Source organism: Cervus elaphus, chromosome 13, assembly GCF_910594005.1.
Source record: "Cervus elaphus chromosome 13, mCerEla1.1, whole genome shotgun sequence".
Classification (NCBI taxonomy): domain Eukaryota; kingdom Metazoa; phylum Chordata; class Mammalia; order Artiodactyla; family Cervidae; genus Cervus; species Cervus elaphus.
In genome coordinates, this window is record NC_057827.1 from 58,194,493 (window position 1) to 58,771,208 (window position 576,716).

Sequence of the window (576,716 nt, forward strand, 5' to 3'; positions counted from 1 at the left end):
CACTTGGGAGTGGGGCAGGGGGCCAGCGCTGAAGAGGATCAAGGGGGAAGAGGTCTGGAAGGCGGAGCCTAGGACTTGGGACACAGGAAGCTTCCAGTGAACCTCTGTGGAAGGAATAAGTGAATGAATGAGGGGTTAGCGAGTCAGTGCCGAAAAGCCATACCACAGTGGGGAGAATTGGGAGACAGAGAGAGGATTCCAAAGGGTGACTGGCCAGGCTACATGGCACGAAGCCTGCAAGGTGGCCACTGTTCATATGCTAGAGGTAGCTCTGCAGAGTGGTCAGATGCACAGATCACAGAGGCTGGGGAAAGAATGGGCAAAGAGACAAGAGGAGACCCTTTGTCTGATTTTATTTTTTGGCCACACCAAGAGGCATGTGGGTTCTTACTTCCCTGAACAGGGATCGAACCTGCGCCCCCTGCACTGGACGCTTGGAGTCTTAACTACTGGACCCCTGGGGAAGTCCTGAGAGGAGATCCTCTTAAAGAAGTCTGGTGAAAAAGGAAAGGAGACACTGAGGCAGCAGCTGGACAGAAATCGACTGGAAAAAAAGTTTGATGTATGGATATTTATACACCTTCCTTCCTTCTGACGTCTACCAACCCTCTCCCCGGACCCCACCCCCCCATATCCATCCATCTGATTTAAGCATCTGATCTGAGGCTTCCAAGGTCTAAATTGCAGGTCTGGTACTTTCTAGTTTGGTAGCCTTGGGGACATCCAAAGGACCATTTTAAGCTGAGCTCCTGCCAGATACAAATCCCAAATCGAAATAGGATTCAATTTACACTAAGTTAAAATAAAATTCAAGTCTGGGGGAAAAAAAAAAGCTGCTGTAAAGAGAAAAACCTTGCTTTCCACATTCTCTGACCTAGTGGCCAGTGGATTCCAGTGGCCAGTGCTAAGGCAGGGACCCTGAGCTCCCAGCGCCTGGTCAATGATGCCATGATGAATGGTGAGGAAAACTAGGACTCAGTACTGGTCCATGTCCTTTTATTACAATCCTGTCCTGGGTTCCAGAATGAATGGCTTTTTAATAAACAACCCAAAGCACTCTGAAAAGCGATCGTAACTTCCCATTTCTTTCTCAGTATATCGAATCTAAAGGGAAAAAGTAAAAAATCACCAGGTTTAGTACATCCCAGAAAAAGCACCTTTACTAAACAACAGGAAATAAAACGTGCCAGGAATCTGACCAAAGAGACGAAGCAGCAGGTGAGATTCCTAATAGGAAAGAATGACTCCCAACGGAACATAAATAGATTCCCCTCAAAGTACATACATTTCACATGGGTGTGTACATACATAGTAATATATTAAAGGAAATTTGGTTTCTACCATGAGAAGTTTACTCAGAAATAATGAATCAACATCTCACCTGAGACGGGGAGGTCGGGGTGCTGCAGCCACGGTATAAATCGAGGTGCACCTCACTGCTGCACACGCCTCCCCTCTTTACACTATATACACTTGCTGGGTGGGGGGCTGGGGCGGGGGTTTCTTCCTGCCCCTCCCCCGGACCAGCAGATCCAGTGTTTGTAGAAAAGTGAGCAGGGAAGGCAGGTGGCTATATGGCCCGGGAGCCCAACCTGCAGAGCCCAGGAGCTGGCTCCAGCGGGGGGAGGCAAATGTCTGAGGCCACCCCCACCTACCCGGAGAGCTGCTTTGGCTCTGGGGTGAAGAGAAGCACTCAGGACCCCACAACGGCATGACAGCGAGCCTGCCTCTGGGGTCCACCCACGGCCTCCAGATTTTTGTAGTTTGGCCAGTGGGGGCTTCTCCTGGGATCAAACAGCTTTGGGAAATAGAGTTTCCAGACCCACCAGGGCTCAGCCCTGGGAATGTGTGTACGTGTGTGCACACGCCCACATACACACGTGCTTCAGTGGAGGTCAGCAAGTTGCAAACAAAAGTGTTCTACAGGGGCGCGCTCAAATAGTGTCTGCTTCGGGGGCTGCCTCGTCACTGCGTTCTGAGTGTCCCCATGCCAAAGTGGATTTGTTCAAAAGATACCAGGTTGCTGGAGGCTACAGATACAGAAGATAGGTTGCACACCAACGGGGTGCAACCCTCTCAGGCCTTGGCACAGCATTTTTAGCAACAGAACAGAAGACACGCACGGGAACCCTCTCCTCCTCCTCAAACCCTTTCCTGGCGCCGCAGGCAGACAGGGAAAAGGCCGTGGTGATCAGCAGGTGCAGTCCAGGAGCCAGGTCACACGCAGCCGTACTCGTACCACACCGTCTGCTGGTCCCCTCCCGGCTCGGGGGACGCCGGCGTGCTCTTGGAGCTGCTCCCACGCCCAAAGTCCTCAGGGGCCCGGCTGCCCTGGGGAGCCAGGTCCGGAGACCTGCCCGGGCCCTTAGCAGGGAGGCCCTCGCTGTGACCCTGCCCCGGGACCCCATCCCCTTCCGAGGGGCTGAGCCCTCCTCGGACGGGGGGGATGGTGGCCACCTCCCCCGGGTGCAGGGGGGCTTGGGGCTTAGTCCTGGCTGCCTGGGCTGCAGTGGGTGAGAAGTGCTGGAGCTGCGAACCGCTGCCGCCACCGCCTCCAGTGGCGATGGCTGGGGAAGTGGCGGATTGCTGCAGGGGGGCCAGCCTCTCCTCCTTTGGGGGAGCCAGTGAGAAGCGCCTCAGGTCCAGTGGCCGGCTTCGGGGGCCGGGGCCCTGACAGGAGCCGCCAGCCTTTCCCACAAGCGGGGTCCGCTCACGGGCCAGGCCGTGGGAGCCGGGGGCAGTGGAGCTCTGCAGGTTGTGGCTGCCTGGGTCTCTGCCCCCCGAGGCCTCGGGACCCGCCAGCTCCTGTTTGCAGGCCTCCGGCCCGCTGGCCCGGAGGAGGTCAGCGGAGGCCAGACTAAAGGCCCGGTTTAGGGATGCGCTCCGGCCAGCAGGCGTGTGGGAAGCGGGGGGCATCGTGGCCTGCCGGGCTCTGCCCAGGGACAGGCTCTGGGGTGGCTGGGCCTGCCTCTGGGGGACACTGGGCGTGGCCTCGGCCTCAGCGGCTCTGAAGTTCGGCTTTACATACTGCCCAGGCTTCAGCGGCTTTCCCTCAGAGGTGGAGACGGGCATCTTGATGGTGGGGGCCACAAAGCTGGTGGGCATCTTGGCCCCTTCTTTCCTGGGCGGTGGGCCTGGCTGGCCTCCAATGGACGGGAGATCACCGGCCTTTCTGAAGTAATCACTCAGCAGGTCATCCCGGCAACTGGGAGCGTCCTACAGGAAAGAGAAGAACTGAATGAGTCTGGGGGTGGGGTGTGGGGGGTGGTCCTTGGAGTTCCCTCCTCCCACCCAGGATGTCCCCTGTGTTGCCCACACGGCTGGGACTGAAGTTTCTTGCTTGGCCTGTTGAAGGCCTAATGTCCCCACTGCACACACTGCCCCGGTTGGGTGGGGGGTGGGGGTCGAGGCAAAACGAGGATCCTTAGGGAGCAGACCCAGGCATCACTCAGTCCTAACGTCACAGGCAAGAAAGACCCAGAGAGGAAACCCACCAAGCTCATCCATTTTATGAAAGGATCAGGACAACCGTTTCGACTTGGGTCTCCTTTTCCACTAGGCAGCAGAAAGCTGATGGACAGGACTGGACCTTCTTCGTCAGCCCACCAGGCTCAGACACGCTGCAAGCGCCTTCCAGTGGGCCACAGAGAGGAAGAGAAACAAGGCCAGCTCCGCAGAAGCCAGAACCAACCACACTGCTCACTGCCTCTCAGATCTTTCTCCTGATGGGAGGAAAGGGAGAGGCAGGCACAAGGGGCAGAGGAGGGCAGAGAGAACCAGAGGTCCAGGAGAAGGCAGAGGCAGCCTAGCCCTCCAGAATATCCCCCGTGCCAGACAGTCACCACCTGGGCTTCCCCTGGCCAGGGAACCAATGTCCTTTGTCACCATCCTGGGGGCAGGCGGAGCCCCTGGAGCCAACAAGCTCGGTGGGCCTGTTCAGGTCAACTTCAGCCTTTTGCCAGCACCTCCCAGCCTAGAGGATCCCAGAGAGATGTTTCTCCTGAGGCTGGGGATGGAGCAGGGGAAAGGTCAGGGCCGAGAGCTGCTGCAATCAGACCCCAGCCTGCTGGGAGGGAGGGAGTCAGCCTGCAGGATGGGTCAGCAGCTCAGGAACCACCTGACAACAACTCCTGGCCCCTGAAACCATGTGGATGCTCAACTTGACAGAGGTACACTCTGCTGTTTCATGTTAGCTTGAAGCCTTACTCTTGGGTGTGTGTGCGTGCAGTAAGACCCTGGGTCATCAATATGGACAAGAACCATTTATTTATCAAGTACTTCCCACATGTCAGGCACCGTGCTGGGAACCAGGGATGTAATCCAAAAAACTCAGTTTAAATTTGAAAGCAACCTTGTGCAAGAGTTGTTTAAGGTTGTATTAAAACATCACTTAATATGTAAGAAAGGACTTCTTAGGTGGCTCAGTAAGTGGTAAAGAATCTGCCTGCCAATGCAGGAGACGTAGGTTTGATCCCTGGGTCGGGAAGATGCCCTGGAGTAGGAAATGGCAATCCACTCCAGTATTCTTGCCTGGGAAACCCCATGGATGGAGGAGCCTGGCAGGCTATAGTCTATGGGGAGGCAAAGAGTTGGACACGACTTTGTGACTAAACAACAAATATGTAAGAAAACTGAGGTCACAGAGATTAGGCATCTGAAGAATGGAGACTGAGGATTAGAACCTACGGCTGTTTGACTCTGGAGCTGTCTGCTCTACCTCCTGGCCCCTTTCTGCACGTTTCTAATTAGCCTCTTCATCCCCACTTTCAGGAGGCCACCCAGGGAGCCCATTGTGTGACCCTGCTCTCCCAGCATCACCAGCACTCGGGGAGTGGAGGCATGGGTGGCTTCTCTAGGCCTGATCAGGGGAAGATAGAAGTGTCAGGTGGGGCTCGTGGGGTGAGCACCTGGGCCGATGGAGGGAGAAGGAGGTGGCTCTCAGAGGCTGAGCATCAGCTTCCAACAGAAACTGCTGCAGTGAGACAGCTTTGGCCTCATTCAGGCTGAAAAGCGACATGTGCTGACAGCAGCCTCAGCGACAGTGTCTGGATAGGTCTAAGCTGAGTGCGGAGGGGCTGTGCCCCTTGTGAGCAAGGGGACCTGACCCCTGAGATCTGCCCAGGAATAGGACACCCACTGGGACAGGCACACAATCAGAAATGGATTGAGGAGAAGAGACATCCAACGGCAGGCACCCTCGATTTCTGGACTTTTCTCGTTTGTTCCATCAGGTCAGTGCTCCTCAGCCTGTGATGCCTGGACCCCCAGTGACAGTGAGAGCACCATCTGGGAACTCGGCAGAGATGCAAAAATCTCAGAATCCCTGGGGTCCAGCCTGTGTCCTGCCAGGCGAGTCTGATGAACGCTAGAGTTTAACAGCCACTGCGTCAGACTATAAACTTCTGGAGGGCAAGGTTTTGGTCCTTCTCAGCTTGGTTTCCCTAGTTTCTAGCCCACAGTAAGTGTTTGACAGACAAATAAATGAAGACAGGGGAGGGGCCATGTTTTATAATTCTTTGGCACCAACCACAAGACCAAGCACCTAGCAAGTATGCAATAAAAATTGGCCCATTTGCTTTGTTTTTTGAGAGCAGGCACCATACATACTGCCTAAGACACAGTAGCTGCTCAATACATATCTTCAAGACAAATATTTTGTGTTCTCTGTGTCAATGTGACGGATTAATGTGGGTCACAGAGTTTACCATGTGGCTACACAAAGTTCAACTGTATTCACTGAAGGGAATAAGATGCAATCACTAAAGCATTAAACCTTAAAAGACTTCAATTATGGAAAAGACCATGACGCTGGGAAACATTGAGGGCAAGAGGAGGAGGCGACAGAGGATGAGATGGTTGCATGGCATCATTCACTCAATGGACATGAGTTTGAGCAAATTCTGGGAGATAGTAAAGGACAAGGAAGCCTGGTGTGCTGCAGTTCATGGGTTGCAAAGAGTTAGATATGACTTAGTGACTAAACAACAAGACAGTATATAAGCCAATAAGTTCAATAACCCAATAGCTCATGGGACTGAATTTAGACAGCATATGTAAAAAAAAAAAGGCAACCCACTCCAGTATTCTTGCTGGGAAAATCCCATGGACAGAGGAGCCTGGCAGGCTACAGTCCATAGGGTCTCAAAGAGTCAGACACAACTAATTACGCACATACACACATGTGAAAAAAACAGATGCTCAGCTTCAGAAAAGCTAAATGGAGACACTGGAAAGGTGACATGGGAGGGAATACAGGGGGTGTCTGCAGGTTAGATACAGATCTAACACCTAATACAGGTTAGATCTGTAGAACAGAGGCTAGCAACCCAGAGCTGTGGGCCAGGTCCAGTGTGCTGCCCTTTTTTGTATGGCCTGTGAACTAAGCATAGTTTTTACACTTTCAAATGATTGCAAAAAACTTTTTTTTAAAAGAACAATCTTTTGGGACATGAGACAACTGCATGAAATTCAAACGTCTATGTCCATAAGTCAAGTTTTATTGGAACACAGCCATGCCGACTCATTGACAGATGGTCTAGAGCTGCTTTCCTACTAAAATGGCAGCGTTGAGTGGCTGCAACAGAGACTGTCCTGCCTGGGAAGCCTAAAATATTTACTCTCTGGCTCTTTATAGAAGAAACTGATCTCCGCTGGTGAGGGCTCAGGGGAAGTGGGCATGCAGAGCTCTGCCTCAAAACCTGATGAGATGCTAACCCCAGAGTGGGTGCTGGGCACATCTCTCAAGAAGCTTGTAGTGGTGGGCACACACCATCCCTGCCCTCCATGCTGGCACCAGGCTCTGCCCACTCACTCCACAGATGGAGCAAACAGCCTCTGAGGTCTGGGGCTGGCTGCCAGCCCCGGGGATCTGTAGGCTTGTGGGCTTCCTCCCCGTCTAAGGAGCCCCACACCTAGGCTGCCCCCCGCGCCATCCCTGTATCTCTGCCACCACAGTTTCCACCTGCTATCCCAATCCAGGGAGTGTGCAAGGGATGATGGACCCGCTGTGTCCCTTTGAGCCCCAGGGCCACTCACGGGGGACGGGGAGTCCCGATTGCTCTCCTCCAGGAACTCCTCCAGGGTGACCATCTCGCTGCTCGGGGAGGTGGAGCAGGGCCGCACCCCGCCGTGGGGCTGGGCTGCGCTCCTCTTCTGGACGCCCTCCTGGGGGAGAGGCCCGTTCCGCGGTGGGGGGTACTCATGGCGGCTGAGGGGGGGGCGCCCCGGGGTGCTGGCATCCCGTGGCAGAGTGGCCGTGTCCCTGCTGGGGATCAGGTCTTCGCTGCTGAAGCTCTCGGACCTGCCGTGGAGCTGGTCGGAGGAACCTGGGGTCAGGGCAGGTGACAGAGCGTACATCAGTCCCTCTCTGCCTCCAGTGGGCTCCATGCTGCCTGCCGCTCACCTAGAAGAGGACCCTGCCCGAGAACCCAGGGCACACTTCTCCCAGGCTGGGGTTCTCCACGTGAAGAACACTCTGGGATGCTTAGAATTCGGAACAAAATAATTTGAGATAAACATGGAAAGTTTCTGCTAAAGTTCATACTGTTAGTAGTGCTAAGGTCCTGGGTGGCTCAGCTGGTAAAGAATCCACCTGCCATGCAGGAGACCAGGGTTCAATGCCTGGGTTAGGAAGATCCCTTGAAGAAGGGAACAGCTACCCACTCCAGCATTCTGGCCAGGAGAATGTCATGGACTGTATAGTCCATGGGGTCGCAAAGAGCTGGACATGACTGAGTGACTTTCACTTTCTTTCACCACACTCATTAGCTCTCATCCATTCATATATTTAAAAGCTTTACTGAGCACTTGCTATATGCCAGATGGTCACGTGGACACTAAGAAGTGAAAAAAATCTGTGTAAGAGTTTATGGTCCTGGGACAACAAACACATTCTTTTCAGACGTACAAGAAACATTCATTAAGACAGACTATATTTCGCACTATAAAATCAACTTAAAAAACCCCTGAGAATCAAAGCCACTCTGTTCTCTGACCACAGTGGAATGGAATTAGTGTCATGATCCCCCTTCTAAAGATGAAGTAACTTGGATTCAGAGGGTAGGTGACTCGCCTAGGTACCCAGACTCTGTCAGTGGGGGTGAAGGGATTTGAACTAAAATCCATTTAAACTCCTGGCCTGCACTTGAAACCACATGATGTGGCCTTGGAATGCAATGAATGCCGAACGTATGGAAGACCTTGGGGAACAGTATGTTAAAAATTACAAATATGATATAAACACAAAGACCCACAGACACTGCAGAGCGCCCAGGAGGAGGGCCGGCTCACCTTTCAGGTTAAGAGGTGAGCTGTCGCTGGACGCATTTCTACTGCTCTCCAAGCTCCCCGGCCGGGATGCTGAAAGGAAATGCCAACATTCAATCAAAAGGCCCGTGACCAGGTCTAGCCTGGAGCAAACCATCTAATCTGAGAAAAATTATGGAACAAAGTCACTCTGCCAAAGTGGAGCTGAACATGCCCCGGAAGGATGGGCCTCGGAACACCCCATGTTCTCCCATGATGGCTAACTTCCCCGAGGGCCAGGTATGGTCGCCCAGAAATGACAGTGTGCAGTTTTTGTTTTTTTTAAAGTGAGGTCTAGGGCTGTGGCTTAAAACAATTTTGTTAAAGAAGAAACTCATGCAGAACTGAAAAAGCAGATGAAAAAAGGGCTGCTCCAGATCAGCCAAGGGTTGGGTACAGGTTCCCACCCCTATTCCTGCTCAGAGCTTCTTGGAACACATGTGAAATCTCCCGCCTAGATGACAGTGCACCTTGGTGAGGGCGGGAGCCAGGAAATGGTGGTATGTGCACATGTGTGTACCTGTGTGCAACTTCAGTTCCCTGATTCCAGGAGGAGGAGCTGGGACCCTCAGCAGGACAGGGAGCACTCGCTTTTCCCAGCTGTCTGCTGTCCTTCAGCTCGTCTGTCTCAAATGCACATCTGCCCCAGAGGGAACAAGTGACCTTTCTGGTGACAAGTGCTGGAGGGAACCAGGCCTGAGGGATGCTGTCTGCGCCGAGCGTGTCTGCGGTGGCTCTTGGATCAGAGCCTGAGTGCCAGGACCAGGGAGGGTGCCCCCCCGCCCTGCCAAGGGCAGGCTGTCCCTTCAAGGCCTGTAGGCCACCCCTCTGGGTCTCCTCTGCCGGTTTCACTGGGCACCATCACTCTTATCAGCCTGCCCTGTATCACTGTTCGTCCTGCTGGACCACGAACCCCCGGGGGACAGGCCCTGTGTTTCTGTCATCTCTGCATCCTCCCAGCACACAGCTGGTGTTGAGCACGCTGAGAACTGGAGACACGCTGCTTACAAGCCACCTCCCCCCACCGCCTGCAAGTTTGCTCTTGTTCTTCTGGGTCTTTAGGGCACCTAGTTCCCAAGCGCTGATGTGTTTGCTGCAAATAGCATGCATCTGGAAAACACTTACTAGCAAACGGGGTTTGGGGATGAGCCAAAAAATACACGGATTTTGTGCATGGTATAAAAGCAAAATAAGTCCTCTTGTTGAGAAGGGAATTTTTTGAAATTTAAAAATGCACATCCCTCTTTAGAAAGGAAATTAAGTTTCATTAAAAGAAAACCATGATACAAATCAACAGGACCCAAAAGCACTTTTATCTAAGTGTTGCATCGAAACCCCCTTCCCCTTCTTTCTCCTGATTAGAGAAGCTCAAGGAATCAAATACTTAGGAAGAAAACCCTTCTGGTCAGCTGACAGGCATAAACCAAGCTACTCCAGTTTACCAAACGTTGCAGGAGATCCTTCCTATTGTGTTGCCCACAATATGTCTGTGTCAGTGCACAGATATAAGGGCTCCTGTGTCAACCTATGTCACCACAGAGCCTGTAACTGGAAATGTCTCTATCCGTATCATAAAATTTTTAAGAGATGCTAGCTAGTTCCCACACACTGTTGATCAGAAGTAAACTGAAATAAATGCAGACTGAGTTTTTTTTTTTTTAAGAATTATCTTCCAACCTTCCTATGACTTCTGTTTTGCAAAATTAAAAAAAAAACAACAAAAAAACCCAAAGCCACTTTTAATTTTTTGAGAAAGTTAGTATAATTTTGGTTTCCCTTCTGCAGTAATTTACAATATGCCTAACTCAAATGGCAAGTACTTTTAACAGTTTCTGAGACTAAATGTAACTTGGAGCCATTCTGCAAGTGAGGGCAGCGAGAGATCTTCCTGAAGTCAATGCTCCCTGGGTAGGTCACTGGAACATCCTGGCAAACATGAGGGGTGTTTTAAGGCGAGGGAAATTAAAGTCTCCAGAAGAGGGATGCTTGATAAGTAGTGAGTTCCTCATCATTGGAGGTATGTAAGCAGAAGTCAGATGCTCAGGCCCCTGGGGAGGGGAAGGAAGGAGCTTAGATGAACTGTGGACCCATCCCCACTTCATACAACAACTCCATTTTCACCTGTTTTGTGTATCGGACTTCCGTATAGGACTTAGCTTGAGGAAAAGGCACTATTGCTAAGAACAAGACTGAGAATCCAGGTGGAAGGGCGTGTAGCACCGACCACTCACCGTACTGCCTGGGGTGAAGGAACTCCAGCTCCGAGGACGGCTCGCAGAGGCTGTCTTCAGAATTATAGCCTGTGGTGAAAACAGGACAATGAGTCAGGGGTTCTGGAACATCCATGGGGAAACTCGGGCTGTCTGCCAGACGGCCACCTCTGAACCTCGCCTGGCATCTGTGTTGGGGCAGCCCCCGGCTCTCGGGGGGCGGGGGGGGGGGGGGCGCGGCGAGGGAGGGGAGCGTGGACCACACCTCTTCTGTGCCTCCTGCTGGTATAACTCTCACACTCCTGACTCCTATTCTATTTAACTTTAAATCCCCTTTCTGCCTGTGCAGTGACTGGGGCTTGAAGGCTACAGCAGTGATCTGGCCTAAGGACAACACAGCAAAAGGAGCTGAATATTTAGGGCCTTTGGGGACCACTTCCCAACCTCCAAGGCCAGGCCATGCAGGCAATTCTGGTCTGGGGGCCACCCTGCCTTCGGGTCGTAGGAGGAGGGCAAAGGAAGGATTCCAGCACCTGACAGGAGAGGCCGACTCCCTGGAGATAGCCCGCCCTGGCAGCTCCAGAAATAGACCGGAAGCACACGCCAGCCATCCATGGCCCTGTCCCCGAGAGGGACTCAAATGCCCTATGCCTCGGACCTACGAGTTTCTCTCTAGCAGTAGACCCTGGGTCCCTCCAAAGTGGCAAAAGGGTTTCCAACCCACCCTTGACTCCTGTTTTCAAAATTCTGGTAGTGAGATACACTCAAAGTTAGGTACGATCTTCACATCACTATAAATAACTATAGATAACTAATAAGGACCTACTGTATAGCACAGGGACCTCTACTTAATACTCTGTAATGGTCGATTTGGGAAAAGAATCTAAAAAAGAGTGAATATATGTATAATTGATTCATTCTGATGTACCACAGAAACTGACAAACACAACACTGTAAATCAACTATGCTCCAATAAATTTTTTATTAAGTTAGATATGATCTAATGGCTTCCTTTGCAGGTTCTGTCTCCCAGGAGATGACAGCAGGACAACTCCTTTTTTTAATTCACTGAAGGTGGGAGAATCCTACTTTTTGTGTTCTCTCTTAATGCCCAATGGGCTTCCCTGGTGGCTCAGTGGTAAAGACTCCGCCTGCCAATGCAGAAGACACAGGTTCGATCCCTGAGTCAGGAAGATCCCCTGGAGAAGGAAATTGGCAACCCACACCAGTAAACTTGCCTGGGAAATCCCAAGGACAGAAAAGCCTGGCGGGCTCATGTCCATGGGATCATGAAAGAGTCGGACATGACTTAGCGACCAAACAACCTAATGCCCAACTCAAAGTAGTGACTTAATTAAAACTTGCTGCCTTGATTACAATAGTAAAATATGGCTAGTGATATGTAGGCTCTTGGTCATTAAACCTAGTTAAGTATCAGAATTTTCTGAAGAACCTTTAAAAAATATGGAATCTTATTTAGGAGAAGTATATTTGTATTTGTCTTTTGACCCAGCAATCCTAATTCTAGGAACCAACTCTGGGGACTAATTGGTTGTATACCGTCATATCAACATTTTAATTATTGTGTGCTTATACAAAGAATGAGAAAGATCTCTATGACATATGTCTAAGCGAAAAAAAAAAAACCAAAAAAACAAGATGCAATATTTTAATTTTTTTTGCCAAAAGAAACACAAAGTATAAATAAGGAACTAAAAAAAAGGTTATCTATAGGGTGATTTTGGAATGTAATGGAGGGGAAAGGGAGAGATGTGAAGCTTAGAAATCTAAGCATGCCTTTTTATGTAATTTAGCTTTAAATTATGTAAATGTTTTATGTAGTAAAAAACAGAATTTAACAAAGAAAAAATTCTAAAATTGAAGACAGAAACAAATAAACCTTAGTGTATATCAAACCACTAACATAATCCATAAAAGAAAAAATTCCAGTGAATTTTGAATATAAAACTCTGTGTATCTTTAATGAGATTTAATCTAAGCACTAGAAGAATTACAAAGGAAATAAACATCACTTGGTGATTTTGTTAGTAGCAGTATTAGTATTAAAATTTTTGACCATCACTGCATATTTTCAGGAAATATAAGGAAATGTTTTAAGAGAGAAGACGTCTGTGGAAGAAGAGGACACACACGTGAAATCGAAGGAAAAAAAAACCCCTGTAATATTAAAATAGAACTGCAGAAAGAATTTCTTTACTGAAAGGGTGCAGAAGTAATGACAACTCTGCCATGCCCAGATCTTGATTATGAAATTCTACTCTAAAAGGAACTAGATTTACTTAAAGAAACCCTGGTCCCGGGGGGTGGGGGAGGGCAGTTTCCATTTTGATGATGGTTACACAGCCATCCGCCGTGACTGCCCAGAATGTGAGAGCCAGGCTGCCAAGGAATTGCTGTTGGCGGGGTGAGGGCGCCTTTGGTGACAGACCCTTGTGCTTGCTCTGCAGGCCAGTGACGATTCCAGGATGATTCCAGGCTTGGGCTCCAGTTCAGCGATGGGATCCAGGCTGAGACAGCCTGTGGGTCAGCCCAGAGGGCTGGACCTTGAGTCACAGAGATCCCCAAAACCCTGAGGGGAGATGGTGTTCCCAGCTCTTCCCCAGGACCAGGCAGCGCCTCTGCACCCCAGAGCTCCAGCAACCAGGGGGTACTGATGGCTGCGGACAACAGACACCCTTGCCACGCGGGCTCAGGGCATGGCTCTCCCAGAGAGCTCACGGCACAGCTCCACTGACGCCCAACAGTAAGTGACTGCCTGCAGTGGGGAGAGGCTGCCCACCTCTCCTGTGCCCATCCCACTCACCTTCTCCCCGAGGGGCTTCCTACTTATAAGCAACCGGGACAAGGGCAGGGACCCTGTCTGTCTTTGCTTGTCAAACCAAGGTTGTGCAAGCCCCTGGTTTTAAGAGCAGAGGGGGTGCTATTACTGTGAAAAATAACAACCACTTCTAGTTCTCCAACTTCTAACACCTCAGAGGCAATTACTTTCAGTCCTTTTAGCTGTTTCTTTGGATGTCTCCTATCTTTAAATTATCAGCCGAAGGTCTTTTTTGGTTTTAAGCTTTACCTGTTCCTCCCTGCGTATCTTAAATTTCCCAATACTTTCCCCTCTCTTTTGGTAGCACCCTATTCTTGTTTCATGGGTACAACAGCTTTGCTCATCTCTGACTACGTTAATGATGGGCATCGTAAAGTTTCCATCTTATGTCTGTTGCCTCTCACACTGGTTTTGGTCTGTTACTAGAGGCTCTAGAGGTGTCCCTGGGCTTCACCTGGCAAGATCGGATGGAGACATTCAGCTGGGAAACTTCCCTTCCACTCTTGTCAACCCACCTCTGGTTCAGAGACCCTCTTGTGTATCCTCCACAGAGAATGAACCTCCAGACTTCTACCAAGGTGGGCTGGAGAGGATGCCTCCTTTTAGCGCAAATGCTAGCTTACCTCCCTTCTAGATCTACTTGGAGCCTCTGAGTTCTGCATGGTGGTGGTGGGAGTGGGTCCCGGGGCTTCCCCTCCAGTGGCTTGGGGTCAGGCCTCTAAATGGTGACCTTATCAATCCAGTCACCCACCCAGCTGGCAGGCAGGGCTGAAGTCTGAACTCCTATCTGGGTGATGCCAGAGCCTGCCCACAACTTAACCACCCTGCTCACTACCTCTCAGCCCGGGACCCCTCCTTCCACCAAGAGCCTGGGGTCTTTAGGAAGGACCCTGAGCCCCAGACGCTCAGCCCCCTTGTTTCTGGAGAGGCCCACAACTCACCTTTGGTGCGGCCTGGGTGCCGGGAGATGGAGCTGGAGCTGGAAGGGGTTGTAGTGATGGCTGAGGTCGAACAGGGCCGGGGGCCCAGCTCCATGGGCCAGGGTTTCAAGGCTGGGTCAGTGGAGGCATCCTTGCAGTCCAGGCTGCCTCGGTGCGGGGACCCTCGCTTTGGCTTTAGGTCCCCAGGGCCTGGGGCAGAAAAGGACATTGAGAGACAGGGCGGCAGAATCCTGGGCTCAGGCTGGGCGACCACACGGAGGCCTAGAAGCAAAGGCAGCAGGGCACACAGACCACAGGGACGAAAAGCTGAGCTGCCCCCCACCCGGGCACCCCCCGACCCCGGGCTGTGGTTTAAACAGGAGGGCCCTGGCTACAGGCCTGTATCAGAGACCCCAGCTCCACTGACGGGGCATTACTGCAAGCCCTGGAATTTTGGCTGGGCGACAATAAAGGAAAAACTCAGGAGGACAGACAAAATGGTGGTAGAAGTCCAACATATTAACTACAGGGCACGCCTGCCACCTAGCACTGTGTATCATGCAAATCCCTGACGTAAAAAGATCCTGGCAGAAGAAAATCCAAAAAAGAGGGGATATGTGTATACGTACAGCTGATTTGCTTTGCTGCACGGTAGAAACTAACAAATTGTAAAGCAACTATTCTCCAGTAAAAATTGAATCTAAAATAAAAATAAAAAAGATTCTCGTATATATCGGCTCAGGATCACTGCTGCCTGAGGCTGAGGCCCTGAAGGTCCAGGACGTGTATCTTGCCAACTGGCTTCACATATAATCTCAGGAAAAGTTTACTGTCACCTTAACAATAATTTAAGAGATCTTTAATGTCTGCATGGTGAGACTGACTACCAGAAGGATTTTTACCTTTTGTCTTATGCATTTTTGCAATCTCGAAGTTTTCTACCATGAAGATATACTCTTGTCAAAGTTAAGTAAAATCCTATATAAAAACATTTTTAAAACATCCAACCCTCCACCTATCTTGTAGTAAGAAAGGGAATGGGCTCTCCAAAAATGAGACAAAAATGAACGCAGCTGGGGTTCCTGTGAGCATTAAGATAATGCTGTCTCCCATGAGGTCTCACTCCAGGTACCCCAAGGCTGCAGACCCAGAGCCACGCCCGCTGACAGGCTCTCAGGCCCCTCCCCTCCCCTCTTCCATAGACCTGACCCCGCCAGCCCCTTGGCCACTCAAATCTGGATTCATGGTGAAGTTTTAATCGCCTATGTCTTATCATGACTTGAAATCAAGGTAGAATTTGGATTCTGAAAGATAACCTTGATGAGAAGCAAGATTCAAGTCTGGTGGGATGCATGGGGCAGACATCCAACAGGTGAAGTTAGGAGGAGGAGCGGGTGGCGGGGAGGTGGAGATGACCAAACAGTTAGCACGAACAGCAGAGAAACAGCACCGTCCCAGCAGCATGCTCAGAGGACGGGGGCCGGGACCACAGCAGCCCAGGGCTCCCAATGCGGTGAGCGAGACAGGAAGTTGGCACCACGTCCGCCGACTTCAGCATTTCAATACATGTGGACTTATTTTTTAATATAGTTACCTTGTTTTTAATGGTACTGGCTTTCCATTTACAGTACAGGTAATAATCTATCCTTGGAGGATAAATTTAAGTGGAAACGGTGGGTCAGTTCAAGGGGAAAGATGTCAGTAACCACACAGGTGATGGACAGAGGTGGCAAAAAATCATGAAGATGGGACAAGAATGATTGAAGACAGAAAGAAACTGCAGTAGCTAAAGGCCTCTCTCGACCAGCCTTTCCCCCGCTCTGGGCGTGACTGGCCTGCTGATGCTCTTTCTGCCCACTGCAGCTTTAACTTCAGCACCCGAGATGCTCAGAGAAAGACAGCACAGTCATAAAGCTTCATTCTGGGCTGGCCTCTGGCTGGGCATCATCGATGCAATTATTCAAAACGCTTGAATGGAGCACAGTAAATCCTTCAAAAGATCCAACACCTCTAAAACGGACCTTATTTGGCAAAAGCCATCAATTCGGGGCTCTGACAAAGAAAGAGGAGAAAAGGGCAGCGGATTTAAATTTAGCTGCTTCTAGATAAGACTCAAGGAAAAGAAAAAAAAAAAGTCACTTGACAGAGGCCGTTTATTTTAGGAAGCATAGCGACACTGACCAGCTCTGCTTTATTCTTGAGCATTGACAAAAGCCTGCAGGTGCGAGGGTGGGGGACAGCACACGGCCACTGGACTTACTCAGCACGGACATCCTGGCCCCAGGACCTGTGCACGGATGTCCCGAGGCGCCCCTACAACTGTGCTGTGCTGGAGAAATGGTCCAGAGGATGTGGCAACTCATCTTCTCTTTTGAAATCACAATCCACGCTGGCTACTTTAAAGTTTGGCCTGGAATTGGTGTTGGGAGGAGGGGTCCGCTAGGGGTCATCTGGCCTTTAGGTACTGGGTTTTTTTTTTTTTTTTCCATTTGTTTGAATTTCAGAAATGAAGGAGGATACACGATGAAGACACATGGTAAAGAAAAAGGATTAGAAGTCTCCAATTTCTGAAAAGGGGAGAGGCTCGTTAGGAGAGGATGGGATGTCAGAGGAAGACCAGAACCGCAGGCGTTTAGAGAGAGCCGGGTGGGCCGTTGGAGACTTGTCTTTGTCCTTGCTTTTGCTTCTCAAAAAGGGACTCTTTTTGCGCTGAGTTGCTAAATCGTTATCCCCAGGATAACCCGAGAGAGGAAGGAAGAAAGAAAAAAAAAAACACAACAAATAAATGAAATGAATAATAACACGTAACTCTAAATTAGCTCAATGTACTTGGGAAATCAGAATCCAGTCCAGTCCAGGAAAGATGGAAACAAAAAGCACGACAAGACTGGAATCAGGACTCAGTGAATCATTTATGCACTGCCTCAATTTAATTAATTTAGCAGCATCTTAGTGCCAACACTTTACTCAGCACGTGAAGAGAACTACATATTGCTCAAGGAGCCAAGGGCTTAGATGATTTTCAATTTCAATGTGTTAAATTATTAAATAAGAATGTTCATTAATTTAGGACCCAGCTTCTCTTACTCATCCATTTTAATGACTGACTCCCTGACAGTTTGGCTCATGTGTTACTCTCACTCCTGTTCAAAGACCTTGGAAACAACACTTTTCTGGCCTGCTGTAATGGAACAGTCTGCCCGACTATTATTCACCAATAATTCTTATACATCTGAAATAACCTTTTTTGGCAGGATGAGTTGAAAAATAACGAAAATACCTCTTTTTCACACTCCAAAGCCCTCAACACCAAGAATTACCATACCCTTTCTTCTAATACATGACTTTTAAATTAGAAGGGCTTATCAGAGCAGACAATTGGTCTAACTTTTTGAACACGTCATACAGAAACATAACCAATATATCCAATTTCTGATTTAGAACTAAATTTGGAATCAGAACCTCCATTATTTCTTCCTCCACAGCACCACCTGGTGGTCAATATTCACACCATAGGTAAGGGACTGACTATGTGATTCTGGGGCCCTTAGCTCTGCTGGGGCCATGCCTAACACGCCTGTTAGGCAGCATGTTTTTTCAGCTTTCACTGCAGGCAGTGCACTTGGTGGTGAAGCGCTCAGATTCCAGAGGTAACAGGCCTGTGTTCAAATCTAAGCTCTGTCACTTATTATAGCAGAAAGTGTTTCACCTTGTTAAGCCTCACTTTCTCAACTCTGAAAAGGGGATGATTAATCATGCCTACCTCACAGGGCAGTTAGGACTAAATGAGGCAGATAAAGTAAATTAAAAAGGTGCTGACGGTCCCCCAAAAGGCATTCAATGAATGACTGCTGTTATTAATAACCATCGCTGACTTGCTCACTCACGGATTGGTACAAGCAATTTTTTCCCTTGAAAGTTTTCCTGACTCAATCGGGCTGATTATGGTTAATTAAGGACTTCCCTGGTGGCTCAGTGGTAAAGAATCTGCCTGCAATGCAGGAGATGTGGGTTCAATCCCTGGGTGGGAAAGATCCCCTGGAGGAGGAAATGGCAACCTGCTCCAGTAGAGTTAATTAAGCCAACTTTAATACAAGTTGAGGCAATGAATGTCAAAACAATTATATAGCCAATATGAAAACTAGAGACCAGAGAACCTGCCTAGATGAAAACAAATGTTTCATCATCACTGACCTGAACAAGAGCCTTTTACATAATGTGACCTCCTGTGAAGAATGGGAGTGCAAATGTTAGTCTCCAAAAAACGTGTGAAAGCACTTGCTTTTGTGCATTTGAAAGTGACACGACAGTACGTGAAGTGGTGAACACGGCCTCCCAAAAGGCCTGTGCACGTCCCACCCAGCAGAGGGTGGCCTGCCACTGGCTCCTAGCGCTGTAACGGCAACCCCATCCCTGAGAATCTTCAGAAAGTCCTGGTGTCTTTCATAAAAACTTAAATTATTCAGACTGTAGGTCTGGTATAAATAATCCGAGCAATGATATTTGAAAGTAAATTTGGAAACCGAACAATGTTTGAAGTAACTGCCACATTTAGTCAGTTCTAAGATGTACATCTCCCACCCCCAAATCTTAACATCACTGAAATCAGGGTGCAGCTTCCACAGCATCTTAAGAGTCACCACTGGGGGGTCCAGACGAAATGGTGACAAAATTGTCGCTGCCGCGACCAATATATTTTATTTATATTTTCCTTTTATGAGTGTACACAAAAATCTATCTTAATTAAGTCCTTTAGAAGAGCTTGTCAACCAGAGCATGATAAAAGTCCTAAGTGGTAAAGCTCTGCATCATTGGATTGCCAGTGGTATGTACAGTAACTGTGCAGTTTATAATTGATAGCCTCTTAGATTTGACGACATGAAGCACATTCAACTAGAAGTCCATTTCAGAACCTCTGGCAAACTCAGAATGACAGCCCTCATGGAAAGATGGCTGGGCTGAAGGCCAGGTCAGGCTGAGAAGAAAATCTGCCTGCCTTTCCAAGTTATGAAAAGACTGGAAACCACATGTGGACTTGCTGAGACCCCATATATGCACATTACCCAGGAAATGTGCCTGGGATCTCCCTACAGAGACAGCTTACTCTAAATCTCTCACCTGTACAAGGAAACCCCCAAGGCTATGCTACTGAGCTTGCGTTTGGTGCTTGTGTTGTCAGTTTTGGCTCGAGTCCCTCTCCTCGTCTATGGGATTAGTGATGCTTCTTATCTGACATGGGTTTGTATTTTCCTGGCTATTAACGCAGCCCTTTCAGGCTCCTACACACACATGTACACATCTACATGCCAGCCCCCTCCACCCCGTCCAATGGGAGGGTCCCTTAGGCCTACCTCCGCCAGCCAGGTCAGCACTCCTACCTTTTCCCAAGGGCCCATTGTGGGCGTCACGCTCTTCTGGGCAGCTTGAGCCCGACGGGGTGGACTCGGGGTTCTCGGGCTGAGATCTGAGCGGCTGAGAAGCAGATGGTAAGGTTGGGTCTGGGGATTCCAGCTGCCGGGGAGGGCTGTCTGTGGTTGACTTCAAGCGTTCTCTGGAACCCTCTTTCTTTGGTTTGATGAGTTTGACTAAGGCTTTGGCTCCAATCCAGTGGTTTTTCCTAATGAGAAGTAGATTTTTAGGACACAGTCAACCCTCACTGCCTGCTCCAGCAGGTCACTGGGCACAGTGTCCTAACATGGGCTGGTGTCCCCATCACCAGCCTGGGAAGGTGGCCAGTAACTGGGGTTTAGAATAATGGTGCTCTTCATCACCACCGTGACCACTGTATTTGGGGCTCAGGAGACAGGACAGAATTCTCAATCAGGTACAGCTCAGGGACGGTAGAACCACGTATGGGTGCAGAAATCCACCCCACTCTCTTGCAAAAACAGAACTTCAAGTGTACCCATTAACTCTTTTTCTTTTTTAAAATGTGGACCACTTAAAAAGTCTTTATTTGACTTTGTTGCAATATTGCTTCTGTGGCTTATGTTCTGGATTTTTGGCCAGGAGGCATGTAGGATCTTAGCTTCCCAACCAGGGGCTGAACCCACACCCCCTGTGTTGGAAGGCACTGGACCACAAGGGAAGTCACTGTCTAGTCGCTAAGTCGTGTCCAACTCTTCGTGGCCCCATGGACTGCCCCTGCCAGGCTCCTCTGTCCATGGGATTTCCCAGGTAAGAATACTGGAGTGGGTTGCCATTTCCTTCTCCAGGGGATCTTCTTGACCAGGGACTGAACCCCCATCTCCTGCATGGGCAGGCAGATTCTTTACCACTGAGCCACCCAGGAAGCCCTTGCCCATTAACTCTTGATTACCTCTGTGAAATAAAAGAAGTGCTCTGCTAATGTGATCTATTAGTTGGCCATTTTCCCGCCAAAATGCCATTTTCAGCATCGCATTCCTCCTCATTCCCTGCTAAGGCTCACAGGAAGTGTAACAATAAGCTGGCATTCCCTGACCACTCCCGGCACTGACGAATCTGGGCGTAGCGGCAGAGGGCAGTGAAGAGTGGGCCGTGTGAATGAAAAACAGGGAATATAATGAGTAAGTGATAAAAGCTGTAGCTAGCAGGAAGCAGAGAAGGCTTCTGCTGTACCAAAAAGAGAACCACATCCGGGTTCTCCTCCTGCGCTGAACCGCACTGAACTGTGTTTACACAACTCGCTCCACTTCCGCATCTGGGCCTCACCGTCTCCATCTGCCAAAGGGAACCCTGAGACTGAGGTTCTGAAACTCTGTGGTTCTGTGATTGTAACAGAGAGGCCGTTACGGATGCACAGCGATTCTGACTTCAAGGCTGGGCTGGGCCAGGACTATCTGTAGGGCCCAACTCCTGGAGCCCAGGCCCGGGGAAGCGGTGCTTGATGGATGAGGCCAGCAGCCTCGGGGGATGGAGCTAGTCCTACAACCCAGCACAGGGCTGAAAGAAATTCTACAGTCTTTCTTCTGTGGGAGGGATGTGCACAGGGGTGCCCCGCCAGCGTGGACGACACTGGCCCGACAGACCGGGCGCTGCTCCTGACAGCTACTGCTTTCACCCTGAGCATGAACAAGGAATGTTTGCTGTTCTGTGTTTCAGCCCCTGACACTTAAGTCAACTCACTTCTTTGGAGCAGGATCATAGAATTTGTACTGATCCATGATTTTTTCTTCCAGTTTTTCCTTGTGTCTCCGTAAGGCATTTAATTTGTCTCTGTGGAGAGAGGGGACAGACCATCAAGTCAGGTTTAAGTCAGACAAATGAAGTCACTCGTCAGCTCGGCCTGGGACCTGGCCCAGCACACGTCCCGCGGGCCACCCTGGTTACTGAGTCAGGAATATGTGAACGGAAACACGGGATACAGGCCCCGGAGGTCCTAACGCCTTGAGGCGGCCTGCGAGCACCCAGGACCCAGCTGTGAGTGACTTCAAGGAAGATAACCCCTGACCGTCTGAAAACCCAGCTCAGAAGCAAGGACTTTCCGGCCTGGTCATTCAGGACATGGGACACCCCAGGATTACACTCAGGGCCAGCTCCTGGGCGTGCATCTCAACCAGACCTCAGTGGTGGGGTGAGGTGTGCCTTCAGAAGCTAGGTGGGCAATCAGGGTGGAAAAAGTCATCTTAGCGAAAGCAGACCTCTGACTCGGACCCATTCCAACGTTGGGTTTCTGATTACACTTTTGTGGAAACAAACTTGAAAGCTTCCAGGGGCCAGAAAGAAAAGATGAGGAGCACAGCGGGCCTGGAAAGACCAGGGAGGACGGTGCAGCCTGAGGCACGGTGAGCCGCCCGGGATTGCTGCCATGTCGGAATGAATGCAGATCTAGGTCAGGGGATGGGGTGGATCTTCTCATTTCCCAGAGAAGCCAGAAACTCAAGATCGTGAAGCAAAATCTCCCAGCTTGTACATGCTGGAAACCAGTTCCTATTTCCAAAAGCACAGAAAAGATCAGAGAGACACCTCCTGAACCTTGGGCTGCCAGAGAGTGCCTCTGCTTCCTGGGAGAGAGACGCTGGCCTTCCTGATTCGCAGGATGTGCTTTTATCTCAGGGAGTCCTGCGGGCGGACTCCGTACAACACCGCCCACAGGGCCACCGACTGCTGTCCCCTCCAGCCTCTTACCACCTGGGTGGTCTCTTCACAGCTCAGACCCTCAGTTTCCTCACTGGAAAATGAGGCTTCTGGGCCAGAGGCAACGGCTCAGGCTTCTTCCTATCAAGGCGCTGCCAAGGTGCCACCCAAACCGGGGACTTTCCCGAGCGTTCCCCACGAAGGGAACGCCTGATGAAGAGGGGCAGCTTCTGCAGCCACTGGGTCCCAACCACCAACCCTTCGCTGCTTGAGTCAGCCCCCTTGACTCGACGCCTGTGATCTGTTCCTCTGTCTTCATGGCCGTGCTGTGCGGCCTTAAGCCTGGAGGGCTTCCGTGGCTGGGTTCGCCCCACAGATTCATGCAAAGTCAGACAGCAGGCTTAGGCTCCTCCCGGCCCCCGGAACAGTGCTCTGCTCTGCTCGAAGCAGCCTCCGGGAAGCCTGCCAACCCCTGGCCCTCTGCAGACGCTCTCTAATGCAGAACTGTCATCCAACCATCCCCCTGGGGTCCAGGTGCCTCCTCTTCTAGTTAGCACCTGCCCGGCGTCTGCAGCGCTTATTATCCACTGGATTACAGAGGGCCAACTTCAGGCAACGGTCGTTTCTACCCCCAAAATTATGGTGTGGTTTTTGATGCAAAGCGTTTTCTGGTAGGTGGTGAGCCACCTCTGAACATGGAGATGAAACCGGGAGGATAACAAACAAGCCTCATGACAGCTGAGAACTGGGATGAGACCACGCCCCTCTACAACCATCTCCTACCTTCCTTCCCCAAGCCGGCCAGGCGCTCCTGCCCACAGCCAGGACAATCCAACCATCACAGCAGAGTTGTGGAAACCCCCTGAATCCACGGATCCATCCTGGGTTATTTCACATCTGCACCACGTCTCAATAGCAAGCTCCTCCTCTTAAGCTCATCTCTGGCAGCTTCCTAGGTCTGGCTGGACCAGCATCCTGTAACACTTTCCGATGCATCCCGACTCGTAAGCCAGGCATCGGTGCCTCGTCTGCTGGGGCTCCTCCACGTTCCCTGCCCCCAGGCCCCTGCCATGCTACACCTCCACATCCCCCCATCTGACCTGCTTGTCCCCATCCTGCATCAGCAGCATTAACCCATCTCTTCCTTCTCCATCTCCCTGAAACTCTTCAACCTCTGGTACGGACACAGCTCTGGTCATATCCCATCGGTCCCAGCAGTTCCCGTTCACCAGATCGCTATGCACCCTGCAGGGCCCATGTAAAGCCGGTAGAAATAAATACTGTGGCATACTGGTCACCCACCCTCCAGACAATCATCGAACACAGACATGAGTGACAGAAAGAGTCCTGCGATGGCATCTGTGCTCAGCCTTCGATGTGAATTCTTTCCCTGAGCTTCTTCTCGATGGCATGCCTGTATTTTTAGAAGTGCATTAATTCCAAAAGCAGAGTAAGAAGCTTCTGGCGGTGGGCAGCACATTTAAAAAGCTAACAAAAGCCAACCGCCACCACCTGCAGAAACCCAGAACCACTCCAGGGCAAGAGAGAGGACAGGCTGGTAACATGGCCTGCCCCTGCCCTCAGGACACTGATGGCCCCGGGGCTGTTCTGGCCCAGCACAGAGAAGCCAGGATTCTGGTGTCGACAGGCGCCCCCATCACCCGGGCCCCTTACATGTATTGCTTCTGTTCTTCGTGGTACTGCTCCTTGTTCTCCAGGTTCTGTTCTAGAAGCATCTGGTTCTGCTGGCTCAACAGCTGGATCTGGCTCAAGAGGTGATGGTTTTCTTCCTCCAAGTTCCCCTTGAGTCGGGACAGCAGCTGAAATACAGATCAACGGTATCTTAAAAACGGTGTGACCCATGAGTCTGCTGCTAGGAGTCTAGCTTCCGAAGAAGAAGAAGAAGGAGAAGGAGAAGAAGGAAAAGGCCATGTGCGCCAAGACGTCCAACTTGGGCCTCCCCGGTGGCTCTGGTAAACAGTCTGCCTGCCGATGCAGGAAACAAAGGTTCGATCCCTGGTCCGGGAGGATCCCACAAGCCACGGAACAACTGAGCCCGTGGGCCACAGCTACTGAGCCTGTGCTATAGAGCCCGGGAGCTGCAACTACTGAGCCAGCACGCCCTAGGGCCCGTGCTTCCCAGCAAGAGAAACCACCACGATGAGAAGCCTGAGCACCTAAGTGGAGAGTGGCCCCTGCTCACTGCAACTAGAGAAAAGCCTGAGCACTAGAGAAGACCCAGCACAGCCAAAAGAAAAGAAAACAGACACCCATCTCAGTATTATCCAACTGGTGACAATGTGAAAGGACCCAAAAGGCCACTGCTCAATCTGACAGCCGTGGGCAACACATGGCTGCTGAGCACTTAAAATCAGCCCGAAAAACAAACAAAAACAACATAGCCAGTCCTCGCTGAGATGAGCAGGGCAAATACGGCAGGTCCTAAAGACTTAACTGAAAAACGGATGTGAAATATCTCATTAATGAGATTTTTTGCGGTTACATGTGGAAATGATAATATTTTAGGAATACTGTGTCAATAAAATGTATTACTTAGGATTAATCCCACCTGCTTCCTTTCACTTTTTAAACGTGGCTAACTTGACGATTTTACATTACATCTGGTAGCCACGTCATTGTTTCTAGGGGACAACTCCGTTCTAGCTGAGGGTCAGCAGACTTCTCTTGTAAAGAGCCAGGCAGCAAATATTTCAGGCTTTCCAGGCCAGATGGTGGTCTTTGTTGCAAGCATTCAACTCTGCTGTTGCAACAGGTGAGAGCCAGAGACAAGACGTACACGCACAGGTGTGCCCGACCTCCAATAAAACTTGACTTACCGGACGCTGACATTTAAGTGTCACAGCATTTGCACTTGCCACAAAAAAAAAAAAATTTTTTTTTTCCACTTTCTCAACCATTATAAAAATGCAAAAGTCATTCTGAGTTCACAGCCATACAGAAACAGGTTTATGGGCTGGACTTGAGTTTTGGGCTGACGATGGCCAGCTCTTGCTCCAGAGTATGTTTATGATGGTTGGTGTATAGCAAAATGACAAGCTTTGGCTTCAGACAGGCTGGGTGGCAGCAGGCTCTGGCCTGAAGTCCCCACGGAGACCCTGAAGCACGGCCCTGTGTGGCCCAGACCATGGCGGTGGGGCTCCCCGGGACAGTGTCTGCCTGTGTCGTGGCCCCCGCCTCCTCCACAGGCCCCAGTCCCAGCCCAGAGGGGCCTTCGGGCATCTTGGCACCCTGGCCTCTGCTTCCTCAGCTGTGATGCCCCGTGGGGCTACCAAGAGCTTAAAGAAGAAGGCCCTCTGAGGTGTTTCTCAACAAACAAAGGGTAAGAGGAGCTATGTCCGGGGTCCTGGCTATCCTGGGCCATCCCGGGGCTGGGGCGGGACCCGGCCACTCCTCCCCGCCCTGTCTACTCTGTCTTACTGTCCCGGGCTCGGCTTACAACTCCATCTGAGAGAGATCTGCTGCTGAACACAGTACTTTCCAACCGAGTGCACCAGAAGGCAGGGTTCTGCTCCTTTGGAGACCGGGGGAATGTGTGTGTAAGCTGCAACCTGACCACCCCGGGATCAGGAGCCACACAGCCAAACCCCAGCACGGGGAGAAAAAAAAAACAATAAAAACTTGTGACATTTCTCTAGAAGACTGCAGCTACTACATGAAAAGAAATGGAAAAATAGCATGGACACAGCCAAGAGGGAAGGAATAACACAGCACTCGGCTGTATGGCTGCACCTGCTCCGACCCTTTGCAAAAGGCAAAGATCAGATGCAATGGTGCCTCTGTATGCATCCTGACCAGTCGAGATGTCTGTTCCCCACCCAGACACCTCTGGCCTCCTCTCAGCCTCTGGACCACCTTCACTCATGTCCTCAGAGCACATGCACCAAGAAGGACCCATCTCAACCCTGCTGAACCAGAGGGCTGTCACCCCAGGGGACTCGTTCTGGTGTCCTGGGGCCCCACTACCCAGCCCCAGGCCTCACCTCGCAGTGGTTGTCCAGCTTGGTCAGCGAGATGTCCATGTTCTGGTGCTGCTCCTTCAGCTGGTCGAACCGGGCCTGCCAGCGGTTCAGCTCCAGCTGTGAGCTGTTGAGCGAGGTCTTCAGCTCCTTGGTGTGGGTGTGTAGTTCCTCGTACTCCCCCTTCAGCTGGTGGTGCAGGAAATTGACCCTGGGGGTGGTGGTGGGGGGGAGCGGAGAGCCACAGGGCTCAGGGCCAAAGAGCCTTCCCAGGCCTTGTCCCAGCTGTGCGACCTTAGACCAAACCACAACCTCTCTGGGCCTCAAAATGAGGGAGTTGAACAAAACCAGTGGTTTTCAAGCTGGATTCTTTGGGTTCCTGTGAAGGTAGCCCCGGTGCCCCCATCCTGTGCCGGGGCAGACAGCACAGGCAGGCTCAGACACCCACTCCGACAGAGCATCACTGTTATGATCTCCTCTGTAGTTAAGGCTCTGGCATATCTGCCTCCTTGGAAAAAAGGGTTCTGCTGCTGAAAGATTTTTTTAAACACTGAACCAGAAGATGCTCTAAAACTCTTTGTCTATGCTCAGCTCTTCTTCCCAGTTCCAAGCTCCTTTTCTAATTTCAACTCTCGAGATAAATAAAGTACGAGATGCTGGGGTATTATGTAAATCTGCTAAAATTATCATCATCATCATAACTATTATCTAACTGGGCTTTCTCAGGGGAGGATGTATAACAGAAAGCTCAAAGTACCAGGGGCTCAGGGACTCGATTTAGACGCAGATGGGTCTTTAGCTCACTGATTAAATGAATTAGGGGGTCGACATTTAAAATTGTGGAAGTTTCACATCAACATTCAAATGTCCACCTTCTTTTAAGACAACAAGCACAAACAAGAGGATAATCTGGAGGCCCAGGCCTGCCTCCCAGCTGACCACCTTGAGACCGAGTGGCTTCACCATGTTGCTGTCTGGTCTACGGCTGGCACTCATCACCCACGTGTCTGACCTGCCTGGCACCTGAGCCCACAGTCCTCTGTACCCATGAAGACAAGGACGTGGGGAGGAAGTGGCATCATGTGGCCCTGCCAGAGACCCGATTCAAATCCTGTCTCTGCCACTGACTACGAGCATCGGCCCCAGACAAGGCATTCAATCCCAGCTTGCTCCCTCATCTATTTTTAAAAAATGGATGATAATAATTCTATGACGGCTAAGAATCTGCCTGCAATGCAGAAGACCTGGGTTTTATCACTGGGTTGGGAAGATCCCCTGGAAGAGGGCATAGCAACCCACTCCAGTATTCTTGCCTGGAGAATCCCATGGACAGAGGAGCCTGGCAGGCTACAGTCCATGGGGTTGCAAAGAGCTGGACACGACTGAGCGACTAACACACACAATGATTCTGTAGATTCCTGTTACTCTCGGTGGTAACAGTCTAAGGTCCCCAAGACACTAAACCAGCTCTTAGGGAGAAACGTGGGGGTGTGTTCCCATGAACCTGGTCACACGTTTGTGTCAGCTGGTCAAGACACACCTCATTCAATGTGGTTTCTGCCTGTGATGTGCTCACAGCCACCAGCAGTGTACTCATGCCTGAAGGAAGCTTATCCGCCACACCTGTCCTCTCTGCAGTGTGCATCACAGCTCTGTACTTGGGAACAGGAGATGGCATCCCACCTGGGGGCCATTCACGTCATTGCCTGGGGGAGTTCTGCAGAAACTAATGCCTGTGGCCGGCGATTTGTTATGTAAGTGAACAATGAAACATCTCTGGTCAATAATGTTTAGGTAATAAAAGACGTTATTAATACAACTCCCATTAATAAGTTGTTGAACCACGAAACTGTCACCAAAAAGTACAAACCCACGAAAACCATGGTTCTAAACAGGCCAACGAAAAGGACGCTTGTTTGCAGCATGGGCTGCTGGGATCGAATACCTTGGGCATTCTTAGCTGGAAATGTGTGTGTCAGGCACTTCGAATATCCCGCCACCCTGGGCATGTCCTCAAAAGCGCCACAAGCGCTGATTTGGGGCTTACAGATGGAGGTGAGTTCATAAACAGGGAACCCGTGGGATGATGAATGTGCCTGTGGCTGACACAATCGTCATCTCAGGGCGGGAGGTGAGGACTGCCAGCTTACTGGACGTGCTGGCCCAGGAACCACACTGGTCCTTCCATCCCAGCACCATTCCCGGTGACCTCATTACCAACCAGCTGTTAGCATGATGGGCTGTAAAATACACGATGACCAGGAATACCCTTGACCTCAGGGGGCGCTGAGTGGGTGAGATGCCGCTGCCCACAGGCAGGCGGGCCCCGGGGCCCCAGCGTTTACCTGTCCAGCTCCTCCCGCAGCCTCTGGTTCTCGCTCGCGGCCATGGCGCTCGCCCTCTGCTCCTGCTGCAGGGCCTCCCTCTCGGCCCTCAAAACCTTCTCCAGCTCGTCCAGCTCCGCCTTGTGCTTCAGCATGTCGCTGTGCCTGCGGGAGGGGACACCCTGCTGGCAGCCCGTTCCCCAGCCTTTTGGCCCCACCGGTAACACACACCCCGGAAGACCTGAGCCTCCTCCGCGGGGAGCGAGGCTTAGATGGCAGGGAATCAGGAGGGTGGCGGCTGAGAGGAGTCTGAGCCAGCAGCCAGGGAGGCAGCGCCCGGTGGGGCGGTTTGGGGGTCTCTTCCAGCCCCAGAGCCAGGAGGTCCCTTCCTCCCACCCGACAAGCCTCCATAGTCCCCTCGATCCCCTGTCACCGCACCCTTCCTCCCTTGGGTCACCTGGAACTCCAGAACAATGTCTTCTGAACCCTATGCCCTTCTCTTAGGGATTATAAATAAGCTACCAGGTGGTTCACTAAGAAAGTAGTAGTCACTCAGTCGTGTCCGACTCTCTGCAACCCTGTAGCCCGCCAGGCTCCTCTGTCCATGGGATTCTCCAGGCAAGGATACTGGAGTGGGCAGCCATTCCCTTCTCCAGGGAATCTTCCTGACCCTGGGATCGAACCCCAGTCTCCTGTACTGCAGACGGATTCTTACCATCTGAGCTACCTATTCAGGTGGCTAAATAAGTTCACTAAACACAAATGGATTTCAAAGAAATCACAAAATAAACTGCTGGCTTCCAGTACAGGTAAGAGCTAATAAAGCTGCGAATCCCTGCTCGCCAGGGATGGGGGTGGGGTGGGTGAGCCCTTCCTGCTCCTGTCTAGCCTCGCCCTGGGGTCAGGGGAGCAGAGGCTTCCCGGGGACGGAGCGGGGGGAGCGGGGGTGTCTGGGCAGCTGCCAGAGGCCAGTTGTTCTCACACTCCAGACACTCCCCTGACCCAGACTTCACCCTCCCCCTCCACGTGCCTCCTTATACTTCTCCTCTGTCTCTGCACAGCCGTCTCTGGAGCTCAGCAGAGGACAAGGACGGAGTTCCTGATAAGCCTGGTTGCCCCTCCTACCTGCTGGAACCTTCTGAGCTCATGAAGACCTAAGAGTCCGCAAGTCTAGGCTTTTCCAGTCTTTGTCTCTAGACTCGCCGCCCCCCCCCGCCCCCCACCCCCCATCAGCAGTACATGGACCATGTGACTGGAGCCCAGGCTTCTGCCTGTGTGGGCGGGAATCAAGCTCGAGACCTGCTCAGGGCTCTGTTTAGAGAGGCAGACGTTTGTGTGGCCTTTACAGGGCACAGGCTCCCTGATGTGGTGCTGAGCGTGCGGCTCTGCCTGGCTTTCTGGGGTGATCTTTCTCAGGCAGGTTAATGATCCTGGGAAAAGTCATCCCAAGTCTGACAAATCAGGGCTGTGGGCTGACCATGAGGGTCCCCGGCTCCTACTTCCCTGCTGTCCCTGTCTTGGGACAGCGCACTGATCCAGCATCTCTCTGACTGTCGGTCACCACCCCACTGCAGGACAGGGCCCGGGCGAGTTTGGCTCATCACCAAGTCCCCAGTGGAAGGAGGCACCGCATTCAATAAATACGTGTTAAGAGAATGAAAGAGCAAGTGTCCGCTTTTAGTGTCAAAGGAAATGAATGTAGAGCCTTTGTCCCTGTGTGCGAGGGACCCAGACTCCTGAACCTGGCGTCCCACCGCAGACAGACCCAAAGAGCCTCCAGCCTGTCCAACAAGCGCTGGCTAACCAGTGGCTCTGTGCTGCACTGAGCCAAGGGCTACAGGAAAACCAGCGAAGAACTCCAGCCCAAATGCCACCTGCAAAGCCTTCCCCTGCTGAACACACATGAAGAGTATCATAAGACGTTATTATAACACAGAACAGGAGAGGTGAGAGCTGGGCATCGTGCTAGCTTCAGAGCTGAGTGAACACTTCCCACTCCACATTGTTAGTAAATAGGGTGCCTCCCCTACCCGTCTAGACTCAGCACCAAGCATGCTGCAGGTGTGTACAAAGGACCGCATGGGTATGGAAGGCACAGAGGAGGCTGGAAGGAGCAGTCTCACAGGAGCAGACGTCTCAGCAGGCCCTCAAGGACGGCGATCTGGGTTTATGAAGCGAGTGGAGGACTCCAGACAGAGGCAAAAAGGAAGCACCAGGTGAGTGGATGAATGAATGTCATCACCCCTGGCTCACAGCAGCATCAGGCACCCTCATGAAGCTTTGCTGGCTCCACACCCTCCCCTTGGTCTGTGATGAAACACTCTGCACTGCGGCTTCGCTGAGCATCGTAGGGCTGAGTCAAGGGAAACACTGCCAGCCGGGCCATCTCACAAGCAGATGATGAGGACAAGCGCTTCTGCTCACCCAACCCACTCGCCCTCGCCAAGTGTTAGAAAGGCTCTCCCTCCTGCATTAGAGCCATGTGCACATCACACCTGTCCCCAGGTGTGATGGGTCCTGCCACCCCTGTCCAGGAGCCTGGGATAGTCACTGATCTGCCGGGGCAGGCGCTCAGGCAATGCTGGATGACTGAACGTACACACAACCCAGGACCCACGAGCTGTCAACAGTGCAGAGTGAAGACTTGTGCATTTCAATGTGTGTAAATTCCATCTTAAAGTGTAGGGCTAGAGAGTGGAAAGTAAAGATGAAACAAAGAAGGCAAAATAGCGCTCACTGCCGAGGCCAGTCATGGGTCTACAGAGGCTTCACTGTACCATTCTGTTTACTTTATATATACTTAAAAGTTGTTTTCAAACTCTGGTGCTGGAGGAGACTCTTTAGGAATCTCTCTGACAGCAAGGAGATCAAACCGGTCAATCCTAAAGGACATCAACCCTGAATATTCATTGGAAGGACTCATGCTGAAGCGCCAATACCTTGGCCACCTGATGCAAAGAGCTGACTCATTGGAAAAGACTGTTTCTGGGAAAGATTGAGGGAAGGAAGAGAAGGGGATGAGATGGTTGGATGGCATCATCGACTTAACGGACATGAGTTTGAGCAAGCTCCAGGAGACGGTGAAGGATAGGGAAGCCTGGCGTGCTGCAGTCCATGGGGTCACAAAGAGTCGGACACGGCTGAGCGACCCCACAACAAAAGGTTAAAAAAAAAATGCAGCTCAGACCTTGAAAGGCAAGAACAGAACTGAGAAGGCAGGGTGAGAGGCATCACCGTACATGAGCTGCTATGGTGAACTTCCTCCTTAGTCTTGGTTTGGAGAGAAGAGAGAGGGAAGAAGAGACTCTGCAAGGGAGCAGGGACCCCACGCCAACAAGCAGTCTTGTTGGGTCTCAGCAGTCTCAGCCGGGACTGGCGGCGACCCCCCTTCTTCCCTGGGGGTCCTCCGGCCACTCGCTCTCCAGGGGCTCTCACTACGAACCGCCGAGGGAGACTCTGGTTTACTTCCCTTTGGGGAAAGTCCCAGTGCCCAGACGGCGTGAAGCCGCAGGCCAAGAGGGGACGCGAGGGGCACGGAGGGACACAGCCCGGGGGCCGCCGGCCGGCACGCACCTCTCCCCCAGCTCCTTGTGCTCCAGCTCCAGGTTGCGGTGCAGCGTCTTCAGGCAGCTGTGCTGCTGGATGAGCGCCTCGTACTCGGCGGCCTGCCGCTCGTGCAGCGCCCCCAGGTGCTCGTGATCCCGCAGCAGCGCCTGGTAGGCGGCCGCCAGCTGCTCCTGCTGCTTCTGCAGGTTCTCATGCTCGCTCTCCTTGGCCGTCTGCTGGCTCTGCAGCAGTGCGTACTGGGCGCTGAGCGAGGCGCTCTGGGAGGTCAGGGTGGAGTTCTCCACCTGTGAGAGGGAGGCGGGGACGGAGGCTGACACGGAGGCGGCGGGGACCACCCCCACGCCGGGGCAGGTAAAGACCCAGCTGGGACCAGGACCGTTCTACCCGGACTTGAGGAATGGCTGGGGGAGGCCGGACGGTGTAACAGACTGTCACACGATGCTTGGTCCTGAAGCCTCTCCACAGACGTGACTTTCGGTGGCAAATGAGGCCCTACCTATGAATAAGCTCCTTGGATACCATCTTTGAATACTCTTAAAAGCCTAGTTTTAAAAGAGCATCACCGAAGATACAGAATACCTGAACAACCTACCTTAACCTAACTGATAGCTACAGAACACCCACCCAACATCCAAAATTATGAGGAACTGCAGAGAAGGGAACACTTCCTAACTCATTCTGACGTCAGAATTAATTACCTTAACATCAAGATGAGACAAAGATCCCCAACCAAAAACCCCAACAAAACAAAACTACGAACCAATACCCTATTTCCTTATTTTGCTAGAACAAATCCCAACCTCTTTGCCAGTCTCTTGTTTATTGTCCCTGACCCATAAGTTACATACTTTCAAATCCCTTTCTCAGAAACTGCAATGAATAATTCTTTTCACAATCTATTAACTGTTAATAAATATCCACATCTTAAAATGCACGGTCTAGAACACTCGTTTGGCTAGATGCTCGCAACAGACACTTGATGCTCCATTTCACTCGTGGAGATGAAAAATTCACATTTGCTTCAGAAAGACTCTGCCAGGTCCTACGGTAAAGAAACGTGCTTGACTCAGTTGAACTCAACTTATTTGATTCCAGAATCTCTTTTTCCAAGAAATTCCTAAGAACATCTCAAGAAAGAGATTTTGGGAAACAGACAAGACTGCAAGTAAAAGCAGGGAAATGAAGTTTTTTTAGCCTGGGCAGCCATGTGGTTCAATCACTGAAAACTACTTTCAAAGATCCTGAGACTAGGAACCATGGTGTACAATGCATCTGCTAAAAACGAAACCCCAAACTCTCCCTCTGCTTTGTCCTGCTGGCTGGGAGTCGTGAGAGGGCTGGGCCGGTCTCTAGGAGACAAGGAGCGTCCTCCCTGTGGGGCTGGCCCCCCCGGCCCTCACCTGCAGCTTGGCCGTCTGCGTCTGCAGTGTGGTGTTATGCTCCTGTAGGAAGGTGCTCTGCTTCTGCAGGGTCAGGATCTGGCTGCTGAAGGCCGTGTTCTGGGTCTCCAAGTGCTGCAGCTGTTCCTTGAGCAGCTGCTTCTCAGCCTGCAGGGCCGCATTCTGGGGGAGGGAAAAGCATGGGACCAATCAGACGCCAGTTCTGTACCTGCTTCCCTTGTGGCTCAGCTGGTAAAGAATCCACCTGCAATGCGGCACACCTGGGTTTGATCCCTGGGTTGGGAAGATCCCCTGGAGAAGGGAAAGGCTACCCACTCCAGTACTGTGGCCTGGAGAATTCCATGGACTGTATGCAGTCCATGGGGTCGTAAAAAGTTGGACATGCCTGAGCGACTTTCACTTCACTTCTTCCGTACCTGCTAACTGGTGGCGGGGACCTGAGTTGTTGGGAATGGGAACCCTCAAGAGTTAATGTTTTGGGGGCCAAAGCCAGAACCCATCAAGTAAGAGAAGTAATACTTTCCCTCTTAGAAAGACAACAGAATCAGAAAAAAAAATTTTTTGTCCATGTTTTCATGATAGAAATGAATACACACGATGGGGATATTGCAAGGAACCTGAGCACGTGAGTGTGTGACAAGGGTGAGCTGGAGTTACAGCTGCTTTCTTTAAAGCTTTCTGTCTTTAATGCGTCTCTGTTTTCTGTCCCTCACCCTGAGAATGCATGTCTGAGCTCTCACAGGACAGAGTCAGGGCCTGTGGCCATAGCTTCATCCCACTCGGGTGACAGCAGATAGGTTAAGGCGGTTCATGCTCTGCGAGGCAAATAAAGGCCAAGCAAAATACGCCACCGACTGGGCTGGAACGTGTGGGTTGTGGTCGTGGCCTGTCCCTTACCAGTACAGGGCTTAGGGTCGAGTTTCTTACACTCTATCTCATCTTTTTCATCTGTCAAATGAAAACCATCACTATCTACTTCATAAGGCCATTGGGGGACATCAAAGGACGTCAAGGGTTTAGACATGCACAGACAAGCTTGTTCTGTAAAGGGCTGCTGATGCTGCTGCTAAGTCGCTTCAGTCGTGTCTGACTCTGGGCGACCCATAGACAGAAGCCCACCGGGCTCCTCCGTCCCTGGGATTCTCCAGGCAAGAATACTGGAGTGGGTTGCCATTTCCTTCTCCAATGCATGAAAGTGAAAAGTGAAAGGGAAATCGCTCAGTCATGTCCGACTCTTAGCAACCCCATGGACTGCAGCCCACCATGCTCCTCCGTCCATGGGATTTTCCAGGCAAGAGTCCTGGAGTGGGGTGCCATTGCCTTCTCTGCTGTAAAGGGCTAGACAGAAAATATTTGGGAGTTTGCTGGTCGTGTGGTCTCTGTTTCAACACTGACCCCCACCATCACCATGGGAAGGCAGCTCCACACAACATGGAAGCCAAGGGTGTGTCTGTGGGCCAATAAAATCTTATTCATGAAAACAGGTGGAGGACCATGGTGGACGGGCAGTCGACCCCCCGCAGAGCACTGAAAGACAGAACCCCATGGAAACAGTGTGCGTGTAGACGCTCCAGGCCCAGTGATGTGCTGGGAGGCAGAGAGTGCGTCTTCAGAGAAGATGGGCACACACCCTTTCAGTTAGAAAGCCTGAAGGGGGACCTCCCTGGTGGTCCAGTGGTTAAGAATCCGCCTTCCCACGTGGGGGACACAGGTTCGATCCCTGGTCCTGAGCGAAGATTCTACGTGCTATGGGGCAACTATGCCATGTACCACAACTACTGAGCTCATGTGCCAAAACTAACATCTGACATAACCAGAAATAAAGGAACAATTTAAAATAAATAAATCAAATGCTCACTAAAAAAAGAGAAGAAAAAAAGGCTGAAGGGATCTCAAGTGGAAAGGAGCTCACAGGACCTGCCAGGAAATACAATAAGTGGCTGATGAGACCTGCGTCAATCTCAACAGCTCCTGCTGCCTGGGGTCCTTCCTGGTGATGGGAATTCCCGTTCCACCTATACGACGGTTCACGGATGGCCTCTCCCCACTCACGTTGCGCTCCAGCTCAATGGCCCGGTCCTTCACACGCAGCAGCTCCATCGTGGCCTCCTTGTGGATAGGCGCCCAGGGCTCCTTCCCTGGGTGACCCTCAACTGACGTCCCCATGGGGTGTTTGAAAGAGTTCTGCGCCTGCGTCCCCCCTTCCTGGCTCTGCTTGAGGATCTCACACTCCTTCTTCAGCTGTGGGAACAAGGAAAGCAGACTTGGGGGAGGAAGGGGCCCGGCTAGGGGCCCCCCCCGCACCAAACCATGCCCGCGCCTGACACTGGCGTGGACCCACCAGACACCAGCCTCTGCTCCTGGGGGGAGCGCACACAGCCTCCATCCCATGTGTTACACCCTCCCTGTAGACGGGGCTGAAGGGCAGCGCTGGGACCCAGCCCCGACTTGAGCTACATGACCATGGCCAGTCTCCTCCCTCCCGAGCCTTGGTATCCACTCCACGAACATCTGCTCCAGGAGACAGGCATCCAGACTGCCCCTCTGCCACCCTGGTGAGGGTCTGAGAAAGGTGAGGCAGGCATCTCACAGCCACGACCCCTGGCCCGTCCTGGGGCAGGTGGGGGGGACGCTGCTCTTACCACCTGGATCTCGTTCTGCAGCTGATGATTCAGGCTGGCTTTCTCTTCTACCTGCGCTTCTAAGAAAGCAATCTTTTCTTCTTTCATGGCGAGTGTTGTTTTTAAAGCTGATTCATTTATGCTCTCCAAAATCTTGTATTTCCTGAAAAATAAAAATGCATGGTAGTATATTTATCTGTCTCTTCCTCCCACAAGCTCCCAGTCTCCCAGCTGCCCACAAGGCCCTCCTGCATTAAGCTGGTTTCTTCATCTCGTTGCAGGATGTGGCCCAGAAGGACTGCAGGAGCCAAACACCATCACCCAGAGCCCTTCCCTGGACTCCTGGTATAGACACATCTGGGACACTCTTAAATGAAACATCACGGTTATAGTTTTCCAGGTGCCATCTTAGAGAAGTATTATTGTGGCCATTTTACAGATGGGGAAACTGAGTCTCAGAAAGGTTAAGGAATCCATCCAAGATCATAGTGCTAGGTAAGTGGTAAATCTCTGTGGACTTGTCACCACACCAAAAGGACATCATGTTGGTTACAAGTCCAGCAAAAGTCCAAGATGCTGGATTTCCTGGAAAAGCGAGATGATTCAGGAAAGCACTGCAGGCAAAGTAGCAACAGTTCAACTTTAAAAATCAAAGGGTTGGGTCCAGTGGTTAAGAATCCTCCTGCCAATGCAGGGGACACCAGTTTGATCCTTGATCTGGGAAGATCTTGCATGCTGCGGGGCAACTAAGCCCGTGGGCCAGAACTACTGAGCCCACGTGCTGCAACTACTGAAGCCCGCTCGCCCTTGCGCCCGTGCTCCACAAGAGAAGCCACTGCAGTGCGCAGCCCACGCATGGCAAGTAGAGAGGAGCCCCTGTTCACTGCAGCTAGAGAAAGCCCAATAAAGACCCAGCATGGGGGGCGGAGGGAGAGAGTGAAAGAAAGAAAAAGAGAAGGACAGGAGAGAAGGAAAGAGAGAAAGAAAGAATTGCAGGCTGAGTTTAAAAAAAATCAAAGGGCTGGTGGAAGAAGGGAACAGGTGGAACACAGAGGACCCTTAGGGCAGTGAAAACACTCTGTATGACCCCAGAGGGGTGGATACATGTCATTATATATTTGTCAAAACCCACAGAACATGCAACACCAAGAGTGACCCCAGTGTCACCTGTGAACTCTGGGTGATGATGCCCTGTCGGTGTAACGTATGTACCATTCTGGTGGGAGGGGTGTTGATGGCTGGAAAGGGTGCACATGTCAGGGGGCAGGGGTCTACAGGAAATCTCTGTACCTGCCCCTCAGTTTTGTTGTGAATTTAAAACTACCCTGAAAGAGCCTAACTAGAAAAAAAATCAGGAAGCCTTTTTATTGGACAAAAGAAATCGCCTTCCACTCCGCACTTGGAACCTCCAGCAAAGAGGCCTGGGATAGAAGGCCCCATGTGACAACAGGCCCTTGGGTGTGGAGATTAAATGCAGCACGGGGGGCGGGGTGGGGCGTGGAGCCTGCGGGGTGGGGGGCACACCAACTGCTGCAGCCCCCCGGGGGGCGCGGGGGAATCCTCACGTGTCACCGTTGCTGTTGTCATCCTGCAGCAACAGCTCTTTGTGGAGGCCGACCTTCTCCAGCTCCTGGCTCAGTCTGTCCAGCTCACTGCTCAGCTGCTGGCTCTTCAGCTTCTCCTGCACCAGGTCCTGTGAGGACAGTGAGGACGAGCGTGGGCCAGGAGCCCAGCAGATGCGGCAAGAAAGACAGACACAGGCCCATCTCAGGGCGGAGCAGCCATCTTCTCGAGTCACGGCCAGCTCGGGTGTCTTGAGGGCCGAGTGGGTGGTTCTATGTGGACAGCTGACCCCAAGGATGTCTTAAAGGGAAGGGATGAACACACCTTCCCAGGCCCCGGGGTTCAGGACACCAGACCACGCAGCAGTGTGTCCGGGAAGGACTGAACATGCTCCAAACACATCCAGACATGCTTCTGAGATACCATTTATGGTGACCTTGGAGAAGTAGGTTTGAATTCTTCCAACATGACTGCCTTTTCTATGAAGTGATGTAATTAAATGCCCACTGCAGGGAATTTAGAACATAAGAAAAAAGTATAAAAGGGAGAAAGATTTTACTTTTAGACTTAGGTTTCGATTTACATTTCGAAACTGGACATTGACCTCACCTAGGAGTTCACTTACTCTGGTCCACACCTCTGTAGCTTTCCAGGCAGCTACCAATTTCTGCCCGGTGACATAGCTACATGCCCTCACATGGACACCTACCACACCCCAAGGCCTGGAACCCTACCACATTGGGTGATGTTCGCCGAACATTCCAGGGTCGCTCCCCAGGTGTGGCATGGAAGGGCCAGTGCATGACCTTACAGCTGCCTCACCTCTGCTGAGGAACCGCCCTAACTCCACGTTGAGATGGGGGAGCCATAAGATCAAAGCAGACTGGACTACTGAGCCCCAGCACAGAGGACAGGCTCCCTGGAGAGTCACCTGGACTCGCACGAGAAACCAGCCTTGGATGAGATAAGCCCCTGAGACTCCGGGGTCGATCGTTACTGCAGCAAACCCTAACCAACGCTTACGGAGGCAGGGGCTACTGCCTGAGCTGGTGTCTTCTCTCTCCCCCACAGAATGGTGATCTGCCTGCACTGACAGTCAGTAATATATATATATATTTATTTAACACGGAAAACTTTCTGTTCTCAAATTTCCTTTTCTTCCTTAGCACATGGATAGAACGTTTCTCAGCTTCCCCAGCAGTTAGGTGCAGCTCTGCGACCCAGTTCTGCCCCATGAAGTGTGGTCCTTCTTTTCCGCATCCACCTGCTGCAGGTAGGTCCAGCGTGGGACGGCCGAGCCACAGGTGCCTATGAACAGCCACAGTGAACTCCCACACGTGGGAAGACCCAGCTTCTGTGACGGGCCAGGCAGATGCTGAAGTCATTTACCAGAGCAGTGACTCACCCTAACACATGCAGGAAAGCCCAGAGGACCACGCCAAAAAAAAATACCAGGGCGAAGACAGACAGGTGTTCACCAAGAGACTTAAAAATTTGGACCCTTTTAAGTGTAATTGCACTTCAAGGTGTATGTCCTAAGAAAACAGGTATCTGTGAAGGTGTACGTGAGCAAGGATGTCCAGTGTTATTTAAAATAGTAGGAGGGACTTCCTTGGTGGTCCAGTGCAGGGGGTGTGGCTTCCCTGGTTCCCAGCTCTGCCTGGTCAGGGAGCTAAGATCCATATACCTCTCAGCCAAAACACCAGAACACAAACAGAAACAATACTGCAATGAACTCAATAAAGACTTTACAAAAATAAATAAAACAGTGGGAAAACTCAGAAATAATCTGATTGTCCAGAAAATGTGTGTTAGTGTGTATTAGTCGCTCAGTCGTGTCTGACTCTTTGCGACCTCATGGACTGAAGCCCACCAGGCTCCTCTGTCCACAGAATTCTCCAGGCAAGCATATTGGAGTGGGTTGCCATTCCCTTCTCCAGGGGATCTTCCTGACCCAGGGATTGAACCAAGGTCTCCTGCACTGCAGGCAGATTCTTTACTGTCTGAGTGGCCAGGGAAGTAATCACAGTAAATCTACAGAATTAATCACAGTAAATCTACCTCAGGGCCATTAGAAATTGTGGCTTGAAAGCTATTTAGTGTAATGAGAAAAGGTAAAGTAAGTGAAAAACAGAATAGGGCTGAGGTGTAGAAAGTAGGGTACCAAGTGAGTGTATACACAAATGCACAAGGAAGAGGATGGAATAAAATACCCCAGGCACTGGTTGTCTCTGGGCGGTCAGATCCTAACAGGTCACGTCTATTTCCTCTTCATGCTTTTGGGTGTCATTCTGGTTCGAAGCGGGGGGCACGCGCCAGGGGCCTCCCGCCGTCCCACCTCTATCCCACAGCGCGCACCATGTATCACGCCGACCCCGCCGGCCCCCGGCTCACCTCCCTCAGGGTGGTCAGCGTCCTCGTGTGCATGGTGACCTGCTTGGTGAGGTCCCGGTTGTCCCTCTCCAGCTCCTTGAGCTTGCCAGCCGCGTCCCGGCAGCGGGCCAGCTCCTTGTCCAGCGCGCGGCTCTCCCTCTCGGCGGCGGACAGCTTGGCGGAGCTGTCGTCCAGGACGGCGTCCTTGAGCTCCACCTGCTGCCAGAGCCGCCGGGCCTCCTTCTCCAGCAGCTTCTTGTCCTTCTCCAGCTGGGCCACCTCCTGCTCCAGCGCCTTCCGCTCCTGCTCGGCCCGCTCGAGCTGCCGGTGGGCCAGCCGGAGGGCCTCCAGGTCCCGCCGCAGGCCCTGGTTCTCGGCCTCCAGCTGCCCCAGCTCCTGCTCCAGGGCCTGCGCCTTCTGGCCGCCGCTGTCCAGGCTCTGCTGCAGCCGCAGGTTCTCGGCGCTCAGGCTCTGGTAGCTGAGCTCCAGGCGCTCCGACTTCTTGCCCAGCGCCTTGAGCAGCTCCACGCTCTTCCTCAGCTCCTGCTTCTCGCGCTCCAGCTCCTGGTTCTCGCGCTCCATCTGGGCCACCTTGGCGCCCGTGAAGCGCATGGCCTCCACCATCCGGCGCAGCTCCAGGTTCTCCTCGTCCAGCTGCCGGTTGTCCCGCTCCAGGCCGGCCAGCTGCACCGACACGTTCTGCAGGGCGTCCAGGGACTTGCGCAACTGCCGGTTCTCCAGCGCCAGCCCGTGGCTCTCGCGCTCCGCGGCCTCCGCCCGCTCGCCTGCCGCCTGCAGGGTGCTGGCCCTCTGCTCCAGCCGCCCCAGCTCCCGCTCCAGCGCCTCGGCCCGGCCCGCCTTCTCCTGCGCCTGCTCCAGCGCCCGCTGCAGCTGCTGCTGCTCCCGCTCCAGCCTGCTCAGCCGGCCGCTGGTCTCCGCCACCGTCCTGAGCAGGGCCTTGTTCTCCTGCTCCACGTCCTTGGCGCGGGCCTCGCTGCCCGCCTGCGACCTCTCCCGCAGTGTCCACACCGCCTGGTTGAGATGGTCCTTTTCTTGCTCAAGGTCCTTGATCTGGGGGAAGACACGGTGGGAGAGACATTGGCTGTTGCACAGGCATATTGTGGTGCTCTGGGGCTGAAGTCTGGTTTAATCTGGTGACTGAAGCCCAGGCCCTAAAAGACCATTCCCTGCTGAAGTCCTAATGGTATTACTATACATCACAGGGAACTATCTCCAATAACTTGCAATAACCTACAATGGAAAAAGAGTATAGAAAAAGTATACGCATATATGTGTACATATATTTTTTTATACACACACACCGCACATATAGGCTTCCCCAGTGGCTCAGCAGTCAAGAATCTGCCTGTCATGCAGAAGATGCAGGAGACCCGGGTTCGATCCCTGGGTCGGGAAGATCCCCTGGAGGATGGCATAGCAACCCACTCCAGTATTCTCACTTGGAGAAAACCATGGACAGAGAAGCCTGGCGGGGTATGGTTCACAGGGTTGCAAAGAGTGGGACATGACTAAAGCAACTAAGCAGAGACCCATGCACGCACGCACATGTATATCTGAATCACTCTGCTGTGCGCCAGAACTGAATTACAGTTCAATTGAAAAAAATCCCTGAAGTTCCTAGGGGCGAACATGGACATGAGGTGAAGAGCATGGAGGCCCTTAGGAAGACAGTTCAAGTTAGAATGCCCTCAGGGCAGCCAGGAAGATGTAGTGACAGAAACCCATCTCTCCCTCTTACTGAAAACGATGGCAGTTGATTGCCTCGGCACGCTCATCCTGGCCGCTCACCTCTGCGGGCTCCCGAGGCCACTCCTCACCCGCAGCCCCTGTACACCGTCTTCCCTCTGCCCTGGACGGTCCTCCCCTGGCCTTCAGCATCCCCGACTCCTCCCCGTCCTCCAGGGCTCAGCGTATGAGCAGCAGTCCCTCAGGGACAGCCTTGCACCCTGACTCCTCAGCGCCTGCACCCAGCAGGATTCTCTCCGTTTACTCCCTCCAGAACACATGCCTGGGATCACCTGGCTTGTCACCTTCTGCCCTCCATGTAAGCCACATCCGGCCAGGGACCCCGCCTGTCTTTTCACCAAACATGGCACTATCCCATCCCCTCTATTTTGCTCCAGCTCAGCAGCTGAAAAATTCAAATACCTGAAACCCCAGCCTCCCCTCGCAGGTAGGGGGTAGTCACGTGTTGGGTGTGACCAGTGAAGGTAACAGAGGGTCCCAGGGGGTGGGGGGGGTGCCCCTCTGCTCCTCACCCTCCAGTTCTTTCTCCCGTTCCTTGAGGGCACGCGGCAGCCCCAGCTAAGACTGGCAGAGGAGGAGGAGAGCCTGGCCCGTGCCCGGCATCACAGAGCCCCCGCACCAGCCCTGGACTGCCTCCCACCAATAAACCTCAGGGGCTCGGCATGGTGCTATGGACACTGGGAGCTGGATCGTCCTTGGTCACGCGGGGCTGTCCTGTGTGATGCTGGACGTATAGCTCAGCCCGCCACACACCAAGAGCATCTCCTCTCTCCTCTCGTCATGACACTCATTTTCAGGTTCGGCCAGCGTCCCCACCGGGGTGGGGAGGGGGCACACCCACCCCAGCGCTGACTGAGAGCATCTGGTTTGAGCTGCAGCTAAGCCAGATGCCTGGTCACCCGCGTTTCCCCTACAGAGTCCCAGAAAATGGCTAAATCCTGGACTACTCTCCCTCCTGCTCCAGAAGAGGCATCCGTTCCCAGGGGACCTACCTGCCGGGCTTTGTCGGCCTTCAGGGTCTCCATGTCGCTCTGTAGCTGCTCCTTCTCTTTGATGAGCTCCTCACTCAGGGTTTCCAAATCTTGGTTACTCTGCTTCTCTCTCTCCAGCTGGGTCTGTAACTTTTCAATCTGCGGAGCCAGAAGACCCAGACGGGCAGCAGTGAGCCTCACAAAGCGATCTATGTTTTAAAACCAACTCAAAACCCGTCAGCCCCACCGAACACTTGAATGGGGCCTTTTTCTCGAGGGAAAGTGGCCCGGCCTTGCTCTGAAGGGACCTCCAGACACCCTCGACTCTCAGCTCCCAGCCCACGGCTTGCATTTCCAGCTCATAGAAGTGAAAGGCCATGGGCACCATTGGTCAGCTTCTTTGCAGCCCACCTCTCCTCATCCTCGATGCCATGGGCCCAAGTGCCCCTGGGCCTCCTTTCTCCCATCTCAGGCCTTGTCCCTTGTCCTGCGGGTCAGACCACATGCCTGGGGCCACCACCACTGGACGCCCCGCAGACTTAACTCGGTGACTCTCCGGTTCACCCCGATGTGCAGAGAGGTCTGCGGACACACCCCTCCTTCCTCTTTCACCTTCCAGTAATTCTGTCCCCAAGCCCTGCCCTCTCTACCCAATCTTCTCTATTGCTGCTGCCTGCCCGGGGCCAGACCCCCTTCCCTCTGCCCCGGAAAACCACCATCACTTCCCTGACACCAAGCCCTTCTGCTGAGATCCACTAGCCTGACCTTACTAAAACAGAAACTACTACTGTATGGTGCCTAACACCTGGATGAGGTGGTGGACGCAAGCTCTGACTCAGTGGTCCAGGGCAGCGCCTGAGACTGGGCTCCCAGGAGAAGCCCCTGCTGCTGCCTGCAGGGGGGGTGTCCAGGCTGCTGGTCCCCTTCCCACCAACACCAAACCCCTCAGCATGGGGGGCTGGAACTTGGAAAGAGGCATGACTCTGGTGCTACAGGGATAGAGTTCAGATTCCAGTCCCTCCCTACTAACAACGTGACCACAAGCAAGTTTCTGTAACTGATGCAGGATCAGCAGCAAGCATCCTCATGACCCTGTCACTGCATCATGCTTGGCATGCGCTGGCAGGCAGCGGGTGCAGCGGTGTTCACTGCCCCTTCCTGCAAGAGCATGGCCTCACCACCTATAGACCTTCTGACCAGCCGGTTTGCATTCTGACATGGTCCTAAGGGATTCTGGAAGAGGAAATGGCAACCCACTCCAGTATTTAGGTCTGCGAAATCCCATGGACAGAGGAGCCTAGAAGGCTACAGTCCAAGGGATCGCAAACAGCTGGACATGACTGAGCAACTAAACAATAAGGGATCCTGATATGCTGGTTTGGAACAGCTCTTCTAAAAAGATGGATTGCAAATACCAGATGGGTCTCAAAGCTTTGAAAGATCTCGGACCCCAGGCCATCAATCAAGCTCTGGGGTAAGACCCCGAGATGTCCAATGACACCAGTGAGCAGCAGGCCTGGATCTACTGCAGTTCAGCCCGTCTGAGCCGGGGCCTTGCACAGAGAGGTGTCCAAAGCTCCTGAAGGATCGCTGTCCGTGGGCAGGCTCTGTCTACTTGTCCACAGGTGGCACGGAGTGGGGGGCGCCTTTCCTTCCTGGATCATGGGTCTGGGAGCTCTCAAACCTCCACGGGAGGAAGCAGTGGGCACGTTTCTTCCCCCACCAGCGGGGAGACTTGGGCTGAGCAGGACTCATACTCATGTCGTTACATCACCTTGTCAGCACCTCAGCCCCCTACCTCAAGCCAGGGACCCCAAGACGGGGGAGCCTGGCCCAGCTGGGGCCAACAGAAAAGTACAGTATGATGTGGCATGTGTCTGAGTCATCCTCAAAAGAGGAGTGCAGGGTGGGGATTGACCTGTGGGGGTGTATTCCAGCCCTGCTGTGTCCTCACTGTGAGGCTCAGGCAAGTCACTGAGCTCCTCTGGGCCCGTGACCTCCCAGGTGGGGAATGCGAGCCGGGCTGGCCCCCATTAGACTTGGGGCTTCACCAATTGACTGAGGAGTGCCAGCTGGTGCCCAGACACACTGCATGGGGAGACCAGGACGGTGGGATGGCTGAGGCTGGGGAAAGGAAATTCCGACAAACTGAACCGGATGAGGGTCCAGGGGGCCTGGGGGTGAGTCCTCCAGCCGGGGCTGTGGTGTCTGCCCATCCGGCATCAGGGAGCACCTGTCAGTGCCGGACTCGGGGTGTGTGTGTGGCGGGAGGGAGGGGGGCGTGGAGAACATGAAACCACACCTGCTGGGCCAGGACAGGGTCAGTCAGATGGAGGGCAGACTAAGTAAGATGGCAAGAGGTACTCTGGCGGGCAGAAGGCCGCGTCCCAGGGCTCCCAGCACCGGCCACAGCATGGGTCTGGGAACTGTGGCACCTCCCTCCTGCCAGGGACTCTGTGCCAAGCCCTGTCTCTTAAGGCCTGTGGCAGGAGAGGGCTGGTGTCCCACCAGGGAACCGGCCCTGGGGGAAGCAGGAGGGTGGGACCAGAGAGACGGGGGCTGAGGAGTACGGCCAGGTGGGCACACCCACTGCACCTCCTCTGTGCAGGGGTGCGGGGCCGGCGTGGACCACTAGGGCTGAGAAAAGCGCGAGCGGTCATTTATCTCAGTGGCCTGCTGGGAGCCAGGCCAGTGCTATTACATCATGGGCTTTGTGCAGCAGACCCGTGAGGACCTGCGGAGCCGATGGTTCTCATCTTTCTAAAGGTGGATTCTTTTCCTCTAGGCTGAGGTCAAAATGCCACTTATAAAGACATCTCCTGTGCTAGGCCCATGTGAATCTAAAAAACCTAAACCATCTAGCTGCCTTCCCCACGCTGTTCTGCATTGAGACATGGCATGAGATGGGATGGGGTGGGGGTTATCTATCACCCTACGAAGCCAGGACAAAATATTTGTCGGCTGAAATGCTGCAAGGCACACAAGGCTTCAAAGGGACACGAAGAGTGAGTAATCGAGCCTGGGAGGTCCCATGAGGGGGCTCCAGAGACCCAGTCACAGGAGGAGGGGCTGTCCCAAGTCTAGCCCAGAGATAAGGGTCCAGCAGAGTCAGGACCAGCGGAGCCCAGGTCTCTGCCTGTGGCCAGTGTCTCCCACTGCCCATGCAGCCTCAGTAAATGATGCTGGCAGGACTCACGGGCAGGTGGGACAGCTGAAAGCACCAGGCCTGCAGGGTGGTCAGCAAGCATGCACGCTCACGCGCTCACCCTCAGCTGGACGCTGACAGCTACTGTGCTCAGAGCCTTCAGTGTGATTGTGCCATGGCACTGTGATGTACAGATGCCCTCTGACCTGGAGTGGCCAAAGCCACGGAAGCCATCCCTAGCCTCTCAATGGCCCTCCCTGCACCTGAGACTGAATCCCTGGTGCAAATGGGGATCCCTGTAACCAGAGAACGAAGACTGGTCTGTAAGCCTCTGTCTGCCCTCCCAGATGTCTGGGATCTGCCGTGCTCCTGGGAAGACCCAGCAGCTGTCCCGAAAGGCAAATGCAGTTTGGCCCTCTCTTCTTCTCCATCCCATAAACCCACATGGAGGGGTGGGCACTGGTCCTGTTCACCATCAGCAGGGCCCAAAAACGTCCATCAACGGTCCCTACCCCCCATACATATATGTGTATATGTCTTACCTCATTGCTTCCTCTCTCCTATGCCCCATCCTAAGGTTTTTTTTTTATTTTCAAAGAGTCCACTGGTTTCTTCTCACTGAACACTTATTACATACCAGACCCCTGACATACACTAACCCATCAAGTCCTCGCAACATGTGTTAGATGGGAAGCCCATGAACCCCATTTCAGAGATGAAGAAAAGTAGGCACACAGAGGTCACACCTTCAAGATTGTGCAAGCACAAGCCCCACTGTCTCCTGACTGCTTTCTATGACTGCTCTTGCTCTTGTGTTATAATTAACTGTGGCTGCACTGGCTTCTGCTCTCCTCCAAGCTGTGCATCCTCACTTATACCTGTCTCCCTACCAGCCTCCAGATGGCATACCAGGGTATCCACCTGCCCGACATCCCCCCCAACCCCCGGCCGGGTTACCTTCTTGCTGAGCTGCTGGTTCTCCTTCTGCAGCTCCCCGCACTTGAGGCTGCTCTCCTCGAGCGCCAGGGATGCATCACGCAGCCCCTGGATGGTGCTCTGGAGGCTCTGGTTCTCCTTCTCCAGCTTCAGGATGCGGCTGGAGGCGCACTCATTCAGCTCGAACACAAACGACTTCCTGGAGGCTGAAGCACAAAGCCGAGTCGGCTCCGGGCTCCAGCCGCGAGCCAGGGGCATCGGGCGCCCCATGCCGTGGTTTCAGGGGCCGGGAAGGGGGTCCCAGGGGCTGGCTGGGGGGTCCCCCCCATTTCACATGGTACTGTCACAGTTAGTGCCTGAAAGTCCCCCCGACAGTGACAGTCCTCTGCTAGCTCAGCTGGGCCCAGAGCTTCAGAGGAAAGCAGGTTACAGCAAAGACGCCAATGGAAAAGTTAAAGATCGTGTCAACTGCTGGGAACCATTTTTTACCAAGCGGCTCACATGACCATACAACTCAAGGATCTTAGAAACTAACCGAGATGGGAAATAGACAACATTTTCCATGCCAGCTCTGAGGGCAACGGGAGTCTGGGCGGCTCAGCAGGAGGGGCACGGTAATCGACTAGTTATGTCTGCCACGGGTGGCAGAAGGCTCCGTGGGTACGCATGCCCAGTACTTGCCTTCCCTGGATAAGGTCCCCTGAACGGAGATTTCATTTTGTAATTTCATGATTACATTGGGGGAAGAAATGCAAGATGTATGTAAATCGCTTTAAAAATTCTAAGTATGGCCGATTCATGTCAATGTATGGCAAAAACTACTACAATGTTGTAAAGTAATTAGCCTCCAACTAATAAAAATAAATGGAAAAAAAATAAATAAAAATAAAAATTCTAAGTGTAAGAAGGAAATCTAAAAAAGGGGGGATATATGTATACGGATAGCTGATTTACTGTGTTGTACGGCAGAAACTATCACAACATTGGAAAGCAACTACATGCCAATAAAAATTTAAAAAATAAATCTCACCCTTTGTAAGTACAAAAAAGAAAATTAACGCAAACATTATTAATTTTACTTTTCTAGTATTTCTAGTATAAGTTTCCTTCCACAAACTGATATACCCATAGTACAGATTTTCTACGAATGATTCAGTTGTTTCCTAATCCCTATTTGATTATTTTCTTTGATTGAGGGGTTTCTTAAGGGTATAGTAATTCATTTTCAAATATTTGGTTGTTTTCTAAAAAAAAACCTAAATGTGATGAAAATATGAGCTAAAGATAGAAAGAGGAAGATTATTTATTCCAGCGGTCCCCAACCTTTTTGGCAGCGGGGACTGGTCTCATGGAAGACAATTTCTCCACTGACCAGGGTGGGAGAGGGGACGGGGACCAGTACCAGTCCGTGACCTGGGGGCTGGGGACCCCTTAGCTGGTTCCTTTCAAATAGCTCAAATGCATACAGAGAAAGGGGGCGCGGTGCGGAAGAACGGGAGTTCTCAGCTTCTTCCTGCCACCAGCGAGTGCAAGACTTTAGGTAAGTCATGGGACTTATTCAGGAGGAGAAATGAACGTGAACAAAAGCTCTCAAAAGAAAGGGCTGAGGTTGTACTGTCCTCACTTGTTCCAACAGTGTCACGGACTCAGCTCTGGGAGCCTGATGTGAAAAGAGGGCTGCACCCTTACCTGCTCTCACTCATCACCCCCAGGGGCAAGGATACACGCAGCACGAAGGCTTCCACAGTGAGCACATCGAACCAGACACGAGCGTGTGTGTTCAGATCCTCTGGGCATATATCCTAAGGTCTAAGAGGCATCTGCCACCCTCTCTGAGTTCTCATCCTCCACCAAGAACAGCAGTTCAGAACCCACCAGCTTGAATGTCCTCAAGACCCCAAGCAACAACAGGCAGCACAGCAGGGGAGGTGGACACAGGTCCGCAGCCCAGGTCCAGGGCCGACACACAGAAGCACATGTGCTCGCCACACATGAAAACTATGTTACAAACAAACCTCAACTGAAACTCCATTAATTCAGAGCCTGTGATCATTTGGACGCTACCATGGCATTTGTGAAAAATGAACATTTTCTATTTGGGAAAAACATTATAACATAAAATTCACCCTTCTGTAGCATTAGATGCATTCCCATTGATGTGCAACCATCTTTACTATCTACCTCCACACCTTTTCATCATCCCAGACTGAAACTCTGTACCCATCATCCCAGACTGAAACTCTGTACCCATGGGGAATAATTTCTAAGGTTCTATCACTTCAACAACACGGCTGACCACAAGCCTCCTTCCCTCTTCCATAAAAGCCAGTGCTTCGGAGACGATCACGAAGACACAACAGCTCATTACTGAGTGCTATGCTCATCAGCACCCAAGCAATCAGAGTAATGGGATCTATTTCAGTGAGACAGTGGCCGTAAGAATAGCATCCTTTATTGTGCCCGTGGGCCAGGCAAGGTGTCGTGCTTCACCGTCGCCTCCTGTGAGGCAGCTCTGTTATCTCCACTTTGCAGATAAGGAAATTGAGTTCTAAAAGAGGTCACCCAGCTAACAAGCAGAGAAGCCGGGACTTTAAGCCAGGTCTTTCTTGACTCAAGAAGCCACCACACCACATGAAAAAGTGCATTCGGGCTCTGCTTGCATTATGCCTTCATTCAAGCCAATGTTCAGTAGCTCCCAGCTAAGCACTAGGAGTTGGGAACATCGAACATAAATCATGCTCACTGACCTGAAAGGGCTTACACACGATACTGAGTAGTCGTCTGAAGGAGCAAGGCTTTCCAAACCCAGAGGCCACCGTGGTCTCGTAGAGAAACTCTCATTAGGTCTGGGACTGTCCCTGGCAGCCTGCACCACGTCTCTGCTCCACCAGGGGGCAGTGATCCTCCCCGATGGACCTACTCTCCTCCCAGGGCCAGGAATCGGGGTGATCCTACCCTTAGTCCCCAGCACAGGGTACAGGCCCCAAAGCACAGATAAAACTAACTCCCCTCACAGGCTGGTAGTTTACCAAACTGATGTTTGGTTTGGAGCTGATGGGACGCCCGTTGAAGAAAATATGTTTTCCAGCTACATTCAACAAACTTTCCATTGTCTGGGGGCATGCTTTTGAGAATTGAAAAAAGCGACTCCCAGACCAGGCGAAAGCCCTACCTCGCTCTGCACAGCCCTAAGTAAACAATAACTCGCTCCATCACAGGCACGTGTGCTATTTCTGAACACAGGAACTGGCTTATTGTTTGCTGGGAGCCGAAGCTTCCCGCCGCAGTGCTGACCGCTGCCCCACCCACCTTCCCCTGGCCGAGATGCCCCGTCTGTTTCGAGCAGGGGCAGCGGTGCAAGCCAGAAGAGGCCTGGGTCCTGCGAGAAGCAGCCACTTAGCAGCCCCCGCCTGGGGTGACAGAGAACAGACTGCATCCGTCTTGCCCAATTATGCAAATGAACGGGAAAATAATGCCCAGGGTACATTCATAGCGGGGATGAGTGACCACTGGGGATGTCTCCTGCCATCCAGGGCTTTCAACCATCCACAGATAGGTCTCTGATGCCCTCCGGGTGTCAGCACGCGGTAATCTGCAAGCTCCTGGGACTGTCCATATGGGAACTGGGAAACCTGGCAACACTTAATTTGTGTTTCATGTCCTGATATCAAGGCTGCCAGACCCCTCCTGCTCTCCTTGGGGAGAAGGGTAATGAAACAGTTCCAAATGGCACTTGAAGGAAATCCTATTTACTCGGGGTGAATGGATGGCCTGACACAGAAGATTTAGAGCCCAGAGCTCCGCTCCCTGGATGAGGAAGCGGTCGCGGGCTGGCCGGCTCCCGAGCACCGGGCGCCCCCTACCGTCCGACAGGTCTGCGTTCTTGGACAGCTGCTCCAGCTCCCAGCCGAGGTGGGCGGACTCGTTCATGCTCTGCTTCTGAGCAATCTCCAGGACCATGTTCTCCTCCAGCAGCTCCTCTATTCGCTTCTTATCCGTGTCCCGGTCCTAGGGCGGGAAGAAAATACGGAGTGAGAACATGGCCGGGGGACGCCTCTGGACAGGTCCTGGCCCCCATGTATCCAACCCCCCTGCCCATTCCTGAAGAATGGAAGGACTTCTGGGTTCCTGCTTGCTTCCCCGAAGACCAAATGAATCTAGCCCAGGGCCCAGCTCAGAGTTACGGCCACTGAAAGATACAATGACTAGCAACGGAGGGTGATGAGCGTGCCCAGGTCTCTAACTGAACGCTCTCTGAACAAAGTGACTTATGGCCCAGTGCTTTAGAGCAAGTACCCTGGTGACAGGCGGCTTCGTGGCTCCAGGGCACCTAACATGCTTTGAGAAGCCTGGAAAGGAACTCAGGGATCTCAGCTTGGACCTCACCATAAAAGCCAGCAGAGGCTCTTCTTGCAAAAGACACACACATGAACTCATCCATACATGAGCGGTCCAGCATGGTGGTCTCGTCCTGTCCGTCTGTGGGCGCCCAGTGGGGCCCACCCCAGTCGCCGAGCTGAGCCAGCTACTCTCCGCAGTCAGCGAGTTACGGTGTCAGCAGCGGCACCAAGACCAGTGACGGAAAAAATCAGAGAAGGGCATGGCACGACCCGAAACCGCCCCAATCTGTTCAGACAGGTTTGTGTGGCAGCAGCCCGCAATACCAATTCCAGGTCGTGAAGCTTCGATTTCAGCTGCAGGTTCTCTTTCTCCAGCTCGTGAACTTTATCGCCCCGGGCCCGAGCAGCCGTCAGCTGTTCCTCCAGCATGGCCTTGGTTTCAATTAAAATGATATTATCTTCTCTCAGCTCCTGGGCAGCAAAAACACACAGGAGAACCATCAGCTAAAGGTACTGGCTTCGTGACGACAGCTCGTCCAGGTCCCTGGACCAAAACAAACAATCCAGGGGAAAGGCTGCTGCCTTGAGAGAGTTCTGTCCCCACTTTTGAGCATCTCCACCTTTTTCATTAGGTCAGGCCGCAAGGACTTTCTTGACTGAAAGAAAACATCCATGACTTATCTGACATGTGCACACACTGTTGCTTAGTCACTAAGTTGTGTCCAGGTCTTTTGCAACCTCATGGACTGTAGCCTGCCACGCTCCTCTGTCCAAGGGATCCTTCAGGCAAGAACACTGGAGTGGGTTGCTGTTTCTGTCTCCAGGGGATCTTCCCAACCGAACTGGGCCACACGATCCCACAGTGTGGGATCAAACCCAGATCTTCTGCTTGGCAGGTGGATTCTTTGCCTCTGAATCACCAGGGACGCCCAATATACACACTACCCAATGTAAAATAGAGAGTCAGTGGGAAGTTGCTATGTAGCACAGGGAGCTTGGCTTGGTGCTCTGTGATTACCCTGAGGGGTGGGATGTGTGGGTGGGAGGGAGGTCCAAGAGGGAGGGGATATACCGATACTTAATAGCTGATTCACTTTGTTGTTCAGCAGAAACTAACACAACATTGTAAAGCAATTCTACTCCAGTTAAAATATAATAATAAATGAAATCAACCCAGGAAGGTAACACTTTCTATGCCAGCCACGGTGCACAGGCATATGACGTCTACAACCTCATCTGGCTGGACAAGTGGACTCCACTGACAGCTCCAGGACCTCGCTGGGCCTCCATTTCCTTAACAAGGGAGGAGTGGGGTTAAGAGTCTGTCCCAGTTCAAGGGCTAAGTCTAATCCTCTCAGCTCAACATTCATTCCATTGATCAGGGTGTTGGGGAAGCTGTTCTTTCATTCAATCAACAGCTTGTATGTAAGCATTTTACACATATGCTCTTGGAAAAACCACCGTTCTCAGCCATTTCCTGGAAAAGGGGAGTCTTTAAGACAGTGAAGTCACAAACACATGTGACCCCCACAAGTAAGTTCCAGGCACATGCTGGGTGTGGAATGCTATGGCTGCCCCCTTGCAGAGTAGTCCATCACGCAGCCCAGCACCACTCAGCATCTCGCGGGGACCAAGAGTCCCCTGAACGCTTTCATCTCAGCAACATGCACACAGGGAATGTTCCTCCCGGTGGGCAGTGTTCTGAGGCTGGCCCCGCGTGTGGATTCTAACCACTGAGAGCTGGGCCAGGAGCTGTGATATCCACTGCACGTCCACTCGCCCTGCACAGGCCAGAATCCAAGATTCCTGGTAGAGGGGAAACTGCAAGCCTTCCGGTCAGCGGACACGGTTCTGATCAAAGCCTGACAGCCATAAAAGGTATAACCATTAAAACTCTAAATTCCCCTGGGCACCCTCTCTGCTGGAGATGACATCCACCGTGTGGCCAGCCCTGCACCAGGGGCTCCCTGCCCCTACCCCACTCACTCTTCACCATAGCCTGGAGGGGGAGGCAGAACAGTGCCTTCCTATGGAGAAAGAGGCCGATTTGGGTAAATTAAGGAATAAACCCCAAATCATAAAGCCAGCAAGGGGTAAAACTGGGATTTGAACATGGGCCAGAGAGCTGAGACTGCCTGCAACCCATCCTCAAGGGGCTCATGTGGGTGAGAGGCTCAGACTACCAAAAACAGTGTGAGGCACAGCAAAAGAGGGGTTTCAAGCAGGAAGACCTGGTCCTCCTCTCTGATCACCGCCTCCACTGTTCACACCTATATTCCAACAGGTCTGCCCACCAGCACTCCCAGCCCTGAGTTCCAAAACACAGGCCATCCTTTCATCCTCACAATAAACTCCTATTCAACCCCCAAAGCCCAGCCTGAGCTGCCCCTTTTGAGAAGGGCCTGCAGATTCCCACTGTCCCACTGGTTGAGTCAGCTACCTGGGCCCCCAGAGCACCCTGGGTATACTGTGAGACAGTGATGTGCTGGCCTGTCCTCCTCCCCCAGACTGAACTCCTCAAGGCAGGCCTATTCCACTTCTGCTCTTGTGGGCCTCACAGGAATATTCACTAAACACCTGTCAGCTGAATCATGCTGTGAGGGGGGATCACAGATGGCATTCAAGGGGGCCTCGATTTTTGACAGGCAGGGATAAACAAGGGCGACCAGGGGAGCAGAATACGATACAGGATAACTGCTAACTACTACTCAAAAATGTCCCAATTTCCTGGTGGTAACCACTCAACCATACATTAGACGACAGAAATAACTAGCCTTGCACACGTCCTCACCACAGAAGTGAGAAGCCTGCAAGAAGCTAAGCCCACGCTTGCACAGAGCCCAGGACTCTGCCCCCAGGCAGACGCCCGCCTCCCCACCTCTGGGGCAGCTGTCGAGGCCAGCCCGCTCCTAAGGCCATGACCCCAGGTGAAGCAGGTGGCCATTTAAGGGCTAGCCCAGCCCGGCAAACAGCTGAGGGGCCACGTTTAGAAGTCACAGTCCAGGCCTGACGGTCGGTCCCCACGTGACTCCAGAGCTGCCCCTGCCTGTCTGTGAGGTGACCAGCAACGTGGGCTGACGGCTCAGGTCCCAGGTCCGCCGCGTGGGCTGCCAGCCGTGGGGCCCGGAGCAGACACCTTTTTCTCACCGTGGATCCCGCCTTCCTCTGCTGGACATAAAACAGGGCTGAGGTAGGGGTCGGATGGGATAAGGCACACCAAATGGTCTGTGCACGGCGTCTGGGGCCCAGGAAGCAGGCCGGCTGCTGACTACCGTCTCTTTATGCCCCCGTGAGACACTGTTCAGGCTGGTACTCACTGAGCATCACCAGCATCAAGCTAACAGTTGTTTCAGGGATGCCTTATGTCCCCCCTCCCAAAAAGCACCAAAATCCAGAAGGAGGGGTAAAAATCAAAGCAACCACCAGCTCCTGCCCACTGCCCTCAGGACCACCCAATGGATCCCTAAGCACCCAACAGATCCCTGAGGTGTCCAGAGCCGGCCCCGAGGGGTCCTCAGGGGAGGGAGCCCTGGGTTACCCTACTTGGGGCAAGCAGCGGCCTCCCACTCAGGAAGGACCACCCCTCACTAATCTCTGCCCACCCACCCCATTCCACTGGAGCCCCTGAGGCTTCACCAAGGACCTGCCTGCTTTTAGACTTCGCCCGACTCAGGAGCGTGGCGGGCTGAATCATAAAGCAAGCATCAGGTCTGTCCTGCGCTAACTGCATGCACCAGACTTTACCACAACTCCCAGAAGTCATTAGGAAACAGCGTCCCAATGGGAACAGAGGGTCTGCCCTTGTAAGGTGATCTTAGTCCCCTGCGTGGGGACAAGACTTGCTCATCAACAACCAGCAAGGTGAGGTGGCAGCTGTCCTAGCTGGGCACTATGTCTCCGCCTCTCAAGCTACTGTTCATTTCAGAGTCAGCACAGAGCAGGAAGCTACACATCTCAGCGAGGAGAGGAGACAGGCCTGCCTGGTTTTCACCCTGCTCAGACACACACGGCACTCTTCCTCTGCCCTTGCTATCGGGGATTTCAGACAATGAAACATGGGACAACAGGAATCTCCCAGGCAATCTTTCTGCCTCTGTCCTCCTCCCGCATGGCCCTCTGGACAGCAACCCCTCTGCCCTGACAGCAGTGAGGTGCCACCACCCTTTGCAAAAGCAACTCAAGGGTCGCCCTGTGCATCTACCCCACACGCCCCACTGCACCTAGGGCGCACTCCTCTCCTCGCTGATTTAATCCTGACATAAATAGACTAGGACCCACATAACAGCTAACAGAAGCTGAAAAACAAAACATGGAAATTTGTGTTCCATATTGTTGTTTAGTCGCTCAGTCTGTGTCCAACTCGAGGAGACCCCAAGGACTGCAGCCCACCAGGCTCCGCTGTCCATGGGATTCTCCAGGCAAGAATATTGGAGTGGGTTGCCACTCCTTTCTCTAGGGGATCTTCCCAACCCAGGTCTCCTGCCCTGCAGGCAGATTCTTTATTATCTGAGCCACCACAGACCCACATAAAAGCAGACAGAAGTTGAAAAACAAAACATGGAAATTTGTGTCCCATATTATTCTAACCAAAACTGACCTTGCCCTCGCCCTGAACTCCAGTTCTTTATGCTTCCTCCCATGTGGCACTAACACACTCTCTCTTCCGCGATGTCTAGCCATTTCTCAGCGGTGAGACTAGACAGACGCCAGGGGAGGGCAGCTGGGCGGCCTGTCGCTCCCCCCGGACCCAGAGAAGCGTGCCCCTCGCATGGCGGCTGTCCACAGACGTGAGCTGGCTGGACAGCATGACCACGTGCATCTCTTTGTCCTGCTGCCCATCACACCTAATGCTGCCTTGTTCCAGAAGAGACAAAGACTCACGCTTCTTGTCCATCCTTCTCCCCAGACCACAAGTCTGTTCATTACTGAGCAATGGTTTTTTACTTGCCTTGCGCAGTGATTTCCAAGTTCTCCATGTGTGCCAGGCCCTGGGCATGCAGTCAGGTAAGAGCCAGGCCCTGTCCTTAGGGCTCATGGTCCACATGAAGTGTCTGGCCACGCACGGCAGACGGCAGGTCTGCACACGGCTCGCAAGGCCACTGCATCGACTCCAATCAAAGGAGGCATGCACAGGTGCTCTTTTTCTCCGTTCTCGAGATGCCAACATTATGGGCATCCCAGAAGAGCACGGCTCATCCTCTCTCTAGCAGCCTGGACTCCCTGGACCAAGCCCAATCGCCAGCCAGCCTCGGCTGCAAAGTGTCTGCAGACTCGCGTGCGTCACTGCCTGTCCACCCAAGAAGCATCCTACACAGACACTACAGGGCTTTTTCCTGTGACAACGAGCGCATGCATAATTTGAGGCATTGCTAACCGCATGGTAACTTTACTATGAAAGTCATTCGTCAGCAATGAAAACACTGGGGTTTCCCTGGTGGCTCCGTGGTAAAGAATCTGCCTGCCAATGCAGGAAACATGGATTCAATCCCTGATCTGGGAAGATCCCACAGGCCATGGAGCAGCTAAGCTTGCTCATGGGCCACAACCTCTGAGCTTGTAGAGCCTGGGAGTCGCAACAATCGAGCCCATGCATGGAGACTACGGAGCTCAAGCACCGCAGAGCCCATGCTCCGCCACAAGAGAAGCCACTGCAATGAGAAGCCCCTGCATGGCAACTAATGAGTTGCCCCCATGCAGCAATGAAGACCCAGCACAGACGTAAACAAATTATAAAGTAAAATGGAAAACACTGCTGTCGCCGCACAGAGGCATAACATTTGAGAATAGGGAAAAAGGGTTCCCATGTGAAACCACCCCCCAAAGGCAGGAAGCACCCTGAACGCACAGAGCAAGTCTCATCTGTGCCCATATCCCCTGCTCCTGGTGCAGGGCTTGGCCCCACACAGGCGCTGAGCCCCTGTGTCTGCCCGACTGAGCGAAGTTGCTTGGACTTCGCCAGGAATGAACAGAGTCTAAAGAAAGGACACTGAAACCCACTCCCTCCAAGGATGGCTGTCAGGGTGAGCTGTGGGAACTGCACTCCGTCTGTGATCCCACTCGGGGGCTGCGTGAGGACCCCCGGTGCAGGCGGGGCTGGCCGGGCTGCTGGGGCAGCAGTCAAGGGAAACTCGCACATGACTGTCCCCGGCTCTCCCGAGGGCGGCACGTTCAGCCAGCCGTGGCAGCCCCGCGATGCGTCCTGGAACCTGTCTGTGCTGGGATTCACGCCTTTCAAACTCAGCAGGGCCAGTGGACCATCTCAGGACAAAGCCCAGAGCTGGTCTCCCACCCCCATCGTCACTGGGGCCAGGGTTGCCTTCCCGGAGCACCCAGTGCCGGCCCCATGTCACCGACAGTCCTCAGGGAACAGACACTCCCTGAGTAGGTCTGAGGAGCAAACGGGCCCTGGACCACAGGCTTCTCCATCCCACTTCCGCTCGCCCCAGGGGCCCCAGGGCCTGTCTATGTGGTAGAGCAGGTTGGGGTCAAACAGCCGTCCCCATGCATGCTGGCCAGCAGCTCGGCAGGAGGCTGTGGGCAGAGAGAGGGCAACACCATCCTCTGAGACCTATGTTCAGTCTCTCGGAAGCCTCCTCGGTGGCAAGAAGAGACTTGAGGACCTTTTCGTATGCGCTGACACTCAGATCTCACCCTGCTCATTAAAGTGTTAGTCGCTCAGTCGTGTCTGACACTTTGCAACCCCAAGGGCTGTACCCTGCCAGGCTCCTCTGTCCGTGGAATTCTCCAGGCAAGAACACTGGACTGGGTTGCCATTCCCTTCTCCAGGGGATCTTCCCCACCCAGGGAATCAAACTCGGGTCTCCCGCATTGCAGGCAGATTCTTTACTGCCTGAGCCACCAGGGAAGCCCCAGCTCATTAAAACCACCTCTGAACTCCAAGATTTAACGTGGCGGCAAAACCCCTCAATTCTCAGAAAAGACGGTTCTGGAAGCTGCTGCTGATGAACACAGAAGGGTGAAGGGTGGGAGGTCAAAGCATCAGTGACTCCCCCTGGATGCTGGTCTCTGTTCCCCCTTCAGTCCCAACACCCTCCCTTGCAGCTCCCCACAACCTGGGTATCAAAGGAGGGTTCACCATGGAGGGCTTACTATGGCATTTGCTCAAACACGAGACATTTCACCTCTCTCATCTTAGAAGCCTCATGAAGTAGCACCATTATCTCTACTCTATAGATGAGAAAGGGGTTGGCCTTGGCAAGGTTTAGCCATAGAAACCGCGAGAAGTATAAAAAAAAGAAGACAGGTGAACCGAAGCCCATCACTGTGACGTGATGTCGGAGAAAGAAAGAAGCCCGTCTGACACCTCGAGATGGAGGAGAAGCAGAGCGGGAGGCCCCTGGAGAGGGACAGGCGGGTGAGGGGCAGGGACGGCCCCAGCTGCCGAAACCTGCTGGCTCCTCATCCCTAAACCACCAGGACAGAGAATCAGCAGGTCCTTCTCAGGACAGGCCCGGCGAGCCCACCCCAAGGCTGGGCGCCTACCTCCATGCGGGCCTTGTAGAAGTCCACGTCGTGCAGCTTCTCCCGGCAGCGCGTCAGCTCCATCTCCAGCCTCTCCACGCGGTTCGCCTTCTCCCTCAGCGAGTCCAGCTCGTCCCGGTAGGCGCGAGCAGACCGCGCGTCCGCCGCCAGCTGGATGTTCTGGGAGACGGGCAAAGAAAGGGGAGCCTGGCGTGGGGGCGCCCCTCTGGGGAGGGAAGACACGGCCACGGCTCTGAAGTGCGGCGTCTCCAGGACATCCCGGTGGCCGAGGGGCGCTCCTTGCAGGCCACCGCGTGGGGGGCCCACCCGCTGCCACTAAAAAACGGTCACCCCCACAGTCATTCTCAGGACGACCGGCTCTCGGCAGTGTCACTTTGAGTGGGAAGGAAAGCAGCCTTTGCTGGGAGCTCCCAATGCTGTATTCCTGAACCCCTGGGCCACAGTTACTGGGGCGTCCCAGCCACCCTGCCCTCTTGGCATGCACATACACACATACACACAAGCACAGTTACTGGGGTGTCCCAGCCACCCTGCCCTCTTGGCATGCACACACACCACACATGCACACACGCACACCACACATGCGCGCGCACACACACCTTCCCGCTCACCTCCTGCTTGACCTTCTGCAGCTCCAGCACCAGCTGATCCACCTCATGCCTGGTGTCCACGAGCTGCTCTGTCTTCTCCTCCCTGGGGAGCAATCAGAGCGACCAGAAAACAGTGAGAGGGCCTGCTGGGCACGCAGCCCACCACCCCCCAAGACCCCAGCAGGAGAAGGAAAGGAAACTGGGTTTCTGGCGGGGTGGAGGGGTGAAACTGGCACATGATGTTTGCAAAAATGTTCCTGATTTCCGTTCTTTTCCATTTTTCAGTTTACAACACCCACCACCCCCAAACTACCTCCATTGGGCACCCAGGGGGCTTCCCTCGGAGGGTACAGAAAGTTAAGGAGACGCTGGACACAGAGGCACCACCTCACTGCCAGGCAGGCAGCAGCGCCCACTGGTGAGAGGCAGGCAGCCTCCAAGACGATGGGCAAAGTGGCATTCGCCCGCTGCAGGAAAGGGGAACAGGCTCACCAGACGGGGCAAGCCACACCCCCCCTCCAGCCCCAAACCATACCAGTGTATGGTCACCTGAGTCCAGAGGGGGCCTGGGTGTGGACTGGCGGGAGCCCTAACCTCTTGGGAGAACCCCGCCTTGTGCCGGCCCCGGGAGGCTAGCTGAGGGTGCTCAGTGTGGAGTCAGAGCCCTCCTGCTCCCCGCACCACACAAGCTGATAGAAACGTGTGTCCGCAGCCCGCGGCACAAGAGCGGAACCAACGGCCCAGCCGAGCGGGGGACTCACAGCTCCTGCCTGACGCGGCGCAGCCTGGCCTTGGTGTCCGCCAGCTCCACGGCCAGGTGCTGCTTGTCCTCGCTGGAGAGGCTGCTGGTGGGGCTGGGGGTGGACTCGGCGCTGGAGGATTTGAGTGGGCTGGGGGGGTGCTGCGCCTGGAGGTAGTCCCGCTCCTGGGTGAGGTCCACGATCAGCTGCAGAGCGGGGTGGGAGAGGGAAGGGAGAGCTTACGCCCTAACTCGGTGCACAACGGTCCACAGACAAGAGGAGCTGGCCGGGAACCAGAAACCCGGAGGAAGCAGGAGACACGGGATGTACGTTTTCGAAGAGACGAAATATCCAGTGGGGCAGAAACCAGGAGGGGCTCGGAGCTCTGCGCTTTGATGAATGTCTCCCTGCACACGGGGGTCTCAGAGGTGGCCGTTCTTTCGCTGCAGGGCAAGCGCCCCCCAGCCTCCCATCCCCATCAAAAAGCAGACAGAGGACCAGGGGGCCTCAGGTTGGAGACGAAGCGTCAGGACGAGGAGCTGTCCCTCCTGGACCCGCCAGGCTGCCCGCAGACGCACCTCCGTGCACTCGTCCCGCTCGTCGATGAGCCGCCGCAGGTGAAAGACCATGTTCCGAGACAGGGCCTCCAGCTCCTCCGGGGCCACGTCCGGGAGCTCCAGCCACTGCAGGTCGAACACGTTCTCCTGGTTCTGGGTTACCTGCGGGCACAGGTCAGGTGCTGCAGAGGGCAGGCAGGGCATAGCCGGGAGTCCCGGGAGCATCCCCTCCCCGTGACCGGGGGGCAGGGCCCCCGCTGACTGGTCCTCCGGACAGATTTCTGACTGGCAGGGGGCATCTCCAGTCTGTGCAGACGGCCCTTAGCGAAACTCCACTAGTGAGTCAGGCCTGCTCTCAACACCCGCTCCGAGAGGACATGGATCTTTTTATTTTTAAATAACAGCACACTGTACAACTCAGAAGAACTTCCCTAACAGAAACCATCCTCAGATATTCTTATTGTAGCATCAATTTACAACATAAAGAAAGTAAGTCCCAGGGATAAAGAGAGAACGATGTGTTATTTCTTATAATCTAATACGAATACAGCAAATGTTAAAAATCTTACATTAGAATGTTGGGTATGTAACAGTCTTACATTGCTTTTTGGGAAATATTTCCTAATTTAAAACAATTTGTTGGTGTGGGGGGGTGGTCGGTGGGGAATCTCCCTGGCAGTCTAGTAGTTAAGACTCTGTGCTTCCATTGCAAGGGGCACAGGTTCAAGCCCTGATTGGGGAACTAAGATCCCACATGCTGCATGGGGCAGTCACAAAAAAACAAAACAATTTTCAGGCAAGCCTGTGTCTCATCCCCAACAGGCCACATAAGATTGGTGGTTTTTCCCTTTCTGTCAGGTATGAGCGGAAACCCACAGCCAGGCCTACACTGGACAGCCTCTTCAACCTTCAACTACTCTGCCGACCTGACCTTCTCAACCCGACACCCCCAGACCTGCCAAAGGAGGTAGAAGATCTATTTTGAGACCCCACCCTCTCCATTTAGAAAAGTGAGTATTAGCACACTCAAGCCTCAACAAGGGAGAAAGCAAAAAGAAACCAGGGATTATCCACTCAGAGAGGCACACCAAGTATTTAAATTTTTCAGTAGCAAAGAGAAAGAAAGAATGGTTCAAACACAAATAACAACAAAAAACAAAGACAGAACCCTTCAGTTTCTTAAAAGATACCCGCTTTCTTACCCCTCCCCACCTTACAAGGAAAATTTGGGGATTTCCCTGGTGGTCCAGTGGCTAAGACTCTGAGCTCCCAATGCAGGGGGCCTGGGCTCCATCCGTGCTCAGGGAACTAGATCCCATATGCTGCCATCAAGAGTTTGGATGCCACGACAAAGACAGCACAGCCAAATAAATTTTAAAAAACGGGGATTCAGCAAATCTCAGAGAATGAGGAGGAATCTCACCCCATTGTACAGGGCATCCTAAAGGCATGAACTGGGATTTAGAGGCTGGGTTCCAGGCCTGCTTTATGGAAAGGCCTCTATAAAGGGGGTTCAGGGGTACAACCGCAGTTGCACACCAGTAACCCCAGGAGCTTGTAACGAAAGGCTTATGTCTCTCCTCCCCATTCTGACACTGGGTTTCCTGCGAGGCCCGGGCACCTGAATGTTTAAGAAACACCCGACTAATTTCAAAACCCAGTCCCCAAGCGAGCCACCGACTTTGATAATCATGCAGGACTTCTTTCTGGGCGCATACCTTTTTATCTTTTAATATCCTGCTGGTGGAACGGGGAGACAGTGAGCGGCAAAGTCCTAGCTAGTCTCCAGGACCTAGCCCCCAGATACAGTTTCAAAACACAGAGACACACAAGGAAAATCAAAAGGCAGAATGGTTCTATGGCTAGCAGGTCACTGACACAAATGGCTGAGAATATTTCCTAAAAACACTTGACTGGCTCTGCTGGTCGTCCTTCCCACAACAAGCCGCATCCGTCTCCTGCATTCAAATCCTGACTCGGAGCTCACCACCCACAGGGCCCTGGCCGGCTGTGGAAGCCCGGCAGCTGCACTCCCCCCACCCAGCGCTGGTGAGGGGAGCTCCGTGTTCAGCTGCCTCTGCCAGTCACACACCTGCTCCTACGTGCTTCTGCTCATGTCTTTTTCATGCATTTATCTCAGCTGTCCAATTAGACGGAAGGCTGAACTGTATCTCCTAAGATAATTAAAACACACAAGGCTTCTTTTGCAGGAGGGTGGGGTGGAGGTCAGGGCAGTAAGTTTCAGAGGGGGCTCAGTTTCCAGGAAAACTGTCCCCCTAAGTTGATACTACCTCTGCCAAGGTCAACAGCACAGGGGCTGCCCTCAGCGCAGAGCCCCGCCCCCCAACCCCACCCAGAGGGGTTGAGTGTCCAGAGACAGCCCTTCTGAGACTCGCTGGTTTTCAACTTTCCAAGGGGTGGCGGTTGTTTCTCTGCCATGTCACTGACAGGAGCAGCGATTCTCTCTCTCCATAAAGATCAGCCATTCGAAACGGGGTGACATTTGCCAGAATACATTTTCAGGGACTGTAAATCAAATTCTGAGCCTAAACTGCTTGACAGCTCTTAAAAATAGTCTGAGTCCATATTAGGCAAGAAGAAGAGGCAAAAGAAGACTTGATTGAAGTTTTAAAAAAAAAAAATTTTTTTTTTGTTTCAAACCCCCATTTTAGCTTGCTGACAGCTACCTTTCCAAATAGGATCCATTTGTCGGTGGTGTCTGAAACCTTAAATTAGCAAAATCACTCATGGGTGATGTGTTCTTTAGCCTTTTCACTAGTGGGGGAAGAGAGCCTGCCTCCTGGGTGATCCAGGAACAACGGTCCACAGCTAAGCACCTCCACAGAGCCCCCCACTTACCTCCTGTATATGAGCCACGATCCCCGCCTGGGTCTCAATGTCCAGCTGTTTGATCCTTTCAATAAATTCCTCTTTCCTCTCACACTGCGGAGGGTTACAAGTGTTAATGAAAGCATTTAACAATGAGGGCCACCTGAGGCCACCAGAGTCACAGAAATACAATTTCAAAAGGAGCCCCGCGCCTGACTTTTTCTTTTACAACCAAGAAATCTCTGCACCACCCCGCCCCCACCACTGATGTTTCTCTGTAAGTGGCTCAAACTACCTGTATCACAATCACCGGGGCGGGGGTCGGTGCTGTCTTTAAAAACACCAGTGGGTGGTACACAAACAAACTTTCCAGGGGATTCTTAAACAAGTAAAGACCAAGAACAGCTGGTTTAGGCCAGTGAGGGGGCAAGCTTCATCTGTAAAGGGCCAGATGGTCAAAATCTTAGTCTGGAGAGGCCATCCGTCTAAGCTCATGCCATAGGATGCAAGCAGCCACAGGTCCCATGTGAAGGAATCAGGATGGCTGTGTCCCCATGACACTGTGTTTACAAAAACAGGTGGCAAGTCGAATCTGGCCCACAGACTGCCTGCTGATCCTTGCTCTAGATGTTCTGACACTGGGGACAATTTGCTAAGGACACCTGGCCCCAGGGATCCCCACCTGACCTCTTGCCCAAGATGCCCGGGGCTAAAAATGGTTGCTACCCAAGATGCTAGCACGTCTCTCACGGGAACCCTTTGACCTCCTGTCCCGCTGGGCTGAAAGTAGCTTCCCTCCTACATCACCGAAACGAGGGCATCATCCCCACAAACCAAATACAAGAGCAGCCCTCTCCACCCACCTGCCCGAGCCCTACCTGGACGGCACAGCCGAGAACCAGCAGCAGCACCTTCTTAATCTCCTCCATGCTCTTCCCTAGATCAAAACAGCAACACAGTTAACTAAGCTCAACTGTCTGAAAAGTTTCACCAGTGATATACACACACCTGCAGCAGAGGGGGAAAGCAGACAAGCTAAAAACAAAGCTCTCTGCCCAGTGATGTCCACTTAAGGCGTACACACTTCATCTGTTTCCTGCATATGCGTTTGTTTATTTCTTAAACCAAATAAGAATTCTTGTCCCTCACTCCTTGGGGCCCTTTTCCATTCAGATGTATCATAAACTCTTTCCATGATGATCAGTGAATATAAGCATCCCTTTCTAGTGTGTGTGGTCAGCCAGGTCCAAGGAAAGAGAACCATCCCCCCACAGGGACTACTCGGTCGACCCTGAAATAAAACTGGACTTAACCGTTCCCTTCCACCACACAAAATCTCCAACACATGAGGGAGAAGAGTAAAGTGAACCCTCCGCTCATCACCCGCTTCACATCATCAACATTTTAAACGTCTGTTCCATCCCCCGACCCCTGCCTTTGTTCTCAATTTCAATGTCTGGCTGGAGCACTCCGCAAAGCAAGTCCCAGACACCACACATATCATTTCTGATGGTCTCCTACTTACTTTGTACAAAAGCCACAAATGATTCAACTACCCCCTTTCCAGAGTCTGATTTTTTGATATTTTAATCTAAATGATACCACAAAGAACATCTTCTGGCTAATTCCTTTATCCGTACTTCCCTCTTCAGGATAAACTCGCCTTGCAAGGTTTTCCCACTTTCAAAGAGATCTGCAGAAAGGCTCTGCCATTTTACTCCCTCACAACTAATATACGATAAGCCCCATGTCCCCAAACCCAGACTAAGACAGTTTTACTGCTCTTCCTCAGCTTTGCCAACAAGGCCAAAAAAATCACATTTCATCAATTTACATCATGTCTCTTTCACTATACTTGAGGCTGTCGACTTAAAAAATAGCCACAACCTAAAAGCTGAAGAGTTATATTTTATTTGGTGAGACTTTTTAGGACTTCAAGCCTGGGAGACAGCATCTCAAGTGACCCTGAGAGAACTGCTCTGAGGAAGAGAGGGGAGGAGTCAGATTATATAGAAGTCTGCAACAAAGGGCAGGTGGTCTGAGCATCCAAAGTATTTTTGTGAATGAAAGAAAACCAGGTATCCCAAGGAATTTAGTGCTTGTCTATGTATGGGAAGATGCAAGAGTCTGGGCTCACTGAAATCATTTCTTTCATATGCATGAAATGAAAGCTATCTGGGGCCAGTATCCTGTGTTTTTCACATCCCGAGTTTCTCAGTGCTCACTGCAGGGAGTGGCTGCAGCCTGAATTCTGCCAGACGGAGCAGGTATCCTTCTCCTTCCTAGTTGCCCTGGAGGGCTGGAATCACTGATGACTGTGACATCCTTGTCTACCGATAAGACAGAAAATATCCCATTTTTCAAGGCTAAGTGTGCCTTCATCTTATCAGTTTCAATCGCTTAAACAGAGTCAGGATGTAGCCACTCCAGACTTGATTTGTTCACCAGGAGGCCCCCTGATCCCAACAAGCAGTACTCTGTTTCCCAGGCTTCGTTTCCACATCTGTGAAAGGGAGGCAGCCAGCCTCGCAGCCAGCCTTGCAGGGTGGTTTTCAGGTGGGAAGTTCTCCAGTTTCCTGCCTTTCCCATTATATACTCTATTCTATTGATGTTTAGTGGAGAAGGAAATGGCAACCCACTCTAGTATCCCTGCCTGGGGAATCCCATGGACGGAGGTGCCTGGCAGGCTACAGTCCATGGGGTCCCAAGAGTTGGACACAACTTAGCGACTAAACCACCACCACCACCACTGATATTTAGGGGAGACGTGACACGCCAGAAAAAAAGCATCATTTTCCTGAAAGACTTGCCAACACCCACTTACAGTGGGCTAAAATGGTCCAAAGCATCATCAGTTACCCAGGGATGAAGAAAACCAAGCTCATGTCCCAGAACCAGTGCCGTGGTTCATTTCGGGTCCTTGGGTGTAAGGTATATACAGAGTAACCTGTGACCTCATCCTAATACCTCTCAACTGAGACACAGCTCAAAACAGCTTTTCCTGAGATGACAGCATGGTGGTCAAGTCACAACCAGGGGCTGGGCATCCGCCTTCCTACCTCCCAGGCTGGAGGTGGGCAGGATGGGCTGGACCACGGGGTCCCCGCAGAGCACTCAGATCCCACACTCTGTTTTCAAAAAAACTTCTTGATTTATTCTGGCTGTGCTGGGTCTTCGTTGCTGTGCGCAAGCTTTCTCTAGTTGCAGCGAGGGGGGCTCCTCTCTAGCTGCAGTGCTCAGCTGCTCACTGCGGTGGTGTCTCTTATCGCAGAGCACAGGTCTAAGGTGCACAGGTTCGGGCCCTGAGCACAGGCTCAGCAGTTGTGGTGCATGGGCTTCGTTGCTCTGAGGCATGTGGAATCTTCCCGGACCGGGGATGGAACTGGTGTCCTCTGCACTGCAAGACAAATTCCTAACCACTGGACCACGTGGGAAGCCCAGACTCCACACTCTGTAAAGAATCAGGTTTGGGGATGCAGATCAGTCATGATGACCAAATCTTCTCTTTGCTGGTAAGTGTAGAATTTCACCCATGTTTAAAATGAAAAAAATCCTCAAAGACGTGTGTAGATTTTTTTCACCTGAGGCCTTTAATTTGGCCTGAGACTCTAATCCACAGACGTAAGTACATGGAACACTACACTGACTCACTTCTCTATTAAGGCTGAGTGGTGATCAGTCACGATTTTAGTTCTGATAAAAAAGAAAAGGAAATGCCCACCTGAGTATTAAAAACCTCCAATGAGTCTCACCAAAATCTTCCCCCGGCTTCAGTGCTCACGCCAGCCCATGTGGCTGTCCTCACCTCTGTGCCTTCAGGGCCAGTCCCCAGAGGCCTGGCAAGGGTCCCTGGTAAGCCCTTTGGTGGATATAACAAGTACAGACCCCTTCCAGCCATCACGGGCTCCTCTTCCTGCATTAATTCAGCTTTCACAGGCCATGTACCTGGGGCTGAAGCCAGCGGAGCTGACACACAGGAAGAAAGCATTTTAAGAGCCTTGGAGCAGCTCAAACAGAAGTCAGGGTTCAGAGGATCTTTATATACTGTTCACAGCTAAGGCCCCAGAAGACCTAATTATATCATACTTTGGATACTTAAACAACTTGGATGATCCCTTCTCCCAGCCTACAGCAGATAAAAACAGCAAATTCAAAGTGGACAGGAGCTCGAGACTGACCCACCGTGAGGAGCTACAGGGTAAGCTGGTTATCTGAGAGCAAGGAAGAGACAAGAGGCCCTGCACAAATACACGAAAGCCACAGTCTGAGGCTGTTCAGGGAAAGAATGAAGGCCTCTGCTCCCTCAGCCTCCTGCAGGGGCACACAATGACAACCAGGACTTGTTCATTCCTTCCTTCCTTCCTTCAGTCACACCCATCATACACCAAGAGAAATCTCAATCTGATCCAGAGACCTACTGGGAGGGTACAGAATTCCAGTGGGCTAATTTTATAACAAAGGAAAAAAAAAAAGGATCTTAAAAGTAGAGAATTCGTTTATTCATTTCAGAAATAAGGTCAGAGAATAATTATTTAAAATAAGCTTTTGGGGGACTTCCCTGGTGGTCCAGTGACTAAGACTTCCTACTCCCATTGCAAGGGGCCCAGGTTTGATCCCTGTTCAGGGAACTAGATCCCACGTGCTACAATTTGAAGAAAAAAAAAAGGTCTCATATGCCTCAATGAAGATTAAAGATTCCGTATGCTGCAACTAAGACCCGGCACAGCCAAATAAAGTAATAAAATAAATTAAATTAGCCAAGCATTTTGGTGGGGAGCAGGGCACTAGGAAGCTCACCCCTGCCCTCAGTCACATGAAGCAGTGCTGTGCTCATTCTCACCAAGCTAAGTGAATAAAAACATTTGCTATAACAAATGTATCCTGTGATTTTTACCCATACACAGATTCCTAGCAAACTTAAAAAAAAAAAAGACAGAGAGAGTAAGAGAGAAAAGCAGAAGTTCACTCATTTCTCATGGGAAGCTGATGCCCAATTTCTCTCAGGATTTCTGCTATTTTCCAAAGCTACCAGATTGTGGGTTTTGAATAGTTTCACAACATAACAGAGAAGACTCTCTGCTGGGTCCCTGCCAGCAAGGGCGGCTCTGTGACACAGTTAGGCAGGCAAAGAAGGAACAGACAACTCCCTCCCAAACACCTACTGGATGCTGGGTCCTTGCTGAGCACATTCCATAGTCAACACAGTTCTCTGAGCTCAGCCCAAGTGTGATCCATCGTGTCTGACTCTGTGACCCGATGGACTGGGGCCTGCCAGGCTCCTCTGCCCATGGAATTTTCCAGGCGAGAATACTGGAGTGGGTTGCCATTTCCTACTCCAAGGGATCTTTGACTCAGGGATGGAACCCGCATCTCTTAGGTCTCCTGCACTCACAGGAGGGTTCTTTTACCACCAGCGCCACCTGGGAAGCCCAAGAAAGCTTGGCTAAAACCAAGAAAACAGGCAATTTAAAAAAGCTGATAAATGCTATGGGAACCCAAGGGAGGGACACCTCGTCTGCAGTAAGGATCAGGCAAGGCTCCTTGGAAGAAAAGCTATGACAAACCTAGACAGTGTATTAAAAAGCAGAGACATTATTTTGCCAACAAAGGTCCATATAATCAAAGCTATGGTTTTTCCAGCAGTCATATATGGATGTGAGAGTTGGACCATAGAGTACCAAAGAATTGATGCTTTTGAATTGTGGGGCTGAGGAAGACTCTTGAGAGAGTCCCTTGGACTGTAAGGAGATCAAGCCAGTCAACCTTAAAGGAAATCAACCCTATTCACTGGAAGGACTGATGCTGAAGCTCCAATAGTTACATCACACCTGATATGAAGAGTCGACTCACTGGAAAAGACTTGATGCTGGGAAAGACTGAGGGCGGGGGAGAAGACAACAACAGAGGATGAGATGGCTAGATGACATCACTGACCCAATGGACAAGAGTTTGAGCAAACTCTGGGAGACAGTGAAGGACAGGGACGCCTGGCGTCCTACAGTCCATGGGGTTGCAAACAGCTGGACACAACTTAGCAACTTCCAAAGTTGCTTCCGAGGGCTTCCAAAAGGAAATGACTTCTGAGCTGAGACCCCAGGAAGAAGAGAGGTAGGTATGGGGGGGGCTTTTCAGGGAACAGCATATGTAAAGGCCTAGATGTAAGAGAACACGGTACTTGTCAAGTTATAAACGCTTTGGTCTTAAGTTGGGGGTGGGTTTTCATGAGAAATGGGAGGTGGGGTAGGAAACAATATGGACCTCTGTACCTAGTGAGTCATAAGCAGCCAATGGGTGGGGGGAGGGTCAAACACATCAGACACCCTCTGCACCAACCCACAAACCCAGGGGAAATCCCAGGACAGGCTGGGCTAGTAGCTGAGTCTACGAAAAATCTTAACTTTACTATCTGCTTCCTGGAGTCCTGACACAGAGAAACTCCCTCCAGCCTTTCTTAGTAGAAACGGAATGCACGTAGGCTGACCTAAGCTATAAATAAAGCTACAGATGTGTGCAGCCATCAGCTTCCAAAACAGAAGGGAAACTAATACTGCACATGGGATAACGGTGGACCTGGGGACAGAAATGTAGTGGGACGATTAAAGTACACCAACCTTTAAAATGTGGAGGCTGAATAAGAACAAGGTTGGAAAATTTCCTGACTTTCTAATCTCACATCTGCGGCAAACATGACTAGTCAATCACAACACTTTTGTTTTTACCGAGCCTGGAAGGAAGCCTCGGAACCCTTCTGAACACAGCACTCTTCACACAGCCAGTGCCAATCAATAAACATTGGCACATGAAATGAAACCCGTCTCCTGTGCCTGGTACCTAATTTCTAGGGTCCTTTTGGTGCCAGTCTTTGATGCTCTAAGATGCCATCATTCGAAAGTTCATACATCCTCTGGATATGGAAAACCAATCTTATGTGTCAGTGATCACCTGGGTATGAACACAGGGATTTAGATAAAGGAAGGCAAACAACTCTTTCCAAGAGCAAGCTCTTCCTGCTGCAAACTGCATACTGTCTTGCTGAGGTTGGAAGGCACAGTGACTTGCCCACAGAGACAGGGGTTAGAGGAACGCAGCCACCCCACTACCAACGAGGCCCCGGGTCCGTGAGTCTGAGCGTTGAACCCTCACAACCTGGAAGGACTGACCCCCTGGAGTTAATCCTGCCCTCCCTGTGTGCCCTTGCCCCTACAGACCATTCCAGTCCTTTCATGTAACACTCTATCATTTGGCTTAATCCCCAGAGCAATTCCCAAAGGCTGGTATTATCTGCGTTTTACAAACAAGAAGAGGCTCAGACAGGCTGAGCCACAGATCTGAGATTTGGTCACCACCTGCTCGCTCCTAACTCACTACCGCCCCCTCCCCAAAACTGCTGCTATTTCTGTGCATTTCCTAGCAGAGCGGGGCTCCCTCTGGCTTCTTTCTGATCCCAGTGCCACGGGGCAGGTATTTCAGCCAGGATCTGCTGACTGAGGGACTGCCGGTAACCGTGAACATCATGTCTGGGTAGAAGAACAAAGAGAACACAGCTTCCATTTGATTTCTTGTTGGGATGGAGACACATACATTTTTCTTTTTTTTTTTCCACATTTTTCTTAATATTTTTACATTCTATTCTCTCCTAACTTATGTGCTGGAATGAACCACTCACTGTGCTTTCCCTGGTTTCTGAGTTTAAAACCAGTCATTTCATATGGATGATTATGGGGGCTGCCTCGTTGATTTGATAATAGCACTGCACTGAACATGACCCTGCTTCTCCTCAAGGTAATAATGACATCTCAAGACTCCCCCACACGGGCACAGCTCTGTGGGCCCTCCTGGGGGCTCTGCTTACACTGAGAAGACCTGTTATTATTTTAACAAGGTTACCTTGGGTTCCATAAGGAACAGTATGGGCACATGGGGACCCTCCATTAATACCTGCCCTGGGTCACGGGATAGGAGGAGAGGGCACCTCTACACATCGCCTCACAGCCCGGAGGGCGAGTCCTGCAAAACCCTCACCAAGATCTCTTACACCTGGAACGTTACACTTGTGACACCCATCAGGCACTCCCCCATTTATTTAATTAGTCATTCAACAAATGTTTATCACAGGTGGACTCTGCAGGCACCGAGTTGCACATCCACGTGAAATAGTGCAGGGGTGCTCCAGAGTGCACCCCCCCTTGTCCCCCCGTCTCTCCTGCACCCCCAGCCCAAGTCTGCCCCCATCCGCAGGGATCCCCCCACCACCTCGTGCAGGTAACAAGAACCTCTGCGCGGGTGACTCACGGCAGCCGTTCCCTGGTCACAGAGACAATCTGAAACAGCCGCATCAAGCCCCTCAGACCAGCGCCGCCAGAAATGACTCCCGAGCCCAGCCTGCCCGGGGCACAGAAGCGGAGAGCTAATTCATTTCCCAGCACCAAACAACTGAGGATCAGAAAGGGAGAATGAACCCCAGGAAGGCAGTGGGTCTGCACTGGCTGGAGGTGAGGCGATGGCAGAGGCAGGAGGCGATCAGAGAAAGGGTTCCCCCGCCACGTGCCAGGCGGAAAACGCAAAGCCCAAACATCATGGGGGAACACAGAGACCTTTGACAAATAACAGCTCATCCCTCCTCCTTGGACGGCCAGGGCCACCGAGAGCAGACCCGGCGGACGCCATGCCCGCTCTCGCAGCCGGGAGTCCCTCTCTGTGTACGGCCCATCGCTAGGAGGCGACCAAACAAAGTCCGGTTTCCAGGCAGGCCCCGCGGCTGCTCCAAAGGCCGGCATCCAGCCGTGCCTGAATGCTCACTGGGCTTGGTAGCGTTACTCAAGCGCTTCACGTTCCTGGAAGAGCCAAGTGCTGGCTCTCGGCTCCAGCGCCCAGCAGCCCCCTCGCTCTGGATGGACCAGAGACTCATTTCTGAGTCCAGCGGGGCAGCAGAGAGCTGAAGGAGCAGGCTGCGAGCCACGCCACATGAACTGGTGCATGGGCACTTTTCTGAACCTGTTCCTTTAAGAATGAATGGGAAACACGAACAGGATCAAGGCCCGAGAGATGAACTTTTACTAACTTCTTCCCTCCTCATCTGAAGGACCTATGTGCATGCGTCAAGTCACTCAGTCGTGTCCGACTCTCTATGACCCCATGGACTGTAGCCCCCCAGGCTCCTCTGTCCATGGGATTCTCCAGGCAAGAACACTGGAGTGGGTAGCCATGCTCTCCTCCAGAGGATCTTCCCAACCCAGGGATCGAACCTGTCTCACATCTTCTGCATTGGTAGGTGGGGTCTTTACCACTAGCGCCCCCTGGGAAATCCTAAAGGACCTAAGGTTTTTGCAAATGCAAACATAAAAATACACACCTGGGATAAGAATTCCAGAGAACTAAAAAAAACCAGCCCAAGTTTGGGAGAAAGAACACAAGAACTGCATCGCTCATTAGCCTCTAAGGGCAGACCCTTGACTCCCCTATGTTGCTTGGCAAGTAGGGCGCTGGGGGCGGGGTGGGCGGGGGGACACAGGGCCCAGGATAGTGGCCAGGAAGGGAAGACCGCTGCCTGCTTTCTCAAAGAACAATCTTGGAGGCAGGAGATCAACCAGGCTCATGATCAACCAGGCTCATGATCAACCAGACCTGGAGCCCTCTCCCTGTCCTAGGGCTGGAGGGGAGCCAGCCCGCTGGCCCACCGGCCCTCGGAGGTTCCAGCTTGTCATCCAAGGCGGAGCTGTGCCTTGAGGGAAGGTTTCTATGGGATCCGAGAAGCACTTCAAGGACGTCCTTGACAAGCAAGCAAGTAAACACTGAGAGGGTTAAATATTAAATTCCAAGGAGTCTCAGGAGTTCCGTTTCCGCTGGCCTTTGAAACCTAAACTTCAGCCGTGACAGAACACTTCCTCCCTGCGCCCTGGGCTCGCTGCTCCTCCTGGGACTGCCGGCACATTCCCCCTCCCCCAAGCTCGGCCCACCTGGACACTCGCCCTCTGCTGGTCTGTTGAGAGTTCCTTGAGGCCCTGCCACATACCGCCTCCTCCAGGAAGCCTTCCTGATCTGCCCAGGGAAGAATTCATTACCCGCCTTGCATTCTGTGGGAAGCACACTCACACAGCTTCTCGCCCTGGAGCAGGCTAGTGATGGACCCCATCTTCCTCCCCTCTTGCCCCAACACAGACTGGGGGCTCCATGAGCAGACACAGCCTGTTCATCTCCATGGCCCCTGGACCCACAGTGGGCGTTTTACAGGGAGAGCTTGAGGCTGGCTTGGGCTGAGCTCCTCTGAGCCTCTGGCCCAGGGGTGCCACTCAGAGGAGGAAGGAAGCAAGGGTGTTCTCATCTTCTATCTGGGAGGGTCAGAAATCGACCTTCTGGTTCCTTCAGCTGGAGCAGCAGGAGACCAGAGGCCTACACAAGCTGTGAAGGAAGGATGTTCACAGCATCGGTGGGCAAAGACTCCCTGACTCTTCAAGGGGCTTCCCCTGTCCCTGGACGCCCCTTCTGTCACCGTGGTGACAGCGAAAAGACTGAGGACAAGGACCAGATCACTGAACAGCAAAGAACAGAATCCCCAAGGCTATCCTCCAAGATCCCAGCCATATTCACAGACAGGACCCCGTAAGGTGTAAGCACAGGGTCAGCACCTCCAGGGACCCAGGAATCTTGCCTTGCATTTAGAACTTGAGAAACTCCAGGGAGAATAATAGACGATGGCAGGTCACATATAACCATTTGCATGACTTATGGTGATACACACATCTCTGCATCTCTTACCTACAGGACCGCCATGCTGTGTGCCCCTGAATGAGTTCCCTCCCCTCTCTGGGCTGGGTTTCTGTACCTACACGGCTCCCGCCTTTCCAGTCTAAACAGCTTGGGAGCAATCGGCAAATTCACAAGTCTGAAACCCACTACTGCGCTTGGATACAAACCTTGGAAGACAACACAGTGCCCTCTTCCAGCATGACTGCTCTATGATTCATCGCAGAAATTAATTTGCTAACACCCTGGCTTCTTGTCAGACCAATCTAGTCTTTTTCATGTGCGTGGCATGGTGACAAGACTGGCTGCAGAGAAATCAGGGCTTGGCGCTCGGGCAAGCACTTTACAGATGCTGCAGACACTGGGATCCCTTGGTTCTCATGTAGAAAACACTCTTCAATAAACCAGGTTAATATGTTTCATGGAGGCATAGCCAGCCAGGCAAGGGTGCGAGCAGCTTCCAGGGCAGCATCACCAGCCTAGGGCAGCCTCACACGTGGTGTGAAGCAGAGGTCGACTCTCACTTGACCCTGACCGCTGACACTTAATAGTTTTATCTGTGGGAGCACGTGACTAACATCTGTAAGGAGCACTAGCTTGATGGAAGAACAAAGTGGGGACAGGACAGACTAGATAAAGCCCGTTTCCAGCACTTAAGCTCTATTTATTCAGCACCTACTACGTGCCAGGCACTGCTCTTAGATACTTAGAAGACACTGGTGGGGACTTCCCTGGCGGCCCAGTGGCTGAGATTTTTGCACGCTGAACAAAGATCGAAGATCCCACGTGCCACAACTAAGACATGGCAGAGCCAATCAATCAATCAATAAACACTATTACAAAAAAAAACCCAAAAAAACCCCAAACCACACAAGACATTGGCAACAACAACAAATCCCCTGGGATTCCTGCCTTCATGACAGATTACATCCTAGAGGGGGAAAAACAAGCAATGGGGGAAAAAAACAAGCAATGCAGCAGACAGGGAAAAATAAGTAAATGAGAGAGCATTGTGGAGGGTGATAAATGTTATGAAAGAAAAGAAGGCAAAGCAGGAGGGGAGGACTGGAAGTCCCAAGGGAGGAGGAGGATACAGCTACACACAGGGAGGTCATGAGGATGGGGTGCACCAAGAAGGTGACGCTCGAGCAATGACTTGAAGGATCTATTCCTTCTTCCAGTATCACATATGGATGTGAGGGTTGGACCATAAGGAAAGCTGAGTACCGAAGAATTGATGCTTTTGAACTGTGGTGTTGGAGAAGACTCTTGAGAGTCCCTTGGACTGCAAGAAGATCCAACCAGTCCATCCTAAAGGACATCAGTCCTGAATATTCATTGGAAAAACTGGTGCTGAAGCTGAAACTCCAATACTTTGGCCATCTGATGCAAAGAACTGACTCACTGGAAAAGATCCTGATGCTGCGAAAGATTGAAGGCGGGAGGGGAAGGGGACGACAGAGGATGAGATGATTGGATGGCATCACCAACTCAATATACGTGAATTTGAGTAAGCTCTAGGAGTTGGTGATGGACAGGGAGGCCTGGTGTGCTGCAGTCCATGGGGTTGCAAAGAGTGGGACACAACTGAGCGACTGAACTGAAGTGATTCCTGTTAATATCTGGGAAAAGCATTCCAGGCCAAGGGAACAGTTAGAAGGCCACCCAGGTGCTAGCCAGAAGAAGGATGGTGGCCGCTAGAACCAGGGCAGTGGGGCAGGAGAAGAGAAATGCACGGCTCTGTTGCAAGTAGAGCCAGGGCACCTGCCTGAGGGATGGGAGTGGGGTCGGACAGAAGGATCAGACGTGGCCACCTGGAAACAAGACAAAAGACACCCTGCAACACCAGTCCCGGCAGTCTGCACTCGGCCCAGCCGCCGGGGAAGGCTCTTCTGCTATGCACCCGTGTATGAATGTGAGAAGGCTACAGCAGGGTCCTATGGGACCCCAGGCCAGGCTCCAAGAAGAGGGGTCTACAGTAATGAGGCGCCAGACAAGATGCTTCCCCAGGGACAGATATCCAAGGAGATGGTAGCAAAATCACGCACAGTCAGAGAGGAAATCCAGAGATGATTCGAGGCACAAACAGGAAAGCAGAGAAGGGGGACTGGAGGCCGGGAGGGCAGCCACTGAGGACAGATTTTAATATATATGAAGTGTTTTCTCATATTCACTGAACTGCCCCTGAATCCCACCTGAGGTAGGAAAAAAGAGAACATCTTGTCCGGTGGGTGCAGGATGACAGACATACAGAAATATCTCATGGTATGAGTCGGGACATCTCCCTTTTTTAGGTCAGAGGAAGGGGGACAAGTGATTGGTGTTCTGGGATCATTCAGTGTCACTGTGTATCTGTCTGTCTCTCCACGGAGGTGCATTTACCCAAAACAAAAAATAACCCCAAACTGAAATGTTATAAATAATGGTTCAGTGTCAGCATCAGCTAGAAAGAACACAGGTGTGCTCCTGAGCTGGGTGACAGAATTTGTTAAAAAAAAAAAAAAAGCCTCCCCATTCACCCCCTTCTAGGCAACCGCACAAGAAAGAAACAAACTTTGTTCTTTATTTTAAATGAAATCCCAATTGCTTCACCCAGCTATTTTTAAAATTTAAAACAGAAGACACCCCACTGAAATGTTGCGAAGTGATTAGCCTCCAACTAATAAAAAATTTAAAAAAAAAAAAAATAAATAAATAAAATGAAGTCTACTGGAAAAAATAAATAAATAAATAAAACAGAAAACACCATTCCACAAATGTGTCTCAGGCACTCATGTCTGTGTCTTCTTGCTGGTGCCTCTCCCCTCCCAACCTCCTTGCTCTGAGTCCCCCTGAGACTCCTGTCAAAACCTACCCATGCGTGCTCCCAGCTCTCATCCCTGCAGCCTTCTCCGGGGGAGGCGGCCCATCCGCTCTCAGCAAAGCCCGCAGAAGCCACCATCAGTCAGCCCTGCCTGCTGGGGGCCCTCTGAGATTGCCGCACGGGGGGGATTCTCATCCTTAACTTTCCCAGAGGCCCCCATCTCATCTTAACAACTTCTCCATTGAACTGGGATTGGAACCTCTTCGACTGATACACACTGATTCCATACGGCCCTAGGGACTCGGAGACATTCCGTTCACCTGTCGGTTTAAAGGGCTTCCCTGGTGGCTCAGATGGTAAAGAATCCGCTTGCAACGCAGGAGACCTGGGTTCTATTCCTGGGTCAGGAAGATCCCCTGGAGGAGAGCATGGCAACCCACTCCAGTATTGCCTGGAGAATCCCCATGGACAGAGGAGCCTGGTGGGCTACAGTCCATGGGGTCGCAAAGAGTCGGACATGACTGAGTTTAAAATCCGTTTAAATTTTAAACTGAGTTTAAAATCAGCTTCCCGAGAGTGTTCTCAAACTGGATTGTGAGGAAGACTGCACCACTCTGTAATTTATGGGGAAAAAAAAATCACTAAACTGTGTACTTAAAATAGGTGAATTTCGGACTTCCCTGACGGTCCAGTAACTAAGATTTCATGCTCCCAATGCAGGGGGCACAGGTTCGATCCCCAGTGGGGGAAGATCCCACATGCTGTGTGGTGTGGCCAAAAAAAAAAAGCTAATTTCATGGTATGCAAATTATACTTTAATAAAGCTATTTAAAAATCAGTGTCCACATCTTTGCAGGTGTTTCTGTTCATGGCCAGACCCAAGGTGGGACCAGGGCTCCCTGCATATGGATAGTCTCTCTCCCCGTGTGGTTCAGAGAGGCTGGAACAGAGAGGCTCTGAAGGCAGGGCTGGAGCCACGGTTCTGGTGAGCAGAGGTGCCTTGCGGAGAAGGGGCCCCCCTGAGGGCAGGATTCCAGACAGCAGTGGGAAGGGAGGGGCCAACACAGGAAGGTGGCAAACTACGCAGTATGATGGGGTGATGGGGTGACACGGTGGGGGAGGAAGACGTGTTTAGCACTAGACTGACTCATAAACGTTAGTCACTCAATCGTGTCCAACTCTTTGCAACCCCATGCACTGTAGCCCACCAGGCTCCTCTGTCCATGGGGATTCTCCAGGCAAGTGGGTTGCCATTCCCTTCTCCAGGGGATCTTCCCGACCCAGGGACCAAACCCGGGTCTCCTGCATTGCAGGCAGATTTTTTACCATCTGAGCCACCACATTAACTCACGCATCACTGTCATTTTTTGTAGGTCAAAATGGTTAGGCACTGGCAACTGCCTGACACTTGTTCATGTGTGATATGGACCAGAGCTCAGGCCCAGGGTTTAGGTGGAACAAACTCCCACTCAAACTCCCCTCTGCTCATGGGTTAAGTGGCTGAGGGCTTGTCACTTCAACCCTGTGGCCTGCCGTTCTCTCATCTATAAATGCAACGGCACGGCCACACCCCAGGAGCACATTTTCACTTCCGCTTTTAAACACACGTCCGGTGCCTAGCACACGGTGGGTCCCCGAGGGCTCAGGCAGGAGCCCTCTTTTCTGCTCCTCCGCTCTCCTCTCCTCACCTGACAGCGCTGTCTCTAGAGCAGGAGGAACGGCAGGACTACGCCCGAACCACCGACCTCTCTGGGCACCTCTCTCTTAACACCAGTCCCCCAAGTAAGGCAGGAAAAGCAGCACACTTCTGCTAAGCAAGGCAGACCCTCAGTGCGACCCCTGGACTGTAACCTGCCAGGCTCCTCTGTCCACGGGGTTCTCCAGGAAAGAATACTGGGGTGGACTGCCATTTCCTTCTACCTGGGGGAACCATGAAATAAACCCAGAAAACAAATGGCCCCAGGGCAGAGACGGGGAGAGCGCAGACCAAGGGTTCCCTGTTACTAACACGTCAAGTAGAAAAGGGCGTTACTGCCAGGGGCTGCCAGGTGGGTCTGGGTGTATCCTGAAGAACCAATGTGACGCTCACGGGCCCGTGGCACTGGAGACGAACAGGAGATCAAAGAAACCCTTTCCTTTGGCTCTCGCAGAGAACAGGGGAGTGGGGGTCCAAGAAGGACCCCTCCCCATGAGCAAAGTGATTTCATGCTCAGCTTCCCTTGACCCAGTGCCCCCAGAAGCTGCTGCTGCCACTCTCAGGGCCAGGGCTCCTCTACGAGGAACATCCTTGGCGGGTTACAAGGTGTACCTCTCCTCTGCGCGCCAGACGACCTGAGCTCACGAGGACAGGAGCGAGGATGGTCAGGCTCCCGTGAGAGCAGGGCAAGGAGGTACCCATAGAGGCAAGCTTCAGCTCCTCCTGCCAAAGCCTCTCATGGTGGGATCCTTCCCGCATGGCCTGACCCCACACCCAGTCCAGGAGGCTCACAAGGTCTCCACGAGAACCAGGGGAGTCCCAGCCAGCAGGCACATCTGTCCCTGGGGCCCACAGGTTTCCATCCACGAGCCACAGGTGCAGGTCAATGCACAAGACCGTGGAGGGGAAGAGAGTCAGCACCCCGTTTAACTTACAGAGTGTGTTAACTGTCAGGCTGGAACTAAGCTCTGGCTTTCTGTAAGGTGTCCGGGAGGACATTTCAGTTTTTTAAAGTCATACCAAGTGTCCAAGACTAGGACTTAGGACCTTACCCACTCGGGCCCCAGAGACTAGCGGGAGATGTAAGAACAGGTGGTCCCAGTGAAATGTACATGGGGAAATAAACCAGCACAGGATGCGAGCAGAATCCTTCCTATTATATATAATAGGAATATATAGGAATTTAATATTATATATATAATATATATATAATTCCCTCGGGGAATTAGTTCCCTCCAAAGATTCTTTCCTAGGTGGCTCAGAGGGTGAAGGATCTGCCTTCAAGGCAGGATACCTGGGTTCGATCCCTGGGTCGGGAAGATCCCCTGGAGATGGGCATGGCAACCCACTCCACTGTTCTTGCCCAGTGAATCCCAAATGGACAGAGGAGCCTGGTGGGCTACATTCCATGGGGTCGAAAAGAGTCAGACATGACTGAGCGACTAACATTTTCCCTTTCAAAGATTTTTTCTTGTCAATAGGGACCACACCCCATGATGGGACGAGGAGAGACCCCTGGGCAGTTGGGGCGTGGGGGGGCACCATATTACTTAAGACCCGAAGAGCAAGGAAGCAGTGGCCTCACCTGCCTTGGAACTCCATCTGAGGGGTTGTGAGGATATATTCTTAAGGAAGAAATGTGCTCTTGGCGTAAAGCCTTGGGGTTGTAAGCCCACCGTTTACAATCACACCCAAATGAGCACATGTTTTCACTGGGCTGGCTCCAGGCTGGCAGCCAGAGCACTGCCTCCAACAGCTGCCCAGGGCTCAGCCCAGGCTCCACGGGGGGCAAGGGCTGCCTCCACTCACCAGACAGCGGGTCCTTGCCAATCATCAAGACATTAGGCAAATTCATGACGATCAGCTGCTGGAGAACTTCCTATGGAAACAAAGGGGAAAGGATACCATTAAGAACAGAAAACAAAGTAAAGACTGATTAAGAAAATTATAGTGTACCAAGTCACTGGAGGAGTGTGCAGTCATTATGAAAACCGTTGCTATGAAAATACCATATACATATATAATAGGAAGGAAAATGTAAGATATAAATAAATGAAAAGTCAAAACAGCTAACTGTGCTTCTGCCTTGATTATTACTAAACAAAAATTAGGTCTGCACGTGTACAGAGACTTTAGGGGAAAAGAAGATATATTAGATGCCATATTAGTAGGACTAGCAGTGAGTTTCTTTTAAAGGATGTCTTTATTTTTATTGTATGATTTGCTTGTGCAATTAAAAAATGCAGAATAAACATGAAAAGGGCTTCCCTTGTGGCTCAGCTGGTAAAGAATCTGCCTGCAATGTGGGAGACCTGGGTTGGATCCCTGGGTTGGGAAGATCCCCTGGAGGAGGGAAAGGCTACCCACTCCAGTATTCTGGCCTAGAGAATTCCATGGACTGTATAGTCAGTCCATGGGGTCGCAAAGAGTTACACATGACTGAGTGACTTTCACTTTCACTTTGAAACATGAAGAGAGATGTTACCGAGTCTTTACAAGCTGACAATTCAGGACTCTGGCATTCAGCAGGTCTTTGGTACAAGCTGTAAATAAAGAGACTTCTCTTTTTTCCGCAGTGACTTCTCTGTTGCTGTTGTCCGGTCACTCAGTCGTGTCTGACTCTCTGTGACCCCATGGACTGGAGCGTGCAGTCCTTCCCCAGGGGAGGGATAAGTCAGAGCTAATCTGCAGCCCCCCCCCCCACCCCTCCAGAGACGTGGCAGACAGGAAATGCTCGGCCTCCTGCCCTCATGCCAAGGGCCCCTGAAAGAAGGCCCAGGCACCAGCCATCGACATGCCCCTGTCGTGCGGGTTTTAACAAGTTCCCCTCCAAATGTGCTGGCCCACCGCTCACATTTTCCAGGGTATTTCTTGCAGTATTTCTGGGCAGGTTGGTCTTCCCTGCCCAGATGTGCCTTGTTTCTCACAAGAAGATAAAATATCTAATTCTACAGAAGACAAGCAAGGCAGTAGGGATTCAGTGATATTCTCGGTCTTTCGAAAGTGGTCACCATAGAAACTCTTGACCAACAAAGCTCCACTTACACCTTAAAAAAAAAGTTTCCATTGAGAGACAACTTTTTTCCCAGCAGTCACTACTGCACGGTGTGAGGGCTCTCTGAACTCAGGACGCTGCCAACCAGCGCTGATGAATAAAAGGGGACAGTGAACACAATCGGCTAATCCCGCAGGGCCCAGCTGATCACCTCAGAGCTCTCTGAATCCTCAGATGGGAATGGCGGCCTTGGCAAGCTCGCCAGGAGAGGCCGACACCTTCACAGTGTCAGCTATAGACTGGCGCTTGCCATCGACCTCTACAAGGATTAAATCCTGCGCTGCTGCAGCCGCTGATTTCCAACACCCCCTGAAAGGCGTTCGGGGTGGTAGGGAGAAGGGAGGCACTCTGTGCTTGGGGGAAAAACTGGCAGGACGGGTCTTCAAATAATTAGGTATTTTCAGGAGCTGATTTTCTGAGCCCAATTCTTGTATCTCCCCATGTCTAGAAAAGCACAAAAATTCTTCATGGTGACAACCGTTCCTCATGACTAGCAGAACGCTTCAGCAGACTAGCAGAAGCCTTCTGGAAAAATATGTGCTTGACTGCATGTACTCCCCCTTCACCCAAATCACGTATACACTGACCTCCCCCCGCCTCTTGGGAGCAGCTTCTCAGAGCTATCTGAGGTGCTGTCTCCTGGGCTGCAGTCCTCATTCTGCCCCAGGTAAAATTTAATTCTCAGACTCAGTGTGTGTTTTTTGACAGCAGAATGTACAAAATGATCTGCTCCACCCTCCTTATTATCTTTCCACGGCTCCCACCACACAAGAAATTGGGGAGGTGTACCCCACTCCCAAACACTCCGGGCCCATCTGTGCTCAGTGTTGGAGGACATCTTTCTTTACTATCTGAGGTCGCATGTCGCTGCATCCGAGACGGCCAGTGTTTTCTCAAGCCAAGTCTCAGTGCTGGGCAGAGTCTGAGTTGTGTAACAGCCTCAGCCTTCCTTCAGGGCTGGGAAAAGTCAACGCAGTTTCTCAACTGGATGTGCTCACCAAAGGATTCCGCAGTAGCACCCTCGGGCAAAACACACACAGCCAGGAAAATCAGATAAATCCACTTCCAGCAAAAGGAAGGACTCCCAGCCACGTCAGCTGTTCTGTCACGGCTTCCCTGGTGGCTCAGGCAGTAAAGAATCTGTCTGTAATGCAACATCCCCGGTTCAACTCCTGGATCGGGAAGATCCCCTGGAGAAGGAAATGGCAACCCACTTCAGTATACAGTCCATTGCATTGCCAAGAGTCAGACCGACTTAGGGATTAAACCACCAAGAACTGCTGCTGCTGCTGCTAAGTCGCTTCAGTCATGTCCGACTCTTTGTGACCCCATGGACTGCAGCCTACCAGGCTCCTCCGCCCCTGGGATTTTCCAGGCAAGGGTACTGGAGTGGGTTGCCATTGCCTTCTCCGCCAAGAACTGCTAAGTCACATCAAAACTAAGTCACTTTAACTTGGGGACATTCAATAAACAATAACATTGCTAGCAATGTCATGCAGTCCCTATCTGGTCTCAATGCTAAACTGAAGTGCTCAGCCCAGCTTCTAGAAGATTTCCTTGTTATCACTGTCAACCAACTACATTCCCTTCTGGAGTCTTCGCTGGTTTCTGCTCTGCTGTGGTGCAAGTGTCTGGAGCACCAGCCCTATTATCAGAATGCTTGAAGAGGGTGCACATTTATAAAGGAAATTTTTTGTTGTTCAGTTGCTCAGTCGTGTCCGACTCTTTGACCCCATGGACTGCCACACCCCAGGCTTTCCTGTCCTTCAATATTTCCTAGAGTTTGCTCAAACTCATGTCCATTGAGTTGATGATGCCATCCAACCATCTCATCCTCTGTCAGCCCCTTCTCCTGCCTTCAATCTTTCCCAGCATCAGTGTCTTTTCTGAGTCGGCTCTTCTTATCAAGTGGCCAAAGTATTGGAGCTTTGGCTTCAACATCAGTCCTTCCAAAGAATATTTAGGACTGATTTTCTTTAGAATTGGCTGGTTTGATCTCCCTGCTATCCAAGGGACTCTCAAGAGTCTTCTCCAACACCACAGTTCAAAAACATCCATTGTTTGGCACTCAGCCTTTTTTATGGTCCAACTCTCACATCCATACTTGACTACTGGATAAACCACAGCTTTGACTAAATGGACCTTTGTTGGCAAACTGATGTCTCTGCTTTTTAATAAGTTGTCTTTTCTTCCAAGGAGCAAGCGTCTTCTAATTTCATGGCTGCAGTCACCATCTGCAGTGATTTTGGAGCCCAAAAAATCAAAGTCTGTCACTGTTTCCATTGTTTCCCCATCTATTTGCCATGAAGTGATGGGACCAGATGCTGTGATCTTAGTTTTTTGAATGCTGAGTTTTAAGGCAGCTTTTTCACTGTCCTCTTTCACCTTCATCAAGAGGCTTTTTAGTTCCCCTTCACTTTCTGCCATTAGGCTGGTGTCATCTGCATATCTGAAGTTACTGATATTTCTCCTGGCAATCTTGATTTCAGCTTGAGCTTCATGCAGCCTGGCATCCTTCATGATGTACTCTGCATATAAGTTAAATAAACAGGGTGACAATATACAGCCTAGACATACTCCTTTTCTGATTTGGAACCAGTCTGTTGTTCCATGTTCGGTTCTAACTGTTGCATCTTGATCTACACACAGGTTTCTCAGGAGGCAGGTCTGGTGGTCTGGTATTCCCATCTCTTCAAGAATTTTCCACAGTTTGTTATGAAGCAGATACAGAATGTGAAATCATCTTGAAGGTCTCCACAATAATGTAAAGCTGAATTATTATGCTAATAATAACCCAAGCAAAAGACTGCTGGAAAATACTGCTGGGAAAACCATGTATTCTCCTTCTAAAACTGGATGTTTAATTTTATCTAATCTGGGCTTTCTAATTTTCCCACAATATGTATCACTTGCACAGTTAGGAAGTAATGTTTCATGAACAATGTTTTATTGATGTGTTCTTTTCAAAGCCTCATGGGTCTCCTAAGATTTAATCCTGTGGCCCAAAATACCCCTAAGATCTTAACTGTTCCCCTCAAAGGACCATTAATCGTATTCCAGCAAAAATAGCCTTGGAGGTTTGAGTACCATGGTGAGAACTGTCTAGCAGAAATACATGGGAAACGTTCATTTCGAATGTTCCGTATACCTGAGGCTGATTGATGTTGATATATGGCAGAGGCCAACACAATACTGTAAAGCTATTATCCCCCAATTTAAAAAAAGTAAAAGAAACAAATGACAACATACAAATAATATAGCTTAATTAAACCAACATTTCCAAAATATTATTGCTTCACCACCGAATCAACATACACCACGAGAGAGATGATTTCACACTTTTTTTCACACTAAGTCTTTGAAATCCACTGTGTAGTTTACACTCACAGCACATCGGAATCCGAATGCCAAATTGTCATTGGAAACAGGATCTGAATAAGTAGACTCACACACCCAAGTTGTTCCAAACACACTTAGCATTCTTCCAATAACTGAACCTAGTCTCGGTTTTTCAATCTAAGTACATGAAAAATTCACTTCCTCTGTTACACACCAGCCACATTCTGGAGGCCGTGCCAGCCACACGTGGCTAGTGGCCGTCATGCTCCACAACACCGGAGACAGGGGAGCTAAGCAAATGCGTCTCCTCGGGGTGGCGGGGCCTCCAGGGCGACGGGCCAGGCCCTCATCTAGTGGGGACGTGAGGAGGCTGCTGACGACTGGACCCTCCCGCCCGCTACTCAGAACAGAAGGCCGCTGTGGAGACTGCAGCTGACACTGGGCGGGCGATGGTCACACCCCCGCTGGCTGCAGGCGTGGACAAGTATGGAGATGGGCCCTGAGCAGTCCTCAAATTTGCCAACAAGCCTTCCCGGTGCCTCCTGGGCCTCTGCGAAGGCAGAAACAAAGGCCACTGTCGCATCCTGAGACCACGATGAGGCGCGAAGGCACACATAAGCCTTGCGGCCTCTCATGTCACCCCATCCTTCCTGTGGCCTGACAGCGAGAGGGAAGAGTCAGGCCTGGGGCGCAGCCATCGTGGAGACCCCCTCCCTCTGCAGAGAACTGGGCTAGGGCCAGTGAACGCGGAGGGTGCAGGCGAGGGGGATTTAAGCGCTGAGATCCAGACAGACTTTGTACACCCCTCCCCTCTCTGCCCTGCACCTCCTTTAGGTTTGGTCAGAGATGCTAGGATAAAATGTGGGGGAAACCTCAGATTTCCCTTTTCCTAAGAGAAAGTGCACTAATTGCATCTTGGAAGGACCTCGTTGCTAACCCCTTTAAACAGACGAAAAGAAAAGTCACGAAAGTAGGTCAGAGGAGGGTGGTGGCACTTGGATTCTCAGCAGCAAGGGGCTGGGGCGAGAAAGGGCTTTGTAACATAAAAGGGGAAAGAGCCCACTGGACCTGATCCAGGCTGCAAACCTAAAATTTAGGAGGAATTGATAGTTTTGAACTGTGGTGTTGGAGAAGACGCTTGAGAGTGCCCTGGACTGCAAGGAGATCCAACCAGTCCATCCTAAAGGAGATCAGTCCTGAATATTCATTAGAAGGACTGACGCTGAAGTTGAAAACTCCAGTACTTTGGCCACTTGATGCGAAGAACCGACTCACTGGAAAATACCCTGATGCTGGAAAGATTGAAGGCGAGAGGAGAAGGGGACGACAGAGGATGAGATAGTTGGATGGCATCACTGATTCAATGGACATGAGTTTGAGCGACCTCCTGGAGTTGATGATGGACAGGGAAGCCTGGTGTGCTGCAGTCCATGGGGTCGAAAACAGTCGGACACGACTGAGCGACTGAACTGAACTGATCAACTCGGAAGTTCCTTCTAGGGCTGTGCTGACACAAACAAGGCCTGACACCTGGGGGAGGGACCGACTGAGCAGGACAGTCTCCAGGAAGCGTCTGGCACCCCAGCTGGGGGTCGCAGTGGCAGCATCTGGCTTCACACAGTGTCAATAAGCTCAGAGACTCTGACTGCCCTCAGACTGCCAGCTTCCTGATCCGGACTCTCTGGAGGCCATCTCGGGGGGACTCAGGGAGTGACAGGGGGCCGTCCGGAGGCCAGGGCACTGGCTCCCACGGGTCACGGGTGGAAAGAAGCTCTCAGAACCAGGAAGCAGAGGGGAAGGAAGACGCTCCCTTCCTCCAAGAATCCTCTTGGGACAAGAACAGATGTACCCAGGGGGGGAAACCCAGAACACGGGAGAGGGTGCCCCACTCTAGGCTTCACAGGTGACGGGGCTCTGCCAGTGGCAGGAAGAATGACACAAGAGAGGGATAGCAGACTCCAGAGGCACCTGGCGTGCACAGAACTCAGATGTGCTCACAGCTACGCAAGTGGTTGTGGTGGCGGTGGGACCTCCTGGCCTCCCCACAGCAAACAAGACCAGCACCCGGGCTCATAGCTCCACTGAGCCCACGATGCCAAACGCCTCAAGCCCATAATGCCAAACACTTGCGCCTACGATGCCAAATGCTTGACCCCACTAGTCAGCACTGCTCCCAACACAGGGCCCAGGCTGCCGTTCCAGGCTGGCTCCAGGGGTCACCCGAGCCCTCGAGATCCGTCCTGTCACCAGCCTTCACATGGGCCAGCGCTTCAAGTTACAAATTTGTCATCCCTCCCAAACTTACTCAAACCTTACTCCTCCCAAGGGAGCTTTGCAGTTTCCTGAATGCCTGCACTTTACGGATGTCAGCGCTAAGTCTTAGGATAACAAGATGGGGCTCTGTCACTGCCCTCTGGATAAGGGGGACTCTGGAAGAGGTGGGGGGGGGGAGGCAGAGGCTGGGGGCAGCACAGCAGGGGCTCGGAGGGACCCCAGGGTAGGCCTGGATGCCTCAGTCTACCTGGTCTGTCCCTCGGGCCCAAGGTGACCTGTGGCTCCCGGAGTTGGTGTTCGGTGAAGCTCACTTTCAGCGTGTCACTCAGCAGCCTCCAGTAGGTCCCTGTGGGGTCAGGCCTCCTAATTCCTTTCTAGCCAGTCTCTATCCAGAACTTATAAATAGTGCACCCACTCAGTCATGGCAGACGAATGTCTTGGAAGCCCTCAAAAAATGAGCCTGTGCCTCCTAACCCTAACCCTCCCTTGGTTTGGAACAGGAGGACTCAGCTCAGCTCCCCACCCCACAAAATTACCCCCTCGACTCACCTCTGAGAATAAGTGTGTATATCCCCAAACTCTTAGTAAGCTGTCTGCCATAAAACTGTCAACAGCAGAATAGTAAACAGAAGCTCTATAACACTCCCATCAAAGCTTCACCCCCAAGTACGGCAGGGTGTGTGATGAGGGAGCCACACTTCAATAATTATGCCACAAACGGACATAGGGGAGTGGTTGGGTAATGGACGATACAGTCACTACCCTTGTTGGGAAGATGGCAGAAAATGCTTAAATGAATAAAAGAATACCTAACTGGGTGCAGAAAATTAAAGATATGCCAAAGGGAAGAAATCCTCAAAGAAAAATATACCAAAATGACAGAACTCTATTAGAGTGGTCAGGACAAGAGCAAGTTTTCCCAACATTTTGACAAGATTCTGGGAATCCCCTGGTGGCACAGTGGATAAGAATCCACCTGCCAATGCAGGGGGCGGGGGTTTGATCCCCGGTCTGGGAAGATCCCACATGCCACGGAGCAACTAAGCCCATGCACCACGACTCGCAACTACTAAAGCCCGAGTGCCCACAGCCTGGGCTCCGCAGCAAGAGAAGCCGCTGCGACACGAAGCCCGTGCACCGAAACGAAGAATATAGAGCCCAAGATCTGCAACTAGAGAAAGCAGGCGCAGCAATGAAGACCCAGCACAACCAAAAATAAATTAAAAAAAAAAGGTTCTACAAATGTGGTTCTATCACCTTAAATCATTTTAACCCCGTGGCATGGCTTCCCACAAAGAATGTATGATCAGCAGTATCTCTTTATCAGTTATGGAACTGTGAACATGACAGATCCATTAAAAAAAATTATCTTTTCTCCTGAGACAATTCACAATGCAGCATGAAAAGTGATGCGGATTATTGGTTTCTTAAAAATCACCCACTCCAAATCAAACAGTACCCCACCATCCCCCATCAGGAAGTACAAAGCCGCCATCAGCTGGGAAGAGACATGAGCCAGAGGAACCCAGGGATGATGGCGGAGGCTGGCTTGCATCTCTGGTGCCTGTGCTGATGCCAGAGGCAGGAAGCCCTGTGGGAAGGGAAGGGTGGGGTGGAGGATCAGCTCCGAGAGCATCAGCCCCTGGAAAACAGAGGCTCAAGGATCCCAGAGACGTTCACCCACCACCTGCGGCAATGTAGGGGCCTCACTGAAAAGGCTTAAAATGCTGCCACAGCTCCTGCCAACCTCTGTGCATGCTCAAATAGAAAGGTCACTTTCTCCGCTGGTGGAAGAAACAAAAAGGTCCCAGAAAAGTTGCCGGGTGCAAACACTTTCCGTATCTGCGGCAAAGGTTATCTTCAGTTTCCACTGCAAACACTGGGACTACTGGATCAAGAACAATGATTTCATGAAGAAAGAAAGAAATCTTTTTCTCTTGCCAAATGAAACAATTTTACAGTCTGACATTTTGTCAGGAAGGAGAAACAAATGCTGCTAAATGTCATGAGTTTAGGTCCATGGAATGACCCTCCATGAGGGTTTGAAAAGGAGCCGTTAATGCAGAGCCAATAAGAGAGAGATCCCAGAGAAGTTAAGACAAACACTCCAGGAGAGGCATCCAGGAAAAAGATGATGCTCATGGTTTCCAAGGAGACCAGGATGGTCCAGACAGCAAAATGTGCCTTCCACACAGCCAGAGAAACACAAAGACCTATCCAATACTAAGAATCAGAAACACGAGTGGTGGCTGCTTTGAGTATACATCCAGCACGCGTGTGCACGCGCACACACACACACACACAGAGCAGACCTTAAGTCTTGGGTTCAGAGAGTCAAAACCACACACAGAGCACCTTGCTGTGTCCTGACCAGTCACCCAGCACAGTACCAGGTACACTGCAAACTTCCCAGAGGTGGGCCCTTGTGAGCAAGGCTGTGCAGGATGCTTAGGAGTTCCACAGGTAAAGGTGGGAGCCAGGAAATGTATTAGCTACCATGTGTGGCCAGCGAGTCAAGCCATTGGTTACACTGTTCTGTGCATACTGTACATTTTCCACTGGGCGCTATTTCTGCCTCACACCATGCCAGCCCCAGTTGCCACCAGATCAGAACTCTATCCATCCTCCAAAGCTCAGTGAAAATGCCACCTCCTCCAGGAAGCCAGCCTTGATGCCTTTAGTCACACATGACTGCCTTTCCCCTTGACTCTTAATGCTTCACCTGCCCACGCCTGTAACACTTTCACATTTTGCCTCATCAGTCAGCTCCTCCCATGCAGAGACAGCAAAGAGGCAGCAGCTAAGTGACCGCTGACAAAATGAGACTGACTCAACTCATGGCAAAGTGCTTGGTTTCATTTTTAAAATCTCTTTTTTGGAAGTGGTGTCTTCTCTTTCTCACATGAACAAAGGGACCGAGTCCTGAAAACCAACTACTTTGCTTCACTTCTACGAGTTACTTTAGTCCTCTGTTAAGTTGCTTCGTATGCCTTCAAGTATTTTACCTGGCAAAATCAGCCACCACGTGTCTGAAGATCCCACATTTAACATGCCTGTAGATGAAAACCAAAGTTACAAACACCTCACAGTGAATTTGTAATGCCGGTTTGAATATATCAGGCTTTCCAATGGTAAAATCCCAAATGTGACAGTTTTATGAGCAAGTGAAGAAAAGCAAGGGGAATTTAAAATTCCTCAACAGGGCTTCCTCAGTGGCTCAGCGGAAAAGAATCCGCTTGCCAATGTCGGAGATGTGGGTCTGAACCCTGGTCCAGAGACCCTACACACCTCAGAGCAACTAAGCCCACTCGCCAGAACTACTGAGCCTGTGAGCCACAACTACTGAGCCCATGTGCTGCAACGACTGAAGCTCACGCGCCTAGAGCCTGTGCTCAACAAGAGAGTACCCCCCGTTTGCCCAACTAGAGAACAGCCCATGAAGCAAAGACCCAGCACAGCCAAAAATAAAATTTATTTAAAAAATTAAAACATAATAAAATTCCTAAACAAAAGAAGTGACTCAGACAGGAAAGGCAGCACACGTATGCAATGACCCCAGCATCTATTCCAGGGCCCCAAGAGAGGAGGCGAGACTGCAAAGCCCAGAGCCCTAACTCTTCCAGAAACCACACGGCTAAGGTTCATGCAGGTGAGGCACCTCTGGGATCCCGAAAGGCTGAGGCGCTCACAGGGCGCCCCATGGAGAGACCCGGGAAGTCAGGACTAGTATTCCAGGGAGCCTCTGCACACATCGTGAGGGTTTATGCTCCTGCCATCAATTAGCGCTCCTCCAAAGCTGCCCCTTTGATGGGGCCAAGAGGGGTTCCTGAACACCCTTCAATAGCATGCTGGCCCAAACAAAAACTGCCTGACCACCTGGATGGCAAACACATACATACCCAAACACAGGGGAAGGTCCCCTCTCCCCGAACCTACCTCCTCCTCACATCACGTGAGGGGACCATGACAAGAATTACCAGAATTTTCAATTGGAAAGAACCATGGCACATGCTGTAATGCAGTTTAACGGCAGGAAGCAGAGTAATGGCCAAGCCGGGCCCTCTGGGCTGGTGAGCTTTCCCTGAGACCCCAAACTGGGGCGATTCTAGGGTGATGTTTGTCTCATTCCTTCCATAGCGACAGCCTGCCGACCCCGTCCCCAACCAATCAAGATTCCCATGACGTCACCTCATCTGATAGCAACAGGGACCTGACCCCCAACCTCCACGGCACTGCCCACTTTTGGTGACGTTACAGCCAGGAGAACAATCCTGTAAATTTAGCTACTGTGCAGAGACACAAGCCTGATGAATTATCCCCGGCCGCCTGTTCAGAGGCGGGCCGCCGGCCACGTGCCTGTGATTCCATCTGGACGGGGTTGGGGGACTCCCGTTTCGGCCACATTCCCTCCGACTCAGGCAGGGAGCCCCGGCGGAAGGAGTGGGTAATGAAGTGCTTTTATGTTAAGAGGCTGTCACGTAAAGCTGTTGATAGACTCAATCCATCTGTTCCACCTCATTTCAATTAATCCCGGGGTCCCCGGGGCTTGAAACCAGCTCGGGTCTACACAAGCCCAGGAGCACGGGCTCCCCTAATGAGGCCAACACTGCATCTCAGGACTCAGCGACTGAAGGCCACCAACCCGGCCCGCCTGCGGGTCCCAGACTGTCAGAAACCCCCACGCCCGAACACTTGGCAACTGCCGGTCCTCGTGGCTGTGTTCACAGAAATGAACCAAGCCCAGCCTTTGTTCTCAGAAAGGAAAACAAATATTTCCTTTGAGCTGACCCAGGAGGAGGGAGCACCTCCTGTGGGAGGGAGCACCCGGAAATGCAAACACCACCAAGTGAGGGCAAAGCTACTTGCTGTGTGACCTCAGGCAAGTCGCAGGCCCTCTCTGAGCCACACCATCTATAAAAGGAAGAGGATCATCTCTAAAAGATGTCTGGCTCCTTTAGACGGAGGCTGGCACAGAGACTCAGCACCTCGCTACAGTTACTAACTCTGGGCTGCCAACTCCGAAAACAGGCAAGTGCCCACACATCCCTGAAGAACCCGGGGAAACCCACAGGGACGGGATTGGAGGACACCTCAAGTGTCCCTGAGAACGCCTGCCACCTTCCCATTGTGTTGCTCTGTGGGTGGACTTATCTGATGCTAGGAAGCGCCTGTTCCGAGTCCCTGCACCAAGGAAAGTGGTAGGGGCAGCCCCAGGAGCACAGGCAGGCACCGCATTCAACTCTTCCGAGAAGAACTTCTGCCCACAGACGGTGTCCCAGGAACCGTATTACAAGGCAGATTCAAGCCTGGCCACCAGCAGCTAACGCTGGGCTCCAGGCCTGAATGTCTGTGGGCAGGCCACCAGCAGCCACAGGTGCAGTGGCAGGGGGGGCGGGTGCCAAGTTGGACCCGTACCATCCCAGCCAACAGCAGAAGGTGCAAGAATCAGCATTTTAAAACCAGAAGAGCCTTACAGATTATCTGCAGAATACAGACACTGAGGACAGGAGAGGAACATCACAAGGGTGCAGGGCCCCATCTGAGTCTAGAAAGCCAGGATTCCTCAGGTCCACCCTCTGGCTCCTCCCACTGCCTCAAGAGGCTCACTTCTATTCCAAAGTGTCTCTTGAGGGCCAGGCTGCAGGGTTTTGGTTGGCAGGGGGTGGGGGGTGACCTGCCTGCCAGTGCAGGAGATGGAGAGACACGGGTTCCATCCCTGGGTTGGGAAGATCTCCTGGAGGAGGACACAGCAACCCACTCCAGCATTCAGGTCTGAAGAATCCCATGGATGGAGGAGCCTGGCGGGCTACAGTTGCACAGAATCAGACACGACTGAAGCGACTTAGCACGCACGCAACCAAGAAGGATTTAGGGGATTAGGCAGGCCAGGGAGGCAGGGGTGGTCCTGTTCTCACACTTCAGTGCCTGGAGTGCCTCAGGGCCGCCCTGTCCTCTCTTCCCGGCAGAGCAGCAGCATCTGTGCTTGGGGGTGACGCAAAGAACCCTATTTTTATGGTGGTGAGAGATCATGAAGCTGCAGAGTTCCTTTCTTTGGGCCTCGTGTAAAAGTCAACCTTTTTGGCAATGGGCAGGCAAGGGAGGGTGTGTGGCTCACAACAGCCAGAGCATAGAGTGCAGGATCACAGCAAGGGTGGGGACACCCGCGAAGTCACCAACCCCAGGTCGTGGGCCCCAAACTGCTCCCCTGCACCCTCGCCAGCTGGGGGCTCTAGGCTGGCATCCTGGCACCTTCTGCCCCGGGCACGCCCACAGAGCTCAGTGGGAGAGGCGTGGCCGTTCCCCACCCCCCGCCCCGGTCCCAGCAAGCAGCTGGGTTGGGAGCATGTGTCTGGGCCGCGGCTGTGCCCCCCAACGCTCCACCCACCACTCAGGCCAGGCAGGGCCGGGGCAGGCGCCACCCTTGGCAGCCCCTCACCCGCTAGCTGCCAGTGCTGCCGCACCAGCTCGCTCACTCCCAGGGGACACGTGGGAGCAGGTGGGGCCAAGTGTGCCTGGGAGCCACCCGCGGCAGGTGGCAGCCTGCCGGGACCTGTGAGGGCGGGGAGAGGCAGGCTGGGAAGCCAGGGCCCCCCCGGCCCCCCCACGAAAGAGCATGAGCGCCACGGGCCACAGGGCATCGCTGCTCCTGAGTCAGCCCGCCAGGCCTAACGCCCATCTCCCCGGGGCAGGGGGCTGGCGGGCAGGGAGAGCAGAAGGGCAGCCATTCACACTTGGACTTATACCACGGTATTTCCAGGGACGTGAACTTGAGCAAACTCTGGGAGATAGTGAAGGACTGGGGAGCCTGGCGTGCTGCAGCCCACGGGTCACAAAGGGTCGGACACGACTGAGCGACTGAACCACCAGAGGTTTCCTGGGCACCTACGGAGTGTGAGGTGGTATGCTGGTCAGATGGTGGGGTAAACAGACAAGATCTGTGTCCTCAAATCTAAGAAATGCAGACGGACAGACAAGCTCAACAAAACCGAGAGGGAGCAGAAAGGGTGTCCAGAGTGTGTGCCTGGGGCAGGGCCTGGCTCTCAGGGAGCCCACAGCCTGGCAGGAGCCAGGCCTGTGGGCAAGTCTGATGCCCTTACAGAGGGGATGTGAGGCATCTGAGCTGGGGGACAGTGGGAGCACGTGGGAGGACTAATCCAGAAAGGCTTCCAAGAGGAGGTGGCGCTGAGCTAAAATGGAAACAAAGAGCAGGTGCCGTCTGGGAGGCATCAGAGACAAAGGCAGCAGCAGAAGGCACTCCCCCACCGCCTGTCTCCCACCCCAGGCGCGGGAATCACACTTCCACCCCCTACTGCAGTCTCAGGATGGAGAGGCAGGACCCTGCACGGGGAGGTGGGACCTGGCACCCGCTCTGCGCTTCTCTCGCCAGGGGCAGCGGTGGCTCTGGAGTCCCCCAGCCAGGTCCACCACCAGCCTGTCACTGCTTCAAGCCCTGCCACGTGGCTGGGCAGGCGGGCATCACACCTAACCCACAGGAGACAGACCGAGCACAACGCCTGGCCCTAGTCAGGCCCGCGGTGGGTGCGGCCCCAGACACGCTCAGGGAGAACACGCATGCCTGCTGCCTGCTTCAAGGGTCCCAACTTCGCACAGCCCTGCGGTGCACACGGGCAAGAGGCCTGCAGCGACTTGAAAGGGAAGCCCATGAAGGAGATGGCCACAGCGACTGGGGTGTCGGGGCTTGCCCTGGAGGTCCCCAGGCCTGGGGAAATCCACCCCACTCCCAGGCTCACCCACACCCCTTTCCTGCCCTAACCCTTGAGGTTCAGAACCAGGCAGGAGGGGCTGAGCAGGAACCTCTGAATGCGCCCCTGACCCCACCTGCTTAAAACTCTTTCCCTCTGGTCTCAGGAGAAGCACACACCGGACAGTTTGTACTGTGAAGGGTGACAGAGGTTTCAACTTCGAAGGGCTGGCGGGCCGCCAGGCTGAGAGCTCTAAGGGCAGGTTGGTGCTGGGGGGAGGTGGAGCGTGCACGGTGGATTAGCGATGCCTGCCTTGGACACAGCGACAGCCCTTGAGCCTCAGAGGAAAGGCTGGAAAGTGGGGGGCAAGTTCTGTGGGAGCATGGAGGGAGCGAGCAAAGTCAGACTTATTACCACCTCCCTCACCCCCACTGGGCCCCCTGAAAAAGCTACACATGAAATGAGCAAGCAAACAAGCCCTGCAAACCAGCTACTTCTCACTGTCATGGGAGTTTGCAACAATCAGACTTCACCCAGAGAGCAAGAAACTCTGGAGGGTTCTTTAGTTCTATCACCAAGAACTTAATTCTCTAAGCAGGAAACTGGGGGAGGGCAACTCAGGACACAGTTGAAAAACCGGGGAGGAGGAAAGTTAAGAAATGACTCGTTTGTAATAACCACCATCTTAGCAGGAAGTGAGAATCTCAACAGATGGTATCGACTCCAAGGGCAGCTGTCCATGCTGGGGGGTGGGGTGGGGGGGGAGATGCACCTAACACAATCCTTGCCCCCACCATGCCCACCTCCAGCACCTCCTTCCCTGCCCAGATCCCTTGGCTAGAAATCATCACTGCCATCTGGGCCTCCCGAACCCTGCAACAGTGTACCCCACTTTCGAGGTGACTAGGAACATCAGGGTCCGGGGGTAGACCCTGCCATGTGCTCGAATCTGAATCCCCTCCACCCCTGGCCTCCGCATGCACTGCCCACAGCAGACGCTCGCCAGCTGCCAGCTCAACCGAAACACTGATCACAGGGACGAAGGGTCGCAACCAAACACGCCCTGCCCCTCCTGCTAGAGCGCAAGGAGCCCTTTCTTTGGAATGATGATGAAGCAGAGCCTGTCCCCAACACTTTGTACCATCTCATTTTTGTACTATCTCATTTAATCCTAACTGGCAGCGGCTATGCCTGGCCCACTAGGATTTGCAACCACAAGATCCATTTGATCCACAAGTGTTTTTGATGGCTGGGGACGCCACAGTACATGAGAGAGCCAAAGAGGTAAAAGAATATGTCGTGTGATGTGCCAGGAAGTACGAAATGCTAACAAGAAAAATAAGGGTGGGTCAACCCAAGAGATAAGGAAAATGAAACTATCACAGACAGGTGGTCAAAGAGGGTCCTCCGACTAAGGAACAGTTGAACAAGCAAGCCAGGTGGACACGTGGAATAAGACCGCCGGGCAGAGGGAGCAGCAAGTGGAAGGTCTGTGTCTGGAGAATGCTTTGCGGTCCCACGGAGCCTGGAACTGGGGGCGGCCCAGCCTAACCACCGCCAGCAGGGCAGTGGGCCCCCACGGTCAGACGTCCCATTCTGAAACAGGGAGCTGTCTCATGAGTAACTCACCATGACAGCAAGGGCTCAGGCCCAGGTGCCAGGCACAGGCCACTGGTAGAACTAATAGCATCTGGAGTGCTGTGTTGAGAAGGATTCTGAGGCCAGGTCTGGGCTCAGAGGCAGGGAAACAGACACAAATTCGTGATGTCTGCCTGAGCCAGGATGTAAGCTGCGATGGCACGCCCTTGGGTAACCCAGCGTGATAAGCGCTGTTAACATGATTAGGGTATAAAATGCTGAGGGGGTGTGAGGGAGGGACCAGCAATCCTCTGCCTCTAGTTATAAAGGTGCAGCCTGGGTGTCCTCTGCAAAGCCAGCTTCACTTTTCAAGTCTCCTGACCAGGCTGTGGGCTGCCCAGGGCGAGCACCTGGACTGTCCCCCTCCCCTTTGCCCCCCAGCGTCTGTCACAAGGAGGGGCTCACTTGGCATTTGTCAGAGGAGCTAATGAAGGGCCAGGAGCCCCAGGCTGACGCGTGTGTTCACAGGGTGGACTTTAAATGTGGATCCAGAAACAATGATCCATGATTAGAACACAGGGCCCCTACTGGGTGAGGCTCTGATCTGAAGATGAGGGGAAAAAAAGCCCCCCTTTATTTGTTTGGTTCTTTTTAAAAAATTTTATCCTCTTTAATTTTATCCTTTTTCACTTAATTATCCTCTTTAAACTTATCCCATTCATTTAAAATTTTTTCTTTATTTAAATTTTCTATTGAAGTAGAGTTGATCACAATGTTGTGCAAAGTGACTCAGTTACACACATAAAAACATTCTTTTTTCATATTCTTTTCCACTATGGTTGATCACAGTATTTTTTTTTTTTGCAATTATAACTTTTTAAAGTATCTAGCAATTATTTATGGATTTGTTTATTTTTGGCCACACCATGTAGCATGTGGGATCTTAGTTCCCCAACCAGAAATCAAACCCATACCCCCTGCATTGGAAGCACAGAGTCTTCACCCCTGGACCGCCAGGGAAGTCCCTATCACAGGACAGTGAATCAAGTTCCCTGTGCTATCCAGGAGGACCTTATTGCTTATTCCTCCTGAACATAATAGTTTACACCTGCTAACTTGCATTCTTTTGAACAAAAGAAAAGGGAAGCTTTTCTTCAGATGTGAGCAAGGTGGGTGTGTGGGCTGGCAGATTCAAAGAACACACCGGAAGAGGCAGGAGAAAGAAGGAAGGCATGCAGAGCCTCCCTGGCACCTGGGCACAAGGCGGGCAGCTGCCCGGCCTCCCGAAGGGCCAGCTGAGAACCCACACTTCAAGTAAATAACAGGCACCCTCACCAGCTGTCCCTGCCCCCAAACTGACACTCCCGGCCCATCTCGCCACCACAGCAAGTGGACTCTTCCAAGCCAAGCCAAAAAAGCAGCAGCTCAACTCTGCACATTAAGTGGGTACACAGTCACATGTAAGGTTCCACGAGGCATTGGGGGGTCGGGTGTATGCATGAAGAACATCTCACTCCGGCCCGACACACTCTGGCGTGTCCACGTCATCTTGTGTGCAGTGGGGCAGGTGTCTGACTGTGACCTAGCAATGCACTGAGACGCCCGGTTGGACCTTGGGTCCCGGGGCAAATGATGAGCAAGCTGGGGCAGGAACCTAGGGCGTTCACAGCATGGTTGGCGAGAAGAGACACTGACACGGTGAGCCTGCAGCCTGGGGGCGTCCTCAGGGGGACCCAGAGGAGTTGGGAGGTGGAGAGGTCCCTGCAGGCTGTAGCTGCCAGGAAAGGCTTCATGGGTCACTCAGGCCCCAGGAGAGGCTGTCAATAAACACGTCAGGCTTCTCATCCTGAGCGACCTGTCCTGTCCTCTCAGAGCCTCAAAATACCTAAGTGCGTCTCTTAGGGCATTTCTACAGCTGGCTTTGGGGGGCTTGTCTGTTTGCACCCGTCTCCCCAAACTCAGCCATGGTTCTCTGTGCTCTCACAAACTGCCTCGATCTTATGTTCACTCCTTCATTCATCCATACATTCATTAAGTATTTACTTGTTAAAACAAGCCCGGGGGCTTCCCGGGTTGCTCGGTGGTAAAGAATTCACCTGCCAATGCAGGAGACACAGGTTCGATCCCTGGTCCAAGAAGATCCCACATGCTGCGGAGCAACAAAGCCCGTGCACCTCAAATACTGAACCTGTGCTCTGGAGCCTGGGAGCCACAACTACTGAAGCCTGCGCTCCACAACAAGAGAAGCCACCGCAGTGAGAAGCCTAGCACTGCACCTAGAGAAGAGCCCCCATTTGTGGCAACTAGAGAAAAGCCCATATAGCAATGAAGACCCAACACAGCCAAAAGTAAATAGTTCAGTTCAGTCACTCAGTCGTGGCCAACTCTTTGCGATCCCATGGACTGCAGCACGCCAGGCTTCCCTGTCCATCACCACCAACTCCTGGAGCTTACTCAAACTCATGTCCACTGAGTCGGTGATGCCATCCAACCATCTCATCCTCTGTCATCCCGAATAAGTAAATGATAAGTAAATAAGCCTGGGTCTATTCCAGGCAGCGTGCTAGGAGTCAGGGGTGTGATGGTGCATGAAAGCAGAGAGGCTCTCTGCTCCCTGGAACTCAAGATTCACAGTGGAGACATGCATTTATCAACCATCCTCACTACCGAGCTCCGAGTCAGGAATGGGGCTCTGGTCGGGCATGGGACAGGCTCATACATGCTTCCTGAATGAATGCAAAGGAGAGAATGACTGCTGGAAAGCCAGCAGTCAGTCATCATAAATACGCTGGAGCAGAGAGGAAAGATGCAGAAAACGGGGTCATGGGGCGCCCAAGCTGGGGCCAGGAGCCGGGGTTCGACCATGGCCACAGGATAAGCCATGGCTGACGGCCCACAGACACCCTAGGCCTGCTGAGATAGGAAAGGCCTCTTCTGCCAATGGGCACGCAGCTGGTCCCCTGGCCACTCAGACCCAGGAAATCAAAGTCGAATGCCAGACGTGGTACAGAACCACGCCGGGCAGGCCCGGCTCTGGCTGGAGCTCCCGCACACACAAACCCACACACACGAGCAGTCCCCTCCACGGCCACCTCTCACAGGCCCCTGCACAGAGCAGCTCTCACCCCAGGTCCACTGAGGGCGGCGTGCTAGAGGACAAAAAAAAAAAAATAAAGAGGAACAGAAGCTACAATAAAGCACCCCCAGCTGAAAAAGCCAGCTCAGCTCATCTCAGACTGTCCACCCCGAGCTTTCTCCTGGAAGAGGGGTCACAGTGTCCCGTCTGTGGCAGAGGGGCAGCAGCATCAGGCTGGGGACACCTTCAATAGGCACAGATGTGTCGTGGGGACCGCAAGTCCATTCCTGGAAAGTGAGGCTGCTGCAGGGGGCAGGCCTCAAGGAGAGCTCACAACCCTGGAGTAGAGATGGCTGTGAAAGTTACAGTGCAAGCCTCGAGTGTCTGGGGCACACGGCCCGGGACGGCCGGCCATCGACTGGATAGCTGGCCATCCACGCTGCTTTGACTCTGCTGTGTCAGGCAGGGTTCCCAACTCCCTGACCGAGTCGAGTTCAGAGGAGTTAAGTGACTTGACCTGGTCACCCGCAGGTGAGTGGCGCACAGGACCCAGCACCAGCTCCTCGGAGTCCAGGTGCCCATTTTGGTGCAGCTGACCCTTCTAATCCACAGGACTTGCAGAGCAATCATTATGCACTCACAGTGCTCACAACCACAGGGACGGGTAGTTCATATGCTGTACCCCTAAGATCTATAGTCTCTGTGAGCAACGAAGACCTGGACCTAGACAGGGACCTCCCCGGGGGGTTAAGACATCAGAAGAAAAGCAGACCGTGAGAGCTCCCCACCCAAGGGTGTCAGGGACCTGGGTGTCTGGGCAGCAGGAAGGAGGAAGCGGGGAGAAAGGCACGCTGCCACCTCCTCTTAGGAAGACTTGTCAGAAGTGGCGCTCGACGCTGCCACTGACGTCTCGCTGGGCGGTGAGGCCAGGCGCTCCTTGATTAAGGAAGACAGGGCGTGTGAACGGGAGCAGGGGAGTAATGTGCCACATAAGAGGAGATAAAACGTGACCCCTGGCCTGGGGGAAACTACCATCACCTTAGAAAGATATACACACATGTGGAATGATTACTGGGTGAGACCATTTATTACGAGGCACTGATTGTGTGACATGGATAGGAAGCAAGCAGTTAAGGATGAGCAAAGCCACAAGCCGGCCGAGGCCACTCCAGCCGGTGGGCACCGAGGAGGAGGGAGGCTGGGGCTGGATGGACAGGCCGCCGACAGAAGGCCGGGGGGCTGGGGAGGGTGGTGAGGATGTCAGCCACGGGAAAGGAGGCTCAGTAAGCACTGAGGCATCACAGCATCACAGCTTCTGCTGAAATGAACTTAGGGTGGGCGTGGGGGCGTGTTGGACCTAACATGCACACAACTGGGTTAATTATTCACCACAGTCCTTGGCTCCTGACATTCATCTGTCGTCGCCCATGACTCACTTTTACTTCCTCTGCACAATGTAATAACCACCTGCAAATCGCCCACCCCAAACAAAGGCTGGGCCCTTGACCAAAACCTGCATCTAACTAGATGGTGCCCCATTCCACGCCCTGCCCCCTTCCATCCAAGATACTCCCAACTTCAATTAAAAATGCACATTCTCTTGCCCCTTCCCCCGTTTCTTGTTTGGTTTTATTTTTTTTTTTTTGCGGTTTTACTGCAGCTGTAAAACCTTCCTAAAAAGCACATTTATTTTAGCTCCTTCTGACTTCGCAAAGAAAAGGGTCAGTGTTGTATGTAATCTTTGGAAGCAAAGCCTCTTTTTAGCTAATATTTATGACACTGCTAAAATTCATCTACATCGTTGAGTGCTGCTGCAGTTAATTTGTTTGGACAGCTGTATAATATTCCATTGTGTGGTCACGTCTCAGCGTATTCATCCATTCCCCTACTGATGGGCATCTGGGCTGCTTCCAGCCTTTTGCTGCCGTGCACAGAAATGCTGTGACCATTCTTGTCCACGTCTCCCAGAGCCCACGCACAGGAGTTTCTCTCGGGTATACACTTCAGCGTGAAATCAGCTGGGCGATCGGGCAAGTGGGTGTGGGACTTTAGCCTTTAATGCCAGACTGTTTCCCAAAATGCCTGCATCAATTTGCATTCCCACCGTGGTGGATGAGAAACTGAACAGTGAATGCTTGTGGCACATTAGCCACCAAGAGCTTCGCTCCCTCCCATCTCCCTGGGTCAGTGCCCCCTACACAGGGCGCGAACGATGACCCAGCACCACAAACTATTCTGTGCAGAAGCCGGATCTTGACCCCCGGCCAATACAACTCTCAAACTCCCCGACTGGGGCCACCCACTCCACAGGCCGGCTCCTGTTGGAGGGAGGGGGCTGGAAGGACAAGGATGACGTTGCAGTCAAGAGGATTACATCAAGGACAACACCCCAGTAGGGTCAAGTTTGGGGTCAAGGGCTGAAGGACAGACACCCCAGGCCCGTCTGTGTACAGGATCCGGCCTCTGTCTCCTGGGGCCCACGGCACGAGCCACTGTGAGGTCTGACCTGGTCTCGCGTGGCCAGCACTTTCTCACTCCGTCCTTCACAGCCCCTGACTCCATCACCTCCTCGCAGCGAGCCCATCTGAGCAGGATGCCAATGGCGGCCCCAAGAGTGGACTCGGTGAGCTCCCCTCCTTCCACTCCCTTCCAGCACCGTCCCCCCTTGGCACCAAGTGCCCGCGATGGGGCCTTCCACGGCCAGGTCTGTACCTATGCTGGCGCCTGTGCCTCCTATTAGACTGCCTTATGCCTTCCCCATTTTCACTGGGCCCACCTGAAACCAACATGAAAAAAAAATCAGCTTTCTCTGCCCCTGAGAAGTTTAATTACTGGAGAACGGGTTTAGCCTGAGAACAGGATGAGAAAACTTAAGTAAAGGCAAAGGGGCTTGCGTGTGGTTGAATACAGGTGTTACAGTCTACCAAGACAGAGTGAGGGGACTTCCCTGGTGGTCCAGTGGCTAAGACTTCGTGATCCCAACGCAGGGGGCCTGGGTTTCATCCCTGCTCAGGGAACTAGACCCCACATGCCACAGATGACAGTTCGCATGCTGCAACTCAAGGTCCCGCATGCCACAATAAAGATCAAAGATCCTGTGGGCCACAAGACCTGGCACAGCCAAATAAATACACAAATATTCTTTAAAGTCTGATTAAAATAATAAAGTGAGATGTTGTGGCCTGGGCCCACTGTGACCAAGCACCTCCACGCTACGGGGTGAGCCCTAAAAGGACCCACAACTCCCAGCTCCTTGTTGATCTTGAGAGTGGCAGGGTCCCTTCCTCACAACATTCATTTCCTCGTATGTGTTCCTTCTTCATACATGGATGCTCGATAAATATTCATCCAACAAAAACAAAACTCACACTACTATTTATACAAGAATACCCCAAACCTTTCTAAAATGTTATTGACAGAGTTCTGGCCATGTTGGGGTGGCTGAATGTACTGCAACTTTTCAGAAAACATTACACAAAGGAGCGCATTAGTTTCAGCAAGCAGGAGGAAGAAGCAAGGGCCCAGAGGAAAAGTGCCACGTGTCAGTTGGACACGCATCTCTAAGCAGTTTTACAGAAGAGCACCAAAAATTATACAAAGTTCTCAGTAGAATCCTGTACACTTTAAACACTGTTAATGTGAAAAACTTAAGATGTAAATAAAAGGAGAGACAGTAGTACAATAACCCCCCACAACCCCTCACGCCAGTTCAACAGTGAGCAAGATTTGCTTTGTCCATCTTTTTTCTTCCCTTTGTCATAAAACCAAGAAAGAATTTAAAGCAAACTCTAGCACCTTGTCATCTCACCCCTCCATCAGAAGGCATCTCTGAAGAATACTAGGGTTTTTCTTACATAACCCACAATTACGTGCTTTAAATTTTTTTTCCCTATGTGCTTCTTAAAATGAAGCTCTCTGTACGCTTTTGGAGGCCAGCCCAGAAGTGGGAGAGAGGGGCAGTGGGGGGAAGAGGGAGAAGGGGTGGGCAGAGCGTGGACACAGCATTCCCATTGGTGAACCTGCAGAGGCTCCAGGCAAGGTCTGTGATTTGCTCACCCCGAGCGGGTCTCTGTGACTGCAACCCCTGGCCGAGGAGACCGTGAAATTGGCAGAATGCCAGGCAAGGAGGAGTGGCTGGTGGGAAAAAAATCAAGCAACTCCTGTCCTCATCCAGCAAAAGAAATGAGCTAAAAACTAAGACTTGAAGCAGTATGTGCCTGGATCCACCCTTGGTTCAACGCGCTGACGGGAGCTGCTCCTATCACAGAAAATGCCACACCTGCATCGCACAAAGTCTCCCAGAGAAGCACCGGCTGGCGAAGTTCAAGGTGCAGGGGCTACTCCGTGGGGAGCCTGCCCTGTGATGCGGGCTGTGACCCACAAGACCCATCACACGCTGGCCAAGGGGCTGAGCGGGGAGCACACCCCAAGTCTAAACACCACCAGTGCACAGGCGCCGGGCACACGGCAGGTGCGACAAGCCAGCAAAAGGCAAACGTGGGGAAGAATCCTCGGGGGTTAGGATTTTGTCTCCTCTGCATTCTCAGTGCCCAGGAGGTCACCCCGTTCTTCCTGCTCCTGAGAGAAAGGGTTTTAAAACCTGATGCATCGAGAGCCGAAGGTGGCGGCTTTTGCACTTTCTGCCCACAGCCTTGGGGGAGGGTACTCACGGAGGGGTCTCAGATCGGTCTTTCGCCCAAATTGGACCTTTTGTGCAAGACCCCGCCCTCTCCTCTCTCCTGTCAAAGCCCATCTCTCTGCCTCCATGCTGACCTTCTCTGGTGTAGGGTGTATTTTGTTTATTTTTCAAAGTTATTTACTTATTTTTGGCTGTGCTGGGTCTTCACTGCAGGGCACAAGCTTCCTCCAGCTGCAGTGAGCGGGCTTCACATCACAGCGCCTCCCCCTGTTACGGAGCACAGGCTCTAGGGTGTGCGGGCTTCAGTGGTTACAGCGGGCGGGCTCAATGGCTCGCAGGCTGAGTTGTCCCATGACTTGTGGGATCTTCCCTGATCCCACTGGGGATCAAGCTGTGTCCCCTGCACTGGCAGGCAGCTTCCCAACCACTGGACCACCGGGGAGGTCCACATGGTGTCTTTTCTGAAGAGCCCAGTCTCATACTTGCTCCTTGCTGCTTCACACTTGTCTGCCTGGCCTCTCCCAAAGCTGGGCTTTTCAGCGTCAGCACCGTGGAAAGAGCACTGGGTGGGGAGCAGCAGCCTCAGGTTCCGGTTCCAGACCCTCCAAACACAGACAGGCCACAACGTCTCTGGGCCTCGGTTTCTTCATGTGTGTAAGCAGAGATAACACACTGCGCACGAACACCACTCCCCTCCGCTGCCCGTCTCTGTGGCAGACAGCACTAATAGATTACAGCACCCCTGCCCCCAGGTCCAGGGCAAGGCCTCCTAGTTCTTCTCAGCACAGCACTCTGAGCAGCCACAATCAATCCACCTGCACCCAAGAGTAAACCCACCTGCCATTCCCTGGACTAGGTGGTTTCTATTAAAAAAGAAGAGACATCATTTTGCCAACAAAGGTCCATCTAGTCAAAGCTACGGCTTTTCCAGTAGTCATGTATGGTTGTGAGAGTTGGACCATAAAGAAGGCTGAGCACCAAAGAATTGATGCTTTCAAATTGTGGTGCTGGAGAAGACTCTTGAGAGTCCCTTGGACAGCAAGGAGATCAAGCCAGTCAATCCCAAAGAAAATCAACCCTGAATATTCACTGGAAGGACTGATGCTGAAGCTAAAGCTCCAATACTTTGGCCACCTGATGTGAAGAGCTGACTCACTGGAAAAGACCCAGATGCTGGGAAAGATTGAGGGCAAGAGGGGAAGGGGGCAACAGAGGATGCAATGGTTGGATGGCATCACTGACTCAATGGACATGAATTTGAGCAAACTCTGGGAGATAGTGAAGAACAGGGAAGCCTGGCATGCTGCAGTCCATGAGGTCACAGAGAGTCAGACACGACTCAGTGACGGAACAAGGACACTGTAAATATGGTGGCCCCACAACACAGTGCCTAGGAGAAGACGACGCAAAGAGGAACAGCTCATCCCTCCCTGGACTCTGAACTGGTTTTGGGGAATGGAGGCCCTTACAAAGCGGCGTCATCTCCAGATCAGCCTCTGCAACATCCTGCAGTAACCCTGAGCTCCTCCAGGGCCAGGAGGACATCTGCCCATCTCACCATCCCTCCTCGGGGCCCTGGGCCAAGCTGATCCATGCTGGGCCTTGAGGAAGCCATCCAGCAGGTGAGAGAGAGAAGAGGAGGAGAGACACAGCCCCCAAGGTTAGGGAATAAAACCAAATCTGACTTCAGCCTGAGAAGTGGGTGCAAGTTCAAGTGGGTGGTCCTTGGGTCCCACACACTGTCCGGTCGCCTACAGGAAACTCAAGGGGAGACCACAGCCTTCCTGGACGTGAGGCTCAGACTCAGCCCTACCCTCCAGACCTGGCCCTGCCACCACCGGGTTTACATCCTGACCCTATCCCACTCAGTCGGACCTACGCTTACTGCTTGGAAGGAAAGTTATGAACCAACCTAGCAGCATATTAAAAGCAGAGACATTACTTTGTCAACAAAGGTCTGTCTAGTCAAGGCTGTGGTTTCTCCAGTGGTCATGCATGGATGTGAGAGTTGGACTATAAGGAAAGCTGAGCGCCAAAGAATTGATGCTTTTGAACTGTGGTGTTGGAGAAGACTCTTGAGAGCCCTTGGACTGCAAGAAGATCCAACCAGTCCATTCTAAAAGGAGATCATTCCTGGGTGTTCTTTGGAAGGACTGATATTGAAGCTGAAACTCCAATCCTTTGGCCACCTGAAGCGAAGAGTTGACTCATTTGAAAAGACCTTGATGCTGGGAAAGATTGAGGGCAGGAGGAGAAGGGGACGACGGAGGATGAGATGGTTGGACGGCATCACCGACACAATGGACATGGGTTTGGATGGACTCCAGGAGTTGGTGATGGACAGGAGGCCTGGCCTGCTGCAGTCCATGCGGTCGCAAAGAGTCGGACACGACTGAGCGACTGAACTGAACTGAACCCCACTCAGGACACACGGCATCACCCAGACTGGGCCTCTCTAACAGCCTGTGGTATACAGGCCTGTGGTCCCCCTCAAGCGCTCTGCGAGAGGAGGCCCTGTCCCCCGAAACCCCTGCCCTGCCCCTCGCAAGGCTGGGGCTGTCCTCCCTCCCCACAGTCCCTTCAGGTACTGACCACAGCCTCCGAGGTGAGGCTGAGACTCTCGCTGAAGGGCCCCAGGGGCTCTGGCTCCCGTGCTCCACTGCAGCCCCTTCTCAGCACCTGTCAGGCTCCCGAACCCCAGGAGGGCCTTTCTGACAAACCAAGCAAAAAGCTTATGAGCCCATAGCCACCGGCAGGAGCCCCTTCTCGCCATCAGCTGCAGAGCTGGAGGTGGGAGTGACACATTCCCCCCTGTGCCCAGAGCAGTTAAGTGGACAGACAGGCCCATCTCCCCCTTAAGGAGTCTGCTTAAGGCCCAGGCCCGCCCTGTTCCAGTGGCGGGGCTGGGGAGGGTGGGGGGTGTCCAGCCAGGAACTTCAGGGGCCACAGTGAGCCCTAGGCAAGGCTGGCTTTGTTTGATGGTGCGAGCCCTCCTCCCCACTCAGAGGAAAGGGGAAGCCGTTCCTCCTCCTGCTTGCCCACTCAAGCGTTAAGGAGCAGGAGGAGTGAGGAGCCAGGGCCACTGGGCCTCCTCAAAGGTCCGCCAGTAACTTATTAAGCCGCCTCATCCTTATTCACCCTGGATACCCGCCGAGGTATCAGTTTACTTGGTAAAACCAGTTCTCGCTGCTTAAGGACGGTGTGGGGCCTGGTGAATGGCAGGAGGAAACTGGACACTCCTGGGAACAGCACTGTTCTTGGGGAAATGAAGCGCTGGGAAAAGACACAAGCACTCCCACAGGTTGTGAAGCATTTTATTGTCGGCTGTGTGCTGGGACAGGGAGCCGGAGTCACCAGTGGAGAGGACGCGCCCCCGAAATGCAATCGCCTCAAACTGCACGAGGCCCATTTTCCCCATGGCGAGGCAAACACATTTCTCTGTGTGTAAACTTTTCCAGTAACAGGTGATGCTCTGAAACCGGCAGAAAGGCGAATCCCTCTCTCCAAACTATGAAGGCCAATTCTGCATCCCGTGTGAAGGAAAGGCCTTCTGGAGAGCCACACCTGGGGACCACAGCGCCCTGTGCATCCTGGGAAGACATCCCACATCTGGGGACCACAGCACCCTGTGCATCCTGGGAAGACATCCCACATCTGGGGACCACGGCACCCTGTGCATCCTAGGAAGACACCCCACACCTGGGGACCACAGCATCCTGTGCATCCTGGGAAGACATCCCACATTGGGGGACCACGGCACCCTGTGCATCCTGGGAAGATATCCCACACTGGGGACCACATGCACTGGTGCAGCCAGGAAGACTGAAGTGAGAGAATCAAAGAGTCAAAGCCCATGCCATGAGGCCATCCAAGTATCTTCTGGAGGAAAGACCCTGACTTTCACTACTATGCTGTGAACTGTGCACTAACAGGGAAGCAGGTGGCTTCCCTCCGTTGCACACCTCAGACCCCATCAGCCCCTCTCTCCTGCACCTCCGGCTGCTCCACGAGCCAGCTGGTGACCTAAGCTGGTCAGTGCAGTGCTAAGAGCCACATGCTGGGCCCTGGGACCTGAGAGCCTTGCTTTCCTGGTCACAGACAGCCCCTGGTAGAGCCAGGTCCACTGGTGCACCCCTGGCCACCAGAGAAGGACCCGTGGCTGCATCTGATGCTCTGAATCCTGTCCCTCAAATCCACAACATGAGGGTGGCTCTTAGGTCACCATCCACCAGTGAAGGACAGTACAGTCCCTACTCTCTTTTAGAGTAGGGACTCTAAAAAAATAAACTTTTTCTTTCAAAGTAACATCTCCCCATAAAGCACTGCAGTGTGATCACCTAGACCCCCAAAAGCCTCTTCTAATGAGCTGCCTGGTGAGACAAGTGCCCACACGTCCACCCTTTCTAACCCAGGAAAGGACCACCAGGACTACAGAGCCCCAGGCTGGTTTTGCTCTGAGGTTTCGGTTCGCAGGTCAGTAGGACCCCAAAGCTCAGAAGCCCAGGCGAAAAGTGCAGGGTGTTGGCCAGGGATTTGAGTCATAGGACTCCGGAGATTTCTAACAATCTTGGGGAAAAAAGTAGTCTGCCAACAAACGTCATCCAACCACAGTCAGGAGCCAACACGCCTTTCCATCTCTCCCGCATTTAGAGTTCTTCTGTTCCATGGAAACAAGGAACTTGAATGGGGGAAAAGACCCCAGGGCTGCACTCCCTGTCACCCCCACCCCAGGGGCCCACGGCCCCCACCACCTCCAGTTCTGACAGACAGTGGTACCCAGGCGCGCATCATGAAGGCAGGAACCTTCTGCAGACTCAACGAGAAAGTAAGCCAACAGGCAAGAACAAAACCTGTGCCTGGAGACAGACTTCATGTCAACAGGTGGTGGGTGGCTTTGAAGGCAGGGAGCTGTGCCCTTTCTGGGTACTACAGAGTGTGCCCAAACAGGGGTCTGGATATTCTGGGGCTTTAAAATCCATCTGTTTTTGTCCTGGATGGGGTACCCGGCTTACTGCTTAAGGCACATCTCCGCCACTTCCTCATCTCCTAGAAAACTACCCCCATGTGTTATTTCCGAGACTATATGGTGCAGAAGAAAACACTACACTAGGAGCAAAAAGGCCTGGGTGCCAATTTCAGGCCTGACACCCACTAGCTGCGTGTGACCCTGAGCAAGGCAGTTAACATCCCAGGACCTCACTGCCTCATCTGACAAATGGGGGTAATAACACCTGAACCATCTGCCTCATACTTTTTATAGGTCCTTTGATGTCTGAGCGTTCTCTCCCGTATGACGAACCTACAATTACAAAAGTAAATGCAGCAGCAGACTCATGTCAGGACCCACAGGGCCTGTGTCTATTTGCACATGTGGGCACACATACATCCTCGTCATGGTCACAGCTGGATTCCCACCCCACCCTACCCCCGCCTGGGAGGCTAACCAGTGTGTTTTCTGCCCATGCAGCCCAGAGGGCATGCTGTAGGTGTTCCATGACACCCGCATCATGGTGTGGGACATGACGGTTCAAATGGGCAGGAATCCTCGCTGATTCCTGAGGCCGGCAGCCTTCCTCCTCACACCCAGAGGCGGGATGACCTGAGGGATCCAGAGCTCTGCTGTCTGGGCTATAAACCAGTCTAGCCCCCTAGACCAGCCAGGGGTCTGAAAACCTACTGAGGCACCAGGAGGCACCAATCTCCAAGTACAGCATGTGTTTTCCGGCCTCCCTGGAGGCTCAATTGGTTAAGAATCTGCCCGCAATGCGGGAGACCTCGGTTCGATTCCTGGGTCGGGAAGATCGGGCTGGAGAAGAGATAGACTGCCTACCCCAGTATTCTTGGGCTTCCCCGGTGGTTCAGCTGGTAAAGAATCCACCTGCAATGCAGGAGAGCTGGGTTCAATCTCTGGGTTAGGAAGATGCCCTGGAGAAGGGAAAGGCTACCCACTCTAGTATGCTGGCCTGGGCTGCAAAGAGTCAGGCACGACTGAGCAACGTTCACTTTTCTGTGCTCACTGCTGGCGGCTTGACGATGGACCAGTCAGAGTCAAAGGCCCAAGTTGAGAAGGTGAGCCCCTGGGGGTGGCTGCGGCCCCCACGCTCTCCTGACCGCCGTGCTGGGCCCGCCAGGCCAGGTTCCAGCTCGGGGAGGCCTAGCCTGTGGGCGCCACACATGTTCTCCCAGTGACCTGCTCAGGCCCAGCCTCCAGGGCAGCGCACCCCGTGTGTTCTCCCCAGAGTTCAAAGCCCGACGCAAACAGAAAGCCCTGAGCTCTCCTGCCCCACCTGTCAGGCTGGTAGAGGCACCAGGAACAGATTCAGGTGTTCCCCGGTCCACCTGCCCACACCGGGCTCACAAGCCAAAGCCCCTCCAGCGACTTTCCATAAGGTTTTCACAGCCACGTGAAGATCCCTGGCCGATGTCTGGATGCCTGCTCTGGCGGCAAGGCCAGGAGCAGAGGAAGTGACCGCAGGGGCCAGGAGCCCAGACCCCAGGTCCTAGACTCAGCTGCCTGCAGCTTGGAATCACTGACAGGAACAAAGGGAACCCCTTGCTGGCCCGAGTTTCTCTTTTTCCATTTGTTATTGAGGAGCAAGAAGAAGAGGACGAGCGGTTCCCAGCCCGGCTGCACATCAGCGTCATCTCACCAGAAGCACCTCCGAGAGCGTTCCGGCTTCCCTGGCGGCTCGGCGGGAAAGAAACCACCTGCCATTGCAGGGGGCGCGGGTTCGATCCCTGGGTCGGGAAGATCCCCCGGAGAAGGAAATGGCAACCCACTGCAGTATCCTTGCTTAGAGAATCCCACGGAAACAGAGGAGCCTGGAGGGCTACAGTCTATGGGGTCGCAAAAGAGTCAGACACTGTTGAGCAACTAAACAACAGCAAAAGACAGCTTTTAAACAACACTGATATTCCAGCCCTTCGACCAGTTACATCCGAATCTCGCACTCTCTGGGAAGGGCACCATATGCTGCATGGAAGGAGCTCCCAGGGGTCAGGCTGGGGGGCTGAGAGGCTGGAACCACCCCACGGCCACATGCCATCGGGGCTTGTTCTGAACCCTCCATTTGAGTCCCCTGAGCCTTAACAACACAGAGGAACGTTTACCGAGTCCCAGGGATGTCCCGACTGTGTCCCTGGCCAGCAAGAGGGAGAGGACAGGGCAGTAAATGAGGGAGGGGGTGGTAAAAGAGCCCCAGCTATGACCAGATTTCCATCACGTCACATGAAAACTGGCTTCCGGCTCTGCTATTAACTTGCCACGTGGCCACAGCCCATCTCCCCATTCCCCCCACCGAATGCCCTCCCTGCAGCCCTGGGTCGCCTCAGCCCAGCTTTCTGCCTCTCTGGATGCCTCCTCTAACCCTCCCCCTGCCCTCTGAGGTCTGGGCAGGTAACCAGGCGGCACCTGCCCTGCAAACGCCCCAGGCCAAGGTGTCTGTCATCTCTGCCGCAGGGTCTCTAGACCCTGACCGAGGGCCACAGCAGCCTCGAAGAACAGCCCGAGATGGCTGAGCCTGGGCTCAGGCTCGGCTCAGCTGCTCACAGTTAGCCCTCAGGTTGGTCTGTCAACAAAGTCGTCAGCCAGTTGCGGAACACAGAAGCAAAACACTCCGACACGTGATGTTTCAACCAAACGAAGACAGAGATGTGTTCTCACGGTGGGCCGTGGCCCAGAAACACGCCTGCAGCGGGGAGGAAGATGTGAACCCCTCCCCTCCGGGGTCGGCAGAGGACTTCCTCAGGGTATTAATAGCCGTCAGCTGTCCCCACGAAAGCCACAGATTCCCTTCCCAGGGAACGGCCGCAGGCTCTGAAGGACACTGAACTATGAACCGCTTTAATGTGCTGAGGTGGCAGGATGGAGGGGGTTGCCGAACATCTGCCTTCTACCTTCAGAGGTAAAGTTTGATCCTGATGATTATCATTTATGGGATAAAAACATGAGGCGGAAAAGAAAACATCCAGGTTCCTGATTCTGCAACTGTGGGCCAAGGACTTCTTCACAGGGTGGGGGAAGCTCATTTCTAGAGAGAATACGACCTCTCCCCCAGCGACTGCTCACCAGCCCAAGGCAGGATACCAGTCTGGATGCCAGGACAGCATCAAATTCTAGGAAAACCGAGTGTGCAGGAAACGCTCCAGTCCTCAGCTTAGTTCATTTTTTTTTAAACTGGAGGATAATTGCTTTACAACACTGTAGTGGTCTCTGCCGTACATCCACAAGAATCAGTCATCATTATATAGAAGGGGACAAGAGAGGACGAGATGGTTGGGAGGCATCACTGACTCAATGGACATGAGTTTGAGCTAACTCTAAGAGATGGTGAAGGACAGGGAAGCCTGGCGTGCTGCAGTCCATGGGGTCGCAAAGAGCAGGACACGACAGAACAACATCATCCCCTTCCTCTTGAGCCTCCCTCCACCCTCCGTTCCACTGCATTTTACAGCCTCAGCAGCTAACAGTCACATAGCGTGAGGCCCTTACAGGCCAGGTAGCAGTGCGTAAGGATAAAGAGCGCCTCCATCAGCCCTCCCTTGGAGTACAGACACTAAAATGGGAACGGGGGCACTGTGCATCCTGACCTCTGCCACTGCCTTTCTCTTCGTCCTCCCCAACTTCACCAGAGGCAAGTCATCAAATGCTCTTCTAGACAGATATGATTCCAAGTCCAAAGCTGACATCACTGACCTAGACCCAAGGACCTCATGAAGAAAGGGATGCATCCATGTACGCAGACAAAACTCTAATCCAAAAAGATACAGGCCGTCCCTGCGTTCACAGCAACTCTATTCACAAGAGCCAAGCTATGGCGACAACCCACATGTCCATTAACAAAGGAATGGGAAAGATGTGGCACATGCATACAGTGGACTGCCACTCAGCCATAAAAAGAATCAAATAATGTCATTTGCGGCAACATGAATGCAACTAGAGATTATCTCACTAAGTAAATCAGAAAGAAAAAGACAAGTATCACACGATATCACTTTTATGTGGAATTTAAAACATGACACAAATGAGCATATCGATGAAACAGAAGCAAAGTCAAGGCTATAGAGAAGAGACTTGTGGTTGCCAAGGGGAAGGCATGAGGGGAGGGACGAAACAGGCTGGGATTAAAGCAAGAGAGTTCCAGAAAAACATCTATTTCTGCTTTATTGACTATGCCAAAGCCTTTGACTGTGTGGATCACAATAAACTGTGGACAATTCTGAAAGAGATGGGAATACCAGACCACCTGACCTGCCTCTTGAGAAACCTATGTGCAGGTCAGGAAGAAACACTTAGAACTGGACATGGAACAACAGACTGGTTCCAAATAGGAAAAGGAGTATGTCAAGGCTGTATATTGTCACCCTCCTTATTTAACTTATATGCAGAGTACATCATGAGAAATGCTGGGCTGGAAGAAGCACAAGCTGGAATCAAGATTGCCGGGAGAAATATCAATAACCTCAGATATGCAAATGACACCACCCTTATAGCAGAAAGTGAAGAGGAACTAAAAAGCCTCTTGATGAAAGTGAAAGAGGAGAGTGAAAAAGTTGGCTTAAAGCTCACATTCAGAAAACTAAGATCATGGTATCCGGTCCTATCACTTCATGGGAAATAGATGGGGAGACAGTGGAAACAGTGTCAGACTTTATTTTTGGGGGCTCAAAAATCACTGCAGATGGTGACTATAGCCATGAAATTAAAAGACGCTTACTCCTTGGAAGGAAAGTTATGACCAACCTAGATAGCATATTAAAAAGCAGAGACATTACTTTGCCAACAAAGGTCCGTCTAGTCAAAGCTATGGTTTTTCCAGTGGTCATGTATAGATGTGAGAGTTGGACTGTGAACAAAGCTGAGCGCAGAAGAATTGATGCTTTTGAGCTGCGGTGTTGGAGAAGACTCTTGAGAGAGTCCCTTGGACTACAAGAAGATCCAACCAGTCCATCCTGAAGGAGATCAGTCCTGGGTGTTCATTGGAAGGACTGATGGTGAAGCTGAAACTCCAATCCTTTGGCCACCTCATGCGAAGAGTTGACTCACTGGAAAAGACCCTGATGCTGGGAGGGATTGGGAGCAGGAGGAGAAGGGGATGACAGAGGATGAGATGGCTGGATGGCATTACCAACTCGATGGACATGAGTTTGACTAAACTCCGGGAGTTGGTGATGGACAGGGAGGCCTGGCGTGCTGTGATTCATGGGGTCGCAAAGAGTCAGACACGACTTAGCGACTGAACTGAACTGAGCAGTTGTGAAGTATTATACATAGAATGGATAAATGACAAGGTCCTTCTGTATAGCACAGAATTATATTATGATTATCTTATGATAAACCATAATGGGAAAAAATAGGGGACACATAGTTTTTGAGGCAGGAGCCTGCTGTGTCCCCCTTTGCCTAGCAAAGTGACAAAGCTATCCTTTTCTGCTTCATCAAAAAAAAATATTAAAAGAGAGAGTGTGTGTGTGTGTATAACTGAATCACTGCTGTAGACCAGAAATTAACCCATTATAAGTCAACTATAGTGGAATTTTTTTTTTTAACTATAGTGGAATTTAAAAAATAAAGTTTCCTGAGCATCAAAAAGAGAAGAGAAAGGGATGCTTCTGTTTCTGACAGGTTAATCCTGGTTTGATTTAAAGCATGAGACAGCTAAGAGGTCCTCATGCCCTAGGACTACCCTTCACCAACAGGAGTGTCCTGGCTGTTGGGACTTAAGATCGAGTGCTTCATCGTGGAAAAACCTCTATGCTGACTCCAAGAGTAAAAAGGATTTTTCTTTAAAACAAACAAGCAAAAAGAGCAAAAAAAGAAAAGGGGGAAGGGAGAAATGCTGAGTTACTCTGTCCAACTAGCCATGTATGGTCATTCAGCCACTAAGTGGGACAGACTCGCCACTTTTAAAGCTGGGGCTGGGGTTCCACGCCCTCAGTGATTAACATCACGGACATTCTTACTAGATGCCCTTTTCATTCCTTAAGAAAATAACTGAGACCAGCATTTGGCACACAGCCACATGTGAGGGTTCAGTCCCTTTTTTGGGTATAATTATGATAGAATACACATAACAGAAAACCAGATAAAATACACACTAGCATTTACAGTCTTAACCAATTTTAAGCGTGCAACTCAGTAGTGCATTCACATTACTATACCAGTCTCTAGAATTCTCATCATCTTACAAAACTAAACTCCATCGCATTAACTAATAACTTTCCACTCTCTCCCCCAACCCCTGGCAATCACCATTCTACCTTCTGTCTCTCTGAATTTGACCTACGAACCTCACAGAAGTAGAACCTAACAGGATTTGTCTTTTCGTGGCTGACTTATTTCACTCAGCATAATGTCCCCACAGTCCATCCATGTGGGAGCATGTGTCAGGATCCCCTTCCTTTTTAAGGCTGAATAATATTCCATTGTATGCATGTACCACGTTCTGTTAATCCATTCATCCACAGATGGACACTTGCGTGCTTCCACCTTTGGCTTCTGTGAGTAATGCTATGAATGTGGGTGTAGTTCCTTTATTTTTAAAAGTCAAAGATGATTTCCAAATCAGGCAGCTTCCTAAAAGACCAAAAGTTAAGTTTTTGTAAGCATACCATATTCCTCTTTACTTACCTGTTTTTGGTCTACTCTGGAATAAAGTCTAGTTAACCCTCCTCACACTTCCTAAACTGTTTCCAACCAGATCTGAACATGCACTTGGATTTTAATAACACGGGGTGAATTTACCTCCCAACTCCATGTATCTTCACCCAAGCCTTCTGGGACCTCTCAGGGTGGCGGCCACTGAGGCTACCACAGCCACTGTCCTGCAGACCCTATTCCCACCAACCCGGCCATCTCCTAGGGGTTCAAGCCCCCCTTCTTGAGACTGTACCTAGGAGGAGTTCAAAAACACCTGGGAATTTAAATGATCTGTGAATGTAGGCACTGGATCATCCTTTTTCAAACATATCCCCCAAGTCACTCAAAAGCCCAACCCAGTAAACTTGAGTTTGGCGACAGTTATGGACATGTGACTCCAACGTCCTGACTTCAACCTCCCAGAGCAGGGGAGGATACCTCAGTCAGAACCTTCCCTCCAAAGGGAAAAAAAAAAAACAGAGGAAGGCTTCACTGGTCCCATGTCCTGTTACTTTCTATTTAAAAAAGGATGAGACTAAAAGGCTAATAGTGGAAACAGTGACACACTTCATTTCTGGGGCTTCAAAATTACTGCAGACAGTGACTGCAGCCATGGAATTAAAAGACACTTGTTCCTGAGAAGAAAAGCTATGACAAATCTAGGATTGCCTAGGATCTGCCTGTATTAAAAAGCAGAGATGTTACTTTGCTGACAAAGGTCTGTCTGGTCAAAGTATGGCTTTTCCAGTAGTCATGTAGAGATATGAGAGTTGAACCATAGAGAAGGCTGAGCATTGAAGAATTGATGCTTTCAAACTGTGGTGCTGGAGAAGACTCTTGAGAGTCCCTTGGACAGCAATGAGATCAAACCTGTCAATCCTAAGAGAAATCAACCCTGAATAAACATTGGAAGGACTGATGCTGAAGTTCCAATACTTTGGCCACCTGATGTGAAGAGGTGACCCAGTGGAAAATATCCTGATGCTAGGAAAGAGTGAAGATAGGAAAAGGGGACAACAGAGGATGAGATGGTTGGATGGCATCACCAACTCATAGACATGAGTTTGAGCAACCTCTGGGAGACGGTGAATGGCAGGGAAGCCTGGCATGCTGCCATCCATGGGGCCTCAAAGAGCTGAACACAATTTAGTGACTGAACAACAACAACAAAAGGCTAATCAAAGTGTCTTTGCCTTAAGAAATCAATTTATCCCACCTTTTGAACTCCAGCGTTGATAAAGACCCAGGGTTTCAATACAGGCAGTATATTAAAGTAGGAACATTTGAGAGTTCAGCCCATCACATAAACCTGCCCCAGGGAGGAACCCCAGGCAAGGCAGGCACAGCTGGGCCAGTCACACTTGCTTCTTTCAGACCCCAGCAGCTCAGCTGGTAAAGAATTCACCTGCAATGCAGGAGACCCTGGTTCGATTCCTGGGTCGTGAAGAACCCCTAGAGAAGGGATAGGCTGTCCACTCCAGTATTCATGGGCTTCCCTAGTGATTCAGATGGTAAAGAATCCACCTGCTACGCGGGAGACCTGGGCTCGATCCCTGGGTTAGGAAGATCCCCTGGAGGCGGGCATGGCAACCCACTCCAGTATTCTTGCCTGAAGAATCCCCATGGACAGAGGAGTCTGGCGGGCTACAGTCCATGGGGTTGCTAAGAGTCGGACACGAATGAGTGTCAAAGCGCAGCACGCAGCACCAGGGCAGCCCGTCAGCTGGCATTCACTGCTCCCTGACCCTGGGAGGACAAAGGGCACCAGAGTCCTTGCCCCAGGGAGCCTGCAAATCTGGTGCAGGACCCAGAGAAAGCAGACGAGAGGTGAAAGGTGTGATGATGGTGATAATGACGATAATTAAACTCAGGTCCAGAACATCCCACCGGCTTCACAAAGGCAGACGAAGGGAAGGTACTCAGGGCGGGAGAAAGCACCCCGGCCCGAAGGATGAGTGCGGAGGACGGGACAGCACTGCAGTCCGGGAGCCAGCAGCGCCCACCAGCTCCAGCTCTGCAGCGCCCCCACGCTGGGCATTTCACATGCACGCTCTCTCTCTGAATCGTCACTACCCAGGGCATCATCTGTTATCACCTGCTATCCCCACTGGAGAAAGATGACTTGGAGGGGTCAGGCTGTTTGCCCCAGGTCACATTGGTGTGTGTGGTGTTGGGAGGGGTGGAAAGAGGACTGCAGGAGAAAGAGGAACCCCTGGAGAGGCTGGCAGGCCAGCTGCTGGCCCGAGGCTCCCCGGGGCTGCAGCTGAGGGGCTGACAAGGTAAAGGCAGCCTGAGACGAGTATTCCCCCGCGGAAGAAACCAGGGTAAAGGTGGGTGAGGAGAAGAGAAGCAGGACAGACCCGCGCACGGCCATCCTCCAAGGCGACCCACCCCTCGGTCCTCCTCTACTTTGCTCTAAAAGTCTGGACAAGCTTCAGTCTCAGGGGGCTCCAGACGAGCTTGAAGTTATCAGCAACCGCCAGTTCTTCTTTTGGCATCTCGAGCTTAGGATGGCCTCAGTTGCGACTCAGTCCATTTCCGTTGGAAAAGACCAATTTTGGAAGCTCTATTCTATAAGCTCAAATGTCACAAATTCTCACCCCAACAATGCTGGGAGGAGGTTGTTGAGAACAGGGGTCCCCCACCTCTGAGCCGGAGATCGGAATCCTATCAGGTCAGCGGGGGCATTATATTAGAAATAAAGCACACGATTAATGTGATGTGCCTGAATCATCCCAAAACCGTTCCCCTACCCCTGGTCCATGGAAAAACTGTCTCCCATGAAATCGGTCCCTGGTGCCAAAAAGCCTGGGGACCGCTGGTTGAGAAGACCCACTTTGCACAAAAATGCGAGAACTGCTTTAGAGTCTCTGCTATCTCATGCAGCCACAAGTTCACGTTGTAAGGGGAAAAAATGATCCTGACTGGTCCCAAGAGCAGGACAGCCTGCTTGGTTACTGCGCTTTGGAAAAGGAGGCATTTATTTTTAAAGTTTCGAAGTCATTAAGCTGAAACACTGGCAAGCTCAAGGGAGCCAAGCTGGCTAGACAAAGTTGAAAACAATCAATTTAACTTCCACCCCCCAGGGACTGAGCCTCCCCGGTACCTGACATATGGCTTTTCCAGCAACAAAGCAAACACCACATGAAAAGCCTGCAGGTTGGCGTGAAAGCAGCGGGGGTTGGGGGGTGGGGGGAGGACCTCTGTAAGGGCGAGATTCAAAGGCTCCAGCCCTCTGCTTTGCCCTGCATCTCCACCCTGGTTTGCCCCCACTGACCCCCTAAAACAATCAGGTCCTGAGTCTCTGATGCATGTGTCAGGCACTCAAGGAACACAGACTTAGTAGAGGAGGGCCCTGTCCTCCAATTACTCCACTGTCTAGAAACAGGGAACGAGCCAGGGTCTTTACAGGGTTATTTTAGCCTAGAGATACTATCCTGGCCAGTAATACCTGCCCCAAAGGCAATGACTTACCCTCTCTGAGCTACTCTGAGTCATGGCTTCTGTCTGTGTCCTGTCAGTAACACACACTGACTCTGGCAGGCATGTCTCCACGCTGTTGGGGTGAGAGGTGAACAGAGAAAGAAATGCGGAACCTGCTTTTAAGGAGTTTCATTGCCAATGGGAGAGGAAAATTAAGAGACTGCCAAGCGATGGTGTGCCTAAGACACTCAGTTCCCTGGAAGCACACGGTATGCTTTAAGTTAAAAAATCACACAGGAGGACTTCCCTGGTGGTCCAGTGGTTAAGAATCCAGCTGCCAATGCAGGGGACAAGGGTTCAATCCCTGGTCTGGGAAGATACCACATGCTATGGAGCAACTAAGCCCATGAACCACAATGACTAAGACTATGAACCACAAATACTGAAGCCCAAGTACCTAAGAGCCTGTGCTCTGCAATAAGAGGAGTCACCACAATGAAAAGCCCCGGCACTCCACAACTGGAGAAAGCCTGCATGCAACAAAGACCCAATGCAACCAAAATACTTTCTAAAAATCATACAGGAGAAAAACGGGCAGGGCAAGAGTTAAGCATGTACGTGCACATGTACGGGATTAATCCAAGCAATTCAGAGTGTAACTCCCAGAAGGGCCCCTCTATAATCCGCTCCGTAATAAACGAAGTAAGCATGGTCCAGAGAGGTGGGTCTGTGTAAAGACCCCCATGTCTACTAGACCGTCTGGTGGGCATCGTATCAGTGCCAGCATGAAGCAGTCCAACACCTTTGATGCAATACTCAGGCTGACACTATTAACATGCCCACTTTTCAGGTAAAAGAAGACTCTTGAAACTGCCCAAGGCCACAGCTCTGAGGCGTGAGCTCAAAGGAGCCCACGACTCTTTATCTTCTGCCTCTGCAGACAAAGGGGCCTGCAGCTGCTTTTCTTCCTCTCTTCCTATTTGTACTTGGACGTGTGTGTCTCCCATCCTCTGCCTACACAAGTGACGTGGCCCCTCCATCTGCAGAGCGTGGACACACAGGACAGCCCTGCAAAGTCAGCCCAGAGGATGAGCTAGCGTTATTACTGTGCCCTGATGACTCAAAACCTAGGTGCGATTCTGAGTCCCATGACAACCTGTAATATGGTGTTACCATATTTTACAGGTGAAATCAAATGATACACCAAAGTCACACTGCTAGAACTATGACACACAAGCTTCTCGATCCTTGAAAGAATGAAATGACCCTTCCCTCCTGCTGCACTCCCACTTCTCATCTTGTTCTTCGTCCTCCGCCTTCAGCTTCCTGACCTTCTAGGGCAGTGGTACCCAACCTTTTTGGCACCAGGAACCGGTTTTGTGGAAGACAACTTTTCCATGGATGGGGCAGAGGTGGGGGGGGGATGGTTTCGGGATGATTCAAGTGCATTACTTTATTTTTATTATTAATACACCAGTCCCACCTCAGATCACCAGACATTAGATCTGGGAGGTTGGGGACCTTTGTTCTTGGGAACAGGAGAAACCACCCAGCTCATCCTCTTCCACGGGGCAGTGGCTAAGCTCCTACCCCCAGCTGAGAAAGCAAACCTGACTTCTCCCTACGAAGCTGGAGCCAATGCCAGGGCCAGCCCCAGGGGATGGGCAGCGAGGGGGGCAATTGCAGGTGTCTCCCCGAAGTTGCACTGGACTCTCTCTTCCCATGGGGAGTCCCATACTCTCCCCTTAACTTGCTGAAAAAGTGAAAGTGTTAGTCACTCAGGCGTGTCTGACTCTTTCTGACCCCACGGACTGTAGCCCGCCAGGCTTCTCTGTCCATGGAACTTCCCAGGTAAGAATACTGGAGTGGGTTGCCATTTCATCCTCCAGGGGATCTTTCGACCCAGACATCGAACCTGGGTCTCCCCACTGCAGGCATATTCTTCACCATCTGAGCCACCAGGGAAGCCCAACCTGATGAAACCCAATCCCAAACCAATGAAACCCTTGTAGCATTCAGCCGGCAGCCTCTTTACCCTTCCGAAACCTCCACCTCCTCTCAAAACATCACCAACAGACTCAGAATTGGGGGAACAAGGTGCGGCCTCCTCAATAATTCCAGCTGAGCCCATCAACTTCAGACAAGCGCTGCCTCATCCTCATACTTCATCGTCCTCCTTCCTAGAAAAACAGGACTAAAGTGGAAAGGACCACGGCCCTGAATGCCATGGCAAAGAAGCAGAGAAACTGCCTTTCCACAAAGAACAGGCTGAATAAGAAAAAACTGTTATTAGCCCTGGACGCGGGCCATGCAGCCGGCTTTATGGAGTGCAGAGCCTGCCCAGGCAAGTTCTCCCATGAGTCCTTCTCACAAACTAGTTATAACATCAAACACGCTGATCCTGGCATTTAACCCCAAAACCTAAGGCAAGGGAAAGATTCCTTTTCTTTTTAAAAGTTTGAGAAATTCATTTCCCTCCTTTCTGTTGCCAGAGGACTTGATACCTCTTACCACTTCCTACCTCTCTGGGTTGTGGAGTAGCCTGTGATGTGTTTCTAAACTCATTCATGTACAACCCGTGATTCTCACAGCCTGAGCCATGCTGGTCCTGATTCTGCGACGAACAAAACACGAGGCCGGGCACCTCCATCGGAAAGCAGCGCGGCTCCCTCTCGGCCTCTGAGAGCTACACATGGAGGTTTTCACTCCTTTTCTGCCCGAGGTGCAGGCTCGGACCTCAGGCCCGATGACCAGGTGACCGTCCAGCTTTCCACCCTGACACAGACTCGCTCTCTAGTGCATGGACCTTCCATGAAGCGCTCGAAAACCGAATGCTTTAAGGAATAGCCGTGGATTAAGAGAAACATCGAGGAAGAGATAAAAAATTAAACACGTGGTGAGAGAACACATAACAGAAACACTGAGAAAGTCTGGATCTGTACAGCTGAGGAGGTCTTAGGGCCACTGTGAACTGGGCATCTGGGCTCAGCTCCATGAAGAACAGATCAAAGCCAGGCGGCAGCCCTCAGGAGCCATCGTGGGCGCAAAGGGGAGACTCCAAGCTTACACTGTTTCCTTTCCTTCAAAGCAAAGGAGAACCCAGCAGCTCAGAGATAGAAGGGAAACCCCAGCAATTCAAAGTCTGGACTCAAGGCCAGAAGGAGGAGCCTATGGAGCTGGGAAGGAGAAATGGGGTTTCCCTGTTCGCTCAGTGGTAAAGAATCCACCTGCAATGCAGGAGATGCAGGTTCATTCTCTGGGTCGGGAAGATCCCCGGGAGCAGGCAATAGCAACCCACTCCAGTATTTTTGCCTGGGAAAGCCCATGGATGGGGAGCTCCCAGGCTCCAGTGCATGCGGTTGCAAGAGTTGGACACGACTTAGCTACGGAAAAAAAAGAGAAACATACAAGAAATATCGCAGGACATCCCTATGTGCAGAACCTAAAAAGAAATGATACAAATGAACTTACTTGCAAAACAGAAACAGACTCACAGACTTAGAGAACAAACATATGGTTGCCAAGGGGGCTGAATGGGGGGCAGGGATACTTAGGGAGTTTGGGATGGATATGTATATACACTGCCATATTTAAATTGGATAACCAACAAGGACCTACTGTATATATAGCACTCTGCTCAATGTTATAAGGCAGCCTGGGTGGAAGGGGAGTTTGCAGGAGAAAGGATACATGTGTAGAATATGGATGGGTCACTTTGCTGTCCATCTGAAACTATCACAACATTGTTAATTGGCTATACTCTAATACAAAATAAAGAGCAAAAAAGAAAAAAAAAGACTGTCTTCACCCATGTGTGCATATACACACACACACACACACACAGACACACTCCTACCTTGTGGCCTTAAGCCTTCAGGGCCTGGCCAAATTCCAGCTCTGCTAATTGCATCAGACCCACCTTTCACCCCTCCTCACCCTCTGCAATTAGCCCAGATTCTCCGCTTCCTGCTGCTCTGGGGGAGGAGGGGCGGGGGTGCAGGGTGAAGTCTGAGGCCAGCTGCTCCCTCGGTCCCACCCACAGCCCAGCCCCGGAAGTGCTGGTTTCAGAAGGTGCCTGAAGCAATCTAGCCCCTTCCTCTGGGGCTCCCGGCTTAACATGGGGGAGCCCAAGCAGGAGACCTTGGGGAAGCAGCGCTCCCAGCCTGGCCCCACCGGTGGGGGAGGCTTCTGGCTCAGGACCCGGGAATGGCCTGGCCCACCTGCACACCACGGCTGGTCTGCCCACAGCAAGCCACCTCCCTCCAGGACTGCAGAAAGCAGCCAATGACCACGACAGCTTGAGCTCTCTGGGGCTTCCCTACTTTACTCCACCAGCCTCACTTGCCTAATCTGTAAAATGGGGGCAGCAGTTTCTTCCTCACAGTGACAGGGTTGAAAGCTCCTAGCACAGTGCCAAGCTTATAGCCATCCAGCTATCTTCTTTCTCTCAGCCTTCTGACAGGGGCACAGGGCTGAGTCCCAAAGTTTCTGCTTGCTATTCAATACGGCTCTATAGCATTTCTTCTAAAAACAGAAGAGGAAAAAAGGAAAACCAAGTCCAACCGGCAGCTGCTCTCGTGCTACAAAAACAAAAAACCCTGCCTCTGGGAAGCTGTGGGGCTGCATGGCCCGTGACCGGGTGTCCACAGTCCTGTCGGCTCTGTCCCTGGCAGCAGGTCAGGTCAGGAGCACACGCCTTCTGCCTGGTGTGGAGAAAGGGAATTCAGGTGGACCTGAAGCTGCTGTCTTCCTGCAGCGCCCCCGCCCCACTTCCAGCCCCAGACAGGCTGACTCGGAGCCGCTGTCCTGAAGCCCGGCGGGCCAGCACTCTGCTGCAGGGCTCTGCTCTCCCAGGCCTCAGAAAGCATTTTATCCTCCTCCTGATGTTCCCTCTGGGCAGGGGACCTAGCAATTGCTGCCCACAGCCCCCCGAGCCTCTTGGGCTTGTCCCCTCTCCCCTCTGTCCCAGCTTTGGTCCAGAGGCTTCCATGACCTGTCCTGACTCCCCAACTCCCTCCTGAAGCCAATCCACTCTCAATATGGGTGTCAAGAGTTTTCTTTTTTTAAACTTTCCTCTTTCAAAAGGCTATAAACACTCCCAAGTCCCTCTGGGATGAAGTTCAAATTCGTGAGCCTGGCATTCGCCCTCGGGAACCTCCTTACCTTTCCAGCCTCACCCATCACCACTCCCCACCGAAGCCCCAACCTCCAGCCACTCAGAGGTGACTTGCTCAGCCCTCAGGCTGCTCTGTGCCTCTCTGGTTGTGCAGGTGCTGTTGCTCCCCCAGGACACCCCCCATGCACCCCACTTTCTGCCAGACTAGCTCTATGCCCATCCTTCAGGACTCAGGCCAAGCACCACCCCCTTCGCAAGCTCTCCTTGGGCACTGGCCCTCCCCTGGCTGGGGCACTCCTGCCCACGTCCTGTGACATCCGTGGCCCGTGACATCCGTGGCCTGTGACATCCATGGCCTGTGACATCCGTGGCCTGAGCCCACTGGCGTTCCAGCGGCTGGTTTGCCTGGCGTGTCTCCCACCCCGCCAGACACGAGCATCTCAGGCATGGAGAACGGCCTTAAGAACGAGGAGGAGGAACAGACATGAGAACCGGGGGACTCCCAGCGGGTCACACCCACCTCTCTGGGCCACCAGTTTCCATGTCCCATATTTCATCACCCGATTCCAGAGAGAACAGGGGACAGGAAGGGAGAGGAAGGAAAGAGGAAAGGAGGGGTCCACGCAGACCACCGCCCTCCCCAGCCTCACTTCCCAACATGGTCTGGAAGTCTCTCCCTTAAACTTTAGACTGAAAGCAAACATTCACGGGGAAGTCGGTCATCTCCTGGGTCAAGTCCGTGGCAGACAAAGGCTCCCAGCTCTGAAAGGGGGCCAGGGTGCTGGGGCCCCTCTGATGAAGGCCTCCCAGGCCTGGGGCTGGACCGCCCGGCCTCACCACTGCCATTTGGTCACCATGTCACAGCCCTGCTGGAGACTCCAAACCAGCATCTAGTGACACACCAACAAGGAAGTTTGCCCAGATGTCCGGCAAAAATAATCCCAGACCTCCATTCGCACGGCAGAGACACAGAAATCTTCAGCATTCAGCAGCAACACAGAACACAGCATTTTTAATGGGGGAAGGACACAAAGGGGCAATTCAGCAAAGAAAAACAAAAGGCCCATAAAGAAGGCAATTTTGGCAATAAGTAGCAAAAGTCCTCAAAGTATTCATGCCCTCTGACCCGGGAATTCCATGCTAGGAATTTATCCTAAGGACATAAAAACAGTTGTTGAAAGATTTATGGACAAAGGTTGTTCATGGTGGCATTATTTATAATTCTAAGACAGAAATAACTCAGTATCAATGAGAGTGGTATAGCCACATGATGAAGTGCCATGTAGACACTAAAATGCATTTATGAAAGAATATGAAAAAGGATATGAGAAAATGCTCACTGCCCAGTAAATGAAAAGAAAGGTTTCGTACGATCCACACCCTGAAACACACAGAGGCACAGACACAAAGTTAGAAAGCATAAATATCAAAATGTTAACAATGATATGCCTAGGTGGTAAGAGAGTGGGCAGATTTAATTTTCTTTGTGTTTCCCAGTCTGCAATCAGAAAATATAATAAAAAATATTACCTTTAATTTCCTCAAAACATAGAGATAAGTTACATCCAGAATACCCTTCTTACCATAAGAAAAAATGCAAAAGAAAAAAAAAAAACCCATCTCATAGCCTTTCTAAGAGTGGAGAGTCTGTCATACAGAGTAAAATGAGTCAGGAAGAGAAAAACAAATATTGTATATTAACGCATATATATGGAATCTAGAAAAGTGGTATAGATGAGTCTATCTGCAGGGCAGGAATAGAGATGCAGATGTAGAGAACAGACCTGGGGATGAAGGCAGGAAGGGAGGGCGGGGTGCAGTGGGAGAATAGCACTGACACATACACTCTGGGGCTTCCCTTGTGGCTCAGCAGTAAAGGATCTACCTGGAACGCAGAAGACCCAGGTTCGATCCCTGGGTTGGGTCGATCCCCTGGAGTAGGAAATGGCAACCCACTCCAGTATTCTTGCCTGGGAAATCCCAGGGACAGAGGAGCCTGTTCATGGGGTCGAAGAGTCGGACAATGTGTAAAATAGACAAGCTAGTGGTAAACTGCTGTGTGGCAGAGGGCTCAGCTTAGTGCTCTGTGATGACCTCTGTGATGAGTGGTGAGAGGGAAGTGACTGGGAGGGAGACTCAAGAGGAAGGGGATATATGTATACTTATAGCTGATTCACTTTTGTACAGGAGAAACTAACCCAACATTCGAAAGCATTGAGATTGAAAAAGCTGGCTTAAAACTCAACATTCAAAAAACTAAAATCATGGCATCCAGTCCCATCACCTCATGGCAAATAGATGGGGAAACAACAGAAACAGTGACAGACTATTTTCTTGGGCTCCAAAATCACCGAAGATGGTGACTGCAGCCATAAAATTAAAAGACGCTTGCTCCTTGGAAGAAAAGCTATGACCAACCTAGACAGCTTATTAAAAAGCATAGATATTACTTTGCCAACAAAGGTCCATATAGTCAAAGCTAAGGTTTTTCCAGTAGTCGTGTATGGATATGAGAGTTGGACCATAAAGAAGGCTGAGTGCCAAGGAATTGATGCCTTCCAATCTGTGGTGTTGGAGAAGACTCTTGTGAGTCCCTTGGACTGCCAGGAGATCCAACCAGTTCATCCTAAAGGAATCAGTCCTGAATACTCATTGGAAGGACGGATGCTGAAGCTCCAATACTTTGGCCACCTGATGCGAAGAGATGACTCATTGGAAAAGACCCTGATGCTGGGAAAGACTGAAGGCAGGAAAAGGGGCCGACAGAGGATGAGATGGTTGGATGGCATCATCAACTCAATGGACATGAGTTTGAGCAAACTCTGGGAAATAGTGAAGGACAGAGAAGCCTGTTTTGCTGCAGTCCATGGGGTCACAAAGAGCCAGACACAACTGAGTGACTGAACAACAACAAATACTCCAATAATAAAATAGAGTAGAGAAAGCAACTTCTCCCTTACAAATTCAAAACACTATTATTCATAAAGCAAATCCCCCTGGTACCTGTAGACAGGGCCTGATCAGTTAAGTTCCCTTGAACACTGTCTCTATCCACCAAAGCACATCACATCTACCTAAAGAGACTTCACTTTATCTGAAAAGCCTCCAGACCACATGAATTAGAGTTCACTTTGTTGCCACCAACAGAGTCAAATATACGCTTCCTTCTATTTTTACTTTTGACAAAAGTCTTTCATTTCTTTTAACTGTGCACATTTCTAAAGATAATTCTAGCAGTCAGCCCATGCTTATCTAAAATAAACACCACGGAAAATTGACAGATCCCCAAAGCAAGGTGGAGTGGGCAAGAGGTACAGGCAGTAATATGGAGGTTTAATGTGAAGATGTGACACAAAACCATATGTACACACACACAGAAATTAACCACAGGAGTTACCTCCAGGGAGGCAGGTAAGGATAACTGGATGAAGCAAGAGAAACACCGGGGACTTCAGTCAGAAAAAAACTCTTAGAAGAAAGGTCTGAAGCAAATATGAAAAATATTCACATATGTTCATATTTATTTTGGGCAGATACACAGGTGTTCCTTAAAACCATTTGTACTGTTTCATTTTTAATCTTTTCAAAGCAATGAAGGAAAAAAGAGATTACAGAAGATATTACAACCCAGGACTGTTGCTTCTGCAACAAAGACCAATATTGTGGGTCTGTTCTGGCCTTCAACCACGTGACAGACCAGAAGTCAGAAGAGCCAAGTTCCAAGAACTTGCAATACAGAACTTCCTCGAGGTGATCTGAAACTAAAATCTTGGTGGTCGCCGGCCGCCACGCAACTATGGAATTTCAGAACCACAAGAGCCCACCCTCTTCTGGACAGATGAACGCTCAGGAGGCCCACAGCAGGAAAGCCGCACGTCCCAGGGCTTGGCCAGCGAGGGGAGGCGCCAGGAGCAGCTCAGCCAATTCCCCATTTCAGAGTCAGCCCTGCGGGTGGGTGCCCATTTCAGGATGGACATCCACATGCAACACAACAGTGAAAACGTACATCTCCACCAACACACGCTGAACTCATCCGGGCCGCTGTGTGAAGTACTTCCCACTTGCAGAAAACTCAGAAATTTCACATGACAATTAGGCCCCAGGTGTCGTGAGAAGAAGCTGGCTCACAGGTGTCCTCAGGGCATGGGAGGACCGTGGACACCACGCACAACCCCGAGGATAAACACGCCAGCTGCCGCACCAGGGATTTCTGCATCTACTACTGGCCAGGTTTTCCCACGGGTTCTGCAATCAAATGAATGTGCACTCAACACCCACACTCAAGGCTCTGGATGTGACAAATGAACCATTCTATATATCCAAATTTTAACTTAAAAGGACTCCGATGAAAAAGAGTTTGGCTATTGAATGAGTCAAACAAGTCTCATGCGATGCTCTGGAGAAGGGAATGGCAGCCCACTCCAGTATTCTTTCCTGGGAAATCCCATGGACAGAGAAGCCTGACGGGCGACAGTCCATGGGGTGGCAAAGAGTCGGACACGACTTAGCAACTAACAATAAAACAACACGTGATGCTGGGCTCAATGCTGACCAGCCCAGGGGCTTGAGGCAGGGTACGCTTCTGATCTAGGCCCGCCTTCCTTCCAGGTCTCTTCACAGGTGAATCGATTGTGGGTGCTCATCCTGATCCGCCTCTCCTTTAAAATTCAGAGACTGAATTGGGTGCTCTGCCCAAGGACATGTCCAACTCTGGCTTCCCAGCAACCCCCTCAATGACATCCGTTCCCCCAGGTCGCCTTCTCATCACTGCATACCGTCCTGTCCTGCAGCAGATGAGATGTGCCTCCGCTTTATGTGATGCACAGGAGTCACCCGAGTTCTCACTGAGCTCTCTCTGCCCCCGGAGGCCTGGCTGACTGGGCCTCTCCCCGACATCACCAGAAACGCTCTAAACCACTAGGTTCCCACGAGCGTGCATCAGAATCACCTGGAGGGCTTGTTAAGCTATAGACGGCCAGACCTCGGCAGAAGGTCTGGGGAAGGGGCCTGACCCACACCTCTAATGAGTCCCCAGGTGACACGGGTGCTGCTGGTCTGGGGACCACACTGAGGGGGCCACCTCTCTAGCCCACTGACGGCCCCTCCTGGTGGAAGGACGTTAAGACTTAAAACAGCTGGGGAAGCTCTGAAAAAGCAGATTCTAGATGCCAATCCAAGAAGAGTCAGAGCAGCAGGTCAGAGGGAGGCCCGAGACACGGGTGGTCAGACTGAACCAGGCCACGCTGGTTCTCACCCACTGTCTGTCCTCTGCCCCAGAAGAAGGTCAAAGATCCTTTTTTGTCTCCGCAGGTTTTCAGGAACAAAACTTGAGCTTCCTTGTGAAAGAAGCCCATGCTATTCACAAGAGGCCCCGTCCCTCCTGACTCTCCCAGCCCCATGTGCCTCAGAAAAGAAGGGGACGGCCTGGGGACTGAAAGCAAACCACTGCTGGGCAAACAAGACCCGGGGCTGGATTCGGTGACCCCGCTGTGTCTACTGAAACACCACGGCAAGAGGAAGTCCCCGTCCCGGAAGGGTGACCTCCCACCTTCCCCAGCCACCCTGGCCAGAGTAAGAACCTCATTGGTCTCATATCACCTCAAGACCTCACAATCTGCAGGACCTCTCTCAAAAGGGGACGCTGGGCAGTACTTCTTTTGGAAAACTTTTCTTGAATGTCACTTGACAATAATAACCGATTATGTTTATGCTACAATTGTCAGGTGGGAGGGAAAAAAGGCAGGATATGCAATTGTATATAAGGCATGACTACCACGGAATAAAACACAAAAACTATTCATGCAAAAACTGGAAGGAAGCACTAAAAATGTTAATAGTGATTGTCTCTGGGTGCTGGGGTTCTGCGCGGTTCTTTTCTTCTTGCGACTTGTTTTCTAAGGGGTTGTTTATAAAGAGCACATATTATTTACATAACCAGAACTAAGCTTTATTTTACAATAAGTTGGAAGGAAAAAACAACAGAACGCTGCCCACACCTAAGCTGTGTCAGTGCAAAAGGGCAATGTCCTGCCAGCTTCCTCCAAGTGCGCGGGGCTGACCAAGGGGCAGGGACGGCTCACGGCCTCCAGAGAGTGCTTTCAGCAAACACTGCTCTGGGCTGGGGCTGAGGCTGTCCACGCACACCAGCCCTGCCCTCAAAGAGCTAGGAGCTCAGACACAGAACAAGGATGCAGGGGTCTTCTTTTCTACCTGTAAGTCCTTCAGGGCCCTGAGAACGGACTAGTGATCGTCTCCTTCCAGAGACGGCTGCCCATCTTGTAGAACTCGGCTCAGTGACCCCACGAACAGCAAACTGCCTCCAAGTACTGTAGAGGGTCTCAGGCCCTTTGGTCGACCCAGAGTGGACTGTCAGAGCTGATGGGCACCACCGGCATGCGTACTCCTGGGCCGGCAAGCCCGGAGGGCAGTACCCGCCAGGCCAAGCAGCCCGCAGTAAGCGCCTGAGTGCCGCAAGCCGCACACAGACCCAGAAATCTCACCTCCATCCCAACCCTTCACCGCGGCCATCAGGGAGGGTTACCACCTCCCAGGCACACCTGGGGCGGGAGACACACCTGTCCAGAGTTGGGGATCTCGTCTCCAACTGTGACGACCACCCACTTCCCCTGGCACTTGCACACAGCGTGGAAAGCACTGCGTGAGTGCTAAATCGCTTCAGTCGTGTCTGACTCTGTGCGACCCCATGGACTGTAGCCCGCCAGGCTCCTCTGTCCATGGGATTCTCCAGGCAAGAATACTGGAGTGGGCTGCCATGCCCTTCTCCAGGGGATCTTCCTGACCCAGGGATCGAATCCACATCTCTTACCTCTACTGCCCGACAGCCAGCATGGCCATCAGACAGCCTGCTCCACACCCAGACCCAAGTTCACGGGCAGCACCAGGTTCCGCAGAATGTGGCTGTCACGTGGGAAGCACTAGCTGAGACCCACCGGCTGACAGTATTCCTGGCCCTGGGCGTGGCTCTCCTAGCAAGGAAACAAACCCTCACCAGCCCCCAGATGCAGCTCGTGCAGGGCGCCCCCCAGCCCTTCCTCAGCACAACCAGCATCTGTTACTAAAAGCATGGACCTGCTCAGCCACCCAGAGGCTGCTCAGAGTGCCCACGGTGCTGGGCTACCAACGGGCCCTGGAACGAGCACCGGGGGGGCTGGCTGAACTGACCATAAAGCAAAGGCAACCAGCACCCCCACCCCAGAGGGAGGAAGATGGAAATTATCATCTCAGAAAACCCATGACATGTCCACTCCCTCCTTCACCCATCTTTTCTCAAACTCAGCAGCACCCGCAGCCCTCTGCAGGAAGCGGACAAGCACACGGCCCGACGCCTCGGCGCAAACTCCATCCGGCCGCCTGTCCAGCGACCCCGGTGACCTCGGGACCCGCATGGCTGCATGAGGGCAGAGAGGGAAGCCACAGCTGGCCGGAGGGCTTCCTCAAGGCGACAGGGACCTCATCGCTCTGAAGATGCTCCCAAGCCCCAGAACCGAGACGAAGTTACAGCCCAGGAGGCAGAGGGCTCCGTGAAACCCCAGCATGAATCCAGAAGGGATGGGCTCTTGAGCAGTGGCTCTCAAACTGTGCCCCTGGGGTCCTGAGAACCCCCCAGAGATGCCCCGGAGGGCGAGGAGGGGGCTGAGCAGAGGGCATTCGAGCCCCCAAGTCACTCAGAGTTGCCAGGACTTCCCTTGGGGGCTCAAGAAAATTCACATGGGGCTAAAAAGTTTCACAGCTAAGTTTGACAAACCCGGGCTCCAAAGTGCACACTTTAAATCTACTTCCCGTCAAAGCCTCCACATAAAGATCATGAACATCAAAGATCCTCGCCCAGCTGGCCCAAAGCTAGGATGGGGGTTTCACAGCCCTTCCCCTTCGGGCCCTCTTGCCTGACCCACCCACCGGCGAGCTGAGATATGGGGAGCCTTTCACAGGCAGACACCCCAACCCTGAACCCCGGTACTTCTGTCTGCCAGCTGGGGGCTGGTTGATTTCATATTTGGCCCGAACACAACCCTTCTGTGGTCCTTCTCGCCCTCAGCCCCTTGAATCACTTCTGTACAGACTCGCCGAGCTGTGGGTGATAACCGTGCAGGGTGCCCCTCCCAGAACTCTCCCCAGCCAGGCCCCCCGCGACTGTGAGCTGGGGCTGCGGCTGCGGACCACGGCTCGTCTCCGGGTCCCCCAGCACCAGGCGCAGTGCAGTGACCACGACTCAGAGCACGTTCCCCGGGCAGAGCAAAGCGATCCCACCTCTGACCCTTCTCACAATGCCAGAGAAAAGATGCATGTGCAAACACGCCAAGTGTCAACAGGCAGCTGCCTGGCCACCACTTCCTCTCAGCTTCCTGTGGGGAAATCGTTCGTTCGTAGGAAGGTATTGCCGGACGCACAGCAGGACTCTGGGGGGGGTGAGACCAGGGAGGACCGCCTTACCTGGTAGTAGGTCTTGATGTTTCTCACCAAGATGGTCAAGTTCTGAATGCGAAGGTTCACATCGTTGTTGACGTGCTTGTTGATGCGTTGATTTGTTGGCCTGGGATCTCTAGTGGGGGGGGGGGGAGGTAAAAAATGATGAGAATGGAAACTGCACCTCTCAGCCCCTGCCACACCCCATCCTACCCCGAGTGCCGAGTCCTCTCCAAGCCTAGGTCACTATGCAGCTGTGACGAGCGTAGCTCAGGTCAAATCCTAAGTCTGCTACTGCCCAGCCGTGGAACCCTCAGGGGAGACACACTACTTTCTGTGCCCCATCCCCAAGCACCAAACCCACCACCGCCTGCCCTTAATCAATATTATTTTTGCCCCCACTGCTGGCAGCAGCCATAAACAACCAGGTGTCAATGCAGACCCAAAATGACACTGTATAAAAGTCAGTGTTTGTTTCTCAGTCTGTAAGTCGTGTCCGACTCCTTTGAGACCCCCATGGACTGTATAGCCTGCCAGGCTCCTCTGATCATGGGATTTCCCAGGCAAGAATACTGGAGCAGGTTGCCATTTCCTTCTCTAGGGGATCTTCTCAACCCAGGGATTGAACTCCTGTCTCCTAGCACTGACAGGTGGATTTCTTTTTCTTTTTTTTAACCACTGAGCCACCAATAACCTACCCCAAAATATATTTCAAGATTAAAGAGAATAGGACTTCCCTGGTGGTACAGTGGATAGGAGTCCGCCTGTCAGTGCAGGGGACACGGGTTCGATCCCTGTTCCGGGAAGATCCCACATGCCATGGGACAACTAAAGTATGTGTGCCCCGACTCCTGAAGCCCGTGCGCCTAGAGCCCCGTGTCTGCAGCAAGAGAAGTCAGCACATGAGAAGCCTGTGCACCCCACTGGAGGGCACCCCCTGCTCACTGCAACTAGAGAAAGGCCGCAGGCAGCAACAGAGACCCAGTGTAAGCAGACATAAATAAATATTGTTAAAAAATTGAGAGAGCCAACTTATTACATAAAAGATAAAAAAGGATTAAAAGCTAAAAGCCAAACCAAGCAAACTGTGTGAAACATCAAGAAAGGGGGGAAAATGGTACATTTTCTGACTTCATAAAAATGAGCAAAATCATCAATGTTCCACTTCACATGGGTCTCCTGCGTGTGTCAGAGTGTTCGTGCCTGTGATTTACATTCCAGGCAGACACTTCTGGCTCAAAAAACCGCACCGTGAGTCTGACACTATGTCGGGTATGCCACACTCTACAACAAATGCTAAGAGACACAGATAATTGATGTGGGGAGTCCCCAAAGTGTCATTTCTTTTCCAAACTCAGGCAAAAGGCAGGTCTGGTTGTGATGAAACTAAAAATCTGAATCAAGTGATTTATAATATCACTCATCTACATACAGGACATTTCTCAAAAATTCCCAGTGTTAAAGATGTTTTCTATTTGGAGAACAGACTCGACAAGAATGGATTTTCACTCCCCCCTCCCCAACACGTACCACACACTGCTTTCTTTTCCTAACAAAGTCCTCCCGCCCATTCGACTGTCCCAAGACACCATGAAGGATGTCTCATTCAAATAAGGACTGTCTTCATGGTTTCATCTGTCATCCGAGCCCTGTGATGAGGGTGCTGAGCCTCCTGGGGGCTGGTGTGACGGAAGAGAGACAGATTTCTTCCCCCTTCCTTGGTACCCAGGCCCCTCATTGATGATCGTGGGAGCACAGGAAGGGGAATTTGGGGAGTAAAGCAAATCAATCTCAATGCCATTCCGCTCTTTCAAAGCCAATAATTTATACAAGATTAACCAATAGGAAAAAAAAATCTACAAACTGAAATTATTTCAAATATCACTGCAGGCACAATTTCTTAATAACACAAGCTGTTTAAAATTCAACCATTAAGTAAATATTTGATATAAACACTATGAGTCTCGACACTGTATTGCATGTGTGCAAACCCCTTTATGAATCACACTGCCATAATCAGCCATGGATTTTATTCAATCATCCTGCCTCCCCTAAAACAGTCATATATGAACACGTTGGGGCAACCAGAGGACCTCTTTTCAACTGTCCCAACATTTTTCCTGGGATAACATTTCCTACTGTCCCTACATAGTACAGAGTCCTGCCAAGCCATTTACATGTCTCTTTTGGAGCCATTCATTACTGAGAAAATAAAGGTTAACAGTTGTGTGGAAATTAATTTAGCTATAGAGAAGGCATTCAGAATTTAAACCGCAAAGGCAATTTAGCTACAGAAGTGTACCTAGCATGACAAAATAATTTATCTTAAGGGTGAAATTCTCCTTTTACTATAGAGACCTGAAGAGATGAGAGGCAATTTCATAAAGTGATGAATGTGCTTCTTACAACAGGAGAACTCAGGGCTTCCCAGGTGGCTCAGTGGTAAAGAATCCGCCTGCTGGTGCAGGAGACACGGGTTCGATCCCTGGGAAGATTCCACATGCCGCAGGGCAATTAAACCTGTGTGCCACAACTACTGAGCCTGTGCCCTAGGGCCCAGGAGCCAAAACAGAGAAGCTCCTGCAATGAGAAGCCTACGCATCACAACTAAGACCCAGCACCATTAATAAATACATTTTTTTTTTAAAAAAAAACAGAACTTAGAGAAGATGCAGGTCCCAGTTTTCATTCAGTCAGACGGGACCACCTGAAGAGTACCAGGAGCTGGAGGACCTTAACAAACACATGGATGTTCATTGCACAAGCAAAGGCAAAACACACACCCAGGGTTTGGGCTGGGAGGCAATCAGGTGACCGGGGGAGCCTCTGACCATCCCCGCTCTTGTTAACCTCCAGTTCTGGGAAGCAACAGCTAATGGAAACAACATTCCAAAAGAGCTCACGTTTAGTATATGAATAATTAGACTAACTATCTTGATCATTATATTAGCACGCCTTCCTTTAACTACGGCTCTCAAGCTAAAGAGAGATTAGGAAATAAATCGAACAGCAGGCAAGTCTGGTTAAGGAAGGCCTATCCCCTCTTGGCCCAGCATTGCATAACCCCCTCCCGTCCCGGAGCAAGAAATGGGTCAGTAGCCACTAATTCTGGTCTGGAAATGGGGCCCAGGATGGGCCAAAGTTCTCTAGGCCACATTGGGCTCATCTGCCAGGTGACCACAGGACCCTTGCAGCCCTAATACCGTTCTAGGAAGGCCAGGGCTGTATTGGCCAATGTGGTTCTTGATCCCAGGAAGATCATAGAACTACTGCAAGACTGTCTCCCTGAAAGCCATCACCAACAAGGATCTCTTTATGAGACAGTCCTAGAACACAAAAGCCTGACAGCCCCACATCACGATGTGTGGGATACACACAGGACAGGAGAGAGACAAGGGTGCAGGAAAGTGTCTAGTAGCTTGTCCGAACTTGGAGACAAATAAGTCAAAAGTTCAGGGCCCTGAGGGCTTTCTTCTTGTAAAAAAACAAAAAAAAAGAAATCACTCTCCCTAAAATTTCAAAGAGAACAATAATTTAGACTTATAGCAACCTTGCCTCCCTCCTTTGAGAAAAGGTCAGCCCCCAACTTTTCATCATATTCCAACGACTCCTAAATTTAAAATTGAATCCAGGAAAAAAAAAAAACCCAAATCAAGAAACCATGTTTGGGGACTTCCCTGGCAGTCCAGTGGTTAGGACTCCATGCTTCCAATGCTGGCGCACAGGTTCAATCCCTGGTCGGGGAACTAAGATCCCACATGCCATGTGGTAAGGCCAAAAAATTTTAAAAATAAAGAAGAAATTATGTTTGATACAGATGATAGAGATATTGATAATCTATCATAGATTTAAGAAAAGGTTGAGCCCAACTTTGTATAAAAATACATCAGGAAGATGTATGTATAAACCACAGACGACATCTGGGAGACACCAGAATATTACTACTACTACCTTGACATGGTAAAATTATAGGCAATTTTTGTTTTGCTCATCTATATGTTCTTCCTGGAGGAGGAAATGGCAATGCACTCCAGTAGCCCAACAGACAGGGGAGGCTAGTGGGCTACAGCCCATGAGGTTGCAAAGAGTCAGACGTGACTGAGCATACACAAGCATCTCTATGTTCCTACCTTCCTACAATGAACATGAATTTTTTCACTTAATTTTTACAGACTCAAGGCTCCATGAAGAGTGGCACATGCTGCAGCCACGAAAGAATATCACTTAAGTTCATGAGTAAAAATCTATTTTGCTGCAACGCTTTAGCACCAACACAAACTCATTCAACTAACAAGTATCTGCCTCTTTAGCCTCAGCTTTAACATCTGCAAAATGGGAACATAACTCCTCTTCCAGCACACTAAGGAAAAAACTTACCCTTCAAATGTTTTTTTATTTTTCTTTACTCCTGAGTAAATCACTTTTAAAAGATTTACTTTTTTTTACTTGGAGGGTAACTGCTTTCCAATGTTGTGTTGGTTTCTGCCACGCAGCAATGTGAGTCAGCCGTAGTTATACACATGTCGCCTCATTCTTAAACCTCCCTCCCACCCCACCCCACCCCTCAAGGTTGTCCCAGAGCACCGGGCTGAGCTCCCTGCGTCCTATGGCAAATTCCCACCGGCTATCTAGTTTACATACGGTGATGTATATGTGTCAACGCTCAACTGGTCCCAACCAATGCTCTCGATTGGTCCCAACCTTTCCTTCCCTTACATAAGGTAACGTGTATGTTTCAATGCTGCTCTCTCAATTCATCGCACTCTCTCCTCCCTGCCCCACCCAGCTCCTGCTGTGTCCACAAGTCTGCTATCTATGTCTGTGTCTCTATTGCTGCCCCACATATAGGGTCATCAGAACCATTTTTCTAGATTCCATATATATGCATTAATATACAATACTCCAAATGCTTTTTAGAAGCTTAAGGAACTCTTCCATTCACCTGAGGATATTTCCAACTTCTGAATAATGAATATATTATCCGTAATTTTGCAGCTAGCACAAGGGGTTAGAAAGGAGTCTGAACAAAGCAAATAGTATTGGATTTAACATAGGCTTTGCCCAGGTACAAGCTTTCAGTTCCAGTTTCCAACTGTACTCAACAGCCACTGCATCAACTCAGGTGTCCACTCTCACATGGACAGATGCACACCAGCACACACGTGTGACTACACACACAAAGCCAGCTTCAGGCCTCACTAACAATAATGATGACCGACATGACTGACATTCATTAGGCATTTCCTATACATGCATAATCGTATTTAATCTTCCCCAAATCTATAAAATACCATCCCGTTTATTACAGGTCAGGAAATTGAGGCTTAGAGAGTTTAAGTAATTTGCCCAACGTAACAGAACTAGTATAGCAGAGGGAAGATTTGAATTTGTCTGCCTGATGCTAGAGTCAGAGCCCTTTTCTTTTCTTTTTTTCTTTTTTAAGTATTTTCTTTTGGGCTTCCCTGATAGCTCAGTTGGTAAAGAAGCCGCCTGCAATGCGGGAGACCCCAGTTCGATTCCTGGATCAGCAAGATCGACTGGAGAAGGGATAGTCTACCCACTCCAGTATTCTTGGGTTTCCCTTGTGACTCAGTTGATAAAGAATCAACCTGCAATGTGGAAGACGTGGGTTCAATCCCTGGGTTGGGAAGATCCCCTGAAGAAGGGAAAGGCTTCCCACTCCAGTATTCTGGCCTGGAGAATTCCATGGACTGTATAGTCCATGGGGTCGTAAAGAGTCAGACAGGACTGAGCGACTTTCACAGTTTAAAGTCTTTATTGAATTTATTACAATACTGCATCTGTTTTATGTTTTAGCTTTTTGGCTGTAAGACGTGGGATCTCAGCTCCCTAACCAAGAATCGAACCTGCACCCTCTGCCTTGGAAGGCAAAGTCTCAACCACTGGACCACTGGGGAAGTCCCTGGAGTCAGAGCTCTTAATTTTCCTGTGAGACTGTGAAAAGCATGTCCAAAGTGAATTAGACACCTTGTTTTCCCCTTGGGGACCAGTAGGTACCCAGGGAAAGTGCATCCACAGAGGAGCTATTCAGCAAGTTTTCCCAAGCTGCTCCATCCACGCCGCTCAATGCCTCACTTTCATTCAGGACTTCTCCTGGACCTGGGCCTCCCCTGAAAGCTGAGCCCACAGGGCTTTCCTGCTTTCAGGCACTGATGTCACCCAGAGGCCTGGCCGAGAGACTACCACTCCAGCCTTCTTCAGTTGCCGGAGACAATGCCCAGGTGCAGTCACGTGACCCCCATCCAGCCCCCATATGGCTCTCAGTGTTAGGTAACACGCCTCTTGTCTGAGCTCTGGCAACACATTAGCACATTGCTCTCTGCAATTTTCTCAGCTCCTACCAACCTGGAGAGAGTTTATCTAAATAGGCGAACTGCACACAGTAGGGGCTACCAGCATGGGAGATAAGGCAGAACAACCTTATCGCTTACCCGCTAGTTAGCCTGACACTCGGCAGAAGTGAAAACAGGCTTGGCTTAAGTACAGTGTTAGATGTGGGGCTAGGATGTGGGTCCCAGAGTCCAGTTTTGCCCTCCGTCTCATTAGAAGAGGGCTAAGACTTAAGAATTATTAAGAAACTAAGAACATAGGGGGAAAGTAGACTGAAAAAAAAAAAAAAAAGAACTTTTAAGCGGTGACGCAACTCCTTTCTGGATTAACTGACACCAACACTTACTAGGTGGCAGGCACTGTGTTAATTGCTAACACATCACTCATTTCATCCTCACAACCATCTCTTAAGGGAGGTACTTTCCTTCCCATTCTACAGATGAGGAAACTGACATGGTAAAGGATGTGCCCAGCGGCACAGGGCTGGCATGAGACCTAGGGTTTGAACAAGCGGGTTACACAGGCTTTTGACACTAGGGCTGAAACTTTCTTTTTAAACTGAGGTCCTTTTTACACAGGGTGAAATGCATGTATCTTAAGTTACAGCTTGATGAGTTTTGAAAACTGAAATATACTCCAGTCAATACATGGACCATTTTTACCGCCCTTAGAAGTTCCCCTGTGGACCACCCTGGTGGTCCAGTGGCTAAGACTCCATACTCCCAATGCAGGGGGCTCCGGTTCGACCCCTGGGTCAGGGAACTAGATCTCACAGGCCAGAACCAAGACCTGGACCAGCCAGCCAAATAAATAAATAAATATTAAAGAAAAGAAGTTCCCTTGTGCCCCCTTTCCGATCAACTCCTACCTACTTCCAAGAGAAAACAATGCTGATTTGTCCACTGGAACAGGGTTATTTTGATCACCCACTCAGTAAACCGCATGCAAGTGGCACCTCTCCCTCCTCATGTCCTTCTACAAAGTCACCCAGCTTCCCCACTGCTCTCTTTCTTGGTGCCTAACTCTGGCCAGAGGACCCAGAACCATTGCTTGAGGCCTGAGAAGCTGCAAACATATCAGTTCTCACTTGCAGGAGCATTACCTTGGCACATCAGAGGAGAAAGTAACATTGAAAATTGTCAAGGGGAAGGGAGAAGCCCTTCAAACTGCATTCAGCTGTGGGGCCAAGTGTGAACAAGTGATGAGCTGGCATTTCTCAAAGGAATGGTCCAACAGGCTTTCCTGATTTACAAGCAAGTGGTAAACGCTTTAGGAATTCCAAAGGTCAGGGAAGAAAGAGAAACAGTCCCAGGGCTTTTGTTCTCCCCTCGCCTGGGTGTAAAACCCTGAATGAAAAAGCCAGGGTTACTGCTGGTTTTTTTAATTAAACAGGACAGGCTGAAATTTCACTGGTTGTTGCACCAATTGGAATCCAATAATTTTGGGGGGTCTAACAGAATGAAGCTGGGAAATAGTTGCCAGAACTTGAATATGCCATGAGACAACCCCAGGAAAACTCCTTCTTATGAACCAAGAAGTGCTGCCAAGCTGACAAGAGATTCGTCATTTTAGAATCTAATCAAACTCAAGACAGGTAACATTGGTAGTGTCTTAAAAAACATTAAGACTGAGATGTCTCTGCCACAGCATGACATCAAGTAACTTATTACACCACAGGAGCAATGTTCTCAGGAAATTGTTTAAAATAGATCTTTGTAGGTAGATCTATTTAAACCTCTTTCGGAATATACCAAGGCTGACCGCTCCTCCTCCCACAGGGGCCACAAAGGCAGCTGATTCTCATCAGCTAATGAGTTCCTGCTCAAGATGACAACTTGCTTAGTTGCAGGTGAGTAGGTGCACACCAGGGCCTGATCCACAGAGAACATTTGCTCCAAGTGCCTGTGAATCATACAGATAAACTCAGTTCCAATATGTTCCCTGCACTTTCTGAGTTAAAAACAGAACGCAGTGGCAGGAGCCAACACCTACATGTGACAGGCTGTCAATCAGACAGGCGCTGCAAACTGCAGCAACAGGAAAGGATGTGGTCAGACAAACATGCTAGCAGGTGTAACCTCCACCAAAACTCCGTTTAAACCCACACCTCAAGACAAACAGTACCAAAGCATTCTGGCTCCCCAGGCCTCTCCCAACACAGAGACTTTTAAATCCAGTTTATAAGAAGGAACTTAACCAATTGCACTTGCTCTGGGGCAACTGGAAATACAAGATGAAAGGGAGGCAGAAACACAGGTGTCCTGACCTCCAATGAAACCTTATAGTCACTCACGGATGCTCTGGTCCCACCCGACACTTCCTGTAACCAGACACTCTCCGTTACAGCTCCTTGCCCCCCAAAGAAAGGTTATTTTGTGTGTGTGTGTCAAACAACACTTAAGTCCCTGAGTTTGAAGTCAATTGCAACATGTGGATGACAGTCACTCAATTTCAAATTCCTTTCATCAAACATCCGATCAAACCACTGTCCTAGAGTTCTTCACAACCAACAAACCAGGAAAAGACACCATTAATACCGAAATACCAGTGGGCCCACGTGCAGAGAATACTGCAACTTCACATTCCATTTCTACAACCTTAAATTCGACTTTCCGAGAAATCATTCCTTCCTTCCCCCCGGAAGGTAACTCACATTTGCAACATGATTTGGTTCAGAAAGATGCCATCCGCTAAATCCATGTACATGGTCAGGTTGTCCTGGTTGCCGCTTCCGAATGGGCCAAAAGTTTTCACCTGCGGGGAGGGGAACGCGGAGAGTAAGGCAGTAAAAGTCACTCACGCGCGCTCAGTCTAAAGCTCTCCAGGCTGGCAGGGCCCCTGGGGGCAGAAGGGAGTCACCCACGGCCACCCACCCTTCCACAGCACCCTTCTCCCGGGCCTCGCTCCCCCTCCCCGTGCCAGGCAACAGAAGCGAGACAGCAGAAAGAAAACTTCCTCGCCACTTTTCTGCGGCGTCTCAGAGTGGAAAGAAAATAAAATAAATAAAGGGGACTTTTCAATAAATTTCTCACGTCTCAGACCTATTGGAAATCACAGCGCCCACCCTAGCCTGTACACATTCTTACTCGAAACCCCCTAATCCCCACTGCCCTACACCCGCTGGTTTCAAGGGCTCAGAAACTACACGAGGCTATTTTAGGGGAGTGGGTCCTTTTTCCGAGCGGTCAAGCCATGCGCCCAGAGTGACCACTAGGACCCTGTCGCTCCAGGGCCGCCGGCCCAACGCCCTGGCGGGAACAGGTGTACCCGCTCAGCCCCGTGCCCGGCCGAGAGTGAGGCGGGGTCCTGCACCCGGCTCGCCGGCTCCAGAGTTGGAAATAACCCCAGACCCCGGGACACTGACCCCGACGCTGGCTGGGGCGGGGGGTGGGCGGAGGGCACTTGATGAGTCCTCTGGGTCCAAGGGTTACCCGGGGCCCCGGCTGGGTCGGGTCTAACTGCGACCGCCAGCGGGCGGGAGAGGAGCCGGTGCCCCAACAATGGGGCGGGGAGCCAGGCACACTCACCCAGGTCACCAGCGGGCTCTGCAGGAAGAGCTCCATGAGCTCGGAGACCGTCACGTCCATGCTGAGGCTGCGCCCGCCGGCTCCGCGCCCCGCGTCCCCGTCCCCCGCGCCGAGGCACAAAGCGGCTCTGGCAGCGAGCGGCGGGCGCGGGGCTGCGGCGGCTCGCGCCCGGGAGACAAAGGCGGGGCGCGAGCCCACGTTCCGCGGCTCCGGCGGCCCAGCGCCCCGCCCGGGGCTGGGGGAAGGGGAGGGCCCGCCGCTCGGGGAGGAACAATGAGGGCGGCGGCCCCGCCCCTTGGCGGCCCTGGGCGATCGGCGCGCCGCCTCGCGGTGCCGGAGCCGGGAGTCCGGGCGCGGGCGCGGGCGCGGCGGCGCCGGCGGCCCGCACGTGTGCAGGGGGAGGGGGCGTCCCGGCCGCCCGCACGTGGGGCCGCCGCCGCGCGCAGATGCAGAGAGCGCGGCCTCGGCGGGCCCGGGGCCCCAACACGTGGCTCCTCGCTGCGCGCGTGCGTCGGTCACCCGGCCCCGGCGCCCGGTGCGGGCCCGAACGCCAAAGAGCGTGGGTCCCGGCCTCTGCCTCCTCGGGTGCGCGCGTAGGAGACCGAGGGGCACCGGGGCGCGCTGCCCACCCAGGTCGATTCGGGCACAGCGCACCCTGGGGGCCCAGCGGAGCCCACCACCACCAGACTGGCGGCCCTCAAGCAGGTGCAGCCCATCGGTCGCGCGGAGCCTCCCAGGTGCCGCCGTGGCCCCCGCCCGGCTCCGTGGCCACAGGCCCAAGCCCGCCGGCCTCAGGTGCTGGGGTCGGCCTCGTGGGCAGGTGGGGCGCAGGCCCGGAAGTCAGAGGAGGAAAGTTGGTGTTGAGTTTAAGCCGTAGGAGCGCGACCTCTTGCGCCCCACCGTACCACCTCCCAGGCTGCTAGTCTTTTAGAAGTTCCCGCAGAAAAACGGGTGTTGTGGCCGCCCCGACCTGGATCCTCCCCAACTGGGACACCCCCTCCCTCCAACCCCAACACCACCGCCGCTTTGCCAAGAGAGAAGCCAGATTCCGGATTCCTACTTGGGAGGACGTGGCAGCAGCTTGGTGGTAGGCGACAGGAAAAAGGACAAGTGCCCCAACTGGATGGAAAGCCAGCCCTGGGCCCAGACCCACACCTCCCTGCTGAGACAGCTGCGGTGGATCGGGCGGTCTCTGCCACCTCACCTTGGGCCGGTAATAATTTCACACTACGATTCATTGTTTAAAACATTTTACACAGTTAAACTAGTCGAATCCTTAAGAGTTTCCCAGGTGAGCCCACCGGTGCAGTATTGACCTGAAAGCGCCTAGCATAATTGGTGGCAAGTATACAGTAGGCGCCAAATGGTTGCTGGTTTGCATGTGAAAGTTGACGCTGTTAAGCGTTGGGGTTGCGGCATCTGCCGGTGAAGTGTGGAATTGCAGTCGAGTTCTGTGGTAGTTGAGCGGGTGACGGAGTGAGATTTGTGGCCCTGCCAGGCTCCTCTGTCCATGGAAATTCCCAAGAATACTGGAGTTAGTTTCATGTTTCCTCCTCCAGGGGATCTTCCTGACCCAGGGATGGAACCCGGGTTTCCTGCTTTGGCAGGCGGATATTTTACCACTGAGCCACCCGGGAAGCCAGCCAAGTCGACTAGGGGATCCCTAAAAAGAAGTGCCGAATTTTGATGGAAGGAAAAATGGGAGACTGCAGAAGAACTAAAATTTCGAGCTTATGTGGTTTTCTTGTGCACCAGAAATTCAATAATTCATAATTGCCTATATCATGAAATCGGTTGGAAAATAGATAAAATATTTATTTATGCCCACCTCTGTTTAAAAAGCCCCTGTTCTGTGTGGCTGGGATTTTTTTTTTTTTTTTATATTGATCCCAACTATTCTGGAAAGACAAGGAGACGATCTTTAAAATTATTAGATAAACACAATCTTTCACACTAGGAAATATATTGGACAAACGCTTTTCTGACGTTTGTTGCTGAGGATATTGACACCTCCTGGGCACAAATATGTCAGGAATTTCTGTTTGGGGGTCAGTTAGCTGCTGTGTCGATTCATTGTCATTGATGTATCTGCAGTTCATTGGCTCAACCCCATTTCATTCTGTTCGGAAGGAGCTGACTGAGCATCCTTGTTCCCTGGTGAGGCAGGGTGTTAGGTAAACTGGATGGTGCCCAGCTTGCAAGGGTGGAAGGCTTCACTGGATTGGATGACCTGGACAAGGCACTTCCTAGAAATCCTCTCACTCCATAAAATCAGAATAAGGAGTTTCCTGTATGACTTTACAGGGTAATTTTGAAATTCAGATGATGGTGTGTAAACGGGTTTATAAAGGAATCTTCCTCACTGTCTCCTCCTCATCTGTTGCCACTCCCCGCCCCCTGCCCCCGTCTACCATTATTTTAATAAGAATTGTTTCCCTATGTCTCCATCCAGTTGGCCATAAACTTCAGAAAGCAAACATACAGACCGTCTATTAACCACTAAGCAGTAACCGTCCGTCCCCTGTCCATCCAGACCAACCCTTGGATTTCACTCTTAACTGAGACTTAACTGCTGCTGCTGCTAAGTCACTTCAGTCGTGTCTGACTCTGTGCGACCTCATAGATGGCAGCCCACCAGGCTCCCCTGTCCCTGGGTTTCTCCAGGCAAGAACACTGGAGTGGGTTGCCATTTCCCTCTCCAGTGCGTGAAAGTGAAGTCCCTCAGTCATGTCTGACTCTTAGCGACCCCTGGGACTGCAGCCTACCAGGTTCCTCCGTGCATGGGATTTTCCAGGGAAGAGTACTGGAGTGGTTTGCCATTGCCTTCTCTAGAGACTTAACTATTTATTTACAATTTTTTTCTTGTTCATTCTGTATGAAAAGTAATGCTTTGTGTATTGCTTCCTAGACAGAAGCAGTACTTTAATTATGTTCATTCTGATAAAGAAATTTTCTCCCTTTCTCAGAAAAAAATGCTGGCTCAGCTATGTAATCTAATGACATCTCTGTAATTTGATAGGAGTTTTAAATAATTTGTACAACTTTAAGGAGGTGGGGAAGTGGCTCTTTGTTAATGTCTTTGTAATTAACTTGTTACAAGGAGCATGTATTAATTTCATAATTAAATGTTTGTGTTAAAATACACATAACATAAAATTTACCATCTTAACGTTTTTAAGTGTATAGTTCAATAGTATTAAGTACATTCACTTTGTTGTGCAGTCCTTGCCACCATCCATCCCCGTAACTCTTTTCATCCTGTAAATCTGACAATACCTATAACTTTCCATTCTCCCCTGCTCTAGCCCCTGGCAAACCTAATTCTGTTTTCTGTCTTTATTATTTTGACTACTCTAAGTGGAATCATAGAGTATTTGTCTTTTTGTAACCGGCTTATTTCACTCAGTATCATGTCCTTAAGATTCATCCATGTTATGACATATTACAGAATATCTTTCCTTTTTTAAAGGTGAATAATACTCGTGTGTGTGTGTTGAATTTTGCTTATCCATTCTTCAGTGGATGGACACGTGGGTTGCTTCCATGTTTTAGCTATTGAGTAATGCTGCTATGAACTTGGGTGTACATGTGTCTCTGTAAGACCCTGCTTTTGATTCTTTTGGATACATAGCCCAAAGTGGGATTGCTGCATCATTTGCTTAATCTATATTTTTTTAGGAACCTCCATACTGTTTTGCATAGTGGCTCTACCAGTTTACAGTCCCACTGACTGTGCCCGAGGGTCCTTTTCTTCACATCTTTACCACCATTTGTTATCTCTTATCTTTCTAAGTTTCACCATTCTAACAGGTGTGATGTGATCACTTGGGTTTTTTATTTCCTTTTCCCTAATGATAGTGATGTTGACCATCTTTTCATGTACCTATTGGCTATTCATATATCTTCTTTGGAAAAATGTCTGTTCAAGTCCTTTGCCCATTTTAAAAATTGGATTATGTGTTGCTTTTTCCTGTGAGTTGTATGAGTTTTTATATGTATATACACATACCTATATACACACACACATATATAGGGTTTTAACCCCATTATCAGATATATCATTAGAAAGTATTTTCTCCCATTCTATAGGTTGTCTTTCATCTTGTTGATTTTCTTTACTGTGCCAAACCTTTTTAGCCTGAATTTAACTTTTGTTGCCTTTGCTTTTGGTATCAGATCTAGAAAATCATGGCCAAGATTGATGTCAAGAACCATACATGGCAACATTTTCTTCTGAGAATCTTTTTGTTGTCAGGTGTTACATTCAGCTAAATCTATTCTGAGTTAATTTGTGTGGATGGTGTAAGATAGGAGTTTAGTTTCATTCTTTTGCGTGTAGCTGTTCAGTTTTCCCAACACCATTTATTGAAGAGGCTGTCCTTTCCTCATTGTGTATTTTTGGCTCCTTTGTCATAAAATAATTGACCATACATGGATGGGTTTATTTCTGGACTCTTTGTTCAGTTGAATTGACATATGTGATGTTTTTATTCAATACCATTCTATTTTGATTACTACAGCATTGTAATATAGTTTGAAATCTGGAAGCATCATGCCTCCAGCTTTGTGTTGTTCTTTCTCAAGATTGCTTTAACTATTCATGGTCTTTGTAGTTTCATATAAATTTTAGAAACTTTCCTGTTTCTGTGGAAAGTGCCTTTGGAATTTTGACAGGGGTTCCATTCAGTCTACTAATTGCTTTGGGTAGTTTGGACATTTAAACAATATTAAATCTTCCAATCCACGAATATGGAATCTCTTTCCATTTTATTTGTATCTTTGATTTCCCTCATCAATGTCTTTATAGTTTTCAGCGTATAGGTCTTTCAGTTCCTTGGTTAAATTTATTCCTAAGTTTTCTTTTTTTGGTTGCAGTTTTAAGTGGGATTATTTCCTTAATTTATCTTTCTGATAGTTATTGAGGTGTCGAAACACAATGATTTTTGTGTATTGATTCTGTATCCTGCAGCTTTACTGAATTTATTTATTATTTTAATACTTTTTTGGTGGGATCTTTTGGATTTTCTATGTATGTCATCTGCCAACAGTAATGGTTTTACTTCTTCCTTTCCAGTTTGGATACCTTTTATTTCTTTTTCTTGCCTAATTGTCCTGGCTAGGACTTCTAATACCATGTTGAAAAAAAGTCGTGAGCAAAAAAAAAAAAAAAAAAAAAAAAGTCGTGAGCAAAGGCATCTTTATCTCCTTGCTCATCTTAGAGGAAAAGCTTTCAGCTTTTCACCATTGAGTATGATGTTGGCTGTGGCCTTGTCATCGTGCTCGATTGAGTCTGATTCTTTGCAACCCCATGGACCGTAGCCCACCAGACTTCTCTGTCCATGGGATTTCCCGGCAAGAATACTGGAATGGGTTGCCATTTCCTACTCCAGCCGATCTTGCTCACCCAAGGATCTCATGTCTCCTGTATTGGCAGGCAGATTCTTTCCCACTAGCGCCACCTGGGAAGCCTGGCCTTGTCATAGATGGCCTTTCTTATGTTGAGGGATATTTCCTCTCTATCCACTTTGTTGAGGGTTTTTTAATAAACAGATGTTGAATTTTGTCAAATGCTTTTTCTGCACATATGATTTTGATCCTTCATTTTGTTAATGTGGCATATCACACTAATTGATTTGCAGACACTAAACTGTGATTGCGTCCCTGGAATGACCCCACTCAGTAATGGATATGATCCTTCCTTTAATTTCTTGTGAGAATTACATGGTTTTAGCTCTTAGGCTAAATCCAGTATGAGTAAATTTTTGTATGAGATGAGGCACAGTTTCATCCTTTAGCATGTGGCTATGTGTCGTTTCAGCACCATTTGTTGAAAAGCACCATTTCAGCACCATTTTCCCAATTGAGTGATCTTGGTGTCTGTATTAATCAAGGTTCTTCAGAGATCCAAACCAATAAGATGTATGTATGTGTCTACTTATGTCTATCTGTAGTATATAGAGAGACAAGATGGGGAGAGAGAAAGGGAGAGAGAGATTTAAGGAATCGGCTCATGCAGTTTGGGGGCCGGCAAGCCCAAATCTTCAGGGCAGGCCCGCAGACTTGAGACCCAAAGGAGCATTGATGTTGCAGCTCGGGTCCAAAGACAAACTGGAAGCAGAACCCCTTTTTCCTTGGGGGACCTCAGTCTGTGTTCTCTTCAGGGTTTCAACTCATTGGATGAATCCCACCCACATTTAGAAGGTAATCTGCTTTACTCAGAGTCCACTGATTTAAATATTAATCTCATCTAAAAAATATCTTTATAGCAACATTCAGACATTTCATGAAATCTCTGGGTACCTTAGCCTAGCTCAGTTGACGCATACAATTAACCATGACAAATGTAACCCTTATCACCTTGGTGCCCAGAAACAACTCCTTAAACCATGCTTGATCTCTGAATAAAGACAATACCTAACATGCTACTAGTTACTCTGCATACAATCAAAAATGTACTATTTCCCCAGAAGAGGATGCAAAATTCTTGGGTGATATTCACTGTTCTCCTTGAAATCCTGTAATATAAATACTATGATGCAGTTAACAACACTTAAAAGTCAGAATATCTTATGTGATAAGGGAATAACAAAAGGGAAAACACAGATAGTTGTGACATACACACACACACACATTGTTCAGTTGCTCAGTCACGTCCAACTCTTTGCCACCTCATGGACGGCAGGGCGCCAGGTTTCCCTGTCCTCCACTGTCTCCCAGAATTTGCTCAAACTCATGTCCATTGAGTCAGTGATGCCATCCAGCCATCTCATTCTCTGTCGTCCCTTTCTCCTTCCTCCCTCAATCTTTCCTAGCATCTGAGTCTTTTCCAGTGAGTCGGCTCTTTGAATCAGTTAGCCAGTATACACACACACACACACACACACACACACACCCCAACACACACATATATCTATGTATATATATACACATGTATATACACACAAACATACACATACACATGGACACACACAAAATAAGGAAGGAGTAAATACTCATGGCCATTACAGTCCTCATTTTTGTAACTGATCACACGGTCAAAGCTGGTGTTTATAACTAGGTTCTTCCAGTACCCATTGCATATGCCTTTTGCTGTCAGCAGTTTCCTCAGATGGCCGTGGCTCCTGACCTTCATTACTTGGGTGAAGTGAGTCAAACCTTCATTCCTGAAGGATCCAGGCCATTAGAAGTCTTGCCTGAATTGTATGCTAGAAGTTCCATCAACTTTAATCACAGGGACAGTAATACGACTAAGAGGTGCCTTAAGGGTTCTTCTTTATTCCAGATACTCTCTTCCTTACTTCCATTGTGGACAAATAATACAGTTTCTCCCAGGTAGTCAGGTTCAATCACCCCAGTCAGCACAAAACTCCATTCTTTACCTGTTGATCCAGAGGCATGAAGAGCCCAAAGTGGCCGATTGGCAGGCTTAACAGTTTAATGGACTCCTCCTTCTTTTGAAACTAAGACCTAGCAGAGCGGAAGGTTTTAGGGGCAGGAAGCAAAATTTTGCTGGTGGTGTTATAGCCACGCTTTCCGGGAAACAGACTCAGAAGGACAATGCAGATAGTGGAGTGCAGTTTATTACGCCGGCGGGCCCAAGGCAGAGTCTCCTCTTAGCCAAGGACCCTGTCCAGCATTTGTGAAAATCTTTTATACCCCATGTGTACGTGTCCAAACCCACCACCTACCCCATGTGTACGTGTCCAAATAGTCAATAATCAATAAGCCCACAGTTACATTCCAAATAGTTAATAACCGATAAGCCTGTGCTTACATTCTGATAGATAGTGTCTGGAGGCAGGGGTGATTAGTGTCTGTTTTCTCTTAGGTGATGAGTAACCTGGATGTGATCTTCAAGATTCCCCTGTCTGGAGGGGGTCTTATCCTTCCATTGTCGTCCCCAGAGGCACTAAGCAGAGAGTTCAGAGTCCACTGGAGAGGCAGCCGAGCACGACCAGCACGGACAGGCCTGAGATGGAGTCCAGGCCCTATGAATTCCTTCTTCATTCCCCCCTCTTGATGCTCTTAGTTTCCATAACGAGCATCACTCATTGAGATATATTGTACCTTAGCCCTCCTGTCACCCACATGAGAGAATGCTATCAACCTCTGGGTTACAAAATTCACAAGGCAGTGTAGGAAGCAGGGCCCACAAAGCAGTATGATTAAGAGTACTATAACAACAGTCACAATGGTTTTCCACCAGTCTCCCTTTCCCCAGGAGAGAACTGAAGTCCAAAAGGGAATATTTTTATTAGACATGGCTTTTACTTGATTTTGCATATCCTTCAAGGCAGTAGATACATTTCCAGACAGGTCAGGGATGTACACACAACATTTGACTTTAATTACAGCGCAAGTCCCTCCTTGGGCTGCTGTGAGTATGTCTAATGCCATCCTATTTTGAATTACTGCCTTCCTCATCTGAATCTGTTCTTCGTTCAAAGCTTGAATGGCTTTTGTACTGTCTAAGAGGGCCTGTTTAGTGAAATTAGTTAAGGCCTCTACCTTAAACATGATATCCGTTGTCCCTACAGAGGGTACAAACAAGGCAGCAAGATAGTCATACCATTGGAACACAGATCGTGTCCATCTTGCATGTAGATAAGGCAGGTTTACTGGAGGCTGGTGTAGGCTAGGCTTAATTCTGCCATGGGCGAAAGCAAATCTTAATGTGTAACGCCCCACCCAGCCAACTGGTAACCATGGCCATAAGTTAAGCCCACAGAGCCACTGGGTCCCATTGGGGGCCACCCAGCGGATTCCAGGATTATATTTCCAGTCGGAACCGGGCCACTGAACAGACTGATTGGGGTGATAGGTAACTTCCAAGATTTGTTTACATTGTTCAAGGGACAAATAACCCATATATTTTAATTTTTTGGGGTCTAGGGGGTGGTCTCTAAATCCAACTTTCTGTTCTTTTTGTTCCCAGCAAATAGTAGCAGGGGTAATCAACTGTCCTTTCTCAGGAGTCATCCAGAAATATTCATCCCAGACCTGGTAGTATTGCTCAAGGTACCGGGAGGCCTGTTCCCCTTTTGTTAAGGGAGCCCTTTTCTTCTTTAATTTTCATATATGAGGTATAAGCCTTTGTTATCTCCATAAGGCTGGTGTTCATGTTAAATGTAACCCTATGTCCCTGGCCCATTGATGACTTTTTCTTACACCAGGGGAGCAAAGAAAGGTTATGGTTGGTGAGAGAGAGGAACGGAGTGGCGATACCCAGCAGGGGAGTCCGTCTATTACTGACAGGGGCATAGCCCCACATACCCAACAGTTGGCAGAGTTGTGGCCCACGAGATGAAGACGTTGTCCTGTGCAGGAGCAGTGGTCAGGTTCAGAATTGTATTGGCGAGGCCGAGCAGCAGGAGTCGTTTACCCAGCTCTATCCTGTAGAGGGCTCATCCGGGACCTCGTTTTCTTCTTCTTCCTCAGAATGATGTTGGTTTCCCATGGGTCGGTGGGGTCCTTCTGGGTGGTCCACTTGGTGTCCTCTGGGTCAGCGTGGTATGCCTTCTTTGCTCTGGTGTGATGGATCAAGGGACAATACCTGTAACTTTAACTGCAGTAGGGGTAGTTAGAATAACATAAGGGCCCTTTCACCAAAGGGCTAGCAAATCATGTTCTCAATCTTTGACCCATACTTGGTCACCAAGTGTAAACTCATGAATCTGTTCCCCAAGGGGGAATGGCACCCTTTCTTGTACAAACTTAGTTACCCGATTTATTACCTTACCCAGTTCCATCTGCTGTGAAATCTTATCCCCCCTTACCTGAGGCAAATTTGTTGACACCTGTTTTATTATGGGAGGAGGCCTCCCATACACAATTTCGTATGGAGAATAGCCTTGGGACTGTGGGGTCATCTTGAGTCTGAGCAAAGCCATCGGAAGCAAGTCCACTCAGGAGCAGTCAGTCTCTCTGATCCACTTGGAGAGTCTCTTTAAGTGTCCGGTTGGTTTATTCCACCATCTCAGAACTCTGGGCCTATATGCAGTGTGCAGTTTCCATTTGATGTTTAAAGCTTTGCTTACTTGTTGTACTAAATCAGCTGTAAAACCCGGGCCATTGCATGATCCAGGGCTGGTAGGAAATCTAAATCTGGGAACCATTTTCCTAAGCAGGCACCGGGCTACTTCTGATGCTCTTTCAGTTCAGGTAGGAAAAGCTTTTACCCATCTCGAGAACGTACATACCATGACCAGCAGATAATGGTAGTGTCAGTGAGGTTTCATTTCAGTGAAGTCCATTCCCAGGTGTTCAAGGGGCAGTGTGCCTTTCAGCTGAATACCCAGAGGTTTTTGTCTGAATACCCGAGAGGCAGCATTAACCTGTGAGCAGGCAGCATGGCCTAGGTGGGTTGCTTGGTGTGTTTGGCTTACCAGAGTGTGTGCCAGCTCCTCCGGTACCAATAATTTGTCACTTGACAATTCCCACCATCTCTTTTCAGTCTTGATGGCCCCTTCTGCTCTGGCTAACCCAACAGCTGTTGTCCTTGTATTATCAGGCTAGTGCCATCAGTATATAGGACCCAATTAGGGTCTGGAACCTTGAGCCCTTCTTTAAAACAAACCCCAGATACCTTACCTCTTCTTTGTAGATTGTGCCTTCTTTTTTAACACCCGGTAACCTGCTTCCATCCACAGCTGGAGCAGTGCATTTGTCCCTTTCTAGCATTTTTCCTTGGTCTCAGGCAGCCAGCAGCAGTCCATCCCCGTATTGTAGGAGCTGACATCCATACTCTTCCGGATGGAATGAGTCCAGATCAGAAGCCAAGGCTTCTCCAAAGATGGCTGTGGAGTTAGCCTTTGTTATCTGGTGTTCCCGACTGAATCTTCTCATTCAAAGGCAATGATGGGCTGTGATGCTGGGGCGAGGTGTATGCAGAAGAAGGCATCCTTGAGATCTAGGCAAGTGTAAACTTTAGTCCTCGGCGGGAGGAAGCTAAGCAAGGTATAGGGGTTTGGAACAGTGGGGTGTAAAGTCACAGTAGCCTGGTTGACTAGCCTGAGATCTTGTACAGGCCTATAGTCCTGTCCTCCTTCCCTTTTGACTGGCAGGATTGGCGAATTCCAAGCCGACTGGCACTCTACTAGAATGCCTGCTTGTTTCAATCTATTGATGTGGGGCAATATGCCGGTTCAGGCCTCCATCCATAGCAGGTACCGGCGCCCTCTAACCGGGATGGTGCCTGGTTTGAGTTCCATTATCACTGGGGCATGATGTTCAGCCAGCCTGGGGGGAGGGGGAGATTGTCTTCTACCCAGACCTCAGGGAATAATTGAGTTAGCTCCCTCATGCTCTTCTGGCCCACCCGGTTCTGCCTTCAGAGGCTCATGCAACCTCCACTCATCTTGGGTTGGTATTGAGAGAGAGGGCAAATAAGTCATAGAGTCCGTCCAGAAGGCGGGCCTCTCCTCAGGGGAGAAAGTCACTTGTGCTCTTAGTTTGGAGAGCAAGTCTCTTTCCAACTGGGGTACTAGGCACTCAGGAATGTAGAGGAATTCATGAATCACTTGGTGCCCACTCCCCCCGCATCTGACATTTTCTGGGCTGGCAAAACGATTTAATCATCTCTTCTCCCGATACCCCAGTTACCGCGGTAGTCTTTTTGGACAGAGGTGCCACAGGTTTTGTTACTACCGACAGTTCTGCTCCTGTATCCACCATGAAGTCAGTGTTTTGGTCCCCCACTTTTAAGGTCACCGTGGGCTCTCAGGGACCTGATATCTCTGAGCCCTAGCAGCCCTAGTTAATTTCCAAGTCAGCAAGCCCCACAACTGCGGGAGCTTCCTCTTCCTTCCTTGCCTTAGGGCATTCATTCTTTCAGTGGCCAAAAGCTCGGCACCTGGTTTGGCTGTAACGGACCCAGGGCTTCCCTTGGGACCGGCTGAAGGACTGTCCTGTCCCTGGGGCAGATGAGGTTTTCTGGAGGGCCCGAGATAGACTTTCCCAGAGCAGCAGCTTGCACTGTAAGTCTCTTGTCTGTTCTCTTTCGTTCCCTCGGGCTCTCTGGCAGAGCGCGGTCTCTGCTTAATTCCAACGTCTCCCTCCCCCTCTTGTCAGTACTCACCGGGAGAGGCGGGTATAGCTTGGGCGGTTCGGTTGGAGCCGGATCCTGGAAGTGTTGGCCAGAGGCTTCTGTCACCGGGATCGGAGCCTGCCCAAACGGCAGCTCTACGAACTCCGGGAAAGCTGGCGGAGGAGCAGCAGCTGTTGCAGAAACTTCACCTGGCCCTGGATCGGGCATTAAGGCGGCCTCTGGTCCTGGTGGAGCACTGGGAGGCAGGCGTGTCATTATCCAGCATGGGGGAGGGGTCAGGTCATCCCCATCCAAATCCTGTAGAATTTCTTTTTTTATCATCAGTCAATTTTTGTGCCCTTAATATTTTTCCCTTTCCCTTCTGGATACAGAACCTTGTCCAAGTAGGAGGGTCTCAAGCTAACCCTAGCCATGAGTCAACAGATGGATATTGATCCAGGTGTCCTGGCTCTCCTGTGACTACTGTATAGATTGCTTCCACTATTTTTAAGTTCACGGTGTTCTCTGGTGGCCATCCTGCTCCCATAGGGGGCCATTCGACCTCACAGAGTATGTGGAGGCAGTTAGGCTTCATCTTCACCCCATAGTCTCCTCTTAATCTCTTCTTTAAAATCTTCACTCCAATACAGTTGCCTTAGATTCACTTCCCCCCATCTTGCTTACCTTCTCAGACCTTGTACTTCTCCTTTTCGTTCTGTCTACGAAGTTCTCAGTACCCTATGTACTTCTGATATTTCCACTCAGTGACACTTAAATTGCCATTCTGCCTCCTTCCTAATTGGGGTGAGAAGAGCCTTACCTGCCACATCCCAGAGGGAGAAGGGGGATCAGCGTGTCTTCACCTGCTGGTCAGCACAGCTGAACCAGAACATCACATGGTCTGAGACTGTTTCTCCCTTAAAGTCCATTCTGCCTTGGTGGGCTTGATCAGGTGCGGATGAAAACACAGATGGGTTAAATATCTCATGTCCCAGGCCATCTCCGGAAAAGCCAATTCATACTCACTTCTGTATCCCCCTCCTTCTAGCCTAACAATTCCGGGGGGGTCAAGAATTTCACAGCAGACGGGACACCTCCTGGGGGAGGGCAGAATACGAGCATACAAGGACCAGTTTCTTATCCTAAAAATCCCCTGGTGATCGCTTGGTAATAATTTTCCCCGAGACGGCGTGGAGACACCTCCTAAATGTCCTTCACAAATTTCCTTCCTAAACCCTAGCACGCTCGTCGACCTGTGTACCAAGCAATCGCCACCTGCCTATTCCAGGCTCCTGTGGGTCCCCGCTCCTTCTAGTCCCTCCCAGGGGGGTGATCAGGCCCCCTCTTCCACCCTGCTGGGTGGGTTCCTCCTCACCTGAGTGCTCAGTTCCCCTGCTGCCATTTACTACCTGCCAAAGCGAAGAAACCGGGCTTTGAAAGGCTGAATTCTTCCAGAGGGGTAAGGCGCCTTCCCCCCTCTAGGAGATTCAAGCCACAAAGCCTCGGGGTGGCCTCAAATGAGACCTGTCTCCTCAAAGTGAGGAGTTTCCCGGCCAATGCACCAAATGTTATAGCCACGCTTTCCGGGAAACAGACTCACTCAGAAGGACAATGCAGATAGTGGAGTGCAGTTTATTACGCCGGCGGGCCCAAGGCAGAGTCTCCTCTTAGCCAAGGACCCTGTCCAGCATTTGTGAAAATCTTTTATACCCCATGTGTACGTGTCCAAACCCACCACCTAGCCCATGTGTACGTGTCCAAATAGTCAATAATCAATAAGCCCACAGTTACATTCCAAATAGTTAATAACCGATAAGCCTGTGCTTACATTCTGATAGATAGTGTCTGGAGGCAGGGGTGATTAGTGTCTGTTTTCTCTTAGGTGATGAGTAACCTGGATGTGATCTTCAAGATTCCCCTGTCTGGAGGGGGTCTTATCCTTCCATTGTCGTCCCCACAGGCACTAAGCAGAGAGTTCAGAGTCCACTGGAGAGGCAGCCGAGCACGACCAGCACGGACAGGCCTGAGATGGAGTCCAGGCCCTATGAATTCCTTCTTCAGTGGGTCCCTAGGAGTTAGTAGTGATGCCACTCCCATCTCCAGCCCTTTATTGCTGGAGCCTTGAATCCTGGCTGTTGGAGAAACAGCAAGCATTCAGATTCAGAACATGTGTAGCTGACTAGAGACCTTTGCCCCACCCCTACATGGTACTGCTACCTAGCTGATGCTGTAACTGAGTCTTCCAAAGGCCATTCCAGCATCTATCTAGCCAACTGCTTCAGGATGGTAGGGAACCTGGTCAGAGCACTGAACTCTGTGATTATAAGCCCATGCATTTGGAGAATACCGAAAGACTCACTGGAAGACACCCTGATGCTGGGAGATTAAAGGCGAAAGGAGAAAAGGGAGGCAGAGGATGAGATAGTTGGATAGCAATCACCAACTCAAGGGACACGAACTTGAGCCAACCCCTGGAGATAGTGGAGGACAGAGAAGCCTGGCGTGTTGCAGTGGATGGAGTGGCAAATATTCGGACATGACTGAGCGACTGAACACAGCAGCAAGCCCATGCGTTTACTTGACTTGCTGTGAAGTGAGCTCCTGGATCAGAAGCAGTATGTGTGGAGTACCATGACCATGGATGAGGCATTCTGTAAGTCCACAGGTGGCAGTTTTGGCAGAAACATTGTGTGCAGGGAAGACAAGTCTATATCCAGAGTAAATGTCCATTCCAACAAGAACAAAACGTTGCCCCTTCCATGGTGGAAGCTGTCCAGAGTAATTAACTGTCTGCAAGGTAGGTAGCTGGCTGATCATTCCAGGGAATGGTGTGCTATTCATCAGGGACTCACTGTTGGTCTCTGATTGGACACAGATTGGACACTGACAGATTGGACACTCAGACGTGACTGTAGCCAGGTTGACCTGGTGAGTAGACGTCCATGTTGCTGAGCCTTTACATAACCTCCCGCCCTGCCACCGTGCCCACTTTGCTCATGAGCCCACTTGGTGATGACAGGGTTGACGGGGGAAGGAAGCTGACAGGTATCCACTGAATGTGAAAATCGCTCAGTCATGTCCGGCTCTTTGTGACCCCATGGACTATACAGTCCATGGAATTCTCCATGCCAGAATACTGGAGCGGGTAGCCTTTCCTTTCTCCAGGAGATCTTCCTAACCCAGGGATTGAGCGAAGCTCTTTTGCATTGCAGGCGGATTCTTTACCAGCTCAGCCACCAGAGAAGCCCAAGAACCCTGGAGTGGGTAGCCTGTCTCTTCTCCAGGGGATCTTCCCGACCCAGGAATTGAACCGGAGTCTCCTGCATTGCAGGCAGATTCTTTATCGACTGCGCTATCAGGGAAGCCCTATCCACAGACTGGGTCCTCCTATTCCCTTGATTACATCTCCCTCTGCTGAAGTCACTCTTTGGTGAATGTTCCTGGGGGAGACAAATATCACTGTGGCTTTTGCTCATTCATAGAGGTTTGCTCAGGTACCTCTCTCCAGACTTCCTTGTTACCAGTGCTCCAGTCATGTTCCTTCCAAGTCCCTGACCATCCAGCCACACCATTGCTTACAGCTCATGAACTGGTATATAATCACATACCTGGCCATTTCTCCTCCCACACAGAATGGACGGCTAGGTTCACTGCTCCAGGTTCTGTCCACTGTGGGGATTTCCCTTGGCCCCCACCACTCCGGGATCCAGTGACTCCTGTCTCACTTAGATTGCCCAATTTAGTGGCAGCAGCTCCTACCAAAATTTCTGACCTACAGAAAAGAGTAAAGTCCTTGGGTGTAGTAAAAGGTGTATCATATCCACCCAGGGTAAGTGAGCAGATCTCTTTTTTTCCCTAATATTTATTTGGTTGTGTTAGGTCTTAGTTGTGATGCATGGACTCAGTATCCCTGTGACATGTGGGATCTTGGTTCTCCAACCAGGGTTTGAACCTGTGTCCCCTGCATTGGAAGACGGATTCTTTCTTTATTTTTAGTTGAAGGATAATTGCTTTACAGTATTGTGTTGGTTTCTTCCATACAGCGACATGGATCAGCCATAGGTATATATGTGTGTGTATATATATATGTCCCGTTCCTGTCGAACCCCCCCTCCCACCTCGTCCAACCCCGGCCCACCCGTCTCGGTTGTCACAGAGCCCCGGTTTGAGTTCCCTGAGTCATGCAGCAGATTCCCCCTGGCTCCCGATTTCACATGTGATCATGTATGTTTCCATGCTACTCTCCCCGTTCGTCGCCCTCTCTCCTTCCCCGCCCTTCACCCACATGCACAAGTCTGTTCTCTATGTCCACATCTCCACAGCTGCCTTGCAGATAGTTTCATCAGTACCATCTTGCTAGGTTCCATGCTGTTGCTGCTGCTAAGTCACATCAGTCGTGTCCAACTCTGTGTGACCCCATAGACGACAGCCCACTAGGCTCCCATCCCTGGGATTCTCCAGGCAAGAATACTGGAGTGGGCTGCCATCTCCTTCTCCAGTGCATGAAAGTGAAAAGTGAAAGTGAAGTTTCTCAGTCATGTCCGACTCTTCGAGACACCATGGACTGTAGCCTACCAGGCTCCTCTGTCCATGGGGTTTTCCAGGCAAGAGTACTGGAGTGGGGTGCCATTGCCTTCTCTGTATATATGCATTAGTAGACAATATTTATATTTCTCTTCCTGACTTTATTTCACTCTGTATAATAAGCTCTAGGTTCATCCACCTCATTAGCACTGACTCAGTGTTCCTTTTTGTGGCTGAGTAATATTTCATTGTGTATATGTACCACTGCTTCTTTATCCATTCATCCGTCAGTGGACATCTAGGTTGTTTCCGTGTCTTATGGAAGGCGGATTCTTAACCACTGGACCACCAGGGAAGTCCCAAGTGAGCAGATCTTAAATGACAAATGTCCCTAACATTCTAGTCTCCCTAATCCTTCAGATCCTTTCCTCTGTAGTATCTCAAGGAAGGTCTGACATTTCAACTTCACTTACTGTAGCCACTTTTTGGTTGGGTTTTCAGCCAGCCAAACTGTTAGAACCCTTTTTAATCCCCCTGCAGTACAACATTAAATTCCAAAGCTCTGCCTAGCGGACCCCTATAGATAAATTGGGCTTGTTTCAACTTGTTCCACCCATTATCCCATACTCTAATATCCATTCCCATACACATCCCCAGATTCTATATTTGGAAAATTTACTCTGTATTTGGTCCTTTTTGGAAGAGTGCACCTTGTCATAGGCCACTTTTTACCTCACCTCTAGGAGCCTGAAGGGCATTGAGTCTAGTTACAGACCTGAAGCAAAGGGAAGGTGGGTGGGACCCTGAGGTGAGGGTGCAGTGTCTTGCAAGGCAGCTACCTCAAGGGCGGCCGTTACAGATTTCTCTTAGGGTTAATATTCTTAGTCTGGCAGAGAAGACTCATCAGAACCAAGGCTGGGTTCTCTGCTCCCAAACTCATTCGGATCTCTGCATATATCCCACTCCAGCTGTCAGTGAAAATAATAAGCAGTCTGTAATAGGAACAGAAGGAAAGAGTTTTGTTTGAGCCAAACTGAGGACTATGGGCTTCCCAAGTGGCGCTAGTGGTAAACAACCCGCCTGCCAATGCAGGAGACAAGAAAGAGACTTAGGTTCAATCCCTGAGTCAGAAAGATCTCCTGGAGGAGGGCATAGCAACCCACTCCAGTATTCTTGCCTAGAGAATCCCGCAGACAGAGGAGCCTGATGGGCTACAGTCCATAAGGTTGCAAAGTGTCAGACACGACAAAGCGATTTAGCATACACCCATGCACACGAGGACTATGGCCTGGAAGACAGCCTCTCGGATAACTGAGGAAATGGTCCAGAGAAGCACCGCTTCGGCAGTTTTATGTCTTGTCAGAACAAAGAACATCAAACACGTCAAGAACACATTCCTTCAGGGTTTCAAGGAAAAACACATCAGGGGACTTCCCTGGTGGTCTGGTGGCTAAGACTCTGTGCTGTCAATGCAGGGGGCGCAGGTTCAATCCCTGGTCGGGGAACTAGATCCCACATGCTGCAGCTAAGACCCAGCACAGCCAAATAAGCAAATGCACACACACAGTGAGTCTGTGTGGCCTCGGCACCTGGGAAAAGGAGTCATCCTGGAAGGAGGAGCAGCATGGGTTTCTCAAGAATGGAGGCATTTAATCTGTATTTTTAACGTAGGCATTCTTTACTTCTGCTCAGTACCCCCTTTTCTTTAATAATTGAAGCAAATATCCGGGGTGTGTTTGACAGGCCACAAACAGGCTGTTTTTGTCAGCATAAAATTAAAGTTAACTCATGAGTAAGTCATTATGACTTCCTCATACCTCAATATGTGAGAATATCTTTGATCACAGCTTTCAGAATCACATTCCTTTCCAGTTGTGTTAGTCTGCTCAGGCAGCCATAACAAAATACCACAGACTGGGCAGCTTAAAATTGCAGAAGTATATTTTCTCACAGTTCTGGAGTCTAGAAGTCCAAGATCAAGACGCCAAGGCAAAGTTGATTTCTGGTGAGTGCTGACGTCTTCCTGGCTCACGGGTGGCCACACGTCACTGTGGCCTCACGTGGCCTTCCCTCTTCACACATGCAGAGAGAGCGCCACTGTTTCCTCTTATAAAGGTATCAGCCCAATCAGAAAAGGGACCTCCCCTATGACTTCACTTAAGTATAATTACCTCCCTGGTTCCAAATGCAGTCACACTGGGGATGAGGCTTTAACATGGGAATTCTGAGGGGAGACCATCTAGTCTGCTTCACTGCTGGCTCAGATGGTAAAGAATCTGCTTGCAAAGCAGGAGTCGTAGGTTCAATCCTCGGGTTGGGAAGATCCCCTGGAGGAGGGCATGGCAACCCACTCCAGTATGCTTGCCTGGAGAATCCCATGGACAGAGGAGTCTGGCTGGCTACAGTCCATAGGGTCATAAATTGTCGGCCACAACTGAAGCAACTTCCACTTTACGTTACCTAATCTAACCTTCAGCGCCAATCAAATGCTCAAGCTTTAATGGTATACACTCTGTGAGGTTCAGAATTTAACCTGCATTGTAATTCATCCTCTCACAGCACAAGGGTCTGGGTTTTATTTTCTGCCATGTTGGCTTTACAGATACAGGAGAAAAGGATCTCTTTCAGGCAGACACAGAAGCATCTGAGTCATTTATGTGGAATTTGAACTGGAAATTTGAATTCCTGAGCTTATCTTTGTCTTTCCCTACTTTGTTCAGAGAAATTAGGAACAAGCAGCCAATCTTTATGATATTTCTTCGTTTGACAGAAAATGTTCCAAGGTATCATATACATGATTGCCCAGAACCTTGCCTCTTACAAGTATGTGATTATAGTGTCCACTGGTGATATTTTGAATATCTCCATGCCACCTTATACCACGGACTATTTGTGCATTCTTTACTTCTGGAAATTGAGTCATTAATGCCTTTAAGTCTAATCAGATAAGAGAACCAACTCCAGAAATCTTAGAAGAATTAGATTTAGAAGGATTAAATTAGAAAATTTATCCTTAAGATTCTGTTCTCTAGAATGACTCTTGCTACCAAAACCTTTATTAGTTTGTTAGGCCTGCCATAATGAAGTACCACAAATTAAGTGGCTTAAACACCAGAAATTTATTTTCTCACAGTCCTGGAGGCTTAAGTCCGAGATCATAGTGTCAGTAGGCTTGGCTTCTATTGAGGCCCCTCTTCTTGGCCTAAAGATAGTTGTCTTCCCTCTGTGTATATCTGTGTCCTAGTATCCTCTTCTTAGAAGATGCCAAATATGTTGGGTTAGTTGTTCAGTCACTCTTTTCTGTCCGACTCTTTGCAACTTTGTGGACTGAGGCATGCCAGGTTTCCCTGTCCTTCACTATCTCCCTAAGCTTGCTCAAACTCATGTCTATCGAGTCGGTGATGCCATCCAACCATCTCACCCTCTGTCTTCCCCTTCTCCTCCTGCTTTCAATCTTTCCCAGCATCAGGGACTTTTCCATTGAGTCAGCTCTTCGAATCAGGTGGCCAGATTATTGGAGCTTCAGTGTTAGTCCTTCCAATGAATATTCAAGATTGATTTCCTTTAGGATTGACTGGTTTGCTTTCCTTGCAGTCCAGGGGACTCTCAAGAGTCTTCTCCAGCACCACAATTTGAAAGCATCAATCCGTCAGTGCTCAGCCTTGTTTATGGTCCAACTTTCATATCCATACATGACTACTGGAAAAACCGTAACTTTGACTAGAGAGACCTTTGTTGGCAAACTGATATCTGTGCCTTTTAATACGCTGTCTAGATTTGTCATAGCTTTTCTTGCAAGGAGTAAGCGCCTTTTAATTTCATGCTACAGTCACTATCTGCAATGATTTTGGAGCCCAAGAAAATAGTCTGTCACTGTTTCCATTGTTTCCCCATCTATTTGCCATGAAGTGATGGGACCGGATGCCATGATCTTTGTTTTTTTGAGTGTTGAGTTTTAAGCCAGCTTTTTCACTCTCCTCTTTCACTTTCATCAAAAGGTTCCTTAGTTCCTCTTCGCTTTCTGCCATAAGAGTGGTATCATCTGCATATCTGAGGTTACTGATATTTCTCCCAGCCTGTGCTTCATCCAGCCTTGCATTTCGCTTGATGTATTCCGTATAGAAGTTAAGTAAGCAGGATGACAACATACAGTCTTGATGTACTCCTTTCCCAATTTGGAACCAGTCCATTGTTCCATGTCGGGTTTCAACTGTTGCTTTTTGACCTGCATACAGATTTCTCAGGAGGCAGGTAAGGTGGTCTGGTATTCCCATCTCTTTCAGAATTTTCCACAGTTTATTGTGATCCACACAGTCAAAGGCTTTGGCATAGTCAATAAAGCAGAAGTAAATGTTTTTCTGGAATTATTTTGCTTCTTATATGATCCAACAGATGTTGGTGATTTGATCTCTGGTTCCTCTGCCTTTTTGAAATCCAGCTTGTACATCTGGAAGTTCTCAGTTCATGTCCTATTGAAGCCTAGCTTAGAGAATTTTGAGCATTACTTTGCTAGCATGTGAAATGAGTGCAATTATTTGGGAGTTTGAACTTTCTTTGGCATTGCCCTTCTTTGGGATTGAAATGAAAACTGACCTTTTCCAGTCCTGTGGCCACTGCTGAGTTTTCCAAATTTGCTGGCATATTGAGCACAGGACTTTCACCGCATCATCTTTTAGGATTTGAAATCGCTCAGCTGGAATTCCATCACCTCCACTAGCATTGTTTGTAGTGCTGCTTCCCAAGGCCCACTTGTCTTCTCACTCTAGGATGTCTGGCTCTAGGTGAGTGATCACATCATCGTGGTTTTCTGGGTCATGAAGATCTTGTTTGTATACTTCTTCTCTGTATTCTTGCCACCTCTTCTTAATATCTTCTCCTGCCAGATATCCTTCTCCTCCTCCTCACCCTAAAAACCTCATTTTAACACCAAAATAGCAACTAGCTGCTGAACAACCATCAACAGGAGAATGTTGGATCCCACCAAAAAAAGATACCCCATGTCCACGGGCTGAGGAGAAGCCCCACCAAGATGGTAGGAGGGGCGCAATTGCATTTGAAATCAAATCTCAGACCCACCAGAGACGCTCGGAGGGTGCAAACAAAACCTTGTGCGCATCCAGGACTGAGAGAGGAGCAGTGACCCCCACAGGAGCCTGAGCCGGACCTGCCTTTGTGTGTGTGCGTGTCTCCTGCGGAGGCACAGGTCGGCGGTGACCTGCCATGGGGACAGGGACTGTGGTTGCAGCAGACCTGGGAGGTGTGGCGTGTGGCCTAAGTCCTCTTGGAATAGGTTCCCATTAGCCCCGCTATAGAGCCGCCTAGCAGGTGACCCACAAACTGCAGAACAATTATACCAAAGAAGTTCCTGCACTGTTGCGAAAGGTCTGGGGCCCACAACAGATTACCTAACCTGGGGATCTGGCAAAGGGACTGAGAACCCCAAAGGAAACAGACTCTTGGAGGGCACAACAAAAACTTGTGCCCATCAGGACCCAGGAGAAAGGAGCAGTGACCCCACAAGAGACTGAGCCAGACTTGCCTGTGAGTGTCCGGGAGTCTCCAGTGAAGGCGTGGGTCAGCAGTGGCCTGCCGTGGGGTCAGGGGTGCTGACTGCAACAGTCCAGGGAGCCGCAGCATGCTGGCAGAAGTCCTTTAGGGGCCGGATCATTACCCCTACCATAGTTTGGCCGCAGGCCAAAGTACCAGGAGGGAACACAGCCCCACTCATCAGCAGAAAATTGGATTAAAGATTTACTGAGCATGGCCTTGTCCACCAGAGCAAGACCCAGTTTTACCCACAGCCAATCCCTCCCACCAGGAAGCTTCTACAAGCCTCTTATCCTTATTCATCAGAGGGCAGACAGAATGAAAACCATAATTGCAGAAAACTAACCAAACTGATCACATGGGTCACAGGCTTGTCTAACTCAATGAAACTATGAGCCATGCCGTGTAGGGCCACCCAAGACAGATGGGTCTTGGTGGAGAGTTCTGACCAAAGATGGTCCACTGGAGAAGGGAATGGCAAACCACTTCAGCATTCTTGCCTTGAGAACCCCATGAACAGTACAAAAAGGCAGAAACAATATGTCGGGTTAGGACTCACCCTAAAACCTCATTTTAAGTTAGCTATCTTTTGAAAGAGCCAGACAGCTGCAATCTGAGATACTTGGGCTGAAGACTTTATTTTCTGGGTCTGGGGAACATGGCTCAGGTAATAACAGTATCCTTGTTGAAAGTCAGTTGCCCATAGAGATGTGGTTTTACTCCTGAACTCTTGAATCTCTTTCATTGATCTGTATTTCCATATATTAGTACCATACTCTCTTGATTATTGTTGCTTTCTAGTAAATTTTGAAATCTCAGAGTGCGTGTCCTCCGACTTTATTTTTCCTTTTTGAAGATTGCTTTAGCCATATGGAGCTTCCCTGATGGCTCAAAGGGTAAAGAATCGGCCTGCAATGCAGGAGACTCAGGTTTGATCCCTGGTTCAGGAAGATCCCCTCGTGGAGGAAATGGGAACCCACTCCGCTATTCTTGCCTGGAGAATCCAAAGGACAGAGGAGCCTGGCGGGTTACAGTTCAAAGGGTCGCAGAGTCAGACACAGCTAAGCGTGCACGTTGGGCTGTGGTTAGCCATTTAGGGTCCCCTGCAATTCCATATACGTGTCACAGGCAGCTTTTCAGTTTCTATAAGGAAGTCAGATTGGGAACTCAGATGGGGATTGCATTGAATCTGTAGATCAGTTTGAAGAGTATTGTGGAATTTACAATATTGCCTTTTAATTCTAAGTGTGAGAGGTTTCCCATTTATTTAGATCTTTCTTTCTAGTGTTTTTATAGTTTTCACGTTATACACTCTGCTTTTCTTTTGTTAAATTTGCTCCTAATTTCACATACTGTTGTAAACGGAATTGTTTCCTTTTGTACTGTTCATTGCAAATGTATAGAAATAACAGTTGATTTTGTTTATTGATTTTGTATCCTGAAACTTTGCTGAACCCATTTATTAGTTCTAATAGTTTTATAGTGGATTCCTTAGTATTTTCTATATGTAATATTGTGTCATCTACAGAGAGTTTTGCTTTCTCCTTACCAATCTGGATGCCTTTTATTTTCTTGCCTAATTGCCCTGGCTAGAACCTCCAGTACGTGTTGAATTAATAAAAACAGATATCCAGGTCTTGTTTTTTATCTTAGATGGAAACTATTCTTTCATCATTAAGTGAAATATTAAGCTATAGTTTTCGTAGATGTCGTTTATTAGGTTAAGGAAGTTTCCTCTCCCCAGAGTGTTGAGGGTTTTTATCATGAAAGTGGGTTGACTTTTCCCAAATGCTTTTCTCTGCATCTGTGAAGATGATCATGTAGGTTTTGTATTTCGTCATTTCGATGTGGTGTATTACACTGATTTTTCAAATGTTAAACAACCATGCATTCCTGAGGTAAAACCCCTTTAGTCATGGTGTCTAGTTCTTTTTATTTATTGCTAGATTCATTTCTTAGTATTCTGCTGAGAATTTTTAGGACCATATGCACAAAATACTGTTTTATAGTTTTCTGGTGATATCTTTGTCTGGATTTGGTATCAGGAAATACTGGCCTCATAGAATGAGTTGGGAAGTGATCCCTCCTCTTCTGTTTTTGGGAAGAATTTGTGAAAAATTGAAGAATTCAGTTTTGAATCCATTTGGGCCATATGACTTTTCTTTATGGGTAGTTTTTTGATCACTAATCCAGTCTCTTCATGTATTATTAGTATATAGATCTGTTCAAACAGTCTAGTGCCTTTTTCTTATTGGTATAATGACACATGACATTATATGAGTTTCAGGTATACATCAGTTAAGTCGCTCAGTCGTGCTATTGGAATTTTGGTAGGGATTACAATGAATCTGTAGATTACTTTGGGTAGTATGGACATTTTAACAATATTATTTATTCCAGTCCATGAACACGGGCTGTCTTTCCATTCATTTGGGTATTTAATTTCATATGCCAGTGGTGCCAGTTTTACTTTACTTTATGATTTGGATGGCGCTTACTTCTTTTCTTGCTTAATTGTTCTGGCTAGGACTTCCAATACTATATTGAATTAAAATGATTAGAGTGGGCATCCTTGTCTTGTTCCAGATATTAGAAGAAAAGCTTTTGGCTTTTTACCATTGCGTATGAGGTTAACTGTGGGCTTGTCATATATGGCCTTTATAATGATGAGATACATTCCCTCTATATTCATTTTGTTGAGAGTTATCGTAAATGGCAGGAGGAGAAGGGGACGACAGAGGATGAGATGGTTGCGTGGCATCACCGACTCAATGGACATGAGTTTGAGTAAACTCCGGGAGTTGGTGATGGACAGGGAGGCCTGGCGTGCTGCAGTCCATGGGGTCGCAGAGTTGGACACGACTGAGTGACTGAACTGATCATAAATGGGCTTCCCAGGTGGCGCTAGTGGTAAAGAACCCACCTGCCAATGCAGGATACATAAGAGACGTGGGTTCAGTCACCGGGTCGGAAAGATCCCCTGGAGAAGGGCACAGCAACCCACTCCAGTATTCCTGCATGGAGAATCTCATGGACAGAGGACCCTGATGGGCTACAGTCCATAGGATCGCAAAAAGTCAGACACGACTGAAGTGACTTAGCACACAGCAGCACACATTATAAATGGATGTTGAATTTTGTTAAATCCTTTTTCATCTATTGAGATACATGATTTTTATCCTTCATCTCATTAATGTGACTGAACACATTTATTTACAGATGTTGAACTATCTTTGCACCTTAGGAATAAATCCCATTTGACCATGGATGTGATCCTTTTAATGCATTGTTGGATTTGGTTTGCTAATATTTTGTTGAGGATTTTTGCATCTATGTTTATCAAGGATATGATCTATAATTTTCTTTTTGTGTGTATGGTATCCATCTCTGGATAATGCTAGCCTCATAAAATGAATTAGAAGTGTTTCCTCTTCTTCTATACTTTGAACAAGTTTTAGAAGGAATGGTATTAATTTTTTTAAATGTTTGGTAGAATTCACTAGTGAACCCATCTAGTCCTAGACTTTTGCTGGGAAGTTTTTGGTTACCAATTCAACCTACTTGCTAATAATTGGTCTGTTCAATTTTTTTCCTGCTCTTCCTGAGTTTATGTCTTGCTATGATTTTGTCCATTATTCAGTCAGTTCAGTCGCTCAGTCATGTCCGACTCTTTGTGACCCCATGAACTGCAGCACGCCAGGCTTCCCTGTCCATCACCAACTCCCAGAGCTTACTCAAACTCATGTCCATTGAGTCAGTGATGCCATCCAGCCATTGCATCCTCTGTCGCCCCTTCTCCTCCTGACTTCAATCTTTCCTAGCATCAGTGTCTTTTCAAATGAGGCAGTTATTTGCATCAGGTGACCAAAGTATTGGAGTTTCAGCTTCAACATCAGTCCTTCCAATGAACATTCAGGACTGATTTCCTTTAGGATGGACTGGTTGGATCTCCTTGCAGTCCAAGGGACTCTTTCAAGAGTCTTCTCCAACACCACAATTCAAAAGCATCAATTCTTTGGTGCTCAGCTTTCTTTATAGTCCAACTCTCACATCCATACATGACTACTGGAAAAACCATATGTTTGACTAGACGGACCTTTGTTGGCAAAGTAATGCCTCTGCTTTTTAGTATGCTGTCTAGGTTGGTCATAGCTTTTCTTCCAAGGAGCAAGCGTCTTTTAAATTTCATGGCTGCAGTCACCATCTGCAGTGATTTTGGAGCCCCCCAAAATAAAGTCTGACACTGTTTCCAGTTTCCCCATCTATTTCCTGTGAAGCGGTGGGACCAGATGCCATGATCTTAGTTTTCTGAATGTTGAGCTTTAAGCCAACTTTTTCACTCTCCTCTTTCACTTTCATCAAGAGGCTTTTTAGTTTCTCTTCACTTTCTGCCATAAGGGTGGTGTCATCTGCATATCTGAGGTTATTGATATTTTTCCCAGCAATCTTGATTCCAGCTTGTTCTTCATCCACCCCAGCATTTCTCATGATGTACTCTGCATATAAGTTAAATAAGCAGGGTGACAGTGTAAAGCCTCGATGTACCCCTTCCCCAATTTGGAACCAGTCTGTTGTTCCATGTCCAGTTTTAACTGTTGCTTCCTGACCTGCACACAGATTTCTCAGGAGGCAGGTCAGGTGGTCTGGTATTCCCATCTCTTTCAGAAATTTCCAGTTTGTTGTGATCCACACAGACAAAGGCTTTGACATAGTCAATAAAGCAGATGTTTTTCTGGAACTCTCTCACTTTTTTGATGATCCAATGGATGTTGGTAATTATTCCTTTATAATCCTTTTCATTCCTGTAACAATGTCCTGATCAAATATCTTGCATTTCTGATTTTTGTAATGTGAATCCTCTATTTTTCTTAAGCAATCAAGCGTGTGTGTTTTTTTTCCTCCACTGTAATCAAGTTTGCCACTTCCAGTAGTGGAACTGCTTGGTTTCACAGCTGTTCTGCATTGGTAGGACTACCTAGCTGGTTCAGCTGAGGGCATAGCAGAAGGTGGGCATGGGAGCGACCGCACAGGCCCAAATGTCAGACTCTCACTTTTTACCGTGAAGATTCCTGAATGTACTCGTCTCAATTTGTTATATGTCTTTGGCTAATTTCTAGAGTCCTGAAATAGTTGGTTTTAACAATTCTTAAATTGTCAGTTTTTAAATTAAATACTTTAAAAATTTTAAATACCCAGTTTTTAAATTTGTTTTCATGGGGGAGATTTGCCAAGTTCATCATGTTGCCAGTGCTGAATGTAAATTTTTACCCAATATTTTGGGTATTGACAACCTCCGTCACCGTATAGACTGAATTGACTCATGAAAACGGATAGTTTTAAGTTTTAAAGATAAAATTATCATAGCCATTTCCTTCCATTTTGGACTATATTAATATGTTACATAGCTACCATGTATTGAATATTGGGATAATTGCTTTATCTACACACACACACACAGACACACACACATTCATTCTACAGTCCTCACACTTGACTTGTAATGTTCCTCTCATCACAGACGGGGAAACCAAGCCTTGAGGAACTTGTCTAAGGTACTCAGTAGCGGAGTAATAATTCACTCAGGCCATTCTGACTATGCTGTTGCCATTATACCTGTTTCTGCAGTTGTTCACCACTTCCTCCAAGGAAATGTGTTCTTGGTATCAATTTGATTCAATCAGTTCAGTCGCTCAGTCGTGTCCGACTCCTTGTGATCCCATGTACTGCAGCACGCCAGGCTTCCCTGTCCATCACCAATTCCCGGAGCTTGCTCAGGGAATTGTCCATCGGGTTGGTGATGCCATCCTCTGTCGTCCCCTTCTCCTCCTGCCTTAAAACTTTCCCTGCATCATGGTCTTTTCCAGTGAGTCAGTTCTTCACATCAGGTGGCCAAAGTACTGGAGCTTCAGCTTCAGCATCAGTCCTTCCAATGAGTATTCAGGACTGATTTCCTTTAGGATTCACTGGTTTGATCTCCTTGCAGTCCAAGGGACTCTCAAGTCTTCTCCAACACCACAATTCAAAAACATCAATTCTTTGGCACTTAGCTTTCTTTATAGTCCAACTCTCCCATCCATACACGACTACTTGAAAAATCATAGCTTTCACTAGACGGACCTTTGTTGGCAAAGTAATGTCTCTGCTCTCTAGTATGCTGTCTAGGTTGGTCATAGCTTTTCTTCCAAGGAGCAAGCGTCTTTTAATTTCATGGCTGCAGTCACCATCTGCAGTGATTTTGGAGCCCAAGAAAATAAAGTCTGTCACTGTTTCCACTGTTTCCCCATCTATTTGCCATGAAGTGATGGGACTGGATGCTATGATGTTCATTTTTTGAATGTTGAGTTTTAAGCCAACTTTTTCACTTTCATCAGGTTCTTTAGTTCTCCTTTACTGTCATAAGTGTGGTATCATCTGCATATCTGAGGTTACTGATATTTCTCCCAGCAATCTTGATTTCAGCTTGTGCTTCATCCAGCCTCGCATTTCACATGATGTACTCTGCACGTAAGTTAGGGTGACAGTACACAGCCTTGATGTACTCCTTTCCCAATTTGGAACCAGTCCCTTGTTTCATGTCTGGTTCTAACTGTTGCTTCTTGACCTGCAGACAGATTTCTTAGGAGGCAGGTCAGGTATTCCCATCTAAGAATTTTCCACAGTTTGTTGTGATCCACACAGTCAAAGCCTTTGGCATAGTCAGTGAAGCACATGTTTTTCTGGAATTCTCTTGCCTTTTCAATGATCCAGCAGTTATATCCAGTGGCAATTTGATCTCTGGTTCCTCGGTCTTTTCTAAATCCAGCTTGTACATCTGGAAGTTCTCAGTTCGTGTACTGTTGAAGCCTTGAATTTTGAGCATTACTTTGCTAGCGTGTGAGTGCAATTGTGTAGTAGTTTGAACATTCTAATCAACTTGATTAATCAACATGTGTAGAGCATATATTGTTATTTTCTTGAGTCTCATTCAACCTCGTTTGTTCTGTCCCCAACCTCCCCCACCGCATTCTAGTCTTCCAATGTAGGTCCATGAAGAACTTGAATTGGGAGGGCTTAGGGTGAAAGGTTTTCACTAATGATTCAAATAACATTCAGACCCTTTTTGAAAGCTGCCTGAGTATTCTAAAAGCCACTTTTTTTTTCTCAACTCTTGGTTTTGATGGGGCACCTACTTCCCACAATATGAGCCAAAAAAGAACCATCTAGGTTCTTAATAAAATTTCATTATTTCCTTATCTTCTTCCAGAATACTACTTTATAGAATGCTGTACAATTTGAATGATCACATTCATCAGGCTCTTTATCAAACGTTATTCTTTCAGAAATGAAATGCATCCGTCTTACTATTCTTGTGAAGTGCTCATTCATTCGACACAGAAAATCTATCTACCCAACCAATCTACCTACATACCCGATCATATAAACCTGGTCTTCCTTCTGGGAACTCACATCTCAAGAAATAGACCAGGATACAAAAGTTTAAGTGCATTAGATAAATAAACATGCAGACCAATAGATGTGAAATCTACAGCCTTTGGCTAAGTCTAGCTATAAAAGGCAGGGGTCTGTATGTACATGTAAAATACTATGACCAACACATCAGTAAGAGAATTAGAGGTGCTGGAGTTCAGGATGAACAGACCAGGAAAGCTTAAGTACAATTTTAATAGTTGTTAAAATGATTCAAGATAGGCTACTTTTATGAACCTAAAATTCCTCCTTTGTGACTAGTCTAAGGCTCACAGGCATAAAGGACAGGACAAAGGTCTTGAGTCCTCTCCCTTCATATCTACAAAGAGAACTTTATGGTCAAGAATGAGTCAGACTTGACTGTGTAGGGGTGTCTGCTAAGACTTTCCCAGTCTGTATATTGTATGTACATTACTCAGTCTTTCCTTCCTTTACCCACTAAACATTTGAAGATTCATCTGTAGACTATGTATCATGTTAGACACTAAGTTGAAAAAGATAATAACTCTTCCTTCAAGGTCAGAGTCCCTAAGTGTCAGGGGAACAGTTCCAAACAATCAATGAGTTCGTCAGCAGGCAAGGCAAGAGCACTCAGAGGCACATGACATGCACACACTGCCGTATTTAAAATACCTAACCAGTCATCACTAAGGACCCAGTGTATAGCACATGGAACTCTGCTAAATGTTACCTGGCAGCCTGGTTGGAAGGGGGTTCAAGGAAGAATGGATACATGTATGGCTGAGCTCCTTTGCCTGAAACTATCACAACATTGTTAATCAGCTATACCCCAACACAAAATAAAAAGTTCAAAAGGAAAAAAAAAAAAAGAGGTACATGATAGGCAGTCTTTCAGGGCACAGAACAAATGGATAGGGACATAAAAGTAATGTGGCTTGATGGGAAGATGAGTACCCTAATGAATCCCAGCAGTGGTCAAGTAGGGAGCTATCAAACAGTAGAAAGGTCAGTAGTGTTAAAGCACATGTTCGAGCAGCCAAGAGAATAAGGTATCAAGAAGACAATGGATAGTAGCCAATGCTGCCTAGGTGTCAAGTAATATAAGCTGGATAGGGGCCACTGAATTTGTGATAGGATGTGACCTACACCATGGTGGAAACAAAGAAATTAAGCCCATTTAGCATCATGTTGAAGGAATCACCATGTCCTTGGGAGATCTTACCTATAAGAGCAAAAAGGTCAAGGAAAGTTGTCTCTAACAAGAGTTATTTTAAGGACCAAGACATCTGACTCCAGCAGTTAGGACATTTGTCTATTTGAAGAGAGTCTCTAGTTTCCTTTCAAAAGAGCCAAGATAAATTATTAAGGCCAAAGGGAAAAATCAAACTAATCTAGCACTGAGTACCCCAGTATACTGATGACTGCCACATTTCCTCGTGTGTCAATGTCCCTTATGATGGTAGGCAATACTCCATCCCATAAACAAGTTTTTATAACCCTCTTGCTCGAAATATTACGGCAGTTAATACAACCTTGTATGTAAGAATTTTGAAGGTCCTAAATTTTCCCCCAAAGGAATTTTTGATATGCTAAATACTAGAGATTGGTAACTTTTAAGTTCTCCACTTAAATCTTCCAGTGTAAACTCCTTGCTATTCTAATCTGGCAAGCTTTGCAAAGGCCAATGCTTAAATTAAGAATTATAAAAGAGACACATTCTCCCCTGCTCCATGCCTCCCCTTCATTCCCAAAACTGACTTGCACATTGGCCTTCCAAAGAAAATGACATGCAGAATCTGAGTACAAACAAGAGAAAACCCATCAGGCTTCATTCTATCAAAAAAATGCCGAGTAACATTTCTTGACAAGATGGATGTCAAGGTGTTTTCTGTAACAATTACAGATTTTTCTTCAGAAATTGCTAGGTAATCACTGAGAGGTGAAATGTGTTTTTCCTTTTATAAAATGAGCAAAAGAACCAATGCCTAGCATTAAAATATGTGAATACTTACATTATATTGACACTGGTTATCAAGATAGCATTTATACTCAAAAGCATGGATTTTTGAGTCAGATGGAACTGTGTCAATTCAAGTGTTGTTTTTCTAGTAATTTATTGCTAATAGTCTTCCTCCATGAAACTTTTCTCCTATTGTAGCAACTTGTATGAAGTTTCTGCTTTAGTAACCAATCTGTGCATCATTGAAAGGGCATCTCTTAAATGTTGAAGGTCAATAGTTAATACCTTTCTTTTTATTTTTTAAATATACTGGACCACAATTCATGAAAATTAAGGGGTGGTTCTTCCCACCACCCAAGAACTCCCAGGATACCAAGACAAGTAAGTGTTGCATGAGTCAATCAGAAAGGTCAGTTTAAACTGTATGTTTAAGGCACAGACATTTCACATGGACTTTCTAGGTAATAAAGGAAGACATAATATAATTAAGTTGGATCCTATTAAGTTTTGTTCTCTTTATTTACAACATAAATTGATTAAAATTATTAATTGCCAGAACTTGTGACCCAGAAGTATCTCTATAGTGTAGTGAAATACACTTAACTCTTATAGTTAATAATGCACCCAGTTTCATTAAAAAAAAAAAATTAGTCGACAATAAGACTCTTTCATGACTGTAGCAAGTTGTTGATTTCTGGTTTTCTATTCACCTGTTCCATGTAACCTTGTTTTTGGTACCACAATGTACTGAGGGCTAGCAAAGGAGCTAAGGTAGAAGCACACAGTGCTCGCTAGATTATCCAGTTAAAGTATGTGATACTTAAAATAGTATCCTTTTCCTAGATATGAATTTTTATTCACATTTGCAAATACATTCTTCCATAAGTTCTAAAATCTTCACTTTAAAAAAGTGAAGGTATGTGGAACTGAGATATTTGTGTTTCCTTAAAATTTTAGCACACCTAAGACAATAACAAGAACCTATTTAAAAAATACTGTTAATAAAGTGGTATCTGATGGTCCTCTGGCCAGGTATTTATTTAGGAACCATCAATTACAATTCCAACTGGTATTCCAAAGGGAGCAGTTGAAAAAAAGAAAAAGAAAAATACAACTAATACAGTTTCTCTTACTCTTCACTTTTCTTTTATTATTCAAAAGTCAGTATGTTATTCTTAAATCATTCATCCTCAATTTTGATTTAATGTACCATCATTTTTCCCCAAGATATGAAATTTCAGAATCTCTTTGGAATACTAATTTCACGTTTCTAGGTTTAACAAAACTGTTGAAATTTTAAATTCCATTCTGTTTCCCTGAATTCTCAAGACAATTGCTGATGTAAATTTTAATATAAAATATTTAGTCACAAAATAGTATTGCTTTTTGTATGCACATAGTTGTAAGATTACTCTGCTTTTGTCAATAAAAACTATACCATCTTTCATAAAACTCTAAACAAATTAAGAAATGTAGAACAAAAATTACACATGGTAAAACAGGTACCAGCACAACGTTAGGTTATATTACATCAAAAAAAATTTTAATGGTCCCAAATATATATACTCAACAACTAAGCATACACTCAGAGAAGAAAAAAAATCAAAAACAAAATGAAACAAAAAAATTGACACAAATGACCACATCTAGAATTCCACTCAATCTTTAATCAAGTAGGGACAAATCCCCACTTAAAAAAAAAAAAAAAAAAATCTGCAGTTTGAAGGGCAAAGGGAACAGATAAAAAAGAGGAAACTTTATATTCGCCCCTCCCCCAAAGAAGTTTTTCCAAACCTGTTGTAACTTGACTAAAATGTTCAGAATGTACGATTTTAAAGGCAGGTCTCTTTATACAAAGAAACTGCTGGCATTCTTAACTAGTGAAGAATTATGGCAGAAAAGCCTATTCTTCTGAGTCTCAAACATGGTCCGAGAAAGCATGTTCTGATTGTAGCAACTGACCAGTCAAACCAGAGTTCCACTTACAAAACCCCTGCCCTGTTGGCTTTTTGTTTCCATTTCCTTCCCTGAGAAAAGGGCAATGTGTGGTCCAAGCTGGAGAGCTCAAAAGGCGTAAGTCTTTCCCCTAAATGTGTAGTGTCCCCTCCTCCTGCTCCACTGAATTGGCACTTGATGAGCAGAAGTCAAGTGTGCGAGCTGATCCGGGTGTCAGTCATTCACAAGAAACCACTGCTTCGTTGTAGATGTTGTAGTGGGGAGGGGTAGAGAACCAGTTTTCTCGACAGGTACTGATCACAAGCAGTTGCCACCATTATGACTCAAACTTTGCTTTCTTTGACAATGGCAGAGTGTCTTCCTTGTCGTCGTCCTCATCATCATCTTCATCATCGTCAGGATAATCCACCAGACCCACGAGGCCTCCCTGCTCAGAAATAAGGGTTATTTCAAGAAAAGACTACACTTTTTAAGTCTGAGTGAGGACATCCCCCCACCCCAATATACAAACTGGTTATTTCTGGGAGGCGAGACTGTATGGAGCTGAAATTTATTACATATTTCCCAAGTTTTCCATGATAAAATTTTACACAGTTGATGAGACTTCCCTGGTGGCTCAGATGGTAAAGAAATCTGCCTGCAATATAGGAGACACAGGCTCAATCCCTAGGTTGGAAAGATCCCCTGGAGAGGGAATGGCAACCCACTCCAGTATTCTTGCCTGGAGAACCCCATGGACAGAGGAACCTGGAAAGCTATATAGTCCATGGGTCACAGAGTCAGACACGACTGAGAAACTTAACACTTTCACATGATCCTTGCAAACCACTTGGGAGATAAATACTAAGTACTGAATTTAAAATTCAAAATTTAAGTTTTAAGACTTAATGCATTAAAATTTCTTAACACAGTCTCCACAGTATCAAAATTAAAACCACAGAAAATAAACAGACCACTAGAAATAAGGGTAGACAGGTAGAAATAAGGGTAGACAGGCAGAAATGAGGGTAGACAGACTCTCAGAGGCTAGGAATGTAATTCTGCCCTGTTCCTTCCTCATTTCATCCAGGCCCTGCTCCTTCACCAGAAACCACTGTGGCTCATGTCAGACCTGATGTAGATCAATGAATTCCAAATGCCACTGTGTTAACTTAGTCCAGGGAAACATAAGGTGGCCAAAAAAATTGGTTTTTATTCAGAGATTATGTTTATCCCATATTTTGGTGGTAAAATTTTGATCCTTCCTAAATGAAATGTTTGTGATAGTAGACAGTTAATTCTTTTTCATAAACCTTGCTTTAAAAAAAAAAAAAAGGAGTATCCAGATATTTAAATTATTTTCTCCCCATGAAGTCTTTTCCTGGGTATTAATTGGGAAAATTGATAAAATAATAAACTTTAAAATTTCTGTAAATGTTTTGACACATACAAGTATGAGCCTAAGATTCTACAATGCAAATAGCCAAAATAAGAATATACTCAAATTTCTATATGGGTCGTAAAAACTTTCAGAAATCTCTCAGCTGCTGGTGGGAGAATTTTTCTGTAGTTCGCAAATGTTAAAATCAATTCCAAAAGACAGTAACTGAAAGGTGTCCAAGTCATGACAATCAGTGTTGAGAAAGCTGAAACATACCTTGGTAGTAATAGCTGCCGTCTGAGATGTACTTTTAGGGATGGATCCAGGAGAGCCTGGAGACCCTGGGGACCCAGGGGACCCTGGAGAACCAGGCAGATTTGCTGCAGGTGACTGGCTGGAGAGGGTGGTCTTTGTTCCACTAGAGAGGGAAAGCTTGAAACTTGGGCTCTGCCGACCAGAAAGATTCGTTTTCAGAAGCACCTCCTTTTCCTCACTTTCTTTTACTAAAAATGAGAATATTGTCAATAGTTGTCACCCGTACTCATCTTTTAAAATACCTCCAAGTGAGGTGGCTCTAAAACACAATAATTAACTAGCTTACTCCTTTGCAAGAGAGCAACACTGAAATTCAGTTTATGAACAAAGCTTAGCAAAATACTTAGCGCCCTTATCCAGAAAAGGAAGGAAACCTTCAGTGTTCTACCCTTCCTGAAATACGCAAGTCAGATGAAGGAAATTTAGTCTAATACCTTCACAACAGAGCTATTTAATCAAAGTCTATAAAACCAAGTCTTTTAAAATCTGTTGTGACACAAAGTAGATACTAATCACTCTGTCAAGAAAAAAAGGATAAACCTAGAGTGAGAAAGCCTTCATTTTTCTCTGCCCATCTTTTCAACATACATTTCTTCCTCTCCATGAATTTACTTATTGGATCCATAATGTCATCATCATTCTTAGCTTTGTCAGATGGAGACACTACAGCTTCTCCATCTTCCATGTCGTCTTCATCTGTGTTGAACCACATCTCCTCTTCATCTTCTAGTGTTCTAGCATCTCTTCGATATCGATGATTCCTCAAAATGGAACGCATACTGTGAGCAAAGAGAAGAAAGTAAAATGAACAGACTTATAAAGACTTTTTAGTCTTCAAATATTGTCCCATATTACAGTCTTAATAGATTAATGGAATATTATAGATTCACAGACATAGAGGCTGTGGGGGAAAAAAAACCAAAACAGATTTGACTCAGCACAGAACAAAAAACTACACTCTACCATATCTAGTGTTAATTAGTGGAATCAAAATTCCTATTATCAAAATTGTACTGTTACAGATCAGTTACTAAACTAGGAATTAATAAGTCTTAATTTATATATTTTAAAATATACCACAAGTATGTGAATTCAGGTATTTTGGAAAAAGTTACACAATTTCATTAAAATAATTTGTAACATTAAAGAAAAGCTAATAATCTGATTTTACTTTGGACACAAAAAATAGCCTTATTGTCATATCAGTGTTTTGCTTCTTTTCTTTTGCATTGTCTAACTGGATATATATGCCTAAGATAGGTCTACAGGTCATATTGATATCCACCTAACATTGTCAGGAAAACATTTACATTGATCATTAGAAAAAAATACAACTTCTGTTTATTTCCCCCTCCCTTGCCAAGCTAAATAATACACAAACAAAAAAGAGCTGCCACCATAAACCTGAATAGGTTCAAATATGTGGTAATCTACCTGTCAAGTTTGGGATTATCTTGCCTTTCTCTTTGTTGTTCAAATCTCAGTTTCAATCCTTTAAATGTTTGTACATAATCTACATCTTCCAGTGCTTTCCAGTAATTTTCAACTACATGAGCAGTTAATGATTTTATATCTTCCTATAAAAAGAATTGTAATACAAAATGATAGGGAAAATGTTATTTTAGCAAAATATGAGGCTTAACTGCAGTGAACTCATAAACTCTCCCAGAATAGTAATTTCGTAAAATTGTTATCCAATCTTAGGGACAAATGAAAATGGACATAACATTACTTCCATATCTCCCAACTTTTGGTGCACCTCAGAATTATCCATGGCTCTTTCCAAAGTAAATGCCCAGGTCCCACCCTAGGTGATTCTCATTCAGTTAAGTCTTGGCTGAGCAAATATATTTTAAAATCACACTACAAAACAGTGCTAGAGATGGATGGCAGTGATGACTGCAAAACAATGTGAGTGCACTTAATGCCACTGAACTGCACCCTTTAAAAAAGGTTAAAAGGGCCAATTCTGTTATGTATATTCTACCATAATTTTTAAAAAAAGCATGCCACAGATAATTGAGACACACACCAGTGTTTGAGAACTGCAAACATACTATATCACCAAAGAATCAAGTTTTTGCTCTTAAGAAACATACGGAGGAATGTCAAGAAAAATCCAGAAAACCTCAAAGTTAAAAACTAAATAAAAACACATCCAAATACTATGTCAACTATAATTTCGCTTTCTTAAAATGACCAACATGACAGTATTATATCAGTTTTCAAACTATTCTATAAAGGATTCATAGCTGCTGAGAGAGATTATTTTTTTTCTTAGTTGGAATTGAATCTCTCATAAGCTTTTGGTAACATTGGTTTCCTTTCAAAAATTCTCTCCAAATATAATCTCAAAAAAGCCAAAATAACAATAATGCTTATTAGATTTTCTCAAACAAAATCAAAATTCTAACTAAAAAGCATAGAACCTACCACTCTAATAAATTCAAACATTTCTATTATAGCAGAGTTCATCAGATTGTAGCGGGATCCATTGTTGAGAAATGCTTTGACTACTGGTTCAAATAAAAAACTTTTCATTATGTAGCGGTTGTAAAACTCATCTTTTAATCCAATGATCTTTCTCTTAAAACGAAGAGCACCTGAAACACAGAGGTATTGTTGTTCAAATCACATACCGTATTTTCCTATTTTAGAATTACAAATTTACCCAAATAAAACTATTTAATAAACATAGTTCTTCGTGCAGTAATAAGTTACTGCTTCCAGAAGTATGAACCTAAAAGATTACAAAAGGGTTATCAGAAAAATGTATTCTAAAAGCAGTGTATGTCATCATAGAACGCAAGTCTTAGCCAGAAAAATTCTGGAATTAAGTTACTAATTACCAAGATGTATTTTATATCTGAAGAAAGAAATAAGACTGGGCTAATAAATGAATTAACCTATCATACTACTGTAGATGAGAAAATTCCAAATGTAACCTTTTGTATATACCTTCAGAACAATAGAAGAAATATTAGGGCAATCCACTCTATAATTTGATCTTATTTTTGGACACTCTTATTATTTTGTATCAGGGTTAATGCGTTTACATTGGTTTGTATTTGGATGTGTTTGCAGAAATGCCATAAACCCACAGAAATCTGTAGGACCCCAAATTTGCCTTCCCATAGATTAGGAATCAATTTAGAGGATGCTTTTAAAATGTGGTCCTCTATGCTTGCTGCAGCGAGTATGCTTTTTTTCCCTAGTTTTCCTTTTTACAATTAATTAGGCTTTAACTTACAGATTAAAAGGTATATTTACATCTTGAAGTATGGGGAGTTACTTAAGTCACCATTCATCAAGATCCAAATATACTCAGACAGCTAGATTTCAACAAAGCCCTCTTCACCTAAATGTAATTATCAGTAAGTTAATGCCCCAGTCATTGTAAACAGTTCAAAAAAGCATACTCACTTCATGCAGTCACATCGTCTTCGGTTGGCAAGATTAAATATTGTGTTTGTATTTTGGTTTCTTTGGAGATCATGGAAGTGGCTCGTTAAATTGCCAATTTGTTATTAATCAAGTCCTTCATGAGCAGGTAGCCAGGCAACCATGCTGACACGGTTTCTGGGTAGGAAGGCAGAGGAGTAAAGCAGCTCAATTTTTCTTTAGTTGGCAGAAAAGAGGTCCACAAGTGAATGCCCAATTAGGTACAGTTGAGTATAAACTGCCTTAACAATCCAGCTTATTTAAGAGTGTCTCTTACTAAAGAGAAACACTGGGCAGGGAGTTCAAAATAGTTTAAAAGTATTTTTAAACTACTGAATAGTTTCAAATACAAAAGCATGGTGAAATAAAACATTTTAAACAATAAGCTTCATCTTTCTTTGTGATAATAAGTCAAAGCCTAACAATGAGTTTTGAGAGCCTTTTTAAAAATGTTGCTTGACAGAGGAACTTAGGCAGTTCCATCTGTCAGAATAAAAATCAGAACTCATGCTAATAGGCCAAATTTTAAGCTTTTAGTAATTAAGGCAAGTGTTATTATTTTAAAAACTGTTACTCCAACTTTGCAGGCTTTTTGGAGACTTGTGTCCTACCATAACACACACTAGCTAAACCCCGTGGTCTGCATGCATTTCCTGGGTAAGTGAAAAGAACTCCCTTCCTAGAATTCACTAAGACAGAGTATGCAGATGGTGCCACTGCCATCTCAAAAGCAGTTTTGTTCAGAAACTGCTAAGGTGGATAGAATGATTCTAATGGGCTTTTTTGTTTTGTTCCTCATTTGCCCTTATGTATTTATATTAAGAATTGTGTTATTTCCATCCATACCTCTCCCCAAAAAGAAACTTGCATGAAAAATATCCAAACACTGTTCTTGCTCTTGAATGAAAGCTTACTTTTAAAAATTTACCAGTGAGTTCTATGAAGTCAAGCTGCTCAAAGGAGAGTAGAGAAAGCTTTTGGGGTAAGTCCAATCAGCGCAGCTGGAAGGTTTTCAATGTACAAGTGGCACTGTGCTTCCACTCACATCTCTAACCTGTATCAGCATGCCAGGGATCTCTTAACGCTCAGTGTTAATCATCTCTGAAATAATAAATCTTACCTTATACAACATGAGATCTTATGTAAGTTTGAAACTTTTTGCCTCACATATAACTAATGATAGTTGACTATCATCTACCATGAAAATTTTCTTTACTTCATTCTTCATATAAATTTTCATATTTTAAATAAAAACAATCAGATAACATAAAGGTATGAGCTAAAAAGCTACAGTGTAAAATTCAAGAATCTGGAAAAGGCCAAGACTGATAAAACTGGTGTGTATATGTGTGTATACTCACACAAACATATCTAATGTATAAGGACTAGGTAAGAATTGCTGTTCTTAAAAAAAAAAAAAAAAAAAAGAATTGCTGTTCTCACCCACAGATTTATGTTGTCTTTAAATATAAGGAAAAAAATAAGAACCAGCAGATATAAAAAATGCAAAGTCCTCAAAATGTAAGCAATGTCTGTCTTTACAAATGGGGCATCTAAATTTACTTATAAAACCTCCCTTAAAAAACAAACAAACCATACTTAATATTTCAATATACTTATTCTAAGACTGAAAACACCTTAAATCTCAAATTTATGCTAACTCTTTTAGAAATTCTTGATAAAAATTCCTACTGTATAGACAGTTCTAAAGAATGCATTCCTAGTGACTGGCATCTTCTTTTAGAAGCTACTCATTCTCATTCCTGGAAAGAGCCACACTGAGAATTATTTAAGAAAGGGTAAGGTTTAATCAATGATAGCCTAACTTAGTTTGGAAGATATTAACAATAATAAAACAAAACTTAGATTTTTGTGAGCATGCTTAGTTTCCTATAATACAGACTCATTAATTAGTCATGATTCTCCTCATAGTTCTCATCAAACCGTGAGATATTTTTCTTTGCAGTACTCTAAGCAAAATAACAAGATGAAGGCCTATAAGAAAAGGCCTTTCCTTTTCTGCCACTCTTCCACTTGACTCACATATTCCACCTATACCAAACCACTAACACATCACACTTAACATTTGTTCATCTGAATCATGTATTCAACCAAGAATGTCACCCTCTCTCATGATCAAGACACAACTTATTTTACTCATTTTTGCAAGATTCATTCAGGTAGAGTAAGTCATTTTCACTATACATCCAAAAACACCTTGATATAATGCTGTTGTTTTGGTTTTATCTCCTCCTAATGAACTCTGAGCCAACTGACAGCTGAGTCTAGGTCTTAATCATCTTTTTCCTAATACCAGGTACCATCCTTCAACAAATCTAAGATGCCACTGATTAAAAACCTTTTCTACTACAAAGGAAACAAAACAAAAAAACTACTAATCACAACATGTCATTAATTTTAAGACTCAATATGAGTATCAATACATATCTTAGAATCAATAAAACATGGTAATAGGTGTTAAATTTACTGAAACAAAACTAATTAATTTATTCATTCAGTTTTTCCATTCTGTCCCATCTGCTGAAACTCCCTTTCCCAAACTCAAATAAGACCTTCCAGATGTGAAAGAACAATTCAAAGAGGTGTTTATTAACTCCCCCTCAACTTGCTTTGGGACTCTCACTTTTCCTGTGATAGGTTTATAAGGAAAATGAGTATGAGTTTAAAAGCCCTTCTTTATATGCACTGTATTCCTTTTGGCTTAAAAAGATCTGACCACATATGTTCTCAGTACATACTGCAGAATGTATACTAGATAATTCAGCTGTAACAACTGTCACCCTGATAGGTTTCCTTCTAAGAAAAAATCATTAAACTTTCTATTTTTAATATTGTTTTAAAGATAAAATGTTGACACTGTAAGTTAACATCAGGAGTATCCTTATAACAACATTTTTAAATTTAAGCATATTTTTAAAATTAATTAAGCAAAACCCTTTTTTTTTTTTGGCCATACCACATGGCTTCTGGGATCATAACTCCCCAACCAGGTATTGAACCCATGCCCTTGGCAATGAAAGTGTGGAGTCCCAACCACTGGATTACCAGGGAATTCCCAAGCAAAGTAATTTAAAATGAAAGTAAAAAAAGATAGCAAAAACAGATGTTTATGTTCAGGCCTCTAACTAGTGGATGATTACAATGCCTTTTTTTTTTTTAATTACAATGCCTTTATATAGTTTATATATAATTTTATATATAAGTAAGTTTATATATAAGTTAAGTTTATAAACCAAACTTACCCATAAAAACCAAAAGACCAAAAGAGTTACCAACAAACATCTCTTATTGAGCCTCTAGTGTACCCTAAAATTGGTGTGCCAACTTACCAAAGAAGGCTGACTGCTACAAGAATATTCTAGATTAATTTATAATTCAGAAACATGTTTCACTTCAGTAAACTAGGGTCTTATGAATACAGTGAAAGTCCATTTTTGAAAAACATGTAATTAGAACAGCCTTGTTAAAAGACTGTTGTTGCTCTAAGAGTTGACAAACCTTTCTCATAAAGGTCTACAGAATACATATTCTAGGCTTTGTGGGCACATATGGTCTCTGTAGCTTTTTTTATTATTTCAACAATGCTTTAAAAACATAAAACTATTTTTTTCAGCTTGCAAATTGTGCAAAACAGACCACGGACTGGATTTGGCCACAGCTGTGGTTTGTTACCCCTGCTCTAAAATATATGAGGTAACACAATGTAATATGTCAAATATGTCTCAGTAAATCAAGGGGGAAAACATTTGTGGAATTAATGAATGGACCATCTGTAGACATTTGTGCTAGGCAGTCTGTAACTTAGAAAAAAACGCATGTTTTGGAAACTCAGTGCTATTAGCTATGTTTCCCAAATTATGAATATATTCTTTGGGACAGTGTGAGACTCTAGTCTCACAAGAGTGTCTAATTTGTGACTGTCATGCCATATATATTAAGTAAAAAATAAATAAGATAATAAAATGATTTAAGGTGTCATTTTAATAATATAATACCTTAATATATTTTGTAGCTATACTCTAAGATCTTTACTGTACACTGAAAGAAGAATCAGGAAAATTACCACTCAAAATGTAGCAAAAGTACGTTATCAGTGTAGTTTAGTATTAGAACTTAGGTTTCCTGAAATCAGTGATCTTTTCTTCTCAGGCAACAAGACTGAAAGATAACACAATATTACAGAGACAGTAAGTAATCCAGCAGAAGCAACACTTACACAATGCCAAGAAAGCATGCTTCGAGGCCATAAGAACCAGCACTCTCCGGAGGATGTCCTTGTTAATAATGTAGTTCTTTATGTGGTAGGTATGGTGCTCCACACAAAATGTTAACAATTCCAATACCAATGCCAACAACTGGGCAGTCTGAAAATCATCTGAACAAAACACAATTATACTTAATGGCTTATATTCATTTTTCCCCCAAATTTCAATCAAATAAAATCCTTTCTATTAACCCAAATATGTTCAAATTAGGGAAAAGGAAACTTAACACTTACTGAATGCCTCCCATGTGCCAAGAACTGTGCTTTCCATTTTTTCACATTTAATTTAAACAACTCTGAAGTATTAGTGTCATAAGACCCAGGTGTGAAATGTTTTTAGTAAGGCAACTGGGATACAAATCTATTAGATCTGCTTTATTCCCAAGCGTGAGAATGCTCTACAATGTCTTTTACCATGTCCCTCAGCGGATGCAGATATCACAGGAGGTCCTACCCGACATCATCCAGCTTTAATGAACCACTCTCTCTGCTCCTTTGATTCGTGTGCTTGATTTGTACCTCCTTTTACTCCATGTTACTGAGTCCACACTGCATTATAGTCTAATCACTGGTTTATCTTCCTCACGAGGCAGCAAGCCTCCAAAAGTATTTTACACATTTTTTTTTTATTTCCTTCATTTAACCCCTAAAGATTAGCACAGTGCCTTTCCCACAGAGGGCTCTCAATAAATGTTTGGTGAACTAAACATGTAGGTTTGGAAGGAAGCCTCAAGATTTACCTACTATATATTGTGTTCCTAAGACTTACTTCCAGAGTCATAAAAAAGTGTAAATTTAACATTTATTTTCTAAGTGGTATTATGATTTATCAATATAGCATATTTAACTTATATGACAAAATTACTTATTGTCAAAGCTTCAGTAAGGAATTTCTCAACGTAGACCCTAAAACTACTGTTATTTTCTAAATCTCACACACACACACACACACAGGCTAAAGGAATAAAATGCAGAAATAAATAATCCTAACTTGGAATAATCCTCAGTGCCAAAAAAAAAAGTTTAATACTGAGCACAAGCTTTGCTCTATCTACACGTCCGAAATACAAATAACTTAAAATCAATCCTCTAATAATTACTTCCATTTGTTTCACATATGTAGATACAAACTAAACAAATACTGCTTTAACAAAAAAATTGTTTTAAAACTCTGAGGGCAACAAATTATCTCTAGTATCTTCTTTCACAGTTCTACTACGTCTGATTATAACATTTTAAAAAAAGAAATTTATCTTGACATTACCTGTTTTGAAAATATATTAGTAGACCTCCTGGTGGCTCAGGTGGTCAACAATCTGCCTACAATGCAGGAGACCTGGGTTTGTTTCCTGGGTTGGGAAGATCCCCTGGAGAAGGGAATGGCTACCCGACTCCAGTATTCTTGCCTGGAGAATTCCATGAACAGAGGAACCTGGCAGGCTACATACAGTCCATGGGGTCACAAAGAGTTGGAAATGACTGAGCGACTAATACACATTAACACCAACTTTTTGAGTTTCAGAATTCAAGAACAAAGAACTTAACTACCAAACTATATTATCTTACCTTTGCTAGGTTTGTCTTCAGTTGTATTTGCCAGTAAGGGAGCAGTAAGGACATGCATACAGTGCTTGTAGAAGAAACCCAGAAATTCAGTCTTTTCTGTTTTCTAAGGAATCAAAAACACTTTCATGAACTTTAACTGCACTGGTTCCTACCCACAATAAAAATTATACTAGCATGAAAAAGAGAAAAATGCCCGTGGCTTACATTGGCAGTAGCCAACATGTTTTCTGGATCAACTAATGTTCGAAGCAGGCCCATAAGCTGGACTGCTCCTCCAAGTTCAGGGTCTGTATCACAAATCATATGTTCTATGATGAGGTTGATGAGCAAAATATCCTGTTGAGAAAAATGCATATAATAAGGATCACTTATTATAGGAGAGAATGGAAAGAATACATACTATGACATATGCTACTGCATTACGCCTATATTTTGTTAACTGCAAACCAAATACTTGACTGACTTAATAGGATAGGATAGTGAGCAGTTTCCCTAAGTATGGTATAGGCACATTACACAAACAGTACCAAAACAAAAAGGAAGTTCCTTTCTCTATTATCTTTAAATCCCCTTGATTAAAACAATGTTTAGCTAGAATTTATACTATTGTTCCTTCACTGCTATAGATTCCTTCTATTTATGGCAAATACTAACTGTATCTGTTCTCCATTTATGGAAAAGATGTAAAGTTTCCATTTAAAATAAATTTAAGGAAAAAATAGCTGATACCTAAATATCTCAAATTGGAGGAAACAGGATTATGTTATTTAGAGAGCACACAGGAGAACATATATAGATATTCCAAATGACACAGAAAACTGTTAATTTTCCTGATGCTCTACTATGATTGGTTTTCGTGGCTCATATAGTAAATAAAAACTGAGGGATTCAGTGAGAAAAATCTCTGCTCATGCCTATATATGCAGTAGTAGGACCGACAAGGAGAAAATGCAGACAGTATATGGAAATGATGTTCAAGACTGGGAATCAAGAAGACTACAGCACATGAATAAAGTACACTGATGTGTGCTCAACTAGTGGCTTACAGGGCTAACAACAATAGTCCTTAAAAAACCTATATGTTTATTTAGGTTTTCAAGATAGGACTATTTTATAAAAGCAAAATATAATATTAAACAGTTCAACCTGGCAGTTCCTGCACCTACCCTGACACTATAATTTTCTTGTAAAATTATTAAATATACAAGTTTCTAGGCATTCCACTTCATTTTGACATCACATTAAGATCTTTTTAAAAAGTAAAAAGTATTTTCTATTTTGTAAAAATACGATAAGCTGGAATTCTGTATATATGTTTTTTCTAAGAGATGTCTTTTTTACCTCATCCCTTAAGAAGGAATTCAGGGCAGGATAGTATTTTTAAGTAACAAAGCACTTTCAAGATTTTATAGGGGAAGGAGGAAGTAAAAACTCAGGATCATTGGTTTAATTATCTGAAAACAGAGCACACACACTTAGTGCTTCCAGATACACCATGTACCACAGACTCTGGAAGCACCTTTCACATCACCAGGATACACTCTAACTGACTCTGAAATTGAAAGGTGTTACAGGAGATGTGTAACACACACACAGGGTGTGTGTGCATGCCTCATCATTCTTATTGATTTTGAGACTCTCTCCCTAACAAAACCAATGTTTTCCTCGGGAAATTATTCATAATTCCACAAAGAGAAGAACAATTTATTGACTAAATGATTTAAACAACACAACACAGCAGGTTAATTTCAGAATTAAGAAACTTCATCTCAAAAGCTTTTTCATCTCAAAAACTTTTAAAGAAATTTAAGTTGAGCATTATCAAATAACTGCTGTAAGACAATTTATAGACTGAGACAGGAGCAAATTTAGGAGAATAAGTCATGATATTATGGCTATACTTTTCTCAAACATTAATTATTTAAATCTTTAAGAAATGAATAATAAATATAGTTAAAGCTCCCCATGTATAAATACTTACTATTAGCGCAAATAATATTTACCTTGTTGGTTATTTTTTGCTCTGTTAACTTCTTACTTACATCATCATTCTGTTGTGCCTCCTGCATGACAAACTCTCGTACCATGGATGGATTATATTCAACCAAGTATGAGAATATATCAGTAGCAGCACTTCGCACCTGTGTATCATCCATGCCCTGCAGATAAAAAACACTTATTTCTCCTATAATAAAAACACAAAACTTGCAGCTATATAAATCCAAAATCTAACAAATAATAATAGTTTTAAAAAGGGAGGTCAAGGAAATTCTGCCATATGTAAAGTTCTTGTTCTATGGATAGTTATACTTTCTATTCCTATTTATTTTTCTACTTTAACATTTCAATGAATAGGCTGCAAAGTCAACAAATTATTAAAAATATGGAAAACTCCTGTGAGTGTCCTTTCAGTACTGTGTTACAGGCTATCTAATACTAGGACTTTATAGCTTTTTAACTTTATCTAATACTCAACTGATATTAAATATTGGCTATAATCAAATAGTTGCATGTTACATAAAAAATACAGTACTTTGTGGATTAAAAATATAATGGGAATTAAGTATAAGGAGAAATAAACTTACAAGGATGACTTCTAAAGCTGGTAATATACCCATGTTTGACAAAGTCTTGAAAAAAGCATCTCTGTTTTGAGGTTGTAGCGTTTGGGAGAATGCACAAAATTCTTTTAAAAAGTTAACCTGAAATTAAGAAAAAAGGTAAGTAATTATAAAAGGTATGTTGTTTTAGCTTCATGCCCTTCATAATATCAAATTTCTTACCAACTCTTGTCTTTTTTCCTCATCTGTTGCTTCATCTGTTAGTTGTGCAAACAAATCTGTCAGAAATTTTTCATCTTCCTGTGAAATCAAAGGATAAATTATGCTAACAGTAAGAATTACTTTTAAGATGCTATTATAGAAGATATAAATTGTAATAACTAGAAAAGGGGAGATGGTATTGGCAATGCTGTTTTTTAAAAGAAAAGTAAAAAAAACTATTAAAGAATAAATTGGGGATTTATAAGGATATCCTTTGTATCTTGGCAAGGTTCTATTTCCTGTCTATTTAAAGGCCACATTATAAATATTTTAGGTTTTGCATTCTCTACCACAGCTACTCAATTCCACTGTTATGTCAGGAAGCGACCATAGGCAATGTCAGTGAATGGGTATGGCTGTGTTTAGAACTTTATTTACAAAAACAAACATGGTTTATACACTCATAGGGTTTATACACTCATAGGGTTTCAAAACCTTAACCTTAGAAGTTAAGGTTCTATAACCTCTCAAATGAAGACAAAACTTCCTTCACATTTTAAAAAAAGAAATTATTCAATTACTTAAAAAGCTAAATTCAAAACTTTTAAAGAAACATTATTTAAAGATTTTCACATACACAATAATTTAACACATAATCAAATTATTCTGAAAATGAGTCAAATGATACTCTTATAGGATACTAATCTGAGCATGTGAAAGTTAAGAGGACAGAACTTGGAAATAACATATGTTGTCCTATTCTTACCTCTTTATAATTGAGACACAATTAAGAAATTTGCCCAAAGCCCAATCACAGTTAGCAGGGAGGTGGGTAGAACCTTCCTGACTGCCTGTTCAATTTTTTTCTGCCACTAGTTAAAATTTTGTTTTAATTCCATACTACCACATCAAGTAGAAGTAAATTCAGTAATACATGCCCTACAGTCATGCCTGAGTCACCTCCCGTTAGTTTATAAACCCCATACTCACTGCTGCAAGTGCCCAAGAAACACTCTGTGATACTAGGTATTCCCACCTTTACTTCTACAGTGCATATGCCATACCTCAAATGGCATCCAATATCAAGATCCACTTCGGATATATCCCAAATAAAAATCTAATGATTAAAAAACAATCTCTGCACTGCTGCGAAGTATAGAGAATTAAGAACGCTCCACAGTATTACATAGAATATAACCAGTCAATGGTAAGGCTTATGACCATGTACAAGGTGGGTAAGAACCTGCTTTAATTACTCCTTGTCAAAAAATTTGTAAAACTCTTCTTCACAGCAGCACTTTGGATATAAATACTCAGCAACAAGAGAACAGAAGGACTACAGCACTGGCAGTCAGCATTTTACAGAGCATACTGCAGGGAAACAAAACTTAACTTGAAATTATTCATACTTAATGTGTAAAACTGGCATTTTACTGGTATGAAGACCAAGAAAAACAAGTGACAGATCCCTGTGAAACAAAACAAACAGAACTATGTGGAGCTAAATAAAAGGACCAATAGCACTTAGGACTATCCAAGGAAACCAGGAATCAAAACTATACCAGAACAAAGGATCTGTTAGGTAGCTAGCAAAAACTAGCTCCTTATCAAAGAACAAATGAACATTAGTACCAGAACCCTTCTTCTTCCATTATCAATCACAATACACTATGTAGAGGAATACTGTTGTAGTTACCAAATTGTATTGCTTGTATTATTTGTATTGAATGAAAAATAGGTCAAATTAGTCAATGTCAACTGGGCTTATCACTAGCTTCAGAAAAGCAGTTTTGGTAAAATTGACCTTTCTATTTGAATTCATATATATGTGTATGTATGCGTGTGTTTATGTCTACATATGCATGTATGTATTATATATATATGGTTTTGTCTATATATATAGACACTATATATATATATAGACACACACACACACACACACACATATATAGTGACAAAACCAGGATCACTGAAAATATAGCAATTTTCTAAAAAGGAATAGACAAAAATTAAATTTACAGTTTTATTCATAACATATGCTACCAAGCAGCTCTTGCTGACATTTATTCGCTTCGTTTTTTAATATAGCAAATCCAGGTTCCAAATAATTGTTCTATTTGTAGATCTGGGGTGAGGTCTTAGAGCTCTCCAATCCCATCGCATGTGTGTTACTGTCCCAGGATTCTGGGTGGGATCACAGCACACAGGGTGTGCAGCTCACACGTCTTGACACCGTGAAGGCGTGTCTCAGTGGACTAGACTAAGTCATGCGCCATGGGATCATTTACTGAGAGATTCTCTGACTTCGGGGCCGCTACAAATGCAGATTACCAGCCAGCTCAGAGATCTGGATTGTGGGTTTTGTGCAGAATCCAGGATGCATCCTAGGTAGTTCTGATGCAAGCACCCTAACACACCACACCTGAGAGACTGGGCATACTATAAAAAGAAAATTTGCGAGTTTAGGTTTAATAGGCGATTAATAGATATTTAAAATAATACTCAAGAGTCTTGTATCATGTTCAATGCTTTACAAGCATGCATCTTATTTAATCTTCAGATGACCTTATTGGGTAGATACTAATATCACCAACCTTAAGATTAAGAAGCTGAAGCTTTTAAGAGATTAAGAAAGTTGCCCAAGTCACACAGCTATTAAGTGGCAGGCAGAGCTGAAACTCAAATACAAGTCTAACCTCCCCACACTCTCATCCATCACAAAAGCATGCCTTTTGGTAGGGAGACAGGCAGCTGTAACCTGCCAACCTCTTCTATATTCTCTTGACCCTAAAGCTAGACCTTTAGTAAATAATTACCCCGGAGTTCTCCAAATATTATAGAATTTGTATTCTATATTTAATGATATATTTCTTGGCTTCTATTTTTTCTTTCCTGTTCCAATCCATTCGGTTTTATGCCTAATTGATAGTTTAATATCCCTAAAATTCTACATTCAATTGTTTCATTAAGATCCTTTCCCTATAATTTCTTTGAGCTAGATTTTTTAAAAAATCACCTTTATTATCCTTAACCCAAACACAACCTTCTGTGTCCCACAGTATTATATATAATTTCTTGCAATATCATCAAAGTAAATACCTTTAAACAAAAAATAAAATTCAACTTAAGTGCCTAAAGGAACAGAAAATTTTTCCTGATTGGGCATCTTTTTAAGCAGAAAAAAATAAATAAATAAAGAATGATCTAACTTACCTGTAACATACCAACAATTTCTACCTTATTGAAAAAAATAAAGGAGTGAAGTGTTGATAACATATTTTCTTCGAAGACTGAAGGGGTAGGTAGAACCATATCTTGTATATACTGAACTCTGTACGTCTGATGAATTTTTTGTTTCAACTCAGGATCTGATATGGGAATCACTTCTTTAAACTTGGCTGTTTTTGTTAGAAATTCCCTATGTTTTCGTGGTTGTGATAAAGCAGGATCATATTCTAAGCATCCAATGACGTCCATTATACATTCCTCAGAGAACATAACTTCAAAAAGAGCAGTTCGATTCAAGAGGAAGATGCCTTTGATAATTTCATACAAGTGGTGCAGTCCTTCAATATTTTCCAAATCCTCACACACATGAAAAAGCTCTAAGAGCTTTTTAATATAACCCTCATTTTCCAGTGCTAGTGCAAGTTTTTCACGACGCAGGGGAGAAGGTAAGGATGACGCCACAAGTTCTGCAATTTCCTCAAGACGACTTAATTCACAAGATGGCAATTCTAAACCTGGTGATGACATATCATCGAAACGCTCCTCTTCAGACTCATCTACAAGGTCCTGAGTGATGTCCACTGATGGGTCCTTTCCTTGAACCTATTAAACAATATTTGTAATAGCTGAAGTATAGTCAAAGCAAATCTAAATGATACTCTTAGATATAAGAAACATATAACCAAACTCTAATGATGATTTTCAAGATTAGAATTTTCTTCAAACTTGACACAAATGCCTGCTTTTCTAAGCACATTTCTATAAATAATACACACTTCTGATTTTAAGGAAGGAAGTTCAAAGTTCAGAAATGTAATGAGCTTCCTCATAAGTACAAGGTTTATCAGCAGTGGAAACATTCTAAGATCCACTAAAGTATCAGTGACTGTTACTTAAGAGTGCCCTGCAGACCCATAATAAAGAGGCCTGATGGTAAAACACCCATTCATCAACAGACCAGGGCAAACCCCAGAAACACTCCTAGCATTATGCTATGGTACATCCATTAAACTCTTTAAAGTTTAAGTAAAATTCAAACAAATGCTGTGACCATAGAAAATACATTATCATTGCAAGCAATAGAAAAATATTTACTATCAGTTAATTTAGAAACCAAAGGAAAAGAGCACATACAAACTGGCTTTGGACCAAAGTGGGTCACTGATCTGGTATAAATGCTGGCTGGTAGCCCAAAACTATGATTCAGAACAAATGAGCTGGGAACAAGTGCACCCACATAAAAATAAAACCACACAAAAAGGAACGTAACCTATATGTAGTAGAGCTATGCCCTGAGAATACCTGCTTAAAGTTAAGTAACCAAACCATGAAGTTTTCCTTTCTACACATCCAAACCTTTACCTTTCATGATCCCCTAGAAGCTCTAAAGTTTGTCATAAATCCCAACCTTATGTCAGTGTAGGGACTCTAATTATAAAAAACTAACTTATAAGTCTTCATAATTAAATATAATTTAAGGTAAAAGAAAGTTTTTACAAAAGGTCAAAGACAAAAAATATTTTGGAATGAGATGAGTTGTGCTCTCTTGGCCCTATAATCTGACACTGGCATTAAACCAGCTCAAAAGGCCAAACTGAATGGCAAAGGGATGGAAAAAATAAGCCTCATATGAAATGACAAACAAACTTAAGTTGCTTAGAATGGTCAAGAGATGTTGATGAGTATCAGAAGGGAAGAAGACCTGGACTAAGTCTTGAAATATACTGCAAGGTGACACCATCTTGACCTTAATCCAGTGGGCAGAACCTCTAAAAGGAGGCCAGGCACATTCACAGCTTGTACCTGGCATGGTCTCAAGTTGGCTCTGGATTTTTGAAATTACACAAGGTCTCACCACAGCTTTAGACTCCTAATATTCAAGCTATGGCTTTACCTATAGAAACATGGTAGGCATCTGATTACAAAACCAAATGAAAAGGGATGAGAGCCTGTAATTGTACTGAAAATGATATCTTCTTGAGTGAACTCGCAAATATGAAGACTCGACACGTAATCCAAAAGGCCTGTGTTTAGGAATCTGATCTGCTTAGGGAAACGAGGTGAAATTCTAATATTTGACAAGTATGTTTCAGTCTTGCTTTCAGAACAGAAGCAATTTGAGAATGAAAATTTAAAAAGGAAACAAGGCTAAACTAGAAGAAAGAGCTTTCCTGGAGAAAGGATATATCTCAGAAGTCAATCTGGATATAAAGAAAATGAGAATGTGAAGACCATAAAAGATGTGCAATCAGGATCATAAAAGTCACTGAGAAATGACACTTTGAACATGAACTATGTAACTATATCAGAAAAAAACAACAAAGTAGGCATGATTCTCAGGAATGTTACTATAGAGAAAAGTATACAAGTACTACAAGTGTCCCAAGAGAAAATGAAGAATTTATGGTGTTACAGACTAAGGAAAAGTATAATAAAGGTCTGAGAATTTTAAAGAAGACCCAGGCCCGACAGTAGCAGACTGAGTCCAGGTCTGAGTTAAATACTAGCCTAATAAAAGACTGTGTGCAGGGTGGGACTGTTCATCTCAGGTAAGTGAAGAGGAAACAAGATTTGTGTGAATAACAGATACTTTCAGCACCACCCTGAGCTCATCAATTTCATCTCTTTCTACGGGAGAACTACAAATGACAAAATCTAGAGGAATATGCTATAAAAACAACTGCATGGGGCAGAAAGCAAAGAAAACATGAAGATGGCATAAATACATATTTGTTAGTTTTTCACCTGTTAAGAGAAGGAAAGGGACAACTAAACAGGTTAATTTATGAAACACAGCTTAGTAGAATGATATAGCAGAAATAAACTTTGCAAGTTAAGGAAAACCTGTGTCTCAAGAACAGAGGCTTCCATAGTCTATTAAGGTAGTGGCTCTCAAATGTCATGGTTCACCAGAGTCACCTGAAGCAGGCACTGACAGACAACTGCCAAACCTGGCCCACTACCTGTTAATAAAATTTTACTGGGAAGAGAACGATGTTCATTCGTTTGTTGTCTCTGACTACTTTCTCAGTACAACAGCAGAACTGAATAGCTAAACAGTAGTTAAACAGTGTAGTATACAAAGCCTAAAATATTTACTACCTTACCCTTTAAACAGAGAAAATCTGATCCAGAAGGTTTATTAAAACTGGTACCTACCTAAAACAGAATTACTGGTACCTACTCATAGAGTTTCTAATTCAGCAGATCTGGGATGGAGGTCTCATAATTTGCATTTCTGTCAGATCCCAGGTCATGCTCATCCTTCTGGATCACACCTTGAGAACCAATGAATTAAAGAATCTGCTGAAAGTTATTTCTTCTCCAGATAAAATAAATGTGAAGATAGAGAAAGTATCTTTAGGATATAATGGTCTACATGAGTCTTTAATAAGAAAAAACAGCTTAAGCCACTAGAGTGCATTATCAATGACCATTCACAAAAGACTGTGGAGATATTACCACTAGACTGAGGTACTAGGAATTCCACTAAGGAATTCTGGAATCAATTGAGAACAAAAATGATGAAACTGAAGAGATAGTCAAGAGTCAGAAGAAGTTACTGAACAAAGAGTAAGATAATCAGACTTCCATTTCAAAAAAGATACTCTCGCTGTGTAGATCTGGGATGAATGCAATAAACCAAGCAAGAAATGATGGTAGCTTAGAAAACCAATAACAGTAAAAATGAAGATAAATGAACGCACTGAAGACTTAAGAGTTTAAGGACTGAATGGACAGAGAGGATGAAGGAAGGATAAACATGTTTCTGACTTCAGCAACTGAATGGCATTTACTGAGATGAGAGAGATAGGAGAATGAACAAATTTCAGTGAGATTATGCTCAGTTTTAGACTACTGAATTTGAGATGCTAGTAGCACTCATGGAGGACAGCTCTGAAAGGCAGGTGAATATAAAACTCTGGAGTTCAGCAAAGGTCTGGACTGGGTACGCTAGTGTCAATAAACTGTGCTTTCCTATAAATCAAGTTTTTCACAGATAGCACTAATCTACATGAAATGTGTCTCTATGCATTTTAAAGTATGAGGCATTAGCTTAAAGCACAGCAAAAAACAAAACGCTTAAAATGAAAGCACATTAATTTTCTAATTTTAAATTACCTGACATATCTTTTCCCAAATTTCATCACATCCAGCTTTTTCTTGAAAGCTGAGGGCCAAGTCATAATTTTCTGCTTCAGACCACACAATCAAAGTGTCCTTAAGAGAAAAAAAGAAGTCTGAACGATTAACATATATTACCACAAACTACTTTAAAGGCAAACGAACAAAGCAATAGGGAAATGAGAATAGTACTCATTTTTATTTTTTGCAACATTGATATTAGTCTTTTCCAATGTTCTTTTACACTTTATCCAATCTATAAAATTAAAACAATGTTCTCCTTAAAGAAAAGTTGAACCAATATATGAAAAGCACTACAAGTGAGCACATAATCCAAATGTGTCAAAAGATACAAACTAAAGTTATGTCAGTTTGCTTGCACATTCAGTCACATTTTATGCTCTAGTCAAAATGGCCAAAGAGAAAGTCCTGAGTATTTTAATAACAAGGGTATATTAGGAGGATGGGATTAATAAAATAAACATAATTCCTCCTCCTAATTGTCAGTATCCAGTGTTCTTTACCTGCGGCACTTGAGGCCCGTAACATCCTTCAAATTAGCAGTTAAATTTGTAATATGTGAGCATTTATCTGGACAGAGGTTTTTTTTAAACTTTTACCAACATTCAAGAAGCAAGATGCTCCTAGCACCCCTTTATTTTTCATACTGACTTTTTTTATGACAGTAAGTTTAATAAACAGTTCTTACTAAAGATGTAATCTCAACAAGACACCACAATCACAATGCCAAGACCACTTTACATTTGCTGTAGTACAGTCTGTATTCTACAATATGCATGGTATAATATTTATGGGGTTTAAGATATCTCTTCAAGCTTGTGTTAGTCGCTTAGTTGTGTCTGACTCTTTGCAATCCCACAGGCTGTAGCCTGCCAGGCTCCTGTGTCCATGGAATTCTCCAAGCATGAATGCTAGAGTGGGTTGCCATTCCCTTCTCCAGGGAATCTTCCCAACCCAGGGATCAAACCTGGGTCTCCTAACACTGCAGGAGGATTCTTTACCATCTGAGCCAACAGGGAAGCCCCTTCAAACTTAATGACTATATAAAGAAAAATAATTCAAACTGATTAATAAGTGAAAAAAGCCAAGCCAAAGTGAGCTGAGAATCTGGTTGGAATGATTAAGATTCCGTATTGAAGAGGAAACCTAACTGTATTTTAAGGTATCTTAAAGGATCTATTATTTCTTATACTTTTTACTACCTTGGCAAGGACACTTTATTGTACACAAACGGATCCCATGTTCAAAAATCTGTCTGCTAAACTTCATATAAATTCTATTCAATCATTTAACTATCAATCATGAGGCCAATAATCTCTTACTGAACTAAAGTGATGCCAGCCAGAAGTACATAAATGATCCTGACTGGGTTGTGCAGCATTACTAACAAGATAAATCCACAAGTCTTACTCAGAATTTTAAAAAAAAGAACTCAAAAGAGTCCCTTTTATTACCTTCAAGAACTTCTAGAGATCCCAGGCAAGCAATCTGTTCCACAGTGACTGAGTAGCTATTCAAACTCAAAATAACTTACATTAACAGTGTAAGATCAACGTGGCAGAATCAGTCAGCCGGGTGGCCTCCCTGAGCCTCGGTTCGTCTTTAAATAAGTGAGATGATACATACTGTTTTGAAAACTGGTACTAACATAAGATTCACTGGAAGAAGTCTAAAACCACTACCACATTAGTAATGAGTTTAATACAACTAGAAGCAACTGTTCTGCTACAGTGTATATTCAGAATCATCTGGAGGCTTAATCAGGGCACAGCTAGAAATATGCCCTTAATTACCCATTTGACAAATTTTTAAGTTTGAAAATTTTTAGGAACTGCTCCTCTGTTTTCCTTGAAGAGCCTAATTTTCACCAAATCATCTTCCTTATCATCCAACAACTATAGGTTAAAACATATAGATTTGTTCATTCATCCTCAAAACAAATTCAGTCTTTTCTTTTTCTAAGGATGTGCTTTTACTATTCAGCCGACTGAAACCTCAAAATGCGAGTTTAAGTATATCGAACATCAAAATCAAAATCAAATACTCTAGTCTCCAGCCATTCCAAAAGAACCTGAAAGTTTTCTTAAGAACAACAAATACAATAGTGTTAATAGACCATTAAACCATCAAGAAAATATTTCATATTGTACCAATGCTTGTTGGACAAATAAAATAAAATTAAGTAAATTTAGGAGTAAATATCAAATTTCCTATGTATTATCTGTGTGACCTCAAGCAAATCACAAACTTTAGGTATCATCTAATATGCAAAGTAAAACTAACTTCCCTCTAATAGTATTTCAATGGTCAATGAAAAAGCACTTTATAAATCATTTATAAATAAATATATATAAATGTGTTGGTAATATTTTTTAAGTTATTTTATATCTGCACCTTCAGAGCAATGAGGAGCCTGATAATAATTTCAGTGGCTTTGTAGAGAATTCAGTATTATCTATCTGTGTATATTCTGAATAAACACCAATTTTGGTGACAGTGCTTGCAGGCACTGACAGGTTTCCTTTCAGATATCTCTTGCGTCAGAAGGGTACAAGAGAGTTTACTCAAACTGAAAGTTCTTAAAAAACTGTTACATCATTATAAGGTCCTGCTCAGGCTATGTAAGAAATCAGATTCATATTCATACCAAGTTGCTGTATAGAGATAGGAATGTTCCTCCGGCACTACTAGTATTCACAACAGCAAAGAAAGGAGCTGATTATTTCACCAGTGGTCACTTTTTAAATTCTCTTTAGGAGAGAAAATTGTGTTATTTCAGATGTAACTTGTGAGAAATAAGGCTCAGCTGGTCAAATATCTGAAACTGTATTTTGGAATTAGATAGGCAAAACATGTAATCTGCTCCAATTTCTCACTGTAAGGAATCAGATGGTAAATCTTCCTTTAATCACCAAACCAAGAGGATAATATTCAAGATAAAGCACATCATCTTCAAAAGTTTACCTGTTGTTTCTGGTATGCAGTATTTGGATTTATTTTGGATTCTAAAAGTAGAGAACCTAGGAAAGAGGGAAAAAACACACACATTCCATTATGTAACTGCAAAGCAGCAACACCATATTATTCCCTTACATACACACACATTTCCTTTTTGAATGTCTGATGTGCATACAACTTCAGTACAGGAAATATTACTTTAAAACAATATGAATTTAAATATAATAGCCTAAAACCTAAGAAATGCTCACTTCATACATGTTTACTTTTAACAAGACAGACACAATCAACTAAAGAGTGAGTACTGGATGGTAACAGATCTAACAACTCCTGAGCAGTACAGGTAGGGAAATAGCACAATGTGAAGCCAGATGATCTGGGATTAAATCTCTGATATACACCATTATTGAGAGAAATGCAAATAAAACACTCAAATTAGCATTGTAAATAAAATCTGGCTAAAATAAGAATTTACTGATAAAAGTTTGAAAACATCAGGGATGATTCATTGACCAAGTACATCCCCAAATTGTGATTCACCTTCAGAAAATCTTATATTTTTGTTTAACACAGGAATTACCAAACTTCTCCATCTTCAAACTATCAATTTACTTCTCAGAACAAGCTTAATTTGCTCGTATCTGTTTTTCCCCTGGCAGTATCACAGAATCATAAGACTCAGGGTATTAAAACCAAGTGTTCAATTATATAAATATATACATACACACACACTTTATCATGTTCCTTTCCATTATGATTTAATCATAGGGTGAATATTGTTCCCTGTGCTATACTATAGGACCTTGCTGTTTACTCATTTTATTTGTAATAGTCAGCATCTGCTAACCCCCCCACTCCTAGCCCATCCCTCCTCTACCCTCCTCTCTCTTGGCAACCGCAAGTCCGTTCTATTAATCTGCTTCATAGAAAAGTTCATTTGTGTCATATTTCAGATTCCATATATAAGCGATATCATATGGTGTTTGTCTTTCTGTTGGACTTACCTTCACTTACTATGATAATCTCTTCAATCCATGTTGCTGCAAATGGCATTATTTTATTTTATTTTTTTAAATGGCTGAGTAGTATTTCCATTGTATATACGACCACATCTTCTTTATCCATTTACCCTCCTATGAACAAGTTGTTTCCATGTCTTGGCTATTGTAGATAGTGCTGCAATGAACATTAGGGTGCATATCCTTTCCAATTATAGTTTTCTCCAGTTACATGCCCAGGAGTGGGATTGCAGGATCATATGGCAACTCCATTTTCACCTTTTTTTGGGAAGAACCTCCATACTGTCTCCAGTAGCAGCTGCACCAATTTACATTCCCACCTACAGTGTAGGAGGGTTCCCTTTTCTCCACACCCTCCCCAGCATTAATTGTTTGTAGATTTTTTTGATGATGGCCATTCTGATTGGTGTAAGGTGGTATATCTCACTGGTGTTTTTGTTTGCATCTCTCTAATTAGCAATGTGAGCATCTTTTCTTGTGCCTGTTGGCCATCTGTATGTCTTCACAAAGAACAAATTTTAAAACTAGATTTATACCTCTCCGCCTGGAGAGGTATAAATCGTGTTTAAGCTGGAATCAACCAAGTCCAGTTTAAAGACAAGTTCTGGCCCAAAATACTTAAGAAGCATTTTCTCTGCAGCTGTCTCTCATCCAAGGCTTTCATCTCCTATTACATTTAACAACTGTTTTATCCATTCTAAATAGTGACCAGACACTTGAGAAAAAGGTGCGCTAACATTTCCAAATTGAACTAGCTTTGCTTTAAATTCATTTACTCATTTTGATACTGTCTTGTGTTAGTAATTTACTGACCCTTCACTACCATGTACTCATAATGGTGCTAAATGGTACTGAATATATAAGTAAAATATCAGCATTTGCCAAGTTGTGGTGACTTAACTTGCAAACACCCAATTTAAAAATGGGCAATGGTTCTGAACAGATACTTCTCCAAAGAAGATGGCAGTAACAAGAAAAGATGCTCAACATCATTATTCATTAGATAAATGCAAATCAAAACCAAGAAAAGATAACCATTTCACACCACGTAGGGAGCCTATAATCAAAGACAGATAATGACAAGAGCTGGCAACTGTGTGGAGAAATTGGAACACTCAAACATTTTTCTTGTGGGTGTATAAAAAGGCATCTACTTAAATCTGGTAGGTCCTCAAAGTGTTAAGAGTTACCAGCAATTCCACTCCTAGGTATATACAAGAGAAATGAAAACATATGCCCACACAAGTATGTGTACATACATGCACAGGAGCATTATTCGTAATAGCAAAAAATGGAAACAATCCAAAGGTCCAAATACTGATGAATGGATAAAGTGAAATACTATTCAGCTATACAAAGGTACCAAGTTCTGATCCATGCTTAACAGATGAACCTTGAAAACATAAGTGAAAGAAGCCAGTTACAAACGACCACATATTTTAGGACTGTGTTTATATGAATTGTCCAGAATACGCAAATTTAGTGGATATGCAGATTGGTGGCTGCTTAAGACAGGGAGGGAGGGGGAACAAATGGGTGCTAATGGGTACATGATTTCTTTTAGAGGACAAAATGTTCTCTCACTGCGGTGATAGTTGCATAACCCTGTGACTATACCAGAACATACTGAATCATACACTTTAAATGAGTCAATTAGCTGGCATGTGAATTCTGTTACCAAAAAACCCCCTAAAGTGCAAATAATCATATGATGGAATACCATACATTGTTAATGAACCAAATATATGTAAATGCAATAATGTATATGAACCTTACAAACATGAATGAAAGAAGCCTCAGACAAATGTATATCCCATAAGTCCATTTACATAAAGTTTAAAAAAGTGCCAAATATTAATCTATGGTGTTAGAAGTTAGATTTATTGCGGGGAAGCGGGAGAGAGAGTGACTGAAGAGACATGAACCGGGCTTCAAGAATGCTGGTTATGACGTGTTTTCGTGGTTTTTTTTTTTTAAGAGAAGGGGTAAAACAACACATGGCACAGGGGCTGGAACTATTTTATCACTTCAAGTTGTGATTTCAAGAAACACACACCTGACTTGGCAGCTGCTAAAATGAAACACCCAGCATTGGTAAAACTGTTATTTTTTAAGAACCAGTTTCCATCCCCAGTCCCTGTTCATTTGTTTCAAAACTCTCACTAATGTTACAGCATTAGGAGGACTAGAAAGGAAAAACCAATTACAAATTATCTGAAGTTTGAAGTGCTCCCTCCCAAAGTGCTGGCTAAAACAAGGATAAGCACATACCAGAAGTTTCAGGTGTTAAAAGGCTTTCTTTCTCCTGGGGCACTTAAGATTTAGGGGAAGAATCTCTCCTAAAACCCATTTCAGCCATATCCCATGGTTTTAGTCTAAGATACAACTTAAGGTAGTCCAGTTCTGGTCCCCAAGTACCATGTTCCCTAAGATGTCAGTAGGTTGTAGAGGCTGGACCATGGAAAGCAACCTTTTAATTGGGAGACTAAGTAAGATAATAATGGAAAGACATGATGCTGATGTATGGCAGAAACCAACACAATATTGTAAAGCAATTATCCTTCAATTTAAAATAAATAAAAATAAATTTAAAAAGAACCCAGAAAGACCTATTTCTAGTTTTATTCCTAGCCCATCTATTAGGTTCCCCACCCCCACCTCTCAGTTCCTATTGGATCAAGTTATAAGCACTTATCCGATCAACCAAAAAAGAACCCGCTGAGTGTCAACATGTACTTACACAATCCTTCCCCCCAACAAGCTTGCTACCAGTCGCTACAGTGGTGAGGACAGTAGTTCCATCCTAAGAATAAGTGAGCGTGGAAGGGGATGCAGAGTTCAACTGCAGGTGGGAGGCATTTATCACGGTAGTAGGGAAAACAAGGGGACAAAGAAGAGGATAATCCTTAACAGGGGACCTTAAGCAAGATCAAGGGAGTTAAAGAAGACACATGCTTTTGATCATGGATAGATCCAGCATATATAACTTAACAACTGAATCACATATGCAAAACAGCTCCCCACCCCAATTTGAGAAACATATTCATCCTCTCCAATGAAATAGATGCCTTCCTTTATCCTCCAAGGGGAATTCATTCTGACCACCCCGCTACGATACCATCTCTTCACACATCTGAGAAACCTCACATATTTGAGAAAGACACCCTTACACAGACAAGAGAAAGACAAGCCTAAAGAGTAAACCCCAATATCAAGACTTGAAAAAGGCCTTCCCACTTGAATGACTCAGAAGGAAATATGGAAATGCAAAAACAAGAGAGACTGATGAAGCTAAGGGGAATGCATCAATTAAACTTGTCATTGTAGAATCTATCACAGCAAAATCAACTACCCTCAGGTGAACTAAATACTCCTGCACAGCAAATGCTTCCAGTCCATCCCAAAGTTCTGATACACCCCCAAGTCGATATTTATGCATATATATACTTCAAAAAATAAAAGAGGGTCCTTAACTCTCATTTACTATTACCAAAACTGAACATCAGCACAACCCTTTTGGAGGATCATTTATCTTTATCTATGAAGCTTTTAAACACATACTAATCTTTAGTCTAACAAGCCTTCTAGGAAATTATCCTATGCCCTCATACAAGTGCCAAGCATATGAAAAAAGATTTCATTAGCAGTGTTTGTAAAGGTTAAAGAAAATTAGAAACAATGTCTGTGCCAGCTATACTCACAGTGTGGGGATCTCAAAAGGCCTAGAAAATCAAAACTATTTTCATAATATTATTAAGAGATTAGTTGCCCTTTTCATTCTCATTCTCTGTGTGTCTACACTGATACTGCAACAGACTGAATGCAGAAGCAGAAAAGAATCCTTTAAAAAAATTAAGTTGGACATTAAAGAGATATGTAAAAATGTAAAAGAAAAGACTTTTGAAGTCTAAGCTTTAACGTGGTAAACACTGACATTTTTTGTTTAAACAAATAAAGCTTTCAGAGGTCCTCAGTTTTAATACATTAAAGGTATCCTAAAGGAAAAAATTTGAGAAATGCTACTGTCAATAATGCTATACTTTGTGAATACTATGCTAGTTTTAGATGAGATAGAACTGTATGAAAAAGTGAAAGTGTTAGTCAATTTGTGTATCCTGACACAAACAGATGCCCCAAACATACTGATAAAAGGGAGGTCTATACACTCAGGAAATAGGAAGACAATGGTAAAGGGGAAACTGCCCACTCATAACATAACCAAGAATCACAGGTAAGGCTGTTATGAACTGACAGCAAGAAAAAGTGACCATAAAACAGTACAACTATGAGTATAAATATTTAAATCATTAAAAATGTTCCCTCTCTACTTCACATCTTGGGTCTCCTATAAAATAAAATGTGATAACTTCTCTAGTATCCTCTTGCAAACTCCCAACACAACCCTATCAAAACGAAACAAACACCCCCAGGGATAGGGTAAGAGCAGTTAGTACCTGCAAAAGAAGTGAAATGAGAGAAGGCAAAACTAGTGCCTGTAGTATGGATCCAGCTAGGGACAGCTTGTTTGCTGTTCTAATAAACATACTCACACAATACATGCGTGCTCAGTCACAGGCTACTCTGTCCATGGAATTTTCCCCACACGAGTAGTGGAGCAGGTTGCTATTTCCTACTCCAGGGGACCGGCCCCACCCAGGGATTGAACCTGCGTCTCCTATGTATCCTGCATTACAGACAGGATTCTTTAACCACTGAGAATAATTCATGCAAATCTTTTAAAAGAGAAAGATTTTATATTAAAAAAAAAAACAAAAAACCTAGGTTTTTGGCTGGGTACAGGAGAAAAAGATCCCAAAACTATCCAATCAAAGAATCAATGCACCAAGACTTAAAGTTAGAAAAAATAATACCTCTCAGGGTTGCTTTTGAGTATTAACTGAATATATAGTGCCTGACCCAGAACCTAACACGTAACCAGGACTCAATACTCTCTTTTTTAATAGCATGATCAGAGTATCATTTCCCTGGCATCACTTTATTTCTGAATAGTAGAAAAATTAGTATTGATAACAATGATCTAGAAACACATTATAAACAAAAGACTGACTAAGCATCACAGGCTCATTGTATTGCTTAAGAAAAACATTCTAGTATACAATATTTAGGAAGCATTCCATAATTGTTGAGACTTAAATCTTCTGTTATACAGTTTAATTTAGCTGGAAAATTCACTTGTTCAAAAGGTATCAAAAGGAATTAATGTAAAACCAAAAATCTCACCTGCATAGGAGATTAGTGTAATGCTTTAAACCTATAGTAGATTGGTATTCCAGGTCCCTCCCACTCAATTTTGTGGACCACAAAGGCACTTAAAAACTAAAATGAAAGCTCAGGAAAAAAACTTGGTAGTGTTACATTAAGAGGTCTCACACCTCTGTCAGCCTTCAACACTCTCCACCCAATTATACACAACGTAGCCGATGCCCTGAACTCAAGTTATCACATGTAACAGATGATAACTAAAGGCTTGATTATCCTAAGCCTATTAATTTTCCACAATGCAGGACTACACAAGAGAAAAAGAAAGTGCATTTAAATCATGTTTTCAAAGTGAAATAGTTCTCCCACTGAGTTCTTCGTGGTAGCTAAATTTTGAAATGCTTATTGTTGCAAGATCATATACTACTTTACTTATTTACAAGAATAACATAGAAAATGCTGATTCTATCTCTGTGCATTTCTCACCACAGCGGCCAAAACAAAACAGACTTTCCTACCCAAAGTGTTGACCTCTTCTCCTATTTATCTACAACCAAGTTCTATCAAGAGGTAGAAGCACAGGATTCCAGTTTTTACCATTAGCTAGCAGTGCTACCCTGAACAAAACATTTCCTCATGTCTCATTTCTTCAGGCCTCAAGTAACAGTGAAAATCAAATCTTTTTAACTCTGAATAAACAAGTCAGAATTAAAACTATTAATGTAAATTAGTTAAAACTGTTAATATTAAAAATTTATTGATTTTATTAATAAATATTAATTAAAACTATTGGATGTAAAAAAAAACATAAAACTTAAAAGTAAAAAACATAAAAACACTATTCTTGATGACTGGCAAGTAATCCAGAATAAAGAGTACTGATGTGATTTTATGCTCAAAGATATCCTTCAGTATGCGAAGAAATTCCAATTTCTTTATCAATTCTAAAATTGGTAGGAGGTGGTAAAAATCATAATGGAAAAAAAGAATGATTTGAACATAAAATAAGAGAGTAAGCAACAAGCTAATATGTACAGCATAAATTGGAAAAAAATACACTAAATAATCTTTACTGAAGATGGAAACTTACAAGTACATGGCTATGATAAAACCTGAGAAATTAGGTAATCTATCTTTGTTTTTAAAAAAGGATACATTCCAACAGTGTATTTTGCTAGCAGGAACCCACTGTATAAGGATGCAAATCAGAAAATGGGTTCAGTAGCTAGTGGGACATCTCTCCTCCAAGGCAAAGTGAGCTACAGACTGTCAAGCCAACTCAGCTTCACAGGGGAAGGGCGCATTTATTTGCCCAGAACAACATGGACTGACGGAAGACACAAGTATTTCCATTCAAAAACTGCCTTCTTGATTTTTCAGGTTAGTCTATAAGCTCCTCTAACAAGATAAATGACTCACATGGAAAACCAGAAAAAGAAAATTCTGAATTATCCCGTAATGGCAAATGAGGGAAGCACACAATAATGAATAACCCAAGCTAGAAGCCAATGCAAAAATTCCTACCTGTGGCTTGGAGACAAACTATAACTTTAAATATTGTTAGGCTAAAAATTTGTCTTCATTTCCTTTGAAATAAAACTTGGGTCTAACTATAAAGCAGCAAACGCAAGCAGACAATAATATGGGTGTTTCAAACACACTGTAAACAGTTAATGATATTAATTAAATAATTGATAATACGAGTTTCAAGTCATAGTCAAGAAATCTCATTCAATCTGATACCTCTCCCCGAACTCAGTTTGAACACTGATCTTGCTTTTTAATTAACCTAGCTATGTGATCTTTGGTTCTTTAGCTTCTCTAGGCCTCAGTTTCCCAATCTGTATATATGGCTAAAAATAGTACCTACATCAGGAAACACCAGAAGATACAACTGGCACACAGCAGACACTCAATAAATTTTGACTATTATTCCTATTTGGAGTTTTCCTGTTAAAAAAAGAATCATCAAAAGTAAAAATTATTTATAAAGGATTCACAAATATCTTGGAATTTTCTAGCCTACTTTTGGATTTAGTTTTCCTAGTAACTTATAAATTGAACCAGGGCACAGTCAATTTTTTTTTAGCTCTTTCCCTAACAGATAAAAATGGGGGAGGGGGGAGATTCTTGTATTATTGTGGTAAAAGAGTATGATTCCCTATGATAAAATGACATTAGGACTTAATGCTTTAAAGTAGTTTAAAGAAAGGACTTTGTATGAGTATAATTAAACACAAGATGTTAAGTTACCTCTTATTTTAAATTATTATGAGATTTCAAAGAATTCATCTCGAATCTACAAATGCTTTCATCTTAAGTTAACCAAACCTATAAAGCCTATACTTTCCAACTCATCACATAAAAAGTTTTCCAAACAAGCAAAAACATAGAACTTAGAGTAGTTGGTAATTATGTGATAGTCATATACCAAAGTAAACTAACATTTCACATTCAAACTTGTATTTTAAGAGGCAAGTAATATAGACCTCAGAAAAATATATCCAATGAATTCAAAACCCTTTAAATGCCTCCAAGAAAACATAGTTTTTCTCTGCTTTTATTTTGGGGGAGCCTTATAAAGTAACCTGTAGGCAATATACTCCAAGTTACTACTTTTCTTTCAATTCAAATTGAAAAGCAATGTCCCTGCAGTCGTCAGTTACAGAATGGTGAGCCTTATCTGTTCCATGGAACTGGAGTTCTCTCTTCAGTCCAATTAAAATTCCTTAAAATGAGTTTGTAATAATTCAGATACAGAACAACTACAATCATAAACTGAGATAGTTAGCTACCATAAAACTATGGGATATTGTTACAAAACAGGTTTTCATATTGAGAGGAACAATTTTGAAAAAAGTTTTACCCCATGTCAACTTTTTCTTTAAAGGAAATTCACGGTATGCCACCGCGGGAAGTGGCAATCCCTGAAGAGTTGAGTCTTTAAAAATGTGAAAAGCTTATCTTCAAACAACTTGGTCTTTGAACCTTGAGAGCTGTTTCAAAATCTGTGAAGCTTACGCACCACTGGGGCAATCGAAAGGTTCTGGAGATACTTGCCAACTTCTCCCCACCTGTTAACCGAACCAAACTATGAATACATATTTAAGCAATCAAAAAGCTCCGATTCGACTCCACACTTGCGGAACGTTTACACAGTGAAACTACACACAAAAACCTTCACTTCTAATGAAAAAGACAACTAGCACTGGGGAAACACCCATCTATCTTCTTACGCAAAGAAATATTTTCTCTGCCTAGTGCACAGTTGCCAGATCCATGAACCAGCGCTGCCAACCTGCAACAGGATCGAAAAGATGCAGCAGTAATAATGTGTTTGGGCGGGGGGCGGGGGAGTACAACAAAATATTCTTGTTCCAAAAGGCGAAACTGTTAAGAACTTTCTTAGCTCCGAGAAAAGTTTCATGCCTGCTCTACAGATGGATGAACTAAGGCAGAAGATCGGTTTAATCAGTACCTTTCTCAAGGTCACTCTGGTGCACAGGAACAGCCGCTCCGGACTCCCGCGCCCACGTCCCCGACCTCGCCACACTCCCAAGCAGCTCTGCTCAAACGCGACCGGGCGCTCAGAGACCGAAACACTCTGAGAGCTCGCCGGGCAGTTCCGGGAGTACAGGGGTGCGGGGGCCCGCCCTGCCCCGAGAAGGCGGCAGCTGTAGCCCCAGCCGCCCTCTTCGTCCTCCCAAGGAGCGGCCCAGGGTTTCCAAAGAATCGGGGAGGTGGCCCAGGGACGCCGGGGAGACGAAGGATTCACTCACCGTCACTCTCGGCCCTGACAAGCAGAGACATGCCCTTCAGGCGCTCCACGTAGCCGGACGACACATGTCCGGTGCCCCGGTCGTCCCACTGCCGGTCCTCGTTGAGGGTGTAAACCTTCACCCGACGTCGGGTGTCGGTCATCTTGCCGCCTGGGGGCCGGGCCCCGCCGGAGTCGCCCGGGAAGGGGGTCCGGGGAAGGCGGGAGCACGCCCGCGACCCGAGGGCTCCTCGGCCTCACTGCCGCTGCTGGCCGCCCCGGAGCCGCGCTGCCGCACGCATGGCCCGCCGCGGGGCCGAGTTCTGGTCCCCGCCTTTCCTCGCCTCTGGCTCCTCGTCGCTATTGTCCAGGCCCGGGGAGCCCTGCCGCCCCAATCGGGGCGTGCAGCGCTTCGCAGCTTCCCGCTCCGCCGCGCTAGGAACTCGGGGCGCGGGTCACTGCCGTGCTCCCGCCTCCGCCATGATCTCAGCCAAGCCGCTTCCCGCGCCGCCGCCGCCTCCTCAGGCCGCCGCCGCCATGTTTTCCTTCCTTATACCTGGCCCTGCCACCGCAGCTGGAGGCTGTGCTCCACTCGCCTGCTTCAAATGTCCGAAGCCGACGGGCGCCCGGTCCCGCTGCAACTGCTACCACTGCGCGGGAGACTCCGAGAGCCCCCAAGCGCACGAGCGCTTCTGGCTACCGGGAGTCCCTATCCCTCCGCCGCCGCCGCCGCCGCCTCTTCCGTCTTCCTCACCGAGCCAAAGCCGCCGCCATCTTGGTTCGCCCCTCAATAGTGGCGCGCGGGGCCACCCAGGCAGCGGCTGCAGGGGCGGCCCGCTGGCCCCACCATTTAAAGAGACGGGAACGAAGCTGTGAGCCTCGCAGCGGCGGAGGCCTCGGATGGAGGCGGGAGGCGGGCCCCGGGTTGCCGAGGTGGCGGGAGAGCAGGGAGCGGAGGAGGCGGAACGCTGGTCGCGCCGGTGACGAGCCGGGTCTCCCTCGCGCTCCCCGCACGCACCGCCGTGCGAGCGCAGGGCGGGTGTGCGTCCGTCGCGCCCTGTGTTCGTCATCAGCCCCGCTCCGGATTCGAAAGGGCGTGGAGCCCGTCTCTGGCTGCTGCGCGTTACGACGCTCTTTGCCCGCGGGGCGTTCGGCGTCTGGGGTTCTGGAGCCCGCAGCCGTGTTCACCGAAGGCTCGCGGTCCAGACGCCGATCCCGGCGGGCATCAGGCGGCTTAGGCCTGGGGTCCTCCCATGCCCGCCCGCCTCCGCGAGTATCCTGTCCGAGCCGCCTTTGGGGCTGGACTGGGCACCCGGAGCGCAGAGGTCGGTAGCGCCGGAGCCTTCTGGCCTCGGGCCCTTTTCCTTTAGGAAGAAATAGAAAAGTTTTTAGGCCGGGAGGTCAGCCGCCGGTCCTGGGTGTTGCTCTGGGGCAAGCACTGCGGTGCGAGTCTGGGGCCCGGGGGCAGTTTTCTACTTCTGGTCGTGGGACCAAGCTTGAAATCACAGGTCTAGATCCTCCACTTATAATAGCTGCTACCTTTGTTCCTCTGTCCTTTGTCAGAATTGTTTTCTAGCTCTTCATGTTGCGAAAAGAACTTAAGGGTTTTACAGAGACAAATGGGGTACTGTATAATCATATTGAGTAATTTTCAACGTTCAATGTTAAGCGCTGTTAATCTTCACGGAAGAATGACGTTCTCATTCCTATCATACAAACAATAGTTGCCATTTTACAGGGCTTTTTATTATTTGCCGGGCCATCTAGGTCATTGCTGGCCACTGGGGGAAAAAGGTGAGTTTCATATGTAGCGTTAAGGTAGCCACTCCTTTAAAAGTATGAAGCAATTGCTCAAACTTGTGTTTTTAATGTGTTAAGAAAAAAAAAGCCTGCCATGCCAGTTCTGCAAGATTCCAAGCATTAGCCACTGCAGTGTCCCCAAGACTGCACCCTGAGGGGAATTCAGGATGGGGGAAAACGGCAAGTATTCTGTGGTTTGGATTCACTGGCTCCAAGAAAAATAAGATACACATATCTATGGAAAAATTTCTATGACCACTAGATTCTAACATCTTCTCCCCAAAGTAGAAAAGCGCTAAAATCATTAACTCAAGATGTCTGTTATTTGTGATTTACAGTAATCTTTTTATGCTTCACTAGGAATGCTTTTCCTAGCAAAAAGTTTGTATGTATTCCTGGCACCTCCCTTCTAACTTTGGAGCAGTACTTTAGCGCTAAGAGCCTGTCGCAAGGTCTATAGCCATCAATTAAGATCTCTGAATAGAACTTAACTCACAGCTTTTACACGGTGTCTTTTTCAGCTGACAGTTGAATGCAAAATATTCAGTATAAAATTAATGAGATATTTTGAATGATTATTTTCATGCTAAGTTCAAAAAGTGATATTAACTTTACCTTGAGTGTCAATTTCTCTTTAGATGCTGAATCTTCATTGGAAATGTATGATGTGGGTTTCAGTTCAGTTCAGTTCAGTCGCTCAGTTGTGCCCAACTCTTGGAGGCCTCCTCCCTGTGGGTTTAGGTTTCACTAAATTTACAGCTGAAAAAGTAGATTCACAAACTAAAGTTACATCAAATATACTTTTTTCCCAAAAATCAAATATCATTTTTAAAATTTAAAAATTAATTAAAATTTAGTTCAGTCCTGTCTGACTCTGTGACCCCCATGGACTGCAGCATGCCAGGCCTTCCTGTCCATCACCAACTCCCAGAGCTTGCTCAAGCTCATGTCCATTGAGTCAGTGATGCCATCCAACCATCTCATCCTCTGCCGTCCCCTTCTCCTCTCACCCTCAATCTTTCCCAGCATCGGGGTCTTTTCCAATGAATTAGTTATTCGCATCAGGTGGCCAAGGTATTGGAGTTTCAACTTCAGCATCAGTCCTTCCAGTGAATATTCAGGACTGATTTCCCATAGGATTGACTGGTTGGATCTCCCTGCAGTCCAAGGGACACTCAAGAGTCTTCTCCAACACCACAGTTCAAATTAATTAAAATTCACAGTTCAAATTAATTAAAATTCACAGTTCAAATTAATTAAAATTAAGTAAGATTTAAAATTTAGTTCTTCAGTCCCATTAGCCAAATTTACAAGGCCTAGTTCTGAAACCAGCAGGACCCTGTGGGGCTTCTGGGCACAGAAGACTTTCTGTGTCCCCTGTGCCTTGTTTTCAGGGAATAGATTCCAACCTCTATCACCTTCCCTGAGTCTTAAAGGGCACATTGAAACAGTTGCTCATCAGGGAAGGGAGGGGATACAGACAGGAGGAAAAAAAAAAAAGCCAAGAAAGCATTAGTGCAGCCCTGGGGCAGGGTTGCCTCAAGGCATACACAAAATTTCTTTAAGCGCCTTCTGTAACTAAGCTCAGTTCAGTTCAATCACTCAGTCGTGTCCGACTCTTTGCGACCCCATGGACTGCAGCACGCCAGGCCTCCCTGTCCATCACCAACTCCCAGAGTTTACCCAGACTCATGTCCATTGAGTTGGTAATGCCATCCAACCATCTCATCCTCTGTTGTCCCCTTCTCCTGCCCTCAGTCTTTCCCAGCATCAGGGTCTTTTCAAATGAGTCAGCTCTTCGCATCAGGTGGCCAAAGTATTGGAGTTGCAGCTTCAACATCAATCCTTCCAATGAACATTCAGGACTGATTTCCTTTAGGATGGACTGGTTTGATCTTGCAGTCCAAGGGAATCTCAAGAGTCTTCTCCAACACCACAGTTCAAAAGCATCAATTCTTCTGCACTCAGCTTTCTTCACAGTCCAAATCTCACATCCATACACGACTACTGGAAAAACCACAGCCTTGACTAGACGGACCTTTGTTGACAAAGTAATGTCTCTGCTTTTTACTATGCTGTCTAGGTTGGTCATAGCTTTCCTTCCAAGGGGTAAGTGTCTTTTAATTTCATGGCTGTAGTCACTATCTGCAGTGAATTTGGAGCACAAGAAAATAAAGTCCGCCGCTGTTTCCACTGTTTCTCCATCTATTTGCCATGAAGTGATGGGACCGGATGCCATGATCTTAGTTTTCTGAATGTTGAGTTTTAAGCCAACTTTTTCACTCTCCTCTTTCACTTTCATCAAGAGGCTCTTTCTTCACTTTCTACCATGAGGGTGCTGTCATCTGCATATCTGAGGATATTGATATTTCTCCCAGAAATCTTGACTCCAGCTTGTGCTTCATCCAGCCCAGCATTTCTCATGATGTACTCTGCATATAAGTTAAATAAGGAGGGTGACAATATACAGCCTTGACATACTCCTTTTCCTATTTGGAACCAGTCTGTTGTTCCATGTCCAGTTCTAACTATTGCTTCCTAACCTGCATACAGATTTCTCAAGAGGCAGGTCAGGTGGTCTGGTATTCCTATCTCTTTCAGAATTGTCCACAGTTTATTGTGATCCACACAGTCAAAGGCTTTGGCATAGTCAATAAAGCAGAAATAGATGTTTTTCTTGAACTCTCTTGCTTTTTCGATGATCCAGCAGATGTTGGCAATTTGATCTTGGGTTCCTCTGCCTTTTCTAAAACCAGCTTGAACATCTGGAAGTTCACAGTTCATGTATTGCTAAAGCCTGGCTTGGAGAATTTTGAGTATTACTTTGCTGGCATGTGAGATGAGTGCAATTGCCTTTCTTAGGGATTGGAATGAAAATTGACCTTTTCCAGTCCTGTGGCCACTGCTGAGTTTTCCAAGTTTGCTGGCATATTGAGTGCAGCACTCTGACAGCATCATCTTTCAGGATTTGAAATAACTCAACTGGAATTCTATCACCTCCACTAGCTTTGTTCATAGTGATGCTTCCTAAGACCCACTTGACTTCTCACTCTAAGATGTCTGGCTCTAGGTGAGTGATCACACCATTGTGATATCTGGGTTGTGAAGATCTTTTTGTACAGTTCTTCTGTGTATTCTTGCCACCTCTTAATATCTTCTGCTTCTGTTAGGTCCATACCATTTCTGTCCTTTATTGAGCCCATCTTTGCATGAAATGTTTCCTTGGTATCTCTAATTTTCTTGAAGAGAGCTCTAGTCTTTCCCATTCTATTCTTTTCCTCGATTTCTTTGCACTGATCACTGAGGAAGGCTTTCTTATCTCTTCTTGCTATTCTTTGGAACTCTGCATTCAAGTGGGTATATCTTTCCTTTTCTCCTTTGCTTTTCGCTTCTCTTCGTTTCACAGAAGACCTCCTCAGACAGCCATTTTGCTTTTTTGCATTTCTTTTCCTTGGGGATGGTTTTGCTCCTTGTCTCCTGTGCAATGTCGCGAACCTCTGTCCATAGTTCATCAGGCACTCTGTCAGACCTAGTCCCTTAAATCTATTTCTCACATCTACTGTATGTTGTTAGGGATTTGATGTAGGTCATACCTAAATGGTCTAGTGGTTTTCCCTACTTTCTTCAATTTAAGTCTGAATTTGGCATAAGGAGTTCATGATCTGAGCCACAGTCAGCTCCCGGTCTTGTTTTTGCTGACTGTATACAGCTTCTCCGTCTTTGGCTCCAAGGAATATAATCAATCTGATTTTGGTGTTGACCATCTGGTGATGTCCATGTGTAGAGTCTTCTCTTGCGTTCTTGGAAGAGGGTGTTTGCTATGACCAGTGCATTCTCTTGGCAGAACTCTATTAGCCTTTGCCCTGCTTCATTCCGTACTCCAAGGCCAAATTTGCCTGTTACTCCAGGTGTTTCTTGACTTCCTACTTTTGCATTCCAGTCCCCTATAATGAAAAGGACATCTTTTTAGGGTGTTAATTCTAGAAGGTCTTGTAGGTCTTTATAGAACCATTCAACTTCAGCTTGTTTAGCATTACTGGTCGGGGCATAGACTTGGATTACCGTGATATTGAATGGTTTGCCTTGGAAATGAAGAGATCATAGTGTCATCTGTCACTAATACACCCAACAAAAGGAAGATGTTGGATTCTTCACTGCAGAGACCACCTGAGGCCAGATTAAAGGAGACCCTGCACACACCCTACCCTTATCAGCAACCCCACACTTTAACCATAAAACCTGGCTTAAAACTCAACATTCAAAAAAGTAAAATCATTGCATCTTGTCCCATCACTTCACAGCAAATAGATGGGGGAAAAGTGGAAGCAGTGACAGATTTTCTTAAGCTCCAAAATCACTGTGGATGGTGACTGCAGTCATGAAGTTAAAAGATGCTTGCTCCTTGGAAGAAAAGCTATGACAAACCTAGACGGTGTATTAAAAAGCAGAGACATCATTTTGCCAACAAAGTCCATACAGTCAGTGCTGTGGTTTTTCTAACTCACTGGACATGACTTCGAGCAAGCTCTGGGAGATGGTGAAGGACAGGGAAGCCTGGCATGCTGCAGTCCATGGAGTCACAAGGAGTTGGACGCGACTGAACAACAATGGTTTTTCCAGTAGCCATGTATGGATGTGAGAGTTGGACCATAATGAAGCTGAGCGCCGAAGAATGGATACTTTCTAACTGTGATGTTAGAGAAGACTCTTGAGAGTCCTTTTGGACTGCTAGGAGATCAAACCAGTAAGTCCTAAAGGAAATCAGTTCCTGAATGTTCATTGGAAGGACTGATGCTGAAGTGAACTCCAGTACTTTGGCCACCTGATTCGAAGAGCCGACTCATTAGAAAGACCCTGATGCTGGGGATGATTGAGGGCAGGAGGAGAAGGGGGTGACAGAGGATGAGATGATTGGATGGCATCACTGCTCAATGGACATGAGTTTGAGCAAGCTCCGGGAGATGATGAAGGACAGGGAAGCCTGGCGTGCTGCAGTCCATGGGGTCTCAGAGTCAGACATGACTGAGCGACTGAACAAAAATCTGTTAACTTTTTACCCTTTAATTTTTCTGCCGACTCAGACCTTCCATCTGGGATCATTTTCTTTTTGCCTGAAAGATACTTCTTTTTATAGTCCTTTAGTGAGATTGTGCACTTGGCGAAACTCTCTTAGTTTTTGTATGAAAATTATTTTTTTCCTTATCTCTGATAGATAATTTTGGTTGCTGTAAAATTCTAGGTTGGTGGTTATTTTCTTTTAAATATATTAAAGATATTTTCAATTGTCTTCTTCCTTTTGTTCTGAAGAAATCAGATGATTTCTAATTGCTACTAATGTTTGCCTTTTTGAGAATGATACATTTTATTTTCCCTGGCTGCTTTTTAATTCTTTATATTTTGATTTTCTTTAGTTTCACTATTTATTTCACTTTTTACTTGTATTGCTTGGGATGTGTTGAGCTTCTGGAGTCAGAACGGCTGTTTTTCATCATGTGCTTGACGTTATCCATCATTTCTTTGAATATTGCCCTCTGCCCTCTTATCCTCCCTTTGGGGTACTCCATCTAATTGTATTTTAGATTTTTGTATTGCTTCATCTTCATCTAAGTCTACGTATGTTCTGTATTTTCCATCGTTTTCTCTTTCTAGTCTGACATTGTTTGTGTTCTTACTGGATTTCTTTGTTGTAACAACCTATTATCCAGTTATCTAACCCTTTTTTCCTAGCAATATTGTCACTCTTGTTCCTCATTCACTTAAAATTAGTTTGCACAGCTGTTATATAGCGTGTATCTGATAAATCCAATGCCTGAAGACTTTGTGGGTATGTTTTGGTTTGTTATTTCTGCTTAGTTTTGCTGATAGAGTCCAATTTTTTTTTTTTTTTTTTTTGAGGGAGGGATCCTGTTATTCTTCAGCTTGGACATTGTACTTGAAAAACTATTTGTGGAAATGGCCTGAGGCCAAGAATTGAGGTGCTTTACTTCAGAAAAAGTAAAGCACCTTGGAAGAAAAGCTATGGTCCTTGAAAGGAAAGCTATGACCAACCTAGCCTGCATATTAAAAAGCAGAGACTACTTTCCCTACAAAGCTCCATCTAGACAAAGCTATGGTTTTTTCAGTAGTTATGTATGGGTGTGAGAGTTGGACCACAAAGAAAGCTGAGTGCCAAAGAATTGATGCTTTTGAACTGTGGTGTTGGAGAAGACTCTTGAGAGTCCCTTGGACAGGAAGGAGATCAAACCAGTCCATCCTAAAGGAAGTCAGTCCTGAATATTCATTGGAATGACTGGTGCTGAAGCTGAAGCTCCAATACTTTGGCCACCTGATGTGAAGAACTGACTCACTGGAAAAGACCCTGATGCTGGGAAGGATTGAAGGCAGCAAAGAAGGGGAGGAAACAAGAAGGGGACAGCAAAGGATGAAATGGTTGGATGTCATCACCGACTCATGGATGTAAGTTTGAGCAAGCTCCGGGAGTTGGTGATGGACATGGAAACCTTGTGTGCTGCAGTCCATGGGGTCGCAAAGAGTTGGACACGACCAAGAGACTGAGCTGAACTCACTTCAGAGGAGTTGCGTTTGCCTCTGCCAGGTTTTGGGGTTACTGCTAATTCCGAGTTACTTTAAAGCAAGTTTAAACTTTGTCAACCCAGGTGATTTGAAAACTGGCCGTGTTTCCATGAGGGCTGTTCCACTTCTTGGTCATCCTGTCCTATTCGTGCTTTGTGTTAAGTCGTTCAGTCGAGTCTGACTCTTTGTGAGCCCCCCGTGGATTGTAGCCCACCAGGCTCCTCTGTCCATGGGGATTCTCCAGGCAAGAATACTGGAGTGGATTGCCATGCCCTCCTCCAGGGGATCTTCCCAACCCAGGAATCGAACCAGGGTCTCCTGCATTGCAGGCAGATTCTTAAAAAGCTGAGCTTCCAGGGTAGCTCTGTCCTATTAGAGTCCCTGCTACTGTCCTAGGCTTTGGTTCTGTCCTTCTCTTCTGGATAACTGTTTTTTGTTTTGTTTTCATTTTGGGGCTTACAATTTCTTACTGTATTATAATTTTTAATGCTATTAATATTTTTTTAATGTGTTACCCACCACTTTTTTGTCATTTTTCAGCATGTAAATTAGCCTTCAATGACAGGATGACATATGGTATCTGCTTTTATCAGTTATATAAAGTTCTTAATAGCTACAAAGTTCTACATAGTTAAGCAATGTGATCTGAAGAAAAAATCCACAATCAAAACCTCATTTGTCAGGCTTCTCTGGTGGTCCAGTGGTTAAGAATCTGCCTGCCAACGCAGGGGCTGTGGGTTCAATCCCTGCATGGTCTAGAGTCCGTGCTCCACAATAATAGAGTAGCCCCCACTTGCTGCAACAAGAGAAAACCTGCACACAGCAATGAAAGCTTAAGACAGCCAAAACAAAACAAAAACAGAAACCTCTTTTCCCAAGATCAGGAAGCATTGTCATTTCTCATTACAGACGAAAACCTCTGTAATTCCAAAATATGATAGTCCTCTCTTGAGTGCTTGTTTGAGTTTCTACTATAGAACAAATATATATAAGCATCAATGGAAGACTAAGAAATTTAAAAACAGTAGAAGTTCTAGAAACACACCAGAAAGTTGTGTGACTAAGGTACTGTATTAGTTTCCTAGAGCTTCCTAACAAATTACCATAAATTGTGTGGCTTAGAACAACCCAAAGCCACCTCTTACCCTCGAGGCCAGAAGTGTGGAACCAACATGTCAACAAGACGGTGCTCCCTCCAGAGGCTCTAAGGGAGAGAATCTGTCCCTCACTTTTCTAGCTTCTAGTGGCCACAGGTGTCCCTGGCTCATGGCCACCTCACTTCTGTCTCCCTCATGGTCAACGTTCATGGTCACGTGTCTTCCCTCTCTTCTGAGTCTTCTCTTCTGTGTCTTTTATCACATCTCCCTCTGCATTTCTCTTATAAGGACACTTGGGGTGGCATTTAGGGCTCAGTCACATAATCTAGGATAATCTCTCCATCCTAAAGTCCTTAATCACATTTGCAAAGCAGTCCCACCCACCCCCAAATACAATGAATACAATAATTCTATAGGAGTCATATTATTAACAGCATATTATAATACATAGTGCTAAGTATATTCTGTTAATTTGTTTTAAAAAGCCATAGTTTGTTGCTGCTTGTAAACATGATGTACAAATGTCCAATCTTTATTCTGAAAGTTAAAAGTTTGTATTATCCAACCATATAGTTTAGCAACAGATTTACGTGTTAACAGAATAAGGATCCAATATGACAGTTTTGCTATCTACCAACTGTTTAATATGTAGATTTTACTCATGCTATATTAAAAGCTAAAAACCTCACACATATTCTATAAAATTGGAGGAAAAAATCATAGGATTATAAGCATGGAACAATACTTGGATATCCTTTACTTGATCCTCTGTCTTTTTAATAGCAATTGACAGCTAATGAAACATGTGGCTAAAAGATTCATGAGATAATTTGTATGATGTGATCAGGGCTGCTCTAGGTCAAATTGGAGGGTCCAGGTCATTCTTTATATCTTCTTTGCTTTCCACCTTCCCTCAGTTTCTCTTAGTTAAATTGTGACAGTCACATCTTCTCACATCCAGTCACCTAAAAAAGAGTAATTACTTGTGCACTATGTCTTCCATACAGAAATAACCAAAGCTGCACAGATATTGGGCCTATTAACTCTGAAATGTTAGCGATGATAGCTCAAGGAAGAACTGGCTGTGCACTCAGAATACATTGTGGACCCCCCTGCATAATAGATTGCAAGCATCCATCCTCAGAACTCTTCATGTATGCAGTCAATCAAGATGGATACCTACTGAAATTCCAATTTTCTAGTCACTTCAAAAAGACTTCAGTCCTTGAGTGTGTGTGTGTGTGTGTGTGTGCGTGTGTGTGTGTGTGCGTGTGTGTGTGTGTGCGTGCGTGCGTGCGTGCGTGCGCACACGCGCGCTCGCCCGCGCTCAGTCATGTCCGCCTCATACTTTGGCACAAGTGTTTCCCTCTACTGTTTTCTGTTGCATTTCTCTTCTGAGACAGAAGGGGGCGTAATCACTTCTATCCTGACCTGGGAAGTTCAATGTCCTCTACTGGAATTAGGGAGTCAGTTCAGTTTAGTTCAGTCGCTCAGTCGTGTCCAACTCTTTGCGACCCCATGGACTGCAGCACACCAGGCCTCCCTGTCCATCACCAGTTCCAGGAGCCTACTCAAACTCATGTCCATCGAGTCAGTGATGCCATCCAACCATCTCATCCTCTGTTGTCCCCTTCTCCTCCTGACTTCAATCTTTCCCAGCATCAGCGTCTTTTCCAGTGAGTCAGTTCTTTGCATCAGGTGGCCAAAGTACTGGAGTTTCAGCTTCAGCATCAGTCTTTCCAATGAATATTCAGGACTGAATTCATTTAGGATGGACTGGTTGGATCTCGTTACTGTCCAAGGGACTCACAAGAGTCTTCTCCAACACCACAGTTCAAAAGCATCAATTCTTTGGCGCTCAGCCTTTATGGTTGAATGCTCACATCCATACATGACTACTGGAAAAACCATAGCTTTGACTAGATGGACCTTTGTTGGGAAAGTATTATCTCTGCTTTTTAATATGTTGTCTAGGTGGCTCATAACTTTTCTTCCAAAGAGCAAGCGTCTTTTAATTTTATGGTTGCCATCACCATCTGCAGTGATTTTGGAGCCTAAGAAAATAAAGTCTGTCATTGTTTCCATTGTTTTCCCATATATTTGCCATGAAGTGATGGGACCAGATGCCATGATCTTAGTTTTCTGAATGTTGAGTTTTAAACCAACTTTTTCACTTTCCTCTTTCATTTTCATGACAAGGCTCTTTAGTCCTTCGCTTTCTGCCCTAAGTGTGGTATAATCTGAAAATTCATAATGGCCTTCACTTCTTGAGTTTTAAAACGCTAAATAATACAACAAGCACTAAATGGATGTTGGCTTGTTTGATAAACTGCATGTGTGCATGCTTGGCTGAGAGCTGCATTTTCAAAAGACATTTTAAAAGGCAAATGAACAGAGATTTCATCGTGTTGGACTGCTAGTATCAGTTAACTTTCTAGTAATCAACATGCTTCTGATTTCTGCATATTTAGCCTCTTAGGTTCGGTGAAAGTGAAAGTAGCTCAGTTCAGTCCAACTCTTTGCAACCCCATGGACTAATCAGTCCATGGAATTCTCCAGGTCAGAATACTGGAGTGGGTAGCCTTTACCTTCTCCAGCAGATCGTCCTGACCCAGGAATCCAACCGGGGTCTTCTGCATTGCTGGCAGATTCTTTACCAACTGAGTTATCAGAGAAGCCCTTTAGGTCCCTTAGCAGGAGGAACTTTTTGTCTTCTGATTTGAGGTTGCAAACTGCTAATTTGAGGATCAAATCCAGGTGATTGACCTATTACCTTTGGCTGCATAGTTTAAAAGTTGGGAAATTTTACATAAAAATCTTGATTTGCGATTCCCTTGAGGGACTGGGAAATGTAACCACATTGCTTACCTTCCCACAGGACAACAATGTGTTGGTGATACACAGTAGAAACTAGCTTTGAAGAAGACCTGCAGGCTCCAGTTGGCTACAGGTTTCTCTTTTCTTGCTTCCTTATTGATTCCTGGCTCCTGTAAGCCCATTAAGTTTCTGACTATTCTTAGGGGATCAGTAAATGCCTTGCTACCTAGGAGACAGATGGCTACGTTTAGATGAGTCAGCAGAACAGTTTTTGAGAGTTTGTGTGTGTGTGTTTTTAGTGTAGCTGCAAAAAAAGTTAAGTACCAAAGATTCAACAGACTTGAAAAGAAAAACATTTCCTAGGTTATGTGATTTATATCCCTTTTGAAGTTCCTTAACTCTTTCATGAGTTGATTTATCTCTCAATATATCTAATTTGTTTTTCTTTTGCTAAAGACATTAGAAAATTTAACTGAAACTAAGACTTAAACCAAATTAATAAAAAACTTTACCAGGGCTATTTTTTCTTTCTAAAGTGATTAATAATAATTACTCTAAAATATTGAATGATGAACCAAGCAGGCATGTTGCCTGATGGCATTTACTAGAAGCTATTATTTCCAATGTGTAGCTGTAAGTATTATCTCAATAATTTTTTATTTCCATTTTAAGCACATTCAGATTTTAAATAAATGCTACAAACAACACATCAGCAACTGCTGTGGAACCAAGAGCTATTTACAGTAACCCGGTAAGATAATGAAAAACTATGTTTTAAAAAAGTCAAAGTTATGCTCAAAATCCTAGAGCAGAGACCATAAACTAGTAGCCCTACTACTATATCTGTCTCACACATTGTATTCAAAAATTTTGAATTGCAGTAGTTGCAAACTTGGAAAATCACGGTGCTGTAGTGCAGCTTCCACAAGGGGGCGCTGCCGAAACACTTGACTAGGTTAAGTAACATGCCTGGCCCGCAGGCATTAAGAGTTTGTGACCTCTGCTCCACAGTTATTCTTTTTCAGTTCAGGCATATTACAAGGAGACTCATTTTCACCATTTCTTCCTATCTTTAGAAAGTATTGATGGGAAAACACACACACACACACACAAGAAGTAGCTGTTGGAAATGATAAGGCCAAAATGTGACATCATTGTGTGAGTATTAAATCCAAATAAATTAGCAAACTATCAGAATTAGAGGATTTAATAAAATGACTGTGAACAGACAAATGTAGCTGTTAATAATGCTCTAGTATTTCAGCATGGAAAATAAGATAATCTCTCCCTTACCTCATCTTTTTAATGGCAACCATTTCTTGATCAGCTTGTGATGTGCAACGAAATGTGGATTTTATATGACCATTGGCAAAGACCCTCAGTGACTGGACCAAGAAGAGGCTCCAAAGCACTTCCCAAAGTCAAACTTGCACCAAAAAAAGTCATGGTCACTGTTTGGTGGTCTACTGCTTGTCTGAACCACTTCAACTTTCTGAATCCCAGCAAAACCATTACATCTGAGAAGTATGCTCAGTGAATCGATGAGATACACAGAAAACTGCTATGTCTGCAACTGGCAATGGTCAACAGAATGGGCCCAAGTCTCCATGATGACAGCCAACTGCATGTTGCACAACCAACACTTCAAACGTTGAACAAATAAAAAATTTCCCATTGAAGGTGTCCTTATATTATAGCCAAGAAAATACCTTCATAGATAAAGATAAATTATCAGAGAATTAGGCTTTTGAAGAATAATTGCCAAAGTCAAGTAAAAATAGAAGACATCAAAATAAGTACTATACACCATCTCAAACTGAGAGGAAGTCCTCTTGATGTAAAACAGTGCTGTAAGCTGCTCTTTTTCCTTTGAAAATGTATCTTGTCTTAAGAAATAACAAACTTTTTCTGAAGGGTAGGAAAAGTCCAATAATTAGAGAAGAGTACGTCTTGAAAGTGAAAAAAGTAAAAGTGTTAGTTGCTCAGACATGTCCCACTTTTTGCAACCCCATGGACTGTAGCCCACTAGGCTCTTCTGCCCATGGAATTCTCTAGGCAAGAATACTGGAGTCGGGACTTCCCTGGTAGTCCAGTGGCTAAGACTCCACTCTCCCAGTGCAAAGTGCCTGGTTCGAACCCTGGTTGGGGAAGTAGATCCGATATTCTCCGACTAAGACCTGATGAAGCCAAATAAAAATAATAAATTAAAAAAAAAAATACTGGACTGGGTTGCCATTCCCTTCTCCAGGGGATCTTGCCAACTCAGAGATTGAAGCCTGAGTTGCTGCATTTCAGGCAGATTCTTTACCATTTGAGCCACCAGGGAAGGTATCTTTATATTTATCCTTAAATAAGGGAGAGGTTTTAAAGCATATATAAGCAAGAGACAGTTTTTACTATTAATATGCCTAATTCAAGTTAACAAAAATAATCTTTATAATTATAGTTTCAGAATTACAGATTATATTACTAAAACTGGTAACAGTGAAAAGACATGGGCTATTAGAACAAGGCAATCTTGTGGGAATTTGGGCTCTGTAACATTCAGGGTGAGGACCCCAGGAAAAATAGTTAACTTAATTATAGTAAAGATTAAAGCTAACATGTTATTTTGAAAATAGCTTACATGTCTGTAACATAAGTGGTATACAGTAAATGTTAGCCTTCATTTATATTTTATAATATCATATAGTTTTCAAAGCCTTATCATGTGTATTCTAATCTTTTATCCTTATCCTAATATTGTGAGCAGGTAATATTATTCCCAGGTTAGATAGCTAATAAGTAGGAGAGGGAGTTAAAGGAATTAGAACCTAGATTTTCTACTTTTAATACAGGACTCCTTTCACTCTACCACAATATGATTCAGAATGGAAGAATGGAAGTGGTAGTAAAATGCCCTCATTTTATAGACGATTGGCTAGAGACCCAGAAAGTGATTGCTCAAAACATACCTAGTTCTTGGCAGAGAACTAGATTAGAACCAATGCATAAAGAGATAACAAAATTCTTTTCATTAGATTAACAAAAAACTTCTGCATGAATGTTTGAACTCCTGTTAACTTTCTAACTCTGTTTCTTTGGTAACCTGACCAATAAGGTGTGTTGACTGTATTACCAGGCAGTACTGCTTGTGGTAAAAATGATTCCTGATTGGGAAGCTGTGAGAACTATAAATACTTGATCTCCCTTGGGCTTCCTTGAGTGTGCTGACTCTAGTCACCTGGAAGATATGCCTATAAAGTTGTCACAAGCGATTTTACCCCTCTAGGAAGTGGGGCTGCTAAAGTAGGGCAGCTCCCCTCCCCATGATGTGAGTCTCCTGTCCTTGAACTGAGCCCTCTCCTGGGGGTGGAAGAGAACCAGGCCTGCAGGGCTGTGTGGACAGCTACCAGAAGCCCCTCTGAGGAGCCACGCCTGACGCTGTTGCCTGGGAAGAGGGGGATCCTGTCCTACATCCTCTCACCAGACTAGGGGGTCTTGTGACTCTGAACGTTGAGAATCCATACCTTAGATAAACCTAAGAAGACCACCCTGAGGGCATCACGGAACACCCATCTCTAGACATTTAGTCCAATATTCTTCCCACGACATCCACGGTTAAATAAGTCCTTAAAGCTGTAAATGGATTTTTGACATATTCAAATTCTTCCATTGCAGAAATAGGAGTAGGACACTACTGCTTCCAAATTCCACTCACAAACCAGAGAGGTTGATGTGAATGATGGAAAAAGCATGTGCTTCTGAGCAGGTGTGACGTGAGTTCAAATTTCCACTCTGCCATTTACTGTGTAAGCAAGATACTCAACTATTCTGAGCCTCAGTTTTCCCATTGGTAATATGAAAAGTCTACTTACATTAAAGGGTTGTTTTAAGCAACAGCATGTATGTAAGTGAAGTGAAGTCGCTCAGTCATGACCGACTCTTTGCGACCCCATGGACTGTAGCCTACCAGGTTCCTCCGTCCATGGGGTTTTCCAGGTGAGAATACTGGAGTGGGTTGCCATTTCCTTCTCCAGGGGATCTTCCCAACCCAGGGATCGAACCCGGACCTCCCACATTGCAGGCAGATGCTTTACCATCTGAGCCAAGGGAAGTACCTAGAATACAGTTATTGTTGCTGTTCAATTGCTCAGTTCTGTCTGACTCTTTGTGACCCCATGGACTGCAGCACGCCAGGCTTCCCTGTCCTTCACCATCTCCCAGAACTCGCTCAAACTCATGTCCATCGAGTCAGTGATGCCATCCCACCATCTCATCCTCTGTTGTCTCCTTCTCCTCCTGCCTTCAATCTTCCCCAGCTTCAGGGTCTTTTCTAATGAGTTGGCTCTTCACATCAGGTGGCCAAAGTATTGGAGCTTCAGCATCTGTCCTTCCAGTGAATTCTCAGGATTGAATCCTTTAAGATTGACTGGTTTAATCTCCTTGCAGTCCCAGAATACAGTAGGCATTCATTAAATTGTATATTTTATGATTATTATGTTTTATCCTCCTACTCAGGAATCAATCCAAGTTTGCCAGAGCACGTGGCTTCCCCTTCAAATACCAACAGTGAAAGATTCTGGGTCTGTAAGCAAACAAGTTCTCTAGGAGGACCGCAGATGCAGATCTTGGGGCTGTTGAACAACGCCCTGCCCTTCCCCAATCGGGGGCCAATTGAGTAAATCTCCAAACTCTTGAGCATAAAATGACTCAGTCTAAGAAGTGCTGCATTTACAGAGTTCCCTGAGGAAGTTTTCTTTCACAAACCTTTCCCTGCTGGTCTGCCCCATATCCCTGCTTACATCTCAGCCCCTGTTGACCTTTTGCCAGACTGATTTCACCTCATTCAACATTTAAATAAGGCTTCTACTGATCAGAGGCAGATTTAGTTTTTTCAGTATAGGTCAGATACATTTTGACCAAGTTCACTGATGACATGATCAGCTATTTTTATGTGTTCTCAGTCACTTAGTCATGTCTGACTCTGCAACCCCATGACCTGTAGCCCGCCAGGCTCCTCTGTCCATGGGATTTTCCAGGCAACAATACTGGAGTGGGTTGCCATTTCCTTCTCTAGGGGCTATTTTTTTATAGGTTTATAAAAATATTTTTAAAGGAAAAAAGTTATAGTTTATTTGAATTATGCCTCCCCCAAAGTCGGCTCAGTAAATGGTACCCAGATGCTGGAGACAGACTCAGTTACTTGTATGATAAGATTTCTGCTCCTAATAATGGCAAATCTACATTTACATTATAAAATTTAACACAGGTTGATCTGTTATATTTTCAAAAGCTGTTCATAAGCTATTGTGAAATTTCTTTGGGGAAACAAACCTTCAAATCATAAAGAAGATAATATAGACTCTGGTAGAGCATAGATAAGACAAATTCTTTAAAAAGAAAAGTTAAATCTCTACAAAATGTATAAAGCATGGGTGTGAGAAATGTGAGTCTTTGTTTATTTTAGACACTATCCTGAAAATAATAGACAATAAGTGAAAAGAGCACATTCTATTGATTATAAATACTAAAAATATTGGGCTTCCCTAGTGGCTCAGCAAAGAGTCGGACACGACTGAGCGACTGAACTGAACTGAACTAAGTGGCTCATCAGTCAAGAATCTGCCTGCAATGCAGGAGCCTCAGGAGACTCAGGTTCAGTCCGTAGGTTGGGAAGATCCCCTGGAGGAGGGCATGGCAACCCACTCCAGGATTCTTGCCTGGAGAACCCCATGGACAAAGGACCTGGTGGGCTACAGTCCATGGGGTCAGAAAGAGTTGGACACGACTGAAGTGACCTAGCACGCATGCATTAAAAATATTATAATGACAATGCATAATATATCCCATATCTGTAACTCACCATGTTACTGGAGGTAAGAAAATACTTGACTGTTATTCTTTTATAGTTTTAACATGAGAGGAACAGGAAAAGTGTAACTTATTCTCTCCTAAATAATATAAAACACATGTTTTTGGTTATACATTTTTAAATAACAACAAACAAATGGAAAAAATATACAACTCAAACAGAAGAATCATAATATACTTTCATATTGCAACCCATCTTGCCCAGGATATTATTTAAATCTATTAAATCTTTGTTGTTGTTTAGTTGCTAGTGGTATCTAACTCTTTTGTGATCCAATGGACTGTAGCCTACCAGGCTTCTCTGTCCATGGGATTTCCCAGGCAAGAATGCTGGAGCGGGTTGCCATTTCCTTCTCCAGGGGATCTTCCCAACCCAGGGATCGAACCCACCTCTCCTGCATTGGCAGGCGGATTCTTTACCATTGAGCCCAATTAAATGTTTAAAAACTGTTAATTCATACACAAAATATAGATTTTCACTGAGCACAGCAGACCTGTAATTCACCAGGGAACCAGCTCATCTTTCACTTCTCCCATTTTCTTATTCTCCCAGACACAAAATCTTGATGTTACCTCAGACTTCTTTCTTCTCCCCAGTTTTTCTTTTCTCCTGCATTTAATCAATTTTCATATGAATGTCGTAGTTTTTGATTCATCCTTTCCTTGCGATTCTACTGTCACCACCGCAAGTTGGGGCCTCACTACTTCAGTAGTGGATTGCTACAATAGCATCCTAACAACTATTTTTCATAGTTTGTCTTTTCTTTTTTAAATATTTATTTGTTTTATTTATTTATCATCTGTGCCAGGTCTTAGCTGTGGCATGTTGGATCTAATTCCCTGACCAGGGATTGAACCTGGACCTCCTGTATTGGGAGTGCAGAGTCTTAGCCACTGCACCACCAGGGAAGTCCCTGCTCTTGCCTTTTCAAATTATCCTCTTCTCACTAGTCAAGTTGGTATCTCACATATTACTTTCATCATGCTTTAAGAACTTATCTACCTACTACTAACTTCTCAAATTCATGTATCCAAGGACCTATTATGTCTTATTTATCCAAAATTAGACTCCTCCTGCTCGGCATCCTCCTTCCAGAAAACACGTTTGAAGTCTTATTTAACTGACACCAAAGGGATAAGTATTTAACCAACACCAAAGGGCTTCCCTGGTGGCTCAGATGGTAAAGAATTTGACTGCAGTGCAGGAGATGCAGGTTCGAGTCTTCGGTCAGGAAGATCCCCTGAAGAAGGAAATGGCAACCCACTCCAGTATCCTTGCCTGGAGAATCCAATGGACATAAAGGAAGGAATAACGGACAACACAACGTCCTGCACACAGTCTGCATCAAAAGGAGAGGTGGGGTGTGGGAGGCTTCTCTCATCTCTAATCTGCTTTCAGTCTCTCTAATGAGTGACTGGCAACAGCTGTGCTTCTAGGCAGAGTTGACCAGGGATATGTTGGGTCCTACGTTGGGTCCTTGGAGAAGACAATGGCACCCCACTCCAGTGCTCTTGCCTGGAAAATCCCATGGATGGAGGAGCCTGGTAGGCTGCAGTCCATGGGGTCGCTAAGAGTCGGACATGACTGAGCGACTTCACTTTCACTTTTCACTTTCATGCATTGGAGAAGGAAATGGCAATCCACTCCAGTGTTCTTGCCTGGAGAATCCCAGGGACGGGGGAGCCTGGTGGGCTGCCGTCTATGGGGTCGCACAGAGTCGGACACAACTGAAGTGACTTAGCAGCATACAAGTAACCCAGCATGAAATCAGATTTCCAGGTGCCCATGGGGAATGGTAGCCATGGAGGTATCAGCTCAGCTCTCTGCCCCAGAGAACCTGCAACTGAGGATGGGGTCGGCAGACAGCCTCCAGCTCGCCCACCTTGTTTCCCTGCAGTGTTCCCTGGGGGCAATGCCCTCCTTTGTCTGCTCTCAACCAAGGGAGGCCTGCGCCAGGAGGGACTTAGAACTGGCCATTTCTGCTTGACATGAAACTCTTCTAAAAGCAATCCTGTTCCTAGGTTCACCCCTGGCCGAGACTTTTTTTAGGATGGCGTGCAGCCTGAGGCTCCTCTCCCCCAACCCTCCCCCTTCCTCTCTCCTTCCACTGGAGGCTCTGGGGCTCCTGTTCCCTCCCCTTTCTTCATTCATTCTCTCAGGCGTATCAGGTTCCATCTTGGAAGCTACAGCAGGACCCTGAAACTAGCTCTTAGATTTATAAGAAAACCTATATATTCCTGCAGTTTGTCACTTGGGTCCTGGAACTTCAGGGAAGTTATGAGGTCTAGATTTCCCCAGTTGTAGGGGGATTGTGTGATCCAAGACCAACTCGCTGAACAGAACTTCTCCACTGACAATCATTTCTATATTACCAACCTTTGTTTTTTCTGACGTTCTTCCTAAATTACTACCACAAAATGAGTTACATCTTCTTACAGTGGTCTATGGATCAAACATTTTCCTTTACAGGAATTTTTTTTAAGTTCAAATGGTCCCTCCTACCTGGCTGTCCCACACATACACACACATTGAAAATGTTTACTATTACTTAGAATCTTTAACTTGGTATTTTTTATTTCGGTTTTCAATTTTTAACATCTAATTCTCTTTCCCTGATTAATTCTGCTAGAGATAAACACATTTGAAGTATCTTTTTAAAATTCATTTAACAGACACTTAGTAATGACTATGTATAGGAAATAATTTGCTGAAAGAAAAGACAAGATGGAAAAGAAGTATAAAAAATTCTTGATAAAGAGAGAATTATTTTAAGCTCCTGTTTCAGAAGAATACATTGCCAGGAATGAGACTGTTATAATTCCATCTCTATTAACAAAATTGATTTTTTTCTAAGATTGCTGTTAACTTGCAATAATTCATTTTAGATAGATCAATTTGTTATCAGAGGGTTAATTTTTTCTTCTAAGTCCCAAAGGAAAACTACATGTTCTTAAAAATATTATTAAAACAGAAAAAAAATTGACCAGAATGATTATCAATTTTATCACAACCGGAATCTCTGAGATTTATGAATGGTATGATGGCAAATCAGAAAGTGATCTCTTTTTTAAATTTGACCCTAAGAAATGTTCACAAGATATAACCAATTTATTCAGAGACAGGCTGTAACATGACAGATTCTCCTGTAAACTGATCTAGGTTGGGGGCCAAAGCAGAGTTAGGACGAACCACAGTCTCACCCAAAACCATTTTTCCAAGAGGATTACTTTATATTAGGTATGTTTATTCGTGCACACACACAAACACACACACACACACACAGATACACACACAAAACACAGAAGACTAAGAAAAGATATCAAAATTTTAAGTGGTATGATTTTAATTTTTCTTCCTTATACTTTTGTTTTCTAAATTCCCCCATTACTACTCTTAAAAAAATCAAAGACAGATGAAAAAGAAACACTCCCTTATAATTATATACTTATCATAATGATCCTCAAAACCTCTTCTTCTGAGTCCTTTTTTGTATTCATCTGCTTATTCATTTTCAACAAATATTTATTGAGTGTCTACTCAATAAATTGTGGGATGTGCCTATTGTGCCTGTGGGATGTTACATATTGTGCTACTTCGTCTGAACATTTCTCATAGAAAGGTGCTCTCATATCATATTTATGTTCTCCTGTTCATCCCCAAATTGGATATAAAGTATTTTTTATTCCTCATTCACTTATTGAACATCCACCATGTGTTAGTCACTACACTGGACAGGCATTGAAAGGAAATGTGATAGAAAATTAGCACCACACCTGGTGAAGAGGAGAGACAAGTATGTAAAGAGCAGAACCAGGCTAAGAGGTGTGATAATGTAGAACTGTGCCCAATGTTACGCTACTCAAAGGAAAGAAAAACTCATTGTCAAAGAAAGCTGGGAGAGAATTTCTCAGTAGAGCAGACATGTCATCTGGACCTTGAATGATGGGTCAAATGATCATGGGTGAGAAAGAAGGAGACTGGCAGAGAAGGAGGACGCTGGCAGAGAGGTGGAGGCTGACTGGGAGGCTCTGTGCGGCAAGCTGGGGGCAGCAGGGAGGGCTCCAACTCCAAAGTGGGCAGAGATTCTAATGATATTGGCTAGCATATCAACAAAGGCATGGAGGGGGTCAGTGGGCTTGGAGCATACATCCTTGTTTGGATGTGGAAGGACTGGTTGCTGACCTTTCCAGTCTGGTCCAGTCACCCACCAATCCCAGCTCTTTCCCCCTTCCCTTCCATCTGAATTGCACTGTGGTTTGCCCACAGCCCTCAGCCATTGACACTCAGTCATTGATACTCAACACACTCAATCCTCATTTCTGCTCTCCATAGGCTGCATCAAGTTTTTGTTCTTCACCAGTTAGAGGGATTGCCAAGTCAAATGATGGTTTTTCCTTTTCTGGAAATGGTGCCAGTGAACAGAAGGGTGAGGTCTGCGTTACTTGACTCTGTCCCTGACCATACCTGGTTGATCTAGGAATAACCATCTGATCTAGACTCTTTCAGCCAATCAGGTTCCTGCTGAGGACTTTTAACCTGAACTGGGAGCCCCATGATGGAAATTCTAGTTGTGTGTATGTGCAGGGAGTTTAGTTACATGATGGCAAAGTGTGAGGTTGGTCAGGAACTCCTGACACTGTTGCCTGAGCTACTTGGGTTGATCGTGGACTGCCTAGCTGTGACATGAGATGGGGATGGGCAGGAAGACGGGGTAGATATTAGTTGAACACTGAAAGAGGAATATTGTAATTTAGAATGGTTGCTTCTGATGGTGCTGAGAGACTCAAATCCCAGTATTACTGACCTAGCAAAAAAGCATTCCTCGGAACTGTCTTGTGACCCTTCTGAATGAAGCTCTTATGGCTGTAGCCCAAGGCTGAGATGATGAAAACCCGGTTCAGAACTGATTTTGAGGATTTCTGAAGTACACTGCCAGTTGAATTCACAACCTAGGTAGATACTGTTAACGAACATCAAAATGGTAGATTATATTTCCAAGTGTGCACTTCAGTTTTGTCCGACTCTTTGTGACCCTATGGACTGTAGCCTGCCAGTCTCCTCTGTGCATGGAAATCTCCATGCAAGAATACTGGAGTGGATTGCCATACCCTCATCCAGGGAGCAGATCTTCCCGACCCAGGGATTGAATCCTTGTCTCCGGCATCTCCTGCATTGGCAGGTGGGTTCTTTCCCACAAGTGCCACGTGGGGAGCCCTTTATACTTCCACAAATGACTGAAATAATCCCTCCTTACCCACAGGCTCTTCTGCCATGTCACCTTGCCACTCAGAAGAGGTGGAGTCTGTTTTTCCTGCCTTTGAACCTGGGCTGGCACTGGGACCACCTTGACCAGTGGAATGAAGCAGAAGTGATACTCTGAGACTTTGAAGTCTCAAGTGTTAAAGAAAATCTGGCAGCTCCCCCTTTAGTGTTCTGGGGGAAGCCAACTGCCATGTAAGAAGTCCAGTTACTATGACACTACAAGTCTGTGAGTAAGCTAAAGCTATTAATAGCTTCATGAAGAGGCCACATGGAGAGACAGATGCCTCTTGGCCAGAACCCAGCTGCTGCAGTCAACACAGCTGAGGAGCCAGATGTGTGAGTTAGGAAGCCATCTTGGGCATCCCAGCTCTGGCACACAAGCCTAAACTTGTTCCTTTGGAGGATGGGGCTTTCTGATAAGTCTACTGCATTTGGTGGCCTTCAGTGAACCTCATCTCTCAATACTTATGATTGTGCATAGTCCTCCTTCCTTAAATCTGGGCTAGGCTGGTGATTGGCTCTAGCCAATAGACTGTAGATGGTGTTATGCTGGGACTAGGCCCAAGTGTGGCAGCTTCCTCATTTGCATTTTTAGGAGACCTGAGCTGCCATGTAAGAGGTCCAACTAACCTGGTTAAGAAGCCACATAGAAGGGCCAGGTAGAAACGAAATAGGTCCAGAGACTACTACATGGAGTGAGAAAGAAGCTCAGACATCAGGTGCCCAGCTGAGCTGAGTCTCCAGCCAATCCTCCAGCTGAGGATATACAAGAGGGGTCATTGGTAAGACCAGCACAAACACCCAGCTGAGTCCAGCCCAGGCTACCATCTTGAGAAAATAAAATGGTAGTTGTTTTGTTGTTGTTGTTCAGACGCTCAGTTGTGTCTGACTCTTTGAGGTCCCATGGATGCAAAGATCACCTAAATTTTTACTTAGATCTAAAGTCTTCCTTCAGTGAAACTTATGCCACTTCCTGCTGTGCTTCCCTTGTGGACTAAATCTAAAAATCCCTCCTTTTCCCTACTTGTTGTCAGATGATGGATTCTGACTCAAACAGGAGAGTGTTAAGCACTATCAGAATAGAAAAGAGTTATACCATAGAACTGAAAATTATAGAGTATGCTCATTTTATTGTTAAAACTCAGAGGAAATGTTTATGGACCAGGAATTTTGAAATGGTTGACAAAAGATTGAAGAACATAATTTGTGATTATTTTTTATTTATTGTCATAGTGATACTGTATTTGTTATGCTAGCTAAGGCTGCTGGCTGGGGTTCTAAGGGATTGGATTGACTAATGTAAACTGGTCCCAGTACCTGCACTATGTTAGGTGATGCTGAAAGGCCAGAAAGAACCTGATACAGTGGAGAGAAAAGAATTCAAAGACTGATAACACCCGGAAGTCTCTCTCCCTTTTCTCATCATTAAGAGCAGATTGATAAGGGAAGCATCTGAGTCTTTTAAAATGTGCTCCCTGACACACCCTGTACAATAGCTAACACTTCTAACAGCACTTTCTAGATGCCAGGCTCTGTTCTAAGCACTTTACATATATTAACTCCTTCAATTCCCAAGGAATCGAATGAGGCAAGTAATGTCATTTTTATATTGGCAACAAAACTGAGACACAGAGAAGTTGTCACTTTCTCAAGATGACGCAGCTAGAAAGTGGCAAAGACAGCATTCAGACGTAGATGATCCTACTCTGGAGTCCAAGCTCTTAACTGCCATCTTGGTAGAACCTGATGAAGGCAGGTAGTGCTGCACTTAGATATGGATCCCTTATGTTAATGGAAATGAGAGGTGCCGTGCTCATTATAATGACAGCCAAGTGGGCACCGTGGCCATGGTACCTAGAGGGCCCGGGTGCCTGGCATGTTGCTTCTATGTCAAGCGTGGGCCTTCCCCTGGCCATTTAGTGGCACAGTGTAACTCTTCTGCCACTGTGACTATGTGCCCCAGTCTATCAGGGAGCACGGCGACCATCTCACTATGTAGCAGGACCCGAAAAGCATAAAGAAACAATTTCCTAAGATATCTCAGTAAGATTCAGCGATGAAATAGAAAATCGAAGTTAATAAGAATACGCTTTAGCAAAGTTTGGATGAATTCAGTATTCTGGATCCCACAGCGATCTCCCATTCCAAAGTAAAGAACAAGCTAGAGAACCGCACGTTCCCTACCGCCAAGACAAACAATGCCTGGAAATAGGAGGCTGAACATGCCACATACCATTTAGAATTTCTGCTCTAATAATTTCGGTTCAAAAAAAAATGGACCGCTTTGAGTGGGATCTAGCCCAGTTCCAGCTGCAGTACAAATTGGATACTCTTCACTCTTCACTCATGACCCAGTAGACCCGTGAACAAATTTAAGCCTTGTTTGTATCAAGAACTGTGAAGGATCTGAGATATTATCCTACTTGCTAAGTAACAACGTAGTTCTGGTGATGCTGGTGAGGACAGAAGACGCTGGGACAAAACAGAAAACTCATTATTTTCAACAACAGCAGTAGCCAGAGCATCAGCATCTTTGTAGCACACTTTGCACCTGAGCCCTAGGGTAAGACAAGGCAGGCTAGATGACATGTGCACACAGGATGAGTTGCATTACCTGATAGGAACCCTGAACTTACAGAACCTGAATCTTTTATCATGGGCAGTAAGTGTGCTGCCTTTTGCTCCAGAAAAAGATGAACTATCTTTATTATAGAGTAAGCATGTGTACCCATTTGCTCTGCATGTCTTATCCACTACCACATGTTCCTCCATTTCTGTCACTTTATGTACCAACACAGGAAATGAGGTAATAAAAAATGAGAATAGTAAGGCTCTGATGAATTTGGAATTTTTCCAATCAGAAAATCTGGAAAGAAGTTAATTTAATTTCCACGTACATTTAAGTGTTGTATGATAATCAAACACTTAAAATTTTAATTACCCATAGGGAGACACAACAATCTTTTCAGCACACTGGAAACTTAGACATTTTAATCCCTCACAATTTGCCTGTGGCCCTATCCTCATTCACGTCACAAAAAGAACTGAGGTAACGGGTGGATGTTTTGGGGATTCATAGCATTTTTTTTTTTTTTAAGTCTTTTTCGAAATTTTGTTTCTGTCTTATGTTTTGGTTTTTTGGCCATGAGGCATGTGGGATCTTAGTTTCCCAACCAGTAACTGAAGCTGCACCCGCTTAACTTCTGGACCACCAGGGAAGCCCCATTGCATGATTGCTACGCTGCCATCCAGAAATATGGATGGTCTTATGACATAAGGAAGTCTACCAAAAGTTCATGCATAGTGGTCCTGGGGACACTGTGGTTTCTCTGGCTGGATGAAATGTATGTTCTGTGTTGGAGATCCCCAATATACAGGGATGCTTGCGATAGCTAGAACACAATAATCTGGGAAATAGGGGTGGAGAGTGAATGTGGTTATTTTTAGATTTCACTTATTAAGCTACTGCTAACAGTTCTGCCTTTTGAGCTCTGGTAATCAAGCGGCCTATCTAACCAGTGTAAAAATACCAGTGAACACAACAGTGATCCCACTGATCCCACCAAGACTGCCGTGTAGCCATTTTTGTTTCCTGGTGCGTTAGGCAAACAGGCACAAGAGGGGATCATCAATCTTATTGAGAAAAAATAGAGATGTTCTAACACAGTGAAAAGTGAAAGTCTCTCAGTTGTGTCCGACTGTTTGTAACACCATGGACTGTAGGAATTCTCCAGGCCAGAATACTGGAGTGGGTAGCCTTCCTCTTCTCCAGGGGATCTTCCCAACCCAGGGATTGCACCCATATCTCCCACATTGCAGGTGGATTCTTTACCAGCTGAGCCACAAGGGAAGCCTGTAACACAGTGAGGACCAATATTAATTGGGTGGCTTCCAGGCCACACACTTTTACTATCAAGGATACCCCCAGATAAAAATCCATAGAAAGTGAAAAAAAAAAATCAATGGAAACTAACTTACAGAGTAACAGGCATCTGATTGCCAAAGCCTCAGATCCTTCAGGAATGAAGACATTTCATTGTTTTGGGCAAAGGTTCCTAATCAGATGAGGTACAGTTCAGAGGCAAGGCAGTACGCGGAATGTGTGGTGGAGAGAGAAACCTAAGCTAAACTAAGCCAGCTTTAGTGTTAACAGGGTCATAGAAAAGTCACTTTTTTTTTTGTCTTTTGCTAAAGTGTAATAATTATCACCATTTTCCTCCTCTATGACAAGAAATTAAGAGAAATTGATAGCACTTAGAGATTCTGGACTCCAAGAACAGTGCCTCTGTGACATTATCTCTGGAATCCCATCATCAGCTATGACTTTGGATGGACTGTTTTCAGGGAAGAGGTGAATAAATTTGTGGCCACATGAAGAATGAATTAGCTGAGCAGGGGTATCTTTGAACACACAGGAATACAGATGCATACATGGCATCCTACAGCTCAAACAGCCAAAGTGTAGACCATGAGATAGACTCTTAAGTTAAATAACTTTGCTGAGGTCACATAGCTTGTAGGTGATGGAACTAGATAAAAGCCAGGCTATAAGATGTTAATATCAGGGGCAACTGAGTGTGGGTTATATGAGAACCCTCTGTACCACCATAATAACTTTTCAGTAAATGTGAAAGTAGTTAAAAAAATTTATTAAAAGAAGAAACACAGGTTGTCAGCCTCTGTAGTTTATACTTTTAACCTCTGTGCCATGTTTAATCTCTGGAGCCCTAGCCCAAGTGATGCTCTGAGGAGCTCACAAGCTCCTGTCTCCTAGGTCCCCAGAGTGGGTCTCCTTCCTCTCCGTGGACAAGCACTGCTTGTCCAGATTTTGCTTTGATTTTCTGGCTTCCTGTAGTACCCTTCCAATAAACTCCCCTTTCATTGCAGTTAGGATGGATTTCTATTACCTGCAATGGAACAGCAACAGCTAACACTTAAAAGTATTCACAAAGCCCACACTGTTCTAATTATTTTGTATGTATTAATTCATTTGGCCGTCACAACAGCCCTATTAGGTAGGTATTAATATTATCCCCATTTTACAGGTGAAAACACTCAGGCACAAATAAATTAAATGATTTTCCCAGGCCATACACCTAGGAAGTGGCAAACCTGTAATGTCTGGCTCCTGAGTCTGAGTGCTGGGTCTACCCTGCCCACTGTCCTCTCTCTCAGAAGAACTTTCAGGATACACAGGCACGGCCATGGTTTGCGATTCCCAGAACTGGACTCTCCTGGGCTGGATGCCTAGCCTTGCCCCATGTTGTCAAGAGCAGTCTGTGGCTCCTTCTGGGCTTTTCCAGGAGGGTGTAACTCTCTGATCTCCAAATGTACTGGCCATCTTCTGATGACCTGGGAACGGGTGCTCTGAGAGCACAGAGAGGTGCATCTTTTGGAATTCTACATGTCACATGTAGTTCTGTAAGCCAGTACCTCCCCCAGACTCAGCCCCATGATGGGGTCACATTTCCTCCTCTTTAGGTGTTACAATCTGATTTTGAAGTTGCCTCAAGAAAACCTAAATGGCTTCACCTGTAATTCTCATGAGGTTCTGAAAGCACACATGGACATGAGCCTCCTTTATCACCTGTCTTTCCCTGGCAGGATTGGATTCTACTCATTCTAATCTGAAAAGGACAAGGCTCAGAATGGGCTCCAGTCAACAAAAACTAAAGAATAAATACAGAAAACCCGTCCCCCAAGAGATGGTTATCATTTTTCATTTTCTTAAGAATCTCAAGGAAAATCTTCTAAGTGTTAACATAAGAAATTTTCTATGTATCCAAAATAAGAGAATGGAATGGTAAACATGTTGACAAAGTGTAATTTGAGTTAAAAATGCTAATTCTATAGTATTTTATCTAATTTTTACATTAACATTTAAATACATTTTCTTCTAGGAATTATCTAATGGAACTAGGAAATACAGAGAAAATTATGATTATTATTTGTTCACTATTCAGATTTTCATCTATGAACCAGCTAGTTGGCAGTGGTATTTGTGGGGTTCACATTGTTTCTTCTAATCAGTTTTTTGAATGTATCCCATGGGTGGATGTTACGTATCTGGAACATAAATGCTATAAAAATTAATCCCCCCAGCAGTACAGCTGCTGCAACAGCAATAAGTGTGTGTCCTGGAAATGGCAGAGGGACTTCGTCAACATAAATCTGCAACAGAGAAAGCAAAGTCTTTAAGTTTTCTGAGCTCAGCGATTCAAAACATTGAACTTGACATGATTCACACAATGGTGGAAACACTACTACTCAAATAGCAATATTCTGTCCAGACCGATAGAGATATTCAGCCTCCACAAACCTCAGAAACAGTCTCTTGGCAATCTGACAGGTAACAATGTGCACATGTTACATAGGGAATAAAAATTTGATTTATATCCTATATCTTTATCTTTTGACTTTTTTCTTCTTCTTAATCTTTTTTCTTATGCTTGGGCTTACTTGCTCTGTGGCATGTGGGATCTTCCTGGACCAGGGATTGAACCTGTGTCTCCTGCGTTGGCAGGCAGATTCTTTACCACTGAGCCACCAGGGAAGCCTTATCGTTTGTCTTTAATGGCAGAGGTGGTTAGACAGAACACTTACACAGTAGGGAAATATTCTGTGTTCAGTCACAGAGGAACAGGTAAAGTGCCATTGGAACATGGTGAAAGTGGAAGTTGCTTAGTCATGTCTGACTCTTTGTGACCCCATGGACTATACAGTCCATGGAATTTTCCAGGCCAGAATACTGGAGTGGGTAGCCTTTCCCTTCTCCAGGGGATCTTCCCAACACAGGGATCAAACTGGGGTCTCCTGCACTGCAGGCTGATTCTTTACCAACTGAGCTATCAGGGAACATGGAACATGGTGAGAAGTGCCTGACAGCTTGGAGTAACCAGAGAATGTGCTTCCCGATCTGAATCTTGGAGAATAAGAGGAGGAGGAGAAGGTACATTCAAGGTAGAGGAAATAAGCATGTGCTCTTCCAGACTACCATCTCTTCAGAAAATTCTCAGTATGAGTGCCAACACTGGGAAATTTCTGTATATTCAAAATGTTTCCTCTGCCTGAGAGGATAATTAATAAAAACAAGTTCCTAGAGGGGAGACAGGATCACTGACAGAAGCAAGGATCTTTTCCTCTGAGACCAGAGGTAAGGATGGATGCCTTGTATGCTACAGGTAGAAATGGGGGCACATGGAGAGTAAAATGGTTCAAGCTTATGTTTTCCCTGTGAAGTAAGAAGCAAGACTATCTTTTGAGGTAGAATAAAGTAGAGATGAATAGAAACAGGATGTGGGAAAATGCCAGGACAAGATAAAGGATTAAAAAGCTGCTTTAGTGTATAGCTCAAGTTCAAGGTATCACCATCCTTCAGTGATATAAGGGTATATATGTTTTTTTTAAGAAGGAGTCCTATAGCTATTAATTTTTAAAATACTTTTTTCAGGTTCTTTCTGTTCAACTTTTGATATTGCTATTCGGAGTTTTATTACCTTACTTTGTATAAATAGCCTCCTTTCCATGTTGTCAATTCATGTTGACATAATAACATTGCCAGATTGATCTTTGTAAAACATTGGTCTATCTATAAAACAACTTTTTTGTTTGTTTGTTTAAACAAAGAGAGACTGCTTTATTTTTGACCAGAAGAATCTTGACCATCTAGGTGAAGGTAAAAGTCGCTCAGTCATGTCTGACTCTTTGGACTATACAGTCCATGAAATTTTCCAGGCCAGAATACTGGAGTGGGTAGACTATCCCTTTCTCCAGGGGATCTTCCCAACCCAGGGATCGAACCCAGGTCTCCTGCATTACAGGTGGATTCTTTACCAGCTGAGCCACAGGGAAGCCCAAGAATACTGGAGTGGGTAGCCTGTCCCTTCTTCAGTGGATCTTCCCAACCCAAGAATTGAACTGGGGTCTCCTGCACTGCAGGCAGATTCTTTACCAACTGAGCTATGAGGAAGTCTTGACTGTTTAGAAGTGGTACCAAAAATGAGGTATTGAAAGCAATAGAATTTAAAAGGTGGCTCTGGCAAGTGGTGTGGAAAGCAGTGAGAAACTGCTTCCAATATGAGAAGATAATTATCCTCGTGGTAATGGACCAGCTGGTTTAATCATGTCCTATTGTACTTGGAGGCTCAGACTACATACCCAGTGCTTCAGGAATTATTGGGGATTGAAGGAAATGGCAACCCACTCCAGTACTCTTGCCTGGAAAATCCCATGGATGGAGGAGCCTGGCAGGCTACAGTCCATGGGGTCACGAAGAGTCAGACACGACTGAGCAACTTCACTTCACTTTACTTTACTTTTATAGAAAAATATTACCTATTGAATGTGATACACTACTTGTGGTTTTCGGTATGGTGCTCCAAGACAACAAAAGTGTTTCTTTTAAAGGTGGCCCATCAGAGGAGGTTGGATAATTAGCTTTGTAAGATTTAAAGATCTAATCTGTTTGTGGTCTGTGAGGGAGACAATTATGTGCTGCATGTAATTGCAAAAATGAGTCTGCTTTTCTCTAAAGAAAATGCTAAAGTTCGGAAGACCAGAGGAAATAATCTATTGTAATCGTAATCTTTTTCTTCTTCTTCTATCTCTCTGTTCTGCTTCCTCAGTGTCGGATAACTCCCTCCAAAGTCCCAACAGTCCTATGGCTTGACAGTAGCTCCTGAGGCTGCAAGCTTCCTTGTTCAATGTCATTAAGAAAGAGCAAATTCAGGTTGGAGGCAAGAGACAAGCGCTCAGGGCTGGTGCACTGGGAAGACCCAGAGGGATGAGATGGGGAGGGAGGCGGGAGGGGGGACTGGGATGGGAAACACATGTAAATCCACGGCTGATTCACGTCAATGTATGGCAAAAACCACTACAATATTGTAAAGTAATTAGCCTCCAACTAATAAAAACAAGTGAAAAAAAAATGTCATGTTCCCCGGGCGGGGGGGATAAATTCTTTTTATGTTATGCATATAAAAAAAAAAGAAAGAGCAAGCTCACATCTCGGCACTTTGAGCAAAAGCACTGGATTGCACAGTTGTAGATCGTGTGCTCATCCCTAAACGCTCCTTTTCAAAAATGTTTAATAGCTTCTCATTGCTGATAGGAATTTTCCAAAGTTCTCATTCCAACATTCGAGGTCTCCCACAATGGGACCCTAACCTACCCACTTTCTTATACATAACTTCCTATTCCAGCCAAATGGATCCACTGCTGAAATGATTGCTTAATGCCTAGCTGTATCTGTGTCTTTGCTGCTGTCATTCTTTCCACCCAGAATGCCTTCCTTACCCATTTCTACCTAAAACAAAATTTTAGTGATTTTACTGACTGGACAATATGAAAATTTCATTTCTTCAATTAAGCCATCTAATACATTTCTAGGGCTTCCCTTGTGGCTCAGCTGGTAAAGAATCTGCCTGCAATGCAGGAGACCTGGGTTCAATCCCTGGCTTGGGAAGATCCCCTGGAGAAGGGAAAGGCTACCCACTCCAGTATTCTGGCCTAGAGAATTCCATGGACTGTACAGTCCATGGGGTCGCAAAGAACTGGACACCACTGAGTGACTTTCACTTTCACTTTTATACATTTCTGAGAGTGGAAACCCTATGGCCCCTGAATCATGTATTCTCCAGCTAAACTTCTGTCTCTAAAGTTCTTGAAAACAGTTTTTCTTTAAATGTTTCCCTTCCAATCTTCTATGATTATCTAAATATTCCATGACATGTTTAAAAAAAGGTTGAACCCCAGAATCACAGAAAAGTATGTTCTAGACATGATATCTTTTTATCATCAAATTACTTCAGTTTGTGCTTCTTTAACACAAATTGAAAGGATTCACACATATTAGAGTGCAATTATCAAACCAAGATATTAACTCTGAGACAATGCTACTTTCTAATCTACAGATCTTACTCAAATTTTGTCAGTGATTTCAATAATGTCCTTTATAGTGAGGAAAAAAAACCAAGATTTTGTTTTGCATTCCATTGTTTCAGGATACTTTCAAAAGCATGATTTAAGAAACTTTATCTTTTTCTATTGTTTCTTAATGATTCTCTTCCTTTATTAACTGTGCAATCACTTTAAGAGAAGTTCCGCCTACAGTAGATTACTTTATTCTTCCTTCACCTGAAAATACCTTTATTTCCCTCTCATTCTTGAAGGATATTTTCACTAGATATTGAATTCTGGGTAGACAGTCCTTCCTCCCTACACTATGACTGTCCTCAGTACATTAAGGATGTTGTACAAGTTTCTTCTTACTTCTGTGGATTCATGAATCTAACTCATTAGAGTTTTATCCCCCTGTATTATTGTGCTCTTCCATGAAACTGGGGCTGACTATGGGACAAAGAGGTGAGAAAAAAGAGAAAAATAATGAGGATTTTCTCTTAGGCTCCTCATATGACAGGTACTTCTTTTTCTAGATCCTCTTTCTAGTGGGATGGATTTTCTCTCAGGATCTTAAGTGTCTACACTGCTGCTTTGGCCACCCATCTGGTGCAGACTCATCACTGAGGCAGGGCCAGGACAGAAAAAGAAAAAGGAGAGAGTTGAGAGCTTTTGTTTTTGATAATGTTGTGTTGGTATCTGACAGTGAATGAGCCATTAACTAATTTAATCAAATCCTCATTCCTCCACACCCCCATAGGCAGCAGATAGCATTACGCGAATAAGCAAAAATGAGTCACTGAACATCAGAGGGTGATTTGAGGAGACTGACTTTGGTTTCCAATTCTTTTGGATCTTGATGGCTTTGGGAGCATATAAGACTCTATTGTTACAATGCAAATAACCAAAGGGAGGATAATGCTGGGAACTAAAAGGTTACAGACAGAGGTCTCTGTGGGGAGATGGTTGGGGGGGATCAGAAAACCTAGCTAAATATGGAAGGTGAAGAGGGAACAAAAACAAACATAGGCACTTATTACAACTTTCCCAGCATCAACTGGTCCTGAGACTATGGAGGGCCCTGTCTTCACCTTTGCTGATGATGTCACCTCCAGTCTCCAGGACCCCCCATCTCTGAGCCTTGTCCATCATATACATTGTCATTTTTTTCTCTTCATTGTGTCCTGGACGGATGCCTGTCATATTACTTCCCCAGCCATCACCCCACTGGATACCACTGGATACCTGTGCCTTCACTGTACCTGAAATTCTTCAACTAAGTTACAGAAAGAGACCCCCGGAACAACAGACACTCTGAAGTGAAAGAGCTCAGAGCCCTGTGGAAAAAATACACCAGGCATTAGCAACATTGACATGTATGTTCCTTTAAGTAAAAATATACACTGGGGTTACTTTCCCTACTGATGCTGCATAGAAAAATTCCCATCTCTTTTCTAAGCTTCTTGCTTGGAAGCTTAGAACAAAATAAGCTTTATTTATAACTAAATAAAAATGGAAGGAGAAGGACAAGAGTGTGAAACAGAGGGATTCGATAGCTGATACTTTTTTCTTTTTCTTTCTTTGTTTTTTGAAGAAAAGATATTCATTCCATTTTATTTATTTTCCCTATAGCTCTACCGAGGTATAACTGGCAAATAAAAATTATATACATTTAAGGTATACATGTGCTAGGGTTTTTGGGTAGATTTTTCTAAAATTTGAGTATAATTTCTCTTCAATGTTGTGTTAGTCTCTGCTGTACAATGAATCAGCTATATATATATATATATCCCCTCCCTCTTGTACTTCCCTCTCTGTCCCCACTACCCAGCCCACCCATCAAGGTCATCACAGAGCACCTAGCTGAGCTCCCTGTGCTATCCAGCAGGTTCCCAGACACATAAAGTCTAACAAGGCCTTGAGGAGTACTTTGGGCTAATCCACATGTGTGGTTTTAATATGCCCCTAACCTTTATTGACTTTCACCACCATTACCTGCATTATGTCAACCTGCTGTGGTCTTAGAGGCAGCTGGACCCAGAAGACATGTATCTGTGTATGTCAAGGTGAAGAATCGTGAGTCTGTTTCTACTAACTTTGGGAAACACCTTATCTGTTCCACCTTGATAATCCATTAGTCTTGTATTTCAGCTCAAAAAATGGTAAGTTAACATTAAATTCAACATTAAGCTATCTTTAGAAATAATAGCATCAAGGGAAATGGAGGAAAGCCTCCACACACTTCTCAGATGCTATTCATTGATAACTAAACTTAATAGATAACCATTCATAGATAACTAAACTTTAAAAACAAAGACATACAGGTCTTATCTAAACTCAAAATAGGGAAAATACAAATGTTGTCAACTTACTTTTATACTTAAGTTGAGGCCTAAAGGATTATACACTGGAGCAGAAAGAATTGATTCTAAGTAGTTCTTCATTTTTTTAACGTTTTCTGGCACAGTGTGTCCTAAAATCACACCAAGTGTATTTTTAGCACATGTATGCTATTTTCTCATTCTGCATAAAGTTTCTTAAATACATTAAGGTACAATGAAAGATTCCACTCTATAACATGGCTAAATTCTTTCACAGTTTTAGTTCTTCTTGACTTGGTGGAGAATATATTTATGGGAAATTAGCCTTAGCATATGACAGTGTATCTTCTCAGGGGCTTCATCAAGAAGGACAAGATCTCTGACCACCTTAATCCAGACTGACCTTTCTTTCCTGCCCTGTGCTTCCCCCCTACCCCCAGCCCCCTTTCCTGCCCTATGCTCTTGACTAGTCCTGATTTGCCTATATTTTGGATATTTGGTAATGAGATAATTTCAGGACTACCTTCAGTTGGTAAATGATTTCCAGTAAGGTAGCAGAGAAGTTCCACAATAAGATCACTAAAATCTTTCCCAAAGGAAATGATCAGTTACTCCTGTCTTCTTATAATTCTTCCTAAAACTAGATATGTAGTGTAGGGCTTAGAAATTGCAGTGGTGTAACAGTACATGGGATCTAAAGAGGAAAAAAATCCTCTGATTGCAGCATCTGCCAATTTTCAGGATGTGAATATTCTTTTCTAAATTAAAAAAAATTTAAGTTGAAGTGTAGTTGATTTAAAATATTATGTTAGAAAAAAATATTATGTTAGTTCCTAGTATATAGCAAAGTGATTCGGCATATATATATATTCTTTTTCATATTCTTTTCTACTATAGGGTATTACAGGATGTTGAATATAGTTTCTTGTGCTATACAAAAGACTTGTTTATTTATTTAGTTTATATAGTAGTTTGTATCTGCTAATCCCAAACTCTTAATTTATCCTTCTCCCACCCCTTTTTCCCTTTGGTAACCATAAATTTGTTTACTATGTTGATGAGTTTTCTTCTGTTTTGTAAATAAGTTCATTTGTAACATATTTCAGATTCCACATATATGTGATATCATATGATATTTATCTTTTTCTTTCTTACTTTGCTTAGGGTGATAAGCACTAGGTCCATCTATATTGCTGCAAATGGCATTCTTTCATTCATTTTATAGCTGAGCAATAGTCCATCTATATATATGTGTGTGTGTGTGTGTGTGTGTGTGTGTGTGTGTGTATATATATCTCACATCTTCTTTATCCATTCATCTGTCCATGAGCACTTATGTTACTTCCATGTCTTGGCTATTGCAAATAATGCTGCTATGAACAGGGGTGCATATATCTTTTTGAATTATAGTTTTGTTGGGATAGATGCCCAGGAGTGGGATTGCTGGGTCATGTAACAGTTCTATTTTTAGTTTTTTTAAGAAACCTCCACACTGTTCTCCATAGTAATTGTACCAATTTACATTCCTACCAACAGCATAGGAGGGTTCCCTTTTTTCCATACAGGGTATGACTATCCTCTTCATGACTAATTTTAAGCAACTAGTGTGTAACAACCAGTATGCAAAATACTTGAATATTTAACAATTGGTGCTCAAAAAGAACAGACTTCAGCAAACCACAGCAAATGAGGATGTTAGTTAAAACAAAATATTTACTAATTCTCTTTGCTCAATTTTTCATTTCAAAAATTCATATGTGGGTCAGAGTATGACTCACAGAATATGAAATGTCTGGATATTTGGTCACATTTAGAAATTTCATTTAACTCCATTTATTGATCTATCAATCTATCTACCCATCAATCTCCTTAAAAGCACACATTTGTGAACAAACACAAATGTGCAACAAAAATTTATGTATTTGAGGTAAAATTGAATTTTGGTAGATTTCATTTTACTTATTTAGAAATACTTCTGCATTATTTCAATTATTTTACCATAAGCTATTTAATAAACTTTTCTTATATAATTAGAAGATAGATCCTATGGATAATCTGGCAACACCTTTTATATCTTCCTCCATATAAGCAATGAAAGGAGACACCAGACCAACATGTGGCACAAACTCAGTCAATCATTTTTGCTGCTAATCTAGATAATGGCTCTGAATCCAGGTCACTGAAGTGATGATGAAATTAGTGTGAGACACAGACACAGAAAACAAACATGGTTAACAAAGGGGAAAGGGGAAGAAGGGATAAACTAGGAGGTGGGGATTAACATATATACAGCACTGTTTACAAAATAGATCACCATCAAGGACAGGGAAATCTACTCAATATTTTGTAATAATTTATAAAGGGTAAAGAATCTGAAAAAGAATGTATAAACGTGTATAACTGAATTATTGCACTGTATTAAAAAAAAGAAATAAGTGTGAGATGATAGAAGTAGTATGAATAGTGATATGATAACTGATTCAACTTCTTTTCCAAAGACCCCTTGGCTATCTTTTGTGTAAAAAGGTTCTGTAAACCACTTCTCTAGGTAATAACAACAGTATGTGTGCTGTGCTCAGTCGTATCTGACTCTTTGCAGCCCTATGGACTGTACCCCGCCAGGCTCCGCTGTCCATGGAATTTTCCAGGCAAGAATACTGGAGTGGCTTGCCATCTCCTATTCCAGGGATCTTCCTGACCCAGGGCTTGAACCCACATCTCTTGTATCTCCTGCATTGGCAAGTGGATTCTTTACCACTGCACAATCTGGGAAGCCCAATAACCATGGTACTTATAGCTATAACAATTGTAGAAGAAAACAAATCCTACTTAGGTTCCAGTTTTCCCTGTTATTCACTTCAGTCACAGTAACCAGGTATGGAGTTTCCACTGGGAAATTTCCATCTTCACTGTAAACTTGCAAAGAAATTGGATATTGTATAACTGGAAACTTAAAACGAGGAACCTAAAATGCAAATGCCAAGAATGAGTATAAATTTGGAAAATTCAATACTAATTTCATTTCCTGGAAAAGGATGAATAGAATTTGGCTATTCTAAATTAAGTGTGCTTCTGAGAGAATTTCTGCCTTCTCAGGTCATGAAAAAAAATCTGTCTTACAGCAGAATCAGTGTGAGTTCCAAAACTAATATGCAAACACTATGGTAGCAAAACTCATATCTTTCTATTGACCTTTTTTTTTCCCCGTAGGAATTTGCTATGATGATTTTTTGACTAACCCATATCCCTTAAGGTACTGTATGAACTGTAAGGTACTGTATGAGGAGAGTGAAAAAGTTGGCTTAAAGCTCAACATTCAGAAAACAAAGATCATGGCATCTGGTCCCATCACCTCATGGCAAATAGATGGAGAAATAGTGGAAACAGTGGCAGACTTTATTTCTGGGGGCTCCAAAATCACTGCAGGTGATAACTGCAGCCATGAAATTAAAAGACGCTTACTGTGATGGACAGGGAGGCCTGGCGTGCTGCAGTGCATGGGGTCGCAAAGAATCGGACACAACTGAGCAACTGAACTGAACTGAACTGAACTCCTTGGAAGAAAAGTTATGACCAACCTAGACGGCTTACTAAAATGCAGAGACATTACTTTGCCAACAAAGGTCCATCTAGTCAAGGGTATGGTTTTTCTAGTAGTCATGTATGGATGTGAGAGTTGAACTATAAGGAAAGCTGTATCAACTGGGTCTTCCCGAAGCCCTCTCCCTGCCAGTCATGATCTTTCTGTCATACTCATTAAACTCAGGCTCTAGAGTTGAAACCTACCTCCATACATATTAATGATGTGATCTTTATCAAATTACCAGCCTTCTCTGTGCCTCCAGTGAAATGAGACAAGTCACAGAGAAGCCTTAGAGCAGTATGTGGTAGAAGTGAATGCTCAAGAAATAGTGGAATTCAGCAAGTGTGGAGTTGTGGTGGTATATAATAGCAACCTTTGTAATTTATTGAATGCTGACTCTATGCCCAATATTATGGTGCATAATTTTATTTTTATATAAAAACAAAACAATGAAATCACTTAAAATAATGTCATATGTAGTCTGACAAGGACTTTGAAATAGGTCTACTTGAAAGTTATACCAAGTGCTCAGGTTGAGTCAGCTAATGCAGACACCATCAACCTGATACATGTCTGAATGCTTGGAGAGACTGACAGAAGGAACTATTTGACACAGAACCCACTCTCTTAACCAGCATATTATACTGTCTTCTAGTTTGTCACTAGTACCTTGAGCTTCAAGTTTGATATTCCAGAGCCTGATACATATTATATACTCAACACTTTTTTGAATAAATCAATATTTACCACAATCTAGTGTAGCTTTTGACAGGTTATAAATTGCTATCATATAGATATATGCATGTGTGTATCTTTATAAGAACCTGTGAAATGAATAGGACAATGCAGTTTTTATTCTCTTTTACAGATGAGGTTAATTACTATGTCCCAGTTCAGTTCAGTTCAATCACTCAGTTGTGTGTGACTCTTTGCGAGAATTACTATGTCTGGGAACATTTATATTATAATTTTTTAGCTTGATGTTGTCTTTAATTCTATGTCACAATAAGACATTATTTCTACATATTAGCTTTCATGTTTAACCAAAATGCCCATTTCAAAATCTTATTAATATGAAAGCACCCTGTCTTCAGGAAATTAAAGATTATCTTACCTTTTCTCGACAATCTGAGAAAGCAACAGCATATGAAAACTTCTGATCATTTGTACAATTACACTCCTTCCGAGTAGTTGCATTTGCACACTGTTTGAATTTACCAGATCTCTGCAAATAGGATTAAAATAGGTCGATGTGCTGTTTTTGGTGGCAGAATTTTTGCAGATTGAGTAAATGTGAAATAAATATTTGTTCCCTGAATGAATAAAATCTTTGAGAAGGTCAAAGGGGAAAAATCCATTAATAATAAGGTAAAAGCACAGTATTTCTGAATTTTGTCTCCTTGCTTAGTAAGGAACCCAAGTATCACTTAGCCTCTTACCTCAGGGTTACCCTAGAGTCCACATGCAGGGGACCAGAAAGCTTGTATCACTTAAAAAAAAGCAACAAAACATTTATTTTATATCTGGTGCTCTGAGTCTTCCTTGCTGTGCCCAGGTATCCTCTGGTTGTGGTGAGTGGGGGCTGTTCTTCGTTGAGGTACCTGGGCTTCTCATTGTGGTGGTTTCTCTTGTTAGGGAGCACGGGATCTAGGGTGCAGAGGCTTCAGCAGTTGTGGCTCCTGGGCTCTAGAGTGTGGGCTCAGCAGTTGTGGCACACAGGCTTAGCTGCCGTGGCATGTGGGATCCTCCCAGACCCGGGGTCGACCCTGTGTCCCCTGCATTGGCAGGCAGATTCCTACCCACTGTACCACCAGGGAAGTCCAGCCTGTGTGGTTCTGAATGCAGTAATTAGGATGCTCACCTCCCTGTCCTTGGCTGCTCCCGTCACTGGCCTGGAAGCTGAGACGTAAAGGAGCAGACTTGACATGATGTGCTGCAGACTATGGATAGTCTTCAAACTTATTATTTTGTACTTGTCTCTCCTCATTGCAGTCACTAAGGCTGTTAAAATCCCCACTGCAGCCATCCACGTGTTATTCATTTTTTCATTTGATCATTCTTGCTAGAGGTTAGTTTATTCATTTTGGCAAAGAACTGGCTTTTGATTTTGATAATCAAGTCTATTTCTAAAAAAAGTTTTTCTTCCTTCTTTTTATAAGATTACCATTCCTGTCCTCACTGCTTCTTTTTTTCTTCTTTGTATTGAGATAAAATTTATCATTTTCAAGTGTACAGTGCAGTGGGCTTTGGTACATTCATAATGTTCTTCAATCATTACCACTATTTCATTTCAGAACTAATTTGCTGCTTAGTTGGGTTCATTAAGCTCTTTGAATCTTTTGAACTCTTGGTTTCACAATTATATTTTCAATTTTTGACATTTGTGTGTGTGTGTGTGTGTGTGATGTCTGTCTTCATTTTTTTTCATCATTACGATAGTTCCTTGAATTGTTCTGAAATAATTACTATGCTTATTCTAAAGTTTGCTTGTATTGATGATACTGTTTTCTGAGCCACAGGTTTTTAAATTGTTCAGATTATGCTTCTTTCTTATTGTGGAAGTTTTTTTCAAATATTTCTTGTTAATCATCACTGTTCAGTCACTCAGTCATGTCCGACTCTTTGTGACCCCATGGACTGCAGCATGCCAAGCTTCCCTGGCCTTCACCATCTCCTGGAGTTTGCTCAAAGTCATGTCCATTGAGTCGATGATGGCATACAACCACCTCATCCTCTGTTGTTCCCTTCTCCTCCTGTCCTCCATCTTTCCCAGCACCAGGGCCTTTTCCAATGAGTCAGTTATTCTCATCAGGTGGTGAAAGTATTGGGGTTTTAGCTTCAGCACCAGTCCTTCCAATGAATATACAGTGTTGATTTCCTTTAGGATTGACTGGTTTGATCTCCTTGCCGTCCAAGGGACTCTCAAGAGTCTCCAACACCACAGTTTGAAAGCATTGTCTGCTTATCCTTGGGGACTCAAATTTCAAACTGTGTATCTGCAATGATGTTCCACATGATTGCCTAGTAAGGGGATGATGTCAGTGTAGCGAGAAGTTACAGCATTGGTCCAGAGGCACTTTTCCCCCAGGGGGTATATTCTGAGGTGATCAGAGGCAGAATTACAGACATTTTTAGTCTGCTCCACTAGGTGATGCTATTTAATTTGTATAGCTTTCAAAACTTGAAAGTGAAAGTGTTAGTGAAAGTGTTTGTCGCTCAGTCATGTGCCATTCTTTGTGGCCCCATGGACTGTATAGTTTTCAAAGCTTATTCTCCCCCATTAAAGATCCTCAAAGATGTCATGTTTATCTAGTTCACTGTTGTCTCTCTAGAAAATATCTGTACAGTGTCTGATAACTCTGGAAATGCTGGAGTATGAAATAAACATTTGTTAAATGTAGAAAAGGTACCCACCAAAATCTGTTATTTACTTATATGTAAATTAGATAATTTCCTATTCAACTCCCAAGAAAATCCAGAAGAAAAAAAAAGAAAACCCAAACTAAGGATTTCTATGTAAATATATTAAACTCATATTTCAATAGAGAAGGCTTGATTCTAGTGACATAACAGCGTTCATCTTCGGAAGAGACTAGAATTGAAGAATTCAGTATTTGAGTTGCTCATTGCTTGGAACGGAATTTTTTACCCTGAAATCTAAGGTTCAACAAGTCAGTCTCATGTTGTCCATGTAAGTGTGTGTTTGTGTGTGTGAGTGTGTGTAATAGGATGTGTGTAAATGTGTATTATTGGTTTGTTGAACAATTTTTAAGCACTACCTATGTCTGGCACTTTTTTGGGTACTAAAGATGCATGCATGCCAAATCGCTTCAGTCATGTCCTACTCTGAGACCCTATGGACTGTAGCCTGCCAGGCTCCTCTGTCCATGGGGATTCTCCAGGCAAAAATACTGGAGTGGGTTGCCATGCCCTCTTCCAGGGAATCTTCCCAATGCAGGGATTGAACCCATGTCTCTTACATCTCCTGCATTTGCAGGCAGGTTCTTTACCACTGAGCCACCTTCAAGGGACACTAAAGATAGCAGACAGAATAAAACTGATTAAAAATCCTCAATAACAACTCTGTCTTATGTAGCTTACCTTTTAATGAAATATAATAAATAAATGGGTAAAATACGTAAAATTGTAAAAAGTGCAATGAAGAAAAATAAGGCAGGGAAGAGGGGCAGGATTAGTATCAGTGGAGGTGGATGGCACAGTTTTAAATAGAGTGGTCAAGGAAGGCCTCACAATGATGGCAACATTTAAGCAAAAACCTGAAGACGGTGATGAGATGTGCCATGTGATATCTGGCAGAAGTGCATTCCAGACAGAGGAAATTTTTGAAGCTTAAAGACCCTGAGGTGAAAATACATCTAGTATATTTGAGGAATAGCAAGGAGGCCAACATGGCCAGAACAGACTGACCTGGGGGAAATCAGGTCAGATGCAAATCCAAGGCTAAACCATGGAGGACCTTATAAACCATTGTAAGAATTAAGCTTTTACTCTGAATGAGACAGGGAGATGAAAAGTTTTGAACAAAAGGAACAACCATTTTCTGTCTTTGTGTGTGCATGTATGTTCAAAAATGGATATGAATGTCTGTGTGTCCATATGTATACGCAATTAGGTGTGTTTTTCTGGAGGAAGATTTCACAGGTATCTATAAGGTTCCCTTGGGCAGCCACCCCATGATGCACTTTCCTTTTGAACCTAGTGGCTTCTCTCTGTTCTCTCTACTTTGCTCACTCAAACTCGAGACAGGCAGAGTGCTGCTGGGGCTTGGTTATTTTCTAGGCAGGAAATGAGTCTATGTTGGAGCAAATACTCTTCTCTCCTTTTGGACATCGTTCCTTTTACAGGGCTCAAACTATGAGATGCTTTGGGGCTCTTTCATTAAAAAAAAACAAACAAACCAACAAAAAAACCCAAACAAACACGAAAAACCAATGCTCTCATCCTCTTTATGCTCTTTGAAGTTCAAGTAGGAGTTTGGGAGAGGTCAAGGGGAAAGAGTCCATTTAGGTTCCTTGGTTCCAAAACCAAATCCAGGAATAGCAGTAAGAGAAGAAGGGCTAAAGCAGTAGCCGGAAGGACAGGGATAGCAGCAGTAACAGCAGTGGTAATAATAAGGGAGGAGGAGAGGAGGGGGAGGGGAAGGAGAAGAAGCGATGCTGCATAAGGCATATTATGCTTAATGCACCTTCTCATTTAATCTCTGCAGCTAGGTCTGTTCATCTGTAATTTTACTGAACGATTTCTTGAATTAAGATAAATACTAGTTTATCTGCAGGAAAAATATTTACCTTCGACTTGTAAAATAGATTTCTCGGTATGGGTTTGCTAGGATCTGCATGATAAAAATTATCTGTAAGGGGAATAGCAATTCCCATGTTAGATGGAGGCCTGTAGTTTATCTGAAAATGATAAAACAAAGATACTGTAAATTTCGTTATTATTTACTAAGTCTTTAATTTAAAAATCTTGATTTTCCAGAAAAGCACTCAAAACAGATATTTCACTTTTAGCTCCACGTATTTAAGTAAATTTCTCTTCCCCCAGCACTCCTTCAACCATGCTAATGCAACTTGGACCTTGTAAACAAGTAAAAAAAGTTTTAGAGACTAAGGTAGCTGTCATGAAGTCATGCAACGAAGTTTAAAAATCTTATTAACAGTCTTAGTGACATATTTAATAAATAATTCAATTATTTACTAAATAATTGAAGATTTGGGTAATAATTTGGGTTTTTTTGTTACAAAGAAAATGATAAGTAATCAGTTAACAAAGAGCAGTAATTTATATTTTAAAAAGAGTCATGTATTCTGATGAGGCAAAAATTAAAATTGTCACTACATTGAAATGGGACCAGTAAGATATATCAGCTCAGGACAAGTATGAGTCAGCTTAAGGGCAAATAACTATATATACTGTGAAAGCCCAAGATTATGCCACCATAATATAGCAGAAAATTTAATATTAATAATGATGAGACTATTACACTAAGAAAAACTAATGGTTTTTCATTAGTTCAGAACATTTTCACATTTTAGTCATCATATGCTCAAAATGACACGAAGATTGAGAAATAACTGAAGTGTTTGAGTAATTCAGGAAAGAAATGCTAAGACCTAATGGCTAGCCAATCACACAAAAGTACCACATTACTGGAACTGCTTAGGTTTCTTACCGGCAAAACTTTGATCATATTAAAACCCTGACTGTTCATGTAAACTCCACTCATCCAGTCTTCCAAGGGGATAATTTCACTAGGAATGTGATGCATGGACTTGAGATAACTACAGCTGCTTTTCAACATTGGCACGAATGTTGTAACATAACACTCAGTCGATGCTCCCCAGACAATAAACTCCAGTGAAGTTGAACCCTGGAAATATCCAAATAAATGAAGGTTAATTAAAGTAACTGTTATTGACTGAATTGTGCCTACACCATATGTTGAACTCCTCCCGACCTCCAGTATCTCAGATTGGGACTATATTTGGCGATAAATCCTTTTTGTTGTCATTGTTCATACACTGTGTGTCTGACTCTTTGGAGACCCCATGGACTGTAGCACACCAGGCTTTCCTGTCCATCACCAACTCCCAGAACTTGCTCAAACTCATGTCCATTGAGTCGGTGATGCCATCCAACCATCTCAACCTTTGTCGTCCCCTTCTCCTCCTGCCTTCAACCTTTCCCAGTATCAGGGTCTTTTCTAATGAGTCAGCTCTTCATACCAGGTGGCCAAAGTATTGGAGCTTCAGCTTCACCATTAGCCCTTCCAATGAATATTCAGGATTTATTTCCTTTAGGATTGACTGGTTTGATCTTGCAGTCCAAGGGACTCTCAAGAGTCTTCTCCAACACCACAGTTCAAAAGCATCAGTTCTTTGGCACTCAGTCTTCTTTATGGTCCAATGTTCACATCCAAAAATGACTACTGGAAAAACCGTAGCTTTGACTAGATGAATCTTTGTTGGCAAAGTAATGTCTCTGCTTCTTAATATGCTGTCTAGGTTGGTCATAACTTTTCTTCCAAGGAGCAAGCATCTTTTAATTTCATGGCTGCAGTTGCCACCTGAAGTGATTTTGGAGCCCAAGAAAATAAAGTCTGTCACTGTTTCCATTGTTTCCCCATCTATCTGCCAAGAAATGATGGGACTGGATGCCACGATCTTTGGTTTTTTGAAAGTTTAGTCTTAAGCCAGCTTTTCCCTCTTTCATCTTGATCAGTTCAGTTCAGTTCAGTTCAGTGACTCAGTTGTGTCCGACTCTCTGTGACCCCATGAACTTCAGCACACCAGGCCTCCCTGTCCATCACTAACTCCCAGAGCTTGCTCAAACTCATGTTCATCAAATCGGTAATGCCATCCAACCATCTCATCCTCTGTCGTCCCCTTCTCCTCCTGCCTTCAATCTTCCCCAGCATCAGGGTCTTTTCCAAGGAGTCAGTTCTTTGCATCAAGTGGCCAAAGGATTGGAGTTTCAGCTTTAACATCAGTCCTTCCAATGAACACCCAGGACTGATCTCCTTTAGGATGGACTGGTTGGATCTCAAGAGTCTTCTCCAACACCACAGTTCAAAAGCATCATTTCTTCGGTGCTCAGCTTTCTTTATAGTCAAACTCTCACATCCATACATGACCACTGGAAAAAACATAGCCTTGAGTAGACAGACCTTTGTTGACCAAGTAATGTCTCTTCATCAAGAGGGTCTTTAGTTCCTCTTTGCTTTCTGCCATAAGGGTGGTGTCATCTGCATATTTGAGGTTATTGGTATTTCTCCCCACAAATTTGATTCCAGCTTGTGCTTTATCCAGTCTGGCATTTTGCATGATGTACTCTGCATATAAGTTAAATAAGCAGGGTGACAATATACAGCCTTGAGTTACTAATTTTCCAACTTGGAACCAGTCCATTGTTCCATGTCTGGTTCTAACTCTTGCTTCTTGACCTGCATACATTTCACAGGAGGCAGGTAAGGTGGTCTAGTATTCCCATCTCTTTAAGAATTTTCCAGTTTGTTGTGATCCACACAGTCAAAGGCTTTAACGTAGTCACTGAAGCAGAAGTAGATGTTTTTCTGGAATTCTCTTGCTTTTTCTATGATGCAATAGATGTGGCAACCAGCTTGAACATCTGGGAGTTCTCAGTTCACATACTCTTGAGGCCTAGCTTGGAGAATTTTGAGCATTACTTTGCAAGTGTGTGAAATGAGTGTAATTGTGCTTAATTTGAACATTCTTTGTTCAAAGGCCTTAAAGGAGGTAATTAAATTAAGGCTTTAAAATAGGTAATTAAATTAAGATGAGATAATTAGTGTGGGCTCTAATCCAATATGATGGGCATCACATAACAATAGGAAATTTGAACACAGACACACACGGGGGAAGACCAAATGAAGACACAGGGAGAAGTCAGCCATCTGCAAAACCAAGGACAAAGACCTTAGAAGAAAGCAACCCTGACAATGCCTTGCTCTTGACTTTTACCCTCCAGAACGGTGAGAAAATAAATTTCTGTTGCTTAAGCCACTCAGTTCATTGTACTTTGTTATGGCAGCCCTGGCAAAGTAGGACAGTAATCAACTAAAGAATATAGAAAATGAAAAGAAATAAAAAAGAATGATAATACAATAGAAGACAAAAATAGAGTCATAAATTTGACCATAATGATCTATTTTTGAATAAATCTTAACAGAAGACATATTCTTTTCCTGGAAGAAATACATCCCAATCTAATTGGCTGTGGGTGACATTTGAAAATGAACAAGGATCAAGTATTTATTATTAAATAAACACTATAATTGCATGTAGTTGGATATGAAACCAGCTTAGAATAGCAAGGCCTCCCTCATTCATTGATAAGCCTGTGGACATTTGCTTTGATAATACGAATAAAATAACTTCCATTGGTATGCATTCTGAAAAGAAGATATTCACTTAGCAGTCACTGTATTTCACAAAGATATGCTTTTAGTAGAAATTTGTGTACAGAAAACATATTTTCACCTTGCACAACATTAAACATTCAACAAAATTTGATAAATTCTGTTTGAAATTCTCAAGTATTTCTGGAAATTAAAAAAATGTAGAGATACTAATAATTGTAGAGATATAGTAACTCTGGTAGTTTTGTCCCTATCATCATACTCTGTAAATCATTAAAAATAACAACTTTTAATGAATCTGCCAAAACACATCAAATCAGAATCTAAGCAGGGTTCTACTATTAAAGGAAATTTGGGATGTGAGGAGGGGGGACGCCCAAGTTCAATAAGAAATAAGTAAGCAAACAGAAACATCCAGAATATTGGAGACTCTGTAACATAACTGACTCAACAGCAGCAGTTCATTGGCAGGGGAAGATAATGGAGCAATACCTACTTTTGATGAGAAGAGATGAATAAATAACCACAGACTATGTGACTCTTGTTTGGATCCCAATACAAACAAACCATGGACAATTTTTTGGAGAAAATTGGGAGAATTTGCTTATGGATTGGGCTTTATAGAATATCAAAACAAATTTAGCTTAAAACATTTCAAGGGTGATAATGGTATTCTTGTTATGTGAGAGATTATACACATATTTTTGAAGATGTGTATGATGGCATATATGTATGAATTTGAGAAAACTCCTGGAGACAGTGGAGGACAGAGGAGCCTGGCATGCTATAGTCCATGGCCTTGCAAAGAGTTGGACATGACTTAGCAACTGAACAACAACATGGAAGCATATAGGAGTGAAATGACATGAAGTTGCTATTCATTTAACAGAATATAATATATTATATTATAACAGAATATAAATGAATTCTGAATATAATTGGTCAGAATATAAACCAAAAAAAATTAGAATGATAAAAAAAGGGTCAAAACCCTGACTGTTTAATTTGAGAAATACATATATGGAAATTCATCTTTTGTCTAAATCTGAAAATTTTCATGATAGACAAATTTTAGAATATGCAAAAATATTTATTGACACAAAAGGATTATACCATAAAATTAAGTGGAAGTAATAGCTTACAGTGAATGATGTCAGATTTGTGATTTCTGAAGAAGAGAATTTAGCTTCGGGACCAGAGAAGAGGCTCCAGGCAGTCAGAGCTTCATGTGGCAGAAGTTTTATTACAGTGAAAAAGAGACAGAGAAAGCTTCTAAAATAGACATCAGAAGGGGACGAGTACCCCCTTGATAGTCTTGATAATCTTATCAAGGCCTTATATACTTTTCCCCTGATGACTTCCCCGGTGGCTCAGATGGTAAAGCGATTGCCTACCATGCAGGAGACCTGGATTTGATCCCTGGGTTGGGAAGATCCTCTGGAGAAGGAAATGGCAACCCACCCCAGTACTCTTGCCTGGAAAATCCCATGGACGGAGGAGTGTGGTGGGTCCACGGGATCACAAAGAGTCGGACACAACTGAGCGACTTCACTTTATATACTTTTTCAATTGGTTACTAACAACAGAAAGGTTTAACCAGACCCACTCTCACAACATACATTTTAAGATAACAGGATTAGTCAGAAGGTTCTTAAGGAGAAACATGGCCTTGAGCAGGATATATTGTTGTTATATAATCATTAGTATAGAGTTTAAGGAAAAACATACCCTGGAGCAAATGAGTTGCTCTGTTGTGTAATCATTAGCTCTGGGATTAAAGAAAGTTAGTCTTAGAAGAAATAGATTGTTGCAATAACAATTCAGAACTTAAGGAAAAAACATCTTATGTGACTAAGATGAAGGAATGTAGAAAAAAAATTTTGTCCCTTTCTCCTCCTCGAGAGCCTTGGACCATTATCAACCTCTCAGAAGGAGCAAATTTTTAAAAGTGTATATATAATACTCTCCTAGTCTCAGGGAAAAAAGGAAAAAATGGAAAATTCATTGTTGTTCAGTCACTAAGTCGTGTCTGACTCTGTGATCCCATGGACTGCAGCACACCAGTCTTCCCTGTCCTTCACTACCTCCTGGAGTTTGCTCAAACTCATGTCCACTGAGTCAGTGATGCCATCCAACCATCTCATCCTCTGTCTCCCCCTTCTCCTCTTGCCTTCAATCCTTCCCAGCATCAGGGTCTCTTCCAATGAGTCGGTTCTTCGCATCAGGTGGCAAAAGTATTGGAGCTTCAGCATCCATCCTTCCAATGAATACTTAGTGTTTATTTCCTTGTTGACCATTTTCTATGTGCCAGACAGTTATTGAAATGGCCTATATGAATTATCACAATTATCAAAACAATCCTATGAAGTATTATTATTATCACTTCCATTTTATAGATGAGGAAATTTGGTCCCAGTATGTTTCTCAAGCTCACATAAACACTGCCTGCCTGTGTGCTAAGTTGATTCAGTCGTGTCCAACTCTTTGGGACGCTATGGACTGTAACCCGCCAGGCTCCTCTGTCCACGGGATTCTCCAGGCAAGAATACTGGAGGTGGTTGCTGTGCCCTCCTCCAGGGGATCTTCCGACCCAGGGATCAAACCCATCTCTCTTGCGTCTTCTGCATTGGCAGGTGGGTTCTTCACCACTAGTGCTATCTGGGAAGCCCATAAAAACAGTAGCAGCAGTGAAAACCCAGTCTTTTCCAGAGCTCAGTTTTTTTAATGTCTATCACATACAGCCTTTTTGTAATGCCCAAGATGTTAAAAGTGTTTCATCATCCTTGAGAGGTAGGATTATGCATAATTTTTCCTGCTTTTTCATGGTTTATAGCCTAAATTTTCTATAATCAATAGATTTTGTAAAATAATTAAAGGAAAATTTACTTGGTGTAAAGTTTTGCTAGCTGTAGAAACTTCCATTATATAACTATCACTTTCATCAAAATAGCCTTCAACTTTAACTTCCAACAAATTTGGGTTTCCAACAATTACTTGCAGTAGTGGTATTTCAAGCAGTCTAAGAACTATGGAAACAAAACCCAGAGTTAACATGAAATCATGAAAATTTTAAGCAGTTTCATAATGATTGGTCAATCAGAATTCTAGAACATCTACAGAATCTATTATGAAGGCTGCATAATGGGCACAAATATAGCTAGGGAACTTTAATATTTCTTTGAAAATATTAATTTTTTTATTTTTTAAAATTTATTTTAATTGGAGGCTAATTACTTTACAATATTGTAGTGGTTTTTGCTGTACATTGACATGAATCAGCCATGGGCTTACATGTTTTCCCCATCCTGAACCCCCTCCAACCTCCCTCCCCATCCCATCCCTCTGGGTCATCCCAGTGCACCAGCCTAGAGCACCCTGTCTCATGCATCGCACCTGGACTGGCGATCTGTTTCACACATGATAATATACATGTTTCGATGCTATTCTCTCAGATCACCCCACCCTCGCCTTCTCCCACAGAGTCCAAAAGACTGTTCTATACATCTGTGTCTCCTTTGCTGTCTCGCATATAGGGTTATCATTACCATCTTTCTAAATTCCATATATATGCATTAGTATACTGTATTGGTGTTTTTCTTTCTGACCTACTTCACTCTGTATAATAGGCTCCAGTTTCATCCACCTCATTAGAACTGATTCAAATGTATTCTTTTTAATGGCTGAGTAATATTCCATTGTGTATATGTACCACGGCTTTCTTATCCATCCATCTGCTGATGGGCATCTAGGTTGCTTCCATGTCCTGGCTAAAAATATGGAATGCTTCACAAATTTGCGTGTCATCCTTGTGCAGGGGCCATGCTAATCTTCTTTTATCATTCCAATTTTTAGTATATGTGCTGCTGAAACGAGCACTTCTTTGAAAAAATTTAATGTCACAACTATTTTATCCTCTTTTTTCATAGAAATATTGCTCCCCTCTACCCCTAATTCTTCAGCCAGATTCTCAAACGCATATAAAGGTCACTTGGATAGTCTCAGTCAAATTGAGTTGGATAACTCAGTAGGGAAACTGAGAATACAAGCTCAGTTTAAAGGGCTGTCAGTCAGGTGCTGCCAATAGAAAAATTCTAGGCAGTTAACACAATATGTCATCAGGCCACTTTTCTGCCTGTAGGGCCCCTGTTTGCATCCTCTCCATACTGAGAAACTTAATGGAAAGAGACATTTGAAAAACTATGTAATCTAACTGCCATCTTTACTAACTAGTAAATCAGAGCTGAGAAGTAGTAAATAAGTTGCCTTAAGTCTCAGCTCTAGCTCGCTCAATCATGTCTGACTCTTTGTGACCCCATGTTCTGCACCCACCAGGCTCCTCTGTCCATGGGGATTTTCCAGGCAAGAATACTGGAGTGGGTTGCCATACCCTCCTCCAGAGGATCTTCCCAACCCAGGGATCAAACCCAGGTCTCCCGCATTGTAGGTGGATTCTTTACCAGCTGAGCTATCAGGGAAGCTCTTATAGCTGTAGCAGTTTCCCTTAAACTAAAGTGACCTGGCCAGTGCTTCCTAAACTATAATTGGAGATGTCGTTAGAATGCCAATTCTGACTTAGCAGGTCTGAGAAGGGTGCTGAGATTCCATATCCAGTCCCCTCCATACCTTTACTGAGGTATGTTTACAAATTAAATTGTATATTTTTAAAGTGTATAATGTGGTGATTTGATGTACTTAAAGGTTTGCATAGTCAAAGCTATGATTTTTCCCGTAGTCATGTACAGATGTGAGAGTTGGACCATAAAGGAGGTTGAGCACCGAAGAATTGATGCTTTTGAACTGTGTGCTGGAGAAGACTCTTGAGAGTCCCTTGGACTGCAAGGAGATCAAACCAGAATCCTAAAGGAAATCAACTCTGAATATTCATTGGAAGGACTGATGCTGAAACTGAAGCTCCAATACTTTGGCCACCTGATGTGAAGAACTGACTCATTGGAAAAGACCCTGATGCTGGGAAAGACTGAAGGCAGGAGGACAAGGGTATGAGAGAGGATGAGATAGTTGGATGGCATCACTGATTCAATAGACATGAGTTTGAGCAAACTCTGGGAGATAGCGTAGGACAGGGAAGCCTGGCGTGTTGCAGTCCATGGGGTCAGAAAGAGTCAGACACGACTGAGTGACTGAACAACAATAACAATATACATTGTGAAATGATTATCACAATTAAATTAGTTAATGAAGTCACCAACTGACATAGTCTGCATGTATGTGTTGTATGTGTGTGGTGGCAACACTTGAGTTCTTCTCTGTTGGCAAATTTCAAGTATACAATACAGTACCATTAACTATATTTATCATGCTATGTATTATATTCCCTAAGACTTATTTATTTTATAATTGGAAGTTTGTACTCTTTGACCAATATCTGCCCATTTTCTCCATCCCCCTGTCCCTGGTAACCAGCATTCTACTCTCTATTCCTATGAGGTAGACTTTTTTTTTCTTTTTTAAGATTCCACATATAAGTGAGACAACACATTACTTGTCTTTCTCTGTCTGGCTTATTGCGCTCAGAATTGTATGATGGCTCAGCAGGGAAAGAATCTGCCTGCAATACAGAAAATGTAGGAGACATGGGTTCAGTTCCTGGGTGGGAAAGATCCCCTGGAGAAGGGCATGGCAACCTACTCCAGTATTCTTGCCAGGAAAATCCCATGGATGGAGGAGCCTGGCAGGCTTAGGTCCACATGGTTACATATGACTCAAATGACTGAGAATACATGCATTCATGATCTTCCAGATTAATTTTTGTTGTTCATCCTTCTTTTTATGGCTGTATAATATTTCACTGTGTATATATACCACATTCTCTTTATCCAGTCATCTGTTGATGGACACAAGTTGTTTCCATACCTAGGCTACTGTGAATAGTGCTGCAATGAAAATGGGAGTACATATACCTCCCTCCTCAAATTCTGATTTTGTTTCCTGCAGATATATACCCAGAAGTGGGATTACTAGATCATGAAAGTGTTAGTTGCTCAGTTGTGTCTGACTCTTTGCAACACCATGGACTGTAGCCCACCAGGCTCCTCTGTCCATGGAATTCTCCGGGCAACAATACTGGAGTGGGTTGCCATGCCCTTCTCCAGGGAATCTTCACAACCTGGGGATTGAAGCTGGGTCTTCCATTTTGCAGGAAGATTCTTTACTGTCTGAGCCACCAGGGAACTCCTTACTAGATCATACAGTAGTTCTCTTTTTAGCTTTTTGAGAAACTTACACACTGTTTTTAATGTGACTGAACCAATTTATATTCCTACTAACAGTGTACAAATGTTCACTTTATGTCCTCAACAGCACTTACTATGTCTTGTCTTTTTGTTAACATCCATTCTAACAGGTGTGTTAGAGGTGATATTTCACTGTACTTTTGATTTGCATTTTTCTGATGATTGTCTGAGGAGGCCTTACAAATAGCTGTGAAAAGAAGAGAAGCGAAAAGCAAAGGAGAAAAGGAAAGACATTCCCATTTGAATGCAGAGTTCCAAAGAATAGCCAGGAGAGATAAGAAAGCCTTCCTCAGTGGTCAATGCAAAGAAATAGAGGAAAACAACAGGATGGGAAAGACTAGAGATCGCTTCAAGAAAATTAGAGAAATCAAGGGAACATTTCAGGCAAAGACGGGTTCGATAAAGGACAGAAATGGTATGGACCTAACAGAAGCAGAAGATACTAAGAAGAGGTGGCAAGAATACACAGAAGAACTGTACAAAAAAGTTCTTCACGAGCCAGATAATCACAATGGTGTGATCACTCACCTAGAGCCAGACATCCTGGAATGTGAAGTCAAATGGGCCTTAGAAAGCATCACTATGAACAAAGCTAGTGGATGTGATGGAATTCCAGTTGAGCTATTTCAAATCCTGAAAGATGATGCTGTGAAAGTGCTGCACTCAATATGCCAGCAAATTTGGAAAACTCAGCAGTGGCCACAGGACTGCAAAAGGTCAGTTTTCATTCCAATCTCAAAGAAAGGCAATGCCAAAGAATGCTCAAACGACCGCACAATTGCACTCATCTCACCTGCTAGTAAAGTAATGCTCAAAATTCTCCAAGCCAGGCTTCAGCAATACATGAAGCGAGAAGCTGGTTTTAGAAAAGGCAGAGGAACCAGAGATCAAATTGCCAACATCCGCTGGATCATCGAAAAAGCAAGAGAGTTCCAGAAAAACATCTATTTCTGTTTTATTGACTACGCCAAAGCCTTCGACTGTGTGGATCACAATAAACTGTGGAAAATTCTGAAAGAGATGGGGATACCAGACCACCTGACCTGCCTCTTGAGAAGCCTATATGCAGGTCAGGAAGCAACAGTTAGAACTGGACATGGAACAACAGACTGGTTCCAAATAGGAAAAGGAGTATGTCAAGGCTGTATATTGTCACCCTCCTTATTTAACTTATATGCAGAGTACATCATGAGAAACGCTGGGCTGGAAGAAGCACAAGCTGGAATCAAGATTGCCGGGAGAAATATCAATAACCTCAGATATGCAGATGACACCACCCTTATGGCAGAGAGTGAAGAGGAACTGAAAAGCCTCTTGATGAAAGTGAAAGAGGAGAGTGAAAAAGTTGGCTTAAAGCTTAACATTCAGAAAACTAAGATCAGGGCATCTGGTCCCATCACCTCATGGGAAATAGATGGGGAGATAGTGGAAACAGCGTCAGACTTTATTTTTTGGGGCTCCAAAATCACTGCGGATGGTGACTGCAGCCATGAAATTAAAAGACGCTTATTCCTTGGAAGGAAAGTTTTATGACCAACCTAGACAGCATATTAAAAAGCAGAGACATTACTTTGTCAACAAAGGTCTGTCTGGTGAAGGCTGTGGTTTTTCCAGCGGTCATGTCTGGATGGGAGAGTTGGACTGTCAAGAAAGCTGAGTGCTGAAAAATGGATGCTTTTGAACTGTGGTGTTGGAGAAGACTCTTGAGAGTCCGCTGGACAGCAAGGAGATCCAACCAGTCCATCCTAAAGGAGATCAGTCCTGGGTGTTCATTGGACGGACTGATGCTGAAGCTGAAACTCCAATACTTTGGCCACCTCATGCGAAAAGTTGAATCTTTGGAAAAGACTATGATGCTTGGAGGGATTGGGAGCAGGAGGAGAAGGGGACGACAGAGGATGAGATGGCTGGATGGCATCACCGACTCGATGGACATGAGTTGGAGTAAACTCTGGGAGTTGGTGATGGACAGGGAGTCCTGGTGTGCTGTGATTCATGGGGTCGCAAAGAGTCGGACATGACTGAGCGACTGAACTGAACTGAACTGATGATTACTTTGCTGACAAAGGTCCATCTAGTCAAAGCTATGATTTTTCCAGTAGTCACATATGGATGTGAGAGTTGGACCATAAAGAAGGCTGAGTGCCAAAGAATTGATGCTTTTGAACTGTGGTGTTGAAGACTCTTGAGAGTCCCTTGGACTGCAAGGAGATACAACCAGTCAATCCTAAAGGGAATCAACCCTGAATATTCACTGGAAGGACTGATGCTGATGCTGAAGCTCCAATACTTTGGCCACCTGACTGGAAGAACTGACTCACTGGAAAAGACCCTGATGCTGCGAAAAATTGAAGATGGGAGGAGAAGGAGATGAGAGAGGATGAGATGGTTGGATGGCATCACCGACTCGATGGACATGAGTTTGAGCAAGCTCTGGGAGTTGGTGATGGACAGGCAACCCTGGTGTGCTGCAGTCCACGGGGTCACAAAGAGTTGGACACGACTGAGCAACTGAACTGAACTGATGATTGGTGATATTGAACATCTTATCATGTACCTGTTAGTCATTTTTTCAAAGCCTATAATTTTTATAAATTGCAGTGTCTTATGTTTTTCAAATAAAAAATAGTGTTTTGTCCTTTTCATTATGGTTCATATGCCTTCTTTTATCTAAGAAAGTGAAAGTGAAAGTTACTCAGTCGTGTCCAACTCTTTGCAACCCCATGGACTATACGGCCCGTGGAATTCTCCAGGCCAGAATACTGGCGTGGGTAACCTATACCTTCTCCAGCGGATCTTCCAGACCCAGGAATCGAACGGGGTCTCCTGCATTGCAGGCAGATTCTTTACCAACTGAGCTATCAGGAAAGCCCTTTTATCTAAGAGTTTTATATATATATTATACAGTCATTTTTATAATGTCTTTCTGATTATTCCATCAACTCAAGATTGAAATTTTGTTTCCTATGCTTGTTGACTTTTCCTTATGTTGGATCATTTCCTTACATGGCTTTAAAATTATTTTTCTCAATACATGGTCAATGTAGATAGGTATTTTTTTAATTGGAGGATAATTGCTTTACAATATTGTGTTGGCCTCTGCCATTCATCAGCATGAATTATCCACAGGTATACATATATCCCCTCTCTTATGAACCCACCTCCCATCTCCCACCCCATCCCACCCTTCTAGGTTCACAGAACACTGTGTTGAGCTCCCTGTGTCACACAACAAATTCCCACTTGCTATCTATTTTACATATGGTAATGTATAAGTTTCCATGCTATTCTTTCAACTCATCCCACCCTCTCCTTTCCCCACTGTGTTCACAAGTCTCTCTATATCTGTGTCTTCATTGCTGCCCGGCAAATAGGTTCATCAGTACCATCTTTCTAGATTCCAAACACATTCACAGAGTGAAGTAAGTCAGAAAGATTGACTTTCTTTTTTGTGTGTGTGCAAGTCCATGTTACCGGGTTTATGAAAGTATTCATACAGGTGGTTTTGTGCTTCCTTAAGCTGGGGCCCCGGAATTGTAATGATTTCTCAGTTTGGGATTCTTGTATCTGGTGTGTAGTCTCTGGGTATTACACAGTCTAGAGGTTTGGGTTTTTTTTTTTAATAAGAAATTCTTTGTGAGTCCCATGGAGATCACAGCCCCCCTATCTCCTTCTTTGGGTTGTTGGGTAGCATTATTCTTATTGCCTCTTCACCTCTCCACAATCTGATGGTTCCAGCCTTACTTAATGCTCTCAGTTCCAACTTCATACCACAAAGTAGAAATGTCTAAAGGTCTACATCTTCAGACCAATGGCTGGGCATTAAAACACATCCCACTGTCTAAGTGATCGACATCTGAGCCTCATAATCTTGTAGGAGCTACACATTAGCTAACTCTTTCGACTTTGAGTTCCCTCTTCATTTCTTGTTGTTGCTCAGTTGCTCAGTGGTGTCTGACTCTTTGCGACCCCATGGACTGCAGCACACCAGGCTTCCCTGTCTTTCACCAACTCTCAGAGTTTGCTCAAACTCATGTCCAATGAGTTGGTGATGCCATCCAACCACATTGTCCTCTGTCATCCCTTCTGAAAGAATATTCAGGATTGATTTCCTTTAGGATTGACTGGTTTGATCTCCTTGAAGTCCAAGGGACTGTCAAGGTCTTCTCCAACATCACAGTTCAAAAGCAGCAATTCTTCGGCACTCAGCCTTCTTTATGGTCCAATGCTCACATCCATACATGACTACTGGAAAAACCTTATCTTTGACCAGATGGACCTTTGTTGGCAAAGTAATGTCTCTGCTCCTTAATAAGCTATCTAGGTTTTTCATAGCTTTTCTTCCAAGGAGCAAGCATCTTTTAATTTCATGGCTGCAGTTGCCATCTGAAGTGATTTTGGAGCCCAAGAAAATAAAGTCTGTCACTGTTTCCATTGTTTTCCCATCTATTTGCCATGAAATGATGGGACTGGATGCCACAATCTTCGTTTTTTGAAAGTTGAGTTTTAAGTCAGCTTTTTCACTGTCCTCTTTCACTTTCATCAAGAAGCTCTTTAGTTCCTCTTCACTTTCCACCATAAGGGTGGTGTCATCTGCAAGTCTGAGGTTATTGATATTTCTCCTGGCAATCTTGATTTCAGCTTATGCTTCATCCATCCTGGCATTTTGCATGATACACTCTGCATGTAAGTTAAATAAGCAGGGTGGCAATATACAGCCTTCAGTTACTCATTTTCCAACTTGGAACCAGTCTATTGTTCCATGTTCAGTTCTGTTGCTTTTTTACCCGCATACAGGTTTCTCAGGATGCAAGGAAGGTGGTCTGGTATTCCCATCTCTTTAAGAATTTTCTACAATTTGTTGTGATCCATACGTCAAAGGCTTTAGTGTAGTCAATGAAGCAGATGTTTTTCTGGAATTCTTTTTCTTTTTCTATGATCCAGTGGATATCTGATTCCTCGACCTTTTCCAAATCCAGTTTGAATATCTGGAAGTTCACATACTGTTGAAGCCTAGCCTGGAGAATTTTGAGCAATACTTTGCTAACGTCTTCATTTCTAGTGACAAGATTTTCCTTTTTCGCTCTCCTCTCTTTCATCTTTCTTTCCTCAGTTTCTAGCTAAGTTATTTACTAAAGTTTTTTGTTTTACTTTTTTCCAGTATGCCATTTACCATCATCTTTAGTAAGTTTTATATTTTTAAATAAATAAATACTTGGAAAATGGAGCAAAGTATAGAATTCTATTTAAAAGTCTTTTTTTTTTTGGCTTAAAATAAATACTTGAAATGGTTATAACAATAACAAGGTAATTAAAAGGTTTTCTTTTCAGAGGGCAGCTAAAATTTAAACTAAAATCCTCTGTAAATTTGGGCTGGTAATATAACCTCATTTTTCTCATTTATAAAATAAGGATTATAATCTAGCCCATTAGGATAGTCATAAACCATAAATTATAAATATATAAAAACATTTAATACAGAGTTTTGCATGAGTGCTCAATAATTGGAAGCTTATACTGTTAGTGATAGAATGTCACCTACTAATGAAACCAAAGATAAAGGAAATATCAAAGAGTGTATTTTACATGCAAGAAAAGCAATAATATCTCCTCTTGATATTTCCCAATAAAAATAAACTTACCTTTTGTATTAGGTATGACCTTCATTTTTAAAGTGTGAGATTTCCCCAGATCAATGTATTTCAGGACACTGAGGGATAGTGAATCATCATGTTGTTGAAACCAGTAATTACATGGGTTTGCATATATGTTCCATGTTTGTCCATTCCTTCTTCCAAAGTTGTATAAGAACCAGGAGTCTTTTTGAAAGGTCATGTTATGGGGGACTATTTCAGGCATGGTAGCAACAGCTAAAGCATTCTCATTATCTAAAATCGTTGTGATCAGGAAGCTGCTATAACCGGGAATCACCACAGTCTTTTCTATATCCGAATCTTGAAATGAGGAGATAACACCTGGAGCTAAAACAAGAGTGATTTGGTATAAAATAGAACAGCCAATGTTCTCCAAGAAATACTGGTAGACATAACTGAGGGATACATTATTTGAGTTTTTAAACTATGGTTTTAACTAGAGAACATATTTGTCAGATTTCAGGTCATAATTCAAATTACTTTGTAGAAAGTGTATCACAAATATGCCAAACACAACTTCTACTGTGAAACTAGTTCTATAAAATTATCAGCAAAAAACAACCCACATAGGGTTAAGTAATTATAAGAAAGCTGATTTCTTTTCTATAGAACTAGTAAGAGCCTTAATAACCTAGAGATTGGAGGAAATCCATCATAGTGGATATGAGAGAAGTCAACACATGGCTGTTTGAAGGAGAGGGAAGTCATTATTTTAAAATGTTTTTGAAGCACATCAACAATGATACTCACCTTGTTCTGAAAAAAAAAAAAAAATAGAAGTAGTCTGAAGAGAACCTCATAATTCCTTTGTTATAAACACATGTTCTAATTTTTCCCATTTCAACAAACCAACAAAAAACCCTTTTCTACATTCCCTTTAACTACCATCTCATTTCTCTCTTCCCCTTCACTGTGAGATTCCCCAAAAGGATTGCCTTATGCACTATCTTCAATTCCCTGCCTCTTGTAATTTTTTGACCCTAACCCAATGACTACATGTCATTTTTGTCTACAGGACTCCACGCAACAACAGCTTTTGTCAACTTTACTAGTGACTTTGACACAGATTCATCGGGCAGTTTTCTCTCCCCACCTCTTTTCTAAACGCACCTCTTGGCAGCATGTAGCACAGCATCACTCCTTTCTTCTTGAAGTAACTTCTTCACTTGGTTTCTGAGACATACTCTCTTCTCCTAGTAGATCATCCAGTCTTTCCCATCTCTCTGACCACTAGATGTTGGAATACCGGAGACTGGATCTCAAACTTTTTCCTTTCTCTATCTACACCTGCTTTCCCAGTGATGGCGCCTAATCTAGCAGCATTAACTATCACATATGCTGACCACTGGGCTTCCCAGGTGGCTCAGTAGTAAAGAATTCACCTGCCAATGCAGGAGATGCTGGAGATATGGGCTTGCTCTCTGGGTTGGGAAGATCCCTTCAGGAGGGAATGGCAAACCGCTCCAGTATTCTTGCCTGGGAAATCCCATAGGCGAGGAGCTTGGCGGGCTACAGACCATGGCGTTGCAAAGAGCTGGATGTGACTGAGTGACTGAGCACACATGTGTGATGCTGGTCACTCACTTTCCCCTCCACCTTTGACTTTTTGAGATATAATTGATACATAATATTAGTTTCAGGTGTACAACATGATGCGGTATTTTGGTATTCTTTTGGTATAAAACACCAAAAAAAAAAAAAATTAACAAAGCGGCAATCAATGCTTACCTATCCATAACTACTTAAATATAAGTGACCCAAATCCTTCAATCAAAAGACATAAAGTGGTTGAGTTGATTTAGAAACCAAAACAAGATATGCTATATGGTGCCTACAAGGGACTCACCTCAGATGTAAGGAGACATGCAGACTGAAAGTGAAGGGATGAAAAAAGATATTCTAAGCAAGTGGAAATCAAAAGAAGTCTGGGATACCAATACTTATATCAGAGAAAGTAGACCTTAAGACAAAGGCTAAAGAAGGTTATTATATAATAAGAGTCAAACAAAAAGATATAATTTGTAAATATTTATGCACTTAACAAATGAGCACCTAAATAATAAAGCAAATATTCATAGATCTGAGGAGAAATAGATAGCAATACAAAAATAGTAGAGGATTTTAATACCTTACTTTCATCAATGGATAGGTCATACAGACAGAAAATCAACAAGGGGCATGATTGAACTTACGTTTTAGAAAGATCGCTTAAGCTGCTCTGTTGAGAACAGACTGGGCATGTGACAGAGAAAGGGCAAGAAGGAAAGCAGAGAAATCAGCTTCCTTAAAAACTATTGAGATGGCCAAAAAGTTTGCTCAGGTTCTCCTGTAAGATGTTATGAAAAACCCAAACGGACTTTTTGGCCAACTCAATAAATATGCAATTACTCTTCAGCCCAGCAGTTGCACTCCTTGGCATTTATTCCAGAGAAGTGAAAACATATGTATATACAAAAACCTGTACACAAATACTTAAGGTAGAGTCAAAATTCTGTCTATTGTATGATTCCATTTATGTAACATTCTGGAAAGGAGAGAATTTGGGGAACAGAAAACAGATTTGGTTGCCAGGGGCCAGCATTGGGAGAGCAAAGAATTAGGAGAGAGTTTTATGGGACTGATCACAATGGTGGCTCCATCATTGAATGAATAGATTTATCAAAACCCAGAGACATACACTGAAAAGAGTGAATTTTACTGTATGTAAGTTATACCTTAATAAACCTGAACCAAAAAGAAAAAAAAAAAAGAGAGAGAGAGAGACTATTGCAATAATCAAGTAAGAGAACATATTAAATGTAAGATGCCTGTTATTCATCCCAGTGGAGAAATAAGGTTTTATTATATTAAAAATAAAGAATTCCTCTAGGAATTTAAGTATATGTAGAGTTCTGTAGATTATCAATTGGTTTAAATTTTGAAATCTATTGTTCTATAAAAGAGCATAAACACTCATCCCAAAAGATAATTCTTCATTTTTCCCAGCCATCAGAAATATTATTACACTTACTTTGTAATTGAAGACTAAGTTTATAGGAGTAATTTCCAGCTTCACTAATGGAAAGGGAACTAGACAAACAAGAGCTCTCATTTACTTCCTCTGTTCCAAAAGGGTCTATCAGTTCTGCAATAACTGAGGACAAAAATCCTTCAGGAGTGTTATGTTGAAATACCTTTCTTATGTAAGCTGTTCCAGTTTTCCTAAAAACAAACCAACAAATATCAAGCAATTTGGATAAAACAGTGACTTAAATTAGCAAGTTCATAAACATATAAATAATAAATAAAAAATACCACAAACGGTTAACAAATATATATTTGAGTAACATTTGTTCAATTTCATTAGTAACTGATGAAATGTCAGTTACAGCAATGGGATATGACTTTTCACCTAGCAAATTAAGGAAGTTTTTAAAAGACGGGGTTTGAGAGTGATAAGAACTGAGAGAGACTGCCACTAATGAAATGGTAAAATGATACACTACTCCTAGAAAGCAGTTTGAAACTATGCATTGAGTTCTAATATTTTTTTTTTCCCTCTGATTCCATAAATCTACTGATAGGTCTCTATCCTAAGGACATAACTTGAAACACAGAGGGGAAGAAAAGTTCTCCACACAAAGATGTTCATCACAGCATTATGATAAAAGTTAGAAAGAAAAATGCCAACAATAGGAAAATTAAGTAAATGATAATACCTGATCTACCTAGAAAAAAAGCGTCTATTAAGATGATTCTTACAAAGAGGTTTTCATTACCTAAGGAAAGTGGTCACATTACAATGTCTAAAATAAAGAAGTATAGTGAAAAATGTTGAAATGAATGTTGAAAAGGACTAATCAGTAATTCATCAAAGTGTTAACAGTCATGATTTTGTCTTCTATATACTTGCCTTTTAGGAAATTTCTGCAATGAGCATGTGCTTTACAAGCAAGAAAAACAACCTTCAAATGTTAAGCTAAGATGTGTGTGTGTTAAGTCACTCAGTCGTGTTGACTCTTTGCAACCCCATGGACTGTAACCCACCAGGCAAGAAATGGGTTGCCATTTCCTACTCCAGGAGATCTTCCCTACCCAGGGATTAAACCTTTGTCTCCTGCATCTTCTGTATTGGCAGCCAGATTCTTTACCACTGAGCCACCTGGGAAGCCCTAAGCTAAGATATCCATATCAAGAAAAAATAAATCTACACACAGACCTTACACCCTTCACAAAAATTTAACTCAAAATGAATTACAGACTTAAACATAAAATGTAAAACTTCTAAAAGAGAACATGGGAGAAAATCTAGAAGAATTTGGGTATGGTGATGACTTTTTAGATACAACTTTAAGGACACAATCCTTAGAGTGTCCTTTCACAATGAATGAAAAAAATCAACAAGCCATACTTTGTTAAATTAAATACTTATGAGAGACACTGTCAAAAGAATTAGAATACAGATGTGGGCTGGGAGAAAATAGTTGTGAAAAACATATCTGACAAAGGACTGTTATCCAAAATAAACTATTGGGGAAGAATAGAATCTCTTTTTCCTCTACCCTCCTAGGTTCTGTGCCTCGGACCCTAGAAATTAAACTGACAAAAGCTAGATTAACAATAAAAAATTTACAATTTATTAATGTGTGTCATCCTTACACAGGGAGAAGCTTCAGTGATGAGTAATTCAAAGGGATGTTTAGAACCTGGGGCTTATCTAGCATCTTAATAAAGAATAATATATTTGTGGGGAAGTGACAAGAGACAGAAAAAGGGGATAAGACTTCTAAGGGTGGCAAACTGAAAAAGTAAATACATGGGAGAAACTATTGTAAGAGAAGGGTTGGTTTTAATAGTGCTTATTAGGAAGAATTCTCTCAATGTCTCTAGACTGGTAGAAGTCTCCAGTTGTCTCTGATGGTTAAGAATCATCCTGCCTTTCTATGTCTGCTTTTTCTTAATTGCCTTTGACTAAAAGTAATCCTTAAGCCAAAATATCATATTTTGGATTGACAGATGCTGACCCCTAAAATAGAAAGAACTCTTAAAATTCAACAGTAAGAAAACAAATAGCCCAGTGAAAAGTGGGCAAAGGGTCTAAACAGACACCTCACTGAAGAAGAAATGCAGATGGCAAATAAGCATATGAAAGGATGATTATATGCATCATATATCATCAGGAAATGAAAATTAAAACAACCATGAGATACCACTACATACTTATTACAATGGCAATAGTCCAAAATACCTACAATGCCAAATACTGGTGAGGATACAGAGCAACAAGAACTCTTGTTTATTGCTGGTGGAAACGTAAAATGGTATAGCCACTGTGAAAGCCATTTATCATATGATCCAGAAAACAAATTCCTTGGTATTTATTCAAATGAGTTAAACACAAAACCTGAACAAGAATGTTCATGGCACCATTATTCAAAGTAGCCAAAAACTTGGAAGCAACCAAGATTGCTTAATCAGTATGTGAATGGATTAAAACACTGAGGTATATCCAGACAATGGAATGTTATTCAGTGGTAAAGAGAAATGAATTATCAAGTCATGAAAAGACATGAAGGAAGCTTAAATGGATACTACTAAGTGAAAGAAGCCAATATGAAAAGCAACACCCTGTGTGATTCCAACTACATGACATTCTGAAAAAGGTAAAACTATAAAGACAGCATCTACTTCTGCTTCATTGACTATGCTAAAGCCTTTGACTGTGTGGATCACAATAAACTGTGGAGAATTCTTAAACAGATGGGAATACCTTACCCATCTCCTGAGAAACCTGTATTCAGGTCAAGAAGCAACAGTTAGAACCAGACATGGAACAACAGACTGGTTCAAAATTTGGAAAGGAGTATGACAGGGCTGTATATTGTCACCCTGCTTATTTAACTTCTATGCAGAGTACATCATGCAAAATGCTGGGCTGGATGAACCACAAGCTGGAGTCAAGATTGCTGGGAGAAATATCAATAACTTTAGATATGCAGATGATATCACTCTCATGGCAGAAAGTGAAGAGGAACTAAAGAGCCTTTTGATGAAGGTGAAAGAAGAGAGTAAAAAAGCTGGCTTGAAACTCAACATGCAGAAAACTAGTATCATGGCATCTGGTCCCATCACTTCATGCAAACATTAGGGGAAAAAGTGGAAACCGTGACAGATTTTATGTTCTTGGGCTCCAAAATCACCATGGATAGTGACTGCAGCAATGAAATTAAAAGACACCTTCTCTTGAAAGGAAAGCTATGGCAAACCTAGACAGCATTTTAAAAAGCAGGGATATCACTTTGCCAACAAAGGTCCATATAATCAAAGCTATGATTGTTCCAGTAGTCATGTACGGATGTGAGAGTTGAACCATAAAGAAGACTGCAATTATTGAGCTGTAAGCAATCTGAAAGAGAACACACAGTGGTTAAGTGGCCAGACTGTTGTTGAGCTTATGTGCTCAGTCATGTCCAACTCTTTGCGACCCCATGGACTGTAGCTTACCAGGCTTCTCTGACCATGGGATTGCCCAGGCAAGAATACTGGAGTGGGTTGTCATTTCCTTCTCCAGGGGATCTTCCTGATCCAGGAATCAAACTCACGTCTCCTGTGTCTCCTGCGTTGCAGGTGGATTCTTTACCCACTGAGCCGTCAAAGAAGGCTGAACACCGAAGAACTGACGGTTTCTAATTGTGGTGCTGAAGAAGACTCTTGGGAGTCCCTTGGATGCCATGGAGATCAAACCAGTCCATCCTAAAGGAAATCAACCCTGAATATTCATTCCTTGCTGAAGCTGAAGCTCTAAAACTTTGGCCACCTGATGCAAAGAACTGACTCATTGGGAAAGACCCTGATGCTGGGAAAGATTGAAGGCAGGAGGAGAAGGGGGGCGACAGAGGATGAGATGGTTGGATGGCATCATTAACTCAATGGATATGAATCTGAACAAACTCCAGGAGATTGTGAAGGACAGGGGAGCCTGGCTTGCTGCAGTCCATGGGGTCGCAAAAAGTTGGACACAACTTGGCAACTGAACAACAACAGCAAAATAGAGACAATATGGATGTCAGGGGTTAGTAGGGTGGAGGGATGAATAGGAAAAGCAGAGAGGACTTTCAGGGCAATGAACCTATTCTGTATGATAATATAAGTTGTATATGTATCACTATAGAATTGCCAAAATCCATAGAATGTACAACACCAAGAGTGAATCCTAATGTAAACTATGGACTTCAGGTGATTGATGATATGTCAGTATAGGTTCATGGATTGGAACAAATAAACCACTGTAGTGTCAGATACAAAGTGAGGGAGATATGTGTGGAGATGAGGCACATGGGAACTCTCTGTACTTTCTGATCCATGTTGCTTGCTCCTAACTCTGCTCTTAAAAAATAAAGCTTATTACCATAATTTAAAAAAACTATTAACCTCTTTGCATCTGGAGTCACTGACCAATAGCCAGGCAGACACTTTAATTGCTGACCCTGCCATCCCACTTGTCCCACCACTGGAGAAGTAAATGAGTCTCCTGTATTCAAGTGTCCAGGATGGCTCCTGGGGGGCAGTCAAGCTCCACTCTTACAGGAGAGGTAAGAATTCAGCTTTAAAAGGAGAGAAGAGGGTTTGGGCAATGAAGGATGGGCTTAAAATTAGGAGTCAGGAAGTCCCGAGGTGGAGAGGAATATCTGTTGAGTGGGGAAAACACTACACAAAGGCAGTCGCCATCAAACGTAACTACCTATACCTGCTAAACTCCAATTCCAGTACCCGTGCTGCTTCTCCAGCCCACTGCCCTCATCCCAAGCCAATGAAGCTGCTTTAATCACGGTTACTACAGCCTGGAAGGTTGCCACATCCAAAGGTCACTGCACTTCTTGGTTCTCATGTTACTCAGTCTCTCAGTCACATGGGTCACAGTGGTTTACTCCATACTTTCCAAAACATCCGCCTCCCTTGGCTTACATGTTCCCACTTTACCCTGTTTTTTTTTGTTTTTTTCTTTCTATTTTACTGGCTATTCCTTTTTAGTTTCCTTGGCTGGGGCCTCCTCTTCTGCCTAATCTCTCTTCCTGGAGGGCCTGAGGCCTTTTCTTCTCTACATACATCCATTTATATTGGAACAACTACCAAATGCAGAGCTTCCGCTATTTTTGCAGTATGCATTCGTATATCCAGGCAACTGTCAACTTCACATCTTTACCTAGGTACCTAATAGGTATTTCACACTTAATATTTCCAATATGCAAGTCTCACTCACCCTGCCTAACCCTGCACTCCAAATCTCAGAAAATGACAGCATCTTCTACCTAGCTACAAACTAAAACCCAACAGATTCTTGATGGCTCTCTTGCTCATTCCCACAACAGGCAATCCACCACCAAATCCTGTCTCTTCTCAAGTGCACTGTTTCGACCATCTTCTTTTCTCACCTGTATTATTTCAGTAGCTTTCCAAGGAGCTTGGAGACTTTGACTCTCACCCTGTCCTAGTCTTTTCACAGCAAATGATCTTTTAAAAAATATAAATTATTTCACTATCCTATATAAAACTTTCCAATGGCTTCCCCTGGCACCAAGAATAAAATGTAAACCCCTATGCAGCCTACAGTTCCCTATATGATCTGATACTTCCCTACCTTCTCACTGACCTTCCAACACACCATCTCACTCTGCACTATCCACACAAGTCAGTCCAAGTGTAATTGGACTAAGCTCTCCAATTAAAAAAAGTTCTAAAAAAAAACAAAGAAATAGTTCTGGAGATGGACAGTGGTGATGGTTGCACAACCATGTGAATATACTTAATGCCACAGAACTGCACTCTTAAAAATGGCTAAAATGGTAAATTTTATGTTATGCATATTTTGTTATACCCTCTAGGCTGTAATGCAAAAAAGCATTATAAATATAAACGTAGTCATTAAATACCAATAAAATGTTCAACTCATCAAGAAGATGTAACAATTCTTTTTTGTAACACTGCAAATAGTTGTCTTATTTTAAACTACTTTATTGAGTTATGATTGACACATAAAAGGCCTTACATACTTAACATAAACAACTTGATGATTTTAAGGATAAGTATATACCCATGAAATCAACATTATAAGCAAGTCTGAGAAGATGTAACAATTTTAAACTTATACATATCTAAAAACAGCCTCACACATATATAAGGCAAAATTGACAGAACTACAATGAAGAATTGAAAAATTCAATATCACATCAGAAAATGTTAACATAATTCAATAATTGATAGATCACAAAAGAAAAAATCAGTTAAGGATAAAGAAAATTGGAAAATCACAATTAACAAGATTAATCTAACAAGTGAATTCTAACACTGCATGCAACAGTGTATGAAATGTATAAACATAGATAATACACAATGACCTAGATAGGTTTATTTCATGACTTTCAGTCTGATTCAACATTCAATCTATAATATAATTCACAGCATCAAGTAAAAGTTCAAAGGAAAAAATTATATAGATAAGTTCAATAGATACAGGAGAAACATTTAAGTTAAAAACAAAAAGAAAACACTTCTTAAACTGAAAAAAAAATAACTGTAAATGAAAAACAGTTTTTAAAAATGTATGGAAAGGATAGTATGTGATGGTGAAATGTTTAAAATATTTTTTTAAAAGTCAGGAACGAGGAAGCCCACCGCTAATGGTCTGAATGTTTGTATCCCTCCAAAATTCCTGTGTTGAAAACATAATGCCCAAAGTGGTGGTATTTGGAGATGAAGCTTTTGGGAAGTGATTCAGGTCATGCAGGTGAAGCATTTGTGAATCAGTTTAGCACCCTGCCCCTTTCAATCATGACAGTACACAGCGAGAAGTTGGCAATCTATACCCAGGAGAGAGCCTGCACCAGAAACTCACCACACTGGCACCTTAATCTTAGGCTTCTGGTCTTCATAACTGTGAGAAATACATTTGTTTATAAGCCATCTGTCTGGAGAACCCCCGTGGGCAGAGGAGCCTGGTGGGCTATAGCCCATGGGGTCACAGAGAGTTGGACAGGACTGAGTGACTTAGCACACACACATAAGCCAGCCAGTGTTTTTGTGTTTGATTAGAGTGGCCTGAACAGAATGACACCCATTAGCTTCATTTATATTTAATAAGCTCCTAGATACTGTAACAGAAAGAAATGTATAATATGCTAAAAGATGTTAAAATAAACAAATTATCTGCAGGTGATGTGATTATCTGCCTAGAAAAATATTTACCCCTACTCCAAAAATCCAAAAGAATATATAGAAAAAGTACTAGAACCAGCAAATGAGTTTAGCAAATTTGAAACACCTGAGATTGCTACACAAACGTCAGTTATAAGGCATTCTGCTTTGGCTTTTGATGAAGAAAGAAGCAGCCCAACAAGCAATGAAACAAAATGGATAAATCACAAAGTTGTCACTTTCCTTAAGCCATCCAAGAACTAACCAGAAATCCAAGGGAATAAGCCATCCCAAGGAGAGTCTGAACACAGGAACAGTCTCACTTGTGGAAGAGCATAGAAGGGAGAAACATGGTACTGGCCACAAAAGAAATAAATAAGAAATGTCTAAAAATAAAAAAACAAACAAAAAACTGTCAAAGACCAAGATGTGCTGGTTTGTGAGTCTGGAAATTCTGGGGCACCTTTCAAAAGGGAGCTGCACTCACTTGCAAGCTCCTTCCCATGGGCCTCAGAAGAAAGACTGGGGCAGAGAGTGGACCAGAGAAAGTCCCTGCTGGTGGTGCAGACAGCAAGGGAGTGAGGGGCAAGGTCATTATAGGGAGGCTGGAGAGGGTGGGAGGAAACAGGGAGGAAGTCTCATTCACTTCCCTGAAACTTCTTTCATAAGAAGCAAAAGCCTTGGCTGGGCATTAAACAGTTAAACACGGGCCTCAAAAGAAGTGATCCTGGCTGGGGAGGAGGGCCTGGAGGGTGTTGGCACTGAAGCCCAGGCTCCCTCCCCTTCCCTCCCACCTCCCCTCTCTCCTCTACACAGCAGAAGCTTTAAACCATGGAGAGAGAGGAAGCAAAGCTACTCGTCACTGGGGCACAGGCAAAGACACATTATGAGTGAGGGAAGACTAAAATAATAATCCTCTATCCTTATGGAGAGTCAGGAAGTTGTCTTGGGCCTAAACTTCTAGGAGCACAAATTGAGTATCCTATTGCAAGAAGAGTCAGAACTCTCCACCCAGGATCTAACTGCAGCTGTAAAGCAGAATTTGGTTGCAAGAAGTAATTTTTATTAACAGGTTGTTGTGCTTTTTTTTTCCTTAATGGAACTTGACTAGCTGAATCTAACATTTAAGTGCAAGAACAAAGGCCAAGAAGATCCAAGACAGGGTGCTATTCACACAAGTTACCTGGTTAGAGAAAATTTGTCAGCGTGACCTAGGGAAGGTCAAATACAGTAATGAAAAACTCTTTGTGGAAGAGGAAAATATAGGGCTCATCCTGCTTCACCCCTGACCACCTAGACATCTTCCTTTGGCCTACAGCTGACCTCATGACTCCGGCTCCCAAATCCTTGACCTTTCTGGTTGAAGTCCCACCTGCCTCCAGTTTCCAGATCCTAGCTCTTTGCTACCATGTCCTTCCTCAGAAATGCCCATTCTCTAGTTTCTGTGCAAGTGAGCAAAATTACTGACTGAATATAGAACATGCTATGCTGCTTTTTAAACATTCTGATCTTTTAGAGAATTATCATATGCTTTCAAAATAATTAGGATAAAAATTGATATTAACATTGAGATGATACTGATCATATGTTAATTTTAAAGAGTGATTATGTTTCTTACAAAGACATACCTATATAAACAGGCACTACTGGATTTGTAATATCACACATACGAAACCATCAAAAACAAATAGTTATTGATGATCACGGATACTTTTCTTAGAGACAGAAGATTCTACAATCATTGTGGAATAAAACCTGATGCCAACATCTGCTATATTATGTTTGCTTTCTGTCTGTACAATCTACCTCTGAGGGAGGTGTTGGGTGGAGCATGGAGCTGTTGGCTGAGGCTGCTAAGTCACTTCAGTCGTGTCCGACTCTGTGTGACCCATAGACGGCAGCCCACCAGGCTCCCCCGTCCCTGGGATTCTCCAGGCAAGAACACTGGAGGGGGCTGCCATTTCCTTCTCCAATGCATGGAAGTGAAAAGTGAAAGTGAAGTCGCTCAGTCGTGTATGACTCTTAGCGATCCCATGGACTGCAGCCTACCAGGCTCCTCCATCCATGGGATTTTCCAGGCAAGAGTACTGCAGTGGGTTGCCATTTCCTTCTCCAGGAGCTGTTGGCTATGGGACATTATCTAGTTGATAGACCAATGGATGTATAATAGAGAGATTTCAACCTGGTGGAACAGGGCTCACCAGTTTGGGAACGGGGTGAGTTTCTGGTAATCTGAGACTGTTCCTTTTCTGGTTGTTAGATGTGTGTGTGTGGGAGGGGGTACTTGCAGAATTCATATTGTTTTTCAAAGATTTTAGGCCTTAAAGGCAGCTTTCAGGGTCATTGGCTCTTGCTAATACCCTTGAAGAAAGCATTCCTGAGAACGCTGCATACCCTGTCAGGCAGTATTTCATGCAGGATGGTCTCCTCTATGTTAGATTTGTTTGTCATAGGACATATGACAACTGCCATGGGAGTGAGCTCTGAGGATAAGCAGTACCCAGCGTAGCCCAGACATTTTTGAAACTCAGGACAACAAGCACACATTTCTTTAGGTTGGCCTGATGGTGCCGATATACCTGGCCCCATGTTCCTAAAACTGGGGCACTGTGCAAAGCACCTTGAAGTCTACAAATGTATTTGATCTTGCAAGGTGTTCAAAAACACTGTCTCTCCTTGACTAAGAAAATTACTCCAAAAGCTAGGCTCAAAATTTAGAATTTAGATACCAGTGTACAATCTGTGAAGCTAATCAGTACCTACCTGGAGTGTATCAATTTTCCAAAGTGAATGTCATAGAACCTCTTGGTGTATACTCTATCCTTCGGTTCATTCTTGGGCACATATGCATAAAATATCATTTCATTTAAGGTGAGATACTGTGGAGCAAGGGCAGTGTCAAAGCCCATGTCAAAAGCCTGGAACATGAAAAGAGAAAATAATGAATTTATTTGGACTGCAAGGAGAACAAACTGTCAATCCCAAAAGAAATTAACCCTGAATATTCATTAGAAGGACTGATGCTGAAGCTGAAGCTCCAATATTTTGGCCACCAGATGTGAAGAGCTGATTCATTGGAAAAGATTCTGATGCTGGGAAAGATTGAGGGCAGGAGGAGAAGGGGGCTATAGATGATGAGATGGGTGGATGGCATCACCAACTCAGTGGACATGAGTTGGAGCAAACTCCAGGAGATAGTGAAGGGACAGGGAAGCCTGGCGTGCTACAGTCCATGGGGTTGCAAAGAGTTGGACACAATTTAGTGACTGAACAACAACAGCATAATTCCACTATGACAAAATGCAAATAATGGATTTGCTTCCATTTCACATCAAAACAATATTGCTTTTCTTATCAGTAGAAGGAATATTGCTGAATATCCATGCAGATGGGAGGGAAAACACACTTTTCTGTTGAGGAGGAGGAGAAATTCTGAAGAGTGAAGTTCAGTTTAACATTCCTGTATAGAAGGCTGCAACAGCAGACCGGAGTGTCTTATCTCATATGTGGGGGAAGAGCTTAGAAGTGCAGGTTCTAGAACTTGGCTCCTGTTTGGAGTATTCTGTAAGCAAGGGGCTGAGAAGCACCTCCTGACACTTGAGAGCTACGCCCCCCATGTCATGCTGGTAACTCTGTACTGCTGCTGCTGAGTCCTCGAGGCTGGTGGTTCACAAGACTTCTCTCACTCAACACAGACAACTTTGGACCAGATTTCTGATCTGCAAGTCATCTTTCCAACATACCCTTCTCTGATGCTGATCTTGTCCAGCTTTGGGAAATTGTAGGAGTGAGAAGACAGGTGGGGACCAGTCCCAAGGGGATGCTGGAGTTGCCTGGTTGCTGTGACATGAGGACGGAGGGGTAGATGCGGCAGTATGATGGAGCAGCCACCATCAAGCAGTGCCGTTCAGACCCACATTCTGTCATGCCTTTTCCTCTGGTCTCTGAAATTTGGGAACTCACCGAGAAGGGGAGAGAATGGGAAACAGACGCCAGGAGAATACACATGGGACTGAACATGTATTGCACTGTATTGAACAGATGGCTTAAGGACGCTTGAAAACTGCTGACAAGGCTTTAAGAGTTCTGTGTGATATCTGAGACTGGGAGTGGCAAGAATATCCCATGAAAGAATGTGCAAGTCCTGGGAATGTGCAAGTCACAGCATAGTGACTAAAAGCACAGGTCCTGAATCTGTTGCCCCAAACTGATTAGATGCCTGATTCCAGGTACTAGCCAGTGGTGTATATAATTTGGGGCGAATTATTATTTACCCTCCCTGTGCCTCACTTTCCTTGTGGGTAAAATGAGGAGAAGTAATTGTTATAAAGATTAAGTGTTCATGACAGTGTTTGGCAACTACTCAGAGCCAAAAAAGGTTTATGGATCATGTGTGTTCAGAGAGGATACAGATATAGTTTGTTTTGGGAGAGGAAGGTGATAATACTGAGTGCAAATTCCTTGAATGCACTCACCCTGAGTATAAAAACCCATTTTGGCTTTTGATTTTAATAATTTAAACTTTCACGTAAGAGAACATTTTCTACAAATTGTGAAGTTAGTGAAAATTGAGGTAACTGCTTTTTTGGTTAGGGCTACCCTGCTGATCACAGGATTTGATTTGTTTCTATACACAACAGACTGGTGAATAAATCACACAGGGAGTCACATGATGGTATCTTACTGTCACTAGGAAGTTCCACTTTTTTCTCTGCCAGTATCTCAGAAGACAGGGAAGTTAAAGCACTGCGTTCTGAACCGCAGTCTTGGCCTGGTAATTTTGAGTGATCTATTAAAACTAGAGTCACCCTTTATTCTATATCCTTTAAGTTAAAGTGCAGATTTTATTAGATCCCAGTTAAAAAACCTGTTTATTTGCTGATATATTGATGGGAATTCATTATTATGATTATGTGTTCCGTGATGAGTTTTTAGGTTCAAATATCTTTATAAGTGGCCCATTATACATTAAAATTATTAGAAAAATCTGCATGAAGTATCATCTGTGATGCAGATGATTATTCCTTTCTCTGTTAGCATTAGAAAAGGAAGAAACAAATGGGAAGGGTTAGTAAGAAAGAAAAAAGTCAAGAGTGAGAAAAACCAGAACTTATGTTTCTTTAAGGTCAACCTTGAGAGAGTCAAACTCACTGTAAACCTGGGCTGGATCTAGTTTAGAATATCTGGTGGTTTGCTGTGAAAACATTTATATGAAAATATTCCAGGTGTGTGTAAGTCTAAGCTCTGTATGGAACTTGAAAGGTTTTGGAGATGTTCCCTGATATATGAAGGTTTTTCCTTTAGTTAAAAATAGCAAAGAGTATTAAGAGTGTTTGTCCCAAGGAAAACACTTTCCTGTTTCCCTATTTCTCTGTATATAGAATATGACATCTATTAAAATAAGGCAAACTGTTTCAACACATTAGATCACTGACCTGTCCAAAAATACCTTTAGAATTTCCAAAGGCAGCAAGTGATCCACCAGCTTCAAAGTGGTCTGGAGTCAGTTTATGTATGAATCCCATGTGGTCATAGTATAAAGTGAAAATTTTATCAGAAATAGATCCAATATAACTATATTTTTCTAACCCTGTTAGGAAAGAAATGGATATCGCTTGATATTGATATGATACACTTCAGTTCAGTTCAGTCGCTCAGTTGTGTCCAACTCTTTGCAACCCCATGGACTGCAGGACGTCAGGCTTCCCTGTCCATCACCAACTCCAGGAGCCTGCTCAAATTCACGTCCATTGAGTCAGTGATGCTATCCAACCACCTCGTCCTCTGTCGTCCCCTTCTCCTCCTGCCTTCAATCTTTCCCAGCATCAGGGTCTTTTCCAGTGAATCAGTTCTTCGCATCAGGTGGCCAAAGTATTGGATGATACAACTAGAGAACTTTTAAAACTCTACCTTATAAAACTCTATTTAAACTAAGAGGTGAGAGAAGCGCTCCATAATTAGCAAATTCATGTTAGTTTTTGTTAAGTCTATGGAAAGTTTTTTTTTTTTTCAAGCTCCATTTCATTACCGAACCTGTTTGAAGCAGGTGAAGGACAGAGTGAGCAGATGTCCGGAGGAAAGAAGGCTAGCTCCCCCTGGCGGTGGTTTCTCTTCATAACACTGAACTCAGACTTCCCAGTAGGTGGAAGGCAGTGAGAAAATAACCCTCAGGGCAAGGGGAATTATCAGTAGAGACCACTGGGTCATTAGCTATACTAGGATTAATATGTTGAACCAGACATGGTTATCTCCTGTTGCTCCTGTGTCCTGCCAGTAATCTGGTGGTGCAGCAACATTCACGAGACCAGACACTGACCCACTGAGAGCGAGTGCGCCCTCTCCTGGATGGACGATGAACGCTCACGTCTCAGTGTGATGTCCAAGCCCCAGACACCAAGCCCGCTCATCTTCCCAATTTGGCCAGGGTCTCCTGGCTCATTCTCCTGTCCTAACCCCTAAATACTGGAGTGACCCAGGATTCAGTTCTTAGATCTCTTCTCTTACTCTCTCAAGATATCTGGTCCAGTTTCAGGTTTTTAAATTTTTAAATACATGTGGATGATTCCCAAATTGAAACTTCCCATCTCACTCTTTCCTGAACTCTGCTGCTGCTGCTGCTGCTAAGTCGCTTCAGTCGTGTCCGACTCTGTGCGACCCCACAGACGGCAGCCCACCAGGCTCCTCTGTCCCTGGGATTCTCCAGGCAAGAATACTGGAGTGGGTTGCCATTTCCTTCTCCAATGCATGGAAGTGAAAAGTGAAAGCCATGTCCGACTCCCAGCGACCCCATGAACTGTAGCCTACCAGTCTCCTCCGTCCATGGGATTTTCCAGGCAAGAGTACTGGAGTGGGGCGCCATTGCCTTCTCCTTCCTGAACTCTAGACTTACCTATAACTGTCTAATGACATCTCCATATGCATGTCAGCCAAGTATCTCCCACGGAACTGACCCCATACTGCACTCCTCACCCTCACACAAACTTCCTCCATGTTCAGCCTTGTTACTCACTCAGTCGTGTCTGACTCTTTGTGACCCCATGGACTGTAGCTCACCAGGCTCCTCTGTCCATGGAATTCTCCAGCAAGAATACGGGAGTGGGTAGCCATTCCCTTCTCTGGGGATCTTCTCAACCCAGAGATCGAACCATGGTCTCCGCATTGCAGAAAGATTCTTTACCATCTGAGCCACTAGGGAAGTCTTCCTCATCTCCAATAAGGGCAACTGCATTATTCTAGCTGCTCAGTCCAGAAACCATGGTGCTATTCTTAACACCTCACTTTCTGTCACACCCTGTATCCAATCCATCAGGAAATCCTACTGACTTTAGCCTCAAGGTGTATGCATGTGTGTGTGTATATATATATCTCCTAGCTTCTCTCACCAGAATCACCCTGGACAAGCCAATATATGTATTTATTTATTAAGAAATTCATGAGGAATTACCTCATGCAATTACGGAGGCTGAGAAGTTCTATGATCTGCTGTCTGCAAGGTAGAGAAGAGGTCCAATCACCAGGGGAGTTGGTGGTGTGACTCCTAGTTGGAGCCCAAAGGCTGAGAACTGGGTTGTTGGGTGGGAGAACAGAAAACAGATGTCCCAACTTGAGCAGGTGCACAAGAAGCAGAAGGGGTGAATTCCTCCCTCCTCCACCTTTTTGTTCTATTTAGCTCTTTTACAGACTGGATGATACCCACCCATACTGGGCAGGGCAGTCTATAGATTCAAATGTTAATCTGGTCCAGAAACAGCCACACAGACACGTGCAGAAATATGTTTAATTTGGGCACCCCTTGGTAATTCAGACGATAAAGAATCTGCCTGCAATGTGGGAGACCTGGGTCGGATCCCTGGATTGGGAAGATGCCCTGGAGGAGGGCATGGCAACCCACTCCAGTATTCTTGCCTGGAGAATTCCATGGACATAGGAGCCTGGTGGGCTACAATCCACAGGGTCAGAAAGAGTGGGACACGACTGAGTGACTTTCACTGGCTCAGTCAAGTCAACACATGAAATTAACCACTACAATTACTAAGGTTCAATATGCCGTATTTCATCTATAAACATAAGGTAGACTTTTTTCATATTTTAACATCATGGAAATGGACGTTTTATAATTGATGTCTTATAATCATCATCCACTAGGTGGCAATCATGCCATAGTAGTCAATCAGCTACAGGGGATTATAGCAATACTTTGTCTTCGTTCTTTATATTGTCATTACTTCCCCGGATCACTGGTATAACACATGTTGAGTTATAATGCTGCTTAAAATGCTTTAAAATATTACAATATAATTTCGTATTGAAACAAAATTATTGTGGGTTCAGCAAGAGAGGAAAACAAAGCACGGCCTATATTCATCAAAAAAAAGCAAATGGCACTGAAGAATTACCACACTACCACATTTTCTTGTAGAACAATCACCAACTATTTTACATGACCTAAGAGGAAAGAAGCCTATAAGCAGATGAAATTACATGTTTTACTTTGAAGATTCACATGAATTTATTGCCTTATCACACACCAAGTTGGGGAAATAATGTCAGTATGATCATTGTTAAAACACTGTGTTAAAGTTTAACTGGAAGAGTTTTTCCTTTCTTTGTGTGAATAGAACCAAGTGTATCTTACACTTAATAAAGCTTATATTTGATGAAATATGTTTATAACATTCTTCTGTTGGTTTTGCATATGAACAACTAGTTGTGCATGAGCAGTTGCTCAGTCGTGTCAGACTCCTTGTGACCCCACGGACTGTAGTCCGCCAGGCTCCTCTGTCCATGGGATTTTCCAGGCAAGAATACTGGACTGGGTTGTCATTTCCTCCACCAGGAGATCTTCCTGACCCAGGGATCAAACCCGCGTCTCCTGCGTTTCCTGCTTTGGCAGGCTGAGTTTTTACCACTGAGCCACCTGGGTTGAATTGACTCCAGATTCTTAGGTAATCTTTTTCTCCAAAGTTTCTCTAAAAGAATATGTGATATTATTTGTTGCAGCAGAGAAAAAACCAAGGTTGGCTTGATTCTTTTGTGCCTTTAACATTGATTTACATTTTCTACTTCAAATAATCCAGAAGTATTTTCGCTTTTATTTTTGGTTTTGCTTTTAGTTAAAAATTTAATGTCTTATCAACTTTTGTTTCCTTTATTTTTACTATTTTCAGTATTGATTCATTCATTCATATTGGAGAGCCACAATGTGCCAGGAAGAGAAATACACAACCACCACCTTTTTTCATCACAGAAAATCCCCACCGCTTATAAGTTCTTAATCTTTAGCATCAATATTTGTCATCTGAAATTCTACTTACTTATTCATTCTATATGTAGATATGTTTCTATAGTTTATATCTATGATTTTTAATAGTTTATATTGTCAAGTTAGTTTTCTTAAGTGTTGATTATTTTTACTATTTCCAAAGTAATCTTGCTTAGTCTATTTTGACTTTTATTTCTAATATGTGTTTATTCTCTATTTGACTATTCCCCTGGATCCATTCTCTGACTCTCTTCCTGTTTGGTGCACTGAAAGGCTCATCCCTGTGAATTTCAATCTGTTGCTGTTCAGTCGCTAAGTTGTGTCTGACTGTTTGTGACCCCATGAACATCCAGCTTCCCTGTCCTTCACTATTTCTCTGAATTTGCTCAAACTCATTTCCAGTGAGTCAGTGATGCCGTCCGACCATCTCACCCTCTGTTACCTTCTCTTATTTCCCTCAATCTTTCCTAGCATCAAGATCCTTTCCAAAGAGTCAGCTCTTCACATCAGGCCAAAGTGTTGGAGCTACTTGTTCTCTGTTTCTGGCAGGTTTCTGATCGCCAAACCAAGTAAATGGAGAGCCATGTATCATTTACCCAGCTCAACCTCTGACAAGCTGTGTGGCTTTAATCATATTAGTTTAATCTGTAAAAGTAATCTAACATTACCCACTTCACCTTGGTGGTTGTGAATATTAAATGAGATGATACTTGTAACACTCTGAACACAACTGCAGTAGCTCAGTGTGTGGGAGCTATTAATGTTATTTGTCTTTGGGTATGACATTATAAATGAGAATAAGGCATAATGTTTCATAACAGAGTTTCCCTGCTTTAGGGTTGTTCATAGGATCCTACTTCTGTAGATCCTAAAGATCTACCACCACCACCCCATCCCTGCCAGAGGATTCTGGGAAGATGGTAGAGTAGGTTGCACTAGGAATCTCTCTCCCCATGTGGACAACAATTGCACTGGAAGAATCTATCGGATGTAACTCTTTGGGAACTCTGGAGTCTATTGAAGGCTTGCAACTTTCAGAGGAAGACGTGGATAGTAAATTGTGGTTAATTTCAGCTCTTAACACAGTAGAAGTTACCCATCCTCCATTTTCAGTCTCATGGCAAACAATTATGCATATGTTTCTGGGGCAGTTGCACACAGCTTACAGGAACCAGGGTGGGCAAAAAGAACTTTGTCCTCCAAATATTGTGGAACTGTGTTCTGTTTGCTGATTGTGGTTTCTTACCACACAAATGCAGACAAAAAGGAGGGTGGCCATTATTTTGCACATCTCTCAGTGTTGCAAGTCCCACTCTCCCCTGGCTGAAATGACTTCCAGGGAATTTAAAGGGCTTGGGCTTTCCCCCCTTATTTGCTCCTTAATTTCTCCCTTTTTTCCCTTTTTAGAACGAGACATTAAAGACTAGACATCTGAGTTATTATCAAAAAGACTAAAGATAACAAATGTTAGTTAAGGTTTAGAGAAAAGAGAACACGTGTACACTGTTGGTGGGAATGTAAATTGGTGCAGCCACTGTGAAAAACAGTGTGAAGACACAATAAAAAATTAAGACTGAAAATACCATATGATCCAGCAATTCAACTTTTGGGTATATATCCAAAGGAAATGAAATCACTATCTTGAATAGATAGTTGCATCCTCATTTTCATTAAAGCATTGTTCAGAATAACTGAAACATGGAAACAACCTAAATGTTTATCAACAGATGAACTGATAAAGAAAATGTGGTGCATATACACAAAAGAATATTATTTGGCCACTAAAAGAAGGGAACCCTGCCATATGCAACAGTGGAGGAAACTTGAGGGCATTATGCTAAATGAAATCAGTCAGAGAAAGTACTACAGGACCTCATTTATATATTGAACCTATAAAAAACTCAGTATCACATAAAGTATCTCCTCTGACCACAAGGAGATGATGTAAAAAAGTCATTAACAAAGAAACTGTAAAATTCCAAAATCGCGGGAACTAAATAAAGCACATTAAAACTAGCAACTACCAAAGAAGAAATCACAAGGGAAACTGTGAAATACTTAGAGGCAAATGAAAATGAAACTACAATATGCCAAAACTCACGGGATGAAGCGAAAGTGGTACTATGGGAAAAATTTATTACTATAAATATTTACATTAAAAATAAGGAAGAAACAAGAGCCTATTATATGGAGTGAAGTAAGTCAGAAGAGTAAAACAAATATCATATATTAACATATATGTATGGAATCTAGAAAGCTAGTACTGATGAACCTGCTTGCAGGGCAGCACTGGAGACCGCAGACATAGAGAGGAGACTTGTGGACACAGCAGTGGAGGAAGAAGGAGAGAGTGGGATGGATGGAGAGAGTAACATGGAACCAAATACGCTACCATCTGTAAAACAGACAGTCAATGGGAATTTGCTGTATGGCCCAGGGAACTCAAACTGGGGCTCCGTAACAACCCTGGAGAGGCGGGATGGGACAGGAGGTGGTAGGGAGTTTCAAGAGTCAGGGGACAGAGGTATACCTATGGCTGATTCACACTGATGTATGACATAAACCAACATAATGTTGTAAAGGGATTATCCTTCAATTAAAAATAAACGCATTTTTTAAAAATAAAAAAAAGGAGTAACTGAGTGAAGGGAATCAAAGACTACAAAATTTCAATTATAAAATGAATAAGTCATGGAGATGAATAGAAATATCTTGAAGATGCTGCAACTTTGTTTCTAATAAAGCAAATATTGCAATAAAGTGAGTCACATGAATTTTTTGGTTTCCCAGATTACATAATGCACTGATCTGATCACTGATGAATGCAAAGAAATAGAGGAAAACAATAGAATGGGAAAGACTAGAGATCTCTTGAAGAAAATTAGAGATACCAAGGGAACATTTCATGCAAAGATGAGCTCGATAAAGGACAGAAATGGTATGGATCTAAAAGCAGCAGAAGATATTAAGACGCGGTGGCAAGGACATGACCCAGATAACCACAATGGCTTGATCACTCACCTAGAGCCAGACATCTTGGAATGCAAAGTCAAGCGGGCCTTAGGAAGCATCTCTACAAACAAAGCTACTGGAGGTGATGGAATTCCAGCTGAGCTATTTCAAATCCTAAGAGATGATGCTGTGAAAGTGCTGCACTCAACATGCCAGCAAATTTGGAAAACTCAGCAGTGGCCACAGGACTGGAAAAGGTCAGTTTTCATTTCAATCCCAAAGAAAGGCAAGGACAAAGAATGTTCAAACTACCACACAATTGCACTCATCTCACAAGCTAGCAAAGTAATCTTCAAAATTCTCCAAGCCAGGCCTCAATAGTACATGAACCGTGAACTTCCAGATGTTCAAGGTGGATTTAAAAAAGGCAGAAGAACCAGCGATCAAATCACCAACATCCACTGAATCATCGAAAAAGCAAGAGAGTTCCAGAAAAATATCTACTTCTACTTTATTGACTATGCCAAAGCCTTTGACTGTGTGGATCACAACAGTGGAAAATTCTTCAAAAGATCAGAATACCAGACCACCTTACCTGCCTCCGGAGAAATCTGTATGCAGGTCAAGAAGCAAGTTAGAACTGCACATGGAACAACAGACTGGTTCCAAATTGGGAAAGGAGTATGTCAAGGCTGTATATTGTCACCCTGTCTATTCAACTTATATGCAGAGTACATCACGCAAAATGCTGGGCTGGATGAAGCACAAGTTGGAATCAAGATTGCCGGGAGAAATACCAATAACTTCAGATATGCAGATGACACCATCCTTATGGGAGAAGAACTAAAGAGCCTCTTGATGAAGTTCATGAAAGAGGACAGTGAAAAAGCTGACTTAAAACTCAACTTTCAAAAAGCGAAGATCGTGGCATCTAGTCCCATCACTTCATGGCAGATAGATGGGGAAACAGTGGAAACAGTGACAGACTTTATTTTGGGGGGCTCCAAAATCACTGCAGATGGTGACTGCAGCCATGAAATTAAAAGACGCATACTCCTTGGAAGAAAAGTTATGACTAACCTAGACAGCATAGTAAAAAGCAGAGACATTACTTTCCCAACAAAGGTCCATCTAGGCAAAGCTATGGTTTTTCCAGTAGTCATGTATGGATGTGAGAGTTGGACTATAAAGAAAGCTGAGCACTGAAGAATTGATGCTTTTGAACTATGGTGTTGGAGAAGACTCTTGAGTATCCCTTGGGCAGCAAGCAGATAAACCAGTCAATCCTAAAGGAAATCAAGACTGAACATTCACTGGAAGGACTGATGCTGAGGCTGAAGCTTCAGTACTTTGGCCACCTAATGTGAAGAACTGACTCATTGGAAAAGACCCTGATGCTGGGAAAGATTGAAGGCAGGAGGAGAAGGGATGAGAGAGGATGAGATGGTTGGATGGCATCACCAACTCAATGAATATGAGTTTGAGTAAACTCCAGGAGCTGGTGAAGGACAGGGAAGCCTGGCGTGCTGCAGTCCCTGGGGTCACAAACAGCTGGACACCCCTGAGCTACTGAACAACAACAACAACAGCATTGTACAGGAGGCAGAGACCAAAGTCATCCAAAGGAAAAGAAATGCAAGAAGGTAAGCGGTCGTCTGAAGAGGCTTTACAAAGAGCCAGGAAGAGAAGAGAAGAGAAGGGCAAGGGAGAAAAGGAAAGATAAAACCAAATAAATGCAGAGTTCCAGAGAACTGCAAGTAGAGATAAGAAGGTTTTCTTAAATGAGCAATGCAAATAATAGAGGAAAACAATACAATGGGAATGACTAGAAATCTCTTCAAGAAAATTAGAGATATTGAGGGGTCATTTCATGCAAGGATGGGCACAATAAAGGACAGAAATGGTATGGACCTAGCAGAAACAGAAGATATTAAGAAGAGATGGCAAGAATACATAGAAGAACTATACAAAAATGGCCTTAAAGACCTGGATAATCGTGATGGTATGGTCACTCACCTAGAGCCAGACATCCTGGAGTACAAAGTCAAGTGGGTCTGAGAAAGTATTACTACAGCAAAGCTAGTGGGGCATAATGGAATTTCAGCAGAAATATTTAAAATCCTAAAAGATAATGCTGTTAAAGTGCTGCATTCAATATGTCAGCAAATTTGGAAAACTCAGTAGTGGCCACAGAACTGGAAAAGGTCAGTTTTCATTCCAATCCCCAAGAATGACAATGTCAAAGAATGTTCAAACTACCGTATAGTTGCTCTCCTTTCACATAGTAAGGTTATGGTCAAATCCTTCAAGCCAGGCTTCAACAGCATGTGAACTGAGAACTACCAGATGTACAAGATGAATTTAGAAAAGGCAGAGGAACCGGAGATCAAATTGCCAACATTTACTGGGTCATAGAAAAAGCAAGATACTTCCAGAAAAACATCTATTTCAGCTTCATTGACTCCACTAAAGACTTTGACTGTGGATCACAACAAACTGTGGAAAATTCTGAAAAAGATGGGAATGCCAGATACATTATCTGTCTCCTGAGAGACCTGTATGTCAGTCAAGAAGCAACTGCTAGAACCGGACATGGAACAAATGACTGGTTCAAAAAATTGGGAAAGGAGTACGACAAAGCTATATATTGTCACCCTGTTTATTTAACTTACATGCAGAGTACATCATGTGAAATGCTGGGCTGGATGAAGCACAAGCTGGAATCAAGATCCTGGGAAGAAATATTAATAACTTCAGTTATGCAGATGATACCACCCTTATGGCAGAAAGTGAAGAAGAACTAAAGAGCCTCTTGATGAAAGTAAAAGAGGAGAGTGGAAGAGCTGGCTTAAAACTCAACACTCAGAAAACTAAGATCATGGTATCCGGTCCCATCACTTTATGGCAAATAGATGGGGAAACAACGGAAACATGACAGACTTTGTTTTGGGGGGCTCCAAAATCACTGCAGATGATACTACAGCCATGAAATTAAAAGATACTTGCTCCTTGGAAGAAAAGCTATGACCAACCTAGACAGCATACTAAAAAGCAGAGACATTGCTTTGCCAACAAAGGTCCATCTAGTCAAAGCTATGGTTTTTTCAGTAGTCATGTACAGATGTGAGAGTTGGACCATAAAGAAAGTTGAGCGCCAAAGAACTGATGCTTTTGAACTGTGGTGTTGGAGAAGACTCTTGAGAGTCCCTTGGACAGCAAGGAAATTAACCCACTCAATCCTAAAGGAAATCAGTCCTGAGTGTTCATTGGAAGGACTGATGCTAAAGCTGAAGCTCCCATAATTTGGCCACCTGATGTGATGAACCGACTCATTGGAAAAGACCCTGATGCTGGGAAAGATTGAAGGCAGGAGGAGAAGGGGGCAACAGAGGATGAGATGGTTGGATGGCATCACTGACTCAGTGGACATGAGTTTTAGCAAGGTCCAGGAGTTGGTGATGGACTGGCAACCTGGCGTGCTACAGTCCATGTGGTCACAATAGTTGACCTGACTAGTGATTGATCAACAATAATAACAACCTCTTCACATCCAGCAGGATTATTGCTATCAAAAGACCAGAAAATAACAAGTGTTGGCAATGTTGTGGAGAAACAGGAACCATTTTACACTGGAAGTCAGAATGTAAAATAGTACAGTGCTGTGTAAAATAGTATTGCAGATTCTCAAAAAATTAAAAGTAGAATTATCATATGATTCAGCAATGCCACTTCTGAGTATATACCCAAAAGAGATAAAAGCAAGTCTTAAATATGTATCTGTATACCTGTGTTCGTAGCAACACTATTAGCAATAGATAAACATGGAAGCAACCAAAGTGTCCACTGATGGATGAATGGACAAGCTAAATGTCATCTATACGGTACAATTATTATTCAGTCTTAATCATGAAGAAAGCCTTGATACAAGCTATTATATGTATGAATCTTAAGGCCATTATGCTAAGTGAAATAATCTAGTCACAAAAGGACAAATATTGTATGATTCCGCTTATATGAGGCACCAGAGTAATCAAAATCATAGAAACAGAAAATAGAATGGTAGTCGTGAGAAGCTGTGGGGAAGAGGGGTGTGGGGATTTATTTTTAAAAGGTATAAAGTTTTAAGATGAAGAGAGTTAATGAGATGGATGTTGGTGATGGTTGCAGAATATTTGCATGTATTTAATACCACTGAGGGCTTCCCAGGTGGTGCTCGTGGTAAAGAACCCGCCTGCCAATGCAAGAGATGTAAGAGATGCAGGTTCGATCCCTGGGTCGGGAAGATCCCCTAGAGGAGGGCATTGTAACCCACTCCAGTATTCTTGCCTGGAGAATCCCATGGACAGAGGAGCCTGGCGGGGTAAGTCCATAGGGTTGCAAAGAATTGGGCACAAGTGAAGTGACTGAGCACGTATCCAATAACACTGAACTATATACTTAGAGTGGTTAAGATGTTAAATTTTGTTACGTTTATTTTTTATTACTGTAAAACATTTTAAAAAGTCCATCTAAAACCCCTAATATGTCTGAGACCTTAGGATTAGTTCATTAATATGGCAGATTTAAAAATACATCTTCTAACCCTTGGCTCACAGGTAGTGCTTATACCAATAAAAGTGAATTCCTCACCTGCTTTTGTCAAGTAAACCTTTCCACTTTGGGAAACAAGAGTAATATCTGAAGTATAAAAACTATGGTAAGTATTCTTTATGATATCATCATGAAAGTCAGCTATTAAATCAAAGGTGTTGCCTCCATCAATTGAAAGCCATACCTAAGGGAATAGAAAGACAATACCTCACTGAACAGCTATTATGTAACAGCCAGCAATTACCTAATCTTCCTACATAAGAAAAGTCATTCAGCATAACCATACTCCCACATCCATCATGCATTCATCCCCCCTCACACACACACACAAGTGTAATGACTCCTTACCTACTTGGTCAACCCTCTATTCCCTTCCTAGAGTGTGCAACAGTGCATGTGGCAATCTTCAGTTTTATAAAAGAGGCATAAAAGAACAAAGTTATTTCATCATCTCTCAACTGGGTCCTCCTTGTCCATAAAAGGATGAAGGGTTGGATGAATTGCTATATAGAGGAGAGTGCTTACCCATATTAAGATGAGACTTTTGTGCTGAATTCCTCTATTCTAAAAGGTTTTTGTTTGTTTGTTTTTTGCAGTATCTTCAGAGTTTTCTACATATAGGATCATATCACCTGTGAACACAGATAATTTTGCTTCTTCCTTTTATATGCAGATACTTTAAAATTTCTTTTTCTTGTCTAGTAGCTCTGGTCAGAACTTCCAGTACTGTATTGAATAGAAGTGGTGCGAGTGTGCTTCCGTGCCTTATTCCTTATCTTAGAGGAAAAGCTATAAGTCTTTCACTGTTGAGTATAACGTTCATTGTGTGTTTCTTGTATATGGTTTTCACCATGTTTAGGTAGTTTTCTTTTATTTCTAGTCTACTACATGTTTTCATCATGAAAGTATGTTGAATTTTATCAAATGCTCTTTTGTATCAACTGAGATTATGTTGTGATTGTTTTCCCCCTTCGTTCTGTTAATGTGGTGTATTACATTGTTCAATTTTCATATGTTGAACCATCTCTGTGTTACAGGAACAAATCCCACTTGGTCGTAGTATGTATAATCTTTTTAATCCCATTGCCAAATTCATTTTCCAAGTATTTTGTTGAGAATTTTTGTATCAATGTTGTCTAGGGATTTGATTTATAGTTCTCTTGTAGTATTCTTGTCTGGCTTTGATAGGTTAATGGTGGTTTCAAAGAATGACCTTGGAAATATTCATTCCTCTTCATTTTTTTCTTCCCTTTGGTAAGAGTTTGAAGAGGTTTAGTGTTAATTCTTCTTTAAACATTTGGACCAATTCACCAATGAAGCCATATGGCCTTGGACTTTTCTTTGTTGGGAGGTTTGATTACCGATTCAATTTCCTAGTTATTGGTCTGCTCAGATTTCCTATTTCTTCATGATTTAAGAATTAGTAGGCTGTAGGTTTCTGGGAATTTACCCATTTGTTCTGGGTTATCCAGTTTGTTAGCATACAACTATTCACAATATTCTCACATCCTCCTTGTTTCTGCGGCATCAGTCACAACATCCCCTCTTTCAATTTTTAGATGAATCTTCTTTTTCTTAGTTTATCTAGTTAAGTTTTGTCAATAAACCAGGTCTTAGTTTAACTGCTTTTTTTCTATTCCCTATTACATTTATCTTTCCTCTATTCTTTATTATATCCTTCTGTTTGTTAGCTTTTAGTTTGTGGCTCTTCTTTCTTTAGTTCCTTAAGGTGTAAAATTAGGTTGTCCATCCTCCTAGGCAACTATTTAATTCTGTTGTCTCTTTCCTCAAACCCCCTCCTCCCTACATTTCTCCTCCATCATCACTCATAAATAATTTTGATTTTTTTTGTGAGAAAATAGAAGATAAATTCCCACATCCTCCATTACCATAGCTCCCCACCTATCTGCTTTTGAACCCCAAAACCCTCCCTCCCTCCACTTACTATTGTCTGTGCTAAGATCAATCTCTTTACTAGTTCATATAGATTATCTCCTCTCACCTCTTCAGAAATGTCTCTCCAGCAGTTTGCTCTCTTTCCTGCATCATTAATTTTTCCCTCTCTACCAAATAATTCCTGGAAGCACACATCATAATTCCTTCTATCTTAAAAAAAAACTCTTTTGACCTTCCCTTTTTCAAATACTGTCACATTTCCCTGTTCCACTTTTCAGCAAAACTTTGCAAAAGATTTGTTTGTATTCACTGTCACTAATTCCTTTCCTCTCATTCTCTCATTAGGCTTTCTACCTCCCTGACCATCAGACAACTCCATTCTTAATGTATAACCACTCAGCATGGAGTAAGTGAAGAATTTACATCTATACTAGAGTGTAGTTTAATCTATACATACCTGATTACCGTAAGCATACAGAAAATGGCTTCGTGGGTGGAATATCATTCCAACAGGAGAAGAGAATGATGAAGGAAAAGAGAAAAATGGAAATCTTTGTATTAAGTCTGGTTTGTTGTGTTTTAGGATCCTCACAGAGACAATGGTATTTTTCTAGAAACAGATAAACAAAGAAGGAGCAAATTGTAAGATTTCTTTCCACCAACAGTACTAAGTATATGTTACAATTTTTAGAGCTTCTTGTTACTTGGATTTTGATTAAGATAGGGATAAAACCTTTAACAGCATAGAATTGAAAGGATTAGCAACTATTGGTATCTCTTTACTCTGCCTCCCCCTACTGTATAGGTCCATCTTGTAGATATTGAACATGAAGTAAAGAGGATTAAATTATTTGTCCAAGGTTCTATAATAAATGTCAAAGGGGGGGCGGTTATTGTAGAATCATTACTGAACTCGACAGACTCCAATGCCCATTCACCAGAATCATAATGTCAAATTACTTTTTAAAATATGGACACCTAGGCCACACTATAGTTCTGTCAGATCATGATTCTGATGGGGATCAGAATATGAACCCCAAGGTATGACACTTTGGTATAAAGTTTATTTTATACTGATATTTTAGATTCAAAAAATGCAGGAAAAAAATTTCTTCCCTTATCTGACTAAAAGCAGCAACATCTAGGATATAAGTGAAAAGTGAAGTCACTCAGTCATGTCTGACTCTTTGTGACCCCATGGACTGTAGCCTACCAGGCTCCTCTGTCCATGGGATTTTCCAGGCAAGAGTACCGGAGTGGGTTGCCATTTCCTTCTCCAGGAGATCTTCCTGATCCAGGGATTGAACCCAGGTCTCCTGAATTGTAGGCAGATGCTTTACCATCTGAGCCACGAGGCAAGTCCTTCTGGGATATAAGGCTGCCATTAATCCTTCTTCAGAGGATATCTACTCCCAGAATGCAGCATGTGAACAAAACCTACCCCAGATCCCTTCTTCAGGGGAGCTTTAAGGCCCACAAGAGACAGAAAAATCACTCAAATTTGTTCAAACAAATATTATCACGGACTTTCTTAACTCCTATTTGTTCCCCTGTAAACCCATTATCTTTTCACTTGCTTTCTTTTAAGTATCTTTCTCACTCAATTCCTTAAACTATTAAGATGGTATATAACCTCCAAAATTTAACTACCTTTTGAGTTATTCATCACTGACTTTCACCCACATGTGTGTGCATTCAGTTCACAGTCAATTGTGTCTGACTCTTTGCAACCCCCATGGATTGCAGCATGCCCGGCTACCCTGTCCATCACCAACTCCCAGAACTTGCTCAAACTCATGTCCATTGAGTCGATGATGCCATCCAACCATCTCATCCTCTGGGGTCCCTTTCTCCTCTTGCCTTCAATCTTTCCCAGCATCACGGTTTTGTCCAAGGAGTCAGTTCTTCGCATCAGGTGGCCAAAGTATCGTAGTTTCAGCTTCAGTCCTTCCAGTGAATTTTCAGTCTTGATTTCCTTTAGGATTGACTGGTTTGATCTCCTTGCAGTCCAAGGGACTCTCAAGAGTCTTCTCCAACACCACAGTTCAAAAGCATTGATTCTTTGGTGCTCAGGTTTCTTTATAGTCCAACTCTCACATCCAATACATGACTACTGGAAAAACCATAGCTTTGATTAGACGGACCTCTGTCAGCAAAGTAATGTCTCTGCTTTTTAATATGCTAAGTTGGTCATAGCTTTTCTTCCAAGGAGCAAGTATCTTAATTTCATGGCTGCAGTCACCATCTGCAGTGATTTTGGAGCCCCCCAAAATAAAGTCTGTCACTGTTTCCATTATTTCCTCATCTATTTGCCATAAAGTGATGGGACTGGATGCCATGATCTTCATTTTTTGAAAGTTGAGTTTTAAGCCAACTTTTTCACTGTCCTCTTTCACTTTCATCAATAGACTCTTTAGTTCTTCTTTGCTTTCTGCCATAAGGGTGGTGTCATCTGCATATCTGAGGTTATTGATATTTCTCCTGGCAGTCTTGATCCCAACTTGTGCTTCATCCAGCAGAGCATTTCACGTGATGTACTCTGCATATAAGTTAAATAAGCAGGGTGACAATATACAGCCTTGACATACTCCTTTCCCAATTTGGAACCAGTCTGTTGTTCCATGTCCTGTTCTAATGTTGCTTCTTGATCTGCATAAGGATTTCTCTGGAGGCAGGTAAGGTGATCTGGTAGTCCCATCTCTTGAAGAATTTTCTACAGATGCTTGTGATCCACACAGTCAAAGGCTTTGGTGTAGTCAATAAAGTAGATGTTTTTCTGGAACTCTCTTGCTTTTTTGATGATTCAGTGGATGTTGGTGATTTGATCTCTGGTTCTTCTGCCTTTTCTAAATCCACCTTGAACATCTGGAAGTTCACGGTTCATGTACTGTTGAAGCCTGGCTTGGAGAATTTTGAAGATTACCTTGCTAGCTTGTGAGATGAGTGCAATTGTGTGGTAGTTTGAAAAATCTTTGGCATTGCCTATCTTTGGGATTGGAATGAAAACTGACCTTTTCCAGTCCTGTGGCCACTGCTGAGTTTTCAAAATTTGCCGGCATATTGGGTGCAGCACTTTCACAGCATCATCTTTTAGATTTGAAATAGCTCAACTGGAATTCCATCACCTCCAGTAGCTTTGTTGGTAGTGATGCTTCCTAAGGCCCACTTGACTTCACATTCCAAGATGCCTGGCTCTAGGTGAGTGATCACGCCATCATGGTTATCTGGGTCAGAAGATTTTTTTTGTATAGTTCTTCAGCATCAGACTTTCACCAGTTTCATCTACAACTGGGTGTTGTTTTCACTTTGGCTTTCTCTCTTCATTCTTTCTGGAGTTATTTCTCCACTCTTTTTCAGTAGCATATTGGGCACCTACTGACCTGGGAAGTTCATTTTTCAGTGTCATATCTTTTTGCCTTTTCATACTGTTCATGGGGTTCTCAAGGAAAGAATGCTGAAGTGGCTTGCCATTTCCTTCTCCAGTGGACCACATTTTGTCAGAACTCTCCACCATGACTCATCCGTCTTGTGTGGCCCTACACAGCATGGCTCATAGTTTCACTGAGTTAGACAAGGCTGTGGTCCATGTGATCAGTTTGATTAGTTTTCTGTGATTGTGTGTACATTGCATGCATAAATAATTATATTCTTTTCTTTTATTAATCTGTCTTTTATCAGTTTAATTTGCAGGGCCCTAATTAGAGGGTGGACTTCCCTGGTGACTCAGAGGTTAAAGCGTCTGCCTGCCATGCGGGAGACCTGGGTTCGATCCCTGGGTTGGGAAGATCCCCTGGAGAAGGAAATGGCAACCCACTCTAGTATTCTTGCCTGGAAAATTCCATGGATGGAGGAGCCTGGTAGGCTACAGTCCACAGGGTTGCAAAGAGTCAAGGGTAGAGGAAAAATTTTTATCCCCTAAAATCATGTGGGTAGGGCTTGTTCCACTTTTTCTTCATTTAAACTAACCATTTTATGGAAACTTAAATAGATACAGACCAAATACAGTTTATACTCCCCTGAAGAATAAGCAAAGCAGAATCATTATACAAACAGCATTGAATTTTGTATTTTCATCAAACTGAATGATAATCAGAGACAAGACATCTATAAGGTATCAAGTGAAAGTGAAAGTCACTCAGTTGTGTTCAACACTTTGTGACCCCATGGACATCCCTGGAATTCTCTACGCCAGAATACTGGAGTAGGTAACCTTTTCCTTCTCCAGGGGATTTTCCCAACCCAGGGATCAAACCCAGGTCTCCTGCATTCCAGGCGAATTCTTTACCAGCTAGGCCACAAGGGAAGTCTAAGAATACTGGAGTGGGTAGCCTATCCCTTCTCCAGTGGATCTTCCCGACCCAGGAATCAAACTGGGGTCTCCCACATTGCAGGCAGATTCTTTACCAACTGAGCTATCAGGGAAGCCCATAAGGTATCAAAGTATATTAATTATCATAAATAATTTCACTGTAGCCAATTTTTATCAACTTACACTGCCAAAGAAAACAAGAACTTAGAAATAAGTTTTGGTCAGGTACATTTTCATTACTGTGGGGTCAAGAGCAATCCCCTCTGGGCTTTAAGGCCTACCTGGTTATGGAAGAGGTAGACTGCAGAACTTTGCTCTTGGTCAACAAGAACTGTTATCACAGTTGAAAGAATAGTTTTGGTTCCTTTTGGAACAGGGGGTAAGCAAGGTAACCATTCAAGAAATGGTTCTTTACTGTAAAAACAGGAGTTTGCCTACAAAAAGAGAAAGGAAAAGTTAATGCCATTATTGAACTCTAAAAGTCCTCATTAGCTCCTATAGGCAAATAAACCAATGGACCATTGTGTTGTTATCTTCTGGGGGAAGAGAGTCCAGAAAACATGGCCAAACATCCCTTTCTGGCATGAACTGCTAGATAATTGCTGCTGCTGCTAAGTCGCTTCAGTCATGTCCGACTCTGTGTGACCCCATAGACAGCAGCCCAGCAGGGTCCTCTGTCCCTGGGATTCTCCAGGCAAGAATACTGGAGTGGGTTGCCATTTCCTTCTCCAATGCAGGAAAGTGAAAAGTGAAAGTGAAGGCACTTAGTCATGTCCCACTCTTAGCGACCCCATGGACTGTAGCCCACCAGGCTCCTCCGTCCATGGGATTCTCCAGGCAAGAATACTGGAGTGGATTGCCCTTTCCTTTTCCAGTTAGATAATTACCATTAAACCCAAGTAGAAGCACCACTGGGAGCAAAGAGTGATTGTTAAGCTTTTCAGCCTGTAGAATTGCCATTCTTCAGATTAATAACAACCTATGAAATTATGCACAGCAAGATTTCTTACTTTTTAAAATATTGAATATCATACCTCACTTAAGGTCCTGTTTCTGTCAAAGGTGATAGTAACATAATCAACTATAAAATATAAAGGTACAGAAATTATAAGTAGCATCTATATTTTTAAATGTATCCTTAAGTATACTCAAATACAATTTTCTTGCATTTACATCAGGGCATGCTTATTGCCTTATATTTAAATTAATCCCCCCCCCCCCCCGCCCAGTTTTAGGCTCTTAACTTATACAAAACAAATTTATCTTTATGTTTAATTCTATTTTTATTTCATTTTATCTAATCTATATGTGCTATCTACATTGAGAAAAGCTTATTAAAATTCACCTTCAAAGTGTTCTCTGTTAGCAAAACATCTTTCATTATACCACAGTTTTCCTTTGATGTAGTCAACCTACATAAATAAACAAAAGTATCATTTAGACAATACATAGACTTAACATGTAAGATAGAAAAACAGAAAATTTAAAAGTTAGATAGTTCAGAAATGTGAGGCAAATAAAAAGAGAAAAACTGTATGCCAACAAATAAAAGGTCATAGAAAGAGGGCAGGAAACAAGAATATGGTTTTTGAACAACGCACAAAAAAGGAATAAAAAATTTTGCTTGATTAGCATATGTTAATGAAGATGCTGCTATCTATGAATTGTCTATCTGAGGCTCCCAGGAGATGTTGATCTTTCAGTACAGTTAAAACAGGCCATATGCTTTCTTTTATTCTCCTTCAGCTGCAGCTTGGTTTAAGGAGTCTTCCCAGAAGCCTGACAGCAGCACAAAGCAATAAGAAAAAAATACAGGTTTTGAAAAATTGGTCATAAGAGAGAAACTTCCAAGAAGGTAAGATTATACATGTTAGATATGAGTTATATGCAAGAATTTGAGATGGTTTTCTTATAGGTATCTATGAAAAAATGTTGCCTGCCTGCAGTAAACAAAGGATTTGCAGCCATCAAGCCACTACAACCACTACAACCACGACTGTGAACCCCGAGTGAACTCAGGATGGAGACAGATGGGCTGCCTGCCTGCTGCCAGGCCCTCAGTCACTGCAGCCAGCCCCCAAAGATGCACCCTGAGGAGACTCAGGGTGAGAAAGCACAGGGTACCGGTCCCAAAAAGCTGAGGTGCACATCAAAGGAATGATTTCAGGGACCCCAGACTCTTGCATCTTCCCATACATAGAAAAGCACTAAATTCCTTGAGATATCTGGTTTTCTTTAAAGAAAACTTTTGATGTTCCAACTACCTGGTCTTTGCTGCAAAAACTCCTTATATGTCCTGGTTCCCCTTTCCCTCTTGGGAGCAGTCTCTCAGAGCAATCTGAGAGGCTGTGTCCTGGGCTTATGTCCTCAGTTTTGTCCACAGAATGAAATGTAACTCTCATCATTTAGATTCTGTAATTCTTTTCACTTAACATAGGAAGACTCTGACTCTCAAATTATTGTTGAGACAAAAGGAAGACCTTCTTACATTTTTAAAGACCAATAATAAAATCTGCATAATCTGTACAATAAAAGCCTTTAAAATATTTTAGAATAGACTGTGGTGATGGTTGCACAACTGTGAATATACTAAAGGTCATTGAATTGTACACTATAAGTGGGTAAATATTATGCTATGTGAATTATATCTTAATAAAACTGCTAAACAAACAAACAAGCCTTTTAAAATGGAATACACAATAATTTATTTGAATTTCAATCTAAGGCATTATATCAAATGAACCTGTTGAGTTCTCATATAAATCTTTAATGTTTTAGAATATTGTAATTATCATGACTATATATGGGCAATTAATATAGAATCTCTACCGGGTCCTGAGATTCCTTTTTTTTTTCTCTTGCTTTTTAGATTTCTTTTTTTCCCCCTACCTGGAATAAAACTGATAATACTTCAGTGAATATTCTTGGGGATAATTTAATCTGAACAGGCTGACTTTATTCCAAGGATGAGCTCATGCCTCAGGCCTGATTTAGAGTCACAAAGATGGGTCAGGAATGAACACACGATCCAAGTCAGGTTAATGAGTCGGCCCTAAGACTTGGAACTACCAGAAAGAGATATTTGATTCCTGCGGGGATTGCGAAATTGCTTGCACGGAAACTTGGTGGCCGTTCTTACTGACAATTGGAACAAATCCACTGAGAATGAGGTTAATGTAGAGGAAAGCAGACTCAAATGCTGAGAAGACAAGAGTTTGATGGACACTTGTTAGGCACAAAATCCAGTCATGTCTGAAAGCCAGAATCTTCATTCCTTGAATTCCCTGCTCACATGAGCCAACAACTGCATCTCCTTTGCTAAAATCAGATTTAGTTGGTTTCTGTCATTTGCTTTCAAAATGTTCTGACTATCTGTTTGGAGAGAAAATATAGTTTTTGTTTGTTTGTTTAAGTTTCTACTTTGATTCATGAACCAGGCCAAGTTTTAATATAATGCTATTTAATCACTTCAACTCTAAGGGGTAGATAATGTTATGAACATTTTAAGATGAAGAAATTGAGGCCAGAAAGGTATGTGACTGTCCAAAGTTCCATGCTGCATGGCTACTAACCTCCTACAAGACTGGACTCCTGTCTGTCTTCATTTATTCACTCATGGATTCTGCAAATATTTATTTGAATTGACCTATGTGCAAGACAGGGTGGTAACTTATTAGCATACGCCAGTAAATAAGGTAGTTCTTGACATGAAACCTAAAATCTGGTGAGGCAAGTCAGAGGGCTCAACAGACAAAATAGGGTGACAAATGATAGCCATTAGTGGTGATAGCATTGAGACTGTACAGGAAAGGCACCCTCGGTAGTCACAGAGGGGTTATTGAAGAAGCGGTAGGAACTCTCTGAGTCATGGGTCCCTAAACTCCAGGATCTAATGCTTGATGATCTGTGGTGGAGTTAATGTAATAATAATAGAAATAAATTGCACAATAAATGTAACATGCTTGAATCATTCCAAAACCATCCTCCCTCACTCTGGTCTGTGGAAAAATTGTCTTCTGTGAAACCGGTCCCTGGTGCCAAAAAGGTTGGGGATCCTTGCTCTAAGTGAAATGAAAGGGAAGGGGAGGGAATGCACCCTAAGGAGATGAAATGTCTTGTCCAACTGATTCAAAGTGTAAGAAATGATGGCTCATTTCAGGGTGTGTTTGCTGTGCCTGGAAAGGGCTGCTTGGGGGGAGGAGCAGGCACAACAAGGCTGAGGAAGGCACGAGAGGCTATGACTATGAAGGACTCTGTAAGTCTCTCAAGAGCTTGGATTTTAGCCTTGAAGAAGTGACGCCAGAGGCCTGCTATTTCCACTAACCAGATTTTGGCAGATTTTGCCTCATGTCAAGTTCCCAATTGAGGGCCTTTGCACCACTGTCTAGACATATTTTGGCAAAATCATTCCTTCAAATCATTTGAATTTCTGCTTCAATTTCACCTCCTTGGAGAGGCCTGCTATAATCACCTGGCTTAGAATACAATATTATCTTCTCTTCACTCTCTGTTTCTCTTTCCTGCTTTAATTTGAATAAGCCCTTTTTACTCTCCACAGTCTGCATATGTTTGTGTACTTGTTCATGGTCTAGCTGCTTCAGGAGAATGGACAACTACAGGAGAGTCAGGACTTTATCTTGTATGTCTTTGTCTAAACAAGCCTGGCTCAACAAACTTCTGTTGAATGGATGAATAAGGGCATGAATAAGTCACTAAGTATTAACTCCTTCAAATTCTTGGCTGGATAGCCACACACATCCCATTCTTACTGTCCTTTCTTCAATCATTATAGAAGAGGCCTTTCCTAAAGGTAAATCCCTATACCTTTAAGAATAAGTTCACTTTCCCCTGCATTTTGCCCTGCCGCCTGACCTCACTATCTTTGGAACACTTGTAATTCTCCTCTCTCTCATCATTACCAGAAGTCCCTGAGTTTTTGCTGAAATATTTCAGCTCAAGAGGATTTATTTTAATATCCTTATAAATAGTAAAAATAGGGCAACCTGTGATTGTCTTTTAATATTGTACAAGCATTTACTCCTTGATGTGTCCATCCAAGTTCCAAGAATGTATTGTACTGATATAGCTGGATACGTACAAACTTTCTGGATACAAATTATTAATGGAAGCACTGTTTGTAACATAAAAGCAAAAGATTAGAAAAACGACTCAAGTATCCACTCGTAGGAGACTGGTTAAGTAAACTCTGGTTAAGTTCACACAATGGAATATATGCAGCTATAAAAACACAGAAGGGTGGGCTCAGGTCTGGTGAAAAGCACAGATAAGTTTCACATTTCTAGTTCCACCGTTATTTCTGGCATCCCACTTCTTCATGGGAATCTCTGGACGATAAACTCTCCTGATGCCTCATCTGTGAAACTTTCTTTTCTTCACCCTCACTCTTGAGTGATAGAGTTTTTCTCAGTTTGGAATTCTGTCCTTGACAGTTCTCCTCCTTGCTCTTTGTAATGGAAATCAGTTTTGCCTGTCGGATCTTCCCAGTTCTCAGCTTCACGTTTCTTGGAATCAGTGAAGCAAGAAGTCAGTTCCTTTTCTTTCCTGAGAAGTAAGTGCCTCTTTCCTTTAGTCGGTGTGAGTGAATGTGCATGTGTGTGCCCATGTACATCTGTGCCCTCAGGCCTATATGGGAGGGGACATGGCAAAAGGCTACAAATACTCATAATTTTGTTGTGCTTATATGTTGATGGCAAGGAGGCAATGACTTAGTTGAATCTCAAAACCTGACCTCACAACAGAGAGGGGAGATAATTGATGGAACAAAATCACACCCCGAAAAGTCAAAATCAGAGTTTATGTGGTTGCTTGTATCATATTAGAAGGAGTGCCCCTTTCTCGGTAGACACAGACTCACATGAGGGTCAGGAGCAGGCAGACTGAGGAGTCAAGTGTTAAGCCAGATTTCATCTCTCACTATCTTTTCTTTACTTGTTTTTTTTTTTTTTTTAAGATTTTTTTTTTTGATGTGGACCATTTTTTAAAAAGTCTTTATTAAATCTGTCACAATACTGTTTCTGTTCTATATTTTGCTTTTTTGGCCCTGAGGCATGTGGGATCTTAGCTCCCCAACCGTGGATTGAACCCATGTCCACTGAATTGGAAGGTGAAGTCTTAACCACAGGACTGCCGAATCACTGGACTGCCCATCTTTTCAACTGCGTGCTCTTGTGCAGAACACTTTGAATAGCCACAGCAATCCTGCACAGAACATATAAAGAAGGGGTAAGGGCTGCCTCTAAAACAAAGAGTGCATTTCCTCCTTTGAAACAGAACAAGAGATCATTGCTTAATGGTTAGTGGAAACACATTTTTAAGTTCAAACTGTAAATAATATTGCAGTGTCAGGTATCATCTATATTATGAATTCTTGTCTTGCACTTCATCTCTTAGGTCACCAAGGAAATGCATATCTTCTAATAAACCCTTGGAAATGGAAAGTTTCTTACCCTTTCGAAACCGCAAAAGTCTGCCCTTGAAAGCTAGAAGAAAGAAAAGAAGGAATTTAAATTTTTGTTTGCAATCAGAAGGCATGATAAAACATAGCAGTTTAAATTACACCACATATGTTTTCTACATGTATGTATGTGAAACTTCCCATAAATTTGTATAGAAACAAAACTAGCACCATTTCCAAATGATATATTCAACACTATAAGGCAAAGGAAAAAGTCATGATATTATGCTTTTACATTTCAATTTTAAGATATACCACTCATAACTCAAGTATCCAATATTTCTACTTTATATCACATAAGATATTTAAGGTTAACTTCTAGTTACAGAGCAATTCACCTACCATTAAGACAGAGGATGATGGATAACGAAGATCTCCACTTATAAAAAGACCCAAAGAGGTAAGGATAACTAAAAAATGATTTGTTAAAACCATATCCACCACTGAGAGCTGTTTGTGTTCTAAAGGAAGAAATCATATAATGGGTTAAAAGATAAGGGAAAAGTGATGTTTTCAGCAAAGCAAAGACATTTTATAAATAAATATTCATCAAATGTTGATGCAAAGGAAAATGTTGAAGATGAAGTCACTGTTAGAGGAATTACCTTCTCCAACTTGGGAATAGATCATATCTGTCAGGTTGTACCATTGGGTATCATCATAATCCCAAAATCCAGAAAAGCTGAGGCCTATGTAAACACCTACCATGAGAGAAAAGGGAAATTAAGGTAAAATAACTGCAAAGCGAGTAACTGACTCCTAAGGTGCTAGGTTTTAGGAAGGAGAGCCTGCATCTGCCCCACCTTCCAGCCTATGCTCCACCCTTGCCCCAACCCCCCAAAGTGAAGTTTGAGTGTCACTTCCCCAAGATAAAGTAACTTGGGTTATACCACAGGAGTGTAGCCGCCATCAAATTATTAAGGATTTTGTTTTATATTGAAGGAGATCAGAATATGTCATCCCTAAAATATGCCACTTTGGCATCACGGTTTTGAGCTGGAGAGCAGCTGAGAATCAAGAGATGCAGGAAGAGTTCTCTGCCTCCCTTTTCCTGCTAAAAAGCAGGGCATTTTCTAACCACTTCGCCTGTAGCAGGAAGTGAAAGTGAAAGTTGCTCAGTAGTGTCTGACTCTTCATGACCCCATGGAATATACAGTCCATGGAATTCTCCAAGCCAGAATACTGGAGTGGGTAGTAGTCTTCTTCAGGGGATCTTCCCAACACAGGGATTGAACCCAGGTCTCCCACACTGCAGGTGGATTCTTTACCAGCTGAGCTACCAGGGAAGCCCAAGAATCCTGGAGTGGGTAGCCTATCCCTTCTGCAGCGGATCTTCCCAACCCAGGGATCGAACCAGGGTCTCCTGCATTGCAGGCAGATTCTTTACTAACTGAGCTATGAGGGAAGCCCATAAAACCAGGAAGAGAAGAGAGCAATCTCACCAGAGACAGGGAGATGATTCCAAAATGAGTCTGCATAAACAGACTTCACTAAGTCTTATCTTCCATTAGTCCACCCACAAATTTCCTCATCACTTCATAATTTCTTGTCCCTTGAGGTCTAGACTCCTTTCCTTTGTTAAGATGGTATGTAAGCCTCCAAGTTTACTCTTTGAGTTTCATTTCTCTTCTGGGAACTCCCATGATTATAAATATTAATAAAAAGTACATGCCTTTTCTCCTGCTAATGTCTTGGTTAATTTGGAGGCCCCCAGGCATAACCTATGAGGATACAGGAAGAACTTTTCCTTCCTGACAATATCCTTCTAAGCAAAAATATGTTCCTATTTCAAGAATACAATTATAGTGAACAATACAAAAATTCCAAAGAAAAAGATTAAAATGCAAAACTCAAGAGGGAAGAAATTGTGTTTGATTTACTTTATTTTTTGAAAGTGATTTGCTTTATTGTGATTTTTAAAATAGAGTAAATTGTTAATAAGAGAATCTATTTGTGGCTCAGATGGTAAAGAATCTGCCTGTAATGCAGGAAACCCCGGTTCAATCACTGGGTTGGGAAGGGAATGGCTACCTACTCTAGTATTCTTTCCCTTAGAGAAAAGGGAAAAGCTACCCACTCCAGTATTCTGGCCTGGAGAATTCCATGGACTATACAGCCCGTGGGGTTGCAAAAAGTCAGACACGACTGAGTGACTTTCACTTTCACTAGTATTCTTGCCTGGAGAATTCCATGGACAGAGGAGCAGGGTGGGCTGCAGGCCACAGGGTCGCAAAGAGTCAGACATGACTGAGCAACTAACACTTTACTTCATTCAAACTTTGAGAACTTATTAAAAAGAGACTGAACATGTTGCAAATACCGAAACCACTTTGTTCCTTGATCTTACCTTTCCTTGGCCATAGTAGGAAAGTTCAGCGTCTTTTGTGTTTTAAATGTGGAACATTAATATGAAGTCTAGTCAACACGCGTATAACTATGCGGGTGGTAGAGGGAGCCTGAAGAGAGTTAATAATCTAATGCATATGCTTTGTTTCTAAAAGATGAATGCAAGATCACTCAGATTGTGAAGTGTATGTTTTAACTCCTAGATCTTTTCTGTGTAGGGAAAGATATAGAAGAAAATGCTATCATTATCCACTTTTCCAGAAAGTGGAAAGCTAAAGACAGGCTTTGCTTTTCTAAGGCAAAAGCTAAGCATATCACATGACCAGTCTCTGGCAAAGTCTAGAAATATTTAATAGAGAGGTAAGTAGTAAAATAAAAGCTTATTCTGGTTGATATTTTAGACTGAAATTAAGTTACAGGCTATTCTCTGTGACAAACTGGCCATAATTGTATCTCAGGGTTACAGAAGCTGATATAGACCATTGCAATGATTTTGGATTGTATTCTAATGGGCAAAGGGAAGCCACTGGAATGTTTGAAGCCAGAAAGTAGTGTGATTTGTTTTACACTTGAGATCATTGTGGTGACTGTTTGGATGGTGGGTTGTACTAGGGTTAGAAACAGGGAGACCACTTAAGAGGCTGTGAATTAGTCTCATGGAAAACCATTGTTATCTTGGCCTAAGATTTTACCAGAGGAGAGAAGTGGTTGTGTTGAGGATAGACACTGGATGTGGCCTCATCCTGGAATGTCATCAGAGTAAGAATAGAAAAGAGTCTATGCTAAATTTATTATTTGAGTAATTGGATATACATTAGGATGAAAAGTACTAGAGAGGAACAGATTTTAAAGGGAGATGAATCAAGAGTTTTGGCTTAGCTTTGTTATATCAGAGATGCTCATTAGATATCAACAGGAAGTGGAAAACAGACAATTAAGTGTGGGAGTTTGGTCTCAAGGAAGTGGTCAGCACCAGAAATACAAATTCAGGGATCATCAGCCTGACAGTGGCATTATTATCAAAGGACTAGATTACATTTCTCGGAGAGGATCTGGTAGAGTTGAGGACAAAGCCTTATTTCATTGACATGTTAGGGGTCATAACAAATGAGCTGGTTTAGAAAACTAAGGATTGACCAATGAGGCAAGATAAATGTAACTATAGGTGGTGTAAGGAAGCCAAAAGAATAAAGTGTTCTGTTGAGAAGTAAAGCAGTTAACTGTGTCAAATTCTGCTGGGAGGGAGAGTAAAATGAGGATAAAGAATTGACTGTTGGAATTGGCAACATGGAGATCATGGGTGACCTTAGAATGAATTGTTTCAGAACAATGGTAGGAACAACCTGATTTGCAGGGAAATGAAGATAAAATAGGAAGGTGGAAAATGTAATGCCATCTACAATAAATTCTTCCAATCGTTTTGTTTGAAGGGGAACAGAGGGATGAGGGATTGTGGTAAAGTGACATAAATGAAGATTCTGGCTAAGATGGAGGATATTAGGGTATGTCTGTATACTGATGCATCTAATCCAGTGAGGAGGGACAGAATGATGATGTATGAGAGAAAGGTGAGAACTGCAGGACAGATGCAGGAGCAAGGTTCTCCAGATGATTGGAGAGAATGGGATGCAGGACACAAGGGGTGATGAGCAGCCTTCAGCACAGCAGAGACATTTCTCACAATGCAACAGGTAAGAAGGCAAAGCATGCAAGTACTAAGGCAGGTAAGGTGGCAGGTGAGTGCAGAAGCAATGATGGAATGTCTTGTGATCAGTCTTGACCTTCTACGTCAAGTAATAAAGGCACAGCTGAGAGCAGAGAGGGAAAGGAGATGAGGCACAGCATTTGAGGAGTGGGAAGAGGTGTGACCAGGTCACTCTGCAGAATGGGAAAATAAACATCCCAAGGAAGAGATGTGGGATTTCTGGGTCATTCTGAGTACCCACTTGAGACTTGCAATCATGAATTTATGGTGAGACCAGCTGGTGGAAATTTAAAGACAGACTGGTGTGCAACTTTTGTCTTGTAATATTCTGCTCTGCCAATGGAGTAGAGGTGGTTTTAATGACAGTTGGGATTATGCAGGCAAGGAAGAAAGAGAAGGGCAAAGAAGTTACAGAAGTGTTTATAAAGAGAGACAATTAAAATTATGGTGAAAAAGTAAGGATGTTGAGTAGTGAAAAAAAGTGGCGGAGAAAACATATTGATGTCTCCAAGAAATCCAAGAAATGTCAGACTGTGAATACTAGGGTAGGCTGAAAGTATAGAAGGTAGTGGGCAGAGCATGAGATGATTATAGTGGAGATTTTGGAGGCAATAACAATATCAGAGACAGCAAGGTCAAGAAAATGGCCACAGAAGTAAGATGGGGGAAAGATCACTGGGGAAGAACAGGCCTTGAAAGCATTGGTCCATATGGGTGATGAAATCACCAAAAATGGTAACAAAAATAAGGTGGAGAGAAAGTCAGGGGTCCAGATGCTAAACTCATCAATGAAAGTGAGTGATGGGAAGGTTGTCATAGACTGGCAGTCAAGAAGAGTTAGAGGGAGTAAAATCTGAATTCAAAGGGACTGAACATTTTCAAGGAGAAGACAGGAGTTAATTATTAAGAAGTAGCTCTTAAGGAATAAGAACAATGACCCTTGAGACTCAAACATGTGCCACACGAGATGGCTACAGGGAAAAGAATGATAACTGGGATTGGCCAGATTACTCTTTACAGCAACTGAGGAGACCATTCAGAGAAAAGATTAGTAGTATGGGGGAATTTACTGATAACAGATCACATATTCCAATGAATGGATTTGGGTGAATGGAGATGGACAGAAGTTTCAGTTCAGTTCAGTCGCTCAGTTGTGTCCAACTCTTTGCAACCCCAATGACTGCAGCATGCCAGGTCTCCCTGTCTATCGCCAGCTCCTGGAGTTTACTTAAACTCATGTCCATTGAGTCAGTGATGCCATCCAACCGTCTCATCCTCTGTCATCTCCTTCTCCTCCTGCCTTCAATCTTTCCCAGCATCAGGGACTTTTCTAATGAGTCAGTTCTTCACATCAGGTGGCCAAAGTATTGAAGCTTCAGCTTCAGCATCAGTCCTTTCAATGAATATTCAGGACTGATCTCCTTTAGGATTGACTGGTTGGATCTCCTGACAGTCCAAGGGACTCTCAAGAGTCTTCTCCAATACCATAGTTCAAAAGTATCAATTCTTCAGCGCTCAGCTCTTTATGGTCCAACTCTCACATCCATACATGACTACTGGAAAAACCATAGCTTTGACTAGACAGACCTTTGTTGGCAAAGTAGTGTCTCTGCTTTTTAATATGCTGTCTAGTTTGATCATAACGTCTTTTTAATTTCATGGCTGCAGTCACCATCTGCAGTGATTTTGGAGCCCCCCAGAATAAAGCCTGTCACTGTTTCCATTGTTACCCCATCTATTTGCCATGAAGTGATGGGACTAGATGCCACGATCTTAGTTTTCTGAATGTTGTTTGGGTGAAATTAAAGGAAATTCAGAATAGTATGTGGTATAGAATAATCGTTAAGTGACCTGGAGGCTTAGATTTCTATAGTGACATAAAACTGGGGTGAGAGGCATGATGGATGTATTAGGAGAGTCATAGAGGAAGAAGATGGGTTTTAAGTCCAGACTGGAACATATGGACCATATGAGGCTCCTGGATTCCTGTTCTCACCATTGACTCCATTTGGGATGAAGCATCATTGGTGTGGGGAGGGCAGATGAACCAAAGCCTCACGAAGGAATGGTCAGTGGCAGCCTGATACTGTGGGAACTTATTTTCTGCTTCAGCATACCAGTGGCCAGCTGAGGGAAAAAGTGGGTTCATCTAAAAACAGGTTTCCAAAACTTTCTTTTCTTGAGATGTTGAAGTGATCGAGTGAGTGAGACCCTGAGGAACTGAGACATGCCTTCTCTCCTATGATTCTCAGGGGTGTGGCAGGATGCAGAGACTGGTTTCTCTCCTGTGTCTCACAAAAGTATGGCAGGTTTGGACAGACAAAAGAGGAGGGGGCCCTGGCCTTGCATCCATGGAACAAAGCTAGAAAAGGAGTTGAGTTTCCATCTGGTTGAGAGAGAGGAAAATGAGACACAGTTTCTCACTGAACTAATTCTGCACAAGCAGGCTGGAGCTAGGATAATTAAGACTGCAAGACATTGGAATTCAAAGAAATTTGGGGCAAGGCTATCTATATATCCCTATACCAGTGTATATTACTTGAATCTATTACTTTATCATGGTAGGGCAACCTATTGTGTTGTTTTATTCTTTAAAATCATGTTTGTTAGTCATGTTGCTTTAGTCTCCCACATGAATTTTGGAATTGGCTTATCAATTTCCATATACACAAAAATACAGCTGTAATTTTTCTTGGATTTGTATTGAATTGATTGATAAATTTTGAGAGAACTAACATTTTTACATAAAATCTTTTTTAGTCTCTTTTTATAGCCTTCATTAGAATTTTATAATTTCTACACAAGCCTTGCAAGTCTTTTTTGGTTTATTTCTAGGTCCCTATTAGGTTTTATCACTTTCTGAATAGGAGTTTTAAATTTATAATCTTTAATTACTCTTTAGTGGAGTGGTTTTTATATACTGCTGTTTGTCAAGTCCATAGCATTCCCATACTACTTGTTCTGATAGTTTGTCTGTTGATTCTTTTGGATTTTTATATAGATACACATATAATCTATGGGAAATAAAATTTGTTTCCTATCTTTTAGTTCTTTTATTTTTTTTCCTTTAGAAATATCAGATTTGGGGTCACTGAAGTCATCAATGACCTAAGAAAAACAATCTAGAATAAGACAATTAGTAACTGAAATGTGTAGGATGCTATTAATTATAATAATAATAGAAAAACACATAGCAAAATAATGTGATACCTCAGAACAACTTAACCTATTTACGTGTGGCAGGAATAGAAGAGGGATTAGAACTGCAATGAATTATCTCTGGGAAGAAAGAATATATTAATGGAGGACAGAGTATCAAGCGGGGCTTCCCTGGTGGCTCAGACGGTAAAGCATCTGCCTGCAATGAGGGAGACTCGGATTTGATCTCTGGGTTGGGAAGATACCCTGGAGAAGGAAATGGCAACCCACTCCAGTATTCTTGCCCGGAAAATTCCATGGATGGAGGATCCTGGTAGGCACAAAGAGTCAGACAGGACTGAGTGATTTCACTTTCTGATAAACCTTTTTATCCTCTGCTGTACAGAAGCAGTGGGTATTTCCAAACATAAATCACCAGAGTATCAAGGAAATTTGGAGAGACATTAAAGTTAGTAGTAACATGGCAAAATGTCACAAATAAAAAGTTTATCACACTAGCAAGCAGACAAGGGAAAATGACAAAGTCCTTAGGTATTTTTAGGAAACTTTTTCACTCCATTATGCCTTCATGTTTAACTTGTACTGCCAATTAAACATAACTGTCATATAATACAAAATGCCATCCCCAATTCTGAATGAAGTCACAAACTCACCATTAAATGTTGTGTTCATAACAAAGCCAAGTAATGCCACATCATTGGCACAGGGACACTTTGTCGTTTTGAGATCTACCACATGTGGATATAATCGCTGGATTGTTCTTTTATTCATCATAGTCCCAAGTTTCCAGTGAAGGATAGGTTCTGTGGAAATCAAGTTTTAGTGTTTAAATTACAGCAGCACTCTTGAAAATAGAACATTACTGCTTTATTTTTTTCTGTCTTTTTTAAAAATTAAAAAAAATTTTAATTGAAGTATAGTTGATTTACAATGTTGTGTTAATTGCTGTTGTACTACAAAATGATTCTGCTACACATACATACCAACATATATATGTGTGCATATACATATTCTCTTTTACATATTCTTTTCCAATATGGTTTATCACAAGGTACTGAATGTAGTTCTCTGTGCTATACAATAGGACCTTGTCATTTATCCAGTCTATATGGATACCCATTCTATATGAATTAGAAGTTTGCATTTGTTAGTCCCAAACTCCCAATGCATCCTTCTACCCTCTCCCTTTGGCAACCACCAGTCTGTTGTCTACGTCCATGATTCTGTTTCTGTTTCATAGATAGGTTCATTTGTGTCATACTTTAGATTCCACATATAAGTGATATCATATGGTATTTATCTTTATCTTTCTGACTTACTCCACTTAGTATGATAATTTCTACATGCATGTTTCTGCATCCATGTTCCTGCAAATGGCATTATTTCATTTTTTTTATGGCTGAGTAATATTCCATTGTGCACAGGAGTGGTGGCTGCACCAGCACAGGAGCAGCCAAGAGGAGCTACCCCACGTCCAAGGTCAGGGGCGGCAGCCAAGAGGAGCTACCCCACGTCCAAGGTCAGGGGCGGTGGCTGAGAGGAGCTACCCCACGTCCAAGGTCAGGGGCGGTGGCTGAGAGGAGATACTGCATGTCCAATGTAAGGAGCAGTGGCTGCGCTTTGCTGGAGCAGCCATGAAGAGAGAATCCACGTCCAAGGTAAGAGAAACCCAAGTAAGATGGTAGGCGCTGAGAGAGGGCATCAGAGGGCAGACAGACTGAAACCACAATCACAGACAACTAACCAATCTGATCACATGGACCACAGCCTTGTTTAACTCAATGAAACTAAGCCATGCCGTGTGGGGCCACCCAAGATGGATGGGTCATGGTGGAGAGGTCTGACAAAATGTGGTCCACTGGAGAAGGGAATGGCAAACCACTTCAGTATTCTTGCCTTGAGAACCCCATGAACAGTATGAAAAGGCAAAAAGATAGGACACGGAAAGATGAAATCCCCAGGTCAGTAGGTGCCCAATATGCTACTGGAGATCAGTAGAGAAATAACTCCAGAAAGAATGAAGGGATGGAGCCAAAGCAAAAACAACAGCCAGTTGTGGATGGGACTGGTGATAGAAGCAAGGTCCAAAATGCTGTAAAGAGCAATATTGCATAGGAACCTGGAATGTTAGGTCCATGAATCAAGGCAAATTGGAAGTGGTCAAACAGGAGATGGCAAGAGTGAACATCGACATTCTAGGAATCAGCGAACTAAGATGGACTGGAATGGGTGAATTTAACTCAGATGACCATTATATCTACTACTGTGGGCAGGAATCCCTTAGAAGAAATGGAGTAGCCATCATGGTCAACAACGAGCCCAAAATGCAGTACTTGGATGCAATCTCAAAACGACAGAATGATCTCTGTTCATTTCCAAGGCAAACCATTCAATATCATGGTAATCCAAGTCTATGCCCCAACCAATAATGCTGAAGAAGCTTAAGTTGAACAGGTCTATGAAGACCTACAAGATCTTCTAGAACTAACACCCCCAAAAGATGTCCTTTTCATTATAGGGAACTGGAATGCAAAAGTAGGAAGTCAAGAAACACCTGGAGTAACAGGCAAATTTGGCCTTGGAGTATAGAATGAAGCAGGGCAAAGGCTAATAGAGTTCTGCCAGGAGAACACACTGGTCATAGCAAACATCCTCTTCCAACAACACAAGAGAAGACTCTACACATGGACGTCACCAGATGTTCAACACCAAAATCAGATTGATTATATTCCTTGGAGCCAAAGATGGAGAAGCTGTATACAGTCAGCAAAAACAAGACCGGGGACTGACTGTGGCTCAGATCATGAACTCCTTATTGCCAAATTCAGACTTAAATTGAAGAAAGTGGGGAAAACCACTAGACCATTCAGGTATGACCTAAATCAAATCCCTTATGACTATACAGTGGAAGTGAGAAAAAGATTTAAGGGACTAGATCTGATAGACAGAGTGCCTGATGAACTATGGATGGAGGTTCATGACATTGTACAGGAGACAGTAATCAAGATCATCCCCAAGGAAAATAAATGCAAAAAAGCAAAATGGCTGTCTGAGGAGGCCTTACAAATAGCTGTGAAAAGAAGAGAAGTGAAAAGCAAAGGAGGAAAGGAAAGATATACCCATTTGGATGCAGAGTTCCAAAGAATAGCAAGGAGAGATAAGAAAGCCTTCCTCAGCGATCAATGCAAAGAAATAGAGGAAAACAATAGAATGGGAAAGACTAGAGATCTCTTGAAGAAAATTAGAGATACCAAGGGAACATTTCATGCAAAGATGGGCTCAATAAAAGATAGAAATGGTTTGGACCTAACAGAAGCAGAAGATATTAAGAAGAGGTGGCAAGAATACACAGAAGAACTGTACAAAAAAGATCTTCACAACCCAGATAATCACAATGGTATGATCACTCACACTCATCTAGAGCCAGACATCCTGGAACGTTAAGTCAAGTGGGCCTTAGGAAGCATCTCTACAAACAAAGCTATTGGAGGTGATGGAATTCCAGTTGAGTTATTTCGAATCCTAAAAGATGATGCTGTGAAAGTGCTGCACTCAATATGCCAGCAAATTTGGAAAACTCAGCAGTGGCCACAGGGCTGGAAAAGGTCAGTTTTCATTCCAATCCCAAAGAAAGGCAATGCCAAAGAATGCTCAAACTACTGCACAATTGCACTTATCTCACACGCTAGTAAAGTGATGCTCAAAATTCTCCAAGCCAGGCTTCAGCAATACGTGAACCGTGAACTTCCAGATGTTCAAGCTGGTTTTGGAAAAGGCAGAGGAACCAGAGATCAAATTGCCAACATCCGCTGGATCATTGAAAAAGCAAGAGAGTTTCAGAAAAACATCTATTTCTGCTTTATTGACTATGCCAAAGCCTTTAAACTGTGGGAAGTTCTGAAGGAGATGGGAATACCAGACCACCCAACCTGCCTCTTGAGAAACCTGTATGCAGGTCAGGAAGCAACAGCTAGAACTGGACATGGAACAACAGACTGATTCCAAATAGGACAAGGAGTACGTCAAGGCTGTATATTGTCACCCTCCTTAATTAACTTATATGCAGAGTACATCATGAGAAATGCTGGGCTGGAGAAAGCACAAGCTGGAACCAACATTGCCGGGAGAAGTATCAATAACCTCAGATATGCAGATGACACCTTCTTATGGCAGAAAGTGAAGAAAAACTAAAGAGCCTCTTGATGAAAGTGAAAGAGGAGAGTGGGAAAAGTTGGTTTAAAGCTCAACATTCAGAAAACTAAGGTCATGGCATCCGGTCCCATCACTTCATGGCAAATAGATGGGGAAACAGTGGAAACAGTGGCTGACTTTATTTTTTTAGGCTCCAAGATTACTTCAGATGGTGACTGCAGCCCTGAGGTTAAAAGATCCTTACTCCTTGGAAGGAAAGTTATGACCTACCTAGACAGCATATTAAAAAGCAGAGACATTACTTTGTCAACAAAGGTCAGTCTAGTCAAGGCTATGGTTTTTCCAGTAGTCATGTATGGATGGGAGAGTTGGACTATAAAGAAAGCTGAGTGCCAAAGAATTGATGCTTTTGAACTGTGGTGTTGGAGAAGACTCTTGAGAGTCCCTTGGACTGCAAGGAGATCCAACCAGCCCATCCTAAAGGAGATCTGTCCTGGGTGTTCATTGGAAGGGCTGATGTTGAAGCTGAAGCTCCAATATTTTGGCCACCTGATGTGAAGATCTGACTCATTTGAAAAGACCCTGATGCTGGAAAAGATTGAGGGCAGGAGGAGAAGGGGATGACAGTGGATGAGATGGTTGGATGGCATCACCAACTCAGTGGACATGGGTTTGGGTGGACTCCAGGAGTTGGTGATGGACAGGGAGGCCTGGCGTGCTGCAGGTCATGGGGTTGCAAAGAGTTGGACATGACTGAGTGACTGAACTGAACTGAATATTCCATTGTATATTAGTACTGTGTCTTCTTTATCCATTTATCTGTTGATTGACATTTAAGTTGTTTCCATGTTTTGGTTATTGTAAATAGTGCTGCTATGAACATAGGAGTGCATATATCTTTTTGAATTACAGTTTTGTCTGGATTCATGCCCAGGAGTGGGATTGCTAATAATTGGTAATTCTATTGTTAGTTTTCTGAGGAACCTCTATACTGTCTTCCACCAACTGTGTAGGAAGATTCCACCAACAGTATAGGAAGGTTTCCTTTTCTCCACACCCTCTCCAGCATTTATTATATGTAGACTTAAAGAAATACATTTATTTATTTGGTTGTGCTAGGTCTTAATCTTTGATTTTTGTTGTGGCATGAGGAATCTAGTTTCCTGACCAGGGACTGAACCTGGGCCCCCTGCATTGGGGGCATGGAGTCTTAGCCACTGGACCACCAGGGAAGTCCCTGTAGCCTTTTTAATGATGGCCATTCTGACCAAGGAGGCTTCCCTGGTGGCTCAGATGGTAAAGAATCTGCCTACAATGCAGGAAACCTGAGTTCCATCCCTGGGTCAGGAAGATCTCCTGGAGAAGGGAATGGCTACCCACTCCAGTATTCTTGCCTGGAGAATTCCATGGACAGAAGAGCCTGGCAGGCTATAGTCCATGTGGTCACAGAGTTGGACATGACTGAGCAATTTGGATTCTCTCTACACCATTCTGACCAATGAGAAGGTACCTTATTGTAGTTTTGACTTGCATTTCTTAAACAATTCATTATTTCTTTCTTTTAAGGGGTTAAAGAAATCATGTAAAGGAACTATTCCATTGTTTAAAAAAACGGGTGTATCACCTCATTTTTCATCAGTTAAAAATAAGTTGATTCTTATTTTCCAAAGCATGAGGAATGAAGGTTAATTTCCTTGAAGGGGGCCTGGCAAGGTCATACAGCAGAAGAGCATGTGATGTGGGAGATACTGTTTTGAACATCTTTGGGAAATACAATTGGCCACAGGATCTATCCCTAGAAATGGAATTGTTGGATCACAGGGTTTGCATATTTATAATTTAGAGAATAACTTCTGCTTTGAGAGGCCCCACATTTCCTTTCTGTTCACTTTCCCAATCCCATAGAGACAGCAGGAGATATATATAAATGAGAATAAATCTGGAACAGCAACAGAGAATGGGGAAAGTTGTCATCAGTGGCCAAGACACTTAGAGGGATTTCTGGAAGATACCAAGGGAGAGACTAACAGCAAAAACCAGTCAGAGGCAAGACATTTCCAGCCCTTCAACCCAGCAATCTATTTGTAGATATACAAAGGGTTGGAGCTGGACAAAGTCAAAGTTTAAAGCATGAGAAATGGGAGAATTTATTTTTCTGAAAAAAAAAAAAGAGAAAAGAGAATATAAAAAGTAAGCCAGGACAGTTTGACAGAGTACTGCTGTCTGAATTTCAAAAATAGCCAAAGGACTTTTAAGAGCAGAGATACAGTCACTGCATAGCTGTTTATATTTCTGCAACATGAATCTCCTCATCAAATTTTCAGTAAAGTCTGCTATAAAACCAAAAACTTAGTATATACTTCAGTTTGGGCAAAGTAAGAAAAGGAACTAAGTTTCCATCTAGGCTGACATAGTGTAGCAAGAAGGAAAAGAGACTCAATTTATAACCAAATTAATTCATTCTGAAATTCAAAGAAATCTGGGGTCAGCTTTCTTTCTAGGTTGTAGCATGTGTGTACAGACAATTAATGACCATATCTCAGAGGGCAGGGAGATTTGAACTTGCATCTGGAACATGACTCCATTGACTTGAAAATGCCTCTTTACTGATGTACTGTATTTTAAGTGTTTTAGGAATGAAGGCGTGATTAAAAGCCTTGACTGGTGAAAAGCTATAAAGGAAAGAGAAAAGTGACTGATGTGAAGGTGACTGGTGATTGGGATTAACAGCAATTTTAGTGAAGTGGGTCTGAGCTGTGAATCAAAGACTAGGAAGTAAAGATAATACTTTTCAACATCGCTTTTGAATTTAGTAATGAATAAAGATTCCCAGCTGTAACTATAGCCTTAATACTTACTGCCACTTCCCAGTGTTTTCTCCCCACATCTTCAGCATCTCAGTAAATGATACTGTCATCTACTTGATTGCTCAAGTAAGAAATCTAGGATTCATCCTTAGTATCTGTTTCCTTCATCCCCATTCCACCTGGAGGTCATATCAGCTCTACTTTCAAACTGGATCCTGAACACTGTGATTTCTGACTGTCTCCACTGCTCATCCCAAGTACTCCAGACCATCTCCTGTGTGGAAAGTGGCAACAGCTGCCCATCAATTTCCTTCATTCCATTCTTGCCATCTGCCCTCAAGAGTCAGTTCTCTACGTGGCAGCTCAAGTGATACTTTTAAAAAGAATAAATCAGTATCACTCTCCTGCTTAAAACACTTCAATGGCTTTTCATTATGATAAGAATAAAATCCACACTTTACTGTGACCTCTGCCCATCTGTCTAAGCTCATTACACACCACTCTGTCATCTACTGTGCTCCCACAACACTGGCTTCCTCTCAGTTCCTCAAACAGATGAATCTCCTTTCTGTAACTGGAAACTTTAAGAACTTTTAATTTTCCACAGTGGCTGCACCAGTTTACATTCCCACCGACAGGGCACAAGAGTCCTTTTCTCCACATCCTCACCGACACTTGTTATTTGTTGACTTTTTGATAACAGTCTTCTGACAGGTGAGGGAGTAGCTCATTGTGCTTTTGATTTGCATTCCCCGATGATTAGTGATGCTGAGCATCTTTTCAAGTGTGTGTCAGCCATCTGCCTGTCTTCAATGGAAAAATGTCTATTTAGTTTTTCTGCCCATTTTAAAAATGAGGTTGTTTTTATATGGGTTCTTTGTATATTTTGGATGTTAGCCTCTTAATCTGATATATGGTTTGCATATATCCTGTCCCACTCAGTAGGTGGCCTTTTTGTTTTGTTGATAATTTCCTTAACCCTGCAAAAGCCTTTTAGTTTGATGAAGTCCCATTTGTTATTTGTTTCCTTTGTGTAAAGAGGAAGATCAAAATAAATATTTTGTAAGCTGATACCCAAGAGTGTACTGCCTCCATTTTCCTCTAGGAGTTTTACAGTTCAAGGTCTCACATTTAAGTCTTTAGTCCATTTTTTAATTACTTTTGAATATGGTGTGAGAAAGTAGTCCAGTTTGATTCTTCTGCCTGTAGCTTTCCAGTTTTCCCAAAACTAATTACTGAAGAAGTTTTCTTTCCCTGCACTGTACTTCTTGCCTCCTTTGTCATAGATTCATTCACCATAGAAGTGTGGGTTCATTTTTGGGCTCTCTTCCATTCCACTGACCTATGTGTCTGATTTTTGTGCCAGTACCAGAGTTTTAGTTACTATAGCTTTGTAGTACAATTTAAAATCAAGGAGTGTTGTACCTTTAGCTTTGCTCTTCTTTCTCAGGATTGTTTTGGCTATTTAGGGTCTTCTGTGTTTCCCTACAAATTTCTAAATGATTTGTTCTAGTTCTGTGAAGAATGCCATTGGTATTTTGACAGTGATTGCATTGAATCTGTAAATTGCTTTGGGTGGTATGGTCATTTTAGCAATATTAATTCTTGTTTTTTTTTTTTTTTTAAATCCATTCAGCCACTTGTCTTTTGGTTGGAGTATTTAGTCCATTTAGAGTAAAATTATTGATAGGTATGTATTTATTACCACTTTGCTCATACATGATTATTTAAAGTTGATAATCTCTCAAGTTTGATGATAGCTTAAGTAGGTCTGACAGAGGTTCTTTCCCGGTTACTGCCTCTGCACTGGGACTGGGAGCATGTGAGTTTGGTGTGTATCCTTTAAGATCAGAATCTCTGTTTCCTACAATCCTCTGGCTCTCCCGCACACGAGCTGCCCCGGGCTTCAAAGCCAGATGTTCTGGGAGCTTGTCTTCTCTGTACATCGGTCTGGGGAGCCCAATGTGGGGTTTGGACCCCTTGCTCCTTAGGGAAGACCTCTGCAATTGTGATTATCCTTCCATTTGTGGGTTGCCTATATTTTGGCTCTACAGTGACTCTACCCCCGCTCCTACTCATCTTGTTGTGGTTCCTTCTTTAAATGTTTACTTGTGGGAAATCTTTTCTGCTAGCCTTCTGTTCATTCCATAGATAGTTACTCTGTAAATAGTTGTAATTTTGGTGTGCCTATGGGAGGCGGTGAGCTCAGGGTCTTCCTGCTTCATCTTGGCCCCGAATCATCATTACTTTTCTTAAAGCTACCCAGGTGACTCTTTCCATAAGATGAAATATTTATTTACTTTTACTCTGGGCTTCCCTGGTGGCTCAAGAGGGTAAAGAATCTGCCTACAATGCAGGAGACCTGGGTTCAATCCCTAGGTCAAGAATATCCCCTGGAGTAGGCAATAGCAACCCACTCCAGTATTTTTGCCTGGAGAATTCCATGGACAGAGGAGCCTGGTGGGCTACAGTCCACAGGGTCACAAAGAGTCAGACACAATTGAGCAACTAACACTTTCACTGTCACTCTGCATTCTACATAGCACTGTATCAAAGTGGGAGCAAAAGAATAAACATGAAAAGGGAAGGTGAGGAAAACGAGGATAAATACAAAATCCAAGACTGAGGTTTTTTCCTGTATACAATAGAGTTACCAAGAGTCAGACACGACTTAGTGACTGAACAGCAATAGCACTATCAGTTCAGTTCAGTCGCTCAGTTGTTTCAGACTCTTTGAGACCCCATGGACTGCAGCATGCCAGGCCTCCCTGTCCATAACCAACTCCTGGAGCCTACTCAGACTCATGTCTGTTGTGTTGGTGATGCCATCCAACCATCTCTTTGTCTATCATTCCCTTCTCCTCCTGCCTTCAATCTTTCCCAGCGTCAGGGTCTTTTCCAATAAGTCGGTTCTTTGCATCAGGTGGCCAAAGTATTGGAGTTTCAGCTTCAGCTTCAGTCCTTCCAATAAGTATTCACAACCGATTTCCTTTAGGATTGACTGGTTGGATCTCCTTAGAAGTCCAAGGGACTCTCAAGAGTCTTCTCCAACACCACAGTTCAAAAGCAACAATTCTTTGGCACTCAGCTTTCTTTATAGTCCAACTCTCACATCCATGCATGACTACTGGAAAAACCATAGCTTTGACTAGATGGACCTTTGTTGGCAAAGTAATGTCTCTGCTTTTTATTTTTTTTTTTAATTTTTTTTAAATTTAAAAAAAAATTTTTTTTTTTTTGTCTCTGCTTTTTAATATGCTGTCTAGGTTTGCCATTGCTTTTCTTCCAAGGAGCAAGCATCTTTTAATTTCATAGCTGCAGTAACCATTTGCAGTGATTTTGGAGCCCAGAAAAATAAAGTCAGCCACTCTGTTTCCACTCTTTCCCCATCTATTTACCATGAAGTGATGGGACTGGATGCCATGACCTTAGTTTTCTGAATGTTGAGCTTTAAACCAACTTTTCCCACTCTCCTCTTTCACTTTCATCAAGAGGCTCTTTAGTTCTTCTTCACTTTCTGCCATAAGGGTGGTGTCATCTGTATATCTGAGGTTATTGATATTTCTCCTGGAAATCTTGATTCTAGTTTGTGATTCATCCAATCTGGCATTTCTCATGATGCACTCTGCATTTAAGTTAAGTAAGCAGGGTGACAATATACAGCCTTGACACACTCTTTTCCCAATTTGGAACCACTCTGTTGTTCCTTGTCTGGTTCAAACTGTTGCTTCTTGACCTGCATACAGATTTTTCAGGAGGCAGGTAAGGTGGCCTGGTATTCCTATCTCTTGAAGAATTTTCCACAGTTGGTCACAATCTACACAGTCAAAGGCTTTAGCAGAGTCAATGAGGCAGATTTTTTTTCTGGAATTCTCTAGCTTTTTCTATGATCCAATAAATGTTGGCAATTTCATCTCTGGTTCCTTTGCCTTTTCTAAATCCAGTTTGTACATCTGGAACTTCTCAGTTCACATACTGCTGAAGCCTAGCTTGAAGGATTTTGAGCATTCCTTTGCTAGCATGTGAAATGAATACAATTGTGTGGTAGTTTGAACATTATTTGGCATTGCCCTTCTTTGGGATTGGCTTCCCTGGTAGCTCAGATGGTAAAGAATCTGCCTGTAGTGCATGAGACCCCAGTTTGATTCCTGGGTTGGGAAGATCCCCTGGAGAAGAGATAAACTATCCATTCCAGTATTCTTGGGCTTCCCTGATGACTTAGATGGTAAAGAATCTGCCTGCAATGCGGGAGATGTGGGTTCAATGCCTGGGTTGGGAAGATCCCCTGGAGGTGGGCATGGCAAGCACACTTTGCAGAACTTTATTAAAAATTACCCATGTATATTGAAATCTTTGCCTCATCAGATTGTGAGCCCTTGGAGTCATGATTATCTCTTAACTATCTCTAGCACTTAGCACAGAGTATAGCATATTATAGTTTACAAGATTTGTTGAAAGAATAATACAACTTTTGCTTTACTTTTACCTACTGGCATTTACCTCGAACAGTATCCAGTAGTGTTCCTTCAGTGGTATAAATATTTAATCCATATTGTAAAGTGATTCTTACTAACCATTCTTCTACAGTTGCAATATCTGAAAACAAAAGGCAAGCAATTAGTTAGGTTTTTTTGTACGTCATGTTAGTGACATTTAAGACTATTCGAACCTGGATCTCCTGCATTACAGGCAGATTCTTTACCATCTGAGCCACCAGGGAAGACCCATATGAACATTACTAGCAACAATTACCTTTTATTTCCATATCATTTTGATTGCACTTATATATGTTTTACTATAAACATTTTGATGATACAATAAGGACAGAAGAATTATGAAGTGATCTTATCAACAGAGTAATGAACCCAGAGAAAAATATTTTAGATTATAATTTTTCTTGAGAGCCGTTGTAACTTGGTAAGAAGCAAATTGCAATACTTCAAGTGAAGCTGTGTAATGCTTTTTGAAAGTGGACCATGGTTAATTAAAATATTTAGCATATCAGAAGTTCCCTGGTTGTCCAGTGGATAGGACTCTTTCACTGCTGAGGGCACCAGTTGAGTTCAATCTCTGGTTGGGCAAAAAAAAAAAAAAGCTAATAAAATTGAAAGGAGAAATAAATCCACACAACTGTAGCTGGTTCCTTCAACACTCCTCTTTAAGTAACTGACAAAATCAGTGAGGATATAGAAAAGCTGAATAACACTATCAACCAACTGATCCAATCAATTTTAATAGAACACTCCAGCAAAGTACTTTTTTTCCCAAGTGCACAGGGAAGATTCACCAAATGATCATACAAAATATATTCTCAGAATATAATAGAGTCAACCAAGAAGAATCAGTAACAGAAAGATATTTGGAACATTCCCAGATATATGGACATCGTACAACAGATTTCTAAATAACACATGTCAAAGGGAAAGTGACATGGGGAATTAGAAAATATTTTGAACTGAAAGAAAATGAAAACACAACATACAAAAATTTATGAGATGCAGATAAAGCAGTACTGAAGAGAAATATATAGTAGTAAAATATTTATATTAAAAAAGAAAGATCTCAAATCGGTTATCTGAAGCAGTAGTAACAGCCTTATAAAGTGTCAAAGAGTAAATATTTAGGTCTTTGTGGGCCATATGGTCTCTGTCTCAACACTTCAACTCTGCCATGGTAACACACAAGCAGCTATAGAAAACATAAATAAATGAGCATGGCTGTGTTCCAATAAAGCTAATTTACAAAGCAGGCAGCAGACCAGATTTGGCCTGGAAACTGTAGTTTGTCAACCCCTGATGTAAAGATTCCCAACTTAAGAAACTATGGAAAAAAACAGCAAATAGAACCTAAAGGAAGTAGAAGGATGATATAAAGAGTAAAATCAATGAAATGAAGAATAGAAAAACAATAGCCATAATCAATGAAATCTAAAGATGCTTCTTTGAAAGGATCAATAAAATTAATGAATTTATACCAGACTAATCAAGAAGGAAAAAAAGATGCAAATTACTCATATTAGAGATGAAATATGGCACATCACTACAGACTCTTCATGGTTAATGAAAGAACATCACAAAAACTTTTATGTTATAAATTCAACAACTTAGATGAAATAAACAAGTTTCTTAAAAGATACAAACTGCTGAAACTCACTTCAGAATAAATAGAAACTTTGAGTAGTTCCATATCTATTAAAGAAACTGAATTTGTAGTTAAAATCTTCACACAAAGAAAACTCCACACCCAGAAATCTCCACTGGTGCTGAATCCCAAACATTTAATGGGCTTCCATGGTAGCTCAGATGGTAAAGAATCTGCCAGCAATGGGAGAGACCTGGGTTCAAACTCTGGGCTGGGAAGATCCCCCGGAGAAGGGAACAGCAGTATTCCTGCCTGGAGAATTCCACAGACAGAGGAGCCTGGCAGGCTACAGTCCATGGGGTCACAAAGAGTCAGACACAACTGAGTGACTTTCACTTTCATATAAAAATTCTTACATAATATAGAGGGGAAGTCTGCTCAACTCATATTTATTTATATATTTCCCTTTTTAGAAAGCCTGCAAATTTACTTTCTGACCAGATACTTACCAGTCAGGATTTCAAAAATCACAACAAGCAAATCAAACACCTGTAAGATTCTGGGCAGCGCCCTCCTGTGTTTCATTTTGGCAATTAAACCAGAACTCCCTTTCAAAGAAGCTTCTGTGCAAAACACTATACTGTATTTTCTAGAATGAGGCTCATTGTTTTTCCACTTGAACTCACCCAGTTGAAAAGCAGACCCCAAAACCAAGAACTCAGTCCCAATATCACCACATAAATCATTTTCATTCTAGGAATTGTACAATTGATGACCCCCAAAACTCCTTTATTTAACAGAATGTTTCAAGGCAAGGTAAAATTTCTCCTAACACCCTTGTCAGCATCTGCCAAATGTCTTCTGTAGGAATCAGTAATATTTTACCTTTAAAGTCCTGGAGACGACCCCACCTGGCAAGCAGAGCCAAATCCTACCAGGGAGTAATATGGACAAAGAGTTCCTTGCTGGTCCCAGAACTGCTGTCAAGCCCAGAAACAATAAAATTACTCCTTACTCATAAACACTGTCCAACAAAGAGGCTACCATAAAACTTAGAAGCCCATCTTTCTGCACACATTTCTGGATAAAAATGTTTCTTTTTTTTTTTTTTTAACTCTGTACTTCAGACCAAAAGATGATTATTGAAAAGAAAATCAAGAAATGGAAACAAGTTTCTAGTAAAAGCTTCCTAGAAGACAGATTCCAATATGATAAAAAATGATCTAGATAAGTTCTTTTGTCTAGAGGAATGCAATGTTATCAGTCTCTTACACAAGCCCTCCTGAAACTCCTTAGTAGACAACATTTCAATTCCGAAATCCAAGTGAAAATACCTTTGAAATGAAAGAAGTATGTGGCTGGGAAACCATGTGCACCTTGGCGAATATTTTCCTACTCACCAAGAGCTTGGGTTTTCTGGTAAGGTCACCAGCTTTCTGGTCGAAAACATTCTTGAAGTCATCGGGAACAGAGGATTGGAGATTTGGTGTCTGAGCCCATGTGTTCTGGCTTCCATTTCTGGGGTTTAAGAGCCAACAGGATCTTGTGGGACTCATGCAAGTTTCCCCAAGGCGATGAAGAGTCTAAAGTTCTAAAGCTCAGTAAGAACTCAAGGCTGGTATCACCTGCGCTGGGTTTCCTTGACTTCTCCCAAAGTTCTGTGCACCCTTGGTTTTCAACTTAAGGCTGAGCACTGCCCCCAGTGTTCATCAGCCCCAGCATCCTAAACAGCTGAGCAACTCATGTGAAAAAGCATTACCAGATACCAAAACAAAATAAAAATATTACAAGAAAATGAAACTCCAGATTGATAACTCCAAGAACCCACTAGCCAAATGAGTCCAGCAATACACAAAAAGGATAATGTATCATAACTAAGAGTTGTTTATCTTAGTATTTCAAGGCTGGTTCAGAATTCAACATAAATCAATGGAATCCTTCATATCAAAAGATGAAAGAAAAAAATCCTTATAATCACCTCAAAAGATGCAGAAAGAACATTTAACAAAATTCAACACCAATTCATGAACTCAGCAAATTAGGAATAGAAGGGAACTTCCTTAGCCTAATAAAGGGCATCTACAAAATACCTACAGATAACAACATCTTAACCTAATGAGGAAAGGTTGAATATTCTCTCCCAAAGTTGGAAACAAGGCACGGATATCCTCTCTCACCATTCCTACTTAACATTGTACTGGAGTTCCCATCAGTACAATAAGGCAAAAATAAAGAAGTAAGTACATAAGAAAATAAATATGTAAATAAATAAAATGAATACATATTAGAATGGAAGAAATGAAGTTATCTCTATTTCTAGATGGATGATTATCCATGTAGAAAATCCCAAAGAGTATAAAAGGCTATGCATGTGTGCTAAGTCACTTCAGTTGTGTCTGATTTTTGCAACACTATGGACCATCAGGATCCTCTGTCCATGGGATTCTCCAGGCAAGAATACTGGAGTGGGTTCCAGTGCCCTCCTCCAGGGGATCTTCCCAATTCAGGGATTGAACCAGTGTCTCTTGTCTCCTGCATTGGCAGGTGGGCTCTTTACCACTAGCACCACCTGGGAAGCCCCATACAAAAGGCTACTTGAATTAATAAGTAAATTTAGCAAAGTTTGCAAACTATAAGGTCACATTACAAAAATCATTTGTATATTTATATATTATCAATCAGTTCAGTTGCTCAGTTGCGTCCAACTCTTTGAGACCCCATGGACTGCAGCATGACAGTCTTCCCTGTCCATCACCAACTCCCAGAGTTTACTCAAACTCATGTCCACTGAGTTGGTAATGCCACCCAACTATCTCATCCTCTGTCATCCCCTTCTCCTCTAGTCTTCAATCTTTCCCAGTATCAGGGTCTTTTCAATGAGTCAGTTCTTCAAATCAGGTGGCCACAGTATTGGAGTGTCAGCTTCAGCATCAGTTCTTCCAGTGAATATTCACAACTGATTTCCTTTAGGATGGACTGGTTGGATCTCCTTGCAGTCCAAGGGACTCTCAAGGTCTTCTCCAGCATCACAGTTCAAAAGCATCAGTTCTTTGGCACTCAGTTTTCTTTATAGTACAACTCTCACATCCATACATGACTACTGGAAAAACCATAGCCTTGATTAGACGGACCTTTGTTGACAAAGTAATGTCTCTGCTTTTTAATATGCTGTCTAGGTTGGTTATAATTTTTCTTCCAAGGAACAAGTGACTTTTAATTTCATGGCTGCAATAACCATCTGCAGTGATTTTGGAGCCCCCCAGAATAAAGTCAGCCACTGTTTCCATTGTTTCCCCATCTATTTGCCATGAAGTGATGGGACCGGATGCCATGATCTTAGTTTTCTGAACGTTGAGTTTTAAGCCAACTTTTTCACTCTCCTCTTTCACTTTCATCAAGGGGCTCTTTAGTTTTTCACTTTCTACCATAAGGGTGGTGTCATCTGCATATCTGAGGATATTGATATTTCTCCCAGCAATCTTGATTCCAGCTTGTGCTTCAGCCAGCCCAGTGTTTCTCATGATGTATTCTGCATATAAGTTAAATAAGCAGGGTGACAATATACAGCCTTGACATACTCCTTTCCCGATTTGGAACCAGTGTGTTGTTCCATGTCCAGTTCTAACTGTTGCTTCCTGACCTGCATACAGATTTCTCAAGAGGCAGGTCAGGTGGTCTGGTATTCCCATCTCTTTAAGAATTTGCCACAGTTTGTTGTGATCCACATAATCAAAGGCTTTGGCATATTCAATAAAGCAGAAATAGATGTTTATCTGGAAATCTCTTGCTTTTTCGACTATCCAACGAATAACAATTGGATATTAAGATATTAAAAATAACCATTTGAAGTAATACCAAACCCATGAAATACTTAGATACTTAGATATAAATTTTTAAAAAGTATACACACTATTTCTATACTGAAAACCACAAAACCCTGATGAAATAAATCAGTGGAGATATAAATAAATGGAGAGATATACTGAGTCCATGGATTGGAAGGTTGAATATTGTTAAGATGTCAATTCTCCCTAACAAATCTATAAATTCAATGCAATTCTGATTAAAAAAAATTTTTTTTGCAGAATTGTTTGCAGAACTAAACAAGTTGATGGTAAAATTTACAATGGAGAGATAAAAGAACTAAAGGAACAAAAGAAAAAGATTGGAAAACATTGAAGGTATAATATTACTCACTGTAAGCTTATTATTAGTTCCCTGGTAGCTCAGACAGTAAAGCGTCTGCCTACAATGTGGGTAGACCCGGGTTCAATCCCTGGGTCAGGAAGATCTTCTGGAGAAGGAAATGGCAACCCACTCCAGTAATCTGGACTGGAAAATCCCATGGACAGAGGATCATGGTAGGCTACAGTCCATGGGATCACAAAGAGTCGGACATGACTGAGCGACTTCACTTTCACTTTCATAAGCTTATTATTTATAAAGCTAAAGAAATTAAGTGTGGTATTGGTAAAGGATAGAAATAGCAACTCAGTGGAGACAAAATAGTTTTTATGACAAGGGTATAGGAGTTAATGGATATCCATATTTCCCCCATATTTACCTCAGTCCATATAATGTGCAAAAATTAACTTAAATTCAGTCTTAGGCCTAAATACAAAACCTAGAACCATAAACTTCTAGAGGTAAATGTAGGAGAGCTTTTATGTGGGACAGGCAAAGATTTCTTAGCTATGATGCTAAAAGTAAAATCCATAGGAAAAAAAACTGATAAATTAGACTTCATCAAAATTAAATCTCTGATCTACAAAGGCCATTCTTAAGAGATTAAAAATACAAACCTGAAAGAAAATATTTGTAAACTGTATATCTGATAAAAGAGTTATATCAGAACATATAAAGAACTTGAAAAAATTTGGTTAACTCACCAAATGGCAAATAAGCCCCCCAAAATATGTTCAATTCATTAGTTATTTGGCACATGCAAATTAAATACATAATTGAATATCACTATACACCTATTAGAATAGCTAAAGCAAAATACATATGTATTGATATGTATTTAAAAATATATATAAATATGTATACATACTATATAAATATACACATATGTATGGGTTTCCCTGGTGACTCAGTGGTAAAGAATCTGCCGGCAATGCAGGAGATGCAGGAGACTCGAGTTAGATCCCTGGGTGGGGAAGATCCGCTGGAGGAGAGCATGGCAACCCACTCAGTATTCTTGCCAGGAAAATCCCATGGACAGAGGATCCTGGTAGCTACAGTCTATGGTGTTGCAAAGAGTCAGACACAACTGAAGTGACTGAGCGTGCATGCACACATATGAATGCTGCTACTGCTAAGTCACTTTAGTCATGTCCGACTCTGTGCGACCCCATAGACGGCAGCCCATCGGGCTCCCCTGTCCCTGGGATTCTCCAGGCAAGAACACTGGAGTGGGTTGCCATTTCCTTCTCCAATGCATGAAAGTGAAAAGTGAAAGTGAAGTCGCTCAGTTGTGTCTGACTCTTAGCGACCCGGTGGACCACAGCCTACCAGGCTCATCCATCCATAGGATTTTCCAGGCAAGAGTACTGGAGTGGGGTGCCATTGCCTTCTCCGACACATATTTATACATGTGTTCAAATACACTTATATATACTAAGTGCTGGCATGGATCTGATAACCGGATGGTGAAAGTAAAAAATCATATAACTACTTTTCAAAATAGCTTGATAATTTCTTATAAAGTTAAACTTATCATATAACACAGTAATCCTACTATCTGGTAATAGCCAAATGCAACAAAAATTTGTATTCACACAAGAATCTATATGAGAATGCCTATAGTAGCTTTATTCATAATTGCCAAAAACTGAAAAAATTCCAAATGCCCTGCAAAAAAATAAACTAAGGTACATCTATACAGTGGAATAATAGCCAGTAAGAAAATGAAAGAAACTATAACAGATAAATCTCAAATGAATTATGCTAAGTGAAAGTAGCCAGGCTCAAAAGGCTACATATTTGATGATTCCATGTATGCTCTGGAATAAACAAAATGATAGGAACAGAGAACAGATCTGTGGTTCCCAGGGCCCAGGAGACAAGAGTTGACTACTGGCGGGATAATCTTATTGGATGATGGAACAGTTCTAAATCTTGATTTGTGATTACCCAATTGTGAAAATTTATAGAGCTGGAAAATCCCATGGACGGAGGAGCCTGGTGAGCTGAAGTCCATGGGGTCGCTAAGAGTCAGGCATGACTGAGCGACTTCACTTTCACTTTTCACTTTCATGCACTGGAGAAGGAAATGGCAATCCACTCCAGTGTTCTTGCCTGGAGAATCCCAGGGATGGGGGAGCCTGGTGGGCTTCCGTCAATGGGGTCGCACAGAGTCAGACACGACTGAAGTGACTTAGCAGCAACAACAGCATAGAGCTAGGCACTAAAAAGGGTATATTTTACTGAATGTAAAGTATACCTTATTTCAAGGTGAAAAAAAGGAACAAACTGCGAAGTATAAATGGAGAGACTCTTTTTACTTTTTACTGTCTTCCCCATTTTCCAGTTATCACCAAATCGCCATATAGATCCATAGGCCTGTTAAATCATTCAAAAATGGAGCTAATAATAGAACCTAACACATGCCTGCCTTCTAAGTCACTTCAGTCATGTCCAACTCTTTGCAACCCAAGGGACTGTAGCCTGCCAGGCTCCTCTCTATCCATGGGATTCTCCAGGCAAGAATACTGAAGTGGATTGCCATTTCCTCCTCCAGGGGATCTTCCTGACCCAGGGATCAATCCCATGTAGCAGGCAGGTTCTTTACCACTAGTGCCACCTGGGAAGCCTACATAACACCTAATGAGCAATAAATGAATTAAGATAGATACAGTGTTTAGAGTCACGCTGTACATATAAGAATTTAGTAAATGCTCCCTGCTGGTTCTACTACTACCAAGAAGATTATTTTGCTATCTTTGTTATTGATGCTACATAAGCTACCCTTTCCAAGATTTTACATATACACCTTGTGGCCCAGCTGGTAAAGAATCCACCTGCAATGCGAGAGACCTGGGTTTGATCCCTGGGTTGGGACGATCCCCTGGAGAAGGGAAAGGCTACCTACTCCAGTGTTCTGGCCTGGAGAATTCCATAGACTATACAGTCCATGGGATAACAGAGTCGGGCACGACTGAGCAACTTTCACTTTCACTGCTTAAATTCATGTCATGGCAGCAAATGACAAATGATTGAGGAAAAAGTGAATGGGCAAATATGGTCTCCTTCCCCCTGAATATTTTCTTTCCTGATTTCTAGCACATTACTAATATCATCCTCTTCTATTACATTATGAAGTGAAGTGAAGTAAAAGTCACTCAGTCGTGTCCCACTCTTTGAGACCCCATGGACCGTACAGGCCAGAATACTGGAGTGGGCAGCCTTTCCCTTCTCCAGGGGATCTTCCCAATCAAGGGATCAAACCCAGGTCTCTCGCATTGCAGGAGGATTCTTTACCAGCTGGGCCACAAGGGAAGCCCATTACATTATGAGCTCAAATATATCTCTATTTACTCAATCCAGAAGTTGTGTCAAGGTAGGCAGATATTATTTGGTCTCTTTCTCTAAAATACTTACAATTTCAGATCACCTTTGTTCCTCCCTAGGTGATCTTAGAAATTAATGATTTATGAAATTAAAGTTTGTAAATAGGAGAAGTGAAAATAACAAGTGATCTTCATTTCTTTAATTGTCAAACTAATGTCAATATTAGGCCAAGCAACCAAAACAATCCATCATTAGACTGTACTCCCTTGCTCCTCTTTTAATGGAGTAGAATTTTCAGGATGAATTATTTGAAACAAAAATCACAAAAATTTCCAATAGATTAATTTGAAAAAATTGAGATGAGCATCTTTTCATGTGTTTGTTAGCCATCTGTATGTCTTCTTTGGAGAAATGTCTGTTTAGTTCTTTGGCCCACTTTTTGATTGGGTCATTTATTTTTCTGGAATTGAGCTGCAGGAGTTGCTTGTATATTTTTGAGATTAATCCTTTGTCTGTTTCTTCATTTGCTATTATTTTCTCCCAATCTGACGGCTGTCTTTTCACCTTACTTATAGTTTCTTTTGTAGTGCAAAAGCTTTTAAGTTTCATTAGATCCCATTTGTTTAGTTTTGCTTTTATTTCCAATATTCTGGGAGGTGGGTCATAGAGGATCTTGCTGTGATTTCAACATCACTCATTATTAGAGAAATGCAAATCAAAACCACAATGAGGTACCATTACACACCAGTTAGGATGGCTGCTATCCAAAAGTCTACAAGCAATAAATGCTGGAGAGGCTGTGGAGAAAAGGGAACCCTCTTACACTGTTGGTGGGAATGCAAACTAGTACAGCCACTATGGAAAACAGTGTGGAGATTCCTTAAAAAACTGGAAATAGAACTGCCATATGACCCAGCAATACCACTTCTGGGCATACACACTGAGGAAACCAGATCTGAAAGAGACACGTGCACCCCAGTGTTCATCGCAGCACTGTTTATAATAGCCAGGACATGGAAGCAACCTAGATGCCCATCAGCAGATGAATGGATAAGGAAGCTGTGGTACATATACACCATGGAATTTTACTCAGCCGTTAAAAAGAATTCATTTGAACCAGTCCTAATGAGATGGATGAAACTGGAGCCCCTTATACAGAGTGAAGTAAGCCAGAAAGATAAAGAACATTACAGCATACTAACACATATATATGGAATTTAGAAAGATGGTAACGATAACCCTATATGCAAAACAGAAAAAGAGACACAGAAATACAGAACAGACTTTTGAACTCTGTGGGAGAAGGTGAGGGTGGGATGTTTCAAAAGAACAGCATGTATACTATCTATGGTGAAACAGATCACCAGCCCAGGTGGGATGCATGAGACAAGTGCTCCGGCCTGGTGCACTGGGAAGACCCAGAGGAATCGGGTGGAGAGGGAGGTGGGAGGGGGGATCGGGATGGGGAATAAGTGTAAATCTATGGCTGATTCATATCAGTGTATGACAAAACCCACTGAAATGTTGTGAAGTAATTAGCCTCCAACTAATAAAAAAATTAAAAAAAAAAAAAATTGAGATGAATGAAGGATAAAAATAGTGATATAATCTAAGTTAGCTGTTATAACATGGGGGCCTCTTTTTTAATCTTTTATTTTCGATGTTTCCTTATATGGAGTCTTTTCCATTCTTTCTGCCTACTATCACTTCTCCCCTGCCTTTTACTCTGTAGGACACATAATTTGGTTCATCCTTTAACTTCTTCCATAGAAGGGTTGACCTGTATGATTCCCCCAATTCCTCATCACCTGCTACATTTGACTGGCACACAAGAGGGTGCCCAATCAATTCTAGGGCGGTTGAAGACACTTTTCTGGGAATTTTGAATTGGGCTGGCCCCTAGGAAATATAAATAAAAAATTGACAGCAGTGAATCAGCTTTAGAACACTCGTCTGCAAAATGGAAAAATAAATAGAGAGGTATAGAAAATATAGATAAGAAAAACAGGGTGAAAATATTCCCTGGATTCTTGATGGCTCTCCATTTCTTACTTCTAATTCCTTGCTATAGTTTGCCTTCATTTTTGTCTTTGGGTTTCACGACAAAAAGATATTTAGTATTTTTCCTTTAGTGAGGTCAAGATGGTTTCTGTTTCTTGCACCTACCAAATTAGAATAATTTTTTATTCTAATACACTTTATCATTTTTAAACTATGGGTCTGTATCTCATGCCTGAAGATCTACTAGCCCAGTCCACTAGCTCAATATTCACACCTTCTGGAATTTTATTTTCCTCCTTTCCTTTAGGTATTTACAGTAGCATATAAACTAGGCTATCACATAGCACTTAATAATAGAGCCAACAGTGAAATAATATATTTTAAAGTTAATGATTCCATTTCATTAAAATTAATTGGTACCTGAATTTCTCAATACTATGAATTTTAAGTTCTAGAAAATGAGTCTACTTTAAATAAAGAATAATATAAGCTATGTATATCAGAACCATTCATCTATAATAAATTGCCAGATAAAACACAGGAAGCTCAGTTAAATTTGAGTTTCAGGTGAATCACTAAATAACTTTTAGTAAGATGTATGTCCCAAATATTCCAGGAGACATTAATATGAGATAGCATAATTTTTGACATGATAAATGGTTTTTATTTTATAAATATGGCAATCTATACCCATGAGTAAAATAATTAATTTAGATCACTCTTACCTGTATTTTTTGTAATGTTTTCTCTGGGAATATCAATCAACCAGTAAACCCGATCACTGTACTTGAATAAAGATGTGAGAAAACAATGTCTTACAATGTTGATAGCAACACTTATTTTGGCATAATCTACCCCATATTTAAAAACTAAAATTAAACAAAAACATCCAATGCAAATATCCTTTACCCAGAAATTTCACTCCTGGGAATTTAGCCTACTTATATTCACATATGTGTGAAATGTGTTCACGGATATTTTCATCATTACTTTTGATAGTATTAGAAGATTGAAAATAACTAAAAAGTAACTAAAGTATTCATTACATAAAGTTATATGTAAGAATACAGTCACAAAATGGAACATGATACAGCCAAACTCAGGTAGCATAAAGCTGAAGCATTACTGGCTTATGTGTCAGAGGACAGAGCCTGCTGCTGACAGAAAATTTAGGAATTTAAGAGAAAAATACCAGGAGCAAGGGAACTGCAAAATATTGATCTAAAAGTTAAATACAAATGTGAGAGTTTGACCATAAAGAAGGCTAAGCACAGAAGAATTGATGCTTTCAAACTGTGATGCTACAGAAGACTCTTGAGAGTCCGTTGGACAGCAAGGAGATCAAAACAGTCAATCCAAAAGAAAATCAACCCTGAATATTCATTGGAAGGACTGGTGCTGAAGCTGAAGGTCCAATATTTTGGCCACCTGATGGGAAGAACTGACTCATTGGAAAATATACAGATGCTGGGAAAGACTGAGGGCAAAAGGAGAAGGGAGTGACAGAGAATGAAATGGTTGGATGGCATCACTGACTCAATGGACATGAGTTTGAGCAAACTCTGGGAGATGGTGAAGGACAGGGAAGCCTGGCATGCTGCACATGGTGTGGCGAAGAGTAGGACATGACTAAGCAACTGAACAACAACAAGAGTTAAATATAAATTCTTTCCAAATTCTTGGGCAATACAAGTGCAGGGGAGATCCTCAGAAGGCCATGTTAAAAAAAAAAAAAAGTCAACAGTGGAAACTAAAAGAACTAAGTATACATATTAGCTGCTGAAACCATAGGTAAGACCATTTTCAATCTGTGCAAGGACAATTAATAGCATTTTAGACCACCACCAACAAAAACAACAGCAAATTCTTATAAGAACACAGCAGAATCCAGAGTTGCTACAGCTTACTATTGTCAATGTCAGTTTTCTACCAAAAATAACAGGATATGAAAAGAAACAGAAACATGTAACTAATACTCAGATAAAAAAGAAAAACCATAAACTTGCGGCAGATTGAGTTCAGATACAGACAAAGACTTCAAAGAAGCTATTACAAATATGTGAAGAGATTTAAGGAAAATTTGTTAATGAGGGAATGGATAGGAAATCCAGTACTGAAATGAAAAATAAAATCATAAAACCAAGTGGAAATAATGAGGCTGAAAACTGTAACAGATAAAGTATTAACTGTGTGTGTGTTAGTCGCTCAGTCGTGTCTGACACTTTGCAACCCCATGGACTGTAGACCACCAGGATCCTCTGTCCAGTGGATTTTCCAGGAAAGAGTATTGGAGTGGGTAGCCATTCCCTTCTCCAGGGGATCTTGCCAACCCAGGGATCAAACCTGGTCTCCTGCATTGCAGGCAGATTCTTTACCATCTGAGTCACCAGGGAAGTCCTGTCAATTTTCAGATACTATAAAAATTCACTTGTTGTTGAGGAGGAAACTGAGGTACACTGACCTCCCCCCACCCCAGGCCTCTATTTGGCAGTCCATGGTCTAGCCTACACCCTCCTACTCTCAGTGGAATGAGTTGCATGCAAGAAGACTTTTGCCATGGGGGAGGGTCTCAGGAGCCCTCCTGGTGGCCTGTGTTGGGGGGAGCCTGGGCAGGGTCAAGGGCTGTGGATGGGGGAGCAGGAGGAAAGGTGTGGTTGGAAATGGCAAAAGAAAGAATAAGTGAACTTAAATATATAACTGAGATTATTCAGTCTAAAATAGGAGTAAAATGATTAAAGGAAATAGATGGAGCTATACTGTGGGTTGATAAAACATTTTCCAAAATGTGCCAAATTGAGCTTTTGGTTCAAGATGGTGGAGTAGAAGGGCATGTCCTCATCTCCTCCTGTGAGAGCACCAAAATTGCAACTAGCTATTGAATAACCATCAACAGGAGGACACTGGAACCCACCAAAAAACATACCCCATGTCCAAAGAAAAAGAAGCTGCAGCAAGATGGTAGGAGGTGTGCAATCATGATAAAATCAAATCCCACACACGCCAGGTGGGTGATCCACAGACTGAAGAACAATAATATCAAAGAAATTCTCACACTATTGTGAAGGTTCTGAACCCCACTATTGTGTAGGCTGGGAAGCCTGACAATCTGACAAAGGGACTGGGAATCCCCAGGAATCTGGCCTTGAGGGCCAGTGGGGTTTGATTACAGGCCTTCCAGAGGACTGGGGGAAGCAGAGATTCAAGTCTTTGAGGGCACAAACAAAATTTTGGTGCAGCAAGACCCAGAGGAGAGGAGAAGTGACCCCGTAGGAGACTGAACCAAAACTACTTGCTAGTGTTGGAGGGCCTCCTGTAGGGGCCTGGGTCAGCAGGGCTCACCACAGGGATGGGGGCACTGAAAGGTCTCCCTTGGCATGAACCCTCTTGGAGTTCACCATTAACCCTACCAAAGAGCCTATAAACCCCAGGGCTGGGTCACCTCAGGCCAAACAACTATCAGGGAGGGAGTGCAACCCCACTTATTGGCAGATAATTGGATTAAAACTACTGAGCAAGGCCCTGCCCACCAGAGCAAGACCCAGTTTTTCCCAGTCCCTCCCATTAAGAAGCTTACACAAGCCTCTTAGCCTCATCCATTAGAGGGCCTACAGAAGAAGCCAAAGAAGCATAGTCTCACAGCGGCTGAAACAAAAACCATATCACAGAAAGTTAATCACTATGACAAAGCAGAAAGTTTTGTTGCAGATGAAGGGATAAGATAAAATCCCAGAAAAACAACTAAACGAAATAGAGATAGGCAACCTTCCAGAAAAAGAATTCAGAATAATGATAGTGAAAATGATCCAGGATCTTGGGAAAAGAATGGAGGCAAAGTTCGAGAAGATGCAAGAAATGTTTACCAAAGACCTAAAAGAACTAAAGGACAGACAAACAGAAGTGAATAATACATTAGAAAGAATCCATAGCAGAATAACTGAGGCAGAAGAATGGATAAATGACCTGAAGGACAAAATGGTGGAAATCACTGCCATGGAACAAAATATAGAAAAAAGAATGAAAACAGCCTAAGAGACCTCTGTTAACATTTGCATTATAGGGCTCCCACAAGGAGAAGAGAGAGAAAGGACCTGAGAAAATATCTGAAGAGATAATACCTGAAAACTTCCCTAACATGGGAAAGGAAATAGTCAACCAAGCCCAGGAAGCACAGAGAGTCCCAGCAAGGATAAACCCAAGGAGGAACAAACCGAAACACATAGTAATCAGACTGACAAAAATTAAATACAGAGATAAAATATTAAAAGCAACAAGGAAAAAATGACAAATAATATACAAGGGAACTCCCATCAGGTTATCAGCTGATTTCTCAGCATAAACTCTACAAGCCAGAAGATAAATTTAAAGTGATGAAAGGGAAGAACCTACAACCACAAATACTCTACCCAGCAAGACTCTCCTTCAGACTTGATCGAGAAATAAAAAGTTTTCCAGATAAGCAAAAGTTAAGAGAATTCAGCACCACCAAACCAGCTTTACAACAAATGCTAAAGAAGCTTCTCCAGGCAGGAAATACAAGAGAAGGAAAAGATCTAGAGAAAATAAACCCAAAACAAGTAAGAAAACAGTAATAGGATCATACATATTGATAATTACCTTAAATGTAAATGGATTATATGCACCAACCAAAAGACATAGACTGGCTGGGTGGATGAAAACATGCGCATGTAATGCACTTCCACTTACCACATCATTCTACTTGACAACCCCCAGATTGTACATAATTATTTTATATTGTTAAGTTAATCATGTTCCCATTATGGCTTGCAATTGGAATAATCTTTTATTTTTTGGCTGGTTGTTGATTGTGAAAACTGATAAACATCTTTTACTATTGTGAAAAAAAAAAAAAAAAAAAAGCCCATTTGGAGTCCCAGGCAGGAAAAGAGAGAAAGGGGCAGAACATTTCTTTGGAGAAGTAGTGGCTGAAAACTTTGGAAATTTGGTAAACTTACAATCCAAATAGCCTAGAGAATCTCAATTAGAGTAAATACAAAGAGAACATCTTAAAAGCACTAAAAGGAAAATGCCACATTACATACAAGGGACAATAACAAAATTAACAGTTGACTTCTCATTCAGGATAAATGATGTCAGGTGACATATTCAAAATGCAGAATGAAATATTCAAAATGCTTAAAGCAAATGAAATCACTCAGAAATGCTACATCTTATGAAATAATCTTTCAAAAATTAGAGTGACCACTAAAAACCTACTAGAATTTATAAGTGAGTTCAGTACGTTTTCAGGATATCAGATACTACAATTAATTGTATTTTTTATATACTTGCAAAGAACAATCTGGAAATGAGAATAAGAAAGCAATTCTCTTTACAACAGCATCAAAAAATGAAATATTAGAAATAAATTTAACAAAAGAAATGCAAAACTTATACTCTGAAAACAACAAAACATTGTTGAAAGAAATTCAAGAAAACCTAAATAAATGGAAAGAATCCACCTTGTTCATCTGGAAGTTCTTGGTTCATATAATGTTGAAGCCTAACTTGAAGGATTTTGAGCATTACCTTGCTAGGATGTGAAATGAATGCAACTGTGTGGTGGCTTGAACATTCTTTGGCATTGCTATTCTTTGGGACTGGAATGAAAACTGACCTTTTCCAGTCCTGTGGCCACTGCTGAGTTTTCCAAGTTTGCTGACATATTAAGTGCAACACTTTAACAGCATCACCTTTTAGGATTTGAAATAGCTCAGCTGGAATTCCATCACCTCCACTACTTTTGTTTGTAATATTGCTTTTTAAGGTTCACTTGACTTCACACTCCAAGATGTCTGGCTCTAAGTGAGTGACCACATCATCATGGTTATTTGGGTCATTAAAACCTTTTTTGTATAGTTCTTCTGCATATTCTTGCCATCTCTTCTTAATCTCTTCTGTTTCAGTTAGGTCCTTGTCATTTCTGTCCTTTATCATGCCCATCCTTGTATGAAATATCCCCTTGATGTCTCCAATTTTCATTTTATTTCTTAAAATTTTCATTTATTTATGTTTTAACTTTTGGTTGAGCTCTGTCTTTGTTGCTGCACACAGGTTTTCTCTAGTTGTGACAAGCAGGGCCAACTCTCTAGATGTGGTGCCTCGGGTTCTCATTGTGGTGGCTTCTCTTCTTATGGATCATGGGCTCTAGGGCCCATGGGCTTCAGCAGGGGTGACTTTAGGGGTCTAGCTGCTGTTGTTGCTGCTAAGTTGCTTCAGTCATGTCTGATGCGTGGCGACCCCATGACCTGCAGCCCACCAGGCTCCCCCGTCCCTGGGGTTCTCCAGGCAAGAACACTGGAGTGGGTTGCCATTGCCTTCTCCGAGGGGTCTAGAGCACAGGCTAAATAGATGTGGGCTTAGTTGGCCTGCAGCATGTGGGATCTTTCTGAACCGAGGATTAAACCAGGGTCCCCTGCATTGGCAGGCAGATTGTTAACCACTAGACCACCAAAGAAGTCCTTCCGATTTTCTTGAAGCAGTCTCTAGTCTTTCCCATTCTACTGTTTTCCTCTATTTCTTTGCACTGTTCATTTAAGAAGGCCTTCTTATCTCTCCTCGCTATTCTCTGGAATGCTGCATTCAGTTGTGTATGGTGGTGGTAGTGGTTTAGTTGCTAAGTCATGCCCGACGCTTGCAACCCCAAGGACTGCGACCTGCCAGGCTCCTCTGTCCACGGTGTTTCCTAAGCAAGAATACTGGAGTGGGTTGCCATTTCTTTCTCCAGGGGATATCCCTGACCCAGGGATGGAACCTGGGACTCCCACATTGCAGGCCGTCTCTTTACCAACTGAACCGCCAGGGATGCCCCAGTTGGGTGTATCTTTCCCTTTCGCCATTGTCTTTCACTTCTCTTCTTTTCTCGTGTATTTGTAAAGCCTCCTCAGACAACCAGTTTGCCTTCTTAGATTTCTTTTTTGGGGATGATTCTGGTCACTGCCTCCTTTACAGTGTTACAAACCTCCATCCATAGTTCTTCAGGCACTCTATCAGATCTAATCCCTTGAATCCATTCATCACCTCCACTATATAATCATAAGGGCTTTGATTTAGGTCATACCTGAATAGCTTAGTGGTTTTCCCTACTTTCTTCAATTTACGTCTGAATTTGGCAATAAGGAGCTTATGATCTAAGTCACAGTTAGCTCCAGGTCTTGTTTTTGCTGACTGTCTAGAGCTTCTCTCTCTTTGGGTGCAAAGAACATAATCAATCTGATTTCAGTATTGACCATCTGGTGATGTCCATGTGTAGAGTCATGACTTGGGTTATTGGAAAAGGGTGTTTGCTATGGCCAGTGTATATTCTTGACTAAACTCTGTTAGCCTTTGCCCTGCTACATTTTGTACTCCAGGCCCAATCTTGCCTGCTGCTCCAGGTATCTCTTGACTTCCTACTTTTGCATTTAAATCCCCTATGATGAAAAGGACTTTTTTTTTTTTTTTTTTTTTGGTGTTAGTTTTAGATGTTGTTTTGGGTCTTTGTATGACCAGTTAACTTCAGCCTCTTTGACATCAGTGGTTGGGCCTGGACTTGAATTGCTGTGATGTTGAGTGGTTTGCCTTGGAAATGAAGTGAGATCATTCTGTCATTTTTGAGATTGCACCCAACTACTGCATTTCAGACTCTTTTGTTGACTATGATGGTTACTCCATTTTTTCTAAGGGACTTTTGCCCACAGTAGTAAATATAACGATCATCTGAATTAAATTTTAGTTCACTGATTCCTAAGATGTTCACTCTTGCCATCTCATCTTGCCTGTGAACACAATATTCACTGCTTGACCACATCCAATTTACCTTGATTAATGGACCTAACTTTCAAGTTCCAATGCAATATTGTTCTTTACAGCATCAGACTTTACTTTCCCCACCAGACAAACCCACAACTGAGTGTCATTTCCGCTTTGGCCCAGTCACTTCATTCTTTCTGGAGCAATTCATAATTGCCCTCTGCTCTTCCCCGGTAGCATATTGGACACCTTCCAACCTAGGGGGCTTATTTTCTGGTGTCATACCTTTTTGCCTTTTCATACTGCTCATGGAGTTCTTGTGGCAAGAATATGGAGTGGTTTGGCATTTTCTGTTCCAGTAGACCACATTTTGTCAGAACTCTTCACTATAACCTGTCTTGGGTGGCCCTGCAGATCATGACTCATAGCTTCATCAAGTTATGCAAGCCTTTTTGCCATGACAAGACAGTGATCCATGAAGGAGACCATAATATAATTTGTCATTAAAAAGGATTATGTACTGATATATGCTCTCACATAATGAACCTGGAAAATATTATGGTAACTGAAGAAACAATTCACAAAATACTGCATATTATACAGTTTCATTTATATGAAATGTTCAAATAAGCAAATCCAGAGAGACAGAAAGTACATTAATGGTTGCTTAATACTGGGGAGTAGAAGGTGTAATGGGGAGTGACTGTCAATTGGTATGGGCTGTCTTTTGGAAGAGGTGAAAGTGTTCTAATATTAGATAGTAGTGATGGTTGCACTCTGTGAATATACTAAAAACCACTTAATTGTACCCTTTAGGCAAATTGTATGGCATGTAAATTATATCTTAATAAAGTTGCTACACTTCCTCCCCCCCAAAATGAAATAAAGACATTTTCAAAGGCAAAAAACATCCAGGGAATTAATTGCCTATAGACCTACTCTGTAGGAAATGCTAAAAGTTCTTCATTGTTGAAGGAATATGACACCAGATGGCAACTTATACTTACAGAAAAGAATGAAGAGCAGTGGAAATAATGAATATGTGAATAAAAAATATGAATCTTTTTCTTTTCTTCTCTTAATTTCTTAAAAGAATATATATAAACCATATTGCCAGATCAGCTGTTTTTAAAAACACATGCTAAAAGGAACAGTATTCTTGTTAATAATATATCACAGAATAAAGTAAAATGTAATTACCAAAGTTAAATTAAAGTGGAAGATCCCTGTGTATGTACTATTTATGATTTCCAGGCTGGGAGCAAGTCCTGCTGATGTGAATACACTGAGAAACTCCTTTGTAGTAAACTCAACTTCAGATTGGAAAAAACACTCGATTTTCTTTGGGAAAGAGAAAAACAAAAACAAGTAATGACAATTTGATGAAGGGAAGTATTTTTTACATTAATTTAAAAATGAGGAGAAATCTATGAAAAGTAGATGCTGCTAAAGATTGCTATTTCTAGTAATTCTAGTCTTTAACTTCAAAAAAAATCTATTTTGAAAAGTACACTTTTCAAAAGTCAGTAAGCTATTATACTAGTGTCATGACAGACTTCAATACATCCTATAATAATATTTTCTGTCATAGAAATGGTCATAGAGTTATTATATTTAATAAACATAGAATCAAAGCTTAATGCTATCACATGTAGAAATTTGTATTTTATTAACATCATTTTGTGTCTAAATAAAAAAGAAGCAAAATCATGTCACTGCATTTTTATTGGATATTTCCCAGTTGTGAGAAGGTAAATGAAAAGGTAGTGACCATAAGTGGTGGATTTTCTTGAAAATCAATACAGATAAGATGAGCTTCATCTCATTTAGTTCTCCTAGTAGAGATCACTTTGGGCAAGTTACCTATCTGAATTTCAGTTTCCCTATCTATAAAATGATGAAACGTTCATTCCAGGGATATTTACGGAGCCCTTACCACGAAGCAGGCAGTGTTATAGGTGCTGGGGAAACAGAAGTGAACAAAACAGGCAAAAAATGGAATTTGTATACTAAGGGGGTTAACCGGGAGATAAACCCAAATACAAAGGTGTTATCCCTTCTCCACAATTTATTGCTGTTTGTTAAGATGGTACATGAGCTCCACATTCTAAGCACCCCTTTGAGTTACTCATTACTGAGTTCTCCTATGGGTATGTGCATTGCATGCATACCTAAACTTTTCTCTATTTTTGGCTGTGCCCTGCAGCTTGCAGGATCTTAGTTTCCCAACCAGGGTTTGCACCCAGGCCATGGCAGTAAAAGTGCTGAGTCCTAACCACTGGGCTGCCAGGGAACTCCCAAAGTTCATATTTATCTCCTGCTTAATCTGTCTTCTGTCATCTTATTTTACAGGCCCCAGCCACAGAACCTAAGAGGGGAGGTTCAGTACTTCCCTACAGTACTTAAAGAAGATTAAATGTTATAATGAACATGAAAATGCTTAGAAAAATGCCTGAAACACATAAATACTTTGTAAATGTTAACTATTATTTCTACTAATTCCTCTTCTAGAATTGTGCTGTGATGTGCTTAATCTCTCAGTCATATCCCACTCTTCTTGACCTCATGGACTGTAGCCCACCAGGCTCCTCTGTCCATGGAATTCTCCAGGCAAGAATACTGGAGTGGGTTGCCATGCCCTCCTCCAGAGGATTTTCACAACCCAGGGATTTGACTCAGGTCTCCCACATTGAGGCGGATTCTTTACTGGCTGAGCCATGAGGGAAGCCCCTTCTAGAACTAGCACATTACAACTATCCAAAAACTAGGTTATAATTCACCTTCACAAAGGACAAAACTGAAGATTAGAGAGGTTAGGTAACCTGCCCTAGGCCACACAGCCCATGTATGGTAGAACCAAAATTTGACCCCAGTTCTGTAAGTCTCACTTTCTCTAGAGCCCATTTCTTTTCTAAAATATGTACTCAGAGACTCAGTCATGTCTGACTCTTTGCAACCCCATGAACTGTAGCCCACCAGGCTCTTCTGTCCATGGGCTTTCCCAGGCAAGAATACTGGAGTGAGTTGCCATTTCCTTCTTCACTTCCCATAATATTTAATCACAAACAGGAAAGACATGTGTGACTCAAAGGGCATGAACTTCATAAGAGCTGTAAATAAAAAATTAAATATATGTTTGGCATATCAAGAAGGAATGAGGAACTAAGTCAAAGCAGACTTTAGGAGAAATGTATTTGTCCTTATGGAGCATTTTTCTTTATTTTGTTGTATTTATCATGGATTTTTATACAATCTGTGCAACTTTCATTAACTTATGTTTTTGTTAGCATTTGCTTCATGACTATCTTAACAACATTTTATTTTGCTGTGTTTTTTAAACTTTGCCATTATCTGAATCAAAGGAATCAAATAACCCGTACCCAAAATGACAACTGCAATGTGGTACTTGTTATGAAAGGAAAAGATTCTTTCCCAAGTTCATGTGAGGTAATGTTCTTTCTCTAACAGGCTACATCTGTCAAACTTCAAATGAACAAATCAGATTCATAAAAAATGAAGATCATTACAGCCAATCTTTTTAAAAAAAGACGAAGGAGGCATCTTAAAAAAAAAAAAAGCAAACTACCCAGGGTGTTCAATGGCTAAATGAAATATTTCACTTGATCCAAGGGAAATGAAATAGAAAGGATAATTATTTACATCTAATTTCACCCCCTGAAGTCTGAAAATAGTAGAAGATACTTGAAAAGAGTACAATGCTACTGGTTTCACATTTTGACTTAAAAGGAGTACAAGGGATTGTAAAACACATGCTATTAATAATGGACCTTACCAAGTCATCAGAGGAAAGATACAATTTGATAATTTCATCCTTTGGGGGAATCCCTTTACTATCACAAGCAAAGTGTGACTCTGTATCACCTAAATAATACAAACACATATATGTATATTTTAGGTCACTAATGAAGAATTTCCATTAAAAAACATATTTTTAAAAGAACAAAAATTATAATTGTATATTTTAAATTCACATCAATCTAGATAAAATTAAGTTCTCCCATTTTTTCATTTTAAAGATACAATTGCTGTTGTTTTTCAGGTGCTAAATCATGTTCAATTCATCGTGACCCCTTTGACTGCAGCATGCCACGCTTCCCTGTCCTTCACTATCTACCTGAGTTTGCTCAAACTCATGTCTACTCAGTCAGTGGTGCCATCCAAGCATCTCATCCTCTGTCACCCACTTCTCCTCCTTCCCTCAATCTTTCCCGCATCAGGGTCTTTTCCAATGAGTCGGCTCTGTGCATCAGGTGGTCAAAGTATTGGAGCTTCAGCTTCAGCATCAGTCCTTCCAATGAATATTCAGGGTTGATTTCCTTTAGGATTGACTAGTTTGATCTCCTTGCAGTCCAAGGGACTCCCCCAAGGGTTTTCTCCAGCCCTAAAATGTTAAAGCTAATTTCAAAAGCTAATTTCGAAAACTAATTTCAAAAGCATCAATTTTTAGGCGCTCAGCCTCCTATTTATGGACCAACTTTCATATCCATGTGTGATACTGGAAAAATCAGAACCTTGCCGGCAAAGAGATGTTTCTGCTTTTTAATAGGCTGTCTAGCTTTGTCATGGCTTTCCTTCCAAGGAGCAAGCATCTTTTAATTTCATGGCTGCAGTGACCATCAGCAGTGATTTTGGAGCCCAGGAAAATAAAGTCTGTCACTGTTTCCACATTTTCCCCTTCTATTTGCCATGAAGTGATGGGCCCAGATGCCATGATCTTAGTTTTTTTAATGTTGAGTTTTAAGCCACTTGTCTATGCTGTGTTTGGAACTGAGACTAGTTTTATACTGAGATATTTTTTCCTCAATTGCAATAGTCCCTGAATAAACTGTGGTATCACAGCTTTAAATACTGTTCAGCTCTGGTTTTCTTTGGCAGAATGAAGTTAAAGCCAGATGCAGCAAAGTACTGAAGCCCATCAGAGGTAAGGCTAGATTAAGAGTGACTACAAACATCTTTTATAATAAGCATGGGTTTTGGTGGTATACAATGGCAAAATACTTTTTATTTAAAAAAAATTTTTTTTCCATTTATTTTTATTAGTTGGAGGCTAATTACTTTACAATATTGTAGCAGTTTTTGCCATACATTGACATAAATCAGCCATGGATTTACATATATTCCCCATCCCGATCCCCCCTCCCACCTCCCTCCCCATCCCATCCCTCTGGGTCTTCCCAGTGCACCAGCCCCGAGCACTTGTCTCATGCATCCAACCTGGGCTGGTGATCTGTTTCACCCTTGATAATATACATGTTTTGATGCTGTTCTCTCAAAGGCAAAATACTTTTTAAAAGACTGTTTAATTTAAAGATGTTAGGAATTTTTAAAATAATTTTTGAAAAAGTGTTTTAAATTTTCTGATCTCTTTGAAATGAAAAGTGGCTGTCAGGAATATGTTGATAGTTTCAAAAAAGTAAATCAGGACTCAATATGTCCTTTCAAACTAAAGGTTCATTTATTTGAACAAGGAACATGAAATCAAATACCTTTAAAAGTACATGCTGTGGAGAGGGCATTTTGAATATAGGTAGTAGGAAATATTTACCTTATTATGTGATTTTTGTTGCAGGAAATCTCATAAATATATCACCTATAATTAATGTCACATATAATACTCTAGAAAATTTGAAAATGGAATTTTTACTTAATTTAAATATTTCAAATGAAATTTCAATAAAGTTTGAAACTATTTAAATGCAAAAAATCTGATGCACAGAAAGATGTAAGCTTGCTAAAATTTTTTCAATAAAAACCTTTACAAAGTTGAAAGATGGCCAGTCCAGGTTTGATGCATGATACAGGATGCTCGGGGCTGGTGCACTGGGATGACCCAGAGGGATGGGATAGGGAGGGAGTTGGGAGAGGGGTTCAGGATGGGAAACACACGTACACCCATGGTGGATTCAAGTCACTGTATGGCAAAACCAATACAATGTTATAAAGTAAAATAAATAAATAATTTAAATTAAAAAAAAGAAAGATGGGATTGAAAAATCACTTATCCTTGTGCTGTCTTTGTGGGATACTCTTTCACATGCCTGCATAGACATTTGGGGGACCCATATATATTGCTATTTTTCCTGCAATATTTTCTCTGACTCCATCCTGTGCTAAGTTGGAAGTATATACTCTCTCTTCTCTGAAGTCTCATAAGTTTGCCAGTGACTTTGCAATCTTAGTTTATATCCATATTATGTAATATATTCTCTAGTAGATATAGGAAATAGAACTGATTCACTCCACAACTCATCCAATTCTGCAACACATCCATGTGTAGAAGAGAGCCTGGAGTCTCTCCATCCACTCAGTCAACAATTTTTTTGAACATTTACTATGTTCTGGTAGATCTAGTTTTGGATACTACAGAAGCTATACAATCTGCACAAATAGAGGTGGATTTGTCTTATTCCTTTTATAAAGTTTTACACCATGAAAATCCTATTTTTCAATTTGATCCATGTATTAATTTCAGAAAATTCTCAGATTATTAGACTATAATTCAGTTTACAATTCATCTTACATGTAACCATTCATAGAGGAAAAATCAAAAAGATCTATCCAAACAATTCAAGCTTTGTAAATATGAAATGCTCCTTAAAATTTAAATATTGTATGACTTACAAGTAATGAAATATTATAGCTAAAGAAAAGTGCACAATGTGCACAATGATATTATTCAAAACCTCTACTGCAATAGATAGTACCCAGGAAAAACTGGAAATAAGGTAAAGAAGAAGTGCTAAAAGAAAAAAGTGTTAGTGTTAGTGAGGAAAGGATATAAAGGGGAACTCCTGAGGATATTTTCTCTATTTTACAGAGTAAGAGTCTGAAACCTACCTTTATTATATGTTATTCCTGATGAAAAGTCAAACACGTTCAAAAGTAAAATCAAAACATATAAATGTGGCAATTCCATCTGTTAGAAGAAACAAGAATTGTTTCCATTCATTTACTCTGAACATACTTTTTAGTTCCTTTTGCTATAAACAACAGCATAGTAAAGAAAACATCTCTCTTTTGAATTAAAAATATTTCTCACTATGTGATAAAAGCAGGAAACAATGGACTAAAGTCTACACTTACTCCTTAGTTGGGAAGAAAGACATTTATAAATATAATTATTGAAAACCAAAGAGCTGTGGCTCGGGTTTTTCTGCAATCCATGTAACTGTTAGAGAGGCATGATTAATTCTACAGCTGTATGAAACACAGCCTGACTTGCTAAAGACTGTGGGGATGATATAGTTGTACCTTGATCTAAGATTCTGACTGCAATGCTCTTGAAAGAGACAACCCACGTGACTCCTAAGCATCCCTGCACATCCTTGCTGGGTACCAAGAATGCAAGGCCCTTTTCTCTGGGTTGTGTTTGCAGCAAACAACCTTGAAGGATGAGGTAACATCTTCCCTGGACAAGCACAGGCTTGTTTCCATGAAGAATCTCCCAGACTTGGTGTTCCTCTGTAATGCATACCACTGTGTGTGTTAGCAAGTATCTGTTATGGGCCAAACTGTTTCCCACCCACCAAATTCATACGCTGAAGTCCCAAATCCCAAATATATCAGAATGTGGTCATATTTGGAGATGGGTGTCTTTACAGAAGTAATTAAGCTAAAATGAAATCATTAGGGTAGGCTCTAATGAAATACTCATCATTAGGGTAGGCTCTAATCCAACATGACTGGTGTCCTTATAAGAAGGGAAAATTTTGGACACACGGTCATACAGAGGGAAGATGATGTGAAGACACAGGGAGAAGGCAGCCATCCACAAGCCAAGGTGAGAGGCCTGGAGCAGTTCCTTCTTTGTAGCTCTCAAAGGGAACCAACTCTGCTAACACTTTGATCTTGAAACTAAACAGGACTCTTTGGGACCTTCTTGCTTTGTTTGGGACCCTACGTGCCTCCCACTTTTTGAAGTAGAAGAGGTTTCTCCTGAAGTTTGCAGGTTTCTCCTGAGTCTCTAAAGGCTGGCTCAAGAGTTAAAGATCAGGAAATTGTGATCATGAAAAAAAAAAAAAAAAACTGTTGGGTCAGGAAACAGGTAATGATTTAAACAAAAGATTAATCAGATAGCAAAGTCAGAGGACTTTTAGTTCCTCCACTAAGATGTTTGACCACTGGAAAGTGACTTAACTTCTTCAGGTTCAGGTTCATTTTCTTTTCAGTCAAATAGGGATAACACTTCAGAGGGTTGTTGTAAAAAGAACTGAATAATATACTAACACATCCAACAGCTACTTTACACAGAATAAGCACTTGATAAATATTAGCTTTGAATCCATATTTTTATACATTGAAGCAACCTCTTTATCCTTATCATATCACACTCTCCTACTCATCTTTAACAGTCAAATTACCTCCACTTATTCACATTTAATGCTTACAAATTTCATGTAATGGTCAGGTATAGGGCACATATCTGGGCATTTCTATTCTCCAGCACCAAATAAATATTGGGAATTGTCCCAGAGAAGGAACCTCCCTCCCTCACCATCTGGTATTTATAGTTACTCTATTATCATGGAAGAGTGATTACACTATAAATTCATGCTATAGTAGGGCCTTTATTTCTTACTGTAATTTCCTCTTACTGGGATGCCTAATCAGTTGCACTTTTCTTTTTTATATTTTCCCAAGCTTTCTTCCATATAAGTTGACAAAGAAGAACTCAAATTGGGAGCTGAGTTTTCACAGCTTACTGGTTTAGTAGTTCACTTAACTGTGGTAACAGCCAGTCAGCTGCTATGAAGTACAGAAGCATGCTTAGAAAAACCTAAAGGACAGGCAGTTAGAATTTCCAATTAACTGTCTCTTTCAAAGAGCACCAGAGATCATTTTCTTTAAAAATCTTTAAGACATGGAGTTTGTTCAAACCGATCATCTTTTATACAACATCCATCTAGAAAGGTTCAGAAACCTACAAGTGACTATCTACAAAATACTTCAATCATCATGGGATTGAGTGCCTGAGGAGAAACAAAAATGATAAAAGGTTATACCAGCTACCTACAATGAGGTTTAAGTGAAGATAGTCTGCCAAAGAGAGCTTCATAACTGTGTCCAGAAAGAAGAATCGGACTTAATAGGGAGACCTTATTGATTAGGGTTGCTAAGTAGGAAGTTAGACATGAGCAACAAGGGGAGGCCTGGCTGAAAGGGATGCAAACTTATCACTAAACTTCATCCCAGACACACACAGCAGAGCTCACAGATACGCTACAAAATAACTATAGAGACTTTCAACTCTTGCACATGTGTCCTAGGCACACTGTGGATACAAAAGACCACAGGGGCTTCTCCAAGAAACCTTAGGCAGTTAGGCAGTTAGGAGCCCATTAAGGGCTCATGAATATTCTACACTGAATTATAACAGATGGAATTATGGGAAGATATAAACAACACAGCTTCTGTTATACAACTTTTAATTGTCAATCAGCCTTCAGCATATGCCCATTTGTATTCCCTTTCATTGATTGGTGGTGGGTACAAGCCCTACTTTGAACCAGACATAACCAAGAGGAGGAGACTGGAAGTACAAAAAGGGAAGCCAAGAGGGTTTGCCAGGAAGGATGAGGAGAACTCCTTTTATTAGTTGGACTAATAAAAGATTTGTATGCTAGACCTGAATGAGTTGTAACTTGTCTGTTGTTCTACACCTTTTGGTCCATTGCTTTAAGGTTTAGTTGTGACAAGATAAGAACCAACTAAGAGAAATAAACCAACCCAACACAGTAAACAGAAAAGTGAATATACAGAGTAGAAAGATAGCAATGAGTTGTGTTTGAGAATCAGTAAGATAAATTGCCAACATCTGCTGGATCATCGAAAAAGCAAGAGAGTTTCAGAAAAACATCTATTTATGCTTTATTGACTATGCCAAAGCCTTTGATTATGTGGACCACAATAAACTGTGGAAAATTCTGAAGGAGATGGGAATATCAGACCACCTGACCTGCCTCTTGAGAAACCTGTATGCAGGTCAGGAAGCAACAGCTAGAACTGGACATGGAACAACAGACTGGTTCCAAGTAGGAAAAGGAGTATGTCAAGGCTGTATATTGTCACCCTGCTTATTTAACTTATATGCAGAGTACATCATGAGAAATGCTGAGCTGGAGAAAGCACAAGCTAGAATCAACATTGCCGGGAGAAATATCAATAACTTCAGATATGCAGATGACACCACCCTTATGGCAGAAAGTGAAGAAGAACTAAAAAGCCTCTTGATGAAAGTGAAAGAGGAGAGTGAAAAAGTTGGCTTAAAGCTCAACATTCAGAAAACTAAGATCATGGCATCTGGTCCCATCACTTCATGGAAAATAGATGGGGAAACAGTGGAAACAGTGTCAGACTTTATTTTGGGGGGCTCCAAAATCACTGCAGATGGTGACTGCAGCCCTGAGATTAAAAGATGCTTACTTCTTGGAAGGAAAGTTATGATCAACCTAGACAGCATATTAAAAAGCAGAGATATTACTTTGTCAACAAAGGTCCGTCTAATCAAGGCTATGGTTTTTCCAGTAGTCATGTATGGATGTGAGAGTTAGACTATAAAGAAAGCTGAGTGCAGAAGAATTGATGCTTTTGAACTGTGGTGTTGGAGAAGACTCTTGAGAGTCCCTTGGACTGCAAGGAGATCCAACCAGCCCATCCCAAAGGAGATCAGTCCTGGGTGTTCATTGGACGGACTGATGTTGAAGCTGAAACTCCAATACTTTGGCCACCTGATGCCAAGAGCTGACTCATTTGTAAAGACCCTGATGCTGGGGAAGATTGAGGGTGGGAGGAGAAGGGGACAGCAGAGGATGAGATGGTTGGATGGCATTACCGACTCAATGGCCATGAGTTTGGGTAAACTCCGGGAGTTGGTTATGGACAGGGAGGCCTGGCGTGCTGCGGTTCATGGGGTTGCAAAGAGTCAGACACAAGTGAGCGACTGAACTGAACTGAACTGACTATGTGAACCTTTGTCAGAAAAGTAATGTCTCTGCTTTCTAATATGCTATCTAGGCTCGCCATCGCTTTCCTTCCAAGGAGCAAGCATCTTTTACTTATATGGCTGCAGTCACCATCTGCAGGGATTTTGGAGCCAAGAAAAGAAAATCGGTCACTGCTTTTACTTTTTCCCCTTTTGCTTGCCATGAAGTGATGGGACCGAAGGCCATGATTTTAGTTGTTTGAATTTTGAGTTTCAAGCCAGCTTTTTCATTCTCCTCTTTCACTCTCATCAAGAGGCTCTTTACTTCCTCTTCCCTTTCTGCCATTAGAGTGGTATCATCTGCATAGCTGAAGTTGTTGATAATTCTCCTGGCAATCTTGATTCTAGCCTGTGATTCATCCAACCCAGCATTTTGCATGATGTACTCTGGTTAGAAGTTAAATAAGCAGGGTGACAATATATAGCCTTGCCTTACTCATTTCCCAATTTTGAACCAGTCAGCTGTTCCATGTCCAGTTTTAAATCTAACCGTTGACTTGCATATAGGTTTCTCAGGAGACAGGTAAGGTGGTCTGGTATTTTCAACTCTTTAAGAATTCTCCACAATTTGTTGTGATCCATGCAGTAAATGGCTTTAGCATAGTCAGTGAAGCAGAAGTAGATGTTTTCCTGGAATTCCCTTGCTTTGTCTATGATCCAACGAATGTTGGCAATTTGATCTCAAGTTCCTCTGCTTCTTTGAAACCCAGCTTGTACATCTGGAAGTTCTCGGTTCATGTACTGCTGAAGCCTAGCTTGAAGGATTTTGAGCATAATCTTGCTAGCATGTGAAATGAATGCAATTGTATGATAGTTTGAATATTTTTTGGCATTGCCTTCCATAGGCTTTGGATTATCGTGTTTTCATTGTCATTTGTATCTAGGTATTTTTTGATTTCCTCTTTCAATCCTTTGATGATCCATTGTTTGTTTAGTAACATATTCAAAGTCTCCACCTGTTTGTGTAATTTTTATAGGTTTTGTCCTGTAATTTATTTCTAATCTTATAGCACTGTGGTTGAAAAAGATACTTAATATGAAACTCCCCTTCTTATCCCAAATTATTTTTTCTCTCTTTTTTTCCTTGCAACTTATTAGCTGAAGAAGTAGTTTATTCTAATGTTTTTCTCGCATTCTGGAATTTGCTAATTGTATCATCATCTTTTTTTTACACCATACATTTATCTCATTTGTCCTGTAAATTGCTAAGTAGATTTAAAGGCTTGATCAGATTCAGGTTAATTTTTTTGGCAGAGACACTTCATATGTGGAGTTGAGTATTTCTAACAAGCGGCACCTAATGTCCAGTTCTCTCTTTCCATGATACATCAACAACTATGTATTGCCTAGGGAAAGTGCTCAGTCATGTCCGACTCTTTGTGACTGCAAGGACTATACAGAATATACAGGACTATATTCTGTATAGTATTCTGTACAGGCTAGAATACTGGAGTGGGTAGCCTTTCCCTTCTCAGGGGGATCTTCCCAACTCAGGGATTGAATCCAGGTCTCCTGCACTGCAGGTGGATTCTTTACCAGCTGAGCCACAAGAGAAGCCCCCATTTATTGCCTAGATCTGTTAAATTCACTGGAGGTGGCAAGATGGTGATATTTTATCATTAGTTTTTTTTTATTAATTCATTGGAATACTTCTATAAAGACAAAATTTCCTTCACTATTTGGATACCCAGCAAAGGCAAAATAAATGCTTCATTCTTTTCCTTCACTTACTAGTTTTGATTCTCTGGCATTGATTCCCTAGCATCCTCGTAGAAGCAACCAATAAGATTTATTTTTAAATATCACTATGAACTCACAGATTTCTATTTAAATATATTTGAGTGTTTCTATTCATTATAGTTATTATCCTTATTGATGTTCAAAATGTCCAATGTTTAGCAGGTATGGTCTTCTTAAACAGTCCTTTTGGCATGACTCTACTAGAGTCTTTGCTTGCTTGCTTTCCTCCTTTCTTCTAGGACAAAATGCTTCAGGCTCACTCTATACATTTCCATTCCAAACATAGAGTCAGTCATTTCTGTATGTAATTCCAATTCCTTTTACTGGAAAATGGTATTTAGAAACCATAATCTGAGGTAGGCTAGTCTTTAAAAAAATAAAGATGTAAAACTTTATGGAGATACATTGTATTTACTTAAAACTGAATTTCTCCACATAGTCACCAAAAAATCACATACATAAAGAGAATTAGTAAAACAAACCTAGAGCAACCACTGCATGGAGATTACTAACAACTTCAGTTTACATAAAAATAGAAAAATAAATATTGAAATCCAGCAGGACCAAATCCAGAGTCTACATCAGAGCAAAGTGGAGTAGAGATTGTGTGGGAAAGAACAGATCTTCATAGGGGTGAAGCAGTGTTTGGATATGGGTGGATTTCTCTGTAATAGAATTCTACCTGAGAGAAGGAATACTGAGAACAGGTTTGATAACTGGTAGATCATAACAGTTGTAATCTCAATGGACAGGAGTTTGAGCCAGCTCCAGGAGATGGTGAAGGACAGGGAACCCTGGCGTGCTGCAGCCCATGGGGTGGCAAAGAGTTGGACACAACTGAGTGACTGAACAACAGCAACAAAATTACAACACTGGTTTCAAAATTTCCTCGCAATTTTAAGAAGGCACCATTCAGAAGAAGAGGTAGGTACCTTTGAATGAGGAGGAATTTCTCAGATGTTTGATAGTAAAAGAAAAAAGAAAGCAAACAATGGAAATTAAAGGTCTTACAGAAACAAAAGAGAACCACAAAATCAGGAAACATGCTGACCCCCCCGCCTAAAGTTTTCATCCATTCATTCAAAAAATGAACTTCTCTTTAACAACAGAAGAGGATGCTTTTGAATTAAGCAACCTAGATAGAACTAATGGCATTTTTTCACAGAATTAGAACAAATGATTCTAAAATTTGTATGAAATCACAAAAGACCGTGAATCACTAAAACAATCTTGAGAAAGAAGAACAAAACTACAGGTATCATGTACTCTAATTTTACACTACACTACAAAGCTACATTAATCAAAACAGTGTAGTATTGGCACAAAAACAGACAGATGAGTCAATGGAACAGAATAGAGAGCCCAGAAATAAACTCACATTTATATGGTCAATCAATCTACAACAAAGGAGGTAAGAATATATAATGAGGAAAAAGACAGCCTGTCCAATAATTGGTATTGGGAAAATTAGACAGCTACATGCAAAAGAATGAAACTGGACTATACTCTCATACCACATTTAAAAAGCCCTCAAATGGATTAAAGACTTAAATGTAAAACCTGAAACAATCAATCTCCTAGAAGACAATATAGGCAGTATGCTTTCTCGATGTTGGTCTTGGCAATAATTTTTCAATCTGTCTCCTCATGCAAGGGAAACAAAAACAAAAATAAACAAATGGGACTACATCAAAATAACAGTTTTTGGACAGCAAAGGAAACTATCAACAAAAGGAAAAGTCTGCCTACTGAATTGGAGAAGATAATTCCTCTTTATTGACTATACTAAAGTCTTGACTATGTGTGTCACAATAAACTGTAGAAAATTCTTAAAGAGATGGGAATACCAGATCACCTTACCTGCTTCCTGGGAAACCTGTCTGCTGGTCAAGAAGCGATAGAACCGTAGATGGAACAACTGACTGGTTCAAAATTGGGAAATGAGTAAGGCAAGGCTAATTATTGTCACCCTGCTTATTTAACTTCTATACAGAAGTTAACTTCTATACAGACTGCATTATGCAAAATGCTGAGCTTATTTAACTTCTATACAGAGTACATCATGCAAAATGCTGAGCTCGATGAATCACAGGCTAGAATCAAGATTGCTGAAATATCAATAACCTCTGATAAGCAGATGATACCATTCTAATGGCAGAAAGTGAAGGGGAACTAAAGAGCTTCTTGATGAGGGTGAAAGAGGAGAATGAAAAAGCTGGCTTGAAACTCAAAATTCAAAAAAACTAAAATCATGGCATTTGGTCCCATTACTTCATGGCAAATAGAAGGGGAAAAGGGGGAAGCAGTGACTGATTTTCTTTTCTTGGGCTCCAAAATCACTGCAGATGGTGACTGCAGCCATGAAATTAAAAGATGTTTGCTTCTTGGAAGGAAAGCTATGACAAACCTAAACAGCATATTAAAAAGTAGACATCACTTTGCTGACAAAGGTTTGTATAATTAAAGCTATGGTTTTTCCAGTAGTCAAGTACAGATCTGAGAGTTGGAACATAAAGAAGGCTGAGAGCCAAAGGACTGATGCTTTTGAATTGTGATGCTGGAGAAGATTCTTGAGAATTCCTTGGACTGTAAGGAGATCAAACCAATCCATCCTAAAGGAAATCAACCCTGAATATCCATTGGAAGGACTGATGCTAAAGCTGAAGCTCCAATACTTTGACTACCTGTTCCAAAGTGTTGACTCTTTGGTAAAAATTCTGGGGCTGGGTAAGATTGAAGGCAAAAGGAGAATGGGGTGGCAGAGGATGAGATGGTTAGATGGCATCACTGACTCAATGCACATGAATCTGACCAAACTCTGGGAGATAGGCAGGACAGGGAAGCATGATGTGCTGCAGTCCATGGGAATAGGAAATATTCAGACATGACTTAGTGAACAAGAACAAGGACAACAACAATCCAATAATTCCATTTCTGGATATTTATTTGAAGAAAATTTAGAGAACTCATTTAAAAAGATATTTTTACTCCTATGTTCATTGAAGCCCAATTTACAATAGCTAAGATATGGAAGCAACCTAAGTGTCTATGAACTGATGACTGAATAAAGAAGATGTGTTATATATATGCAATGGAATATTACTCAGTCATAAAAAGAGTGAAATCTTTCTATGTGCAACAACACAAACGGACCTAGAGGACATTATGAAAAGTGACATAAGTCAGACAGAGAAAGATGAGGACTCTGTGTCACTTCTACGTGAAATATCAAAAACAAATGAATTATATAACAAAACAAAATAGAGTCATAGATAAAGAGAACAAATTGGTGGTTGCTTGAGGGAGAGGAGTGGTGGAGTAAGTAAATTAGGTGAGAGATTAAGAGGTACAAACTTCCGGTTACAAAAAATTGAGTCACAGGGATGAAAGGCACAGTATAGGAAATATAGTCAATTATACTGTAATATCTTTGTGTGGTGACAGATGGTAACTGTACATATCATGATGGATCATTTATAACACATAGAAATATTGAATTACTGTGTTGTGCACCTGGAACTAACACAATATTGTGAGTCAATTATACTTCAATTAAAAAATATGTGTACACTGAAACAGTGCATTAAAATGCTAATGATGGCTATCTCTGGGGGGTGAGTTATAGGTGATTGTTGATGTTTATTTTATGTTGATTTCTTTTATATACTTCTAGTTGTCCACAATGAACATGTATGGCTTGTAAAATCAGAAAGAAAGCCAATGTCATTATGAAAACATTTTTAAAATAAAACTTTTTAAAAAGAAAGAATTGAGAAATTAAATTTCATTAAAAGTAAAGTTTCCTGCTATGTGAAATGCACTGTCAAGAGAATAAAAAAACATAAATGGGAGAAAATATTTGCAAAAGGCATAAGTGATAAAGGACTGTTATCTAAAACATACAAGGAACTCTTAAAATTCTATAAAAAAAAATCCAATTAAAAAAATGGGCCAAAGATCTTAACAGAAACCTCATGAAAGAAAATATACAGATGGCAGATAAGTATATGAAAACATGCTCCATATCATATGTCATCAGGGAAATGCAACTCAGAACAATACCTTTGCATATGATACCATTACACATTTATTAGTATGGCCAACATTTGGAGCGCTGACAACACCAGTGCTGGAGAATATGTGCAGCAAAAGCTGCTCTCATTCATTGCTGGTTGGAATGCAAAATGTTACAGCTACTGGGAAAACAGTTTGGTGAGTTTTTAAAAATAAAACTAAACATACTCTGTTTTACCACATAATCCAGTAATTGCACTCCTTGGTATTTAGCCTAAAGCATTGAAAACTTAAATTCACATAAACACTTGTAAACAGATGTTTATACTAGCAGTTTTATTCATAATTGCCAAAAACTTGGAAGCAACCAAGATGTCTTTCAGTTGGTGAATGAATAAACAAACCGAGGTATATCTAGACAATAGAATGTTATTCAACACTAAAAAGAAATGAGCTTTTCACAAGGAGGAAACTTAAATGCATATTGCTTGGTGAAAAAAGGTAATCTGAAAAGGCTAGTTATTCTACAATTCCAACTATTAATATATGACATCCTGGAAAAGGCAAAACTACAGAGACAATAATAATATCAGTAGTTGACAGGAGTTTGTAGTAGGGAGGAAGTGGTGAACAGGCAGAGTACAGAGGATTTTGGCAATAGTGAAAATACTCTGTATGTTGTGATAATCATGAATATATTTCATTTTTCATTTGTCCAAACCTATTGAATGCACATTACCAAGAATGAACCCTAAGGTAAACTATGGACTTTGGATGATTATACGTCAATGTAGGAAATTCATCAGTTGTAACACATGTATGACCTTGGTGGAGGATTTTGATAACAGGGGACGCTATGCATGTGTCAGGGCAGGAAGTATATGGGAAACTTCTATACTTTCCTCTGAATTTTGCTGTAAACCGAAAACTGCTCTAAATTTTTTTCTAAAAATTTGAAAAAAATAAAATTAAGAATTACATTGTCCAGAAAAAATAGAGAGACATAGATACTCAAATCTTGCCCTCTACCCGCAGTCTTGTCCAAAAAATATATGACATTTCAAAATGAACACAAAATAGCAGGAAACATCCATGCAAAGCTATTGGAAGATAGAAGTATAAATGGAAATATTTCAGCAGATGAGAATATTCTCCCTGAGATTTCCCTGGTGGTCCAGTGGTTAGGACTTCATTAAGACTTCTAATGCAGGAGGAGCAAGTTTGATCCCTGATCAGAGAACTAAGATCCCGCATGCCTCACAGCCAAAAAGGGAAAATAAAAAAGAGAGAGAGAGAGACTATTCTCCCTGCCCAACACAGAAAATAAACAGAAAAAAAAAAAAAAAAACCCTGTAACATAACACTCTAACCTGAATTAAAATGTTAAAACAAGGATTTGTACATGAAAACAAAAATTACCTTAAATAATAAGTTCAAAATAAATCAAACTAGAAACAGAGAAAAAGTAAGATGTGAAATGAGAGTTAACCAAATGCAGGAAATGGAAGAAAAAGACAAAATAATCTCAGAAATTAAAGATTAAATTTCAGGAGGCCCAAGGGAAAATAGTTTTGACCAGAATATAGTAAGGGTCATAGAGAAGAGAAATGAAAACTATCAGGAGCACAAAATGAAATAAAGGAAATGGTAAGACTATTGGAGGAAAAGTAATAAATATAGGCAATGGGCAAAGGAAATCTAACATCTTCTCAGAGCAAAAGAAAGAAATAAATATATATACTGAAAAAAATCACAGAATGCCAGCACAAAAAATGAAAACAGGCTCATATCTGGACATAGCTTATGAAATTTCCAGACAGAGAAATTCCCACTAAAGAGACAAGAATCAGATTAGCATAAGTCCTATGAGCAATACTGGATAATGGAAGAAAATGAAGCTACGCCTTCAAGGTTGTACAGCACTCATGAAATAATGAATGGATAAAGGAGGCATAGTATAAAATAAAAAATAAAGAAAAGGAGGCATGGTATATACATATATACACCCACACACATACACAATGCAATATTATTCAGCTATGAGAAATAAGGATATCCTGCCATTTGCAACAACATGGATGGACCTTGAGGACATTATGACCTTGAGGACATTATGCTAAGTGAAATCAGTGAGACAGAAAAAGAAAAATACTGTATGATATCACATACATGTGGAATCTAAAAAAGCCAAAAACTCATAAAAACAGTAAAATGGTGATTACCAGGGAATGGAAAGAGGGGAAGGAGAGGAAAGATGTTAAGGTACAAACTTGCTATGAGAGTAAGTGAGCCCTAGAGATCTAATGCACAGAATGGTAAATATAGACAATATTTTGTTTTTTGGCTTTTGGCCTCAATGCGCAGCATGCAGGATCTCAATTCCCCGGCCAGGAACTGAAAGCGTACCTCCTGCAGTGGAAGTGCAGAGTTCCAGTTAACCACTGGACCACCTGGGAAGTCCTTAGACAATATTGTACTATAATCATCAAACTTCCTAAGAGACTAGATCTTAATTATTTCAGTCACTGAAAAGAAATGACAATAATGCGACTTGATGGTGATGCTAATTACACTACAATGGCCATCATATCACTACATGTAAACGTAGTGATCCAACCAACATGTTGCACAGCTTCAGTTTATACAATGTTATATATCAAATATTATCTCAACCAAAAATAATTTAAAACATCTATTGATAATAATAGTTCTTTACTTTGAGGAACTTACCCTCTCTCTGTAGTCTGGTGGGACTGCTAATCAAGACTCCTTGCCTTGATGTAGAAAACAAATTCACAGTTACCAAAGGGAAAAGATGGGGGAAAGATAAATTAAGAATGTGGGGATTAACATATACATACTACTAAATATAAAATAGACAACCAACAAGGACCTACTGTATAGCCCTGGGAATTATACATAATATTTTGTAATAACCTATAAGGGAAAAGAAACTGAAAAAGAATATATATATAAAACTGAATCACTTTGCCATATACCTGAAACTGACACAACATTGGAAGGTGATTATACTCCAATTTTTTTAAAAAGAAAAACAAAAAAAAATCCTGTCTTTCAATAGCTATCTGGAATAATTAAATCAAACCTCTTAGCAAGCACATGCACGTGCCTCAAACCAGCACAAGCAGATTCTCCTTTCCTGAACCAGGAGTCATGAACAGAACAACAAAAAGACAGCTGATGGTGGGAGTCCATTCTTGAGGCAGGTTCCAAACTACATTGGTAAGTGCTTTCAGCATAATCCTCTCTGGAGCTGTCTAATCTTTATTTTTCCTTACCCTAGTTTATCAGCCTTTGAGTAAGTGAGCACCCCATTTTCCTTCAAACTTCTTGACTAAGTCATAAGTCTATGTATACTGTAGGACCTGATAACAACTAGGGCTCAGAAAGAAAACTTGAAGATATTCAAAGCACATTATTCTCTTGTTAACAAAAACAACAGCAAAATGAAAAGGGATAAGGAACTCTAGGAAAACGAAATGCTCTATTTGAAAGCACCGTTTCAAATCGTGATAGAAGATGACACTTCTTAAAGCCAGGGTGCTTTACTTTTCTGTTTTATTTTTTAAACCAAAGTTATACATTCACATAGTTTAAACAGCCAAATAGTTCTACAAGTCTGGTTGCAAAAACACAGCCGTTCCTTGTATCTTCCACCCATCCAGAGACAATCACTTTCAATCTCCTGTAGTTTTGTGTTAGTTTTAGGCATTATTGATTGACTTTTCACATCTGTCTCTCTTCCATTCTCTCAGCACATGTGAACCCTTTCTATTCCTCTATTATCCAACAATCTTTTGATCTATTCATACAACTTTCTTTCCACTCCTATTTCCCATCACTCTGTCTTTTTGCTTACTTTTCTAAGAATTTTCTCAATTTTGTCTTCCAAAGACTTTTCCTTTCCATATATTTTATTCTTATTTGATGCTCTCTTTTCTGAGACAATATATTAATGGTAGGGTGTTTTTATTTAACCTCTTTACATAGATTCCTCAAAATCATTTTTTCCTTTTAATTTTTTTCTGGTTTCACTCTTTCAGTTTTGAGACTTTCCAAGCATCCTTCATGATCCTTGGTTGTTTTCTCATATTTAAAAGCAGGTACTATGAAGTTTGGGCTTCCTGGTGCCTCGGATGGTAAAGAATCCACCTGCAGTGTGGGAGACCTGGGTTCAACCCCTGGGTTGGGAAGATCCCCTGGAGGAGGGCATGGCAACCTGTTTTAGCATTCTTGTCTGGAGAATCTCCACGGACAGAGGAGCCTGGTGGGCTACAGTCCATGGGGTTGCAAAGAGTCAGACATGACTGAGTGACTAAGCACACAACTATGAAGTTTACTTGAAGTTCATCATTGGATGAACCATCCAAGAGAATGGTCTATCAGCCATGAAAAGTGATAAGGAAGAGTAGCATGTTCTGGAGCACTTATTTCCTTTCAGAACAGTCTCAGTGTTTTTAACTCTTTCCTCTTTGGCGTCTCAAACTTCACCTGGTCTTTCCATCTCCTTTCCAAAGAGTATAGGCCTGACAGGCTGCTAGCACTCTGCGGCATCAGTATTTGGTATTTAAGCATTCATCTCCACCTGTTTTCAGTATAGTGCCTCCTTTTTCACATATGTTTGATTTTGATTAGTCCAGCAACTCTCTGCTTTACCCTCTCCCAAGAATAAACCTCCAGCCACTCTCTGGGTGGGGAAGGGCAGCTGCCAGACTGCACAATATTGAGGATCTAAAAACTTCTTCCATGGGTATTCAAACAATCTTACTTTTAGTCCCACGTTGATTTCCACTTTAGGACATATTTGTTCCGGAACCCTTAGGGGGTTCTGCAGTACAAACTCCATTGCTTCCACTCTTGCTCAACTTTAGTTTAGGATTTAGCTTTCCTAGGTCTGCTAATTCGGTTATCATTTATCCATCTGCTTTCCTGCTTGCTAAATTTTGTTCCCATTGTCACATCTCCAGTTCTCTCTGTCCCTATGGATTTAGGCCAGTTTAGAGATCCTTTCAGTGTTAGTTTGGTAGGCGTTAGAGTACATATGTTTATTCAAAATCAATAAACAGAAATCCTAAATGTACCACAAATTTAAAGAATTGACATCCTTGTTGTTGTTCAGTCACTCAGTCAAGTCCAACTCTTGTGACCCCATGGACTGTGGCATGCCATGCTTCCCTGTCCTTCACTATCTACTGCAGCTTTCCTGAACTCATGTCCATTGAGTCAGTGATGCCATCCAACCATCTGGTCCTCTGTTGTCCCCTTCTCCTGCCATCAATCTTTCCCAGAATCAGGGTCTTTTCTAATGAATCGACTCTTCACATCAGGTGGCCAAAGTATTGGAGCTTCAGCTTCATCATCAGTCCTTCTAAAGAATCTTCAGGACTGATTTCCTTTAGGACTGACTGCCTTGATCTCCTTGCAGTCCAAGGGACTCTCAAGAGTCTTCTCCAACACCACAGTTCAAAAACATCAATTCTTTGACACTTAGCCACCTTTAGGGTCCAACTGTCACATCCATACAAGACTACTGGAAAAACAATAGCTTTGAGTTTACGGACCTTTGTCAGCATGCAGTGTCTCTGCTTTTCAATATGCTGTCTAGGTTTGTCACAACTTTTCTTTCAAGGAACAAGCACCTTTTAATTTCATGGCTGCAGTCACCATCTGCAGTGATTTTGAAGCTGGAGAAAACAAAGTCTGTCACTGTTTCTATTGTTTCCCCATCTATTTGCCATGAAGTGATGGGATCAGATACCATGATGTTTGATCTCTGAATGTTGAGTTTTAAGCTAGCTTTTTCACTCTCCTCTTTTACCTCCATCAAGAGGCTCTTTAGCTCCTCTTTGTTTTCTGCCATAAGGGCAGTGTCATCTGCATATCTGAGGTTATTGAGATTTCTCCCTCTTGATTCTAGCTTGTGCTTCATCCAGCCCAACATTTCACACGATGTACTCTGCATGTAAGTCAAATCAGCAGGGTGACAATATACAGTCTTGACGTACTCCTTTCCCAATTCAGAACCACTCCATTGTTCCATGTCTGGTTCTAGCTGTTGCTTCTTGACCTGCATACAAGTTTTGCAGGAGACAGGTAAGGTGATCTGGTATTCCCATTTCTTTAAGAATTTCCCACAGTCTGTTGTGATCCACACAGTCAAAGGCTTTAGTGTAGTCAATGAAGCAGAAGCAGATGTTTTCCTGGAATTCTCTTTTTATATGATCCAGCTGGAATTCCATCACTGCCACTAGCTTTGTTTATAGTGATGCTATCTAAGGCCCACTTGACTTTGCACTTGAAGATGTCTGACTCTAGGTGAGTGATCACACCATCATGGTTATCTAGGTCATTAAGATCCTTTTTGTATAGTTCTTCTGTGTATTTATCCCACCTCTTCTTAATATCTTCTGCTTCCGTTAGGTCCATACCATTTCTGTCCTTGACTGTGCCCATCTTTGCATGATCTGTTCCCTCGGTATCTCTAATTTTCTTGAAGCGATCTCTAGTCTTCCCCATTCTATTGTTTTCCTCTATTTCTTTGCATTGCTCACTTAGGAAGACTTTCTTATCTCTCTATGCTATTCTTTGGAACTCTGCATTCAGATGCGTATATCTTTTCTTTTCTCCTTTGCCTTTTCCTTCTCTTCTTTTCTCAGCTATTTGTAAGGCCTCCTCAGATGGCCATGTTGTCTTTTCTGCATTTCTTTTTCATGGAGATGATCACCACTGCCTGTACAATGTTACAATCCTCCATCCATTGTTCTTCAGGCACTCTATCAGATCTAATCCCTTGAATCTATTTGTTCTATTTGTCACTTCCACTGTATAGTCTTAAGGGATTCGATTTAGGTCATATCTGAATGGTCTAGTGGTTTTCCCCACTTTCTTCAATTTAAGTCTGAATTTTGCAATAAGGAGTTCATGATCTGAGTCACAGCCAGCTTCCAGTCTTGTTTTTGCTGACTGTATAGAGCTTTTCCATCTTCAGCTGAAAGAATATAATCAATCTGATTTCAGTATTGACCATCGGGTGATGTCTATGTGTAGAGCCATTCCTTGTGTTGTTGGAAGAGGGTGTTTGCTGTGACCAGTGCATTCTCTTGTCAAAACTCTGTTAGCCTTTGCCCTGCTTCATTTTGTACTCCAGGCCAAACGTGCCTGTTCCTCCAGGTTATCTCTTGACTTCCCACTTTTGCATTCCAGTCCCCTATGATGAAAAGGACATTTTTTTTTTTTTTTTGGTGTTAGTTCTAGAAGGTCTTGTAGGTCTTCATAGAATGGTTCAACTTCAGCTACTTTGGCACTAGTGGTTGGGCAGACTTGGATTACTTTGATATTGAATGGTTTGCTATGGATATAAAAGAGATCATTCTGTTGTTTTTGAGTTTGCATCCAAGTCCTGAATTTTTGACTGTTTTCTTGACTATGAGGGCTACTCCATTTCTTCTAAGGGATTCTTGCCCACAGTAGTAGCTATAATGGTCATCTGAATTAAATTCACCCATTCCACTCCATTTTAGTTCACTGACTCCTAAAATGTTAGTGTTCACTCTTGCCATCTCCTGTTTGACTACTTTCAATATACCTTGATTCATGGACCTAACTTTCCAGGTTCCTATGCAATATTGTTCTTTACAGTATCAGACTTTACTTTCACCACCAGATACATCCACAACTGGGAGTCATTTCCATTTTGGCTCAGCGTCTTCATTCATTCTGGAGCTATTTCTTTGCTCTTCTCCAGTAGCATATTGGGCACCTACCGGCCGGGGGAGTTCATCTTTCAACGTTATTATTATTATTTTTTTGCCTTTTCATACTGTTCATGGGATTCTCAAGGCAAGAATACTGAAGTGTTTGCCATTCCCTTCTCCAGTGGACCACATTTTGTTAGAACTCTCCACCATGACCTGTCCATCTTGTGTGGCCCTGCATGGCATGGCTTGTAGTTTCATTGAGTTAGATAGGGCTGTGGTCCATGTGATTAGTTTGGTTAGTTTTCTGTGATTGTGGTTTTCATTCTGTCAGTTGATGGAAGGTAGCAAAAAGAAAAAAAAACTTGCTTTTGATACTAGGTACATTCTTTATTAAAATTTAGATATAATTGACATATAACATTATATTAGTTTCAGGTGTACAAGACAATAACTTGATATTTGTGTATAAGGTGTGGGGGAATGACCACTACAATAAGTTTAGTTAACATCCATCCATTGTTTTTGATGGTCTAGAGATTATGACATTAGACCCATTGAACCCAGGCCCTTGGAAATGAATAGTATTTGCACAACCATTGTGGCTGACATAACCTAAGGTGACCCACAGAGATTCATGTTTTTGTATAATCCCCTCTCCCTGAGTGTAGGTAGGATCTGTGACTTGCTTCTAACCCACAGGATATGGCAAAGGCGATGAGATGTCGCTCCTCTGATTAGGTTATATCTTATAACACAGGTAATGGTAGGTCACTCCTGTGACGATGGTTCATTATATTACACATAAGAAGACTGATTTTGCTGAAGGGATCCTCCTTCCGGCTTTAAAGGAGTAAATGGTCATGTTGGGAGTTGCTTATTGAGTTGGGCCATGCAGCAGGGAACTGCAGGCATTCCCTAGGAGCTAAGGGTGGTCCCAGGTAGTCAGAAGCAAGGGCCTCAATTATACAGCCATAAGGAGAGACATTCTGCCAACAATCTGAGCTAAGATGTGAATTCTTTCCCAGTTGAGTCTCCAGATGAAACATCAGCCCAGCCAACACCTTGATTGAAGCCTTGAGATTCTAAACAAAAAATCCATTAACTTGTGTTTGGGCTCCTCACCCACTGAAAACTGTGAAGTAATAAATGTGTGTTGTTTTAGGCCACTAAGTCTGTGGTGCTTTGCTACACAGAAGTGGGGAGTTAGTACAGGTCACAACAAGGATTTCATTGACCTGCAAATAGAGACTATTACCCAGCCACTCTAGGCTATTCTGCCTCTGAATAAACAGATTAAGAAGGATGTTATTCTACAGGTCAGGGTGATTGATCTTGACTACCAAGCAGAAAGCAGTTTGGTCCTACAAAAGGTGAGTAAGCAGGGGTATGTGTGGCTTACAGGAGACTCCTCCAGGGCATCTTTTAACACTATCGTGTCTGTAATTAGAGTCAATGGAAACCTACAACAACCCAATTCAGGCAGGACAGCTAATGGGCCAGATCCTTGAGGAATGAAGATGGGGGTCACCCCACAAGGCAAAAAACCATAGTCAGCTAAGATGCTTCTAAGGGCAAAGGAAATAAGGAATAAGGAATGAGTAGAAGAAGTTACAAATATCAACAACGACCATATGACTAGTTAAATAAATAAAAACAATAATAGTCATGAGTATTTCCTCCTAATTCTACTATAAACATGTGTATATACATACATATGGGTTGCCCTGGTGGCTCAGCTGGTAAAGAATCTGTTTGCAGTGTGGGAGACCTGGGTTCAATCCCTGGGTTGGGAAGATCCCCTGGAGAAGGGAACAGCTACCCACTCCAGTATTCTGGCCTGGAGAATTCCATGGACTGTATAGTCCATGGGGTCACAAAGAGTCAGACATGACTAAGCAACTTTCACTTTCATATATATACTATTTGGATATATCCAAATATTTTTGTGGCTTTCCCTCTCTCATCCCCTTATCATCTAGCATGTGATTAATTATAGTTAAATTTACATCTCAGTATTTAAATTACAGGATAGCAAAGGAAAAGAGTACTATCACTGAAGGACTCTGCCATCTTCTGGGAAAAAGGTTAGCCTATTTCAATTGCACAGGGCAGAACTGTAGCATGTAAGGCAGAAATGTGACTGCTTTACTGTCTTTATTTGGACATTAAGTATGATTTAAGCAGATATGTATGACAGCCAAGTTGACAAGGACTGTGATGCTTTTGTGGTGTGTCAACTTGGCTACATTCCCCAGAATTCTCTTTCTAGCATGTTTCTAGTTAGGTTGGGCTACAAGGGCTATTTTCTCATGAGCTGCAGGACAAATGCAAAGCAGCAGCCATTTTGTAAAATCCATGCACCTTCTTCCAGTTATCCAATCAACCACTAATCTAGGTACTGCTGTAAAGGGATTTTGCAGGGGCAGTCAAAGACCCTAACCAGCTGACTAACAAAACAGGAGAATATCCTGGATTGACAAAGCAATTCAGAGGCTTCAAGTTTCAGCTGGTGCTCCCGGGTTCCAGGCTGCTTGTGATCTCTTTGTGATCGCCTGCCCTACAGACTTCAGGCTTGCTTGGCCAGCCCCCACATTGCATAAATCACTTCCTCATAATAAACTAGTATGTGTGTGCACATATTCAGATATATGTCTGTCTATATGTATACATAGCTAGATACATAGACAGACAGATAATCTTCTGGTTTTGCTTCTTGGGCTGAACTCTGATACAATAATAATAAATGTCACTGACTGGTTTCTGACATTTAAACTGAACTTATTGAAAAAGCATAGGTTTACAAATCAAAAATAGAGGAATCATCATATTTAATAAAGCTATGAGGGCAATCACTGGAAGAACACAGAAACCTTTAGGAAAGATGTCTCTGGAGAAGGGGACTAAGGTAAAAACTGAATGGAACCTGAAACTATAGCTTTTCATCATTATTTCTTTGGTGCTACTTTGTTACTACATATTTGTATATCTTCAAATAAAAGAAGGTAACGTATAATGTATTAAAATAAATACACATAAACACACACACATACATATCTATACATATAATTTTCCTCCCCAGTGGAGACAATATAGATTGGAGCAAGGACTCTGCAGTTAGATTTCCTGGACTCTTAATCCTATAGTCTTTGTTAACTGTGCTATTTTGAAAGGGTTACTTATCCCGCTAGCCCTGTTTCCATCTCTGAAAAATAGGGGTAATAATACTATTTATCTTACACATTATATGAGTGTGTGTTCACATACACTTTTGCTTTTCCTTTTAAAGTAGCTTACTTTACATGCTGTTATGTTCTATACTTTTGAATCTAACAATACCTCTTAAAGCTTTTTCCTTATAGCTGCCCCATTCTTTGTTAGTGGTTGCCTCTTATCCCATTGTGTGGATGTACCATAATTTATACAACCAGCCATAATTTATACAACCAGCCATAATTTATATACAATTATGTGCTATAATTTATATAACCATAATTTATATAACCTAGGACAGACATTGCTGTTGTTTCCAATCTTTTTCTGTTATAAAGAATATTCTCATCAACATGTCATTTCACACATTTGTAAATATAAGATAAATTTCTGGGAATGAAATTGTTGGCTTAAAGAAAAAGTGCTTTTAAAATTTTACTATTACCAAATCTCCCATCACTGATGATGTGGAAATTAAGGCACACTGTTACCAAGAGCATGTGAGGGCCAGTGTCTCCACATCCTCACCTACTGAAGCTATTATGTCATGGAAAATATCATATTGTCACAGTATTTGCATTGCTTACAGTATATACCCTCTTTTTTTTAGAGGTTTTGCCCACTTATCTTGAATGTTGATCTTTCTTATTGATTTGAAGCATTCTTACATGTGAAGGAAATGAGCTCTTTGTCTATGAGTGAATTATAAAGAATTTCCTCTATCCTTTGTCTTTTGACTTTTTTATGGTAACATGATTTTTAAAATAAAAGGATTTTCTCTATCATTCTGTGGTAATTTATGGTTTCATTTTTAAACGTGACTTCTTTGATTCATCTGGAAGTTATTTTGGTGCAATCTGTGAAGTAGAGATCCAATTTTTTTTAAATGGTTACTCAGTTGTCCCAGCACTATCTACTGAATAACCCTTTTCTTCTCCACTGTTTTGAAATAAGACCTTCATTTAACTGTTGTGTCTATTTTGGTTCCATTTCTGGGTTTCCTTTGGATTGTTGATTCACAAAAGTACCAGTATCTCGTTGTTTTCATTACTGCAGATAAGTTTTTATATTTAGTATAGTTAATGCCCTTTCATTAATCTTCTCTTTTCAGAACTTTCCTGGTAATTGTTACTTCTTCATTTTTCCACATTATTTTTTAGAATAAACTTGTCCAGTTCCAAACAAACAACAACAAAAACACGCTGCTCGGATCAGTCACGTTAACTTTAGGAGAATCAACATGATGATGATACTGAATTTTCCTATCTAAATGTGGCAATACTTTTACATTTCTTTAGGTCTTCTTTTTTCACAGTGCTTTACCATTTTCTTCACATGAATTCTGTATGTTTCATGTTAAGTCTATTCCTTTATTTTAATCTTTTTCTAAATTATGCAAAGTGGTAATTTCTTCATCACTTCTTCTAACTAGCTGTTAATTGAATATATGAAGTTCTGTTTCTGTACCTTTTGTCTCAGTGACCTCACTGAAGTATTCTATCGCTTAATCTTTCAATTGGTTTCTGGATCTGCAAATGTTGTTTTAATCTCCTTCTTTTATTTTATTTTTTTTTAAAGTTATCATATTGGTGCTATTTTATTTATTTATTTTTTAAAATTATTTATTTATTTTACTTTACAACATTGTATTGGTTTTGCCATACATTGACTTGAATCTGCCATGGGTGTACATGTGTTCCCCATCCTGAACTCCCCTCCCACCTCCCTCCCCATCCCATCCCTCTGGGTCATCCCAGGGCACCAGCCCCGAGCATCCTGTATCATGCATCGAACAAAAATAAAAGGTAGTGTTTCTTCAGTTCAGTTCAGTTGCTCAGTCGTGTCTGACTCTTTGCGACCCCATGAATCTCAGCATGCCATGCCTCCCTGTCCATCACAAGCTGCCAGAGTTTACTCAAACTCATGTCCATCGAGTCAGTGATGCCATCCAGCCATCTGTCGTCCTCTTCTCCTCCTGCCCCCAATCCCTCCCAGCATCAGGGTCTTTTCCAATGAGTCAACTCTTCATATGAGGTGGCCAAAGTATTGGAGTTTCAGCTTCAGCATCAGTCCTGCCAATGAACACCCAGGACTGATCTCCTTTAGGATGGACTGGTTGGATCTCCTTGCAGTCCAAGGGACTGTCAAGAGCCTTCTCCAACACCACAGTTCAAAAACGTCAATTTTTCAGTGCTCAGCTTTCTTCACAGTCCAACTCTCACATCCATACATGACCACTGGAAAAACCATAGCCTTGACTAGATGGACCTTTGTTGTCAAAGTAATGTCTCTGCTTTTTAATAGCTATCTAGGTTGGTCATAACTTTCCTTCCAAGGAGTAAGTGTCTTTTAATTTCATGGCTGCAATCACCATCTGCAGTGATTTTGGAGCCCCAAAAAATAAAGTCTGACACTGTTTCCACTGTCTCCCCATCTATTTCCCATGAAGTGATGGGACCAGATGCCATGATCTTAGTTTTCTGAATGTTGAGCTTTAAGCCAACTTTTTCATTCTCCTCTTTCACTTTCAATGCAACTAATTTTGATTTTGAATTTAGGAGTCATCTGAAAGGATATTGTGTGGCCCACACAATTGCTGGGAAGGCTCACAGGAGCCAAGACCACAACCAAGTATTATATGATAGTACAGCCCATGAGCACATTTTGCTGCTGCAACCAAAACACTGAAAGCCTACAGCTCGCCACATGACCTCCAATGACCAAATGCCAGATACCACCTCTGCAGACAGGATGTTGCTGGAATTATCTACTGCTCCTGCTTCTTTTTGTCATAAACTCTGGATCAAAGTCTGTGTGGGCACCCCTGATTGATCAAACCTAGGTCATATGCCTGGGAAATGTGGCTCAGTGGTAAAGAATCCACCTGCCAATTCCAAAGAAACAGGTTCAATCCCTGGATCAGGAAGATCTTCCAGAGAAGGAAATGGCAACCCACTCCAGTATTCTTGCCTGGGAAATCCCATGGACAGAGGAGTCTGGTCGGCTACAGTCCATGGGGTCCAAAAAGAGTCAGACATGACTTAGCAACTAAAAATAAAACAAAACCAACAAAACAAGAGTTCCCAAAGAGGATCTCAGTCTCACACCCAGTAAAACTAAGGTCTTTCTTGGTGGCTCAGTGGTAAAGAATCCACCGCCAATGCAGGAGATGCAGGTTTGATCCCTGGGTCAGGAAGATCCCCTGGAGAAGGAAATGGCAACACAGTTTAGTATCCTTTCCTTGAAAATCCCAGGGACAGAGGAGGGTGGGTTGCAAAAGACTTTGACACAATTTAGCAACTAAACAAGAACAAAATTGCAAGGAAGGCTGAGATACCAACTATGTGGCATTTTGGGTTACATTTCACAAAAAGACTTCTATGTAATAATGTCCTAAACACTGGAATAGCCGGGTGCTGAGCAGCCCAACACATCTGACAATGTCCACTACAGGCAGAAAATTTTAAATTCAGATCAGACCATTGTCATAAAAAATAAAACCACTAGGACAAAATCATAACTAAGGCAGAATGTTTTAGCTAAGATTTTTAAAATAACTAAGACTGTTGTGATCAGAGTGAGAGACATAATTCAAATAAAATATTTTACTGGAAAAAATCACAGCTGAAAAACCCTTGAAAGTGGAAAACCCCAGGCAGATATCCAGAAAGTGGAGAAGTTCCAGGGAAAATCCCTTTGTTTGTGCCAAAGTATTATGCCTCCCTACATGGAACAACTGATTGGTTCAAGATTGAGAAAGGAGTACAACAGGTCTGTCAGCTGTAACCCTATTTGTTTAACCGATATATAGAGCACATCATGAGAAATGGCAGGCTGGATGAGTTACAAGCTGGAATCAATATAGGAAGGAGAAACATCAACAACCTCAGATATGTGGATGATATCACTCTAATGGCAGAAAGCAAAGAGGAACTACAGAGTCTCTTGAGGAGGTGAAGGAGGAAAGTGACAGAGCTGGCTTAAAACTAAATATTAAATAAACTAAGATCATGGCATCTGGCCCCATTACTTCATGGCAAATAGAAGGGGAAAAGGTGAAAGTAGTGACAGACTTCCTCTTCTTGGGCTCTAAAATCACTGTGGATGGTGACTGCAGCCATGAAATCAGAAGATGATTGCTTCTTGGCAGGAAAGCTATGACAAACCTAGACAGTGTGTTGAAAAGCAGAAATATTACTCTGCCAACAAAGGTCCATATAGTCAAGGCTGTGGTCTTCCCAGTGGTCACCTATGGTTGTGAGAGTTGGACTGTAAAGAAGGCAGAATGCCAAAGAATTGGCACCTTTGAACTGCGGTGTTGGAAAAGACTCCTGAAAAGTCCCTTGGGCAGACCAAGATTGCTTTAAAAGGTGAGGGGGGAGCACAGAACTATAGGTAGTGAAAAGCAGGTATGGCAATGCACTGAAGAGTAGGCAGGTGCAGTATAACACCAAAGAAATAAACAGAAATTGAGAAAAGTTGGATGTGGGGCAAGCACTGGCACATAACACTGAAAAGTAATCATGAAATCATTTATGGTAAGACACTGACATTTTTATAAAGAGAGATAGAAAAAAGAACTCTTTGTGTTAATTTTCAAAAAAATTTAATAATTACTTGATTTACTCATTCATTAAAAAATGTTAAATATGTGTAGGTTGGAATGAAATACTGACATGTCCTTGCATTTATAATCCAGTGAGGTATAAAGACAAAAATGAGTAAATGATTGAAAAGATTAGTAAGAGATCATGAGTAGTATGGTGCTATGATAAAGAATATGGGGGTAAGGGGTATGTACTATTGAAGGAATGCCTCTTTGAGATGACACCTAAACTGAAAGTTGGAAGAAGGCCTTCTTGTGAAGAGTTATGTACCTACGGGGTTGAGTATAAAGGGGGCTAGCATAAAGGGCTGGAGAAGGCAATGACAACCCATTCCAGTGTTCTTGCCTGGAGAATCCCAGGGACGGCGGAATCTGGTGGGCTGCCGTCTGTGGGGTCGCACAGAGTCGGACATGACTGAAGCAACTTAGCAGCAGCAGCAGCAGTATAAAGGGCAGAGAGGGCAGCATGTACACTCTAATGATTCTTCCTGTCACATGATTCAGTATCAATGCAGTTACAATAAGGATGTGTATAAGAGTATATAGGAGAAATGTGAAACTATATTCTTGGCATCATGAAGGCTTCTGAGAATTCTCAGATTTTTGTGTTTTCTTTTCTGTGAAAATCTTGAAAAATTTTAAAAATCACTTTCTGTATCATTTGGATGACTCTAGATAACTGAGCACTGCCATTCAGCTCCACTGCTCAAGTATGTGTTCATGATCTTTGTTTGAAATTTCCTTACAGTATCAAGCCTGAATAGAAACAAAAATTAACACAATTCCTTTCCCTTCCCAAACCACAGTTTTGACTTTTATTAACCAAAACACTGGACTTTGTTCATTATCTGAGTATGTTTTCCTAGTTCCTCTTCACCTCTCTAAACTCTTTGTGTTGGAGAATTTCAGTGCTCAGTCCCTGGTACTCTCTCTGTCTAGACCCATTCCTTGGCAAGCCTATTCAGGCTCTTAGCTTTATACATGTATGCTAATGACTCCAAAAATTAACATTTCCAGTCTAGACCCTGTCTCTGAACTTCTAACTAGTAATAAGCTGCTGTCTTGAATCTCTATTTGGATGGCCCACATTTCAAACTTAACATGATCAAATGGAAATCTTCATCCTGTCCTCTCACCCCAACAAACCTTCTTCCAACCATCCCTAAATCATACCTGTGTCTGTGTGTGTGTGTGTGCATGTACACACATGTGTGTGTGCATTAGTAGCTCAGTCGTGTCCAACTCTTTGCGACTCCATAGACTGTGTAGTCTGCCAGGCTCCTCTGCCCATGGAATTCTCCAGGCAAGAATACTAGAGTAGGTTGCCATTCCCTTCTCCAGGGGATCTTCCCTGCCAAGGAATCAAATCCTGGTCTCCCTCATTGCAGGCAGATTCTTTATCATCTGAGCCACCAGAGAAGCCCTAAATCATCACCCACCCAGTCATAAAGTCAAAAACTTGGGAGTCATCCTTGCTTTTCTCTATCACTCCTCCAGTTGGCTGGCTGCCTTGACCAGCAGATGTGCCTCCAAAATTGACCTCAATTCCCTCTACTCCTTTCCACTTATAATGCTGTCACCATATCCCAAAGCTCTCACCATCTCTCAAACACACTGCTACCTTGGTTTCCTGATTTCACTGCTCCTATTCTAAACCATTCTTCATATGGGAACAACAGCTGTCTTTTAAAAACCTAAATCAGTAGTTTCCCATAAAATGTGGCTTCCTAACTACAGCCAAAAGAGGCCATTTATTATGATCTGGCCCTACTGTATTTCTCCAAATTCCTTTCACAATATACTCACTCTCCCTTACCTCAGTCATCATGCTCCACATATCCAAATTAACTTTCTTTCAATTCCTCAAACACATGGAGCTCTTCATTTCTGGCACTTTCCTTATTCTGCTTCCACCTAGAGGCTCCTCCCCTAGGTCCTCATAGGATTACTTTCTCAGTGTCCAACTCTCAGCTTAAATGTCACTTTCTAAAATAGCCCTCTCAATCATTCTAACAATCCAACATATACAGCATCTCTCTTAAATCTACTGTTTTACTTTATAACAGTTTAAGGTTTGTTAGTTCTAAAATATATTCTACATTAGACAGCATGGGTTAAAGATGGGCTTTATTGGGGAAAGAGAAAACTTAGAGGTAAAAGGCCAAGACTGACGAGAGAAGAAAATATATAGCATCCCACCCTCCCCCTACAGAAACCACTGTACTCCTGGGCTTTGACTCTAGTTAGAAAGACAACTTTGTTGTTGTTTGGTCGCTAAGTCCTAAGTCCTAGTCCTAAGTCCTAAGTTCTGACTCTTTGTGACTATATTGACTGTAGCCCACCAGACTCCTTTGTCCATGGGCTTTCCCAGGCAAGAATACTGGAGTGGGTTACCATTTTTTTCTCCAGGGGATCTTCCCAACCCAGGGATAGAACCTGCATCTCCTGCTTGGCAGGAGGATGTTTTACCACTGAGCCACATGGGAAGCCCAGAAAGACAATGAGCCCCCTGCTATTGTCCCTGTTTATGGAGCCTTAACTTAAGAGAAATGCACAAACCACCTGGTGGCCTGACTTTGGCAGCTGGCAGGCTGCTTACTGGAGTTGTCTAAGAATTCCAGCTTCCCTGTGAGTTGTAATCACCTCTACCAAGAAGACAAAGCCACCAGTCCATAAGAACTAGGCACAGCTCTTCTTACAGAGGGGAAAAGGAGCCCCTCGGTTTCTCATTGTTCAGGAAACCCAGGGTGAGAATTCTGGCCATTTTCAGACAATTTTGTTCCTTGAACACACCTTATTTCTTTTTTTTTCCCCCATTTATTTTTATTAGTTGGAGGCTAATTACTTTACAATATTGTAGTGGTTTTTGCCATACACTGACATGAATCAGCCATGGATTTACATGTATTCCCCATCCCGATCCCCCCCCCCCACCTCCCTCTCCACCCGATCCCTCTGGGTCTTCCCAGTGCACCAGGCCCGAGCACTTGTCTCATGCATCCAGCCTGGGCTGGTGATCTATTTCACCCTTGATAATATACATGTTTCGATGCTATTCTCTTGAAACATCCCACCCTCGCCTTCTCCCACAGAGTCCAAAAGTCTGTTCTGTACATCTGTGTCTCTTTTTCTGTTTTGCATATAGGGTTATCATTACCATCTTTCTAAATTCCATATATATGTGTTAGTATACTGTATTGGTCTTTATCTTTCTGGCTTACTTCACTCTGGATAATGGGCTCCAGTTTCATCCATCTCATTTAGAACTGATTCAAATGAATTCTTTTTAATGGCTGAGTAATATTCCATGGTGTATATGTACCACAGCTTCCTTATCCATTCATCTGCTGATGGGCATCTAGGTTGCTTCCATGTCCTGGCTATTATAAACAATGCTGCGATGAACACTGGGTGCACACCTTATTTCTTATCTTTCTCCCCTACAAGACCGAAAGCTCCATGAATGCAGGGACCAAATCTCTTTTGTCTCCGTTTATACTCCTAGCACCTATCAAAATGCTAGGACAAATACTAGGCACTCAATAAACACTTCAATAAACACTTGTTGAGTAAATGAAAGGATGGATAGGAGGGCAGACCGGGGCCGGGGCGGGGGGCGGGGCGGGGGTGGGGCAGGCAGCGAACAGGTCCAAGATTGGAAAAACAGTAATTTTCTAAGGCACTACAAAACAAAAACCAGAAACTCTAGCTTTGTAGGAATGGTTCCAAGGTATTAAACACTTTCTCAAATCAGATTTCTGATCAAACCAATTCTATATAGAGATTAAGAGGAACCCTGCTGGAGAAGTAGGTCTGGTATATGGTGGCAATGGTAGAGTGACTTGATTACTGCTGCATGGGTGCTGATTATAACATGTCATACTTGGTTGAATCAACCCAGCACAAGAAAAACTCAGCCTTTATATTGCCTCCTACTGCTCACACAGCCAAAAAGTAGACATTTAATAAGTTTGTATACATGTAGTGGGTGATGTCAGCACTGTCCCCCTACCCACTGGGATTCATTAACCTTTCCTGCACACTGGCTCTTAGAGGGCTTTCACTTTCCAGAACCAGCACCTGTGTCTCTGTCTGAGTGCTGCTCTCAGGCTGCCAAAGACCACTTCGCCTGATAGCCTGAAGTTTTTAGGAATTCACAGCTCCTCAGGGGCAACCTTTAAACCAGTGGTCCTCAGCTGGGGGCAATGTTGACCTCCAGGGGGTCAAACTGTCTAGAGGTAGTTTTTGGTGTCATCACTGGGTAGGGAAGGGGGTTGGAATGTTACTAGTCCCTAGCAAGTAGAAGCTAGGGATGCTGCTGGACACCCTACACTGCACAGGACAGATCGCTGCAACAACAAAAAAAGAACTACCCCCCAAATGTCAATAGTGCCCAAGGTTAAATGCCTTAAGCAAAGATTGATTGGCCAGGAAGTACAAATACTCCTCTCTTGGACCTGATTTGGATATTTCTGAGATATGATCTATGCTATCTCCAGAGCTCTCTGTGAGACTGAACAAATTACCTCCTTGGGCTTATAAAAAACAAACTTAAGGCTACCAGAGGGGAAACATGGCAGGGAGGAATAAATCAGGAGCTTGGGATGAATACAGGCACACTACTAAACCTACGATAGACAACCAACAAGGACCTATTGTATAGCATAAGGAACTCTACCCAATATTCTGTGCTAACCTATTTGTGAGAAGAATCTTAAAAAAGAATGAATATATGAGTAACTGAATCACTTTGCTGTACATCCGAAACTAATACAACATTGTAAATCAACTATACTCCAAACAAATATTTTCTTAAAAATTACCTCCTTGGTAGTTTGCGATTTTATCCCTGTTTGGTTTCCTTCTCTTCCCTGTCCATGTCCCCACTGCCCTACAGACTTTCCCAGGGAACATTTCCTGATAAACCATTTACATAAATCTTCACCTCAGGGTTACTTTGGGAAAACCACCCAAAACAATATGTATAAGTGAATACTTAAGGATCACTACAGATTTTATGTACACAGTATGAAGTAAGTTACTAAACGGTCGGCTCTGCCCTAACCAAAGCCATATAGTTGGACAAGCCCAGAAGTAGAGAATCAGAGTATGTTAAAGCCAAACTAGGAAAGCATGGCATGGTAGGAAAAGAAACTGAGAAGTTAGGAAACCTGAGTCATCTTGGTGACTAAGGAGTCATGAGATCTTCAGTAATTCACGGCTGCTTGGAAAAGAAGGAAATACAAAGCTGGATAATTGCTAAAGTCTTTTCTCTAACAATTCTACTTTGGCTTAGGGCAATGGTACTCAACCAGGGGCAGTTTTGCCTTGGGGGACACTTGGCATTGTCTGGAGACATTTCTGGCTGTCACACGTGGTGGCAGGGGAGCTACTGGCATCTAGTGAATAGAGGCCAGGGATATTGCTAAACCGTCTACAATGTACAGACAAGTCCACCAATTTCAATCCCCTCCCACTCACACCCTGCCAACAAAGAACTGTCAGGCTCAAAATGTCAACAGTACCCAGGCTGAGAAATCCGATCTTATAGAGATAGATTATAAGTTAACTTAAGGCTTTCCTGATCTTTATATGAGGAAACATATTACTGAAGGAAACTATAGCATAGTAACTAAATACATCCTTTAAAACGACATTGACTATAGATGCTTTTCTGTATAAGATTTGGATGGACTTATTTAAAACAGATCTTGAAATGTTCTGTGGCAGAACTAAACACCTATCAAGAAGCTAGACAGAGGAGATCTGGGGCCTGAATATTAGCAAGCTGGACATTATTCTGAAGAATCAACTCAGTCATGTACTGGGATTTAAATATTCTGTGATTATGCACCCCTCTCTCCTGTAGTGACCAAAGAATCCTCCCTCAAATGTCTATTACCCTGTGGATACAACTTTGGGAGCTGAGCTTTCTCCTCTAAACATTTTCCTACAGTGAAAAAGAAAGTTTCCCCCAATCATATGAAAGTAAGAGAGAAAACTAATTATTTTACAGCTGGCTTATCTGAGTTGATAAAAATTTAAGAGTACAATATATTTGCTTTTGAATCCGGGTCTATTCATGTGACAGGTGGTACAATGACGCCATATTTAACTTTGACTTCACATTCCTGTTAGCTCAAACCTCTCACACCCTTTTTAAACAAAGAGCTGGCAGTAAAATCCAACATACTGCAGAAGTAACTAATGTTACAAAATGCTCATAAAGCTCTATCTACACTGCCAACAGGAAATTCCAGAAATGAAAGGGGTTTCCCAGTTTCATTATCAGATAGGTGCCCTGTTCCAGTCACCACAATAGGTAGGCCACAGTGAAAACATTCATTCCTGGTGTGTTTATTTGCTTGAAAGTGATTTAAGGAACAAACTTACAATTTTTCAAAATGTTTATTTTCTTTAATTGATTGATGATGGCTTTACAGTATTGGTTTGATTTTTGTCATTCATCAACATTAATTAACCATAGGTGTACATATATCCCCTCCCTCTTGAATCTCCCTCACACCTCCTGCCATTCCCACCCTTCTAGGTTATTAGCAGGTATGACATAATGAATTCTTCTTAACCTTTGAAATAATATGTTGAAACATGCATTAGAAAATCTTCTAAGGTGCTTAAACTTTAGAAAGATTGTGTGTGTATGCTCCGTGTCTGATTCTTTGCGACCTCCTGGACTGTATGTAGCCCACCAGGCTCCTCTATCCATGGAATTTTGCAGGCAAGAATACTGGAGTGGGTTGACATTTCCTACTCCAGGGGATCTTTCCAACCCAGGGACTGAACCCAGGTCTCTTGTGTGTGTCTCCCACATTGGCAGGCAGATTCTTCACCACTGCACCACCTGGGAAGCCCAGGTTTTTAAAGACAAAGCTAGTCTTTAGCTGCTGTCAATTGCAAGGCTGAGTTGAGATGGGGCCCGAAGTTTTCATTTGGTTCTGAAGGTGGATGTATGGCACCCTGCTCTTCATATAAGTCTTGTTTATCAGGAATCAGGCAAAGAGAGGCATACCGATCAACCCTTTCCCTTCTACTGTCCCTCCCCCCACCCCCGGCTTAGGGGAAGGGTCTAAATTCCATCTGCCATAACACCACCACAAGGCATTTGATTATCTGCTGTCAATGGCTGAACCAAAACATGTTTAACAGAAAGGCACAGTTTTGACTTTTCAGGTCCAAGGTCTCAAAGGTGAGTGTTAACTTTCAATACTACAACCGCCCAGGTATTAGTCAGCAGCAAAGCAAACACTTTAAGCTGTGATTCATACTGTTTACAGTTATTAAATGCAAATTAAAAAAAACCTAAATAACACTGATTTTCTTTTAACCAAAATTATCATAACTTTCTGGAGAAGGAAATGGCAACCCACTCCAATATTCTTGCCTGGAGAATTCCATGGACAGAGGAGCTTGGCAGGCTATGGTCCATGGAGTCACAAAGAATTGGACATGACTGAGCGACTAACACTTTCACTTTTCACCATAACATTTATATCATGGGGACACTGTATAGTATCAAAGAGAAAGGAATGAACATTTGCTGAGATTCAACTCTGAGTCTTCCAATATGTTTTAGCAAAATGCACTTATTCTGGAAGGTGGGAGGGGCAACTGAGGGTACTGATTCAAATGAAAGTTATTTTACTGCCATTTGGGGTATTTAAGAAATAATAATAAATGTAAAAACTAGATTCTCCTTATTTCTTCACAGTTTGACTTGTCAATATTTGATGTAAAAACAACAAAAAGTCAAGGCAAAGGACAAGTTTATAGTAAGTTATGTTTCCTTTCCACTCACATTAAAATAACTCCACTTCATTACTAAAAAAGAAGGGACAGGGAAGGGAATGAAAGTAATTCAATTAGGTAAATCTACAATTGGTTAGATAATGGTTAAATCAATGATAACTCAAACATGAATATTAGAGGAACAAACAGCTCCTAGTGGTAGACAGGCAAGCAATATCTCTACCTTTAGCTGCTTTACCAATAATAAGATACAAAGATGTAACAAAACTATTAAATTTTGAATTATACAAAGACATAGGCTTATTATTTGGATAGTATCTGATATCTCAATCTTTTTTCTTCTATAACTAAAATGGGCAGTAACATGTTATAAAGTTATTATATATTCTAAAATAATTTTAGCCAAAATATGGCATGTAACACACTACCTGGAGATGTAACAAGTACTTGTTGTCTCTTGAGCCAAAGATCACTAGACTAGACATAAGGAAACATGAATGCTTGACCTAGTTCTGACACAAATTAGCTGATCTGATAAATCTCTATAACATTTATTTTAGATTCCAGGCTTCAGTTATGAAATGTTTACTTTTCCTCTCAGGTTTATGATTCTAAGATCAATCAGATGGACTAAACAGCTATTAACATATTAAACCAGAAATTATAATCTGAAAATACACACTTTATGTTAAAAGCTATCAATTACTATAAAATAGGATCAGAATGGAGAAGGAAATGGCAACCCACTCCAGTATTCCTGCCTCAAGAATCCCACGGATAGAGGAGCCTGGCAGGCTACAGTTCATGGGGTTGCAAGAGTCGGACAAGACTTAACAACTAAACCGCCACCAAACCATCATATTTGGATTAAAGTTGTTATTTCACAAAAAAAAAAAAAAGAAGAAGCTTCCACAAGCCTCTTAGCCTCACCCATCAGAAGGCAGACAGAAGAAGCAAGAAGCACAGTCACACAAAAACCATATTACAGAAAGTTAATCACAATGAAAAAGCAGAAAGTTATGTTCCAGATGAAGGGACAAGATAAAATCCCAGAAAAACAACTAAATAAAGTGGAGATAGGCAATCCTCCAGGAAAATAACTCAGAATAATGATAGTGAAGATGATCCAGGATCTCAGGAAAAAGAGGAAGCAAAGATTGAGAAGATGCAAGAGATGTTTACCAAAGATCTACAAGAACTAAAGAACAAATGAACAGAGATGAATGATACACTAGAAGGAATCAATAGAAAATATAAAGAACTCTCACAACTCAACAGTAAAAAGGCAAATAACCCAATTTAAAAATGGGTAAAGGATTTGAACAGACATTTCTCCAAAGAAGATATTAAAATGGCCAATAAGCATGTGAGAAGATGCTCATCAGTAGTCTTCAGAATCACAATGAGATACCACTTCTCCCCTACCGGGATGACAAAAATAAAGAAGACAATAACAGCTGTTAATGAGATTGGGAAGAAATTAGAGCCTTATATGCTGTTGCTGAGAATGTAAAATGGTGCAGTCACTTTGGAAAAGTTTGAGAATTCCTCAAAATATAAACATAAAGTTATCATATGATCCAGCAATTCCACTCCTAGGTATATACCCAAGAGAACTGAAAACATATGGCCACACAAAAACTTGTGTATAAATGTTTATTAGCAGCATGTTTTATATTAGCCAAAAGGTGTTAACACCCCAAATGTTCATCACTTGGTGAATGGATAAATAAAGTGTGGCATATGCATTTTATATAAAAAAAAAATAGGATCAGAAGAGGAGGAAGTAAACTGGCCTAAGATTTAGTGGTTTTATAACGAATCCAAAGAGTGATAAAAATAGGGTTGTCCAGTTGCTCAGTCACGTCTGATTCTTTGTGACCCCATGAACTGCAGCAAGCAAGCCTTCCTTGTCCTTCACTATTTCCCGGAGTTTGCTCAAACTCATGTCCATTGAGTCAGTGATGCCATCTAACCATCCAGTCCTCAGTTGCCCTCTTCACCTCTTGCCCTCTTGTCTTTTCTAGCATCAGGGTCTTTTCCAATGAGTCAGCTATTCACATCAGGTGGCCAGAGTACTGGAGCTTCAGCTTCAGCATCAGTCCTTCCAATGAATATTCAAGGTTGATTTCTTTTAGGATTGACTGGTTTGATATCTTTGCAGTCCAAGGGATGTTCAAGAGTCTTCTCTAGCACCCCAGTTGGAAAACATTATTTCTTTGGCACTCAGCCTTCTTTATGGTCCTACTCTCAGATCTGTACATGACTACTGGAAAAAACGATAGCTTTGATTATAAAGACCTTGGTTGGCAAAGTGATGGCTCTGATTTTTAATATGCTGTCTAGGTTTGTCATAGCTTTTCTTCCAAGGATCAAGCGTCTTTTAATTTCATGGCTGCAGTCATTGTTCAGAGTGATTTTGGATCCCAAGAAAATAAAATCTGTCACTGCTTCCACTTTTCCCCCTTCTATTTGCCATGAAGTGATGCGACTGAATGCCATGATCTTAGTTTTTTAAATGTTGAGTTTTAAGCCAGCTTTTTCACTTTCCTCTTTCATCTTCATCAAGAGGCTCTTTAGTTCCTCTTTGGTTTGTGCTATTAGAGTGATGTTACCTGCATGTCTGAGGTTATTGATATTTCTCTCAGCAATCTTGATTCCAGATTGTGAGTCATCCAGCCCAGCATTTCGCATGACATACTCTGCATATAAGTTAATAAGCAGGGTGACAATATACAGCCTTGATGCACTCCTTTCCCAATTTTGAACCAGTCTGTTGTTTCATGTCTGGTTCTGTTGCTTCTAGTCCTGCATACAGGTTTCTCAGGAGACAGGTAAGGTGGTCTGCTAATCCCATCTCTTTAAGAATCTTGCATAGTTTGTTGTGATCCACATGGTCAAAGGCTTTAGTGTAGTCAATGAAACAGATTTTTTTTTGGAATTCCCTTGCGTTGCCTTTGATCCAGTGGATGTTGGCAGTTTGATCTCTGGTTCCTCTTCATTTTCTAAATCCAGCTTATACATCTGGAAGTTCTCAGTTCACGGACTAAAGTCTAGCTTGGAGAATTTTGAGCATAATCTTGCTAGCATGTGAAATGAGTGCAAGTGTATAATAATTTGACCATGCTTTGGCATTGTCCTTCTTTGGGACTGGAATGAAAATTGACCTTTCCCAGTCCTGTGGCTGCTGCTGAGTTCTCCAAATTTGCTGACATATTGAGTGCAGCACTTTAACAGCAGCATCTTTTAAGATTTTAAAGAGCTCAGCTGGAATTCCATCACCTTCACTAACTTTGTTTGTAGTAATGCTTCCTAAGGCCTATTTGACTTCACACTCCATGTTTGACTCTAGGTGAGTGATCACACCATCATGGTTATCTGGGTCATTAAGATCTTTTTTGTACAGTTCTTCTGAGTATTCTTGCCACCTCTTCTTAATATCTTCTGCTTCTGTTAGGTCATTGCCATTACTGTCCTTTATTGAGCCCATCTTTGCATGAAATGTTCCCTTGGTATCGTCAATTTTCTTGAAGATATCTCTAGTCTTTCCCATTCTATTGTTTCCCTTTATTTCTTTGCATTGTTCACTTAAGGTTTTCTTATCTCTCCTTCTCTGAAATTTTGCATTCAGTTGAGTATGTATTTCCCCTTCTCCTTTGCCTTCTGCTTCTCTTCTTTTCTCAGCTATTTGTGAGCCCTCCTCAGACAACCACTTTGCATTCTTGCATTTCTTTTTCTTGGGGATGGTTTTGATCACTGCCTCCAGTACAATGTTATAAACCTTCATCCATAGTTCTTCAGGGACTTTACCAGAGCTAATCCCTTGAATCTACTTGTCACTTCCAGTGCATAACATTAAAGGATTTGATTTAGATCATAACTGAATAGCCTCGTAGTTTTCCCTACCTTCTCTAAGCCTGAATTTTGCAATAAGAAGTTCATGATCTGAGTTACAGTCAGCTCCAGGTTTTGTTTTTGCTGACTGTATAGAGCTTCTCCATCTTTGGCTGCAAAGAATATAATATCTGATTTCAGTATTAATCATCTGGTGATGTCCATGTGTAGAGTTGCCTCGTGTTGTTGGTAGAGGATGTCTGCATGACTAATGCATTCTCTTGGCAAAACTCTGTTAGCATTTGTCCTGCTTCATTTTGTACTCCAAGGCCAAACTTGCCTGTTACTACAGGTTATCTCTTGACTCTCTACTTTTGCAAGCCAGTCCCCTACGATGAAAAGGACATCCTTTTTTGGTGTTAGTTCTAGAAGGTCTTGTAGGTCTTTATAGAACCATTCACCTTCAGCTTTTTTTGACATTAGTGGTTGGGGCATGGACTTGGATTACTGTGATGTTGAATGGTTTGCTCTGGAAATGAACTAAGACCATTCTGTCGTTTATGAGATTGTATCCAAGTACTGCATTTTGGACTGTTTTCTTGACTATGAGGGCTACTCCATTTCTTCTAAGGGATTCTATATTTTTTTTAATAGAGTAAAATAAATGAAATCCTGGGTCATACAAACAGAAGTATAGCAGCTAGACCACAGAAGAGAATAATCTTTTTGCAAATGGTGGTCAGATCACACCTAGAATGTTTAGTGTAACTGCAAACCAGAAATGTTGCAATTTCTTAATTTTATAAAATAAATTATTTCTGAGCTTTCTCCAAAAAAAAGTTACACTGCACTGACAGTATTAATTCAGGCATCCAGGGCTCTAAATCCAAACTTGGATTAGGGTTCAAAGAGGCAAGGTATGATGGTGAACTTTATGTGTCAGCTTGGAAGGTATTTGTGGATAAGATTAACATTTAAATTGGCCAACTTTGGGTAAAGCAGATTGTCCTCCTTAATGTGGGTGTGCTTCACTAATATATTGAAGGTCTGAATAGAATGAGGAGACCAAGCTCTCTGGGCAAGAGGGAATTCTCCAGCAGTCTGACTTCAGACCTCATCTGGCCCTTGTCTGCTGGCCTTTGGAGTAGAACTGCATGGTCTACTCTCTTGGGGCTTGAGCCTGTCTGCCCACACTGCAGATTTTGGGTTTCCCAGCCTTCAAAATCATGAGAGCCAATTCCTTACAATTTATATGTGTGTGCATATGTATGTATGTATGAATGAATACACATTATTAAGTATATTATTATATATTTATTATAAATCATATTAATTTATATAAATTATTATGAATATGTATTTTATATATCCATATCTTATTGGTTCTTTTTCTCTAGAAAACCCTAAAACAGAAGATTTCCTGAGAAAATGAGTCTAAGCTGAGACACTTACAATACATAGAAATTAGATAGGTGAGGTAGGAAAGAGGAAGGCACTGACTAAAGTGTTTCAGGCAAAGGAAAACAATATCAGCATAGCTCCAAAGGGTAAGAAAGTATATGACACCCATATACAAACCCCAAGACCTATGCTAATGATACTGGGTATTGAGATTTTATCAGTCTTTCTCTTATTCTGTATCCTGAGAAAATGAGAAATAACTATTCCCAAGGAACATGGGTTTACATATCATCAAATTACTTCCCTTTTTCTCAGGACTATTTCAAGAGACTTCTGACATGTAATTAATCTCTGTTAGTTAATGTTAACTCTTGTTATTTAACTTGAATCAATCTGGAAGATAACCAATCATTAATGGTCATTCTGTTACACAAAAGTCAGTAGAGCACTTCTTCCTACCACTTTCTCATAGACATGCATGTGAGGCAGTATATAAATACACGTTGAAAAAATTAAGAGTTAAAAATTTTAATGACTGGCACACAGATTTAATTATAAAAAAGAAAAAATAGAAATACAGTTTTCTCTGGAACCCATATATAATTGATATCCTGTGCATATAATTGATTGAAAGCTACATTTACCTGGATTCCTTTTAAGTCATTTATCTACATAAGATAAAACACTTCTCATGTGCTTATAATTTTCTTTAGGTATGAATATGAACTTCTTCAAATGGGAATGATTATACTTATGACCAGTTGGCTTGGTGATGGTTAAGTGATGTTTTATTCCTAGTTTTTTCTCCATTTTTGGAAACAAGATCTTTTTATGTACTTTTTTCCTCATTATCACTCCACCTCTATGACAAAATTATTTGGAATTGTAGCAGATAAAGCCTTTTCCATAAATGTAATAAACTTCCAGATGTTTTTTATAAGTATACTATCACAACTCTCCTTCCAAAAATTTTTATTGATGGTTTCTGTAATTATGACCATATCCCAGAAACAGTAAGCAGAAAAGTTAATCTCAGATTAAGAAAATCCTGTGCTATATATGCTAAACTGGTGATGATCACCTTGCCGTGTTGGTTAATAATGTGGATGATAAAGCACTTTCAGGTAACTTTCATCCCACAAAAGGGGTAAAGTCAGCACTGAGTAAAGGAATTGCTCTTTAAAATTTAGGTAACATTATGGGCATTTCTCTAGTGGTCCAGTGGTTAAGACTCTGTGCTTCCAGGGCAGGGGGCACAGGTTCAATCCCTGGTCAGGGAACTAAGATTCCACACGCCATGTGACACAGCCAAAAAAAAAAAAAAAAAAAAAAACCTAGGTAATGTTATGAACTAATGTTCTCAAGGAACTCTACTTCTGAAACTTGTAGAAAACAGGGAGTCTCAGCAAATCTTTAAAACATAGTATCAATGCAAGACTACATTTCTTTAACTCTACACCATACTTGGCATGAAAAAGTTGTTTCTCATTATTTTCTTCCTAAGGGAGAAAAATGATAGAACACTTTCAGATAAGTAAACTAAGATGCCAGAAAGTATCAAAATACACTTTTCACACTTCCAAACAACCCTGCAATAAAAATAGAGATCTTGCTAGAGAAAGTGAGACACATAAAGACAGAGACAGCTGTTTTATAACATTTCCCCTGTATCTTTGGAAAACATATCATTATTTGAAAACTCTGGGCTCCAGTCATCTAAATCCCAAACTGACATATCGTTGGGATGCAGATTCACATGAGATTCACATGATGACCTGAGATATTCTTTGACTAGCTGAAGAAGAATTCTGCACTGATATATTTCTCTTACCTTCCTTGTGCTATGAAGCCTCCCAACAAAGTACAACATAAACCTTGCCTAGTTTCCTTGCCTTCTAAATGATAGTGCCATATTTTCCTCCATATTTCATTTAGTGCTTAAAGCTATTCCAGCTAAGGAAAAAAAAAAGTTTCTTAAAAATGAAGAAAAGTGTTTTTAAAAGGAGGAGGCAATTAACTATGTCAAATGCTATTGATAGAATAAAAACTGCAAACCTAGAGACTTCATTTATATATTACCAAACACATATTTACATATTATCAAAGAGTGTGGGGAATTTCTAAAATGTGGATAATCTTGGAGACATCATAAAATGTGATTATAACTTAGCCAGCTGAAACGTCGTCGTTGTTCCATGTCCAGTTCTGACTGTTGCTTCTGGACCTGCATGCATACAGGTTTCTCAGGAGGCAAGTAGCGGTCTGGTTATTCCCATCTCTTTAAAAATTTTCCACAGTGTGTTGTGATCTACACAGTCAAAGGCTTTAGCATAGTCTTGGAAGGTATTATCTTTTGTGAGGCTCAAATTTTCATTTTATCAGAACACTAATAAATTAGAGGAGTTGGTTTGGCTAACAAAACTTTCCAATGTCTGATGTACAACTGTAGTACATTTATTAATTTATTAAGTGAGGATAGTCCTTCCAGTAACAGAAATATTTATGTCTGCTTTCACAGTCAACCTCTGTTTTGTGTCAGGGCACCTAGAGAATTGAATTTTAGGAGACAGATAATTGCTTAGAGAGCATGAAATCAAAGCACAGGGAAGCAGATTGTAGACAGAGGTATATTGCCTCCTGAGAAACCTGTATGCACTCAGGTCAAGAAGCAACAGTCAGAACTGGACATGGAACAACGGACTGGTTCCAAATTGGGAAAGGTTGTACGTCAAGGCTGTATATTGTCACCCTGTTTATTTACATGCAGAGTACATCATGTGAAATGCCAGGCTGCATGAAGCACAACCCAGAATCAAGAATGCCAGGAGAAATATCAATAATCTCAGATATGCAGATGACTCCATCCTTATGGCAGAAAGTGAAGAGGAATTAAAGACCCTCTTGATGAAAGTGAAAGAGGAGAGTGAAAATGCTGGCTTAAAACTCAACATTCAAAAAACGAAGATCATAGCATCCAGTCCTATCACTTCATGGCAAATATATGGGGAAACAATAGAAACAGCAACAGACTTTTATTTTCTTGGGTTCCAAAATCATGCGGATGGTGACTGCAGCCATGAAATTTTTAAAAGACACTTGCTTCTTGGAAGAAAAGCTGTGATCAACCTAGACAGAATATTAAAAAGCAGAGCCATTATTTTGCCTACAAAAGTGCATGTAGTCAAACCTATGGTTTTCCCAGTAGTCATGTACGGATGTGAGAGCTGGACAATAAAAAAAGGCTGAGTGCCAAAGAATTGATGTCTTTGAACTGTGGAGCTAGAGAAGACTCTGGAGAGTCCCTTGGACAGGAAAGAGATCAAACCAGTCAATCCTAAAGGGAATCAATCCTGAATATTCATTGGAAGGGCTGATGCTGAAGCTCCAACACTTTGGCCACCTGATGGGAAGAGCCGACTCATTAGAAAAGACCCCGAAACTAGAAAAAATTGAAGGCAGGAGGAGGAGGGATAACAGAGGAGATGGTTGGATGGCATCACTGACTCAATGGACATGAGTTTGAGCAAACTCTGGGAGATAGTGAAGGACAGAGAAGCCTGGCGTGCTGCAGTGCATGGGGTTGCAAAGAGTCGGACACATTGAACAACAAATATTTTCCTAAAAATATATTGTAAAACATATTTTAAAAACATTTTAAAATAAAATATGTGGGAAAAAAATAAAATAAAATAAAATATGTGTACTTTATTTGTCTCATCCCTAGGCCATGAAAAATACTTAAACAATATTTAGGGTTGGCCAAAAAGTTCGGTTTTTCTGTAAGATGACTCGAGTAGCGCCTAGTTGTCTTTAACTTCATTCAAAACAATTTTGTTAGATTGTATTATGACAGCTGTTATATCAGTGTACATTTTTTAAAAATTTATCAAAATTGTTGAATTTTTGTGTAGCCATTTTAATACTGAAGATAGAATGAAAAAAGCAATATTTTCAGCATATTATGCTTTATCATTTCAAGAAAGGCAAAAACACAACTGAAATGTGAAAAAAAAGATTTGTGCAGTGTATGGAGAAGGTGCTATGACTGTCAAAAGCAAAGTTTTATGCTGGAGATTTCTTGCTCCACATCATCTTCTTGCTGGAGATGCTCCAGTCAGGTAGACCAGTTGAAGTTGATAGCAATCAAATCAAGACATTAACTGAGAACAATTAACATTATACCATGTATGAGACAGCCAACATACTCAAAATATCCAAATGAAAATCATTTGCACCAGCTTGGTTAGGTTCATTGCTTTGAAGTTTGGATTCCACATAAGTTAAGTGAAAAAAAAACCTTGTTGACTGTTTCCGCATGAGGTTCTCTACTTAAATGTAAAGAAAATGTTCCATTAAAAAAAAAATGTAACAGGTGATGAAAAGTGGATACTATAAAATAATTAGGAATGGAAGAGACCGTGGGGCAAGCAAAATGAACTACCTCAGCCACATCAAAGGCTGGTCTTCATCCAATGAAGGGGATGTTGTGCATATGGTGAGACTGCAAGGGAGTACTTATGAGCTCTTTCTTTCCTGAAAACCAAATGATTAATTCCAACAAGTACTGCTCCCAGTTAGACCAACTGAAATCAGCACTTGATGAAAAGCACCAGAATTGGTCAACAAAAAATGCATAATCTTCCATCAGGATGATGCATGACTACATGTTTCTTTGTGTGTATACGTGGTTAGTCGTGTCTGACTCTTTGCAACCCCATGGACTGTAGCCCACCAGGCTCCTCTGTCTATGGAATTTTCAAGGCAAGAATATTGGAGTGAGTTGCCATTTCCTATTCCAGAGGATCTTCCTAGCCCAGGGATTGAACCCATGTCTATTACGTGGGTATCCTGCATTGGCAGGTGGATTCTTTACCATTGCACCACCTGGGAAGCCCCACATATTGCTTTGATGACCAGGCAAAAGCTGTTACAGCTTAGCTGGGAAGTCCTGATTAATCTGCTGTATTCACCATTGGATTTCCATTTATTTCAGACTTTATAAAATTCTCTTAATGGAAAAAACTTCAATTCCCTGGAAGAATATAAAAGGCACCTGGAACAGTTCTTTGCTCAAACAGATAGAAAGTTTGGGGAAGCCAGAATTATGACATTTCCTGAAAATGGCAGAAGGTAGTGGAACAAAACAGTGACTACATTGTTCAATAAAGCTCTTGGTGATAATGAAAAATGTCTTTTATTTTTACTTAAAATCAAAGGAGCTTTCTGGTCAACCCAATATTAATGAGGAACAAACACTTGAGAAATTAAAAAGGATAAATTACATTTTAATGTGTCACTTGCTTTAAGATAAAACTACATGGCCTAGGATTTGGCATTGTTTCTTGGGTATGACAACAAAGGCACAGGCAACAAAAGTAAAAATAGGCAAAATGGACTTCACAAAAATTACTTAATTTTGTGCATCAAAAGACAATATCAACAGAGTGAAAAGACAGCCCACAGAGTGGGAGGATTTATTTACAAATCATCTATCTGATCCTGGTGTTGATATGCGGAATATATGGAGAACTCCTAAAACTCAACAAAAACAAAAAAACCCAACTCAAACAAGGACAAAGGACTTGAATAGACATGTCTCCAAAGGTATACGAATAGCCAATAAGGACATGAAAAGATGCTCAACATTAATAATCATTACTAATCGAACCCAAGTTTCCTGCATTGCAGACAGACTCTTTACCATCTGAGCTACCAGGGAAGTTCTACTAGTCATTAGGGAAATACAAATCAACAATAGAATGAGACACTACCTCACAGTGATTAGGACAGTTATCATCAAAACAAACAGACAATCAAAAAACAAATACACACACACCCAAAACAGGAAGAAAAAAAAACACAATAAAACAGAAAATAATGAGTATTTGTGAGGAGGTGGAGAAATTGGAACACTGGCTGTTTTTACTCTGTTGATGGGATGTAAAGTGGTATAGCAGCTATTGGAAAACAGTATGGTAGTTACTAAAAAAATTTAAAACAGAATTACCATATGATACTGTGATTCCACTTCTGAGTATATACAAAAAAGAAAGCTGAGTTTCAAAGAGAATTTGCACACTCATCTTTGTAGCAACATTGTTCAAAATAGCTAACATACAGAAGAACCCAAGTGTCCATTTTTGGATGAAAAAACAAACAAAATATCACATATACATTCAATGAACTATTATTCAGCCTTAATAAGGAAAGAAATTCTGACATATTCTACCACATGGATGAACCTTGAGGACTAGAAGAAATGGTGTGTGCGTTCTCAGTTGTGTCCAACTCTTTACGACCTCATAGACTGTGTAGCCTGACAGGCTCCTCTGTCCATGGTATCTTCCAGGCAAGAATACTGGAGTGGGTTGCCACTTCATCCTCCATAAGTGAAATAAGTCAGTCACAAAAAGACAAATGTTGTGTGATTCCACTTACATGAGAGACCTGAAGCAGTCAAAAATCATAGGAACGTAAAGTACAATGGTGGTTTCCAGAGGCTGGGGGAGGAAGGAACGGGGAGTTAAGATTTTAATAGACATAGAGTTTGGATTTTCCAAGACGGAGTTATGGAGATGGATGGTGGTGATGGCTGCAGAACATTATGAATATACTCCTGAAGTATACACTTAAAAATGGTTAAGATGGTAAATTTTATATCTATTTTACCATAATTATAAAAAATGAAAAAACCCCACAAACTACATAGCTTAAGGATGTGTATGAATTTCACTATGATCTACCTACTTCAATAATTCTATAACAGGTATAACAAAATCATCTAGAGTTCCCCAAACACACCCCAAGGCTCATAACCTGGATGCAAATTATTGCTGCTATGACTCCCTGTTAGTCATGAAGTGTGTCACACACCTCAGGTATTCTAGGGAAGGAAAAAAGTGAAAAACTATTATTTTGTTTCATATACCCAGGTAATACCACAATGAAAAAAATTTTTAACTCTTTCAGCTTTCAGAAAGGAACCAGGAATATGAGCTCCTAGAGCATTTATTATTTATCATCCACTGCAGAGATAGAATGCTAGACCCAGGGAACTGCATACCCTAAGCCCAAAAAACAATGACATTATTCCAAACATTTTCCTGTTTTGTTGTTTCTGCAACTTACTTTCTTCTGGATTAGGAAAGAGGAAGCCTTTTCCCCTTTATTATTTCTTAAGCTTAGTGTTTTTCTGGATTGGGAAAAGAAATAAACTTGATTGTGATCAAATCTGTCATAATGTTTCCATCATTCTTCCAACTTCGTTGGAATCATTTATTCCCAACAGATGTCATTTTTCTAATTCTACAAGATAAAGGACACGTGTGTTGCATGCATGGACACATGCACACGCACACACACACACTTTAAGACAAATCCTACCACTTATTGTGACTTTCTTGACACTTGATAGCACCATTTTCCTGAAAAACTCCACTAACTTAAGCCCACCTTGCCCATAAGCTTCAAAAGAGTAAAAATATCTTTAAGAATAAAGAAAATGTTTTTAGAAAAGACTCAACTACTTTTTCTATGTTCCAAAGAAACTGTGCTTAGTTAATAAATAATCTAGTTTTAACATTTTAAGAAAATGTTTCTGATGCCTTTTTCCTTTCCTTCATTTTCCAATCTTAAAAGACAGAAAATAATTAACCTATGTGACTACATCAGGGAGAGTACAAGTACATTCATATACACACAGAAAGAGAAAGGAAATGCAGAAAACTTAAATACTTTCTCTTTGGCCTTCCCAGTCACTATAATCTCTTACAGTACAAAGATGTCCATTGTACTTTTTGGCTAAAGTCAAAGTAGTTCAAGGAAAATACTACTTTAAAAAAAAAAACCAAAAACCAAAAAACAAACAAACAAAAAAGAAAATAATACTTTAAAAATGTACCTCTTTTGAAAAAAACTCTTAGAATATCAATATATTATGAACATGAGTATTTGAAGTAACCTAAAACAGAAGGAAATTAAACAAGGACAATTAGTATTTGAAAGAGTCATAAGGAAGGAAGATCAGGAACAGATTTTCTGATCTTGTATTTGCTCATTCATTCATTGAAATTCATCAGATTTTACTCAGAAATATTCTGTGTGTTCTGATATACTCACTATAAATTTTATGAGGGCAGTTTTTATTTATTAGGTACATTCCCAGCATCTAAAAATGAATGGTACAACATAGTTACCCAACAGTGGGAATTTACTCTAGAGGACCCTTCAGGTCTTGTCTAGACATAATAGTCAATTTTATTATCACTGACCAAATCAGTTTTCATATTTTCTATGAAGAAAGCAAAAACTGAGCATGAGTATTGGTAAACAGCAGAGATGCAGAAGAGAAGGAGGGAGGAAGGAAAGATGAAGGAAAGGAGAAGAGAGAGGGATAGTGTAAGAATTTTACACACATTTTTCTGAAAGAAGTCTAAATTATGACAAGATGTTTTATGTAAAAAGTGTAAAGTATTGGGAAGAATACAGTATTAGGCACTTTGCTAAGAGATCACTGTGCAACTACATCATAGTAAGAAAATCTTATTCATCTTCCTTGTCCCCAGAATGAATATCTGTGAGGATGAGTCCTTTGTTTTGAGATGTACATAGGGTTAGGTTTACTTCTCTTAAAGCCTCTTCTCTGAATTCCTTTCTTAAATTCTACCAGAAAAGGTCTCCAAACTTCTCATTCTGTCTTTCCAGTATTAGAACTGTTACCTAAACAATCCTCTACTCATCTTTTCTACTAAAGTTTTATGAATCCTTTTTAGGCTGGCAAATAAAGAGGTTATTTACATCTAACAGGAAAATTTCAAAGCTGGACACAATCTAAGCATTCTTCCTATTTCATTCAGGAACCAAACTTAACAGGTTCCCTGCAAAAAAAAAAGTTTTAAATAAACTAGTAGAATATTTGTGCTTTGTAATGACACACAGTAAGCTGTTAACATGCAACAATAAAGTACAATCTGATGAATATTCAGCAACCCATGAAATTTAGCATCAATTATGGCATGCTGCAGTCCATGGGGTTGTAAATAAACAGACATGACTTAGCAATGGAACAACAACGTTATAAATACTGCTCAGAATTTCAGAAAAATTTTTTCCAGACCTATTTTTCCTAAGCTGTAACTCAGTGTGAAGGTATGTTTCTTTTTTCTATAATTAAGAAATACATCAACAAATCTTAAAAGTAAATGTACAAATAATGTATAATCCAACATTATTTCTTTCAGGAAGAAGATACTGGCCTTCAGCTACCATTTATGAGCAATATAATATGACTCAGTGTGTTCATTCATCTTTTCTGTTTATTCACTGCTATATCCCTGGAACCCAAAATGCTGCCTATCAGCTAAATGAATGAATAAACAATATTTACTATATATTCATCATGTGCCAGGTACTGCGCTAGCCTCAGGAATGAAACAATAAACAGGACCCTGCTTTCATGAAATTGCAGTGTAGAAGAGATCTTAAGCAAAAACTTCAGAATTTTTAACCATAACTACAGTGAAAGCTATAAAGGAAAATTATATAAGAAAATAGGATCTAACATTGCCTAAGATATAATAAAAGACTTTTCTGAGGACTAGACATTTAAGCTAGCACCTGAAAAACAATAGAATTTGGCAAAGGGAAGAGTAAAGAGTAAAACTATGCCACAGGGATGAGACAACATGTGCAAAGATACTGAGGAAGCTAGGCATGTATTGTCTTCCAGGAACAGAAATGGATCCACGCGAATAGTTTAAGATGAGGCTGGAATACAAAGCAGAGTTTGGACTATGCATGACCTTGTAGGATTTGGGGCTTCACGTCAAGAGCAGTAGGAACCAAGGAATGACAACCATGTTTACATGTTAAAAATAACACTCTGCCTTCTGGTGTTTCTTAGGGCTTCCCTGGTGGCTTAGTGGTAAAGAATCCGCCTGCCAGTGCAAGAGACACGGGTTCCATCCCTGGTCCGGGAAGAGTCCATATGCCCCAGAGCAACTACAACCGTGTGCCAAAAATATTGAGCCTGTGCTCTAGAGCCTGGGAGCAGCAACTACTGAGCCCACGTGCCACAACTACTGAAGCCCACATGCCCTAGAGCCTGTGCTCCGCAACAACAGAAGCCACCACCATGAGAAGCACGCTCACTGCAACTAGAGAGTAGTTCCTGCTCACCGCAGCTAGAAAAAGCCCAAGTAGCAATGAAGACCCAGCACAGCCAAAAACAAATAAATAAAATTACATATACAATAGTAAATGTATAATATATAAAGAATTTCTTAAAAGAAGGAAACAGGCCACTTCAGAGAGGCCTGAAGTGTAGGTGATCTAACATACTATGTTGAGAAACTAATGCTTTTCTTAACAATTGCTCGGGAATTTGTTGGGATTGTTTTCCACCAGTTACAATACTTGTTAAGCAAGCAGAAATGAAGGTTATGGTTGGGAATGAATAGCTACGTGAGAGAAGGAAAGTGAAGAAAAATAAAAATTCCTGTGATAATGAAAACTGAGCTTCTGGGGATCGTCATGGGCCCCAAATAGACTCATTCACAGTAGTACGCCCTGAGGCGAACAAAGCGGACCTGGGAAGACAGATCTACACCAGGAGTATGTCGCACTGTCCTTGCTTTATATATTGTCTCCATAGGTTCCTTCATCAGAACAGAATCTTGACCTCCATAGTCAAGCATGCACCAAGGATCCCTGAATAATGATAGGGGTTATCCAGTAGAGAGGCTCAAGGAATAGAAGAGAATAGGCATAGTAAAAGAAATGAGATCCCTGAGAAGCAGAGGGTTGGATTCAGAATTCATAAGAAAGAATTGACTTTCTAAGATAATGAGAATAGATATGACTAAAAATAAGTTTGTGGATGTGACAATGGGATAGTGAAGGAATGCCTGTGAAGTATGAAACAAGATCTTCTACTACTAAGAGTAAAGAAAGGAGCAGGTGAGTTGAAGATTAGAAGACGGTGGAAGCAAGTATAAACTGTTTTTCAAAGTGAGCCAGCTGATAAAAGAAATGAACTAAGATTGCTAGTTTGGCAGAGTCAGTGATCATGAATTCACATTGCTGCCAATCTGCCTGGTTTTGTGTGTTTCAGATCAAAGATTTACCAAGCCTTTCCTAATTTCTTCAGCTGTATTTAATTAATTCTTCTTTTAAACTTAAAAATTTTTTTTTTGAGGAAAATGTCTTTACAGCGTTGTGTTGTTCTGCCGTACAGCACTACCAGTCAGCCATAACTACACGTATATCCCCTCCCTGTTGAGCCTCCCTCCCCGCCCCCCCCAACAACCCCCCCCCCCCCCGCCCGGCTCCATCCCAGTCATTACAGCGTGCCAGGCTGGGCTCCCTGTGTTTGATAGCAGCTTTCCACTAGGCATCTATGTTACACATGGTATTGTATACATGTCAATGCTACTTTCTCAATTCTTTATTTAAGCCTCTAAACATTTTGTCCATATTTAAATCCTGCTTATTAAAATTCTGCTTTATACTGTTTTATTTCCCTACTGAAATATTAAACCCTGGAGTAAAGAGTGATGGACTATTCATTTTTTTATCCCTGAAAGGACTTAGAACAGTTCTTTGCATAAAGTGCCATATAGATATTTTTGTAGTGCATTATGAAATATATTAAATGGCTTATTTTAAAATTTAGTTTTTAATTTTAATCCATGTATTGTATAATCAAGAAAGATTAACAATCTAGAAATTAAATGAAAAGACAACTTAAAACCACAGTCAATCAAATTTATCTGTTAAAATCAATCTAGTTCTATTATTAAGGACAAGTATATTTTATCCTCCTGCCTCAGAAACTAAAGAATGGTGACCCAGAAAAAAAATTACACAGCATGAAAAAATGAAAATCATCATATTCTAAAAGACATATCTCAGTCATAGATTTATCCCAGCATGGAATCAGATATATTTTTTAACTGTTTGAGAGGACATACAGACCTTTCTTTCTAGACATCTACTGCTACTACTGCTTCCCTGGTGGCTCCAACGATAAAGTGTCTGCCTGCAATGCGGGAGACCTGGGTTCAATCCCTGGGTTGGGAAGATCCCCTGGAGAAGGAAATGGCAACCCACTCCAGTACTCTTGCCTGGAAAATTCCATGGACTGAGGAGCCTGGTAGGCTACAGTCCACGGGGTCACAAAGAGTTGGACACGACTGAGCGACTTCACTTTTACTTTCTTTCACTGCTATTATCAGAGCCCTATGTTTTAATATAGTTATATGATTGAAGTTAGTTATCAATTTTAATAAAATATTTTAGATATCGGATTTTTATACATGAAAGTTAAAAAATCTGTAAATCCTAAATTAAAATTTTTTCCACTAGGAAATCACTGAAAATATAGGCAGCATTCATCTTCAGATAATCTATCACCCATAAAATATAATCTAATTTTATACAGGACTTAGCAACTAAACAGTAACAAAATTTCATAGGGCTACATTTTGTGTGTGTGCATATGTGTTTGCTCGGTTGTGTCTGACTCTGCGATCCCCTGGATTGTAGCCTGACAGGGTGCTCTGTCCGTGGGATTTCCCAGGCAAGAATACTAGAGTGCGTTGCCATTTCCTTCTCCAAGGGATCTTCCCAACCCAGGGATCAAACCCATGTCTCTTGCGTGTATCTCCTGCATTGGCAGGCAGATTCTTTACCACTGCATCACCTGGAAAGCCCAGGGCTACATTAACTCTTGTAAATAAACAGAAACCTCAATAAGATAGAATTGGGAGACCAGAAGGGGGAGCTCCCATGCCCTGCAATGCGACCAAAGCCCAACAGAAAGCAGACTCTTCTTTCCTGGCAAGAACTCAACCAATGAAAAGCCATGGACTCTGTTTACTGTAGCTCTCTCAACTTCCTTTTCCTCTCTATAATATAAAGTGTTCTCCTTCACCGACAGGAGGGACTTAGACTTGACTCTCCATGGTAGCTGGCCACAAATTGCAATCTTCTGCTGTTCCCAAATAAATCCATCTTTTCTAGAGAAATATCTGACAGTTTTGAATGAAAAATGTTGCCTGTTGTATGGGTAAACAAAGGATGTTGCCATCAAGCTGCCCCTGACAGTGAACCTTGAGGGAAGTCAGGATGGAGACAAATGGGGCTGCCCCTGCTGGCAAGCCCTCAGTGGCTGCAACCGCCCACAACAGTGCACCCTGAGGGAACTCAGGATGGGAAAGCCAGGACACTGGCTCTCGATAGCTAAGGTGCACATCAAAGAAATGATTTTCAGTGAGCCCTGGCTCTTGGATCTTCCCATACATAGAAAAGTGCTAAATTCCTTAAGATATCCAGTTTTCTTTAATTCATCTTATGATGTTCCCACTACCTTTAAGAACCCCTATATATAAAAAAAAAAAAAGAACCCCTATATATCCTGGCTCCTCCCTTACCTCTTCAGAGCAGTACCTCAGAGTGATCTGAGAGGCTGTCTTCTAGGCTTGAAGTCCTCAGAAAACTGCTGAATAAAGCAAAATTCTCAACTTTCAGGCTGTGCATTTTTTTTTTTCTTCTTTTCAGTCAGCACAGTGTATTTATTTCAGGTCAACACTCTTTAACACTTTGTTAAATCTTAAATCTGTATTTCAAAATGGACAGGTACTTCATATGTATCCTTTTCATAATTATTTTCTTGATGTTTCAGACAACAGTTCAAGCATTTGATATTTACTTTTGAACAAGAATTACAACTAATGCACTAAAAGAACACTAGTAGATACCTGCCATAGTTAATTTTATGTGTCAGCTTGACTGGCCAGGGTGCCAGATTAAATATCATTTCTGGGTATGTCTGTGAGGGTATTTCTAGATGAGATTAGTACTTGTATCAGTGTGGGTGGGCATCTTTTAATCTGTTGAGTGCCTGAAAAGAACAAAAGGCAGAGGAAAGATGAATTTGCCCCCCCCCCCCCACCCCACTGAGCTGTTCTTATCTCATCTTCTCTTGACTTCAGACTGAGATTTATACTATTGGTGCCTCTGGTTTTCAAGCTTTTGAACTCAGACTGAATTAGACCATTGGTTTTCCTGGGTCTCCAGCTTGGGCAGATTGTGGGATTTCTCAGTTTCCATAAACGTACGGGAATTCATCATAATTAAAAGAAAACTTGTATCTCCCTCCCTTCTTATCTATCTCCTACTGATTCCATTCCTCTGGAACCCTAATATAGCTGACTCTTAAACAACACAGGTTTGAACTGCGTAAGTCCACTTATATGTGGATTTTTTTCAGTAAGTACATAGGTAGACAAGCTCTGCCCGAGGCCAGTGGATGGGCTCAGAGCTTACCAGGTCCACTGAGGCTGGGCTTGAGTCATCTGAGCATGAACCTCACTGAGATGCACAACCTCTCATCACAAGATTTCGTACCTTTCCTGGACACAATGCCAAGACAGGCAGAGATGTGGCCAGGTTCCAAATGAAGACAGCATCTCTTAACTCCCTGTATCCACTGTCCATATCCAAAATGATACTCCACCAAATTTTTAAAAAGATAAACATTGTTCAGTTTCTTTAGACTAAATCTGAGATGAAGAATTCTCTCCCCCTGAAGTTGACACTGCTGTGGTTTTCCTTAACCTAAGTCCCAGTTTTGATATTTACTAACTAGATAACTGGGCTTCCCAGGTGGTGCTGGTGGTAAAGAACCCACCTACTAATGAAGGAGATAAAAGAGACCTGATCCCTGCGTCAGGAAGATTCCATGGAGGAGGGCATGGCAACCCACTCCAGTATTCTTGCCTGGAGAATCCCAAGGACACAGAAGCCTGGCAGACTATAGTCCTTAGGGTCACAAAGAGTCGGACACAATTGAAGCAGCTCAACATACATGCACAGTATAATATAATGCAAGGTTAGTTGAACCTGTGAATTCAGAACCACAGAGGGACAAATGTAAAGTTATACTCAGATTTTCAACTGCATTGGGATACTCTTAACCCCTGTGTTGTTCAAGGGTCAACTGTAAACATTCTCACAACTAATGTAAATACACTTTTATCTGGAACTTCCCTCAATATAACCCACCAAATACCAAAAGTAAATATATAATTTTGAAATAACCATTACTGCCATAATATAAAAAGTTGATATTTATTGTAAATTTCTGAAATCCTTCATAAACAAACCATTATTTGATTAAACAAACAGTGGAAATTTTTGTTGGGAAATACACTTTTTGTACATTAGTATCAGAGAAATTCACATAACTGTATTCAAACAAAAGATCAATTTAGGTTATTTTCAGACCATGACTACATAACTTACGTTTAAAATACCACTGGTTCCCTCTGAACTGATATACTTCAGTGGTAAGTTCTCTAGTCCTGCTAAAAAAAATCATAGAAAACCAAACAAGAGCCAAACAATGAAGTTATATTTTGACATGGACTGCAGCTATTTAATTGTATTAATCTGAAGACTTATAAATAAATACACTGTTAGAGATTAGCACTGTGCAAGCTGTTAGCTATCAGTGTGAACCCTCCCTGCTTTTCTCTGGTTGCCCAGCATCATTTTAGTTCTGTCTCATTTATAAGTGGGTAAAGGTAAAAAAAAATGCCAAGTAAGTACAAAGAGAAGTAATTTTTTGCATAGTATTTAATTTTTTATTACCAGTTTCTAATGTTTTTTCTCATGAGTAGCTATTAATAGAACAGTGTGCTTCTTTTTATATTTCCAGGTAAAGCTTCAAGGAAACAGTAAGAACATCTCCTATTCAGTACTACTTCATTTGAAAAAGGCTTAAGTAAACACTAATTAAAATATTTGGGATCTTAGTTGTGTCAAACACTTCTCTAACTGAAGTCCTTAAAATAAAAAGATTTTTTAAATTTTATTTTATTTACCTAGGATTCTAAGACACACAAGAAACCAAGAAGTATACCTTTCCTTCAAATTATACACTACACACATATTAAAATTATTGAAAATTAAATAAAATAATTAGAGGTTTCATTAAATACATGACTACTTGTAATAAATTTAGGAATTGAAAGCATTACTAGAGCACAAAAAAATTGTTAAAATAAAATTCTAGATTTTTTAAAAACAAGAAAGTCTCTTACTTATCTAAAAGACAATGATATATTTACTTCATTCTTAACTATTCAAATGGTTGTATTTGCAGAGAATTTTTAGGGCAGTGACACTACTCTGTGTGACATTAGAGTGGTGGATACATGTCATTTGTGTGTTTGTCAAACTCACAGAATGTACAACATAAAGAGTGAACCCTAAAATAAACTATGGACTTTGGGTGATGACATGTCAATGAAGGTTCAGTGATTTTAACAAATATACCACTACAGAGCAAGGTGTTGGTAGCAAGGAAGGCTGTGTAAATGTGGGGGTAGAGGGTATATGAGAACTCTCTGTACCTTCCTCTCAATGTTGCTGTGAATCTAAAACTGCTCTAAAAAATAAAGTCTATTTTTTAAAAGTTGTTTTACAACCTTAAGACGGACTGATGTAACTATGGACATAATGTGACTTTTCATTTTGATTTTAACTTGGTTTAATGACTATTTTGCCTTACATCTGTAACTGTATAACGGGGTTTTCTAACTGTCTAAAAGCTTTTAATTTACAAATAGTTGTCCGAGCTCCTATGAGTGCCACAGCCTCCTCCAACTATTACTTGGAGCCCCTGGATCAGACATCCTCACTATGAGGATTAGGAGAATATGTTGCCTCACCAGTTTAGGGACAACGCCCCTTGTCAGCTCGGAAGCAGTTATGGAATGAGAACGATGCCCCTTTTCCCTAGGCAACATAATTCTCCTAAAAGAAAAGGGGGGAATGAGACAGTCATTTCCTAGGCAGGTTGATAAGAAGTCTAGGGGTCCCCAAGGAGAGAGAGGTCTGGGATATTCAAGGAGGAAGAAGGGACAAACTTTTTTACTTTTTTTCCTCTACATTCCTTAGGATTATATAACAATAATGTATCCTGCCTGAGGACAGTCTTTGGATCAAACCCCCTGGCTAATTCTGTTATCTTAAAACATAAATTATGGGAGTAGGTCTGGTCTTTACAAGGATGTATCCTGCCTGAGGACAATCTTTGGATTAAACCTTCTGGCCAACTCTGTTATCTTAAAATGTAAATTATGGGAGTAGGTCTGGTGAGGTCTTTACAACCTCCAGACATTCTTTGGATTCATTGGAGAGTATATAACTCCATTGCTAACACTAGCAAAGGAGTGTTAAAAGTAGCAAAACACTACTCTTTTGCCCCCTTCTGATGCCTATGTCAGAAGCTTTCTCTATCTCCTTTATACTTTAATAAAACTTTATTACACATACAAAAAAAAAATAAAAAAAATAAAAGTTGTTTTAAATGACTGCCATCTGTCTCAAAGACGCAAAATACCTCCACTCAAGGTGATTTCTCTTGAAAGTTCATGTGAGTACTCACCAATATGCCATTTTTCACAAATCTAAAAAAAAGTATTTCAAAACTCAAGAGTTTCAGAGAGTACCTGTCAACACCTCCAATATACCGTAACTCTAGAAGCAGAAGCAAAGGGCATGTCAACTCTGCATGTTTTGTAGCTTGAGGAGGTGGTACTCAGGAAAAGGGGAATTAGTGTTTATTTGGGAAATCTTAACTGATGCCGGGAAAGATTGAAGGTGGGAGAAGGGGACGACAGAGAATGAGATGGTTGGATGGCATCACCGACTCAGTGGACATGAGTTTGGGTAAACTCCGGGAGTTGGTGATGAACAGGGAGGCCTGGCCTGCTGCAGTCCACGGGGTCGCAAAAAGTCGGACACAACTGAGCGACTGAACTGAACTGAACTGAATGAGATACACAGACCAAGAATCAGAATAAAAAGGGCATGCTTAAGTTACAGCAAAGTATACTTCTGACCTAAAATATCACTATTTATCTTTGGCATGTGTGGACAAGGTAAGAGGAAAAAAAAATGGAAGATGAATCACTTAGACTACCCATTAGCAAAAATAAAGTCATATTTTCCAAGATCAGGAATGGTGTTACTGATTTCTCCAAATGACTGTGTTTATTTGACCACAGCTTGTCTGACCAACTAAACTGAAATTATCCCTACATATTGAGTTGTGGTGAGTACCTGAGAAAAACTGTAACAGAAAATGTGTATTTGCCACATAATGTTATCATGTATGGTCAGTTTTAAAGCATAGGAAAATATTCTAATGTTGTGGATTATAGAACAAGTAATTTATATTTAAAAAACTAAAAACAAATAAGTGATTATCATAAAATATTGAATTTGTTATTTAAATTAGCTCATTTAATTCTGCTAATTAGGATGGGCTATATGGATGATAACCTTACAGAAAAATGTGTGTACACTGAATTTCCAATTAAACTTCAACCTTCTGGTGTTTTTGTTTATTCTACTCTTGCCAAAATGTAGTTTTCTATATCTGAGATTTCTTAGAGATAAATAGCTTATAAAGTCGCAATGTGACAACTTATGGGTAAATAATGGTAAACATAGGCCACAAACTTTCCCCAAATAAGAAGAGTTGAAGTGGTTCAATTCATTTTTGCTTTCTGAGGGAAAATATGTAGCAAGGAGTTAAAACAGTAGAGTTAAGATATAATCAATAATGACTAACACTGAAACAGTGGCAGTCTTCTATATGTCCACTTGTACTAACAGAGACTTGATATACTGGATTTTTAATATCTATGTAAAGCTTTAAAATACTCATAACCATTATATAGCAGTAACTATCTATGACTGATATTCCTACTGACTTTATAATTTATTTAGTTGCCCTACTGTCTAAAACATTTCCTTTACTTTGGATATCTGATACAATTCATCCCATTTTTTACCAAGTTTAATTTTTCTATTAGATCCATTATATTACTATAATATGTAATTAATAATGTAATCCATAAATAAATTAACAAATGTACTGATTTGTCTCTTTAAATTGGTAGCAAATTAAAATCATAAGTCTTCGAAAAGAATGTCAAGTTTGTCACCAAATTAATGTGCGGCATCTTCAAGATGGATTTAATTTGTGCCACTTAATAACAACCTTTTCTGGATGTGTGACTGTCTCTTTCCACTGGCTCACTGCTTCAGTGTTATTACTGTCTTCACTTATCCAAATCTGTAAAGGAATAGTACAGTTATTTAACTTAACACAATAATAGTAACTGAGTTCATACAACTGATTATTCTCACTAATGAAAGACAACTGGAAGTTTGGGTTACCTATTTTCAACTAAACATATTTCCATTTTTCCAAAAGTTTGTCTCTTTGAAACTTAAATTTTAAAACACTTAACCTAGTCACTGAAGACTATTTTATATGACTCAATTCAATTTAAAAATTCAATGTGAGGTATTACAGAATCATTTCCTCCAAAACAGTTTTTAGTATCCTTTCTTAGGCAATTAACCTAGAAGCTCAACTTAAGACTGATCCCAACCACTTAAAAACATTTTTGTAAATACTAATTGAGACTAATTATAATTTAAATTGATTGGTGTGTGCTAAGTCGCTTCAGTCATATCCAATTCTTTGCAACCCTATGGATTGTAGCCCACCAGGCTCTTCTGTCCATGGGATTTTCCAGGCAAGAACACTGGAGTGGGTTGCCATGCCCTTCTCCAGGGGATCTTCCTGATACAGAGATTGAACCAACATCTCTGACATCTCCTGCACTGGCAGGCAGCTCCTTCACCACTAGTGCCACCTGGGAAGCTGCAAATTGATTGGTAAGGAATGTGTATTTTAAGTACCTTTATATTAAATAAAACTGTAATTTTAATTGAAATCTAATAAATCTAAATGAAATCATTCTTGATTCACAGTAAAAACTTTCAACGAACCTATCACTTATGTAACTTTAGATAACATATGTGAGTGAACTTGGGAAAACTGTAAAGCATTATGCAAATATAAGCTATCACATTATATGTTATGTATCATGGAGCAAGGTGAACAAGGAAACAAACTTGAATTCTCAACTCAGCTATAGCACTAACAAATGATGTTACTTTGGAGTTAACTTCTTTGAATCTCGGTTTCTAATTCTTTTAAATAAATTTAAGATAAATTGGAGCAGGTCACTTCAAAAGGTTTGTTTTTCAAACTTTTCTCTTTTAATTTCTTGGCCTGAAGAACTTTCCTTCAAATAAAATCATATAAAGAATCCCAATATATAAAACAGATAACAGGAAAGTGCTTTGGCTGATAGACGAGTGGGAGATCTTGATTCCACATGTGGCTACCAGACCAGGGTGGCTCCCCGAGGCTCCCAGAGGAGCCAGAGGGAATAGATAACCATCAGGAACCTTTCCACAGTTATTCTTAATTACACTCTCAACTGAGAAAGTGGAATCACCAAAAACATTATTCTGAAAATTATTTGTCAGGTAAATCTCCTATTCCATTCATACATGGTAGTTGAGACTTAATGATACAGGAAAACTTTACAGGTCCCATGACTTTCAAAGTATGCTAGTTATACTAATTCTTGAGTTCCAACTCTTTTCCAAATAAGAATAAATGAAGAACAACAAAAATGCAATATTTTTCACAAACATTTTAGGTAGAATATATGAAGTTAGTTAATATCAATCTTTGAAAATTCACATATAATTTGATGATTCATATAAAGTGCTAATAACATCTTGCTGTCAAATAGAAGCTTTTAAAACTAATAATACAGATTTTGGAATTTAAATGCGAGTCAAACAACTGTAATTAAGATAAAAAATAATATATGGCTAATATAATGTACCCAATAAAAGTAAAGAAAGAACTACAAAAGGAAACAAGTTCCATAGGACTGGCAAGTAAGCAAGTGTTATGCAGTCTTATAAAAATTACTAAGAATTTTAAAATAGGTTAATCCAGATAACAATATTGACTAAACAATATCACAACCACTCTTAAGATCAATGTTTTCTAGGAATTCAGACTTACCACAATGGAGCTAATAGCATACAAACATTAAAATGAACATGACACAATAAAGGAAGCCTTAAGAAATCTGATTCAAATACTTAAGAGTTTCCTCTTTCACAAGGAATGGGTCAAGGAGAGTATTGAAAAACTGATGTTTCCTACCATTTTTAAAGTTGAAAATCTCAGGGAAAAAAACTCATTTTAAAAATCCTGGTTGCTCACAAATTAAAACTACTTTTGTATTAAAGCCGAAAGTCTGACAAGATTTGATTTTTGCAGTAAATTTTTTTTCCTGCAAACTTTTTCACAGTAACTTTTTTTTTAGTTTTGCATTGAATTTAAATTTTGATGAAGAATTTCACTCTATTCAGCCTCAATTTTATCCTGTATTCCCTTTGTTAACCAACTGTTTAAATGCTACAAAAGTGCAAGGAAAGAATATGAGATAAAACTGACTACTAACCTGTCCCACAAAGTGTCTTCTTCCTACAGAGCTTCGACTATAAAGCTTAATGAGAAAAATAATTTCTTTTTCACTCTGTATAAGTGGAAAAATCATAGTCTCTCCCCACTTTACTCTTCCATTGGAGGCCTTCAGTAAGCGTGTCTTCTTCTTATAAATCAACTCTCCCGAGCTAAACATTGCCACTTTCACAAAAAAACCTAAAGAATAAGAAATTTTGATAAATAAAATTTTAAATGTCATATAGAGATATAATCCATATATTTGTCATAAAATAACAACAAGTACTTTTAAAGATCTGATGAATTACTGCCGTAAGAGAAAACTTCTCTAGTAAACTTTACAATTAGTATTGTAATTTACAAATAACTACTGTCACCTTAAATGAATCTAATCTTCCTCTACTGCCATTAAAGACTGGAATTGTCGGCATAAATAACAATCAGCAGTAAAAGAGTACACACTGAAAAGGATTATACAAAAGAGAAGTGCCAACTCTTTGGAGAGCTAAAGGAATTATTTCACCAATTTATATAAGTAAAATTATTTGCTTGAGACTCCAGAAGTTAAACACCTGCCCACTAGAGGAAATCTATTCTTTAAGTAAATTTGAGATGTAGAGCCTCCAGTAATGGTAAAATAGCTTATACAAACTAACCTCTCACAGATGATTATAAACTGGGGAAAATATTAAAAACAATTGTTCAAGACACTAAACACAGACCAGAAACAGAAAGAAACTACAGGGGTGTCACCTCTTAAAAGATGGGAAGCACACTAAGTAAAATTCGGGTTTATACACGTTCACCTAAGCCTGCCCCCCAATCTGACACACAGTGCTTACAGCTCAAGCAGAAAGTGCAGTCTGACTAATTTGAGAAGTGATGGTATAGAGATGGAGCTGCTAGACAACAAGAAAGTGAAGAGTTTCCAGAAAGGAGGCAGCCACAAAGTGAGACCCGAGGCTGACCAATATTTATAAAATGGAGATCACTGGTAATCCTGATTGCCATTAGCCTTTTTTATTAAAGGAAGACACATGTTCATGTAATAAACTGCATTGTTTTTTCCTTGTTTCCTAGACTTAACCTTATATAGTCCTGGTAATTTAACTTATTCTTCTAATGCCAAGTTGGACTTCACTTATTTTTTATGATTTTTCCATTTACCTACATAAATAATGGTAGTCTATAGCTATTCTTTGTGTACACTATCCTTTCTGTTTTGATATCAAGAATATGCTAACCTCAAAAACCTTCTTTTTCCATCTTTTTTTCATGCTGTGGAACAGCTCATATAGAAAAGGAATTATATGTTTCTTGAAAGTTTAGTAGAATCTACCAGTAAAATCATCTTGGCCTCTGCTTTTGTTAGAGGCAGCTCTTTAACTGCTTTTACATGGTTACAGTATTGTTCTACTCAGTTTCTTCCCTCTTCTGAAGTGAATTCCAACATTTTTTTTCTTAGAAAATCATTTATTTTATACAGCTATTCAAATGAACTGGTATCATTATAAATGGTGTTGTCTTATTTTTGAATCTCTTATGAACTTGAAATTATATCCTCTTCCTTGTTCATGTTTTCTTTTATTTTTTGCTTGATCCAGCTTTCTATAGGTTTATTTTAATATTCTTTCCAAAAGAACAATCTTTTGGTTTTATTAATTTTGTGGGGTTTTTGTTGTCTCCATATTTATCAACTCCAACTTTAGCTTTAATTTCTATTTCTACCTTCCTTTGTGTTTGCTGTTGTTTTCCTAGTTTCTTGAATTGTGTTCAACTGTATTAATTTTCAATCTTTGTAGTTACAGTGGGCATGATTGCTTCTGCCTACCTCCAGATATTTTCTTTTCTTCTACTAGGAATAAAGAACACTTTTACCCCCACTCTTAGCCCTTTAGGTAGGACTGACCTCAAACCTCCCACTCTAGGAGCAGTCATGTGAACCAGGGCTAGACAACCAAAATATCAGAACCTCTGAATATACTCAAAGGCACAAGGTGAGAAAGTGTTTTAAGGTTTGTGTTTTTTTCAAGATTTTCAAGGTGTGAGTTAGTTTTTTAAAATTAAGTTTCGAGTTAGCAGAATATCCAAAAAAGGGCATAGACGTAGAGAGAGGATACACCATCTAGGCTGGTGAAACATATCTGACAGTCCTCTGGACACACAACCTATATTAACTAACGAGATAAATAAAGAATAGCATCAAATGCAAGACGGTCACAACTGGATAAGAATCAAGAGAGCAGTGGGTAAACACAATGGCTAAAATTTGAAATCTAATAAAGTAATTTTAAGTTGAAAGGTAAGTATATAAGTTAAATAATAAAAGTAACTAAGATTATAATCTTCACTATAAGAAATGTAGGAAAAAATCTATCTGTTATAAATAGTTTCTGAAGATTTCATTTTAAACCACTTTGACATACTTACTCAAAGTTAGGGGTGTTGATGAACTTGGAAGGTACTGTGCCTCAAGAATTTGTAACTGAATTCTGCTATTCACTGCTTGAAAACAAGTCCCCAGTTCAAGTTCTGCATGGCAAACCTGCATATTAAAAAAGTGTTATTTGGCGATTAAGAATAAAGTTTGGGGATATTTCAAAATTCAAAAACAAAGAGCTAAAGCTAGACATTCCCAGGTGGCGCTAGTGGTAAAGAACCTGCCTGCCAATCTAGAAACGCGGGTTCAATCCCTGGGTTGGAAGATCCCCTGGAGGAAGGGATAGCAACCCACTCCAGTATTCTTGCCTGGAGAATCCCCTTGATAGAGGAGCCTGGCGGGCTATAGTCCATAGGGTCACACAGAGTTGGACACGGCTGAAATGACTCAGCATGCACACATGCTCTTTACTGTCATACAAAGCGAAGTGTTAAAAGAGAATGCTAAATGTCATGGAGTCTTTCAATATAAAGTACTTACTGACTTTCATAAATTCTGATAATGTAAGTTTCACATATATACTGAACCTTCAAAATCAGGGAGACCAAAGACATGCAAATTTAAAAAAATTAAATTCCTAAGCAGTTTAAGTAGAGAAAATGTCAGAGAAATAAACACCACAAGAGCACATTTTCAAAAGACTTAAATGTAGTCATTGGAATAATCTTTTCAAATGACTGAAATATGATAATATGATATATGAATATATGAAATATGATAAAAATGTTATACATGAAACACATCATTTGCTTTTCCAGTTGTAGAAATTAGAGGCAGTGCTATGAAAATCAGAAAACAAAGGATTACTACAATGAACAGATTTGTGGATTAAAAGTTGAATTACTATGCTAAATAGAAGTAAGCCAATGACGAAAATTGGCAAGAAGGAAGCTAGTGAAAGTGGTGAGGCAGTAAATAATAAGGAAAAGGTCAAAGAAAATCTGAGGCAAACAATAAAATGAAGGAAACTCAGAAAGGGGTAGAAGCTAAAATGTGCTCTTCAGTATTGCTGACTAAGAGCAGAAGAAAGTGAGTAATCTGCCTTACACAAGCGAACCTATTTACGTGGATTCCAGGGTGCTTGGAGTGAAAAATAAAAGAAACATAGTCAGCCAACACAAAAACATTACTGTTCACATGTTGAAAAGAGTAAATATAAGATTAAAGAAAGAACATAATGTTAACAGATCTCACTAGGGTCAGCATAGATAAACACAAAAGTCTTGGCTAGTGTTGATTCCAACAAAGCTACAGAACAGCTGATGGATACTTCATCAAGTGGTTTATATTTGATAATAACCCAGTATTCCCCAGTAACTGACACATGGATCAGTAAAAAAAAAAAAAAGAACCTTTTTATGTACATGCCATTGACTGAATCTTGGATAGTTTCTAAACATGATATTCTGTAATGGTCAAAATGGCCAAAATTGCTCATGCCTTAAGAAATCAAAAGATACAAAGTGAATCACTTAAAAGTTTAAAATCAACTGTTGAGGTCACTCCTTCTTGAAAAATCTAAAATGATGACAAAAGTTGTCTATTTGGCAATAATTGCTAAATTCTAATAAATAAAAGTGAATGTATTGCTCTTGCTTTTTAATAAGAATGGATTAATCTTTTTAGGTGGACTAATTCAGTAGCCATATATAAAATACCTTTGCTGATTAAAAGAACAAATGCTACTGTCTATTTAAAAGTTATTTATTGTTTACAAAACACAAAGGAAACCAGGATAACATTTTTTCATTCATTTTTTTCATTATGGTTTTGTACCCTTAATATAACAGATGAAAATACTGAAAGATGGTAAAACTTCTCTTAGAGTTACACACTGGTAGAGTTCATTCTCACAAAACACAGCAGCATTCAGCAGTGGGTTTACCATTTCTTACTTACCAAGGTTATTTCACAAATTCAATTTATACTCCAAGATATTAATTCAGATCATGAAAAACTATTCAAAGTGGTTTTCAACCTGACAATAACCAAAAACTTAAAATTCTAATCAATTAGTAGGTATATATTAAAAGCATTTTTAATGATCTCCATTCCTGAATAATGTATCATTTTTTAAAAGAAAAGAAAATCTTTTTTGTCCTTCCTGGAATGGCTGTTGAAAGTGAAAAGTTCAGCATAATTAGAGAAACCCCTTATCTGGTGATTTTTTAGAACATCTCCTTAGGGGGACAATACAGTGTTGATGAAAGATATGTTCACATATTGAGGTATATAGGGAAGACATTCCGGTTTATATATGAATTAACTTGACTTTTATACTGATTAAAATAGCCCATTTGTGGCCTATCAAGTATACATTGTATATCAGATTTAATTATTAAAGCAAAGGGTGCACTGATCACAAGTAAAGAATAGACATGTTAAAAATAAAGATTAAATGCCTCCTTTCCTGGGATGTCACTGTTGGTCCTCCTTCAATGATACGACTCCCTTCCCAGGAGCCAAGGCCATATCGACTTACTGTGCACATGCTCTTTTTTCTTTTTTTCAAACCCTAAAGGAATGTATCCCTGACTTGTTTGACGTTCTCTATTCTGATAAGATGTTAAAACAGTGCTGAAACCATGCTTCTTCTGAGCAATACCTCAGTTATCTGAGAGGCTGTCTTCCAGGCTATAGTCCTCAGTTTGGCTCAAATAACACTCATTTCTATCACAGACTGTTTATTGATTTTTTCATCAATGTGGTAAAATTAAGAGAGCTGGCTCTGGAATCAGAATGCCTCTGTTCAAATCCTGATTCCCCAACAAAAAGCTATATAAACTCAGGCAAATGCTTCAAGGTCTTGGTCTCCACAATAGGGGTAACAAGAGCAGCAAGCTCATTAAGTTCATTGTGAGCATTAAATCACTTAGGACCAAGTTAGTTATATGCGAAGTTTCTTCAAACGTCAGATATTAAATAATTCTTCAGGGAAACCTTGTCTCTTGCACACTATTCAACACAAAATTTGAGTTGTCAACTATTTGTTAAGGTCAAAAGCTCTGTGGTGAAGAAATTAATAACTCTACATGGAAGTTCTGCTGTTCATGATGTCACTGTGAAGGACAGATATGTAAGTGTGTCTCTTTCAATGTCACAATTAGAATATCAATTTTCTTCTTCAACACAGGAAACGAAGCATGTTATTCTTGCTTTTAGTCAATAATATGAACAGTAATATAAATTTACTGATCCAAGATAGCCCAAAAGCCCTTCCTTCAAACCATCAATCTTTGCATCCCTAGCACATGGCATACAAAATGTTTATTAAAAAAAAGTTTATAAAAGATCTCTGATATGCAAAATATAATTGTAGAAACTGTGCCATAATCATTCATTCTGATTCTCCAAGGCAGATTCAGATTATAATGTCTCAATTCCCCAGAAAATACATTTGCTGTATTATCTTCTGATACACTCTGCTGCTGCTGCTGCTGCTGCTGCATCGCTTCAGTCATGTCCGACTCTGTGTGACCCCACAGACGGCAGCCCACCAGGCTCCCCCGTCCCTGGGATTCTCCAGGCAAGAACACTAGAGTGGGTTGCCATTTCCTTCTCCAATGCATGAAAGTGAAAAGTGAAAGTGAAGTGGCTCAGTCGTGTCCGACTCTTCGCGACCCCATGGACTGCAGCCTACCAGACTCCTCCGTCCATGGGATTTTCCAGGCAAAAGTACTGGAGTGGGGTGTCATTGCCTTCTCCCTGATACACTCTACTAGTCTTTAAAGATTTAATCCATCAATTATCCATTTAAATAGTAATATGTGCCTTCTATAAAATATGGTTGCAGGTTATTGTCTACTAATCTAGTTAAGTGATAAACTCCTGTTACAGTGACAAAACAAATTTGCTATACTTTAACAGAAAATAGTAATCTAATTTAGCATGCCTTCATTCATCATTTGTTCTTTCCTATCAACCTACATACAAATATTCAATGCCAAGAATATGACAGGCTAAGGGTACAGTAAAATATGAAGGAAAAAGATGGAAGTTCAGGTCTTTATTTTCTTTTTAAAATAGTAACTTAAATAATTCTGAAAGTGAAGTGAAAGTTGCTCAGTCGTGTCTGACTCTTTGCAACCCCATGGACTATACAGTCCACAGAATTCTCCAGGTCAGACTACTGGAATGGGTAGGTAGCCTATCCCTTCTCCAGGGCATCTTCCCAACCCAGGAATCAAACTGGCGTGTCCTGCATTGAGGTGGATTCTTTACCAACTGAGCTACCAGGGAAGCCTAAATTATAGTAAATGCTATAAAGAAAACAGATTTGGTATGAAAATAGAAAATGAAAGATCAGGAATAACAAGATTTTTCAACTCTTCTTGATTATGGTAATCTTTCGTTCTTTATTTTTAATCCCTAATTTCACTTCAATTCAGTGGTTCTTAAGCAAAGCTATACATGAGAATCACCTGAGTAGCTTGAAAATTACAAATACCTCTGGCTCACTCCTCCCCAAATTCTGATTTAACAGTTTAAGTGTAGGCATGTTTAACAGCTCCCCATGTGGTTCTAATGTGCAGCCAGCTTAAGAACCACTTCAAGTCACCTTAAATAATTTTGAAAACAGGTAAAATATAACTCCTAAGTAAACTTAAAATCACATGTAAGTTTGACTTTAAAAAGGGTTATGACTGATTTCTATATGTTATCCTGACACAGAAGCTACATAATTAAATCATTAGGAATTTCTAGGCAACTTGAAGAGTGTTCAGCTGGTTAACTGAAAGAAGCAACTATTGGGCCTCAAAAAATCAATCAGCACTATAGATAATCACGTCCTTTACAAAAAAATACCAGCTGGAAGATCCTCCATTCTACTCAATTTATGGACAGATATAGTACCTACTCATGACTAAAACTTTCCTAATCTATTTCAAGGCAATCTCTCATTGAGTTTGGAGTTTATAATTCTTTCTTGCTTTTCCTATGTTATCAGCTACTTAAAAAAAAACAAAAAATAATTTTTTAAAATTATTCACTTTTAGGGTTATTATGTTGAAGTGCCCTGCTGTGTTTGGTCACTTCAGTCGTGTCCAACTATGCAACCCCACGGACCTCAGCCCACCAGGTTCCTCTCTCCACAGGATTCTCTAGACAAGAATACTGGTGGGTTGCCATGCCCTCCTCCAGTGGATCTTCCTGATCCAGGGATCAAACAAACCTGTCTCCTGTGTCTCCTGCACTGCATGTGGCTTCTTTACCACTAAGCCACTGGGAAAGCCCATTATTTTGAAGTATGAAACATAAATAAAACAGGTATTAGGAGAAGGTAAGCCTACTGTTACTTTTCAATGGAGAAAGAAAAGCAACTCTGTTAACATTTTATCAATTTCAAAAAAGTTAAATAATGACATAATTATTACTTTTTTACATTACATTTATGTTGTTATTGTTTGAGAGCCTTCCTAATCCTTCAGTATATTCTTGTGCTCAAATTATACTCCCCAAAAAATTCATCCAGTAAATAATTCTAAAAATGTGAAATACTTTGACATTACATATTATATCACTTACAGAAACTTTTGAAGGTGGTGATATGTCCAGAGAGTAATCCATTTCCTGTGTGCTAAGAGTTCTGAGTGACAGTGAGCATTCTCCAATGGTTTTCTTCCTGGGAGTTTGGGTTTGAATCTTAAATACAAGTCTCACAGTTTGTAGACTTTGGAGTTTAATAGAAAATACAAAAGTTTCCATAAATTCAATATTCTAAAATAAAAATATAAAACATGTAAATAGCATATTTTAAAAAGGGTCATATGCCAACACAATATAAGTAAAAATAACATTTTATAACCTAGGAAAGGCAAATTTAATATTTTTATAATAAAAAATTTTTAAATGAAAATGAGAATGGCCATGACCTGTTTTTCCAAAATTTATTCGAGATACTATTCGTCTTAGTTTCACAAATCCTTCTAATTACTTAGGAATTTAGTCAGTATTAACACCAAGTTCACCAGAATACAGCTTTTTTCCTTTTCGAAAATGAGGTTGTTCTCCATCTTTGGTTCTGGAGCATCATTCCTGCTGTTCACCACAGTTCTTCAACAGTTAATGACAGTACTTCAAGACTCTCATGCAAACTCTCTCTGTATGCAAAATCTAACTTGTTCACATTAAGAGACTTGAACTACTTCTTTAAAGGACCTAGTCTGTCTAATGCTCTTCCCATCTAATTTGGGATTCAATTTATCTTTACTCTTTTCAAAATGAGAACTGATCTCCTTGATAGAGAAGACAAGGCAAAATATGAGTTTCAAGTTCTACCTTCTCCAATAATCTTCCACTCCAGGCAGCAAGTGTTTTCCATGCACAGACTATTTTCAGATGTTCTTTTTATTTTTTAAAACCTTGGCTTACTGTGAACTAACATCTTCTTGACACTAGACTGCTTTGTAAACTGCTTTGATTGTAAACTTCCTTCTTCCCATCTTTAGTGAATCTTTTTGAAGGGGAGGTTTTTTTTGCCTTTAGATATCTGGGCAACTAACATCAATGTTTTAGATACTGTGCCCAAGTGTTCACTTTTATTACAATCACTTATATCTGTGTACAGAATTGTGTTTCTGAGAGTCTCCCAACCACCTGAGCTATCGTTTTCTTTGTCTCAAACCACAGATCACATCAATAACACAGTATATGTAAAATGTTTAATTTTTAAATTCATATGCAATGAGCTTATAAATGAAGTGTGCTGGTTTGCATTCTGTCATAATAGAGGACTCCTAAACAACTTGATAAATAATAAATTTTAAAATATTCCATGCAAGTTTTAATATGAGAACATTTCCCCCTAACTTTTCCCAAGTTGGCTTAGTTTCATTTGAAAATCAAAAAGTTTAATTTGGGAAATATTCATCTGTGAGTGTCAGGATTAAAACTAGAGTTAAGATTTATTTCCATCTAGACTTTCTACAATGCATATTTTAATGAAGTAAGATCCTAATATAACACATAAATTTTGGTTACTGCCTTTTCACTTATTAAGAACATTTTCCCAAGTCCTTAAAAACTCTTCCTAAGCATTATTTTCATGGCTGCCTAATATTCTATCACATGCTGTTATGGTTTGAATAGTGTCCCCCTGCTAAAAGTTATGTTGATGTCCTAACCTTCAGTAACTCAGAATGTGGCCTTATTTGGAAATAGGGTCATTGAAAATGTAATTTGTGAAGTTAAGGTTACAATGGATAGGTGGACCCCTAATCCAATATAACAGGCATCCTTGTAAGAAGATAGCCATGTGAACACATAGAGACACATGGAGGTGAAAGTCACGAGCTAGGTGAAAATGAAAGCCAATGGTTAGAATGAAGACAAAGAATGACAGGGACTGTTGGTCATCACCACAAGCTAGGAGAGAGGCATGTTAGAGATGGAACAGAGTCTCCTTCAGAGAAGCAACCAACATTGCTGGCACTTTGACTTCAGACTTCCTCCAAAACTGTAAGAGAGAAATATTTGTTGTTCTAAGCTACCTGGTTTGTAATACACCAACCATCAGTTCAGTTCAGTCACTCAGTTGTGTCTGACTCTTTGTGACCCCATGAACCACAGCACGCCAGGCCTCCCTGTCCATCAGCAACTCCCGGAGTCCACCCAAACCCATGTCCATTGAGTTGGTATGCCATTCAACCATCTCATCCTCTGTCATCCCCTTCTCCTCCTGACCTCAATCTTTCCCAGCATCAGGGTCTTTTCAAATGAGTCAGCTCTTCGCATCAGGTGGCCAAAGTATTGGAGTTTCAGCTTCATCATCAGTTCTTCCAATGAACACCCAGGACTGATCTCCTTCAGGATGGATTGGTTGGATCTCCTTGCAGTCCAAGGAATTCTCAAGAGTCTTCTCCAACACCACAGTTCAAAAGCATCAATTCTTCAGTGCTCAGCTTTCTTCACAGTCCAACTCTCACATCCATACATGACTACTGGAAAAACCATAGCCTTGACTAGATGGACCTTTGTTGGGAAAGTAATATCTCTGCTTTTTAATATGCTGTCTAGATTGTCTTAACTTTCCTTCCAAGGAGTAAGCGTCTTTTAATTTCATGGCTACAATCACCATCTGCAGTGATTTTGGAGCCTAGAAAAATAAAGTCAACCACTGTTTCCACTCTTTCCCCATCTATTTGCCATGAAGTGATGGGACCGGATGCCATGATCTTAGTTTTCTGTTTTAAGCCAACTTTTTCACTCTCCTTCACTTTCATCAAGAGGCTCTTTAGTTCTTCTTCACTTTCTGCCATAAGGGTGGTGTCATCTGCATATCTGAGGTTATTGATATTTCTCCAGAAATCTTGATTCCAGCTTGTGCTTCCTCCAGCCCAGCATTTCTCATGATGTACTCTGCATATAAGTTAAATAAGCAAGGTGACAATATACAGCCTTGATGTACTCCTTTTCCTATTTGGAACCCGTCTGTTGGTCCATGTCCAGTTCTAACTGTTGCTTCCTGACCTGCAAACAGGTTTCTCAAGAGGCAGGTCAGGTGGTCTGGTATTCCCATCTCTTTCAGAATTTCCCACAATTTATTTTGATCCACACAGTCAAAGGCTTTGGCATAGTCAATAAAGCAGAAATAGATGTTTTTCTGAAACTCTCTTGCTTTTTCAATGATCCAGCGGATGTTGGCAATTTGATCTCTGGTTCCTCTGCCTTTTCTAAAACCAGCTTGAACATCTGGAAGTTCACGGTTCACGTATTGCTGAAGCCTGGCTTGGAGAATTTTGAGCATCACTTTACTAGCGTGTGAGATAAGTGCAATTGTGCAGTAGTTTGAGCATTCTTTGGCATTGCCTTTCTTTGGGATTGGAATGAAAACTGACCTTTTCCAGCCCTGTGGCCACTGCTGAGTTTTCCAAATTTGCTGGCATATTGAGTGCAGCACTTTCACAGCATCATCTTTCAGGATTTGAAATAGCTCAACTGGAATTCCATCACCTCCACTAGGTTTGTTCATAGTGATGTTTCCTAAGGCCCACTTGACTTCATATTCCAAGATGTCTGGCTCTAGGTGAGTGTGAGTGATCACACCATCATGATTATCTGGGTCGTGAAGATCTTTTTTGTCAGTTCTTCTGTGTATTCTTGCCACCTCTTCTTAATATCTTCTACTTTTATTAGGTCCCTACCATTTCTGTCCTTTACTGAGCCCATCTTTGCATGAAATGTTCCCTTGGTATCTCTAATTTTCTTGAAGAGATCTCTAGTCTTTTCCATTCAATTGTTTTCCTCTATTTCTTTGCATTGATCGCTGAGGATGGCTTTCTTATCTCTCCTTGCTATTCTTTGGAACTCTGCATTCAAATGGGTATATCTTTCCTTTTCTCCTTTGCTTTTCACTTCCCTTCCTTTCACAGCTATTTGTAAGGCCTTCTCAGACAGCCAATTTGCTTTTTTGCATTTCTTTTTCTTGGGGATGGTCTTGATTCCTGTCTCCTGTATAATGTCACCAACCATAGGAAACTAATATACATGGTATACCATGAGTTTTCTCAGTCATTCTCCTATGGCAAACATTTAGATAGTCTCCAGCTTTCAGCCTATGAACAAAACTGCCAGGAATACTTTATATATATTTTGTTTGCATCTTAGATTATTTCCATGAAGTGATCCAAGTAGAAACACTATGTTAAAACCTGTAGATATTTGAAAGTTTTTTTGCTTTAAAAAAATTGTTTGTTGAGGTACAGTTGATTTACAATGTTGTGCTAGTTTCTGATGTACAGCAAAGTGATTCAGTTATATATATATATTCTTTTTCATATTCTTTTCCATTATGGTTCATTATAAAATATTGAATATAGGTCCCTATGCTATACAACAAGACCTTCTTGTTTATCTATTTTATATATAGTGTTTGTAGCTGTTGTTGTTGTTTAGTTGCTAAGTCGTTTCCAACTCTTTTGCAACCCCACGGACTATAGCCTGCCAGGCTCCTCTGTCCATGGAATTTTCCAGGCAGGAATACTGGAGTGGGTTGCCATTTCCTCCTCCTGAGCATCTTCCTGACCCAGAGATCAAACCTGCCTCTCTTGTGTCTCCTGAACTGGCAGGCAGATTCTTTACCACTGAGCCTGCTAACCCCAAACTCCTAATTCATCCCTCCCCAACCCATTTTCCCTTTGGTAATCAAAAATTTGTTTTCTGTCTGTGAGTCTGTTTCTGCTTTGTAAGTGAGTACATTTGTAACGTATTTTAGGTACCACATATGAGTGATATCATGATATTTATCTCTCTGACTTATTTCACTTAGTATAACCTTATTTTAAGGTTTTAACGTATATTGTCAAAATAATTGCCAAAATAATTTTATAGGCTAGAGTGCTCATGAAACTTTCCTAATTTTAATAAGCAAAAAAAGTAAAGAAAGAGAAAGCAATATGTAATTTAATTTGTATATCTGTGAATACTAGTGAGTGTAAATTTCTTCATGCTTATTAGTCATCTGAATTACTTTATTTTTAAATGACATATTCTTATAGAAGATAAGTTTCATTTGTATGGAAAAACAGTAACCTTTCAATCCATATCACAAGACAGAAATACAGATATATTTAAATTGAAACCTAGGATTATAAAACAAATTCAGGATCATAAGTCTTCCAGTTATGATCATGGAAAGTATTTAAAAGAAATTAACCACAATCATGCAATTATTTATCAAAGTCAACTGGGATAGGGGGAGAGAGGATGAGAATAAGACACTTACTTTCCTTACATACAAGAAAAGTAAATATTATCATCAGATATTACTCATAAATATTTTAGTGATTAAGATTTTCTTTTTAAAATGCATCTTATATTGGACAATGAAATACTAAGTATTTCTGAGGCTCAAAATTCTTTAAAAAAGCAAGGCATACATAATCTGTAGTTTCCCCAAAATAAAACATTTTCGTATTATAATTCTTTACATAGGTTAAAGTGACAAACATGAGGAAAACATAAAAAGATACTGAAACACAAACACTTACATTAGAGCCTTCCTTGACTGAAGATTTGAAATGCACTGGTTTGGGCAATGTTAGTATTCCTTTTACAGAAATAGTAGGAGTATCTCCATACCTAGAGGGCCAACTTAAATCTCTGCACTAAAAAAAAAATACAGTTTGAGTTTTACAAAGGACTCTGACAATATAAATATTTGATACATTTCTTGAGTTAATGACAAATAAAACTATAAAAGTAGACTTTAATCTACTGAGATCTTTTGTTTCATCTCCATTAAAATAATCTGACAATGTTCTACACACCATATCAATTTTCCTCTTGAGGAAAATATGTTCTAATCATATCTAAAGATTTATTTTCTTTAGATTCTTTATTAAACACTATTTTATGCAAAATACTATAGAACCCTAAATTCCAAAGAAGATATTGACCCATTCTCCTGAAGATAGCAACAGTAGATGCTTATAATTTACACACCTAATTATTCAGTTTTGTAAGAAAAGTTGATATTAGCTACACTAACTTACCTGTAAAACTGTGATCCAGATCTGTTCTACTGAAGAATTATAAAACACTTTCACATTTAATCTCCCCCAGTCTCTTTCATCTCCTGATAGAGTAATTGTGTCTGAATTGTAAATGGACAAAAAGGTTTCAATTACTATGCAGTCCTTCCAATCCAACTGAGCTTTGCACTGTGTTCAGTCACCTAGTCATGTCCAACTCTTTGGGACCCCCGGGACTGTAGCCCTCCAGGATCTACTGTCCATGAGATTTTCCAGCCAAGAATACTGGAGTGGGTTGCCATTTCCTCCTCCAGGGGATCTTCCTGACCCAGGGATCGAACCTGCCTCTCTTGCATCTCCTGCACTGGCAGGCAGATTCTTTACTACTGTGCTACCTGGGAAGCCCAACTGAACTTTGATACAATCCAATTTTAAGAGCACAACTAAAAAATGCTATAATTATTTTTTTAAGTTGTCAGTTTATTAAGATAAAAATCATACTTCAATGCCTTTACTGAAGTGCTGGTAGAAGACATACTATAAAAAAAATAACTGGCTTAAAATCTAAACCCAATTATAACCTGAAGAATTTAAGTTAAAACTAAGAAGCCTTTCCCAAATAACACTGATACGGTTTTAAAACTGTATGCTTCTAGAAATTCCCTCACTAATACACTTTAAAACAAACAAATGATATTTAATTTTTAAAATGCCTTTATGCCTGAACATTAAAAAATACATCATCTGATCTGAGTATTCATATGCAGATAACACTGTCAATATGGCTAAAATCATCTAAACTTTTCTTAAAACCTTATCATAAATATATTCAAATTACTATTGGGTAGAAATAATTCCCTTAAGGATATAAAGTAGAATGATTTATTCCTTACCCAGGCTTCTGTTACTCCCCTGAGAATTTTTCCTCGAAGAAGAACTACTAGGCACACTGGACAATGAATCATGTCTCTAAAGATAAAATTCATTTTTAGTTAGATATTGCATATCAGATGTTAAGGATTCTGAAACTTATGCCTTAGCACCCACTCTAGTATCAAACTGAGTGCTAACCATTCTGACAGTGTTACCACTCAGAATTTTCCACTTTTAGACAGGGAAGAGGGAAAAAGTTTTCTCTATATGTGTTAATCAGGAAAATCTTAAATCCCTTACTAGGAATACATGGCAAAGGCTTTGCTGTTTTTGGTTTGGTTTTGTAATAAAGAGGAAGAGATTACTGTTTATATTTCATACTTGGAAGTACTAATAAAAGTCAGACTATATTAATAACTGGAAGTGCCCTATTACCAAAAAACCTATAAAGCAGTAGTTATCAAAGCACTGCTGTCCCCTGGGCCAGCAGTTATCAGCATCACCTGGGAACCTGGTAGAAATACAAACTCGGGCCCCAGTGCAGAGCTATTGAATCAAAACTTCTGGTGGTGAGGCTTGGCAATCTGTATTTTAACAAGTTCTTCTAACAATTCTGATGCACATTAAAAACAAACTGGTGCTATAAAGAATTAATTCTGCAAAAAATTAACTCAATTGAGGATGATTAAGAATATATTTCCATTTTAACATATGCATATACATTCACACAGAAAAAGGCCCACAAGTATGTATTTTCAAAATTCTCAATTCTATTTCAAAAATAGAACAGTGTTAATATTAATAAAGTTCTATATCTCAACAGAAATACTAATATTTACTAACTAGGTAGTTATATTCAATAAGGAAAATTAAATAATAAGCATTTTTAAGTATACCATTTTAAATTCTAACTGCCTCAAGACTGCCTCAGTGCATACCATGAGAGAAGGAAACTTCTACTTTTTTAAAAAAGAAAGAAAAACTACTGTCTTTTAGTGTTCAACTGAAAGCTTCCTGAAATAATACACGTGGGAAATGCCAAGTATTTATTCTTTAAATATTAGAATAGAAATGTCTACAAAAGATACATAACATGTTGTTCCTAATGAAACATATATGAATTTTACCATGAAAATAAATGACTGCTTATAATTAAATTTATCTAAATTATTTACCTGAATGAACTGCTGAGATGAACTTGTAAGATCAAACATAGACTTGCTTAGCCCAGGGGGACTGGGAAGTCTGTTGGTCCTTAAGTCACAAACTACAAAGGGACATGAGAAAATTACTTATTTTTATAGTAAAGAAGAAGAAACACTGGCAGTCTACTTAATTACCATGAACTAAATCTCTACAGAAAAAATAGCATAAATATGTGATGGTGTAGTTGCTAGGTCATGTCTGACACCTGTGACGCCATGGATTGTAGCCCACCAGGCTCCTCTGTCCACGGGATTTCCCAGGCAAGAATATTGGAGTGGACTGCCATTTCCTTCTCCAGGGGATCTTCCCAACCCAGGAATCAAACCCAAACCCACGTCTCCTGCATGCAGACAGATTCTTTAACGCTGAGCCACGAGGCAAGCATAATATATGCAAATCTACTTAAGAGACAAAGCCTTCCAATGAAGATAAAAAAGTTGTTTTTCAATTATTTCACTTTTGTTTGAAACAGAAACCAACACAAATCAAACAACACATTTTCACAACCACATCAAATATCAACCAGGATGTAAGTCATCTGTACTAAAAGCAATTCAACTATTTAATGAGCACTTATTATATTAAAAATATCAATATTGAATTCCATGTACTGTTATATTTCTAGTCTGTATTTCTAGTGTCCTTTCTAAACTATAAGATCCTTGAAGAATGAAACTCTGAATAATAATGGTATAGCCTAGCACAGTGCTAAAATAAACATCTAAATAAATACTTCTACTTTATTTTCAGTACCTCACCCTGAATTTAGTGGTTGAGAGAGCTATATAGTTTTTTTTGAAAAACACTGAAAATTTTGTGAATCGGATATGTATAAGATAGTCCATAATTGATACAGTCTCAAATATTAAACTAAAAAGTCTGGTAATCACTTAGGCATTTTTTATTTTTTTGTTTACATTTCTAATCTCATCATTAGTTTCCAATTTCTCATTTTCACTGAGTAGAACAGAAAATAAATACAGTTAGTAAATTCTTGTTGTAGATATGAACAGACAGATGTTATATAAAATATGTACAAAATCTAAAAATTTCTTTAAAAATAGGACAAACAAAATGGAACTTAGAACTACCAATATACAGACTCATTAGTCTTTCAATTTTTACATTAGATATAAACCATAGAGAAGTTATGATGTGATTTAATCATATCACTTCTGAAGTCAGCTTTTCTCTTTATTTTTAAATTGTTTTTCATTTCATTTCATTCATTAAATTGTTTTTCGTCATAAGATTTAATCATTTCTTTCAGAATCTTAGATTTAATTTGATTTTTACATTTGTTAAAGAGGAAAAACAAAATTTTTTTCATACCTGATCCATATAGTCTTGTTGCTTCAGAACGAGGAGGAAAGCGCCGACTCAAATCAGGTGACACATGCTGGTACTTATAGAATGGGTTATATACATCATAGCTGGGTCCATGCTGGGCTGAACTGGAAAGTTCTGCCTTTCTATCTCCAAAAGATGCTCTGGCAGATCCTGAAAGCAAGTGTTTCTAAAATTTTACAACATCCTTTTCTTGGAATTATTAGCTAACAACTGGTGCACCCAAGGCAAAGGGGAAAAAAACTTACTAACCTATAACAAAACAATATAAATACAATATGTAATTTCACTTGATATAAAGGTCAGAAGCAGAAAAAAACTAAGCCACAATATTTAGGGATATGTGCTTAGGTGGTAAAAAGTAAAAACAACAAGAAGGTATGATTGTAACAACTGATATTTTGATTAAAGTGACTGAAAAGGGGGAAGATGGAAGCTTTTGCTTTGCTGGTAATACTCTCTTTCTTTACTTGAGTGGTGACCATACATCCATTTTACTTTTATATTTTAGATACATCTATTTTACTTTATAATAAATCACAAATCATTTCTGTTTTGTTCCTTTTGTCTATGTATATTATATCTCACAATTTTAAAAGGGTAAAACAATAGATCAAATTCCTTTCAAAGTTAAGACTCACATTAGAATTAATATAGAGACATAAAATAAAATTTTTAAATGTTTAAATCACCATCTTTTAATTATTTTTATCCTATCTAAAATAGAAACCACAGTATAAACAAATATTTTCTGAATTAAGCTGAACAATGAAACAGGTGGCTTCACACTGAGTTCAGAAAAGAAAAATAACATATTTGGTTTTGAAGTGAGATCTTATCCTCGTACTCTGGTTCAAATAACTGTGTACAATTCAAGCCCTATACATAGACAGAGGGGTGCCAAGAGGGAGGTGTGATCTCAGAGAGCCTTATAAGAAGCCTGTAAACCTTATAAGCCAACAGTTAAATCATTCAGCACATAAGCACTACTACAAAAGTCTTTTTATGGTATCAAGAGCAGCACTGTCAACAGGAGTAGCATAAAGATGACTCTCTACCTTTATACTCTATCCCTAAAAATGAATATTCTTATTTCATTTTTCCTTTATAAGTAAGTCAATGAAGAATTTCAATTTTCCTCTTAAAAAGATATATTTAAAGTTCAAGATTAATAACTCTCAATTTATAGAACCACAGTGCTATAGAACTAAATGTAAAGTAGCACAATTGCTTATACCTCTCAAAAGCCCAATTAAAAATTTCAGAATTTATTCAAATGTATTCTCTTAATGGATAGGTAGATAGACATGTCATAAAGAAAATATAGTAAAATATTAATAATCAATCTCTGTTATCCAAGCAGTAAGCTGCAGTTAAAATCAGATCCAACAGCAAGTATGCAACGCAAGATAACAAATGTCAAATATCTGAAACATGATTTTAGTCATTATTGATAGTGGTGTACCCTATCTTCTCAAAATCTCTGTATCAGCCCATCACTCACACATTCATACATATGTACAAGAGATACGTATTTGATTTCTATAATTAGGCACCAAAAATGCTTTATTGACTCATTAAATAAAGTAATCTTCTCTCCAATATGCTAAAAATCAGATGGATTTATCACATCTTCATTGAGCCTATAATTTCAGTATAAACCAATTTCTCACTCATCCAACTCAAAAAGTAATGTTTTCTAGTGATACAAAGAAAAAAAAAAACACAAAAGAAAAACTATCACATACTGTCAGGCAGTTATTTCTTACTTAGCTTCTGATAATGAAAATAATACATAAAATATCCTATATGTCTAAGAATAGAGAATTTATTAAATAAAGTTTATAGTACTTCAATATGATTTATCCTTTACTATTGAGCCATTAAAATTTTCATGATATATGATACAAATAAAACAGACTACAAGGCCATTTATATGGTTTACTCCCAATGCTGTTAACAAGTACAAGAGAAAGATCAATTGATCAGGGTATACTGTGAATCAGAACTTTTAGAAACTGTTTTGGAGAGACACTGCTGATATGTGCAAAGCAGGGTATTAAAGCTGATATGTGCTAAGCCAGGCTCAAGGTTCATCTTTCCTTGCTTCTTTTTTAAAAATTATCACTTCTGCCAGACCCAACTCTCCTGTGTATGCATGGTGTTGTCGCTTCAGTCATGTTCAGAACTTTGTGACCCTGTGGACTGTAGCCCGCCAAGTTCCTCTGTCCACGGGATTCTCCAGCCAAGAATACTGGAGTGGGTTGTCATGCTCTCCTCCAGGGCATTTTCCCAACTCAGGGATCAAACCTGCGTCTCTTAGGTCACCTGCATTAGGCAGTCAGGTTCTTGACCACTAACACCACCTGGGAAGTCCAACTCTCCTGTTCAGTTCAGTTCAGTCGCTCAGTCATGTCCGACTCTTTGCGACCCCATGAATCACAGCACACCAGGACTCCCTGTCCATCACCAACTCCCAGAGTTTACTCAAACTCATGTGCATTGAGTCGGTGATGCCACCCAGCCATCTCATTCTCTGTCGTCCCCTTCTCCTCCTGCCCCCGATCCCTCCCAGCATCAGGGTCTTTTCCAATGAGTCAACTCTTTGCATGAGGTGGCCAAAGTATTGGAGTTTCAGCTTCAGCATCAGTCCTGCCAATGAACACCCAGGACTGATCTCCTTTAGGATGGACTGGTTGGATCTCCCTGCAGTCCAAGGGACTCTCTCAAGAGTCTTCTCCAACACCACAGTTCAAAAGCATCAATTTTTTGGTGCTCAGCTTTCTTCACAGTCCAATTCTCACATCCATACATGACCACTGGAAAAACCATAGCCTTGACTAGACAGACCTTTGTTGGCAAAGTAATGTCCCTTCATTTTAATATGCTATTTAGGTTGGTCATAACTTTCCTTCCAAGGAGTAAGTGTCTTTTAATTTCATGGCTGCAATCACCATCTGCAGTGATTTTGGAGCCCCCCAAAATAAAGTCTGACACTGTTTCCACTGTTTCCCCATCTCTTTCCCATGAAGTGATGGGACCAGATGCACTGTAGATAACTATAATAACCAACCAAAAAAACAAACAAAATACCCTGAAGGCACTAGAGAGTGAAAAAAAAGTAGGAAGGATTCTGAACAGTACTTTAGGAAAAAGGGGAATGGCCACCTGTATTTAATGACTTTTAGCCTTTGGGCAGACCAAAACTGGCACTATATGGCGGGGCACATAAAATTCCAGTAGAAAATCCAGTCTTTCTGGCCTGAAGAACATAGGGCAGAGTACAGAGCAACCACAGCTGCTAGAAATAAGGTGGGAATCTTGGAAAGGAGAAAACCCCAAATTCTGTGATTAAAAGTCTGCTCAAATATCTGGCTGATCCCTGAACCACACATGTGTGTACAGACTCCCAATAAGGATTAAAAAAAAAATACTAAGCTCAGATAGCAGCTGCCACCAAAGGCACAGAATCTGCCACACAGTACAACCAGGTTAATTGCCTGCTAAAGTTAAGGAAGGAGGAAGGAAAGGAGGAAGGGAAGGAAGGGGAAAAATAACTGTCAAGAGTAATATAACAGATTCCAGAGTCTCCACAACATGACATCCAATGTCCAGAATACAATCCAAAATCACTCCACATACAAAGAAATGGGAAAATGTGACTCATTCTCAAAAGAAGACAATCCACAGAATCCAAATCTGGAAGACCCAGATGTTAGAATAGTACACAAAGATGTTAAACTTCAAAGAAATAAAAGAAAATAGGTTCATGATTATTGAGGGTGGGGGCAGAAACCACAGAAAGATAGAAACTATGAAAAGAAGAACCAGAAGTAAATATAACAACTGAAAAATATATCTAAAATTAAAAACTCACTGGATGGGCTTAATGGCTGAATGGAAATAATGGAGGAGAGAGACAGTGAACTTGAAAATAGGTCAATATTACCAAACCTTAAGAATACAGAGGAGATGCGAACATATGGCGTCACCTGGAATTTGAACAGCTGCACGAGGCTACCAGAGATGATGGCCAAGAACAAACTAAGAGGGCAGAAGTCCAGGAACATATTCCAAATAGCCAGCCAAAAAAGCTTTAAGATTAAAAATAAAGCAAAACCAGCTACCACTAATCTTAACAAGATAAACACTGTGAATGATGAAAAAGCTAACAGAGTGAATAAACCTTCAGAGACATACAAAAGGAACCTGCACACTTCTTAAAACTTTTCACTTGAACCTCTGCAGAAATAGGTGATTCCTCAGCAGTGTCATGAAAGCAAACCAGCTAATGTTGATGAAACTATAAGATTAGTGGTTCAGTTGTAATACACTGATGATGCATCAAAGTGCCACAAAAGAACAATAAATGTTTTACATTTTTAAAAAAGAATAGAGAGGAGGGGAAAAAATGGGGAAAAAAAAATAAGCTTCATAGACAAGGCAATATCACAAGGTCCAACATATGTGTAATTGGTATCCCATAAAAAGAGAGAAAGGATGGGGCAGAAATAGTACTTAGAGAAATACTATAGATGTTGATGGGAGGTTGGGTCACACTGGTATATACACTTGTCAAAACTCAACAAACATACACTTACAACTTGGGCAGTTCATTTTGTTTAAAGTTTATGTCAAAAGAAGGAAACTATAAACAAATGAACTCTAGTAAATGATATATAAACTTAAATATTTAGAGAGAAACATACTGATGTCTACAATTTACTCTGAAATGTATTCTCCCCTTACCCTCAAAAGAATTACTAATGGTTAAGGAAATGGATAGATAGATATGTGATAAAGTATATGTAGTAAAAGTGTTAATGACAGAATCTATATGGTAGATATACAGGCATTCACCATTAAGTTCTTTCAATTATTCCATATGTTTGAAATTTTCCATAATAAAATTTTGAGGGAAATAAACCATTGTGATTGTTTCAATGAACTAAAACAATTTCTAAAATATAAGATACAGGTTGCTTCCTTTTATCTTCCTTAGTCCACTGGCCTCTAGAATATCAGCCAAAATTCAGCCAATGAATATACCTCATTCAAGTGGCTGTTTAGACTGGGAAGCGTATTTAGACTGAGAAGTATAATAATGAAAAAGAAGGGAAGGGAGAAAGACTACTTCATTGCTTCCTTATTTCTCTTTACACTAAAATTTAGAAAATAATATTTCCTATATTTACTGACCAAAACCAGAATAATTCCTCCATTTTCTTCTTTCTAAATGTGTGAAGGATAATTGACATACTACAATTATATTACTCCTTTAAACAAGAATACTAGAGTGGGTTGTCATACCCTCCTCCAGAGAATCTTCCCGACCCAAGGATCAAACCCCCGTCTTCTGCATTGTCAGGTGGGTTCTTTACCACTAGTGTCACCTGCAAAGCCCTAAAAAAGGCCAATTCTACATACAAATGTGTTGACTGGTGTCAGATATCATAATGGGACTTTTCAAAAACACTGTGCACTGAATTCCTCTACAGAAGACGCAAGACATTTTAAAAAATGAAATGTCAAATTTGTACACAAAGATATTTTATATCTTTATATATATATAAAAGAGCAAGTTAAATAACAGCAATAACAACATTTAAATGCTGCATGTTGATTTTTAAATCCTCCCATTTTATTGTTTACCTTCTAGTTCTTCCAACTGTGAAGGAGTTCCTTGAGTCCTGGGCTGAATATAAGATAACTTAAACCTGGGCACCACAAATGGTACTTCTTTGCCATCAGATGGTAACTTGGAAAGTAAATAATCCTCAGAACAGCCAACCTGAGGCTTTACAGAAACAGAAGTCAATGGGGGTATAGAGATAGTAGTATTTTGACTGTGTGATACTGCTGCTTTGAAGTCTCTTTCCACAGATACTGCATAGAAAAGAAGAGAAAAGAGAAAAAAAATCACAAATATGCATGGAGATTTATGCATATAACAATCTAAACCTAATGTGCTTTGGTACTTATTTAACCATTTTAAAAGAAACTGTTGACACATAAACTACTTTTGGGTCTTATCAAGCACTCTGGAATCTACATTAATTATGCCTAGCCAATATTTGAGAAGTTAATATACTACTACCAAAGTGTATTAACTTATCATAATGGTAAAAGCAGTTTCTAAAGAATCTCATTTCCACAAAAGAGTTCATAGATGGAAAGCAAGTTAATTTTGTAATTAATTTCACAGTGTTTTCAAATAAATACTAATCTAGTCATTTAAATAAAAATACTGTCAACAAAACAATTCTAACCAAATGGTTCATTTCAGCCTTAAATAAAAGCTACTTTGAAAAGAAGCTAAAGGTCTCCACATCTATAAAAAAATCTTTACTAAACTACAAAATAAAATTTATTTTGACCCTAGTATAATATCAACTCCCCTGTGCTAGCTTCTGTGACCTCTTTTGTTTATTACCTTGAAAGATATGTGATTCCTAGGCTGTGTGACTTAGGATGAAGAAGTAAGAAACATCTAGAGCTAATCTTTATGTATAATTAATACTGTCTATAGACAGAATGAAAGCGCAAGTACTACTCTGATGGAATTTATGAAATGTTTTTTTGCGAAAAAGAAGCCTTCATACTCAAATATACCAGAAAGCTATGCTTTAGACTAAGAAATGTAAGAAAGAACCAAGACAAATTCCAGTCATAACCTTGAAGGGCTGAGAAAACCCATGCAATAGCAAGGGAAATCTCCAGGAGTCCTGGATAAGTGTGGCTCTTGATAAAGTTACAGGCTTCTTCTCTATTGGTCATTCATTCATTCATGGAAGGCACATTTTAAAGCATTGTTCATAGACTGGAAATTGTCTGTATTTAAATTAAAACATTTGCCAGAGTATGTTATTCCCCAAATACTTCTCTCCCTAATTTTGCTCACACTATTTCATCAACCTGTAACATTCATGTCTAATCCTCACTTCCTCTTACTTCCTTCTTCCCACTTGGCTTGCTAAAATCCTCTTCAAACTTCCATACCACAGGCCATCTTCTTGTGGTAATGTCCTAGAGTGTCTCTTATGTTGAACTCATCTTTCTCTCCCCTATGCTCCAAGGTACTTTCATACTAGCTAGTGTGTCTCACATTTATGTTTCTAACTCCCTTGTGAAGTTAAAAAATATATCTCATTTGCATTTATATCACAAAACGCCACAAATAAAGACATTAAATAAATGCTGAAATCAAAAAGAAGCGAAACTCACAGTTGTGTTTTTCTCTTCCACCATAGAAACATCCTCTACAACAACTCTTTATAAATTCCGTTGCCATTACAGTCAATCTCCAATACCCAGCAAAAGATACAAACTTCCGATTTTAATATTAATCTGTTGGAAGAATAGAAAACAAGTTAATATGATCATGTGTAATGTCACTAGGTATCATTAAATAAATCATATTATCTATCTTTCTAAAGCATAATGAGGGCTCCAAAGCAAAAAAATTGTTTAGAGGAAGATAGATTTTTTGTTCTTTTATGTAATTATATATAATTTCGGTTCCTTCTAAGTTATTAAAATAACATGCTTAAAAATTACTAAATGAACAATTTCAGTGCTAGATCTGGAAAAAAATTCCACTCTCAATTTTCTCTTTCAGCTGATATATCTAAACCAATGTCCAAATAAAATTTGCAAGAATATATGGCATTCATAAAAAGTGTGAGAAAAATTTCACTTCTTCCAAATCAATTCTGTTGGTAATCCAAAAGTCCTATGAGGGCTAATAAACAACTTCATACATTATCAGTTAGTTTAATGCAGAGAAGTACACTAACAGAAAAATCTATCTTAAACATACACTAACACATATTCTCTCTCACACACACACACCCACATACACATATACACACATACACAAGTACACGTGTGCTAACTGAACCACAAATAAGATATATTGGAAATAGAGTCTGTTTTAAATTTACCAGAAACATAAAATGGTATACGAAGCCAATTGCCCACCTTGGCTTCAGTGACTTTGTTCCAAATGCATTCTCCTCATTTACACCTACTTAAACCAAAATTTTTCATGGGAAACTTCAAATGTATACAAGAGGAGACAAAATAGTATAACAAAACCCCTGCCACCTGGACTAAACAACGATCAACTTGTGGCAAATCTTACTTCATCGCACTATTCATGTTTTGTTCATTTTTCTATACAATTACCAGTCCTTTTCTTCCTCAGTTTTAGAGGATAGTTAAATATTCAAGAGACTAATGCAATATCCATAATGTAAGTGGTAAACATTCTTCCAGTCTGTCATTGTCTTTTCAATTTGATGATGATGTTTTCTGCTATGCAAAAAACAGGAGTGGGAGTGTGTGTATGTGTATATATAAACAGGCATATATACAAACATACACACATATACAGGTGTATGAATACTGTACATCCCAGTAGTGTGTGAACGGAATCCACTCCTATCTTCTCTCAATTGATTATCCTAGTATCACAAACACCACTTACTAAAAATTCCATATTTTCTACACTCATTTTAGGATGCTGCTTTTATTACAGACTAAATTTCCACATGCCTTGGGTTTGGGTTTTATAGTTTGTATTCAATTGATTTGTATTCCTGAACCAATACCACATTTTAAAAATTATGGGACTTCCCTTGTGGTCCAGTGGTTAAGAATTTGCCTTCCAATGCAGGGAACGCAGGTTTGATCCCTGGTCGGGGAACTAAGATCCCACATGTTGTGAGGTAACTAAGCCCATGTGCTGCAACTACTGAGTCCATGTGCCCTAAAGCCCATGCTCTGCAACAAGAAAAGCTCTCAGCTGCAACTAGAGAAAGCCTGCATGCCACAACAAAGACACAGCACAGCCCATCCCCCCAAAAATTATAATGGCTTATGTTTCAATATCCAGTAGAGTTAGCCTTCTATTCTTACTGGTCTTTAATTTCAAAATTTTCCTAGTTATGCTTGCTTGTCTGTTCTTACAAATAAACTTTATAATTTGTCCAGACCTAGGAATTAAAAGTCTGATATTTTTATTGAGATCATGTTATATTTACATATTATTTTAGGAAAAAACTGACATTTTTAGGATGTAGAGGCTTCTAATTCAAATTATCTGTTCAAGTTTATGTTTGTATCTTTGGGATTTTTTATAGTTTTCCTCATGAGTTTTGAACTTCTGTTAAGTGTATGCCCATGAAATTTATTTGGCTAAATGGCACCTTTTCTTCCATTATATCTTGTATTTATTTTTTTTAATTTATACATTTTTTCAAAGGCCCTTCTCAGTCTCAGTTTAGAGGATGCATCCCCGGACAAGCCATATCATACTAATTTTTCTCATCTTTAAACATCTAGTGAATTTTTTTTTAAGTTTTACATTTTTCATGACATTTCATGACAACTGTTCTATCTCCCCTGCTAGAATAAAAACTTTCCTGAAACAATATTGCACTCACTTTTTAACTTAACACTCAGAACCTTGTATGATGCTGGGAATACAGCAGGAACTCAGCAAATATGTAGTTGATAGACAATGAAACAATGTATAATAACTAAGTTATATAAAAACTGGGTTGGGAAGATCCCCTTGAGGAGGAAATGGCAACCCACTCCAGTATTCTTGCCTGGAGAATTCCATGGACAGAGAAGCCTAGCAGGTTACAGTCTTCGGGACCACAAAGAGTCAGACAAGACAGAGCAACTAACACCATATTTAAAACTCCTAACATGCTCATAAAACCACATTTCTGGACTTGTCAACTTGCAAATAATTTACATTAATTATGAGGGGAATGTGAGAGTTAAAAATGATTACTGCTTCTGGGAGAAGAGTTTTCAAAGTTGACACGGTTTTGAACCATCCAAAATGAACTGGAGGAGAGAGGGATTCTTATATAAATAAGAATAATGGAGCTACAGTTTGTATGACAGACTACTGGAGAGCAGAGACGCGTACACAGAAAGAAGCACAAACATCAGTGGAAGGTCCTACGTAAGTATTCAGTACAGTACTGATCAGAGCATGCATGTAGAGAAACTGCACAAGACTGAAGGAAGACCACCAGAAAACATTACAAAGACCGTAACAACCTTTACTAAGGTCAGAAATAATGCCTGTCCCCACCAACCAAAGTGGAAAGACCTCACAGAATGCTGAGTAGAGGACTCAGAGAAGACGTCTTGCCTCAGAGGTGGGGAATAAATAGCCCTATATTAAAGACTAGTCTGACCTAACAAATCTTAACAGCAAGTCTCAAAAGGATCAAACTATTTCCAAGAAACTTAACTATGTCCCAAAGCAGAAAATAATTATAGAAATCTAAATATATATATCACACAAGGTAAAATTTACAATCTCTGGTTCGGTTCAGTTCAGTTCAGTTGCTCAGTCGTGTCCGACTCTTTGCAACCCCATGAATCGCAGCACGCTAGGCCTCCATGTCCATCACCAACTCCCGGAATCTACCCAAACCCATGCCCATCGAGTCGGTGATGCCATCCAGCCATCTCATCCTCTGTCATCCCCTTCTCCCACCCTCAATCCTTCCCAGCATCAGGGTCTTTTCCAATGAGTCAACTCTTCGCATGAGGTGGCCAAAGTATTGGAGTTTCAGCTTCAGCATCAGTCCTGCCAATGAACACCCAGGACTGATCTCCTTTAGGATGGACTGGTTGGATCTCCTTGCTGTCCAAGGGACTCTCAAGAGTCTTCTCCAACTCCAACAATCTCTGGTAACAACCAATAAAAAATTACTAGACATACAAAGAAGGGGAAAAAAATAATGCAGAGAAAAATCCATCAATTGGAACCAATACAGAAATGAAGTGAACAGTTAAGGACTTCAAAACAGTTATAAGTGATTCTATATGTGCAAAAAGTTAAGTAGAAACTTAGAAGAATCAAAAAAATACACAAACCAACTTCTAAAGATGAAAACTATAATGTCTGAGATGGAAAAAATACTAATGGCATTAATACAGCAGATTAGACACTGCAAAAGAAACAATAAGCACAACGAGACCCCAAATGAAATACAAAGAGGGGAAAAAAAAGAATGAAAACAAAATGAAAAGCATATGTCAGACCCATGAAACAATTTTAAGAAGCCTAATATACATGTATTGAAATTCATGATAGGAATGGGGAGGCAGAAAAAATTTTTTTAAGAAATAATACTAAAATTTTCCAAATATGAGACCTACAAAGCTCAGGTCTAAGAAACTCAACAAACACTAAGCTTAGAAACCATGAAGAAAATTATGCCAAGGCACATATTAAAATGGCATCATACATTCAATAAAAGGCTTATATACAAAATATTTTTTAAAACTATTATAACTCAATAATAAAAAGAAAAGTAACCCAATTTAAAAAGGATTTGGACAGACACATCTCCACAAAAAATATACAAATGGCCAAAAAAGTACATTAAAAACATGTTCAACACCATAATTCATTAAGGAAATGCAAGTTAAAGTACAATGAGATAATACTACACATTTGTTAGAGATAATGAAATTGCAAAGACTGACCATTCCAAGCATGTGGAACAAATAGAACTCTCATTTTCAACTGGTGGGACGGTAAAATGGTTTGGCAGTTTGTTAAACATACAGCTACCATATAATCCAGACATTTCTTTCCTGGGTATTTATTTACTCAAGAAAAAAGAAATTTTATATCCATACAAAGACTGATACATTAGTGTTCACAGAAGCTCTATTTGAATAGCCAAAACATAGAAATTATCAAATATCCATCAACAGATGCATAAACAATTGGGTATACCTTAATAACTAATCTGTGGATTGGTGTCTTTCCACCTGTACTGGTAGACTTTCCAGTACTAAATTCTCATTATCTCTTTAAATATGGTTTTTGCCCATTCTCTATTTCTTTTCTTTCAGGAACTCCATTCACTAAACTTTGTTAACTTCTCCTTCTGATTATTCTCATTTTCATGTATCTTAATCTCTTTCATATCTTCCATTTATCTATCTTTGAGCTGTATTCTGAATGATTTACTCCGATCTATATTCCAGTTCATTCTTTCTCTCTTGGGGTTTGCATAATTGCCTAATCTGTGGTTAAACTTAACAAATCAGTTTTGAGTTTTTATTACTGCATTTTTCATTAATAGAAATTACATTCAGTTCCTTTTTCAACCAGTTTGGTACCTTTTCAGATTCCTGCTCCCTGCATATATTTTCAATTGTGATTTTTATTCACTTAAATAGACCCCATCATGGTTAGTTTAATAATCAATAACTAGTAATTACAATACATAAGCATTTGCAAGTTTTCCTCTAATTGTCCACTGTTTTTGCTGATTCTTGCTCAGGTTGTCTTATTTCCACTTGGTTATCTTTTACAGATTATCCACTGACCTCAAATTTTAACTGGTAGAACTTTTTTAAGCCAAAGATGAAAGTATACTCCTACAGAGAATTTGCATTTGTGTATCATTTTAAATTCATGCCTTAACATACAACTTGATTTTAAAATGAGCAAAGGACACTGCTAATAAACACACGGAAAGGTGCTCAACATCATCAGTTATTAGGGAAATGCAAATCAAAACCTCAATGAGATACCACTTCACACACACTAAGATAGCTACAATCAAAAAGACAGAGAAAAGTAAGTGTTGGTGAGGATGCGGAGAAACTAGAACCCTCATATGTTGTTGGTAGGCGTAGCTGCTTTGGAAAATAGTTTCGCAGGTCCTTAAAACAAATACAGAATTACCACGTGCCCCAGCAATTCATACTTGTAGGTAAGTGGAGAATGAAAATATATATCCTATGAGAATGGAAAACACATTTCCATACAAAAACTTGTATGCAAATATTCATAAGAGCCAAGAAGTGGAGACAACCATCAACAAAGGAATGGGAAAACCAAGTGTGGTATCATCCATACAATGGAATATCAGTCAGCTATTAAAAAGAGTAAAGTACTGATTCATGGTAAACATGAATAATCCTTGAAACAAGTATGCTAAGTGAAATAAGAAACAAAAGGCATATTATATGATTTCATTCATATCAAATACCCAGAATAAGCAAATCACAGAGACAAAAGTAGATTAGAAGTTGCCAAGAGTTTGGGGAAAAGAAGGATATGGGGAATGACTATCAATGGTATAAGGTTTTTTCCTGGGGGTAATAAAAGTATTCTGGAATTAAGATACTGATGATGGTTGTACAACTTTGTGGATATATGAAAACCCACTGAATTATACACTGTCAAGGGTGAATTTTATGGCATATATATATATATATAAAGAAAAAAAGATTTTTAAAAATTCACATATTGAAATTTTTTTAGACCACCAAAGTGATGTGTACTTCCCCCACGATCTGGTAGTTTTAACTGCCCAAGGACAGGTTTTTTTCCCACTTCTGTTTCACTTGGCATCGAGACAACTTTCCTTGCAGATCCCTGAAGGAAGTTTCATCCTTTCCATGACATCACAGACCTTTGGGATCCCAGAATTACGGGCAGAAGTCTCTTGTTAGCTAACCGTGAATGAGCCCTGGACTGACTTCTAACTATGCCTTCAACCCTACAAATATACCAAATTCTTATTCAAATCTAATCAAGTTCCCCCAGTTTAGAAAATAGAAAATACCCTCAAAGCAAATAAAGCTCAAGGGCTCCTACAGTCTTAGATTTCCAGCTTTCTCTTAGATTTTGGCATATAAAATTGTAAGTAATTTTTAATACAGCTATTCTTAGCTATTTTCAGTGTGAAGGTTTTTCCAAATGCCTTAACTATATTCCAAAAGTGAAAATCCAATATTTACTTTTCAAGTTAAAGTTAACTCCAGTGAGTTAGGACAGGATTTGCAAAAACTAAAGACAGCCTGATATAATCCACAATAAAGTAGCTTCGGAAGTACTTGTGACCTTGGGTGACTATAGCAGATATTTAAGACTTAAATAACATATTTCTATATACTCTGATGAAAAGTTTACTTTAGAAAAACCATTAAACATTAATTTGAGTCCTAAAAGAAGCATGGGTAGGTACTTGTCTTTTAGGTATGGAGGTTCTTTACACAACTAAGTAAAAGTAAGGCTGCAGCAAGGATACACAAAGAAAGCAACAAAAGGATAGCCCAGAAACATGTGAACCTATGTATGGAATGTTGACATATGACACTTATAGATTATTGAAAGGAAAAACAGAATATTCAGTAAAAGATGCTGGGAAGAGCAGATTACCCATACGGAAAAAAAATGAAACTGGATTCCTACTTCACACCACACAAAAATCAATTTCACATGGACCAAGGACACAACTATGAAAGGCAACATTTTAAAGCTTTTAGAAGAAAATATCAGACTATGACCTCAGGGAAAGGAAAGATTTGTTAAACAAGATGTCAAAAGAGTAAACCATAAGGAAAAGCTTGCCATATTCAACTACGTTAAACTACAAAATGAATGTGTCTGTCAAAAACCACTATAAAGAAAGTAAAAGACAAGCTACTTACTAGAAAAAAGATATTTGCCACAAGCATAACTGATAAGGGATTAGTATCCAGAAATCAACTTTTAAAAGACAAAAAATTAAAAACAGGCAAAAATCAACTTTTAAAAGACAAAAAAATTAAAAACAGGCAAAAAACATAAACAGCTATTCCATACATCCATAATTAAGGATGTAAATTAAACCCCACCATTTCTCACCTACCAGATGGTTGAAAAGAAAAAATTCATATTATTACAAATGTACAAATGTCTCAAATGTTGTTGAGAAAGAGAACAAAGTGAACACTAACACATTGCTTGTGAGAGTATGAACTGTTATAAAGCAATTCAGTAATTATCCAGCAAATCTGAAGATCTACAACTCTACTCTGAGGCAAAAAAGCACAGGAAATTCTTACGCATGGACACAGAGAAACACGAACAGGTTTAACAGTAATAACAAAATAGCCTTTAATGGCAAAAAGCAAAATCAGATTTTAATATGAAGACTGAAAACACCCTAAATATCCACCAACAGGATGATGGATAAACAGTTGTAAACTCATATAGTGGAGTGCTATGCAGCAAAAAAAGGAACTATAACACAACATAGATGAATCTCATAAATACAATTTTGTGCTCCCCCAAAACACGAAACTGAACAGTACATTACTTATGAATACCTATTTATGTAGTGAAGTGAAGTGAAGTCGCTCAGTTGTGTCCAACTCTTTGCAACCCCATGGACTGCAGCCTAATAAGCTCCTCTGTCCGTGGGATTTTCCAGGCAAGAATACTCGAGTGGGTTGCCACTTCCTTCTCCAGGAGATCTTCCCAATGCAGGGATTGAACCTGGGTCACCCGCGTTGTAAGCAGACGCTTTACCATCCGAGCAACCAGGAAAGTCTATAAGTTTTACTTATGTAGTAAAACTATACAAAAACTCAAGGAGCATAGCAAGAGAAAGACATGATCAAGGAGAAAGATACAACTATGGTTAAAAAAATACATATTAGTCTATAGCATGATATAGGTACAGGGCATGTATTTTATCTGTAGTCTCTAAATATGTAGATTTATCAAAAGTACCATTTTGCACATATGAAATAATTTTCATTTAAAAATTAAGCAAGCACATGGCTGTGGTATAAATTATGAAAATATATAAAACTATATGAAGAAAATAAAAAGTAACAATAACCTCATCATCCTGAGATAACAACAATACTTAAATAAACATACTTAAGTGATGTGTTTTCTTCTACTCTCTAGTTTGTTTTGCTTTGTTTTGGCTTTGGTCTTGGCCCTGCAGCTTACACGGTCCTAGTTCTTCGACCAGGGATCAAACCCATGCCCCCTAGTGTGGAAGCACGGAGTCCTAGCCCGTGGATCACCAGGGAATTCCCATTCTACTATTTTTGCTCTTTTTTTTAAATAGTTTTATTGAGGTACTGACTTAAGTGAATTGCACATATTTAAAATGTACAATTACATGAGTCAGACATATGTATACAGAAGTGGAAACATCTTTATAATCAAGAAAATGAACATACCCACGAATACATTCATGGGACAGAGAAGCCTGGAGTGCTGCAGTTCAAGGGTTACAAAGAGTCGAACATAACTGAGCAACTGAACTGAACTGACTGATGAATTAATTCACCATCCCTGAAAGTTACCCCCTTTACATCCATCCCCTTTTTGTTCCCTTGCTGCCCCCTACCCTCAAGTAACCATTGATCTGTTTTCTATTACTTTAGTTTGTCATTTCTAGAGTTTTGTCAGGTATAGTTTGGGCGTAACTTATTCATATGCTTCACTTTAGTAGATATTGCCACCAATTTACACTTCTACCAGCCGAGTACAAGAGTTCCAGTTGTTCCATATTATCAACACTTGTTTGCCTTTTCCATTTTTAGCCATTTTTTCCAAACTGTAAGAAAAATACACATAAAATTACTGCCTGAACAAAAAAATTAAATTCTCAATGAAGACTGAAGTTAAACTCAGAAATTTTCATCTAAGAGCATTTTCCCTTAAATGGATGATAATAACTGAAGCCAAGGCCCTAACTGGTGTATGCCTCATGGATTCTGATTCAGCCAAAATGTCTGATACCTACATAAGATTTTTAGAAGAGTCATTGAGATACACACTTGAAAAATCACGACTTAAAAGTTATTGTTCAGTCACTCAATTGTGTCTGACTCTTTGTGACCCCCATGGACTGCAGCACGCCAGGCTTCCCTGTCCATCACCATTCCCAGAGCTTACTCAAACTCATGTCCATTGAGTTGGTGATGCTATTCAACCATCTCATCCTCTGTTGTCTCCTTCTCCTGCCTTCAATCTTTCCCAGCATCTGGGTCTTCTCTAACAAGTCAGCTCTTCACATCAGGTGGCCAAAGTACTGGAGGTTCAGCTTCAGAATCAGTACTTCCAATGAATAGTCAGGGTTGATTTCCTTTATACTATTCATGGGGTTCTCAAGGCAAGAATGCTAAAGTGGTTCCAAGGAACAAGGGGCTCTCAAGAGTCTTCTCTAACACCACAGTTCAAAAGCATCAATTCTTTGGTGCTCAGCCTTCTTTATGGTCCAACTCTCACATCCATACATGACTACTAGAAAAACCATAGCTTTGACTATACGAATCTTTGTTGGCAAAGTAATGTCTCTGCTTTTTTTAATATGCTAAGTTGGGAGCATCTAGATACTGGAACTCAGGTGAAATACAATTCAACAGTTTGTTCAAGTGTGACTTTAACACTGACAACATCTGAACACAACAGATCAAAATACCACTAAAATAGTGTTCATAATTTGAATTGGGGGGCTTAAATATTTTCTATTCAATATGCTCAGATACTTGCTCTCAGCTACTACTTAACCAGCAGACAGGAACCATGCTGGGAGATGCTCTTTAACATAAATATATATTTAATATAAATATAAATCCTATTGGCCTTATATTCTTTCCAATCTGACCATAAACTCCCCTATACTCCACTACCCTATCACTTCTTCAAATCTTTGTGTATCAAAATAAGGATTCTACAATCACTATCTTTATTTCTTCATCTTCTATTTACTCCTCAAAGTCATTCAAATTTGGCTTCCATCCTTATCTTTTTATTGGATTGGCCAAAAAGGTCCTTCAGGTTTTCCTGTAAGATGTGGAAAATCTCAAAATTTTTGACCAACCCAATATTTAAACTATGCTTGTTGAGTTCAATGACAGCCTTCTAACTACCAAAGGCAACAGGCACTTTATCAGTCCCTATCTTCCTGATTCCTCTATCTCATTTGACTCTCAAATAGATTTCTATCCTTTATTAAAACTCTTCCCTCTCCTGGCTTTTATGACACCACTGTCTGTTAATTTGCTTCCTTCTTTCCTGAACTTGCCTCCTTGGTCTCCTTGGCTGTCTCTACCCATCACTTAAGTATTGGTATTTTCCATCCTTGGTCTTCCTCTTTTTTTTTTAATTCTACTTACTTGAATCATTTCTTCCACTCTCACAAAATTAAGTATCACAAATCCATGGGTGGTTTTTAACATTCACAACTCTGATCCTGACTTTAGAAAATCCCAGTACCAATATACCTAACTGCCAACTAGACAGCTCTGCCAAAGGTCCAACAAGAATCACAAGTTCAATTTCTCTCAACCTGAATCAGTCCCTCAGTTTGTTAGTTTTATTTGTGAATACACAATTGTAATTCAAGTGGAGCCAATAAAATACAAGAGGAACTTAAAATTTTTGTTTCTCAAAGAGTTTTTTAAAAAAGAGCAAATTTTTATGAAGCCTTTTTTTGTCCAGACTCAAAGTCATTAGCAAAAGCTACAAAATATATGATTAAAATATCTCAAATCCCCGTTCTCAAAGGCAATCAATATTAATAGTTTCTTCCAGAAAGAGCAATTTTTAACCTTGAAAAAGTCACATATCAAAATATTGAACTGGTAAGTAGGGAGTGTTGTTACTGTTAACTGTTAATGTTTCCAGACTACTTATAACAGTATTTTTTTTTTATAACAGTATTACTCAGGGAAAACACCTCTATCAAACAGCCTACTTGGAGGAAGAATCAGTATATTTTAAAAATGAAAGCAATTCTTTTACATGCTGTATTTTAAAGCAGCGGTCCCGAACTTTTTGGCACTTCTTGGCACTAGTGACCAGTTTGATGGAAGAGAATTTTTTCATGGAGGTGGTGTGTGGGGGGGGAGGGGAGGCAGGGAGCCAGGGGGGTACCCGGGGTGGTTTTGGAATGATTTAAGCATTTTATTGTGCACTTTATTTCTATTATTATTACATCAGCTCGACCTCAGATCATCAGGCATTAAATCTCAGAGGTGGGGAGACACCTGTTCTAAAGGAATTAATTAGTGTTTTTTTGGCTTGGCATCACCTACCATCTGTGTGCCATATAGCCACCATTCATGCGTAGTATTTTCCTGATCTAAAGAAAACCACAGTAAAGAAACAAGAAGAAAAAACTGGAGGAGATAGAAGCCAAATCTAAAATCTAGCTAGGTAGATAATTCATATTTTCCAAAATGCAAAGCAAAGTGATATTTACCACCCCTCCGCGGATTCAAAAAGTTTCAGAAACATCACAGATAGAAACAATTCTCTAACCAGTTCTCATCAGTTTTCTCCAGGTAAAAGATAAAGCCTTCTCTTCTCTCTTAACCCAGAGGCCACCCCACCCCTCCCCAGCCCCTGCTCCCAGAGCCGGAGGTCGGAAGCGCGCGCCCAGGGCAGGGAGTGGGACACGCGGCTGGCTCCGCCAGGGCTGGGGTCTCCCCTCCGTCCGGCCCGGGGGTCCCAACGAGGAGACACGTGAAACCAGCGGACCCACAGCCCCCAGTGCTCCACCGGGCGAGTCCCTGCCTTCCAGGCCTCAGAGATCCCCGTTGTCGAGGAAACTTCCCTCAGGCCTGAGGAAAGCAGGCGTCGCTGAGGAGACTCAGGTACAATCCCCCAAGCCCCGAAATAGTGCGACTTTTTTTTTTTAAGTTAAAGGCGACCAAACCCTACAAAATAATAGCTCCACACACAGCCTCCAGAGGCTGCGGCTGAGGGGGCTATTCAGCCGCCGGCGAGTCCCACCGGGTGGGCCCAGCAACGGCCGCTCGAAGTCACACAGCTCACCCGGGGAAGAGCCCGCGACCCCACACCTGAGCCCCTGGCTCCCTCCCCCGCCGCGTCCCCGGGGTCTCCACGCTTCGCTCTCGGGGAGTCCCCGCTTCACACGCCGCTGAGGCAGTGCCGCGCGGCCGTGGCCAGTTACCTGCTCGAGGTAGTGGGCGCTCTGGCGTCGCCACCCGCGGGAACGTTGATTCGGGTCACCTCGCACGGCCGCGCCCCGAGGCCCCGCCCCCGTCCCCTGAAGACCGCCCCGCCCTCTCTCCAGGTCCGCCCCGCCCCCTCAGGTCCGCCCCACCCGACCCGAGGTGCGCGCAGACAGCGCGGCATGGGGCGTGGCCGTCAGTCCCTGCACCTGAGCGCCCTGGGCCTGCGCCCTGGGCTCCTCCCCTCGCCTCTCCCAGCACAGTTCTCAGATGCACCCTCTGGAAGGATCTAAGATGAAGCTCAACATCACTCATTATCAGAGAAATGCAAGTCAAAACCACAATGAGGTACCATTACACGCCAGTCAGGATGGCTGCTATCCAAAAGTCTACAAGCAATAAATGCTGGAGAGGGTGTGGAGAAAAGGGAACCCTCTTACACTGTAGGTGGGAATGCAAACTAGTACAGCCACTATGGAGAACAGTGTGGAGATTCCTTTAAAAAGTGGAACTAGAACTGCCATATGACCCAGCAATCCCACTCCTGGGCATACACACTGAGGAAACCAGATCTGAAAGAGCCACATGCATGCCAGTGTTCATCGCAGCACTGTTTATAATTGCCAGGACATGGAAGCAACCTAGATGCCCATCAGCAGATGAATAGATAAGGAAGCTATGGTACATATACACAATGGAATATTACTCAGCCATTAAAAAGAATTCATTTGAATCAGTTCTAATGAGATGGATGAAACTGGAGCCCATTAAACAGAGTGAAGTAAGCCAGAAAGATAAAGGCCAATACAGTATACTAACACATATATATGGAATTTAGAAAGATGGTAATGATAACCCTATATGCAAAACAGAAAAAGAGACACAGATGTACAGAACAGACTTCGGGACTCTGTGGGAGAAGGCGAGGGTGGGATGTTCTGAGAGAATAGCATTGAAACAAATATACTATCAAGGGTGAAACAGACCACCAGCCCGGGTTGGATGCATGAGACAAGTGCTCAGGGCTGGTGCACTGGGAAGACCCAGAGGGATGGGATGGGGAAGGAGGTGGGAGGGGGGATCGGGATGGGGAACACATGTAAATTCATGGCTGATTCATGTCAATGTATGGCAAAAACCACTACAATATTGTAAAGTAATTAGCCTCCAACTAATAAAAATAAATGAAAACAAAACAAAACATGAAGCCAGGCAGGGTTTGGAGTGTGTTGAGAGAACAGAAGGGAGGTAAAAGACAGGGGTGTTTAGTGGGAATGCCACTCGCCTGACGAACCCCCTTGAATAGGGAAGGAAGGAGCAAATTCTCTTGCTTGAAGATACTTTGCAAGTAGAGAAACTTCTTGGAAGCCAAGAAACTTTTGTTTGTGTTACTGGTCTTTAGTGTTTATATCCTATTTAATGTCTTGAGAATCAGCTCACAACTCTTCACTTTTATGACTTTACGTTTCCTACTGCTTTACCTGGTGGCTCAGTGGTAAAGAATCTGCCTGCAATACAGAAGACAAGGGTTCCATCCCTGGGTTGGAAAGATCCCCTGGAGAAGGAAATGGCAACCCACTCCTGTATTCTTGCCTGGGAAATCCCATGGACAGAGAAGCCCAGCAGGCTACAGTCCATGGGGTTGAAAAGAGTCAGGCATGACTGAGCATGCATACACTGCTTTACCAGCAGCAGGTACCTTAGAAGGAATCCCAGAGGTATCCCCTACTTGTCCTGCCCCATTCTATGCTGGAATCCCATCTGGCATATTTGGCACAGTGGCTGGCCCTTTTCTTTTTTGCCTGCCTTTCTGGGAATCTCTGTTCTTGGAAAGTTGTTGAATGATTTCCTAGATTTTCTGTTGATGAATGGCTAAGTTTTGAGAGGCTGATGGATTGTAAATTGAAGTTCAGTTCAGTTCAGTCACTCAGTTTTGTCTGACTCTTTGCGACCCCATGGACTGTAACACACCAGGCTTTCCTGTCCATCACCAATTCCCAGAGCTTGCTCAAACTCATGTCCATCAAGTCAGTAATGCCATCCAACCATCCCATCTTCTGTCATCCCCTTCTCCTTCTGCCTGCAATCTTTCCCAGCATCAGGGTCTTTTCCAATGAGTCAGTTCTTTGCATCAGGTGGCCAAAGTATTGGAGTTTCAGCTTCAGCATCAGTCCTTCCAATGAATATTCAAGACTGATTTCCTTCAGGATTGACTGGTTGGATCTCCTTGCAGTCCAAGTGACTTTCAAGAGTCTTCTCCAACACCACAGTTCAAAAGCATTCAATAAAAGCAATCATTTTCTTTCTGGAGAGTAGTCTTTCTAAAAATGGGTTCTGTTCATTTCCAGGATCTAGATGCTAGAGTGGGAGTTAGGGTGGTGTGGGGGTGGGGAAGAGGATGCCTTGATGCTGAAAACAAATTAATCTGGGGGAAGAGAGAATATAGCTTCTCTCCTTGAGTTGACAGGGCTTTCAAGGCCTAAGAACTGTGCTTTACTTTGTATCATCCTGTATTTCTCAAGTTTATTTGATTTGAGGAGTGGCAGAATATGCCACCCCAAAATATTGGCATACTTTGGCATAAAGATTATTTTGAGGCACCTGAAAATCAGCAGTTGGAAGAAGGGTACTCTGAACTTCCTTTTTCTTTCTGAAAGCAGGAAATGGAACTCCCAAGTGAACAATGTCCTCCCTATACCATGAGGAAAGAAAAAGGCTTATCACCAGAGCTGAGAGTCAAGGAAGGGGGAAGTCTACACAAAGAAACTTTTTAAAGTAACCTTTATCTTTATATTCACTTCTCCACTACTAACTGCCCTGGCTCAAGTCCCTTTGTTGCCCCCCATTTTTTGCTCCTTACTACTCTGTGTCCAATTTAGTATATAACTAAGTGTTTGGCTCTAACTGCTTCTTTGGGTCTTCATTTTTCTGTGGGTGCGCCCATGAACATGTAAAAAAAAAAAATCAGTGTGCTTTGCTCCTGTTTATCTGTGTCAATTTAATTCTCCGTTTCAGGTAGAAACCCTGAATGTAAAGTTTTGCCTTCCCTCCAGACCACACAACTCTCTTCGTGAGAAATGCCAGTTAGCATCCTGGGGCCTCAATGTCTCAGCAAACACACTTTGACAAACACTGCTTAAAAGTCCTGGAATATTCACTTCAGTAATTTTTCATTCTATTACAAATGTTTGCAGAGTTCTGTACTCTTTACACAAAGCTTTCACATGAGTCATCTCATATAAGCCTCACAATTGTGATGTAACTGTTATTATCCTAGTTTTACAGCTGAAAATATTGAGGGTCAAACAAACAGTAGTTACTCAATTATAGAGTCTAGATTGACTCTGGACTTCAGACTCCAAGGCTTTAAAAATATGCATTATATAAAGTGTGTAGGTAATGTGCTCTATTTAAGGATCAAATGATTCTGTGTGTATGTGACTTCACACACACACACACACACACACACACACACACACACACACACACTTTCTCTCTCATTTGACCCTTAAGTAGAGCACTTCTTTGGTTGGAAATCTCTGGATTCATGTGTTACTTTTCCAGGGCAAGGACCTTTACCTAGCTCTAACTCCCTGCAGCACCTGACATAATAGTGTAGGGCACAGAAGTATCACTTAAATGTGCTGGATGAACAATGAATGACTGGTGGGTACTTCCCTGATGGTCCAGTTCATTTCAGTTCATTCGCTCAGTTGTGTCTGACTCTTTGTGACCCCATGGACTGCAACATGTCAGGCTTCCCTATCCATCACGAAATCTCGGAGCTTGGTCCAACCCATGTCCATTGAGTCAGTCAGTGATGCCATCCAACCATCCCATCTTCTGTCATCCCCTTCTCCTCCTGCCTTCAATCTTTCCCAGCATCAGGGTCTTTTCCAATGAGTCAGTTCTTTGCATCAGGTGGCCAAAGTATTGGAGCTTCAACTTCAGCATCAGTCCTTCCAATGAATATTCAGGACTGATTTCCTTTAGTACTGATGTTTAAGAATTCACTCTGTCCATTTCTCCATCAGCCTGGAAGGACGTTGCGGTTGAGCCGCCGAGAAGAAGAACTACCATGTCCACTGCTTTGGCAAAACCTCAGATGCGTGGCCTCCTGGCCAAACGTCTGCGATTTCATATTGTTGGAGCATTCATGGTCTCCCTGGGGTTTGCAACTTTCTATAAGTTTGCTGTGGCTGAACGAAGAAAGAAGGCATATGCAGATTTCTACAGAAATTATGATTCCATGAAAGATTTTGAGGAGATGAGGAAGGCTGGTATTTTTCAGAGTGCAAAGTGATTTGGAATATAAAGAATTTCTTGGGTTGAGTTCCATGGAAGTTTGTCACTTTCCTGTGTTCCTGAACTATGAAACTATGACTATCTGGGGTGAGAAATAGTCTCTCAATAAATAAACAATTAACAAATACTGTGAAAAAAAAAAAAAAAAAGAATTCACTCTGTAATGCAGGTGATGCTCCCACATGCCACAGAGCAACTAAGCCTGTGTGCTGCAACTACTGAGCCCATGTGCCACAACTACTGAACCCCAAGAGTCACAACTAGAGAATCTGTGCACTGCCATAAAAGATCCTGTGTGATGCAATGAAGGGCCTGTGTGCCTCAACTAAGACTGGATGCAGCCAAATAAATAAGCAATCAATATAATCCTTTAAAAAAAAAAAAAAGATTGAATGGTGAATGAATGCACAGTAATCCTTCCTGAACTGGATGGGGTGCTTGGTTCTCTGATGACCAACCTTAGCAACCTCCTCACTGATGCAGAAGTCCCCAAACAAGAGCTCCCCAAATTGCTCCTAATTTTCTTCCATCTAAAAAGGCTTATTAGAAGAACTTACTCAGCTGACAGATATAGTTTGTTGAAAACAACAAAACCAGTTCCTTTGTTTTCTTTGAAATGTTCCCCCTTGCTGTTCTGCTTTCAGAGGCAACGCTGCATTGATAATGTACAAATGGAGGATATGGTACACCCTTCTCTGTGACCTTGTGTTCCCTCTTCCCATAGAATGATGGTGTTTGCAACATTCTGAGTGGGGTTTTTTTGTTTACTGTTTGTTTTTTTTTTAATGTTAAACATTAATGCTTTTAATGTTTAATGTCCTTTTATTTGAGGCAGATATAAGGAGAAACAGATTTAGGTTGATGTGGATAACACAGCTGCCTAGACTTTGCTATGCGTATTATTTCATTTGATAGAGACAAATCACTTAATCCCTGTCCTAATCCTTCTTCATTCTTCCTTCATTTAGTGCAGTTTATAAATGCTTTATGACTCAGTCCAGCCCTACATTGCCAGTCTCCCCTAAAACTAACCCCAGCACACATTTTTGACCTTCTGAATTAATTGAAGTTCCCTAAGTTGCCAACTTTGCACTACTGTTCTCTTTACTTCCATTTTTTGTGTGTCAACTAGTAAGTTCATGTTCATTCAATATCACTTCTTCTGGAAGATGAAACTCCACAAAACCCATCTGAGAGTGAATTAGGTGCCCTTCCTCAACATTTCCTTCATAATCCATTCATATCAGTATCATGGCACCTACTCAATAACTGTGATTATTGGCTTTTCCCCTTTTTTCCTATCAAACTCATTCTATGTGAGTTACCAATAAACAGGAATTATAACCCACCTCCTTCTTGAGCACATACCCATAGCTCCTCAAATAGCAGCTCACAAATATTCATTGAGTGAATGAAAAACAAATCTTTAAAAGAATGTGAATTCCTAGAGTACTTGTAAAATAGTTTCACAAATATAAATGGTCATAGGAACACAGTGAGGATGGCACACAGATTTCTGCTTCCCTCCAAATTATTTCCTTCTCATGTTCTGCCTTAGAAAAACATAACAGCAGAAACCTATACATATTCATTCTTTCATTTATTCACTTGTTCAACAAACTTTCTTGAATGCTTGAAGTATATCAAGTACAACCCTAACATTTGCTTCAGGCAGAAAGTGGCATTTCAACAGAGTCACAGATGGTCATCAAACCTTAATTCCTTCTTGTGGCCTCAAAGCTAAACTTCATTGTCCATTCCCCTTGTATCTAGATAAAGTCATATGACCAGTCCTCATCAATGGAATTTGGAGTTTCACTTCTGGACCTACACAATTAAAAACTGGGAGTCTCTCTCCTTCTTTCCATCCCTTGACCACCTTGGACCCCTGTTAAACCATTACTAACCATGGCATCACTGATTCAACAGACATGAGTTTGAGCAAACTCCAGGAGATAGTGAAGGACAGGGAAGCCTGGCGTGCTGCAGTCCATGTCCACAAAGAGTCAGACATGACTGAGCAACTGAATAGCAACAACCATCACTAAAGCTAATAATGCAACCAGATGGAAGAGGTCCTGGTTTCTGATTGGCTCCATGGAACAAAGCTCCACCCACCTCTCGCTGATCTTGATTGGATTGTGATATGAATGAAAAATAAACTTTTTTAATGTATACTACTAATATTAAGGCATTCTTTCTCCAGCTAGCTTTACCTACCCTGACTAACATTGCCATACATGACAATATATAGATTACATAAAACACTAGAAAACGTCTTATCCTAGTCTAGGCCTTGATTGAAAGTGAAAGTGTTCGTCGCTCAGTCCTGTCCGACTTTTTGCAGCTCCATGGACTGTATTCTGACAGGCTCCTCTGTTCATGGGATTCTCCAGGCAAGAATACTGGAGTGGGTAGCCATTCCCTTCTCCAGAGGATCTTCCCAACCCAGGGATTGAACCCAGGTTTCCTGCATTGCAGGCAGATTCTTTCCTGTCTGAGCCACCAAAAGGCCTTGTGTGGGAAACATGAAAATTGATCAAAGAAAGCATTGTCCCAAATGGATGATGAAACATCCTTATGGATACACAGATCTTTTTTTCTCTCTCTCTGATGGTCACCTGACCCAAATGCTGACATCTTGATCTGAAAAGAAGCATGGCACCACCATTACATCATATCCATCCTCTCCATCAGCCCTTGTCAGTCTCTTTCATGCACTTTGAAGGGTTTCCCTGTGAGGCTCAGGAAGTTCAGTTCTACTCAAAGTAGAGTATGTACTAAAGAGTGATGGAAGACAGGAATACAATGATAGGCTCTGAAGGCTCTTGAATATCTTACCAAGGAGATTGTGTATTAATCTATAGGACATATAGTTGAATAAACTATGGACTGTTTGTGGTGGGATGAGTTGTTGTTTTTTTTTTTTTTTTCCCTCTCCTTTGCCCATCGTCTTCTTTCCTGGGTAACTGGTACTTACTTAAAGCTAAGGTAACAGTGAGAAAATCACAGATGCTCCACCAAGAAATCTAATCATGATGAGGGCCTCTTTCTCAGTGACCTCACCCACAACCCTTCCCTCCTCCAAACCCATTAGTTAATGAACCTTCATAGCGCCAAAAGGCTGATCGTTTCATGGAGGCCAAAATGAAAAATATTCAACTCCTAAAATGGGAGGTAATTGCACTGGTAGAATCAAAGGATGATTATAAAGGAGGAAAGAAAAAAAAAAAAAAGAGAGGACCCAGGAAAAATAAAAAGAGGGCTTTCTACTGACCATAAGACCAACTTGCCCGACCAAGCTGAGATGCTGGTCCAAAGAGGATGAGAGATGCTTGGAGCACGTCATGTGACATTGCCCCAGGATTCCAGAACAAAGGCCCCCAGACTCACTGAATAAAACAAACATTTAAATCCCTACTTCCTATGAATTCTGCATGGAATGGAAGAAATGATTCACACCCCAAGTTAACGACTGCATACTTCCAAACTCTCTGCGCAATGATTTAAACTGTGTCAGTTTGTTTAAGCCAAAGCTACTTTTCCCAATATCTCTTTCCCTCTGTTGTTCTCTGCTAGGTTGACCAAAAAGAAGAATGGGGGTAGAATTTGGAAACTAGAAGCAAAAGAGCTCTTACTCTCTGAAGATCCTCATGATAATAGACAGGGGCAGACAAACACAGAGATGCTGGCAGGTTCTAGCTTGTCCTTGCTCCCCAGGTCTAAGCTTCTCCCCCTAACTACAAGCCGTATTGACCAGCAGAGTCCCAGGCCCTCCTCCAGGCCTTGGCTGAAGACCAGCAGAGTTCACAGAAGTCCACAGACTTTCTCATGCACTCCTTTTGGATACCACTCCTGCAGTTACATGTGCCTGGCTTCCTGGATTCATTGCAAGTTCTGGCCCTTCAGGTCCACCTGCACCAGGGCTTCATGGGGGCTGATTAGTGACTTTTCACTGATCCTTCAATCCCACACTACAGACCTTTACTTCCCCTGCTTCTCCCACAAATCTGTGAGATCTGATTCATATATCACTAATATCTAGTGGTTCTGTGCCTTGATTGAAGCCCTCTGATTCACCATGCATGAGCTTGGCTGCCCAACAGGAAGATTATGTGATTTGCACTTTCTTCCCTTCCATTATTAAACGCAGTGTGCTGGGGTTTATATATAGGAACTACAGAAATCTGGGTAAAAAAATTATACTATGGTAGAGGTCTCCCCAAAAGTGGGTTAGTTGCCCACTGGTTTCCCGGTGTGAATCTATCATAGTATGGAAACTGACTTTCAGCTTTTCTAGCTCAGAAACTTGTTTCTCTCCCCCTGTAGCTTACTAAGTTAAACTCTGTTAAATTAGAAGACTTGGTCAGGCTCATTAGAGGTTTAACTAGACAATAGGGCCTGTTAATATTAATAGGGCCATCTATTAAAATAAAATAAGAAATATAATTATTGCAGGTCCCAGACATTTGTATCTTAAGGTGAAAACACTACATCCTGCAGAAATAGCCTTATAAGAAGCTAAATGAAAATCAGAAGGTTGTCTGGGGAGGGATGTGGAACTAAAATTAGAAGAGTTGGGAGGAATATTGATTGATGAATAGCATGAACTTATAATTGCTATCATCAATACTACAGATAAGCTGTGTGATTCCATTATGAAGTATACAGAGTCATAGGCCTTCTTCTCCTTAGTAGATCACAGTACTGGCTCGAACCCTCATTGAATCCTGCCCTTTGTCATGACTTTGAAGTTCCTTCCACTCATCAAGTGGAATATATTTCCCCACCTCTTGATTTTGGGTTTAGCCTTGTGCTTACTTTGGCCAATAGAACGAGAAGGAAGTAACAGTGTTCAAGTTCTGAGGCTAAACCTGAGGAGATTTCATATGCTTCTGTTTGCCCACTTGTGTTTTGCCATTCCCATGAGAAAATTTTGCATGGGCCAGCCAGCTGGTCCAAGAAGGATGAAGGACATAGATCATCCTAGACAAGTCCAGATGAGAGGGACTAATCAGAACTGACCAGCAGATTGTCTTTTTAAATCATGGCATTTGGGGACTATTTGTCACACAGCAGTAATTACCTGACATACTCTTCAATCATGATTTTCTGTGTTGGGGTGGAGGAGGTGCTCTTACCCCATTGTGGCCGCAGAGTTCCAGACAAATGTGCCCAGGATTCCCCTTCCAAATCACAAGAGGTCACCTTGAACAAATAATAAGTCAGGGGATTCAGCTTCCCATCTTCAGTAAAACCCTGTTTGATTTTTTTTTTTTTCCTGTCCTTTTGGTTAGATGTAAAATCTAAACATGAGTCACCATGGAGGAGAGAGATTTTTAAGCTCTTCCAAAGGCTACTTCTGAATATTAATGGTTGTTTACAAATGCAACTCAAAATCATTATTTGAAATAAAACTGAAATCCGATCACTTGTAATTTGTGCTTTCACCAGAGTTTTAGGAAAACTCATACGCCCAGCAAAAATCCCCAGACAGCTTAGGATGCCAAGACGTTCTTCCCCTCTCTTTTAAATCTGCTCCAAGTCCATAAGGAGAATTCATGAATAAATGTGGTTGGCGGAGGAACTAAAAATGCAAAGACATATTTTTATGACAATTGCATCTTCATTTGTTAGTTTAAAACATGCATTGGTCTTTATATGAATTAGAAGCGTAGCGGTGTGGGGGTCTCAAAACACTTTCCAGTCCCATTTTTTTTCAGACATTCCTTCTTTCCCCTCCACTCCCTGCCTTTCACTAGCCTCCCCCACCCTGCTAGTTTATAAAGGGACTGAAAATGTTGGGATATTTTTTGAAGAAATGTGGGAGGTCTGCAATTCATTTCCTACTTGGTGTGGGTTTCATTTACCAGAAGAAGAAACAACAACAACAACAATGCAAACACACTTCCAGGACAGCTGGATAACAGCTCCATGCACTGGCTTTTAAACAGCTATTCTATCACCCCGTGAGGTGACATCACTTAGGGGACGGGATGGGGTCTGTGAAGGCCAGTGAAGCATGCCCTTCCATTCCTGAAAAACAGCCCCTCAGGAAACAACTTGGCGTTTCCTGCAAAACATGAACTTGCTTGGCAGTGGGAGCAATTCATCACCCCTGTTCATCTCATACTGCCTGTCTGATTAATAACAATAACTAGTCCAAGAACAGAGTGACTACAACTTCAATAGGAAAGAGGGCCACGGGAGATAAACAATGCCCTCGCCAAAGGAAAAAAAATGTGTGTGTGCACACAGGCACACACCCTCCCTTTAAAAATGTTGAGGGACTTCCCTGACAGTCCAGTGGTTAAGTCTCCACACTTTCAATGCAGGGAGTGTGGATTCAATCCCTGGCTGGGGAACTAAGGTCCCACATGTTGTGTGGTGTGACCAGGAAAATATATATATTTTTTAAATGTTGAGAAATACAAACTGCCTCAATCAAAACCACTTTATGTTACTGGAAACAAGGTTGAAAATTACTACCCTTCTCCCATCCAGATATGTTTGGAATGCTAACAGCTACCATTCTTCATTGACAACCATAAAAAATCATGGTGTTAACGGTTCATATCCATACACTTATTTTAATTCTTGCAAAAACCCTGCAGAGGAGATATCTTAACTTTACAGATAAGTAACCTTTCCAAGATTACAAAGAAGAGATCAAGGAGCCAGGATTTTAAACCAAGGTTGTGTGTGACGCCAAAAGCCAGGCTTGTTTTATGAAATCACAGGCTTGGTTGATAAACTGTGAAACCTAAACGTAGGAGTTGTTTTAATACATAAACCTAAGTCATTCCTCAAGGCCCAGGGATATTGCCATCTCATCTGTAAATTTTTGACTTGTTCTAGACAAAGCTCTTGATGGTTACAAGTAACAGAAACCCACCCAGATTTATTCAAGTGAAAGAGAATGGAATCCTAGTCCCAGTCCTATGCTGGTAAGGGAACAATGGGAACATGGAGGAACTTAAGATCTGAACAAGTGGAACTCAGAAAGGATAAGACCTGAGCAGCCCAACTACCATTAGCCCCTCACCTCAAGGAGACAGCTTGTCTCTCACACATCCTTTCCCGCTTCTCTGAGTCTCCAGCCCCTCAGAGTTGCAGTCTGCATACAATTCCACAATGACTTCCTTGATGGCAAATCTACTAGGTCTTTGAGCTCAGGGTCTACCACCTCAGACAAGTAACTGCTTCTTCTTTTCTGGATTCCTGGGAGAGGAATCTGATGGGCTTCAGCATGTATTTTCCAGCCAGTCTCCACACAAGGCACAGGTTGCTGGCTGGTCTCTTGTTCAGCACCCCGGGGTCAAATGTTCACCCTGGCCCAGTGAGAGGTGGCTGGGGTGCGGGGATCAAAGACCTGGGGCTGTGCCTTCTGGGTAGGGAGGCACCCTGAAGTCCAGAAAATGCTTGGCTCGTCTTCACTCACTTTCTTTCTAAGGCTGGTTTATGCACCTGGCTTAGCACTTAATTTTAAGTAGCCTGATAATGCTCTCCAATTGCCTTCTTTTGCCCTCTATTAATTTTCTAGGTTTCTAGAGAACCATATCTTATCATCATTTTGTCTGCAACACCTAGCAGAGTGCTAAGAACACAGTGAACACTTAGAAGTGATTTGTTTTATTACAGTCCACTGTGGGGCAGAACAATGCAGATGATCAAGAAGAATTTTTTTATTCCCTCTTTGCCCACAAAAAGACATTAGAATTAAAAAGAGAGTATGAAATGTGATCGCAAGTCTTTACTCTCACTAGTTTAGCTGTTGCGTATACAGAGAAGGAAATAAATTTTAACTTTTAGTATACAAACTCCAAATCTCTTCCAAATCTTGCTAAAAGAGGCATCCAGGCTGATAGATTTCAACCTTGAGTAATGCTCCCATGAGCCATTTTCTTCCTCTGATTCCATCCTCTTATCATCCATTCAGAGAAGCCTGTTGTTGTTCAGTTGCTGTCGTGTCTGACTCTCTGCGACCTCATGAACTTCAGCTTGCCAGGCTTCCTGGTCCTTCACTATCTCCCAGAGTTTGCTCAAACTCATGTCCACTGAGTCAATGATGCCATCCAACCATCTTAACCTTTGCCTCTCCCTTCTCTTTCCCTCAATCTTTCCCAGCATCAGGGTCTTTTCCAATGAGTTGGCTCTTTGCATCAGGTGGCCAAAGTATTGAAGCTTCAGCATCAGTCCTTCCAATGAATATTCAGGACTGATTTCCTTTAGGATTGACTGGTTTGATCTCCTTGCAGTCCAAGGGACTCTCAAGAGTCTTCTCCAGCAACACAGTTCAAAAGCACCAGTTCTTCAATGCTCTGCCGGGCCAACGCTTACATCTGTACATGACTACTGGAAAAACCATATCTTTAACTATATGGGCCTCTTACACTATTATAGTGGTAAGGTTGATTATTCTCTGACTTGCAGAAGAAAAAATAGTTTCAAAACCCAGGTATTAAATTACTAGTAACTAATTACTAGTAAACATTTTACAATTGGTATTGTGATTGAGAGTGATTAATATAAGACATTCTCCTGTCCACGGCTGTGCATGCATGCATGCCAAATTGCTTCAATGTAGTCCGACTCTTTGCAACTCTATGGACCATAGCCCACCAGGCTCCTCTATCCATAGGATTCTCCAGTCAAGAATACTACAGTGGGTTGCTATGCCCTCCTCCAGGGTATCTTCCCTACCCAGGGATTGAACCCCCACCTCTTGTATCTCCTTCATTAGCAGGTGGGCTCTTTACCACTAGCACCACGTGGGAAGCCCCCCCTCCCCGACACACACAGCTGAGATGACACTAATTCTAGCAATAAGAATGTTTTCTGCTATTAATAACAGAAAACCTAATTTGAACAGTCATAAACTTCAGGAAATGTATTGGCTGATGTCATGGCTTAAATCATGTTCATAATTCTTTGAAATTCCTCTCATCAAGGTTGGGATCCATGTCCTCTCCCTGTATTGAGGGTAACCATAGTGACTAATTGACCAAGAGAGTACTGTGGAAATGACAGAATGTGGAAATAACAGAGTGAGTGATTACAAATTAGAGAATCAATGTCACGATTAGAAAACAAACTTTTTTAAAAGCATTTTTGCATAGATTAACCAAAATAAACTGGAATTGAATCAAGCCTGAAGAGTTCACTCTCCCCCTTATTGAAGTATCTAATTGGATTTCTTTTAAAAATTACACACACACACACACACACACACACACACACACACACACAATCTGTGTTTAAAATGGTTGTTGAATTGTTGCCATTGCCCAGAATCCAGCCTGACCTTGCAGCACTCCTAGATATTAAAAATCCTTTCCATAATCTTACATTTTTTGGTTTAACAAGCACAAGAGGCCATGAACTCCAATATCTGAAGCAAACGTGTTAAACATCTGGGACCTGGCACAAGTTTCTCCTGTGGGATGCTTTGTTTGTGCAAAGTTTTATTGAATTAAAAAAAAGTAACGACTGAGTTTCAAAATATTCGTGTAACCTAGTAAGATTACTTCTCTGAAGCTCAAGTCAAAATACAGATTTCTTTAAACCAATTAATGAGCTTAATTTAAAATCAGACTAGAAATCTGGTCTTAAAAACACAGAGCAGTGTCTAAAAGGAATCAAACTGTCATACCCAGACCTCTCATTCCAACAAGAAGATGGCTAGGGCTTCCCTAGCGGCTCAAATGGTAAAGAATCTGCCTGCAATGCAGGAGACTTAGGTTCGTTCCCTGGGTCAGGAAGATCCCCTGAAAAAGGGCATGGCAACCCACTTTAGTATTCTTGCCTAGAGAATTCCATGGACAGAGGAGACTGGCAGGCTTCAGTCCATGGAGTTGCAAAGAGTCGGACACGACTGAGCGACTAACACATACACAGTCTAAATTAGGTGGAATTTTCCAGGCTAAGGCTCCAGTTCACAACCACTTGAAGAAAGGCCATGACATTGGCAGGAAGGACACTTGGTCTGTGGTTTTGGGCAAGTTCTGTCACTTAAACACAGATGATCTTAGGGAATTTACTTTACTTCTAGGCTTGATTTTCCTTATATCCTATGAAAAATGAAGAGAACAACCAGCCAACGGGTCTTAGAAATTTACAAGTTTTTAAAGAAATAGAATAATGAGGGCGACAGAACATGTAAAAGCACTATTCCTATAGAAACATGGGAGAAGAGGAAATACATAGAGAGAAGAGGAAGAAATAGAATGCAAGAGACTATTATTAGAAGATGGGAGAGATCGAACAAGTTGAACAAAACTTTTAAAGAAGAAAAGCCAAGCTTGGTCTTCCAGGTTATTCTTCAGGGTGGGCTTGCATTCTTTTAGCATTTCCCTGGTGGCTCAGACAGTCAAGAATCCGCCTGCAGTGTGGGAGATCGGGGTTCGATTTCTGGATTGGAAAGATCCCCTGGAGGAGGGCATGGCAACCCACTCCAGGATTCTTGCCTGGAGAATCCCCATGGACAGAGGAGCCTGGCAGGCTACAGTCCATGGCGTCGCAAAGAGTTGGACATGACTGAGCGACTTAGCACGAAGTGCCAAGGGCAGCATCCATTGACGACAGATGTAACCATCCCTCTCAACTTTCATAGTCCATACTCAGCATTCTAAAGGGTGGGGTGAGGGTTAAGGCTGACAGGCTTAACCACTGGGTCTAAGAGGCTGAAGGACAGGAAGTAAAGAAGAAACATGTCTTCTTTAAGGGAGACAGAAATCATTTTCAAAATCCACCTTTTTCTTCTAAGAGGGGCCAGTAGTCCCTACAAAGTGTTTTGTGCAGCTGAGCATTTGGAGGGGTTTTGGCCTGAATGGTGGGCTGGAAACTGAGCTTCAGAGTAGGTATTCTATATCTTAGAGCAAGGTGAATTTGGAATTCATGGACTTCTTGGGAAGGAGGGACAAGGAAAAAGTTGAACAGAAGAGAAAGAATGCAGGACTGGTGGGATGGGGATGGGGGGTGGCAGAGGAGCTAGTGAAACAGTAGAAATGGGGAACTGAAATGTAAATTACTCTCTGTCCCACTCTCTATTCTCAAATCCTCAGTAAAGTTGACTACCTATCCAGTACCACAAACTGGGTGGCTTAAAACAACAGAAATTTTTTCTCTCCCATTCTGCAGGCTACAATCCCCAAATCAAGGTGTCAGCAGGACCATGAGCCCTCTGAGGCTCTAGGGAAGTAGCCTTCCTTGCCCTCACCCAGCTTCTGGAGGCTCCTGGATTAGTATGATCTCAACTTGATTGATTATATGTGCCAAGACCCTATTTCCAAATAAGGTCAACGCAGATGTTCTGGGCAGATATGAATTTGGGGGGGGCACTATTCAATCCACTACCATGTTGTTTCATCTTTTTTTGTGTGTGAAAATCAGGTGCAAGGCAGTTTCATGTCAGAATCAACTGGCAAGGGACTGGGGGTGGGGGGTGGGCATGTTGGTGGTCAAATGGCCTATGCACCAAGTGAATTAATTCAGAAAAGTTTAGAGTTTGAAGTTGGAGGTGACCACCTCCCATAAGAACATTCAGAAATCTAGAAAGACTGGAATTTTACAGGGCATGAAATGAGGAGTTCTAACCAGTATTACCTAGATCTCATGGGCCAGGAGACCACAGCTGACTTCTGTGCTTTAGTCATTCAGTCATGTCCAACTCTTTGTGACCCCATGGACTGTAGCCCACCAGGCTCCTCTGTTCATGGGGTTTCTCTGGCAACAATCCTGGAATGGGTTGCCATGCACCCCTCCTGGGACCTTCCCAACCCAGAGATCAAGCTCAGGTCTCCTGCATTGCAGGCGGATTTTTTACCATCTGAGCCACCACAAAAGCCCAAGAATACTGGAGTGCGTAGCCTATCCCTTCTCCAGCGGATCTTCCCAACCCAGGAATCAAACCAGGGTCCTGTGCATTACAGGTGGATTCTTTACCAGCTGAGCTACCAGGGAAACCCTCTGGGTTATCAATAAAATAAAAAGGTCTGGAGCAGGGGAAGACAGAGAGGTAAAGAAGGAAGAACAAAAGGAAAAAGTTGGGGAGATGAATAAGAAAGACTTATGAGTTTTTAAAGGGAGACCAAGGGAAAAGAAAGCAGTGTTAAGAATCTAAGGCAAAAAAAAAAAAAAAATTAATTAATTTTTAGAAAAAAAGAATCTAAGGCAAGACCTAGTATATTTAAAGTGCTCAAGAGAAGTTTAAGGAAGAAAGAGAAGAAGAAAGAAAGAGAGGGAGGGAGAGTGTGTGTGTAACCTATCCCATTCCTCATGGAGTGGGTAGCCTATCTCCTTCCTTATGTAATGTCACCAAAAATTGCCTCCACAGTCACCCAGAGCTGTCCATACTGTGGTGATGTGCTCATGACCTTGATCAGTTTCAAAGACCAGAATGACATGTGGAAACCCTAGTTGCTTCTCTCTCTGTATCAGTGTTCTGTGGACTAAAGAGGCCAAAGTCCATTTTCCACCCAAGGCCCCTGACATCTTTTCTTTTCTGATGAAGTACATTCTATTTCAACTCTAGTTTGGGTTACTGCATACTTCTGGTCTCTTTGTGGTTTTTGCTGTCCCTCACTGTGCCAGAGTTTACCTTACTGAATACCTTACTGAATTCATGAAAGGACATGCCGCTGCTGCTGCTGCCAAGTCGCTTCAGTCGTGTCCGACTCTGTGTGACCCCATAGATGGCAGCCCACCAGGTTCCCCCGTCCCTGGGATTCTCCAGTCAAGAACACTGGAGTGGGTTGCCATTTCCTTAATGCATGAAAGTAAAAAGTGAAAGTGAAGTCGCTCAGTCATGTCCAACTCCCAGTGACCCCATGGACTGCAGCCTACCAGGCTCCTCCGTCCATGGGATTTTCCAGGCAAGAGTATGACAGTGGTCTAAATTAGTGAATGTCCTTCAGCACAGAAGGACAAGGAGAACCCTTGAGGATTAAGCAAATAGCTTTCAGATCACTTGAAACACAGTTGAAATAGTTCAGGACAGCAAAGATTCTGTGATTTAGGGGAAAGAAAACTATTAGACCCAGAATCAGGAGACCTCTATGCCAACATACCACGAGGTTACCTGAAGCAAGTAAATCCCCTATTCCGAGCCTTGGATTCCTCATTGATGTCATGGCATGGTTTCTAGATCCTTTTGGCTGTCATGGTCTATGTAGAGGGATTATTAATAAATTTCAATTAAAATGACCTCTCTAGGACATCCATGGTGTATTGGAAGAATGAAAATGTTGCTAGAAACCACATTCCCACTTGTAGAAAGTGAAGGTGAAAGGGACCTGATTTCAAGTCATGGAGTGACATGAAATGCAATGGAATGAGAAGGAAACTGCTGAGCATATGCTGAGGGAAGTGAGGGCACTTCGGTCCTTCAAGTTCCAGGAACTGTTTATAAACTGAGTTATCACTTGGGTAAATGACTTGGATATTTGGAATATATGAGGTAAAGGAAGTCAAGGGGCAATTGCTTTTCTGCTAGGACAATAGAGAAGAAAATCAGCAAGAATTTCCACACACGTCATCTTGTTTCTCAAAACAAGGAGGTATCATTATCTCCATTTCATAGATGAGGAAACTAAGACTCAAAGAACCTAGGCAACTTATTCCAGGTTACAAACTAGTAAGTGACAGAATAGGACCCAAATCCAGGTCCATTCAACTCCAATCCCAGTGTTCCCTCTGCCTTCCCAGATGGATGCTATTACACCCAGTTGTCTGAGCCAAAAAAAAAAAAAAATCCTATAAAGAACCTGAGGGGTGCATATCTCCCTTTTTCATCCTCTAGCATAAAGAACATAAGCATGCTTTCAAATTGAGAGTGATGGCTAGCAGGTCAAAGCCAAGAACAGAGTAGAAACTTGAAAAATATTTGTTGAGTTAAGTGAATACCGAGTTCAGAGTTAACCTTTTTTGCAGGTTACAAGAAAAATCTGAGATTCAGAGAGGCCAAGTGTCTTGCCATAGGTCAAGAGACCTAGAAAAGTTCTCTCTTTTTCCAGAGAGAGCTGAGAAAGGAACCAAAGATGTCTAGACTTCCAGACTAGCGATATACCTACCATATCACCATAATTCCTAAGGCCAATAGAATTTTTCTTACACATTTAATTAAATACACTATACTTTAGGAGGAAATGAATGCTAACCTCCAATCAAGAATATTTACTTGAAAAAAAAAAAAATAAAAAAAATAAAAAAGAATATTTACTTGCCTAATGGGTTAATAAGAAAATGTTTCAGAAGCTAAAGATGGCATGGTTAGTATAATTTTCAGTTTTGATATGGGCTATGAGTCATCTTTGTTTTGTCTTAGTGTTTTTTCCTCAGGTGTGGTATGTACTGACCATAATTACTGGGAATAGGAGCCCATCACTCACTCAGGAAGTAACTGACAGACTTGCAGTGAGTGGATGACTGTTTTCATGAGTGTGTTTGGTCATTTAAGTCAAAAAATGGGTCCTTGGGGGATTTTGCTCGTCAGGTGGTTGACTGCACTTTCACTGCAGGGGGTGCGGGTTCGACCCCTGGTCAGGGAACTAAGATTCCACATGCCACTAGCCAAAGTCAAAAAAACGGGGGCGGGTCGGGGGGTAGTTCTTCAGAGTTTCTCATCTCCAATGAGCCACTTCATCTGCATCCCCAAGACCACATCTCAAAGGACCCCCAGAACTCAATCTCTAGTATGAAACTCTCTTGTCCAACACACACTTCTGACCATCTTCAGAGCCTCCACCTGGATGTGTCATGGTCACCTCAAATTCAGCAGACTCTACCTGTCCAAGGGTGTCTAACTGTGGAATTAAGATATAGGTACTTCCCTGTATGTAAATTGTAGGCCACAGAGAAATAAAAACAAAGAAGCAAGTTTAAAATGGAGTTTGTCTTCCCCTACTTCCCAAACTCCTCCTCCTGAGGTATTCCTTGACTTGGGTCAGGGTGTGCCTTAGTTTCGTAAGCCTCCACACCCAGTTAGTCACCAAGACCTATTGATTCCATCTACTACAGAGAACAAGGCTTCCCTTGTGGCTCAGCTGGTAAAGAATCTGCCTGCAATGCGGGAGACCTGGGTTCGATTCCTGGATTGGGACCATCCCCTGGAGAAGGGAAAGGCTACCCACAACAGTATTCTGGCTTGGAGAATTCCATGGACGGTATAGTCCATGGGGTTGCAAAGAGTTGGACACAACTGAACAACTTTCACTTCACTTCACTACAGTTCTCTATACTCTTTCCCCTCCTCTCCATTTTCTCTTGTCAATTCCCATCATCATATTCACCTGAATGACCCTGACCCCAACTTTGTGCCAGACACTATGCTAGCCCTTATGTCTAAAGTGATGAGCAACATGCATATGGTGTCTTGAAGGAGTTTGCATTTTTAGAACTCCATGTGGGAATCACAACCATAGAAACACAGATAACACAGAAGGAGCATTTCATCTTACAAAGGAGTAGGGGTCGGAGTGAGCAGTACAGTTCTAGGGTTTCAGGGATGGGTCTAGAAAACTCAGAGAGGAGCTGACCTCTTAGGAGAAAACTGAGAGATGAATAAGGATCCAGCAAGTAGACAAAGAGAAGCACTGCCATTGAGAAGAGCTCTAGCAAGAACAGCTGGAGGGAACATTTAAGCCTTTCAGGTTGGCTAGAGGGGTGGGGGCATTGGGAATTTGTTACAAAGGAGAGGTAAGTGATAGGAGATGGAGCCCAACAAGTGGGCAGGAACCAGATCATTGGAAAGCTTTGTCAATTACATTGAAGAGTTTGAACTTTATTCTATGGCAAGAGGGTGGTCAGTAAAGACTTTTAAGCAATGGACTAAACAGCCTTCTCTCTAGAAAGATCAATTTAGAGATAATGATCTCTTTTCTGAACAACTCAGTATTTTTCTTGATGCCCATTTCTCTCATCTCCATAGACCATTTCCAAAGTGATCTTCCTAAAAATAAGACCATGTCCCTTCCCTAATTAAAAAGCAAAACAAAGTAAACTAAAAATCCTACCATAACTTCCCATAGCAGACAGCAGCAATTCCCAAACTCTAAGGAAAATTATCCCCGCAGATGTTGATGTTCTGGGGAAAAAACACAATTCCCTTGGAAATAAGTTTCATTCACTTTTATACAAAAATTAAATAGTTGTCCTTTTCATTGTAGGACTTCTCGGAGGCTTTAATTTTCAAGTGTTGATTGTGAATCTTTCTAAAAGGGATTCAGAGTTCAGATTCCCCAATCTATTAAGCAAGTGATCTCTTCTGTCTTGGAGCACTATTGGCATCTCCATGGACTGGTGTTCTGTGAAATTCTGGCCTCTACATAAAGTCCAAACTCATTTAGATGAGCAAGGCCATCAATGATGTAAAAAATTTCATTGCTGTCTGCCATATTGACACCCCTGAATCCTCAGCCCCAGCCACATTGGTCTTCTCAGCGTCCTTTGCTTCCTTATGCTTGAGGATTTCTTAGTCATCCTTTATGCTGTTGTTCAGTCACTGAGTCATGTCTGACTCTTTGCAACCCCATAAACCACAACATGCCAGACTCCTCTGTCCTCAACAATCTCCTGGAGTTTGCTCAAATTCATGTTGATTGAGTCAGTGATGCTATCTAACCATCTCATCCTCTGCTGCTCCCTTCTCCTTTCACCTTCAATCTTTCCTAGCATCAAGGTCTTTTCCAATGAGTCAGATCTTTGCATGAGACGGCCAAAGTATTGAAGCTTCAACTTCAGCATTAGTCCTTCCAATGAATATTCAGGGTTGATTTCCTTTAGGACTGACTGGTTTGATCCCCTTGTAGTCCAAGGGATTCTCAAGAGTCTTCTCCAGCACCACAATTTGTAAACATCAATTCTTCAGCACTCAGTCTTCTTTAGGGTACAACTCTCACATCCATATATGACTGCTGGAAAAATTACAGCTTTGATTATACAGACCTTTGTCAACAAAGTGATGTCTCTGCTTTTTAATATGTTGTCAATATTTGTCAGAGCTTTCCTTGCAAGGAGTAAGCGTCTTTCAATTTCATGACTGCAGTCACCATCCACAGTGATTTTGGAACCTAAGAAAAGAAAATCTGTCACTGCTTCTACTTTTCCCCCTTCTATTTACCATGAAGTGATGGGACCAGACGCCGTGATCTTAGTTTTTTTAACTTGAATTTCAAGCCAGCTTTTTCACTCTCCTCATTCACGATAATCAAGAGGCTCTTTAGTTCCTCTTCACTTTCTGCCAGTAGAGTGGTATTATCTGCACGTCTGAGATTGTTGGTATTTCTCCCAGAAATCTTAATTCTAGCTCATGATTCATCCAGCCCAGCATTTCACATGATGTACTCGGTATAGAAGTTAAATAAGCAAGTGACAACATTCAGCCTTCACGTACTTCTTTCCCAATTTTGAAGCAGTCTGTTGTTCCATGCCCGGACTAGTTCTAACTGTTGCTTCTTGACCTGCATGCAAGTTTCTCAGGAGACAGTAAAGTAATCTGGTACTCCCATCTCTTTTAAGACTTTTCCACAGTTTGTTGTGATCCACATAGTCAAAGGCTTTAGCACAGTCAATGAAGCAGATGCTTTTTTGGAACTTCCTTTGCTTTCTCTATGATACAATGAATATTGGCAATTTGATCTCTGGTTCCTCTGCCTTTTCTAAACCAAGTTTGTACATCTGGAAGTTCTCGGTTGATGTGCTGCTGAAGCCTAGCTTGAAGGATTTTGAGCATAACCTTGCTAGCATGTAAAATGAGTGCAACTGGATGGCGGTTTGAACATTCTTTGGCATTGCCCTTCTTTGGGACTGGAATGAAAAGCCAACCTTTTCCAGTTCTGTGGCCACTGCCGAGTTTTCCAAATTTGCCAACACATTGAGTGCAACACTTGAACAGCATCATCTTTTAGGATTTGAAATAGCTCAGATGGAATTCTGTCACCTCCACTAGCTTTGTTCATAGTAATGCTTCCTAAAGTCTGGCTCTAGGAGAGTGACCACACTATCATGGTTATCCAGGTCATTAAGATTTTTTTTGCATAGTTCATCTATGTATTCCTGCCACCTTATTCTCTTCTGCTTCTGTTAGGTCCTTGATGTTTCTGTCTTTTATTGTGCACATCCTTGCATGAAATGTTCCCTTGATATCTCCAGTTTTCTTGAAGAGATCTCTAGCCTTTCCCATTCTGTTTTCCTCTATTTCTTTGCACTGTTCATTTAACAAGGCCTTCTTATCTCTTCTTGCCATTCTCCAGAACTCTGCATTCAGTTGGATATATCTTTCCCTTTCTCCCTTGCTTTTTGCTTCTCTTCTTTACTCAGTTGCTTGTAAAGCCTCTTCAGACAGCCATTTTTCCTTCTTGCATTTCTTTTTCTTTGGGATGGTTTTGGTTACTGCCTCCTGTACAATGTTACAAACTTCCATCCATAGTTCTTCCAGCACTCTATCAGATCTAATCCCTTGAATCTATTTGTCACTTTCACTGTATAATCATAAGGGATTTGATTTCAGTCATACCTGAATAGCATAGTGGCTTTCCCTACTTTCTTCAACTTAAGCCTGAATTTTGCAATAAGGAGTTCATGATCTGAGCCAAAGTCAGCTTCCGGTCTTGTTTTTGCTGACTGTATAGAGCTTCTCCATCTTCAGTTGCAAAGAACATAATGAATATGATTTTGGTATTGACCATCTGGTGCCAACAAAGGTCCGTCTAGTCAAGGCTATGGTTTTTCCAGTGGTCATGTATGATTGTGAGAGTTGAACTGTGAAGAAAACTGAGCACTGAAGAATTGATGCTTTTGAACTGTGGTGTTGGAGAAGACTCTTGAGAGTCCCTTGGACAGCAAGGAGATCCAACCAGTCCATCCTAAAGAGATCAGTCCTGGGTGTTCATTGGAAGGACTGATGCTGAAGCTGAAACTCCAATACTTTTGGCCACCTCATGCAGAGAGTTGACTCATTGGAAAAGACCCTGATGCTGGGAAGGATTGAGGGTGGGAGGAGAAGGGGATGACAGAGGATGAGGTGGCTGGATGGCATCACCAACTCGATGGACATGAGTTTGGGTAAACTCCAGGAGTTGGTGACGGATAGGGAGGCCTGGCGTGCTGCGATTCATGGGGTCACAAAGAGTCGGACATGACTGAACGACTGAACTGAACTGATGTCCATGTGTAGAGTGGTCTCTTGGATTGTTGGGAAAGGGTATTTGCTATGACCACTATGTTTTCTCAATAAAACTCTCCATTTTGTACACCAAGGCCAAATTTGCTTGTTATTCTGGGTATCTCTTGACTTCCTATTTTTGCATTCCAATCCTCTATGATGAAAAGGACATCTTTTGTTGGTGTTAGTTCTAGAAGGTGTTGTGGGTCTTCATGTGTGTGTGTGTGTTCGTCACTCAGTCATGTCTGACTCTTTGCAACCCCATGGACTGTTGCTCATCAGGCTCCTCTGTTCACGGAATTCTCCAGGCAAGAATACTGGAATGAGTACCCAGTCCCTTCTCCAGGGGATCTTCCCAACCCAGGGATTGAACCTGGGTCTCTTGCATTGCAGGCAGATTCTTCACCACCTGAGCCATTAAAGAAGTCCTGTAGGTCTTCATAGAACCAGTCTTCTTTGGCATCAATGGCTTGGGTGTAGACTTGGATTACTGTGATATTGAATGGTTTGCCTTGGAAGCAAGCTGAGATCATTTTGTCATTTTTGAGGTTGCACCAAGTACTGCATTTCAGACTCTTTTGTTGACTATGAGGGTTACTCCATTTCTTCCAAGGGATTCTTGCCCACAGTAGTAGATATAATGGTCATCTGAATTAAATTCATCCATTCCCTTCTATTTTAGTTTACTGATTCCTAAGATGTCCGTGTTCACTCTTGCCATCTCCTGGTTGACCATATCGAATTTACCTTGATTCATGGACCCAACGTTCTTAGTTCCTATGCAATATTGTTCTTTATAGCACTGGAGTTTACTTTTACCACCAGACATACATCCACAGCTGAGAGTTGTTTCCACTTGGACCCGGATGCTTCATCCTTTCTGGAGCTATTAGTAATTGCCCCCTGCTCATACTCAGTAACATACTGGACACCTTCATTCTAGGGGGCTCATCTTTCAGCTTCATATCTTTTTGCCTTTTCATACTCTTCATGGGGTTCTCACAGCAAGAATACTGGAGTGCGTTGCCATTTCCTCTTCCAGTGGACCACAATTTGTCAGAACTCTTCACTATGACCCATCCATCTTGGGTGGCCCTGCATGGCATGGCTCATAGCTTCATTGAGTTACACAAGCCCCTTCACCGTGACAAGGCTGTGATCCATGAAGGGGGTCCTCCTTTAAGTCGCAGCTAAGTCTCAACTCCACTGTGAAAAGGGGGTGTATGGGCAAAGTTTGCTAAGATATAGGTGGATTTGAGTAAAGGCTAGTGTCCATAAAACTGCAGTATGTTCTTTATGAGAATAGTTTGGATGAATAATTCTATAAATTGTGAATCTATGAAAAGTGCTAGACTACATTTTACAAAGAACGTTGAGTTATTTTTTATGGGCAAAGCACTCTGGTCTTTAGAGATAGTGCATTGCCCGTGTTTAAACGGACTCCAGTTTTTCCCAGCCTCTGCTCCTGACGACACGAAGAATACAGGCACTATGACAATATGGACTAGGGACAAAGAGAGTGCTGGAAAGATTTTTTAAAGTGCATTTCTGGGAATGAGTAGGGGTAGCCTGGCTCCTGACCAAGGGGTGTTGTTGGAATGAAGGAAGTCAAGCCTGGAAGGGAGAAATTGGAGGTCAGAAAAGATCCTGAGAATGACTCCTCATGAAGAACATCCACAGGGAAGACCCAGAATCAAATCACTGGATAAAGATTCTTTCTATTTTGAGCAGGGAAGACAGGAGAAAAACGAGGAAAGGGAAATCGTGGCTTTGCTCAGGAAAGGATGTTCCACAGACCGGAGAGAGGTTCTGTGTGCTTGGGAGAGAAGAGGAAGGGAGGTGGAGAGAGAAGACGTCAAACTATATCCATCATTTTATACTTTGCCACTCGGACCCAGCCCTGCTTCCACTGGACAGGACCCTACCACCAACTTCCAACTTTGGGATGGAGATCAGGGCGTGGGAGTTAGGGGGCAGTGTGGAAAAAGAAAGAACAGAGGGAAGAGCATAAAGAGAAGAAATGAGAGGAGGAAGAGGAGGGGAATGAAGGATACTCCCAATCCCAAGCCCACAACCTTACTCAGAACTAAAACGAGGAAACGGAGTTCTTATTTGGGAGGAGGAACAAGAGAAGCCCCATCCTTGTCTCCATCCTTGCCCTCGTCATCCCATCTCTCAGCCTTCAGCAGGTTGTTGAGGAATCAACAAAGGAGTGGAGCAGAGCTGAGTGAAATCTGGTGAAAGTTAAAAACTAGAGCAGCCTTGAGGCAGTCTCCCAAGATGGAAGCTTGCAGCTGGAGGGAGTGAGTATGAGGAGCAGAGTCTTTATTAGCTGAGTGTTAGCAGCGTGCTGGCTCGGGATTAACTGGAAGAAGGAACTTCCTTCCCTTCCAGAGCCTGCCCCATCTCTCCAGCTGCTCCAGATGAGCAAACCGCCCCTTTTCCACGTGCCTTTATGGCCACAAAATTCTTGCAGCACACCTGCAAGCTCTTCACTGCTTACTTGAGAAAAGTCCTGGGTTTTTATGATGGAAAATGATGCCATGAGTCTTTAAAAGTGGTACTGAGGGCTCTGAGAAGGTTATACATTCCAAAGTTCCAACAGGAAAAAAGCAGGAAGCAAGAGGGGCTAGCTCTCCCCAACTCTGGCTAGATTCTGAGCTGAAAGGATCCTCTGGACTAACTGTGGTTTTACTGAAAAATGCCAATTATGATTTCAGTAGTGCCTTTGCACATAAAAACACTGCCTTTGCAGCAGTGTTACTGGCCCACAGCTCTGCTTTTCAGAAAGACTGGGAGGATGCTCTATGGAAATGCCAAGCTTGGGGTGGACACTTCTGTGGGGTCTCTTTCAGTGTGGAACTAGAAGGAAACGAAACGAAGTAAGACAACAGAAAAAATGTAAGGCTACAGGATCACTGTAAAGAGCTAATTTATTTGCAAATACCATAGCTTGGTTTAAATGTTGGGTACTTTCTTGGTAAAAATTTTTAAGAGCAGAGAACGAAGACTGTAAGAGCAATCTGTGCTCCTCTGTAACACAGGGAGTTCAACCTGGGGCGGTGCTCTGTGACAACCTAGAGGGGTGGGATGCGGGTGTGGCAGGAGGGAGGCTCACAGGGGCGGGGATATACACATAGTTATGACTGATTTGCATTGTTGTACAGCAGAAACCAATACAACAGTATAAAGCAATTATCCTCCAGTTAAAACTAAACTTAAAAAAAGAAAGGGGCAATCAAAAATAGGGTAAGTTATAAATGGTTTGTACACTAAAGCTCAGAACTCAAGGCATGTGTTTGAAAGTATAGTAGCTATCTTGTGATAGAAGCCAGTTCTGCAACATCAAATGTATTCTCAGTAGAAAGTAGGAGAGCAAGAATTAGAAAAAAGGCTCTGTTGAAACCAAAACAACCCTCCCCAAACAAAAATTACTTTAAAATGGCATTCAGCAATCCAGTGACTCTCTGGTAGCCTTAAATCAGGTTGACAAATTACCAACTTAAATCTAGATAGATATCATAAAGATCTTAATATTTGCATCTATGCACAATTTACTCCTACATTCACTTTACATTATTGCTCAAGAATATTCCAAATTCCTGGAAAAAAAGGGTTGCTAGTCACCGCCTGTCAACATGTCTTTCCTTCTTTGAGAGGACACCAACAACAATATAATAGATCATTCCTGTGTTGACACCTATTTTCTCACCCTAACGGTCGATTTCACTGATGGATGCTGGCGAAGATTCCTCACCAGGAATCATTAGCAAATCAAAGATTCTAACTAGATGCTGTCATTCTCCCACCCAGGGCCAAAAAAAATGCCGCCAAAGTAATAAATCTTGCCTCAGTGCACTCCCTTCTGTCCTGAAGCTTCTTGGTTATTATTATATTTTTTTTACAAAACATCTTTTAGTTATTTATGTCAGGGATTCTATGAAGCATCAGTGATCTGTTAAGTTAAGGCACTAAGAAATTTGAGAACAAAAACATCAACAAGAAGGAACCATCTGTATATCTGTGATAGGTGATGGGCATTGGCCAATTTCAAAACAATGAAGAGCTTTACTAAAAGTCTGCTTTTTTCCCCCTGGAGATGAAAACATTGCATTTCAAAGTACAAAACCACAGTATCCTAGAGAGAGAAAAATTTCGGCTAACATTGATTTTGTGTCTCCTTGCAGTGTTTTTAGTAACTCCTAAGCAGAAGCATCTTAATCTAAATTTTAAACACATGCCTGAGGATGTTCGTAAGAATTTTTGTTGTATGAAATAGGTATGTCTTAATAATTATGAGAATCTAACCCAAATCATTTTGTTCACACTGCTAAACTGCATCCACCATGATGTATTTCAGTTAGTTTTGTCTCGGAGGCTGCATCAATCCTTAGATATTCATAAATTTCTTATCGGGACCTCTATCTGTCTTGTTCATCTCTCTGAACCCAGAAACTGGCCCAACCCAAGTGGACTGGGTGGATGCTTAACCAAACTGTGTTCTCCTCTTACAATGAAAACTTTTTACAAACAAGATTTCATGTGTTGAGAGGGGAAAAAAGAATAGCTGCTCTTCAGTCATGTCATCTCTCTCTGGGGGACCCTCAGATCACCCTCTTGGGTTACCCAGATGAAGTTTGTACACATTACAGTAAACAATCAGTCCACGAAAATACATTGAAACCACCAAATAAATGAAGTAATCAGACCAGCTGAAAAATTTTCACCATCTGGGAAAATAACACCCCAAGTGCCAAGACAGTTACCTAAGAAAATTTCTAAGTATGTTACTCAGGCCTGAGAGGCAACAGGTAGGTGGATTCCATGCCAATTAGAAAGTGTTATGATTGGCAAACCGCTGTAAAGCTCTAAAACTGCAGTTTAATGGAAACGCTGGCTGTCATTCCCAAAGTACATTTCAAGGAATCGCAGAACTTTAGAATTGAAGGCAGCTGAATGGAAGTTTTCATCCATATTGAACCCAGAAGATTAGGTGGTAACACAAGAACTTTTGCAGGTGTCCCAGTTCTTAATCTGGCATTTCTTCTACCACATAACCCTTCATTCCTCTGACGGAGCAGAACAAAGCAGAGTTCATGTGACAAGCTCCCAGCCCAGCTCAGAGATGGGGTAGAGCTGATGGGGTGGGGGGTGGGGGGGACAGGCATGGAAGGGCCTGATACCTCAGGGTCCGAGGGAACAGCCAGCCCCAGCAAACTGGAGCAGAGGGGGCACAGTGCTGAGATTCAAAGAGCAGACTTATTCCCGGTCTTATGAAAACAGTAACACCCGACTATTCTCAAAGGGTGGCGGAAACCAACAGCTTTTCAGGTTCTGGGAGCCTCTGAAACTGTTTCCCAAATGTTTGGGGTTTGGCCCTACAATACATACACGCTTTGCCCCAAGGCATCTTTCCCTTAATTTTTAGGCCCCAGTGTATTTTAAGGTAAATTGATCCCACATGCTTCTGATTCATTTACACTGAACTCATCAGGCTATGTTTGGAAAGAGCAATCCAAAGGCCAAGAAGCCCTTTGAGACTGTTTTTATGTGCCTTTTTTCTTAGAAACAGGAAGCCATGTCTTGACATGGACGAAAAGAATGCAAGCCCTCGAGACTCAGGTCTGGTTCCAAAGGTGGCCCCTCTGAAACCCAAAGGTCCTCAAATCACCAAGACAAGGCTGCCCCTCCTACTTTTTCAGAAGTTAAAGGAAACCTTACCTTCATGGTGTTATGGGCCTGAATCAGTCATTCAGAGCAGCTCGGCGCAGAGCTCACATAAGCCTTGAGCATTCTAACTCCACACCCATTCCTGACACCTAGGACTCCAACATGCAAGGGGAGCCCCAGGCCCAGAGCCACCTCTTCTCTCTGCTCTGAGGAGCTGGGCCTGCACCCTGGCAAGTCTGTAGGAAATTGCTCTTTTTATCTGAGCTGTGAAACTGGGCTGTTCAGTTGTTGATTTGTTGCTGGTGTTAACTGTTAACCGTCACTTGAACCTGACAGAGGAGGCACAGTAGGAAATGGTTTGGAAAGGGTTCCTTTTAGGGAGGAAGAAATTAACATATCCCCTCTGGCGGCTGACCAGAATCAGGAAATGTTTGACTTTGCTTCCTCTCCTTTTAGTATAAAAGAAGCCTGAAGTCTAACTCAGGCAAGATGGCTTTTTGGGATATGCGTCAAAAGTCTCAGTCTGCAGACTTTTGAACAAAGTCATCATTCTTTGCCCCAACAATTGGTGTCTCAATTCATTGACCTGTAGTGAGGACAGCAGTATGATCTTGGACTCGTAACAGGGTTGACTCCTGACATGAGACACAAAGGCAGCTGCCCTGGTCCGTTCTCCCATCTGTGACCTGCTCTGTTGACCCCCTTTATCCTTGCCTGGGGTTCCAAGACTGAAAGGAATCCAGGTCACTGACTAGGAAAAGGACAATGAACTGTACAAGTAACTGAAACGACGTTGAAGATAAAGTGGCCAGGGCTTGGTCCCAATTGTCTCCCTCTCTTTATACAATGCACTCTCAACTCCACCTACTCATGAACTTTTAAAAATTCTTAGGTCCTACCTAAGAACAAGTAAATCAGAATCTCTGGGTGTAAGGCCCAGGAAGTCAAGTTTTTGTCTTGAAAACTCCACTGGTTATCCTACTACACCATCAGGGGTGAGGGCCACTGATTTAAAGCAACCTGAATACTTTCCTGTTCTGGAAAAGTACCTGGAAATAATCCACTTCACAGAGGGTTTGGTCATTGTCTTCTAATGATTTGGGGTTGATGCTCTCCTCTCCCTCACTCCCATTATGTTTTTAATGATGATCATGCTCTCTGGAGAGCTTTTCAAGCCAGTACCCAATAAACTAAAGAGAACTAGAACCAACCCCAAAGGCTGAATCATCTCCCATGTCAAAATGAACCAAACACAAGATCTCTTCAAATATTTAATCAGTTTGGAGACCTCTGCCTTCCAACCCAGTTGGGTAAAAAGTCAAAAGAAAGCATGATGAAGGGGTCTTCAAAGAAAACACTGGGATAAAATGGAGAGGAGACTGGGTTTGGGAAGACAGAATATAACATGTGCCTTATGACCTTTTGAAGGCATTCTACCATGGATTAAAAATAATAATCATCATCAAAATGAACAAGAAAGGATTAAACAGTTATACAAATTTAAGGACAACTAAAACTTCTCTTATGGCTGAAAATACCAGACATGGCTTTGAAATAGACTCTTTAAAAACCTTTAGATCATTCTGTGGTTTCTTTCTATAGCCTTCTGTACATGCAAGAAGCAAGCTAGCTATACCCAGCGTCCCCGGGAGCTTTTGGGGGCCTTGGCAAAGAAGCAATCAGCGAGAGATAGAGAGAAGGCCTGGAGGAGGTGAGAGGAAGTGGTTCACAGTTTTAGAACGTGGACTCACACCCCCGCAAACCTATTTTCTTGGAAAACTATGGAAATAAACTGAAGGCCTTGAAAAATCACCGTCGATCTCAGGTCAGGGTGCCAGTGATAATGCTTTTCGATAACTGCGTCGTAGAAACTGGGGAAGTATGTCCTTCAAAGTGATGGGTCTATAAGAATAGAGGCGTGGTTGGGACTCATACTGACTCCTCAGGAGACGTTCAGCCGAAAAGGCCTCACGTCTGTCTCATTCTCGGGCCCTCTCTGGTTTCTCCGCTTCTCTGTCCCTTGGTGCAGTTGGAGGCAGTGTCAGAGGCTGCAGCCTGGCGCTCAGAACGGGTACTGGGACACATATATCCGCAGTCGGATCACAGAGCTGCCTCTGAAGTTGATGACGGTGTTGACTGTGATCATTTCCAAGTCCAGTTGTATGTCCCGGGGCCCTTTGATGGGGCGAGTCATCACCAGGGTGGCACTGATGGGGCCCGTTTGCTGTGGACGGAACCGGGTATACTAGTTAGAGAAGGTCTGACCGGCTGACGGAGCCAAGGGTAAGCTTGACTCTGGAAGCTGTCACACAGCAGCAAATGGTACAGATGAGCCTGTTTGCAGGAACAGGAATAGAGACGCAGACGGAGAGAACAGACGTGTGGACACAGAGCAGGGAAGGGAGCTTGGGACCAACTGGGAGAAGTATTGACATATATACAGTATCATGTGTAAAACAGAGAGAGAGAGGCTACTGTATAGCTCAGGGTACTCAGCTCGGGGCTCTGTGATGACCTACAAGGGTGGGATGAGGGTGGTGGGAGGGAGGCTCAAGAGGGAGGGGATGTGTGTATACATAAAGCTGATTCATGTTGTATAGCAGAAACTAACACATTGTAAAGCAATTATACTCCAATAATAAACTTTTTAGAAAAAGAAAACAAACAATGGTAGAGAGGGTGAGGAAAGCTGTCCTTCAGGTGACATGGCCTCTGGGACAGTCACCAAAGCCAAAGGTCAAGCGGTCTGGTCGCAGCCAGCCTCAGTAGCCCCAATCGGGGTGCTCCCCCTTGCCCACTGCCAGCAGACTGGCATCCCTTGATGCCCTCCTCCCTGACTTTGCTTCATGTTCCCCTGGCTTCTCCCTGCTGCCCCTTCAGGTCTCACTGAAACATCACCTCCTCAGAGGAGCTTCTCTGCTTTTTCCAATTTAATTCAGGTCCCTGTGACCTTCTGCCAGTGCACCCCCTACTTTACCGAGGAAGAAAAGTATTCATTATCACGTGTCATCATCCATGCTATTCACCAGGTCCACGTCTGATGTCTAGGTCCACAGTAGGCCACGAACTCTTTAAGAGCGAGGACTGGGGGTGGGTTTTCCACCCCGAGCCCTCCAGAACCCAGAATGATGCCTGGCACATGGTAAAATGTTCAGTGACTGTGTCTTGAATAAAAGAACAAACAGTTGCCTAAACTGTGTGACTCCAGGCTGTTGCTTCACTTCTCTGACACTCCTCTCTAAAAAGAGAGTTTGTACCAGATCAGCAGTTGCCAAGTAAACAGCTCCATAGCACCTGGGACACTTTTTAAACTAATAATTCCAGGGGCCCATTCCAAGATTTTCTGCTGCAGTGGATTTTTTTTGATGATGCCTGGGGAAGTGTGACTTGTTTACCAGCCTCCAGGTGGTTCCGAGTGCAGCCTCTGCTGGAGCTTCTGGCTGGACACACCGCACCCCCTGCCCTGCAGCTTCGTCACCCTGTGAATCTATCTCTGTGGTCCTGATAACTTCATCTGAGTTTTTTTCCTCCACTGAATCTTTTCCTAAAGTTTTCAAGGTGGTGAGGAAAGAGGACTGACATAACTTAGCTTCTGCTATGTGTGAAGCACTCTTCTGGCCACTTTTACGTACATATTCTCATTTAATCCTTGTAAAAGCTCTGAAAGGCCTGGCTACTCAAAGTGTGGTCCTTGGACCAGCAGTATCAGCATCACCAGGGCACTTATGAGTAATGAAAGACCTCAGCACCAGCCTAAGGCATACTAAGCCAGAAGCTGTAGCTTAATACAATCTGCAGGTGATTCATAGGCACATCAACAATTAAGGGGTGCTCATCTAAAAGCACAGGACCCAGTCTGGGGACCCTAGCTGCCATACTAAAGGTATGTCTTGTTATCCCCTTGTTCTGTTGTTCCTGTTGTGAACTGAGTCTCCATAAGTTAAGTCACTGCTTAGGGTCACTAGACCACTTATGGGCAGGGAAATGGGGTTCCATTCCAGTGCTTTTGACCGCAAACTTCGGGCCTCTTTCACTGCACAATTATCAGAAAAGACTGATACATGTTTTATTTCTCCCTAGCACTTCCCTGAAGGACAAATACTCAGAGGGCCAGGGCAACAACAAGAAAGTAGGTCCCTGGAAAGTAAATAGCACAAGGGAGCAGGACATGCTGGACAATCCCTTCCTACAAGTTGCAGCGCCCAGCACTGTGTCCAGAAACAAAGCAACAAGCTCTGCAAAATCAAGAAACTTGGCTTGTTTAAAGCCATACCAGACATTTTATCTGTCTCCATGAAGGGAGAGCTCCCCATAAAGTTCTGGACATCCCCAAGAGCTGCCACAGGTATGACAAGGGCAGGGCAGGCAGACAGGTCCCACCCCAGTAGGGGGACCTCCCCTGTCCACTGGGCTATCAGCAGCCTGACACTACACAACTTCCTCTTGGCATCAGCTCCCTCTGTTCCCGTCAGCATCCGTGCAATTGGCACCCTCTCATACAGAGGATCGCTCCGACTTCCTTGTCAACTCTTGCAAAACCTTGGAGCCCTGGGCTAGGACTTCAGAGGGTACAGCCATACAGGGAAATGCCCAGGGCATTTACAGGTCTATTATCTCACCAGCTTTTACTGTTTGCACAAACAAAGGCCAGGGGTTGAGGACCCTGAGCTGTGGGCAGGCTTGGGCAAGCTGTGGGCAAGCTGTGGGTGGGAGAGTTGCAGAGCCTGGGATAGGGAGTGGAACAGCTAGAAACTTCCCAGTTGTTCCTTTGGGCTGTCCTTGTAAATGTCTCCAGAGTGTGAGAGCATCACTGCCTCTTCTATTTGGAAGTAGTCTTAGAGGTCAACCAGTCTGATCCCCAGCAGGGTCAGATCTGCAGCAGCCTGAGAAAGGCCAGCCCACAAGCACATGGAGGACTCAAGTGCCTGCCAAGTTTGCTGAGGACAGATATCTCCCCTCCTCACTAGGCTTTTAGGGCAGACCCAGGGCATTAATGAAATAGGCCCCCCTGAGAGGCTCTGGTCATTAGTGAACTTGGTGATCACTTAGTACAAAATGATGATGGTGATGGTGGTCATGGCTGATACTCAGCATTTGGCTACGACTTGGGCTTCCCTGGTGGCTCAGCTGGTAAAGACTGCCTGCAATGTGGGAGACTCAGGTTCGATCTCTGGGTCAGGAAGATTCCTTGGAGAGGGGAAGGGCTACCCACTTCAGTATTCTTGCCTGGAGAATCCCCTGGACAGAGGAGCCTGGTGAGCTACAGTCCATGGGATGGCAAAGAGTCAGACATGACTGAGCGACTGACACTTTCCCTTTCTTTTGCATACATCTCCTTTTTAATCTTTATAACCCTACAAAGTAATGTAGCACATGGTACTAAAGCATCTGACTCCAAAAATCAAGCTTCTAGCCACTAAACTCAGATAAGTTCTCAGTATCTCTCCATTTCCAGACCATCCCAGGCACTTAGTCTACTTGAGAATCACTCCTTTGAATTGTAAATGTTTGCTGGGTTGTTTTTCCCTCCCCTCATAGTGTGGAATCCTCAGGGCAGAAGCCACGTGTTCCTAAACTCTCAGAGCTGCATATGTAGTGGAGCTGAATTAACGTCAGTGACAGAAGGTGGAGCGAATTGTGATGCCGGTGAAGGGGCCCACAGGGGAGTAGCTTGCAAACAGCCCACCTGACTGTCTGTCTTCTTGGGCCTGCCCCCACACAGGCTCAGGTTTGTCCTGAGTCAACCAGCGAGAAGGCGTTGTCTGACACAGGGCAAGCAGCCAGGCCACAGCAAGTCAGCTTTCCCTGGCCCCGTCACCTGATCTCCATGCCCTTTGGCGCAGTTTGTACCCTGAGCCCGGACTCCTTCTTCCTGTCCTAACTGTCCCTAAGTCACCTGGCCAAAGCCAGTCACCAGCTGTCTGTCCAGGTCTCAGGGAGAGGCAGAGTGCCAATGGGGGCTCATGAAAGGGATGTGTGTGTACGTGTGTGTGTGTGTGTCCCTGTGTGTATGCATGTGAGTATTTGCATGTGTGTATGTACCTGTGCTGGAGAAGGCAATGGCACCCCACTCCAGTGCTCTTGCCTGGAGAATCCCGTGGACGGAGGAGCCTGGTAGGCTGCGGTCCATGGGGTCGTGAAGAGTCGGACATGACAGCGACTTGGCTTTCACTTTTCACCTTCGTGCATTGGAGAAGGAAATGGCAACCCACTCCAGTGTTATTGCCTGGAGAATCCCAGGGACGGGGGAGCCTGGTGGGCTGCAGTCTATGGGGTCGCACGGAGTCGTACACAATAGAAGCGGCTTAGCAGCAGCAGCAGCAGCAGCAGCATCTACCTGTGCACATGAGCGACTGTGTGTGTGTGTGTGTGTACGTACAGGCGTGTGTGCATGTGTGTGTATGTTTGTGGGTATGTATGTGTGTGGCTTGCCTGCTGTGTGAAATGAAGCTCTTCCCAGGAGACTGTAACACCATCAGTGACACTCAGGGCGGCAGAGTCTGAACAGCCATCAACACCCACCCCCGACAAGATGCTGCAGTCCCTTGGGCATCTCCAACATCTCCAACCTCGCCAGGGCCCCACAGCCCACAACCTCCTAACCACAGTAGCAGAAGCCGCAGAAATGACTCTACCAATACAATCATAACCAGTGCTTATTGGACACTTTCTATTGTGATTAGACATTAAAGGAGACTTTTTTGTCATCTCAATTTTGGCTGAGACCCCACATCCTAAAGAGAAATGTGAGAGTATGTACAGATACTAGGGGCACACTGTCTGGGTTCTAATCCTGCGCTGGGATTTCCTAAGCTGTGAGATCTGGGGCAGGTTCCTTCACCTCTCGGTGTCTCAGTGCTCTCATCTGGAAAGTCAGGGAGGGCAAGCAAGCTCTAGCAGCAGTGCCCAACCTTCTGGGCACCAGAGACCGGTTTTGTGGAAGACCGGAAGGCGGGGGATGGTTTAAGGATGATTCAAGTGCATTACATTTATTGTGCACTTTATTTCTACTATGATTACATCAGCTCCACCTCAGACCATCAGGCAATAGATCCTGGAGGGTGGGGACCCCTGCCCTAGAGGACAGGGCTGTGATGAAGATGAGAGCAGTGATACATGGGAAATACTTGACATATATCCCGCACCATACAGGATCAGCTGTGACTGCTATTTGTGTAATTTTTCCTGCTGTTGTCATACAGGACTTGAAGGCCATGGCCCAGCGCCACATCTCTTACTCTGTCGCCTCCAGCCTGTATATCAGACACACTTACCAGCCCCCAAATCAAGCAAGAGGGGCTTTCAGTGTGGGCCCTATGAATTTAAGGATGCATACAGTGCACTGGACTCTCCCGGAGAAGAAAGCCCAGAGATGCTGTGCACCACGCGGGGGACAGGGGCCTGTGGGGGAGCTGGCTACTGGTGTCCTGAAGGCCCAGTGCAAGGTCTGCCCGCCAGGGTGAGGCAACACCCACACATGCAAATTTTCTGAGAGAGTGGTTTGGGGTGGCAAGCAGCCAACCAGAGGCCCTCTCCCGCACCTGGGAATGGTCAGTGCAAAGTCCTCAGGGAAGTCTCCAAAGAACCGACAAAGCATCCCATGAAAGCAAGAGCATTTGGGCCCCAGAAGAGAGCACCAGGTCCTGCCTACAATGGCAACAAGGGAGTAAGACCCTGGCCCCCCTCACCACTTCACTTCCACCATCTGTACCCCCAAAACCCCAAAGGAGGAGCCAGGTCAGCACAATCAGTGAGGAAAGGGGAAGAGGAAGGCAGGACAGAGATTCAAGCTGGCAGGGAGGGCTGGGGGAGGTGGGGACTTTACACTGATAGACTCGTGGTTGGCTTCTACCTAAAGCAGCTGGGACTTCTGACATGGGGGAGAAAGACAATTTGATAGTAACTGAGAGCATCTGTGAATCCAATGGGCTCCGCCTGAGACTCACCCAGGTGTGTGCAGATTCAAGATAGCCAGAGGAGAAAAAGAAAGTTATTGAAAGTTTCATCCTGCTTGTTTAATAAAAAACAGCTGCTCTGTGCTCCAAGCACTGTGCTAAGTAGATGATCTCATCCAGTCCCAGAGCAGATACTATCATTATCCCCTCTATACAGATAAGGATGGCTTCCCAGGTGGCACTAGGGGTACAGGACCTGTCTGCCAATGCAGGAGACATAAGAGATGCGTGTTTGATCCCTGGGTTCGGAAGATCCCCTGGAGAAGGAAATGGCAACCCACTCCAGTATTCTTGCCTGGAGAATCCCATGATCAGAGGAGCCTGGCGGACTACAGTCCATAGGGTTGCAAAGAGTCGGACACAACTGAAGTGATTTAGCATGCACAGATGAGGAAACTGAGGCTCAGAGAGATTAGAGTGTGTGTCCAAGGCCATAGGGTTGGTGAGTTGTGGAAGGAAATGAGGTGGGTCAGCCTGGCTCCACAGCCCACGACTGCGTGGCCTCCTGAGGAGGACACTGCTGCTTTGCACAGTGTGGGGAGGGAAACATTACCTCCTCCTGCAGGGAGGCTACCTGGCTTCACAGGGCCCCTACACCGGACCTGTCTTCTCTTCCCAAGAGCAGCTTTTAGGACCTTTCCAGTCAGGATCCAGCTTCCCATCCCTAAGTTCCTTCAGCCATTCCTGGGGCAGGTCTATGTGCCCTTATCCCCTCGGTGTCATGGCATCCTCAGTTGAATAAATGCTAACTAATTAGGGCCCTTCTCAAAGTCCTCCAGAGAGAGCGAGCAAACCACATACGGCTCAAAGTTTTGTGAATTTCAAGGGTCCCCTCGTCACCGTAACAATCCAGGCACTAGAGGAAGCTCTCAGGAAGGGGCCCCCCTCCTGGTCACTCGCCTGCAGAAGACGATCTCTCCCCCACCATCATGGGGCAGCTCTTACAAGTCAGCTACACAGGGAACATTTGGATCAAGGGGATTTTAGTAGGTGGTGACCTGGCCAAGACAAAGCCACTTCCTAGAGCCTCTATTCTGCTGGGGGGGAAACCTAAAGCAGCTGATACAGGTGATGGTATTTTAAATCCCCAAGAGGGGCATCTTTGTATCCTATGATTGGGACCTGCTGTGTCTGTACAGATGACAGAGGCCAGATGGGAGAATGCTGGCGGGCTGGGCTTATGCTCAAGGGGGCAGCAAGCCCACAGAGGCGGGCAGAGGTGGGTTCCGCTGGATAGCCATGGCTGATGGGAACGCAGGAAGGACTGACAGAGACACAGCCCCATCTTTTTCATCTTGAGAAGTTCCTCTACCCTCAACTCATTCCATCTTCTTACAAAGCCCGTGACCCCACTGCACTGTTCTACAGATGCTGGGTCCACAAGTGCATTATCACATGTGACCTGGCCCTGTTTGAGTCTTGTCCAAAACATATTAGTGAGGAAACAGGCATGATACTAGCTCCTGAGGCCTTTCTAATCTGTTCTAATCCTGCTTCTGAAACCTCTCTCTTTTCAGATGGTCCCAGCCCCAGAGGCAAAGACTGGAAGACAGAGGTTTGGGAGAGGGTGGAAAGAGAGCTCAGACACACGGTTCTTTCACCAGCCCACATGCTATCCCTGTCAAAGCTGTGAACTTCTGAGTCGAGTGCCCCACACTGACCCTGGAGGACCACATACTGTGTTCATTAAAAATGCAGATTCCCTGCCAGTCCAGGTTCGATGCATGATACAGGATGCTTGGAGCTGGTGCACTGGGATGACCCAGAGGGATGGGATGGGGAGGGAGGTGTGAGGGGGGTTCAGAATGGGGAACACATGTACACCCATGGCAGATTCAAGCCAATATATGGCAAAACCAATACAATGTTGTAAAGTAAAATTAATTAATTAATTTTTTTAAAAAAAGAAATGCAGATTCCTAAGGTGAATCATGGCCCCCAAGGGTATCAAGTCCTAATCCCTGGACCCTATAAATATTACCTTATATGGAAAGGGGATCTTTGCAGATGGGATTAAGTTAAGGATCTTAACACAGGGGGATTATCCTGGATTATCTGGGTAGGCCCTAAATATAATCACAAGTGACATTCTAAGAGAGGGGGGAGATTTGATACACACAGAAGAGGAGGAGGGAATGTGACAAGGATGCAGAGATTGGAGTGGTGTGGTCACAAATCAAGAAAGACTGGCAGCACCAGAAGCTGGAAGAGACAAGGAAGGGATTCTCCCCTGTAACCTCTGGAGGCAGCATGACCCTGCTGACATCTTGATTTCAGTGTGTGCCTGAGTGTGCTAAGTCACTTCAGTTGTGTCTGAATCTTTGTGACCCCATGGACTGTAGCCTGCCAGACTGCTCTGTCCATGGGATTCTCTAGGCAAAAATACTGGAGTGGGTTGCCATGCCCTCCTTCAGGGGATCTTCCTGAGCCAGGGATGAAACCCTCATCTCTTACATCTCCTGCATTGGCAGGTAGGTTCTTTACCACTAGCACCACCTGGGAAGCCCAGAGCAGTGGGTAGATTCCAGCACAGTGACAATGATTTTAGACTTCTGGCTTCCAGAATAAATTCCTATTGTCCTAAGCCACCCAAGCTGGTGACAATTTGTTACAGCAGACATCAGAAACCGATACACTAGGTCTTAGCCACCATCTTCCTTTTTTTTTTTTTTCCACCATCTTCTGAAATAAATCCTCTAGAAAGGAAGTTCTGGAATTCACTTTTTCAACAAGCATCCAAATTCACACTGAAATGTGAAAAACATCTCTATAAGACAGTGGGCTCCAAAGACACGTGATCCCTCCAGAGGTTGAGGGAAATGAAGCTCAATGATAGAAATGGTACAGTATCACATGTGTGTAATTTACAAATAATCAAACACATTTAGGATGTGTGCTCTAAAATTTGTTCCTGATAAATCCACATCAATTTATCCTGATATGGCTCAATCGATGCTAGCCAGCCAAACTTTCTCCAGTGATAGAAATGCTCTATGTCCAAGCTAATACAGCAGCCTCATGTTGCTACTGATCCCTTGGAATGTAGTTAGTGCAACGATAGAACCTAATTTTTAATTTTATTTATTTTACTTCATTTTCATTAGTTTAAATTTAAAGAACCAAATGGCTACTGTGTTGGACAACACAGGTAGAGCCCACTTCTTTGAGGAATGCCTTTAAGTTCACTGCTATGTAAGTGCCATGAAGGCAGGGATCGGGGCCATTTTGTCTACTGCTGTAGTCAGTTTCTAGAAGCAAACAGTAGGGACTTGATGCTTGTATGAGTGCTCAGTTGCTTCAGCTGTGTTGGACTCTTTTGTGACCCCATGGACTGTAGCCTGCCAGGGTCCTCTGTCCATGGAATTTTCCAGACAAGAATACTGGTGTGGATTTCCTCCTCCAGGGGATCTTCCTGTCCCAGGGACTGAACCTGTGTCTCCTACAGCTCCTGCATTAGTAGACAGTTCCTTTACCACTGAGTCACCTGGGAAGCCCAGGGACTTGAGAGAATATACGTACATAGATATAGATACATAGATATCGATATGTCTTTATCTGTAAATATAACGGAATCACTTTGCCGTACACCTGGAACTAAGACAACATTGTAAATTGTCTACACTTCAAGTTTTAAAAAATGGTTAAAAAAAAAAAAAGAACTGCAGGAAGAAAGAGACCTATGATTGCATCTTGGCCTAATCTCTCATTGCACAGATAAGGATCCTGAGGCTCACAGAGGAGAAGCAGCTTTCTCTAGGCCACTCAGAAACTGAGAGGAACCAGGACAGTGGAGTCCTGACTCCCATCCACTTTCCCCTCCCGCCTCCACACCCACTCCTCTGGGCTGCCCACTGGCCTGTTTCTAGAAGCACACTCCAGGCTAGACAACAGAACACCCTGTGGAAGATGGTGACCACCACTCAGCACCCCCTCTTACCCGCATGTAGAATTCTCTGCCCTCATTCCCAGACTTGATCTGGAAAATGTAATAAGCCCCAGGGTAGCGGGTGGTTGCTTGCATTTGGAAGATGTCAGCAGGAACAGAGCGTCCTGACACCACGTCCATATCCCGGTACAAGATGGTGAAGGGCTGGTCTCTGCAGCCAGGATTCTCAGCGGGACACATACAGCGGCTGTCGGGAAGAGAAATCATGTGAGAAAGCTGCAGATCCTTTCCAGATGCTGGTTGTACCTACCTCTGTGTTTGAAACATGGAAAAGGAGGACACCCCATTTCTACCATCCAAATGCTGTGACTGCAGAGGTCCTCTACTTCTGTCTCTGGTCTAAAAACTTCCAGCATGTAAGTGAGCCCTCTGGTTCCTAGCGAACAGCCTGTTCTGGCCAATCAGATAGCTCTGTTACTAAAGCATAAACCTGAGTTGTCTGGTTTTCAGAACACTGGGACATCCTGTAATGTACTTCAAGATGGTCACATATTTAGTTGGCAAAAGTGTGCTTCATAGCTCTTCACTTCCCAACCATCCATACTCATTGAGAAGCTTTAAAAGTGTAAAATTACAATAGATTGACGGGTCTTGAGTGGTATTTTTTATATTTTCTATTGTACTTACTCCAGTCTGTGTGGAATAGAATTGGGTATTTTCTTTCTCTAAACAAACATCAGAACTCACTATGTATAAGATACAATGTTAGGACAGGACTTTCAGATGTTAGGACGTTTACTGCAATGATAAATTTAATGATCTTAAATTTACTCCTTAATAGAAATAAATCATAGACACAAATATCTAAGATACAAAGCATCTCACTTGAAAACTAGTAATAGCAATATCATAGTATAAAGTTGACTTATTACCAAGGTATGTGTTTTACAGACACCCCTGGATTTATCCCGAATCGCCTCCATCTCTCCTCTCATCCCTGAGATTCCCCCTAGAGGTCAGAGTGCATAACAGGATGAGGATATCTGTTGATCTAGGCCTTGGTGGCCAAAACTGGGATTACGCTTTGCTGTTTCTGTCACTCTACCCTGACTTCCAGTCCATCTTCAAAATCTATCCGTTCTACTTCTAAAATGTAGTCCAAATCCAGCTACTCCATCTCCACCATCAGTGCACCGCCTTGCTGTCTCACCTGGACCGTGTGACAGCCTCCTTGATGGAACAGAAGGCTCTCCCACTCCAACCTATTACACCACAGGCAGAGTGCCCTTCTTCAAACATAAATCAGATTATGTCTGTATCCTGCTTCAAAGGTTCTACAGTGGCACCCATTGTGACTTGGATAAAAACTAAACTCATATTCTAACCTCTAAAACCTCATGGGGTCTGGTCTCTGTTAGTTTCTCTAACTTCCTCACAGGTCACTGTCCATGTCATTCATGAGGCTGCAGCTTCTTCCCGTCCCCGAAGACATTAAGCTCACTCTTGTCTCATAGTCTTAAACACTCGGTTCCCTCTGCTATTCTACTCTGTTAACATCGACTCGCCTTACCATTCCAGCTCAAGGGTCATTCACTCAGAGGGGCTTTTAGCCTCCCCAGACTAGACCAAGTCCATCCTACTCTTTCACTTTGTAAATTTCTGTTCTTCCTGTTCTCAGCCTCTACTACCATCGAGGATCATGGATTCATTATGTGACCATTTGTTCATTGTCTTCCTCCTCCACCAGCATAAGAACAAATATCATAGCAGCTGGCACTGGGCACAGACCAGGAGTCTGACTAACACTTAATAAGTGAGGGTGTAAAAAGAATTTTTAGCGCCTTCCCTGGTGGCTCAGGGGTAAAAAATCTGCTTGCAGGAGAGGTTGGATCCACATGCAGGAGGTACGGGTTCTATCCCTGGTCCGGGAAGATCCCATATGCCAGAGAGCAATTATGTGCCACAACTATTGAGCCTGTGCCTGGAAACTACAACTGTGGAGCCTTTACTCTGAAACTACTGAAGCCCATGTGCCTAGAGCCTGTGCTCTGCAACACCAGAAGCCACCTCCATGAGAAATTCTCCTACGGCAACTAAAGAGTAGCCCCTGCTCACTGCAACTGAAGAAGAGCCTGAGGAGAGAAGCAATGAAGACCCAGTACAGCCAAAAATAAATAAACAAATAAAATGACTTTTTAAGACGGAATATTTAAAGTTTTGTTTTTTTAAGACTCCATCAAAACAGCCAAGTCAAGATGTTCCGGGTGCCAAAATAGCCACATTAAAATGTCATGTGTCACACAGAAACTAATTGCTTTCTAAAAGAGATTTGGAGGAGGGAGAGATGGCTTCCAGCTGAAGAGGACTGCAAGCAGCTGGGAGGTGGCACTGGCACCCAGATCTGAAAGATGGGGCAGGTCTGTCCCTGTGGCAATGGCAGGAACGCCTTCCATGTGCAGAAAACATGTGCACAGAAGCCGGGAGGCGGGACATTCCAGGGTGTGGGTGAAGGTGAGAGCAGGTCATGCTCGGGTTGGCAGGAATACAGGACACCTGAACAAGGAAATGAGCTGGACAAGGGCAGCTGGAGTGAAACTGGAATGGGGCCTGGAGGCAGGGTGCAGGAGTCTTCCAGGGCTCTCAGCGGCTTGTCAGGCCCCGCCAGTAACACCAGCTCAGGGAGGGTCCCCACCACAGACAACTGAGACCTGGAGAAACCAGGGACAACCAGGAATGGGAGTCAGTGAGGGCGGAGTTCTGCTCTGCCACAAAGGGCCTTGGAACCAGAAATCAAAGAATGCTGTTCCACAGGGTTACTTAGAAGCACAGCTCTTAGCAGCCAGCAAAGACTCCTTTAGGACCTGTCTGTTCCTGGCTTTGTCCTCTTCTGCCAGCTTTTGATCAGAGCAGGAAGCACACTGGTAAGGTATGCATTCCTCTTAGGAGCTGTGTCCTTAGAGGGCATGCACGATGGACGTGTTTGTTCCATCCATGTATCCCAGTTGGGAGGGCTGGGAGCTTCAGGGGTAGTAAACAGGTGACTAGAAGGGAGGAGGGCAGAAGACATCTGTGTGTGTGTGTGTGTGTGTGTGTGTGTGTGCGTGCACGTGCCTGTTGTAATGCATGCAGGCTGCTGTGGAACTGAGACAGATAAATAGGAACTGAACAGTAGGAAAAGGAATTTCTAGTACACGGGGGCAGAAAACCACTGATCTAGTGTATTCGCTCTGTAGAGGTTGTCTTCACTTCAGTTCTCACCTCAACTAAATATTTGCCATCTGGTGATTTCATTTAATCACTATTGTGACATCAAAAACTTGATTAGAGCAAGCTAATTACCCTCAGTTAATGAGAACTCTCTAGTGACCTGTCCAGGCCCTCGCTACTCCCTACAAGGTCCAGGAAGACTAGAAGCATCCATTTCACCTGGGGGCTTGTCTGCAAGGCTGACTCTCACACCAAATCAGGCCCATGGAATCAGAATTGGGCCATTAACAAGATCCCTGGGTGATTTCTATGCACGTGATCTTTGAGAAGCCCAGCTCTATCTAAAGACCCCGTATATCCACCAAACCAGCAACAACATCCAGAACAAAGTCATTAAAGGGAAAAGGAGACTCATGAGCCCCGCCTCTCCTCTTGATTAGTAGTCTAGAGAATCTTCATATAGCTCTGGCTTGAGTTGGGGAACGGTAGAGAACAGTGTGGCGGGGGAGGGAGGGCACACATGTGTTGTGTTCAGTTCAGTCGCTCAGTGGCGTCTGACTCTTTGCTACCCCATGGACTGGAGCACGCCAGGCTTCCCTTGTTGCGTAGGAGACAGTAGACCACACCTCCCATTACCCTGGCAGGTACTCTCTCCTTGACACCACACCGGCAGATTTCTGAAACAGGCTCCTCATCCACATTCCCATCTCCCCAGGGGAAGCCATGACTTACTTATCACTGATCCGCAGATAAGGCTCCTCACAGCGGATGGGGTCGATGCACTTGAAGCCCCCTTGCAGATTGTAGCAGGTCTGCTGCAGGATGCACGTGTGGTTTCTGTGCTCACACTCGTTGATGTCTGAGACGCATGATAGACAAGAGGCTGAAGCCAGGCAGCACTTCCAAGGTGACGGACCCGGGGCCAGATGGGTGGGAGTGGGGGTGGAAGCTGCCTGGGTCTTTCTATAGAGCTACACTATCCAGGATGGCAGCCACCGGCCACACATGACCACCGAGCACCTGAAACGTGACTAGTCTAAACTGAGATGTGCTGTGAGTGGAAAATACAGATCAGATTCCGACAACTTAGTAAAGCCAAAGAATGGAAAACATCGATAATTTTTATATTGAGTACACAGTAGAAAGGTAATATTTTAGATATACAGCTCAAAATAAAATATGCTCTAAAATTAATTTTACCTGTTTCTTTCTATTGTATTAATGTGACTACTAGGACATTTTAAATTACATATGTGGCTCACATTTATAGCTCACAATATATTTCTACTGCTTGGCACTGTTGTGTGGAGAATTCTTGCTTGGTGTTGGGATAAGGCAGGTCCAAGGAGCTGAAAATGAATCTGTTGCCCAGCTACCAGCCTCCTCCATCTGCCCCAGTAGGTGAGCATGGGCTGGAAAGCATCTTGAGCAGCCAATCTTGGGGAGACCCCTCCCCCTTCACAGCCGGGGGTCACGACCCTTTGAGGCATGCAGCAGTCAGAGGATGCAGGTGTCCCCCACCTGCGTCCATTCTCTAGGAAGTTGGTAGAGAAAGGCTGACCAGGCTGCTCTCCAGGGAGCATGAGAAAACTGGCTCATGGACCACGAGCCAGCCGTCAGAGGTCCTGGTGGGGTCTGGAGCCTTCCTCAGAGGGGCCGCAGAGACCTGCCTGGGGAGGCAGGACCAGCTGCGTGTATCTGCAGAGGGCATTCCAGCAACGAGAGTGACCTTGTCCTTTCTGAAGCCAAAGGATGGGGTTGCAGGGCAGGAAGGTACCAGCCCAGGCATCCTGCCCAGAGCCTGCCGCACTGGGAGTCACCAGCACCCATTCACACCCTCACCCCGGCCACCTTCCCCAGGCAAAGACATCCAGGTGGCCCCCTGAGCCAGCCCCATCTCACACCTCCCCTAGCTGGGTCCCTCTAGCAGCCTCACCCTGGCAGCTCCTGTTGTCGTCCAGCAGGATGTAGCCGGCTGGGCAGGAGCAGAAGTACGTGCCCGGCTGGTTCACACACTCATGTTGGCAGAGGAATTCAGAGAAGCTGCATTCGTCCATGTCTGGGGGAGACAAGTTACACACACCATTTATAATCATAAACTACCTGGTCATGGGAACTTAGTGCTATTCTAGCTTTATTTAAACAAGCCTGCACACTCTCCTTGGTCAGCAAGGAGATCAAATCAGTCAATCCTAAAGGAAATCAACCCTGAATAGTCATTGGAAGGACAGACGCTGAAGCTGAAGCTCCAATACTTTGGCCATCTGATGCAAAGAGCCGACTCATTGGAAAAGACCCTGATGCTGGGAAAGACTGAAGGCAGGAGAAGAGGATGACAGAGGATGAAATGGTTGGATGGCATCACTGACTCAAAGGACATGAGTCTGAGCATGACGAAGAGAGATGGGAAGGACAGGGAAAATCTGGTGTGCTGCAGTCCATGGGGTCTCAAAGAGTCAGATGTGACTTAGCAACTGAACAATAGTAACCACACTCTCCTGACACATAGGATAGCTTCTCTGCCAAGAAGTTTCCAATTCATTTTTGAACACTTCTGGTGGTGGGGAGCTCACTACCTATCAAGGAAGCCCATTGATAACTGGACAGCTCTAATTGGTAGAAAATTCTCTCCTTCATGGAGCTGAAGTCTGTCTCCATCAAGCTTCCAACACCGTTTGCCTCTGGCTCAGCTACATCATCTATTCATCACTGTCTCATTTTGCCCTGTAGGTGAATCTACCCTCTACATCTAGAGGTGAGATTTGTTTGTCTGCTGGAGTTTTCTGGGTGCAGAGCTCTTCCCCAGACCTAAAAAACATTCACTGGACCTAGTTTTCTGAAAGGGCAACTTTACCAATGCCTTGTTATTTAGTCACTAAGTCATGTCTGACTCTGCAACCCCATGGACTGCAGCACGCCAGGCTCCTCTGTCCATGGGATTCTCTAGGCAAGAATACCGGAGTGGGTTGCCATGCCTTCCCCTAGGGGATTTTCCTGACCCATGGATCAAATCCACGTCTCTTATGTCTCCTGCATTGGCAGACAGGTTCTTTACCACTAGCGCTACCTGGAAAGCCCCAGTTACCAGTGCTAACTCCCCTCTAGTCACCCACAAGTTGAGAAAAAATATTATTCCTGAAATCACAACTAAAAGGGACATCTCCAGAAGGCCAGGGGGTGTGAATTTTATTAAAACTTCATTGGGTCCAAAAACCTCCCTGAGGGACTTCTCTGGTGGTCCAGTGGCTAAGACTCTGTCCTCCCAATACAGGAGGCCCAGGTTCCATCCCTGGTCCAGGAACTAGATCTCACATGTTGCAACTAGATTTCACATGCTATAATGAAGATCAAAGAGTCTGTGTGTTGCAACTAAGCCCTGGCACAGCCAAATAAATAAATAAATATCTTAAAAACTTCCTTGAAAGGGAAAGCTCTGTGTGGCATGGGGTGGCCCGCCTGCCTCGGGTGGTCCCTGGGATGTGGGACCTGGCGCTGGGCCACTCTCCAGCCACAGAGGTGGGGACCTGAAGAGGGAGCCATTGAACTTGTAGACTGTGGCCAGGGATACAAAAGCAGGCGCTCCAGAAAAGCCAACTCTTCATCACACACAGCGTTTGGCAAGAGAACCCCCATTTGAGCCTCACGCGATAAGCACGCCAAAGAAAACATGTTTTTCTTTCATTTGTTGTGTTCCCGAAAACTTGCTTTCACTGGCTTCCCCATGTGACATGTCCTCGGATTGCTCTCTGGAATCACCCAGCGAGGATGTCAGCACATGGGAGGCTGCTCCTCCACCATGCGATAATTCCTGTTACATGCCTGCAGTCTCTCACATTCGAGAAGGAAAAACTCCTTTCCTTTTCTCCCAGAGGCCTCCAGGCGATGGGTTACGAGCCAGCAGAACTGAGATGCTGCTTTGTTAAAGCACGTTAAAGTTAAAGCACACTCAGCGAGTCAGATCTGCTCTATCCTGCCCACTCCCGCTCCCTGGGGAGCCTCGTAGAGTCTGGTCTTGGTCCCAGCCGTCCTAACAGAGTGTCCTGTTTATTTCTGTTAAGCATGTAGATTCCATTCATACCTTTAGTAGAAGGCAGTGGTAAAACCTGTCATTTCCTGAGAGCTTGCTTGTACCAAGCCCTAGGTTACATGTGCTACATGCCTCATCTTATTCGATCCTCACCTCAGCCCTAGAAAGGGGTGCTATTACTAACCATACTTGACAGAGGGGAGATTGAGGCTCACAGAGATTAGGTAACTTTTTTTTTTTTTTTTTTTTTACTTTTTGGCCATGTCATGCAGCATGTGGGATCTTAGTTCCCCAACAAGGGATCAATCTGCCCCCGGCATTGGAAGCACAGAGTCTTAATCACCGGACCACCAGGGGAGTCCCAAGTTTAGGGACCTTGACTAAATTTACAGATAACGAGTAAACAGCAAAGCTGGGATTTGAACCTGGCTAGCCAGACTCTGGATTCTATACTCATCAACACAATGCCATAATGTCTCCCTGAGTAAATCCTGCCTGAATCGGACTCCAAACTGGTGGATCTGGGGAGTCCTGGGCTTGGGAAGTTCCCTGGCTGGGGCTTGCCCCACTGCAGATGGAGAGAGAGCAACCACCTCCACCTATCAGACCACTCTGCTTATGTTAGAGTCACAATCCCCAGACTTTACTAAGGATTGTGGCTCCATCCTCCATAAGCAGAAATACAATGGACCTACAGAAAAAACATTATGACAAACCTAGACTGCATATTAAAAAGCAGAGACATCACTTTGCCAACAAAGTTCCATCTAGTCAAAGCAATGGTTTTTCCAGTAGTTGTATGGATGTGAGAGTTGGACTATGAAGAAGGCTGAGCACTGAAGAATTGATGCTTTTGAACTGTAGTGCTGCAGAAGATGCTTGAGAGTCCCTTGGACTGCAAGGAGATCAAACCAGTCCATCCTAAAGGAAATCAGTCCTGAATATTCATTGGAAGGACTGATGCTGAAGCTGAAGCTCCAGTACTTTGGCCACCTGATGTGATGTGATGTGATGTGAAGAGCCAACTCTTTGGGAAAGACCCTGATGCTGGGAAAGATTGAGGGCAGGAGACGGGGACAACAGAGAACGAGATGAGTAAATGACATTCAATCCTCACCTCAGCCCTAGAAAGAGGTGCTATTACTAACCAAACTCAACAGAGGGGAGATTGAGGCTCACAGAGGTTACTGACTCAATGAACATGAGTTTGAGCAAACTCTGGGAGATAGTGAAGGACAGGGAAGCCTGGTGGGCTATATATAGTCCATGGGTTCTCAGAGTTGGACACTACTGAGCAAATAAGTAAGTGAAGTAAGTCAGAAAAAGTAAGTCAGAAAGAAATATCATATATTAACGCATATATGTGGAATCTAGAAAAATGGTATAAATGATCTTATTTGGAGAGCAGAAATGGAGACACAGACATAGAGAACAAATGTACGGATATCAAGGGAGGAAGATAGGGATGGGAAGAACTGGGAGACTGGGATTAATGTATCCACACTGCTGCTGCTGCTGCTAAGTCACTTCAGTCGTGTCCGACTCTGTGCGACCCCATAGATGGCAGCCCACCAGGCTCCCCCATCCCTGGGATTCTCCAGGCAAGAACTACTAAGTATAAAATAAATAACTTAGGAGAACAGACTGTAGAGCACAGGGGACTCTACCCAGTGCTCTGCAGTGACCTAAATGGAAAGGAAATCCAAAAAAGAGGGGATATGTGTATACATATAGCTGGTTCACTTTGCCATACGGCAGAAATGAACACAACATTGTAAAGCAACTAGACTCCAATAAAAATGACTATTAAAGATTGAAGCAGGAATAAAAAAATAAATACAGGCCAGTTTCTGGCAGGGAGCACAGTTTCAAGCAGTCACATGAGAATCTATCGTGGTTTCCTGGGTCAGATCACTTAGCTAGAACAACACCGTGAAGGTCACAGTTCCCAGCCGGGAAACCAGCAGCACAACAAGGGAGTGAGTGGGAAGGGACGGACAACAAGCTCCCAGCAAACATCCCCGCGAATCCTGTCTGACTCTCTGCGACCCCATGGACTGTAGCCCGCCAGGCTCCTCAACAGAGGGGAGATTTCTCCTGTCCATGGGATTTTTCAGGTAAGAATATTTGAGTGGGCTGCCATTTTCCTCCTCCAGAGGATCTTCCTGCCCCAGGGATCAAACCTGCATCTCCTGTGTCTCGTGCATTGCAGGCGGATTCTTCACCTGCTGAGCCATCAGGGAAGCCCAGACCCACAGTGGACAGGGGTTACCTGAAGATTTCAGAAAGTGTGCATCATGACGAATATGGGAAAAAAGATGCCCATTTTGGTTAAAGTGAGTCAACTGAAAATCTCTGCCAAAACACGTTGACATGGCTTCTTGACAAACCAGAAGTGTCTTACACTTAGGCTTAGAGAAAGTTAAATGAACGCAAATGACACTTAAGTCCCCCAGCTCATTTCATCTTGATGACTGCCCCTGTGAAGGTGTTTGTTGGTTGGTTTGTTTTTTAACAAATGAGAAACTGAGGCTCAGGAAGTGACTTGGCCAGGAAAGCACTGAACGGGAGAGCTAGAATCTGAAATTGGCTCTGACTCCACGGTCACTCTCTCACACCTTCTCTGCAGGTGGCCACATCTGTGGATGTGCAGACAATTCTCCAAAAATGAATGACCCCATCCCATAATGCTAAACTTTTCACCTCTTAGTTCCTTAGCCCAGATTCCCCCAAAGGAGTGCCACAGGAGGTGGGGAGAGACCGGGATTGAAATCTAGGAAGAGAGTAACTTTTTATGCCTAAGGGTATTTTACAGCTATTTCTGGGACTGACATTTAATCGGCCTAAGGCTCTCTGTAACTGCCTACTTGTGGCTGTGTCTTTCCTGGCCCTGGGGAGAAGGGCTCGTTTGTTTCAGAGAATTCTGTCCCCAAAACACTCTAGTCCTACCTAAAGCTACACACAAGTTCCATTCACGGCCTGGGTCAGTTCCTGTTACAATGAAATCCAGGATTAGGAAATTTTCTATTCTGGAGGACGAAAAGATTTTCACTCTAGGATATGGCCCACTTGTTTTGAAAAATACAGTGAAGCATCATTAATTTGGACTGTGCTCCTTTACAATTGCTGATGATGCTAAAACGGAATAGAATGGAGTTTAAGTCAACATTTACAAAAAACAGGAAAAGAAACAAGAGAAGGAAAAACGAAGCAAAGAATGAACTATACACGGCCCTCTGCAGAATGCTACAGGAACAGATAGGGGCAAGAAGCTACTCCTAGTCTCAAGGAGTTTACCAGAGTTTACATGTTTCTAAGATAATTATGATAGAATCCACAGACTAGCATGAGCAGAGAGTCATAGCTTCCTGGGCTTGGAAGGAATTTACAAAAGGTCAACTGAACCATCTGTGTTCTCACAACAAATTAAGATTTTATTCATTCAACATCCAATCATTCATTAGTTAATTTGAAAACTAGTTACTGCATGTTCATGGTGTGCCAGGTCTTAAGTTAGGCACTGATTATAGAGATTTTAATAGTTTACATACATAATCTCATTCATTCAACTCTCCCCCTCCCAACCCTACCTTTTGAGACTCGCTTTTATTCCTGCTATTATTCTATTAGTATTATCTGCCCTATTCCCATGACTTGACTTAGTGCTGGGTGAAGACAGACAACTCAAACCAGCATGCAAAATTAGGCAATTCCTCTTCCTCTTCAACCCCATGTCAGATCCTAAAAGTTAGCTCCACTGATTTTTGCATTAAGGGTCAAATAACAAGGGACATTAGTTGCATGGCACCTTTGGGAAGTGACTCATCTTTATTTTGTGTGGTTGTGACTCATCTCTATTTTGTGTGGTTGTAACCCCGCTGCACTGGAAAATGTCCCAAACTGGAAATCTGCCTGGGAAACAAGAGGAAACACCTGTGAAGAAACCCCTGCCCCAGTGCCCCTAGGACAAGTGGAAGTCTCCAAACCCAAGCTCATTACCACTGCAATGAACGCCATCATCCTCAAGTTCATATCCTGGGTCGCAGCGGCAGATGAAAGAGCCATAGGTGTTGACACAGGTTTGCACGCAGGGATTCTCAGTTGCACACTCATTCACATCTGTGGAAAATCAAAGCATATCACTGACCATTCCCACAAGAGAATGTTTGTATTAGTTCAGCAGAAGAACGCACCAGCAACAAAATTCACTACCATCAGGAGACCAGATCCACAGATACCAAGGATCTCCATCTAAGAACTGTCAGATGGAGAGCTCAGACCCCAGCGTGTTCACTGAAGAACCATGGGCTCCATCTATACATCCCCTCTGGGGTTGCAAGTTAGGAAGGGTGGAAATGGCATATATACATATCATATACGTGTGTAAACATGTACACGTTTATACCTCCAAGGAAGTCCACTCTCCAAGGCTCACCAACAGGAATTTCTAGGCTACATCTGCTCCTTCCCATCCCCAATTAGCTCTTACCTCACCCCCACTGACTTTGAAGTTTCAGATAAAGGGGTAAATAAGCATGATAATTTACAAAAAATAACTATTCACTATGGCTGTGGACTGAACTGTGTCCCTTCCAAAATTCACATGTTGAATCCCGCATCCCCACATGTGATGAAGGCCCCAAATCCCCACATTTGGAGATGGGGCCATTGGGAGGTAATTAAGGTTAAATGAACTCATAAAGGTGGGGCCCTTATGAAAAGAAGCACTGGGGCTCCTGCTCTTGCTCTTTCTGTTGTGTGAGGACACCGGGAGAAGGTGGTCACCTACAAGCCAAGAAGCACCCAAGCACCCAATCATGCTGGTAACTTCACATTGGACTTTCAGCCTCCACAACTGTGAGAAAGTAAATTTCTGTTGTCTAAGCCACCACAGTCTATGGTATAATATTTTGTCATGGCAGCCTGAGCCAACTAAGATAGATGGACATAAATACTGTCACTGATTATTACAGAAGGATCTCGTACTCACCGAATCCTTATTGCCTGGGCTCAGAATCATCGACCCATGTTACAAGTTCAGTAGGTTAAGGAGAGAACCACAAAAAAGGGCACAAGGAAACTTTTGAGTGATAGGATAGTCATTGGGCTTCCCGGGTGGCACAATTGGTAAAGAATTCACCTGCCAATGCAGGAGACATGAGAGATGAGGGTTCAATCCCAGGATCTGGAAGATCCCCTGGAGGAGGGCATGGCAACCCACTCCAGTATTTTTCCCTAGAGAATCCTGGGGACAGAGGAGCCTGACAGGCTATAATCCATAGGGCTGCAAAAAGTCGGACACGACTGAGGTGCCTATCTTGAGTTGGCAATGGTTTTGGGGGACATATGTATGTCAAAGTACATGAAATCATGTGCCTTTAACAGTGCAGTTCATCTTATGTCAATTATACATCAACAAAGATGTTTATCCCGGTTTTGAAGTTGAGAGATGTGCCCAAGTCCCCAAGCTAGCAAGGGCACAGTTGAAAATGGGATGTGAGTCAGGGGTCTTTCCACAATACACAGGATTCATTCTGCACAGCTCAGAGAAGGGGAGGCAAGGAGGGAGCCATTGGTACAATGGCACTGGCTGACCCATTTTAAGCTCCTCTCCCCGCTTCTCCATATGACAATGACCAAAGTGCCAGCTGAGAAAATTTCTATCCCTTTCAAAGTCCAGGCAAACCTCTTCAGACTCTTAATAGAGATTTGAATGCTTTCAGAATAAAAAGGGAAGTGGCTTGAGAAGTTTTTCTTACAGAAGAGGGCAAACCCATATCCACATAGCTCCCACTTCCTGGCATCTTTGAAACTTTCAGAGGGGCAGAAAAAAATAGATGGCCATACAGGGCGAGTCCAGGGAGATGCCAGTCTCCTCCGGTGCAAAGGGAGTCTAGAGGCTGTCCACCCAGGAGGCCAGGAAAATGTTATGATGCCAGGCTATCCAGGCAGGACGGCACCGAGGAGGAGGGCTCAAGTCCTCAGCTTCCAGCCAGAGGCTGGATGTGCAAGGAGAGCAAGCTCAAGACCCGCCCTCTCGCAGCTTTCAGCTACTTGCACTTCTGCCCCCAGGGCCCTGGCGGCCCTCTCCGGCCAGCCCTGCCCTCCACACACACCCAAGGGCCCTTCTGAATCCTGTGGGAGCAGACCCGCTCCCCACTCCAACCTGCTGGACAGGAAGACTGGACTCTTGGGCTTTATGCTCGTTTCTGCCACCACCTAGCTGCCAGACTCTGGCCAAGTTGCTTAACCTCTTTGAAGCCTGATTTCCTCATCTGCCCTGCCTACCTCACAAGGCTATTGTTGGGGCTCCGTGAGATGAACAAGTGTGACGATGCTTTGACGAGGGCAAAGCTGTCTTCCTTGCTTGAGGTGTTAGGAATACAAAAGCTCGCTGGAGTTTGTCACATCCTGTGTCTCTGCGGGCCCTGCTGATGCAATATCCCAGTGGCCAAGTGCCCGAGTCCAGGCCTGGGTGCTGTGTCTGCCGCTTCATTACACTGCTGGACCTGGCATCGCCAGGTATGTTACTGCTCCCTGTCAGAGGACGGTTTCCACAGGACACCATGGCCTTTCGGCTTCTCTGTGAGTGGCCATGCTTTAGGAGGGGCTGGCATCTCGAACCTCCAGCCCTGGCCCGGAGAAGCCTGCATCTGTACTCAGTCACTTATCACAGCAGCAAAGGAGCCAGGCGCCTGCTCCTCTGTGCAATCAGCTCCCTCAACCTCCCAGGCCAGCCTCTGCTCTCAGAAGAAAATGACCTCTCCTGGCGAGAGGAACATAGTCGAGACTTCTTGGAACAATCAGCAGAACCAGCTTTGGAAGAGAGACTGACAAAGAATCCAGGATCCAGCTCTTTAACGCTGATGCCTTCCTGTTTACTCAATGATTTAGATACGATTAAACTAATGGAGACATAATATCCTCCAACTAGCTGGCCAGGAGCCTGCCAGCCAGACCTCGAGTGCTGTGACAAGGAAATGGATCCTGCAAAAGCTGGTGGCGGGCTCCAAACAAAGACCTCATTCTGAGTCTCTGGCGCTGTCTCCACCCTGGATGGGGCAGCTGCCAGGGACTGGAGGCCCCAGGCTGCAGGCTGGGGGCGGGGAGCCGGGGGCCAGGCAGGACTTGCGCTAATTCCTTGGGTCTTAAGTCCCCTGTTCACTTCCTGAGCAGAAGATACCTTCCGCTGGAAACTGCCATAAGCCTGGAACTTGTTTTTCTTACTTATCAGTATGTGATGCCATCATGTGAAAGTCAGAAAATGCCCTTGTTTCATTGTGTTACTGCAGGGAATGTCGGGTTGTAAGGGAAGTTACCACCACCAGCATCACTGGACTCCTGGCTAAATAACAGGCCCTCCTAGCACGGACAAGGGACAGCTATAATGACAGGCATCGAAGTTGCCTGTGGGGCTTCCCCTGGTGACTCCAGGGTAAAGAATCTGCCTGCCAATGCAGGAGACAAGGGTTCCATCCCTGACCCAGGAAGATCCCTCACAGCACTAAGCAACTCAGCCCGTGTGACACAATTACTGAAACTCCCAAGCCCTAGAGCACACCCTCTGCAACAAGAGAGGCCACCATGATGAGAAGCCCACACACCACAACTAGAGAGGAGCTCCTGCTTGCTGGAACTAGCAAAAGCCCATGCAGCAATGAAGACCCTGCACAGCCAAAAGTAAAATAAATAAAATTATTTTTTTTTAAAGTTGCCTGTGAAACCCTTGCATAAAGTGAGTATCTCACAATTCAGCAGGAATCAGAAGCCCTCTCTCTTCATCCAAGCCCTCTCTCTTCATCCCTCTTTGGGCCTCGGGAATTGAACTCAGTCAGGCTAGAGGACATGTGAGAAAGCTTCTGACTGATCAAAAATGTTGGCAAGGCTACCTGTGGACAGCGGATACATAGAGAGAAGCAAATCCATGAAATCGTAAGCTCCCAGCTGGTGGATGATGTGGTTCTAATCTCAGTAAATGCGCAGAGCACATCCTGACATGTTTCACATAAGCTCAGTGAGGATCTCAGGTTTCTGTAAGCAATGGCATGAGCAGGCAGTGAGTGGAAATACACTTTAACAACGGCGTTTCTCACCAACATAAGCTGTCAGACTTTGAAGAAGACAGCATCTAGGGTTTCAACTGTGTTCAAGTTATCATTCACATCACATACCTTGGCAAGACCTTCCATCCTCGTTGAGGGTAAAACCAGGGTTGCATGTACAGGAATAAGATCCGGGAACATTTGCGCACAGCTGCTGGCAGTAGCCATAACGACATTCATCAATGTCTGGAAACAGAATTGCAAGCAAGGTAAGATATTTCTTCTCCATCACCAATGCCACCCCCAGCATCATTACTGCCCATCTCTTCTGGAACAGGATAACAAAAGGAAGCGAAGGGGAACTGATACAAAGACAGCACCGACTAAGCCACAGGGAGGGTGACAACCCTCTGGATTCTGGGTTCAATCTCCCCACCATCCTCCATGACCTGTCTCAGTCTTGTGAAACACCTGAACCTATCTTGAAAGTTGCAGAAAAAAAATTTTTGCTTAGAGAGGAACGTTGGTCAAGGTGACCTCTAGGATTTCATCCAAATCTAAGACTTAACACTAAGATGAATCCAACCCTGACAGTCGCTCTCAGATTCTACAGAAACATGTCACTGCCCTGGGAAGGGACAAGTTAAAGTGTAAGAGGATTCCATAGCCTGGTTCCTATAGGCTCTTTGCCAGCTCCACTAATAATGAATATGGAGACTTCCCTGGTGATCCAGTGGTTAAGAATCTACTTGATAATGCAGGGGATACGAGTTTAATCCCTGATCAGGGAACTAAGATCCCAAACGTCATGGGGCAATTCAATGCATATACCACAACTAGAGAAGCCGCCACTCACCACAACTAGAGGGCCTGCCCGCTTCAACGAAAGATCCCACATGATGCAACTAAGACCTGACACAGCCAAATAAATAATTATTTCTTTAAAAATAACAATAAATAATGAATATGTCTGGCTGTTGGGAACAAGACTGAGTACCGGCTAGGCCAAGCTGGGGAGCACTGCAGTCTGGAGACCTGTGAACCCAGGAGCACGAGGACTCTGGAGTTCACCTTGAATCTCCTCCTTGTAGCACAGCAGCCTTAAAACTCTGGATAAACACACCTTTTTCAAACTACAACCAGCCTTTCTTGAGTAAGCAGCTATGTGGGTGAATGGTTCCTTTTAGCAGAGCCAGGCTGACATGTACCAGTCAATGGGGAGTCTAAGTATGGGAAAGCACTTTCCAACACCCCAGGCTGATGGGCTGGAGAAATCACTCCTGCAAGATAGGATGTTTTGAATGAAGCTCCAGGTGGGGACTAAGCTCTCACCTCACTTATAGCTATAACAGGTCCCTATTTCATCCTCAACTCCTCCTAAACGTTCCCCCTCTGGTATCCCAGTTCCTTTGGAATCAGGGTCCATCCAGGGTTTGGAAGATCAGCTTAGAACTTGTCTCTGTGCCTGGCTTCTACCACCTACTGCCAGAAAGCAATAGTCTTCATTGGAAGGACTGATGCTGAAGCTCCAATACTTTGATGCTGATGAGAGGAGCTGACTCATCAGAAAAGACTCTGATGCTGGGAAAGATTGAGGGCAGGAAGAGAAGGGGGAGACAGACAATGAGATGGTTGGATGGCATTGACTCAACTGACATAAGTTTGAGCAAACTCTAGGAGACAGTGAAGGACAAGAAAGCCTGGTCAGCTGCAGTCCATAGGGTTGCAAAGAATTGGACAAGATTGAATGACTGAACAACTGCCAGAAGGGACCCCACCTCCACATTACTCATTGTTCAGCCCCCCTCAGAAGCTGTGCCCTGCCCTTGTCAATCTGTTTTATCTCTGACTGGCAGCTACTTTTAACCCAGCTCACCCCACTGCCTACTGAGTGGCACTCAGCTCCCACGTGGAAAGCACACTGACTTATGCAGTTGCTGGTCCTGACTCTTATGTGGGTGCAGTTGGGTGCATCCCCAAGCCCAGAGAGGCATCAAGGGGAAAAGAGGGCATCTTTGGCCTTAGGGGTAGCTTGGAGGAAAGGCAATCCCCTAGTCCTTCTTTTTCTACAAAGGCAATGCCTCCAAAGTCATGCGGAAAGGGTGGTGGATGGCTATGGAACTTGCACCTTGAAAGCGAAAGAAGAGTTTGGCCAGGAAAAGGCACAAGTTTAGCCATATTGGGGAATGGTCCTCACTTTGGATGTCAAGTGTAAGCAGACTGTGTGTGCAGCACCATTAGGGCTTCAGGAGCATCCTTCCTAAAGTTTCATGCTCTGTGGATAAGAGCAACCCTCCTGGGAGAGGAATGTCCCAGTTACTGTCCCCACTCAGATGAGGAGGGGTTTCCTGGCCCCAAGTTCTCTGCAATCTGGCCTGCATGTCCTGGTCACCTGGTCTTCTCTAGCACCCCCTTGTGGGGGAAAAAAACTGGACTGAAAAACAGAACACAGATTTTAGACCCAACTAACTCTTTGTCCAACATGTTCCTCCTCTGTGAGTCTCAGTTTCCAACTCTATAAAAGGTGGGTGACATAATATATAACATCCCTTCCAGCTCTGAAATGCTACATATTGAGTTCCCATACAAATAACTCACACTGATCTGCTTATGTTCAAATCAGTGGCCTCAAATTTTCCATAATAGCTGAGGTTGGTTAAAATGCAAGGCAATCATCATATTCACATATGCCCATATGCAGCCAGCTCTTCGGTGCCTGGAAAGGAGAACCAAGTGAGGTCCAGGCTGGCTCGTCAGGCCCCTTTGGGCAGGGCTCTAGAGGAGACCTCAACTCAGTCTCAATCAAGAGAAAACAGGAAAAAAGAATCTTTTTGTCTGTTTGTTTCCATGATGTTGTTTGGATTTATTTCTTAGCACCTCCAGGACTGACTTTCAGGCAACAGAGCAGTGTCTTGAGACTTTAAACTAGAAGGGCTTTTCCAAGAAAACAGCAAAGAAATCACACCCTAGAAAGAGAAATTGAAATGACAACTAGAGATTGCTATGAATGCATTCACTTGGCTAAGCCAAAGACTAGAGGGGAAGAAAGGAAAATAGCCCTCCAGTAAAAATAAACAGAGGGATCATACAGCTGATGCCAACTGCAAGGGACAAAATTCTCAATAGGTGCTGACTGACTTCTTAAAAAAGACCAGAGCTAGAGGGGTGGGCAGGGGGTGGGGGCTATGGTGGGGTATTGGAAGGAGATGATGTTAGATCTGAATCCCCTGATTCACATTTGAGACCTGGGACATTTCTGTGACAAAGCAAGCATTTCCTTCTTTTGGTAAGATTTCTAATTAGGGACCCATGGGGTCGCTAAGAGTCAGACGTGACTGAGCGACTTCACTTTCACTTTTCATTTTCATGAATTGGAGAAGGAAATGGCAACCCACTCCAGTGTTCTTGGAGAATCTCAGGGATGGGGGAGCCTGGTGGGCTGCCGTCTATGGGGTCGCACAGAGTCGGACACGACTGAAGCGACTTAGCAGCAGCAGCAGCTAATTAGGGACAGAATAACCCTCACCTCTATCACTTCCTGCCTCTGTTATAAATTTCCAAAGGCAGAAAGAAGGTCTAGGTAAAACCAAATATGAACATTTAAAAGTTATATTAAAAAATTCTGATGATGGAGAGGCAGTGACGAAGGCCTGAAAAGCACCTTCCTATCCTGGCAGAGTCTTTATTGGACTCTATATAAACAGAGGAAGACAGCAAGGTTCAGGGCCTGAAAAGCAGGGTAAGAGGCTGCAGCCATGATGGATCAATCCCAGTTGTCAACAGCAGGGAGCCAGGCTGCCGTAATCTTGTCTACGTTTGGGACTGGACAAAAACATGTTTTGGTGGTTCAGTGGTAAAGAATCTACCCGCAATGCAGGAGATGCAGATTCCATCTGTGGGTTGGGAAGATCCCCTGGAGAAGGAAATGGCAACCTACTCCAATATTCTTGCCTGTGAAATCCCATGAACAGAGGAACCTAGAAGGCCACGGTCCATCAGGTTGCAAGAGACACAACTTAGTGAGTAAACCACCATCATTGTCATAATAAAAATAAGAGAAAGTGAAAGTGGCTCAGTCACGTCCAACTCTTTGCAACAGCATGGCCAGAATACTGGAGTGGGTAGCCGTTCCCTTCTCTAGGGGATCTTCCCAACCCAAGGATCAAATCCAGGTCTCCTGCATTGCAGGCAGATTCTTTACCAGCTGAACCATGAGGGAATACTGGATTGGGTAGATCCAAGAATACTGGAGTGGGTAGCCTATCCCTTCTCCAGCAGATCTTCCTGACCCAGGAATCAAACTAGAGTCTCCTGCATTGCAGGCAGATCTTTACCAACTGAGCAATCAGAGAAGCCCAAAAATAAGCACGTGGGGAAAAAAAAAATCTCTGGTGATGACATGCCGTGATGTGGTGATGGTGACAAGTGATCTTAAAGGGTGGTGCTCCATGTAAGCTCAACAGTCTTCTGCCACCCCCAACCCCAAAGAAAAGCACATTGCCCTTAGACCACCCAGCCGTGACCACAATTCACAATACCCCGAGGCAATCATTCACTTTCAAGAGTGTCTGTATTACCTAAGCACTGGCCTTCGAGTAGCCAGTAGCCATCCGTGCAGGAACAGGTGTAGCCTCCTTCGGTGTTGATGCAAATCTGGGTAGGGTTGCACTGGTGGGAATCCGTTGCACACTCATCCACATCTGTAACACAGACATATTCCAAAGAATGTCACCTATACCTGTTTAGAGCCCTGGAGCCACCAGAGGTGCTAGCTGCTTGCTTGTCTGGCTGGGAGGCAGTTGATTATGTCCCCGGGTTACATCACCTCCCTAACAGGTACCACTAGGAGACCCTGGCCTTTCTGGAGGGGGCAGAGCCAATCTGCTCCCTGGAAATCTACAAGGGAAATGGCCAAAAAGAAAACATCCTTAAGCACTGTTCTGCCATCCTGTCCAACATTCTCTGAAAGCAGGTTCACCTTGATAACAACCATTACTTGACTTAGAAATGTATTTTGTATTAGGCTTATCCATTCACATATAAACAGGTCTGTTGGTACCTTCTGGGTGCACAGAGCCATGATAAACACCTCTGAGAACAATAACGGAAGGAAGAAAAACATCCCTCGCTAGCGGAAGCTTGCAAGTCACTTGACTGCATCCATGCATGAAAATCTTTTACATTAGGGCCACTGCTCCTTCAGGAAGCTTCTAGGAGCCCTCCAGCCTTCCCTCCTCCACCCCAGAGCTCTGGGGTTCACCTCCTGCTGCCCTCTGCTCAGATTGGGCTTCCCCACGCTGTTGGTACACATGCCCACCTGTCTGCTGCAGGGCAGGTACTTGTGTCCAAGTCAGTCTCTTCTCCTTCATTGGAACCGTCAAAGCGCAGAGACCAAGCTGTATTATGGCCCCATTTCTCATGTGGTGTACACAGTACTCAAAACTGTTTCCGCTGAAATGAATCCTACTTTCTTTTCTCCCCACACTGCACCTTAGGGAGTCCTGTAATGGGTGCTCCTGACACCACACCCTCACTTTGACAAAACACAGGGATTCACCCAGTGCCCTTAATTCATCTGGCCTGGACATGCCTCTCCTTTTCACTCCCACCCTCACCTGCCTGCATCCTTAGTAGGGCTCCTCCCTTTTGCCCTCTCATCAGGGTTTGCTCATCTACACCCTACCCCTCCAGAATGGGCCATCGCACCATCAGAAATATCAAGTTGAGAAAAAGTTTGTTAGGGTTTTGCCATAACAGCTTCCGAAAAACCCAAACAAACATTTTGGCCAACCCAGCAGCATTAAAACTGCAGGGTTTAAGTGCAGCTTTAAAAACTGCACTTCCCGGAGACTGAGCAGTGCGCCCGATTCCTCATTCTCCTCTCACAGTCGCCCCATGCAGTGGGCTGGTGATTCCCATTTCACAGATGGGAAAATAGTGCTGAACATGCTATAGCATCAAGGCCAGAGAGAAGTTCAGGCCTCCCTGCCCCCCAGCCCCCTCTGCGCAGAGATGACAGAGCTCAGGCTGCCGGGCCCCGGCAGGTGAAGCAGAGGAGACAGGGTTGAGCTTTTGCTGCCTTTTCCTGCCCCATCTGGAAAACTGTCTGCCTCTTGACATTGCAGATGGCAGACTGGTGGCAGGGGGGCAGCGCTGGGGGCCCCGAGGATTCCAAAGTGTTAGCTCCATCGGTAGCACAGGTGTGCACTCAGGAAACGAGCACAACTGATCCAGTGAAACAAATATTCAGCCAGGTAAGTGATGGTCTCCTGGGTCTAAAGACACCACCCACCACAATCCACCACCATGTGCCTCATCAGTCAACACCAAGGATGCTGGTCAGTTCCCACCCCAGCCCCAATGACCAGAGTCTGGACATCCCATAGAACCAGGCTCCAGCCTTTTCAACATGGACAACCTCCAAGAACCTACTTCCAGGGTGGCAGCCACCTCTGCTGTGCCTCAGTGATGTAGAGCCTTGATGGCAAAGACCCAGGGCCTTCTCAGCTGCAAGAGTTCCTGCCTTTGCCCTGGGCATCACCTCCAGCCCCAGCTCTGCCCACCCAGCAGAGCCTCCCAGGGGAATCAGCAAATAATGCTTGGCCGGCAGCCGCTCCTGCTCAAATCCCTATCGAAGCCCAGGATAATAAATAACGCCACTATCGGCCAGCACATATTTACATTTTTCCGGCGGGAAGTGATGGATGACAATTGTACCCTGGGAACAACACTGCCTTAGGAATGTGTGCTCTTTATCCTGCTTCGAGGGGAATGGAGGGTGAAGGAACAGCAGAGCAGTCAGAAGCCCTGGTGACAGCAAGTTCCCAGGGCTCTGTGCCTGTGTAACTTGCATGGAGACAACGTGCCCCCACTAGCCTGACAGAGAGCCACCAAACTGGGAGAGGCCCAGACTGGGCTCAGAAGAGCGTGGGAGGCCTCAATGTGTAGGCACGTGCAAACTATCCAAATCATCCAGAAACAAAATCTCTAAGGTTTATTTTTTTTAAATCCACCATTTTTACTCAGATAAAGAACTTACTCAGTTATACTGCATATCTGTTGATGGACATTCAAAAAACTACTTGAATTGACTGATTGGATGACCTGAACGGGTTGAATTCATTGTCAATTGATTGACGTTGAATGGATGGTCAATCTAAATATGTTCTGAGAACTCAATAAGTCTGGGAGTCTCTGGGGGAAATATGTCCCATCTTTATATCCTCAAAATATACCTGGTTTAACTTGGGTCCATGCATGTGTTAAATCATGTCTGATTCTTTGTGACCCCACAGACTGTAGCCCACCAGGCTCCTCTTGTCCATTGGTTTTCCAGGCAAGAATACTGGAGTGGGTTGCCATTTCCTCCTCCAAGGGATCTTCCCTCCAGGGGATCTTCCTTCTCAGAGGGATCTTCCCACAGGATGGAACCCATGTCTCCTGCTTGCGTCTCCTGCCTTGGCAGGAGGGTTCTTGACCACTTAAGCCACCTGGAAAGTCCCCACCTTGGGTCCATAGTAAATGTTTAATGAATGAATCAATGAACACATGGGCAACACACATTAAGGCCTCTGAGTCCCCGGACAAGTTTTTCCAGCCAACTTGCTGACAAGTGTGTAGACTTTAAAAACAACCAAAAACCCCCATCAGCTTGCACACCTGAGGGGCTGAAACTGAGAACGTTCATGCCTTGGGTTCCGCACGAGGTGAAAAGACTCATCACACATTCCAGCTCACAGCTGAATAGCTTACATTAAATACCTTTGACTTAAATAACAGAAAGGAAAAAATACGTCGAACCACTCCCAAGGACATTCTTTGGCAAAGCGGCCTTTTCTGCACCAGTGGAAAAGTACAAGTTAGGACAACCTAAGTAAGTGCCATTATTCTCGGATGCAAATTGTGCTGGTTACTCCTTTCCTTTTCTGTGTAATGTTTAGGAAACGTCCCTTAAGAGAAGAGGATGCTGGGTTCATTCAATCATTCATGCCCTCACTCATCTATTAATTCTTGGTGTTCTACTCTGGCTCTGTGTGTGTGTGTGTGTGTGTGTGTGTCCTCCCAAATCTCCAGGCTGCTGAGAGAGCCAGTGGGGAGCACAGTCCCTCCAACCATGTGACCCCCACAGTGTCTCTCCTGGGGCTGTAGCCCTGGGCAGCAGTCTGGGCCCTTCAAGGACTCCAGCACAGCAGCTGTGGTTCATCTCTCCTCCACCAGGATGACATCTGCCTGCTGTCCAGGCAACCAGGACCCCGGTAACTGGAGGACAGAGCTCCCTGACACCTCCAGAACCAGATCACAGCCCAGCACTGCACCCACCCAGGAAGAAATCATTCTCCATGTTGAGCAGCACAGCCCTGCTGCCTGGTGCAGCTCTGAGCTGTCGCCCTTTCCTGCAGACCTCCCCAGGGTGGCCTTCACTTACAGCATTCTCGGGACTTCCCTGGTGGTCCAGTGGCTAAGACTCTGCACTCCCAATATAGGGGGCCCTGGTTCGATCCCTAGCCAGGAAACTAGATCCCGCATGCTGCAGCTAAGAATCCACATGCCACGACTAAAAGATCTCACATGCAGCAACTAAAAAGAAAATTTTATGCCTCAGCAAAGACTGAAGATGCGACTCCATGTCGCAACTAAGACCTGGCACCCAATAAATAATTAAATAAATAAATACACGTGCATGCATGTTAAGTCACTTCAGTCATGTCTGATTCTTTGCGACCCTATCGTCCATAGCCCACCCTCTGCCCCCGCCAGGATCCTCTGTCCATGGGATTCTAAAGGCAAGGACGCTGGAGTGGGTTGCCATGCCCTCCTCCAGGGGATCTTCCTGACCCAGGATTCGAACCCGTGTCACTTACGCCTCCTGCATTGGCAGACAGGTTCTTTACCACTAGTAGCATCTAGGAAGCCCCAAAATAAATGCACATAAAAAGGATTTTAAAAGTATAGCAATCTCAAACAAAACTTACTCACTTAGAAAAGTTCTCAAAGCAGTCAACCTCATCTCCTTGACCCGCTTCCAGGAAGCAGAAGTAAGCTCCCGGCCTTGGTACAGAGGCCCACATGTCAGACACACTCATTCAGGAGGTCGTATCCTTAGCTGTGTCCCATGTCCCCAGCTGATGCACTAAGGCAGCAAGATCTCACAGGGGCACCAGATGGAGAAACTGGCCTCAAGACATCAGAATACATCTGCCCAACAAACCAGGACAACAAAAGGAACAGAATCTTCCAGGCTGAGACCTTAATAAACATTTCTCTGAAGAGAACATACAAGTGGCCATTAGGCACATGAAGAGATGCTCAACATCGCAATTATTAGAGAAATGAAAATTAAAACTGCAATGAGGTACCACCTCATACCAATCAGAATGGCCATCACTAAAAAGCCTACAAATAAATGCTGGAGAGGGTGTGGAAAAAAAGGAACCCTCCTACACTGCTAGTGGGAATGTAAGTTGGTGAAGCCATTATGGAAAACAGTGCGGAGTTCCTCAGAAAACTAAAAATAGGATTACTATATAATCCAGCAATCTCACTCCTGAGCACATACATGGACAAAACTATAATTTGAAAAGATCATGCGCCCCTAGTTCATAGCAGCACTTTTCACAATAGCCAAGACATGGAAACAATGTAAATGTCCACTGACAGATGAACGGATAAAGAAGATGTGATACATATATACAATGGAATACTACTTGGCCATAAAAAGAATGAAATAATGCCATTTGCAGTAACATTGATGGACCTAAAGATTATCATATTTAATACTAAGCAAAGTAAGTTCAGAAAGAGAAAGACAAATACCATATGATATCACTTACGTGTGGAATCTAAAGTATGACACAAATGATCTTATCTATGAAATAGAAAGAAAATCAAGGACATAGAGAACAGACTGGTGGTTGCCAAGGCGGATGGGAAATGGGGGAGTGAAGGAGTGGGAGGTTGGGGTTAGCAGATGTAAACTATTATATATAGAATGGATGAACAACAAGGTTCTACTCTACATCACAGGGAACTATGCCCAATATCCCGTGATAAACCATAACAGAAAAGGACATTAATAAAGAATATCTATATGTGCATAGCTGAGTCACTTGGCAGTATAGCAGAGATTGGCACAACACTGTAAGTCAACTATACTTCAATAAAAAATGTAAAATTAGAATCTTCCAGGCTGACTCAAGGGACAGCATGGGAAAAGGCCACAGTCTGCAAAGCTGCTGGAAGGCTTGGCCCTTGGAGCAGGAGTCTGTGATAGAAGCAAGTAGCAATAGACAGGTCCCCTCCCCCTCTTGTCAGATGGAGTTCTCATAGGGCATCCTGACTATCATGCTGTTGCTTTATGCCTCTTATACGGCCTTCCCTGGGAGTGAGTGAGTTCTCAGCATGCAACCCACTTTCCCATTCCCTATAAAACTAATGGTTCTAAGCATAATCTCAGGGTTAACTCACAGTTCATTATATAAAAATCTCTACAGGCAGGTAAAATGGACAACATCCCCCTATAAATATGCATAAACGTATCTGTGCTTAGTTGCTCAGTTGTGTCCAACTTTTTGCAGCTCCATGGCCTGCAGCCCACCAGGCTTCTCTGTCCATGGGGGTCCTCCAGGCAAGAATACTGGAGTGGGTTGCCATTTCCTCCTCCAGGGGATCTTCCCGACCCAGGGATCAAACCTGTATCTCCTGTATTGCAGGCAGATTCTTTACTATCTGAGCCACCAGGGAAGCCCATGCATAAACATGTTTGAATACAAATAATATGCATACATAAGCCAGGTATTTACTATATTTGGATGTCCATATTATATACCCACGTGCATTTACATTTCAGCGTTTATTCCTAAAAGTTCAAGGGAAAATAGTTAACCTGTTCTCACAACACAAATTCTCATTGAAATAAATGTCCCTTAAAAACCGTAAAACAAAGCAAACCCAAACAAAAACTAACGGTTCCCCCATGCCCACAGGGAAAAGATTTCCCATCATGCTGCCTGTACCAAAGCTTAAGAGGAAAAAGAGACCAAAGGTCTGAGACCTCCCCAGAAAGGGCTTCTGGGTTAAAAAAGAAAAGAAAAGAATGTTGAGGGCAGGCAGAGCTGGGTGTGAATCCAGTTCTTGCACTTAAGAGCTGAATATTACCGACAAGTTGATTAATCTGAGGGATGCTCAGATGCTCTGCAAAATAGCCCTGCAACAGCCTGCCTCCTCAGCTGCTAGGAGAGTTCACAAATAATTGTGTTTGCAGGTGCCATTGCCACTACCTGGCGCACAGGAAGTACTTGGGAAGTTTTAGTTTCCTTCTTTAGAGAGCGGCTGTTTCTAAGAGTTGTGAAAGATGGGGGAAGCTTGGTTTCTGCCGGCCGCAGGCTTTGTCCTGGGATTCAGAAGACACGATGATGACAGCACTCAGTGGGCTGTGAGACAGTTAGCTTATGGTTCAATCAACCACAGTCGCCAATCGTCCATGATTCTGTAACTGAGGATGTCCGAAAGCCTAAGGGTGCGTGTGTCTTGCTGAAGTCCACAGCCAAATACCTTAACACCGTGATTCTTCCCTCTTCCTGTGTTTTCTCCTCTCCAATACTGTGATTAAGGCAGGGCTGACTTTGTGAGCCTGTGGACACACCCTCGGCTGAGCGTCTCGGCTCTTGTGTGAGAATGGCCATCAGCCAAAGGGAAACATTCTCAGTGGGTGACACTGGGAGAAAGTGTCCAAAGCCTTTGGAAGACTGCACCTTTCCAAAGGCCTCCATGATTCCTTTTTTGGACACGGCCAAGTCATTTCCTTGGTAGTAAATTTTTACCCAGTGAAACAACATGTTTTCCCAGCCCGTTTTTGTTCCTTCCTTGCTCAAGCTAATGGGGCTTGATAAGAAAGAAGAAAATAAAAATGGCACATTCCAACGCCTCCAATTGAAGCCAGTTTCAGGCCTGCTGCTGGGCTGGATCGGGGCCATTTTTCAGCGAGATGAGCTCAGCCAAGGCTGGAAGCTACACAGGACCGACTTCCCAAACACCTGCTTAATTAAAGATCTCAGCGTTTGAGAACTCTCTTGTTGAATTCCCAGGACATCTGCATTCCATGTGTCTTATGGGTCTGGGGCAGTCGTCAGAAGCCAGCTCTTTCTGTGTTTACAGCACTTTTCCCAATGCTTGATATTAAGCTTAGAGCACAAAGCCTGCTCATTTCGTGCCTCTAATTAAGCAACAAATATGTGGTCCATTTTCCAAACAACAAAAAATCCTCTCGGATGAAACCAGCTGGGCTGCAGCCTCCAACTTCTCCATGGATTCTATTTTTCTATCCATAACGCAAGAGCTTGGAGGAGAGCTCTAAAAGGCCCTTCTAGCTCTGACCTTCTACAGGAACAAACTATGCAACTAATGGGGATCACATTGTTTGGTTCTTGGCTAATTTTTTTCAACCAGAGTGCTTGGTAAACATCAGCTGACTTTAGCTGCTCTCAAACTGGGCAGTGAACTGGCTAATCTCATTCAAGTTTTGACAACGTGTGAATGATCACTACAGGTTCAGGCGTGGGGGTGGGAGTTAGGGAGGGACACATATGTTCCTTCTTTTTTTTTTTTTTTCATATGTTCCTTCTTGAGTATCATGCACCAATAGTTCTGAGAGGTCTCTTCACTGCAGAGTTAATTACTTAATGTATTTATTAATAATGACTTTAAAGTATTTTGTAGAAATATACTGTAAGATTCTTTATGCTAACATTATCATTAGCATTCTTCAGATTTACATTCTCTAAGAATTTAGGTATTCCCCAAATCATTAACTTCCTGAGGATTTAAAAAAATTATAAATTACAGCAATGAAAAATATTGCATGCTTGGGAGCACATTATACCAAATAATGTGAATAAATTTATTTTACTAGATAAAAAAAAAAAAAAAGTTGTCCTGAGAGTAAGGGGACAAGGCTGCTTATTGACAATGTAGACAATGGTATTTTTCAAAAGGGCACGAGACTTTAGCCATTATTGTGATTATAAAGCAAACAAACGTGGAGCTCAAACTAGATTTCCATTTGCCAAAATTCTTGCCATTTGTCCATCAACAGAGAAGGATTTTTGCAACTATACAAGTCAGTGGTTCGCAAACCTAGCTGCCCAAGAGAATTGCCAGGCTAACACAGAAAGTCTGGGGTGGAGGCTTGAAAAACTGCTTAAAGTGACCTAAATGATTCCAGTGTAAAACCATATCTGGAGTTTGCCATGCCAGACTAAACTTCTTAAATTTTAATGTGCACATGAATCAGTGAGGATCTTGTTGAAATGCAGGCTCCAATTTGGTCGACTCTGCATTTCTAATAAGCTCCCAGGTGATGCCAATGCTGCTGGCTCCAGGACCTCACTCCACGAGGCAAGGTGCTGGATTATTGAGCGTGGTGTTTGGTTCTGTATCCACGCAACCTGCTCAGAGTTTAAGAAGCTGTTCAAAAGAGTCTGGGAGGGAATTAAATGTTCAAAAATCAAACTGGCAATCCCTAGCCAGATTCTTCTCTAAGATCAAACCTGTTAGTTATAACAGTGTTGTGATTTTTAGAGCCTTATTCAAGAAGTTCTCAACACAATCAAAACCACAGTCTAAAAATGCTTTCCTGGGGGTACAAACAACAGCTATTACTCACATCCACCTACAGTGGTTGTGAGCACTGTGTACCTACGATAGGTTTTCCTCCTTTCAATTTCCTGGTGGTGTTTTGATTTCCTAAGAGTTAACTCAGTTCCCTGAATCTTAACTAAGTTCTTAGAAATACTGCCCCCAAAGTGATGACAAAAAGTGCAAAAGATTCCAATTTGGAGAAAAGACAGGGTTTTTCCTTCAGTGCAGACCATCCCTTGTTCAGGAACACAGTCTATAAATACTTTAGCTCTTAAACTGTGTCATCTCCACCACATCTCCCATAGGCTCCATCTCCCAGTTCCCTCTGAGCTATTCCTCCCCCACACCCTCAGCTCCACTCATCCACAGTGCCCCGGGCTGGGATCTCCTTGTCCCTGATCCCCACACCCTCCTCTCTGTTTTGCAGAACCCTAGGCTTAAAAGCTCAGACTTCCTTAAATCCTTTCCCCCACCCACGACTCTCACACAGTTCTTCTGGAAATCTTGCAAATTCTTTCTTACCATCCCTTACACCCTAAAATTCCAAGGCCTCACTGTCTTTTCTGTGAATGACTGGAATAACTCCATACTAGTCTGCTGGCCTCCAGCCTCTCCCCCTGAAAGCAAGCGAAACACAACCTCCAGAACCATCCAAGACACAGAATGTGTGGCCCCTACAACTCAACACCATACATCCCCTCCTTAGAAACCTCACAGCTTTCTTTTTACATCTTGGCAAAGCACAAGATGTGATGTGATATGCTAGAGCACATCTAGCCTACTTTTATCCCCAGATGTGCTAATTAAGCACATCAGGTTTTACAGCATCTCATGCAGTATTACATAATTAGCTGTGCAGGGTTCCATGTCCTTCCACTAAACTGTGAGTTTCTTGAAAACAAGAAGTGGGTCTTGTTCACATTTGTGTCCTAAGCAGACGGAGGACATCTGGGGACTGCCCTTGCCCAGCAGACCTCAGGCCTCTGCCTGAGATGGGTCCTCAACCCTGTTCAGTCTTCGCCGAGGGCTGATTTGAAAGTGTCTACTTTCAAATTCTGGTGCTGGAGAAGACTCTTGAGAGTCCCTTGGACTTCAAGGAGATCAAACCAGTCAATCCCAAAGGAAATCAACCCTGAACACTCATTGGAAGGACTGATGCAGAAATTCCAATAATTTGGTCACCTGATGCAAAGAGCTGACTCACTGGAAAAGACCCTGTTGCTGGGAAAGACTGAAGGCAGGAGGAGAGGGGGTTGACAGAGGATGAGATGGTTGGATGGCATCACCAACTCGATGGACATGAGTTTGAGCAAACTCTAGGAGACAGTGAAGGACAGGGAAGCCTGGAATGCTGCAGTACATGGAGTCGCAAAGAGTCGGACATGACTTAGCGACCGAACAACCAACCTCCGGAGGCTTTGATACACCACGTGCTTGGCTTGATGGAGTGAGTTATAGTTCCTCTTTCCTTCTAGAGAGCCAGACAACCTAGACAAGCAAAAAGTTTATTCTCAACATTCACAGGAGGGAGGGACATCAGAGGAGAGAAAAGATACACCTTTTCCTGGCCTGAAAATGGGCACCAACAGGAACTTGTAGGTCACAACCAGGAAACCCAATCCACTTTGCAGACCCTCAGTCTGGTGCTGGCTGTGAGAATACCCAGGTGTGCAAATTCACCCCAAGAAATCAATCATCCTGTTGTCAGGATCAAACACTCCCTGCCAATCCCTCCCGGAGCACGAGAAAGGAATCTGCACATGCCTCCCCACACAGGGGATCAGAAACTCTGCTACCACCTCTGACACCATCACTAACTAAGCAGCCCACCCGTGTGCATGCCACTGGCCTGCCTGTGCTTCCCTGTCTCTGAAATGGGGCCTCCAAGGACTTGCAGGCTAGTGGGGAAGACAGGTGGTGAACAGAAATGAGGGGGGCACTGAGAAAGGCTGTGGGAACACATAACAGTGAGTGTCCCACATCTGGGAGGTGAGGGCAGGCTTTGACCCTGGACGTTGACATAGTGGAACACTTCCTCCATATACACCCATTCCTGGAACCCTAAGACAAGGGAGGGGAGAGATAGATGGCTCTTTCGACACAAGTTACAAGCAGCAGGCCAGTAGGTGATTAAGGATAGAGATATTCCATCCTGAGACTTCCCTGGTGATTCAGATGGTAAAGAATCTGCCTGCAATGTGGGAGACCTGGGTTCAGTCCCTGGGTCTAGAAGATCCCCTGGAGGAGGGCATGGTAACCCACTCCAGTATTCTTGCCTGGAGAATTCCATGGATAGAACAGCCTGGCAGGCTATAGCCCATGGGGTAACATAAAGAGTTGGACATGACTGAGGGACTTACACTTTCACTTTTCTTTCATCCTGAGATCACCCCCTCTGCTGGTCTCTCCTGCTCCCCACCTTTCTACTCTGCTTTTGATCCAAAGCTCCCTGTTCCTCATCTCCAGCCGATGACCTCAGCACATCAGAGAATAACTGTGGAGGCTACAACTCAAGAGGAGGTGAAACCCCATAGGATGGGAGGAAGAGGTCAAAGGCACACAGGGACTCTGAGGTTAGGGGGGAGGATGCCAGAAAGAGAGAGAGTCTGAGGGATACTGTCTGGTGACTGAGGGGTTACATGTCCTAAGAGTCTGGAAGGGAAAGCCCCACCCCAAACGGCATAGGACTGCAACAGCCACACCTGCTCCACACAACCCTTTGGACTTGGTAAGCCTTGGATTGTATCACTTAAACCTAAAATAAATATTTGAACTGATTAAACACTTCCCAGTATTGTGTATTTACCTAGCTGATGGAGTAGGGGCTGCTCTCTTCCATCCCCGCTCTGGGGTCACTAGCAGATGTCTGGATTTCTCTTCTTTGGAAGGCAGGGAGGTGAAGGAGCAGTATTTGAGGGCAATCAAGTAGGTGACCTGCCAACCAGTCTATCCCTCCCTGCCACCATCAGGAGCACAGCACCAAAGACCCAGGGCCGGTAATACAGCCATTCAGGATTCATTTATGCAACAGATATTCACCGTGAGCCAGGTACTAGGGTAGGTACTAGGTACTAGGGAGTCAAAGATAAATGACACGTGGGCCATGTCTGTTGACAGTCTAGCAGGCAACGGATAAGAGACCAGATAATCCCAATTCTGTATGGTAAGTGTCGTGCTGGAGAAAAGAATATGGGCACTTCCGGGAGGAAGAGACTTCTTGGAAAGGGGATGGATTCCTGGAATAGGACATTGGGGTGAATCTTGATGGATGATGTGGCAGGGGCTACCCCAATCGGACACAGTCCTCCGATACCCATTCTCCCAACTAAAGACTGCATTTTTCATTTTCCTTCACAGTGATATGTGGCTATGTGATGAAACTCTGGCCAGAGGGATATAAGTAAAAATAACATGCAACAACTTCCGGGTCATGCTTTAAAAGAACGAATGTGTGGTTCCCTTGTCACTTCTCTCCTCCCTCTGGCTGGGATGCAGGTGTGATGGCAAGAGCTGGAGCAGCTATTTTGGATCCAGAGGTGAAAGTCACACATTGAGCTTGGTCTAGCCAGCCTTCCAGCCCTGAACTGCATGCCTCTGGACTGTACCATGAGAGAGAATTTTAATTCTCTCCTATCTAAATCAGTGTGTTGAAAATCTCTGTTTTTGTAACTTAACTTGTTTCTCAATACAGATGAACAGGAGCCAGCCAAAAGCATGGCATGTGCAAAGGCATGGAGGCATAAGACGCACAGAACATCTAGACAGCCAAGAGCAGCTAACACAAACAGACATGTGTGGGTGAGTGCAGGGGATGGAAGGGAAGATAGGAGCCCATTTGAAAATGATTGTATACCAAGCTAAGGATGCTGGAGAAGGAGGAAGAGAAGATGAGCAGAAAGAACAGGAAAGGGGAAAATAAAGTAAAAATGAAAAGATGATGAGGAGGGCAAAGGAGGAGTGAGAGAAAGGATAAAAAAAGTCACAGTCATCCTTTCCTGCATGTGGGAACTTGTATTAGTTCTCAGTTAACACCACAAAAGTCCTAGCCCTTTGTAGTTCTGCAACAATTAGCATTAAGCTTCATGTTTTAATGAGCTGTCTGAGTTAGCTTCAATCAGAAAATTTTGACTTACGTATTTTTTAAATACCACAGTAAGATGAACCCTCCAAAATGTAGTTACTGATTCTGAATGGTTGGGTTAAGAGCATGCTCAATTGAGTTCGTAATAAATGCTGTTTTGATTAATAGTAGCAGTAGTGAAGGAAATGCTAATAAAAACACATGATCCAAGGTAACTCCACTGTGACCACCGAATTTCTCTGGGTCCTTCTGCCACAATCTTCCTGGAAGTAATTGTCTACAGTCACTGCTCTGCCTTCCCACCTCCCACTCTCTCTAACCTGATACAATCAGACTTCCATCTTTTTTATTTTACTATAGCCTCTCTCGTCAAGGTCACAAACGATTTTCACAAGGTCAAGAATTATTTTCACAAGATCAGATCCAAAGATTTAGTCTTTATCCTTCACTACTTCCCTTTACCATTTGGCACAGTCATCCTTTCCTTTCTTCTTTCAAGACTTTCTTCATTAGACTTTCACGATCCCACCTTTCTCTGGTCTGGGTTCTCTCCTAAGGGTACGCCGGTAGTCAGTACGGGTGGGTCAGGACATATTATGGGTAATCAGTACGGGTGGATTGTTACAGCATTAATCACAATAGCCAAGAGATGGAAGCAACCCTACTATCCATCGATGGATGAATGAATAAACAAAGTGTGGTCTATACATACAGTGGAATATTTTTCAGCATTTAAAAGAAAGGAATTTCTGACGTGCAACAGCATGAAAGAACCCACTTATACATTATACTAAGTGATATAAACAAGTCACAAAAAGACAAAATTAATGATGCTATTTATATGAAGTATCTAAAAGTAGCCAAATTCATAGAAAACATAAGGTAGAATGATGGTTACTAGGGGGTGAGGGGAAGGGTAAAAAGGGAGTGACTCTGCAATGGGTACAGAGTTCTAGATTTGCAAGATGAGAAAGTTCTGGAGATCTATTTCACAACAATGTGAATGTCCTTAACAGTATTCAACTCTACTCTTAAAAATGGTCAAGGTGGCAAATTTCATGTTATGTGTTTTTACCCCCAATAAAGTTAGTATCTGTAAATCAAAACATATTCATTGACTTCAACTCTCAATTTTATCAATTGTTCCTACTGGAAGACATAAATGACCTATGGTCTGAAATAAAATCCCAGAGAAGAGCCAGACAGTAGTAGCATCCTGTGCTTCTGATGAGCTTACCTCTCTGCCTATCAGCCCATATCTCCTTCACAGCTCCCTTCTCCACAAAGGAATCAAGACTTGAGTATCCTTGGATGGGAGCAGAGAATCAGGAGAACAAAGATGCAGGGGAGAATGATGAAGGCATAGAGGGGAGGGGAGTGGAACAGGAACAAAGAGGTCTGCACTAGGGCATGGGGCATCTCATACTTCTGTGCACTAGGTTCAAAGGACAACGGAGGTCGGTGGGAATATGGGCTTTGGAGTCAGACCTGTTTCAAATCCTGTGGCTATGTGATTTTTCTTGTTTTCTTGTTTTTTGCTGATTTGTTTTAGCCCCTAAAAGCCTTGGTTTTCTTCATTTGTAAAAGGAGTTGGTGATGATACAACTCCTGGTGTTTTGTGAAGATCCCATATACGTAAAGCCTGTAAATCAGTGCCCAACACAGAAACGGCCCTCAGCCAAGGCTGACTTATTCCAGCTTCATGTCAAAAAGTAGGAGGAAGAAGGGGAAGAAAGGGATGGGAGGAGGGGAGCTCACCTTCTAAAAGAAGAGAAAAAACAAGGGACTGAAAGCCAGATCCGAGTCCAGAACCTTCCACTGGCTCAATGGTGGCCCCAGGCAAGTCTTCCCCAGCCTGTTTCCTCCTCTGAAAAAGGAGGTCTGGGGTCTCCTTCATCTGCAAAGTTTGATACATCTGAATCCTCTCTGCTCCAGAGGAGGTCCCCACTCTCATCCCTCACATTACACCTCTTACCTATGCAGGGCTAACGAGGCCCTCTAGAGGACACAAGAGGAAAAGACATAAACGTGGCTGGAGGCGCACAATTTGACCCTGCATACAAAATAAGGACGTGATCTTGTGAACAGACTATTACAAGGTAGGGAGTAGACATAGGATAAGAGAGAGACCTAAATGGGGAAGGGCTTCTTACCTGATGCTCTTCGGGAGCACAACCAAGTTAACTTCTACTTTCCGGTTGGCCCCATGTCAAGTGTCTATTACAATATATAAACATTGTTATCAGGTATGACCATTGTTACAGTATATGAACATTATCATAATATGATGCAAGTGTTGTTACAATATATGAGTGCTGTTTTAATGTATAAACATTGCCCTCTTCCCTGAGATACACTCTGAAAGAATGGTCTCATATTTCCCTCTAGAACTCTTTTAAGACCTGTTGAATAGGCATCTTCAGAAGGCCCTTCTCAGGGGCTTAGGAAAAGACAGAGAAGCTTCTAATTAATTAGTTTATCCTTTATATTCCAGCTTCACACTCCCTAGGTTTATGTCAGTGTTTCTGTTTTTTAAATGGGTATATCATGCCTAGCTACTTTCAGGGATTCAGTGAAATACAAGTTTCCTTTTGAAGAAATGCCAACTCACACATATTTAGAGACGATTACCATTATAGAAGAAATATTTTTCTCCAGAAATAAGTGTAAAGCAACTATCTAATTCTATCACATTGAAGACTGGGTCTGATGGTCTCACACTATCAGTTTTGCAAGCAACCTCTCACCCACCCACTCATTGTCTATTTCCCAGGCCAAAAGAGGAAGGGTGTGAGCAGGAGAGGAGACAGCTTTGGCGGGCCATTATATTCCTAGTGCGCGTCTGCAAGGGTATTTTGGAATAAGATGTAGCTGGCAGGATTGGAAAACTTGGCTGAGTAGAAAGAGCTAATTCCTCTAATGCCTGGTCACTAGACATTGATTCATCTGTCATTCATTAGATCAGAAAACATTTACCAAACAACTTCCACATTCTTGGCATTATGCTAGGCACTGTGGATACAAAATGAATAAATCATGTTCCAAGCAAATCTCACAGTATCACACAAATCATATTCCCTGATGACAGTGCAATTAAGTAGAAATCAATAACAAAAAAGATAACCCCCATAAATACGTAAAATTTAAAAACTCATCACTAAATAAATCATAGACCACAAGAAGTAGTCACAATAAATCAGAAAATCCCTAGAACTTAATGGCAATGAAAATACTACATATCCAAATTCATACAACACAAAGAAAAATATATGGTCTTAAATACTAGGAAAGAAGGAAGGTTTAAAATTAATGAGCTAAGTATCCAGCAAAAGAAATTAGAAAGGGAACAAAGAAATTTTTTAAAAATTAGAAAGAAGATACTAAGGGTAAGAGCAGAAAAATAATGAAATAAAAAGCAAAAGGTTAAAAAAAAAATCCACAAAGCCAAAAACTGGTTCTTTGAAAATGACTAATAAAACAGATATGACTTTAGCATATTTTTAAAAGATCACTAAAATCCTGGGAATGAAAAATAGCAACAGAACTGCAGAATAGCAACAGATTCAGCAGAGATTTAAAAGAAAATAGAAAGAATGCTATGCAAAAGCTTATGCAAATTAATTTGAAAACTTAAAATAGACAAATTCTTAGAAAAACATAACTTTGCAAAACTGACTTAAGAAAGAATAAAAGTCCAAAAGTCCCATAACTGTTCAAGAAATTATATCAGTAGCTAAAAATCTTCACACACACATATAAAATCAGACCTCAATGATCTTATAGAAAAATCCCAATAAACTTTCCATGAATCATTCTAGCCTTCCAGAGAATAGAAAAGAGAGAATGTCACGCTATCAAGATATCAAACCCAGCAAGAGTAATTTTTTAAAAGAAATACAAGTCATTTTAATATATAGACAGTAATGAAAAAATTCTAAACAAAATATGAGCCAAACAAATTCAGCAGTTTATTTGAAACAAATTATACTGTATCATGAAAAAGTCGGTTGTACTAAGAATGAATGAAAGGTGGATTAATAAGAAAATGTGTCATTGCAATTCCCCACAAAAGCAGATTTAAAAAGCATATAATTATCTCATAGTTGTAGAAAAAGCATTGATAAAATTCAATAACCATTAATTATTTAAAAGAAAAGAAAACATTCTTAATGAGGAAAAACAATAGACACAGTCCTTTTACCACCAGATAGGCACAAGAATTCTACTGTCAACACCTATGTCCAATATTATTCTAAAGGTACCAGCCAGTACTATAAGACATAAAAAACAAAGGTATTAAAAATTAGAGAAGAAACAAAATTCTCATTTTTCATAGATAGCACATTTGTCAAAATCACCCAAAAGATTCTACAAAGTATTGGAAAGAATATGAGAATTTCACAAGCTATCTAGATGTAAGATCAATATTTTAAAATAAACTGTTTCTATACACTAGCAACAAAAGAAACACTGAATTTTTTAACATATCATAAATATAACAACAAAAATGTGTATTATATATACTAACATATTATATATATACACTTCCAAGAAATCAATCTAGGCAAAGATGTGCAAAAAGGGAAGAGATTTAATGTATACAGATAAAGAGATATAGTAAAATGAAGATATCATTTGTCTTCAAATGCATCTAGACACTCACTGAATTACAACCAAAATCTCAAAAAGTTTTTTTAAGGCACTTGACCTAAGAAGACCCAAGATGCTCCTGAAAAAGGAGCCTGCCTTATTAGATAGTAAGACTTATTATGAGCTATAATGACTAACACTGAGAGGTACTGGTGCAAAAACTGACAACAGAGGAGAGCGGCGAGAACACAGAAACAGCACAAGTGTGGATATTTGATAGGTAAGTGAGGGGACATTACAGAGCAACGGGGAAGGGAGGGGCTGCTCAGTAACAGGCGTTGGGGTACTTAGTGATTGTCCATGTGGAGGAAAGTGAAACTGGATCTATACTTTTCACCATATACACTAACAAATTCCAAATGGATTTAAGATTTATATGTGAAAAACAAAGCTTTAAAACTTTCAAAAGACAATATAAGAAAACATATTTATGATCTTAGGGTTGGGAAAGATTTTTCAGGCAAGCCTCCACAAAAACATTTGACTACATTAAAACTGGGAATGTCTGTTCTTCTAAAACTCCATGAAGATACTAAAAAGATAAGCCATAAATTGGGAGAAGTCAATTGCAACTCATACAATTAGAAAAGGATAAGTATCTAGATATACAGATTCATACAAATCGCAAGTACAACAAGGAAAGAAAATCCAATAGGAAGACAGGCAAAATATACGATCAGACAATTACACAAAAGAAGAAATACAAATGGCCAATAAATATATTAAAATATGATTAACCTCATTAGCAACCTAGGAAATGCAATTTAGAACACAAAAAATACCATTTTACAACTACTAGAGTGGTAAAAATTTAGGAAGTATATCATACCAAGGGTTGGTGAGATTGAAGATCAATAGAAAATCTTAATCACTGCTAATTAGTATGTAACCTGGTATAACTATCTTAGAAAACAATAAAGCATTGTTTTGTAAAATTGAAATTTCCATACCTTCTTGGATATGTGTCTTAAGACACATATTCAAGGTCACACAGCTAGTGAGGGGCAGATCTGGGGTCAGGCCCAGATATCCTGGCCCTGGCTCTAAGGTCTTCCTATAGATGCTTCTCCATTAAATACTTGGATATTCTAGTCTACTTCTGACATCTCAGTACCATGCCCTGAGCATAACTCAGGTCCTTTTCCAGAAAAGCAGTATTCAATTACTTCGGATTTTCTTTCTTAGTCATGGGGCAGTGGTGTATCCCTGAACCATCATTCCAGTTCAAAAGTTCTTAGAAGCTATCCTCACTCTGTAAGTGATCAATGGGGCTTTTCTTTAAGGGCAGAAGTTAATTACTCTAATGAAACAAGTCTTAGGAAATACACTGCTACATAAAGCTACACTTCTTACTTATTCTAACATCACATACTTTGTATACATTCTTTTAATTCTCACAGAAGAACATGAGATAGGCATTATCCTCATTTACTATGATAAGGGGCCAGGAGATAAAGAAGGATCAAGAACTCTATGTGAGTAAAGGCAGTTAATGTATACAAATGATTAACCTATCAGTGCTAGTGAGTGCCAAGTCCCTTCAGCCATGTCCAACTCTTTGTGACCCCATGGACTGTAGCTCACCAGGCTCCTCTGTCCATGGGATTCTCCAGGCAAGAACACGGGAGTGGGTTGCCATGCCCTTCTTCAGGGCATCTTCCCGAATCAGGGATCGAACCATGTCTCTTGGGTCTCCTGCATTGGCAGGTGGATTCTTTACTGCTAGTGCCACCTGGGAAGCCCAGAATTAATGTATCACCACCATTAAAATAAAAATGGAATCAGAGACACATAGGCGCCTTGATGTGTGATGATGATGATAATGGTTATACTCTATACAATCTGCCATACTTTGGTTTTTATTTTTTTTCTTAAGCGCAGGATAAGTAAGAGCAACACAAATGATTTGAGAAAGGCAACAGGCATTTCTCCTTGACTCAGAAAATTATAACATTCTGGTATTTCTATAAACAGGATTTGTGTTATTATCTCCCTGGCAGTTTTTAATGACTAAGAGTGTTAATTGTCTTCGAGGGGCAGTGTGGATACCCAGCTACATGAGGACAGATGGGTAGTATCTGGACAGTTCCAGGCCCCTTACTTCTTTCTTTACTGGTGACCATCTCTCCATGTCACAGAAGGTGTATGTACAATGAACAATGAATCATCTGGGGAGCACATTTTCCTTTATCTATCACTGTTGACTCAGAACAAACTATGGTCCTTCTGTTTCCTCTATTTCCATCTGGAAGACAGAGTCTGCCCTGAAAATCAAGAAGCCTTTGTAGTGGAGACAGGAGATTCCAGGTACAGCTCTTGCCCACTCAACATCCAGACTCCTTTCACAAGTTACCAGTATTCTAAATTTCCTTTGAGAAACCATCTTTCCTCACCTTTAGTGTTCCAGACAGCTTTACAACCCAGTACTGGCTCCAGCATTGGGCTGGTGATGTAGGCTCAGTAAATCAACTGCCCAAATTGTTGCTGGTCACAATGATGGGCTCAGGACTGGGCATGTGACCCAAACTAGCTAACAAAATCCCACTACATCCTTTCACCAGAGTTCTAAAGATGGAAGCAATCTCTCGTGTTGCTAATCCAGTAAGAGAAAAGCCTGCAGCTGCTAGGCGCTACCTCTTGAGAGAGCCTGCCCCAAGAATGAAGAAGCCTTTGTATTGGAGACAGGAGACTGGGAGAGAAAAAAACCAAGTCCATATGATACCACATGAGCCCTTGGATCTAGCCAGCTCTGGGGCTAATTCTGCTCATGGACTTCTCAGTTATGAAAAACCATAGCCTTGATTATACAGACCTTTGTTGGCAAAGTGCTATCTCTGCTTTCTAACACACTGTCTAGGTTTGCCGTAGCTTTCCTTCCATGGAGCAAGCGTCTTTTAATTTCATGGCTGCAGTCACTGTTCACAGTGATTTTGGAGCCCAGGAAAATAATATCTGTGACTGCTTCTACTTTTTCCCCTTCTACTGATGGGACCAGATACCATGATCTTGGTTTTTTTATACTGAGTTTCAAGCCAACTTTTTCACTCTCCTCTTTCACACTCATCAACAGCCTCTTTAGTTCCTCTTCACGTTCTGCCATTGGGGTGGTACCATCTGTATGTCTGAGATTGTTGATATTTCTCCCAGCAATCTTGATTCCAGCTTGTGATTCATCCAACCTGGCATTTCCCACGATGTACTCTGCATATAAGTTAAATAAGTACATTGACAATATATACAGCCTTCTTGTACTCCTTTCCCAATTTTGAGCCAGTCCATTGTTCCATTTCCAGTTCTAACTGTTGCTTCTTGACCTGCATACAGGTTTCTCAGGAGACAGGTAAGGCGGTCTGGTATTCCCATCATTTTAAGAATTTTCCACAATTTGTTGCGATCCACACAGTGAAAGGCTTTAGCATAGTCAATGAAGCAGAAGTATATGTCTTTTCTGGAACTCCCTTGTTTTCTCCATGATCCAACAAATGTTGGCAATTTGATCTCTGGTTCCTCTGCCTCTTCAAAATTCAGTTTGTATAACTGGAAGTTCTCCATTCATGTACCGCTGAAGCCTAGCTCAAAGGATTCTGAGCATAACCTTGTTATTAATAGCATGTGAAATTAGCACAATTGTACAATAGTTTGAACTTTCTTTGGCATTGCCCTTCCTTGGGATTGGAATGAAAACTGACCTTTTCCAGTCCTGTGGCCACTGCTGAGTTTTCCAAATTTACTGACGTATTGAGTGCAGCACTTTAACAGCATCATCTTTTAGAATTTGAAATAGCTCATCTGGAGCTCCATGACCTCCACTAGTTTGTTCACAGTAATGCTTCCTAAGACCCATTTGACTTCACACTCCAGGATGCCTGGCTCTAGGTGAGTGACCACACCATTGTGGTTATCCAGGTCATTAAGACCTTTTTGTACATTAATACACTGAATGTAATCAAATTGCCCTACAACTTTAGTGAACCATAGAGTCCTAATGTTGGCTTTCACTTTGTCCAAAGTCAGAGCACCAAAAGTAATAAGTGAATGTGTTTCATTTTAAAAGGTAAATACTGAAAAACCTGCTCAGTGATCCTAGACATCTCTGCAGAACCCATCAGTCTAAAGGAGTCCTCACCAACCTTTTCCATTTGGGGGCAGACATAGAAAATTCTAAAAGTGTATAAGGCACAATGTAGAGCACCAAGGCAATTGGTCCAAGGACTCAAGCATCCCAAAGCACTGGCAACCATCCCAGAAGCTGAAGGGACCGATATCCAAGTACACCTACCCTCTGGGAACCAGGTAGAAAGCTTTACTAGAAGAAAGGAGAGGTAGAGGGGAGGGAACGTGTTTCAGATCAAGTCCTCCAAGGAGTCTTCTCTTAATAAGACGGGTGACCTCCCTTATCTAATAGTACATTCCTCATCCTCTGTACACCATTCTGAAATAGTGATTTTAAATTATCAACATTGTTTTTCAGAATCAGCCTGCCAAAACCCAGCTGTTTCTGCACAGTCAGGCTTTCTGGGCTGTGTGGCTCTGGGTCCGTGGGAAGGACCCTCAGTCTCCCAAAACTGCCTGTGCTCTCCACAGCAGACCCAGATGCTCAGCCAAGAAACAAGGGGACAGAAGGTCACAGGACTGGGGGCGGAGGGAGGAGCATCCACAGAGCGGGGCCAAATGAATGCCATTATTCAAGCCATGATTGAAGCACTTCTTCAAGACCGGCCAGAAGAGTCATTCTCTTTGAACTCTGGGGGTTTAAGAATGCTGAGAACCCAGATGGCAGACTTCTCTGTTGACCCCTTGTGGTCAAACAAGGATAGAAGGGTGGAAGGAGCTTCTTTTGATAAACCCAGGAGCTCGACTTTGTCCATGAGTGCAAAGACTCTGAGGAAAGGCATGTTGCTGTGGCTATTTTATTAATAGCTGCATCTTCCTGTTTATCCGGCACTTATTACCCAACTTCCTTAGACAGCCAGCCCATCAACAAGCCAACAGATATTACCAAACCTGCTCCATATGCAAGACAGGAGGCAGTGGGCTATGAGAGAGACACAAAGATGCCTAAGACATGAGGCTTCAGTAAATCAGGAGCACAGACACATTTCTAATGAAGTCTAAGGGAGATGATTATAAATGGCTCAACAGAGTACCAGCTAAGTGTCTGAGGAACTCAAGGGGTGGTGGGGAGGGAATCCAATGGGCTTAGGACAGAGCGGTAAAGATCTAAAAAGGCTTCCTGGGGGAAATCACCTAACAGCTGGGTCATTAAGGATAAGACCAAAAACTGGCTTTCCCAGTGGCCCTTGATGTCACAAGTGTGCCCCCTGCCAAACCCTGGAGGAAAAGGACTGTGTCCTGTGTTTCGGGCTGAATTGTGCTCCCCCCAGAATTCATATGTTGAAGTCAAATTGTGCCTCTTAAAATTCGTTTGTTGAAGTTCTAAGCCCCGGGACCTCAGAATGTGACTGTATTTGAAGATAGGGTTTTTAAAAAGGGATTAATTAAAATAAGGTCATTAGGGTGGATCTTAGTCCAATGTGACTGGAGTCCTCGTAAGACGGGGGAATTTAGACCCAGAGGTGCACACGGAAGGAAGACAATGTGAAGATGACTTTTTGCAAGCCAAGGAGAGAAGTCTAGAACAGACCCCTCCCTTCAGGCGCTCAGAGGAATCTGGCTCTGCTGGAACCTTGACCTTGGACTTCAGCCTTCAAAACTGTGAGAAAACAAATGTTGTCCTAGCCCTCTAGGCTGTGGTACTTGTTACAGCAGCCCGAGTGCCCTCGGACTTTCTGTGCGCTTCCTCCTGGCCCCAAACACCTCCCGCCCTGGAGACTGTCCCTAGACTCCCAGAGGGACGTGACGGTTCGCCCTCCCCTCTCCTCCGCCCGATCTCAGGGTTCTTAGTGTGCATGTGGCTCACTGGACTTGACTCGAACCCCACACACTCTTCCTCAAGGTCAGTAGGCTGCCCTGGAATGCGGTCCTGGCAAGCCTGCCCTCCTCATGAGAGCTAAAAGCCAAGTCACACTATCTCCTGCTGTCTTATAATCACTTTCTATTTTGTTAACTCTTTTGTGACTCGTTTGCTTCTGAAGTACCAGGGTCTCCTGCCACCTTTTTCATTTTCTTTTTTTTCATCTTCAGAGGGAGATCCTGCTAACAGTCAGATTTATTCCATTTACAACACTCTTCTCCAAATTGGATTTTTTTAAAATGCTTATTTGGTTTTTGTTGTTGTTGTTCATGCTCTTCTGCTTGTGGGATGTTAGTTCCCCAATCAGGGATTGAACCCACGCCCCCTGCACTGGCAGCATAGAGCCTTGACTACTAGACCCATCAGGGAAGTCTCCCATTTATAACTCTTTATGGAGCTCGAACATGGAAAGAACAGAACTGTTTGACTCACAAAGAAGATTAGGCTTGGGCTGTTCATGCAGCTGGGTTGGGGCAGAATTCCCGTGAAACCAGACTCTAGTGAAAGCAACTGTAGCCAATGTAATGAGTCTGCTTTAGAAAGACAGTTGTGTTTATGCCCTGACTCACTTTATCCTGACAAACACTAGCCTGCCCACCTTATCCTGACAAACACTAGCCTGCCCAAACTGCTTAGAATATAAAAGTTAACACCGGCGCCAGGACCAGAGCTCCCCAGTCTGTCCATCTGAGATCGTATGATGTTCATCTCTCATCCCTACAGTGAGTGAGAGCCTAAATTAACCCTATAGATCACAGTCCTCTGTGAGGCCCACAGACAAGAAGGGACTTGTTCAAGGTCACTCAACTTCAAATCCAGTCTCTTTCCACAGCACCACATGGTTTTGTGGAATCAGGAATCCAGTGACTTTAGGCTCTATCCCACCTCTGCAAATGACAGGTAAGGTGACTTTGGGCAAATTATGTCTCACCCCTGGTCTCCAGGTTCCCATCTAAACTATGCCTGTCCCTTCTCTGGGTAGATTTCTTGACTCTCTTGGGCAGAGGTAGTTCCTCCTGTAATATGTATTCCAGAGCAGCCATGTGGTTTGCAAACCCATCCTTTCTTGTGAGGGCATGTGTATGTGCACACGTACACACACCCACTCTCTCCATTTCCCATGGATCCTTCAAGGAGTCCTGCCCACAACTAGAAGATGAAGCGTGGGCCATCTTGGCCCCAGCGCCAGTTCCCAGCACTCCATAAACACCTCAGACCTCATCTTCAACTCCCCTTTGACCAGGAAAATAAAATTTTACCTTTAAAACCCAATTCCAGTCTGGCAAAATCTCAACTTTTTTCTCTTGAAACCACAGGGTAGGAGAGACCTCAGACACTTGAGTTTCTGGAAGTACCACTCTGGGAATTAGAAGTGTCCCATGCAAGCCAGTCCTAAAATTCTTCACTCACCCAGAAAGTTCCCAAGAGGTTTAGAGCTGTGATATCTGGGCTGGGTCGTAGTTTATTTGAACAAAATGCTGACAAGCCCAAGATGAAGGTTTCTTCCTGTAATGTCAATCTGCTCATCACAGAGGAAAACCCTGAGCCATGGTCACAGCCTGCATGTCCCCAATCCATCACAACCACAGCTGGCTTGCCAGTAATTTGTCCCAAGTGGGAAGAGTGAGAATGTGTGTGCTCTTCCCACCTGTTGTTAGGTGAGGTGAGGTGAGTATGAAAGTTTAAGTACAGCACAGAGACGTGGCAGATTCAGGGAACCACACTTGGCTGGATATCCTGATTGGACTTTGGACAGCCCTCCTTCAACCCAGATAGCCTCATTCACTCATCTGGAATTTCATGAAAATTGTCCATGAAAACTATACACCAATTTAATAATAACCCTTAGAACAACAAACTAGTGAATTCAACAACAAAAAGAAGCAGGCTCACAGATATAGAGAGCAAAATAGTGGTTACCAGTGGGGAGAGGAAGTGGGGAGGGGCAAGATAGAGATAGGGGACCAAGAGGTACAAACTATTGTGTATAAAATAAGCTATAAGGATATAATGCACAGCACAGAGAATATAGCCAATATTTTGTAATAGCTACAAATGGAATATAACCATTCAAATGGTGAATCACTATGTGATACACATAAAACATATATTTTTGTACATCATCTATAATTCAATAATAGTGATAATAACCCTCAGAAAATGCTTAGGAGTGAAAAAGTGAAAGAAAAAGGTAACAGGGAGAAGAGATCAGACCAAATAACTCCATGTTTCTGTCAATGTTCGACCTTCCTTCTTATTTTAAGAGTTCATCTGAGTCTTCAGTCAACACTCATTTGACAAATACTTGCCAGGCACCAATGATAGACCAGGCATAAACAAGGATATGGCAGAAACAAGATAAGAGATCGAACAGACAATAAACAAACAACTACTGCCAAGATATGGAACCAACTCACATGTCCATCAATGGATGAATGGATAAGGAAATCAGCCATAAAAAGGGAAATCTTGCTGCTTGCTACAACATGGAAGGACCATGAAGGCATTATACTAAACGAAATAAGTTAGAGAAAGACAAATTCCTTAGATCTCACTTACACATGGAATAAAGGGGAAAAAGCTCCTGTATACAAGAATAGACTGGTGGTTGCCAGAGACAGCATTGGGAGAGTGGACAAAATGGGTGAAGGGAGTCAAATGGTACAAATACCCTGTTATAAAACAAATAAGTCATAGGGATGTAATATGTAATATGGTGACTAGAGTTAATAATACTGTATTGCATGTTTGAAAGTTGTTGAGTGTATATCTTAAAAGTCCTCATCATAAGAAAAAAAATTTTTTTTTAATTGTGTGTGGTGATGGATGTAAACTAGATTCACTGTAGGAATACAATATATTTTGATACTGTGCTTAAAATCCTCCAGATGATTTTAAACCTGCTCCATTTCAGGACAAACAGCATGGACCTAACAGAAGCAGAAGATATTAAGAAGAGGTGACAAGAATACACAAAAGAACTACACAAAAAAGATCTTAATGACCCAGATAACCACAATGCTATGATCACTCACCTAGAACCAGACATCCTGGAGTGTGAAATCAAGTGGGCCTTAGGAAGCATCACTATAAACAAAGCTAGTGGGGGTGATGGAATTCCAGCTGAGCTATTTCAAATCCTAAAAGATGATGTTGTTAAAGTGCTGCACTTAATATGTCAGCAAATTTGGAAAACTCAGCAGTGGTCACAGAACTGGAAAAGGTGAGTTTTCATTCCAGTCGCAAAGAAGGGCAATGCCAAAGAATATTCAAACTACTGAGCAATTGCACTCATTTTACATGCTAGCGAAGTAATGCTCAAAATTCTTCAAGCCACGCTTCAACAGTATGTGAACCAAGAACTTCCAGATGTACAGGCTGCATTTAGAAAGTGTAGAGAAACTAGAGATCAAATTGCAAACATTCACTGGATCAAGGAAAAAGCAAGAGAATTCCAGAAAAACATCTGCTTCATTGACTATGCTAAAGCCTTTGATTGTATGGATCACAACAAAGTGTGAAAAATTTTTAAAGAGATGGGAATACCAGACTACCTTACCTGCCTCTGAGTAATCAGTTGCAGTTCAGGAAGCAACAGTTAGAACTGGACATGGAACAACTGGTTTCTAATTGGGAAAGGAGTATGACAAGGCTGCATGTTGTCACCCTGCTTATTTAACTCATATGCAGAGCACATCATGCGAAATGCTGGGCTGGAATCAAGATTGCCAAGAGAAATATCAGTAACCTCAGATATGCCGAAGACACCACCCCTATGGCAAAAGTGAAGAAGAATTAAAGGGCCTCTTGATGAAGGTGAAAGAGGAGAGTGAAAAAGCTGGCTTAAAACTCAACATTCAAAAAATGAAGATCATGGCATCCAGTCTTATCACTTCATGGCAAGTAGATGGAAAAACAGTGGAAACAGTGAGAGACTTTGTTTTCTTGGGCTCCAAAATCATGAGGACATTGATTGCAGCCATGAAATTAAAAGACGCTTGCTCCTTGGAAGAAAAGCTATGACAAACCTAGATGGCATATTAAAAAGCAGAGATATTACTTTGCCTACAAAGGTCTGTATAGTCAAAGCTCTGGTTTTTCCAGTAGTCATGTATGGATGTGAGAGCTGGACAATAAAAAAGGCTGAGCACTGAAGAATTGATGCTTTTGAACTGCAGTGCTGGAGAAGACTCTTGAGAGTCCCTTGGACTGCAAGAAGATCCAACCAGTCCATTCTAAAGGAGATCAGTCCTGGGTGTCTACTGAGCTGAAGCCTGAAAAGGGGGAATGAGCCAGGGAGAGTTCCAAACAGAAGGATTTGCAAGTGTAAAGGCCCTGAGGTAGGAAAGAGCCTGCTTTGTTTGAGAAGACAAAGGAGGCCAACCTGGTCAGCACACATCTTATGGGAGGAGCTGAGTTGAAGATCAGCAAGTCTACACTCTGGTTGGCCTCTCCCATGGACAAACTGTGAGATGTTGTGACAGTCATGCAGCCCTTCAAAGTCATCCTTCTGAAATGGGGAAACGATTCTGAGCCTGCCTACTGGTCTGTTTGAGAATTCAGTGAGTTAGTGGGTGCGAAAGCACTTGGAAAATGGAGAGGCAGTGTTCAAGTGGGAATTACTACAATGAAGGGAGTCACTTAAGGATGTAACCACAGGATCAAGCTTCCCACAGTGAGTGGCCATCAGACCACAAGCCAGCACCACCTGGTCCCTGGCCAACTCCTGCTCTCTGCAGCTGAATAAGATTGAGATGATCCTTTAAAAGGATCTGTTTAGAAGAACTGATGAAGGGAATTTCCCTGAAAGGCTTGATTGTAGAACTGTTACATTCTTAGCCCATTGGTCAATCTCAGAAGAGTCTTGGCTCTGTAAGGAATCTGTGTTTTGCTCCAGCTGCTTGCAGACTCTCCCCAGGTGTTACAAAGGCAATTCCAGATTTCTTACAGAACCAGGCCATGTGCTATCATCACAGTCAAAGCCAATTTCATCACCATCCACTGATGACCCTTTCTTGGAGGTACTCAAAAAGGACTCGTCTCTGCCTCAAGCTTAAAAGAAGGCTCCACAATATCACTGATGAACATAGATGCAAAAATCCTCAACAAAATTCTAGCATACAGAATGCAACAACATATTTAAAAGATCATACATCATGACCAAGTGGGCTTTATCCCAGGGATGCAAGGATTCTTCAGTATCCACAAATCAATCAATGTGATACACCACATTAACAAATTGAAAGATAAAAACCATCTGATTATCTCAATAGATGCAGAGAAAGCCTTTGACAAAATTTAACATCCATCTATGATAAAAACCCTCCAGAAAGTAGGCATAGAAGGAACATACCTCAACATAATAAAAGCCATATATGATAAACCCACAGCAAACATTAGAACACAGAAAAATTGAAAGCATTTCCCCTAAAGTCAGGAAAAAGACAAGAGTGCCCACTCTCACCACTACTATTCAGCAGAGTTTTGGAAGTTTTAGCCACAGAAATCAGAGAAGAAAAAGAAATAAAAGGAATCCATATTGGAAAAGAAGAAGTAAAACTCTCACTGTTTGCAGATGACATGATCCTCTACACAGTAAACCCTAAAGACACCACCAGAAAATTACTAGAGCTAATCAATGAATATAGTAAAGTTGCAGGATGTAAAATTAAAAAACAGAAATCCCTTGCATCCCTATACACTAACAATGAGAAAACAGAAAGAGAAATTAAGGAAACAATTCCATTCACCATTGTGATGAAAAGAATAAAATACCTAGGAATGAATCTACCTAAAGAAACAAAAGACCTATATATATAAAATTATAAAACACTGATGAAAGAAATAAAAGATGACAAAAATAGATGGAGAAATATACCATGTTCATGGATCAGAAGAATCAGTATAGTGAAAATGAGTATATCCCCAAAGCAATCAATAGATTCAATGCAATCCCTATCTAGCTAACAATGGTATTTTTTACAGAACTAGAACAAATAATTTCACAATTTGTGTGGAAATACAAAAAACCTCAAATAGCCAAAGCCATCCTGAGAAAGAAGAATGGAACTGGAGAAATCAACTTGTCTGACTTCAGACTATATTACAAAGCTACAAACATCAAGACAGTATGGTACTGGCACAAAGACAGAAATATAGATCAGTGGAACAAAACATAAAGCCCAAAGATAAATTCACACACCTATGGACACCTTATCTTTGGAAAAGGAGGCAAAAATAAACAACAGAGAAAAGATAATCTCCTTAACAAGTGGTGCTGGGAAAACTGGTCAACCAACTGTAAAAGAATGAAACTAGAACACTTTCTAACACCATACACAAAAATAAACTCAAAATGGATTAAACATCTAAACATAAGACCAGAAACTATAAAACTCCTAGAGGAAAACATAGGCAAAACATTCTCCAGCATAAATCACAGCAGGATCCTCTATGACCCACCTCCCAGAGGAATGGAAATAAAAGCAAAAATTAAAAAATGGGACCTAATTAAACTTAAAAGCTTTTTCACAATGAAAAACTATAAGCAAGGTGAAAAGACAGCCTTCAGAATGAGAGAAAATAATAGCAAACAAAGCAATTGACAAACAATTAATCTCAAAAATATATCAGCAGCTTATGCAGCTCAATACCAGAAAAATAAAAAACCCAATCAAAAAATGGGCCGAAGAACTAAGCAGATATTTCTCCAAAGAAGACATACAGATGACTAACAAACACATGAAAAGATGCTCAACATCACTCATTATCAGAGAAATGCAAATCAAAACCACAATGAAGTACAATCTTATGCTGGTCAGAATGGCTGCTATCAAAAAGTCTACAAACAGCAAATGCTGGAGAGGGTGCAGAGAAAAGGGAACCTTCTTACACTGTCAGTAGGAATGCAAACTAGTACACCCACTATGGAGAACAGTGTGGAGGAAACTGGAAATAGAACTGCCATACAACCCAGCAATCCCATTGCTGGGCATACACACTGAGGAAACCAGAATTGAAAGAGACACATGTACTCCAATGTTCATCACAGCACTGTTTATAATAGCTAGGACATGGAAGCAACCTAGATGTCCATTGGGAGATGAATGGATAAGAAAGCTGTGGTACATATACACAATGGAATATTACTCAGCTATTAAAAAGAATGCATTTGAACCAGTTCTAATGAGGTGGATGAAACTGGAGCCTATCATACAGAGTGAAGTAAGTCAGAAAGAAAAATACCAATATAGTATATTAATGCATATATATGGAATTTAGAAAGATGGTAACAATGACCCTATATGTGAGACAGCAAAAGAGACACAGATATAAAGAACAGACTTTTGGACTCTGTGGGAAAAGGCGAGGGTGGGATGATTTGAGAGAATAGCATTGAAACATGTATATTACCATATGTGAAGTAGATCACCAGCCCAAGTTCGATTCATGAAACAGGACACTCAAAGCTGATGCACTGGGACAACCTGAGGGGTGGGATGGGGAGGAAGGTGGGAGGGGGTTTCAGGATGGGGGACACATGTACACCCATGGCTGATTCATGTTAATGTATGGCAAAAACCACTACAATATTGTAAAGTAGTTAGCCTCCAATTAAAATAAATTAATTTTTTTTAAAAAAGAAGGCTCCAACCAGGACTCTGTGGAGCATGGAGGTGATATCATTGGAGGTGGTCTGATAATTAACCCTCAGAGTTTAGACTCACTGCAAAATCATGCCTCCAATGAAAAGATACCACCTCTAAGTCTACCTGCCTCCAGAAGCTAGTCTCCACTTAGTTGTCACAATCGTGTCCACATCCCAAGCAGTCAGGGCTGGAGGGAGCCTTGGAGACCATGGTCCAGCCCCATTGTGTAGACAGGGAAATGGAGCCCAGAAAGAGAAGATTCAGGAGCCATGACACCTTCTACTCCAAGCTTGTGCAGTGATGAGATTAAATCAAGACCCCAGTCCACTGGGCTCCTAAGCCAGGAATCTTCTTCAAACAGATATTAAGATACTACTCCTCTACTTAAAAACCAGTGTTCACAGAACAAAGCCCAAGAAATTATCATGGCATACATGATAGTTCCTACCAAATATCTTAGCCTCATCTGTCACTCTATGCCTGCTCCCCTGCCCCACCTCATTTCCATGCAGCAGCCATGCACTGGGTATCATAAATGGGCAAGTGACCAATGGGCTCATGACCAAGGCTGGCCCTCACCAGCATTCTTCAACATGTCATGAAGTTTCTTGCCTCCACGTCTTTGATCCCTCAACTCAGAAAGACCTTCCCCATCTCCATATGAAAATCCTACTCAAGCCTCCAAAGATTGACTCAAAGACCATCATACCCATTGCCAGGGGCTTCCCAGGTGGCTCAGTAATAAAGAATCCGCCTGCCAAGCAGGAGATATGGGTTCAGTTCCTTGGTTGGGAAGATAGCCTGGAGAAGGTAATGGCACTCACTCCAGTATTATTGGGATTCCCTGGTGGCTCAGATGGTAAAATGTCTGTATTCTTGCCTGGAGACTCCCATGGACAGAGGAGCCTGGCGGGCTACACTCCATGGGATCACAGAAGAGTTGGACATGACTTAGTGACTACACAACAACAATCCATTGCCAGAGCAGAATCCCTACTCCTTGTGTGCGCTCCTACAGCACCTGGCCATACTGCTCTCACCACCTCTCACACTCAAGTTCACAGAAAGACTCTGATGAGTTATGTGTATCCACCTCTCCCCAACCCCCACTCACATCTGCTCAGCTGTGAGATTCTGATGGCAGGGACTGAGTCTTATTCATCTTTAGATCCCCTCCCAGAACTTGGCAATATCTAACACAGAGACATACTCAGTGAAATACCTGTTTAATTAAATGAATGCACAGATGTGTAACACCTGTCCTTGTGGAAGAACTTTGCAACCACTCCACCCAGGGCCAACAGAGAATCTCATACCTGCTTTGGCTGCTATCCCATTTCCTTGAGCTGTAACTGTGTATGTGTTGGGTTCCCTACCTCCTACCAACCTACCCCAACTCCTGGCAAGAAGACAGAACTCTCCAGAGTGGTGATGATGCCTGATTTACCTTTCTGTGCATAGCACAGATCCCAGCACAGAAATGATACAGGAATAAAGTCCATTAATGATAATTAGTTAACCCATGTGGTTAATGTATTATTTATTGAGAAGTAATCAATTTCTCTGGATCATTTAACTCTATAAATACAATTCACCTCTGTACATATAATTCAGCTTATTAAACAAATATTCTGTTGCTGTTGTTCAGTCACTAAGTCGTGTCTGACTCTTTAAGACCCCATGGACTGTAGCATGCCAGGTTCCTCTGTCCTTCACTATCTCCTGGAATTTGCTCAAATTTATATTCATTGAGTTGTGATGCTATCTAACCATCTCATCCTCTGGCGTCCTCTTCTCCTTTTGCCTTCAATCTTTCCCAGCATCAGGGTCTTTTCCAATGAGTTGGCTCTTTGCATCAGGTGGCCAAGTATTGCAGCTTTGGCTTCAGCATCAGTCCTTCCAATGAATATCCAGCATTGATCTCCTTTAGGATTGACTGGTTTGATCTCCTTGCAGTCCAAGAAACTCTTAAGAGTCTTCTCCAGCATCACAATTCAAAAGCATCAGTTCCTCGGGGCTCAGTCTTCCTTATGGTCCAACTCTCAAATCTACACATGATTACCAGAAAAACCATAGTTTTGACTACATGGACCTTTGTAAGCAATGTGATGCTTTTGCTTTTTAATACGTTATCTAGATTTGTCACAGCTTTCCTTCCAAGGAGCAAGCGTCTTTTAATTTCATGACTGCAGTCACCATTCCGCAGTGATTTTGGAGCCTAAGAAAACAAAATCAGTCACTGCTTCTACTTTTTCCCCTTCTATTTGCCATGAAGTGATGGGACCAGACACCACAATCTTAGTTTTTTGAATGTTGAGTTTTAAGCAAATATTTATCAAGCACTAAAAATACAATGGTGAACAGGACAGAAAGTTCCTGCTGGACATAGAGATGTTAAATACATAATCACAAATGTCTATTTATCACAGTTATGGAGCATGCACCAGACACAGTGTGGGACGCTGTGGTCACTGCTGTTGGCTCTGGAGTTCATCGTCTGCCGTGGCGCCAGCATCCCATCTTGCTTCACTTTGCTCACAGTGGCCCCGGCAGAGGTGGCCACCCCTCACCCAGCTCAGATGCAGAAAACAGATGACTTGTCTTTCTCCCCAATGGGAATGAAGCTGAGTCCGGGATTTTTGTGCCTTTGCATTATTAATATAACCTCCCTTAAATTATTATCCCCTGCTTCCCACGGGAACTGTTGAAGATGCCAATTTCATACTGATTCCGGATGCAAAGTCTGTTCTGTCTGACCTCATTGATTCCTGGGGGATGTGTTAAGACCCGTGAAATATGTGGGGCTCATAAATCAACTCTGGCTGGGTTTCTGCAAACGTTTTAGTTTGAAGGAAAGTCATTTCACACTGACAAGTCCCCCATGCCTCACCGCCTCCCAGCCTCGACCCGCCCACCGTCCCCTGGAGTCCGTCGATGCTGGCTGCCTGGGGCAGGGCCCAGCACTGGCTGTCCCCATCTCCCCTCTGGCCCAGGTCCGACAAGCCGAGGGGAATGGGAGGTCAGTCCTTAGCATCCAGTCTGATGTCTGAGGCCCTCTGGAGGGAAGGAATCCTGTGAATGTCCTTTCCCTGCCAGCCCCCAAGGAGATGGCCCAGGGACCCTTCCCCAAGCATGCACCTCTGTTTCCAAGACAAATAGGAGCCTCCCGCTGCTTGTTGGGCTCCAGAGGATGCCAATGGCAGGGCTGAATGGCGCCCCTTGGAGTTGTGCGAGGAGCTGACCCTGGCTGGAGGTGGATCCCTGAGAGCCAGTCCCTCCCAGGGCAGAGAAACAAAGCCCTGGTTCCAAGGAGAGCACAGCTTATCACAGATTTCCCCTAGCATAGCTCAGGGCAGAAAGGATGGTGGAGGTAAGGTCTCTTGGTAAGTCAATCTGAGCAGATGATTCTTCACAAGCCTCTTTTCCCATCAGCCCCTCAGCTACAGTGTAAATTCAATTCAGTTCAATGCTTGCTAAGTGCCAGTGGTCCAATGAAGCATGCTGGGTGCAGGCGCACACCATGAGCACAGCCCTGGCACTCAAGGGACAAAGAGACACGTGGTCATCATGGTCCCCCTTTGGCGTCCAGCACAGTGGGAGCCATACAGGGGGTGTGCTTTGAGGGGGTGATGAGAGACCAAATGTGGAAGTGAGTGAAGGTCCCCCCCTAGTCACCTGGGTTGAACGGTGCCCACGCTTTCCTTCTATTCATCCCGTCACTCATCCATTCATTAGTTGCCAATAGCTTGTTGAGAGAGGAGGGCATGGCAACCCATTCCAGTGTTCTTGCCTGGAGAATCCCCATGGACAGAAGAGCCTGGCAGGCTGCAGTCCATGAGGTCGCAAAGGGTCAGACATGACTGCATGACTAAGCACAGCACAGCTTGTTGAGAATTCACGCCGCCAGATGCTGAGGGTAAACAGTGGATGCTGGTGCAGAGGCTGTATCCAAGGAAGCCCCAACACTGTCTCAACTCCCAACACCCATGTCCTGGTGAGAGCACGTGGACTCCTGCCTGCCCTCTGTCACATACCTGGAGGCTTCCAGGAAGCCTAGCCTTTCTGCCCTCGAGCAGGAAACCACCCAGCGGGCTCGAAGATCATCTGACCCGGGGTTCTCTAAATGATGGGTCAGCCCAGCCCACCAGCACTTCCTAGTCACAGCCTCCTGGGGCAGTGTGGTCTGGAGTCTGTCTTTCTATCGGCATGCCCACATGTCCAGAGAGGCTGGCAGCCGAAGAAAAAACGAGTATACCCATCTGGCCCCTTGGCACCCCCAGAGGCAAGAGAGCCCCAGAGAATGACTCAAAGGCAGCCCCTTTGGCTGAGCAGGGATCAAAGTGGAGCAGGGAAGAAGCATCAACACATGGTTACAAATGCAAAGGCGGTTCCCCTCCCTTTCCCTCCTGACAGCTGCCCACCTGGGATAAGCCACCAGCGAGCAGCTGCCACTTGTCTATCCCTGTGCTGGGCAGGGATTGGTTAGATGTGATGCGACAGAGGGGTGTTCCTCTGTGGAGAGGGTGGTGGGAGTGACAGACAGCAGCAATTGTTTGCGGGGTGTAGACCGCACATCCTTTGCTAAAACCAATTCCACAGGGTAAGCACTACCATCCCATCTGGAAGAGAGGTCTCTCAAAGGGTTTATAGCTCGGAGCCAGGCACCTGTGCTGGGGGTGGCATTTGAACTCCAGCATCTCTGAATCGCAAGCCCATGCTTTCCCCACACATCACACACCCTCCACCACTCCCCGGCCTGTCACCCAGTCCCTCCAGGCCTTTGAGAACACAAAGATCCCCTTTCTTGGCATAATAGCAGATATAACTCAGGCCTATCAGACGGTATTTACACGAGGGTGTTGTTGTCGGCAGCATTAAACGTGATTCCTCATTTATGGCTTGGATCAGTTTCCTTGTAGGCATGCACTCACTCTCCGCAGCACTAACACTTTGCTTTCATATGGCATTTTTACTTATTTCATCTAATCCGTTCCTAACAGCACAAAGAGTTCCCAGATCACAGTTTCTTGCATCACACTGGGTGTAGGAGCCGCGCACATGCCCCTGTGGACCCCGCCTACACATGCAGATCAGAGCCACAGGGAGCTGGGGCAGAAGCTGCGAGGCGGGCAGAGAACCTCTGCGCGCAGCTCTGCTCCCGGGTGTCCAGTGGTGTGCTCACCCCACTTCATCAGAGGGATCTTTGAAAAGAAATCTACCACCTGCCTTGATGACGAAAGAGGAGGTACAATCGTCTTCCTACATATTGGGAACCACGGAACTTCTTCAAGAACCACAGTTACCAGGCACCTCCCACTAATTTCAAACACATGTGGCTAAACAGGCTGCAATGGTCCGCTTGGCCCTGGCCCCAGAAGGTGACTGTAACCTTGTGCCTTCCTGCCCTGCAGCAGGGCTCTCTGGAGCCCTGGCCTTACACTCGCTTTTGCCAGAACCATCCACAGCAGGGCTGGAGCTGCCGCGGCTCAGAGTCCACGTTTCTCCATCCTCCTGCAATACCACTTGCTCTTCACACACAACTGGCTAATCCCAGAATGGAACATGATGAAAAGAAACATGACCAGACCAAGGAACATAAGGTGAGAGCCAAGAAAAAGTTGTGGTTCATTGAGAAAATGGCCATGTGAAGCAGCAGGGAAGTGCCTACCACACACACAAAGGCCCGGAGAGTTCCCGTCCAGCCCCAAGGCCCGCCAGTGCCCTGACCTCACCACGGGCCTAGGCCAATCCCTGCAGCCAGGTCCAGCTGTGGGTAGGTCGGGCTTCCTCACAAATGGAGGACTGGCATGGTCCCAGCAGATTTCACTGAGCACGTGGGCTGGTTGAAACACACAAGTAGAGACGGACCACGTTACAAGCAATCCAGGTGGGAACGAGTTAACAGAAAACCCAGGCTGTCTGGACACAACCATCATCTTCCCTTAGGACCAGGGATTGAAGAAATCATCTGGTCTAGGGCATGTGTTTTGCAGACCAATGAAGCCACGGACCCATTTCTCAGAGTAATGATTTTAATTGCATGAATTATATTCATAGGATTATGAAAGAAACCAATAATACTGAAAGTTTTCAAAATATTTTTTAAACAAATGTATAATATATCTTAGAAATGACAAGTTTGGGCAGTAGGTCTAGTATCTCCCACAATTGTGCAGTGATGGCAAGTGGGACTATTTCAAAATACATCAAGATCTTCAAAGTAGGTCAGAATAACTGTACAGCTCTAATGTGATGTATAAATATCTGTGTTTCTCTTACCAGTACTGCCACAGGTATTGCTAAGTGTCCTGTGGCACTTTATTGCTATATAAAGGTGAATAATGTTAAATTTCATTAGAAGTTAGTAGGGGAAAAAAGATGAAAACCAATCTGCTAAAATCTGTCTACAGATTCCATATTAAGACCCCTAGTCCCTGCTTTTTACAGATAATAAACCTTAGGCCAGATAAGCCAAGTGACTTTCTTAATATCACACAGCTAATAAATAGCTAATCTGGGATCAGAGAACATTTCTTATTGATGTCCTAACTTTACCACTACAGCATGACGCTTCAATTTAGACTTTAAAAACATTTCTTTGGGGCTTTTTGTTTTTGTTTCTCAACAAAAATAAAACATTCTTCTAACAAATTCAAACAATATGGGAATTACATTAAAAATAAAGTTTCTACCTTTCTTCAAATGCAGGCCTATCTAAGAGTAGACAGATGGATGATAGCTTTCCTGGACCAGCAGCATCACATCATCCAGGAGCTTCTGCAAAATGTGGAGCCTCAGGCCCCAGAGCAGACCTGCCAAATCAGATCTTCCCCACAGGTGACTCTGAGGCACATTCGTATGTGAGAAGAGCTGTCCTAGACACCCTCCTAGAGTCCCTTCTCTGCTGAGTTCCCCTTGGAAGCACAAGTAATGCTAATTCCTGCCACCAAAAGTGGCAAGAATTCAACCCCCAATGCTCTAAAAGGCCTGTACTCTTTTCTTGTTGTTGCTGCTTCTGCTGCATAACCAAGTGAATCCATTCTGTGTATACACATGTCCCTTCCCTCTTGAGCCTCCCTTCCACCACCACTCCCCCCATCTCACCCCTCTAGGTCATCACAGAGCACCAAGCTGACCTTCCAGTGCTATACACCAGCTCCCTACTAGCTATGTATTTTATGCATGGTAGGGTATATATATCAATGCTACTCTCCCAATTCATCCCACCCTTTCCTTCCCCTCCTGTTCACATGTCCATTCTCTACATCTGCATCTCTATTCCTGCTCTTAAGTCTAACTCCCAGAGGAAAGAATAAACAATAGCAGAATAACAAGAGTAGGAGTATGGAGTAGCAGAATTCATCACAGAATGATAAGATTTGACACACCTAAAACTGTTATTAACACCTAACAACTGTTATCAACCCTTACAAAAAGCCAGCCCCCATGCTAGACAAGTTATGTGAACTATCTCAGTGAAATCTCACAAATATCCTAGACTAATAATTGATACTGTCATCCTGGCTTACAGATGGAAAAACTGAGGTTCCAAGAGGTGAAAATGCTTGCTCACTATCCCAGCCAGTGACTAGGAAAGATCTGAAGCAAGCTGGGATAACCTGAGTGTGGGGGCTGCACATGAACAGGCTTCCTAAGGCCCAGTTCACAGGGACATCTGAGCAAATCTGTATCCTGCCTCCGTCTGGGTCCCCTCCTCCCTGGGCAGGCCCGGTCTGGTCCCAATGCCTTCAGCAGCTAAAGAGCCCAGTGGTCTGTTTCCTGTGCTTCCCTTCTGGTCTCATTCTGAGGACTTGGTTTCAAACCTGTATTTAAAAAAAAATGAAGAAAAGCCTGCAGGAGCTGCCCCATCCAAGCTGCTGCCCTTGTCTTATCAGCTGGGTAGTTTAATTTGTTTTGTTTCACAATTAAATAAACTCTGGCTTCACCAGCATCTCAAAGCACAATCTGACTGAAGTCTCATAAAGCACTGAACTGGGCAAAGCCCAACAAGGTCTGCAAGGTGGGTGAGTACCAAGCTCAGTTTTAGGTCATTTTAAAGGTTTTTGAGAATTAAGACCTTGGGTCTTCCCTGGTGTTCCAGTGGATAAGACTTCTCCCTTAACCACTGAGTACAGGTTCAATCCCTGGTCGGGGGAACTAAGATCCTGCATGCCACACACAGCCTGGCCTAAGACATTAAATAAATTAAGTTATAAAGATTAAAGCTTCCTTTCAAAAGAAAAAAAAGACCAGATATCAATTTTTAAAAAAACAATTAGGCATTTAATACATTTTCAGACTTGATGACTCTCTATAAGTTATCATCTCAAGACCTGAGAATCTTTCTTTTCTCAATTAACATTTACCATGATACACTATGCAGACACTGGGTGAGATATTTTTACATGTCATCTGTGAAATAGGCATTGTTATACCCATTTTACAGATGAAGAAACTGAGGCCCCAGTCTCAAAACTAGGAAGTGGCCAAACCAAGGTGAGTATCAAGGCCTGACTGGCTTCCAAGTCCCAGCCCTCTCCACTCCAGGAAACAGAGCCTTTTCCTGTCTCTGCCTTCTCTTCGAAAAATTTCAGGAACCTATCAGAGGCTGCCAAGTCTTTCAGCTGCTTGTTCTGTGACTAATCTCCCTTCCTTGATGGTAAGCTCTGAAGACAGTCCCATGGCTGTGCCCAGACTCCCTGCCCCCCTCAGCGCCTAAGCCAGAGCCTGGCACCAAAGAGGTGCTCTATAAACAGGGACTGACTACATGTTGGCTGACTTTCAGGAAAAATAACTCAAGAGAATGCTTCAGGCCAATGCCATTCATCTTCCAAAAGGATCCATATGTGTTCCTCTCTGCCTGCTCAGGCGCTTTGATCAATGAGAAAACCCTGGGCCAGAAGGGAGAATAAAGATATTGCTTGTAACTTCACAAATGACCAGAGGAATTCCTGTAGTCCCTGGGGCAATGTGGCTCTAGTAAAAGGCTGCTTTCTCAACTGCGAAACGTCTCACGAGCATTAGTTATTGGTGGAGTCCCTAGTTTGGTCACAGAGCCAAGTTGATTAGCAAAGCCAGAATGAAGAATGTCCACCCAGAGAGGTGACAAGTTAAGCCATAAAGGAAAGACACGCCTAAAAGAGTGGCATCGACATGAGGGACCTTAGCCAAAAGTCCTGTTCTCAGAGGCAGCAAGATGCTAGAAAGGTTCCTTAGTAGGGGTTCATATTCTGGGTGCCCCAACCACTCAGCTTAGCTCACCCTTCCCTGAGTCCTCAGCATCAACCCTGTTAGCCCCACAGCATCCTGCCTGTCATGCACCAGTTCCTTCCTCCTTGCCGATTAACCAAGTCCATCTGGTTCTCCAGTCTCTGAGATGCTGACCATCAGCTCTCCCAAGGGGCCAGGATCCAAGGCACACACTCTAACCAGCCACGGGTCCCACTACCCTCATAGAGGTTGCCCTGGTGCTGAACCTCCCCCAGCCAAGATGCCAGTTTTCTTGATGACACAAAACTTTCTTGGTTCATGGGCAGTAATTCTTCTGTCACTGTTCACTCAGCCTGCAAAGGTCCTGAGTGATCCAGGTTTACATCTAGGGGCTTGCTGGACTCAAATCTGAGGCCAAACTTTGTTCCAGAAAGAACAGGGTCTAGGGATCTCCCAAGTAGAACTGAAAACAGAGAGGTCAAGAAAGCAGCTCAGAGGCTCAGGGGACCTGGGCTCCGAGTCTGGCCCTACCCAGCCTCCAGAGACAGAGGACAAGGAAGGAAATTGCTGTCTTGGAAGTGGGTCCAAAACCCAGAAAGAGCAAACCTCAGTGCAAGTGTCCACTTGCTTCTTTAAGCTGGACTTACTTACAGTTTATGTGCAGAAACCTGGACATGGAAAGAAGAAAAGAGCAAGGACACTGCCTAGAAAACAACTGGCCCAAAATTTAAACTTAAACTGGATCAAGTCTCTAGGTCTAACTATTACCAGTTTACAGAAAAATAGATAGGATGAAGAAATATGTTAAATACCACTCCAAGAACACAACAAGCAAGATCTCAAATGTAGGAAATTCTACAGGACAGACAACTCAGCCTCTTCAACAAATAAGTGCGAAAGAGACAAAAAAGATTAAGAAGCCATTAAGAGACTTGTTAATCAAATGCAATCTGTAGACCTTACTTGGATCTGATTCTAACAAAAAAAAGGAAAAAAGGACATTTATGAGAGAATCACAGAAATATGAACTCTATCTGGATATTAAATGATAAAAAGGAATTATTGTTAATTTTTATAGGTTTGATAATGGTATTGTGGCTATTATTTTTTAAAGAAGCTTTATCTCTTAGAGATAGATACATTCTGAAGTATTTAAGGATAGAACGATTTGATACCTGATATTTGCTTTAAATGGATCCACTGGGTCAGGGTAAAGAAGAAACAAGAGTGGGTCTATATTGACAATTACCAAACTGGGTGACAAGTAGGTAAGTGTTCACTACATTTTCTCTGCTTCTGTCTAGGTTCAAAGTTTTACAGAACAAAAATTTATTTACCAAAAAAAAAAAAAAAGGGGCAAGAGAAAGCCCTAGTTTTTCATCAGGGCTCCAGGACTGACTCCTGTGAGGCCTGAACCTTGACCTCATTCAGCCTCAGTTTCCTCATCCAGAGCCTGAATGGGTTCAAACCCTGGGTCAGCCCCCACATGCTGTGTGACCTTATCAGACGGATTCTTAACCTCTCTGTGCTTCAGGGCCAACGAGAATAACAACAGTCCTGCTGTACAGGGTTGTGGTTTGGATTCAACAAGTTGATTCAGGTAAGGATCCTAGCACACAGCATCCTGTGCTTGCTATTATTACCACTGCTGCTGCTGTTACTGTTATTGAGCATCTTCTGTGTTGAGAAGGGGAGGAGATGGCCCCTTGGAGAAGTGGTCCTCCGCTCCCACAACATCCAAGTTTGAAAAGAACAGATACATGCATATATACAACAAAATCACTCTGCTGTACGCCTGAAACTATCACAACATGGTTAATCAACTACAATCCAATATAAAAGCTTTAAAAAAAAAAAGAGGGATTCCTTGGTGGTCCAGTGGCTAAGACTCTGCTCCCAAGGTAGGGGGACCAAGTTCCATTCCTGGTCAAGGAACTAGATGCCACATGCTGCAACTAAGAGTTTGCATGCCACAACTAAAAGTTCCCGCTTGCTGCAATTAAGACTCCACTAGGCCAAATAAATAAATACATTAAAAAAAAAAAAAAGAAAACCCAAGTTTCAGAGACGCTTTCCAATTCTCCACATCATGTGCCACTCACTCTAGCTTCCTCCACAGGATCAGACCTACGTTCACCCCCTCACCTCCTCTTTTCCCAATAATACCCCCGCTGGGTTCCTTCGTTTCCTCCCCCGCACCCACCCCCCAGCCTTGCTTCCCCGGGCCTGTTCCCAGGCCCCGCCTCTCTCATCCCCACTCCATCCCTCCCCGGGCCACCTCCCTCTGACGTCCGCTCTCACAATGCCCAGAAGAACCAGTGTAAACCAGGAAAGGCGGGGTGGGGTGAAGGGAGGCGGGGAGGAACCCGGGACTTATGAATACAGAAGGCTGAACTTTTTGGAAGTGGACTGGCCCGGTGCCAGCCCTCGCCAGGGTTCCGGGATTGTATTCTCCTTACAAAAGCGCCATTATGAGGCTCCGCATCTCCCGTGAGACAGGTTGGAGGCCGTAAAAGTGCCTGACGTCACAGGGACCAGGAGATGAATAGGGTTCCCAGCCCCGTACTTATTCTCCAGCGCTGGGATCCTGGGAAGAGGGCTGTGAGGGGAGGGGTCGCATTGGAGTTCCCAGCTGTTCCCGAGAAGGAGTCTGCGGGACCACCCCACGGCCACCCGAGACCCGCCCCCGCCCCCCGAAATCCTGGAGCGACTCGCAGGGTCCTGACAACCCCTTCCTCACTTCAAGATGTGCATATGGTCGCTCGGCTTCTCCAGCCCCACAGGACATCGTGAAGAGCAGCTCCCCACCCCCACCCCCACCCCCAACTCTCTTTCTCTGCCTTTTCTTCCAGATCATTCCTTTTCTACCAAATGAGAGCAGTCACGTGGGCGAGTGAGGAAAATGTAGGCTGGCTGTCAGGAGAGCAGGACCCCCATCCTACCTCTGTAATTACCTCTCTTGGTGGAGTCCACATCCCCTTTTTTATAGAATGAAGAGGCTTGGTTAAAGATTGTTAAAGTCCCTTTCAGTTACAATGGTCTATTGTCCTAGGGGCCATAAGGAAGTACATTACTCTTTACCCCACCAGCACTTCAGTCTGTGACTTGATTGGGTCCTGTATTCTTTTTCCTTGAACACTCATCTATAGTCAACGTGACCATCAGCTTGTCACATATAGTCAGCTCCTTGTCCCTCTCTCTCTCTCTCACCTCTTGAGATCAGTAAGAATAGAGAAGTTTAGACAAGGTATAGCCAATTTTCCCTTTTGCTCTGAAAGACACTTTGTTTGCATATTATTTCCATGTAGTCAAATGAAAATGCACACTCATTTGCATGGTCATATAGAAGATATGACAAAATCACCAACACAATCTCCCCAGCAGTAGGCTACAACGCCACCTTCAGAGCCCTGGAATGGGACCAACATCAGTCTTATTAAGTACCCTGATGGTCTCGCAAACTTTCAGGGCACAGGAAGGAAATATTAGAATTTCAATTCATGTTTTATTTTGATCACATCCTTTAAAATTTTCTACGTCTCACATATGCTTTACACTCCTCAAACCATATGAGGCTAACAGGATATGTATATAATTTATAAGCATGCATGTAATAAGGGTCCAGGTTCAGAAGGGTTTTGCAGATGGAGCATATGATCAAAAAACTTTGGAGTGATCATCACTCTAGACCCACCTTCCAATGCTGGAAACAGTTGCAAAGTTTTGGTCCAACCAAAGCCAAAGCGATGAGGGAGGATACTGGGTAACCCTCCACGAAAGCCACACTGGCCCAAAGAGCTCCAGCACTCCCCCAGGCACCATCACAACACCTGCCAACAGCCTGGGGACCTCATGGTATATGGCATCTCCTTCTTCCCTGAGGTCCACTCACGCTCTGAGTTCCCATCTGCAAGGTTCTGCTTGGTCAAAAGACTGGTCCCCACCCAAGGAACACACTTTCTTTCCAGAACAATTGGCCTTGTCCCTCAAGGCTTCTTTTCTTTCAGGAGCAAACATTCCATTCAAGGGTGTGTGATGCTGAAGGCTCTAGAAAGCTGGTCCTTTTTAGATCTTTAGATCCTCTCTCTGATTCACTTAGTATGTTTGACAATATATTTGTTATTGAACAGAGAAAAAACATGAGCTTGGTCTTCAAATAGATAGATGATAGATACAATTGAAAGATAGATAGGTAGGTAGATAATAAATATGTGGATGATAGATAAGATAGATAGGTGAATACATAGATGAAAATAAACAAAGACAAAGTGGCTTTCTGGAGACGACCTTGGGCTGGACCTGCTGGACAGGAACATGGCTTTGCCAGTGTAGAGGAAGCCTAGGACTCTGGGCTACTCACCCACACACTGGTTGCTTTCATCCATCTGGTATCCAAAGCGGCATATGAGAGGCCTGGAGATGGTGGGGTAGTTTGGAGCTGACAGCGGGGGTGCAGCTGCTGGGTAAGAACCTGAGTAGGGGTTCGAGTAGGGGTTGGAGTAGGGCCCTCGGTACACGGGGTTCGTTCGGGGGATGCACAAATACCCGCCGTTTTGGTTGACACACATCATGTCTCCTCGGCAGGCCTCAGGGATGGTCCGGCACTCATCAACATCTGCAAGGCCACAGAAAGGACACAGGTGTTAGCAGCCCCTCGGCCACATGGTGCAAACTGAAGCAGAGCTCTGTACTGACAGCGCCAGGAAGGACCCCAACCATGATTTACCAGCATCTGCTCTCAAATATGTGGGGCAGTGCCTGGCTCATCACCATCAGGTACTACCCAAATATTAGCCAAATTAAATCAAATTGACAGGTCATCAAATACCCCCTTCACGATGTCTGGGCTGTAGCTACCACAGCCTGTACTGTCACATGCTTGATCCAATTAACCGATCCAATTAACCAATCCATCACGTGTTCAGTCCTGTCCGACTCTTTGCAACCGCATGGATTGTAAACCACCAGGCTCCTCCATCCTTGGGATGTCCCAGGCAAGAATACCAGAGTGGGTTGCCATTTCCTCCTCCAGGGGATCTTCCCGACCCAGGGATCGAACCCACGTCTCCTGCGTCTCCTGCACTGCAGGCAGATTCCTTACTGACTGAGTCATCAGGGAAGCCCCATATGCTTAACACTTTTCTCTAAACGAATCCACACTGGAAACCCAAGTAAGCATATTTTTTTCATCTTACATGATGACAGCAAATGTAAAAAACACTATCAATTATGAAAAATAGAAGGTAAGAGTAAAAATAAAACGTAAAACTATTAAAATAAAGAGTGTTTATCTGTGGATATATCACCCAAAAGCATCTCAGGTACTCTTGTGTGTCTATACGACACTCAGGAAACACTGGGATGGACCTCATCATTGTACTCAATTCTACTCCAAATAACAGCTGGGCAGGGAGAATGAGTCCCCTGCGTCCAGAAAGACAAGACTTGGCCAAGAGTGAGTTACTTGTTAGGAAAGTGGAGACTTACTTGAGAGTCAGCTCACACGGTGCCAACAAACAGGGCCTGTTTCCAGCCAGGCTGGTGCTCTGTTGTGTCTAGAGTTGGGGGTGGGGTTTGGGGGTGGGGGTGGGTTCTCTAGAAAATCAGCCTTGCTGGGCCAGGGACAGAGGAGGCCTAGACTGGGCTGCCAGCAGGAGCAGCTGACCTGACCCCACACACTGGGGCTTCTCACCAACCTTGGGGGGTCTGTTCTCCGTGGGACCGGTGGAGGCGGGGAGGGCCCTGATTCCTAACAGCTCACCCCTGCCACCTCCTCTGAGAGACTCGTGCCAACTCCCCCGCCAGGAAAGGGAAGCGTGGAGCTCCATTATCTAGCTGTAAGCCTGACGTCATCATTAAAACTGGGGGGCCAGGGAAGACAGCTATCACCTTCTCTGCTTCCATTGGGGCATCCTCATGCCCCTTCATCTTAAGTCAAAGTGGGAGCCTGGAGCTTCCAAGTCATGGTTTTGTTCCTCACCAACTGTCATTCTTTTCAACCCTAAGCTCAGAGATTACAAATGATTTGGCCTAAATCAAATACAATTTAAAAAGAAAATATACTCCCAAGGTGGGAGCCGTATTCTTTTTCTATACTCTATGCTTCGTCCACAGCACACTATTCTATATTCTGTCTCCCTGATCTTTGCTGATGCTGTTTCTACCACTTAGGATGCTGTTTCTCAGGATCTTATTCATCCTTCAACACCCGACTCAAATGTTACCTCCATGAAGGCTTTCTTTATTGACCTTAGACGGAAGGCATCACTCTCTCCCCTACTTCTGTAGGGGAGATCACCTCATCTTGGCAATGACTTTATTCCTCTCTGTTCATTTCACTCCACCTAGGTCTACCACCCCCACTAGATGGCGTGCTAGGAAAAGAGCCCTAAATTGTCCTCCTCCTTGGAACCTGCTTCCCTGGTGGCTCAGCTGGTAAAGAATCTGCCTGCAAAAACCACTACAATATTGTAAAGTAATTAGCCTACAACTAATAAAAATAAATGGAAAAAAAAAAGAATCTGCCTGCAATGCGGGAAACCTGGGTTTGATCTCTCGGTTAGGAAGATAACCTGGAAAAGGGAAAAGCTACCCACTCCAGTATTCTGGTCTAGAGAATTCCATGGACTGTATGGTCCATGGGGTTGCAAAGAGTCAGACACAACTGAGCGACTTTCACTCACTCACTTGGAACCTGAGGAATTAGGCATGGATGGAGTGAATTTAAGGGTTTCCCAGGTGGCTCAATGGTAAAAAGAATCTGCCTGTTAATGCAGGAGATGCAGAAGATGTGGGTTCAATCCCTGAGTTGTAAGGATCCCCTAGAGGAGGAAATGGCAATCCACTCCAGTATTCTTGCCTGGAAAATTCCACGGACAGAGGAGCCTGGAGGGCTACAGTCCACAGAACTGCAATTCCAAGAAGTCAGACACAACTGAGTGACTGAGCATGCATGTACTCACAGAATGGATTTAGAGCTAATCAGAAGACCTTGAGATGAGAGGATTATCTGGGATTATCTGGGTGGGCCCAGGGAAATCATACAAATCCTTAAAAGTGGAAGAAGAGGCAGAAGGATTGGTCAGTGAGATGAGGCAACAGAAAAAGATGTGATTAGAAACATGTGAGGGACTTAACTTGTTGGCTCTGCAGGGGGAAGACCACGGAAGAGGCCAAGGAAGAAGGTGGCCTCTAGAAACTGAGAAAGGCCTTCAGTTAACAGCCAGCAAGGAAACAGGGCCATCAGTCCTCCAACCGCAAGAAACTGAATTCTGTGGAATGTAAATCAGTGCAGCCACTGTGGAATACAGTGTGGAGGTCCCGCCAAAACTTAGAACTAGAAATATCATACAATCCAGCAATTCCAATTTTGGGTATATAGCCAAAGGAAATGAAAATAGAATCTTAAAGAGTTATCTGTACTGCTATGTTGATTGAAGCATTTATTCGGGATAGCCAAATTATGGAAACACCCAAAATGCATATCAATGGATAAAGTTCATAATAGATAGATGTAATATTATTATCAATGAATATTATCATCATATGAATAATAGAATATTAATAATAATCATATGAATAGTATTCAGTCATGAGGAAGAAGGAAAAGCTGCCATTTGCAACAACATGGATGGACCTTGAGGGCATTATGCTACATGAAATCAGGCAAACAGAGAAGACAAATGCTACAAGATATCACTTACATGTAGAGTCCAGAAAAGCCAAACTTACAGAAACAGAGAGTAGAATGGTTGTCATCAGGGGCTTGGGGGTGGGAGAAATGAGGAGATGTAAATGGTACAAACTTCCAGCTAGAAGATAAGTTCTAAGGAACTAATGCACAGTGAGTATTATGAACAATACCATATTGTATACTCGAAAATTGCTGAAAATAAATCCTGAATGTTCTCACCACAAAAAAGAAATGGTAATAATGTGGCGGGAGGGAGGTGTGAGCTCTAAGCTATGATGGTCATCACATTGGAATACATAAGTGTATCGAGTCAACACACTGTACACCTTAAACTTAGACACTGATGTATGTCGATTATATCACAATCAAAATAAAAGAAAAAAGAAACTGAACTCTGCCAGCACCATGCATGAGCAACAAAATGGATTCTTCCCTCAAGCCTCCAGGAAGGAAGAAGGCCCTGCCAACACCTCAGTGTTAGCCTGGTAGAAGCCCCCATCAGGCTTTTGGCCTGTACATCTGTAAGATCATATAGTTGTATTGTGTAAGCCCCTAAGTTTGTGGCAATTTGTAAAGGCAATCCTGGGAAACTGATATAGATGGGGAGCTCCTTGAGGATGGCAATCAATTCTTCCTCATCTTCACTCTGTCCCCGGGCTTACCCAGTGCTGGGCACAAAGAAGGTGACCAGTGGAAGAGTGTCATTGATTTCAGCCATCCCGTGGCACTGTTTTTGCCCATTTCTGTGGGCAAGGCTGATACAGACTTGACAATACTGAACAACAGCTAAAAGAGAAATGGCCCTGCAATGGAGCTATGACTACAACCCCACCCAGCGAAGGACCTTCAGGGCCTCATACCTAAACACTGTCCTGACGAGCGGTCCAGGTCAAAGCCATTAGTACATTGTTGCTGCAAGAAGGAAGAGAAAGAGGAGAGGTCATTTTACGTACTTTTTTTTTTTTTAACACTATAGAAGTATTCTAACTAACCGCATCACAGAAAGTACAGAAAATGGGTAAAGAAACAAGGCATTTGTAATACCAACATCTGTTATAACCCCTTTTTGTCCCCTTTTAGGTATTTTTTTTAACAATCATTTTACACCTAGCATCACTTTTTAAGTTCCAGCGTCATTGTTTCAAAATGCCCGTTTTTAGCAAATGGTTATTGGGGCTTTTTCCTGCTCTAGTTATGAAGAGCAATACTAATCACATCTGATGTGCCCAGCGAGGCTTGCCCTGTGCTCACCCCTTCCTGGGACAGAATATCATTGCCTTAAGGGCAACTACTCTCTTTCTTTGAAGGTTATTTAACTCCTTTCCAGTGCCCAGCATGAGTTCTTTGGCCCCTCTGAAATCTTGTACCCAATTATAGGGTCTGTGTATAAAATAAATCTGTACAGTGATGTAGTCAGTTTTCTAAGAGAAACAGAATTGGGGAAATTCTTTCATTTTAATCTCAGGAAGACAATTACACAAAGATGCTTCCAGAGATAGCCAGGTCTCAACAGCCCCTGAGGGTTACAGGCTTCACATACAACTTGAGTTATAACTTCATGCATTTAGAAAAATCTCATGGGCTCAACAATCACCCTCTAGAGCTGACATGTTACAGGAATAAGTCAAGGAGGTGCGGTTTTGCCTATGAGGGCTTCTTCCCTGGCCTTCCCTGTGGTTTTTTTTTTTTTTCTTCCCTGTGGTTTGAGGGGAGTTAAACTTCCCTGAGCTATAGGTTGATATGTGGAGATAATAGATTCAGCTGCATTCCTGGGAGTGGGTTCAGGTGTCTTAGGGCCTGGGGGCAAACAAAATGGAATGAATGAGCCAGGAGGCTGTGCCATAAAGTTCAGAAAACCAGGAGATGTGGTAAGCCTCAACCCTCATTTGCTAAGTGCAGGTGTGGGTTCAAGTCTACTGACTGGCTTCCAAGTCTCACTTCAGCCCCTACTCACTGCATAATTTTCTATGCCTCAGTTTTCTCATCTGTAAAATGGGGATGATAGTACTTACATCTGAGTGGTTGTAAGGACTAAATTGTTAATGTGCCTGAAGTGCCTATAGTGCAATAAACACTATATTATAAACACGGCCCTCTCTAAATGTAGATGTCAACTGTCACCACAGAGCTATACTGGAGAATGCTAAGGCCTTTCCAAGGCCTAAAAGTCTTTGGTGGGACTTCCCTGGTGGTCCAGTGGTTGGGGCTTTGCCTTCCAATGCAGGTGATGTGGGTTTATTTCCTGGTCAGGGAACCAAGATCCCATATGCCTTGTGGCCAAAAAAATGAAACATAAAACAGAAACAATACTATAACAAATCCAATAAAGACTTTAAAAAAATGGCCCACATTTAAAAAATTAAATCTTTCCTACTTTTCTCAAGATTCTTTCCACCACCAATGAAATCTATTTCAAAATTCTTAATATGAAGGGAAAAAAACATTTAAAGGGTGTGATCAAAACAAATGTGAATTGAAATTGTAAGATCTCCTTCCTAGACCCTGAAAGTTTGGGAGAGCATTTGTCTACTCAGTGAGAATTTGGTTGGTCCCATTTCAGGGCTCTGGTGTACATAGCTGTAACCAACAGAGGGGCTGTTTTGGTGATTTTGTCATGTCTTCTATATGTTCATGCACATGCATGTGCATTTCCACTTGACTATGTGGCCCCTCAGCCCTGCTCAGAGGTGGGGCTTCTCTCATTTCTGAGCTGGAGATGCAGAAAGGCTGCCCTGAGCTCCTCAGGAGGGATCTGCCCATATTTCTCAAGGGCTGACACAAACATCACTTTGTAAAGTCAGGGATGCTGCAGGCTTCTCCACATAGACCCTGAGGAGCTTAAGATCCCCCTTCACACTCCTCCCAGGGTCTGGGCCAAGCTGGGTCTTCACGGGTTGGGAGCTGAGTCACCCTTCCTCTGCCTACCTCCTCCAGGAAGGACACATACACACACACGGGCAACACGGGGAGAACAGAGAGGCACCAATGCTCAGAAATACTAGAACATGCTTGACTTTTCAGCACTTACAATAACTCAAGACCCCCCCAACTAACACAAATGAGGCAGCATGATCTGATTATAAGAGTCTTGGATGGCAAATCAGGACACCAAGGTCCCAGCCCTGCCACTTATAAACCGCACCAGCTGGGGCAAGTCTCAGCTTCCCTGAGATTCAGCCTTAACCTCTGTACAGTGAAGAGCTCGGTTCAGGTCAACGACACGATCCTAGGATTCTAAAATGTGTGGCTGGACACCCTCAGCCTGTTTTTTAACATACTTCCTGACAAGTAACAAAATAAAAATCTTACCTGTGCATTCCCGGGACTTGGAAGACAGAGAGCCAGTATGGTCACGGTGAGTATCCTGCGGGAAGTAAGAAGCTGACGTAAATGCCCGAGACATGTCCAGCACCCAGGTCTGGGGTTATATATGCATCTCCTGCTGCCTGTGAGTTTACAATGGTGACTTTACCTTGTGCTTGTGTTTGGAGGGTGAGGGGCAGGCTCCAGAGCAGCCGGGGACATGCCAGATGTCCCAAACATCCCGAAGAGAACTGCACTCCTTCCACTGGTTTCATATGTTGCATAATGTGTTAGGTGGCATTTTTTAAATAATTGAAAAAAATTTTAATGACATGATTGATTTACAACATTGTGTTAATTTCTGCTGTATAGCAAAGTGGTTCAATTATACCTATATATGTTCTTTTTCATATTCTTTTCAATTATGGTTTATCACCAGATAGTGAATATAGCTCCTTGTGTTATACACTAGGACCTTGGGTTTGTTTCTTTATTTGCCACGTGTATGACTTCAAGTGGCATTAAAAAAAAAAAAATCAGGGCTTCCCTGATAGCTCAGTTGGGAAAGAATTCGCCTGCAATGCAGGAGACCCTGGTTTGATACCTGGGTTGGGAAGATCTGCTGGAGAAGGAATAGGCTACCCGCTCCAGTATTCTTGAATTCCATGGACTACATAGTCCATAGGGTCACAAAGAGTTGCACACAACTGAGTTGACTGTCACTTCACTTTAAAAATAAACAGTTTTACTGCTTCAAAGAACAAATCTAACTCCCACCACTGTGGTATTAATAATGTATTCACCACTGCTTGACTTTCACTCCCGACCCAAGGGGACTTGCCTGAGTTTTGAACATCTTCACTCTGAAATGACTACTGTGTGAAGGAGCCATTGTGCCCCTGGATGATGAAAGTACAAACGTGAAGCATGTGAGTTCCACCCAATGGAGGTGTCACAGGGAACACACATGCTCCCAGAGTACACTCACGCAGACCCAGAGGCAGGACCGGACATGGGGACCCAGGCAGCCCCAAGAAAAAGGAACACAGTGGACACTTAGAAAGAGGTGCCAAGAAACTGTGTATCCACTTTATATCCTTCAGGTGGCTATAACCAAAAAGTTCAAAGCTAGTAAGGCTGTGGAGAAACTAGAGCACTTGTGAACTGTTGCTGGCAAGGTATGCTGATGCAACCACTATGGAAAGCAGCCTAGAGGTTCTTCAAAAAATTAAAAATGGAACACCATATGATCCAGCAATCCCACATCTGGACATTCATACAAAAGAACTGAAAACAGAATCTCAAAGAGACTGTTGTACACCCATGTTCACAGCAGCGTTATTCACAATAGCCAAAAGGTGGAAGCAACCGAAGTGTCCATCACTAGATGAATAAACAATGTGTTGCATACATAAAAGGAATATTATCAGCCTTAAAAAGGAAAGAAATTCTGACAAGTGCTACAATATGGATGAATCTCAAGGATCTTATGCTAGGTGAAACAAGCCAATCACAGAAAGACAAATACTGTTTGATTCCATTTATATGAGGGACCAAGAGCAATCAAAATCATAGACAGAAAGCAGAATGGTGGGTGTCAGGGGCTGGAGGGAGGAGGGATTAGGGAGTTGTTGTTTGTGGGTATAGAATTTCAGTTTTGCAAGATGGAAAGAGTTCTGGAGAATGTACTTGAATGTACTTAACACTATTGAACTGGACACTTAAAAATCATTTAAATGGTTTTAAAAATAACCTATGCAAATACAGAGTTTTATTTGGTGCTTTTTTTTTTTTTTTGGTGCTGTTATTATTGAGTTCAATAGAGGGTTTATCTGAGCAACTACTACTTGCAGGCAGAAAAACTACAAAACTATGACACAGACGCTGCTCTGAAGAGCAGATTGAGGGGCCACCTGGACCAATAATGTCCAGACACTTTGGTTAAGGCATGGATAGAAATACCCAATGAGCACCAGGAGAGCCAGGCTGGGGGTAGAGAAGATCAGGGAAGACTTCCTGGAGAAGGTGACCTCAAAGGTTTCTTCAGTAAAGCAGCGGACCTGGGACCTGCTTGAATTTAGTGACCTGTTACTATCAATGTACACCTTCACTTTACAATCGCTCCCTTTAGAAAAAGAGAGTTCAAAAGACTACAAAGCTTACTCAATCCATGACACAAGGCTCATAGGAACCAGCAACGCTGGGCTACTTGGAGAGCCCCAGAATTAAGGTGCGGTTCAGAGGAAACAGGACCCTGATGTGGTGCTAGGAGAGGCAAGCCCACTCCCTTCGTCTAGTCCTCGATCCAAAGAATAATGACCGTAAGAGTCCACAAGTTTTCGTTTCATCTGAGCGCCTGCACGAGACAGGTTCTAGAACGCCGGAGACAGCTCTGACCTTATAAAGTGCAGAGCCAAATCCCAGGGCTTTTTGATATTTGCAAAGGCCAGATTTATATCTGGAAGGAATGAAAGAACAATAACAAATTTATTTTCCAGGCTGTATATTATGAATTTCAATGTTTTCCTGTTTCTTCACATGAAGTTTCCTTTCAGTTGGTTATAAAACCCTGTCTCGTTTTTGTTGGAGACAGAACAGGCTGACTGAACATAGTGGACTTCAAGACCTAGTGGGAAAGGCATGCTAACCCCATGTCTCCCCCTACCCCTGACTCCCCCGCTCCCTTTGGCCAGAGGGCAGTCCCAGGACAGGTCTCCCCTGAGAGATCCCGCCTCAAGCCCAGCCTCCTGGAAGAGCCCCAGCTGGGCCCTGGGGGCCAAGTAAGCTTCAGGCTAATTGAGACAGTTTTCCAAAAATGAAATAACATCCAAGCATCCCTGCTCTGACAGTGTCACAAGCAGTTACATTTGTCATGAAAAACTCCAGAAAACTCCAAGATAAATTAACTACAGGAACCCTGGGGATCCTCTGATGCTCATAACTGGTCCTCGGGACTTTCAAAAACAGGTGGGTCCACCTATTTTGTGTTCCATCCTCAACTGGGAGGAAAACCAAGAGGGACCAACCGAATCTCAAATCTCAGGGATCACAGCTCTATTTTCAGCGCGCACACACACACACACACACACACACACACACACAAATCTGTCTAAGCAGTTATGTTCTCAAGAGTTCCCTGGATAAAAACTGCAGATGTAATCTAGATAAAGTTCTTCAAGGTTGAAGGATCACTTGACTGGAACTGCAATTTCCTTAAAGAATATCAAAATGTTTGCTTACATGCGTTTCTGTCTGCAGTCCCCAGTTTTCATTGGCTCGAGACTTCTGGGTCGCATGCCCTTTGTGAATCCCACACAGACATAGAGCAAATCCAGCCCCGGGAGGTGCAGCTAGCTTGTTCGCTGGTCCAACAGCCGATGCAGCAAAATAATTGCTAGCGAACTAGTAACGGATCTCTCAAATTAAGAAAAAAAAATTTTTTTTTTTTAAATTAAAAAAAGAAAAGAAAAATGTGGCACACAAATCTGCGGCCCTTTCGGAAAAGCAAGGGGAAAACCAAGCTCTGAGATTTTTGCCGTCCTCTGTCGGATGCTGGCTTCTGAAACTGTCTTATAAAATACCCACTCCCAAAAGAAGACTTCAAGATGGAAATTACAGAGGCGCAGCTTTTTATAATTAACAATATCATTGCATCACTAGCTAATGCCTTTTCCAATATCCTGACACAGCCTGAATCACGGCCATAGCCATTTTCCACCCATCGGGTTTTGAGTAAGGTTTCCAGACCCTGGAGGAAAAAAAAAAAGTCCGGAGCAGAGAACGTACCTTTTAAATCCTGGCATGTCCAAGATGCGTGGGCAGGAGAAGCAGCTGGTGGGGAAAAAAAGAGGAAGAGCTCTCAGCGCCCGCGGGACCCCCGGAGGAGCAGTTCCTGAACTTCGGCCTCCTCTGGGCCTGTGGGGCTCTCCGAGACTTTTATTCCAGGGGGGCCGAGCCGAGGCGTGGAGAGGAAGAAGGGGAGAGCCTGGGTCCTGAGAAAGCACCTGGTTTTGCTTAGCCCTTTTCAGTAATTCAGCATTAAACCAATTGGAGGAGGAATGTTAAAAATGAACACTTCATTTTCTAAGTATGTTAAACAATGCAAATGGGGCCTCAGTCTGGACACAGCTGGTTCAGATTACAGCGCTCACCAACTGGCTAGACTCCTCACAACAATCTTGGGGCGTCTGCCAGGACCAAGTGCTCAGCGCTGGGAGGAGAGCCCTTTCCCGGCGCAGCAGTCGCCCTCGCTCGGGCTCCAGCATCTCGATGGAGGCGATTGGCGGGCAAGTGCAGGAGGGTGGGGTGCACCGGGGGTGGGTGGGGGGGTGGCTGGACGGGCCCGTTGACCCTTTACTTCCCACCCGGGGAGGAGGTCCCCGGGGCTGGGCGGTCGTGGGCCGAGGCGGGGGCGGGGATCCGGAGCATCAGCAACTTGGGACACCCGGGAAAGTGACTCCCACCCGGGGAGAGGACGACCTCGAACTCCTGACAAACAGCGACAGGGACTAGAGTCTTTTGATTTATTGGGAAACCAGACCCAGCGAAGCAGAGGCTTGGGGTAAGCGGCGCGAGACTCAACGATTTTCCAGAAGAAGGGGTGGGGAGCCTGAGGGAGTGGGAGAGAGGAGGAGTAGGGAAACTGGCTGACACTAACTCCAGACGTCAGCTTGTGCAATGCAGACCTCGGAGAGGACACGCTCTGGCCCGGCCTCATCCTGGGATTCTCAGGGCCATGTTCTTGCTTGAATCAAAATTTGCCCCTGTACCAAATCAATGATCTGTACACCTTAAAGGTACACAGTGTTATATTGTCAATTACATTTCAATAAATCTGTGAAAACATTTTTAATTGAAAAAAGGTGTCCCTTGGCTTGAAAGTGATTTTAACAAGTAACCAGGTGATTTGAAGAGAAAGGGTAAAGCAGAATGATGGCTAATAGTAATACTAAAAGCACTGCTCTGAGTCCTTTACGTTTGTTACATTGGTGGTTCCATACCACTTCTTTTTCTTTCTTTTCCTTTGTTTTTTAAGCATTGTCTGTGTATGCGTGCCCGCAGTTGTGTCCAACTCTTTCTCAACCCCGTGGACGGTAGCCTGCTAGGCTCCACTGTCCACGAGATTTCCCAGGCAAGAATACTGGAGTGGGTTACCATTTCCTCCTCCAGGAGATCTTCATGACGCAGGGATCGAACCACATGTCTTACGTCTCCTGCATTGGCAGGCGGATTCTTTACCAACTATGCCACCTGGGAATTCCTTTTTAAACATTAGATCCTTTTTTTATCAAGTGAAATTTTACTAAAGACCTGATTCTTTTCTTTTCTTTCTTTTGGCCGCACCACATGGCGTGTGGGATCTTAGTTCCCCAATCAGAGATAGAATTTGAATCCCCTGCATTGGTATCATGGAGTCTCAACCACTGGACCACCAGGGAAGTCTCAGTCTCTATTCTTTAAAAGATGAAAATGGATTGGTAGTAGTCCAAGCCCTTCCTTCCCCACCTGCATCTTCCCTTGGGCCCCTCAACACAGCCCTATCTCCAGCTGAGAAAGCATTGATGAGGTCCTTTTTTCTCTTTATAAGTCTGTGCATAGGATCTATTATCTCCACTGTCTTACAGGGGGTTAAGAGAGGTTAGTTTACTTCCCCATGATAACACAGCTATTGATACCACTGAAAGTCCAAAGACTGCATTTTTAGCCTTTTTAAAGGGCATTTTTTGTTGTTGTTGTTGTTAGTAAATGGAGTCTTCTCATGAGAATACATTTGACAAGAAAGGCAAAATGTTGATAGTTGTTGAAGCTGAGTGTCCATTATGCTATTCTATTTACTTGATATATGTTGGACATTTCCCATAGTAAAGTATTTTTAAAATATATTTTCAAGGTTATTCATTGCTCTCATTGCTTGGAATAGCAAAAAGAGTATAAAGAGACATATCATCAATCAATTCAGTATTAATAGGGTTAAATAAAGTAATGTGCAACCAATAGAAAAAAGTGAACATATAAGAGTACATACTGGATGAGAACTTTAACATGGAATTCAAAATGAGGTAGTAACTGGGAGGGGGCACAAGGGACCTAATGCATGCTGGTAATATTCTAATTAGTTGTCTAGATGCTGGCTCCACAGGAGTGGGTACACTTAAGATTTGTGAAGTCTTTGATTTGTAAAGTTCATTAATATTAAAAAAAGATTTGTGAAGTCTTCTGTTGCACTTTATTTTAAAAAAGAAAAAGACTGAAGCAGTTCCTTATGGACTTATAATGAAAGATTTCCAATAAACTTTGTAGATCAAAATGGTAGAATATCAGTAATTTCACATAGATCAAACTAATATCTTAATAAGTGTATCAATACATTGTAGAACCATGTGTAAAGCATGCCACCATTTGAGAAAAATGTATATACACAAGTTCTTGCTTGTATATGTATAGAAAAGACTACTCTAGAAGGATAGAGCAAGAACTGTTAGCGTTTTTTGTCTCCTAGGAAGGAAATTGTGTAGGCAGCTGGGAAGGAGATATAAGAGAATTAGCCCTTTCCTGCTCACCTTTTGCTATAATTTGAATTGTGTACCATTTACCGTATTTTGTATCTATTTAAAATATGAGACTAATTTAATAGTATACTGTATTTGTGTAGAGCTCTTTGGCAGGGTAGAAAGAGGTTTAAATGACTTAGTCCATTACCTCAGTTATATTGTCAACCCTTCTGAAGGATAAGGAGAGAGGGGAAACCAATATGACTGTTTTCTACATGAGCAGAAGGAGTCTCGAAGACAAAACTGCCCAGAGATCCATCTTGGACCAGAGATCATTCCTGCCTTAAAACTGTAGGATTGGAAGGGGAGAGAGAATAAGCATTCCAATAAAAGTCTAAGTCTTGCTTTTAGCCAATTATCTGATGGGTGACCTTGGACAAGTCACTTAATCTTTAAGCATCTCAGTTTCCTCATCTGTAAAATGGGAGATACTATTTATGTCTCAGGGTGGCTGTGGGAATGAAAAAAAGTGTTAGTCACTCAATTGTGCCCTATTCTTTGTGACCCCATGGACTGCAGCCCACCAGGCTCCATGGGATTTTCCAAGCAAGAATACTGGAGTGGGTTGCCATTTCCTTCTCCAGGTGATCTTCCCAAACCAGGGATGGAACCTGGGTCTCCTTCACTGCAGGCAGATTCTTTATGGACTAAGTGACGAGGGAAGCCCTTTACCCTCATGATGGTCACTGTATCTAAATTCCCACCCATACACACTGCTCCCCAAAATATCTTTAATAACTAGTAAATTATCCACTTCCATGGCCGAAACAGCCCCACTCACTATTGAGCAGGTCAAATGGCTAGAAAGTTCTGTCTTGCATGGAATCCAAATCTGGAAAAGACCCTGATGCTGGGAAAGACTGAGGGCAGGAAGAAAAGGGGGCGACAGAGGACGAGATGGTTGGATGACATCACCAACTCAATGGACATGAGTTTGAGCAAACTCCAGGAGATGGTGAAGGACGGGGAAGCCTGGCGGGCTGTAGTTTGGGGCTGCAAAGAGTCGAGAGCCTGAACAACAGCGATGGGTTACTATCTTGCATGGTTTCTATTAATAATTCTCCCCTCTGCAGCCATGGGCTATTCCCTCTTCTATGTAACCAACTTCCTTTTCGTGAAAACAGTTCCACCCCTTGCCCCTACTGGGATCCTCTTCCCCAGGCTGGACAACACCCTCCCCACCAACCCCTGCAGATCACATGACCCTGCAGCAGCTGAGTCTGTCTCCTCCCTGAGCTGCATCTCCTCTTGCTTTGCACTGAACTTGCACCAGTGGAACAACCTGCGGTCCACAGACTGTTCAACACTGTCTCCTCCATCCCACGCTTGGGTTGCTAATTTTTTTTAAGGAAGACAAGGTCTGCACGCATCTCTATTAAATTTTCATCCATTGTTCAGGATCATTTTTCAAGATGACTTCTCCTGTCTAAAGTATTAAGTGTCACTCAGCTTTAACAACTACAGATATGTTGATCTTGACTGTCATGACTTTATCAGAGTTATCAATAAAAAATTTACTGGGACAGGTGCTGGAGTGAAGCCCTCAGTCCAGGTCGGCACAGATCCACTTATTTTGTCAACATTTTGGGGCCACTGCTGATTGTCTAATTTGGGGTGCCACCAACTCCTCTCACTCAGCTTACATTTCTGCAACCTGTCCACAAAGACTGGGTGAGAGACTTTGTCAGATGTCCGGCTAACATCAAAATGCACTTTTTTAAAAAAAATCACATTTCCTGATTTAGCAATTGTATTTTATTTTTACTTTATTTTTAGCAATTCTATTTTAAAAAAGAAAATGAGATTTGTTGATCATGAACCGCCAAGTGATTGTGGTTGGTTTCTCAGAACTTCCTTTCCTAAGAGTTCTTTGTTTGTTTTTGGTTTTTCATTACAAAATAAGGATCTAAACCTCTGCCCCACCTCCCATCATCAGAATCAAATACATCACAACTACAGAACAGCAAACAACATGTAAATTGTAGTATAAATGTAAATGGTTATCACCTGCTGGATGGAACTTTCCTGGCTCCAGTGGAGCTCAATTTGTTCACAAGGCCACAGGTTGGAAGACAGATGGACTTTTTTTTTTTTTTAAAGATAATACTTTCGGACTTTCCTGGCAGTGGTTAAAACTTCACCTTCCAATGCAGGGGGTGCAGGTTCGATCCTTGGTCAGGGAGATAAGATCCCACATACTTCATGGTCACAAAACGTAAAACAGAAACAATATATTGTAACAAATACAATATAGACTTTAAAAACAGTCCACACCAAAAAAAAGTTGTCTTTTTTTTTTTTAAGATAATGCTTAAAATTGGTGGCAGGGGATTCACAAAATTAGACATTCAATGATAGATTTTGATGATTAATACTAAATTGTTTATTTTTTCATTGTCAAAAAAATAACCACATTGCAATGTCTTTCTAGGAAAAAAGTAAAATGGGGAAGGGGGCAATATTAAATGTCCACAGTTGTGCTGGGCTCTCCACACATCCTCTCCTTTGACCCCCCACAATAACTCTGTCAAATAGGAAAACTCTTCTTTTTGCAGAAGGAAAAACAAACCCAGAGAGATTAGAGCCACACAGACAGTAAAGAGTCCAGATTAAAGCCAAGATCAAGCCAGATGGTTCTAGAATCAACATTGCCTCCAGCTGACCAAGCCTTGCTTCCCCTGACTTTGCTCTTATTCAGCTGGTTCCTCTTCACCCTCGCTGCTCAGGAACACCCCGGAACTCCCTGGGCTCTTCTATCATTACCATCTCTTTCTATTTTCTTTGCTGCTCATATTGTCCAAACTTGGCCCCAAACAACACGAAAACTAAAATGACAGCCAGTGTTGAAGAATGGCATTGGGCAGCAGCCCCACTCCACAGGTCCTCCTACCCTGGGGAGGCGGGAAGTTATTGTCCTGATCCCCCAGTGGCTTCTGCTCTCCTCCTCCCTCCAGCAGATGTCTCAGTCCATCGCCTCCTCACCAGCTAGTCCGACTTAACCCTCTGAAATCTCACCATGTCCCACCAGTCCTCCCAAATGGTGCTCCCTAAGTTTCCTAGTGATCTCACGGCCAAAACAGTGACCTTTACTCTGTGCTGACTATTCCTTTGTCTGTTTTGTTGCAGAACAGAGAAGGGGGCGTGAGAGAATGGTCACTTCCCAGATTACGTCTGAGTCCCTGGGACTGCCACCAAGTATAGGCTCTTGGCTTCTTGCAGGAAAGAGTTCAAGAAAGAGCCACAGTAAAGCGAAAGAAGGTCTATTCAGGGAGGAAACACACTCTATAAACAGAGTGTGGGGCATCTCAGAGGGTAAGCGTGGCACCAGGGTATGGGGTTGTCACGTTTTGGGGGATGGGGTGGGGATTTCCAGGAATTTTATTAGTTCATGGGAGTGAACTTTTTGACCTCTATGGTCAGAGTGCCTGTTGGTGTATCATGGAGCACGCTGATGTGTTACAGTGAACGTGTACTGAGACTCAAGGTCTAGTGAAAGACAACTTGCCCGCCATCTTGAACCTAGTTGGCTTTAATCAGTTTATGTCATGTCCTTGGGCTATGTCATGTCCTTGGGCTATGTCATTCTTTTAAAGGATGTGCCCCTTTCCTGTCTCACTTTGAAGTGTTTGACCATTGATGACCCATCTTCTCTCTTGTGTCCATGACTCTAAGTTACCCTGGTTTTCCTCATGTGACCCTGACTACACTTTCTCCAGACACAGCCCCTTTTATCTCCTCCTCCCTAATAAGCAAAGGAGTTCCACAAAGTTAGATCCAGCCTTTCTACTCTTTGGTACTACCTTCTTGTCCTGGGATCACTGGTCCCATAGCTATTATAGGACATCAGTCTCATAAACTGTCAGCATTTTACACACAACACTGAAATAAATACCTCTCACATCCCTGACTTGTCTCTTGCTCTGCAGACCCAAATGTTCAACTACTTATGGAGTATTTCCCCCAATCCATTTCTTCTCCTGACTTACTGGACACGTCTCCTATCTTATCAGACATGTATTAGTTTATTCCCATGAACTAATAAAAAAATCAAAATGATTCCACCCTAGTGGTGGTTTTTGGTTTGGGGGGAATGGCTACCCACTCCAGCATTCTGGCCTGGAAAATTCCATGGACTGTATAGTCCATGGGGTCGCAAAGAGTCGGACATGACTGAACAACTTTCACTTCACTTTGCTTTGAAGGGTGGTGCTTTGTGGTTTCTTTTCTTTTTTTAATAGAAATAGCTCAATATTTTTAATAGAAATAGCTCAATATTTGCTGGTAAAGTGACACATGTTCTCATATTATGCTCTATAAGTTGGTAGTCTAGGGCTAACTAGTATGGAAGCTCTATCTTTAAGGTACCAGAGATTCAAGCTTCTTTCATCTTATTGCTTGGCATTCTCTAGACGTTCCTCTACCTTGTCCGATATGACACATTACAACCACACCCACAATTCAGGAAGCAGGATAGAAATTGATAGTCACACTTCAGGGGAAGGGACACTGGGAGAGGTAGTCTGTATTCTGAAAGATCACAAACTACTTACCTAAAAATCTGGAGTTCTCCCACTGTGAAAGCAGAGAATGGATATGAGAGGACAAGTAGCAACCTCTGCTTCTTGAAAGGAAAGCTATGACAAACCTAGATAGCCTATAATGCAGGAGACCTGGGTCAGGAAGATCCCCTGGAGAAGGGAATGGCTACCCACTCCAGTATTCTTGCCTGGAAAATTCCATGGACAGAGAAGCCTGGCAGGTTACAGTCCATGGGTTGCAGAGTCAGACATGACTGAGTGACTAACACTTTCACTTTTTTTCAGAGAGAGTATTAAAAAGCAAAGACATCATTTTGCTGACAAAGGTCCATTTAGGTAAAGCTATGGTATTTCCAGCAGACATGTATGAATGTGAGAGAACCATAAAGAAGGCTGAGCGCCGAAGAACTGATGTTTTCAAACTGTGGTGCTGGAGAAGACTTTTGAAAGTCCCTTGGACTGCAACAAGATCAAACCAGTCAATCCTAAAGGAAATCAACTCCGAATATTCATTGGAAGGACTGATGCTGAAGCTGAAGCTCCAATACTTCGGCCACCTGATGTGAAGAGCTAACTCATTGGAAAAGACCCTGATGCTGGGAAAGATGGAAGGCAAAAGGAGAAAGGCGTGGCAGAGGATGAGATGGTTAGATAGCATCGCTGATTCAATGCACATGAATTTAAGAAAATTCTGGGAGATAGTGGAGGACAGGGAAGGCTGGCATGCTGCAGTCCACGGGGTCACAAAGAGTCGGACATGCCTTAGCAACTGAAGAACAATAGCAGCCTCTGCTAGAAACCATTAGGAGCATCAGCTTAATGCTCAGTTTCTCTACTTTCTTTTCCCATCTTTATTCCATAGTGAAGATATTTCTCTATTGTCATTTGTAGTGCAAATATTTTCCTCAGTTTGTCTTTTGCCTTTTAATCTTCTTTATGATATGTTTGGAAACACGTGCATTTCGCATTTTTAAGTATTTAGATGACTTCTTCCCGTCCTTCATGGTTTCTTCCCTCCTTTGTCATGCTTATGTTAAACATACAATGACCTTTAAAAGTATTGGTTCTGTTTCTCTGAAGAAGCTGGACAAATGCAGGACTCTAAGCTAAAGTTTTTAACCTTGCTGAGCTACAAGTTGTCAGCTGTAAAATGGGTCCAGTGGTAAGATCCAACACTTTCAAAGCAGGGGGCACGAGTGACCCCTGGTCATGAACTCAGATCCCACATGCCTCACAGGGCAATGAAAAAAAAGGGAGGCAGGGAGCAAAAATATATCACAGTATTTTAAAGGAGATAGTGTTCATAAAGCACCTAGCAGATGCTGAGGCACAGTAGGCCCTCAGAAAAGGTTAGTTCTTTCTCTCTCTCCACTCTCCCTCTTTCTCTTTCCCATGAGGCACTGAATGGTCAACAGTGCAAGTATTGACCCCCACCAGTCTTGAGAATGTTAAAAAAGAACATTGCCTGGAGGAGGTGACCAAGTCCTGAAACTTATAACTCGTTTACTGTAACCCCCTAATTTTAAAAAGGTGAAAACTAAGGCCCAGAGAGATGAATTGATCCAATTTTACCCAAGTTCATATCATTAGGGGCAGAATAGGGACTGGAACACAGGTTTCTGAACTTTTGCTCCAAGATTTCTTCTCCTGATACGTGTGGTCTCATGTGTTCTTTAATGTAACCAACTTTTCGAGGATGTCAGGATTTTTTGCACATACTTGGAATTCTCAGGAAATTCAGCAAATCGTGAAAATACTTGGACTTTTC

General features: G+C 43.4%; 6 protein-coding genes, 1 non-coding gene and 1 pseudogene across 14 annotated transcripts; 2 read left to right on the forward strand and 6 right to left on the reverse strand.

Annotated features, from left to right (window-relative positions):
- Positions 1-979: 979 nt before the first annotated feature.
- Positions 980-143,136, reverse strand: CCDC88C (coiled-coil domain containing 88C). 5 transcript variants are annotated; one of them, XM_043921744.1, is made up of 30 exons: positions 142,920-143,136; positions 142,046-142,146; positions 133,069-133,177; positions 80,586-80,655; positions 64,413-64,471; positions 63,565-63,648; positions 60,727-60,867; positions 60,170-60,354; positions 59,430-59,511; positions 58,819-58,977; positions 51,640-51,786; positions 50,839-50,983; positions 46,997-47,181; positions 42,916-43,053; positions 40,178-41,227; positions 37,786-37,913; positions 36,242-36,383; positions 35,652-35,840; positions 33,600-33,761; positions 32,206-32,483; positions 28,654-28,797; positions 26,333-26,519; positions 24,006-24,151; positions 21,381-21,470; positions 19,652-19,890; positions 14,295-14,483; positions 10,536-10,604; positions 8,290-8,358; positions 7,036-7,325; positions 980-3,216 (listed from the first exon to the last, which is right to left on the reverse strand). In XM_043921744.1, the coding sequence occupies exons 1-30, from the start codon at positions 142,977-142,979 to the stop codon at positions 2,218-2,220; spliced, it is 6,036 nt and encodes a 2,011-aa protein (XP_043777679.1). In that variant the 5' UTR covers positions 142,980-143,136; the 3' UTR covers positions 980-2,217. The 5 variants fall into 5 exon arrangements, with proteins under 5 accessions (XP_043777679.1, XP_043777680.1, XP_043777681.1 ...); XM_043921745.1 differs by lacking the exon at positions 8,290-8,358; XM_043921746.1 differs by lacking the exons at positions 980-3,216; positions 7,036-7,325; positions 8,290-8,358 and adding an exon at positions 8,401-10,352.
- On the forward strand, positions 143,058-305,443 carry LOC122706523 (translation initiation factor IF-2-like). The gene is made up of 2 exons (XM_043921753.1): positions 143,058-144,132; positions 305,353-305,443. The coding sequence occupies exon 1, from the start codon at positions 143,366-143,368 to the stop codon at positions 143,840-143,842; it is 477 nt and encodes a 158-aa protein (XP_043777688.1). The 5' UTR covers positions 143,058-143,365; the 3' UTR covers positions 143,843-144,132; positions 305,353-305,443.
- On the reverse strand, positions 175,527-211,432 carry PPP4R3A (protein phosphatase 4 regulatory subunit 3A). Of its 2 annotated transcripts, none has more exons than XM_043921751.1 (15): positions 210,439-211,432; positions 200,427-200,482; positions 197,439-197,537; positions 193,302-193,919; positions 190,110-190,187; positions 189,912-190,028; positions 189,369-189,485; positions 187,531-187,662; positions 187,327-187,429; positions 185,713-185,871; positions 180,468-180,637; positions 179,469-179,611; positions 178,623-178,813; positions 177,996-178,222; positions 175,527-176,786 (listed from the first exon to the last, which is right to left on the reverse strand). In XM_043921751.1, exons 1-15 carry the CDS (start codon positions 210,578-210,580, stop codon positions 176,676-176,678), a joined length of 2,463 nt encoding a protein of 820 aa, XP_043777686.1. In that variant the 5' UTR covers positions 210,581-211,432; the 3' UTR covers positions 175,527-176,675. The 2 variants fall into 2 exon arrangements, with proteins under 2 accessions (XP_043777686.1, XP_043777685.1); XM_043921750.1 differs by having other exon boundaries at positions 189,330-189,485.
- CATSPERB (cation channel sperm associated auxiliary subunit beta) lies at positions 239,802-354,530 on the reverse strand. Its single transcript, XM_043921749.1, has 26 exons — positions 354,452-354,530; positions 351,387-351,475; positions 348,794-348,934; positions 340,570-340,630; positions 328,751-328,846; positions 317,945-318,094; positions 310,687-310,782; positions 310,424-310,542; positions 310,074-310,106; positions 304,952-305,018; positions 304,641-304,687; positions 303,876-304,040; positions 299,755-299,907; positions 297,441-297,585; positions 286,033-286,187; positions 283,361-283,515; positions 273,438-273,628; positions 270,416-270,748; positions 261,406-261,545; positions 255,814-256,011; positions 254,930-255,040; positions 250,735-250,845; positions 248,867-249,002; positions 246,089-246,189; positions 244,979-245,053; positions 239,802-239,990 (listed from the first exon to the last, which is right to left on the reverse strand). Exons 1-26 carry the CDS (start codon positions 354,528-354,530, stop codon positions 239,802-239,804), a joined length of 3,336 nt encoding a protein of 1,111 aa, XP_043777684.1.
- LOC122707072 lies at positions 262,289-262,395 on the reverse strand. The gene has a single exon (XR_006344603.1). It is a non-coding gene; the product is annotated as a U6 spliceosomal RNA (small nuclear RNA).
- Positions 354,531-411,116: 56,586 nt separating the features above from the next.
- On the reverse strand, positions 411,117-481,651 carry TC2N (tandem C2 domains, nuclear). 2 transcript variants are annotated; one of them, XM_043921529.1, is made up of 12 exons: positions 480,599-481,651; positions 438,868-438,990; positions 437,296-437,529; positions 431,629-431,796; positions 430,266-430,357; positions 429,111-429,186; positions 428,239-428,339; positions 427,735-427,851; positions 422,273-422,464; positions 416,737-416,851; positions 414,305-414,504; positions 411,117-412,035 (listed from the first exon to the last, which is right to left on the reverse strand). In XM_043921529.1, exons 2-12 carry the CDS (start codon positions 438,932-438,934, stop codon positions 411,925-411,927), a joined length of 1,473 nt encoding a protein of 490 aa, XP_043777464.1. In that variant the 5' UTR covers positions 438,935-438,990; positions 480,599-481,651; the 3' UTR covers positions 411,117-411,924. The 2 variants fall into 2 exon arrangements, with proteins under 2 accessions (XP_043777464.1, XP_043777463.1); XM_043921528.1 differs by lacking the exon at positions 480,599-481,651 and adding an exon at positions 451,413-451,504.
- LOC122706378 lies at positions 435,673-436,048 on the forward strand (annotated as a pseudogene).
- A 154-nt stretch (positions 481,652-481,805) lies between the features above and the next one.
- Positions 481,806-568,178, reverse strand: FBLN5 (fibulin 5). 2 transcript variants are annotated; one of them, XM_043921532.1, is made up of 11 exons: positions 567,646-568,178; positions 563,866-563,920; positions 561,417-561,468; positions 557,224-557,478; positions 512,242-512,364; positions 507,794-507,910; positions 503,622-503,741; positions 497,532-497,654; positions 496,328-496,454; positions 492,440-492,635; positions 481,806-482,771 (listed from the first exon to the last, which is right to left on the reverse strand). In XM_043921532.1, exons 1-11 carry the CDS (start codon positions 567,660-567,662, stop codon positions 482,610-482,612), a joined length of 1,347 nt encoding a protein of 448 aa, XP_043777467.1. In that variant the 5' UTR covers positions 567,663-568,178; the 3' UTR covers positions 481,806-482,609. The 2 variants fall into 2 exon arrangements, with proteins under 2 accessions (XP_043777467.1, XP_043777466.1); XM_043921531.1 differs by lacking the exon at positions 567,646-568,178 and adding an exon at positions 567,100-567,468.
- Between the last annotated feature and the right edge of the window lie 8,538 nt (positions 568,179-576,716).

Excerpts from the sequence above, each read along its gene's own strand:
- CCDC88C (XM_043921744.1), bottom strand. The coding sequence starts at position 142,979 with ATGGACGTGACGGTCTCCGAGCTCATGGAGCTCTTCCTGCAGAGCCCG. Across the intron at positions 28,798-32,205 it reads CACAAGGAGCTGGGGGAGAG|GCACAGCGACATGCTGAAGC; the intron begins GTGCGTGCCGGC and ends CCCCTCCCGCAG. Across the intron at positions 8,359-10,535 it reads CCTTCACCCCAGGCAGTACG|CATCCCGGCCGGGGAGCTTG; the intron begins GTGAGTGGTCGG and ends ATTTCCTTTCAG.
- LOC122706523 (XM_043921753.1), top strand. The coding sequence starts at position 143,366 with ATGCAGAGAGCGCGGCCTCGGCGGGCCCGGGGCCCCAACACGTGGCTC.
- PPP4R3A (XM_043921750.1), bottom strand. The coding sequence starts at position 210,580 with ATGACCGACACCCGACGTCGGGTGAAGGTTTACACCCTCAACGAGGAC. Across the intron at positions 200,483-210,438 it reads TGTCAGGGCCGAGAGTGACG|GTTCTCTACTTTTAGAATCC; the intron begins GTGAGTGAATCC and ends CCTCTTTCCTAG. Across the intron at positions 197,538-200,426 it reads CTGCATACCAGAAACAACAG|GACACTTTGATTGTGTGGTC; the intron begins GTAAACTTTTGA and ends TTTTCTCTTAAG.
- CATSPERB (XM_043921749.1), bottom strand. The coding sequence starts at position 354,530 with ATGGAATTGCCACATTTATATGTTTTGATTTTACTTTTGAACGTGTTT. Across the intron at positions 348,935-351,386 it reads ATCTTTCCTCTGATGACTTG|AAAATCGAGTGTTTTTTCCA; the intron begins GTAAGGTCCATT and ends TCTTTCCCAAAG. Across the intron at positions 256,012-261,405 it reads CTAGCAAAACTTTACACCAA|GGTTCAACTTCACTGGAGTT; the intron begins GTAAATTTTCCT and ends GGATATTTCCAG.
- TC2N (XM_043921529.1), bottom strand. The coding sequence starts at position 438,934 with ATGGCAACGGAATTTATAAAGAGTTGTTGTAGAGGATGTTTCTATGGT. Across the intron at positions 428,340-429,110 it reads GGGGAGTAACAGAAGCCTGG|ACACAATTACTCTATCAGGA; the intron begins GTAAGGAATAAA and ends TTTACAATTCAG. Across the intron at positions 416,852-422,272 it reads CACCACCTTCAAAAGTTTCT|GTTTGCCATGCAGAACTTGA; the intron begins GTAAGTGATATA and ends TTTAATATGCAG.
- FBLN5 (XM_043921531.1), bottom strand. The coding sequence starts at position 567,155 with ATGCGACCCAGAAGTCTCGAGCCAATGAAAACTGGGGACTGCAGACAG. Across the intron at positions 561,469-563,865 it reads CAAGTCCCGGGAATGCACAG|CAACAATGTACTAATGGCTT; the intron begins GTAAGATTTTTA and ends TCCTTCTTGCAG. Across the intron at positions 512,365-557,223 it reads TGAAAGCAACCAGTGTGTGG|ATGTGGATGAGTGTGCAACG; the intron begins GTGAGTAGCCCA and ends TCTGTGTTACAG.